Raw genomic sequence first — 576716 nt, 5'->3', positions numbered from 1 at the left:
CTGCACCTGCAGCCCCGTGGCCTTGGGGAACCCGACCTCTGGTGCAACAACATTCAGCAGGCAGCCCTCCTACTTGTCCAGCCTGTGGTTTTCCAGAACCAATCCCCTGGATCCAGCTTGCAGCATCTAAGTGACCCCCGGGGTCCCTTCATAGGAAAGCATTTGAAGTCCAACGCTGTGTTTGCACCCTGCACCCGGCCACCCCTGAGCCACTGAGGGTGTGTGTTAGGTGCTTACCTGTGCCACCCCCGTTGCTCCTCTAAACCCCCCAGGTCTGCCCTCCGAAGACACGGGTACTTACCTGCAAGCAGATCTGAAACCGAGTGCCCCCGGTCTCCATAGGAGTTCATGTTAAATTTGCCTCAACTTTAACCTCTGCTCCCAGCCGGCACCTTGTTGCTGGTGGTGGGTGTTTGGGATTAACTTCAACCCCAACCAGTGTACTTCCTAATGCCCAGAGACTGCAACTGTAAGTGTTGTACTTACCTGCAAAACATACTAACTTTTCTTCCCCCCAGAAACTGTTCTAAAAATTGCAGTGTTAACTTTTAAAACAGATTATTGCCATGTATTCAAAAACTGTTTAATCTACCAATTCCAATCAAAATGTTATTGTTACATATGTGAAATATTTATTTATTTATGTACTTACCTGCAACTTGAATCTTGTGGTTCTTGAACTAAATTAACAAAATATATTTTTGCTATATAACAACAATTGGTCTGGAGTTAAGCCATTGAGTGTGTGCTTCTTCTATTGTCTGTGATTGTACAACAAATGCTTTGCACTACCCTCTTATAAGCCTAAGTGCTCGACCACACTACCACAAAAGAGAGCATTAGTATTATCTACTTTAGTCTCCTTTAAGTCTCTGGGGAACCCCTGGACTCTGTGCACACTATATCTCATTTTTATGTAGTATATACAGAGCCAGTTTCCTACAGGGGCAAATTACTTAACAAAGATAAAATGACTCTACATGACATTGACTGCAGAGTTGTCTGTGGCGACCATTTATCACCAGAATTTACAGTCCATAGAAGGACAGACAGGGTTGCCCTCTTTGGCCACTTCTATTTATATTTGCGCTAGAACCACACTTCGTACAGCCATACGTCAGAACAAAGACATCTCTGGGATTATGACACCTGCTGAAGAGCATAACGCCCTTTATTATTATACTGGTTACCTTAACGAAACCAAGGAAATCCATCACACAACTCATGATCTGGAATTCTCCAAATTCTCTCCGTATAGGATCAACTGGAGGATATGTGAAGAGAGTGTCATAGTCAATTATCCATTAAAATGGAAAACATCAACTCTGAAATATTTAGGCATTTTCCTTAACACTGGCCTCAACCACATGGTAGAAAATAACATTCCCCCTCATACAAAATATCAATTCGGAGTTATCCACTGGTTAGCACTAACTCTTTCAATGTGGGGGAAGATCCAACAAATTAGGTCAAATTTGTCATGAACTGTATCCTTACGTTGTTGCTGCTCAATATCCCCGCCTCCAGCACTAATGAAATAATTGCCCACGTTGTGAAATCACGTGGAAATGATGAAACTACATGCAGTAGAGGAAGGTGGCGGCCTCTCACAGGTTGAGTCATACTGGCTCGCATTCCAAACAGCACTGTCGTGATATATAATACACAACGCTCTTGAGAGATGAGATCAATGCGGGCGGAGATTGGGAGAGGTATTCTGGGTAGGACACGAGGCATTAAACTTTCCACAGTAGAAGGCCGCCATCAAATATCGACCAACCCCATACTCTGTGCCATTGTAGTTGCTGAGCGCAAAATGCACTCATTTTTTAATGAAAATAGGCAGTTACATTGATAAGGACGCGGAATTTCCTATTGGATCAAAACTCTGTTGACTAGCGCGGAGCCGTATCATTGTACACTGAATGTAAGACGCCGCTGTGTCCTTTGTTACTCGATAGGCAGGTTGATCACCTGATCACACGTATGTCGCACTTAATAGCGCACCGAGTACTTTTCTCAAAGGCACCCACTTTGTCGTCTACTTTGCCTTCTATATCTTGTATTCAAATTGCCATTTGGATTCAATTAGTGTTTTTTTCATCATTGATCTACGACGTGGTTACAAACAACTGCTATGTACTCATAAACAGCGAAACAGTCGCTGTTAATGGGCGCCGTGGGTATGCTTAAATGACATACTGGTAACCAGTGTTGGACTGACATGTCGGGCATTCTTTCACTCTGACACTGTCAGATGAGATGACTTGAAAGAACCAGGTTCTGGGCAGTGATTGGACTTGTGCTTAATTTGTGCTTGTTGCTTCCGGTGCAAAACACCGGCACTTATTTTCCTGTCTCAAACATTTACTGCGCGCAAAAGACATGGGAAAGACGGAGGAAACGAAAAACGAAAAAGCATCGCAATGGGAGAAAGCAGAAAGCTGCAAGAGGGAGCTGAAGGGACAGGGAGTGGATTTAAATGGACTGAAGAGGCCCGAGATGGCTTCAGGATTACGCTGCCTCAGTATTCAGTGCTCACACATTTAATAGCATGAGCCTCGTGTTTCTGAGGAGAGCTTTGGGCCCGGCACGTTTTTATTTACAAATTAAGCACTGGATCGGACCCATAACATGAGCCCTTATGGCAGTGACAGAGTGCATGAGAGCGCCATTCCAACACTGCTGGTAATTACATTATTCTTAGTCTTTCTCTTGCTTTAATGAATTACTGTAGGAGAGGATGCTGCAACGCATGGACTCACCCCTATCAACAAACTTATTTTCTTAAAAAACTCGCTCCCACCTCCCCACATCCTGCTTTAGTTGACTCATGCCTTCTAGACCAGAGGTTGCCTGGTACCAACAGGGCGAGAGAGGGGTTAATTAAAGCGAGAGACGGACTAAGAGTAATGAAATTACCTGTAAGTAATTAAAGCATTACCTCCTCGTCGCCCTTGTGGTGTCCCTTGTCGGTGATGTAACCGACTATCCGACACCATGCTGGATGGTGGGGGGAAGTTGTTACCTTTAGAGGACTTGGTGGAATCCCCGGATGTCTCCGGATGGGTTCTACCTCGTCTTTGTCTCTGTAATGGTTTGCTGGTTTGCTCCGTGGCCTCCGGCCCGGAGCTATGAATAAAGAGAGGCGTGGTCGGGAGGCCGGGGAGAATCGCGCAGCAAGCAGACGGGGACCCGTGCTGTATGAGCGCTGCTCGACCAGGCCTGACCTGACTACGCCGACCAGTTCAAAGTCAAACTGTGTCGTGCGTGTATTCTTTGACGCCCCAAATCATTTGCTGTGTTGTGGCTCTCGCATAGGCCACAACACAACATTTTGGCGATGAGGGTGAGCGCCCCCACACCCCTGGGTGTGCCCCGCAGCGGCCGTGTGTATAACGCGGTGCTCGTGCGGCGGGCGCACAGCCCAGTAAAAAAAAAAAACAGACGGAGACAGATTACAGAGCGGCGGCCGTGCACACACGGTGCTCGTGCCGGTTCTGTTTGTTTTTCTTTCTGGAGTGGTCTGAGTGGAAGCTGGATCACGGCAGCAGAGAGGACCTCCTCTGAGCCCTGTAGAAGACCCCATGCAAAGAGTTGGGACAACAACATAATTCTAGTAGAGCAAGCAAAGTTGGTGAACAAAGTGAGGCACATCAGGACACAGTGAGTAAAGGAGTAGCCCCCATAAGCTGTGCCCTAGACCCCCTGCCACCAGACAGTGTTTTCCATTACCTGCACGACATTATCAGGCCTAGCTCAGCCCAACTGGCCACAATGTCCGCCATACCTCCAGTAGAACCATTCATTGTAGAAGGAGCCCCATCTGCCCAAGCTCCAAAGTGGAAAGAATGGGTGGAAAGAGTACTCCTATTCTTTGAGGCCACCAAGGTAGCAAATGACCAGAAGCGTGCTCATCCACATAGGAGGGAAAGACATATATGAGATATCAAAAAACCTAGTGGAAGACACACCCAAAACACATGTAACGCTGATAGCGGCACTCAACAGGCACTTAGAACCCATGGTCAACACTGATTATGAAAGATTCATATTCAGACAAGCGAGGCAACAAGTGGAGGAGTCGTTAGATGCTTTCCACCTCAGGCTGAGAGAGTTAGCGAGCACGTGCAGATTTAATGACGAAACGGAAGAGGTGAGAGGGCAGTTGATCCAAGGGTGTGCATCCTTAAAGCTCCGGGAGCGCATCCTAGAGGAATCCGGAAAGTCCTTGCCGGACATTTTGCAATTGGGGCGCACAAAGGAGCTGTCGAGAGCCAGAGCCTCGCACATGGAGGCAGCCTTACAACGACCCATAAAGGAAGAGATGGCCAATGCAGTCACGGCACCCATGAACAGACAAAGACTGAACAAAGCCCGAACGAGGCAGTGTGGGTATTGTGGGGGAGTACCACACAGATCATCTGAGTGCCCGGCAAAGGGAAAAGTATGCTCCAGCTGCGGAAAGATGAATCATTTCGCAAAGGTTTGCAGGTCGAAGGGAACTGGAAGTGCATCTGTCAATGTCGCACTGGAAGAGGCCCTTCCAGAAAAATCAGAGCGTGGGAGTGACATGGACGATGACAAAGCTGTGATTCACGTTGTCCACTCCCTATTTGCTGTCAAGCCTACCAACCCTCGTCAAGCACAACTTCCAAAGTGCCAGATCTTGATGGGCAAGCACGAGATTGTCGCAGTAGTAGACACAGGAGAGTCCATAAACCTCCTGGCTGCAGAGGAACACTGCCGGATGTTGCAGACTCCAGCACTGACCAAGGCAAACATCAAGGTGTATGCATACGGGCAACGCACCCCTTTGGCCTTGAGAGGCATGTTCCAAACTACTCTATACAACGTGAGGGATGAGCTCACCACTGACGTCGAGGGGTGCATCTTGAGAGGAAATCGGTTGGTCATTCCATCCTCCCTCACCCCGAGCGGTTGAGTTGGCCCACAATGGCCACCAAGGGATGGTTAAGACGAAGAGCCGCCTCCGGTCGAAAGTGTGGTTTCCTCTTATGGACGAACAAGTTGAGAGTCTGGTGAGGTCTTGCAGTTGGTGTCAGGCCACTGGTGAGTCGAGTAGGCCCACTCCTATTGAAACTGAGCCCTCCCCAGATGGACCCTGGGTCTCGGCTAGTTTGGATTTTGGAAGCTTGCCTGATGGTCGCCACACCATGGTCCTCATCGATGATTTTTCAAAGTACCCCGAAGTGGAGATCATCCCTGCCCTCACGGCTGATGTCGTGATTTCCGGTCTCGAGAAAGCCATGGCCACCCATGGTCTCATATCTAAGATAAAGACAGACAATGGGCCACCATTCCAAAGTAGGGAACTAGCTGAGTATCTGAATATCACGGGCACACGTCACCGCCGGATTACCCCGCGTTGGCCTCAAGCTAACGGTGAGGTAGAGAGATTCATGAGGACTTTGAACAAGGTGATCCGGATCGCCCTAGCTGGTGGTCAGGCCGTTGAGCATGCTATATTTTCGTTTCTACGGAATTATAGGCAAACACCCCATTCCACCACAAACAGAGCGCCGAGTCATCTCGCATTTGGGAGGGCATCTGTGGATGCCATTCCTCATCATTCCTCCTGGAGTCCTCCCGCCGTGGCTAGCGACCTAGTTCAAGAGAAAAGGCGTGTGTCTAATCAACAGGTAAGCCGTGCTCGCCGAGCGATCCCGTCTGATCTCAGGGTGGGTGATCAGGTGTTACTGAAGCAAATTCTGCCTGGGAGTAAGTTTCGCACACCTTTCAGCTCTGTCCCCTGGATAATTATTCAAAGAAGGGGATCCGCTGTCGTAGCCCAGCGTGGGAGTGAAACAGTGACCCGCAACATCTCCTTGTTTAAAAGGTTCTAACCCTTCCGGAGATACTGGCGAAGAGAATTTCTGTGACGCTGGCGATGTCGGTCCGTTGTCTCTGGGGCCTGGTTTGGACAGTCCAACTTCTAGTTCTGATGGGAGACGTGAAGATGGCACTGATCCTGCCCCGGCTGAGCGGTTGACTGGTGATTTGGGTCAGGATTCGTTGTCCCACCGCTCAGGGTCTGCCAGATATAATTTGCGTAGTAATCCCTGCCCTTCCATCCGTCTGCGTGATCACCTGTGTGACTAGTGACCAGTTGTTTACATGTTATTTGTTTGTTTTCGTATTTTGTGGAGGAATGTAGTGTCGCTGGTGGGTGATGTAACCAACCATCCAACACCATGCTGGATGGTGGGGGGGAAGTTGTTTCCTCTAGAGGACTTGGTGGAATCCCCGGATGTCTCCGGATGGGTTCTAACTCGTCTTTGTCTCTGTAATGGTTTGCTCCGTGGCCTCCGGCCCGGGGCTAGAAATAAAGAGAGGAGTGGTCGGAAGGCCGGGGAGAATCGCGCAGCAAGCAGACGGGGACCCGTGCTGTATGAGCGCTGCTTGACCAGGCCTGACCTACCTACGCCGACCAGTTCAAAGTCAAACTGTGTCGCGCGTGTATTCTTTGACGCCCCAAATCACTTGCTGTGTTGTGGCTCTCGCATAGGCCACAACACAACAGCCCTCTCTTACCTTAATTACTGAGATATACCAAAGCAGTAAAACACCAGGACAACTGTACATCACTGCTCAAAAACAACAAAAATATTTGATATTAGTTCCCTTCATATTCACTTTACAAGGGCATTCTCTAGCGCAATTTCTTGCACAATCCTGTAATTCTTAATAAAGGTAGAGGGAGTGGTCCATGTCGCTGCCCTACAAATGTCTGATAAAGATGCCCTTTGAGAATCAGATAGAGAAGCTGACAATCCTGTGGTTGACCTCCCCTCAATTCCTGATTGCAATCTATTTCTTTGCATATCGCACTGACACCTGACAAAGCATTGAAGCACTTTTTCAGTGAGTAGTACACTACTCCGGAACCCAAGATTAGTAGTTAGTAGGTTAGTTCAATTATGTATTTATGTCTTTATTTATTTGTTTATTAATTTATCTATTTATTTATTATTTTCTTGTGCATTAGTTGTGTTTGAATTGTGCTCATGATTTCGTGTGTGTTTAGTCGCATTTGGAGTACGGATGGAGTGATAGGAATAGATTTCGAAAGGGGAGGAGGGACAGAATGACAGAAATTGATTTGAAAAGGGAAAGTAGTACTTATTTTGTAAGGAGTGGTTGTGTGCGCTTGTTAATTGGGTGGCATAGATAAAAGGAAGGGGAAGTTTGAGAGGGATGTGTGGGAGTTCATAGTAGTCAGAAAAGTTTAGTATGAGAGAGAGGAAGGAGGAATGGGAATGACTTAACAGGTTTTTTTAATAGCAAAATGTTAATCATTTATAGACACAATGCTTGGTAAAGTTACGCTTGCTTGATTAAACCACACTATATAAATATTCATATGTACATTGAAGCAGAAACATTTACACGGTCTCCTGTCCACATTTATCTTGTGGTACATTTTTATGGTTGCAAATAACTTATATAAACATAAATATACACATGCCACTTATTGAAGTTATTAGTACCAGGCATAACCCTCTATATATGCACCTATATGCACATAGGAGCAGCAATTTTGTCATGGGCTGATATATACATGAACCTAAAAATCTTGTGAGGTAATAGTTCACAGTATAGTGAATAGTACTTGTATAACAACAGGTCTTTTCTATACTGTGCATAGTACAGTTTGTCATTCATGAGCTGTGAGTTTAGTCATCATGGGGGTGGGGGAAGAGCCAGCTCTTGACTAATTTTCTGAGTGGAGATAGTTGCCTGTGGCTTTTATGTTTGTGGGTAGGGAATTCCATAGTTTTTTCTTGAACGTAGGAATTATAAATGAGGGAGGCATTCTTGAATGTAGGTTTCTGTATTATATTTTATTTGTTGATTTCCCCCCTGATGAAGAGTGGTTCTTTGTCATGTACTGCTTTGTGTGTGATACGAAGCAACTTGAAGAAGGATCTTCTGACTTCTGGCAACCAGGGTAGCGCCCTCAAATCTGGGGAGATGTGTGCTAGTGGCTGTACATGTAGGGGGAGCCTTGGGGCTGCATTTTGAATTTTTTTGTAGTCTTCTCATAGTTTTGATAGGACGAGAAAGATGTTAGCTTGAAACTTGTGTGGGAATCTTTGGTGCGGAAAGATGCATGGCTGTGTTTTCATTGTGAATAAGCTTGATTTAGCTACCTCATCCATTTACAAATTCATTGACAGTTTGGTAGCCAGTATGGATGATTGTTTTTTTTACCTCCTAGATATCTTTGGAGGCAAACCTAGATCATCAAGCCAGGCACAGGGGGCTGGAGGTTTTCTAGTCACCACAGATGACTTCAGGCATTCCGTTTGAGGTGCCTCCATGTCATCTATTGGTAAATTGCCTGGAGGCGATTGAAAAGTTTTGATGTTTTAATGTCCTTTAGGCTTTTCCAGTTTCAGAAGTATCTATATGTCATGTGCATAGTTGCGGCCTGGTAATTATAGCTATGAATAGTTATAGCAGGTGATGTTAAATCCATTGATCAGATGTGGTAATGATTTCCTGCAGGTGTTGAAAAGCATGGGTGAGATAATTGAGCCTTGAACAACTCCTACTGTAATGTTGGATGAGTTAGAAGAGAATAAAGGGTATATATAATATTTGTGTTGTTGTGTAGGTAAGATGTGATCCAAATGAGAGCTTTGCCCTCTAATCTGGCTTCTGTAGCCTCTGTGCTTTTTGGCTTAGGGAATTCTGTGAATATTTTCTAGAATTCCATACTGGCACACTTTGCATTATGGAGTTAGTTTGAATAGTATAGATTTTGTGCACTTTTTGATTGTTGACATTTATTCTGTTGTGTCTGTGTAGGCATTTCGTGTCTTCAGGGTTGTTTGTTTTAAGCCAGTTACATTGAAGCTTGGCATTTTACTGTTTGATCATTTTTTATTCTGCATTTACCAAAGGGGCATATTTTCTTATGTTGCGCTTAGATGTCATCAGGGGAATTAAGAGATCAAAAGCTCTGTAATGGTCTCCATATCTGTGCTGCAGGTAAGCAGATTGTCTAGTTCCTCCAAATTCATTTTGTTCCATGCTCGATATGTGGTTGAGGCTGCAATGATTTTAGTTGTGGTTGCTTTTGGTATTTTGTGTTGGATGGCGACAAAGAAGTGGCCTGACCATGTGACAAGAGTAATTCTGTGGAGGTTTGGGTTGGCAAAATTAAGGCCCTCATTCTAACCGCGACGCTGCCCGCCATGCGGTAACCGCAATATGGCCGCTCCGCGGTCAAAAGACCGCTGGGGCCATTTCCACTTTCCCGCTGGGCCGGCGGGCGCTAGCCAAGTTAGCGCCCGCCGGCCCAGCGGGAAAGGGGCCTGCAACACTGAAACCGGCTCCGAATGGAGCCGGCGGTGTTGCAGGTGTGCGACGGGTGCAGTTGCACCCGTCACGCTTTTCACTGTCTGCTAGGCAGACAGTGAAAAGCAGGCTGGGGCCCTGTTAGGGGGCCCCTGCACTGTGGCATGGGCAGTGCAGGGGCCCCAGGACACCCGTTCCCACCAGCCTGTTCCTGCCGGTGAAGACCGCCAGAAACAGGCTGACGGGAAGGGGGTCAGAATCCCCATGGCGGCGCTGCTTGCAGCGCCGCCATGGCGGATTTGGGCAACCAGGGGAAATCTGGCGGGAAACCGCCGGAACCGCCGCGGTCAAAATGGCCCAGGAAGCACCGCCAGCCTGTTGGCAGTGCTTCCGTCATCCGCGACCCTGGCGGTTTTTACCGCCAGGGTCGGAATGACCCCCTATATCTAATGTGTGTCCAGTGATGTGTGTGGGTTTAGGAACAAGTCTCTGTTGTGTATGTCTAGACCAGTGATGATGGTCTGGGGTGTGGTATATTAGGTTTGTCAAAACATATCTTGAGGTCATCAAGGAAGTACAGGTTTGAGTTTATTGTAAGAAGGTTAGAGATGTCTAGCTATGTATATGGGAAAGTTGCATTACTGATGGAAGACAAACTCCTGCCTCTTTGTAGGCTGAGGCTATCAAAGAGCATACACACCTGCTGTGTGATTGAACAGAATTCAAACCATTCTTAGAGGGTCAAAGGTAAGAGAGTAGAACATGCCCTCAAATCTGAAACTCTACTCAATTAAATTAGGACAGCGCACCTGGCATCCATAGATTATAGGCTAACCTCCTCTGGAATCTGAGGATTCAGAAAGAATACAGGCAGAATAACCTCTTGGTCCGCATAAAAAGGTGAATTCAACTTAGGAGTGAAAGATGGCCCTGGGCAAAGAACAATTCTGTCATCAGATGGCATGAAAAAAGGATTGTTACAAGATAAAAAACCTAGCTCTCCTAATCTCCTAGCTGAAGAAACAACCACTAGAAAAAGGCCTTTACAGTTAGGAATTTGACATTGACCCATTCCAAGGGCTCAAAGGGAGTGTATCTCAGACTGTGAAGAACCAGGATTTGATCCCACCAGGGCTACTACGATCGTGTAGGAGGACTGATGTTCTTAAAGCCTCCAAACAGTGTCTGTACCAACCCTTGGTCTTCAGTCAGATTATCCCATGTGGCACTAAAAGCTTTAGAGGTCACCCATTGGCTCTTCAAGGTAAAAACCTTAAGGCCCAAACAGTCTTGAAGAAACTCTAGGATCTGCACCAAATCGACAGTATGTGGCACTAGCTTCTTAGTTATACACCATCTCTTGAAGGTATCCCATTGTCTAATGTAAGAATAAAGGGTAAAACATCTTCTGAAAGCTTGAATGGAAAAGGCTAAACTCTCTGAAAACCCTCTCCTAACGAATCATTTTACATCCATGCCATTAGCTTGCGTTTCTCTAATATATTGGTCTGGAGTAGAGGAAAAGATAGAGGAGAAGGAATTATTGGAAGGATTGATTCCTTGTTGGTCTTCATTGCTTCTATGAGAGGAAACCAGTATGACTGGAACCAATCTGGTTCAACAAGAATCACTCTCACTCCATCCTTCCTCAACCTGACCAGAAACTTAAGGATCATAAGAAAATGGAGGAACCATGTAAAGAAGGCCTCTCGGCCAGAAAATGAAAGAGCATCCAGTGGCCAGAAATTGCTCTCCTTTGTTCTCAAACAGAAGAGTGAGGGCAGAGTATTCTGATTCCATGCAAAGATGTTAAATACTGGATGACCAACTTCTAATGGATGTGAGCAAAAAGATGATGATTCAGATAAAATTTGTGTGAGGAAGTAATCTCCCTGTTTAGTTTGTCCACTACTAGATTCCCTGAATGTAAATTGCTCTTAAGTAGTTGATTCTATTCTCTAGCCCGTACAGTAATCTGATCCGATATTCTCGAGAGGGCTGTAGATTTTGTGCCTCCCGGTCTGTCGACATAAGAGTTTGCTGTTATGTTGTCTGTTCTGACAACTACCACTTTGCTGCACAGGAGATGAGAGAAAGACAGGAGAGCTTGACAAATTGCCTCAAGCTCTCTCCAATTGGAAGACATGATCTGATGACTCTGTGACCAGCATCCTTGAATCTGATGGGACACCATTCATGCTCCCCAACCTGCTGCACCATCTTCTGTTGTCAAAACTACTGGGGACTGGCAGGACAACAGAACTTGCTTTAGGATGTTTGTGGATAGCATGCACCACGACAACTCCCTCTTTAGCTCCTACGTCATATGAACTGCTCAAGACAAGTCCTAGCAAGGTGAAGACCAGTGTATGAGAATGTGTCTCATTAGTCAGTTCGGTGGAATCTGGCTCATGGTTCCAAAAAGATGGATGCTCCCTAGTCCCTCTGTACCTGCAATCAGGCTGCTACTGTCAGTTTGTCTAAAATCATTACATCTGTATATGGGTCTGGATATTTAGTACTTTATTCTCTGACAGGGTCACCAAAAGTTTGTCTGTCCTGAATCTGGCCCCAATGAAGATCTGATCTTGAAATGGTGCCAACTGTGATTTCTATAGGTTTACTAGGAGCCCATGTTCTCTTGTTATGGAAAGTATTCTTCTGAAGTGATAGTGGTTTTCTGTAATCTCCCAAGATGACGAAGACACCAGACAACCATCTAGCTAGGGTACAGTGCAAATCCCTTCCTAGTGAAGAATCACCATCTGAGGGGCCAACACTTTGGTGAACACACACTATGCTGACTTCAGCCCAAAGGGTAGAACACTAAATTGGAAATGATGTGATACAATTGCGAAACGTGAAAACCTTTGATGACCTGCAAGAATGGGAATATGGAGATATGCCTCCTGAAGGTTGATGGTGGAATGAAAATCCTTGTCTGAGACCAATGTAATGACCTACTATGTACAGAGTCACCACCTAAAAATGTAGTTTTCATCCAGGGATTTACCCTCTTGAGGTCCAGAACTGGTCTATTCCCACACGCTTTTCTCGCCAAGAAAAGGACAACATAGACACCTTCTCAGAACCAGAATAGCCATTTGTTTTTTAAGCAAAACTCTCAACCATAAAGCATATCTCTTTACTGGGTCACTGGAATAGGAGTAGGAATGACCCCTGAGTATGGCAGTGATTCTTCAAATTTGATGAAATAGCCATTCCCATTAGATCTGAATGAAAGGGAGAAGTATAATTTCCAAGACTTATGCTTAGTGGTCCTGGTCTGGTTCAAAGAATCCTGTTCTTTAGAGGTTTTTCCTGAGCTGGAACATCTTTTTGTGAGAAGAGTAGGGCCTGGACTCTCTCTTCAAGGAATCCTTTGAATCTCAGTTCCAGGACTTGAATGACCTGAAGGAACCACCTTTGCAAGGTAGAGTGTGTTTTCTGTCCTTAAGTGACTTTGTTATCATCCCGTCTAATTGATTGCTGAAAAGCTTTCCATTTTCAAAGGGGTCTTTAGAAAGAAAGAGTTCCCAGTAAAGTCAGTTTTCTAGTCTCTCATCCAAAGGTTTCAATGAGCAGTCCATACCCACCTGGATGCCCTTTTGAAGGGAGTCAAAGTCTTTCACTAATGTTTGAGAGACATAAGCTGCATATGTCGCTGCCTTCAAAGTGAGATTTGTTTGCAGAGAAGGTATTCTTGAGATCACTATCCACCTTGTGACATGCAGCATCCGATGGTGAATAGTCATCAGGATTCAAAGTGGTTCTTCCTATTAAAGAGGTTAAAATGGAATCCACATTTATATTTAGGGGAATAACATTCTTTCCATCTAAAAGGACACAGGTATACAAATAGATACAGATTACTGATCCAGCTCCTTCCAATGCCTAAAAACGCAAGAAAATTGCTTCATTGATTGTATCATTGGAAACTGTGACAGTTAGAACTATGTGATTCTCTTGTGGTTGCTCTTGTGAATAGCATGCATAGATAAGTTTTTACAATTGGACTATTGCAAAATAAATGTGTCGGGTTGGGCTCAGGGGTACAGAAGACGCGGACTCGGATTTCAGAACCCTTAACAGGGCTGATACGTGGTTTATTTATATTATAGGATAGATGGGAAAATAACAATGATGGTATGTCTTCTTTTCTTCGTGGATTTTCTCTTCTACGTGGTTGGTTGATTTATAAGGGTCCTTTAATAGTTTTCTTTTTTCTTCTTCTTAGGTGGCGACCTTCAGGAGGCTTCTTCTGGGTCTTGCGGTTTCTCGGAAGAACAAAAGGATAGGCCAGGTAAGTGGGACGATATTTTATTATCTCTCAATTAAGTGGTTAGTGCAGGGGAAGTGTGAGGGGGTAAGAATTACAGGAGGTGGTGTTTTAGTCGGGGTTTAGGAATTTAAGGGAGCAGGCTGTTATGGTGCTCTGTCAGGCTAGGGATCGGGTGGGAGGATGGTCTGTGATTTCCCCAGTCCTTGTTCCCTGAATAGCCTTTCTTAGCCTCCTCCTGCCCTCCTCCTTCTCCTCTTCCTCCCTCCAACTCCCCTTTTTCCCCTTTACTGTGGCTACCTCTGAAGAGCGCACGTACCTTGTATAGCCACGACCCTCCAGGGCCGTGGCAGGCTGTCTCTCTTTCTCTCTGCGGTTCCGGGTTTTCAGTGCCTGGACTGGACGTCGGCTCAGCGCGTCTTTCCGATCCGGTGGTGGCCGTCTCCTCACGTCCGGCGTCTTCGTTCGTCTTCTCCTTTCTGGATGCGGCTGTGCGGCTTCTCTCCTGCTCCTCCAGCTCTACTCCGCGGCGTTCGGTTGCGGCGTCTTACTTTTGTGAAGACGCGGCAACCCGGAAGTCCGGTGCCGATCGTCGTCTAAGCCCCCACGCGTCTCCTTGACGACGTGAACTGGTGCTGGAGGAAGCGCGCGGCAGCTGCCATTGTTGTGCGATGGTAGGCGAGGTGAGCGACACCCGCCTACATACCCCATTCCATGAACGGGACTGGTAGAGTACCGTGGAGTCCGGGCAGCGGGAGAGAAAGTCAGCGGGACATTGACGTGACTGTCGCGCCGCACCACGCGGCGCGAGCCGAGCATTCGGCTCGCGCCGCACAGCGCGTCCTCAGGACGCGGCGCACCCCGAGCATTCTGTGCACCTCGCGAGGCCCCAGATTTTGCTTGGGGCCTCACTCTGCTTTTCCTTGCGTCCCTTGTACCCCCTGACCCCTCCTTACCTGTTCTTCTTTTCTTCTTTGGGGCATTTTATTGTACTTTCTTTATGTCTTTTCCCCCTTCCCAGGTTACCTTTTTCTTCCCAGCATTCCTTGTTCCCTATTCTCTATGGTTCCTACTCTATTCTGTCCTATGTACTTTTCCCTCTCTAAGATGGTGTCCTTTTACTTCCTGTTGGTCATTTCCTGTTTCTTGGTATTTAAGGGCTCTGTTTTCTTCCTTTCCTTGCGCTGCAACACTATCTGCTCTGATTGTGTCTTCGCTCCTGATTCTTTGCCTTCGGTTCTGAATCTTGTCCAATTTCGTGTTTACCTGCATTTTTGTTTCTTTTTGATTCCTGTTTTTTGTTCTTGTTTCAGGAATCTACTGTTTGGAGGTTTTTTCCCCCTTTTTAGGTTTTTTTTCCCTCTGGCGCTATTTCTAAAGGGCACGGTCTGTTCTTGGCGTTTCCATTGCCTACAGCACAGTGGCTACTAGAAAGAGTTGCCCCTTTCTGGGCCAAAGCCAAACCTTCAAGACCCACGCCACTCGATCTGCGGATTCCAGGCGTAAGCAGCACGTGAGTCGTGACAGATTGCAGCGCCCAACCATACCGACGTCTTCTGACACCATGGACGATACAGTGGCGGCTGCTGCAGATCCTGATCAATCTCTTCTGAATACTATTCAGCAACAAGCTCAGGAATTGCAACAACTACGCAATGAGAATGCTGTGTTACGACAGGCTTTGGCCTTCCGCAGTGGCGATGTTCCGACTATCTCCGCTTCTACTCCTCGTTTCTCTGGTGAACCAACTAAACTGCGTGAATTCCTTGATGCATTAACGGTGTACTTCGCCTTCCGACCTACCCAATTCTCCCATGACAGGACAAAGGTGGGATATCTTATCAGTGCATTATCCGGTCCTGCCTTGGCCTGGGCAACCCCGATGGTGTCATCCAACGATCCGGTATTGTCGGACTATTCTGCTTTCGTGACTCGCTTCAAACAAATGTTTAGTCGTCCAGGATTGGAGGCCTCTGCGGAAGAAGCCTTATGTGACATCCAGCAAGGCTCCCAAGATGTCCTTCAATATATTACACGTTTTCGTCAACTAGCGGCAGAGACCACCTGGGTGGAGCGTACCCTGGTGACTTTGTTTCGCAGAGGACTTAAGGAAGAAATAAAAGATGAATTAGTACATTCCACCAGAGTTGAAGATCTCCGTGGCCTGATGGATCAAGCACTTTCCATCGAGTATCGTCTTCAAGACCGACGAATGGAGAAGAGAAGGAGTAGAGGGTCTTCCCAGCCAAGCACTTCACGGGTGTATCTGCCTCGTTCTGAGGAATCTCGCCCTCCTGTTAGAGACATAGAGGGGGAACCCATGCAAGTGGATACTACTCGAGGGCCGCTCTCCGCTAGTGAGCGGGAAGACAGACGTAAGAAAGGATTGTGCCTATACTGTGGCTCTGCTGGTCACATGCTTCGTACCTGCCCTGTACGTCCACCAAGACCATCGGGAAACGCCACTTCCCGTCCTCTGTAAGAAGGGAGGGGACGGGATCATCGGCTATACCTTCCATCAGTTCATTTAATGACAATACGACATACTTGTTCATGTTACCTGTCATATTACAACTACCTGATGGCCGTCAAGAAAGGACTATGGCATTACTAGATTGTGGTGCTAGTGGTATTTACATGGATAAGACTTGGGCCACTAATCAACAGATTCCAACACAACCCAAAGACATCCCTGAACAAGTGCACACAGTGGATGGATCCTTGATATCCTCTGGTCCAGTCGATACTACGACCTTGATGTTAAATTTACAGTTTGGTAATCATCAAGAACACATCTCCTTTGATCTCATTTCATCTCCCAACCATACCATCATTCTCGGAATTCCGTGGTTTACAAGACATAATCCGTATGTGAACTGGGTAACCCGGACTATTTCCTTGTCCTCACAGTTTTGCCATGAGAACTGTTTTGCTTCCGACAAATATTGGTCACCGAACAGATTAACACCTATTAAAAGCACTACGGAATATTCCATCAATACAGTCCAAGGAGTCCCTGAACACTATTTAGAGTTTCAAGATGTGTTCCAAAAACCATCCAGACCTGTATTACCTCCACATCGAGAGTACGATTGTGCTATTCCCTTGGAACCTGGAACTGTCGTTCCCTTTGGGAGGATGTATTCTCTCACGGAACCTGAAAAGGAAGTTCTAAAGGAGTATCTGGAGGAAAATGTACAGAGTGGTCTTATTGTTCCATCGTCTTCTCCGGCAAGGGCTCCTCTCTTTTTTGTACCCAAGAAGACTAAAGATCTTCGTCCTTGCCTGGATTTTCGAGGCCTGAATAAGATAACTATAAAGGATCGTTATCCTTTGCCCCTCATCAAGGATATTCTAGAGACAGTCAGAGGGGCTCAACGTTTTACCAAATTGGATCTTCGGGGAGCCTACCACCTCTTACGAATTAAGGAAGGAGACGAGTGGAAAACAGCATTCAGGACACCATTTGGTCATTTTGAGTACAAGGTCATGCCTTTTGGTCTTACGAATGCCCCCACAATATTTCAAAGATTTATGGACTCAATATTTTCTGATCTCTTGAACCAGACAGTTGTAATCTACTTAGACGATATCCTTATTTATTCCAGACATCCCGAACTCCATTCTTCCCATGTGAAACAAGTCCTTCAAAGACTCCGAGCACATCAACTATTCTGTAAACCCGAAAAATGTGAGTTCGATAAGACGGAAGTCAAATATCTGGGTTATCATTTAAGTCCCACCGGCATAGCTATGGACCAAGAAAAAGTACAAGCAATTCTCGATTGGACTTCTCCCTCTTCTATTAAAGAAACACAATGTTTCCTAGGATTAGCACATTTTTATCGGCAGTTCATTCTAGACTTTGCTAAACAGACCAGCCATATAACTCATACTTTAAAGAAGGAAAATTTAAAGAAGGGGTTTGTCTGGACTAAGGCGGCTGAAACAGCTTTTCAAGATTTAAAGAAGGCTTTCACTCAAGCCCCCATCTTAAGACATCCAGATACCAACAAACAGTTTATTGTAGTTACCGATGCTTCCGAAAGAGCTATTGGAGCTGTCTTACTCCAACAACAAGAAGATGATGGTCTTGAACATCCTGTTTTCTATTTATCCCATATACTCTCTACAGCAGAACAACATTATTCAGTACTAGAAAGAGAGTTATTAGCTCTGAAAACAGCCTGCCTAGAATGGAGACAGTTTCTGATGGGTTCCAAGGAGCCTTTTGAGGTGAGAACAGACCACCGTAATCTACAATGTCTACGTAATTTTGTATGCCAGAATAGTCGCCAGGCCCGTTGGGCCTTTTTCTTCAGTCAGTATGATTTTTAAATCACCTATATTCCTGGATCCCAAAACATTCTGGCTGATGCTCTGTCTCGCCGTTATCCAGATTGTACTCCTTCCCCATCTCAGTATCTACTGGAACCTAGTAAGATCATTGGAGTTGCTCAATCTTTTCTGGAGGAGGTACAACTGGAGTACTCCAGCCTGCCTAACAGCGAAGTAGAGAAACTAAGAACCTTTTTATGCAAGAAGGAAGGATACTATTATCATAAAAATCTGTTATTCCTCCCTACTAACAGAGTTCGAGACAAGGCATTACAGATGTGCCATGATTCGCCGGTTGCTGGTCATAGAGGCATCAAAGCCACACAAGAACTTCTCTCGCGATCTTTCTGGTGGCCTACCTGGAAGTCAGATGTTGAAAGATACGTTCAGGCTTGTCCCATATGTGCTCAAGTCAAGATTCCCCGTACCAGACCTGCAGGATTACTACAGCCTTTGCCTGTTCCACCAGCTCCATGGCATACTATTTCTACTGACTTCATGTGTTCACTTCCACCATCAGCTGGAAACCAGGTTATCAAGGTCACTGTTGATTCCTTTACTAAAATGGCTCACTTCACTGCCCTAAAAAAGTTACCTACATCCCAAGAATTGAGCCAGATATTTATCTACCATATTTTCCGTCTCCATGGACTTCCACATACCATTGTATCTGACAGAGGACCTCAGTATATTTCCCGGTTTTGGAAATATTTTTGCAAGACACTAAATATCAATATAGCACTCTCATCCGGTTTCCATCCTCAGACCAATGGACAAACCGAGCGTCTGAACCAAGGATTAGAGCAATACCTTCGCTGTTTTTGTAATTCTACCCAAAGCAACTGGAACACTTATCTCCCTATTGCTGAATTTTCCTACAACAATACTGTCCATAGTGCCTCCAAGGTCACTCCTTTTTTCTGTTCCTATGGCTATCATCCTACCTCTTTTCCTACTTCTCCTCAATCTACCTCTCCTCTGCCTGCGATTACATCTTTTTCCAAACGTCTCCTGCAAATCCATATGCTAATTAGATCTAATTTATTGAACACCAAGAGATATATGAAGAAGATCGCAGATAAGAAATGTGGACCCACTCCAGATTATCACCCTCAAGATAAAGTCTGGCTTTCCTCCAAATTCTTGCCCTCACGCCTTTCTCTTAATAAGTTCACACCTCGCTATTACGGGCCTTTCCGTATTCTTCAGTTGATCAATCCTGTCACTGTCCGTCTTCGCTTGCCTCATACTTGGAAGATTCATCCGGTCTTTCATGTGTCCCAGCTCAAACCTTATGTACCTGACTCTTTCTCTCGTCAGTTTCCTTGTCCTCCTCCTGTGTTGGTGAATGATGTACCTGAATATGAGGTTCAGGAAATTTGTGACTCTCGCTTTTTTCACAGACGTCTTCAGTATTTGATTCACTGGAAGGGATATCCTCTTAGTGAATGCTCTTGGGAAGATGCATCTTCTGTTCACGCACCTCTTCTGATTTCTCGTTTTCATCGTTTGTTTCCCTTCAAACCTGGACCTTCGGGGGGGGGACCTACTGTCGCGCCGCACCACGCAGCGCGAGCCGAGCATTCGGCTCGTGCCGCACAGCGCGTCCTCAGGACGCGGCACGCCCCGAGCATTCTGTGCACCTCGCGAGGCCCCAGATTTTGCTTGGGGCCTCGCTCTGCTTTTCCTTGCGTCCCTGGTACCCCCTGACCCCTCCTTACCTGTTCTTCTTTTCTTCTTTGGGGCATTTTATTGTACTTTCTTTATGTCTTTTCCCCCTTCCCAGGTTACCTTTTTCTTCCCAGCATTCCTTGTTCCCTATTCTCTATGGTTCCTACTCTATTCTGTCCTATGTACTTTCCCTCTCTAAGATGGTGTCCTTTTACTTCCTGTTGGTCATTTCCTGTTTCTTGGTATTTAAGGGCTCTGTTTTCTTCCTTTCCTTGCGCTGCAACACTATCTGCTCTGAGTGTGTCTTCGCTCCTGATTCTTTGCCTTCGGTTCTGAATCTTGTCCAATTTTGTGTTTACCTGCATTTTTGTTTCTTTTTGATTCCTGTTTTTTGTTCTTGTTTCAGGAATCTACTGTTTGGAGGTTTTTTCCCCTTTTTAGTTTTTTTTTCCCTCTGGCGCTATTTCTAAAGGGCACGGTCTGTTCTTGGCGTTTCCATTGCCTACAGCACCGTGGCTACTAGAAAGAGTCGCCCCTTTCTGGGCCAAAGCCGAACCTTCAAGACCCACGCCACTCGATCTGCGGATTCCAGGCGTAAGCAGCACGTGAGTCGTGACAGTGACCCGGGAATGTGACGGACCTGGAAGGTAAAGGGTTGTAGTTCAAGGAACCAGCGCAACACTCGGGAATTAGTATCCTTATGGGAGGCCAACCAGGTCAATGGCGCATGATCGGTATAAAGGACGAAAGGGCGACCTAGGAGATAATATTGGAGACACTCTATTGCCCATTTTATGGCAAGGCATTCCTTCTCGATCGTAGGATAGTTCGTCTCCCTAGGCAATAACTTATGACTGATATATACAATGGGGTGTTCATGTCCCTGATCGTCAGGCTGCGCCAAACGGCCCCTAAACCGACATTGGAAGCGTCGGCAAAAAGGTGAAAAGGTCTGGAAAAGTCAGGACATCTTAACACAGGTTCTGTAGAAAGGGCTTCTTTCAGACATTTAAAACTTTGGAGTTGTGAAGGAGAGAAAGAAGGAAGGGTGTTAGGATATTGTTTCTTTAACAGGTCAGTAAGGGGGGCAGTAATGGTAGAATACTGTGGTATGAACCGTCGGTAATACCCTACCAACCCCAGAAGTGAACGGAGTTCTTTCTTTGTTTTGGGGAGTGGTATCCGTCTAATGGTGTCTACCTTATCTTTTTGAGGACGCAACACTCCCCTACCGATGACATATCCAAGATAAGCAATTTGAGTCTGCCCCAGGACACATTTTGTAGGATTGGCGGTAAGACCTGCGGTTGCTAATGCTGAGAACACTTTCTCTAGATGGAGGAGGTGGTCTGGCCACGTGGTGCTAAAAATGACAATGTCATCGAGATAGGCGGCCGTAAAATCTTGGAAGGGTCTTAGGAGTCGGTCCATCAAGCGTTGGAATGTCGCCGGGGCACCGTGAAGGCCAAAGGGGAGGACGGTAAATTGATATAAACCCAAAGGGGTTACGAACGCTGTCTTCTCTTTGTCTTGGGGGGCTAAGGGAATCTGCCAATATCCCTTCGTCAGATCAATAGTGGACATAAAACGGGCCTGCCCGATTTTTTCTAAAACCTCATCTACCCGGGGAAGGGGATAGGTATCGAAGAGTGATACCTCATTGAGTTTTCTGAAATCGATACAAAATTGGACCGAACCGTCTGGTTTAGGCACTAAGACGACAGGAGAACACCATGGACTTGTGGATGTTTCAATGACCCCTAGAGATAACATCTTTGTTATCTCCTCCTCTAAAAGGATCTTTCTAGCTTCGGGGATTCGATAGGGACGTAGGCGAACAGTTTGGCCCTCAGGTGTTCAAATATGATGTTGGACCAAAGACGTTCGTCCAGGAAGTTCTGAAAAGAAGTTGGCATAACTCTGGATTAGCCCCAATAATTGCCGTTTCTCCATCTCAGAAAGGGACTCACTGATACCGTTTTTTTTTTGTTGGTCTGTTTGGGGCGTGGGGCATAGTTCTAACCCTAGTGGGTGTGTCGGGGTGATCAGGCATCCCCTCGCAGAGGCGTCGTTATCGTTTTCCGGATTCTCCCATTTCTTTAACAGATTGATGTGGTAAATTTGAGTCCGTCTCGGGTGATTATTTAGTTCAATCAAATACGTAACAGGGGTGACTGCTTTTACCACCCGATACGGCCCTTGCCATTTAGCTAGTAGCTTATGTTCAGAGGTGGGTCGTAGGATCAATACCTTATCGTTGGGCTGTAGTACCCGCAGTTTGGTGCCCTGATCATAATAGCCTTTTTGAGCTTCTTGTGCTTTTTCTAACTGGTGCCTTACATCTTCCCAAACCGTCTGGAGGTGGGTCTTTAGTTTGTGGATATACTCTAGGATGGGTCTCTCCTCGTTGTTCTCCTCTTCCCACAATTCTGCCGCCATATCTAATAAATTGCGGGGTTGTCTCCCAAATACAAGTTCAAACGGGCTATGCCCGGTGGAGGATTGTTCATGTGTCCTTATTGCATACAATACTAGGGTAAGTTTCTGGTCCCAGTCTTTTCCCGAGTCGCTCACCATTTTCCTCAAGAGGGTTTTGATGGTGCGGTTATATCTCTCCACTAAACCATCCGTTTGTGGATGATACACCGACGTCTTTATCTGTATAATGCCTAGGGATTTGCATATCTGTTTCATAAGTCCAGATATGAAGGGTGTCCCCTGATCGGTAAGAATTTCTTCGGGGAAACCAACCCGGGAAAAAAATGTGATCATGGCTTGTGCAACCGCCTTAGTGGTAGTACTGGTGAGGGGAATAGCCTCTGGATACCTGCTCGCATAGTCGACCAGGACGAGGATATGGGTGTGTCCTTTACTAGATGGTAAAAGTGGTCCGACTAAATCCATACCTACTTGTTTGAAGGGGGTATCGATAATAGGTAGTGGACGTAACGGGGCTCTTCTGATGGCTCCCGGTTCTACTAGTTGACATGTTGGGCAGTGGGTACAGTACCTTCGAATATGTGCATATACTCCTGGCCAGTAAAACCGTCTCAGTAAGTATTCCTCGGTTTTCTCACGGCCACAATGACCTCCCCCGGCTGGTTGTGGGCTAAGAATAGTACCTGAGTCCGGTAAGGTTTGGGAACTACTAGTTGTCTCTTCTCCACATTTACGGTTGTGGTTACTCTATACAACAAGTCCTTGTGCACTAAAAAGTAGGGACCTACCTCTCCGGTAGAGTCGTTTTTGGCACTCCTCCAGGCATTTCTTAGGGTGGGATCTTCGCGTTCGCTCATTCTGAACGATACTGGGGCGCTGTCTATATTGGCCACTAATTTCCCTACTTCCTTCTGTCCTTGTTTAGTAAAAAATCTCTGTTTCTCTGCTCTCTTTTCTTTTCGAGTTAACTTTTTCCGTTCGGGGGGGCTATAGATAGGGTCATCCCGAAAAGGAGCAGCAACCCACCAATCATCTATAGGATTGTGCTTCCGTGTTTGATCCAAGACCTCATTAAATCTTTGGTAATCAGTCCCAATGACGCAGTCTTCTATTAGGTTATCCATGAGCCCCATGGAGAGGAAGTCATGGTGAGTGTTCCATTCTACTTCTACCACTTCAAGGGGATATTGAGCCCGGTCCCCATGAATGCAACATATCGTCACCCAGTGATCGTTATTAGGATTGATAGATTTGACTATATCGCGACGTATCACTGACTGACTACATCCGGAGTCAATCAAGGCCATGACCGATTGTCCATTTATCCGAAGGGGGTGTTTGAAGGACGCGTCACTTTTCCCCAGGCACAGGACTCTCCCTCGAGTAACCCCTATTTCCATCGGTTCTACTCCCTCATGTTTTTTGGGACATCCACGGGCGATGTGGCCCCACAGCTGAAGCACTGAGGTTGTTGCATGGGATTTCTCTCGGTACTCCGGGAGGGTCCGGGTTCCTCAGTGGTTCGTCTGGGTGTAAATTGGGGAGGAGTTATAGGCATTTTACCCAGGGGTCTGGGGTTTTGATGCTTCACATCCACTGACCTGTGGTAGGCGCATGCCAGGTCAACAGCTGTATCAGTGTCTATTTTAGGGTGCTGCCTTATCCAGTTCCGGGTGCTCGGAGGCAGGGAATCTAGATACTTTTCTAGGATGATGGCCTTAATAACTTCATCACGGTCAGTCCCTATGGGTCCCAGCCACTTCAGTCCTAGGTCCTTCACCCGGTGATAGTAGGTACGTGGGTCTTCATTGGGTCCCCATTTAACTTTGCGAAATTTTGTCCTGTAATACTCAGTATCATGTCCCACTTCTGACACCACTGTGGGGTTGGGCTCAGGGGTACAGAGGACGCGGACTCGGATTTCAGAACCCTTAACAGGGCTGATACGTGGTTTATTTATATTATAGGATAGATGGGAAAATAACAATGATGGTATGTCTTCTTTTCTTCGTGGATTTTCTGTTCTACGTGGTTGGTTGATTTATAAGGGTCCTTTAATAGTTTTCTTTTTTCTTCTTCTTAGGTGGCGACCTTCAGGAGGCTTCTTCTGGGTCTCGCGGTTTCTCGGAAGAACAAAAGGATAGGCCAGGTAAGTGGGACGATATTTTATTATCTCTCAATTAAGTGGTTAGTGCAGGGGAAGTGTGAGGGGGTACGAATTACAGGAGGTGGTGTTTTAATCGGGGTTTAGGAAATTAAGGGAGCAGGCTGTTATGGTGCTCTGTCAGGCTAGGGATCGGGTGGGAGGATGGTCTGTGATTTCCCCAGTCCCTGTTCCCTGAATAGCCTTTCTTAGTCTCCTTCTGCCCTCCTCCTTCTCCTCGTCCTCCCTCCAACTCCCCTTTTTCCCCTTTACTGTGGCTGCCTCTGAAGAGCGCACGTACCTTGTATAGCCACGACCCTCCAGGGCCGTGGCAGGCTGTCTCTCTTTCTCGCGGCGGTTCCGGGTTTTCAGTGCCTGGACTGGACGTCGGCTCAGCGCGTCTTTCCGATCCGGTGGTGGCCGTCTCCTCACGTCCGGCGTCTTCGTTCGTCTTCTCCTTTCTGGATGCGGCTGTGCGGCTTCTCTCCTGCTCCTCCAGCTCTACTCCGCGGCGTTCGGTTGCGGCGTCTTCCTTTGGTGAAGACGCGGCAACCCGGAAGTCCGGTGCCGATCGTCGTCTCCGCCCCCACGCGTCTCCTTGACGACGTGAACTGGTGCTGGAGGAAGCGTGCGGCAGCTGCCATTGTTGTGCGATGGTAGGCGAGGTGAGCGACACCCGCCTACAAAATGCTGACACACTCACATTGGACAATGGTGTCTATGTGTGCGCATTGCAAGGGGACCTGTACGGGTAGGTTTGTGTTATTTGTTGTGTATGTGAGTCAGTATGTGCACGTGTGTCTGTGTGAACTGGCTGGTTGAGGTGGAGGGAGCTGAAGTGGTGTTGTGGTTGTGTCTGTATGTGTGTCACTTGCATGTGAGACCGATAGTATGTGGTGTTGCCATGTGATACATTCAGGTGAGTGTTGTTGTTGTGTGGTGGACGTTGTTGTGATTTGTGTAGTTGTGCTTGTGTGAGTGTGTTTCTGTAGCTGAGTGTGTAGTCGTGTTGGTTGTTGTGTTGTGTCTGGGTGCAGTGTCAATGGTGTGTGTGTTGTGTCATGGATGTATGGCACTGTGTTTTCGGCATGTACGGGTTGTGTTGGAATTGTAATGGATGATGGTGTGTACGTGGTGTGTTGTGTAGCGTGTAGTGCAGGGGGACAGATATGGCTAAGAGACAGTGTGTGTCATTTACCTTTATTCCATAGCCACTGCTATTATACGAAGTCCACCAGGTCCCACCGCTGTCTCCCTCTGTCAGCAATCCGTCATCAGTCCTCCACTTGCCAAGATCTAAATCAGGCCAAACGTCTATTCAAAAGTGTCCCTAACTGTCTCATAATTAGTTATCTAAATATTAAGCAAAAATTAAACTTAAGATCTTAAAGAATTTCCAGACACACTCAGTGCTGACCAAAATTGTGCATATTTGAGCTTGTAACGGCAGCCACAAAATTAATTCACTATTTTTCACATGTGACACCGACTTATAGGTTGAAACTGTCACCAAAGAATAGCTGAACCTGACATTATCCATTTTCAACAATAATATGATCATGGAACAATTTTCAGATGAGAATAATTCTCTTTTTTGACTCATTCTTTCACTCAGTACCCTGCGCCTTCAATGACCTCAAGGCGCGCCCAACCTCCCTGCTTCATATTGCCCACAGTTCTCCAATTCCCAATGTCCTAACTGATGTACCTCACCAATTCCCTCAGTTCTGCCATTCGGTAGCAATGTCCACTCTGAACTTAATATGTCCCTGGAGTAATTCCCTCATCCTTCTCATTACACTCTATCCCCACCTTCTACCCGCCCCAGCCACTCATCTTAAGCCACAACTCATCCTTTCAGGAATGGTGCTGAGACTTACTTTTAATGATCCTCAAGATTTCATCCTAATAACTCTTCATTTCACCCACATGGCCTCATGTTGCCCGATTCCAGTACCAAGTTCTTTATCCACTAGATCTAACAGGACTGAGTATATTTCTACTTCAGTTGTCTCTCATACTACTTCTCTCCCCTATTTTTCACATTTTTTCCCTTCTTAATTTTTTGTCAGGCACTCTCTAGACAATTTCTGGACCTGTCACACTCATTAAATTAAAGCATCACTTTGCCTGCTCCCAGACCTCTTCTATATGACTTCAGCCAAAAACCTGTCAACCTACAATCTTCCTGTACCCTTCTCTTTTACACAAAAACTCCGCTATACATCTCCAGTCTTTGAGTTTTCAGCTCCCCAAAGTAGCTTGAATAAAGCTTCACAGAAGAGCATTGATGAACAGACAATCAAAACTGGGCGGTCCTCTCACTCCTTCTCTCCTTCTTCAATTAAATCCCTATGGATCAAAGTAATCTGTTTTAGTCAAATACCCAATATTTAGCTTTGATCCAAGTCATCTTTCCATGGTGGCAATGCTGGTCAGGCTTCTGTCAATCAATACCTTATGGCTCAGATGTCTTCAAAAACTGATCGCCTTAGCAATAGATCAACCAGCATTCTCTTAATATTGAGAACCTCAACTCTTGCCATCTTTCCTATTGCAGTCGTACCTCTTGATCCCAAATAATTGGTAAATTGAGACCGAGTAATAACTGTTTCCCCTGTCTGTACATATCCTGGACCTCCTTTGCGGATGCTGAAACTAAGGAACTCCACAACAGCTACAACTACTCTCACCCTCTTACAAACTCTATTGAGTACTGGCTTCCACCACAAGGCCCATCGCTACATTTACTGGCCACACATTCGCTCAACCCAGTCTTAGCTAATAAATCACAACATTATCAAGATCTCTATTCAAATGTTAGTTGCCCCTTTCTCCAGAACAGTTGCACTGTATGCTACACAACTGTTGATCAGTCAAGAAGCACAGCCGGGAGGTTTCTGATACCATCATCTCTTATGACTTTGGCAACCTTGTGTTAACCAAATTCTTGCTCAATGATACTTCATGTAACCTTATGGACCTCCTTTGCAACCACATTACTCCATCATCAGGGGTGATCATAACGATAGACATGTTAAACGAATTGCAGTCATTCACAAGAGTTCTGTAAACTGTGAAATAATCCACACTGACCATTACCCTTTTTTCCGTACCTGCTCCTGCAAATAGTTTCTTGTAACTCTCCAAAAATCAGACTCAGTGGCACCTATCACGCCTCAACCCCCCTCCTCCTCCCCCTTTGGACAACCCCACCTTCTTGGAGGAATTTATGAGTACTTCATCAATCAGCTTCTGGTTTCCGACTAGAACATCTTCCTTGGAGCTTCGATTCTTCACTGAGGTGATCACAACGATGTATCAGTAAACAATAACGGAACAATTCTTGATCTCACCAGTTCTAAGGAGTCTTATGCATCTGTTAATACTTTACACTGGTCCGGCTACTTGCCGATCCCTTTCACACTGCATAGTATTCATAAAACATTTGGCCAACTGAAAAAAGAACTCTATCTGCTTTCAGGATTCCGGAAGTATTGACATTGACCTTTTGACTTATAAGGCAATGAATGCCCGAGGTGACAACCTTTCGACAATCAACTACAACCACTGCTTGGAAGTCTTGCTAGGTGACCTCTCAGTTCCAGAGAGAAAAAGAAGTGTAGTTTAATTGTGAAGCAATGCGGGGGCACTCAAGCAGGGAAATTTGTAATAGTATTTATGTTCCTAAAGTTAACACTGAATGCCAAACTGGCGCTTTTTGAATCAATGTATTTAAAAAACAACCGCCATTATTTTACTTTCGCTTATATAGGCCCTCATTCTGACCTTGGCGGGCGGCGGAGGCCGCCCGCCAAAGTCCCGCCGTCAGGTTACCGTTCCGTGGTCGAAAGACCGCGGCGGTAATTCTGACTTTCCCGCTGGGCTGGCGGGCGGTCTCCTTCAGACCGCCAGCCAGCCCAGCGGGAAAGAGGCTTCCACGATGAAGCCGGCTCGGAATCGAGCCGGCGGAGTGGAAGCTGTGCGACGGGTGCAGTTGCACCCGTCGCGTATTTCACTGTCTGCGCAGCAGACAGTGAAATACATGTAGGGGCCCTCTTACGGGGGCCCCTGCAATGCCCATGCCAGTGGCATGGGCACTGCAGGGGCCCCCAGGGGCCCCGCGACCCCCCCTACCGCCATCCGGATCTCGGCGGTCCGACCGCCGGGATCTGGATGGCGGTAGGGGGGGTCGGAATCCCCGCGGCGGTGCAGCAAGCTGCGCCGCCGCGGAGGATTCAATGGGGCCGCGGTACACTGGCGGGACCCCGCCAGTGGTGCCGGTCCGACCGCGGCTTTACCGCCGCGGTCGGAATCCCCATTGGAGCACCGCCGGCTTGTCGGCGGTGCTCCCGCGGTCCTCCGCCCTGGCGGTCAAAGACCGCCAGGGTCAGAATGAGGGCCATAGTGTCTTCCTTCAGTTTCTTTTTACGTGCAATGCATTGTGGTAATGGTAATTCATATAGTTACAATGTGAACTTCACAACAATGTTCATTTTGCGATGCAAAGTGACACTTGTTTTTTCACCATTATACAAGTCATCCCACATGATGATATATGGCTTCCATTTCATTATGTGGCACCTGTCCATTAATTTCAAATTCGATTTTGAAGCCCTCCAGTAGGCATATTATTCCCCATCACAGATGCCCGAGTTTGAAATGTGCAGGCCCCATATCTTGGTGCATCGTACCAAAAGTTCCAGCCCACTAGTGGACACATTGCAAATTGAAGCCAGTTATATATTACTTTAACTGATAGAATTGTAAAGAGAAACCAAAATTATAACCAAGTAACTTAACAATAAACAAGCAATAACTAACAAAAATCTCTCATGACTCTTTTTATTACATTTTGGCTCTTTTTTTCTCTCCCCTTCTCCCAGCTGTGAATTTATGTTATACATCAGAATAGAGTTCTCAAAAGCAGTTAAAGAATGATCTCCCAGTGGATGATTCTTAAGTGTACAAAACGTCCCTCATCCTTATTATGGCCATACGGGCGTTTTGTTCTGTATCTGATGATGTATTTGGATTCCATTTGTCACAATAACCATATCCAATCCTCACCCGTTATTAATTTCTTCTGTATATCTATCCCCCAATTTTTCAACTATGCCTCAACACCATCATGTATTGTTTTATAATGTCTTGCAATGGGGTAGTTCCTATCATTGTTCTTGATTGCCCTTAGGTGCTCCAGAATACATTTCTGTAATGCTCCCAATATACAATTTTTCACATGGACACCTCAACACATAAATTGCAAATGTATTTTTACATGTGTTAGACCTGACAGCCTTAGGTTGGTCTTCCTAAAACTTTTTGTCTTCTTCCCTTCATTTTCTGACGATGTTTTTGCTGGTTTTAGGACTCTGTGCACTTTACCACTGCTAACCAGTACTAAATCGATTGCACTCTCTCCCGTAAATCATGGTAACACTGGCCTAACCCCAAATGGCATATTAAATTTACTTCTGAGTGCCAAGTAAAGTGCACAATGTGACCAGGGTCTGTAAATTAAATTCTCCTAGTGTGCCTGCAGTAATCCTTGTGCCACTCATTCCTGTAGCCCCCTAACCATTGCTCAGGCCTACCATTGCAGAGCCTGTGTGTGCAGTTTTACAGCCGCCTCGGCTTGGCATTTTAAACTTTTTTGTCAAGCCTAAAACTCCCCTTTTACTACACACAATTCACCCCTAAGGTAGGCTCTAGGTAGCCTATAGGCCAGGGTGCTGTGTATGTAAAAGGTAGGGCATGTACTTTAAATTGTGCATGTCCTGGTAGTGATAAACTCCCAGATTTGTTTTTCACTACTGTGATGCCTACCCCTATCATAGGTAAACATTGGGAATTTCCTATTATACTTTTCAGCTGTAATTCCTGATTGAGAAGGAATAACTATGTCATGTTTCACATCACTGGAATGGTAATGATAAATCCTCTTTACTGATAAAGTTGGATTTATCATTACTATGTCAGAAATGTCACTTTCAGAAAGTGTACATTTACTCTATTACAGTTCTGCGTGCTTGCAGCCTGTCTCCAATCATCTACACTGTTTGCATCCTCTCTAGACAGCCACAAACACAGGAAAGTAAAGTCTTCTAAGCACTCATCTGCACTCTCATGACTCTTTCAGGGGAGGAAGAGAGGGGAGGGCTGACACACAACTGAATAGGCAGTGCATGTCCTCACACAAAGGACTGATTAACCCCTACTGATAGTCTGCAGCCATGGCTGTGAAGAAAGGGCCTCTGTGCACTTTAAAGACCTGTCTTTGAAGTCTCCCCCACTTTAAAGGCACAACTGGCTCTAAGTAATGGTTCTCTGACCCCACCAAATCAGGACACTTCTGGACCTGTGAAGACTCTGCCAGGAAGAAGGCATGCTGTGCTGCTTAAAGGACTGCTAGACGGCTGGATCCCTACCTTGCTGGACCCTTGTCTTTCTAAACTGCCTTGGTGCCTGATGTTCCCCTGCCTGGGTGAGAAGGACTTGGCCTCCTTCACTTGAACCCAGAGTGACTCCAATGGCTTGCCTCCTGTTTTCTAAGTCTCAGGGACACAAAACACTTAGAACCATCCTGTTCCAGCCCTTGGGCTCATTTACGTGTAAGTTTGTCTTGCCAAGTGGTGCCATTCCAGTCCTGGATCCTCGAAAGTGGACCTAGGGGTTTGATACAGTGGATTTGACACATCCTCTAGTGTAAGAGCAGAATCGATGCATTGCCACTGATGCTGGAACTACACCATCGCATTTCACTAAAAACCACTGCAGTGCACTCCGAACCACTGCTCCAGGACCGATGCATTGCTACCACTGCGTGGTGAAGACTGATGCATCACCTCTACAGTGTGGAGAAACCCAGAGCATCGCATTTGGAACTGCTGCACTTTGGAACTGATGTTTCGCTCACAGACCCGATGCATCGCCACTGTTGTGTACAGAAATTCAGTGCAACAGCTCACCTACGTGAGGATCACCAATGCATCTCGTGCTGCAACAAGAAATAAGGTATGTTTGATCAGCAGGCCTTGCGTGGGTCTTGTATCCAGCCTGTGCTCCATCGCTGGCAGCCTGAACTCTTGACTTTGTCCCTATCCAGTGCAACCAATTAATTTTTTGAGCGCTATTTGTTTCTAAGCGCCATACTTGCATTTAATCTTTAAAAAATAATTTCTCAACTTCTACTGTATAGATTTTTGTCATGTTAGTCTTGTTTTATGTATAAAATCCTGATCTATTTTTCTAACCTGGTCTGGAGTCTTTTTGTGGTGTTTTCACTGTCTTTCTGCTTACATAGCGCACAAATACTTTATACATTACCTCTTAAGTTAAGCCTGGCTGCTCAGTGCCAAGCTACCAGAGGGGGAGCACAGAATAATTTAGGGAGTATTGTGACTTACCCTGACTAGGATTGTGGTCTCTTCCTGAACAGGGCGCATAACTCTGCCAATTAGAGACCCAATTTCTAACAACATGTGATTCTTTTCTCTGATTTTGTATGTCTTGCTGTTAATCGCACATTCTTCTAATGAGACACAATGTTTGCAAGCTTTGCACTCTATGCATTTCTAAAAACTATTGCTTCTTTCTGATTCTACCCAGGTTCTCCCTATTCCCTCATCTCATTGTAGTAATAAGTGGCTGGTTGTCAAAATATTAGACAGTGAAGGCACCCTTTTAAAGGTCGGACTTAGAAGTTTGTGTTTTCAAATCTTTATCATAACTGAAGAGATGCCAATGTTTCCTTAAGATTCTTTGCATTGAATTGACCTCCTTCTTATAGGAGATAATGAGCCTTATTTTGTCACTCTTTTCCCTTTCTCCAGATGTTTTCTTCGTCACTTTGTTAAGCAGTTCTGTTTGTGTCACTCTCTTGGTACGCTCTTCAGCCTGTTCCAGCACCATCAATTGATAACCTTGGGCCAGCGATCCCCTTTTCATTGCATTAAGGTTTTAACCAATTCTTCTTCAGTGGAGCAATTTATTTTTGTCCTTTGCATTTCCCCTTATGAAATGCCCCATTTTAGTTTCCTGTCATGGTGGCTGGAGGCATGGAGGTGCTCTTTCTAAAGAGCATTGTTTCCAAATTCTAATCTTCCCCATATATCCTGCTATCTAAGAATTCTATGCTTTTTATGGTTGATGGTGTATGTTAATCGAATATTATACAGATTTTGATTTAAACTTGTAAAATATTCTTCAGACTCCTTCATTACTCCATCCCAAATTAAGAATAGATTGTCAATATTGCGGAATCAGATAATATTTTTTGTAGATATTTTTCATGTTGTTCTGCCCAAGCAATTCTCTCTCCCACCATCCCATCCTGAGGATGGCGTTGCTGGGAGCTGCTGAATTTCCCACTGTGGTTCCGTGTAGTTGCTGATATGTTTCGTTATCTAAGAGAAAATAGCTGTTCTTCAAAATGATCTTTAACATCTCCAACATGTACACATGAGCCGATTTCTCCACACCCTCCTTTTTCAGGAGGTATTTGCAAGCATTCCATCCCAATTCTTACACGTGAACAATGATACCACATCTATAATAATGAGCTAGTATCCTTTTTTCCAAGGGATATTTTGCAAATGGCATAGGAAATCTTTGGTATCCCATAAATTTGAATTCCGTTGTTAAACTTTTGGTGTCAAAAATACATCCACATATTGTGATATTCTTTAATTAAGGTATCCAGTGGTGGAAATAAGGGGTCTCGCCAGTGGTTCTCTCGCACATTTATGTACTTTAGACAAAAAGTAAATTGTGGGCATGATTGGAAATTCCACCATCAGAAAACGTACTTCTTCTTTACTTAAGGGTCCTGTATCCTTCCAATTTGCCAATTTATCCCAATACATCTCTGCTAGATATTTTATGGGATTATCAGAAACTTTCCTATAACAATTAACATAATTTCATTGCCAATATGCTTCTATCATGTACTTTTTTCTAGATTGAATTACTATGTTGCCTCCTTTGTCAGCTTGTTTTATTATGATTTCTTTGTCCTCCTTCAATGCCTGTAAGACCTGTCTTTCTTTTCTGTTTGGATTGCTGATTTTTGTATCCGCCCTTTGATGTTTATCAATATCTCTCATCACACATTCTTGTACTATACCTATTTTATTACCTGGGGGAAGTGTTGGGCAATATTAGCTTTTTCTTTCAGGTCACTAAGGCTTGCTCCAGTCTGCATAATTTCCAATTCATTCAACATTTCATGTTCCGTGAATTCTTCTCATAATCCTTCACTTTTTACTAAAAGATCTCTCAAATTCACCAATGTTTCAAACTCTGCAATGTTCAATTTGGAACTGGTCTTCCTACTGCATACCCTATTACTCTTTTGGAATTATGTTGTGCTTACTACCCCTGATGAAACGGTGAATCACATTTTGGTGAGTAGAGACCAAAGTCCTCAGTTCCATGGTTCTTCAAGAATCTTTACACAGCAAGATAATTTACCAGACGTTCAGGGAAAATTTGGAGAACATTTTCTCCTGTTGTAAGCCTGTTTCATCTCAGATGAGCTAGGAATAACTATAGGTTAGAAATTGGGTTTCTGGGTGGCAGAGGTATGCACCCTGTCCAAGCAGGAATCACAGTCTTAGTCAGGGAATGTCAATTACACACCATAAATTAAATTGTGCTCACCCTCTGGTAGTTTGCACAGAGCAGTCAGGCTTAACCTTAAGAGGCAATGTGTAAAGTATTCGTGCAAAACTTCAAAAAGGTAAACAGTGAAAACACTACACAGAAAGATACATCACCAGGTTAGAAAAATAGAGCTTTATTTAATGAGCAAAACAAGTGGAAGTTGAGATATGAACTTTAAAAGAATATACCTAGTTGTAGTACTTAGAAGCAAAAAGCGCCAACCAGGGCTATCTGGCTGCACTAGACTGGGTCAAATCTGAAAAGTCAGGCCGACTGTGATGAATCACGAGTCAGATATTGGAACCAGCCTTGACCGCTGAAAACAGTACCTTGGTAAGGAGTTGCGTCAAAGTCAAGGACAAGATACGGGGAGCAAAGGGGGCGATGCGCTGGTATCAATCCCGCAGATGTAGGCAATGCGTTGGCTCCAAGCCACGCAAAGTCAGAGATGCTTTGGAAATGGAGGTGATGAGTCATGCAGTTGCCAATGCGGCGCTCCTGATCCTCACAGCAGCAGCGATGTGCCAGCGTTGATGCAATGTTCTCGATCCTTGCAGCAGTTGTGATGCATCAGCATTACTGATGATGCGCCGGTTTTGATCGGTGCAACGGCCTCAATGCGCAGGTTCTAGCAGTTGCAGCACTTTATACACACTTACAAGGGCCCAGGACTGGATATGGCACTAATTGGCATGGCAAGATTTACAGCAAGCAAAGCCCAGGTGGTGTTGCAGGATGAAGAGAAGCCTTTGAAGTCCCTGAAACGTCAGAAGAACAGGAGGCAATCCAGCAAGCTCTTGGAGCCACTTTGGTTGTGGCTTGGAGAGATTCAGGTCCAGTATTTCTCACTACCAGGCAAGGAGGGCAGCAGGTCAGCACAGTAGAGCAGAAGTCCAGGAGAGTGGCAATGCTTTCAGCAGCACCACAATCCTTCTTTCTGGCAGAGTATCTACAGGTCCAGAAGTGTGCTGAGTTGGTAGGGTCAGAAGTCCAGTTCTTATACCCACTGGTGCCTTTGAAGTGGGGGAGACTTCAAAGAAAGGCCTTTCAAGTGCACAGAGTCCCTGCACTTCCTGTCCTGGCTTCAGACTCTCTAAAGGGGAGTATGCAACTTTTTGCATGGAGACAGGCACAGCCCATGCAGGGTTAAGTGTCAGCTCTTCCCTCCCATTCTGCCCATGATGGCCCATCAGGATGTTAATGACCCATCATTCACACCTAAGCTCCCTGTTTGAGTAGCTATCTGGAGAAAATGCACATGTCCAGCTGTTACCCCACCCCAGATGTATATCAGAGACAGCCAGAAGGCGCCAGTTGGTTAAAGTAAGAAATGCTAACCTTCTAAAAGTGGCATTTTAAAAATTACCACTTAGACCCGACTTCACTTCATAAGTTGTGATTTTAAATTGTGATTCTAGAGACACCAAACAGGGGGTCAAGTCTCTTCCCAACTGGAAATTACACTTCTAAAATGTAATAAGTTAACTCCCAAAGTTATCCTATGGGACAGACAGGCCGTGCAGTAGTGAAAAACAAATGTAAAAGTTTTTCACTACCAGGATATGTAAAGCTAAAAAGTACATGCCCTTTTTTTTAAATACACTGCACCCTGCCCCGGGGTTGTCTGGGGCATACCTTAGCAGTGACTTATGTGTATTAAAAAGGAAGGTTGGGGTCTGGCAAGAGGCTTAACTTGCCAAGTCAAGATGGCAGTCTAAAATTGCACATGCCAGCTCTGAAGTGGCAGGCTCGAGTCATGTTTGAAGAACTACTGAAGTGGGGGGCACAACTAGTGCTGCAGGCCCACTAGTAGCATTTAATTTGCAGGCCCTGGGCACAGGTAGTGTACTTTACAAAGGACTTACAAGTAAATTAAATATGCCAATTGTGGATAAGCCAATGTTACCATGTTTGAAGCAGAGAGCACGTGCATGTTAGCACTGGTTAGCAGTAGTAAAGTGGCCAGAGTCCTAAAGTCAGCAACAACGAGGTCAGCATAACAGGAGGTCTAAAGATAAACAAGTTAGGGAAAACCAAGCAAAGGATGTCAGGGCTAACACGTATCTCCTCCTCCCAGCTGAAAGTGGGGAAAGCTACTGAAACCCTTGGGAGTTCTCTTCACTAAGGCAGAAGAACCTCAAAGGACCATCAGCAGTGATGCGGTCTGTTTCAGGATGGTGTTCCAAAATAAAGCCCATTCCCTGTAGGGAGATGGACTACCTCAACAGTTTGGGGTTCTCACTCCTCATCTGTATTAACTATCTGAGGGGCCTGTCTGAACCCAGAAGTCAGCACCAAACAGGTATGGTCTCAGCTTCTTCAGTGCCCATACCACAGCAAAGGCTTCCCTTTCTATTGCGCTCCACCTCTAGTCCCTGGGAAGTAGCCTCCTACTGATGAAGGCAACAGGCTGATCCAGGCCCTCCTTATTTATGTATGAGAACATGGCTCCTATGCCATTCTCTGAGGTGTCTGTCTGAACAATGAATTCTTTGGAGAAGTCAGGGGCCTTGATAATGGGTGCTTTGCACATGGTTTTCTTCAGGGTGTCAAAAGCTATCTGGCACACCTCTGTCACCTGATATGGCTGCTTCCTGGAAGTCAGCTCTGTCAAGGGGGCAACAATGGTGCCATACCCCTTGACGAATCTTCTGTAATAGCTAGTGAGACCCAGGAAGGACCTCACCTCCATCTGGGTCTTGGGGAATTCCCAAGCCAGAATGGTTTCAATTTTGGCCTGGAGGGGCTGCACCTTGCTACCTCCCCCTTGGTGGTCCAAATAGACAACTGAAGCCTGCCCTATCTGGATCTTACTGGCCTAGATAGTCAGACCTGCCCCTCTGCAGAGCCTGAAGCACTTCCTTGTGGTGGCACAGTTGTCCTCTCAGCTAGAACTGACGGCTGCAATGTCACCTTGGTAGGCAGAACTGAAGCTCTCCAATCCAGCTAGAACCTGGTTGACCAACCTCAGGAAGGTGGCAAGGGCGTTCTTCAGCCCAAAGGGCATCACTCGCAACTGGAAGTGCCCTTTGGGGGTAGAGAACTCAGACCTCTCTTTGGCCTCCTCAGTTAAGCCAATCTGCCAGTACCCACACATTAAGTGAAAAATATAGGATACCCTGGGAGCTCCAAGCCTACCTAGGAGCTTATCAACTCCGGAGATGGGGTGTGAATCAGTCTTGGTGACCACATTGAACCCACGGTAGTCCACACAGAACCTAAGTTTGAGTGTGAAAACGGGAGGGGCAGTCTTGGGGACCAATATCACTTAACTGGACCAAGGGCTGTTGGAGGGCTCAATAACCCCTGCCCCGAGCGTCTTGGAGACATCCTCCTTAATGCTGGCCCTCACTTTATCAGACAACCTGTAACTTGTATTTTTCACAAGTGTGGTGTCCCCAAAGTCAATATAATGGGTACAACATGTAGTGAGTCCTGGGGTAAGTAAGAACAGAGAGGCAGACTGCCTCAGCAACTGGTGGCTGTCTCTCTGTTGGTCTAGGGTCATTGTAGGGGAGAGGCTGACACCCTCCACTGACCCATTCTGCTCTATGGAAGATAGGAGGTCGGGGGGAGGTTCACTCCCCTCTTCCACCCCATCATCAGTAACCAGAAGCATGGTAACCTCAGACCTCGCAAAGTGGGGCTTGAGGCGATTGACATGCAGGACCCTCAAAGGGTTCCTGAGAGTCTTGAGGTTCACCAGGTAGGTGACATCACTGTTGCGTTCCTTTACCTCATAAGGCCCAGACCAGCAGTCTTGCAGGGCCTTGGACTCCATGGGCTCCATTACCCACAATTTTAAGACATGCTGAAACTCAACCAGAGTGGCAATCTGGTCATACCAGCATTTCATGTCTTCCTGGCTGGCTTGCAGATTCTCCTGGGTGAGTTTCCGGAAGTGGGCTGTCTAGTGGCAGAGTGCCAGCATGTGGCTGATCACATCTTGAGGGGCCTTCTGTGGAGCTTGCTCCTAGCTCTCCTTCACCAGAGTAAGAGGTCCTCTGACAAGGTGACCCTAGAAAAGTTCAAAGAGGCTGAAGCCACCCCCTTTTGCAGTACCTCACTATATGCAAACAAAAGATATGGCGCAGGGCTGTCCCACTTAAGCCTCATGGGTTCTGACAGACCCAAAATCATGTCTGAACTGTTCAACAAGCCCATTGGTTTTTGGTGGTAAGAAGTGGGGAACTTGTAGGTTACCCCACACTCCTTACACATGGCCTTCATGTACCGTGACATGAAGTTGGTATCTCGGTCAGATACCACCTCTTTGGGAAAACCCACACAGGTAAAGATCCCCATCAGTGTACTGGCCACTGCATGCACACTCATAGTCCGTAAAAGGATAGCCTTCGGGTAACAGGTGGCATGACCCACCAAGTCCGGAATAAATCTGTTGTGCATGGCTGTCTTGGGGTCCAGCGGCTCAATGATGTTGATGCCCACCTTTTCAAAGGGGGTGCCAACAATGGGAAAAGGTTGCACTTCCGTCCATCTTGGCAGTTGTTTGGCAAGTAGGACAGGATCTACAGAATGCACCTGAGGTCTTCCTCATTTGAGGACAGTAAAAGTGGGTGGCAGGCCTGTCAAGGGTCTTGTCCTGCCCCACATGACCTACCAATGGACCATCATGAGCCAGTCCCAGTAGGAAGACCCTGTAGCACACTGTAGTGCAACACAGAGTTGCACTAGGCTCAGGAGCCTTAGGCTCATTATGCAGAAGACCATTCTCCCAGTAGATCAAGTGTTTGTCAGAGGTACCACCAGCTACCTGGGTCTCAGCCTGTTGCCGAAGACCCACAAAAATGGGGCATTCCCTCTATGTCTTGCAAAAAATCTCCCTGGAGGGACTCACCTTCCTGCTGCCAATTGGACAGCTCAGGTAGGTTCCCCAGTTCAGCCATATCCTCCTCATTTGACTCCAGGGTGTCCACCTCAAGGTCAGCCTCCTCTCCGACCATGGGATTTTCAGGGGCAGGTTTCCTGTGCCCCTTGGCCTTCCTCTTTTGGGTAGGACCCTGGGCCATTCTTCCAGGCTCCTGGTCCTTCTGATCACCCTCTCAAGATACCATGGACCTTGGGGTCAGGCACACCCACTCAGGAAACCCTAACATCTCCAAGTGGAACCCGAGATCCACCTCCTTTCAGGCAGTATGCTCCAGGTCATTTCCAAGCAGACAACCCACAAGCATGGACAGACTCTACCCTCAAGGAACCTGAGACGCCCCCTTCTTTCAAATGGAACCAGAGCAACTGGATAGTGGCTCTCCTGGTTGTCAGCAGCAACAACTTGGTGGAACACATTATGGACTACCTGCTCTGCATGCGCCAGATGACATCGGATAGTTGTTATAGCGGCTCCAGTGTCTTTCAGAGCCTTCACCCTCTGCTCAATAATAGTGACCCACTGCCTGTATTTCTTAGTATTCCTGGGCATGTGAGTTCTCTGCACTACTTCTTTATCACCTAGGGACATTAGGGTAACCTCTATGCTGCCCCCACACTATCTGGAACAATCTACTACTCAAGCACTACCCTGGCCATCCCAACCCCCTGTTGCTGCCCATGGGGGGGGGGATGTTCCCACTTGGGACACTCCCCATCCCTCTTGTAGTGGCCTTCCTGTTGATATTCAGAACACTTGGGGGATGCCTACACTGAAGAATTACTGTCAGGAAACCATCTCTTTTTCTTTTCAGTAAAGGATTCCTGACCCAAAGTACTATTATGGGGCCCTTTGGGGAACTCCTTGCTTTTATTTTTGCCCCCCCCCCCTTTCTTCTGGTGAGGACTATGCCCACCCTTGTGGTGACCCCCCCCCCCCCCCTCAGATTCCTTCTTGTAGACCCTGGTGCTGACCCCGCGGTCTGCCTCCTTAACAAGCTCCCTGGGGTCAGTTAACTCACTGTCAACAAGGTGTTGGAGCAGATGAGGAAAACAAAGACTGAACATGTGCTCCTGTGCAATCAAGTTAAACAGCTGTTGATAATCTTTAACTTCACTGCCCTTTCACCCAATCATCCAGTACCATGCAAAAGGAATCCACACAATCCACCCAGGTCTGTTGGGAGAGCTTCCGACTGTCCCTGAACTTCTTCCTGTACTTCTCCGTGGTTAAACCAAACTTTCTGTTCAGGTCTTTCTTTTATGGAGTGGGAGATAAATCATCTTGTCACCCGCATCAATGCCAGTAGGGTGTCCCTCCCCTCAGTAGGGATAGGCTTTCACAGACTAGTCCCACAATCTCTCTCAGAGACCTTGTGCATCTGTGGGGCAATCTCATACACCTCAAACCATCTATCTATGTTGTCCCCCACCACAAAGTCAGACACCAAACCCTTTGGAATGTGGACCCTCTTGTCAGAGGGCACTGAAGAAATGTTGCCAACACTGGACTCTATTTGTTTAGCTTTTATGTCGAGCTCTTTTAGGCTCCTCTCATGAGCCAAATACTCTAAAGTGATTCTCTCCTCCATGGCCAGTTTTTCCCTGGCGAAGGCTCCCTTTGTCACGACTCACGTGCTGTTTGCGCCTGGAATATGCAGATCTGGTGGCGTGGATCTTCAATGTTCGACTTTGGCCCAAAAAGGGGCGACTCTTTCTGGTAGCCACGGTGCTGTAGGCAATGGAGACGCCAAGAACAGACCGTGCCCTTCAGAAAATAGCGCCAGAGGGAAAAAAACCCTTAGGAAAAGGGGAAAAACCTCCAAACAGGAAGATTCCTGGAAAAAACAAGAACAAACAAACAGGAATCCAAAAGGAGCAAAGGTCAGGAAACACAGAATGCTGAAATCCAGAACCAAAAGGGGAGGAAATCAGGAGCGAAGACACTAACTGAGCAGAAAGTGTTGCAGCGCAAGGAAATGAAGAAAACACAGCCCTTATATACCAAAAGACAGGAAGTGACCCACAGGAAGTAAAAGGACACCATATTAGACAGGGAGAGGTACATAGAACAAAACAGAATAGAAACCATAGAGAATAGGGAACAATGAATGCTGGGAAGAGAAAGGTAACCTGGGAAGGGAAGAAGACATAAAAAAAGTACAACAAAAAGACCCCAGAAAGAAGAAAAGAAAGAGGACAAGAAGGAAGAAAGAAGAACAGGTAATGGGGGTCAGGAGACCCCAGCAAGGCGGTGGAAAACGATAGAGCGAGGCCCCATGCAATGCCTGGGGCCTCGAAAAGTGCATGAAAGGCTGGGGGCGCGCCGCGTTTTAGAAACGCGCTGTGCGGCCCCAGCCGAACGCCCGGCTTGTGCCGAACATTCGGCTCGCGCCGCACCACGCGGCGCAACAGTAGGTCCCCCTCCCGAAGGGCCAGGTTTGAGAGGAAATAAACGGTGAAAGCGTTGAATCAGGCGAGGAGCGTGAACAGAAGATGCATCTTCCCAAGAGCATTCACTGAGAGGATAACCCTTCCAATGAATCAGATACTGAAGGCGTTTGTGAAAAAGACAAGAGTCACAAATTTCCTGTACTTCATATTCAGGAACATCATCCACGAGTACAGGAGGTGGACAAGGAAACTGACGTGAGTAAGGGTCAGGCACATAAGGTTTAAGCTGAGAAACATGAAAGACCGGATGAATCTTCCATGTATGAGGTAAGTGAAGACGGACAGTGACAGGATTGACCAACTGAAGAATACGGAAAGGCCCATAGTAACGAGGTGTGAACTTATTTTGAGAAAGACGTGAGGGTAAGAATTTGGAGGAGAGCCAGACTTTATCTTGCGGATGATAGTCTGGATTGGTAGCACGTCTCTTGTCAGCAGCCTTCTTCATATATCTCTTGGTATGTAACAAATTAGATCGAATTAGTCTATGGATTTGGAGAAGGCGTTTGGAGAAATAGGTAATAGCGGGTAGAGGAGAGTTGGATTGTGGAGAAGTAGGAAAAGAGGTAGGATGAAAACCATATGAACAGAAAAAGGGAGTGACCTTGGAGGCACTATGGACTGAGTTATTGTAGGAAAATTCTGCTATAGAGAGGTAAGTGTTCCAGTTACTTTGGGTAGAATTGCAAAAGCATCGAAGATATTGCTCTAGTCCTTGGTTCAGACGCTCGGTCTGGCCGTTGGTCTGAGGATGGAATCCTGAAGACAGGGCTCTATTAATATTTAGTGTTTTACAAAAATGCCTCCAAAATCGGGAAATGTACTGAGGTCCTCTATCAGATATTATGGTATGTGGAAGTCCATGGAGACGGAAGATATGATCAATGAATATTTGACTTAGTTCTTGAGAAGTGGGTAGCCTTTTCAGGGCAGTGAAATGAGCCATCTTCGTGAAAGAATCCACCGTGACCATGATGACCCGGTTTCCTGCTGATGGTGGGAGTGAACACATAAAATCAGTAGAGATGGTATGCCATGGGGCCGGTGGAACAGGCAAAGGCTGTAGTAATCCTGCCGGTCTGGTATGGGGTATCTTGATTTGGGCACATATGGGACAGGCCTGAACGTATCTTTCCACATCCAGCTTCCAGGTAGGCCACCAGAAAAATCGTGAAAGAAGTTCTTGTGTGGCCTTGATGCCTCTATGACCAGCTATAGGTGAATCATGGCACATTTGTAATGCCTTTTCTTGCACCTTGTTAGTGGGGAGGAATATCAGGTTTTGATAATAAAAATATCCTTGTTTCTTATGTATTAATGGTCTTAGTTCTTCAATGTCGTGGTCCGATAGGTTGGCGTATTCCAGTTGTATTTCTTCCAGGAAAGACTGAGCCACTCCAATGATCTTACGGGGTTCCAGAAGATACTGAGATGAGGAAGGAGTACACTCTGGATATCGGCGAGACAGAGCATCAGCCAGAATGTTTTGAGATCCAGGAATATATGTGATAAAAAAATCGTACTGACTGAAGAAAAAGGCCCAGCGGGCCTGACGACTATTCTGGCATACAAAATTTCGTAAACATTGTAGGTTACGGTGGTCTGTCCTCACCTCAAATGGTTCCTTGGAACCCATCAGAAACTTTCTCCACTCAAGGCAGGCTGTTTTCAGAGCCAATAATTCCCTTTCCAGTACAGAATAGTGTTGTTCAGCTGTGGAAAGGATATGAGACAAGTAGAAAACAGGATGTTCAAGACCATCATCCTCTTGTCGTTGGAGTAAGACAGCTCCGATGGCTCTCTCAGAAGCATCCGTAACGACTATAAATTGTTTGGTGGTATCTGGATGTCTCAAGATGGGGGCTTGGGTGAAGACTCTCTTTAATTCTTGAAAGGCTGCTTCAGCCGCCTCAGTCCAGACAAACCCTTTCTTTAAATTTTCCTTTTTTAAGGTGTGAGTTATGTGGCTAGTCAGTCTGGCAAAGTCTAGAATTAATTGTCGATAGAAGTTTGCTAACCCTAGGAAACATTGTGTTTCTTTTATGGAAGAAGGAGAAGGCCACTCTAGGATAGCTTGTACCTTTTCTTGATCCATAGCTATGCCAGTGGGACTTAAATGATAGCCCAGATATTTGACTTCCGTCATGTCGAACTCACATTTTTCTGGTTTGCAAAATAGTTGATGAGCACGAAGTCTTTGAAGAACTTGTTTCACATGGGAAGAATGGAGTTCAGGATTTCTAGAATAAATAAGAATATCATCTAGGTAGATCACGACTGTCTGATTCAGAAGGTCTGAAAACACTGAGTCCATAAATCTCTGGAAGATTGCGGGGGCGTTAGTGAGGCCAAACGGCATAACCCTATATTCAAAATGGCCAAATGGAGTCCTGAAAGCTGTCTTCCATTCGTCGCCTTCTTTTATGCGTAAAAGGTGGTAAGCTCCTCGTAAATCTAATTTAGTAAAACGTTGAGCCCCTCTGATAGCTTCTAGTATGTCCCTGATGAGAGGCAAAGGATAACGATCTTTAATTGTTATTTTATTCAGACCTCGAAAATCCAGGCAAGGACGAAGATCCTTTGTCTTCTTGGGCACAAAAAAGAGAGGAGCCTCAGCCGGAGACGACGATGGAACAATAAGACCACTCTGTATATTTTCGTCCAGATACTCTTTTAGAACTTCTCTTTCGGGTTCCGTGAGAGAGTACATCCTCCCAAAAGGAACAATTGTGCCGGGTCCCAATGGAATAGCACAATCATATTCTCGATGTGGAGGTAGCACAGGTTTCGACGGTTTTTGGAAAACATCCTGAAACTCCAAATAGTGGTCTGGGACCCCTTGGACCGTATTAATGGACATTCCAGTGGCACCTTCAGTATCTAAGGATCTTTTCGGAGACCAATACTTGTCGGAAGTAAAACAGTTCTCATGACAAAATTGCGAAGACAAAGAAACTGTCCGGGTTACCCAATTTATATACGGGTTATGTCTGATGAACCACGGAATTCCAAGAATGATGGTATGGTTGGGGGACGTGATAAGATCGAAGGAAATGTGTTCTTGATGGTTTCCCACCTGTCGACTTAACATCAGGGTAGTGGTGTCTACAGGACCCGAGGATATCAAGGATCCATCCACGGTGTGTACCTGTTCGGGTACTTCTTTTGCTTGTGTAGGAACTTGGTGAGCAGCAGCCCACGTCTTGTCCATGTATATACCACTAGCACCACAATCTAGTAATGCCATAGTCTTTTCTTGACGACCGTCAGGAAGTTGTAACAGGACAGGAAAAATGAACAAGGCGGTTGTATTGTCATTAAAGGAGCTGATGAAAGGTATAGCTGTAGATCCCGTCCCCTCCCTTCTTACAGAGGACGGGAGGTGGCGTTTCCCGAAGGCCTGGGCGGACGTACAGGACAGGTACGAAGCATGTGACCAGCAGAACCACAGTACAGGCACAACCCTCTCTTGCGTCTGTCTTCTCGTTCACTAGCAGAGAGCGGACCTCGGGTAGTATCCACCTGCATGGGTTCCCCTTCGATGTCTCTAGCAGGAGTGCGAGGTTCCTCGGAACGCTGTAGGCAAGCTTGTGAGCTACTTGGCTGGGAAAACCCTCTACTCCTTTTCTTTTCCGATCTCCGTTCCTGAAGACGATATTCGATGGACAGTGCTTGATCCATCAGGCCACAAAGCTCTTCTGCTCTGGTAGAATGTACTAGTTCATCCTTTATTTCTTCTTTGAGTCCTCTACGAAATAAAGTTACCAGAGTACGTTCCACCCAAGTGGTCTCTGCCGCCAGCTGACGAAAACGGGTTATATATTGCAGGACGTCTTGCGAGCCTTGTTGGATGTCACATAGGGCTTCTTCAGCAGAGGCTTCCAATCCAGGACGGCTAAACATCTGTTTGAAGCGACTCACAAAGGTGGAATAGTCCGACAATACCGGGTCGTTGGAGGACACCATCGGGGTTGCCCAGGCCAAGGCTGGACCGGATAAGGCACTGATAAGATAACCCACCTTGGTCCTGTCGTGGGAGAATTGGGTAGGTCGGAAGGCGAAGTACACTGTTAATGCATCCAGGAACTCGCGAAGCTTGGTTGGTTCACCAGAGAAACAAGGGGTGGAAGCGGAGATAGTTGGAACATCACTGGTGCGGAGAGCCAAAGCCTGTCGTAACGCAGCATTTTCATTGCGTAGTTGTTGCAATTCCTGAGCTTGTTGCTGAATCGTGGTCAAAAGAGATTGTTCCGGATCTGCAGCAGCCGCCACTGAGTCATCCATGGTGTTTGAGGATGTCGGAATGGTTGGGCGCTGCAATCTGTCACGACTCACGTGCTGCTTGCGCCTGGAGTTTGCAGACCTGGTGGCGTGGATCTTCAATGTTCGACTTTGGCCCAAAAAGGGGCGACTCTTTCTGGTAGCCACGGTGCTGTAGGCAATGGAGACGCCAAGAACAGACCGTGCCCTTCAGAAAATAGCGCCAGAGGGAAAAAAACCCTTAGGAAAAGGGGAAAAACCTCCAAACAGGAAGATTCCTGGAAAAAACAAGAACAAACAAACAGGAATCCAAAAGGAGCAAAGGTCAGGAAACACAGAATGCTGAAATCCAGAACCAAAAGGGGAGGAAATCAGGAGCGAAGACACTAACTGAGCAGAAAGTGTTGCAGCGCAAGGAAATGAAGAAAACACAGCCCTTATATACCAAAAGACAGGAAGTGACCCACAGGAAGTAAAAGGACACCATATTAGACAGGGAGAGGTACATAGAACAAAACAGAATAGAAACCATAGAGAATAGGGAACAATGAATGCTGGGAAGAGAAAGGTAACCTGGGAAGGGAAGAAGACATAAAAAAAAGTACAACAAAAAGACCCCAGAAAGAAGAAAAGAAAGAGGACAAGAAGGAAGAAAGAAGAACAGGTAATGGGGGTCAGGAGACCCCAGCAAGGCGGTGGAAAACGATAGAGCGAGGCCCCATGCAATGCCTGGGGCCTCAAAAAGTGCATGAAAGGCTGGGGGCGCGCCGCGTTTTAGAAACGCGCTGTGCGGCCCCAGCCGAACGCCCGGCTTGTGCCGAACATTCGGCTCGCGCCGCACCACGCGGCGCGACACCCTTGGCCTCTTTCATTGCCATTTGTTTCTCCTCCAAAGCTTTTTTTTCTAAAACTTGAGTTTAGCCAGCTCCAATTGTAATTTTCTCTCTTCCCTCCTGTCCTCCAGCTCCTCTTGGGATAGGCCTCTGGGTGATACACTGCTCCTTGCCTGAGTGAGAACCACAATTCCTAGCAGAATGTTGGACCCGTGTCCCACAGGCAGTTCCAATTCTCCAGTGAGTCCTGGTCCAGCTCTTCATCATCATCCAGGTCCTCATCCTCCTCTGGGGTTACAGGTACTGCACCATGAGCTTCTGCATCTTCTGCAGCTCCACCTTCCTGGTCCTTGAAAATGGGTACAAAGTGCTGCAACTGCAAAAACCTGTGCATCAACATTGTTGCACTGATCAGAACTGGTGCATACCCATCGATGCCGATGCATCACCGCTGATGTGAGGATCGAGAATACTTCATCATTGTCGACTCCTGTGCATCAATGTGGCTTCGAGGAACCTGGCCCATTGTGGGAAGCAAAGTCCCCTTGCAGAAATCCTTGAGCCGGGCCACAGTATAACTCTCAAGTTTGAAGAGCTCAAAATCCATTTTTGCAGGTGCAGCTGTCGTACCTCCAGTTTGAGAAATGATTTTAGGAAAAAATAAAAATTTAAAAATGACAATCAGGGAGAATAGAAACATCAAAAATGCCAATTAGGGAGAATTGACTCAAATTGGTCTTAGGTATGGTTTGATAGTGTACACCAAATTATTGTATGGCACTGCATTAACACACGTGCTATTCTCACTGCTGATCATCAATGTTAGGAATTGGGTTTCTGGTTGGTAGGGCTATGCACCCTGTCCAAACAGGAACCACAATCATAGACAGGGTAAGTCAGATACACACCATAAGTTAACCTGTGCTTACTCTCTGGTAGCTTGGCACAGAGCAGTTAGACTGACCTTAAGAAGCAATTTGTAAGGTATTTGAGCAATATCTCAAACAGTAAAACAGTGAAGCATTACACAAAATGATACCACACGAGGTTAGAACAATAGAGCTTAATATAATGAATAAAACAAGAACAAAACAACAAAAATTCTTTAAGTAGTCTGAATGTTTAAAGAATAAACATAGTTTTAGTGCTCAGAAGCATAAAGCACAAACCAGGACTATCTGTTCTTGCTAGACCAGGTCAAATCTGAAAAGTCAGGCTCAGGCTGATCGCGATAGAGCACGGGTCGGGTACAGGGACCAACCTTGACGTGCTGAAAACAGTGTGTTGGTTCGGAGTTGCATTGACGTCAAGGAAAAGATGAGGTGAACAAAGGGGTGATGCACTGGCGTTGATCTCGCAGATGTAGGCAAAGCGCCGGCTCCGAGCTGCGCAAAAATTGGATATGCGTTGGGCATGGAAGCAATGTGTCATACAGAGGGCAATGCGGTGCTCAAGATCCTCGCAGCCACATCGATGCACAGACGTCAACAATGATGCAGTATTTTCGATCCTCACAGCACTGTTGATGCATCAGCTTTGATGGTTATGCACCGGTACCGATCAGTGCAATAATGTTGATTCACAGGTTTTGGTAGTTGCAGCACTTTGTACCCACTTCGAAGGACCCAGGACCGGATTTAGCACTGCTTAGCAGGGCAAGACTTGCAGCAAGCAAGGTCCAGGTGCTGCTGCAGGACCAAAAGAAGTCTTTTATATCCCTGAGAATTCAGAAGAACAGTAGGCAAGCCAGAAATCCCTTGGAGTCCCTTTGGATCTGGGTTCGAGAGAGTCAAGTACAGCCCAGTCAAGGAGGGCAGCAGATCAGCACAGCAGAGCAGGAGTCCAGCAGAGTGACAGTCCAACACAGCAGTTCTTCTGTCTTATATAGTATCCACAGCCCATGAAGTGTATTGAGTTTGTAGGGTCAGAAGTCCTATTCTTATACCCAGTAGTGCCTTTGAAGTAGGGGAGATTTCAAAGAGAGGACTTTAAGTTCCACAGAGTCTCTGCCCTTCCTGCCTTGGCTCCAGGATCACTACAGGGGGATATGCAACCCTTTGTGGGGAGACAGGCACAGCCCATTCAGGTGTAAGTGCCAGCTCCTACCTCCCTCCCTGCCCAGGATGGCTCATCAGGATGTTGATAGCCTATCAGTCACACTTAAGCTCCCTTTGTGAGTGGCTGCCTAGAGGGAATGCACAAGTTCAGTTGTCACCCCACCCTAGATGTGTATTGGAGACAGGCAGAAGGCACCAGATGGTTGAAGTATGAAAATGCTAACCATCTAAAAGCGGCATTTTCAGAATTACCACTTAAAACCTGACTTCACCATAAGTTGTGATTTTAAAATGTAAATCCAGAGACACCAAACTTGGAGTCCCATCTCTTCTCAATTGGAAATTACATTTACAAAATGTAATGAGGCATTTCCCAATGTTATCTTATTGGACAAACAGGCCCAGCAGTAGTGAACAACAAATTTAATAGTTTTTCACTACCAGGACATTTAAAGCTTAAAAGTACATGCCCTAATTGTTAGATACACTGCACCCTGCCCTGGGGCTACCTTATGGGTGACGTATATGTATTTAGAAAGGAAGGTTTGGATCTGTCAAGAGAATTACCTCGAAAGGTCGACCTGGCAGTTTAAAACTGCACATTCTGACTCTGCAGTGGCACCAGTTGCATTTAATTTACAAGCCCTGGGCAAAGGTAGGACTTACAGGTAAAATAAATATTCCTATTGTGGATAAGCCAATTGTACCATATTCTAAGCAGAGAGCACATTCACTTTAGTCCTGGTTAGCAGTGATAAAGTGCCCAGAATCCTAAAGCAAGCAAAACGAGGTCAGTAAAACAGGAGGTCTGAAGGCAAAAACGTTAGGGCAAACACACCAAGGATGCCAGGTCTAACACTATAAAAATTTATTTTCTCCAAAACATCCACAGATATCAATTCCTTGTAGTTAATACTAACAGCTGCCCAAAATCCCCCTGACTTCGTAAAAACATCAAATACACCTTTAACTATCCTTACATTTGAAGATCCCAAAAGCATATGTGATGATTTTGTACACTTCTATGACAGAAAGTAAAGCCTATTGAGACCTCCTTTCCTCCAATAATGAACAGTATGAATATTTGTACTATGATGTGAAAAGTGAAATGGGATTGGTCCAACGTCATGGGTCTCTCTGAGCATGAGCTCCATTCCTAATGTGAAACCTTTAACTGATATGGTGCCTGGAAAGATTGCAAAGACTTTGCCTAGTGGATCTTACATTACTAGATATAGTCAATTAACTCTTCCATCTTACGAGGCACTTTTACTGACTTCATCAAAATCAACCAGGTCTGACCTCTTACAAGGAAGCCTTCCACAGATGTTAATGATTTCAACACCTTTTGTCCCATCTCCTGCATACCCTTTCTAGGAAAGTTGTGAGAAAGTTGTGCCTTTAAAGCGTGTGTGTCACTTCAGGATCAATAATCTTCCCAAATATTGCCAAGCTTGCTTCTGATAGAGTACTGGCTGAAGCTGCCTTACTCCAAATTGTTGATGATGATCTATGAACCACTGACTCTGGAAATTAATGCCTACTAGAGCTCCATGCTCTTGACATAGTCCATTAGTCTCTATTGGTCAACATACTCAAAGAGAGAATAGTCATTGAAGGAGTTGTTCTTAATTCGCTTTCCTCCTACCTGTCCAAACGGCGATAAGCAATTAAAATCGGGAGCTATCGCTCAAACTTGGATAAGATACTACTAGATGTTCCTCAAGGCTCTTTCTTTTCACACACCCTGGCCAATTACTACATAAAACATCTCAAGGTCATCCTCAATGACTCTGGCACCTCTACCACCAATACGCAGATGATAGTCAGCTGTACCTAAAGGTTTCCTCTCCCTGTCCTTTCTAAAACTCTGGAGTTCGTTCAAAGCTGGATGTCCAACCACAATCTAAAATTTAACTGTCAAAAAACATAATTTTTGTTAATTTCACTCAAGAAATCTAACATACCGGTGCAGCCGCAAATCAACTCTTTCTACTTCCTTGAATGTCACCCCACCATTTGTGACAATGCCAAATCACAAAAAGTCGTCCTCATTAGAAAACTTACACTCCAGCCTCAAATCAGAACAATGGCCAGAAGTGTTGTTTTTGACTCAGATCACTCTGGGGTATCGCACAGTTTATTCAAGAGGAAGGTCTGAAATCCCTTGTGCAAGCCCTCGTCCTGTCCAGGCCTGATTATTGCAACCAGTCCTTTACAGGTAGCTTACCTTGCCTCTCTCAGAGCAATTTTAAGGGTTGCAGCTCATTTTGTGTCCAGAAGCAAGATATAAGTCCTTTGCTTTTAGCACTACAACAGCTTCCAACTAGGGGTTGGTCCGGGTTAGCATACATCACTCTTATAGCTCTACAGACAGTGACCCCACCTATCTGTCTGATAAGCTAAAACTCTCAGAGAATCAAAGCCACTTTTAGAGTTATAATTTGCTATTACTAGAACACCCCCTGCATTTAAGTGAGAAGAAACTAAGTTTCAGTCTTTCTCTAATTGAGTCTAGAATCTATTTACCCTCATTCAGCCTGAATGCTCATAATTATATTTATTTATTTTGCTTTGAGCTCTCCCAAGTGCTTCATTATTAATGTATGCGATTATTTGCATCTCTTTCCACCACCTTGTCACACAGTTATTGCTTCCTCATGTCATAGTGTCTCAAAAGATGAGAGTTTTTTTGCCTTATATTAATACATTGTGCAGTGCTATAATGCCCTTGAGCCATATTCATGATATATGAAACTGCATAAATAAAAAATGAAATGAAATGAAACATACTCCCAAAGGAGACCCAGGGGCAAATCTGATCAAAGTCCAAAATTGTGTCACTGGCTCCACCTCTGACTGGGTAGCTGGAGCCTGCTTTCATACTGATTTCAAAACCAAGGTGAATACCAACGTCAGATACTCAAAATCGAAGACTGGAGAGCCAACACCAGAGTTGGATCTGAGACTAAAGCTGCCAGTGCTTCCAGGTACAGCAGCAGTCTGGTAGAGAGCACAACAGGTCAGTCACAGCAGCAAGCAGTCCTCTGAGAGTCCTTCCACAGGTCCAGTAATAAACTGTAGAGTGGGTCGGAAGGTCATCCTTTTACACCCTTGTGCCCCTTTTCTGGAAAGTGGGAGAAGCTGCTGGAAACAAATTTGCTGACTCCCTTGCCCTGGCTCCAAGCTGGCTACAGGGACAATACAGGGTTGTTAGGCCCTTTGTGAAAGTAGAGCACAGATTATTCAGGTGTAAGTGGGGGTGTGCTCAGCTCTGACCCCATCCTGCCAGCAGATGGCCCATTTAAGCACACCTAATCCCTATATTGTGTCTGGGAGGAATTCACAGTCTGTCAGCTACACCCAGTCATGTGACCCAAGGCAGGCTGGAACCAAAAAGGGATACAGGCAGGAAAATGGAAACTTTCTAAATGTGGCATTTTCAAAATTGTAATAAAAATCGGATGTTACCATTAAAGAGGGTTTATCATTACAATTTCATAGATACCAAACATAAAATATCTACCTGCTCCTCATTAGGAAATACAGCTTATTAAATGAATTCTATCCTCTGGGCAGGGTAGGCCTCACAGTAGTGAAAAATGAATTTAGGAGTTTTTCACTATCAGGACATGCAAAACTTAAAAGCACATGTCTATCCTTGTAATACACAGAGCACCCGGTCCTATGGGCTACCGTAGAGGTAACTTAAATGTGATTAAAGGGGACTTTAAGGTTTGGCAACAGAGTTTAAATGGCAAGTTGACATGGCAGTTTAGAACTGCATGTGGCAGGCCACAGTTTTATGTGCTACTTCACAATAAGTGCTGCAGGCCCACTGTTGGCATTTCATTTACAGGCCCTGGGTATATGATATACCACTGTACAAGTGACTTCTAAGTAAATTAAATATGCCAATTAGATATAGGCCAATCAAACCATGTTTAGGGAAGTGAGCATAAGCACTTTAGCAAAGGTTAGCATGTGTAAAGTACACAGAGTCCTAAGGCCAACAAAACTTACAGCAAAAGGTAGAAGCAAAAGACGAAAACCCTGGGGGGTGACCCCGCAGAAAGGGCCAGATCCAACAACACAATATATAGCCCTGTGTGTTTGTGCTCATTCTCCACATGTATATGGGGTGACACTGGGTCATCACCACTGCAATAATTTATTTAATACTTTATTGTAATCCACTCCCATTCTGTAGTGGAGATTGCCTACTTTTACTACTAGGTAGTAAACATCCATGTGTGGAGATCCCCTATAAAAAAGATAGGTGAGGTGGAGATAGAAATTTCAACCCTGGGTTTGTGAACTACATTTTGTAGTGACTAACTAGTACTCCAGTAGTACTACTTTATATTCTACAAAATGCAGTTTGTGAACTATGGCTAAATATTCATCCATATTCCCCCAAAACCAAATGTTCACAAACTTGTCTCCAAGTACCAACCTATTCTGTCAAATACTTTTTAGGATTCAACATTATGATAATCCTTGCTTTTCCTTCTTTCCACAGCTGCATGGTATCATTCTAACTTGTTTTCATTAGTGTTGTACCCTCTATGTAGGTCTTTCGCTGTGTGTTTTATTTTCACTTCAAACTGTTCTCTGCTTTCCCATTCACATTTTATTTGTACTTAATTCAGATAATACTGCTTTATCTATCTCGTTCTTGTTGATTTCTCAATTTACTTAGTTTTTAATTTTATTATGTGTGCATTATACTCATAACATTCAGGAGCTTGCACATTCTTAATTTATTGATTTATTTCCCCCTTAAATAACCTACCAGACTGTTATGCCCTGCTAGTCAAGGTCTCTTGGTTTGTATGTGACCTTCTTGTACCGCATCCTTTCAAGTTCCTTGTTTTGCTGGACTCAAAACATTAAAATAATCTGCCAGTTTCCTTGAGATTTTCCCCAACCCCAACAGTTTTGAAATACTTCAGAAAAAATCAAATCTTCCTTTTCTCTTGCATAGTGTGTCTGTGTATTTATTTTATTTTCCATTCCTTGATTTTTATTTTATTTTTCAGTACTTTCCATAAATATTATGACATTAATGGAAAGAATTGATAAATCATTTGAAATAAATAAATGAGGACTGCGGGATCTCGTTTTCTGTTATATCTGCTTAGTAAAGTGAGATATCCTTCAGCAATCGGACTTGGTTTAGATTTCAGAGTAAGGTCCACTGTTTGCCTCTCACAGAGTACTGCATCTGTCTGCCAGGCTGACGGTATGCTGCCTGCCACATTTAGAGTTTGTCTTTAATCTCTTTAGTATGGGCGTCAACCACTGGCTGACGCACTCACTACCTCCCTGGTGTTGCTCACAACCAGTGGCCGACACCAGGGAAGGGGTTAAAAAAATCCTCACAGGAGGATTTTCTTTTTAATTACAAAAACCCCGTGAGACACAGAAGATCTTCTGTGTCTCCTCCCACCCCCAACTCATCCCTTTGTGACATCAGCACGCCGCCAGGTGCACTGACGTCACTATCTGTTTTCCCCACCGGAGCAAGAAGCGTCCTTGCAACAGCTTCCTGCTCCAGTGGGGAAAACAGGCCCAAAAGGGCCTTCCCGAAGCACACTCCCAACAGGTTATGTATTAGGGAATATGGCAAAGCCAGCAGCATACAGTGAATTCTTTTTGACATTTTAATTATTTCTGGCCTTATGTTTTCATTAATCTCTGGACACGTGTTTCTGGGTTCATCCCTTCATCAGCAGAGAAACGTAGTCTGTAGTGTTTCACCTCAGTAGGTGCAGCCAGTGCTGAAAGCATTCCAGACATCTCTTCCCTTGTTCAAAGACCAAGTGCATGGCTGCTCAGCTGGTTTTAATTGCAGGCACCTGATTACTCTGTTAAATACCAGTTCTGCCCCAGTGAGTTGAAAAGTGTATTCTGGTAAAGGTAGTCCCACACATTTTATAATATTTCCCAAGTGGGTCGGGAGTGCGCTTTCATAGAGAACAACCCTTGTGTATGTACATACATATATATATATATATATATATATATATATATATATATATATATATATATATATATTTTTTTTTTTTTGCCACCAGTTTTCTTGCAGTTGCAGCTTGCGTCTTCAAAGCAATGCACATACTTCAATTGACGCGTTTCAACTGTATCTTTTAGGCAGCAATAAAAAAGTCAAGTAACTCTTGTGATTATGTTTCTGCTAGAAAAGGATCTGACTTTTGTCTAGTGGCAGTTTTGATTCCATAAAGTACCGCAGAAAGTTTATATGCCTACTGCAAGGATCAAAACTGTATTATATGTGAATAGCTGAGTGGATTAGTAAAGCCAGCCATTACCCGCGCTATAAAACAAATGAAATATATGTGCGAGGGGGGATATGGAGCGATGAAATGCTCTTTTGCTGGGTGGTAGTGAGGGAATCGGAGGAGGAGGTAATGGGAGTGGGAGAACCAATAATGATTGTTGGACTGGGTGCTAGAGGCGCTAAAGACTGTGACGACTGGTATGTGACAAGGTGAAGTAATAGTGTGTCTTTTTTGGTTTTTTTGAGTGTCTTGAGAAAACATGCTGATTGAGAGAAGAAGCGAAGGTAAGGTGACCTCTACTGTTGCAGGTATCACACACACACCCACCAGCAATTTTGTCACTGTCTACATAAGCTAGTATTTTAGAGCAACAGTTTAGCCAGTAGCAGAGATGGCATCTTGTTGGATGACTGCTACTCAAGCCCTAACTCGGGTTCTAGAGGACAGCTCTGATGTAGGATCAGAGACTGAGACAGCAAATACTGAGACAGCATCTGAGGGATAGGACAATGGCGAAGTCTCTGGGAGTGATTTTTCAGTCGGAGGAGTCCTATTCGATAACTCCTCTTCCAGTGATTATGAGGGAGGTGATAAGGACAGTCCTGCTGTCCCTTTGCAAGCAAAGTCTGTACTGTGGGACAATAGTTGGTTAGCCCAACCCAAAGAGCAGGTGCTTGTGGCGGCAAGCACAGAGAGAGTTCTCTCTTGGGAGTTCCCCAATTTAGTTGAACCCCAAATTCTACTGTCCAAATTGTATTGTGGAGACATCAAAATGATCTACCACAAAGTAACCTGGTTTTGTAAGGCAGGCACCTGCGTCTGTGGTCCTGGGCTTGGCAGCCATATAGGGAAACCTACCAAACCCAGACATTTCTAGAAACTAGACATCTGGAGGAGTCCATAGAGGTGTGACTTTTGTTGATTCCCCAAAGTTTTCTTACCCAGAATACCCTGCAAAGCTGAAATGTTGAATAAAAACTCTATTTTTTCTTGCATTTCTGTCACACAAACTACAGGAATATAATGGGATCCACAAAATTCCTACCACCCAGTGTTTCCCCACCTGTTCTGATAAAAACACTACCCCACTTGAGTGCCTGTACTTAGTGCCTGCCTCAGGAATGGATCACCCCAGGGTGAACAGTTGCCCTCATGTAAGGATCAACATTGACCGTTGTGTGATCTATTCCTGAAACGGGCACTAGGCCTACCCACACAAGTGAGGTACCATTTTTATCGAGAGACTTGGGGGAATGCTGGGTGGCAGGGCATTTGTGGCTCCTCTCAGATTCCAGAACTTCTATCACGGAAATGTGAGGAAAAAGTGTTTTTTTTTCTCCAAATATTCCGGCTGAGCTAGAGACCAAAATCCATAGCTAGGCACTTTCCAAAAAACACGTCACTTTTCAAAGTTAAAATATGATGTGTCCATGTTGCGTTTTGGGGTGTTTCCTGTCGCAGGCACAAGGCCTACACACAAGTGAGGTATCATTTTTAGTAGGAGACTTGGGGAAATGCTGGGTGGAAGGAAATTTGTGGCTCCTCTCAGATTCCAGAACTTACCATCACCAAAATGTGAGGAAAAAGTGGGGTTATTTGCCAAATTTTTAGGTTTGCAAAGGATGTTGGGTAACAGAGCCTGATGAGAGCCCCACAAGCGACCCCATTCTGAATTCTCCTATATGTCTAGTTTTTAAAAATGTAGAGGTTTGCTAGGTTTCCCTAGGTGCCGGCTGAGTTACAGGCCAAAGACCACAACTAGGCACTTTGCAAAAAACAGGTTAGTTGTCTTTGGGAAAATGTGATCTGTCCACTTTGTGTTTTGGGGCATTTCCTGCCACTGGCACTAGGCCTACCCACACAAGTGAGGTACCATTTCTATTTGGAGACTTGGGAGAATGTTGGGTGGAAGGAAGTTTGTATCTCATCTCAGATTCCAGAACTTTGCAGCACCAAAATCAGAGGAAAAAGTGTTTTGTTTTGCCAAAGTTTGACATTTACAAAGGATTATGGGCAACAGAACCTGGTGAGAGCCCCACAAGTCATCTCATTCTAAATTCCCCTATGTGTCTAGTTTCCAAAAATATATAGGTTTGCTAGATTTCACTATGTACCGGTTGAGCTAGAGGCCAAAATCCACAGCTAGGCACTTTGCAAAAAACACGTCCGTTTTCATTGGAAAAATGTGATATGTTCACATTGTGTTTTGGGGCATTTCCTTTTGCGGGCACTAGGCTTACCCACACAAGTGAGGTACCATCTTTTTTGGGAGACTTGGGGGAATGCTGGGTGGAAGGAAGTATGTGGATCCTCTCAGATTCCAGAACTTTGCAGCACTGCAATTTGAGAGAAAATTGTTTTATTTGCCAAATATTGAGGTTTGCAAAGGATTATGGGTAACAGAACCTGGCGAGAGCCCCACAAGTCACCCCATCCTGGATTCCCCTAGGAGTCTAGTTTTGAAAAATGCATAGGTTTGGTAGGTTTCCCTAGGTGTGGTACCATTTTTATCGGGAGGCTTGGGGGAACACAAAATAGCAGAACAAGTGTTATTGCCGGTGTCTTTCTCTACATTTTTAACTCCCAAATGTAAGACAATGTTTAAAAAAGAAGTCTATTTGAGGAATGTTCTGTAATTCACATGCTAGTACGGGTACCCCGGAATTCAGAGATGTGCAAATAACCACTGCTTCTCAACACCTTATCTTTTGCCCATTTTGGAAATACAAAAGTTTCCTATTTTTCAGTCTTTATATTTCACCAAACCCGGTACACAATGAAAGCCCATTGCAAGGTGCAACTCATTTATTGGCTCTGGGTACCTAGGGTTCTTGATGAACCTACAAGCCTTATATATCCCCGCAACCAGAAGAGTCCAGCAGACGTAATGGTATGTTGCTTTAAAAAATCTGCCATAGCTGGAAAAAGTTATAGAAGCAAACGTGACCGGAAATGGCTCTTTTTTCACCTCAATTTCAATATATTTGTTATTTTAGCTGTTACTTTCTGTAGGAAAACCTTGAAGGATCTACACAAATGACCCCTTGCTGAATTCAGAATTTTGCCTACTTTTCAGAAATGCTTAGCTGTCCGGGATGCAGCATTGGTTTCACACCTATTTCTGTCACTAACTGGAAGGAGGCTGAAAGCACAAAAAATAGTAAAAATGGGGCCCAGCGGCTAAGGGGCTAATGTATGTTGACCGTTATGATGTAGTGGTTTCTGTCAGCCGGACCCGATACCTCTGCCATCCGTTACTCTTCAATGGATGCTAGTACAGCGGATGTCTGCCCACTCTATTTAGACTTGTATGCCATCACAATTGGTCTGATGAGTGTACTTTTGCCGGATGCTGCCATCAAATTGGCAGACACACCCGTCAAACTATCCTATGTGAACGGCAGTATGACTGACACCAACGTGCTTTAATACACATACCCGAGTTTCATCACCAGAAACAATTCGCCTCGTTCTAGTATTATAAATGGTAAGCCTGTGCCCAGAGAGCCCCTTTCTTTCTCCTCACACGCCACGTTTGTTGTAGCAGCAGAAGTTAGTTTATTTCCTTACTCTTTTTTGTAGTTATAAGTTTATCTTTTTTTCGGATGTCAAAATGGCAGGCAGTAGAGCCACAGGGTTTTTCAGAGAATTAATTGACCATTATGGTGGATGAAATTATGAATGTTGAGCCACAATTATTCGGTGCCCTAGTACAACAACTATCAAGGTACATGTGGGACAGACTAGTGGATAGGGTAAATGCAGTTAATTCCCCCGAGGGCTCACAGGTGGACATTCCTAAGTCTTGGAATGTCCTATGGCACGCCTTTGCTTGCAAGGCTCATAGAGAACCCTAGTGATTCTCCTAGCCCCCTCATTCTCAAGCCCAGGAGGGAGAAGGTGCTGTCTATACTCCACACTGAAGGTTTTACAGTAAGTCCTGACAGAGTACAGACTGGTGAGTTTGTGAAGAATTAGCCCCCAAAAATCAAAAGATGGAGATACCTTATCAGTGTGGACTGTTTGTTGATTTTGTATTTTCAACTTTTTACAACATTGTTATGGATACTGTTTATATGATTCTGACAATGTAACATTACTGTGTCTCATTAAGTGTGTGTAATGTAAAGCTCACCCTTTTCATATGTGTAGATATAAACATACACTTATATTAAATATAGAACAGTAAAATAAAACCTTTTTCAACTTTAACATAATATACTTGATTTGCTTTATATTTAAGGTATTTTTTATTACGCACACAGAATGAACGGCATCTACATTGTTTAATTAATTTGTACAACCACAAAAATTAGCTTACTTCAAAACCTTATAAGATCTGGTAAACAACAGTCAGCCATAATGTTTTACTTTTTTCCCCTAACTTACCCACACCTAGCCATACACATGCATGGCAACATCAAAATTCCCCTCTGCAGAGCTCTTATGCCCACCCAGAGATATGCCCATGGTTATTAGCAGACCAAGCTCTGAGATAATTGAAAACAAGCTCTATGTAGTGCTCATCTCCTACTGGGATGGGTTACAGCTTGACTAGGGGCTGTATATAAAGTGCCAGGTCCAGGTGTTAGTCACATGTACCTATAATAATGTAGGCTTCTTTCTGTTTTATTCAGTTCGGGTCCACAACCCACAGGCAATTCTGTCGAAGGTGGGAGGGGCTACACTACACAACAAACAAGTGACGTTTTAGGATATCCTGTTAGCAATTCACACATGTAGACAATGGTACATCCAGATGGCAGGTGTCAGTTGTAGTTTTTGAAAATGCGACTCGGGAGGACTTAGGCATGTATAAAAATTTAAACCAATTGACATAATTTATAGTGACTTTAAAATCTCTTGGAACTTCACACTGATGTGTTTGAATGCTCGTTTAAAGACTCATTGAAATGTATCTGTTGCTGTATTTTAACTTAAGTCAATTAAATATATTATGCATGATATGCCTATTTAGCAGTCAGCCATGCTACAGTCCAAATAGAATGTAATCCTTCTGGAATGTAAGGGCACGTGTTTTTATATATATTTTTTATTGGCATTTAAGGTCATTTCAGTAGTGATACATTCACCTGGCGCGTTTCCACATCACAGTACATACATGTTTATCCTTAAGTTACCTTTCAATGTATTCAGAGAATCAACATCAGTATAATATTCAGGTCCTTAGTTGTTTCACCCCTAGTAGATCTCAGCTTTGGTAGTATCCGTTCCTTGGTGAGCTTATCACGTCTACGTGTGTGTGGAGGCCTTATCTTCCTGTACCTGTTTTGTGTTTTCGGCAATGGCTTCATTTTCTTTTTAGTTATTCTGCTCATATTTGTTTTTCACCGGTTGCCATCAAAGCAGTATGAGTTAAACCAGTAGTCAGTGCCAATATATTAAACAAACAATTAAACAAAACTCTGAATAAATGTCCAACAGAAACTTATATCTAAATATTAACACATACGCAGTACAAGAGGGGGTTATCTGGGCGGTGATGTACTATTTTACTGTCATATAAGTATATTGATGTGTTGACAGTGTGGGTGACTGTAGATATGTTCATAGTCTAATGTCACCTCTTTATAGTGATAGGTGTGCCTATTTGCATGAAACCCTTTCAGAGGGGGGAGGAGGGTGCCATCGGCGTTGCTCTAGCAGGGTCTCTTCGTCCAGTGTCTGTCACAGTCAAGACCTGACATGACCGCCTCCCAACAATGCCCGGGCCTCTGTTGCTCGTCTCCTACTTTGTCTAGTGTTGTCCTCTGTTAAGTGGTCTCCATCTTCACTTTCTCTATCATCGTTGTCACTTAGCTCTGAGCTTGTGTTTCCCCCTGGGTGTTCCCAGCTTTCGAGAACTTCTGACCATAGACTCGCCATCGATCACCTCCTAAGCCCCTGGGCATCCTCCTGCCTAAGTATGACTTCCTCTGTCCTGGCCCTCAACATCAAGTCTCCAACCCATGCCTCCATTATCGGCCCCATACTGGCCCTTAAGGTCAACACTATCCTGCGTCTGGCTAACGTAAGTGCTATATCCAAGAATCTATGCCAATCGTGCATACTACAGGTCAAGGAAATTCTCCAAGTAGGCAGGCTCCTATGGAACAAGATAGGGTGCTCCCCAGAGCCCTATGAAGGTGGTAGGGCAGTACCTCTCTCCAGTATGTCTGCAGTGTCAGGCAGTCCAGCCTGTGTGGTGTGGGAAGTCACTTGAAGGATATTGAATTGTATTTCAGTCTTGTACTTCAGGATACTTTGTGGGAGTAGGCCAATATCTTGCCCCATTTCCTGTCCATGGTCTCTCATCCCAGGTTTGTGTTCCACAGTGTTCTAAGCACCAGTAAGGGTCCCTGCCCCATCTCAAGCATGGAGCGGTATAACCATGTCACCTGATGCCTTACCAAGCCCAGTGAGAGCAGGAGCTGGAGTACTGCATGTTCGGTGGGCTCTTCCCTTCCCCTGGCCCAAAGTTCAGTATATGTTCTCACCAATGCCTCATAGATTAATAACTGGCCTCGCGGTAGTGCAAACTGCTCCATCAAGTCCTGCAATGGCATCAGGGGTCCCTGTACAAAACAGTCTCCTACAGTTGTCGCCCCAGCCTCTGTCCATGCTTGGAGTTGGTTCGCGGTCAAGCAGCCAACTGGTGCATCATGGGGTAGTCCCACCACGGGCAGGTTTAGTGCAAAGTAGGGCTTCTTCATTGTCCTCACTGTGCAACAGCCCCAGCTATAAATTGCCACTTGGAGCAATAGGCTCTGTTGTGGAATTTTCAGGTCTGTTGGAACAGCATAGCTATTAGGAGTCCTTGGTGTGGTGTCCTTCCGAGGAGATCAAGAGCACTTATGTGGGAGTCATCCAAACACCTAGCCACCCATTGCAGTTGAGTTGCCAGGTAATACAGTTCAAAATTGGGGACACTCAGGCCACCCTATGAAGTAGGGCACCTCAGTGTTATAAACAACACTCTGTGTCGCTTGCAATCCCATATATGTTCTCAGAGGAGTACATCTAATAGCCAAAACCACACTGCAGTAATTTTGACTGGGAGGTTTGTGAAAAAATACAGTAAGCATGGGAGCATTAACATTTTGGAGAAGGACATGTGTGCCATGAGTGGCATCCTCAATGATCGCAAGAATGTCACGCTAGAGTGGAGGGAGCACAATGTACGCCAGAGGCTGCCCTCCTGTAAGTCTCCCAGTGGGTGGTAAATATGAACGCCCAATTATTTAAAGGTCACAGGGGACCAGGTAAGCCCTTTCGGGATATCTGGCAGTTAGTGAGTCCCCCAGGTTTACGGAAACAGGCATGTTTTAGATTGATTAACCTTTAAACCTGAGAGTCTCCCAAACTCGTCCAGGTGGCGCATTGTCTCCTTCGCTCCTGCCAAACCGGTGGCCACAGACAGGAGGAGGTCGTCTGCATTCAGGGATATAACATATCTATTCCCATCTAGTGTTATTCTGCTATCTTTTCCCTCTCCCTGGAAAGTTCTGCCAATGGCTCGATAACCAGGGCAAACAAGAGAGGGGCAGCTGGCACCCCTGCCATGTGCCTCTAGAGATCTTTGACCCATGCAGTCGGTCCCAAGTATAGTAGGGAAACTCACTTAATCCATTGCTTCTCCAGTCTCATCTTGCACATTACCTTCATCAAGAAGCCCCACATCAAAGTCAAAGGCTTTCTCAAGATCTACCAACACGAGCATCATGTCCGAGGTGCCCTGTATCTTAGGATGGTAGAGGATATGATAATTGCTGTCTGATCTCTGGGACAGTCAACAGTCCCCCTATGCTCCAACCTGTATCCTGTGTCAGCATGGGGACTGTGAGATGGTGTAAGAATTCGTCTTGTATGACCGCTGGGAAAGCCTGTGGTTCATCATACAGAGTTTTGTAATACGCTTGGTGTTCCATTGTTTATTTGTCCCGGGGAGTAAATATGAGTCCCTTTTGCTGTTGTCAAGTGCATGAACCTCTTAATTCAGGGCAGATGAGTCACGCTACGAGCCTTCCCACCTTACCCTCTGTGTCATGCGCCCTGGCTGTATATGTCCTGTAATCGTGACATCGCAATTGTTCCAGTATGACGTTATATCACTCTTGTGTGTCTAATAGAAGCTTATGCATGGTGGGGTCTGGACCCAGTGAGCTGTCTATTGTGTGTAGCATGCCATCAAGGTATTAAGCTCTGCATTGAGCTCCCTACTAATTCCTACTGTTTGCCCCATGCAGTGGCCCCTGACAACTACCTTACAGGCCTCCCATTCTACGAGTGCGGATGAAGCTGTACCTTAACTGATGTCAAAGTATTCTGTAAGAGTGGCATGTAGTGTATATTTATAACAGGGCTGTTCTAAAGCAGTCGGCTGCAGGTGCCATGTTGGGATTGACGGCCTATTATCCATGGGCTTGAGCCCAGGGAGCAGTGGGCTATGGCAGATAGCGTTCTTCTCAAATATTCTGTAAAAGTGGCATCTTGGCACATTCTGGTCGAGCATAAGAATCTGTCTGGCCTAGTGTGTGGTGAATGCAGGGGGAGTGGACGAATAATCTCTTTCGTCTTCATGTTGGGTACGGCATATGTCTAATAGTTCCCATTGCTGTATCCAGTCTTTAAAGCCTCGGTTCGTCTTGTGTGCTGTTGCACCTGGTAGCTGTTGTGTAGACCGATCCTGGAGTACATCTGTAACACAGTTAAAGTTGCCTCCCAAAATCAGGTCACCCCCTAGAACGGATCCCAGGGTAGCTGATAATGAATGAAAGGTCAATTGCTCCTGGTTGGGGACGTATATGCTTCTTAGTATCACCTCTTTCCTTGCTAGTCTCCCCCTCACCAAAACATAGCATTCCTCCCTGTTGACCCATGTATGGAGCGCCTCAAAGGGTGTTCCTGCTCTAACCCATATCAATGTGCCCCTTACATAGGCTGAATAAGTGGTCGCATATAGCTGACTGCGCCATCTATGGCATAGGCGGTCCAACTCTATTTCCGTAAGGTGGGTCTCCTGGAGCATGGCAACCTGTACTCCTCACCTTCCCCGATATCTTTGTATGTTACGTTTTTTGTTAGCAGATCCCACGCCCTGGACATTCCAGGTCATACACTTATACCTTGTGTGACTATCAGCCATGACATGCACTCAATCATGGTCATCCATTGCGCAGTGTCCTGCACAGGGTGCAACTGTGTCACCCACCCCTCCAAGAGACTGTCCCACAAAGTACCACTGCAACAAACTCCCCAGCAGTGAACTCCCATTTCTCAGGGCCACACCGCAATGGCCGGCCACTCAAACTTATGATTGGCAACACAACTTTTCACACTCGTAGTTCCACTGAACTACCGAAGGGAGTCAAGTGTGGGGGTATTAGCGGGTATAGAGCAATGTGTGGGTGCCCCCTCCGGCCCAACAGTGATTCATTTGTGTCCCCGTCTATGTTTATCGCAGCATAGCCTAGTGGGCTATATGCACCTGGATCACAGTATCAGCTTCAGGTAGGTATCACAACTGGTCTGCCAGGAGGTCTTGTAGGAGTATGGGTCATCTACTAAATTATAAACCCTCTGCAGTGTTTGGGAAATCATCAATCCCATGTATCCTGTCTGTGGCAGGTCTATTTGCCATCCTTGTTTAGGTTAAGTAAAGTAGATAGTACAGCCCGGGCTAAACAAGGTCGTCAGCCATCTGCGAGGTGACCGCCGGCATGTGAGCTTTGTCCAGTGCCGAATCATCCAAATCAGTATCTGCTCAATGCTCATCACTGGTGTGGTCTTGTTCCGATTTTGTGTCTGATCGTGCCGTTAGGCCCGTTGCTGCTTGCACAGCAGGTGCGCGTTCCTGTTCCACCTCCTTCTTGGTCAACCTTTGGGTGGCTATCTTGTTCCTAGTTCTTCTGGGGCACTTCCTGGAGCTGTGCGCAGCCTCTCCTCTATTTTGTCATGTTTTGCTGGGACCATATCCGCTCTGTAGTCTTCCAGCCAATCCCACGGTGCCTGTGGTTCATAGCACTGTAATTATGTGTCAGGAGAGGGCAACATTTTGCAGCAGGGTTGATTAAATTACGTGGCAAGAAAAAGGCAAATTATGTAGTGTAATGGGACTCATTTTGCATAAGAATTACTTTATTAGATTGTCATTTTTATACTTGTGAACACTGTCCGGGTATAGGTTGCACCTCGTCTGTAGCAGTTTAACACCAAAATATAGCAATAAACAACAAAACATTGACCAGTCAACCTCTGCAAAGGGCCTTACACTGGGCGGCATATGTTGATGATTTTTTGTAACTTTTGAACTGTTTGCGCTAGATTGTTCCCAGGTGTCCTAGTTTCACAATATGCACTTCTGCCTGTAGATGTACATGCTTCACTTCCCCTATACCCACCTTACACAACCAACCCCTGAGTGCCACTCTGTTGGCTTCACTGCAGCACTCAGTCACATCACAGACCAATTTTTTGGGTCCCTTGGAAAATGTTTGTGAATACCCATGGGTTATGGGATACCTTTGAGTGAAATATATTGACCAGGCATTATAATAAAAATCTCTATTCCCTTCCCAGAATAGGAACATTCTGGGGTTTAGGAAACTAACATATCTGAAATTAAACAAAAACAAAAATAACATATTAAACCATTTTAGATTACTTTATTACATTCTCATGTTTTTAATACATTGAGAAATTTTTAAATATACAATAGATGTGTATTCCTAGGCTAAAGCACTTGTCAAATAAAGAGCTAACTGTAGAGGAATTTTTTGCACATTTTTCATGGCATCTATACAAATAATCAGAACAAAATCAACTTGTTAGATTTTATTCTTTTATGTCTACGTTTGTGTCTTTTAGTTTCTAAAACCAAAAACAGATTCCTAAAAACATATTTTTAGTATTAAAGGAAATGGTTCACGCCTAAACTCTACAATGTGCAGGTGTAGGAATTAAGATGGTCATTAGGACTTCAGCGGTCTTTTTCCAAGACCGCTGAAGCTGCTGCCGCCAACAGACCGCCATATTTTGAGTTAGGAAGGATTTCCGCCCGTTTACAGGTGGAAATCTGACCCTGTCAGCCTGGCCGATGGAGGAAGAGAATCAGTTCCACTACCAGCACCTCCACACCAACAAGACTCTGCCCACAATATTGCGATACGTAATATGGCGTCGTGGAGTCCTGTTGGCGGTGCGGTGCTGGCATTGGAAAACGCCAGGACTCATCTCCTGCTGGACGACCACCTCACCAGAAAAGGTACGTCAATCGTCCGAAAGAAGGGTTGTGGGGGTGTTGGGTGCATGTGTGTGGTCTGGATGCATGTATGTGTGCGAACGGGGGTGTCTGGGTGCGTGAATGGATGCAGTTTCTTGGTGTGTGCATGAATGTGGAGGGGAGAGTGCGTGAATGGATGCGGTGGGGGTGCACATGATTGCGGAAGGGGGCGCATGTCTGCATGCGAGTAGGGGTGTGTGTATGGTTGTGTGCGGTTGGGTGGAGAGGGTGTGTGCATGTGCGTGGAAGTAGGGGAAGGGTGTTTACATGTGCATGGAAGTAGGGGAAGGGTGTGTGCATGTGCGTGGAAGTGGGGTGGGAGGGTGTTTGCATGTGCATGGAAGTGGGGTGGGGGGATGTGTGCATGTGTGTGGATGTGGAGTCGAGAGGAGAGTGCCGGTGACAGGAATGGAGATCCCTGTCACCAGCTGCATTACCGCCAGGGTTTTCGTAGTGGTGCGATCTCAACAGAAAGCCTGGCGGTCTGCCGGGTCATAATACCACCAGTGGTCTCACAACTGCCGCCCGGCCAGAGGTGCTCACCTCTGGTCCGGCGGTCCGACTGCCCTGGCGGTATTTTACCCAAACCGCCTATCTCATAACGTGGCAGTCTTCACCACCAGGTCTGTGGTGGTGTGGAGACTGCCGCCGCAAGGCTGGTGGTCCAAAGACCGCCAGCCTCGTAATGACCACCAAAATGTTTTTGACACACCTAAACGCTGACAGACACTAATGTCAAATGTTTCTGTCATATTGTCAAGCAGACACATACTAAATAATTTACAAGGAGAATGGCTGAAGTGTCCATCATTAAAGACAGGCTATTTATATCAGTGTATCTGGATTTCTGCTTCTGGCATTAATTGGTTGCTGGTGTTGATGCAAGTTTCCGTCATGTACACGTACACACGTCCTTGCAGCCATTTAATCACTTGCCTCCTAGACTTCAATGCGACTGCACCTCCTCAAACTCTTTCACTTGATTTATTCGGCTGGATCATAAAATGGCAGAGTCAAATGGTGAGAGAGCTCCCTGCGTCACTGAGGAAGAACTTCCCATTATGGCAGAGGGGGCCCTAAAGAACTGCTGCCAGTTTATGGTCCTAAGGATAGCTGTTATATTTTGGTTAAATTCAATTTAACTCAAGGCGTAATTAACCACAATGAAAACATTATCTTTGATTTCACTTCCACTTGAAATTGAGAAAGATTGTTTTGCAATTTAAAAATTTTAAAAATAGCCTTTTATTAGTTCAGAGCATTTTGTTTTGCAGGTGTTAGTTTCGAAATGTTGTAATTCAGTTATTTAGTACTGTAGTTTATACATTTAGGCCGTCCTACGACCCTGGCGGTTTACAGACCGTCAGGTCTGCGGTTGCGGTCTGACCGACGCCAAAGCGGTGGTGTAACCACTTTTACGGTGGTCATATCGCCCCATTCTGACCATGGAAGTTCGTCCACGGTTGGACCGCCAGCACTGCCGGTTTCCCTCTACTGAAGGGACTGGTGGTGCTGGTGGTCCTAATCTGCCAGGGCAGCGCTGCACGCATCGCTGTTCAGGGGATTGCAAGCAATTGTCATGGGCAGTGCAGGGGCCCCCATGGTCAGCCCCGTTGCGCTTTTCATTGGCTGCTATGCAGACAGTGAAAACTGCACTGGGTGCGGTTGCACCCTACGCACCACAACATTGCCATCAGATCCATTATAAGCTGGCCTCAATGTTGTGAGCTGTTCCCCACTGGGCCAGCCGGGAACTTGTAATGGGGCCCGTGGGAAGGTGGCCGCACTGGCATCAACATGACCGTGAGAGTTTGGTGGGCAGGCTTTTCCACCTGCCAAATTCAAAATGACCCTCTTAGTGTAATGACAATTTTGCACACTCCTGGTATATCATTATACTTTGTGTATGTATTTAAATATATTTCTGTAGCAGGAAAAGTGTTTATGATTTTGACATTTACAAATGTGACAAAAACATTTTTCTAAGTTTTTTTTTTTATCTGAACTTTTTTGTTAGAAGCCAATTTTTAAGTATTTGGATTTTGGATTTGCTCTAACAGATTATTTCCTAATAACTCGTAATCTATATTAATAGGTTGTAGCATGTTGCTGTATTTGTTTTAATTATTGGTTTATGGATCCAAAGTACATTAGTGTTTAAATTAACATGTATTATTTTTTTTAAAACAATGGCCACACCATGTTTTCTTCAAGGGGAATTTTAATTGGATATTTAAGTATATTTTTGGAAAGACACCTGATATTTTGCAGTAATACAAAAATATGTGAAAAATGTCAGTATCCGACTTTGGAATATGTAAATCAGTTTTTTTTATGTTATAATACATGGATGCTAGTTATTTGATTTTCCAACATTGTTTGTATTACAAAAAGGACATTTTAAATCACGATCATTATGTTATTATTCTGGTACAGTCAGACTATTTATTAAATATTATCAGACGGCAATAAACGTAATAACTTTCAAGTAACTAAACAGAAGAGTATAAGTCATTACTTCTTGTTTTAAAACTTTGTATATATGTTTGTTTTAAATTGTAAAAATTAAAATGCACACATGTAAATGCAGGTGACAAAAAATTACTGCATTTAAGAACTAATTAGAAAAGGGTATATTGTAACTTACTTACAGTTAAAATTTCAATAAAATGTTTATAAATATTTCCTAATTTGGACTTATTTTTTTCAAATTTATTTATGAAATACCCTGATTTGGGGATTAATGTGTCACGATAATTCAAGATTGAAAACCTATACAAAAATTATAATAATTTGATCCGGACATTTTTGAAGTAAAAAAGTTAATCTTTCAAATAGTTTTCAAATAATTGTTTGTTGTATGCCCCTTTTTATTTAATCATTAGGTCAGCCCTTATCAAAAGATAAAGATCTGGCAGGTTCAACAGCTGGGGTCTATAAGCACCGAAGCCTGTGCTGCAGGAAGAGGTGGGAGGACCTTTGTCACTGGAGCCATATAACAGCTCTCCAAAAGCTGGGAGGGTGTTCCAAAAATCACGGCAAGTGCGGTACCCCCTGACATCCCTTATTGTTTTATGTTCTGGTGATGGCCTACCCTGATGTGGCTAGGGACCTGAAAGATAGCAGCAACAAGGGTGTAAGTAATAACTTGTCAACATGAATTATGTATTATTTCCATAAATCAATCCTTCCCGTCTTTTTTCAGGAGTTATCTAAATATTACATTTCTACAGTACATCATGTTTTATATCTGATTTGTAATCCTGTTAAAATGTGTTAATTTATATAAAATAGCACAATGTTATGACTAAAACACATTTTAAAAGTAAAAATAACTTTCTTTAATGGCAATGTTGATTACATTTTTGCATTAATGTGGATGTGATAGTTTAGCACAAACCTGACAAATATGCATGAGAACATTTTTAAAATGTGTTGATTTCGCGTTTAAAATACCATGAGTATCAAGATCATGTTAATTTTGTGACGAAGTAGGCCCTCATGTTTTTACAACATGTAAAAATAAGAAAACATTATTATTTCAAGGTATTGCGTAATGTTGTAAAATAAAAAAAAGTGTGCAGCAAAAAAAATAATCTCTACAAAGGCTGACATTACAACATAAAGTTATAATTATACATTAATAAGTCTGGATTTATGGGACAAAGTTATGAATAATATAACCACAACAAACAATAATATGTTGTTTATAATTCAAGCATTGCTTTTGCCTTTTTTCCTCAATACCAAAAAAACATAAATTATCTTCTTTATGTAGAAATCCTTAATAAACATATATTTTGTCTATCTGCAACTTCAGGCGCATGAGCAGGAGACGGTAGACAACCATCTGGAAATTATTAGAACAGTCACTGGGAATCAGAATACAACATCATGGACACAGATGGGCCCGGTGGCACAGAGGATAAGGGGGCTGGCAAGGCTCTACAGCAGACTCAGAAGCCAACACGAACCAGCCCCTTGTGGTGGCAGAACAAGACACCACTAAACAATTTGCCATTTCAGTGTCTGCCAGCTAGCCACTTTTAATTTTTCTATCCCTAGTAGGTGTGCCATACCCAGTCTGTAGATGGGCTGGAGTATCCTTTGCCTCAGACACTTCTCTTTCTGAATCTTTGCAGCAGCCCAATTGTCAGAAGAGGCACTTGCCATTTTACGAAATGTCTATTCTTGGTCAGACTGCAATACTGAATTCCAACCAGGGTGTTGATCAACATCTAACTCACGTCGTCAACCCCATGAATAGCATTCACTCTGCCATGTCTGCCATAGAGAGGCGATTATGTCTAGCAATTGCCTCTTCTGACAACATTGCATCTGCCACACCTCAACCTACTACTGATCCCCACCTTCTCCACCTGCACCCATTATCACTCTTAAACCATTTCAACACTCTGACTTCATTCCCTACACATCCACACTTACAGACATATAAGTACCAACAGACATGACACCAATCACATCACACACACATTTGACACCTAAATCAAAAAGCAAAGAACATGCACACAATCATAACCATACACAATATTCTAACTTGCACACATCCACCAAAATGTTTACCACAACACAGGGACAAACAAGCACCTTCCCCCATCCCAAAGTCTTCCCCAGATCCTAAAACTTCCCTTACCCCTAAACCCACCACCCATCCTCTTCCCTCCCATTCTCCTAAATGTTTCCTTGATCCTAAACCCACCATTACTCCTAAACCTACCGCCCATCCAACTTACTCCCGTACCGGTAAAGCCTACCCTGATATTAAACCTACTCGTAGCCCTAAACCTACCACTGATCCTGCTTCCTCCCATAACCCTAAACCCTCCCATGTCCTTATCTTTACCCCCAAATCCAATGTCCTTCCTGCTTCTACCCATACCCCTAAACCCCACAACTCCCATGTATAACCTTGCTCCGAAACACATCACAGCCAAAGTTACATCACAAACCCTAAAACACTCAAAAAACATTCACACATACAACTAAACCAACAGAACGTCATACACTCAAACATACATTCAAAACAGCTTTGAACAAACAGCTACAAAAAGACAACACTGACACATACACAGAGACACAGACCCTGAAACCCAACCACCCACATCTACAGAAACACACACAATACTCCACACACAGATACTCCCACACAAAAGCAAATACAAATACACAAACACAACCATTACAAACACCAACACACAGTCAAACAACACACATCCTTAAATCCTCAACCCACCCACAACACAACACCTACCCCTTCCATTTTCTCTCCCACCAAGGATGATCCTTCCATTACCCCCCCATAGAAAATGTGGCCACAACCATATTCCGAAATAAGAAAGGTACCTGGAGAACATCACCTCCTGAAGGAAGACCATACCCCTGAGGATGAGATAGGTTGTAGTGAATAGAAGGCAAGCTAAATAGGTGAAGCCATTTGTGGTTTATTATTTTGTATTGTATTGTATTATACCTGGTTTCTTGAGTAATTTTTAAGTGTTTAGGTTATATGCATTTTTTAACTAAAATAAAGTCAGTTTTTATACTGTCACTGACAGACACAAATGTTAGGCTAGAAGACATGTTTAATTGGTACTATAGGGGATGGCAACATATTTAATGTGTTTGAATGATAGCATCCTTGTATTAACAACTGGTCACACTACTAGATATATGTTAACTATTCTGTATAAATTAAATGTTCAGCCAAAAGCTAAAAGCAACATGTATGCATTGTAAGAACCCCCATCAACATATATTCATTATTAAAACAGCCAGCTGAGGTGTGTATTGCACACAGAAGAGGGAGAAAGGGCTTTTTGTGTGGGGAGGTGTTGTCCATCCCTTGGTAGGATGGCCTGGTGGCTGTGTCTAGGATCTTGATAATCTTCAAAGGATGCCTATCCTGTCACAGGCAGATATAGTTCACATCTAGGCCTAACTTTCCAGTGGGAGGGTGAGCTATCAACAGCCAAGTCTACAAGAACTTACCTTCGATTTTGATGGTGATTAGAATCCTCCTCTTCGATCATAGAAATGTACACTCTGTCACACTCTAAAACAATGAAATAATGCCAGATTCATAGGGACACATTTTTACGTTTTGCAGTCTTTTGGTAGTTTGTTTCCACCATCTCAGGTGTGGAGGTGGCGCCGCCATAGTTACTTTGATGGAAATGGAAACTCTGAATACGAAGTGCAGAGTTATTGCTGATATTACTCTGTCCACAATATTTTCTGGATTACTCCATTGATAGAAGAAAGTTGGCAGACTTTTGAAGTTCGTCCGTCAAACCAGCAAACTCTAAATCAGGTGAACGGACCTCCATGACGGAGGACTGTTTTATAGATTGTGAGGATTTGGGTGTATTATATGATATGGACGTGGGGTCTTACCCTGCAGTGTACTCACAAATTCCCTCTTAGGTCCAGTCAGGCTCGTTTACTCAACCTCAAGCTCAACCCTGGGTAGCTGTGGCTGTGAGCAGTAAAGCTTAGCAAAGGAACTACATGGAAAGCATTTAAAAGCACCAAACAACTAAACAAGAAAGCAAGATACCAATGTATAAAAATAGAATATATGTTTATGAAACTTTAGAGAGCTTGATGAACAAATTCCACTGGAGGGTTCCGGGGATACAGATTTTAGAAGATATTATCAGTTTTAAATGCAACTGCAAACAAGCATTTGTCAACAAAAACTTTGGAAACTTTTGAAAAGTTCGAAACAGTTAGTTTGGCTCAGGAGGTCAAGGATAGTTCTATGTTGAATAGTCATGGCAGCCACTGAACTACTTTCCACCTGCAACTCTTAAAGTGCATCTCTTGTGGCATTAAGTGCTATAGCTAGCTCAGCAGACATGTCTACCAAGGCCAATTCCAAATCATATACACCATATCTAGGAATTAATCTATGCCAGTGGTTCCCAACCTTTTGATTTCTGTAGACCCCCCTTTAACATTAATGGAACCCAGGGACCCCCACTGAACCATCATTGGAATCCGGGGACCCCCGCCTGAGTCATTACTGGAAGCTGGTGACCTAATTTGTCAACATTTGTTAATATTTTTTTATTTTCTAAGCTCTCGCGGACCCCCTGAGAAGGCTTCGCGGACCCCCAGGGGTCCCCGGACCACAGGTTGGGAACCACTGATCTATGCATTAAGTAAAAAAATAGACCATGTCTAGCCTCCGGAAAAGGTGCATGTATACCTCTTTTTACCTATGATCAAAACTCCCCAAACATAATGGATCATGTGCTGCAATATGCGGCACAACTGAAACGTTTGGTGGAAGATAAGACATAGCACAGTGCCGGGGAAGCACCTTGTAAGCCTTAGTGCCACAAATGAATACATACTGCCCTGTAACTATGTGTCCAATGTGTGATATTTACTGAGAGGACGCCCTACCCACTGAGGGAAAGAGTTCTGAAATTGATCACACCATTTGTAATCAATCCATGCAGAATTCTAAGTGAAACATTTGCCCACGGTGCCATGTAACAGCAGTGGGCCGACCATGAAGGATATTCTAATATTTTAGAAATCACATTTGGTGCAATAGCATAATCATTTTCTCGCTCAAGTAATGGCTCATATAGAAGACAATAGGTGTTATCAACAGTGTCTTTCCCTGTATAGTGATGTTCCAGTAATGTAAAGTGTAGTTAACTTGTTTCGTTAGTTGTCCAGATCTTACTTATTAACTATCTGACCCTTATATTCCAATTATCTGTGATATCATCAAATTCTGATATGTTAGGACACTTGCTACTTGCTAGATATCCTAAGAATCGGAAAGCTGGGTTACATACTAAAACTTGATGCTGTATACAAACAGGAAATGCACTGTCGTCTGCATTGTTTTCTACCGTAAGTGACACTGGTTATTCAGCTTGAATATTTGGCAGTATGGTGGAACATGGGTACCATCCAATCCTTCCATCTCCACAATCCCAAGTTTCATTGATATAAGGCAACCTTTCCCTTGCGCTTATTCTATTTAGGCACAGGTATTTCTTGTAAGCCAACAACATCATTCGGGTGTCTGGATAATCTCCTACAAATCCAGCAATTTTCAAGACCTAAGACTTGAGCTATTTTTTCATGTACTGCAACAAGGGGATGGTACATCATCAGTATATGAGTTCTCACCCTCAATCTTACCCTTTAGCGCCTTTGTGCGTGACTGTGTAAGTATCAGCCATTCTCTGTTATCTATCTTGTCCTGAAGTGTATTAATGAAGTGTTGTATTTTCTCTCTTTCAGTGTTCACCTCCTCCTAAAACTTATTGGCCTCCCTCCTTAGGTGAGCAAACTGCTAGTGTTCCTCCTCATTGTTTTTCTCTTCTGCCTTCAGCCCTAAATTCTCTTTTAGACCAAAAGTCGAAGTTGGGGGAGGGGTTTCGAAAGCAAGCAGCATGTCCCCTCCAAATTATAGTTTTCTATTCAGGACTGGTGTTGTGTCCCCACCTTCTCTGGGGCTACCTGGCACGTCAGATACCCTATTTAAGTCACCTTCCAGAGATATATGGAAATAAGGGACACTTGGTAAGCCTGATTTTGGACCCAGTGTATGCTTGTGTATGTTATTTCTTTCACAGTGATGGGTAAATTGAAGTTGTTTGAGGAGAAGCTGAGAAAAGAGATGCAGGTAGAACAGCCCCTGCAGAATGGATGCCTTGTTCCAATGTCTGGGGACTGCTCTCATTGTTGTCTCTACCTGTGGTTGAGAAACTGAATTCACTGTTTAAATCCAATCTTTTGTCTTTTCCTTTCTTCCTCAGTTAACAACAGGATCTCTTCCTCAGTCAATGTACAGCGATTTGCTCACTGTCTGTTCCTTCCCCTAGTTTGACATAAAGGACTGGAGGCTTGGAGTCGATAAACTGTTTCTTCAATATTATTTATGTCAATATACACTTGGCAAAGAGTCCAAATACACAGAAGAACAGTAGTCCTTCTAGAAGTAGTGGCATTTGATATTGCTTTAGCTCTGTCTACTTCAGCTGTCATCATGCCACAGTGGTTACCTAGTGACAAAAAATGCCCTGTTTGCACATAGTTAATTCTAATAAACATTGACTATATGTTGTAGGCCAATCCTTTGCTAGCTCTAGCTCCTTTTTATTAGGTTTTTCGCATTCCCTGTTCACCACTGCTACTGCAGAACAGTCTCTGGACTCCGTGGAGACATTTTCCTGGCCTTTCTTTTTTAAATGAGAGCTTTCTTTTTAGCAATTGAAAGCCACTGCTCCAAGCAATCGCTTATATAGTGTTGAATTCCATGATGGGTCACCCCGTAATTCTATAGTCTCTGTCAAGTGTTCAATATCATCTATGTCAAGAGAACCAAATGTAGGCCACCTCCTGGTATTCCCCTTCCAAGTCCAGTCTAGGGCGCAGAAAGGTGTTATATATTCCAAACAATTCTTATCTTCTGGAACCTGAGCTGCAGGGCTATCTGTGGTAATTTAAAACCTTTCTCTCCCGTCAGCTCTTTAAACAACTTTTTAGTCTTTTTCAACATTCGAGGGCTTACCACCATTAGGTTTTCTTTAGATGTGCTGCTGCCCATTGTGCCCTTCCCTTACAATTTTACAACTGAAAGATAAACACAACAGTTGTATCCTGCAAAAAACCCATTATGCATTGGTGGATAGGGAGAGAGACATGGAGAAAAATCAAAAGTTGTTGACAACTTAGAGACACCACATAAACGTTTTTTCTTCTTTAATGCAGTAATGCACTACTTTACATATAATTCAAAGAAACATTGCACGGAAACATAGTGGCACATAATACTTAATCAACACACAGTTGAAATACAGCCATTGAATAATGACAGATTATTTGTTTGTGCACATTTCAAAATCATTTCCCTCTATTCCGGTGCCAACTGATAATCAAATGATTCCCAAGCTACACTTTAGGAGTTTTTTTTTCCCTCTGGGGTTCCCTCAAAACGAAATACATTTCTCCTCTGGCTCAGGCTCTCCTGCGTGGGTTTAAAATAGCCCCAAAGGCATCAGCCACTATCAATGTAACTTATTTAAAAAGCTTGCAGTTTTCTCCTCAGTCCCCTGTTTAATTGCCAGCTCGATTGTATTGAACCCTAAATTCCCAGTTTTAATGCCAGCTCTATTCTAAGCATTGAAAAGCCACAACGGCAAGGTATTTAGTTCACTTACTGGTGGTGAGATCTCTCGCATCCCACTTCTGACACCATTTGTTAAGGGAACAACGTTTCCGACCCTCCTCAGAGTGACACAAAGAAACCACAAACACCAGGCAAGGCTGGAACAGATGAAATGTTTGTTGAGGTACCAATGTTTATTGACAGGCCAAGGCAGAAGCCAGACGCACATCCAAGAATTCCGCCTTTGACACAAGCTTCTTCGCCGTAAGTAATTCTTGTTGAGTCTTTATATAAGTTAGAAAGTGCTGTCACAGCAAAACCCCAAAACGGGACATAATCCAAACATGGACAAGCATATAAAAAATAGAAATGCTGCATATACACAAACTACAAGACCACAGAGTAAAATTATACATAAAACAGTGTGGGCAAAAACAAGAGAACAGGTTGACTGTTGGTAGGTAAAAGGAATCTATGAGCGTGCTTATGGGTTGGCATGACGCGCTGAACTTAATGTGTAAGACAGAGCTAAACTTGAAGAGATTTGTTTGCACAGCTGGCATAGGTGTCAGAAAGGTCAGCGGGGAAGCCATGGTGTAAAGCTGAAATAGTAATGTGAAAGAAAGGGGACCACTCTGTGAAGGAGAAGAAGGTACCGAGCACATGAGCAAGCAGCTTGGTCATGGACTGGAATAGATAGCGTAGTGGGTTTCAGATAATGCAGGCGAGAATTGAAACTTAAGTATGATATGTATGTGGTACATACATATGGATATATATTTTTCTCAACTACCCTCAGTAGACTCAGTGGACTAAACTCACATTGAAAACTATAATCATAAAAATTGTTGGTTTCTTTTGCATATGCTGGCTCTGACCAATGGCGTGACGCACCTCTGCCAGGACAGAGAAGCCGCCACTGATCAGTCCTTGCCAAATGGGTGTATCCAATTTGACATGTCATTTGTATAGGGTTAGGACACTGCCACTAAGGTCTGGTTACCAGGCCTCAGTGCACACTCAGTCGAAAAACCAGCAGCATCAGTCCAAAAATGTGGCGGTGAACATGCAAAAAGAGGCATTTCCTTCCACACATTTCTGAAAGAACTATAGCATCTGCTAAACTATAAATCAGCTCCATAGTCTTGTGTATGATACTCACTGATTCGACTTGGTCTACCAATAAAGAAATTAGGGCCTCCTGGGCAAAACTCTTTTGCGATCACAAAGCTTGTGAGCAAAAAGAGGGTTTGTGACCAGTAGAAGGTATTTTGCTGTGCACAAAACACCTTTTACGAGTTAGAAAGGTGTATCTGATTCACATAAAGTATTTTGCAACCCATTACAAATTTCAAACAGGACAGGTTAGGAAAGAGGCACTCCCCTGCTACGTGGGAGTCGCAAAGGAATGTATCATTGCTTTGCAACCGCAATTTTGGTTGCAAACCATTAAAATGTTAATAATACACCAAAGGGGTGGTGACAGATTCATAAATGGAGGAGAAGTTGTCCTTGGGGGACAGTTTGTTTACTGGGAATCAAGTCGGGTTGGCTTAGAGGCATAAGCAGTCAGGTAGCGGACCACTGGGTTCTCCCCCTGAATATTCCCAAATAGGAAACAATTTTATTTAAAGTAGTGCCTGTCCCTTTAATGTACATAGTCTATTTAAAAAAACACAAGCTTTTGCAAATCTAACAGGTCTCTTTATTAGGTCTCTGTCAAACTAGACCAATCAGCTTTGGCAATGCTTTTTCCCCGATGCTACTGAACATCAGCAAAAAGAAAAAGAAAAAAAAACATTGATAAATGCAATATGTTGACTACTTGAGAAAGTAAATTTTTTCAAATATTGTTTTTGACATGTGCTTGTGCTTTAGCTAATGAATTGGTGAGTGTGAAAATGATCAAATATTTAGACTGAGGGACAGCAAGGGTAATTATGACTAGTGATTTGGAAATTTGGACACTTTAATGGTTACTGATTGAGCGAGAGAGTGCGTGTCTGGAAGACTGATTATATAATTGTCTCAGTGAATTGCTGAGTAAGTGTGCAGAAATATGGTTGGGTTAAATTTATGTGCATAAACAATTGAATTGGGTTCTTCTTGTTTTATGGTTTATTTAAAAGATTGATGGGCTGATAATGAGTTTGGTGGGTGGAAACATCCGGCCCCAATATGGCTTTCCCACTGGTCTGACCAGCAGAAACCAAGGTTTCTGCCAGTCAGCCCACTGGGAAAGGTGCAGCAGCATTGTCTCCGGCTCATAATAGAGCTGGCAGAAATGCTGCCAGACGCAGGGGGCACAGCAGACAGTGTGCATTTTGAGGGTGCTGGGCAGGGGGACCCTTGTACTGCCCATGCCATAGGCATTGCAGGGGTCCTGGATTGGCCCCCTGCACTTGTTCTCTGCCAGCCTTTTCATGGCGGTTTGCGCAAGCAGAGAACAAGGTTATAATCAGCTGGGCGGCGCCGAGTTCAGCGCCGCCCTGACTGATTACAGCCAGGAGCCCTGTCAGCCCACCAGAATCTTGGATCCTAGCTGGGACGGCGGTAGGTTGGCAGGTCTGCCCGCCAACCTCATAATCTGGTGGTCCGACCACCACCGCGGGGCTGGTGGTCTTCAGACCACCAGCCTCGTAATAAGGCCCTTATTGTTTAAGAGCAGAATTGAATGCCAGCAAAAAGATTTTTAAGAGATGCATATACTGACAAAGCTGCTTTTATCTTTTAAAACTGTTTTTATTATATTTTAATGAACAGTTTTACCAAAGTACTTTTCAATCATTATTCATGTTGCTATTCATTATTTCTTCAGTGTTGTACTGTCTCCTCCCCGAATCATACACATTAATGAGCTAGTATCCGGTATTGCAGTATTGCATGGCAAGGACATCTTAAGGATTTTGGGAGCCCTGGCCCAAACATATTTTTTGGCTTTTTTGAGTTCCTCCTAATGTATGCATCAAGATGCTAGGGTCCCGTCCTTTTTGATCAAGTGGATCCCCGTGAGAGGTGTCTAGTCATGCCCTGTAGTGAAAGTGCATCCTATCTCTTCACCAATCCCAGTTTTGCCACAAAATCACTGAAAGTGGTCAGAAATGCTGTCCATTGGTCAGCTATTGAATGCCTATACAACCCTTGCCACTCTTCTGCTTGCAGTGCCACGCCTTCTGCTGTCGCTCATCTTGCTACTTCCGTCCTCCATCTACATCTAGGGTGGTCCTTTGGGGGTCTTCTAGTGTTCTTTAGCCTGTCTGGCAAGAACAGTATTAGGCTTAAGTCCAGGAATCAAGAGTCCACTCTCCATGCCTAAGGACGTGCGTTAAGGCCCAGAAGGCAGGCCGTCAAAATGCTAGATCGGGCCTACCACAGTTCTCTCCAAGTCAGCAATGCTCACCAGCCAGTAGGTCGCAATTGTTGTGTAAGACCATTTCATGTGAATAAAATCCAGTCGTGCACATGTAGGGCACTTCCTGTCATCAGTACCAGCCATGACATTCAGTCTGTGCGTTGTAAGGTAAGTGGTAGGCTGGTAATTAAACCTTGTGTTCCTAGACACTCTGTAAGGATACACATGCAAGTCCATTCCCTGACACTCATCTCCCTCTCCATTTCACCCTCCCAGTATGTCCTCTATACCGTTAGTGTGTTCCCAGTCACTGATTGGAGGGATTCATAAAGCCATGATATAACCTTCAAGCCACCTCCAAATCTGAGAAATGTTTGGAGTGTCTCTTGCATTTGCAGTTCCACTGGTGACCTCGCACGGGGCCTCCAGGGAGGGTTGCTTTGCAGCACAGATCAAGACTCCAGCAGTGCCGTTTATGAAATTCACAGAATTTTCCATCTTCGGATCAGTGTCCCGCCCCCACTGTATGTCAGCTTACATCCATATCTGCAGTCGCCTGGCCGTGAAGTACCCCCCACTAGCGCTAGGGATACTCACAAATGGGAGTGGAGGCGAATGCATTGGTGTGTCAGGTGCTCTCCGCACCACCCTCTTCCAACAATGCAATGTTATCGACAATTATTTTACACTGAAGGACTGTTTAATCAGATGCATTGTCTCCTTCTTGAACGTGTCAATCAGGTAGTAATTTTCTGCTCAAACCTATCTTCCTGTTGATTCAATCAAGGCTACTGTAATTCTGTCTGTAATCCAGAACGGTTATGTTATTAATTTAGGCCCACCTTAATGCCCCTTGTTCATTTCTCTGTTAAGAGAAAAAATGTTCAATACTGAGGAGAAAGATATGTATCTATGAAAAAGGTGGAGTCCATACTGTGAAGGTGTGTCGCTCACCTAATGTCTGTAAGTCATACTTCTTTCCTTTTCCTCCTGGCACTAATATAGCACTTGCAGATGCTATGTATTTACCAGACAGGTCTTTGATTTCTACATGACTAGGTGCAAATTCCCTGAGAGTAGTAGCTCACACTGTACAACTTGTGCTGTTATTAATAGAATAAAAACTGGTAGAGATCCATGACAGTGGATAATATGGATCCCATGTCAATTCACTTAACATGCTCTTCATTGGACATATTGCCAAACACTGTCCACTACGCTGTCTTGCAATGTAAACCTGGAATAATTCTGGAAACATATACCCACTTAATCAATTCAGGCACCTTCCGCAGAAACATAGGTTTTCTTATTCTTTTAAAAACCTTATATGACAAATGTGTCTTGTGTGCAAACTTTTTTCACGTTTGTGTCTTTTAGTATATTTTTCAGAGCTTAAAATGAAAAAAATCATACCTCTAGTGGTAATATTTCAATCACTTGTGAAATTAGTATAATTGCAGGACATCTAGAGCAGATTGACCTTCCACCTCCTCCCCTTCTTGCCTCTTCATCTTTCTGTAATACTTACCTTCCTCACTTTAGTCTTGAGTTTCCTTCAACTAATCACCATTTTCAGGTGTCAGTCATATGTGCTCAGTTGAAAGAGAGATATAACACCCAGAATACCCTGACTGCAAATGACAGCCCGGGCTGGAAATGCAGAGTTCTTCTGACCTAGTTCATCTATCAACTCAAGTCATTGCAAATTTGAAAGGTTAATTTGAGTTGCTATTTCACTTCATGTCAGAACACTATGTTCATTTAGTAAATCAAAGCGTTCTGGGGCTTGTAGTCATTGTTTCAGTTGAATCCATGGACCTCAGCTGATGGCAGTGTTTGTTACTGCGAAAGACCTGGACACTTGATGGTGTCTTTAGAAGATAGAGCAGTGCTCTTCAAACTTTTTTACGCTATGCGCCCCCCCCCCCTGCTGAAAAATAAAAAATCATTGTGACCCCCTCAGAATTTTTCACAAATATTTTCTAAAGATGGCAATGTTTAAATATGTCTAGGTGTACTTAAACATTACAGTTAAGTACTGTTACCTTTTTTAAAATGCAATAACATGTTTCTGCTTAAACCAAAGCACTTGAGGCCCCCATAGGGGAGCCCGCCCCCCAGTTTGAAGACGGCTAACATGGAGTGATCTGTTAAAGGGTGGGTGTCCGCTGTGCGGGCCCACAATCGTTTTGGCTTTGAATAGTCTATAGTACAACATTTCAGAATCACACAGTCGTTTTTCTGCTGTACTGAATGTTATAACATGGAACACTCCACCTTTTCCCTCATTGGTGTCTGACACATTTCAAGTGGCCAAGACGTTTGTAACTTTACAAACACTTGTGCCTGTGCCTCCACATAAACTTCTATTAACGTTCTGCATAAAACAACAAGATCCAGAAATGCCTCTTCATGATACTAAGAGACAAGCATTTACAATCCAATGGGTCTCACATTTTCTTGAGTTAGCGCTAATGGCATGTAAATTCATAACTGGACTTTTCTTGCCACATAACTTGGTCAATCCTTCCTCATAATTTCGTCTTTTCCTGCCATATAATTCCAGTGGCCCAGGATTTAACTAAAGCACTTTCATTTACCTTCTTCCTCTATCTTACAACACATACAATTATCATATAAATTTTTATCAAAAATAAACTTTTGGCATTAGAGTGTAATGCTCAAAGCACTATAACAAAAATATAATTTGGGACATATTGGAAGGTGAAAGGAAAGAGGGAGTCTGGAGTAAAGATGGAGAGGATAAGTGGCATAGAAACGGTGCCAGCGTCCCTGGAGACAGAAAGGAAAATGGTTGACTGCAATTTCAGTAGGAAAATACAGCAGTAATTAGAATTGAGTGAGGTCCATATGTCTCTGGGCCCCGGTGCCACTGCACCTGTTGCTTCATTGATAACTAGACCTCAGGAGAGAAAGCGGATGGGGCAGAAAAAGAGAAGCGAAATGAATACAACAGAGAAAAGGAAGAAAGAGAAGGGGTAGCAAAGAAATAAAAGAAAGAAAGGAAAGAAAGAATGAGAACATGAAAACACAACTAAGAGAAGAAATAGAGCAAACGTGCGACCAAAAAAAAAAGGAAGGAAGCTAGCGAACGAAAGACAAAGAGAAAAAAATAATGAAAGAAGTGTGAAATGAAAGAGAAAAATGAACATTAAAGAAAAAGAGAGCTGGTGAGAGAAACAAGCAGCGAAAGAACCAGTGCATGTATGTACTGACACATTTACCACAGACAGAATGGGAAAATCACTTTGACACTTCGGGTCCCGACATGTAAATTATGGCTTCCACTCAAAGATGGGAAGAAGAGGGATTTATAGTAAAATGTGAATTGACAGATAAAGATAAGAAAAACACCAGAGAAAGGAAGGAAGAAAGATCTAAAAAAATAAAAATAAAAAGTGGGAGGGCGCATACCAAGTCAAAGGAAAGAGCAAATATAAAAGACAAAGAAAGAATAAGGGAAGAGAAAAAATTGTGAAAGAATGAACACCTGATGAAGAAAAAAGAGAGGAACAAAACAAGGAAAGAAATAACCAAGTTTTTGCGGTTTTGAAAGGAGGTAGCAAGAGGAAGAGGGAAATAAAAAAAAGGAGAGGAGTAGAAATAAAGAGATGAAAGAAAGAGCAAAACCTTTAACGTGTGGATTTTAAGGGCTGGAAAGAGAAACGTGGGGGAGAAAGAAAACATTAAGAGTAAACAGAGTAAAGGAAAGAACAGAGTGAGATAGGTGAAACAGTGGACGGAGTGAGACAGGTGAAACAGACCCTCCCAAATAAAGATGGCAGCTAAGAATGAATTTAATTGGCCTCCCCACGTCCTCAAACAGAAGTCAGAGTGTGGTACAGCAGGGGGCACTGCAGAACAGTAGGAGATCTATTAGCAGAGTTGTATGCGAACCCCAATACAGTAATATTGGGGCACTTCAGATCAGGATTGGGGGTATAGACAGAGCTGGAATACCAGAAAGGCAGCAGTTGAGGAATGAGAAACAGAGTGCCATGTAATTCCAGGTTTTGTAATAACTGGGCGCTGCAGGGTGGGTTTGAGGTGCACTGACAGGGTTGTATGTGAGATCTAGTACTGGAATAGTAACAGGCACAAGGTCAGAAGTGAGGTATGTTAATGGAGCTATGTGTGGAACCTAGTATTGGCGTGCCAGTGTTGCCGAGTGTTAGCCTGAAGATGCCCTGGTGAAGCTGCGAGTGGGGACCAGTATGGGAGTGGCATTGCCACTGAACCACAGGGCGTCTGTGTGAGTCTAAGTACTGAGAAGAAATGTGGACTGAATGTTAGAATTGATGGATTCTGGTGTAGCTGTGGTGGTTCCCATCAACAGTGGTGTTGGATGTTGGACTTGAGGTCCACTGACTGAGCTATGTTTTGCTCTTTTGGGTCCAGTATTGGCTTGGCAGTGGGGCTGAATATTAGAATTGAGCTGCTGGGATGGAACAACTATATGTGAGTGGGGTTCCAGTATAGGAAAGGAAGTGATCTCGCCGGGGTAGAACTGAGGTGCACTGATGAAGCTGCACCCAAGGTCCTAGTACTGGAACAGCAGAGTGTACTAACTGTAAGAACTGAGGTGCTCTGGCAGACAGCATGTGTGGGATTCTGGCACTGGCACAGCTGAGGGCTTGGAGTGTGTGAACTGAGCTGCACTGCACTGCTGGAGCTGTGCATGAGGTCCCAGTACTCGAACCGCAGTGTGTACTGGCTGTAAGAACTGAGGTGCTCTGGGAGACAGCCTTTTTTGGGTTGTGGCACGGGCACGACTGAGGGGCTTGGAGTGTGTGAATTGAGGTGCACTTATGGAGCTGCGCCCGAGGTCCCAGTACTGGAACAGTCGTGTGTACTTACTGTAATAACTGAGGTGCTCTGGCAGACAGCGTGTGGGGTTGTGGCATGGGCACAGCTGAGGGCTGGAACCGCTCAGGGCTTGGAGTATGTGAACTGTGGTGCACTGATGGAGCTGCGCCTGAGGTCCCAGTACTGGAGCAGCGGAGTGTACTGACTGCAAGAACTGGGGTGCTCTGGCAGACAGCATGTGTGGGGGTCCTGGCAGTGGCACGGCTGAGGGCTTGGAGTGTGTGAACTGCTGTGCACTGATGGAGCTGCGCCTGAGGTCCTAGCACTTGAGCAGCAGAGTGTACTGACTGTAAGAATTAAGGTGCTTTGGCACACAGCGTGTGCGGGGTTCTGGCACTGCCGAGGGGCTTGGAGTGTGTGAACTGAGGTGCACTGATGGAGTGCACCCAAGGTCCAAGTACTAGAGAAGCAGAGTGTACTGAACACAATAACTGAGGTGCGCTGGCAGAAGGCGTGTGTGGGGTTCTTGACACTGGCATGGCTGAGGGCTCGGAGTGTGTGAACTGAGGTGGAGTGATAGAGCTGCAAGTGGGATCCCAGTATGAAGCAGAAGTGGGCACTGTCTCTAAGGATTGAGGAGCCCTGGTAGAGCTGGGGGCCTAGGCTAAAAGCAAAACAAGTGATCCTTTGCCTTTGCTCTCAGCACGCAGGCAGGCAAACTTGCTAAAGAAAATTCAAGCCAAGAGAGGGCAGGAGCCAGGCAGCTGAGAGAGGGTGCAGAGAGTCCACAAAGACTAGATGTGACCAAGATATCAGCCTGGATTGAAAGCTTTGTTTACAGCTAAGCTCAGAGGAAGAATGCTCCACAAATGAAAAGGGAAGTTTTCCTGGACAGGAGCAGGAAACAAAGAAAAAGAAAACAGGGTCCCTACAGACTAGATAAACAGGACAAAGCGTAATTATACAGTAGTTGGTCCCTGCTCCCACACAGAAGATGGAGGGACAAAGAGGCATGACTGACCCCTAGCAAGCAAGGATTTTTAAATGGCACTGAAACTAACGAATGAAATAGCTGTTAGCCCACAGAAGACATATACTTAAAAGTATACAAGAGGTCGTACGCTTACGCTCAACCTAAAAAATTACAGGATAGATGACTAGGTGTTTTATCAACAAAAGAAATCAAATTTAACAGGCGCTGAGAAATACAATGGGTTGAAATTCAAGCATGCACTTTACCCGTAATAAAAGTACCGAATTGATGACAGCACATATTTCTTGTGAGGGCTACATCTGGGTTCATACTGGGACAGAAAGGATGTAGGTAAGAAAACAACAGAAGTGGTGGAAATGGAGCCAGAGCCGAATATTTGCAAGCTGATAATGCTCTTCATGTAAACAGCTCTCTTTTTTACCTGGCTCACAATGGTGTGGTAGCAACATAATTGCAGCCAGAAGAATGAATCTCTTTACTAATATGTGACACATTTAAGAGTTTGGTGGACAGGGTACTCTCTCACAAACCCAACAGAGTACCCTGTCTGCCAAACTCTCGCTCTCCCCTCCTCATGTAGAGACGGGCACACCTTGTTGGCTTAGACAATGGAAAACTTCCTGTGACAGCCTGACAGAGTGAGGACTGTCAGAGGAAGGGCCTACACTGCCCGATTTATTTAGGGTGGATCGTTTAATGTCTTTTTTTCCCCTGTCTCTTCACCTTTAGAAAAAACCTGGCAGTGCTGAAGGGAAGAACATTATTGACCTACACACCCTAGCAGAATTCTCCAAGGGTGGCTAACTATTTTTTTATTTCTCTGCAAAAAAAAAAAAACTCTCTCTTAGGGAGTTTGTTTCTGAACACCAAAAACCTTGAGAGAATTTGGTGAGCAACTGTCAAAACAGAAGGTAACCAAACATTAAATAAACTATTCTACATAGAAAATAACCGCTGTGGAAGCCGTTCTTTCAATGTACAGAGATGAACACTAAGTCAACAATTGCAATCTGTAGTCCATCTGGGTGACGTGAGTAATGTCCTCAGCCACTTTGATGAACAGTGGTTCCATCAAATCACAAATCACATCCATAATCTTTTGGAAGGTAAAATAAATATCCTTGTCAACTCGCCCATGGAGAACCAGATCTGCACACCCAGTACATATACTATGGTGAAAAATGTATAACTTACTCTATTACAACTAGTCCAGGTTTGTGGAAATGACAACATTCTGCTTGTGCTCACTTTGTTTCACAACTAGAGGTAAGCAAATAGCATTCTGTTTCTCAGAGCTGCTGAGCAGTGATTTGCATTGTTTGACAATTAGATGGCACTTTCTACAAGATATTACGGTTTGCAGATTTTGGTAGAGCGTGGGCTGTGCAGACAAGCTGGTCTGTATTTTCATGCTGATTGCTCACAGATTTGGAACGGACCTTTCTGCAGCCAACCATCATTCAACTACCTGCATGATTGCCTTGGTTTACTGCTTTCATAAGCATCCATATCACCTACGAGGAATGCTAAGCTGGTAGGCGGAAAACTCCACATACACACACTGTGATAAGGTAATTGGTGATTAGTAGATTAAAGAACCTCAAAGGAGAAATCTGAGTGTAAGAAACAGATAGTTTTTTTTATTCATAAGTATGGCCTATGGCAGGCAAACGAACTGAGGAGTTTAAGAGCAACCAACAAATGAACAGCGAATTGCTTGGAAACGCCACACCCCAGCCATGTTTGACAACATTAAAGTCACAGTAAAATATAAAATATGAAAGTATGGTGAATACTACAAACCCCCCCCTTTAGAGAATAACAAAAAAGACACAAAAACACAATTATTTTATGACAGATCATAATCTAGTAATCTTGCAGGTAATTTAATATCACGGCTGCTATGTGTTTTAAACCTTTGTTCTAGGTTATTGTTAGGTGAGATTGTCCAGTAGTCAACAATTTGTGATGTTTAATTAAACCCAGCGGAATTACCAGACAGAGCTAAGGTATGAATGGAAGAGTTCGTAACATCAAAAGGTCAGAAAAAATTTCTATCCAAGTTATTCCTAAAAGAAACAGATTTAATTGAAAGATCTGTATCCAATTACCGCATACCATTGAATCTGGAATCTCGTTACTCTGCTCAGCTACAATCACACCTGTATATGTATGAATGAAAATGTCAGCTTGCTGACTAGAACCAATACAAAACCAAATAATAAAACAGCCTTTACTGACGTTCAAAACTTTTGCTGGAGAGGAAATGGATATTCTCTTTTTTTCTATCTTGAATGCTTTTTGATTGCCTCTACCTTGAATAACCTTGCATCTAAGTAACTTTCTCACACATTTTGTTTTATTGTTAACATCTAAATTCCCACCCTATTGGTCTGTTGCTCTTAAAAGATTAGATCTAGGACTCCTACCTCTCAACAATTTAAAAGGTGATACACCTGTAGTAGAATGTTGACACATGGTAAATGTCAAAGCTGGTTTACCAAAGTTAGATGTTTTAGCCCTTCGTATGGCCTTTTGTATGCCTATCAATGTTACTGTAATTAGCCTCTACATCCTTTCGTGTTCTAGATGCAAACTCAACTGTGATTTCTTTACCTTCCAGAGAACTGTTCCTATTTGATTTAAACTGGCATAGACAGTTACAACACATTTCTCTTCAGGAACATACAGACTTAATGCGGGTGCCTTCACAAGTGTTTTCACTTCCACAAAGGCATTTCCAAACATTTTTGTAAAATTACAGTTTGCCCCTTTTTGAGTAATGGTTGTAGAGATTGTACTGTTAAAGTGTAACCCAGGGACAAAACTGGTATAATATTCACATAGCCGAAGAAATAAGTTTGCAAATCCTTATTAGTGGGTGGATATGCTTTCCGAATAGCTTCAAGATTAGATAATCTCAGTCTTCTGCCATCAGAGGAAATTACGTGAAACAAATCATCTACCTTAAGAACATGAGAATCTTTAGTTAATGGTATTTGATGATAGCCAGAGCCTAAATCTATTATGGGAAAATATTGTGCCTCATCTATGTTGGTAATTATCTCCTGTATGTGGGGCAAGGGATGACAATCAATCCAAACATTCTTATTCAATGTGCAAAGGTTTATACATAAACGTAGTTCACTGGACCTTTTCCTCATTAAAACAACCAGAGAGACCCACTCTGAAGAATTAGTAGGCTGTATGTTACACCTTCAGAGCACAGTTTATCATGTATAGCTTTCTGATCCTTTCTCCCACTAAATGGCAACGGTCTGAACTTGTGAACAACGAGAGTAGCATTCTGAGTCAGCTTGAAAATGTGCTCAAATTCCCTAACCATTCCAATCTCATTTTAAAAACTCCAGGAAATGTTGATAACACCCTTTGAACAATGGTTTCATTGGCTTCCAATGGTTTCATTAACTTACAATTGGCATCTCTCAAAGCACAATGGTATTTTCGTGACCTGATCCCAAACAAATGTCCAATTTAGCTACATCCATCCACCCCACAATATCCCGTCCTTTGGCAGCAACATACATTTTGTTTTACAGTTCGCCTTCTGAGACACTCTAATTGTGAAATAAAATAACCAAACACATTAATATTGTGATCCCCAAAGGGTTTTATATTTATGTCTGTCTCTCTTAAAGAAATCTCACAAGGCTAATATTTGTGACACAATCAAACACAAACTGGTCTCTAATGTAAGTTACTATTCTGTTCTCAAATTCGCAGATGAAACAAGTACATGTGACATGGCAAATTCTTCGACTGACTCATTACTATTGTGTTATACTTGAAAACAACTATGCCGTTCCAGTAAAATATTAGAATCGTTTGAATATTTTCACTGCATCCTTTCTTTTGCCTCTAAAGAAACACACCAATCTGTGGATTCTTCAGTAGGTGCATGTAGAACGGAAGATTATCAAAAACTCTGCTTTGCAAGACCTAGAGATCAAAAAGAAGAGACATCATATTTTGCTTCATCTACAGCTGTCAAAGTCTCAGAAGTATTTGTCATTGCCTCCACTTTATTTGTGGTTAACCTGGTTGTTGTATAAATGGGGATAGTTGTATAGCATTTTGATTTGATGTCATGCTACACAGTGAATAAAAAAAACAGTAATGTAGATATTTAAAACCACCTAAACTTATCAGTTTTCAATCAAGTTCTGTGCTGGCTTCAGTTTGTAGAGATAATTACAAGTACATTTTCTTGAAGGCAAATACAATCCACAAATAGTGCCTTGCACACGGTGACAGTGCGCTTTCTTTAGTGATAGGTTCAGATCTACATGTGCTCTTGTAAACTGAAGTTGGCTAAATCATGAATGTCATTTTTCGAAACAGATTTGCAAACACATATGGCTGCCGTTTCGGATGTCAAATGTATTACACACTGTTGTGGCAGAAGGACGAATCCTTAGATTGTTGTGCTGCAGTGAGCTGGACTGGCACGGAGACGCACCGGCAAGGTGCAGTGCCGTCGAGACTGGCGGCGTGAACTCTCTTTGAATTGATGTTTACGGTGAGCAGCAATGCACTCAAAACTGGAGACTTGCTCTATTTTCGCTGTTGCTTTTCCATGTTAGAAAGACGTTCACAGGTGACAGCATGATGCGCTGTCCAAATAACTTTATAGCCAATTTTCAGCGCAATCTTATCGGTGTACTAGAACAGAAGTAATTACATACAATAAGGGGGGGGGGGGGGGGGGGAGGGCGGTAGGGGCAACTGCTAAGCTGAGCTCCTGGCCTGAACCCTTGATTCATTAATACTTCAAGGCAGCCCGAAACCCTTGAAAGGCATCAGAGCTCAGGGAACATGTACACAGGGCAAGATGAGCAGAACAACCCCTGACCATCTTGATCTGGAAACAGTTCGTTGGAGAACGGGGCGCGTGACGTCCGAGGGTGAGAGACAAGAGGGCGTTTGTGGAGCAAGAGGTAAAACAGGCCGTCCTTGATGGAAAGTGTGCTGGCTCTGTAGTGGAAGAGACGGTGGGAGGCGAGGCAAGGAGATTTGTCAATGAAGCCGCAGCATCCCATCTAGTTTTTCACTCTGTCGGGTGATGACGGTGGCCTGCGGAATCTGAAGCTGTGCAGAGGGATAGCAGCTTTTGGGCCTAGGGTGGAGGCAAGGCCTGGGATAGAGCACTTCATGAAAAATGGTGCACCACAAAAGGGAAGAGCGAAAACCCTGGAGTGCATGCAGGATTGCGGCAGAGACCACGGCTTCCTTGGATGAGGCTGGCCAAAGGTAGGGGCCCTGCTGGGTTCGGAGTGTGCCTGATCTGAAGTGACCCTCCCCCGAGTATTATGATAGATGAGCAGCTGACCACCTTTAGATTGAGAAATGCTGCCCCCTGATTACCTGGCACTTTGGGGGGGGGGGGGGGGGGGGGGGAGGGGATCTGAGATTTGGTGACCTGCAACTGGGTTCCAACCTACAACGAGCACGATATGCAGGGCAAGTCCATCAAACTCCGGATGGCAGTGTTATTATCAGGGGCACTTGTAGCAGGGTCTGGGAGCGAATCAGTACTTGCTGAGTTCCCTAATTATGACATATGTAAAATGATAAATGAGGAGTTCTTTAAGGAATGTTTGATGTGGGGCATTCTGATAGTGGCAGTTGAGAGTTGCGGCTGGCTTTCGGAAGTCATGCAGAGGCAGGCTAAATCAAGCATTTACTTAAAAGAACTGTATCCGTGATCTGGGGGTGTTATTATCAGAAAACTGAGCATGTTTTGCAGAGTACAAGATGCAACGGGACTGGGTCCCAGGGTACTGAGTAGCACATCAGGGGGCCTGAGATTTATGACTAACAACCGGGACCCACCCCACAATGTGTGCACGGTATGAAGGCTGTCTTGTAGCCGGTGGGTGGTGATGTGATTATCAGCAGTGCTTGCAGGAGGGCCCCGGCGGAGAGTTAGTGGCTGCTGAGTGATGTGCGAAGCAGGTTGACCATGGAGGGAAGCAACAGAACCTGAGGTTTTCGGTCCCCCAAATGGCCAAAAAGCCCAGTGTGAATGTATAAGATTTGAGGCGAAACCTGACAAATAGGAGGAGATAAAAATGTTGCATTGACTTTGTGCTGGAAATGTGTATAGTTAACTGACCTGTTGCTGGGTGGAGATCCCAGTGACAAAGGAGGGCCTCTCAGCATTTGCTGATGTACTTGCTGAAGGGACTTTGAGGAACAGGGTTACACACATAGTTGGCAGGTCAAAAGGACCTCAGAAGTACTGAGAAGCAGACCCAGGACTGGGCCCAATGGTACATACGCTTTCAGAGTGGTCCTGGCAGAACTGGTGGTAGCATGAAGAAACCAAGCTTTGACAATTTGGCCAAGGTCTGGAAAGATCACAGCGTCCGGGGTGGACTTTAACCTGCAAAATAAGTTTGGCAAAATACTGGAGCTAATTTCAGACTCTAGGGAGGCCTTGGAGTCTAAGATTGACACTGACAGTTGATATTGGCATCCTGTGTGACAACCAAGTTAAACTAATTGAAAGGGTTCAATCAATCAATCAGGGATTAATGAAGCGGGCTACTCACCCATGAGGGTCTCAAGGTGCTGGGGGAGGTGGGGGGGTGGTATGCTGAGGATCAGTCCAAGAGCCAGGTCTTAAGGTCCTTCCTGAACTGTGACAGGGTGGAGATTGCCTGAGGTGGATGGGGAGGGTGTTCCAGCTCTTGTCGGCGATGTGGGAGAAGGATCTTCCCCTGGCTGTGGTTTTCCAGATGCGGGGGATGTTGGCAAGGGCCTGGTCGGCAGAGCAGAGACATCTGGCAGGAGTGTAGCAAGAGAGTCTTTGGTTGAGGTAGGCTGGTCCGGTGTCGTCTAGGGCCTTGTAGGCATGGGTCAGGAGCTTGAAGGTGGTTCTCTTGTCGGTAGGCAGCCAGTGTAGGTCTCTTAGAAGGGCAGAGGTGTGGCTGTGTCGTAGGGCGTTCTTGATGAGACGGGCGGAGGCGTTCTGGATGCGCTGTAGTCTTTTCTGGGTCTTAGCTGTGGTTCCAACGTAGAGTGCATTGCCGTAGTCGAGGCGGCTGCGGACAACGGCTTGGGTGAATGTCCTTCTGGCTTTGGCGGCGATCCACTTGTAGATTTTTCAAAGCATGCGCAGGGTGTGGAAGCAACCCGATGAGACTGGTCTCACCTGTCGGTCCATTGAGAGCGATGAGTCTAAGATGACGCCGAGTTTGCGGGTGTGGTCGGTGGGGGCATTTCTGAGGGTGGTGGGCCACCAGGGCTTGTTCCAGGCAGAGGGTGTGGAGCTGAGGATGAGGACTTCTGTTTCGTCCGAGTTCAGTTTGAGGCAACTATCTTTCATCCAGGCGGCAATTGCTTTCATTCCTTCGTGGAGATTGTTCTTGGCGGTAGTCGAGTTGTTGGTGTCGTCTGCATATGAGATGATGTTGAGTGCGTGGCTTCTGACGATGGCGGCCAGTGGGGTTCCTTGGGGGACGCCACAGCTGATCTTGGTGGCTTCCAAGAGAAAGGGGGAGAGTAGGACCTTCTGTGTTCTGCCAGTGTGGACCGAGGAGAGCTATTGCAGTGCTGAGTCTCGCATGCCGGCGTCGTGGAGACGGGTGCATAGCATGTCGTGTAAAACTGTGTCAAAGGCGGCAGAAAGGTCCAGGAGGATAAGGGCAATGGTCTCGCCTCGGTCGAGGAGGGTGTGGATGTCGACTGTGGAGGCAAGGAGGACGGTCTTGGTGCTGTGGTTGCTTCTGAATCCTGACTGAGAGGAGTCCAGGATGTTGTTGGTTTCCAGGAAGTCGGTGAGATGTTTGTTGACTGCCTTCTCAATTACTTTGGCCGGAAAGGGAAGCAGAAAGATGGGCCGGTAGTTCCTGAGGTCTGTCGGGTCAGTGGTGGGTTTCTTCAGTAGAGGTTTGATCTCAGCATGTTTCCAACTTTCTGGGAAAGTGGCAGTTTCATAGGAGCGGTTGATGGTATGCCGGAGTTTGGGTGTGATGATGTCGCTGGCTTTGTTGAAGATGTGGTGAGGGCAGGGGTCGGTGGCTGCTCCTGAGTGGATGGTTGCCATGATGTTGCGGTACTCTGTGTCGGTGATGTTGTTCCAGCGGAGGAGGGTGGGGGGGGCATAGTGATGCTTCGGTCGACCGAATGGTGGTCAGAGTCGTGGGGGGTCCTGGGTGGTGAAGCTGTCATAAATGTCTGTGACCTTGCAATGGAAGTAGTTGGCAAGGTTTTCGCAGAGTTCTTGTGACAGGGGATGTCAGTGGAGTTGGAGTTGGGGTTGGGGTTGGGGTTGGGGTTGGTGAACTCTTTGATGACGGTGAAAAGTTCCTTGCTGTGGTGGGCGTTTTTATTGAAGTGTTGTTGCAGGGTGAGTTTTTGATGGTCCTAATGAGCTGGTGGTGATGTTTGACGGCGTTTTTGAAGGTTTCGTGATTTACGGGGGTCTTGTCGGTGCACCATTTCCTCCATAAACGTCTGCAGACCTGCTTCAATTCTTTGAGCGCAGGGGTAAACCAGTTTGCTTTCTTGGCTGCGCTTCTGTAGTGGGGTGTCTTGAGGGCGGCGAGGGTGCTGGCGCAGTCGGTGATCCATTTGTGGAGGTTGTGTGTGGCAGTGTTGACATCATTGTCGGCTTGGGGGGGTGTTGCGTTGAGGCTGGCGGTGACCTAAGCTTCAGTGACCTTGTTCCAATTTCTGCAGGGAAATTGGGGAGCGTGGTGGCGACCAATGGGTTTGCTGAAGGTGAAGTGAATGCAGCAGTGGACGGTCCATTGGAGTTCAGTGGTGTGGCTGACGGACACGTGGTTGCTACTAGCGGAGAAAATGGGGTCCAGTGTGTGACCGGCCGAGTGAGTGGGTGCAGTGACGAGTTGCTTCAGTCCGAGGTTGGCGAGGTTTTCGATCAGGGTGGTGGAGTTGTTGTTAGGGTTTTCCAGGTGGAAGTTGAGGTCCCCCAGTATGATGTAGTCCTTGTATGTAAGAGGGTGGGTGGTGGCTAGCTCAGCGATGGTGTCGCAGAATGGTGGGCGGGGGCCTGGCAGCCTGAAAATGAGGGTGCCCTGCAGAGTGCTGTTAGGGTTGGTTCCAATCTGGAAGTGGAGGAGTTCCATGTTGGTTGTGGAGTCTTCTGCGCTGGTGGATAGACGTAGGGACTCTTTGTGGACGATGGCGATGCCTTCCCCGCGGAGGTTCGTGTGGTCTTAGCGGATGATCTTGTAGCCGCCTGGGATGGCAATGAAGATGTCTGGAGCCGAGGAGGGGTTAAGGCCATGTTTCTGTGAGGATTTGGTGTCGATAAGGTACCCGAGTTCAATGATGTGCCTGTGGTGGAGCGAGTGTTGATCAGGATACATCTGAGGCTGTGTTCTGCTTTGTGGGTCCTCGGGGTGGGCTTGCGTGACAAAGGCTGGTGAATTTGCAGTGGCGACAGGTGAAGGGTCCCTTGGTGTAACTTGGAGATGCCTGCTTACAGGGTTAAACACAAATCAGATGCTTTGAAAGAAATCCGCCTGGAATGTAAAGTTGAGCAGCAACAAATCTTAGACCTTAATGAGAGGGTTTGATCCTTGCAATATAGGGCAAAAGATGTGGAGGGCAGAAGTCAATCTGTTAACAGTGGTAGGCCTTCCGGAAGGCACCAAAGAATGGACAAGGTTTTGTACGTGGAACAAGGATTCTAGAAAATCTTTGCCATGTAAAGGGCACATAAGGTCCTGGCACATCCGTTCCTTCTGCGAGGGACCCAAAGACGGGTAGTAGCGTGCCTCCCTTACTATAAGGCGAGGGCAGTTAGCCAATACAAAGTTTAGAATTGTACAATTTTTCTGTCCCCAGTTACCTGCAGCTGTCCAATTCAAGCTGTCTTTCAACAAAGTTTAATAAAGCCCTAGGATTGACAGCAAATAAACCTACAAAGGCGATCTACAGGCAGTGAGGAAGCCCAAGAATCACCGAGGATGTACAAGGACACCAATAAGGGGAGAAAACAAGAATACTTGTTTGTGATGTAAGTCCCATATTTAGATATCTCTGTTGGGAAAATTAGAATACAAGCCAAGGAATACAGTCAGCACAAAATAAAATGGGAACCAAACAGCAGGATTTTGCCCAGTAGCAGATGGTGTTGCAGTAAGACTGGTAATATTAAACTGAGCAGTCCATCTACAAAAAAAAGACAACTCAAATGTCACCAACGGTGTTCAGGCACATCAAAGATTGCATATAACATTAGTCTTTAGGGGTTTAAAGCTTGAGTTGCAAAGTCTTACGTATAGGAAGGAAGACATACCCGCCTTAGTTGAATGTGTGCCAAACGCGGCCCTCACTTCCTTAATATACTTGTCTATATATGGGAACTAGTCGAAGATCAATATATTGCTACTAGGACTTTATATTCTGGGCATCTATCCCCCTTGGCATCAGAAGGCCTTAAAAATCTGGCAGTGTGAGATCGCTTATTAGGGTTGGCTGCCTGGGTTGTTTGGCATGGGCTAGGCTGGGGTCTGCTCTGTCAGTGCCATTACACTCACTGAAAAGCTGTGCGCTTTAGAAATTCCTGATTGATTGATCAATTGATTGACATTTACTTTTTTTCCACTTTCTGTGACCATTTCTGAAAAGCTTTTTTAGGTTATTTTTCTACAGGGGTTCTTGTTTTTCATTTTGTCTATTGAATGTATATTGTTTTTAATTTCTATATATTGTATATATGAATTTTTGACGGTGATTTAAATGTAAAGTTCCCATATGTCTTGTCCTCATGAATGTTTAAATTGATAAGTAATTATTTTGGTACTTATAGACGATTTGAAACACTGGATATGAGTGGCTCTGTCTCTTTATGATTATTGTTGCTTATTGAGTTTTTGCTATTTATGGGTTCCCTATTACCATATTAAGCTGTTCCTTGTCCTACAGTGTTTACTGCTTTTCTAGTATATAGAGTGTTCGGATCCTACTACAGAGAAACAGGATTCTTGTATTAAGGACAAAAGTTTATCCTTCCTAAGCATGGTTTCCAATTCTACTGGAGTTGGCACAAAAGTCTCCTGCATATCCTTTATTTTTCCAAAATGCTATGTAACATTGAGGGACAGTGTCATGAGCTGGTTATTCAATGATAATGACAGCTCCTTGTGTGCAAACATCCTGGCTCATATTCTTTGATGCCTTTTATTTTCACACAAAATTTGTCAAAGACTCCAGGCTTTAGAACAAGAACGAGTTATTGCGCAACAACGGTGCCTTCCCAGACACCTGGATAACTTTAGTATACCTGTATTAGACCTCAATTTACTTTATGATGTAGGGCCTCGTTTTTAACTGTTCAATTAATTAATACACATCACTGAATTCAGTGGGCCAATGCTTTCTCCGCCATTGTTCTCGGTTTCCACTCTCACTCTTTTCAGAGGGGTGCAATTGTTATTCAGATAGGATGGTCTGGACATCTCCCGTGTCCAAAACATACTTTTGGTAAGGTTCGTCACCTCTAAACTTGTACAGTTTGTCCAGATAGAAGGTATTCAAAAGTCAGCCAACTGGCACAGGGAATCTTCCTTTTGAACCTATCTTCACCTCTTTGCACTGTGGTGGAATTAAAAGGGCGTTCTGTGTCTTCCGTGTGTAGTTCTGTGCAAAAAATCATGTTTTTATTGATAGACCACAAATCACATGTAACTGTCCAAACCAGAAATTATGCCCATCACCTTGTTCATTTCTGAATTCACATATGCATGTAGTTATTGTGTTACATCTAGTGTTCAATAGCCATACTGATATTATTATTGAAATATGTAATATTCATGTGCCGTTGTCCTACAACTGAACTGAGGTTAATGCTCAGTGAACAATTAACTGTTAGCTTGTTTTAGGTCATTTAAAGCCATCTTTTACTCATGTCTCCTTTTACTGCAGCTTCTGTGATATAATCCCGTTCAATGGTAATTAGTTCAAATGGAAGGTTGTATGTACTGAAGACAATGAGTGGCTCAGGGCCAATAACAGCTTGTATAAGCCTTCTGCTTCAACATTCAAATGTTTGTCTTTCTGTTTCTCCCTTTCTAGAACTCGCTGGAGACATAGAAAGCAGTGTCGCTTGTTAGATGTTGTTTTAGCTTATAGTGGGCTTAGACTTTGACCATTGTTTACTTTGGATAGCATCAACATCACTCTCATTTGCTTGCTTCTCATTTGTTAACAGGTGCAGCCTTCATGTCTTCTTGTGGGGACCCCTAGCCTACAGTATGGCCAAAGTATGTTTCCATCTACAACTCACATTTTGTGAGGATGCAGCACACACAGAAGTACCAAAGCGTCATTTTGAAATGACTGTATATGTCCGGAAGGGACACCTTCCCACACATAAACAATCATGTCTAGCAGTTTGCTTTTTCTATGTGTGCTGCAAAATGCAGCACACACAGAAAAAGGAAAAAACAAGGAGGAATAAAAGTATTCCTCCTCGTTGTGCCTTGCTAACACCACCCCTGGGGTGGCGTTAGATTTTTGCGCTCGTAAATCTGAGGAAGCATCAAAATACAATGGGTGCTGCTGTGGCATGCCCACAACAACACCTATTACACGCCCCTTCCACGCAAGGCCTGCATGTGGAGGAGTCTTATTTACAAGGTGGCGTTAAGCCACAAAAAGGGGCTTAAAGCCACCTTGTAAATATGGTGCAGGGCATAGCGCCACCAGAGCGTCATGAAAAGTGAGGCACCAGAGGCTCTTAAATATGCCCCTTACTCTTGTAATCTGCAATTGGTACGGTATGTTTGCGTTTCAATAAATGTACCCTGTGTCATAGCCTGTACTGCATAGTCTCAATATAAATTTACCATGTGCCAAACTCAGCAAACAAAACGTGGAGTGCCAATTTATAAGCATCAGGTCTCTTCACTGGATTCTGAGAGCCAGCTCGGGGAAAGAGAAGCAGAAGAGAGGAGGAAAAAAAGGTGAGGTGCTAGAAAGGGGCGTTAAAGCAAAACACAGGGAGAGATGGAGGAAAGAAAGCAAAAGAGCAATAGGATGCGTGGAGAGACGACCACGAAGTATGAACAGGGACTTTACAGACAGAAGCAGCAAGAGGCGTGCCAGATCTAATGCTGCCCAAAGCCAGGGTTGAACTGCTCGCCCAGCCATGTTATTTCTCTAGATTCTGGTATTTGTAGCTTTGCATTACCGCTTTTCCTGATCTACAAGTACAAGAAGGGAATCTAATACACTGTACCATGTCAAATATAAGAGTTACCTATATTTGGTACAGCTAGGAAACGGAAGGAAGCTGGATGGGTAGAGGCTGCAGGAGAGAGCTAGGTGGGACAAAATGAAGGAGAGATGGCAATGAAGTCAGAAAGTGAGTGAGCCAAAGGGAGGAAAAATAAATAAACATACTAGGAGAGAAGGACAAAGACGTAAGGGGTTTCAAGTTGCCAGAAGTCCTGTGTGAAAAGTTCGTCCTGTTCCGGTTATACCTTAAACATGGACATATCTAACTTTGCGTTCTAAATTATAAACACTGCACTGAAAAATACCACAAAGTAAAGGAGACAATCACTGACAAAATTAATGGTCGCCTTTTGTTTAGCGAACCCCACACCATCCACTCACGTGCTAAAACAGATCATATGTTAACTCATGTGGAATGCGAGCACTATACATATATCAACACACTAGCACACCTACACTTTTAGAAGTCTATGTGAACACACCAAAAAACATCACCCTCCTAGCCCAGGCTAATACTATTACCATAACACTCAGCAGTTGGGCAGTCGATTGCTACTTATTATTTCCGTTATACTGCTTGGCACTACTACACTGACATAACACTGGTATGACTCTTGTCCATCACACAGTACTGTGCCAGTCAAGAGAATGAAAGAATGATGGGATTTCATATGGCGCAAAGCTACTCCAAGAGGGTCCTGGGGCTTTTTGCAACAGATGGTTAGCGGAGGCAAGAACCTGAGCCAGTGTCCCCACTACCCTAACTGCTGAAAAGGTATGTTTGTAATGGTTTCTTAAAAAAACTTTTTTCATTATTGCTCTCAGTTGTCTTGGCAGCTTGTTCCACAGATCTATGGCCAGTATTGTATTGTATTGTAATCGTATTTATATAGCACTTACTACCCCTGACGAGGCGTCGAAGCGTTTTTCGGTGAGTAGCACGCTACTCTGGAACCCAACAAGAATTAGTGATGGATTAGTATTGGGAAATAATGAGTACAGTTTTAGTATTATTATGAGTTAATTTGAACTGCAGATATGAGAGTTTGTTAGTTAGATTGACTGGAGTAATGGAGGGGTGGAGAAGGAAAGAAATCCAGAAGTGTTAATTGGGAGTATATCCTTAATTTACTCAACCCAAAGGCTTGGGATGAGTAAAGGGGGATGGAGGAGGGAAGAGTATGTGGAAGGGTTAGGGAGAGCATAGTAGCAGGGTGAGATAAATGCGGGAGAATTTAGTAGGGTTGTGTGGGAGGTCACGGTAGTAGAGGTTTGGTGAGTTAGATGTGGAAGCGGAGGGAAGAGCTTAGGCAGAGTTATTTAGGAGATGAAAGTAGTAGAAAGGATTTGGGATGAGTAAGAGTGAGAATGGAGGATAGTTTGATAGAGACATGACATATGATGATGGGTAGATAAGTGTGATAAGATGAGAGCAGGAATTCATAGATATCTAGTATAACAACCCACCCAGGAGCCATGCAATGACCCACGAACATGCCAAGCACAGAAACAACATATACATATACATATATATATACATATATATATATATATATATATATATATATATATATATATATATACACACATACACACACACATGAATACACACACATATGCACATACAATACATAATTAGAACCATGGGTAAAATATACTTAGTCAAACAGATTTAAAGAGTGTGTGTGTATTTTATTGCTATGACATAGTAGCGATACATATTTTCTAAAGAAACTATACACGGAGAAAGATGTACCACCTATAGTTGTTTTCTTGTATGGTGGTGATCTAAGGCGGGGTGCCAATCTTGAGCGGAGGTTTCTTTGTTGGATGTATTTGTTTATTTTGTTTCTGATAAAAAGCGGTCCTGTTCCATGTATAGCTTTGTGGGTGATACAAAGCAGCTTGAAAGTGCATTTTCTGGCAACGGGTAACCAGTGTAGTGCTCTCAAGGCAGGGGAGATGTGGGCTTGCGGCTTTACATGTAATAGTATCCTGGCTGCGGAATTCTGGATATGTTGTAGTTTTTTCATAACAGATAGAGATGATCCATGGTAGAGGCAATTGGCATAATCCAGTTTGGATAGTACAAGCAAGATAGTAGCTTGCACCTTGTGTGGAAATCCGAGGTGGGGGAAGATACGTTGTAAAGGCTTCAAGGTGACGAAGCTTGTTCGTGCTAATTTGTCCACTTGGGCATTCATAGTTAACTTGGAATCCATGGTGATTCCTAGGTTTTTACCTTCCTTGGATAATTGAGGAGGTGGTCTGAGATCGTCAGGCCAGACGCACAGAGGGTCATAACTTTTCCCGTCACCACATATGAGTATTTCTGTTTTGGAGGTATTTAGTTTGAGATGACTCCAGGTCATCCACTGATCAACGGCTCTGAGGCAACTGAAGATTTGTGAGTTTTCAATGTTTTTGGGGCACTCTAATTTAAGTAGTATTTGTGTGTCATCTGCATAGTTGTAGCATGTGAGAGGGAAATCATTGATCAGTTCTGGTAAAGATATCATGTAGATGTTGAAAAGCAAAGGTGAGATGATTGACCCTTGGGGGACCCCTGCTTTTGTGAGGTAGGGCTCGGACGAGAAGGGGGGCGAGTGGATGATATTCGATCTTTCTTGAAGATAGGGACTAATCCAGTCGAGAGCAATCCCTTGTATGCCGGCTTCGTGGAGTCTTTGAATTAAGGTGTCATGGTCAACCGTATCAAAGGCAGCTGAGAGGTCCAAGAGAAGTAGTGCAGCAACTCCATTTTGGTCGACTGTGTTTTTAAGATCATCCCAGATTGCTATGAGTGCCGATTCAGTGCTTCTTCCTGGGCGGAATCCAGTTTGGAAGTCTGTACCGTAAAGGAAGAGCCCCCACTACGTTGTGTTTTGTGAGGGGGCCTGTCAGCAGCCCGGCCTGACTAGAGCGCAAAGTTCTTCTCGCTCTGTAAACCTTGATCCTTTCATTCAACTAGGACGGGCCCCTACAGTAGAGTGCTCGATGAGTAAGGGATAATGCCTTGAATATTATACTCTTATGCACTGGTAGCCAATGCAGCTTCTCATGAAAGAGCGAAACAGATGAATGTTTAGGTTATTTGAACAGTATGCGCACCATGTTTTGCACTACTGTAGCTGTTAAATAAGAAAGTCTGGCATGCCCAGATAAAGGACATTGGCATAACCCAGCCTGGATAATATCAGTGCTCTCACCAGTGTCACCTGTGCTTCCCCATGGGATCAGATGCAAAAAAGTTCGAAGTATGCACAGAACCTAAACACAGAATTTCACTGCTGAGGAGACTTGGGCTTTAAAAGATAGCTGAGTTTCAAACAGACACCAAGGCTCCTTGCCACCTCCGTAGGGGGAGGCGGAGGCAAAACATTGTTAGGCCAGAACCCTGACCAACCAGGAGATGGATGTGGCCCAAACAAGACCTCGGTCTTATCTGGGTTGCACTGGAGTTTATTCCTTCTGAGCCAATCAAGAAGTGCTTTAGGCAGTGGGTGAAGGTTGCTTTGGTGGTGACAGAATCTCCTTCATAGGATAATATTAGCTGTGTATCGTCAGCGTAGGAAACAATTCTAATAGTGAATGATTCCACTGGATAAGCCAGGGGGTTAAGGTAAATGATGAAAGAGGGTTGGACTCAGGGCAAATCCATGAGGTACCCCCATCTCAGCTGTTTGTCTTTCAAAGAGAATCGTTTCATCTAGACAAACCTGCTCTCTATCCTCTAGGATTGGGCCACACCCAGGTGCTTCAGCCAGTTTAACAAGATACTGTGGTCCACAGAATCAAATGAAATGCTGCAGACAGATCTAACTGCATCAAGGCCACATTAAGGCCAGTGTCCAGGCTCAGCTTAATTGCTTCAGTGATTTCTAATAACGCTGTATCCGTACTATGACGGAGCGGAAGCCAGACTGGGAAGGGTGTAGTAAGCTATTACTATTAAGGAAAGTGTTAAGTTGCCTATTTACACACTTTTCTAAATATTTTGCTACTGCAGGCAGTAGTGAAACTGGGCGGAAATTAACCAAAACATCTGGGTCTCCGATGGCTTTTTTTCAGGAGAGGGACAACATTAGCTCTTTTCCAGACTGGGAATAATCTCTGTTTGAAGTGAAGTTGAAAACAACTCCTGGTTTGTTGGTGCAATATTGTCAGCTACTGCCGCGAACTGAAGTGAGGGGAATGGATTCTCAGGTGATCCAGATTTTAACATCAATAACTGCATCTTCAGGTCCCCAACCAGAAGAGGTATAAAAATTGTCAACTTAGTGTCTACTGACAGCCCCTCAAAGTCATTGTGCTTTGTGGCAACAGACGGGGAGTTGGAACTCCCCATATTGCCCTTGATTTCAAGAATGTTCTCCTCAAAGAAGTCACTAAGCCTAGTGGACATATCTTGGTCCACCACTGTAAGAGGGGGGGGGGGGGGCTTTGCTTTGGGGTCGACAAAGCTGCAGACAATCTTAAAAGTGTCCTTACAGTCATTGTTGGCTTCTGTAATTTGCTGAGTATACTAAGTGTTGCATGCCATATTAATGTTCTTGTGGTACACATTGAGGGCCTTTTGTATAGCAGATTGTATCCTCCTCTTTGTAGTGATGATGCCACAGTCTCTTGAGCTTTTTACAAGGCAATCGCTCCAGGGCCAGATTCTGAGTAAACAGTTCAGCAGAGCAGGCTTTGCGCCCCTTCCCAGTGGACCTCACAGGTACTGTTGTGTTGGCTGCTTTTAGGAGCCAACTCAACTACCCATCACCAACTGCACAGGCAAGGAAAATGCTCGATGCTGCTGGCCAACAGAGGACTCTAATTTAGTCCACCATTGCAGGTCGCAAAAACAAGCTATATACTATGACTGCTTCTTAAAATGGGATGATATTAACAAAGTCTATCCCATCAGATCTCTCCACCACGTCTCTCTCTTAACTCCCTTGAGTACCATTGAGTTGGGTAACAATAAACATCTGTTATTCAGCACCAAGAGGCCTACGGGTGAACGTGCGCTTTACAAATACACATTATGTTATGTTAATGACCAAGTTACTTACCTTTGGTAACGAATTATCTGGTAGAGACATATTCTAGTTGCAGATTCCTTACCTTAGAATTTTCACCAGGCGTCAGACTGGATCTGGAGACTTTTCTTCGAGCAGTACCCTTGCACGCCGTTAAATGGCGTCGGCCGACTACTCATCCATCATTGGCATCGGAGTCAAATATAAGCGCTGCCTCAGCGACGTCAGTTTCTTTTCACGACTTTCCATGCCAAAGCGTGGAGCCGTAAAGAACACTGAAGTGATGCACAAGAGTTAAGGCCCTGAAAGGGGAATCCATGTCCCTAGAAATCAGTTCGCAAGCGGGGAGGGGCTGGTGGGTGGGTCGGTAAGGAGTCTGCAACTAGAATATATCTCTACCAGATAATTCATTACCGAAGGTAAGTAACTTGTTCATCTGATAAAGACTTCTAGTTGCAGATTCCTCCTCGGAGGAGGGCTGTGAACCAAAATCATACTAAAAAGTCCTGCAGGACCGAACGACCAAAGTGCCAGTCTCTGCAGACCTGACTGTCTAGGCAGTAATGTTTAGTAAATGTGTGCAAGGATGTCCACGTTGCTGCCTGACAGATATCCAGGACAGAAACTTTGCGTGCGAACGCTGTGGTAGCAGCAGTTGCTCTGGTTGAATGAGCATCCAAACCCTCGGGAGGTTGCCTCTTTGCCAAAGCATAGCACATTTTGATGCAGAGAAGCACTCATTGTGAGTTGGTACACTTCTGCACCATCTTCCCTTTCTTTGCACCCACATACCCAATGAAGAGTTGATCGTCCATCCGGAAATCTTTAGTGTGATCAGGATAGAACACCAATGCTATTTTTGGATCCAGATGGTGGAGTCTCTCCTCCTCATGAGAAGGAGGCGGGGTGCGTAAAAAGTAGGCAAAGTGATGAATTGGCCCACATGAAAAAATGTGACAACCTTGGAAGGAAGGAGGTCTCGTGCATAGCACTACTTTGTCAGGATGTACAGACCAAAATGGACGTTTCAAAGAAAGAACTTGGAGCTCACTCACTCTGCGAGCAGAGGTGATAGCTACCAGAAAGACAGTCTTGAGGGTAAGGAGCCGAAAAGGACAATTGTGTAATGGCTCAAACAAAGCACACATCAAGTAAGAGAGGACGAGATTGAGGTCCCACTGAGGCATAATAAATGGATTAGGAGGATACAAATGGGTAAGACCTTTGAGGAATCTCCCCACAATAGGGGACTTGAAAAGAGAAGGTTGATCTGGCAATCTAAGAAAGGCTGAGATAGTCAATAAGCCTTTAAGAGTGCCCAAAGCAGAACCCTGACAGGCTAAGGAAAGAATGAACAAAAGAACCTCAGAAAGAGGGGCAGAGAGAGCATCAACTGACTTGTCCATGCACTATTCCACAAATTTATGCCAACGACAGGCATATACCATTTTGGTGGAGGGTTGTCTGGCTGCCAAGATAACATTGCAGACTTCAGGCAGAAGGTCAAAAGCCGTCAACTGCTGCCACTCAATCTCCACGCAAGAAGGCGGACAGTGTACATGTTCGGGTGAAGAACCATCCCCTGCTGCTGCGGCAGAAGATCCTCCCGAAGGAGCAGTCTGATCAGAGGATCAATGGCTATGCTCAGCAGCTCTGGAAACCATACTCTTCGTTCACAGTCCAGAGCCACAAGAATGTCTTGGGCCTGGGAATTCTTGATCTTCTCTAGAACTCTGGGAAAAAGTGGTATTGGCAGAAAGGTGTATAGGAGGCCAGAGCTCCACTCAAGACGAAAAGGGTCACAGAGCAAGAACTGCCATGGAAACTCCAACACTCAAACTGCAGACATTGCTCGTTCTCTGCGGAGGTGAACAGAGCTAACCAAGGCTGTCCTCATTGCTGACAGAGGCTTTGCGCCACCTCTGAATGGGGACGCCATTAATGATCGACTATGCATCGACAGCTGAGTTAGTCTGCCCTGGCTTCAGAGAGCCCGCCAGATGTTGAACCACCAGAGAAATGCCCAGATGTGCCAGCCACATCCAGAGACACAGAGCCTCTTGACAAAGGGTGCAGGACCCCACACCGCCCTGTTTGTTGTAGTACCTCATGGCAGTGGTGTTGTCCGTGAACACCTGCACCACGTACCCCTTTATAGAAGGAAGGAATGCTTTCAACCTAAGTCTGATCGCCTGGAGTTCCAGCAGGTTGATGTGGAGTCCGGGACTCCATGGGAGACGAAAGGCCTCTGATCTCCGCTTCTAACTTGTGGCCGCCTTAGGCCAGAAGTGACACGTCTCACTATTGTAAATTCTGGTTGAGGAAAAGAGAGGGACCTGCCTTTGAACCAATCCTGATTTGTAAGCCATCACGGCAGATATTTCGCAGTCCCCACCGAGATCTGGACCATGTCAGAGAGATTTACCTGATGCTGCACCCCTGGAACTTCAGGTCCCACTGCAGAGCCTGCATATGTTATTAGGCATGTGTCACTAGCAGGATGCAGGAGGCCAGGAGGCCAAGCAGCCTCAGAGTCATTTTCACCAAACCCAGGATAGAGGCTGAAACATCAGAATCATAGCCTGAATATCCCGACTCGCTGATCGGTAGGATAAGCCCAAAACTGTGCTGTGTCCAGAACAGCTCCGATGAAAGGAAGCATCTGAGAGGGGGTCAGGTGTGACTTTGGCATGTTTCTAGTGAACCCCAGCATACGCTGGAGATTCGCCATAGTCTGAAGGTGGGAGACGACTTTCTGGGGCGTGTCTGTCTTCATCAGCTAGTTGTTGAGGTAGGGGAAGACTGAAATCCCTGACTGCGCAGATGAGCTGCAACCACCGCCATCACTTTCATGAACACCTGAAGGGCACTGGTTATGCCGAAGGGGAGCATGGTAAACTGAAAGGGCTCATGACCTACCATGAATCGTACATAAGGCCGGTGGGCAGGCAAGATGGGGATATGAAAATAAGCGTCTTGCAAGTCCAATGCCACCATCCATTCTCCTGGGTCCAAGGCAGAAAGGACCTGAGCCAAGGTGAGCATTTTGAACTTCTCCTTCCTGAGGAAGAGATTGAGGATCCTGAGGTTAAGCCCTTGTCCTTTTTGGGCACCAGAAAATAGCAGGAATAACAACCACAGCTACTTCTGGCACAGGAACCCTCTCTATGGCCCCCTTAGTCAAGAGAGCTGCAACTTCCTCATGGAGAAGTCCCAAATGATTCTCCATCAGATAGTCAAAAGTTAGAGGCATGGCTGGAGGGGAAGTCTCGAAGGGGAGGGAGTAGCCCCTTCGGACGATCTGCAAAACCCACCTGTCTGTCGTGATGGATTCCCAGTGGGGCAGGTGATGGCATAGCCTGCCGCCAACTGGCCGTGGGGGGAGACTAGGAAGGTTTGGAGGCTGCAGCAGGGGTGGACTGGGCAGACCTCTGAATCCCTGTCCCACGAGCCCATGGGGTTCTGCGTCTCCGGCCATGCAAAGGCTGAACGGTATGCATGGCACAGTGGCTGGGGAAGGGACATGACAGGAAGCCCCTCCTGTGGCCATGAAAGGGGCAAAAAGTGGAGTGGTGGGGGCTAGGAGCAGTGGAAACTCCAAGGGACCGAACCATGCCTGGGAGTCCCTAAATCTCTCCAGTGTCGAGTCTGTTTTATCTCCGAAGAGATGAGAGCCATTAAGGGGCATATCCATGAGGGTCTGTTGGACATCCCCTGAAAAACCAGAAGTTCTCAACCAGGTGTGGCGTTGAAATGCCACTGTCCACACAACCGATCTACCTAGAGAGTCATTTGTGTCCAGTGCACATCATGTGGTGAACTTGGCCACGTCTCTTCCGTCTGCAACAGCTGGGGAGACGATTGCACAGGCCTCCTCAGGGATCTGCAGCAGAACTTGCGCCACCATTTCCCACAAGGAGTGGGTACAATGGCCCATGAGGCATGCGGTGTTCACCGACTGCAATGCCAGACTGGAGGAAGAAAACATCTTCTTTCTAAGATGGTCCAGTCTTTTTGATCCCCTGTCCGGGGGAGCAGAAGGGACTGCACCAGATGACGAAGCTGCCTGAATGACCGCGGGGTGTTCGGTCAGGAATTTAGGGTTGCTTAATGCGGGCCAATGGGGACGAGCTATTGCCCTATTCACAGGAGCCCTGTGCTGGATTTGGACCAGATACCCAGAAGGACATCGGTGAGGGCTTCACTGAATGGAAGGAGAGGCTCTGAAGCAGACGCTCTGGGCTGTAGCACCTCCGTCAGGAGATTAGTCCTGACCGCAACAGTAGGCAGATCAAGGCCCAGGACCTCAGCTACCTTACTGACCACCATGGAGTAAGAAGCTGAGGAGGTATCAAGACCACTGACCTCGCCCAGTTCCTGAGCCCAGTCCATGTTTGGGTCTTCTTGCTGGTATTCATTAAAGGTTCAGCGATCCCTCCAACCCTTCCTCACATTCATACCCATAGTAAAAAAGGGTCTGAATACAACCAAGGGTGGCTAGGCCCCATCAAAGTTGGAAGCGGCTGGCTGACACAGTTCCGGCTCCTCGAGGATCAGGATCGGGTCGACACCGAATGTGGGCCCAACCGACATTGGGAGCATCAACAACTTCGCCAGGGGCAGGTCTCAGTGGTGCAACCGACACGGATTCGAAGGGACTCTCGGTGGCCAGAGCCGGAGCTGCTGGTGCCGAATTCGAAAGGCCCCCCTCTTACCCCACAGGCCCCAAAGACACAGCAGGAGGCCAGACTGCTTAAAAATAAGGCGCATGGCCTCCTAGAATTCCTTTAGTTGGGCAGGGGTCGCTCCGGCTCCTGTAAAGTCAGGGTGGTGCGGAGCGGACCCAGTAGTAGGCTTTGCAGATGGAGGCCTAGAGTGTTGATGTTCTTCCCGCGCTGCATCATCTGAGTGATGGGGTGAAGTCGGGGAATGCCTGGCCTTCTTCGACGACTTCTTTTTCCTACCCGAATGTCCCAATGACATTGAGGGCGACGAGTGGTGGTGACTCCACGGCCGGTCTTGAGACCTTCCTCTCGAAAGAAACTGAGAGCGATGCAGAGTCGAGTCCCAGACTTCTATTAGCTTTAGGGACCGCTCCCTCAAAACCTTTGGGTGCATGGCCTTGCACTCGGAGCACGACTTTGGGTCATGGTTGCATTCCAGACACCACAGACTCGATGCGGATCTGTCACCGACAATGTTCAGTGACAATCCTCGCAAGGCTTAAACCAGGTGTTCAGGGACATCCTTAGACCCAACAACAGTCACCACAAAATTCGACAAAAGTGTTCAGGCCGGTGAAAAAGTGAGCAGGGTAGCCCTCTCTGGATCAGTGCGTGGTGCCCAAAGAAAAGAACTGACGTCACTGCACTGGGGCAACACCTATATTCAATCCAGACATCATAATGGCGACCAAGACGCCAACGACAGATGCAGAGTTTACAGACGCCACCTAACGGCACGCAAGATACTGCTCGAAGTAAAGTCTCCGGATCCAGTCTGACACCTAGGGAAAATTCTAAGGTAAGGAATCTGCAACTAGAAGTCGCTATCAGATGTAGGCTTGCTCAGGGCCATCAATTTTAAACAAAATATTTCAGAATTGTCATCCCAGTGCAGTGCCATAAGAAATGCCATAAAAAGACATGCAGAGCTGATCAAAGCTGCCAGGCTACTGAAAACCATAAACTGTCCATGTGTGTCTCGCAATTTATCCACCAAACTCCTACACACTGCATCCAATAACACAATAACCACACCTCAGTGGTCATCATACATGACATGAAAACACTTCCCACATAAGATCACAATAAAGGCAACACACACAACCACACGCCCTACCTAGTGTAGTGTACTACCCACTCAGACAAGTGCTTCAGCACTCCTCATAGGCATAGTAACTATGTAAATTTTCCTATCCATTAAAATGTTATGGAGGTAATCTGTAATGCACTTTATGCTGTTCTTATTCTGTCCCAAAGCACAAGGAGCAACAGGAAAGCAGATGGAAGAAGAGGGCTAAGGAAAAAGACCCACAAGAACATCAACTTTCCCTCAAAAAAGGAGCAGTAGTGAGAAGACCTAAGACTGGCAGGGAAACAGAGGGTGGGGGTAGGAGGTTGAAATCGAGGGGGGGGGGGGAGGAATCCGAGCCTGACAGGACCCATGGTTGATGTAACAAAATGCCAGGACATTTCAGTGAGCACCAGAAACCAAAGTACATGGGCCAACACAGAGACTTATGAGTATGCATGCACACACATGCATACACACACAAACACCCATACAAAAAAACATACAGACACAAAGTCCTAAACAACACAGATGTAAGTAAACACCACACTAGTAGTGGTGTGCAAAGGTACGTCAGGATGCATGTACAATTAAGGAAATAGGAATATTCAGAGCTGTTGATAGTAGACAGTTTTCGCATACTTGTTCAGGTAAGTAATGTTTAAAGGGTGCACCACACCCCACCCCACTCAGCACCTACAGGTGTCCTCTGGCAGTTTCCATCCTGAGTCCTTGTGAACAACTTGAAACACATGAAGCAGGGGATGGCATATTCTCACTGCAAATGCAGTAGAGGATATGTAGCGAGGGTCAGGTTGTGGAGCGCCGTAATATATGACATGTTCAAGTGGTAAGCATTAGAGAGGGAAGAAAGAATGATGCAGGCAGGTAGTGTTCCATTAGGCAGGCAAGAACTTTTTTGGGCATTACTTGTCAGGCGACCAAAAAATCCACTGCTTGTGGAGCTCAAATCAAGGATCCAATTGTAGTATTAAATTCTAAATACAGGAGTACTGCCAGAATAGACAGAGAATTTCTGTTCTGCGTGGTCTTTGCTTTGGGCTGGATCTCCCGGTCATACTAGGAGAGTCCTGCAGTCTGGTTGTGGGTACAATACCCTTGTCCAAGTGAAAAAAAAAAACTATTCCACCTAATGATACCATTCTCATTTCCAAAATGTACTTAATCATGTATAAAAGGAGTAAAAGAACATCCAAAAATTCCGCACAAACAATTCTACTTATCAAACGGCTTACATATCAGAACTGTAATTAACACAGGATTAACAATAAACATCGTTCAATGCGTTTACATTGGAAAGCCTTAATGAATCAAAATAAGCAGGACATTCCTACTTATTGTACTAAAGCAGTTACCTGAATTGGGTAGTAACGTCAAACTGGTTTCAGACGAGGTCTCTTTACCTTGAGATAGTTAATAATCATTACATTCAATGAATAAATGACAACTGCCAAAAAGTGGCAGATGTCTTGTCTACTCTAGTTAGAGTATCTAAATATGAAAACTAATTTTAAAAACAAATCACCAGTGATTTAGAATAAAAAGTACTCAGATGGGTAGACTTCAATAACTGGCACAGTAAGACTGAGGATATCCTTCCATCGAAAAGTTTGTCATTGAAAATGTATTAAGGCCCTTTTGAGGGAAGCAGTGGGAGATTAGAATCACTGAAGCGCCACTTCAACGCTAGACTCCTAAAGGAGCCATCTTTTGTTTTCTTGATACATTCTCTAGGGTCCCCCTAAAGCCACAGGCATGGGATTTCTAGTCCCCTGGCAATAAGGGCAGCTGGACTGCAACCTGTACACAACTCACTGAGCACAAATGCATATGACGTTTTTACTGGTAATGATCAGTCCCATAAGATGAACTCAGGGACACAGTGGCGCTCCAAACCCTCTTTTGTTAATGAATACTCTCGAATAGCACTAAAAACAGGATATGTATTTTAGAATGTCTATTTCAAAATCCTAAGTTAGTACATAAGACATGAATGGTAACCACACAGATGATAAACAGTAATGCAACAAGAAAAGGTTTCGGAAACAGCAACAAAAAGAATTCTAGCATTATTGTTGTGTTCTACAATCCTAACACCCATTCTGCTGCTACTTCCTCCTACGCTTACTATAGCCTATTTGGTGAATAATAAGCCTATTCTCGAGTTTCAGAGGTGATGTCCACAGCATTTCTGTTTTCAGACAATGGCAACAGTTGTATCATTATAGAATATTAAGCTTGCCATTTCCTGTTGCTGTTGTGCAGCACTCTTCTTGCTGGCACATTTGACTAAATCAGGTTCTGCAATCCGGTGTACCCCCATCTGCGGTAGCCCTAGCGCGAAGCTCCTCTCTAAGGTATATCCTGACACTGGGGTTTTTATAGGCTCTAGTCAGAGAGCTTGTTGAAAGCCTTTAGTTCAACAATAAACACAGAGTAACATAGTTAAAAGTTCTCAAGATTAAACAAAGTACATTTCTATAACAGGCATAGCTATTATGGTGTTTCTAATAACAATAATGATGGAAATTGCAGACACTATGGGCCAGATTTACAAAGACCATGTGTTGCCTTTGTGTAATGCAAGGGCAAGGGCTTAAGTGAGATTTAGTAAGCCATGCAAAGCCACCTTGCGTTGCTCTGCGTGGCTTAGTAAAACCGAGGGTACACAAGGTAGTGGAAACTGTTGCCTTGCGTTACTCTGCATTGAGAAGGCATTCCGTGGATGGGAGTTCCCAGGTATCTAGCCATGGATTTTGGTGCATTCCAAGATTTACAAAGACTTGTCAAAATTGTACATCTTCCCAACAGAGACGTAATGAGGAGCAATATATGTATTTCTCCTAGTTAATTCCCCTTTCTAAGGGTGCTGCATTCTGCAGCAACACGGTGTTAACAGGAAAATGACTCAAAGGATTGTTTTTGTGCAGGAAGGTGTACAGGCTGGTTCCTGGCTGTTTTGGCTCTATGACAAAAACATTTGTCTTCTAAATCCTCTTTTATTTTGAAAGCTGCCTCTTTTAAAGGAAGATCTAAAGACCTGCAGGGCTCCAATTGCCTTAGAGCTCTTATTTGCTTTTTTCATCCAGCACTTGGTCTACTCCTGGGCCAAAGTGCTGATTGCCTTTGAGGGTTTGTTCAATGATAGAGGACTGTACCATGGGCTTAAAGTTTGAGACACATAGCAATGCATGCCTTCATAGGAGCGTCTCGTAACTAGCTGCCAGCTTGCTGTATCAGCAGTACTGAAGGCTGATTTTCAAAACAAGTTTGCAGTGGCCCTCCCATCTCCCTCAATAATGATCTTTGCTCTTATATGATATTTTTCCAGGAACTGTGACAGCAGGTCTTCCATATACTCCCAGTACTGGAATTCAAATCTTTTAGATGTGGCAACAGCAATTACATGGTAAACCATCCCAACTGTCCAGCATGGTCAAGTGCATGCAGCAAGTGCAACGAGAGGACATTATGCTAAAATAAAGTGTATAAATACAGAAAAATAAATAAGTACATATGTCTGAGTGTGAAGAGTGAAGAAGAGGTTAAAGAAAAATTGTATTTCAAAACCATAATTATGAGAAAGGTAATGCTAGCAATTATCCTACTTGTAATATTTCAGTGGATGGAGAAACAGTTACTCATTTTGCTAATTTATGCTCAACATATACTCTCATAGACTACAACTTGTTTCAGGAAAATGTTAAAGATAAAGGGAATGTTTTACTACAGGCTGAACTTAAACCAGGTTGGTATAACAAAGAGGCCTTTCCTAAAGTAGGAATGTTAATTATGTGGATTTCAGTCAAAGGCCGTTCCACAGTATGGAAAGTGTATATTGCTAAATAGGGTTCCAATCTTTTAGGTTAGAGACATCAGAAAGAACTAGGGATGGAAATGGATCCCAATAATAGGCAGGTACTCTTGGTGGAGAGTTCCTTTAGAGGCAAGGAAGTGGGCTGGGCATTCCTTGAGTTGTCTGAGGATAGGATGGGACAACCTAGTTAATATTCAACACAAGATCAAATTAAAAAGTAATGCTGTACCAGTAGTGCATAAGGGAAGACCAATCCCAAACCTAATGCAAGGACCTCTCAAGGAAGAAATTGATAAGCTAGTGTCACAATAGGTCATTGAAATCCTTAAGTTTCCATAAGTTCCTTATGGGTAGCTCCAAATATAGTGACCAACAATATGGGAGTGGGATTTATTTGTGTATTGATTTAAGAGACATTAATGCCTACATAAGGGTGGACAGATCCCACTACCAAAAATAAATGACATGCTGATTACAATTGGAGAGGCAAAATATTTTAGTGTTATTGATTTATCATCAGCATATCACCAGGTCAAACGCCATCCTGATTCTAAATCGCTCACTTCTTTAATTATTCCTTTTGGTGCCTTCAGGTTTTGCAGGATTCTGTTTGGCCTGGCATCTGCAGGGATGATCTTTCAAAGAGTCTTGCAGCAGACTCTTAAAGGCCTCTGCAAGGTTTTATATTTCAAGAAGATATGTTGGTACACAGGTCATCAGAAGGAAAATACAATGAGACTTTAAGGAAAGTGTTTGGTGCACTTAAGGATGCAAGTCTCTCCTTTAGATAATAAACATGCCAAATTGGGGGGGGGGGATCAGTGGATTACTTAGGAAAACTAGCTCCAAAGATGGAGTCAAGCCTAAGATTGGTTTGATTGTTGCCATCAAATAGACTCCACCACCTACCTCGAAGGACGATTTTAAGTCCTTTCTTGGTCTAGCAGAATATGTGTCAAAATATTTAAGGACCTTTGCAGATCAAGTATCACCCCTTAAGAACTTGCTTAGGAAGTTTGTTCGACTTAATTGGGATCAAGATTGTCAAAACTCATTCAACCAAGTCAAACAAACCACAGTAACGCACCCTCTTTAGGTAATTTCAATGAAAGATACAAAACATTTTCACCAAGAGATTAGGAGCTATTCTAGCACAGGTAGTAATAGGAAAGGAAAGAAGTATAGTATTTGCTTCTAGAACTGAAAAATGAATCTAAGTGTAAATATTTAACTGTAGAGAAAGAGAATCTTTAGCTTGTTATTGGACCATACTACATTTTAAATTCTACTTGTAAGGGTTAACTTTCATAATACACATGGACCACAAGCCCTTCACCTTAATAGTTTCATCTAAAGCTGTGGATCGTACCACTCCTTGGATTGCTAAACGGGTGTTGGGTTTGGAGGGCTACAATTTCAGGCTAGAGTACATACCTTGAAACCATAATCTAGCTGCCAGTTGTCTCTCTAGATTGCATTGGGTGAGGAAAGAATTGGAGGTACACAATGCAAATAAATCAGGGGCGTGGCTAAGATGGCAACCGGAGCGGCATCTTAACTCAGAGCTCCACGCTCGGCCTGCTAAATATCCTGCTTCGAGACAGCTACTGGATCACTCCAGCCGCTTGCAATCGACCCAGCCCTCCCTGGCCATTTCGAGACCTGGAGGGTCACTACAGGGGGCAACGCGAAGTGAGGGCAGAGCTGTGCGCACGTCAGCTGTTTGGCCGGGCCTGGGGGATCCTTTTCGGCGGTGCGCTTCGGCCCGCGTTAACCCCTCCCAGTTCTCTCTGGCCAGCTCGGACACAGCGGCTCACCTCGGTGGGGGCTGCAGTGTGAGTACGGAGCGGGGGAACCATCGGCAGTCGAGCCAGGCCCGGGGACACCCTCATGGTTAGGCCTGTCAGATCTCCGGCTCCTCGAGGGAGGAAACCCAAGTACGCCCTGTCAGGGAGGTGAGGAGCTCCGGGGGCTCCCCGAGAATAGCAGGACATGTTGTGCTTGGACCAGTTTTTAGTCCTGTAGCCGGATTTGTGGCATGTACGGTCCAGGGGGCCCAGGGACATCACCAACAATGCTGGGTTCTTTGGCACACCGGTGCGGGGTAGACCCGAGTCACATGGCATTGATCTGCACTGAACATGCATAGACTGATAGTGGTAATGCCACCTCCGTCGTCGTATTGATGTGCGCAGGCTGAATAGCGTCAACTGACATAGCCCAGGAGTCCCGTGGAAGTCATCGCCCGCTATCTAAGACACACTTCTGAACCAGCCTGGTGCCAACAGCCCACCTCTCTGAGCCACGTAGTGGCGTGCACGACAGCAGGACGGCAGGTCCCCTTGCGCTGTTGCAGTAGCTGAGCACACTGCGCTCCCCTGAGGTTGGACTCTATCATACGCCCTGTGGATACTGATTCTAGTCTGTCATTCTGGAAGTTGTCTGCTGGGGGGTCCCCAATAACAGGAGACCAAATAGGCAAACTGAAAATGTCCAGGATGCCCGCTGCGGTAATGACTACCCCAAACACTCCACCTGCAGTGTCGGGCGGGACATCTTATGCCCTGCAACAGATGGACGCCACCCTTCATAATCATATTTCTCTATTTGAAAACGTTTTACAGGCCATCTTAGACACTAAAAGTTCTCTAGAAACAAAAATTGATGCCGTAACACAGGATGTTAACTTACTACGTGCGGACCACCGTAAACTGTCTGAAAGAGGAGAACGTAGCGGCAATTCGCCCAACAATCTAGGAACTGCAGGATCACGAGACAGTTAAGTACAGAGGTGACATCAGTACAACGAAGAGCGGAGGATGCGGAAGGGAGATCAAGGCGTAACAATATCCATTTGGTGGGGTTTCCGGAAGGAGTGGAAGGTCCAAACATGGAACTGTTCTTGGAACAGTGGCTCACTGAAAGGGTCTTGTAAGACAGGGTGCCAAAATTGTTTTCAGTAGAGCGGGCTCATAGCGTGCCGGGCAGACTACCTCCACCAGGGGCTCACCCAAGACCTTGGATTGCTCGCCTTCTTAATTATTGCAACAGAGACCTGGTGCTCCAACTCTTCCGTACACATGGGCCATGGAAATTCAAAGATGCAAACATTACTGGCTATCCAGACTTCACGGTGGAGGTTAAAAAAAAAGTACAGCTCCTTCTTTCTGGCGAAACAACGTCATTGTGAACATAACCTCAAGTATGCCCTATTGTATCGGGCAAAATTGTGAGTGCAGGATGGTGCAAAAACTCATATATTCATGCCACTTGAGGACACTTGGACCTGGCTCCATGCCAAGGGCTTGGCCCAGCCGCCACATAAGGCGGACACTAAGGAGCAATGGTCGACCGCCAGGAAGAAACACAAATGTCATACAGGACTGAGGGCTCAAGTCACACCAGCACAGATTGTTGAGGAACGATCCCAGGCACTGCTTGAGGCTACGCAGTTCACATCCAATCCATTCACAACACTTCAAGAGTCCCCGGACTCTGACCCTGAATGGGGAGATCACAGGGATTCTGAGAATTCTAACCATGGGCTGTCACTTACTCCTCACTCAGCTGATGACATTTGAGGCCAAAATCCCTCGTTATAAAGTCCAACGACCCCCAGAGATTACCTGTTCAGCCTCAGGGAAGAAAAGTTTATACCAAATGGAACCCCAGGGTGCCAGCACCGAAACACCTTTGGAAGGAACATCAGTCCTCTCACAGCATGGAGTGGCTGGAGGGTCCAGTCAATCATCTGGTGAGCCGAGCACTCTAGCCAACACACATGGCACTAACCCCTGCAAACTATTCCATATGGACCAGTTGACCCTCGTGCCTGTTCTCAGGTTATGTTGTTATAGCTTAGTGTTGTTCGTAAAGTGTTGCCTTGGTCCCCTGTTAGGTCAAATTTTGTCCTTATTTCAGTATGTTCTTTTAATGGAATTGTTATTGCCACCATTTAATGCTTGTGAGTTGAGAGCGGGGAGGAACAGAGGATGCATGAGTAGAAGCAACATCTCAAACAGGGTGCAAATAACCCTTATCAGAATAGAAACGGGGAGGGTAAGAGTGAACGTAGGGCAGTTTTGGAGTCCTTTATATGTATGGCTACACAAACGCAATCTTTTATAACACGCTATAATGTGATTACATGGAAAGTGCGGGGTATGGCAACACCACACGAGAGACATCATATTCATGCATACTTGAAGCACCATCAGGTACATATAGCTATGATACAGAAAAAACACACTTATCAGAGGCAACCCTTGGAAAGCTGCATTCCAGCTGGAAGGGGCAAGTATTCGGGACCGCAACATCATCCTTCACGTGAGGTGTGGTAATATGGGTCGCACCTGGTGTGCCCTTCGTGGCAGACCGCACACAAATAGATTCTAATGGTCGGTATATTGTAAGTGAAGGCCATCTAGATGGCACACCTTTGACACTCGCAGGAATATATGCACCCAGTACTAACCAGGGGAGCTTCTTGAACACATTGACACCCGGTTTGTTTCGGGATTCAGCTGGGGCCAGTTTGTGGGCTGGCGACTTTATTAGTGCACCTGATGTACTAGATCGTTCCCTTCCCCCGCTGTCGAGCGCGCAAAGTAGGCACACCTCCCTCAAGTTTGCAGCCTGGAGATCAGAAAGCGGATGATATGATTTATGGCAACAGGGGCACCCAGCGGAGCGTGAATACTCCTTTTATTCCCCGGTCCATGGCCAGCACACTAGAATAGACTTGATGTTGGCACCAGCTGCCATGATCCAAAAGGGTGCACAGTTATGCACACCTGGCTCGAACTATCTCTGATCACTGCCCCTTACGGGTGATCTTGTGGTGGGGCCATTCGATCACAAAAATACTGACTTGGCGCCTGCGAGTAGAAACATTATCTGACCCCCCTTTTCGTAGGGAGCTAACTGTATGCATATACACATATTTTGCACAGAGCAATAATACAACATCTCACTGCGCTATTGAATGGGATGCACACAAAGCAGTGGTTTGTGGCCATTGCATGGCTGCTTCTCTGGGCGTTCAGCGGGTACTGCTCAGTGAGGTGGCCACAGTGGAGGCTAAAATGAGAGGGGTGGCTGTAGCCAATGGGGAGACGCACCCTGAGATGCTTTGTGCAATACGAGCTAACTATAAGGAAGCCGATGCCAGGCTAGGCAAATATGACTACAGGCACTACATGACAAGACAGTACGGGGTGGGTGATAGATCGGGCCGCTTATTGGTGTGGCTGGCCCGGGACACCCCACAGCATTCTCCTATTGGGGCAATCAGACTAGACTCAGGCACAGTAGTTAACACACAGGGAGCTATAAATACTGCCTTTTACTCCTACTATCAATCACTGCACGCAGCCACCCCCACACACCCACCTGGGCGAATGACTGCCTTTCTGGATATGCCACCTCTTCAACACTAAAGGCCAGATCAAACCACTGCTCTGGATGGTCCCATTAGTATAGAGGAGATCCGTACTGCTTTAATCCAAATGGCCCGCAATAAGTCTCCGGGCACGGACGATTTACCCATCGAATACTATGCAGCACATGCGAACCACCTTTTGCAGCCCATGCTTACCATATTCAATGAAGCATATAAAACGGGGCAACTACCGGAGTCACTATGGGAGGCCCTCATAGTAGTCCTTCCAAAGGCTGGCCGCGATTCCCTAGACGTGTTCTCCTATCGCCCGCTCTCCCTACCAAACACAGACTGAAAAGTCTTGGGGAAAATACTGGCTAACAGACTCCTCCCCTTCATTCCTCACTTGATACATAGGACCAGTCTGGAATTATCCCTGGACGGAACACCTTCCTGAATATCAGGAGACTACTTTGTCTCCTCCACAGCACCACAGAGTCGAATCACTGCAGTGTGGACCTATCCCTGGATATCGAAAAAGCATTTGATATCCTAAATTGGGACTTTCTTACCACAACATTAGGCAAAATGGGCTTTGGACCAGGGTATATATGGATCACTACTTTATACTCTAACCCGACGGCTCGATTTAAGACAGGGCAAATCGTTTCAAACAGACTCTCCATACACCAGGGCACCAGACAGGGATGTCCGCTCTCCCCTTTGTTGTTCACAATAGCGATGGAGCCCCTGGCTGCCAGATTACGTCAGAATGCACTTCTGTTGGGCATATCGGAACTTCATATGCATCACATAATTTCTCTATACAAAGACTATGCCTTAATATATTTGCAAGACCACACCATATCCGTACCAGTGGTTATGTCCATATTGGACTCCTCTGCCAAAATCCCGGGGTTGAGATTCAATTGGACCAAGTCCTGTATATTCCCATTATTACTGGTTCCCTTGGATATGCAGCCAGCCCTCTTGTGCTATTATCTAGCATGGTGCCACACCACCTTTAAATACTTAGGAATACAAGTGTATCATTCTATTAAAGACCTGAGAGGGGGCAACATTGATCGAGCTAGCTGCTCCATACAGGGATCGCTCCCATTCTGGGGCTAATTCTCATTATCACCCATGGGCAGAGTGGCCACAGCTAAAATGCTCATTCTTCCTAGATTATATTAATTTGCAGCGCTGTCAATTATTCTCCCTCGATCGTTCTTTAAATCTCTGCAGAGCTTATTAACTGATTTGCTGTGGGGGGAAGGATAGACGCCGTGTGGCATTGACTACGACGCAATACTCACAGGACACTGGTGGCCTCGGTATGCTTAATTTTGAACTTTATTACACTGCCGCCCAATTGCAATGGCTGCTCTGCTGGATGGGGAAACATCGCACCGCGAAACAAATTGTAATACCAAATTCTCCGACACAGATTCAAATATACATATGGTTGTCTGATAGTGCGCGACCCCCTCTTCGAGGCAACATCCTGATGGCTGCGGCAATACATGCTGGCTGAGATACATTCACGGCAAACAGCCCAACATACCATACTCACAGCTGATACCAATCTCACACTTACCTAAGGCTCATTAGATGCTTGAACACCACAATATGGCTCCGTGGTGGGTGGCCGATCTTGTAAGGGTGGGAGATTTTTATTCAGCGGACACGCTACTAACGTTTGATGAATTGAGGGACAACACAAGCCTACACACGGGTGCTTTCCTGACCTACTGTACAATAAGACATCTGCTGCAGGACACCTGGGATATGGGAGACAAGGAACCATAGACGTCCCAGATACTCACACTAATGCTATCAATAACTGACACCAAAAAAGTGATATCTAGGCTGTATAGTAGCCTGTTAGTTGTGGCCTGCCCGAGCTTAGAGGCCGCTCGCGCTCGGTGGGACAAAGTACTCACTACCCTCTTGTCGCAGAAATCCTGGGCAGCAGCGCTTTCTACTGTTAAAAGGGTCTCACACAACCCTAGGTTCCGCTACACCCAATACAATTATTTACATCAGTCGTATATATACCAGTCTCGAATTAAGCACATGTTTCTCATGCTGGAACCTGCATGTCCTCGAGGTGCAGCACCAGAAGCAAATTTCTACCTCATGGTATGGGACTGCCCACTGTTGACGGCAGGCTGGCGACAAATTATTGAGTCTACGGCTGACATAACTAACCACACTCTAGTATTAAACCCAGAGTGCTGTTTATTAGGTTTACACCAGCGAGCTAAAGGTGACAAACAGCTCCACAGGTTTATTGATCTTACATTTATAACATTCAAACACCTTATAGCCACACACTGGAAGGCACCACATGCTCCAAGCCACGTTAATGGCTCCAGGGCTTATTGCAGCGGTCTCACATGGAAGCACGGATGTTACGCCAACTGCAGGCCAGGGGCTTAACAGGAGGTGGCTGCGAAGTGTGGGACACTTTCATTGCAAATATAGAAGCAAAAAATGACACACGACCCCCATGAACACTTAAACACATTTAAATCACCTTCTGGAAAAGTCATGTCATCTGGGCAGCCAGGCACTCGCGCCCCCGACTAGAGCTCCCCCATTATCCATTACTAATAGGGCGTACCCCTGAAAATGACTCAATATAGACATGATGTTGGCAGAATCACCCCCGAGGAATCACTGGTAAAACAGCACTCTCCCCTGCCTCACCCCCTCCCAGCGCATGGGGAACCCGCGGCTTATGGTATACAGTTGATGTATACCTTATTCTCTCCCTGGACATGTGGTCATGTATACTTGCGACAGCTCACTGTTTCCGTTGACCCCTCTTGATGCAATAGTATTGGCATGTGGCACAGTTTAAGTGTTGTGATCTCTGTATACTTTATCTCATCATTGTTTGTTATTGTATCTCAATGCTTGGTTGAACTAAACCTAATAAAGAGATTTTAAAAAAAAAACAATGCAGATAAATCCATATTATCTAGTATGGTACCTGGCACCAAAAAAGAAAGAATGGTAGTATTGTACAAAAAAATGACAAAATGTTGAAAATGGTGAGAGAGAGAGAGGATTGTAAAGGGCTGGCTGGTAAAATCTAGTGCGTTGTAAGATGAAATCAGAGGTTTCTGGAAGGTGAGAGATGAATTGAGTATAAACAATGCATTTATAATGAGAAGCAATAAACTCATACCTACCAAGGAACTTTGTAAAGAAATTGCTGGTTTGGCCCATGAGGGTCACCTGGGCAGGAGTATTACTGAGAGTAGAGCTATAGGAAATTACTGGTTCCCAGGTATGGACATTATAACAGAAAACAAAGTAAAAGACTGTCTTGAATGTCGAATGAGTTTAAGATCATGAGGAAAACTATTATCCCCAGTGGAAGTTTCCCTCAAACCAATGGACAAGCTAACATTAGCTATTGTAGGTCCCCTCAAACAATCGACATGGGTGGGAAGTATATGTTAATGCCAGTAGGTTATCACTTATTAGATTGTGACCAAAGTATTGACTCAGATCACCACACATGATCTACTAGACTTCTTGAGGGACACACTTATGAATGAGGACATTCCAAGCACACTGGTGACGGATAATGGAGTACATTTCACTTCTGATGAAATGAAAGAATTTCTCACTGTAATGTATTCAGCATTGTAAAACTGCTTTGTAATGTCATAGGGCCAATGATTTAGTTGACCAGGGAAATATAATGATTAAAGCAGAGGGCTCCAACCTTTTCTTTTATGAGAGTGACCTTTGATCAGTGAAAATCACTGTGAGCTACTGAAGACCTAGCAACTTGTGCACTGTTACTAGACACCCCCATACGCAGCTTCATTGACTTTACACCTAATGTCCGTAGAGCCACATTCTATAGTCTGATCACAATACTTTGACTAGAGGCACTATGACAGAGCTGCCATGTGTGTCAGTGAGAGTTTATCCCAAGGGGTTTGTCAGGATAGCCCTCTAGAGTTTAGGGCAGTTATGTAGAAAGACAACAATAGTGAAACAAGCGGGAATATTTTTAAACCCTTTAGTCTACAATAATACATTAATTATTATTGGACATTTGCCAAAAAAATTATAAAATATACTCGTCATTCAGACACTTTCTTCAGTATTGCTACATATCAACAATTTATTTCTAAATCCTTAGGTCAGATCAAATGACAAATTTGTGAATGCTTATTTTGAGTTAAATTGCAATATCCTTAAAACCACAGTACATTGTCCTTGTTTATATATATATATATATATATATATATATATATATATATATATATCTCTCAATAAACTGACAGCCCAATGCCCCCACCGGATCCGTTACAAAGTAGTCCACTTTCAATTCATTATAGCTGTCGCCTAATATTCACATACTGAACATCTAATGAGTTGAGATGGACAATCCATGAATCAATTGTACTTTTCAATCATCACTATGGACTCCTCCCAATATGTAGTGGACACGTTTAGCCAATCAATGTACGGCCTATTCAGGACTGTACAGGGGAGTGTGAACCCACTAGAGTCGCTATTAATAATCTTCCCTCTCATATGTGGGCATTCTTATTTTTGATTATTGGCTCTCCACAAGCCATGTGAGTTCACAAATTATATTTCATACTAATATCCGCGTGACAAATTGAGAATTCAACCTGATCAGAAACAGTGATCTGTAACAATGTAGGTGTGAAGTTGATGATCTTGTAAGACTATGGTGGTGCAAGTCGGATCACAGAACCAAGAAGGAGTGGCCCAGTCCGGTCTCAATCGGCTGTGTGTCAGGGAAAGCGTGGTCTTTGGGATGTATGAACATATGTGCATAGGAATAGGATGGCACAGGACATACCTTTCAATGTATGTGGCACAGTTACCTATAACACAAACACGCAACCATTTTTTTAAATGAGAGAAATGAAGTGTAGAAAAATGTTCTGCAAAAATGTTCAGAATATAGAACATTTTTGTGCCCTTTTAATTTCTCCCACTTAAAATAATGGCTATATTTTTCAGTTATAAAAATGGCACCATACCTACCAACCACTGGGAGATAGATGCCTGCTACGTGTAAAGACTCTATGAAATGGGAAAAAATGTAACTAAAGAGCTAACTTTATATAGAGTCCACAAAACTCATCTACATTTTCTCCCATTTACAAGTGTCACATTTACAAACAGCAAGCATAATGCTTTCAGTGGCCTGTAGACCCGATGCCATATTTATAACATAAAAATACAGCCATTTATTTGAATGGAAGGAATTTAAAGTGAAGAAGCATGCTTCATAAAATGTTAAAGCGCAATTGGCTTAACTGAAAGTGGAAGAAAAAGATCAAGGCGTAATGTTTCATAGTAATGTTTTTCTTCACTTTGAATGTCTCCCATTTAACAAATGACTGTATTTTTCAGTTATAAATAATGCACAGTGCATACTGGCCACTGGGAGCAAGAGGCATGCTGTTTGTAAATGTAACTCTTTGAAATGGGAGAAAAAGAAAATGAAGAGTTAACTTATAAAATTTAAAGTTAGCTTTAATGTTTGTTTCTCCCATTTAAAAGAATTCAGAAACATTTTGTTCTCATACTCCAATATAGAGTTGACAAGTACTTTTATTTAAGAGTTAAATGCCGAGGGATTCAGTTTTTCTTTGTGCCCAAGCCTAGGTCATAAATCTGGCTAAGCACTGCTCATTATCAGGCCCTGCTTTCTGCAGTATGATGCTAGGAATGGAAAATAAACACAGCCTTCTCTTAACTTTAGAAAGAAAACGTGACCCTGTGTTTATTTAAAAATGAACTCAAGGATGCAAGCTACTCTGAAGGTATCTGCAAACTACAGGGTAGCTCGTGACTGACTTGCTGGAGACTCCTGGATTAAAGAATGCATCCAAATGGCTGGTATTTCGGGTGATCTGGTGCACAAATCTCTTTAGAGATTTTTTTGGTCATACCATACTGTACTTACTTATCATAGGAATTTCTCTGTTATGATTTAAATGCAGACTACCTGAAACCAAAGTGACACCAAATTGTTTGCACGGTGGGGAACTTAGGTGGGTGCATAGAGAGGGGGTTGGTAAGCAATGAGCAAACATCAAAGGGATTACAATGAAAAATACAATGTAAAGCATGGTACAGAAACGATGAGGTGAAACGTAGGGGACTTAGTAATTGTTAAAATGCCTGATCTATCTAAGGGGAAGAACAGCAACTTCTCCAAACCTTTAAAAGTTGTACAACATAATAAGAATGTGGTGACTTTGAAGGTTGGTAGGACATTGAGCATCTACGGGCTAACTGTCCTACAGCTCAGTGTCTAGAAAAAGGTGTCCCTCATCAAACAGACTTACCAGGTGATGTCGAAGAGGAAACAACAGGGATCTAGGTAACAAGACAGTGCCGAAAGACGTGTTATGATTATCTGGTCATTCTAGCAGTTATTAGCCTCTCCCCATATTTCTTTCCTCTTTCTATTCCGCTCTTGCCCTCTCCTTGCCACCCCTATTCATGTTATTGGTATGTGCTTAATGATTTAACAGTTGAGAGTTCGAAAGCTGTTGTGTCAGAGTGGATCTTGGAGGGTCGTTATGCCTCTTTATCACCTTTCTTCTTATAAACTATTCCTCATTTACGTCGTGATGTCTTCAGAATTACAACAGAATTGTTGGCAGAGTTTGGCCTAAGGAATGCAAGGGTTTCCAACAAGGCTAGATCGTGGCATAACTAGCATTATGTTTAAATATTACTCTAGAGAATTACCATTCTGGCATGCTATTACTACAGCAAGAGAGTATTATTTGCCCTATTGTTTCAATGTGATGTTAAAAAACACAAAGAAAACCATCTCAAATGGCCCTGGCATGCAATCTTCAATATATTTTCCTTTCAATGAATATGAATCTTTGAGAGGACCCTAATGCATTGAGCAACTGAATCCGGAAGAAAGAAATTTAAGACCTCAATAAAAACAAGGAGATCACAAATCAGATATGCATGTAAAATAGGCCCTAGGTATGAGTCCATAGCTGATACTGTAAAGGTGTGATTCCCTCAAAATATTTGTCATTCATCTTATTAAATTAGAAGGTGGCTACTGAATTGAAGGCTAGGCTATTCATCAGTTCTAGAAGTGAGAGGTCTGGATGAAAAAGTGGTCTCAGGTTTAAAAATGCAGATTATGTAAATTAGTATCTCAAATTCAGATCTCTGACTCGCTATCCTGTGAAGAACTTCCTGATGATTGTGAAGCATGCTACTGCCAACTATTAGAACACTGCAAATCTGCTGAGTAAAAGAATTTATATTACATATACTGAATTGTGGGGCTATGCGACTTTGTTTATAAGCTAGGAAGGTTGTTTTTATAGACTTTGAGGAAATGAGGAAAGAGTGTGGATTCTTAATGTAAATTGTATGTTGTTTGTGTTTGCATTGCTTACATTGGCTGAAATCAAAGCTGAAGTAAACTTGAAACAGGTGGGTTCTGAGCTATGGAATTTATGCCCAAAATACGTGAAGGAACAAATTATTGAAAAAATAGACAGCACACTCGTTTGTTTTCTTGCACATTTTTACTTTAGCAGGGAGCAGAAATATAGTACAGCAAATGCATACATTTAACTATCTTTATTGTCAAGAAAATAAATCAATAAGGCACTTAAATAGTAGAAAAATAAAACAGTAGAGGTTTGGTTCATATTTGTTACCATATTTCTGAAGGCACTCGGTGACCCCTGTAGGTTCATGAAAGGAAGTAAACTGCAGTGAGAACAGAGTATGCCTTTATGACATAAAAAACATAACAGCAAAGGACACAACTGTGTTATTTATTTAAATGTCTAAAGTGCAAAGCAGTGTTTGCTCCAAAAAGGAAACTACACTCCAGCCTAAAAGCCTCTGTTACATGGTTTGACAGGACTAACCACCACACCAGAGAGTGCTAATGTTAGAAAGTTACCAAAAAATGCACTGGTAGGCAAGAAGTTCATTCTTTGGCACATATGGGTCTGGCCACACCTGAACATAAAGAGATCTCAACTATATCATATACACACACACAAACACACACAAACCCTGAAAAATACTTTTAAGAAGAGCACTAAAGAGGAGTTAGAGATGGAAAACGGACCCAGAACAGAAAAGTCAACACTGTCTCACATCCCATCTCAACTGTGGGCTTGAAGATAAAGGTCAGATAAGTGAACTCGTATAAGATATAACTGGCGCTTTTACCAAGGTGTATCCATGCCACAGGGAATCTGTATGTATTAGAGTAAACTTGCCAGAACAAACAAAACTCAAACAATGCGTGACTTCAAATAAGGATGTACATACCGGTACCTACGCAGGCAAATGGAGATGAATAAAATTAAGTGCTTTTAATTCTAGGTTTTGTGTACAAAATAATCATGTTAGAATATTTTAAGGCGATGCAAAAAAGTTTGCATGGTGCATTTACCTATGAATGGAGTTTAAACTGAATGATCTCGGTTTGTCCTACCCTTGTTGACACACTACCATCCACAGTTAATATGGAGGTTTGTGAAACAAGTTGGCATTTTCCATATCGCTCTATGATCAAATGTCTACATCAATTTTGCTAACAGCCTTCAGCTGAATGGCCAACTAACATGTATCGGCCTAACAAAAAAACACAACCCCCTAAGTGTGGTAGAATTTTATTTACCAATCAAGTTAGGTCATTTGGTCAGAAACCAATCCATTTAGGTGGCATGGCCTCTAGACTGCAGATCACATGGGAGCCATTGAAGAGCTTATCAAAACCTGGGGCTGGTCTTAGTGCACTTATACCAGCAGACAAAATCCAATTGCCCCTATTCAAAAAGAAAAGTCGGCTGGATAAACTCTTCTTAACAAATAAAGCAAGGCGCACAAGTGAGTCCAGAGAAACAGAAAGACAACATTAGGCAAACAAAAACAAAATTTAAATTAGAAAATTAAAGGAAGACAAAAGATGCAATCGCCCGAAATGTAAATATTAAAATAAAAAACAAAATTAAATCAGAAAATCAACAGCAACACTATTGTTCACATTTGCATACACTGAGAGCCTAATAAGATCTACTTTTTAACTGTGTATCATGAAAGAAGTGAAGACCAGGTCAATACGATATTGGGTATTAGCAAGGAGATAAGCTGGATATTTTTAGGTTGCAAAGCAGAACACCTTCACCCAAGCGGACAGCAGAATCCAGTACAGTTGAAGAAATAAGGTGCTGCTGTTTAACCTGCCCTTACGAAACGGCCACACATTTGTTGCTATAAGAAACTAAGATTAAGCACTGTAGCAAAAATATCTTTGCCTACAGCAGTCAGCTACCTCTCCCTGATAGTAAGTGGCAGGCTAAACTGTGTACTGGAGACAAGACATAATATTATGAGCCATAGAAGGAGCAATACCACTAAAGACATTGTATCCGTGTGAGAAAGACTGCTATATAGAGTACAGTATGGCAATATGACGGTCCCTACCTCACAGCCTTCAAGAACAAACATTATTTATAAAATGAGTAACTGAAACGTCACTGGTGTCTCTTCTGCAACACTGCAGAACAGGAATGGCTGTTTTCAGGATTTTTCAAGTAAACTGTGCTTATTTTTTAATGATATCTACTTAGTCCACAAGGTAATCATTTAGGGAGCACACCACTGACAGATATGGCTTCTGTTACAGCCCCTATGATCAAGGGGGCATCTCCTGAGTATTACGCCCACATGGTGTCTGGGGTACAGGTATACTTGTACACAAGTCATTTTCCATAAGGAACAAACAAGGAACTGAGAATCATCCTTTCTCTTGCATGGAAATGATGAAGGTGCTGTAATTTAGAGACAACCAGTACTTACAACTATGATTTACACGTATTCCCTTGCGTTATTAATGCCTTCCTGGTATCTACTGCTGTAAATGATTGCTCGTATTAATATTTTTACAATTATTGTATTATTCTTTCTATTTAGCATACGTGGTTTTATCAAGATCAAATGCTCTTTGGTGTCCTTCTTGAGAAGCCATCAGTGTCGAAGGTCAGGGGTTGATACTTTCGATGACATCATCAAAAGGCAAAAGGAGTGTGATGTCGCTTCTGCTTGCAGTGTTTTCACCATTAAAAATGCTATCATCAGTGTAATACTTCACATTTTCTCAACCCCAGTAATACGTCATGAGAGACGGCTCTTTATGCTAAAGATCAATAAGTATTTTAAATTCCATCTGCAAGTAAGAGGTTATAACAGCTGTGTTTAAGGGGACAATGTTGATGCATGATGTTTTGTTAGATATGTGGGAACAAATCCCACTAGTGGAAGTAGCCTGAATTCTGCTCACCCAGTCAGGCATGGCCTTTACCCGATTAATGCAAACACACCTGTGAATCATTATTACACCAACATCCCTCCCGTGCTTGAATACAAAGCCAATAAGACACTCTTGTTCTCGAGCCACCAACTTAAAAAAATAAATAACAATAAAAAAAATAAAAGCCCCTCCCACGCCGCTCCTACATTTTCTTTCCAGTCTCTCTGACTTACCAAGAGCCAGTGGTGGCTAATCCCTGTTGGCATATTTTTCTTTTTTTTCAGGCGGCCAATGGAGGTGTTTTTCTGGAGCTGCTGTGAATGAGTCTGGCCAGCTCCCAAACGGCTTAGCTGCAACTTCCAGGTCGAAAGGCTGCATGCATCATGTTTAAGACACAGCATTATGAAGGGAGAAGAGCTCTCAGTCTGTTTGCAGCGGGTGAGGAGCCTTGCAGATTTTGTTTTCCCCAACAATGTGGAGTGGTGGTCATTTCCTCTGCAGTCACTGGTCTAATTTTTAGAAACTGGGCATTTCATTGGTGATCTTACAGGGTCTATGACACAATTTAAGGAGTGAGTTGGAGATTTGCACAATTAGGCATTTCACCATAGGGAGCTGTGTATCAGCCAAGAGAAGTCGTATTTTGCCTTCTTCCTCCAATGACAATCCTATTCCAGCCAGACATCCTAGGGTGGTGAATTGGCACTCTCCTCCAAGGGACATATTGCCTCTGATGAGGTGGTAATTGAAGGAGTGGAAAGGGCTTTGGCTGAAAAACCTGAAACAGCAGCCAGAAAAACAATAGGGTCAAAGTCGGCTAATCCAGATTTCTCTAGGACTTTTCTCATTCAGACTCAGATGTGCCAACAACTTCAGGCGGCAAATATGTCAGAAGAGAGTAGATGATGGACATTCTATTTCTAACACCAGGAATAACTTGAGTTTCTCACCTTTAAAATCTGATGATGATGGGGAATTCCTATTCCCCCAGTATGTCAAGCCATCTACCCTAGACATGCCTTTCAAAGGATCTGGTTATAGGTGAATGAAAGGAACGGAATTGGGCCTCAGTGTCTATGTTTCTCCAAAATCTGCTATGTTTAAAAGCGAGGTGTCACTAACACAACATTAAAGATGAGATCTTGGCCGCCCTAATTGAGAGAACCTCAATACATCAAGAGGATTTTGCATCAACAGACTGTTCAGATAAGAAGGTGAATGAACCCTGTTTTAAGAAAGGCATTTTCGACTGAGAACCTAGCGCTGAAAGCAAGTACTTATTCAACATATGGGCCCAGTCCATGGTTAAGGACTTTGACAGACTGGCAGTAGCCATCCAAGAGGTTCAAGAATGCTCCAAATTACTGGAGTCTATAGAAGAGCAGGCCAGGCTACTGGCTGACCTCTCCTCTGAAGTGAATAGAGCAATGGCTGTAACTCCTGCTTCAGTAATATCGGTGAGGAGGAACCTCTGGATGAGGGAATGGAAGGCAGAGGCAGCTGAAAAGACAGTGTTAATGAACATTACCATTTAAGGTCATATTCTGTTTGAGGAACAGTTGGACACTATGATAACTAAGGCGTTCAAAGATCAAAAATGAAAAGGCAAGACAAGTCATCAAAGGTTTAGGGTTTTTGCTGCTGCACCCGCAGCACTGCCACATTGCCACCGGCTCCATTTGGAGCTGGTGTCAATGTTCAGGCCCTGTTTCCAGCTGGGCCGGCACGTGGAACCCTGTTTTCGCCCGCCGGCCCAGCTGGATGTTGTTTATGTGGCCGGCACGGGGGTTCTTCGCGCTGGCGGTCTTCTGTCGACCATCAGCGCTGATCGTAATGACCCCCTTACTCTTAAAATCTTCTTGGTGGCCATTACGTCCGCAAGAAGAATGGGGGAGTTGGGAACCTTGTCATAAAGGCATCCTTTCTGTATCATTTTTCAGGATAGGATTATACTGAGACTTGTTCATTTTCTCATCTGAAATCGAATTTACCTTTTCATAGATATTCGGAGGAAGAACAGAAACTTAATTCTTTAGACATGAGAAGGGCCCTTATCCATTCACAGAGGGTGAATCCTTTAAGAAGAGTGGAATCCTTTTTTTGTAACTTTGTCACAGCTTTGAAGGCTGAAACCCCAGAAACTTCCTCTTTGAGTAGATGGACCACATCTCTAATTTCATTATCCTAAAAGACAGTGGGTCAAATACCCTCTTTAGAGATACTGAGGAGATCCATCAGGAGTGTGTTGTCTTCTATGGCAGTGTTACTGGGCCCACAATTTCTGAGATTTGTGGGGCAGCTGTGTGGTTCTCCCCCTCAACCTTTATTAAACCCTATAGTGTTTCAGATGAAACACAGTTAAGTGCAATTCTGGGATCCAGGGCATTGCTCTCTATTAAGTAATAGGGTACATGCTACTTTCATTTATGTTCACAATAAAATCCCTCCTGGCTTTCAGCATTCAACTACCGTTGTCCGTGTTTATTTTTTGCTAGCTCACATTGGTTATGAATTGAAGAGAGGGAAGGATGTACGAGTTATGAGCTAATTGCTTAGCAGTAATTGCATCACTCAGAGTCCTACTCCCTCGTTTTAGTTCATACTGCCCTCCTGCCCTCTCAATACCGGTCAACACAGCTGACTTGTTTTGGGTCTAAACTTTGGAAACAAAAGAAGAAGTGGCTGAGGAAGGGGGCCTTTATTTGCAAGATTTTCTTGGTATTGGTGTCTCGAGAGGCAAGAGTGCCTCATTGGTTATGAGTTAAAACAAAAGGAGTAGGACTCAAAGCAATGCATTTACTGGTAAGTAATTAGGGCAGGATGCTTACTGCTAGTTCAAATCAAGGAAAAAAAAGCTGCAGGGTGTACATGAGTGGAAAGGCAAACAAGCGATGCACTGTATTAAAAAAAACAGTGGCCAGAACAATAACCAAAAAGAGAAGCTGGAATGATTTATGATTAACAAAAAGTATATAAATTCAAACAGGCATATCTCACAATAAAGTCATTAGTAATGTTTCACTTCTTTGGAAAACGTATTTCATCAAGAAGAATAGATGCTAAATGCAAAAGCACCCAATGGGAAATGCATACTTGGGTGAAAACATATGTGTATGAAAGAGAAAAACTGAAATGCAATTATGTTAACGATACATACGAATTGCTAAGTATGACGAACGATTTACAGAGGAGAAGAGGAATGATTAAGGTTTTGAAGAGGTCCCACTGGCCATTGACAGCATGGCCCAGCTCCAACTGGACAGCTATTGGGAAAGCGTGCAAAAACCTGAGATGTTACTCTTTCAGATACAAGAAAAGGAAAAAGAAATGTGGCTATCACTGAAAAGGCAACATACGGACCTGTTAACAAACCACACAGATCTGTTAACAAATAAACTTTAAGGCCACAAGTGACAGTAGCAGTCAAAGGCACACTGGCAGTCTTCGTCTTCTGCCCTAAACATTTTAGACTTTCATAACAGAAGATATTCTTTCTCTATGTAAGGACAGGCACAACATGGAGGATTCAAGGTGTTGATATGATGATAAAATCAAGGTCTGGTTTCACCAAACCTACTATTCAAGTAATGCACTGAAGCTAACCAATAGTGGGAAAATAAAGTAAGGTAAAAGAGTACTGATCATTTCAATTTGCAGATGATTCCCTCCGTTGCTTTTTTTTTTTTTAAACTTATGAATAGTTCTTAGCAGCATAATCTGTGCTTTACAGGCAATTTAAGTACATTCGGAGCAGAGTCCTTTTGAAACCCATTAAGTTGGAGGGTACAGTGTTTCAGCTTGCTAGCCTTTTGTAAGCAATGTCACCCTTAAGTAAAAAGATAGAGCATTACATTCAATCCATATTTGGTCATACTCTAGTATAAACATATACAACTCTTATTTACAAACTGAACTCATTTCAAAGTTATAGAAATCATCCTGTAAAGCTCGAAATTGATATGAGACTACATGATTGGAATGAACTGGATCCCAATTTCCCAAAAACTTTGGACATTGTAATGTTATCTTCAGAGGCACCCTTGGTCATTTGTCCCGGTGGGAAAATAAGCCCGCAAGGCACTCCAGAATGTATAAAAATAAAGATTTCTGCACCATTTTGTAGTTAGTCCTCAGATGTACTATCTTCCTGGTAAGCCAATGTCCACTGAGATTCTTGTATACAAAGGAAACTTGTCGATCTTCACCACTTTATACGACAGAGAATTTATACCATCCGAGTTCATCGTTTCTCTTGTGTGGGCAATCCTGTCAAATCTGTCAATCCAAAAAACATTAACCATGTATGCTGAGAATTTAAAAGATGACATGCAATCTTGAAAGGACAAATTCAGGTTAGCTTCAGAAAAATGGCTCAATTAGTCAACTGGAATGTAGTATCATCATAACTCATCATCATCATCATCACTCACAAGTAAAGTCATCCTTTGCCTAGTAAGAACTGTGACAGTAAATGTAACCTTCCCTTTACCGTGGATTTGAAAGTAGGGGCACAAGTAAACGTCATTTCATCCTGCCACTTTGAAGAACCCTTTGCAACATCTGGCAATTTCTAGACACAACTGGCATATCGAATTGCCCCGTAACTGTGCCACGTTAGCATGATGATAAAACAAATTAACCCCCAGGATGCCTCGTATGAGCTGGTCTCCTCGCACACGGTTCCCGTGTGCCTAGGACGAGACCAGCTCGTCCTGTACCAGGCCCGCGGGGGGGGCGCTGGGCAGGGATGGAAGGGGAATCGCTTCCCCTTCCACTCCTGACCGCCCCCACCCCCCTGTTGATGTCTAATGACATCAGCACGCAAATTGCACGCTGACCACATCAGAGGTCACCTCCGATCGCGCTGGAAGCACGCTTCCAGCGCAAAGCTGGAAGAGAAATGCAAAAGCATTTCTCTTCTGATCGGGAGGTGGGGAGGGAGAGGCATGAAAGTAAAGACCTTTCCTTTCATGTCTCTCTCAGCATTTCTGTTGCCTGATCGCAATGCGATCGGGCAGCAGAAATGCCCACTAGGCACCAGGGATTTAAATAAAATATATAGATTTCAATAAGGAAAGTAGCCCATTTGGCAAGTGTCGCTCCCTAGGGGGGCGATTATTTTTAAGGCCTTTTCTGCCCCCACGGGGGGGGGGTGAAGAAACCTCTAGACGTCAGGGATTATGTTTTTTTTTTTTTTTGCAGAAGGGTTGCTCCCCTGGGGGCAAATTGTTTTTAGGCCATTACGGCCTAATTTCATTGGGCCAATCTGTCCCCGTGGGGGGGGGGCAGAAACCACTAGACTACAGGGATTTTTTTTTTTTTAATTCATATTTATGTATAAGGGGAGCCATTTCTGCCCCCCCGATCGAAAACCCCTAGACACCTGGGATATAAAAAAAAAAAATGTTTAATGTGGGGAGCGACCCATTAGGCAGGGGTCGCTCCCCGGGGGCTAAATGTTTTTTAGGCCTATTCTGCCCTCACCCTGGGGGAAGATCAGCCTAATATAATTAGGCCGATCTGCCCCTGGGGAGGGGGGGCAGAAACCACTAGACACAAGGACATTTTTATTTTTTTAATACTTACGCATAAGGGGAGCGGCCCCTTGGGCAAGGGCTGCTCCCCCAAGGGGGGCAAAATATTGTTAGGGCATTTCTGCCTCCCCTGGAGGCAGATGTGCCTAATATAATTAGGCCGATCTCCCCACGGGGGCCAGAAATCTCTAGACACCAGGGAGATATATATATATATATATATTTATATTTACTTTATGTTTTTATGTATTGGGAGCGAACCCTTGGGCAAGGGTCACTCCCCTGGGCGGCAAATTGTATTTAGGCCATTTCTGCCCCCCTTGGGGGCAGATCGGCCTATTTTTGTTAGGCCAATCTGCCCCCCTTGGGGGCAGAAACCAGTAGACACCAGCATTTTTTTTTTTTAATACTTGCGCATAAGGGGACCTGTGCATGTCCTGTTTCAACTGACGATTATGAATCTGGCAACTCCACTGTGTTCCAAGCGTACCTTGCCTGATCGCCTGCTTGTGCTACTGAGCACTTAGTTGGGAGAGAGATCGGGCACCTCTGTCTGCTCCATTTGGAACCTGTGTGACAAATCTGTCACTATTGTGAGATATTTTAGGGAAAGGGAGAGTGGTGGCTAACAATCGCAGTTCGTTAGCCACCACTGCAGATCACTTCTCTCTGAGATCTAGACCATGTCGGAGAGATTCCCTTGAACTTCATGTGCCACTGCAGGTCTCGCATATGCCATCTAGTTTGCGTCATTAGTAGGATGCAGGCTGCAGGAGGCCATGAGGCCCTACAGCCACAAAGTCATTCTCACTGATGTCCAGGATAGATGCTGATACATCAGTATCATAGCCTGGATATCCTGGATTCTATGCTCGGGAAGATAAGCCCAAAACAGCACTGTGTCCAGAACAGCTCCGATAAAAGGGAGCGTCTGAGAAGGAGTCAGGTGTGACTTTGGCATGTTTATAGTGAACCCCAATGAATGAAAGAGGTCCGCCATAGTCTGGAGATCAGGGATGACAGCCTGGGGAAGCTTCCCTTTAACGACCAGTCGTCGAGAGAGGGGAAGACTGAAACCCGTAATCTAAGTAGATGAGCTACAACCACTGTCATCATCATGGTGACTACCCGAGGGGCACTGGTAAGGCCAAAGGGGAGCACGGTGAACTGAAAATGTTCTTGGCCTACCTTGAACCGCAGGTACCATCTCCGGGCAAGCAAGATGGGATAATGGAAATACACATCCTGCAAGTCCAGGGCTACCGTCTAGCCTCCTTGTTCTACGGCATCCTGAATTTCTCCCTTTTGAGGTAGAGTTTGAGTGTTTGGAGATATAGGATGGGCTGAACAAACTTGTTCTTTTTGAGTGTCAGAAAGTAGCTGGAATAGCAACCACTGCCCACTTCTGATACTGGAACTCTCGCTATAGCTCCCTTGGCAAAGACAGCCAAGACTTAATCCATCAACCGATTGTGTGTTGGAGGAATAGGAGAAGTGGAGGATTAGAAGAGGAGGGAGTAGCCCCTTCAAATGATCAACAAGCCCATTTGTCCAATGTAATGGACTGCCAGTGGTGGAGATGATGTTGGATTCTCCCACCAACCGGACACCCATGGTTTTGCAGAAGAAGATAAGGAGGGTGTGGAAGCTGCAGCTGCAGGGGGGGTTGGTGGTTGTGGCAGACCTCTGGCTGCTTGACCAAAGGAGACGGTATGAACCATGCCCTCGTCCAAGCATAGCATGGGAAGCTTGCGCAGGACAGTAACTGGGATAGGGCTGGTGCAGTGGTGCTGCCCTTCCGTAGCCCCCGAAAACCCGGATGTTCTCAGCCAGGAGTGACAGAGAAGCACCACCATTGATTAAACCTTTCTGCCCAGAAAGTCTGTCGTATCTAAACCACAACTGATGGTGAACTAAGCTTCATCTTTCCTGTCCTTCAGTGCTTAGAAGAGAGTGGCCCAGGCCTCCTTCTGGCCATGTGACAGCACCTGCAAACCATGTCCCACAATAAGTGGGAGTAGCAGACCAAAAGGCATGAAGTGTTCACTGACCGAAGCACTAGGCTGGTGGAAGAAAACATTGTCTTTCCTAAGATGTCCAGCCTTTTGGATTCCCTGTCTGGGGGAGCGGAAGCTTGGACCACCAAGGTTTCTGGGGCAAACTGGGTCCCCTGGGGACGATGGTGGTGGCCAACTGTCCTGTTCACAGGAGCCCCTGTGCTGGGCTTGGACCAAGTTCCCAGTAGGACCTTAGTGCTTCATTAAAGGGGAGCAGGGATTCAGATGAAGGTCTGGGCTGAAGCACTTCAGTCAAGATGTTAGTCTTGACCTCCGCTAAGGGTAGTTTGAGGTCGAGGAGCTCCGCTACCCTCTTCACTTCCATTGCAAAAGAAGCCCCCTCATACATAACCACGATAGGGGAAAAGAGGGGAAGAGAGCAAGCCAGTATCTGGAAAAGTTTCCAGTCCACTGACTTTGCCCGGTTGCTCACACCACACCAATGTCTCCAACTGGTATCCTAAAGGGTCCAGTGACCCCTCCAATTCTTCTCCTAGAACTTGGTCTTCCGAATATGGCTCAGACTGCAACCTACGACGCAGGAGTCCTGTCGGCGCCGGAATCGCCACTGTTCTGGGTCATCTGGGATCAGAATGGGGCTGGTGTCGCTGGGAGCATCGGTGCTGGGACAGGTCGGGTTGGCACGTCTGGCGCTAGTTTGGATCGGTGATTGGATTTACAAGGTCCCATCGGAGCTGAGGCTAGGGCTGCCAGTGGGGAACCTGATGGGGGCCCCTGTGAAACATAGGGGCCTGAAGGCAAGTCAGAGGGTCTGGCCTGTTCAAATACATGACGCATGGCCTCAATAAAATGCTGGAAACGGGGGAAGTCAACACGGGCAATGGCTTCTCAGAGCTGTGCCGGGAATACAGATGTTCCTTACTCGCCGCGTCGGCTGACAGACAAAGACTGCTTCGACTTCTTACGCTTCTTATGCCCCTTCGCAGAGTGTCGTGAGGACTTCAAGTGAGATGAGGAAGACTTGGGGCTCCTGGAACGGTCCAACGACCTTCCTCTCGATCAGGACCGCGCCTTCTGAGGAGTTGTGCAATGAGGTGTTGCCTGCCAGGGAGCTAGCAGATTCAGAGCCTGCTCCCTTAAAGCTTGCTGTGCCATGGCGCAGCAGTTCTTGGTCATGCTCAAGACAGCACAGAAAGACCAGATGGGATCTGTATGAGGCAAGGCGAGGTGACAGGCACCACACGGGTTAAAACCTGCCTTTTCTAGAAGACATCCTCAACACACAGCAAAAATACATTGACAAAACATTGAAACAATTATGTGAAAGACCAACAGAGGGGTTGTTCTTCCCTGATCTGGGCTTACTGTTGCAGAGAGAAAAGAAGTGACGCCTGCACACGAGATGGCACCTGTATAGGTGACTGTGACATCACTACGGCGAGTACAGCGCTGATGCTGCTGCTTGGAACGAAACAAAGCCCAGCGGCACACGGTGGCACTGCTCAAGAAAAAATCTTCAAGGACAAATGTGAGGCCAAGGGAAATTCTAAGGTAAGGAATCTGCATTTAGATGTCTCCAGCAGATAATATATGCAGTGTTTGGTGCAGTTAGAAACTAAGTATGGTCATCGTGATCTCTCAGATTGTTGGCTACAGTCAGACTCTCAAAAGCTTGACTACTACTACAAGAAAAAATTAGATTTCATTTCACACACCCTACTCAGTGACAACTTCTACGATTCTGTGTTGTCAGGCATCCAGGTTTAGGTTTCTAAAAAATAAATCAGTGGTTTGTCAAGATAGTTAAGTTGTTCTGCTACAGCAAACCCATCCAAACGTTACCACTGTCAGAAGGGAGAGGACTTGTGGGACTGGCATTTGAGGGTTGAGAGGGTGGCATAGGGCACACAACAAATTGATCGGCTCCCACCTACCATATCACAGTTTGAGTAAAGAATGTGTCAAATGCACATGGTAGAGCTGGTAACTTCTTGTTAGCAACCAGGATGCTGGTTAAGTTAATGGAACTATATATTAAGTCCTGATTGTGCCTATCAAGATTTTCCAGTGACAATCTTGAGGGGGAACCTAGGTTTAGGGTTAAGAGGCAACAAATCTTTGACTATGTGTATGTCTCATAAGCGTCAATTCCACCTGTGACAAAATTAAGACAAGCACGACTAGCCCATGGATCAATGAAAGATCTTTGAACAGACTAATGATAATCATTAACCCCACATTAGCTACTGCTGTTCCTCTCAAGTCAGAGGCTTAACACAAATAAAGCAGGGTTAAGGTCACAGGGCCCAGGCTGTCTGTAATACTTGACAGGGCAATATGCTGAGGGTTGGTCAAGGTAGTTAGTTCCTAAGAAAGTTACTACTTTGGGGGGGATCATCTTCACTCCTTGGGTCTTTGCTATTCCCCGGTCAGTTGGTCTGTGCTTCTTCTCACACTTTCATGGTCGTGCTTGGACTTGGTTTGAAGAGATGGGGGCTTGATCTTTCTGAAAAGTAGGAAAAGATTCAGTAAAGGATCTGAAGTATTTCTAGTCTCTCCTGGAGGGAGTTGTGATGAAAGATTTCAAATAGTGCTTACCAGTCTAGTAGAAGAGTAGTGGCCCAAGATGTTATCTTTGAAGATGTTGTAAACCTTGATGAATGCAGTCCATTCAATCAGATCAGTTTTCTATGGACAGGCAATTCGAGATTGATTTACAGCTGGTCAGGTCTACTGGTTCTAGCTTATTATTGATAAGAGGTCATACATAGGATATTTTGAGGAGTCAGGCTGAAGATATATAGTTCTTGATGATGGTCATCGCTGGAGTTATGGCGCCAGAGAGGATATTCTTAAAGATTTTAAGGTAAAATAGGTCTGATGGTGAGCTTAAAACTCCAGTAAACTTGAAAGATCAATTTTTAAAGAAAGAGTTTTGCTATAAGTAGGCAACTGTCGGTCTTTTGGGTTTTGCTTGAAGGAAGCAATCTAGGAGGACTGTTCGTTGGTTTAGTACTCTTAACAGTGAGATGTTATTATATCTTTGCCTCTGCCACAAAGTGGCCTGCTATAGACTTACAGTAATCTTGAGATTAATAATTTTGTGTTTTGGTGTACCCCGAGTTGAGGAATTTGGTGAGAATTCAAAACAGTTGGCATAAAAGAACCAGTCAGACTAGAGTAGCCCTTTGCCTTATTAACAGAGGATTTGCTGATCCTATAGATTTTTTTCAGTTACGTTTCTAAATTTCTTCCATTAGTGTTTTATTGAAGTGATTCTGGATGTCATCATTATTCCCGCATTCATATTTTGCCGTACATTGTGTGGAGAGGGATGGCATGAGAGGTGCGAGTTTGTCGAAGGTTTTGGAGAGCCAATTGTACAGCTAATTGACCTCTGTTATTCAGATGAGTGCCAAGAACATTGAGAGTCAAGCTAGGAGAAGTGAGCTTATTCCATTTTCTGTAGGTGGCAGAAGTTACTTTTGTGGTAGCAAATTGTCTTAAGGAAAGCTTGACTGTGAAAGCGGTGAGACAGCGGTCTAGAATATAGGATAGTTCCCTGTGACATTGGTGAGGTCAGGTGGGGTGAAAACTGGGTTTGAGTAAGTGGTGTGGTTGGCTGTTTGTGTAGTCCTGGAGACCAGCTAAGAGAAGTTGGGAGCTTCCAAGATTGTTGTGATGGTTCTTGACTGACGGAAGCAAAGGTGGACAAACCAACGGTTTAAGGTTACCAGAATTCAGAGATCGGATTGGTTTATGGAGAGGTCTGAGTTGGTTTCAAGAAAGCAACCTGTGAAAGCTCCTTTGTTTGGCGGGGGTCTGTGGATCAATAGAAATAGCACAACACAAAATAAAATGATGGGCGGAGTGTTAAAACTTTTCAAAAACTCACCCCCAGTCACAAAGCTGGGTTTAATCTATTCTTATTTTGCTCCCCAAATCACCCCAGTTTGGACCCAGCCATATGCAAATCAGTCTTGACCCTGTTCCGCATGGGAACAGTCTAGCCCGAATTGCCAGGCCAGGTCCTCCCAGGACCGGAAACAAGCATCCTAGGACCGATTTCAGGCTATCACCCTTCATCAGCCAGGCTAGCTTGAATCCAGTGGCGCAGCGAGAAAGGGACCCACGTGGGTGAGTGTTTGAAAAGTTTCAGCACTTCGTCCATCACCCTTTTGTGTTGCCAAAGTTGCCATAAGTGTGAAGGGTATGCCCAGATGTGGGCATTTATTCGTAAAAAACGTTCCACCAAATGAAGGAGGAGCAACCCTGCAAATCAAATGACCTTAAAAAGCAGCACAGCATAAAATCCATTTTGGTCCTGCCATAAAGGCAGAAATATAGAACTGAAGTAAAGTGCAAAAGCAAGAGTGAGCACTGTGGTATGCAAAAAACAGCTTTTTGGAAACTAATGATTGTAGACCTCACTGTCTAGCAGACTCGCATAACTAGTTAAACACTGTTGCTTAATGTTTGCATAGCTTGCAAACACGCGCGCGAAATTAGTGAATTCATTTTTGAAAAAAACGTAGATACCTTATTTAAAACTGAAACGTGGATGAAGGATTGGTCTATTGATGTCTTAATTCAAGTCTCACTCCTGCCAACTGCAATGGTTTCCTTTCTGATCGAATTAGTGAAGTGTGGAGATGCCGTTTTTGTCAAATCAACTATTTCAGCTCTTTCTGCACCTCATCTTAACTCAGAAGTTCTGGTTCCAAGAAAAGATTCAAAAGAACAACCCACACCCCTTTTTGCGCATATATATATATATACATATATATATATATATATATATATATATATATATATATATATATATATATAGTCCTCCAGGTAACGTTGCTTCTTTCTAAGAAATATTGCAGAAGCCGTTACTTCTCTAGTACCTCTCATTTTATCACAATCATTATGGGTGATTTCAATCTCCATCTCATCCTCATGTTCAAATATTTCTTAGTTTGCCTGTGCCTGTTCTCAATTTTGCTGCTCAGCAACTTATAAGGGTGGCCATATTTGAGACCTAGTTAGTTTAGACCATGTTACCCCAGTTGAAGGCCTCGTTTCCACCACCTCCATTTCGGTTTCCAGCTGGCAGGGTAATTTTTTGTCTAGTTTACCCAGCCCACTACTCAAAGAACAATTTACCTACTATTGGTAATGCTCTTTATGGTGGACACTATCTAGCCGTAGAAGCCTCACCTTGTGAATACCTCCTTTGCCAGATTGGAGGTGCTGTCTTTTTCTCAGCAATTTCCTCTCCTGCCAATAGATGGGGCAGTGTGTCTCTGCGTTGGGACTGTCCTACCCCAGAAGTGATGTCAGGGCTACAATATAACTGCTACCTCTGCACATTGACGTCTGAATTATTTCTGATATCTGTCCGTGCCGTTGGATGCAGAATAATAAAATAATCATTTGTGCCACCGTACAGATCTCTAGAAGGGGATCTATTTGGAATGGATCTCTAGAAGGAGATCTATTTGGAATGGACCAAAAAAGTTCATTTCACAGCATGGGGAGGAGGGGTGCATCAGTGAGGAATCTGAGGTTACAAAGAGTATCCACCAGAAACAGTGTTACTAAATTCTTCTGAGTATCCATCAGAACAGTGTAACTTGTTCTTCTGAAGGATACTTCTCACCGCAAATTACTGACCTTGTAAGCAGATATCAGACCAGTACCTTCTCGTTGCCGGGTCCCTGGAATGGCAAACTGTGAAATCTTGCAGCCCTGAATGGGCAAAGTGCCCTTCCTGCTGGACTTGGCTATCCAGGCAGTAGTTCTTCATAAATGTATGAATCGCAGATGTCCAGCATAGGCACTACACACCAATGTCGAGATAGCAGCTAGCGGAATGAGAAAGCAGGCCTTCTGGAGACCGCTTTTTAGCCAATCCGTAGAGGATCTTTAAACAAAGGACAATCCATCTGGAGATGGTCCACTTCTGCAGAACCTATCCCTTTTTGGTTCCAGAAGACCTCACATGAAGCAAATTGTCCATTTGATGGTCTTTGGAGAGATCAATGTAAACACAGACCTTATTTCAGACCCAGACAATGTAATCTCTCTTCCTCCTTGGATGGATGAAGGGAGTGGTGAAGAACTCTGACAGGAAATTAGGCCTTCTACTGCAGAAGGGCTTTACAACTTTTAGGAGGAAGGCTGCTTTAGCCCTTAACACTAAAGACAGGAAGACAGTGGAGCAGCTCACTCATGTGACAAGCTGATGTGATCGTAATGAGAAACACTGGCTTCAATGTAAGCAACCTCAGAGGGCAACTATGCTTGGGGTGCACATCAGAAAAATGAGAACTGGGTGGAGGTCCTACTAGGGCATCACAAAGAGTTTGGCAGGAATATAGAGGCCAGTCCTTTAAAAAAATGCATCACAACAGGTGATTTAAATAGAGATGGCTGATCAGGCAGTCGTAAGGGTAAAAAACACAGATAAGACTGACAAATACCCTTTAGCTGTTGTCAAGGCAAGGCCCTGCTGGTATTGTGATAAGGTGAAAAGTAAGACATCAGACAACTTAGTTTGCAAGGGTTGGATATTTCAGTAAGAATACCAAACAATAAACTTCTTCTAGCATTCCACATAGATGGGTTTAGCCGAGGGATGCCCAGTTTGCAAAATGACATCTACTATTTTTGGAAGGGAGGGGGAAGATCAAAGGATGTCAATTGTCACTACTTAGTCTAAAGGAAAAGGAGATGGAAGCTGTGAAGTCTTGGATGCCGAACTTTGCCCTGCTGTTGTGACACGAGGCCTTTTTGAAGAAGCAGCCAAATCAGAGTACAGCCGCTCAGGACCAGAAGTTCTAGGTACTATACTCTCCTGACTGTGTCCAGAGCCACTAGGATGACTGATGTTCCTGATTTTCTTCAGAACTTTGAGCAAGAGAGTTAGAGACAGGAGGGTGAACCGGAGTTTCAAGCTCCAATAGAGATAAAAAGCATAACTGTGCGAGGCTGCATTGGGAATTCCAATGAACACACAAGCCTGGACACTGCACCTTCCTTCTCAGCAGTGGCAAAAAGGTCAATCAAGGGTTCTAAACCTATCGCTAGGAGACACTCTGTCACCTCTGAGTGCACCCACCATTCCTGCTCTGTTATGCAACACCGGCTTAGCTTGTGTGCCCTGGTGTTTAAAGATACTGCCAGGTGTACGAGCAGGGAGGTGCCCCAACAACTCAGTTTCAAACGCACAGAGCCTCCTGGCAAAGGACCCATAGCCCCACCCTACCCTGCTTGTTGCAGTGCCACACTGAGGTGGCGGTGTCCATGAGAACCTGCATCCTTTCTCCCTTGATGGACAGGAGAAAAGCTTTCAATGCCAAGTGAATCGTCTGCAGCTCCAACAAGCTGATGTGGAGAGTGGGTTTCCACCAGAGACCAGAATCCTCTGTTTTCCTCACCCAGATGAACTATCCAAACAGCAATGCATCTGTGACAATTGCCCGCTGTGGACAGGGTAGGGAAGGGAATTTACTGGTCCAACTGTGATCACCAGCCACCACTGCAGATGGGTTAGACTCTCCTTTGACATCCAAATGAAATCTGAAAAGTTTCCTTGGTGCTGAGAAGACTGCAAATTCAGATCCAACTTCAGAGCTTGCATGTGTCAGATGGTGTGGTCCACTAGCAAGATGCAGGAGGCTTAGACACCAAGAAAACTCTGAGCCTCTCTAACCCACACACAGGTCAAACCTTGAAACATTGGTATCATATCCTAAATGTCCCTGAATCACTGGGGTGGAGGGAAGTTTGAAACAGCACTGTGCTCAGGATTGCTCTGATAAAAGGGAACCTCTGAGAAGGGGGTCAGGTGTGACTTTGGCACACTGACTAAAAATTCCTGAGATGTCAACAAGTTGACTGTCAATCGGAGTTGGCCGACAATGGTAAGCACTCCTTCAATCAATCAATCAATCATTTATAGAGCACATCGCTGTCACCCCTAGGGGTGTCTGGGTGCTGCAGTGCGATGTCTCTGTGGGATAGCCAGATCGAGTCTCTTCCTGAAGTTAGCCAGTGGGGGAGGGGTAGTTTGTTCTGGGCCTCGGTGGTGATGTAGACAAAGACCAGCAACGGCTGCACTGAATTCTGGGTGTGTGTGCGTGGGTCAGAGAGGAAGAGCGCAGGTGCCAGGTGGAAATGTACACGGTAGTTGATGTAGATCGGTCCTTGATCATCTAGGGCTGTGTAGGTGTGAGTGAGAAGCTTGAAATTACATATTTTCTGGATGGGAAGTCAGTAGAGGTTTCTGAGGTAAGAGTGATGTGAGTGCGCCTGGGAAGGTCCAGGATAAGTCTGGCAGGGGTATTCTGTATTGTCTGGAGTCTCTTTAGGAGCTGGGAGGACATGCCAGCGTAGAGAGCTTTACTGTAGTAGAGGTACCTGGTGATGAGGGTCTGGGTGACAGTTTTCCTGGTGTTGGCTGTACCCATCTGAAGATTCTGCAGAGCATGTGGAGGATGTGGAAGCAGGAGGCGACTGCATTGATCAGCCGCTTCATGGTCAGCTCTCTGTTGAGGATGATGCCAAGGTTGCAAGCGTGGTCTGTAAGCGTGGGAGTGGGTCCAAGTTTGGCTGGACATCAGCTATGGTCACATATGAAGGTATTTTTCCTGAAGATCGGGATTTCTGTCTTGCCGGAGTTGAGCTTCAGGCAGTTAGTTTTCATCCAGTCGGCTACGGTGGTCACAGAGTTGCGGAAGTTGGTTCTGGTGGTGGAGGGGTCTTCAGTACGTGAGAGGATAAGCTGAGTATGGTCTGCACAGAGATGATGTTGAGTCCATGGGATCTAACAATGTTGGCTGGGGGTTCCTGTAGGTACTGAACAAAGTGGGGCTGAGGGATGAACCTTGCGGTATGCCGCAAATGATGCTCTTACATGCGGAGGTGAGAGAGGATAGTTGGGTGCTCTGAGTCAGGAAGGAGACCATCCATTTGAGGGCATCATTTTGTATTCCAATGCTGTGCAGTCTGTTGATGAGGATGTGGTGAGAGACAGTGTCAAACCCAGCTGATGGGTCAAGGAGGATCAGGGCAGCGGTATCCCCGCTGTCGGGAGCGGTTTGATGTCATCAGTGGCGGCAATGAGAGTGGTCTTGGTGCTGTATTTGGAATGAAAACCTGATTAGGAGGTGTCCAGTAGATTGTTTTCTTCCAGGTAGCTGGTGAGCTGGCCTTCTCAAGTACTTTGGCCGGGTAGGGGAGTAGAGAAATGGGTCGGTAATTCTTGAGTTTGTTGAGGTCAGCGGAGGTTTTTTTTTCAGGAGAGGTTTGATTGCTGCATGTTTTCGTTTGTCTGGAAAAACTGCTGAGGGGATGGAGTTGTTGAGGATACTGGTGAGATATGTGCCGATGAGGTTGAACAGGTGTTGGGGGCACGGGTCAGTGGGTGCCCTGAAGTGAATGGATGATATGAACGCTAAGGTGGATTGAGGAGTGAACAGTGCCCACGTGGAGATAGTGCTGTTGGTGTGTGCTCGAGAAAGCTAAGGGTTGGAGATCGTGGGTTGGGGACAAAGTTGTTGTACATGGTGGCGAACTTGCTGTGGAAGTAGTCTGAGAGGATGTAGAAGAGTTCTTGGGAGCAGTGGATGGTGCTCTCTGTGGCTCCTGGTTTGCGGGTTAAAAACAAACAGAAAAGAGTGAAAACAGAGCAGAAAAGAGGGGAAAGAGGGGTGGAAAATGAGCAGAAAAAGTGGAAAAAAGGTGCAGAAAACGAGCAGAAAAGAGGTAAAAATGTGCAGAAAAACAGCAAAAAAGGGAAAAAAGGTGCAGAAAAGAGGAGAAGGGAGCAGAAAATGAAAAGAAAAGAGTGAAAAGGGAGCAAAAAATGAGCAGAGCAGAGGAAAAAGGAGCAGACAAACTAAAAGAAACCTGGCTGAAGAGGGTTGCAGTGGGCAAGCTGGACAGGAGACTGTCAAAGGAGCTGGCACGAGGACCTACTCAATGGGGTCGCGTTGTGGCCTCCATTAAGTAGGTCCTGGAGAGAGGGTGGGGCGCTGGGTGGCGAGAGAAAGAAAAACAGCAGGAGTAGTGAAATTGGGAAGAGAGGAAAAGCAGCAGAAAACATAAGCAGGGCAAAAACGAGCAGAAGAGAGTGAAAATGGAGCAGAAAAACCAGCAGAAAAGATGGAAAAGGATGTAGACAATGTGCAGAAAAAATGAGAAAAGGGTGCAGAAAACGAGCAGAAAAGTGAGGGGAAGGTGCATAAAATGAGCAAGAAAGAGGGGAAAAAGGTGCAGAAAACAAACAGAAAAGAGCAAAAACTTAGCAAAAAATGAGCAGAACAGAAGAAAAATAGGATCAGACAAGCAGAAATCAGGCAGCAGAGGGTAGTAGTGGGCAAGCTGGACAACAGACTATCATGGGGGAGCTGGCACAAGGACCTGCTCTATCAATAACCTGTCAGAGAGGTGTGGGAAGAACGGTATTCACAACCTACAAAGATAGGCAGTGACCATCACCATCACTTTTGTGTAAGCACAAGACAGGCAACTCTAAGACCGAAGGGGAACACTGCAAATTGAAAATGCTCGTGGCGTACGTGAAATCGAAGGTAATGTTTGTGGAACTGCAAGATGGGAATATGGAAACAGGTATCCTGAAAATCTACGTTGCCTAGGTCCAGACCTGATGGAATTTGAGCCAGGGTAAGCATCCTAAACCTGTCCTTCTTGAGGAAGAAGTTCAGGGGACAAAAGTCTAGAATTGTCATCCATACTACTTTGTGACCAGAACGTAACAGGAGCCACATCCAGTCCGACCTCTGATGCTAATACCTTCTTTATGGCTCCTTTCTCCAAGAAAGTTTTAACTTTCCTTTGCAGAATGGATAAGTGGTCCTCCATAAGCTGTTGTGGTGCAGGTGGTATATTTGAAGGGGTAGGAAGGAAGAGTAGGGTGTTGAAATATTTGGAGCACCCATCTGCCTGGCTCTGCCACCCGTAGAGGTAATAACTTGTCCTTCAACTGGGTGACAATGCGCAGATGACAGAAAACTAAAGGGGGTTTGCAACAACTGCAATTGAGGGGAGGGGGATGCTGGGGGACGATGGACAGTGCATTTTGGTGGAAGCGGACTAGGTAACTCATTGCCCATGGAGGCCAGGATGCAGACTGCCATATCCCTGACCTCTGCCTTAAAAAGCCTGGAAAGTATGTTGTAATTGTGGTGGGATGTGTTGTGGTCTCTGGTGTAAACCTCTTCCTCAGTAATGCTGAGGAAACTACCAGGCGGGCTGTGCTAGGCCAAGAAAGCAGATTGTCACTTTGCTTTTTTTTAAAGCTCTACAGCAATGAGTCCTCCTTGTAGCCAAAGCAACGGGTGCCCTCAAAAGGCTTGTTCATATGTGATTGTTGGACATAACTCGAAAAAGCCTGTAGAACGTATTCAGGTATGGCACTGAGGCATCATACTGGTACCAACTGCCCTACCCAGACAGTCAGGCGTGTTCAAGCCTGACCTAATTACATATCTCGCTGTGTCTTGACCATCCTCAGTTATCTGTTGGAGATCGGCACAAAGGTCATATAGAATTGCAGACAGGATATCAGCACCCATATCCCCCCAATGCATGCAAGTAATGCCCCGGGAGACAACTTAAGTTTGCTGACCTCCGGTCCAGGCTAGCAGATGAGAGCATTTGCTTTCCGAATGATTACATATGGTTTAATTACCCGACTACCAGTATGGTTGGGAACACATTTGGCTTCAACCTACTTGTAAAGGCCTGAACCACAAGACTCTAATGTGCTGAAGGAAAGAAGGATTACCTGGAGCTAGTCTGCATCTCATAGCTATTTGGCGGTTGACAGGACGGCAAGATCCCAGCTTTACCCAGGTGCTCAAAACCATATCTGTCAGTGCCTTATTAAAAGGGAGTACTGGTTTTGAGGAGGTCTGTCCTGGCTACGAAACCAAGCTGTACCCATTGATGAGCCCACAACTAGGATGAAACAGGTCCTGGGTTGCTTGTGTTCCACTTCAGGGAGGATCTGGCTTGGCAGTTCTGGCTAGACTGTTTTCATACGGTGCAGGGTCAAGACTGGTTTGCATATGGCTAAGTCACAATTGACGTGGCATGGTGAGCAAAAGAACAATGGATTGGGGTGCTACCCAGAGTTTTGCCAGTGGTTAGATTTATTGCAAGCAGCCTCCCATCACCTTCTGTGTATTTCATACCTCAGCATTAAGCCAGCTCGATTCAGTGCCATCAGTCCAAATAAAATCAGCTGCCTGTAGTCTCCACACAAACCATAGGGATCTTTGGACCCTGGTTGCACTTACATAAGGAGTAAGTGTGAAGCATACCCTTTCTTTAAGCCACCTTGTGCGTTTTCCTTGGCTTACACACTTACTTTAAATAGTTTATTACAGAAGAGAAGGTTTGAAGTGGTTCACCTTGTTTCCTATTTTGGAGTGTTTGTTCTTCCATATTCCTCCTTTGTTAAAATATAATAATAAGCACTACCTGTTTTTATACATTGAGGCTCTCGCTGCACTAGTCCACATATTCATCATAATTATTCTACCTTATTCAAGCTAAGTGGGATTATATTTGATTTTTCTTCTGTTTTGGAGAGGGTGTGCTTTTCCTTGTCCTGATGAAGACCCAGTTGAAAGTAAATCCATTTTTGTAATGTTGAAACTTCGATGGCTCTCTTCTATCTGGACTACTTATGATTAATTATTGGAATGGACTCTGGTTAACGATTTTTTTCCAATACTGAAATGACAATGCAAGCTGACATCCTTATGTTTTTGGGTTGAATGTTTTGCATATATCCATCATTGAGATACCATCTGTATTGTCTCAGTGGTACCAGGGTTTGCCACCATTGGCTGCCAATAAAGGCATGTATCACTTAAGAGGCTGAGTAATGAGCACCCATCAATTTATGGAGTAAAACACTTGTTTTTTTGGGTCAAGCCTGCAAACAACTTTAGCAGTCTGTTGTCAAAAAATATATTGTTAGCAATAGGCTTAGGGTGGGCTATATGCCAGCCACTAGAACCACTGGCTTTTTTTGGCTGTGTCTCTTTCTGCAACTGGTCTGAGACATTGCCAATCACATCTTAGATCAGCCAACTGACTACTTGCTATTTTTCTGTGTCCTTCCACCTCTTGTGGAGTGCTTCCTTTCTAGTGCAAGATAGTTTATATACATACATACAGTACCTATATAGCAGGCCAAAACTTATTTTTGTGATGTATGATAAAACGAATCAGAGACATAATTTATATGTATTTATGTATATGTAAAGGATTGGCTTTGAATAATCTATACTGATGTATAATTTGCAATGACGAGTGACATTACTAATATTGGCTCAAAGTATGTACTCAGATTTTTAGATGTAGGGTGTATGGTATGTATGTTGGCAGGAGTGCTTGGTACGAATTTTTAGGAGGGGATGAATACATTAGTAGTGGGAGCGATACATTGATTTTATGCTATTGGAAACTTTCTAAAACAATGAAAAACGTCTGTACGAAAATATTTTGCATTAACGAAATGTAGCCTAACAAAGGGCATTTTCTGATCATTTTTTTACTCCAATCGAAATCAATGTGTGTGTGTGTGTGTACATGAACAAAATGCACAATTCAAGATCAATTTATTGAACAGTAGTGTGTATGGAAGTGGGTTGATAATCATGTTTTCCAGACTGTCTACTCTGTTTTCAGACTTCCCGTATGCCAAGAGAAAAATGGGTGTTACAGCAGTTTATACATTAATAACATCTTGAAGAATCTGTACCTCTGTGGGTTGGGGTCGTTCTTTCGGTCTCTCTCATGACGAATCATTCGGCATTTTCCAGTGATGGCATCTGGGCGAGATATGCCCATCCCTCTAGAAACTATCCTGCAAAATAAACCTGCATTTCAGAAGTGAAAATGCATATCTTCAAACGCTATAAATATGTATTCTACACGATAAATATAGTAATTAATAATGTAGTTTTAAAGTCATCTCTAGCATAGATGTCTTCAGAGTAAAGAAAACATTTATTTGTCTATGGATGGGAGTAACGTTTAAGTATGTGTAAGAGCCAGAAAACACTTTCATGTTCTCATAGTACTTCAAGTTCAAACTAATATAGTCATTAGTTCAACTGGAATTATGTATTATAATAAAATTACAAATACTTGATAGCAAATCAATATTTCAACAGTATGCAGCATGCAAGAAAATATTCATATCATCTTTCATGGTGCAGAATTCACAACTGGACTAAACATCACTTCTAGCTACTAGAGTAAGCTACTTACCTTCAGTAGCATTTTTGGTGTATATTAAATCTAATAGCAGATTCCTCACCTTGTGAATCTCCCCAGGTGCCAAAATGGATTCAACAAGAGGCCCCACTGACCTTCGTTAGGACTTGGCCTTGAAACTGGATATAATGACAGAGCCACACAAAGGCGCTGCTCCTATGCGCTGTCAGTTTGACCATTACAGCATTCTCAGACTAAGAAAATATAGAGCGTATCTAACAAAACTGATCTTTCACTGGCAGTGTGCGAAAGACACCATGGTACCTTCTTGATATCAAAAATCCACTCTGTGAAATGGGCGGACAGTGAGGACTCTGTCTGACTGCAGAGTAGTCACCAGAATGAGCATTACTAAAGAGAAAGTAACCTATTCTTCTTATGAATGCTTCTCATTGCAGGTTCCTCATCTTGTAAATCGGCACAAAGCAATACTCCCTCAAAGGAGGTGTGTCTGAATGCTCCCTCAAAGGAGGTGTGTCTGGGAAGTAGACTGTGCACCAAAACGGCCGGCAGAGCACAGCAGGCAAAATGATCCTTTCTTCAGACTTGTGAATCCATGCAGTAGTGCTTGGTATGGAGAGATGCACACAAGGCTCTGCACAATTGGAATATCACAAACTAAAGCATTAGTTGTGGACTTTGCTCTGGTGGAATGAGGCTGAATGCCCTCTCGAGAGTCCTTTTTGGCTATCGCATAATAGTTTAGTGAGGAGGACCATCAATCAGGACATGGTCCATTGCTAGACAGCTTTCGCCTCCTCACATCAGCGAACTCGGAAGCTGATCATCTACCTGGTACTCAGTCCTATCCAAAAAGAAACTAGAGGCATGCCATTGAGCCAAACCATGCAGTCTCCCTTCCACTTTAAATGGATGTGGTGGCAAAAAGAGCATAGAAAGTAAGATGGACTTCACCATGTGGAAAGGTGACACACTTTAGTGAGAAATCATCCACATGTCCTGAGAACCAGATTGACAGGAAAAAAGAGTGTTTGCGGAGGATGAACTGACAAGCTATGCAGTTCACTGACGGAATGGGAAAAGTGATAGCAATGACACACATTTGTCAGAGTTAACAGTTTCAGACTACAATTGTAAAGAGGGCTAAAATAAGCACACATCAAAAACGTTAGAACAAATAGAGGTTTAACTGCAGCACAACAAAGGGGGCAAGAAGAAACAAATGTGAAAGCCTTTTTAGAAAATACAACACAAAGTAGCATTTGAATAATGAGGGCAGATCAAACAACAAAGAAAGCCCAAAGAGCCTGAAAAGTAACCACAAACAGTGCCCACAGCAAACCCTTGATGGGCCAAAGAAAACACCAACTGTATTAGACAATGTAGACTGTAGCAGCTCAGAGTCTTTTTCACTCTATGCACTGCTGTTTGCATAGAGTGTTTCTTTTTCATTAAAAACGCTTGTGCCCATTATACCAGCAATGCTATAATGTCTCAATGCCAGATGTATGGACCTCTATTAAAAGCTAGCTGAAACTCAGCGGCCCCCAATTTCAGTTTTTTTTGGGTGCTATAGATTTGCATAGACTTTAAAAGTTTTCCATCCACGATAGTGTGCCATAATGCAGCCTTCAGGCAGCTGTAGACAAGTGAGAGCTTATATCTCATTGATGTGTGTGAATTAATGGAAAGGGAAAACTGAGAAATCACACTGAAAGGAACCAAATCATGGAAATCGAATTTTAAGGAAATACAATTGTAGGTAAATACAAAAAAAAATGAAAATTAAAGGAAACATTTTAAGGAAAGACGATTTTAAGGACAAATCCAAAATTACAAAACGGTGGGGTTTTGGGTTCAAGGATGGGTACAGGTTAGGGCAGCAAAGTGTTTTTTTTAGTTTTAGGGGTCCGGAATAATTGGAGTTTTGGCATAAAAAGGCATTTTTAGGGTTGAGAGATGAATGTAGGGGTGGTGAGGGATTTTTTAGGGTTCACAGATGATTGGTGTTTAGATGTGTGAGATGTTTTTAGGATTCAGGGATTAAGAGAGTGTAAGGGTGTTAAGGGTTTTAGGGTTCCTGGATGGGAGGTTTATGGCTTGTGAGGGATTGTAAGTCCATTTATTAAGGATTCACAGATGGGAGGATTTAAGATGTAGAAAGATGATTTTAGGCTATAGGGATGAGTAGTTTAGGGAGATGAGGAGTTCTTATGGGTCATGAATGGCTGGCATTTAATGGCGGTGAGGGCTTTTTAATGTTGAGAAATTGGTGGAATTTTGGTGTGCTTGGTGTTTTAAGGGGTATGGGATGGGTGGGGTTTAGGCATAGAAAATGTTTTTTTAGGGTTCTGGAATGGATGGAGTTAGGGTAATGAGTGATTTTATGGTTCAGGGATGGTGGATTTTTAGAGTAGAAAGGGAATTTAGGCTTCAGGAATGTATATAGTTTAGGTGTGGTGAGAGGTTTAGTGGCAGGGATTGATGTGTTAGGGGTTGTGAGGGGTCAGTGATGGATGGTGATTACAGGTAGTGATGGGTCAATGAATTAAAAGCATCTGAAGTAATTGTTTGATCCAGTAGAACATATAAACATTAAATAATGTCCCCTGAAGTAATGCACTGAAATAAATGCTTCTGACAAAACTGTTTCTGAAAGTAAGACTTGCAACCATTGCATTTATCCTTAAAAAAAACATATGCATTCAAAAACCAATTTCAACCAAAAAGAAATTCTATGAATTGTTTTCTACAAAAAGGTATATGCCATTCATTCTATAAACTTTTATCTACCAATTTAGAACATGGTTTCTCAGTAATAGTATTACACGAACTCCTTTGTCTATGAAATCACATACAACCTATGGTATTTCCCATATGAGTAGTTAAAAGGTAGCTCTGCTGTCAGAAACCACAGTCAGAAGTAAAGGTATTAGCTTTCCTACCAGATGCTACTCTTCTAAGATACATCTATCCATAAGTACATATATATCTTGTCTGACGCCTAAGCATCTGATATCATTATAGGACATTGCCTCTGTTTCACTTTGAGAGTATAACCTGTAAGACATTTGCACCTTTAAGTATACCTTTGTCGTACGAAGCAGCAGCATGTGATATGTATTTAACATAATATACTTACATGTGGTACTTTAGGTGGTAAAATGTATGTAACTTAAAATATAGGTAACATGCTTGATGTCTGAGCCTGTAAGATTTCTTCAGTAAAAGGCCTAAGACTATAATATTTGGGGAACCTGACAGACAGTTTTGCTTTCAGATACTTTTATTTGAGCATTTGACGTAATCCAACAGTAGCCCTCCTGTTAGAAGATTGCGGGCCTTATTTACAGTTTGGCACATGGGATGCTCCATCACAAATGCAACAAATATCTCATCTGTCATATTACAAATGCCACTGGCTATCACAAGCTGGCATTACGGCATTCGCTATATCAGCCACATTTCTGGTGAAATATCCCATATACCAAAACTTTAAATAAGCTTGAGTCTGCTATATATATATATAATAATAATTTGAATGCTGTTGCTGTCACATACATACGTGACAGAAATGCTGATGGCTTGTCTGTGAGATCTATGTAGTGTGTGGAACATATCTGCTGTTTTGGGTCTCTGCTTATATGATCTGTTTAACTTGAGGAATAGATCAGAAGCACCTGTTTGAAAGATTTCTCCAACCCAAAGGAGTTAATACCGAAGTCTGCAACCTTTACATGTTTACTTTTAGAATAGCTTTACTGTGTGAAGCCTGAGCTTGTGTTATGATCAGCATAACCTGAGACACATATTTGCTGTCAAACGCTTACAAGTGCATGATTTAATGTATAAGAACAAAGCTCAGTTTTCTAAAGTCATAGCCTGTTACTTGTGTGCTGATCTCAACTAACACCACATCAAAACGTTGTATTCTAGTCAGATGTTTAATATGTACAATTAGCATAAAATGATTCTGAAAAGGATGCATTACATCCCAGGTCTTTAAGAGTGGAATTTAAAAAAAATGGTTAGTACTCTTCTTTATATTGAATTCACTTGTGTTCAAGTCTGTCTTGCATGTTTGAAGATCTGTGATTGTAGCTCTTGCAAGTCATTAGCCTCTTTTAATCTAGTCCTTCTTCCTGAGCCAGGAATCCATATGGACATTGGAATTTTGAAGGTGTCTAATTTGAACCACTAAATAATTCTAAATACCGGCCCCTGAAATGAAAATGTCACTTACCCAGTGTACATCTGTTCGTGGCATCAGTCGCTGAAGATTCACATGTTGTGCATAGCCCGCCATCTGGTGTTGGGTCGGAGTGTTACAAGTTGTTTTTCTTCGAAGAAGTCTTTCGAGTCACGGGACCGATTGTTTTCCCCGCAGAGGGTGAGCTAGGAGTTGTGTTGTAGTAATAGTGCCCATGCAATGGAGTGACTAAGTATGTACCAATTTAAGGTTTAAATAATATATTTACAAATGTACAAAGCTTAAGCTAACTTCCGAACTGCTACAGGCTCCCGGGGAGGCGGGTGGGCACATGTGAATCTTCAGCGACTGATGCCACGAACAGATGTACACTGGGTAAGTGACATTTTCAGTTTGATGGCATCTGTCGCTGTAGATACACATGTTGTGCATAGACTAGTAAGCAGTTATCTCCCCAAAAGCGGTGGCTCAGCCTGTAGGAGTGGAAGTAGTTTGAAATAAGGTTCTTAACACGGCTTGACCTACTGTGGCTTGTTGTGCGGATAGCACGTCTACACAGTAGTGCTTGGTGAACGTGTGAGGCGTAGACCATGTGGCTGCCTTACATATTTCGTGCATTGGAATATTTCCTAGAAAGGCCATGGTGGCACCTTTCTTTCTGGTTGAGTGTGCCCTTTGTGTAATGGGCAGCTGTCGTTTTGCTTTAAGGTAGCAGATTTGGATGCACTTAACTATCCATCTGGCTATACCTTGTTTTGATATTGGGTTTCCTGCATGAGGTTTTTGGAATGCAATAAATAGCTGTTTAGTTTTTCTGATGTTCTTTGTTCTGTCAATGTAGTACATTAATGCTCTTTTGACATCTAATGTATGTAGTGCCCTCTCAGCTACGGAATCTGGCTGTGGGAAGAATACTGGTAGTTCTACCGTTTGATTTAGGTGGAATGGTGAAATAACCTTCGGTAAAAATTTAGGATTAGTCCTTAGGACTACCTTATTTTTGTGTAGTTGGATAAAAGGTTCTTGTATTGTAAACGCCTGAATTTCACTTACTCTTCTTAGAGATGTGATGGCGATGAGAAATGCAACTTTCCAGGTTAGGAATTGTAGTTCGCAAGAATGCATAGGTTCAAAGGGTGGACCCATGAGTCTTGTTAAGACGATGTTGAGGTTCCATGAAGGAACGGGTGGTGTCCTTGGTGGTATAATTCTTTTGAGGCCTTCCATAAACGCTTGAATGACAGGTATCCTAAATAGTGAAGTTGATTGGTTAATCTGCAGGTATGCAGATATTGCTGCGAGGTGTATTTTAATGGAAGAGAAGGCCAGGTTCGATTTTTGTAAGTGTAGTAAGTAGCCCACTACATCCTTTGGAGATGCGTGTAATGGTTGAATTTGATTCTGATGGCAGTAGCAAACAAACCTTTTCCATTTGCTTGCATAGCAGTGTCTAGTGGATGGTCTTCTAGCTTGCTTTATGACTTCCATACATTCTTGTGTGAGGTTTAAGTGTCCGAATTCTAGGATTTCAGGAGCCAGATTGCTAGATTCAGCGATGCTGGGTTTGGATGCCTGATCTGTTGTTTGTGTTGTGTTAACAGATCTGGCCTGTTGGGCAACTTGACGTGTGGTACTACTGATAGGTCTAGCAGTGTTGTGTACCAAGGTTGCCTTGCCCATGTTGGTGCTATCAGTATGAGTTTGAGTTTGTTTTGACTCAATTTGTTTACTAGATATGGAAGGAGAGGGAGAGGGGAAAAAGCGTACGCAAATATCCCTGACCAGTTCATCCATAGGGCATTGCCTTGAGACTGCCTGTGTGGGTATCTGGATGCGAAGTTTTGGCATTTTGCGTTCTCCTTTGTTGCAAATAAGTCTATTTGAGGTGTTCCCCAAAGTTTGAAGTAAGTGTTTAGAATTTGGGGGTGAATTTCCCATTCGTGGACCTGTTGGTGATCTCGAGAGAGATTGTCTGCAAGTTGATTCTGGATCCCTGGAATAAACTGTGCTATTAGGCGAACGTGGTTGTGAATTGCCCAGCGCCATATCTTTTGTGCTAGAAGGCTCAGCTGCGGTGAGTGTGTCCCCCCCTGTTTGTTTAGATAATACATTGTTGTCATGTTGTCTGTTTTGACAAGAATGTACTTGTGAGTTATGATTGGTTGGAATACTTTTAGTGCTTGAAAAACTGCTAGCAGTTCCAGGTGATTTATGTGCAGTTATGTATTATGTACGTCCCATTGTCCTTGTATGCTGTGTTGATCGAGGTGTGCTCCCCACCCCGTCATGGAAGCATCTGTCGTTATTACGTATTGTGGCACTGGGTCTTGGAAAGGCCGCCCTTTGTTTAAATTTATACTGTTCCACCATAGAAGCGAGAGGAATGTTTGGCGGTCTATCAACACCAGATCTAGAAGGTGACCCTGTGCTTGTGACCATTGTGATGCTAGGCACTGTTGTAAGGGCCTCATGTGCAGTCTTGCGTTCGGGACAATGGCTATGCATGAGGACATCATGCCTAGGAGTTGTAATATCATTTTTGCTTGTATTCTCTGTGTTGGATACATGCGTTGTATGATCTTGTTGAAATTTTGAATTCTCTGTGGACTTGGAGTGGCTAATCCTTTTGTTGTGTCTATTATGGCTCCTAGGTATTGTTGTACTTTGCACGGCAGAATGTGTGATTTTGCATAGTTGATGGTGAAACCGAGTTTGTAGAGGGTTTGTATGACCTGATTTGTGTGGTGTGAGCACTTTGTCAGTGAGTTGGTCTTGATTAGCCAGTCGTCTAGATACGGGAATACGTGTATCTGCTGCCTTCTGATGTGTGCAGCCACTACTGCTAGACATTTTGTAAAGACTCTTGGCGCGGTTGTTAAACCAAACGGCAATACTTTGAATTGGTAATGTATTCCTTTGAATACAAACCTGAGGTATTTCCTGTGCGACTGATGTATTGGTATGTGGAAATACGCGTCTTTGAGATCTAAGGTTGTCATGTAGTCCTGTTGTTTTAGCAATGGTAACACCTCTTGTAGCGTGACCATGTGAAAGTGTTCTGATTTGATGTAGGTGTTTAGTGTTCTGAGGTCTAGGATTGGTCTCAGTGTTTTGTCCTTTTTTGGTATTAGGAAGTACAGTGAATAAACTCCTGTGTTTATTTGTGTTTCTGGTACTAGTTCTATTGCGTTCTTTTGCAATAATGCTTGAACTTCTGTTTCCAGAAGGTCTGAATGTTGTTTTGATAAATTCTGTGCTTTTGGTGGTATGTTTGGAGGGATTTGTAGAAATTCTATGCAATAACCATGTTGGATAATTGCTAAGACCCAAGTGTCTGTAGTTATTTCCTCCCATGCTTGGTAATACTGACATATTCTTCCCCCCACTGGTGTTGTGTGGAGGGGATGAGTGACATGTGAGTCACTGCTTGGTTGTAGGGGTTTTGGGGCTTTGAAATTTTCCCCTATTCCTAGGAAATTGTCCTCGGTATTGGCCCTGAAAGCCTCCCCTCTGGTACTGTCCCTGGTAGCTGGACGGTGTTGTCTGTGAGGTGCTGGCTTGTGTGGCCTGACCCCAAAACCCCCCTCTAAAGGTTGTCTTGCGGAAGGTGCTGCTCTGCTCTGCGGGGAGTAGAGTGCGCCCATGGCTTTAGCAGTGTCAGTGTCTTTTTTCAGTTTCTCAATTGCCGTGTCCACCTCTGGTCCGCACAGTTGTTTTTCATTGAATGGCATATTGAGCACTGCCTGCTGTATCTCTGGTTTAAACCCAGACGTTCGTAGCCATGCGTGCCGTCTTATAGTTACAGATGTGTTAATTGTTCTCGCAGCTGTGTCCGCTGCATCCATAGAGGAGCATATCTGATTATTAGATATGTTCTGTCCTTCTTCAACCACCTGCTTCGCCCTCTTTTGTAGTTCCTTGGGTAGATGCTCAATGAGGTGTTGCATCTCGTCCCAATGGGCTCTGTCATAGCGCGCAAGTAGTGCTTAGGAGTTAGCGATGCGCCACTGGTTTGCAGCCTGTGCTGCGACTCTCTTTCCGGCTGCATCGAACTTGCGGCTCTCTTTATCTGGGGGTGGTGCATCCCCAGATGTGTGGGAGTTGGCTCTCTTGCGAGCTGCTCCTACTACGACGGAATCTGGTGGCAGCTGTGTGGTGATGAAAACAGGGTCTGTGGGAGGTGCTTTATATTTCTTTTCCACCCTTGGTGTTATTGCCCTACTCTTGACCGGCTCCTTGAAGATTTCCTTTGCGTGCCGAAGCATTCCTGGGAGCATAGGCAAGCTTTGGTAGGAGCTGTGGGTGGAGGAGAGGGTGTTGAATAAGAAGTCATCCTCGACTGGTTCTGAGTGGAGGTTTACGTTGTGGAACTCTGCCGCTCTAGCCACCACTTGTGAATAAGCCGTGCTGTCTTCTGGTGGTGAGGGCTTTGTGGGATACGCCTCTGGACTGTTGTCCGACACTGGGGCGTCGTATAAGTCCCAAGCGTCTTGGTCCTGGTCACCTTGGCTCGCGGTGGTGTGAGCCGGGGAATGTGATGGAGTTTGTGCTGGTGAAACGTTAGTTACAGGTGGAGGAGAGGGTGGCGGAGTTACCTTTTTCACCATTTTTGTTTGTGGTGCTTGGTCTGTTTGAAACTCCAGTCTCCTTTTTCTCCTAATTGGGGGAAGGGTGCTTATTTTCCCTGTTCCTTCCTGTATGAAAATACGTTTCTGCGTATGGTCCACTTCGGTGGATTGCAACTCTTCCTCAAATCTATGCTTTCGCATCTGAGAGGATAGTGATTGCTCCTCTGAATAGGAACCGGTAACTGGGTCGGTTGCGGCTCGTTTTTGCACTGAAACCCTGTCTGTACTCTTTTTCGGCTCCGAGGTGACTTTTTTTCTTTTTTGGAGTCGAAACCTCTCGGCGTCGATCTTCCTCGGTGCCACTGTCTCGGCGTCGAGCCGTTTCGGCACCGCTATCTCGGCATCGATCTTTTTCAGCAGCACTGTCTCGGTCCCGAGCAGGCTGCGTGCCGGTGTCTCGACCGGAGTCGGACGATCTCGGCACTGTTTCGGCCTTTTTCGGTGCCGACGGTCGGTCACCGAATTTATGGGTCGAGCCATGGCCTGGTGGCAGTGGCGTCCCCTGGGCCTTGTCACTTTTCTTGTGTGTTGCCTTCGACGTCTTACTCACAGTTCTTTGATCGTCGAATTCCTCGGAGTCCGATTCGTGGATCGAGAAGGCTTCTTCCTCCTCTTGTTCCTTGAACTCTCGGTGTGCTGTCGGCGTGGACGCCATCTGAAGTCTTCTGGCTCGACGGTCACGGAGTGTCTTTCGGGACCGGAACGCACGACAGGCCTCGCAAGTCTCTTCACTGTGCTCAGGCGACAGGCACAGGTTACAGACCAAGTGTTGGTCTGAATACGGGTATTTGTTGTGGCATTTGGGACAGAAACTAAACGGGGTCCGTTCCATCTGCGTTGTCTGACACGCGGTCGGGCCGACCAGGCCCCGACGGGGGATCGAAAGCTACCCCGAAGGGCACCGGAGCTCTTCAAACTTCGATGCGGTGTCGATTCTATCTAAGCCGATCCCGAACGCAACAATACCGACGTAATCTTCCGATAGCTAACTTTCCGTTCCGAAACTCGGAGCGACAGGAACACGTCCGAACCCGATGGCGGAAAGAAAACAATCGAAGATGGAGTCGACGCCCATGCGCAATGGAGACAAAAGGAGGAGTCACTCGGTCCCGTGACTCGAAAGACTTCTTCGAAGAAAAACAACTTGTAACACTCCGACCCAACACCAGATGGCGGGCTATGCACAACATGTGTATCTACAGCGACAGATGCCATCGAACATATGTTTTTGTGCGGGCCTCAATAGGTCTTCAGTTGGAACTGCCTGTGAACCAGTCTTAGAGGTCGTGAATCAGCTGAAAAGGTTTATAGTAAATTCAAGATTTTCCCTGAAAGTGGGCCCCCAAAATATGTATGGCCCAGTGTCCACAAAAACCTTAAGGTGTCCTGTATACACCCTCCTCCCCACTTCTTGCTCCATTTGTCTGCCTATTAAGTTAATATGCTCCTGCCACTAACCACCAAGAGACCCCTATCTCCCCTGACATTTTCTGTATAGCCCATGTACGTCATGTGGGGCTTATGGAGCTTCTAATCTACTTCCTACTGCATGTATTAATTATTTGATATCTTTTAATGTCTATAAGTTCCCTTCTATCTCGAGGTATCTAGAAAAGCTCTGCCTCCTTTTACCACCACATCCACATTTCTCCTCTATACTTAAGCCACCATTAGTCTATCTTTGTTCACCTCCACGTCTATTCAAGCAGTAACTTATTGGTCCTTTGCTCAGCTTCCAGAACTCCTTGCTCTACCACCTTCCATGCCTAGCAGCCTTTTGCCTGCTCATCTATAAATCCATACGCTCTCCCCCAACTTCCTGTGCAACAGTCTGTCTTCTCTACATAGTCCTTCCATCAGCCACTAGTGTCAATTCCTTCCATTCTGATTAGTCATCTTACCAACACCGGCATGTCTCCTCTGCATATCACTGCAAAGCATTCCTTGAGACTCCTCTTCTATCTTTTATATTTCACTATGCTCCTCCTCCGGTTTACTGTTAGTTAATTCACAGAACACTTACCATCATCCCCTAAAGTCTAAAGCATGGGGCGTGGCCAAGATGGCGGCGTAGGAGGACGTGCTTTTTCGGAGCTCCGTCGCCCAGGCCCGTAATGGCGGCACCAGGCCCCCTTCCATTGAGTGCCCCCCGGCGATTCTGGATCCGGGGGGCTCTGTGGCCAGGTGGGGTGCTCTGGGGCTGGGCGAAGAGAGCTCTGTGGCCGGGCCGCGGTGGCGCTGAGGCCACATGTGGCTGGCGTTACGGGCCGCGCCTCCAGCCCTGAGGGCCCCAGACGACGCGGGCGGCTCTGCCTGAGCCTGCCGGAGGAGGCGGTGGCTGCGCTTGGTGGCAGAGCGGGTGGCGAGGATGGAGCCGCGCAGGTAACGGCTCGGGGGCGGTCGGGTGAGCGCTTGGCATCGATGAGCACTCTGAGCCCCCGGCCCAAAGAGAGCCTGGAGGTTAATGACGGCGGCCCTGCGAGACCTGGGGAGGCCATTTCTAAGGGTCGGGCCTCCCTGGGGCCTATTGGAGTTGTGGGTCTGAGGACCCTGGAGCTCCTCCAGAACAGGGGCAAGGAGGAACTTGGCGGGACTGATCGGCCCGCAGTGGTACTGGTGCTGGCGGGAGGTGGCACCGTGTGGCTGGGGCCCACCGAATATGGGGACCTACGAGCCCGGACTTGGCTGATGGGTCCCAGGGGACTGGGACGTGGTGGTTGGTCTCACTGGTTCTGTCTATGGCGGTGAGAGGTGGCCCCGGGGTCAGGAGGACTCGTGGAGTGTGGACACCTGTGGTGGACAAAGCGGAGGTTATAGTGCTTTGAGAGCAACGATGACATCCACCAAACCTAAAAGGGAGCAGTCCGTAAGGGAGATGCTGACTAGATCGCACCCGTCGCAGAGCAAGCAGGCTGAGGCCGCGGCCCCGGCTCGTGAGGCCGAGGGCCAGGGAGAGGCAGAGGCTGATGGAGTCTCCGGTGACGAAAGGCTTTCTTACCTCCTTGTTCAATTCGCTGAGGGTGGATCTGCAGGAAATTCGTAGAGATATCTCCCAGGAGCTGCGAACTGATATTACCTCCCTGGGGGAACGGATGCCCAGCATGGAGGACAATGAGATCACCAGAAGTGAGGAGGTCGAGCAGCTTCAACAGGAACTTCTCTGATTGCGTGAACAGCAGGAGAACTGCAGATTTCGACCGAGGACTTGGAGAACTAGTCTCGGCACCATAATAAATTTGCATTAGAGGGGTGCCACATGGGGCCGAGGGAGAGTATATTAGAGAGTTTGTCACTGCCTTGTTTCGCTCCCTCTTGGACTCTGTGGACACGCACAAGATTACGTTAGATCGGGTCTACAGGCTGGGCCGGGCGGGGATGCGGGAGCGCACCCTCCGGATATTTTAGCGTGCGCACACAACTTCATGGCTAAAGAAGCTATTCTCCAGCATGCCCGGAATCTCCCTCGGATCCATTTCCGGGGGCACAGTCTGCAGCTCAATGAGGACCTCTCCGTGCGGACACTGCAGAGGCGCATGGAGCTCAAGCCCATCACAGATCACCTTTCACCACGCCCTACACATGGGGCCACCCTTTTAGACTTGTCTTCCGATGGGGAGATCAGATGAGACAGGTGAAGTCCCCGTGAGAGGCCCGCTGGGTTCTGGAGGAGTCGGAACAGCGGGCGGGATCCCCTGGAGGGGGCCCTGTTGCGTGCCAGTCGGGTTGGCGGAGGAAAGAAAGGAAGCGGAGGCTGTCCCGCCCCTCGTCGAAGGAGCGGGCTCAGGAGAGACGAGCCGTCCTGACTAGTGTCACTGCCGTCACCTGCCCATAGATACTGCTTCTGGCTGGTAGTCAACAGGTGAGTCCGTGGACCGTCCTGCAGAACTGATGTGCACAGGATTTATACTGGGCCTAGGGGGGCGGGGCTTCTGGATACTAAAAGTGGGCCACGTGAATGTTTCGGACCTTAGTCTGGAGCTATACCTCACAATGGATCTTCTGTTAAGGACTTGAACTTTTATTAATATGCACCTGTTGTGCTTTTTTGTCTATTTCTACTTTACTTCCCCTGCTAGAATCTCACTCTCCCCTGAAGCTCGCAATGGTACCCTGTGGTTGCCCTACCCGGGATGGTTCCCAAACCTGGCCCCACCGAGGAAGTCAGCTGTCATGGCTGTTTGCTTTTCTCTTCGCGCCTGAACTTTGAGTGTATAAGCCTCAATGTCAGTGGTCTGAATAATCCTTCGAAGAGGCTAGCAGTCCTGTCCTTCTTAGAACGCTCGGGTGCCATGTTTGTCTGTTACAAGAAACACATTTGCTGGCTACTGATGTGTATCGCATGCGCTCTAGATGGTTCCCCCTGCAGTACTGGTCTTCTGCTCCCACTAAGTATGGTGGGGTGGCGATTTTGTTTTCAAGGTCCTTCCCTGGGGAAGTCATTGCTAAGATTCATGAGGTTAAGGGCAGGCTCCTGGCTCTGAGAGTCTGTATTGATTCTTTCCATTTCACAATTGCAACCATATACACGCCAAACACTCAACAAGAAAGTTTTACGAAACAGGCATTGTCCCCGACACTCACGACTCCGGAGAGGGTGCTGCTCAGGGGGAGGTGCACACTTACACGCAGATTGCGGAGGCCTTCTCCGAGTTTTACAGGGTGTTGTATGCGGAGGACACGACCATTGCTCTCGACCCCTCCTCCTATCTGTCTGACTGAAAAGTTACGCCACTCAGGGAGAAGGATGTAGCTCTCCTTGAAAGCCTATTCAGCTGGAGGAGGTAATTTCGGCCATCTCGCGTTTAAGGGTGGGGAGATCGCCTGGCCCGGATGGCTTCACTCCGCTTTTCTATGTCCGGAGCTGGCCCCTGTGCTTGCCCAGCTGTTTAACTCTTTTACAGAGACCAAGTCCCTTGCCCTCAGTATGCCTGAAACCCTTATTACGGTTATTCATAAACTCGGGAAGGCCCCGGAGGAGTGTGGATCATATCACCCTATTTCGCTCATAAACATAGATGCCAAGCTGTTCACAGGAATATTAGCGCAGCGCCACAACCCCTATATGCCTGGGCTAATTGACCCAGACCAGGCTGGTTTTATACCCCAGCGGCAATGCGGGGATAATACGAAACGGATTCTACACCTGATAGATAAAACGCATAGGTCCCATAGGGAAGCTCTCCTTCTCACTATTGATGCGGAGAAAGCGTTTGATACGGTGCACTGGCCCTATCTTTTCCGAGTGCTGAAGCGCTTTGGGGTTGGGCTGACACTCCTGACTTGGATCAAATGTGTCTATCAGGCGCCTAGTGCGGCGGTCCGCATTAATGGAACGGTTTCTCTGCCATTTATGATAAGAAGAGGGACGAGGCAGGGGTGCCTGCTCTCCCCACATCTGTTTGCTCTCTACATGGAGTCCCTGGTTCTAAGGCTTCGAGCTGATGCGCGAGTTACAGGCATCAAATTTGGGGGGACTATCATCTGATCAGTCTCTACACTGACGGCGTGATCCTTGCGTTGGCAGAGCCTGTGACCTCACTTCCAGCGCTTGCAGATGCTTTGCATGCATTTGGCACAGTCTCGGGGTTCAAAGTTAGCCACGAGGAGGAATTGCGTTCTAGGTTCCCTTTCTTATGGGCATCATCGCACATCCCATACCTGGGCACAGTCTTGGCGAAGACGACCGCAAAGACGTCTCGTTTGAACTATGCTGCCCTTTCCAGAGAGGTACTAAAAGATTTAGAGCTATGGGGGGAGCACAAATTATCCTGGTTCGGCAGGATCGCAGCAATTAAGATGACCATTTTGCCGAGTATTCTCTATTTGTTTCAGAAGCTTCCTCTGACTCCGCCGCCTAATATCATAGCTACACTTCAAAAGGCGATTCTGAAGTTTATTTGGGGCTGGAAACCCGTGCGGATCCCACGCAACATCTTATATCGTCCAAAGCTGGAGAGAGGACTAGGGGTTCCATGTCTGTTAAAGTATTACCAGGCGGCTCAGCTGCACTTTTTACTGGAGTGGAGTCGTCAGTTGACGGAGAAACAATAGTGCTTTATGGACCAGGCAGTTGCCGGGTCCCATATCTGGAAGGAACCCTGGCTGCAACGCGGGCATAGAGCAACAGGACTTTGCTCATCCCGCATCACTGGTGCGACTCTTGGGGTGTGGGATGCGATGGCAAGTAGATGCAGCTTGATGACTTTCCCTTCTCCCATGACGCCGATATGTGCAAACCCTGAGTTTGCCTCTGGCCTACACTCAGAGGGCTTTCAGTGCTTGCAGGTGAAAGGGTGTAAAAGAGTAGGGTGTCTATTCGACGTTGATGGTACTGTCCCCTTTGACCAGCTGAGGGAGACCTATGACCTAACAGAAGCAGATAAAATGCCGTATTACCAGGTCCGTCACTGGGTACTGCAGCCAACAGTTAAACCCCTAGTGGCTAGAACACTTACATCATTTGAGAAATGGCTGGTAGGGAAGAATGATGATAAGAGATTGATACCTGAAATCTATGCGCACCTCCTTAAGGCCACTCCGCTCTTCAAGACGAAGGTGCAGAAACAATGGGAGAGGGAGATTGGGAGAGAGTTGACGGAGGAGGAGTGGGAGGACATATTTTAGGGTGCACCACACAGCTCATAACACACCAGGGGCTGAAACGGCCTACAAGATAGACACTTCCTGGTACTACACCCCTGTGAGGGTGCAGGGTGGGACTCCGCCAAATCTGAGCTCTGCTGGAGAGGGCGTGGTTATACAGGCATCCTCATTCATTTATTGTGGCACTGCCTGAAACAGCAAAGATATTGGAACAGCATTTTGGACGGCATAGACAGGTATTCTGCACAGAGATTCCGAGGCTCCCGACATATACTATATTGGGGTTGCCCAATCCTCTCACCTTCCCTCTCTGGTCTTTGAGAAGTCGACAGATCGCTCTTGCCCTCAATGCGGCACATCAGGTGCTTCTTGGTCTCTGGGGCACGGATATGGTTCCGAGCTATACCTCGTAGCTTCATAAGCTCTGGTATATCTTAGCGATCGAGAAATTAACCTTGTCAGCCAATCAGAGGGCAGACAAAACTGCTGTCCTGTGGAGGCCGTTTATTCAGATTCTATCAGCGGAATTTAACGAACGTACGTGTCCTGCATACTTATGAGTGCTGCGGTTGCTTAGCGATACCTGATTGGAGTGGAGGCAGTCAAGGAAAGGGGTGGGCGATGAGATACAGCCCTGGCGGATGGTGGGTCTGGAACCCGGGGGGGGGGCGAAGGGGAGGAATCTGGCTGGGTGTTGATGGGAGGAGTGGGGTTGCTCTATTTTGTTTTTCTCTGTTCTATATTCTCTTTTTCTTTCCCGCTGGTTTCCTATTATATGATACCTGTTCTTGTTACTACTGTTTGAAGTAAGAGAGGCAATGTTGCACGTAGTTCATGATATATCAATTCTCTCGCCTGGCACCCGTTTCTGGGGCCACAAATAGATGATATTATTTGCTGCCGGCCGTGAAGGTTGTAGGCATAGAGCTGTGCAATGTGTTCTTACCTCTTGAATCAATAAACAGAGTTGATCTATAAAGTCTAAAGCATTACTTCAGTGTACATTCTTTCCAACCACTCATGCTGGCCTGCAGTTCTTCATCTCGCCCTCAATCCATCAGCCTCATGTCAAGTGTCTCATGACCATGTTTTTCTGTGATCCTCTTGTGTCAGTCTATGTCCATCCCTTTCCAACACTGTTGTGCTGTGATCCACTGACCTGCCTATATGAGCAGTCTCCGCACCTGACAGTGCATGCTTGCTTTGCTGATGCTCTATTACTTTCCTATCTATATAGGAAAGCCTGCGCTAACCTTCCTATTCTTGTTCAACTTTAACAGTGCCCCTACATTTGTACTACACACCCATGTCTGTATCTCCCAGAGTCTTTCAAACATCTTCCTCTTTTTCAAAAGTTTCCTATGAACCCAGTAATTGGAAACTATATCCATAGCATAGTATTGCATATAATTCAAAAAGCACAAACTAATTAGAGTAGGAACCTGATTTGTGTTGGACTCCTTTAACACACTCAGGCCATCACAAAGTCAGACATCAGCTTATAAAATGCCATGCAGTAGCATGTGGCTTAAGTAACACAGATACATTTTAGTTCCACACAAATATTTGAGTTGTCCCCACTAAAACAAGAAACTACCTTTAAGATTTTGTCCAATGTGCAGAAGGTCAGCTCACTTAAGGCCTTCAGTAAAAATGTACATATGTATTAATACTATGAAAAAAAAACTTTACTAAGCATAGCGCTTATGTGCGGGGAAAAAATGCAAAAATGGAAACCGTATGATTTTCCAACATGTTCCTGGACACCAGTTGATTACAGATCTTCTGAGCTTTGACTGACAGTGTCCTCAAGCTAACTTTGTACCTCCTTGTTTGTTCATTTAATTCATTACCTTGGTATTACCTGCTTGTACCAGGAACAAGTTGCTTGTGAATGATGAGAAGAATAACTTTTGTGTTTGTTACACTACCCTTGATGCGAAGAAGCTGATGCAATAGGTAGATTCTATCATAGACTATGTGTTCTGCATTTGGATAAGACACCAGCATATATTAATTGATTAGAGATTTATTCTTCATCACACGCTGGGATGGGATGGGTTGATGGTTCATTAGAAGGGTTTTGGCTAACATAGAAGAGGCTACTGTGGCAGTGTCTGCTTCTGGTGCTTCCAACCCAGATTCAGCTTCTAGGATGCAACACTGTAGTTTGCATGGTGTTGTAGCAGGCTGTGAGTAGTATTTACTAAGATTCCAATGCACAACATGGAGAGGTGGTTTCAGGCAGTTCCCTAGTCAGCTCCAAAAGAGACAGAGGTGGAGCCTGGCCCAACCCCCACTCCAATGAGACTGGCTGGTTGTCGATAAGCTGGATGAAACTTCTGGTTGGGGAGAGCAATATACCTGCACTAGTAAGCTAGTGGCTGGAGGCAGGTAGGGATAAGAACTAGAGGATGCAGCTACCTTCTAACATCTGCCAGCAGATTGTCTTACCACACCAATCTCTATTATTTTATGCTAGCAAATATTAGCAGTTGCGTGAGTCTGAAACACAATGTAGGAGCGGCTCCATAACCTTGCGTAAGGATCCTCTTTTTCCTACACCTCCCAGCACATCACACATATATTTTTTTTATCAGGTCTGTGCTTGCAGGGCAGTTACTTGTACAATCTATTTGCATTGCTATTTTTGTCTTAGACCTTGATAGAACAATCCTATCTGCACTGCTGTATTTGCCATGGTTCCTGAGGGACAGGAAGACTAGGCAAAACCATGATATACAGTCAGATCTGAAGATGGGTTATGACCGGATCTGGTGGGTTGCTCTAATGTCTTCCTTTTCCTTTGGAACCACTCCTAATAATATTAAAAGGTAGTTTCTTGGGTGTGTCTCACCACCCACTTCGAGGTCTCTACATTACTGCATCAGGCAACCTTGTGCCAGCTCCAGCAAAGAAGGTACTTTAGCAAGACAATAGCCCACTGCCTAAAACACTAAACTAACCGAGTGATGTCTACTGACCAGATAAGGAGAATCCATGGCCTACCGTATATGCAAGACAAATAAACTAAAATCCCAAATAAAACAAGTATTGGCAAAGCCAGTATGTCTTGGTTGCCTATGCAAGAGCTACTGGCTTTGCAAATATCTTTTAGTCATGTTGTAGAGCAACAGGGCTTCTCTTCAGCATGGCTAAATGAGTGGCGTGGCATCGTGGAGATTGGTGTGGAGGACAGTGGCATAGAATTGAGTGGAGTGGCGTTGAGTATGGTAGGGTGGAGAGGCGCAGCGGGGAGTGACAGAGTGATGCACAGTGTAAGAAGTGGAGTGGCACTAAGTGCCAAGGAGTGGTGTGGGGTAGAGTGTCATTGACTGAAGTAACGTGGGGCGCACTGGCACAGAGTGAAGTGATGTGGCATAGAGTGAAGTGGCATAGGGTAGAGTGGCACAGAGTGAAGTGGAGTAGAGTGGCATAGCATGCAGTGATGCAGAGTTGGTTGGAATGAGAGTTGTGTGGGGCAGTGGAGTGCCGCAGAGCAGACAGGCATGGAGTGCAGGCGAATGGCTTAGAGTACAGTTGAGTGAAGTAGAGTGAAGCAGCGCTGAGTGGAGTAGAAAGGAGTGGCGTAAAATGGCGTAGAGTGGGGTGGGGTAGAATGGAGTGGGGAAGAGTGGAGTGGCATTGAGTGGTGTAGAGTGAATTGGAGTGGCATAGAGTTAAGCGGCATAGAGAGGAGTGGAGTGGCATAGAAGAGGGTGGCAGAGAGGCGAGTGGAATGGAATAAAGGAGAGCAGAAAAGCGTAGAGGAGATTGGTGTGAATTCATGTAGTGTGATGTAGAGCAGACTGGCATAAAGTAGAGAGGCGTAACATGGCATAAAGTAGACTGAAGAGGAGGAGAGTGGTGTGGAGAAGAGTGGTGTGGCGCAGAGTGGAGTGGCACAGAGTGGATAGAGTTGAGTGGCACATATAGGAGTAGAGTGACGCTGAGTGGCAGAGTGGAGAAGAGTGACAAAGTGGCACAGAATGAAGTAGAGTGAAGAGGCATAAAGTGTTGTGGAGTAGTTCAGGTACCGGTGTAAGTAACAAACAAGAAACCAAACTTGTGTAAAGGGGATGAACGGCCGAAAGGTAACTAAAATAGGCATGTGACAGCATGCATCAAGAGGGTGTAAATGTGTTGTAATTGTGGCATTTATACATTATAACTGCGTAATCCAACCCATGTAAAATGTAATTTCATTTAGTTGTAGGAGTAAGCCAACAGAAGAAGGCGTAGATTTAAAAAAAAAAAAGTCAAAAAAAGTGCTTGACAATAGAAGGCACTAGAAAAAGCGGCATAAGAACTGGAAACCGAGAAAGTGCCCTAAAATATGTATGATTCAAAATATAAAAAAGATGTATATAAAAAGTGCAGCAGTGAAAGTACCTTAATCACAGTGTGAGCAGCAGACCAACCCTAAATAAAAGGCATTAATCTGAGCTCGGTCGATGCTCCACACAAAGAAGTTGAGCAAACAGGACATTTTCCAAAATTGGTAAAAATCAGCCCCCATCCCCGCACCTTAACCCCAGTGAAAATTTGAAGGAAAGAGGATTCAACACTTGCCACACCCTTGAGCTCTAGATATATTATACTAGAAGATGCTCTAAAAAACATAGGTTATTGGAAAGTGGGTAAACTACAGAGAAAGGGAGGAAGAGCATGGAGGTGATAACCTGATACATGCATGATCTCGGGGCATTCACAGTGGAATAATAATGGGCGGTGGATGTGGGCTGGGGAATAAAGGGCAATGTAGAAAGCCTATTGTTGAATTTACTAACACGTGCATGCCTAAATGGGGAAGTTGAATGGCATATGATTAGTACATGTGCTACTTGTGTTTATTCACTAACACTCAATAAAGAGATTATTTAAACAAATTATTGTGTTAACCTGTCAAGTCAAGACTTGTGGACTCTGGGATCAATACAACCACCACTGGAATTTCGAAGACTTCCACTGATCAGCTCTCCAACTTCCTAATATTGCCGGATGCCTGTGTGACAGTTCCATATTCATTCCAAGGTAGGCATGTATGTATTTTTTCTGGTATTTGTTGTGAGTTTGTATTTTGCTGTATCAAGTGTATACTAATCCCATCCAAACAGGTCGATGAACACTCCTCCTTCACCTACTTGATGACATAATATTTCCTCAGCCCTATTCTTTGTCTTCAGAGTCATTTAATCCCCTGCCACCTCTTTTGGACCTATCTTGGCCAAACAGGACTGATCATCACCATAGACATGTATGCTGGAGGACAGATACTCAAACTGTGGAAAGTTTCTCTTTAAGCCATGAACCGCGATTAGCAACTTGCTCAGGCTATCAGCAATTGTAGCCACTGCGATCCTTCAAATCCTTTCTCCAGCACAAAGCTGGGTTCCAATATTACTTTGTCGCTTTCATCTTCTATTATTTAATATTTGCCATAGTTTTGTGCTCTAATTAGCCCTCTCAACCCATTGTCATTTGTTTGTAATCCCTCTCCATGTATTTTCCCCTTTTATGTCACAATAAAATTTGAATGTAACCTAAAGCCCATTTCTTCTATTCTCGCCAAGTTATTTTTTTTTCCTTTAGATTATAACACTGGTCTGTGATGCAAGATACAATAAAATCGTACCATTAACTTCTTTAGGAAAGACCATGACAGAAGTGACTGCATAGCTGATTACATCAGTTCTAGCTTGCATGACATTCCAGACAATACTACATTGGTCATGTGCAAAGTCATTTATTCAGGGTCCATAAAACCATGGCGTGGTATGAGGAATGCACCATGTGCACCAACACTTTTCTTGAGCAGAGCATTGTTTCTTTCTCGAATGATACAGTCTACAAACTGGTATGTTTAATTTGGGAAAGTTTACCTGGAGACTCAGAAGATGGAGGAGAAATGATGTTACTTGAAAATCGTGTGAGGCGTTTATAAGAAAACCGACCAGGAAAAGATAAATGAAGACCTTTTCCTGAGATTCGTGCTAAGACTAGCGTAGTACTGAACTTTGTACTGGTAAAGGACATTTGCCCCTATGAAGCAAAGGAACTTGTAAGATTTCGTAGTGTTCAGATTGTAAAAATAAGGGTCCTGTAGAGGCAGAGAGAGAGTACACATTCGAACCACCAGATGAAGTTGTGGGAGGGGCATTCTGCGAAGGGCTAAAATCCTAAACATCTCTACTCAAATCCGTGTGTTTACCCAACCTTACAAGAACAGTTATCTCACATTTTGCTCTGCACCTTTTTTTGCTTCAAATAGTACAACAACGGAAGATCTATGATCCTTTTTGGGATTAAGGAACAGTCTCCATCAATTGTTCTGCAGAAAGTGGTGGACTTTGCATTGAAGCGGTTGAATGTGGTTGTGGCAACACTTGGTAAAATAATAGGTAGCTCAAAGCATGGTTTTTTATTTTGCTCAATATTCATCTCCGTTTGGTATTGGCATGCAGCTTATCTGGATGATTTTTGACTCCCTATCCTTGCCATTTGCATCTGTGGGATAATAAGCTTGAGAAGTCTGCAGTGGCACGTCATGCCTGTTTGGGAAACAGGAGCAATTCCTTGAAGAACATGTTAAAATCATATTGCTCTTTCTTTGGAGACCTTAAGCAAAATCTTGTGTGGATGTCCGAAGTCTGATGTGTAAAACTCCAGTAAGTTTGAGCTGGCACTGGGAGACCTCACACTTGAACACTAATAAATTCGTTTTTTGCTTTCTCTTCCCGTGAATTTGTAAATGCTGGAGGTGAAGAAGACCTTATAGCTAACTAGATGACTGTAGAATCAGTTTAGGTGGATTCTGGACTTTTCTATAGGCACGGCAGGCCCACTTAAGGCTGGGTGAACACAAAACCCTCCACAGCTCACTCAACTTCAGGATGAAAGGTAGAAGTGATTCCACTGGGGAGCAGAGCTAATGCTTCCTAAACACGACTGACAACTGACATCTTGGCTTGTGCTCGAGCCTTATTCCTCATCTGGCTCAAACATATTGAAAGATTCTGACAACTACTGATGATTTCCTTAACAGTGGAGTTAAGTGAGATGCGAATGGGAAGGCAATAGAAAACGTGTGTGTTCTTTGATGTTCTAGAGGAGTCAACAAGCCAATAAGTGCAAGACTGTCTGTGATAAGGAAACATCAGGAAGCAAGAGGTTCTGGAACATTGTAGAGGTCTTTGCCGAAATGGAATCACTGTACAAACCTGTGCCATGAATGATGCAACATATCTGAACATCAAGACAGAGTATAAGGCTTTCTATCTTTTAAGGTAGTGGCATCTTTGGTGGGTAAGGTGAAAATTGGTTGTGGTACCTAGGGACAAAATGAAAATGGTATGTGAAGGCGATTTGTCTAAGACCTTTTTCCTCTTCTGAGCAAGCTATATCTGCACAGAATAATTTGTGTTGAATATATTTTGGAACAGGCATCAACATCGGAGAATGGCTTCTTTGTTAGTGAAGCCATTCATCTTTAACACACAAACTGATGGTGATCCATGTCATGGTTCCAGAAACCTCAACATTAATAGAAATGACAGGAAACATGATCCCCTTTTTGATGTTTTTTTATAATTTCCTTCATGTAGAGTCGTTTGGTGGAGTAGTGAGGGTGAAGAAGGCCCCTCCACTTCCTAACATGACCATCAAAAATACACAATACCAACTATCACCTTTCCTCCCAGCTGTCTGCTGTCTTATTACTCCAGTTCATTGTAGCATATTCTGGCACAAAGGGCGCTCTTCTGCTACATGCAAGCCAAGAGGCACACCACACATAAACCACGCATTTTTTCCGTCACAAAAATGGTTATTTGACAAAGGTAAAAGCAGGGTTTACTCAGTAAAATTGAGAAGCAAAAAGCAAATCTAATTTATGTTAAAATTCAGTGGGAAAAGCACATGACACTGTAAAAAGATGAGTGAATAGAAACATGTTTAACAAACGAGTCGAATTTCTCAGAAACCAGAGCTTTAAAATCCTGCTCATGGGAGCTCGAAAATTAACCAGAGGACTATTTGGAGAAAAGGTATCATGATCGTCCTTGAGGTGGAGGGGGTGTTTCTTTTTTTTAGGGTGGATCAAGAGACGGCGCAGTCAGGCAAGTGAGGCTTGGGCAGGGTTGGGGGGGGTCGTTTTTAGGGGTGGATTAAGGGCTTGAGCTATTTATTTTTTAGGGGCGGGTGAGGTAGTTTTGTTTTCAGGGGCGAGGGTTGGGGGGGTAGAGGTAGTTTTGTTTCTAGGTGGGTCGGTTGTTTTCAGGGCCGAAGGTTTTAGGGATCAGGGTGGATGAGTGGTGTCAGGGAAGTTCAGTTTTTGGGGTTGGGGGGGTAGTTTTATTTTTAGGGAAGGTGGGGGGGTCGTGGTAGCTTCGTTTTTACGGCACATGGGGGATCGGTTGTTTTAGGGCGGGTGGGGGGGTCAAGGAAGGTTTTAGGGCTCAAGGTGGGTGGGAGGTGTTGGGGTAGTTCAGTTTTTAGGGGCAGAGGTGCAGGGTAGTTTTGTTTTAGGGGTGGGTGCGTGGGATCCGGGGCTCCATTAATTGAGACTCATCAGCAATTAGCAGCATTCAAGAGACATGATGAGGGAAAGAATCCCTCACAAATTCCTAAGGCTTTCAAACACAGTTACCCGCAGAATACGGCTCAACGTGCTGAAGAACAGCATGGACAACGAAGGAAGAGTCCTCAACAAGTCCCCGTAATTTTTACACCAGCACGTACCATAGTTAGATAACACTGAGGACCCTTTCCTTATGGTGCTCCTCAGGGTGCAGTGTTCTGCCCCATACATTTTAACCAATTACTCCGATGTGCAACAGCCTCGGTGCTGCAGTGCACAAATATATTTTCTACACATAATCCTTTCTTAATTTATTAGTAATGTGAGATAAAGGAATTGATAACTAAATATGCTGGTAGCAATAGAAACTAAGCGACCTGCTACTATGTCCTCTCATAAAATACAGATAGCTTACTGGCATATTAACTAACGGTACCACGCACTGGCTTCAAATGTTCGAGAGTGAAAATCATTTTTTTAAATCTATATTAAACAAATAGTGAAAATAACATAATTCCAACTACATCTGTGTAATATAACACCCCCTCAAATTACAGCTCTCTAGCAGCGCAAACTCTAGATGAGTATATATTAGACAATAGGAAACTGTGTTTGTTCTCCAAAGAAGCAAGCTAAAAAGGATATTTGTGGGAAGAAATGATGACTGACTGGTAAGACAAGGAAAACAAGGGTACAGGGGGCCCCACATTGAGGAACATAGTACTAGGAAACAACAAACATGATAAAAGTGGGATTTTTGTTTTTAACAAAATATTTTGCAAAATGAAATGCATTTGCAGTTCCATAAGACATTATTTGAATGAGATCAGAGCAATATCCACCTCTCATGAATCGTGCCTATAGATGTATTTGAAAAGTCCATTCAAGCTCAAGAGTCATGTCTAGCATTTATATGTGAAGGCTGGGGAGTTCAATATTCCATGTGGTGAGCAATCAATCTTTTAGACATGCTGCCTGATATCACCGACTTTGGTGGTGTCAACCAAGCCAATAATTATTAACCTTGCCACCAGGACAGCAGCCCAAACTTGGACAACATCAAATTGTGTAATAACCCTTCTGATCTCTTTTCACAACACACTTTCCTCACACACTGTCCTTTTCTATAATTTTGTGGTACCATTTCAAACTACTAAAGCCATTCGTGCTCTTCCAGCTTACAAATATCTGCCTTTTGGCTAAAATGAGTGCCAAGTCAAAAACTCTACTTGTCACTTTACTGGCATGCCTCTGGTGCCTCGTTGATAAATTGGAACACAACTCCACAGTACATGTTTAATGCCAGACAACTGCATACGCACCGAGGATACACATCTGGGGCATTCTGAATTTGCCTCAAGGAACATACAATGAATCCTCTTAGAAGTTATATACACCCTGTGTAGATAATAGTATTGGATAAGTTTGAACCTCAGGTTCTGGAATATTTTGGGGGTCAAGTGCAGTGCTCTCAACCAGTCTTCCTCGGTAAGCAGGGATGGCACAGCCTCTTCCCATTTAGTGTGCACTGTTTCCAGAGCACTTTTAGTTTGTGATATTAGGCACTGACATAATAATGTTATCACTCTGTCCATCGCAGGTTGAATATAATTACCCAGACAAATATGCTGTGTAGGTTCAGACGCTTCAGTTCTTCACCATTTACAAAAAGTTTCTACCATCGCCTCATAAATCATACAGTGATCACCAGAGATTTTAAATCCATCCCTTAACTCTGGAAAGTCAGTAATAATACCCATTTATAAAGGTTTCCAACCAAGGTGTAACCCCTCTCCTTCCAATCTTTAGCCCAGCCCAGATTCCATTATTCCTAGCCCCTTGATATACCTTTGTAAAAGATTGTTGTCCAGAGATTTTCACTTTTGATTTGTGTTTTTGTATCATTAGAGAAGTAATTTAGCTTGGGTAGAAATTGCTAATTCAGGCAGATTTTTTCTGGACGACATTTTTAAAAATGGCGGATGTGTTGCAATGATGATTAAATATTTCAGAAACCATATAGACCTATATACCTCATTTTGATGTCAAAACATAGGTTTTGGGGAGCAAGTAGTCTCATAGAGACAGAAAAAAACTCCTCAGAGTACCCATTCAGCCATTTTCCAAAATAGCAGCTCTATAATGATGTGATTTAGCCATCATATTGGTAACTTATTTTAATATTGTTTTTGCCTCAGGTTTTCTGTGGATTCAAATTCGTGAACATGAGCAAAGCAGGTGGTAGCAGAGGATCTTTACCTCCTTACAGAGTGCTGCTAACTACACAATCTGAGAACTCCTTCAACAAAGAAAAAGGTGTCATATGCCAAACTAATCCGAAAGAAAAGCTAACATCAACATCGACAGAAGAGAGTTTGAGATGCTGCAGAAATACGTCAAGACAAAGTTCACAAAAGATTGAAGATGATGGGTGAAGAGGATCAAATATATAATTGAAACAACAAGTAGTACAAGTCATATAGAGTGGAAAAAAGCCTGGAACAAATATGTCAGAAAGTAGCAGAAACCAGTAAATCACAACAAGAATCTGAGTCTTCTGAGAAAGCAACAACACCTAAAGCCAAAGCCCATCCACTCAGTAGATCGATGGCTACCCCTCGTCCACCTCCAACACCTGATCAGAAAGCAGAGGATCTTCAATGTGTTATCTGTGGTTTAGCCAGAACAAGGGCTAAAGGGACTGATGAAAGAACAAAGGACAGAGTATGTGAGTCTCAAAGGGCAAACATGTTTTTATCTGCAGCTAGTTTCTTCCAAGATGAAGTTTTCAGCTGAGTAGCTGATCTAAACATCAACATGAATGTATTTGCAGCAGATTTGTATGCCCACCTGAACTGCATGCATGCATACATCTGAAAACACGAATGTACAATGAGCTCCCAGCAGCAATGTAACCATCAGCCTTCAGTTACGTTTGAACTCTTTGAAAAAGCAAATTAAGTTTTAAAGCCACTCTTGAGTGCTGGCTAAGGGTTCACACTCTGTGAGAACAGAGAACTAATGGTCAACATTGATGAAACTGTATTGATCCATAATAATGAAACGACGATTTATCTGGTGAGAATGTACAAAAACCAAATTCCTTTTTGTCAGTCTAACAAAAAAGAATGAGCCACTTAAGGTGCTCTCAGCTGCTTTGACTCCTGAAGGTCTTGCTGCCAAAATAAGATCACAGGATGCAGTAAATTCAGCAGAAACTATTTTAAGAGATATCTTGAATGATTTAGATTTTGAACTCAATGACAAATTTTGTGATGGTCAGAGTTCCGCAAATCATGGGAGTCAATAAGAAAGCCCAATGTTGTCTTTATTTTTTTTTTTAACATCATAGCTTAATATCAGCAAAGCAGAACTGTTACAAACTAAAGTTGTTCAGTTTGGAACAGAAGCCGACAACACTGATGATGGCTTCGAAGATATAATCGAAGAAGTGGAAGACAATCCCATGAACCGGCTTATGCTGTACAAATGTACTGTCTTTTCCAAATCATGTTTGATGAATTACATGGAAAAAAAAACCTCAGCTACACGTTGTGACTGCCCACGCAATCTATAACAAGTGCAAATACAGAAAGCTAATCATTTCAATGAATAGGATTGGTGTATCAACAAGTTACAATGACAAAGTACAGAGCAGGAACTTGTTAGCAGCTCAGGTTGTAAAATCTTGTGACTCCAACAGCACACCAGCTCAAAGTCACTTTACCAAGAAAGGATTTACAATTACTGCTCTTGATAGTTTTGATTTCGCAGAAGAATTCTTCTTTGTCTGGAACATCCAGTACACACAATACTGCCCTTGTGCTTTATCGAAACTACCAATAGGGAAGCTTTTGGAAAACAAGCTGTCAGCTGCAGGCATAAACAAAGCTGCAAACTTATAACACAACTGCCTTGCCAACGTGTGCAAAATCACTAAAAGCCATCCACACGTCCCAGTCTATCAAAACATTTAAAAGTGGCTGAGGATATGGATTATCTTCTACCTGATGCTGCAGTCCGCAGAGCTGATTTAACTGAATTTATCATACCGCTTATTTGGGGGGGGGGGGAGGGCGAAGGATGAAGACAAACCAGTTCCTCTGTGAGCTGGAATTCATGCTCTGATCTCCCAGAATACTGTCTCACTGAAGAAGGTTGGGTTTTTACCAGGGATACCATCACCAGTCACGAAGTACACAACAGTATACACAGCCCTAAACAATTTTCAAAATGTGCATGCTGAGCTTGAAGACCAGCCTGTTCTAGATGATGCACTTACTGAGGTTGAAATCTTTGGAAGCAAAACTGACCAGTCAGTTTTCAGCAGAACTCATTAAGTTTGTCTGTTACAAGGTATGCTCATCATATCTGAGGCTATAGAGACATTGCATTGGAATGCTTTCTAGAACAAGAATGACAAATTAGGTTTTGCATATCTTATCTCAGAAGTAAACAAGGCACAGGATGCATTCATTAAAAAGACATAACGCAAAACCACGCAATGTTCAATACACTCAGTCCAAAATCAGAAAACCAGAAAACCAAGGTCGTATAGTCTGTCAAAGAATGTGAAGAAAAATCAGAACTTTGAAAGTATTGGGGAAACGTTTTACACATGATATCTCTAACGAAAAACTTGGGACATGATGATCAGGAAGGTGTTTGGGACCTGCACGTGAAGTCTGTGGAGTCACTGATTACGATATTTCGCAAATTCGACTGCATAGACTATGTGAGATATGGCTCCTGGTATTTAGAAAGAGTGAGGAAGCTGCAGGTGGAAAAATCGACCACTACAGAAGATTCATCCAAAGACATTTAGCAGTGAAAGACAGAGAGGGACGGTTCAATGCTGTGGCTCCAGATATGAAACTGGAACAGATGATCCAGAGATCACTGAAAAGCTCCAAGGGAGCTGTTGGTTAGAAATGTAAAAGTGAATATGTTGCTCAATGGCAGCTAGTTTACCACAAAGTCCTTTCTATCTGCAATGTTTTCAAAGAGATGACAAATTCAAAATTAATGGCCCATCGTGAAACTGTTCCTCACCGCGAATGCATGGGAAAGAGATGGGAACGTTTTAATAAATATGTTGACAGCCTTCTTCATTTCATGCAGCAGCAAGGAAACCCCTTTGAAATGACCGAGCCTGCGCAACTACACAACTTTGTGACCAAACAATATGTGGATAATGATATAAAGAAACCTGCTAGATGTCCTGGAACATAGATCTAAACTATAAGCAGAACTGAAGCAGAAGAGATTTGTATTGAAAGAGAAAAAGCTATATGACATAATCACTGAAGCGACCCTTCCACACTTTAATTGCCATAGTAAGAGTTTTGTCCAACCAGCCACTACAAAACAGGTTGTAAAAAAAACATCTTTCCCAAGCACATAGAGAGATAGATGTAGCAACAAAAAAAAGGGGTCAATTTATCAAGGACATTCTGTTGCATGATCTTCATCCAATAAATGCATTATTTGATGGAGATGCTGCAACCAAACAAGTGAAGCACAAACTCATACAAGAACTGCAAAAAAAGAAAACATTTCACTTGAAGAATTTCAATTTGAAACACTCTCCTCATTGAAAACTGCTTTTGTTGTGGACTGTATGTCACAATTGCGAGTGGTCAAGATTTCATTGATGCAAAACTTCCGAGAGGTCATTCAGACAGATAACAGTCAGTGTGCACCTTGCAAGAACTGCATATTGTCTTTGACAGCTATCCTGAACTATTTGTCAATGAATGTGAGAGAATCAGACGAATGTCTACAAGTGGAACAATTGACCTTGCCTGCATCAAATATTCGACATCTATACCTGTGCAACTGGACAAATTCAGATCATCAACATCGAACAAGATGAACTTGGAGATGTTAACTCGCCAAAACATTGCTGATGCTTCAGTGAAGACTGAATTTCCAAATGTCAATGAGGAGTTGGTGCCTGCAGAGATAGATTCAAAAGGTACGGGCCATATTGTTCAAGAACTTAACAGCAAATTGGAGGAAGCGGACCTTCGTGTTGTGCCACATGTCAAAAGGGCTGTTCGAAATGGTTCCAATCAAGTCATTGTACTGTCAAATGACACAGATGTTATTATTGTGTTACTTAGATGTGTTGCAATGTTCATAAGTCAAGGATTGCCAGAATTATTGATACGTTCAGGAAAAGGCAAGCAAAGACACTTAATACTGCTTCATATTCTGTACAAGAAACTTGACCCAAAGAGGCCCTGTGCTCTTATCAAGGCACATATTCTTACAGGTGATGACACTATGAGCACAAATGGAACAAAGCTTGGCTCTTTAACTGCTGAACCTGTGAAGTTTCTAAAAGGATTTGCTAAGACAGAAGAATGTGACTTTAAAGGCATGGTAAAATACCTTGTGTGTATGCGGAAAATGAGCTTTGCCTCACATATTTGACAATCTTCGGTACAGTGAGTTCAAGAGATCAGTTCAGCTAAGTGACCTCCCACTGACGTCATATTCTGTGCATGGGCACATTAAAAGAGATTTCTACTTGATCAGAAGATGTGTAAATGTTTTGGATCATGCATATGTAAAGAAAGATCCATGTACATTTGGTTGGAAAGATATTGACCTAAACCTACAAAATTTATAAAGGCTCTACCCACAGAACTTACATGTACATGTACTTGCAAAAACTGTGCTACAAAAAGATGTTCCTGTTGATATGCTCTTCTCAAATGTTCAACATTCTGCCAATGTACCACGAGCAACTGCCAAAACAAATAAAGTGAACTATGAAAATGTGTCTAATACAGGAATGATAAGCATTTTTTTCATATACATATCATAAACATAGTTTGGTGTATACATAAAAGGATTTTAAAAAACATTATTATTTGTTTCCTTTCAATATATGTCTCATCTTCTTCTATCGTAGCCAACATTGTGGAAAATGGTGGAAGGGTTGCCCTGAGGAGTTATCTTCTGTCTATGTAAGAATCCTTGACCCCCAAAACATATGTTTGACATTCAGACTGGCAGTTGGCAGAGCCGGGGGACTTAGAACCACAACTCCCAGGCCCATTGGCAGCTGGAGGCCACCCTTGCTTCTTCCTTTGCACCTGGCGGTGCATTTAATCGGACGTTTTCCCCACTGGACATTCAGATCTGCAGTTGGCGGGGCCGGGGGCCTTAGAACCACAACTCCCAGGCCCATTTGCGGCAGAAGGTGGCCCTCGCTTCTTTCTTCGCACCTGGTGGCACAATTAACTGGACTTCTTCCCCGCTGCGCGGGACATTCACACCAGCAGTTGGCAAGGCCAGGGGCCTTGGAACCGTAACTTCCAGGCCCATTTGCGGCAGGAGGCCACTCTCGCTTCTTCCTTTGGGCCTGGTGGCACATTTAATCGGACTTGTTCCCCGCTGCGTGGGACATTCAGATTGGCAGTTGGCAGGTCCAGGGGCCTTAGAACCACAGCTCCCGGGCCCATTTGCGGCAGGAAGCCACCCTAGCTTCTTACTTTGGGCCTGGTGGCACATTTAATCGGACTTGTTCCCCGCTGCGTGGGACATTCTGATCGGCAGTCAGCAGGGCCGGGGGCCTTAGAACCACAACTCCCAGGCCCATTTGCGCCAGATGGCCACCCTCGCTTCTTCCTTCGTGCCTGGTGGCGCATGTAATTGCACTTCTTCCCCGCTGCGCAGGACGTGCGTGCCCAGGCCAAGAGCAGGCCTGTCTGCACCATCAGCGGCCAGACGAGGCCGGGCTGGGCCCAGTCTCTTGCCTTGGCCATTTGGCAGGGTATGAGCTGATATTGTTTAAGCTATGATCAGTTTGTGTTAAGTCCCACCTGTTTGACAGAAGATTTGATGGGGAAGCGCAAAGGCACCCATGGGGTGGCGGGCGTGCGATCTGGGGATTCCAGGCCGAAACTGATAACTAGTTACCTAACCTCTTTGATGGGTGCAATTGATTCTGAGATAAGGAGGGTAGAAGCCAGCTTGGGACCAACCTTAGAGACGTTTGGCCAAAGCGAGAAAGAAGAGGCAGACCCTCCTGCAAATACCTTTATGTCCAAATTAAGGAACCCGTGTGTTGTTCTGGATCAGGAGTTATCGATTGTGCCTATTTCCCTTATTGTTGCTGAAAGTCCCCCTTTAAAAAGCAGTAGGCAACTAGGCACCCTGCCTAAAGTCCACAATTTCACCTAGCAGCGATTTAACAGAGATAGTGGAAAGGGAAGGCCTCAACCAAAGATATTTAAGTAGGCCACTTGCGAACGTGTTGTTAATAAGAAACCACCTACTGTACCTGGTGATCAACTTTGCCAGTTTTCTACAAATTTTAACGACATAAGGCATTTGTGCTCTTTGGTATTTATTTTTTTATTTTTTAAGTGGAATCGTTAGAAGGGAAAGTCAATGCCCTATTAGTGGCAGGGAAAACACCAGTTTTGTTACCTCCACTGGGGAACAAATCCCAGCCTGAAACCATTGAGCCCACATAGTTTCCAGCCTCAACTGTCCCCCTAGATCAAAATGGAAGATTAAAGCATGTGCAGGGACCTACCACGAGAACCCTGAGTCCTGTGATTAAAGGACACACAAAAAATATAGTCTATCAGCAGAGGGTGGATAAGCCCTTGGTCTGTAAAGGCCCAATACAGGCCGTCCCCTGTGTCCCCAAATGCCCAAGTTTCATACCTGAGGATTCCTCAGGGTCATGTATTGGGTTGGGAAGCATTTGAGCTGGAGATCACATCTCTCCAGAAAAATTCTAACTGTGAGAAGGATACCATGGATTGGTTTAACCAGTAAAGCTTCACCAGGGGATTGTATTATTATTAATTTTAGGAATTCAGAACTAGTCAGCGCTCTGCACTACCTTTTTTTTAACACCAACACTAGATTTAGGATCTGTCAGAGTGCAATGACTGACATAATTTAATAGCGTTTGCCCTCAGGTTCAGCCGCCCTGTTTTAACAATCTAGATAAGCAGAAACCTTGTTGCCCCCCTAAGCCCAAGTCTCCCGATAGCCCCCTGCCTCTATCCAACAGCTTTGTGCCTTTGAAACTTTTGGAGCAGTTCGACTGACCACCAGTCAATGGAAGTGCCCCAGGAGGAGATACATAGAGAGATATGCCACATTTACTCAACTTGCAGTCCCCTGGAACATCAAAAGCATCTGTTGTTGCAATTCCGGGGATCATCTCACGGAATGTGGCAGGATTAAAGGCCAAACTGGACAATCCAGACTGGCTAAAGCTTGTGGGCCAATATTCATATATTTGTTGTCAAGAGACTTGGCACATGACATATTAATGGCTTTACCACCTATTGTGTTCCTGCAACTAAGTCTCCCTTGAGAAGGGCCAAGGGGGGCTTGGTCACATTTGTATCTGTTCTTACAAAGAAGGTAGAAGTACGTGTCATCGATATAACACCACATTATTTGGTTCTTCTCAAATTAACTGAGCCGCATGACGTGTTGTTGATTCACTACTATAATAACATTTTTGATTTGTCAGACACTAGCAAGATTGACAGCCTTGAGACTAGGGTACAAGGCATTGAATGGAAGCAAGAAGGACCTTATGCTAATTTGGGCTAGAGATTTTAATGCCCACCTGTGTGAACCCGAATTTGTACATTGTTGTGAGTTCTCTGATGAATCCCATCGTTCTATACAGCATTTCAAACATTCTCTTTATGGGAATGCACGTAATCGAATGATGGCTGCCAATTCTTTGTTTCTTCGAATTCTGGAGGCTAAGGGGGTCCCCTACGTTTATGGGGGAAGTGCTCACTCTACAACTGATTTTATAGTTTATTCTAAAGACCTTATCCCCTTTGTTGGGAAGTTTAGGGTGATGTTAACTTGCATGAGTGACCACAAACCCCTAATTTTAGAAACTAGAATGGGTCTGGATAAGGGTTCTGGCGCTGAGACACAGCAGCCAGTGTTGAGACTTAACAGCCAGGAAGGTCTGACCATTAAGTGGGAATTTTTTTATAAATACAGCTTTTATAGAGATTTGATGACGAGTAAGAAGGAAGATATCATGATCGCATTGGGGGAATACACCCCTGCGTACAAAATTATCGAGGCATTTTCTGCCTTGAAAAGTTATATGGCAGGCAAGCTTCAGCGTCCAAGTATTAAGAAAGACAGAGGCCCTCTGTAGTTTAACAATGCATGTACGTCTGCCCTTAAAGACCTAAAGAAGACAATTAGCTCTGTCCCACGCAATCAACACACTATTAAAGTAGCAAGAAGGATATATAAAGCCACTCTTGCTGCTAGGAAGAATTAATTGAGGGAGAATGCCTGGGTTGAGTTATTTAAGCAAGCAGTAGTAAAGACATGAAGGCTTTCTGGCAAATGGTCAACTCCGCCCCACTGAATGACAAGGATAAAACCGTAATAGACACTGTCATCCCAGCTCAAGTTTGGGTAGAAAACTTTTCCAAAATCTCTAAAATTGAGAATTACGCCCCCCAGGGAGAAATGAATGGCCCCATGGTGGGAAGAAATGTCTCTCTAGGCACAGCCTTCTGCAATTCAATAGAAGTATCTGATGTAATACAGGCTATCCAAGATTGTACTTCTGATAAAGCACCTGGCCAGGACAGAATTCCAGCTGATCGATATAAAACACCGCCAGAATTCTGGGGACCATTGCTTACTAATGTTTTGATATCTGCCACGACGGGTCCCCTAGTAGATACCTGGAGAGGGGCGATTATCGTGCCTATTTTTAAGAAGGGGGGCAGGGCTGAACCGACAATGTTATCGCCCATTCTCCCTCTTAGATAGTTCAGTTAGGATCTTGGGCCGAGTGGTATTAAGTAAATTGGAAAAATGGGCCATGGAGACCAATTGTTTATCAAAGGTACAGTATGAGTTTTGACCAGGGCTGGGTACAGTTGAACAGACTCTTAACCTGACTTTGATAGAACAAAAATTCACCAAGGCAAAAACAGGCTGTGTACACTTAGCCTTTATGGATTTGTCCTGTACCTCTGACACAGTTGATAGATCCATACTGTGGACTGTTATGTCAAACATGGGGGTGGAGAAAGACAATCTTCCTACTTAGTAGGCTTCATGCCTGTACTTCTGCACGGGTCCGCTGTAGCCATGAGGGCGATCTAACTGAAGAGTTTTCTTCCTTGAAGGGGGTCAGACAGGGATGTGTGTTGGCACCCTTTCTTTTCCTTCTTTACATAAATGGCCTGGAAGTTTTTTTATGCAATATGAGGAAGGACTTGCCACTTATTAACTCCTAGTCAATTCCAGTTCTATTTTATGCAGACAATGCTGTCTTTATTTCAGGGACAGCAAACGGCCTCCAATCTTTATTAAATGCTTTTAATATTTTTATGGGAAACCATGGTCTTAAAATTAACAGAATAAAATAATTTGTAATGAAGAGTGGCCCAAAGGTATCAAAAAGCAAAAACTTTGTTCTGGAAGGTGCAGAAATACATAAGGTTCCTAATTTTACTTACCTGGGGGTTCCAATTGATGTCGATTTGAATTGGAAATGTTTAATTAGTGTTCGTGTCTTGCAATTTCAGACAGCCATAGATGCTCTCTTTAGATTTTAGAAGAAGCTGGGGCATAAACCAGTGAAGGAAATGCTGACTGTCTTTAAAATGTTTTTCTATTGCATCGTTCGGAGCCAGGGTGTGGGGCTACACTGATTGTACAAGTCTTCAGGTAGTTAAAAATAAATTCTTAAGAAGGCTGTTAGCAGTCCCACAATCTACCCCAGCAGTGTTTTGTCATGACGAAGTAGGCCTGAAAGGCATAGCCGACCATTTAAGACTGCAACCTGTATTGCTCTGGCTAAGCGTCTGGCTAAATCCCAAAGCCCATCTGTGTAGATCAGTGATTATGGACTGTTTGTCACTGACTCAGTCGATGGATATACCTTGGCTCAGATATGTCAATTCCACACTTTAGCATTTCCCACTCAATGCACCTGGTTTCAGAAACTTCCTCCAAGTTATTGAGATGGTATATCGCCCCAAAGCACTTTGCACTTTGTCCTTTTCTGTAACTTATACATTGTGCCCAGGAGAAGGTTTCTACGTCCTGTTCTCTTGCCTACGGGCATTAGGACTATCCACTTTGCCTATTCCTATTTACATAATCTGGGAAGTGAAGGGATAATACAGGCTGTGTTAAATTTTATACTTGCTGCTTTTCATATTCAAAATGGTTATTAATTTCTGTAGTATGCTTTTTATACTGTTATTATCGTCTTTATGAGAATTATGTATGCAATTGATTATGTCTTTTATGGTTCTTTTAAACTCAATAAAGTATTTGAATGAAAAGGAAGTATATAGGCCTCATGGTTCCTGTAATATTACATCATCACTGAAACACATCTGCTATTATTGAAAATGTCATCCATGAAAATATTGCCCCAGATCAGCAGTGTCTACCCAAGCTAAATTACTTATCTAATGATTAAAAACACAAACCAAAAATGAAAATCTCTGGACAACAATTTTCCTTTATGGAGGAATGTCAGGGGGGCAGAATTGTAAGATGCAGAATCATGCTAAATGATGTTAACTGTATTTTTCGTTTGTAAGGTAATCTGTTTTGTACTCCTTGTAGTACCCTTGCCCACGCATGGCGTGCCATACTAACCAATATATCTTCAGAACATGCCTGTGTTTTCAAAGCAGGACTTAGTTACAAACTAGTGAGCACTGCCCACTGGGCTGGCCACGGGCCCCCACTACTGGCAGTGCCAGAGCTCTGCCCTCCACCAGGCCTCCCAGTGCAGCTGTGCAGCCAGATTCATCTAGAGGTAGTCTCAATTTAGTTGTGATTTTCTACACATTTCACCACCCCAAATCTGTCCTATGAGCATACAATCTAACTGAAGAGCTCACCCTAGGTAGTCATATAAGCAAAGCACAGAAGTATAACATTCTGGGAAACAGAACCATTTTACGCTTTATAATTGAAAGGGATAGAGTTAGCCAGAATTTAATGGACTGCTTAAGAGACGTCAACCTGGCCTTTATGTTACCCTCTATGAGATGTTCCTCAGCACAATTTATTAGAACCTCTAAGTGTAGGAGGCTTGCTCAGTATATGGTGTACACCTATAGGTGAGGCAGCCTGTACTGAGTCCAGGCAACCCTTATGACAATGTAGGTGGCTCTAGATAACCAGAGCTCTCATATGGGTAGCTGTGGAGAGCAGCTAAGGCTTATCCAGGAGGGTGTAAAGCGGCTGAAAAAACCAAACAGGTCAGTCAATGACATACACACAGGAAAGAACCACACCACTGTGTAATATTTATTGTAACACACACTCTAGGACTAGCTTTGGTATATCTGCTAACTGGATATAAGGAAATACAAAAATGTACTTAGCAACAGGTAAATAAATGCATAAAGTAACATGGGCTCCTATGGGAGGGGGGCAAACCATATAGTAAAAAAAATGGTATGCAAAAATAATTACCAACCCACACTATCACCCAAGGACCCTTAGGACTGGGGAAGTACTAAAACCCCAAAGGTAAGTAGATAGGATTCCCCAGACGGACCCTTAGGACTGGGGAAGTACTAAAACCCCAAAGGTAAGTAGATAGGATTCCCCAGACGCCTGTGTGCAGAGCAGTAATCTCAGGTCAGTGTCCATAGGCTAACCTTTGTCCACAGTTGGAGGACCCCGAGGAAGCCCGTTGGGACACGAGCGGCTGAATAGTGTCCCCACCCATAGATAGCCACAACAGTGAAATACCTACACCAGGGAGCCCAGGTACATCAGGGTGAAGTTGTGTCGGACCCTCCTGCTGAAGTCAACAGGAACCTCGGTTGTCCAGCTACTGTTTTGACTCGTGGACCAGGTCAGTGGAACCCATGCATGGAATAAGACCTAAGAAGAGAGGGGACAGAGTCCAGACCACCTAGAAGTGCCCAGGCAGTTCCAGAGGGCAATGCCGACCCCTCTCGGAGATGCTTTATGTAGGACGGTAGACGAAGAAGTGCTGCTGTGGAGTCTAGACGATGCAGGAGGATCTCTTGGTTCATCCACGAGCTGTCCAACACCGGTTGTCAAATTGCAGGGGAGGGAGGGGTCAGTGGTCAGCGGGACCACCAACAGGACTTTGCCATTGCAGGGAAGCATTGCACGGAGTTTGCAGGACTTGGACCAGCAAGGTCCAGGTTACCCAACCTTGGCAGGTAGGTCAGGGACAGCCCTCAGAAAGCAGGAGAGCCAGGAGGAATTGTTGGGGCCCCCACAGCAGGACTCTCTGGCGGCTGACACAGGGAGTCACAGGTAGAACTCATCAGCACAGCAAAGAGGGATATCCACGTCGCACAAGTTGCCAAGGGGACGTCGGTCTTGGAGCTGGACAGTGCTGGAGGCCATAGCTTCTCAGAGCTAGTAGGTCTTCGGGCTCAAGAGCCAACAAGTCTTGGCAACGATAAGCAGACGCTGTGAACAGGGGTTCCAGCCAAGCAGCTCCAGTGAGGGACCACAGACTTCCCAGTGCAAGGAAGATAGGTCAAAACTCTGGACAACCACAGAACCACCACCTTTGTTGTAGAGTCTTGATGAGTCCATGCTACAGCAGTATCCACAAACCAGTCATCGTCCCTGAGATGGCTGCAGATGCAGGAGAGTGACTCCTGCATTCTAAGGGAGATTCCTTCTTGCTTTCCTAAGTGCAGGCAGAGTCCCAGTGACTCTGAAGGATGCACGGCCACGGGGTTGCAGAAGTCTTTGCAGAGCTTGGAAACAAAGTTACAGTAGGAGCCCTCCCTACTGGTTACAGTCTTGCCTCTGGTTCTAGCAAAGAACTGCAGCAGTTCCGGTGTCCATGTTGCAGAACTGTCTTGCAGAGGAGACTTGCAGATGGTTCTTGAAGTCTTGCAGATTAATCTAGGGTCTCACCCTTAAGAGAGCCCTTAAGTAACCCAGGCAGGGGGTTGAACACTTACTGCAGTGACCCACCTATTTGGGGGGGGGGGGGTATTCAGAGACCTCACTCAGCTGTGCCAAGATGGCACTATCATGTGGCCACCTGCCAGAGCTGGGTGCGGCTCCCTAGGGAAGGAGCTGGACGGGGCGCGGGGGCTCACTCTTGTGTCCTTTGTGTGGTTTCATGCCAGAGCAGGAACAGGGTATTCCTGCACTAGTGCAAACTGGTTTATGCAAGGAGGGCACCAAATTTGCCATTCAAAGCAGTTAGGTGGCGCTCAGAGGCACCCCGAGCCCAGAGACACCCATTTCTAAAGAAGAGGTGGTCATACCTCTGACCTACAGGAAATCCTTTGTTCTGCCTTTCCCTTCCAGAGTTAGGCTCAGCAGCAGGACTGGAGAATAGTGTCTGGGGTTGGCGGCAGAATGGGCTGGCATGCAGACCCTGCAAGGCTGTACAGGCAGACATTGGTGATCCCTTAAGGAACCCCCACAGTGCATGTATCATGCAACTAGCACTGGAATCAGTGTGGTTGCATGATTCCAACATGTTTGATATCGAACATGCCTATGTTCGGGGAAGCCATTATGTAGTTGGACCACTCATGTTGACCAGTGTCCACTACATACCTTAAGATGGCTTCCCTGCACTTAGAAAACCCAAGAAATGGAGTCTGGGATTTGTAAGGGCGCCTCTGCTCATGTAGGGATACCCTCACACTTTGAACCATGCACCCTGCCCTTGGCCTAACAGACCTACACTAGGGGTGAATTATAGGGTCAGAGTGCAGTGATCATGATATAAGGCAAACCTTATATCTGGAGTGAAAGGTGCATGCACCATTTCACAAAAGGCTGCAATGGCAGGCCGTAGTCACAGTTTGCATGGGCCCCAATAGGTGGCACAATACATGCTGCAGCCCATGGGGGACCCCTGATGTACCAATGCCCTGGGTACCTAAGAACCAGATAATAGAGACTTACATGGGTGCACCAGTATGCCAATTGTGGGATGTAAAAGTTATCTATAAATAAATTTAGGGGAGAGAACACTGACACTGGGCTCCTGATAAGCAGGATCCCACTGTAATACCACCTAAAAACACTGACACCAGGAAAAAAGTGTGGGTAACTATGCCAGAAAGGTGCTACTCTTCTACATAGAGTACTTAAAGATGATCGGTTCCCACTGAATTCGGTCTACGAGGGGTTCATGCACTAGCTACCTGTTTCATTTATTCCAATTCACTATTAGCCCAACTCTCCGAAAGTCTTCTGTGCAGGCATTGCTCCCTGTACCCACCTAATAGCAAAACCTAGGGATTCCACTGCAATAGCAAACATGACAGGAGAAAGAGGGCATCACCACTATCTCGTGCCCCTCTCAATGGTACCAGAATTAGACATTAGAACCCCAGTTCTATTCCTGGCAAACTAAGTAGTGTAGAGCAATTTGGTCAGTTTTAAAAATCTGTGTTCCCGACCCATTTCTATCATTATCAAATATAAATACTCCCATTTAAGAGAGGCAAAGGCCCTTTCAATATCTTTAGCAAGTACCAATGCTTTAGGGTAATCTTCGAGTACCTGATGGGAGGAACTGTAACACTCTCCTCAGATTGGGCATTGTGCCAGGCTTGGGAAACAATCCGGTCTGATCAGGATGCATCAGCCTGCAAATCTTAGGCTAGAGTGTTTACCAGGATCTTGCTTACCACCTTGTAGTCTGTTAAGCACTGACAACATCTACAGGATGAAACATATGCAGGGGCCCTTGTCTCGCTTAGGGAGTCTCTACCTATCTGATACGTCTTGCTAAATAGTGCTGTTAATTTTGGGTACTATCCTATCTGCAAATGCTGCATAGAACTCAATGGGCAACCAATCATATCCAGGAAAGCCATAAGATCCAGGCACCCTGCCCCTGGACAGTTCTTTTACGGCTGCTCTGATTTCTTCTGCGAGTATTTCTGAGCCCGACCCGTCTGCATCATCCCAGAAATGTGTAGCAGAATTAGCACTGAAGATATAATCTTGCATCTCCAAAATGCAACCTTCGTCCCTCAGGGAATATAGAGTATTATAATGTGTGTTAAATGTTTCATTGAGTTCCTCCTGAGGGCACACCAGGACATCTGTACTATCCCTAATGCCAAGTGTGGGTATGATTGTTTTCAGGGTCAACAAGTCATGTTAAAAGCCTTTCGACTTTGTCACGTTTGGCATACATCTTGGAAAGATATTGTTTATAATCACAGTCATTTCCGAACTTCTAAAGGACCATCAGGTGTGCTCTAGCTTCCCGTAGCTGCTTTCCATATTCAGGGTTTTGCATCAATTGTCTCTTTCTCACTCTTCAGAGAGAGAGAGTTTAGCTGTGCACCCCAAGTGCAATTATCTTTATTCAGTTGTGCCCTGGTGCTTGACATGGCTGTTATCCAGTGCCATTCACTCTAAAATCTTCCCATTCGACCATGGGTGTTGAGGTAGTACTCTCATTTACAGATCACTAATTGTATATTTCATGCCCAACTTATGATAAAACCACCAGGTCCTTAAATGCACCTGCATTAAGTTTCCACTTTGGGAATAACCATTCGGGTCTATACCACGCAAGTGCGAGGACAAGGGGTTGTTTCTTGGCTAAATACTCTGCACCAGTCCCCTCTGTATGTATCCGAGGGCAGCAGAGAAACAATCCAAGCACACGTCCAAAGCATGCGCACAGATTATTATGAAGGCTCTCTCAGGAGGGGATTGTGTGCCGTTCAAGTGTCCACCAGTCCCCACTTTGCCATCCAGGTATTAATCGCCACAGCTACCTTGTGCCTTATCGAGCTTGGTAAAGGAGGATAAGACATGTCCAGAGCAACATTCGCAATGTAATTAAAATCTCCCCATTGACTTTGGGGTAATGGAATTGTGCGACCTGTTGGGTGATCCAACCCACCCAAAAAAGACTTGATGGGCCACAATGAACACAAGTGTTTCACCTATATGATGTCTTTCCTCCTAATGCTATTCCCGGCCACAAAATACCACCACTCTTTGTCAATATTTACCATCTTGGGTTGTAACTGGATGCCAGGTCTAATTCATATTAGGACCCCCTTGTGCAAAGGCAGAGTATGATGTGTGGTAAACCAATCCACGTAATTTTTTCCTGAAGAGCCTGACCTTCAGATTTAGTTAGATGTTTCTCCTGTGTAACTGCAATGTACACTCTTTGTCTCAATTTATAACTGTACACTGTACCTCCACTCATGGGAGTGGAGACCCACTACATTACATGTCAGTAATTTTAAGCGGCCTTGTGTGGTAAATGTACTAGCCATCAGGAGTAGCAGTGAAAGGCAGACCCTGCTCCTTTTGCTCTTACTCCGTGTCATTCCCAGCTGGATCCTACCCCAACAATGGTAACGTGAAACAACTAAATCAAACACTGCAAACGTGAAAACTCCCAACAATCTACTCTCAGGAGTCTCTCCTCCTCCTTAGAGGGGTGAGGTGGAGCACAGAACACTGGCACGTTGGAGGTTTAAACAATGTGGAAAGGAATGATACATTTCGCCAGAAGGAAGCTCACGTCTGCGTAACCAGTTTGTCTGGGAAAAAGGAGGTGTACATTGAATGTACACAGAGAGCCTCAATCTTACTTAGAGTAACAGCTGCACTCTGCCCAAACTGTGGCATGAAATGGGGATGTGGTAGCCGAAATTGTGTGAGAAAGGGACTGACTAGAACAGGGAGACAGGAAAACAAGAAACCATACTGATTTGTCTCCATTCAAACCTAGTTCAGGAACAAAACAGTCAAAATAAGAAACACAAGACTCACAAACACAGCTTTGTCGAAACCTTTGACAGGTAACCACGAGGATAGTTTAGAATGGCACAAGATCAATTGTCTACACAACAACACTGCCGTAGCTGAAAATGGAGAAGCGGAAGACCGGACACAAAAAGTTCAGCAGAAGGAAAATGCGTATTATACAAATTACATCACCCACACACGTAGGCCACGGAAAGGCTTTATGTTCTGCTCCTCATGGTTAACACACAACTGCAGAATAATATTTGCCCACGTGAACACAATGTGGCAAAGAATTGGCAAATGCTGTTGTACACAAAAACACGCACCACAACATAAAACAAGTTCCCCAAAACATAGAGGAGTGGCAGATTTCCGGTTTTCCTCTCCAAGACCATGTTACTTAAGTGATGACCTCCATCCACTGGCTAATTATTAAAGCCCAGCCAGCCTACAGCGCATCCTATTTGACTTCAAAGCCATTTGCCGTCACTCTTCAACCTATTTGTAAAATAATTGTTATATGATCTGAGACATGCATAAAGTACACATTACATAGTAGTGTCATACTTTACATTTAAAAAATCAAGATTCAGTAAGCACATTTTTAATTTATTTTGGATCTAGGAGCACCTACCACCTTACCATGCAGATTTTAGGAACGGTATCAATTTACTATCTTTTCTGAAAACAAGTCAGCATAAACATGATATCCTCAAAATCAATGTTGTCCTAATCACTATGAAATTTCTTGGGTTGGATTTAGACCAGAAATAGGTCCAGGCGCCAACAATGAGAAGTGGCCCACATTTGCAAAACACTTTTTTCCAACACATGGCTTGCTAATAAGGGTAGGCGTGGGGGATCAGTGCATTCCCACTCAATCAGTTGCCCTTCTCTCTAATACTTCTCCATGTCACAAAATATGATCATACTTCAATATCTCAAAGGGTTATGCTCCCACTGTCAATCAAGACCTGCAAACAATGAGTGCAGTGCAATGTTGGATATCAGCAGAACCGAGTCAAGCTGTCATGCTCATGAGGGTGAAAAAGATAGTAAAAGATTAGGTGGGAAACTTTTGAAATTTTTATGTTCAATCATTTTTATTGAGTTTTAATTTAAAGAATTTACAAACATGGATACCTTCTCACACTCTCAACCCCTTGGCCTCAACCCATCTCTTGTCAGCTGCCAACTGCCAGCCAGTAAGCCCCAGCAATTATCTAAATAAATTTCTTCAGAGTGTATCACTATCTTGACATGGTTCACGTCCTTCCTCTCCTCCCAGAGCCAGCTAGTACACATAGATTGCACAAGATCAAGGACACTCCCCATTTCCTGCTGAGTACCCCAAAGCTCACCCTCTCTAATCGTATTTGAGCTTTACATGGAACCCCTTTAATGCATTCTTGCAGACAGCAGCATAAAGATCCACCAACAGGCAGATGCACCCATTGACATAAAGATAATCAAATCCTGCTTGGTATAATCCAATCTTGCATATTAACTATCCTGAAGCTAAACTCCACAAAGACTGAATTACTCCCATTTGCCATAAGCACAAAACAAGCTCAGATTCATTCCTGGTACTCCAACTTTAATGTCCAGGGCGGTAACCCCACCTCTCCCCTCCCAAACTGAGAGACCATGCAAAACGTCTAGGGTTCATCTGCAACACACACCTCTCATTCAAGCAATATATCAACAGGAAGACCAAGACAGCTTGGTTCCAATTCTTTTGCTTGAGGAAATTGAGCGACAAGATACTTACCTTCAGTAACGCTCTTTCTGGCAGGGACTATCTAACCGCAGATTCATCACCACCTTTACAATATTCCCCAGGCATCAGACCAGATTCAGAAATGTTAAGAAGTATCTCTGCAAGCTGGTAGGCTGTGCCGTGTGGCTTCACATCAACACTGTTCCAGAAATTATGTGCAGAGCCTATACAGGCTCCACTCCTATGCACTTTCAGTTGCTTTTGGGGCTCTCTGCACCCCAGATGAAAAGCCCCAAAGGCAAACTAGCTTTGACCAGTGTGCAGATTCCTATACTAGGGATTTTATTAATGAATAAAGTCCAACTTACAGAAATGAGAGGATGCGAGTGTCATTGAGGGCTCTGCGGTTCCAGTTTCTACCAGAAAGTGCATTATAAGAGGCAAGTACCTTGTTGTTCTGATAGTGCTCCCTCTCTGCAGATTCCTCATCTTTTGAATAGATACCAGAGCAGTTCCTAGTTGGAGAAGGGTCTGTGAATTGGCTGGAATCAAAAAATCCTGCTGGACCGAACAGGCACAATTACCCTCTTGGCAAACCTGGTTGTCCAGACATTAGTGCTTCATGAACATATGGAGTGACATCCTTATAGCTGCTTGGCAGATGTCAGAGACGGGAACGCTGTGTGCCAATGCAGTAGAAACAACTTTTACCCTAGTGGAATAAGCTCTCAGCCCTTCTGGAGGCTTGTTTTCAGCCAATGCGTAGCAACTCTTGATGAAGCGTACAATCCAACGAGAGATGGTCCTTTTCTGCCGGGCCTTGCCTGTTTTGGGGTTTTTTGCTCTATCAACCTCACAAAGAGCTGATCGTTCACCCGGTGTTCTCTGGCTCAACAGATGTAAAAACTAAGTGCTCCTTTGAAGTCCATTCACTGGAGTCTCTCCTCCTCCTTAGAGGGTGAGATGGATCACATAACACTGGCGCAGTGAAGTTTTAACCAATGTGGAAAGGAATTTTAAATTTTGCAAGAAGGAAGCTCAGGTCTGCGTAATTGGTTTGTCTGGGAAGAAGGAGGTGTACGTTGAATGTACACAGAGAGCCTCAATCTTACTCCCTGCGCTGGAGTTACGGCGATAAGGAACACAGTCTTGAAACTAAAAAGCTGTAAAAGGCAGCTGTGAAGTGGCTCAAAGGGAGTACACATTGAATACGTGAGGACCAAATTAAGGTCCTACTGTAGCATGTCAAAGAGAAAGCGAGGAAACAAAAGTGTTGCAAGCATTTGAAAAAAAGCATCTTATGTTGTAATTTAGATTGTGAGGGCTGGTCTGGCAAATACAAAAATGCAGAAAGTGCTGAAAGGTACCCTTCAGCTGTGCCAAGAGCAATGCCTTGCCAGGTGTGAGACAAAACAAACAGAATGTCAGATATCTTGGCATGGAGGAGGTCAATCTAGTGTGTGCTGCACCAAACAGCCAACGTGTCCCAACGACAGGCATATACTGCTTTTGATGAGGGACACTTGGATGCCAAGATGACATCAACAACCTCCATACGAAGGCTGAAGGCGTTCAGCTGTCACCACTCAAATTCTAAGCATGAAGGTGGAAATTGCAAAGCCTGGGTGCAGAATCCAACAGCAGGTTCCACCAGAGGGGCAAGCCTGATCAGAGGACAGATGCTGAAGACCAGTACAGCTGAATACCATACTCTCTCTGCCAAATCGCAGGCCACTAGGGCGACTTGGGCCCAGTTGTCCTGATCTTTTTCAGAATTCAGGGCATAAAAGATATTGGCGAGAAGGCATGCAGCAGTCCCAAGTTCCACTTTAGGTGGAACACATCTTCTAGTGGGAGACGCCTTGAAAACATCTACGTGCAGAACTGCCAACATTGCGTGTTCTCACTGGTGATGTATAGATTGAGCTAAGTTTTTTCCCATTTGGGTGAAGAGATCTTGTACCATCTTCTGGTGTAACTGCCACTTGTCATCTGCTAGACTTCCATGCTGAGTTTGTCTGTCCTGGCATTCAAAGATGCTGGCAGGAGGTTCACCATCAGGAAAATGCCTTGATGATCCAGCCATTTCCAGAGGCATAGTTTCTCCTTGCACAAGGCCCAGAGCTCCACTCCATCCTGCTTGCTGCAATGCCACATGGTGCTGGGATTGACGTAAGCACCTGTACCATTCTCCCCTTGATGGACAAAAGGAAGGCCTTCAACACCAAGTGGAAGGTCCTCAATTCCAAGAAGCTGATATGGAGCCAGCTCTCTAGTAGACAAGAGGCTTCTGATATTCACCTCACCCAGGTGACAGCCCCAACCCAAAAGTGATGCATCAGTCACCACTGTCAGCTCTGGTTGGGGTAGGGAGAGGTGTCTGCCACTGACTCAATCGCAGTCCAGCAATCAACACTGCAGATCTTTTAAAGTTCTGTCTAAAATCTGGACAATGTCAGAAAGATCACCTTAATGCTGGGCCTCCTGAGGCTTTAGATCCCACTGCTGAGCATGCATATGCCATCTAGTGTGGCCAACAGGATGCAGCTAGCCATCAATTCCAGCATCCTCACAGTCAACATCAATGTAATGTAGGGCAGAGTCTGAAAGATTAAGTTCATAGCCTGAATGTCCTGGATTAATTTTTTCAGGGGAAAGGCCCAAAACCTAATCATGTCCAGAATGGCTCAGATGAAGTGGTGTGAATGCTTGTGGAGGAGTCAAGTATGACTTCAGCATGTTGATAGTGTACCCCTAAGATGACAGGAGTTTCGCTGTAGTTTGGAGGTGAGTGACAACTGTGTAACTGCGGGCCCACCTTTAACAGCCAGTCATCGAGCTAGGGGAAGACCTGATCCACTGACCACTGAAGATGTGCTGCCACCACCTCCATCACTTTTGTGAACACTCAAGGATAATTGTTGAGACCAAGGGGAGTACAGTGAACTGGGAATGCTCCTGTCCCACCACGATCTGTAGGTAGCGCTAGTGGGCCTACAGGGTGAAAACTTGGAAATGGGTATCCTGCAGAACATAACTACCTAGGTTTCACAGCAGACAAGACCTGGGCCACAGTAAGCATTTTTAAATGTGTCCTTCCAGGGAAAGGCTTTGGGATGGTGGTAGTCTAAAATAGGACAAAGGCCTCTGTCTTTCTTTGGTGCCAGGAAGTAGCAGGAATAGCAACCATTATCAATTTCTGAAGCAGACACCCTCTCAATGGCCCCGTTGACCAAAAGGGGTTTCACTTTCTACCATAATTCGGACATATGGTCGTCTGTCAGTGGTCCTGGGGATGGTGGAAGGGTCAATGGTGCGGCCAAGAAGGGTAGGGCATACTCTTTCTGTACAATTTACAGGACCGGCCTTTCTAACGTTGTGGTCTGGGAACCCAGTAAGAACCACTGCATCCTGCCAACCCTAAGAGGGTTGATGTGCTCCACTAAGGACAAGTTAAAGGGGCTTGGTAGGTGAGGTCACAGGGAGGCAGTGGGCTGACTGGCACAGTGTCCCTGACCACAGGGCTGGTGGATGCCACGGCCTCGGCTACGAAAGGGCTGAGCACCCTATTGAGGTTAAAGTGACTGCTTGGACAGGATTCCTATGCCAAACTCTCAAAGGGAATGAAAAGGCTGATGTTTTTGGTGTGGCAGAGCACACAGGCATAAAGAGGTCAGTGTGGCCCTGTTTGCTTTGAAGAGCTCAATGGCGGAATCATCCATAAATAAAAAAAGACAGGTCCCATCAAAAAGCATGCCCATAACGGATGATTGGACATCACCCAAAAAGCCTGGCTTGGCGGCAGATGGCAACACCAGAGCCAATTGCTCATTCAAATAGTGTCTATGGTATCCAGCCTTCAGCCAATCGTAAATGTGGTAGCATCATGGCGATCCTGAATGGCCTGTGTCAGTATCAGGTGAAGGTCTTCCAGTATACTTGGAAGGATCTCAGCAGCCGACTCCCAGAAGACGTGGGAGTATCAGCCCAGCAGGCAACTAGCATTAACTGACCAAAGGGCCAAACTTGTAGAGAAATATGTTCTCTTCCCAAAGGTCTCTACTCACTTGGACTCCCTATTCAGGGGAGTATTCAGAAAAGTGTTAGGATTTGTCTGACTGATAGAAGCTTGCACCACTAAACTTTTAGAAATAGGGAGCCGAGACAAAAAAGCGGTGTCAAGGTTTGCCTGGGTGGAGGATGGGGGAGGGGTGTCAGAACCCGGTTTGGGAGAATCAGGAAGGTTTGACCCAAGCCCCCAACAAGGTGTTGGTCAATACTTTACTGAAAGGCTGCAGGGGTTTAGTAATGGTCTGCTCCGGCTTGAGGATTTATTTTAGGACATGAGATTCGACCTCTAAATTTAGTGGCAGTAGGACAAGAACTGTGATTGGCCTCTGCGTGACTGTAGTAAAGGAAGCACTTTCCGCAGTGTCAAGTCGTGGAGGTGAGATGAAACCAGGAGGTGTGTGAAGGCTGCTGGCATCCTGGAGGTCAATAAACCAGCTATATAATATATATATATATATATATTAAAAATAGTTCACAAGTGCTCTAGGTGCAGTGCCATGTTGCTCACATTGCTAATAAACCACAATTCATGGAGTCATTGCTAAGCATGTGGCCAGCAGACTAGAGGCATGATGCCTGCAGGGAGTCAGGATGTGCTGAACCAAACATCTGCAGTCACTTACTGTATGCACACAATCAGCTGCAGAAGGGGGGATACACAGGCTACCGTCTCCGTTCACCCAGCCAGGGATGGCGAATAACGAGTGAGCATGTAGAGAGAAGGGATAAAAGTACCCCCTCATACATTATAAAGATATTGCAATTCAGCAAAGAGTTCCATAACGATATAGGGGAGTAAGGCCGAATGCTGAGTTCCATTGTAAAGTTATGGCACTCAGAGGTAACTTACAATTTACAATATCTTTATGCCCACCCGGGAGTAGTTTATCCATTAAAATATGCGGTAATACCATCCCCTTTCTAAAAACCACTTAAAACCTTGGAGCATAGCTCTGTCATATGAAAGAGAGAGCATGTTTACAAACATGAAGAAGAAGAATAAAACCTCTAGTGCAAAATTAGACACATTTAAAACCTGTTAGATAGTTGTGGCAGATATTAGAAACAGTTCAATATAAGTCAGTTTTTAAAAACAAAATCTGCAGTAGCTTGAAATGTGTACAAACATGCAGAAAGATTATAACTTTTCTCTATCTAGGGAGTGCAAAAGATAAAGATATTATCTCTGCTTGTCAGAATAAGCTATTAACCTGTTAGGTGCGGGCACACCCTCCCTGGTGCGGGTCACGACCAGTGGCCGACACCAGGAAGGGTATCAATAAATCCTCGGGTGCATCGCACCCGAGGATTTTTTTTTTTTTTTAAACCCCCCCGGGAGACACGGAAGCTTCCGTGTCTCCCCCTGCCCCCCCACCCGCCCCTTTGTGACGTCAGCGCGCCTCGCGGCGCGCTGACGTTGCAAAGGTGTTTTCCCCATCAAAGCAGGAAGCAGCCTTGCGGCCGCTTCCTGCTTTGATGGGGAAAACGGCCTTTCTCACGTTCGGGAAGGCCTCGTAAGAAAGGGGAGTGTCTCCCCTTTCTTACGAGGCCTTCCTGAAAGTGTTTCCTGGCCCCCGATCGCAGCACAGGAGGTTGAAAGCACCAAAAATAGTAAAAATGGGGTATGTCCCAGTAAAATGCCAAATTTGTGTTGGAAAATGTGGTTTTCTGATTCAAGTCTGCCCGTTCCTGAAAGGTGGGGAGATAGTGATTTCAGCACCAGAAACCCTTTGTTGATGGCATTTTCAGGGAAAAAACCACAAGCCTTCTTCGGCGGCCCTTTTTTCCCATTTTTTTGGAAAAAACTAAATTTTCACTGTATTTTGGCTATTTTCTTGGTCTCCTCCAGGGTAAACCACAAACTCTGGGTACCATTAGAATCCCTAGGATGTTGGAAAAAAAGGACGCAAATTTGGCGTGGTTAGCTTATGTGGACAAAAAGTTATGAAGCCCTAAGCGCGAACTACCCCAAATAGCCAAAAAAGGGCTCAGCACTGGGGGGGAAAAGGCCCAGCAGCTAAGGGGTTAAAATACAGCAGAAAAAAGAAAAGTAATATTCTGTTGTTTGTTGCTTTAAACAGCTGCTTCAGTTATGCTCAATGATTGTGTTTCTCTCTGATGCTGGCTCTGGCAGCAGGCATTGTGATGTCAGTACTTCACTGTAATAACCTATATACATGGATTACACAATGGCATGAATTATATACATTTTAAGAAATACATTTGTACCTCGAGAATAATATAGCATTAATACTTGCAGGTGTTTGTTGGGGGTCACTCTGCCGGCTGCATATGCTGTGCCACAGTGTACACATCCATGATTGTTCCTCCAATTGGCACGTATTATAAAGTTATTTTAGGTGATCAGAGTTTAAACGAAACTTGCAGTTCACTGTATCAGTCAACATTTATGCAGGATATGTAAAATCGCTTTAATGCGCAGTGCTTGGTGAGGTCACACAAGGTGCATATTTAATTGCACCACTGAGTCCTAATTTCTGCAACATGGAGCACTTTAAATCACTGCCTGTAAACAGTATCTGAAATCACTGAGACCTGATGTGGGACATCACCACTTTGTAGCCTCATACACACTAATACTAAATATTGACCAATATTGAACACTGAAGACAGTATTGCAGCTCTAAGTAAAATGGTTTAAAGGTGGTTGTGTAAATCTGGTCTACAGCTCTGCACAAGAGCAATTCGGCTCGGATTACGACAAATTTAAAACTCTTTTTCGTATCATATTGTCGCATTCTACCTGAATGTACTAGGTCTCGCCTGAAACAGTGCTTGTACTGTCACCTGCAAGACATTTTGTTAGCTTAACTGGGACTTAGATCCCACTTGATCCTTACTATTGTTTGGCTTCATCATCACTCTTATTTTTGTGCTTTTGTTTGATTAACGTGGGCTGGTTTGAGTTCCTCTAAGTGTTTGTCCCTCTCATGGCGTATGGTTGAAGTATTGCTATTGGTTCCACTGAGTGCCCTTCCGCTACTTGCTCTTTGACAGCTGCCCTATTTTTTTTTCTTTTGGTTGAAGCACTCCATAGTTCTGCATCTGTGAGGAAGCATTCCATAATACTGCATTTGTTCAAGATGGTTTATTTTCTGTCCCGCACCCTCTACTGCTTCAAACATGCTTCACAGCGGCACTGCAAATTTATTTTCAGACTGCATGCATATGCATATTTTTCTGAATGTTGTTTTGTTGTATGACAGACATGTCTTCCCCTTTGCTCCTCTCCCTCCCACCTTCCTATCCCCATCCTTGCTGCCTTTGCCCTATTCCCTCCTAATCTCCGACCCTATGGCTTTTGACTTCTTTTTCCGTATCACCATCTTTATAACTGCTTTAAACACCATACACTATAGTTGATAAAGTTGATTTTGTAAGTGACTGTCACTTCTTTTTTCTGACTTCTGTTGTTTCAGTTGTATTGCTGACATGATATTTCTTCGATTTGCCTTCTCTTCCTCCCTCCATCTGTGCTGCCTTTACCTGCTCCCTCCCACCCACCCATGCAATACGAAAGGCCATATCATGTAATACAATGACAGGCTATATCATACCATACCACACTATACAGTGACAGGCCATGCCATATCATGCCATGCAATGACAAGTCATACCATAAAACACCATGCTACACCATGACAGGCCATGCCATACTTTACAATAAAATGACCCACCATACTATACCATATCATCCTATACAATGACAGGCCATACAATCAATCAACCTATAGAGCATGACTTGTAACCCGTAAGAGTATTCAGGCTCTGGCAGGGTTCAGGGTTCAGGGTCTCAGTCCAAGATCATCCTCCTCCTCTCCTGCGTTTTATGCAGGGGCATGGGCCAGATGAGGGTGGAGGAATAGGGGTGTCTAGAGGGCTTGTAGAATCTCAGGCAGTGGATGATCTAGGTGGGTCTGGAGCCGTGCAGGGCCTTGAATGCAAGGGGAGGAGCTTGAAATGGCATCTCTTCTGAACCAGGAGCCAGTGAAGCTTTTTTGAGGTGGGGTGATGTGGGTGTGACAAGGGAGATTCAGGCTGAGTCTTGCTGTGGCATTCTGGATGGTCTGTAGTCTCTAAAATAGGTGGGTCTCGATTCCCACGTAGAGGGTCTTTCTTTAGTCCAGTTGATTGATGAGGAGGGATTGGGTGATTGTGTGTCTCGCGTTTTTGGGAAGCCCATGGAAAAACGTATGTATTATGCGCAGGATGAAGAACCAGGAGGCTGACACTGTGTTGACCTGGGACCTTATGGTGAGTTTGCTATCCAGGGGGATATCGAGGTTCCTAGGGTGCTCAGCTGAGGTTGGAGTGAGCCCTAGTTTTGTGGTCCACTAGGAGGCATCTCTGGAGAGTTCTCACCGCTGAAGACCAAGACTTCAGTCTTGTCTGCATTTAACTTGAGACAGTTATCCCTCATTCAATTGGCGATATTGGTCATGCATTGGTGGAAGTTGGTTGTATTGGCAGAGGAGTTTTCGGGGAGGGAGAGGATGAGCTGCGCGTCATTGGCATACAGTATAATGTTGAGTCCGTGGGATCTGACTAGGTTAACAAGGGGGGACATGCAGATGTTCAAGATGCTGTGGCTACGTGATGAGCCTTGAGGGACTCCGCAGATAATTGGTTTGGGTCCGGAGGTGTAGGGTCTCTCAGTGAGGAAGGAGGCAATCCATCTGGGGGCGGCTCCTTGGAAGTCGGGCGATGAGCACGTGGTGGGAGACAGTGTTGGAGGCTGCTGAGAGATCGAGGAGCATAAGGCCAGCTGTCTCTCCTTTGAAAGGAGGGCCCAGTTGCCACCAGTGGCTGTGCTCAGGGCTATCTCAGTGATGTCTCAGAGTTGAGACGCATTGCCTTAGCCAATGCTTTTTGTTATATGGATCATGCTGGTGAAGGTGTAAGTAGGTGTGATCCTGAGGGGACTTTCCCTCATTTATGTGCCCCATGCCAAAGGGAAATGCCTTTTCCCCTCGTCATATTACTAATCCTGGCGGAGGAACAAGAATATGTTGGTAGCCACAGCACTTGCACACTATGTATTAGGTGGTGCACAGTCTGTTCATCCCAGAAGGTGAGAAGTCCTAGTGAATTCACCGCCAGGTAGGTGCAATTACATCCTATACCCACCTTTATTAAGAAGGTACACAAGGTAGGATTAAAAAGGAAGTGGGATGAAGAATGACAGAATAAGTCTCTATGAACCACAAATTGCCAATGTAGCAAATTAAGGATGATAGAGACAATTTCTTATTCTTCATGCCACTTTTGAATCCTACTTTGTGCACCTTCTTAATAAGGGTCATTTCTGCAGGTCTACACAGAGGTACATTTTAGCAATATTCTGGATCTCACGCTTATTCAGCATAATTTATTTTGAACTCCCTTGGCTCTAGTTTGAGGCCGCCCCTATAGTACTATCTTATCAGGGCAGGAAAAATAAACCAATGAAGAAGCAATTCACAAAAGGTGGGCAAGGCTTTTCCATCCAGAAGTAACAAGATGGTTCCCATGATGCCCACCTCTGGAGATACAGATTCATTAATTGGGTTTTCATTGTAGCTATCATATTTTTTTGGTGGGTGATTCAAACAGAGTTTGGAGAGTGTACGCTAGTGAACTACCTAGATCATTCTCATTGTGGTATACACACTACTAAGACACATACCTATCTCTCAGTTATGAGTAGAGAATTGTAGAAGCAGACTTGTCTATTTTTGTTAGGTGTCTATTCATAAGTGTCATATGCAGTTTTACCAAAATATTAACTATCATTACAAAGTGCACATGAATGCAACTTCTTCCCTAATAAGTTGGGGTCTAGAGAGTAAAATGTCATCCAAAAATAGGTAGGCACTGCTGGTGAATTCCTTCTCAATTATTTCTTTGTGGTTAACAAGAGACAAAGAGCTGAGGCTCTTTCGAATCTCTAAGTGAATAAGGTAAGTTCTTAATTCGGCTCAAACCAAAGTTCTATCTTACAGGTAACATTGTTTCACTGGATTTAACATAGATAATGATCTGTTGCCCCCATGATGAAGAGATTCACCCTTCTTGAAAACTGCAAATGAAATGGCTCCCTTCCAAATAACCAGTAAATACTTACATTAAAGAGGATAATAAATAGTTGGACCGAGACTTGGGCCCACCATCACAGGGACTTTTTCGATATTTTTATGGATACCCCCTTTGGGCCCTCGGCACTGGATGGCCACATTTTATGTTCAACTGTCATTGTAATTGACAGCAGATGAACAATTATCAGGCCTATGTATGCATGCTGCATTTGCAAAGCTTAAATCTAGCCAAAAGGCAGAGGAGCAATGTACATGGTCAGAGACAAAGATGGAGTCAACAAAGTGATTGGAGGAGCAGCTGAGGAGGGAAAGAGAACCATTAATGCATTATGATGCAGTGTTCTTTAAAGAAGGTGTTGTTTCAGCACTTCCCTAAATTAGAGGAGTCCCAGGGCAATGCATATGCATACAGATTAATAAGGTCAATAAATGAGTGAGTAAGTAAAGGCCAGAACCATTGAACTTTGCTTTCAAGTCTGAACGAGTATGGTACATGCTTAAGAAAAATAAAGTAATACAATTCACAGATTATAAATCATAGGCCATGCTTATTTATATTGAAATGGCAACTTGCTAAACTGAGTATTGAACATGCAATCAATTTCATTGCCTACATGGTCTTAAAATGCTCATTTCATTTAAGGCACAGCAAGTACAATTGAAGTAGTAAAATGAGTTGGTATATTGGTAACTATGCTTAATTTGTTCCAGTGTTTGCAGCTAGTGGGCATTCATTTTTGAGGACTAGGACATATTTTCAATTATCATACTTCAACCCACAGCAAGAGCGAGAAAAAAGAAATAATAATGAAGAAAGAGATGGGAAAACAGTAGTAAAGGATGAACACGGGGATGAAAAAAACCTGCAAGAATCAGATGTGACAACAAACATAAAATGGTAGAAGAAAGCAGCATGAGGTGGAATCAAAACTAGACAGCCTTTGAGTGTGGCTCCTGAGAAAAGCTTTGAGTCTCTGCACCTCTATTTTCGTTTTTAACAGATTGAGCACTGGTTACTGCATGAGAACAGCAAGATCAAGCTTAGACGACTGCGTTATAAAAAATGCTGTAGTTTATGTCAAAAGTTTTAAAGTTCACCTGTTATATATGTCGTCATCTTCTCCTCCCCATCCCCAATAATTATTAGGTAAGCCGTTAATCCTTTGGTACTGAGCCTTGCTTAAAGCAGACACACCTCCGAAAAACTGGGTGTACGGCAACCTAAATGGGTAAAAACAATAATTACACAAGTTGCTAAACATATTTGTGTTTAAGTACACCTAAAAAAATAATGAAATTCCACCCAACAAGTAATCACAACACGCTGCACGGCACTACAAACACTGCTTCGAACTACTATTTTTTGTTAGACTATTGCAAAACTATAAATATTAAATTTCGGTATTTCTGCTTCAATGAACCAAGTAAGTGCGTGTCAATCAAGTGTCTAATTAGGTCCGACTTTGAAATATGTTATGGTGAACACAAAGAGAGGGGAAATGACAAAAATATGAAACTGAGAATCATGTCTAATGTGCCACCATACGATGTGCCACCAATGAGTGAAAACAGTGAAAGACACACACCTGCAAAATAGCTAACAGTGGCAAATCACCCGTACACATATAAGGTGCAACAAGCATTGGCAATGCAAATAGGTCTGACTTATACATAAAAGTGTCATTTCGGTCATTAATGGGTTTAATTTGAGTCGGTAGCTGCCACCGACACTCATTTTTGGGGATTGCACTTCCTTTCTCCTGATCAAACATTTCCTGAGATCAAGAGAGGAGAAAATCTCATACAGTGGAAAGACGAAGAAAGAGAAAGATCGAAAATCAGTTACTAAGAGGGAAAGCAGGAACCTGCAAGAGTGAGATAAAGGGGCAGGGACAGTCTGTTGATTAAAGTGGTGGCATGAGGTGGATTTAAGTCTATCAGCCCTGATATTTGGCAGGCCGGTGCCGGCAGCGGGCTTCAGAGGAGGGCTTCGGGCACTGGAACTCATTCTTTCCATTTCAAATTAAGCACTGGGTTTAGACACTCACTAAGTCATCATGTATGCATTCTGTTGCTACTCATCTTTGCCCTCATGCAGACATTCATCCAGCCACAGGCTTATTCTATTTCGGTATTCGCACACTTACACAACTACAATAAAATAAACACAAACTCAACAAAATATGCAAGATAATTTTTTTTTTTTTAAAGGAAAAAGAAAACATGCTACCTAAAACATAGCAGGCACTTGCTTGCAATAACATAACACAGCAGTGGGTGGCCATATTACAATTACATTTTATGCAGTGTATTGATGTCTTAAAGTTCCAAGATGGCCACCACATTTAGAATCAATGCAGAAGCAGTAGGCAAGCAGGATATGATGCACTGCAGATGAAATGAGCCCCAAGCAAGTGGCCTATCATCACTGCCTTATGAGCTGCAGTCTTCTTTAGAAAATAAGAAGACAGTGAGAAAAGAAAGGGAAATGGATGTCTAACCCCTTCGCTGCCAGGCCTTTTCCCCCTCCTGTGCCGAACCTTTCTTGGCTATTTGGGACAGTTCGCGCTTAGGCCCTCATAACTTTTTGTTCACATAAGCTACCCACGCCAAATTTGCGTCCTTTTTTTCCAACATCCTATGGATTCTAGAGGTACCCAGACTTTGTGGGTTCCCCTGAAGGAGACCAAGAAATTAGCCAAAATACAGTGAAAATTTTGTTTTTTTCAATAAAATGGGGAAGAAGGGCTGCAGAAGGCAGCTTGTGGTTTTTTTCACTGAAAATGGCATCAACAAAGGGTTTGCGGTGGCAAGATCACCATCTTCCCAGCTTTCAGGAACAGGCAGACTTGAATTGGAAAACCCAATTTTTCAATATTTTGACATTTTACTGGGACATACCCCATTTTTAGTATTTTTTGTGCTTTCAGCCTCCTTCCAGTTAGTGACCAAAATGGGTGAGAAACCAATGCTGGATCCCAGAGAGCTAAACATTTCTGAAAAGTAGACACAATTCTGAATTCAGCAAGGGGTCATTTGTGTACATCCTACAAGTGTTTCCTACAGAAAATAACAGCTGAAATAAAAAATATATTGAAATTGAGGTGAAAAAAACAGCCATTTTTCTCCACATTTTACTCTGTAACTTTTTCCTGCGATGTCAGATTTTTTAAAGCAATATACCGTTACGTCAGCTGGACTCTTCTGGTTGCGGGGATATATAGGGCTTGTAGGTTCATCAAAAACTCTAGGTACCCAGAGCCAATAAATGAGCTGCACCTTGCAATGGGTTTTTATTCTATCCCTGGTATACAGCAATTAATTTGCTGAAATATAAAAAGTGAAAAATAGGTATCAAGAAAACCTTTGTATTTCCAAAATGGCCACAAGATAAGGTGTTGAGAAGCAGTGGTTATTTGCACATCTCTGAATTCCAGGGTGCCCATACTAGTATGTGAATTACAGGGCATTTCTCAAATAGACGTCTTTTTTACACACTGCCCTACATTTGGAAGGAAAAAATGTAGAGAAAGACAAGGGGCAATAACACTTGTTTTGCTATTCTGTGTTCCCCCAAGTCTCCCGATAAAAATGGTACCTCACTTGTGTGGGTAGGCCTAGCGCCCATGAAAGGAAATGGCTCAAAACACAACGTGGACACATCACATTTTTTCACAGAAAACAGAGGCCTTTTTTGCAAAGTGCCTACCTGTGGATTTTGGCCTCTAGCTCAGCCGGCACCTGGGGAAACCTAGCAAACCAGCGCTTTTTTAAAACTAGACACCTAGGGGAATCCAAGATGGGGTGGCTTGTGGGGCTCTAACCAGGTTCTGTTACCCAAAATCCTTTGCAAACCTCAAAATTTGACCAAAACAACACTTTTTCCTCTCATTTCGGTGACAGAAAGTTCTGGAATCTGAGAGGCGCCACAAATTTCCTTCCACCCAGCGTTCCCCCAAGTCTCCCAATAAAAATGGTACCTCACTTGTGTGGGTAGGCCTAGCGCCCATGAAAGGAAATGCCCCAAAACACAACGTGGACACATTTCATTTTTTGACAGAAAACAGAGGTGTTTTTTGCAAAGTGCCTACCTGTAGACTTTGGCCTCCAGCTCAGCCGGCAACTAGGGAAGCCTACCAAACCTGTGCATTTTTTAAAAGTAGAGACCTAGGGGAATCCAAGATGGGGTGACTTGTGGGGCTCTGATCAGGTTCTGTTACCCAGAAACCTTTGTAAACCTCAAAATTTGGCTAAAAAAACACGTTTTCCTCACATTTCAGTGACAGAAAGTTCTGGAATCTGAGAGGAGCCACAAATTTCCTTCCACCCAGCGTTCCCCCAAGTCTCCCGATAAAAATGGTACCTCACTTGTGTGGGTAGGCCTAGCGCCCACTAAAGGAAATGGCCCAAAACACAATGTGGACACATCACATTTTTCCACAGAAAACAGAGGTGTTTTTTGCAAAGTGCCTACCTGTGGATTTTGGCCTCTAGCTCAGCCTGAGCTTCCAGCGCGATGGGAGGAGGCCTTGTGACAATCAGCCCGCAATCACGTGCTGATGTCACGGGGGTTCAGGGGTGGAAGGGGAAGGGCTTCCCCTTCCATCCCTGCCTTGGGGGTGTGGGGGGGAACCCCACAGAGGGAGCGCTAGTGCTCCCTCTGGGCTCTGTGCCCAGGACGTAATGGTTATGTCCTGGGCACACGAGCACTGTGCCTCAGGACGTAACCATTACATCCTGGGCACAGAAGGGGCTAAAGGGAAACACTAGAAAACTACAGGACTGGCCCAGCAGCTCAGGAACTGATTCACTACGGTTCTCAGCCAGATGTGCACATGATCAGACAAATGTCATCACTCACAGGGCAAGAGAACCAAGGGCTTAAGTGGGATACCCTATTGCCACATGTTGTACCCTGTCATGGATGGAAGCAGAATGTAAATGACAGGCTAATGGCAGACCCATGGGCCCTCAAAGTAAAAGTGTGAGTGAGTGTGGAAGTGTGTGTGTGTGTGTGTGTGTGTGTGTATATATATATGTTTTCTTTTTTTCAATTTCAATATCCTGGCAGACAACTAAGCCTTTCAATCCTTTCGAAGAGATTGTGGCAAGAATTTACCATAGTACAAATCTTCAACTACCTGGGGATTATCAAAGAGGGTAATCAAAAGCAAAATCCTTACCTAGAAAGCGAATCTGTGAGATTTAATCTACAGAAAAACATGTCTACAGCTTTACTGCGGTTCAAGAACAAATCACAATTGAAGACTATTGGCTTTAACATTTGTGCTTTATAATAAATAAATACAGCCTATTGTCTATTATTGTAAATGTTCGTAATAAACAGATCAGACCTATAGCATCTGAAACAATGCTCATCAATTAACAAATGAGACTGTAGTATTTATCACTGGCTTTTTGCCCAAACCAATTCAGACAGTGTACTGGACAAACACTGTCCCATAAGACAGCCATCCGGTATACCATAATAAAATAACAAAGGAGCACAAAATTACAGTTCTCAAAACAATATAAAATCAATCCTAAAAAGGCCTGATTATCATAGTGCAAATCTTCTATCTAAATAGTTTGTGCAAAGGGGTCACCAACACCAAACATTTGCATATTACAATAGTCTGTTAGATTCCATGTAATAACACCTGCGTACAGACTTTAGCAGTGTGCTATCAGTCCATCATTAAAAGCCTACTGCTTTTAACAAAAGCTTTTCACAATAAGTCATTCCCATGGGAATCCTATCGGATGGTAACTCTTTTGCTGGGGGAGACGAGGGAATCCCTCCCTTTCCCCACACTCCAGGGCCTTGGAGGGCAGGGTATACCTACCCTGTCCCCTTACATATATATATATATATTTACATATATATATATTTATATATATATTTTTTTTTTACATTAACTGCATTACAGTCCATGCTTGACAGATAGTCCCAAAGCTTTCCAGGAATGGGCAGAGGTGGATGATCTTTATTTCTAGAAATTTTTGTAAAGATTTGTCAAATTGTGACAAATTTATTAGCAAACCAAAAAGAGGTGTGTCCATGGAAAAGCTGACCTAACAAATATCCAGTGGCGACTGCCACCAATCTATATATGTAAGAGCAGGTTCAGAGTGTCAGTGGTTTTGTTGGCTCCGTACAGCACTGAGCTCCACCTAAACTTGGGAAGTGAGTTCTCTGTTCCTTTGTTTGCATAATGTATGCAGCACTCTACGCCTGAAAGGGTATTGTCTTATACTGGGTGCTGCCTTGTGCCTGATCAATGCTTTACCTTTCTGAAGAGCACCAGGTAGAGTGAAACACATTTGCCAGTGGTTGCTTTTGTTCATTTCAGGTTGACATATCTAACGCGGTAAAACTGTTTCTGGAGAGGTAAAAGGCTTTTGGTCATTTTTTTTAGCTCAGCGTGGATGGCACTATGCTAGAGAAATAGATATTTGAGGAGAGCAGGTTCAGAATGTCAGTGGTTGTAGAGTGCTCCATGCAAGAGCTGCTCTACACCTAAACTTAGGAACTATCCAGACTTCTCTGATTGCAAAACCGTTACCTGCTGAGGTAAATTGCCGGATTCCATGCAACAAAATAGCCCACTGCAAGCTGCAACACAGAGTATAAATAACCACCCCTTAAATGCATATTCTTTCTAACACGGTTTTCACTGTAAATATGACAGGCCTACAGGCATTTTAGTAACTTTTCATCAAAAACAGATGTGACCTGTAGGGAGGGCCACGGAATTATGCACTACAGGAAGACTAAATTATGTGACAGAGTTGAACAAATTTTGCGGCAAGAAAATGCTGTTGGACGGCTTAATGCAGCACATTTCATAATAGTATCACTTCAATATTTTGTCATTTTTATACCTGGTAATTGTATCTGGGAATAGAGCTTACCTTATTAGTAACAATGTAACACCCAAACACAGTAATAAGCAACGTAAAGATGACCAAACTTTGCTAAGTGTTGTGATGTGCAGGAACCCAAGTCGCCATTTATATTTTTTTGCAACTTTTGATCCGTTTGAGTTAGAAGCATCCTTTTTTGTTAAAGTCTGCGGATTATGCAGACAATGGTGGATTATGTGGCAAGTGTGGAAAAGTACCTCATTATACAAAGGCCGCTGCAGAATCTTGTAATTCCAGTTGTCCTGTCTGTAGCCTTGAACAATGACTTGCCGCCATGACCAATTTAGTCCTGGTTTGAGCATAAGTTTCCCACAAGACAAAAAGTGCAATAGAATAAATTATTTTTCAAAAGAAGCATGCACAATCAAATTCTGTTCCAAAGAAAGCCAGTGTTTCGGCGGATCCTAAACTCCTCTCTCAGTGCTACCTCTGAAAGCTTTTTTGTGCTGATTACCAAGCCGTGCGCTGTCAAGCCAGGCCCAAAGCCGGTCTGCAAGAGGTCAAACAGACGAAAATCTAAGAAGCAGATACAGTCTATAATAGGCGGTCGGCAGGAAGAAATGCACATTATGTCATTATGCTTCCCTTGCACGAGAAAAGAACGTGCGAGTATCCTGTGCCAGTTTAAAGTGAGAAGTGATTACGACTGTTATTGACAACGGAAATGAATTATCTGAATGTTATTGTCTTTATGGAAGAATGTTTGTATGGTTTACCCATTTTATAAACAAACTTTTTAAAAAGAACCATTACGAAAGCTTATTGCTAAGTAGCAAACCAAGTTATTTACAGATCTGTCCCTGGCGTAACAAATTTCTGACTTACTGTGAACGGCCTGAATCCCATCTCTGGCGCACCCCGATAAATCCTCAAACCACATCCCTGTTCTCATGGTCTCTTGCTTGAGACTGTACCCAGCGCCCAGTCACTTGGTTATCAGTTTGTTGCCGAGAAAAGGGGGCGTTGGACTAGTCAAGCTTTCAGAAAGCAGACTCCCTTTTTAATCCCTTTCTATCCTCAAATTGCAGAGCATAATAAACTTAAAACATCGGAATCTTAAGGTATCGCCTACTGTTTGAAAGTTTAGTAACTCGACAGTGAGCAGAATGTATGCTGGTTCTACATTAACAGGTTAAATGGTATGTAAAATTAAAACAGGTTTGGCAATCTTTTCACAAACGTCCTCGATTTGCTAATATGGCCCCAAAACACCTTCCCGTGGAGCGCCCCTCTTTCCTTCTTCGACTTCAACGAGGTAGACATATACTGTCCACAATGTGAAATCTGGCACCATGGACTAGATGTACGAAGCCTTTTTACAGTCACAAATTACCTTTTCGCACTATAGAGCCATTTGCGATTGTAAAAATACTTCTTCTAATGCATCAAAACCAACTTGTGATTCGGTAGTACATCACCGAATAGACATTTGGATTTGCCAGCTAATGTCAATTTTGTGTTTGGAAGGGGCATGTTTAGAACGACTGTTCCAAATGCCAAATCGTAGTGGTACCTGCTAATGTTTTGAAACCGAAATTACCATTTAAAAAACACAAACTACTCTTAACATTTTTTTAAAAAAAAGAAACATTCCATTTTTATTTTCAAACGCACCCCGTTTTCTTTTGAGGTAAACAAGCTGCATTAAAAATTATGTTTTGTTTTAAAGAAACATTTCTATGGATCCTCGAAAGTTAAACGGGAATGACAGAGCTGCATATATTTTCTTAAGAGGGGATGGAGCAAAACAAACTGAACTAAGCCCTAAAAATATTTCCGAACAGTACACCCAAAGACTGTAAATAAAAGCAGATCTTAAAGTTATTCATTGTAAATGTAGTTTTATCATCCAGAACAAAAATGAGATACAATAGGATACGGTTTTGCAGAAATGGTATGTGGGATATGTAAAACCGAAATAAAAGCTAGGAATTATCAGCATCTTTAAAATGAACCTTAAGTTATACGAACGTTGGTCTAGGACGTAAGTTAACTTTAGTCTTAGCCACAATCCCACCAATATGTTCATGTACAGGGTTGACCATCAAGATTTAGTACTAACAAGATATTCAGTGGAAAATTCCTGTAAAATTATGTCCTGCTCAGAAAAATGTTACACCACTTCAGTCCTAGTTCTTTGTGTAATCTGATTTTACGCCAAATATAAACAATAACCAGCAACTATCTTCAAGTAGCAGTTTGGCGTCCAACAGGAACAGGATATCATCGACACATAATTCTTGAAAGGTTAACTGGGCAAGAGGATACATTAAACAAAAAGAAAGAAAGGGCAGTCATCCAGACCCTACTTTGAATGACAAAATTATGTGAAACTTGGCCACGAAAATGACAGCTGAAATTGGTTCTTGAGGCATCAATTGTAGAGTCCCCCACCCCAAACCTCTCTAATAACGTCTGACTGTAGCACATTCTGTTAACACGTTCATACTACAAGTACTTAGAAAAGGAGAGGGAGATATTCACTCCAAACAGATGTGCCATTTCTCCCTTTCAGACCCCTTCCATCTACCTAGATGAATAAGATGGAAAAGTTAACTCAACTGGAGCCCTCCTAAACATGTTTTCAGACAGTGAGACAGCTGCTGACGTCGCCACATCTAGTCTGCCTATACAGCTAATTCCTCCCTAAGTGAATGGAATTTAATGTTTTCTAGAACAAACAGTTGGTCTACAGCAGTGGTTCCCAACCTGTGGTCCGGGGACCCCTGCGGGTCCGCGAAGCCGCCTCAGGGGGTCCGGGACTGCTGAGAAAATTAAATAATATGAACAGATTAGTTTCCCAGCTTTCAGTAATGACTCAGTGGGGGGGTCCCCGGATTCCAATAATGATTCAGTGGGGGTCCCCGGGTTCCAGTAATGATAAAGTGGGGGTCCACAGAAGTCAAAAGGTTGGGAACCATTGGTCTACAGAGTTCATCTTGAGATCCATTTGTCCCATTGTCCCAACCACAATCTGCATGGCTTCACTATTCCGTATGTCAAAACCTGTGTGGAGGAAAGGATCAACTTTCAGGTATTTATGTATGGATCACCTTGGAGGATTGGATTAATAGTAAGTAAAGTGAAGAAATTGATCAATTTGGTGCATCTACACCCTGTATTACATGGTTGACATAGTGAGTTATACTTAAGGTCTATCAGCAGTGCTACAGTGTGTGACTGGAGAGGATAAATCAGCAAGTTCAAGAATTGATATGCCTGATAATAGGTTTCAACATGAAGGGGGTCATTCCGACCCCGGCGGTCAAGGACCGCCGGGGCCGGGGTCCGCGGGAGCACCGCCAACAGGCTGGCGGTGCTCCGCTGGGCATTCTGACCGCGGCGGTGTACCGCCGACTTTCCGCTGCCCATGGGAATCCTCCATGGCGGCGCAGCTTGCTGCGCCGCCATGGGGATTCCGACCCCCTCACCGCCATCCTGTTCCTGGCGGTTTCGACCGCCAGGAACAGGATGGTGGTGAGGGGTGTCGTGGGGCCCCTGGTGGCCCCTGCAGTGCCCATGCCAATGGCATGGGCACTGCAGGGGCCCCCGTAAGAGGGCCCCACTTTGAATTTCAGTGTCTGCTCAGCAGACACTGAAATTCGCGACGGGTGCTACTGCACCCGTCGCACACCTTCCACTCCGCCGGCTCCATTCGGAGCCGGCTTCATCGTGGAAGGGTGTTTCCCGCTGGGCTGGCGGGCGGCCTTTTGGCGGTCGCCCGCCAGCCCAGTGGGAAACCCAGAATGACCGCCGCGGTCTTTTGACCGCGGTACGGTCTTCTGGCGGTCCCAGCCAGGCCGGCGGCTACTGCCGCCGGCCGGGGTCAGAATGACCCCCGAAGTGTTTGGAGGCCACTAGATAATTTATCTCCACATATAAAAGAAAGGTTTTTTCACAGGGGTGTCATTATGTCTTTCAAGGACATTAAAAAAGGTATACACGGTCCCTGAGAAACATCTTTCACAATAGGCAGTTCAGGAAATAGTCACTGCAACTGATGGTTACTGAAGGGGCGTCAAGAGACCGCACAATATTTGAAGGGTTCCCACAGAAGCTACAACCAAGCAAACGCCTAGCTGCCATCCTTTACACAATTCCGAACCCACTAAATAATGTTACTGACAAATTCATTTGACAGATACAGTTGGAAACAAGAATTTGCAATGTAATAAGTCTCTTATTTGCTTGCGTTAGAGCTATTGGCATTGCAAATTCATACCTGGATTTTTCTTGCCACATACATTGGTCAACCTTGCCTCAGAATGTCATCTTTTCCTGCCATATAATTCCAGTGGCCCTGCATATAACTAAAGCATTTCAATTTACTTCCTTGCTCTATCTGCAGCAAAAACTATAAATTTTGACATTTAGCATCCTAATTTAAATCCGCCATGCTAATTCCAAAAGAATACCACTTTCACCACTCCACCATTCGAGTTGCTGGCTGGCTAACACAACTTCCCAAAAAAAGACACAAGACAGCCACAGAGGAGAAATAAACTAGAAGGGTAACCCAAATAATTCAAGAGTGTTCAAACACTCATAGTATAATAATGATGTTAAGTTGGCCTGAATCATAATCATAACTGTAATAAGGAGAGACTATTAAAATGTATATAATTATCATATAAACCACTATCAGAAATAAGCTTTTGGCATTAGACTATAATGTTCAAAACAGCCCCTAGAGAGCACATAACAAAAATATCATTTGTAAGAAACGAGGTCACATAGTCATTTTCTTAGCCCCTAGAGGGAATAATCCCATGAAAAAAACAGAAGAAAGTAATGCTGTGTAACCATGTACTTAGCCCCATAGAGGGCGTTTTTAGGGCTAGCAGTCCAACTGCAACGATATTACAAAAAAAGGCCTTTAAAACAAAACTTTTCCCATCTGTAAAATAAAAGTTCTACCCATGAGAAAGCTTAAAAGACTCTGAATGGTGGGAGGGGTTAATATTTTGGGGTCCCCACTAACCTAGTGTGGCGACCCAGAGATGTTGCAGACAAAGTGCGTTTTGAAGGTGGTCCCACTGTGCTGGGACCACCACAGGTTGAGTTATGAGCAAAAATGTTTCATTAAAGTAATGCCCTGCAAAGCATTATGGGTGAATAATTGTGCCACGAATATTAAAGTATATTGAATGCAATGCTCAGAACTGCCCCTAGTGGGCACCAGAATAAAATAGCATTTGGAAGAAACACAGTCATGTAACCATACTGCCACCCCTTAGAGAGCATTATCACATGAAAAAAGTATGGGGGAAAGTATTGCAGTTTAACCATATATGTAGCCCTTTGAGGGCATAGTGCATTAAATGTTTTCTAGGCTAGCAGGCCTATTGCAATGATATCACAAACAAGGCCCATAAACATAACTCCTCCCAGCTGTAAAACAAAAGTTCAAGCCATGAAAGAGCTTAAAAAGATATTGAATGGTAGTAAGGGTTAATATTTTGAAGTCCCCACTAAAATAGAGATAGTGTAAACAGAAATAACACATTGCGGTCAATGTTTTGAAGGTGGTCCCATTGGCCTAGGACCACCACAGGCTGAGTTATGAGCAAAAATGTTTTATAAAAGTAATGCTTTGAAAAGCATTATGGGGCAAGTTTCTGTGCCACAAATATTTTAGTATGCTGATCTGACTGTAATGCTTAGAACAGCACCTAGAGGACGGTACAGTGAAAATAGCATGTGTAAGAAACATGGTCATGTAACTGTATAGTAAGCCCCTAGAGGGCATAACCACAAAAAGAAAATGACAGAAAGTAATGCAGTGCAATCATATTTAGCCCATAAAGGGCGTAGTGCATTATACATTTTTAGGGGTAGCAGGCCTACAGCAATGATATTACAAACAGGGACCTTAAAACACAAGTTACTCCCAGCTGTAAAACAAAAGTTCCAGCCATGAGAACGCTTAAAAAGATAATGAATGGTGGGAGGAGTTATTATTTTAGGTACCCCACTAACCTAGTGTGGGGACCCAGAGATGACCTAGACAGAAAGAGTGCGTCGTGCTGAATGTTTTCGTGTGGTCCCATTGTACAGGCTGAGTTATGAGCAAAAATGTTTTGTGAAAGTAATGCCCTGCAAAGCATTATCGGGCGAGTTTCCAGAGTGCAGTGAACATTGTAGTATCGGCTCTCCCGCTGTGTTGGGAGACCCGCTTTTGCTTTGAGGATTTCTGTTTTACGTAAAGCAGTTACCAATTTAAAGTGTTTCAAGCGGAGAGTCACAAAAAATGACTCTGATTAGGTAACTGTGAACAATGTGACCAGTGCTCCAATACCGCCGATCGAGTTCACGCTGTTGTGCCCGTTTGCGATGTGAGTGCCATGGCCGCCATGCAGCACCAAGGGGAAAGACAAAAGAAAAAATTGTTTGCCCACGTTGAAGTACATAGGTAATCATGAAATAATCCATGTAACAGGTGCAGTCTGCAAGGCGTGACAAAAACAGCCTCAAGGCGGGTCAAACATAAACCATTTACCAATGACATCAAGTCATTTTTGAAAGGCAAGCCAAGCAACGAATGAAAGTGATGGGTGTCAGATGGGCGTGGTTAAAAGCCCACAATACTTACAACAGGGCAACACACTTGGGAGCTCGACCTAAAAACCAATAGGGTTCACTTTAGATTTCAAACAATGGAAGGAAATCTTTCTCAAAGGAAATAACTATGCTGGACATGTTCAGAGGACAAAAGGCAGTCTATAAACTCCTATATCAACTATACAACATGGGTACTCAATAGATCATAGTAAGTTTGGGGATCAGTGGGGGGCATATAAGAGTGCAAGTGCAATGCATATACCATGGAACTATTGAAAATTGGAGACACAGCGGACAGACATTTTAGAAGAGATTAGACAGGCTACAGGAAGTAAGAAGGAGGGAAGGCGTGAGATAGTAATTCTAGACCAACCAACACCAATGTCATTCCCTCTAGCCTTAGTTCAGGGTAAATTCTATCTTTCATCTGCTGCTGGGGGTTAAAAAAGTGATTGTTATCATTACTGGATAAGAGTCAGACAATGATAATTTATACTTTGGAGACTACTGGCCCATCAGAAATTGGTACCCAGTGCTCTGGGACTATAGCTGAGATTTAATAAGGTGCTCAATTACCTAAACCGAGACTTCAGAGGCCTCAAGTGTCCTAGAAGGTTGAGACTGCTGCTCCCTAGATATGTCTGCACACTTGCACTGTGGCTATGGGGCCTAGGACTATATCCACCATAGAGGTTATGTCTGTTGGAAGCTGCTCTGCAGACACTGAGCAACTAGCTAAGAGGGTAAATGGGGTGGATCATTGGGAATGGTAGGGGATTGGGGTAGGCTTTTGGCACTTGTAGTGGGGATATTACTGTTGGTAGGTATGTCGTTCTTACTGCTATATTCTTGGAGAATTCCAAGGAAAAGAACAGTGAAACCTACAAGAAAGGCCATTACAATTTATTTGCAGCATTATTTTATGAGGAATAGCAAGAAGTATCAAACCAAATAGGTAGCTAAACCGTTACCATCGAAACCTCTATACCCTCCCCCAGAGAGAGATGGAGTAAGACTGTACTCTATCATGTGCTTAAGGCTTTTAATGATGAAACCACACAGATATTTAGAGTGCAATTGTTTCCACTGGAGGGGGTAGGCCCTGACTGCAGCTAGCGCACTTCACATTGACATGGCTAGTACTCTGCTCTTGTCCTAGTTGATCTTGTACCCTGTAAATATGAGATGTTAGTAATAAGAAAGTAAGGTGGGTACTGATGCTTCTATGTCAGTGAGCGTCAGGGTGATGTTGCATGCATACACTGGTATTTTTGATGTTCCAGTGATGGAGGGGACACCTTTGAGCCTGTCATTATAGCATATGGCTACCATAAGTGGTTCTCATGCTAGCTAAAAAAGCAGCAGAGACAGCTGTGATTTGAAAAGTATTGGAGAGGAAACTACCACTGTTCACCTGGGAGAAAAGTGTCCAAGTTTAGACTCTGGATAGGAAATCTTCTTTTACCTACATCTGACCCAACTCCTAAATAGATGCCACCACTCAAACTTGTTGAAGGTTTTTTCTGCATCTACGAAGTTTACTTCCTAATCCACAATAGGGGATAAAATGTTCTAAGGTGGTTGTGTAACAAGCATCCTGGGACAGTTTCCACTTATGTTTGGTATACGAGGCAGGAGATCACTCTCTTACGCCTATTCACCATGATCTTTGCTAAAGTCTTAATCTCAATGTTAATCAACAAAATGCATCTGTAACATGTGCAATGGAGAAGGTCTGTGCCAAGTTTGGGTAGAAAGGTAATCCGTGTCATATTTGAGAAGAATGACAATGTATCTGTGAGTTTTGCTTTTTTAAAGGCCATGTAGAATGTTTCAGTCAGTTGTTCCTTACTTAGTATGTAGAGTTCATTAGGATAACCTCTACGGGGATTTATTATAGAGAATGTCTAGAGTGACTGCCTCTTTCTTTTTTGGATATTCCCTTACTAACCACATCCAATGTCCACTAGACATGGCATAGTCAACAAGGATAAGAGGTCTCTTTTTGGGGGAGCAGGTAGAGGTGAAAGGGGTTGGGGGGCAAGTGGAGAACGCAATCTTAGATGAGTACAGTTTCTCATCCTGTGTTACAAAATGCTAAGACCTCAAAAATGTTTTAGGAATGAGTTTTTAAATGGCCATCCTCTTGTAAATGGCAGAAATCACTAACTGAATCTATTATTGCCTTCAGTGGGCCACCAATAGTCTCCCAGCCTTTTTCCCTTGTTCATTGTGGCGCAGTGGAAGATCTTCCAAAGCGTTTTCAGCACCTCTGAGAAGGTTGTCAGGAGAGAATTTTCTCCATTGCAGGTTTCTTTTCTTTTGTATAATAGAGCTTTCAGCATGTTTGAGTGAGAGATGTAATGACTGATTTTGCTCTGCTGTTTTTCCCTTCCTCCACTGTCTCTTAGTAGTAGTCCCTGAAGTGAGGCATTTGCTGCTTCCCCAAGTATTTGTGCTGATAATATAGATCTCTTATTTTTCATTAAGTGTTCATAACCAGGGGTTTGGGGATATAGATATCCATCACAAGTGTCCATTTGATAGAAAATAGTTGAGCTTTTAGAAGGTGCATGGACACAGGAAAGTAAGGTGAAACCTTTTTCTGTGGGGTGCAATAATCTCCAAATACCTTTTTGCTCCTGAACTCCCAAGATAACCTTTGCCCTGCTTTATGAACTATATGCCTCAGTACGGCCTGTGCGCTCTAGAACAGGGTCAGGTTTTAGACTTCAGCTCTACCAATCCTTGGAGACTGGGTCCTGAACTCCTTCAATATCCTGAAAAGTTGAGGCAGGAACCGGGTCTTGGAGGAGTCAGTAGCAAAGGCAGGGCCAATTATCAGGGACCTTTATGTGTAGATATTCTGACAAAAACAAACCTACACTTTGAATCTATCCATTTTGCTGTCATCTTACACAGTAGTGGTTTCTTAAAAGGCCATCCTGCACTTATTTGAACCATTACATGGTAATGCTTGGAAGTTGATAAGCGTTTTGTGTAACTACTGTGCCCCTTCTTAGCTTGTTCAATTCCATTTGGGTGAGATTAGTCTGATGATTGAGATGCGGTGTATTGTGGATAACAGGATAAGTCAAAGGCCTAATGATGGCTCAGGTGGCCAAAGACTGGTTCAAAGATTACTGTAACCGAGAATGGGTCATTAGCTAAGCGTGAGGAACAAGTTACTTTCCTTCGGTAACTTTCTTTCTGATGGGTATCCTATCTAACCACCTATTCCCCATCTTTAGGCTATCCCCAGGAGCCAGCCCAGAACCAGAGAATTAACAACAGTGCACTGGTGTGCCATCATGTGGCATCATGCAGCTGTGTACGAACACTGTACTGCCACAGATGTGACAGAGTGGAACTGCATACAAGCACCAATCCTGTGTGCTGATGTCAGTTTACTGCCCCTGTTCCATTACAGCTTCAGATGTGAAGAATAGAAAAATTGTTGGTGGCAAACGTAGAGAGGCAGAAAGGGCAGACAACCCTTTAAAGCTCCCACTGCAAGGCCCCACTCGGCTAAAGTCGAACAAACAAAAGAATGTCCAGCAGCTTTGTCTGTAAGAGGTGAGTATCCTGGACACCACACAGAATATAAACTTGTTCCAGCAGTCCGAATGGATGGATTTTGTAGATGGCGCCTGGCCGCGGGGATGACATCCATCACCTAAGAAACTCAAACGCAGTCAAGCGTCACCGCTCAATCTCCACGCATGGAGGTGTACGTTGAGGAGGATAGGATAAAAGACCTTGCTCTGTAGCTGGCATAGGTGGTCCCTTCTCTATGTACCAGCCTGAAATGTGGAAAGATGCTCATGCTCAAGTGTTCTGGGAGCTACACTCTCCTGGACCAATTCAGGGAGATTTGGATTACACAGACCCACTCGTTCTTGATCTCCCTTAGAACTTGGGGCATCTCCTACCAAGTGTTCTTCTGGAAACTCCAACATACAAAACCAACGAAACTGCACATTCTCAACAGTGGTAAATAGATCTAGAAAGGACTCTTCCACACAGTCAAATACGCCCTGCCAAACTCTGGGATGCAGATGCCACAAGTGATCTGCGAGATGCAGATTCCACAAGTGATCTGCCAGGTGATGTCTGCAGAATTTGTCCTTTCTGGCATTCAGCGACCCAGCAAGATGGTTGGAGACTAGAAAGATAATCTGCTGCTCAAGCCACTTCACAACACCTTTTAGCATGGGTTCCGGGGTCACACTCTGCTCTGTTTCTTGCAGGTCCACATGGCAGAGATTTAGTTGTTGAGAACCTGCACTTGCTTCCAAGTGATGAATGGTAACAAAGCCTTCAGGTCCAAGCAAATGGCTTGCAGCTCCAATAGGTTCCTGTGGAGCTAGCTCTCTGCTGGAGACAAGAGGCCTCTGAACTCCACCTCACCCAGATGTCCCTCCCAACCAGTAGTGATGCCTCCGTAATCTCTGCCAGCTCTGGGTATCGAAGAGAGAGGTCTAACGCATGATAAAGTGTCATTGGTCAGCCACAAGATCACTGGCCATCACCTTCCAGACCTAGAAGGGGTCAGAAAGGCAGCCTTCATGTTGGGTCCACTGGGATTTCAGATTCCATTGCAGGGCCTGCATGTGCCATCTGATGTAAACAAGGAGGATGCACAAGGCTTACAGGCCAAGAAGCCTAAGAGCCAGCTTCACCGGGATCCAGGATCGAACTGGAAACATTAGGATGAATGTCCTGAAGTTGTTTGGGTGAAGGAAAAACTTTGATCCTCATTGTATGCAGGATCGTCCAAGTGAATGGAAGCCACTATGAGGGAATTTGTTGGTACTTCAGCTTGTTTATGGTGAACCCAAAAGATGTTAGGTCTGGAGGTTGTTTAGATTGATTGTGGCAAGTCTGCTTTCAGCAACCAGTCATTCAAGTATGGAAAAATGGAAACCCCAGCCTCCAAAGATGGGCAGCAACCACCGCCATCACTTTTGTGAACATCCAAGGGCAGGGCTGAGGCGGAAGGTGAGCAGGGCAAATTGCCAGTGTTCTTGGCCCACCCTGAACTGCAGGTAAAACCTGTTGGACTACAGGACGGGTGTATGAAAAAAAGTGTCCCGCAATTCCAAGACATCAAGTCTCCTGGGTCCAGGGAAGATAGCATGTGAGCCAATGTGAGCATTTTAATTTGTCTTTCCAGAGGAAGACATTCAACAGTCCAAGGCTCAGCAAAAGTCTGAGGGCACCAGTCTTTTTTCAAGACAAGAAAGGACAATGAATAACAGCCCTCACTCCTCTCAGTCTGCCACCCATTCAATGCCACTCTTTGCATGTCAGAGGTGTACATTCTACAGAAGAATAGACAGATACTCCTCCACAATTTGTTCTGGTGTAGGAGGAATGTGGTGTGGGGAGGAAATGAAAGGCAGGACGTAGCCTCTTTGGAGGATCTGCTAGACCCAGTTGTAGGATGTGAGAGATCGCAAAGGATATATGGAATCCTGCTTCCTACAGTCAGATGTGAACCATTGAGGATAAGCTAATGTGGCTTGGTGGCCGTTGAAGCAAGGGAATAGGAGCTGGAGGACTGGTGTCCCTGTTGGCTTTTGTGCTAGTCAGTCTACATCCGTCAGTCCAAAAAGTCGAGACACATCAAAGGGCATGTTCAACAGTGATTCCTGTACATTGCTGGAAAATCTGGGAGCCCTCATCCAGTTGTGTCTATGGAGAAAAGACACTGGTGCACCCTACTCTACCAATTCAATCAGTGGTGTCGAAGCTTTTACAGATGATTTATTTTAATGCATCTTGCCAATCATGGGTCATCTGAGCCATTGAGGTCCTAAGGATTTCCAGGACTGCTGGCAAGATCTTCCAGGTGTGTCCCATGAGGTATGTGTATACCGGTCTAACAGAAAGACTCAGTTTATGGCCCTCAATGAGACGGTTGCAGAAGAAAACTTCTGTCTGCAAAAAGCATCAATCCTTTCGGATGTTGTATCTGGGGGGATTGGTTGGAAATGAGGAGTAACCTAACTCGTCGAAGCCTGTAAATGAGACTCTCTGGTGTAGAAATCTTGGTGAGGAAAAGGGACCACCAGGAGCCTGTGCTGTCTGGCTACTTGTTAAATAATGGGTGGAGAAGAATATGGTTTCAACCATGTAGTCTTCAGGGCACCTCAGTGACATCACGGACTGGGAGCACAGATTTCAATGCGCTGACCCAGGATGGAAAATCCCTGGTAGAACATGTGGCTTAGGCTCACAGGTGGGCTGCTGCAGTTTTAGTACCTCAGCTGCACTCTGAAACATTGCAAACGGTTGCATGACATAAGCATGCATGCATTAACCACACGTGCCTTTACTATGCATCCATTGCAACGCAATGCCTTTACCACACAAAGCTTTGTGACCCATTTACCTTTAAGACCATATACCTTTACCAAGACCAAAGTACCTGCGTAGTGTGGGGCTGGCTGCCTTTGGGGGGTGGGGGGGTGGTCGGCCACTGGCCAGGTCTTGCTGTTAACCCTCAACTGCACACGGCCACAGGCCTCTATTTATACTTATGTCATGGTCGAGGCACCAGGTCAGAGTCAGGCTGCATAATATCCATTTGCGTTTTAGTGATTTTGTAGCACATCATCAGTCAAGCTTGGGCTGAAGTCAGCTCAGGGTCCAATATGGATCTCAGCACAGGTTTGTCTATCGACAATGGTGAAGTCAGTCTCAGCATGGATCTTGTGCCTCATGTGGAAGATGGCACAGAATGGTACATCGTCTGTAAGGGATCTCAAAGGAATAGACAGCCTCAGGGGTAGCTGCTGGCAGTAACCTGACTGGAGGCTCTTGAGGTTTCAAGGGGCCTGAAAATGCACTACAGGAAGCAAGAAATGTGGCCTTCTTGAATGCCTCGATTTGCTGCAAGAGTCAATGAGGGCCAAGGTAACATGGGCAACGATGGGTCCAGTTGAAGTATTGATTTGGACTTGAATCCACAGTGGTGTGATGGGGTTGAGTCCAGCTTTAACTTTTTGTGGTTGCATTTGCACTCATGCCTAGACTTACATAAAGATTTTGAGAAGGAAATGGAAAAACTGCGGGAATGACCCCAGAACCAGACCTACTGCTTAGGAGCAAAAGCAGTACCTTTGTTAAGCTCACAGTTTCTTGTGCCCGGTCTTATGGTTGGTCTCAAGTATCTTTCGGGTGCAATAGAGCTAATTAGTCACACATCTTAAAGCTGTGACCAGAGCCCAAGCATCAAAGGTACACCTTGTGTGACTGCATGACTGACTGACATGACTGGTTTGAATCCTATCTTTTTCAGCAGACTGTGAAAAGTATTTTACAGTCACCAGAGCACCAACAAAGTTGGAATCAGAGCTTCGGTTTTCTGCATAAAGGCGCAGAAAGAAAGGAAATGATGTCAGCGCATAACAGCAGCTCTTAACTACAGGTCCACTCTGTCACGCCAGAGAAGGTGTGTAGTCAATGCAGAGCTACACAATGCCACCTGTTGCACACTGGGCCACTACTACTCAAATTCTCCCGATCCAGACTGGTGCATGAGGAGATTCAAAGGTGAGGAATATGCAGCTGGAAGCATCTATCAGTGGTTTATGTTACGACTGTGGGTCGAAGAGAGCAAGCAAGCCTCTTAGAACTTAGTACGACAGTGTAGTCACAGAGCTTCTGATTGGCACAACAAAAATCAGAACACCCCTAGGGTAATCAGTGAAAGTTGATAAGAAGATTCTCAAAATTATATAACCAGCATGATGAAACTAAGTAAGGGTAACTCCACAGGTAATTTCACATGGCCTATACATCATGATGGCTTGCTGGACCATACAAAGTGTATGGCATGCACTTTTGCAAATATAGTTACAGCAGAAGACAATCACAAGATATTAAGCGGTTAGAACAAACAATTCACTGCCACCCGCAACAGGCTCCTTTAAACACCTTTAAATAAGATCACGTAAAATCTAAAAATGCCTGATTTATCCCAAAGTTGATTAAGATCAGGTAAACTTTGTAATTTAGAATTTTTATAGAGGCAGTACAATTCATCAGGTGAGCTCAGATGGAAAATGATAAATTATAAGTACAGGTGTCCCATTAAATTAGCAAATGCAATGGGTCTCTGGTTTACTCAAGTTAAAGCTATTAGCTTTGTAAACTCCTAACAGGACTTTTCTTGCCACATAAACTGAAAAGTAAAACAGTTTCACATAAGCGAGCCGACAGTCGCCATGAGCACAAAGCAAACACACAGTGAAACGTATTGGCAAAAGTGCAATTATCCATGTAACCCGCAAAAGTGTAAATATCCACGTAACAGGGTCGATGTCATGCAAAGTGCTCGACTACTGCCCAGCAAGATCGTGCTGCCTAAGAAATACAGTGAAAAATTAGTGCAGAAACTATATGGAAAACATGGAGCCTCGTTTGTTTCAGTAGTTAGCCGGTGCGCTCGAGGAAGGCTAAACACGGGAAAAGGCATGACGTATGCATGCCTTTCACTGTTTAAATCAAGCAAATTTTAAAAGGCAAGCCCACGAACCAACCAAACTGATGGGTTTGACATGGGTGTGGTTTCCAGCCCAGAGAGAGATTACACGAGAGCGCTTTGCGCTCAACCCTAAAATAACGAGACCCCCCCCCCCTTGTGTAACAAACTCCAGGACCATAAACACTGCAGCCATGTGTACCAGCTGGTGGATTTTTGAGGAAAGTATCCTAAACATTACTTCCAAAGATGATTAACAGAAAGAGCCACAAGTACGTCATTGCATGTCTGAGGACCCCCACCCACTCCCACTTCCACTTCACCCCGCTTTCCAGTCCTCTCTCATACCCTATCTTGTGTCTCTAAAATAAGGGAAGACGAGGGTCCGTGACTGGTATCCAGCAGCAGGCCCACAGCCTTCCCCTGCTGATTTTGTTCTGGCAAAACAAAACTTTTATTACTTGATACCACTTAATAAATGTGTCAATGCCACCTAGACCCGTGAAGAGAAAACTGAAATCAGCATGAGCAATCTCCATTTTAATATGTCCCTAGCCCTATCAACAAGTATCACAGAATTATTACCATCCTGTTCCTCAGTTACCAAATATGGCTAAACTACATGAGAAGGCTGTTCATCTTCTCAATGATATAATTACACACCAGCCAGCCACTCGCAGAATCCCAGGCAAGCGGGTTTCCTTTCAGGCTGCAGCACCATGACAGCAGTAGTCGCAAACTTGGAGAACAAGGCTTTGCAACAGGCACCATCTGACACCCTAGATGACCAGACTCTGGTTTAAAACTGGATTAACTCTGTATCCAGGGGTGTAGGAGACACATAATGTCTGTGGGGATAGGGACAGCCTCAGGGCCCTTCCACTGACCCTATACAAATTGCCGGTTGACTGAGAACCTCAGGCTCCCATAAAAATATACAATTGCACAGTTCTGAAGTGAAACAGTGACAAAGGGAGGCATGTAGTCAGAGTTTGCAAGTACGCTTTATTGTTATTTACACTCACAAAGTAATTAGACCAAATGTGAAAAAACATGTTGATGAACCTTGGATTCGGGGGTGTTTGTGTTTGAAAATGTCACTTACCCTATGTACATCTGTTTGTGGCATGTAGTGCTGCAGATTCACATGCTATGCATGATTCCACCATCTAGTGCTGGGCTCTGAGTGTTACAAGTTGATTTTCTTCGAAGAAGTCTTTTCGGAGTCACAGGATCGAGTGACTCCTCCTCCTGGTCATGCTGCGCATGGGCATCGACTCCATTGTTAGATTGTTTTCCCGCAAAAGGGTGAAGGGAGGAGTGACAGAGTGTAAGAATATAAGTATTGTATATAAGTAGTAAGTAAAAATAGACGTCCATGCAAATGTAAATGTATCTACATATGTACAAATGATAAAACTTACAACGACTACAGGCTTCCGGGGAGGATGGAGGGTGCATGTGAATCGGCAGCACTACATGCTACGAACAGGTGTACACTTGGTAAGTGACATTTTTGTGTTCGATAGCATGTGTAGCTGCAGATACCCATGCTATGCATAGACTACAAAGCAGTTAATCCTCCTAAAAAAATAGCAGTGGCTAGCCTGTAGGAGTTTAAGTTGTTTGAAATAATGTTCTTAAGACAGCTTGGCCAACATTGGCCTGTTGCTTTGAAAATACATCTACACAATAATGTTTTGTAAATGTATGAGGAGTAGACCATGTGACAGCTTTATATATATCAGCCATTTGTAGGTTTCCTAAGAATGCAATAGACGCACCTTTCTTTCTAGTATAATGTGCTCTAGGTGTGATCAAAAGTTGTCTTTTTGCCTCAATGTAACATGTTTGTACGCATCTAACAATCCATTTTGCTAATCCTTGTTCAGAGACAGGATTGCCTTTATGTGGTTGCTGAAAGGCAACAAAAAGTTGCTTTGTTTTTATAAAATCTTTAGTTCTATCTAGATAGTACATTAGAGCTCTTTTGAGATCAAGAGTATAAAGGGATCTTTCTGCAACTGAGTCTGGCTGTGAAATAATACTGGCAATTCCACTGTTTGGTTTATTTGAAAAGGTGATACTACTTTTGGTAGGAATTTGGAATTGTCCTAAGTACAACTTTATGTTTGTGCACTTGGAAAAAAGGTTCTTCAAGAGTGAATGCTTGTATTTCACTAACTCTTCGCAATGAAGTAATAGCTACTAGGAAGGCAACCTTTCATGTCAAAAATGTAATCTGACAAGAATGCATGGGTTCAAAAGGTGGGCCCATGAGTCTGGTAAGTACGATATTTAGATTCCAAGTAGGAACAGGTGGTGTTCTAGGTGGAATAATATGTTTTAATCCTTCCATGAGGGCTTTTATAACTGGGACTCTGTAGAGAGAGGCGTGTTGAATAGTCTGCAAGTATGCTGATATTGCAGTAAGATGAATTTTAATGGATGAGAAGAACGAGTTACTTACCTTCGGTAACGACTTTTCTGGTGGATACATTAGCTACCTGTGGATTCCTCACCTAATGAATACTCCCATGGCGCCAGCATTCGACGGAAATCTTCTTACTAGTCTCTGCACGTCGACGAGGACGTCACTCTAGCCCACGCGACGCCGTCTGACGTCATACAGGCAATAAGAGGTCCTCGACGACGTGCGGACGTCAGTACCAATCATTTTTTACGTGCATGAGAACAACCAGGCAATGCAATGAAAGAGCACGGCAACATCCCATTACATTGTAAAAATACACAACATTGCATGAATAACTGTAAATCTTTTATATATATATATAACTCTCTCTTTTTAAAATATATATCTACACATCAAGTATATACACAAAGATATATACATATATACATATAATATATACAACATCTATTGCACCCTCAAAGACCAAGAGGAGCGTACTCAAGGATTACTTGGCAAGACCAGAAAGGCAACGGGGAGGCGGGTGGGACCGTGAGGAATCCTCAGGTAGCTAATGTATCCACCAGAAAAGTCGTTACCGAAGGTAAGTAACTCGTTCTTCTGATGGATACAACTACCTGTGGATTCCTCACCTAATGAATAGAGTCCCAAAGCAGTACCACGCCAAGCGGTGGGTGCCTAAATGGTCAAACCAAGAAATCCTGCAGCACTGACCGTGCAAAATGGCCGTCCCTTCTAACCTCAGAATCCAAACAGTAATGTTTTGCAAAAGTGTGAAGGGACGACCAAGTTGCGGCCTTGCAGATGTCGACCACAGGAACACCTCTGGCCAAGGCCGAAGTGGCCGACTTAGCTCTGGTGGAATGAGCTCTAATGCCCTCAGGAGGATCCTTCTTTGCCAAAGAGTAACAGATTTTAATGCAAAGAACAACCCACCTGGATAGTGTTCTCTTGTGGACTGCCTTTCCTCTCCTCTTGCCCACGTATCCAATAAACAGCTGATCCTCCAGCCTGAAATCCTTTGTTCTATCAATAAAGAAGCTCAACGTCCTCTTTGGGTCCAGACGGTGCAGTCTTTCTTCCTCTTTGGAAGGATGAGGCGGAGGATAGAACGTGGACAAAGTAATTGCCTGAGCCAAATGGAAGGGTGAAACAACCTTCGGGAGGAAAGCAGCCTTGGTCCTCAACACCACCTTATCCCCATAAAAAGTTGTATAAGGGGGCTTTACTGATAAGGCCTGCAACTCACTCACTCTCCTTGCTGATGTTATAGCTATCAGGAAGACTGTTTTTAAAACCAAATACCTTAAGGGGCAAGAATGCATAGGTTCAAAAGGGGACCCCATAAGGAAAGTCAGGACCAAGGACAAATCCCATTGCGGCATAACGAATGGCTTTGGAGGATATTTATTTAGAAGACCTTTCAAGAATCTGATAACAATAGGGGATTTAAATAAAGATGGTTGGTCTGGAAGACATATGAAGGCTGACAAGGCCGATAAATAACCCTTAATGGTAGCCACTGCACAACCTTTCTGCGCTAGAGACAGAGCAAAAGACAAAACGTCCGATAGATGAGCATGCAAAGGATCAATCTGCCTCTCTCCACACCACGCAACAAATTTAGACCATCTATTAGCGTAGATAGATTTAGTGGAGTGTCGCCTGGCCGCTAATATAACATCCACTACCTCAGGTGGGAGAGAGAAGGAACTCAGGTTGCCCCGTTCAATCTCCAGGCATGTAGGTGCAGACTCTGGAGGTTGGGGTGTAGAACCTGCCCCTGCGACTGCGAGAGGAGGTCTGCCCTGAAAGGGAGACGGAGCGGAGGGCACATTGAGAGTTGGAGAAGGTCGGAGTACCATACCCTCCTTGGCCAATCCGGAGCTATTAGGATGACTAGAGCCCGGTGCTGGCGAATCTTCCTCAATACTCGAGGAATCAAGGGTATGGGAGGAAACGCGTAAAGCAACTGGCCGCACCAGGTTATTTGAAACGCGTCCCCCAACGCTCCCTGCATCGGATACTGGAGGCTGCAGAATAACGGACAATGCGCGTTCTCTCGAGTGGCAAACAGATCTACCCGAGGAAACCCCCACCTCTGGAAGATTAAACGGACTTGATCTGGATGGAGACGCCACTCGTGGTCTGCCGAGAATTGGCGACTGAGACTGTCCGCACGCACGTTCAAGACTCCGGCCAGATGGTTTGCTATCAAGCAAATCTGATGGTCCTTTGCCCAGGACCATAGTCGAAGAGCTTCTCTGCAGAGAAGGTACGACCCCACTCCTCCCTGCTTGTTTATGTACCACATCGTGGTAGTATTGTCCGTTAGGACCTGTACCGACTGACCACGAAGGGAAGGGAGGAAGGCCTTGAGAGCCAGACGTACAGCCCGTAACTCTAACAGATTGATGTGAAACATCTGTTCCTCTGGAGACCAAAGACCTTTGATCTCCAGATCCCCCAGATGAGCTCCCCACCCTAGAGTGGAAGCACCCGTTATGACTGTGGCCACTGGTGGCGACTGCTGGAACAGCTTTCCTTGTGAAAGATTGTTGCTTGCAATCCACCACTTCAAATCCACAGCAGCATCTCTGGAGATCTTGACAGTACTCTCTAGATCCCCTTTGTGTTGAGACCACTGCCTTCGGAGGCACCACTGAAGAGCCCTCATGTGCCAGCGAGCATGCGTGACCAACAGAATGCAGGAGGCAAACAGACCGAGCAGACGAAGGACCTTGAGGACTGGAACTACCGCTCCATTTCGAAACATTGGAACCAAATCCTGAATATCTTGAATCCGCTGAGGCGGAGGAAAGGCCCGACCCAATGTTGTATCCAGTACTGCCCCTATGAACAGGAGGCGCTGAGAGGGCTCTAGGTGAGATTTGGTCTCGTTCACCGAAAAACCCAGGTCGAACAACAACTGGGTTGTTGACTGCAGATGATGCGACACAAGCTCCGGGGACCTGGCTTTGATCAACCAGTCGTCCAAGTAAGGGAATACTGCTATCCCCTTCCTTCTGAGTTCTGCCGCAACCACCGACATCACCTTCGTGAAGACTCGAGGTGCTGAAGTAAGACCAAACGGAAGGACCGCAAACTGATAGTGCTGCGATCCCACCACAAACCGGAGATACTTCCTGTGTGACTTGAGTATCGGGATATGAAAGTAAGCATCCTGCAAGTCGACAGACACCATCCAGTCTTCCTTGTTCAACGCCAAGAGCACCTGTGCTAGGGTCAGCATCTTGAACTTTTCCTGCTTGAGGAACCAATTCAAGATCCTCAGGTCCAGGATTGGTCTCAAACGACCATCCTTCTTGGGAATCAGGAAATACCTTGAGTAACATCCTCGACCCCTTTCCTGCTCTGGGACCAACTCCACCGCGCCCTTTGAAAGGAGGGCTTGTACCTCCTGTTCTAGCAACAGGAGGTGTTCTTCTGAACAATAAGAAGGACGGGGCGGGATGAGGGGCGGGAACTCCCGAAAGGGAAGGGTGTAGCCTTTTCCCACAATACTGAGAACCCAAGTGTCCGTTGTAACAGTCTTCCATTTGGTGAGAAAATGCTGTAATCTTCCCCCTACAAGAGAGGAGTGAGTGGGAAATGGTGGAAGCCTAAGGCTGCTTCCCCTGCTGCACCCCGCCAGAGGATGAGGAAGAGGCAGAGTGCTGCTGAGAGGCTCCTCTGGTGCGGACCCTACCTCTCCCCCTAAAAGATCTATAGGGATGGGAAGAGACAGGTTGCTGATATCTTCCCCGAAAGGAAGAGGAGGAAGAGCCACGCCCAAATCCATGAAACCTCCTGAAAAATCTGGAAGAGGCCGTGGAAGAAGGAGCTTGGAGCCCTAACGACTTAGCCGTGGCCCTGCTTTCCTTAAAACGTTCCAAGGCCGAATCAGCCTTGGCTCCAAACAGTTTGTCCCCATCAAACGGGAGATCCAACAATGTGTACTGTACATCCGCAGAAAAGCCCGAGTTACGGAGCCAGGCCTGTCTCCTTGCCACCACAGTTGTGCCCATTGCTCTGGCTACCGAGTCGGTGGTATCCAGTCCCGTCTGGATAATTTGGGTCGCAGCAGCCTGGGCATTTGAAACAAGATCCAAAAGACCCTGGGGAAGCTCTGTAAATGATGAGGAAATGTCATCCATCAGAGCATGAATATACCTCCCCAGGATACAGGTTGCATTGGTGGCCTTTAACGCCAGACTGCAGGACGAAAAAATCTTCTTGGACTGCGCCTCTAGTTTCTTTGAATCTCTGTCCCCAGGCACCGTCGGGAAAGAACCAGGCGCTGACTTGGATGAACAGGAGGCCTGCACCACCAAGCTCTCCGGCGTAGGGTGCCTAGATAGAAAACCAGGGTCAGTCGGAGCCGCCCGATACCTCCTGGCCACGGCTCTGTGAACTGCTGGGGAAGATGCCGGGCTCTTCCACACCTCTAACACAGGATCCAGCAGAGCGTCATTAAATGGCAAAAGAGGCTCCGCCGCAGCTGAGGCCGGATGTAGCACCTCTGTTAAAAGGTTTTGTTTAGCCTCCACCACCGGCAAAGGCAGGTCCAAAAAACTAGCTGCCTTCCGTACCACTGCATGAAAGGAAGCAGCCTCCTCAGTGTATTCTCCCGGGGACGAAAGATCCCATTCAGGGGAAGTGTCCAGCCCACTGGCCGACTCCAGACCACGCAGCCCATCACCCGAGTCCTCTAGCTCTCCTTCCTCCAGGGCTCGTTGGTACTCCTGCTCCTCTAATACACGGAGAGCACGTCTCCTCGAATGAAGCCGTTGTTCAATACGCGGAGTCGACAATGCCTCCGCCGAAGTCGAAGATCGGCGCCGATCTTCAGAAGCCACCGACGCCGCGTCCGGCGCCACAGGTAACTTCGGCGCTGACGAAAGAGCAGCTGAAGCAGATGGACCCACCGGAGTCACAGGCCGAAATCCCGACGTCGACGGGATGGAAATCCCCGGGGCCAATCCTTCTGAAGCCACCGGAGCGGCCACCGGCACCGACACTGGCGCCGAGCCCACGTTCCCAAAAGGGAGAAAGGGCATAAAGGGTGCCGGCCGAAGAGGCGCAGGATCACCCAATGAAAAGGCCAAAGGCCCAGCCGGAGCACCCCCTGGAGCCATCTGTTGGAAGATGGCATACATCGCATTCAAGAATGCGGAACTATCGGCTCCAGGGGTGGGAAAAGCCGGATACTGGGGTGCCTGTCTCGGAGGCGACCCCGACGCCGGCCTCGACGTCTGCAACGCCGGAGAAAACACCTGAGGCTCCAATACCTCAATCACCGACGCCTGTCCAGGTGAAGTTGGAGACGCCGGAGAGGGCAACGCGTCGAAGGATGCGGCGTAACCGTGGGACTGATCTCCCATGTCCTTCGGCGCCGATCCGAAGACCTGGAACGAGTCTCCTTCGAATGACGCCGAGATTCTCTACGGCGCCGGGAGTCTCGATGACGCCGATGTCTTGGAGAAGAAGACTTCTTGTGATGCTTCTCCTTCGATTTCGCCATAAACAGCTTCGCCTCACGTTCCTTGAGGGCCTTTGGATTCATGTGCTGGCATGAATCACAAGTCGAGACGTCATGGTCGGAGCTGAAACACCAAAGGCAATCGGAATGAGGATCCGTCACCGACATCTTGCCTCCACACTCACGACAAGGCTTGAATCCAGACTTTCTCTGCGACATTATTACCACAGCGAAAGACTACGCAGCAAAAATACACTGTAACCACAAAAGTAACAGTTGCTCCCTCGAAGATAACCGTTTCGAATGCACGGAAAAAAGGGAACCGACGTCCGCACGTCGTCGAGGACCTCTTATTGCCTGTATGACGTCAGACGGCGTCGCGTGGGCTAGAGTGACGTCCTCGTCGACGTGCAGAGACTAGTAAGAAGATTTCCGTCGAATGCTGGCACCATGGGAGTATTCATTAGGTGAGGAATCCACAGGTAGTTGTATCCATCAGAAAGATGGATTTGATTTCTACAAATGAAGTAGATAGCATACAATATCTTGTATTGATGCTGTAAGTGGATCAGTATTTTTAGATTGACAGTAATAAACAAATCTTTTCCATTTGTAAGCATAACATTGTCTAGTGGTAGGTCTGTGTGCCTGCTTGAGTACTTCCTTACATTCTAATGGAAGTTTTAGGTAACCAAACTCTATGACTTCAGGAGCCAAATCGCTAAGTTGAGAGCACTGAGGTTTGGATGCCTGATTTGACCTTTGTTTTGTGTTAACAAATCCGGTATGTTTGGAAGTTTGGAGTGAGGTACTACCGACAGGTCTAGGAGTGTGGTGTACCAATGTCGTCGTGCCCACGTTGGGGCTAGGAGTATCATGGCCAGAGATGTCTGACGTATTTTGTTGACCAGAAAGGAAAGGAGTGGGAGAGGGGGAAACGTGTAAGCAAATATCCCTGACCAATTGATCCATAGAGCATTGCCCTTGGATAGGGGATGTGGGTGTCTGGATGCGAAGTTTTGGCATTTTGCGTTTTCGCTTGTTGCAAATAAGTCTATTTCTGGTGTTCCCCACTTTTGAAAGGACTTTTGAAGTACCTGAAAGTGAATCTCCCATTCGTGTGTCTGTTGGTAATCCTGCTTAGGAGATCCACCAGCTGATTGTGTATTCCTGGAATGTATTCTGCTAATAGATTAATGTGATTGTGAATTGCTCATTTCCATATTGTCTGGGTTAAAAGGGACAGTTTAGATGAATGTGTCCCACCTTGTTTTTTCAGGTAATACATGGTTGTCAAATTGTCTGTTTTTATCAGAACAATCTTGTGTTTGAGAAGGGGTTGAAATGCTTTTAGGGCAAGGAACACAGCTAATAATTCTAAATGGTTTGTGTGAAAATGCCTCTGTTTCAAATCCCATTCACCTTGAATGGTAAGGTTGCTGAGATGAGCACCCCAACCTATCATTGATGCATCTGTTGTTATTGTGGTCTGAGGCACAGGGTCTTGAAATGACCGCCCCTTCATTAAATTGCTGAGATTCCACCATTGAAGGGGCCTGTGCATTTGGCAGTCCAACAACACTAGATCTTGCAATTGACTCTGTGCCTGAGACCACTGTTGTGAGAGGCATTGTTGTAAAGGCCTCATATTGAGTCTTGCATGCAGTACTACTGCTATGCAAGATGCCATCATTCCTAGAATTCTCATGATAAATCTTGCAGTGTATTGTTGATTTGGCTGTATTTGTAGTATGAGATTTTGGAAAGCCTGTATCCTTTGTGTATTTGGATATGCTAGGGCTTTTTGCATATTTAAAATAGCACCTAGGTAAGGTTGTACTTGTTCTGTCTGGTTGAAGGTGAGATTTCTGGTAACAGAATGAACCCTAGTGTATGTAGGGTCTCTATTACGTATTGAGTGTGTTACTGGCATTGTATAAAATTGCTTGATTTTATTAGCCAATTGTCTAGATTTGGAAAGACATGAATGTGTTGCCTTCTTAAATAGGCTGCCACTACTGCTAGACATTTTGTGAACACTCTTGGAGCTGCTGTTATGCCGAATGGCAGAACTTTGAACTGATAATGTTTTCCGGCTATGACGAACCTGAGGTATTTTCTGTGAGCTGGATGGATGGGTATATGGAAATATGCATCTTTGAGGTCTAAAGAAGTCATGCAATCTTGTTTTTGTAGTAATGGAAAGATGTCCTGCAGAGTTACAAGGTGAAAGTGTTCTGATAGATGTATAGATTTAGAGATCTGAGGTCTAGGATGGGCCTGAGAGTGCCATCCTTTTTGGAGATAAGGAAGTACAGTGAGTATACTCCTGTTCCTTGTTGAGAATGTGGGACCAAGTCTATTGCTTGTTTTAGTAGTGGCAATTGTACTTCTTGTTGTAATAGAACCTTGTGTTCTGGGGACAGCCTGTGGTAACGTGGGAGAATGTTTGGAGGGGTAGAAATCAAATCTAGGCAATAGCCATTGCGGATAATTGACAACACCCAATGGTCTGTGGTGATGTTTTGCCAATGAGAGTGGAATTGCTGTAGTCTTCCCCCCACAGGAGATGTGTGGGGTTGAGGGATGGTAAGTAAGTCAGTGTTTGGATGGTGTAGTGGCTTGTTATGAGGTTTGGAACTTGCCTCTGTTTCTAAAATATTGGCCTCTGTAAGACCCTCTAAATCCCCCTCTCTGATATTGTTGCTGCTGTTGTCCCTGCTTTGCCTGGGAGGTAGAGGCTTCAGAGGATTGTGGTTTGAATCCTCCCCTACATTGTTGGCTGCGAAAGGAGCTTCTGTACGGTGTTGTTTATAAGGCTCTTATTGCTTTGGCAGTGTCTGGGTCTTTTCTCAGTTTTTCTATGGTCGTATCAACCTCAGGGCTAAACATATGTTTTTTGTCAAAAGGCATGTTAAGTACTGCCTGCTGGATTTCTGGTTTGAAACCAGAAGAACGTAGCCATACATGCCTTCTTATAGTAATTGCAGTATTGACACTTCTGGCTGCTGTATCTGCAGCATCAAAGGTAGACCTTATCTGATTATTGTTTATAGCCTGACCCTCTTCTACAATCTGCTGTGCCCTTTTCTGATGTTCTTCTGGGAGGTGCTGTAGGAGTTCTTGCATCTCGTCCCAGTGGGCTCTATCGTATCTGGCAAGAAGTGCTTGCGAATTTGCAATTCGCCATTGTTTGGCCGCTTGTGTGGCCACTCTCTTACCAGCAGCATCAAAAGTCCTACTCTCCTTATCAGGGGGAGGAGCATTCCTTGAGGATTGGCTATTAGCCCTCTTTCGAGCCCCACTCACTACTACTGAATCTGGAGGAACTTGGTGTTTGATGTAATCGGTTCTGTAGGAGCAGGTTTGTATTTTTTGTCAATATGCTGAGTAATTACTCTAGCTTTGACTGGCTCACTAAAAATGTGGTCTACATGTTTGACCATTCCAGGTAACATAGGAAGGCACTGATAGCTAGAGTGGGTGGAGGATAGAGTGTGAAACAGGAAATCCTCCTCTAGGGATTCAGTGTGCATAGGCACCCCATTGTAAGCAGCTGCCCTGGAAACAACCTGCATGTATGTAGTTGTGTCCTCTGGTGGAGAAGGCTTGGAGGGATATAAATAAGGGTCATTATCAGGAACAGGATCTGGGTTGTATAGATCCCAAGGATCCATTGTATCCCCATGTGAGTACTGTGAGAGCGTTGGTGAAGGCAACGGTGGTGGGCTAGTGGGTGAAGGTGAAAAGGAAAGCTGTGGTGAATGAGGGGGAGAAGCAGGGGCAGGTACTGGCTTCTCCTTCTGCTTATAATCTTTTTGCTGGTGGTTGAGCAGTGTCTGATTGTTCCTGAAAAGCCAGCTTCCTTTTGGTTTTCAGAGGAGGTGCAGTAACAATTCTGCCAGTCTCTTTGTGGATGTGGATCCTGGATTGTCTTTCATCCATAACCTCAAGAATAGGCTGAATCTCAGTGTCCTCATCAGAAGGTCTGTAAGATTCCTGCACTGATTTCGAACTTTGTTTGAGATGGCTTGAAAGTCCTTGCTCTTCTGTATAAGAAGATCTTTTGGGTTCCAAAGATTGAAGCTTTTCAGTCCCGAAAATGGAGTTGGTTGTTTTGGCTTCGAAGCAGGGCGCTGAGGCTTCGACTCCGAGGAGTGAGGATGCTTAGTCGAGTCCGAGGCAGAACTCTTTACAGATTTACATGACTCCGATGTCGACAGAGGAGTGGCCTTTTTCGGCGCCAAACCCGAAGGCCGGTCGACGATAATCTTTTTTTGGGTCAAACCATGGCCCTCTGGCAGTGGTGTACCCAAGGCCTTCTATGTTTTTTTTTTATATATGTGGACAGGGGCAGACGTACTCATGCGCTGGTCAGCAGTGATAGGCCTATCTTCTTCTGATTCTTGTTTGGAGTCGGTGTCTCGTATGGAGACCGCTGTCTGCGCCTGTTCTTCCATGACGTTGAGATGTTCTGTACTTTTTGATGCCATCTCTGACCTTCTGGCTCTCCGATCACGTAGGGTCTTCTTGGATCAAAACAATTGACAGGCCTCACAATCTTCTTCAGAATGATCAGGAGAAAGGCACAGATTACAAACCAGGTGTTGGTCTGTGTAGGGAAACTTTGCATGGCACCGAGGGCAGAATCAAAATTGAGTTCGATCCATCAGGCTTCCACGCGGTAAGCCCGAACAGGCCTGAGTCGGGTGCACACGCCCAGAAGGGCAGAATCTAGATTCCGACTGTACTATCGGTTTGATGCTATATGAAAACGCGATCAAAACAATACTGACGATTAAGGAAGTTTTCTAAAGTTTCCGATTCGAAATCTCAGAGCGAGAGGAAACACATCCGAACCCTACAGCAGAAAGGAAACAATCTAACAATGGGGTTGATGTCCATGCGCAGTATGACCGAGAGGAGGAGTCACTCGATCTCCTGACTCCAAAAAGACTTCTTCGAAGAAAAACAACTTGTATCACTCCGAGCCCAACACTAGATGGTGGAATCATGTATAGCATGTGTATCTACAGATACACATGCCATCAAACATATATATATATATATATATATATATATATATATATATATGTTAATAAGTCAAATCACAAATTAACCACTCACAGGGGATCACTAAATGATCTGCTTAACAAATACTGATAAAGCAGGGCAAATTTTGCGATCCTCTGTGACTTGCTGCAAGTGAAGGGATAGGACCTGCAAAGGACAGCAGACCTCCATCTCTGAATTTACTTTTCCAAATAGGAAATATGTGCTGATGGTTGTGATGGAGGTTGCACGACGTGGTAAGATCAATGCATTATACATATTTCTTTACTAATGATGTAAACCTGAAAGGTAAAGTCTATATAACAGGTACTCAGACAACTGGAACTTTTTGAGTGGGCTGCCTCTTGTATCACGGGAGAATTAGAGGCTGTCCTCCGTCAGTTTCATTTCACTAACAATGACATCCACACTCAAGCCTTTTTAGGGGCTACATCAAATGGAGGAAACTACAATGTATTTAAATTACCCTTTGAAAGTTTTCTTAGCTTTTGCATTTACATTTCAAGACTCACACACATTCGAGATCCCCAAAAGGAAACCTTTACCAACTGTACTCAGACCCCTTCAAAAGAGCTTTACAAGGCTACCAGCTGTTGGCAAATATCTCCCTTAGGAGTGACCCAGCTTATAAGGAAACCATACCCAATTTGACTGGGTATCGTGGCTTGATTGCCAAAACCTATTATTTTATAGGTATTCAGTTAAAAGTTCCTTATAAGGACCAGATTATGTTCATTGCATTACTTTCAGTTTTCTTTATGTAGAAGAAACATCAAACAATTATATCAGAAGAAAGTATGTTGAAATACCGCATCCCAAACTTTCTTAGAACATGCCCAAAAATATATAAAGCCTTTTAAATTGGATATGGATGCAGGACACAGATAAAGTTCATCTAGCCTGCCTGCTAACGCACTGGCTGTACTTTGCTTATCAAGTGAGAATTTTGTTGAGAGGCGTACCTGATGTTTTCGACCTGGTGCCAAGCACGGGGGAGTGACCATTGCTTTGTAGAGTGTCCAAGTGTACCTGTCTCTTATTGTTTGTGGTGACTGAGCCAATGCACAATAAATCCCAAGTCATGTTTTGGACCACAGTGTGTTTTGCTGAAGGGAGGTTTTGCTTTTTTTTTTCCCCCCTCCGTTCACTAGGAAGGGATGAGTTTGGCTTAGCTCTCCCAGATGTGTGAAGTTGCCAGTTTCAAAATAATAGACAGCTTCTGGAAATCCAAGTGAAGATCAGAGTAACCTTTTAGCCAAATGAAGAAACTTTATAGCAAAGCCTTTGACACTTTGCAGCCAAGGAGTCAAATGCTGGCCTCTCCAACTAAGATTTGGGGATGTTTATCTTTCATGTCCCCTTAAACAGGAGTCTGAATTAGAGAGTCACCTTTGATGTTCAAGGAAGAAGGTGTCTTTGAACACATTTCAACATCGGCCACTTTAAACATATGTAACATTTCAGTGAAAATCTTGTAATAAAACTAGCTAATAAGCCTCTTGCCTGGAAGATTCAAGCTAAATATTGTGGTTTCAACTGGAATAAAAAATGAAGACGTGGAGGACTAGCCTAAGACCATCCTGCAGATTCATTTGAAAGTGACATTTGGTGAGTTTCATATGAATGATGAAGAAATCTTTAGGGCATTGTTTATTACTAACAAGAAAAGGAGTGACCTGGTTTGGCGGTGCTGGTATTGACAATCATGTTTTCAAAGCGTATGTATGGCTGGTGTGTTTGGATTTATGCTAAGAAGTTCAGAGGAAAACAAGCTCTTTCTGTGACAACGTAGAGAAGATTGGGATGGAGGGTGGGGAAGGTTTATTGGCGCCCTGGCCTCTTTCAGGACACTATTTGCCCAAAGTTTACAGAACTTAGAGAGGTATTTTGATAGCTTGCAGAAGCTTGACTGAAGATGCTCTTTATGTAAAAGCATGGAAGACATTCAGACGTAGAGGGGTTAGTGATTCACTATGTCCTTGTGAAAAACGATTTTTTATTTTATAAGGATAAGTGCTTTATAGATACAACTGAATGTCTTCTTGTCTGTGGCCCTTCACGGCTTCAAGTATTTAACCACTTCTTTGTGGAACTGTGTAAAATGTATATAGACTGGTGAATTGTGTCTTGTGTGCAGAATATTGTAGATCAGGTTCACTATGAGCAGGGTCACTGGAATTATGTGATGGGGAGGCCCGAATTATGCAGAAGGATAGATAAAATTTTGTGACAAGAAAACGCAAATTATGCGACCAAATGCAACATATTTTGTTAAGGTATTTCTTCATAATTTTGCAAATTCTTCACCTGTTAACACTGTCTGGGAAAACGTTTCGCATCATTAATACCAGTTGAACCACTGATACCAGGTGAACATCCAAATACAGTAATAAGCAACTGAAAAATTACTGGTCAGCCTTTGCATGAGGCCTTCCATTGCGCGGCAACACAGGTTGCTGTGTTTTTAGTAACTTTTGATCCGTTTGAGCTAGAAACAAAATGTTTCTTTTGTTAAACTCTGCAGATTATGCAGCAGATGATGGATCATGTGACAAATACTGCAAATCTATACTTATGCGGAAAACACTGCAGAAGAGCATGATTCCAGTTTCACTGACTATGAGTAAATATCACATGTATGTAACATTGCAGCAATTGGGGAGTGTGAAGACTGAGATTCGACAGCAGGCAGAAAGTATTGTATTTGCCTCTTAACCAGCTTTGCAGTAACAAGCATTTTTGGAGGGGAAGCTGGGAAAGAAAACATTGAGAAAAATCAATAATATTTTTTAAGTATTGCAATTATCTCACATTTGACAAATTCTGGCTAAGTAGGGTTCAGATGGGTGAGACAACGCACCTGTACTACAGTTTTGCTTAAGAACAGGAAAAGCCTGCCTAAACCTTGACAGAAAGGGGCAGGCGTTGTTGATGCCACCATTCAAACCGGAATGGTGGGCCAGAGGTGAGGAAGACATAATGAAAGGTAATTTTCTTCTTCAGTGCCTCAACAGCTGTGGCAGTTTTTTGCCTCCGCGTTTCCGTGTGTGTATTCTGAAGGTTGAAAAGTGGGCCAGATGGGCCAGATTGAGATCTCTAGAAAACAAAGGTGTTTATGTACTTGCCATGAAACTCAGAGATCACAACAGTTTAAGTCTTCATCACACAGAGAAGTGTCACTGCACCGGGTCATCCGTCCAAGCCTCCCTCACTAACAGAGCATAGAAAGTGGGGGCGCCTCTGTGCCAGGCTGCATTTTGCACAAAACGAGCGCGGCATTAATACAAGAATCTTTTAAAAACAGATCAAGTGCATCGGGCTCAGCATTACTACCAGCTTCTATTAAATACAGAATAAGCACAGCATGCGCAGTATTGATGTAAGCATCCACATATGTCCTTAGATTTGTGTGCCAAACTGATTACTGCCCTAAATAAAACGCTCTTATCTAACCCTTCAATAATTAGAAACAACAACATTAACTGTAAATGTCACAGCCTTCCAGTGGCTGAATTGCACACCGTGAAAGAGTATAATCTGCTATCAATCTCGGCTTCCCAGGTTCACCTAGCGGTTCGATCCTAAGCAAATCCTTAATTTCAACAAGACTCCCTTGTATCTAATTTTGCAGTTGAAGCCTGGTTTGGGCGGACTCTGCTCTCTCTCTTTCGAATCTTTCTAATCGCCTTCAGGATGCATCTTCAAGGCGGCAGGTAGCGGTAAGGTTGAGGAGGAGCAGAATACAGACAGCAATCCACACAGGCACGTCTCTTGTCCTCTCGTCCTTTGTCCTAACAGATGTAGACTGCAGGCAGCTGTAGACAGGATAGTTTGTGGTGGGTGAGATAATTACGGGAGGATTACAGCACAAAGAAAGGGCAGACAGCGGGGACATTACCTTCATTCTTTGACCATTAGACTGGTCACAGATATCTGGAGGGAGGTCAGCAGGTGAAATGTACGGCCGTTATAAGTAGCGCTTTTCCCGTGCTAATGGCCCTGTGTATTCATGGAGATGAGAGGGAAAATTATTTTGGCCACATGTCACGACCACCCATGCCGCCCCCCCCCCCCACCCCTCCTATTCCTTCCACTCCAAATTATTTTTTTGGGGGGGGATAAATCCCCTACATACCCACACTTCCTACGCCCAAGTGTCAGGCACACTATGCTGAAACGGTTTGCAAGCTTCCGGAAAGGTAAAACTAAGTGTCTCTATTTCCTTCTGCCTTTTTATCTGCTAAGTATGTAAAACATAAGCTACAGCTGGCCCAAAATTAAAGCTGCATGCTGATCCTAGGTCGCCAAAAGCACAATCATATTACTCCAGCTTTGTCAGTACTGCCTGTCTAAGAACGAATTGCGTTTAAATCATGATGCATGTTACAAACAACTCTTCAAGAGCAGAGGCACGCTCCCTACTTGATGTTTCCATAAGTATACTTCTTCTCGTTCACTTAGGTCAGTGGACAAATTATTGTAAAACATTCCTAAAATCAAATCCATAAGAGTCGGTGGAAGAACATTTTCGGTTACTGCTTCCCCACAATAGAACTCTCTTCCATCTGAAACACGATGGAAATGGAGAGATTAAAATCTAGGTAGGCCATAAACGTGGTTGTTTCCTGAAACCTAACACCCAGTGTAACATTTGATTTTCCACAGTTTTCATTCTTTGGTTGGCTAGGCAATATTTTCTTTTACTTGGTTCTTGCTTTATGATGACTTTCTTCACAGTCAGGTTCGCATAGTATGCTGAACAAAACACAAATAAACAAACAATTATCATCCTGATCACCGCTATATAAGCCCTACCAATGTTCATGGCCAGAGAGAAATAAGGGATCCTGTCAATAATATATGAGATGTGTAAGGACCATAAGAAAAAGAAAATGGGGAGAGGGTGAGGGTCCCAGGCTCTGGAGAGTGGCTTTGTGTAGAGTTCAGGGTGTGTGTCTGCCCTAGTGAGTGTCCCTACCAGCCTCCCAAGGCACTCTTTATCCGACTGAGTGCGATGTTGCTTATCTTTTCGTTCCCATTGGTTCCTGTTTCTGCGATTTGATGTGAGGAGCAAGTTTCAGGCCTCACGAATTGCAAAGGGGACACTTCCAGCCCTATGGATTCTAGGCTGTCCAGGTTGTGCAGTTCTGTGAAATCTGAGGATTTGCCATTTACAGTAATCCACATTGCTGAGGGTTCCAGAAGACTGTATGTATTAAATATCTATTTTTCGGAGCCTGGTGTTTAGGGCCAAATATGCTCTGCATTTCATATTGCTTTCCGAAGAGAAATTAACTAATAAGATAATGTTGTGATCCTCAAACTTTATGGAGCTTGATATGGTGCAGTAAGCATGCTACGATCAGTCTTGAAAATGAATCCCTAATGTGCTACTGAACAAATCCTGCACGGTCTGTGAAAATTAATAAGTGGGTAGAAAGTTACACCCAGGGGTTCTGAAAAGAACGCAATTAGAAATCCTGCCACATCATCATTTAGTCATGAATGACAAAAAAGTATGCAAAATCATGTCTGGCGCAACCCTCGAGGTCTGATTTTTCTGCCTAGGTGCAAAATCCGCTGTTCCCACTCTGAAACAGTGTAAAAAAAAAAAAGATAATCTATGTTCTCCAAAGTTTTCTCCAACTAGGCCAGTCTGTTAAGAAGGGAGGCAAAATCTGTTCTGATTGACTTAATTTATCGTCAAAGTGGTTACGTCATTGTCCATTATGCAAAATTTAGATCCTACAGTCCTGATTTCCCGGATTATGTTATCCATGTTGAAACTGGAACGACTCATGGGTGCTGCTACAATTGTTTTGGTTTTTTTGGACTCCTACCTGCCTCTGGAGTTGTCCTGAAGTTTATTCTGAAGACATAACTATACACGAATAGCGTGAGAAGCAGCGCAGAAGATACTGCAAGTCCAAAAAGATGCCATTCTCTCAGGAAGAAGACATATAAGGTGAGTCAATGCAGCAGTCCCCAGTCTAAGACCAGGATTTCATTCATGGTTTAAGTAAAAGAGCCAAGAGTTGCATCAAAGGATGCAAGCCCACTTCCTAGATTAGAGCATATGATGCTGATTAAATATGGGGGAATCTGCTCTATAGTGTGATATCTGAGAAATATTTACAGCCCCGTCCAGAACTGCTTTGTGCCATGAGATGTGGTTGAATCACAAAAGTGCTACTGAGAGCAGGAGGGTCATAAAAGAATATTCTCCACATTTATTTCTGCCTGCACTGGGATGGCTTTTCTTCTTCTTTTTGTTCCATTCGCTCAGCTCAGGATCTTCGCCTCTACAAACATAGGTATGCAGCGAGAAAGGAGCAACGCAAGACAGTGTCTGTCTGCTGTCCACCTACAGGAACACAAAAGGATGATGGATGAAGTGCTGAAACTTTTCAAACAATCACCCCCAGTCACAGATCTGAGTTAAATCTATTGATCTTTTGCTCACCATGCCACCACAGCTTGGACCCAGCCATATGCAAATCAGTCTCGACCCAGCTCCTCATGGGAAAAGTCTAGCCTAAACTGCCAGGCAAGATCATCCATGGACCTGAAACGAGCATCCTGGAACCGGTTTCACTGTATCACCCCTCATTAGCCAGGCTAGCTTTATTCCAGTGGCACAGTGAGCAAGGGACCCACGTCTTGGCATACTCTTCCCACTTAGGGTGACAAAGGCAAAAAGAACATGTGATGGACGGAATGCTGGACAATGCAAACATTCACCCCTAGTCTCAAAGATCTGGGTTTAATCAATTTTTTTTGCCCACCTCAATAGGTGAGGGATCAGGGCAAAGATGGGGATGAGAAGCATCAGGCAAGAGAGCAATTTGGTGCAGGCAGGGATGAGGTACATGGGAGCAAAAGGAAAGGGGGTAAGTATACGATGGAAAGTGCAACATGGAGGGGAGCGTGGAGAAGCACACAGACAAAAGAGAGCAACCAGGAGTGCATGCGGGGAGAAGTACATGAGGAAGACAGCAGGAAAAAAAAACATACAGGCGAGACATAAAAATGTGCCTTGATGTCAAACATAATAAATAGAAAAATATTAATGGCTTTTACTAGTAGCTGAAAGTGGAATTTTTAGCATGAACAAAAAAGAGGATAATCAAGAGAACAGAACAGCTTCGGAAGCACATGGAAAGGGTCAATATTGTGAGACTTTTTATTTTTTTGCATCAATTTCACGCAAGGGGAGCGACCCCTTAGGCAAGGGTTGTTCTCCTGGGGCAGAAACCACTTAGGCAACAGGGATTAGTCTGTGTGTGTTTTGCTTGGGGGTAGCCCTTTGGGCAAGGGTCGCTCCCCACGGGGGCACATTACTGTTGGCCATATCAGCCCCCCTGGGGGGGGGGGCAGATCGGCCTATTTTTGGAAGGCCCATCTGCCCCCAAAGGTGGCAGAAAGCCCACCAGGGAAGATTTTTTTTTCTTCAAAATAAGAGGGTGGCTATGCCCCCACCCCAACAGTCTTTCAGCTCTCCCCCTGCACACTAAAACATCTTATTCCAGGGCAAGCAAGAGGACGTTTGATTATTTTGGGTTTTGGTTTTACATTTGGCCATGAGAGCTTGGCTAACTCTCAAAATCATCCCAATTGGAATGGTAAGGGCTGCACTTTTTGGACTCTGCCATGTAGAAAAATCCACAAGACCTAGACACATCTGAAAACTAAACATCTGGGTGAGTCCAGGGTGGTGTGCTTCACAGGCACGATGCTCAATTTTCTTACCCACAATACTCTGCAGACCTCCAACTTTGTTGAGAATCACACATTTTTTCCACATTTTTGTGATGGAACCTTCCGGAATCAGCAGGAATTAACAAACTTCCTAACACCCAGCATTGTCTCATCTATACAGATAACAATTTTGCCCCACTTGTTAGCCTAAAATTTTTTTTTTTTTTTAAACTGCCCTTTTGGACCCGCTTTGGTTCCCCCTCAGTTTCAACATGTTTTGGGCTCTTCCCTGTCACAGGCACTTGGCCCACCTACACAAGTGTGGTATCATTTTTACAGAGAGATGGAGGGTAACGTTGGGTGGTAGGAAATTTGTCCCGGTGCGGTGATCCCACAGAGAAATGTGGGAAAAATTAGATTTTTTAGCTAAATTTAAGGTTTGCTGAGGATTCTGAGTAAGAAAACATTGGGGGATCTACGCAAGTCACACCTCTCTGTATTCCCTCGGGTGTCTAGTTTTCAGAAATGTTTCGGTTTCGTAGGTTTCCCTATATGGCTGCTGAGCCCAGGACCAAAAAGGCAGGTTCCCCCCCCATGCAAAAACAGGTAGTTTAGTGTTTGACAATTTTGATGGGTCAACATAGTGTTTTGGGGCACTAGGCCTACCCACACAAGTGAGGTACCATTTTTATCGGGAGACCTGGAGGAACGTTGGGTGGAAGGAAATTTGTGGCTCCTCTCAGATTCCAGAACTTTCTGTCACCGAAATGTGAGGAAAAAGTGTTTTTTTGGCCACATTTTGAGATTTGCAAAGAATTGTGTGTAACAGAACCTGGTGAGATCCACACAAGTCACCCCATTTAGGTGTCTAGTTTTCACAACTGCGCAGGTTTGATAAATTTCCCTAGGTTTCGGCTGAGGTAGAAGCCAAAATCCACAGCTTGGCACTTTGCAAAAAACAGCTCAGTTTTCATTGGGAAAATGAGATGTGTCCATGTTGTGTTTTGGGCATTTCCTGTCGTGGGCACTATGCCTACCCACACAAGTGAGGTACTATTTTTATTGGGAGACTTGGGGGAATGCTAGGTGGAAGGACATTTGGGCTACTCTCAGATTCCAGAACTTTTTGTCACCGAAAAGTGAGGAAAAAGTGTTTTTTGGCCAAATTTTGAGGTTTGCAAAGGAATCTGGGTAACAGAACCTGGTGAGAGCCCCACAAGTCACCCCATCTTGGATTCCCCTAGGTGTCTAGTTTTAAAAAATGTGCAGGTTTGGTAGGTTTCCCTAGGTGCCGGCTGAGCTAGAGGCCAAAATCCACATCTAGGCACTTTGCAAAAAAAAGTCATATTTCAATGTAAAAATGTGACGTGCCATGTTGCGTTTCCTGTCGCGAGCATTAGGCCTACCCTCGCAAGTGAGGTACCATTTTTATCGGGAGACTTTGGGGAACACAGAATAGCAAAACAAGTGTTATTGCCCCTTGTCTTTTTCTACATTTTCTCCTTCCAAATATAAGACAGTGTGTAAAAAAGACCTCTATTTGAGAAATGCCCTGTAATTCACATGCTAGAATGGGCACCCCGGAATTCAGAGATATGCAAATAACCACAGCCTCTCAACACCTTATCTTATGCCCATTTGGAACTACAAAGGTTTTCTTGATACCTATTTTTCACTCTTTATATTTCAGCAAACAAATTGCTGTATACCCGGTATAGAACGAAAACCCATTGCCAGGTGCAGCTCATTTCCTGGTTCTGGGTACATTGGGTTCTTGATGAACCTACAAGCCCTATATATCCTCACAACCAGAAGAGTCCAGCAGACGTAATGATATATTGTTTTTAAAAATCTGACATCATAGGAAAAAGTTACAGAGTAAAACGTGGAGAAAAATGGCTGTTTTTTTACCTCAATTTCAATCTTTTTTTATTTCAGCGTTATTTTCTGTAGGAAACCCTTGTAGGATCTACACAAATTACCCCTTGCTGAATTCAGAATGTTGTCTACTTTTTAGAAATGTTGAGCATTCTGGGATCCAGCATTGGTTTCACAACCATTTCTGTCTCTAACTGGAAGGATGCTGAAAGCACAAAACATAGTAAAAATGGGGTATGTCCCAGTAAAATGACAAAATTGTGTTAAAAAATTGGGTTCTCTGATTCAAGTCTGCCTGTTCCTGAAAGCTGGGAAGATGGTGAGTTTAACACCGCAAACCCTTTGTTGATGCTATTTTCAGGGAAAATGCCAAAAGCCTTCTTCAGCAGCCCTTTTTTTAGATTTTATTTTTTTAAACAAAATTATCACTGTATTTTGGCTAATTTCTTGGTCTCCTTCAAGGGAACCCACAAAGTCTGGGTACCTCTAGAATCCCTAGGATGTTGGAAAAAAAGGACGCAAATTTGGCGTGGGTAGCTTATGTGGACAAAAAGTTATAAGGGTCTAAACGCGCACTGCCCCAAACAGCCCAAAAAAGGCTTGCCACCTAAGGGGGAAAAGGCCTGGCGGTGAAGGGGTTAAAAAACAAAAAGTAACCATGGCTTTTCTTTTTTCTGCTCTGTTTTTCTAGATGAATGGTGACAAGCAGAAAGGAGATATTTATGACAACATGTTTATTTTTACACGCTTTAGGCAATTATAGGAAAGATAGGTTCTGTGCATGCCTCTACACATTCTGAGCTGCAGTGTTTTTTTCATTTGATTTGTATAAAACAGCTTACACTTCTGCTACAAATATCTAACTGTTTTTTTGGTGTATTTACTTTTGCTGTAGAGATACTAATTTTATTCAAATCAAAAAAGTTGTGTTTCCCATGTTAATTCCCAAGAGACCTTTGAACAGGACTACAGTCCCAACCGCTGGATGGAATTACACCAAATTTGGCAGAACCCTAGTTGTTGGTACACAGATTGTGCTTTGGGGTGTATGGTGTAAATCAGTTCACAAGTTTTTGAGATATTAAAGGGAAAATAAATGTGTATATATTTTGTGACGTTTTGGCGATGTATTCGCAAATGCACACGCCAACAGGAATGCTGTAATTGGGTGGCCATAACCGGACTAGAAAGTTGCAGCTACCATTTTAGGTAATGGGACATGGTCCCTGGGGCTGAAATTTGACATGAAGTGTCATAAGGGGTAAGGGTGGAGTTACCTGGACCCCAGGGATGTGATGTATGGGTGAAGTTATGCTTTCATAAGGATTTTTTTTTTAATCTACGACGTACAATGTTTGTGAATACATTACAACGCTCAGTGCCGCCCCTGAGTGACGTCTTCACGAATTCAGGCGACAACAAAAAACTATTGAACAAAGTCCCTGGGGCTGAGAATTGAAATGAAAAAAGTGTGATAAGGGGTAGAGCGGAGACACGGTAACCCAAAGGGTGCAATTAGGGGGTCCTGGAGGGAGACATTATGACTTTGTAATTATTTTTTGTGTACGATGCAGAATATTCGGGAGTACGTTGCAACACACAGTGAGGGCCTCCCTGTGTAATGTTGCAATGACGTTGCGAATACCGGCGACAAAAAAACTATTGGACAAAGTTCCTGGGGATCAGAATTGAAATAAACAAAGTGTGATAAGGGGTCAGGGTGGAGTTACACTGACCCCCAGGGGTTTGATGTGTGGATCTTGAAGGGTCGCAATTAAATGAAAAGCAATCCAAATAACATCTTTACAATTGAATTAGTCACAGAATTAATAGTTTCTATACCACAACAATGTCATACTAATGTGAAAGGATAGGTAGGAAACCTGTGTAAAAGTATTTTGAACTTTTTGAAAACATACTGAAATCGCGATTAATCATGAGGTATGCTACAAACGACACTGCGATTAACCGAAAAGAAGCCAAGTAACATCTTCACAATTGAATTACTCACAGAGTTAATAGTTTCTATTTCATAATAATAAACACTGATGTGAATGGTTAGGTAGGAAACCTTTTTTTTTTTTTTTTAAAGTATTTGGAATTTTCAGAAAACACGCTAAAATCACAATTAATTGCGGGGAACGCTAAGAACGACAGCATCACGATTAATGAAAAATACACCAAATAACAGTTACAATTGAATTTTTGAAAAAATGTAAAGTTTCTACAACAAAACAATAAGATACTAATGGGTATGATTATGTAGAAAACATGTTTAAATATATTATGAACTTTCTCAAAACACACCAAAAATAGTGATTAATTGCGACAATCGCTATGCCATATTTTCTTTTTAGAAAAAAAAGGTAAATTAAAAGAGGCACACACAATACCAAATACAAACCTACAAACTACCAACTAACATTTGTTAAAGTACTATAAAGTAGAATTTTCCAGGAGACTGTACAATTTCTAACTATTTCTCACAAATTGAGGTGTGGCTGGTTTATTAGCATTGCACCAGCTGTAATTTATAAACACATCCAGTATATCACCAATGTGAATATTCATCTTACTACCTAGAGAAATAAACATTATGATACACTTGCTCACTTCTGTATACCCATTGGCTAACTCTGATAGTCAGTTACTTATCCTTCCACTTCTCACACTCACTCACTCATCCACGCAACCACTCACATACTCATGTACACACTCATACACCCAGTCACTTACCAACTCAGAGAATCAGTCATCCAGTCACAAAATCAAATACACTCATACACCTATTAATACACCCACTAAAACAATTATACAACCACTAACAGACCCACTCGCGTACTCATGTACTTACTCTGAATTTTAGATGAACAATTACACACCCACTGACATACCCGTACTACTACTACCCATAGAACCACTCATGTACCTATACATCCAGTCACACAGGCACTTTAACATTTTCAGGTTGTACTTATAAAACAATATTCTAAAATAATCTTATAAAATCACTAAACAAAACGGGTATTATGTATGTAACATTTGAAAAATAGATTTTTTTTTAAAACCTTAGAAATTCACTGAAAAAAACAAAGGTTACAGTAACGCTATAGTTAGAAAATTAAATGTAAAAACCTTAGAAATTCACTGAAAAAAACAACGGTTACAGAGTCGTTCTAGTTAGGTTCACATTTCACACGTACAAAACCATACAAACAATTCAGCAGTTATAGATAACTGAGCTAACTATAACTTGCACCCCTGTAATGCACTGCTTATGACCTCTCATAATACATCAATCATGACATGGTCAGTGACATCATTGATGACATCTCAAATTACATCACTGATGATATCATCCACAAAAATACTGACACACCCACTAACACCGCCATACAATCATACATCAACACACACATATTCACATACTCATTCACAGACCCATAACAATACTCACATACAACCACTCACTCACACAGCCACTAACACAACTCCCTCACCCATGCTTCACTGAGTCAGCTATTCACACACTTACACAGCTACTCACACACCCCACAGACTTACCCATAATCACTCACACACCAACTCATACACCCAACACTCAGATAAACCATTAACAGTCCAATCTAGCCACTAACATACCCATTCACTTACCCATGCAACCAGTCACATATTTAAACACTTAGCTTTGCTGTCAGAGACATTGCCACTTACTCATGATACAGACACTTAAACACAAAGTCACTCACTCATACAACAACTAACACACCCATTGCTCACTAATACAACCACTCACACACCCATACAGTCACTAATACACCTAGGCCTACATGTGTGAAAGTTTGGTTTTCCGAATCGCAAATTGCGAGTCAGAGCGACGCGCAATTTGCGAGTCGCAAAACCTTATGTTGCACAGTGTCAATGACACTATTTGTGATTCGCAAGGGGGGCGCAAATGCCCACCTCATAAATATTCATGAGGTAGGTCGCAATTTGCGACCCCCCTTGGGAATGGCCGCCCTCACAGGGACGGTGGCCTGCTGGAGACAGCAGACCACCATGTCTGTGACTGCTTTTAAATAAAGCAGTTTTTTCTTTTTTGAAATGCAGCCCGTTTCCCTTAAAGGAAAATGAGTTGCATTTCAAAAACAAAAAATGAAATGTTTTTACTGCAATTCACAAAGGAGAAGGGGTCCCTTCCCGTTTGCGAATGGGTTAGCACCAGTATGACACTGGTGCTAACTGCGATTGTTTTGCGACCGCATTCGCGGTCACAAAACAATCATACATGGGACTGCGACTCGCAATTAGGAAGGGAACACCCCTTCCTAATTGCGACTCGCAATCCCTTTTTGCGATTTGGTAAATAATTTACGAATCGCAAAAATGGGTTTGTACATGCCAAAGTGCATTTTGCACGTCGCAAATGGCCCGATTCGCTGTTTGCGATGTGCAAAATGCTACGTACATGTAGCCCCAAGTCTCTTCCTCATACACCTACTCACACATCCACATACTCTTGAATATAGTGACTGACACATGCTCCCACTTTATCTGTACATTACCTCATACATCCACTCATTCATTAATACACTCACTGACTCACCCACTCAATGGCCAACACCGTCACTAACACGCCCACTCACTCATACAACCACTCACACACCCACTCACTCACCCGCGCAGGCCTTCATACACCCACTCACTCACCCTTGCACCCACTCACGCTCCCACTCAATCACTGATACAGGTACTCACTGAGCCACTCACTCGACCATAAAGTAAGTGACACATCAACACACTTAAGCATTAAGCCACTGACTCTCTTACTCACTCAGTCACTTGCCGACTCTCCTACTGGTGTAGTCACACACAAACTCTGTCAGTCTCCCATACAACCAGTCACACACCCACTCACTTGCACAGCCACTCACACCAGCAGTCACTCAATCAATGCAGCCACTCAAAAACTCACTCATTCACCAATACAGATACTTACACATCCACTCAATCTCCCATACAGTGACTTACTCAACCACTTACTCATAGACCCACTCACACAATCAGGCACACATCCATAGAACTACTAACACTCAGTGGATGATGTCATCAGTGATGTCATTTGAGATGTCATCAGTGATGTGACTGACCATGTCATGAGTGACGTAATATGTGAGGTCATAAGCCGAGCATTGCAGGGGCGCAAGTTATAGCTCGCTCAGTTAACTATAACTGCTGAATTTCTATGGTTTGTACGTGTGAATAGAGAACCTAAGTATTAAGTCTCTGTAATCATTGTTTTTTTAGTGAATTTCCAAGGTTTTTAAAAATTATATTTCCTAATTATAACGTATATGTAACCTTTGTTTTTTTGTTTCAGTGAATATATATATATATATATATATATATATATATATATATATATATATATATATATATATATATATATATGATGAAGGTCTAATGTCTCTTAATAATTGTACATCAGACAGCCATACTCTAATGTTGCACTTTGACTGGCTCTTAGCCAGGCAATACCTACCAAAAGATATTCATACTTAGATGTTTACAGGCCTCCTTACAGGAAAAGGCCACAAATCACCACACCTAGTCCTCATATTAGCTGAGACTGAAGAAACAGAGTGTTAACCTAGCTCACAGCATTTGCCAGCTCTGGGCCACAGGCTGCTGGACAAGATAGCTTTAAAATCATTCACTTTTCTATGCAGGGGACTGACCATGCACATGAAACTGTTTACTGTTCTGCTTTTCCAAGTTTTAGAACCACAGAATAATCACAAACAATTGTTATCTCAACATCCCTTTGACCTTATGAACTGAGAGTTCCCAGCTTGTGAACTAGGAATAAAACGGGTTAATTCATGGCTGTTAGTAGCATATTGTTCATATAAGGTTGTGCTCTTGGGGAAATAGGGCTATCCTGCAGTAGGAAAATTGCTAATAGCAGACAGCAGTAGGACTTGCACTAAAGCTTTGATCCAGAGCAATATTCAAGGTTGACTTTGGCTTGGCCAGTTTATACTATGTGTGTATTTGTTAACATTGGAGAAGAGAGCTCCCAAAGCATTATTGCTCTATTTTTTAATTATATTCCATTTTTACTCTTGGCAATGCCATTACTTGTGCAAAGATCTAATGTATTTCAGGGCTCTGTATCAGGTCCTGTTACTCCACCTTGGTCAATAACTACCAGGGTGTGCCCGCCACCTCAGATAATATTGTTTAAATGTTCACATTGACTATGGTGTAGGTAGAATTGGCAAACTGGGGCAACTGTCCAAAAAATATGAACTTGAAAATGGTTTAAGCTATGACTGTATATGTTATGTGTCTTTGTAGAGTGTGCATTTCACACAGGTATGTGGCCTGCACTTTTGAAAAAGTAGAGGATACTTAGCTGGTACCCACCAGAAGAGTCATTTCTTCAGTTTCTCTGGAACTCTAGGATTGAGGTAGTAGCTATAATGTGAAGAGGGAGTTCATTCCACACTTTAGGAGCCAGGTATGAGAAGGTGCGGCCGACAGCTCTGACTCTTCGGATGCAAGGTATGGAAGTGAACAGATGGCTGGTTGAGTAAAGGTGTCTGATGAACGTGTGAAAGCTTATGCAGGTGTTCAGGTAGGGAAAGCAAAGTTGTGCAGCGCTCTGTGTGAATATAAGTAGTTTGAAAAAAAGTACACTTGTGGATGGAGAGCCAGTCGAGGTCTTTGAGGTGAGTGGATGTAGTGTTGAGTGTGAGTCTGGCTGCTGCGTTTTGGATAATCTGAAGCCTCTTTGTGAGATGGGCAGAGATCCCAGCATTAGGCGTATTCCTGTTGTCCAGCTGACAGGTGATTGGAGCTTGGGTGATGATTCAACATGTATTGAAAGGAAGCCACCTGAAGAGTGCCCTGATGATCTTAAGGGTGTGAACTGAGTTAATCTGGCTAGACACAGATATATGGTTGCCAATCATGATTCCTCAGTTACTGGCTTGGCTGGACAGTCTGGGTGTTGGTTCCAGTTTGGATGGCCACCAGGTGGCGCACTGAAGTGTGGAATCTCTTGAGAAGAGTACCACCTCTGCCTTGTCTCAGCTGAGCCTCAGGCAGTTTGATTTTTGACTTCTTACAAAGATTAGATTAAATCTGCTTGGGTGCTGGTGATATACTTGGAGAGGGAGAGGATGAGCTGTGGGTCGTTGTCAAAGGGGACGATATATAAGCCATGTGTTTGCTGATGTTTGTGAGTAGGGTCATATAGATGTTGAGCAGCATTGGGCTGAGAGAAAATCTCTGAGGGATGGTACAGATCAGGTTGGAGGTGCAAGGAACTAGGCTGACCATCTGCTTGCGGTCTGTGAGGGAACAGCTGAACCACTTAAGAGCTTATTATCTGCTTATTTCTGACTCATGGAGACCTTAGATGAGGTTCAGATGGGAGGCTGCGTCAAATGCTGTTGAAAGGCCGAGGAGGAAGAGGGTAGCAATGCGCCTTGGTCTTGAGGAAGAGGATACTGACTGTGGCTGCAATGAGGGCATTCCTGGTGCTCTGGTTATGTCTGAATCTTGACTGGGATGGGCCCAGAAGGTTGTTGTTTTTGAGATGTTCGGCCAGACTTTTGTTGCTTGTTAACAAGTTTCTCCAAGGCATTCGTTGGATAGGATAGCAGGGAGATGGGTCTGTAGTTTGGAGAAGGCGAAATGCAGACAAGGGTCTGAGAGGGCACCCGAGTGGATGGAGTGTGTGTTGATGGCAGTTTCTATAGAGGTGATGGTGGTCCAGTAGGTCAGAGCAGTTACTGGTGTGTTCAATTGAGGCTGCACACATAGTTTGGTTGGTTGGTTGAAGTTGCAGCTGATTTGTAGTCTGTAGCTATCGTTTTGGGTGAGTTTTCAATGGCACTCCTGCTCCTTACAATTGCGCTTAGTCGTAGGTCTTCAGTGTATCAGCTTTACTACTGGCCTCACTTATTTGACCTGTATATCCCTGCCCTTCAATAACAGCATCATACAGTACAAGTTCACCTTTGAAGTTAGGTTGACAGTACATGAAATGCCCAATGTATACTGACAATAAAGCACTGTCCTTCTAAGGCAAACGGCACTGCCCAACAATTGTGTCATGTGACGTTCTTAAAATTAGTTGTGTTATTGAATATCAATAGCTGGGCGTATAGTTACCAAACACGATAAATAAAAATCAATTTCTCAAAACAGGCGCGAAAATTCAAGTAACTATGAAGATGCCTGAATAAATTGCAAAATTCAGCAGGACACTAGGCCCCTACTTTCTCTATTATGAGCCTCTAAGTCCCTCGTGCAACAGTAACTTAGTATGAAACATCTGTTTGGATTTTTTTAAACTTATAGCAAGCTGAATCAGCCGCCTCCAATAGGAAACGATAAGATTTCATTTTGCAGTGCACATATTTTTGTTGTAGATGGTAATCTTTGCATTAAAGCTTTGTGCAGCCACTGTACAGTAAAGCACGAATGATTAGTTATTATGATAAAATGTGGTAGACCAGCTTGATAACAGATGTACGCTTACCTGAATCCAAATTTGTCCATTGATACGGAGAGGTGTCTTGGCTGGTCGTAACACTTGTAAATATTGCGATCATCCATTGGAATCAAGTCTACGTCACTAAATACAAAGCAGTCATAGTCATACTCCTTTAAGGCCTCGACATAACCTACATTCAGAAGTTTAGCACGGTTGAAGGTTGCATCGCCATCCTGTTTTGCAGAAATTAAATCAGTTTTTAGGAGCTACAACTCATTCAACTTGAAAAACAGTACTGTTTAAAATGGTGAGAAAACAGCAGAAAAATAGGTATTAACAACATAACGGTACGCTAAAGAACTGCACCAACAATAAAGGCACGAGGTGCATATGAAAAAATGCTTCTGCCACAGCATAATACCAACAGACTTATTCTTTTAAATTAATTTGGTTACACGGTAGAATATCTACGCTTGCAAGGTCACGTCAAATTTAATATTGGTTTGATTCCTTCAACGCGCATAATATTAGCAGCTTTACAGTACTAAAAGCAATTTAGATCAATTTTGCAGGATCACCGCATAAAGCTATTGCCTGAATTGTGCTGGGAGTTTGACATTTGGAGGAGGAAGCATAACGTTAGCGTGGTAATGAATCTCATAACCTTTCAATTCTCAGTGTCATCTTGGAAACGAATTTTGATCTCAGGTGACCGGAAACTATTAGTATGACACGGACGAGCAAATGATTGCAAGCTTAATGTTGACATAGTTTAGCTTTAACAATAGCCACATGGTTTTGCTTTGGAAGAAGACATGGATTCTTTGGTATGGGTGTTTGGATTATAACAACAGTGTGAATTTCAAACACACGAGGCGCAACAATACTGGTTCGACCTCTTACCTCTATCACGTATACACGTCAAGCCATAACAGATGTGGTGAGGATTCATCCTAATACTTACTGATAACTGTAGGACTTAGAGGCTCACCTAGAGAAAGAATAGAACTCTACGCAAATCTAAATGGATACTATACATTTTCTAAAATGTATAATAAAAGAAAAGAGTCAGTTATAAGGTGCTACATAAATGCAGTAGCAGGCATGCACACTAACAGCTGCTTACTATTTACCCAAATATTACAATGTAATTGTTATTCTTCCCTGTGCCCACTGAAAGGTTACTGTAGGTACCTGTCAAAAAGAGCAGAACAAGATCGAACCTAATATGGGCAGACTCACTGAATTTACTATCTGCGATTGTTGTCCACCACCAAATTAGATGATTGTAATACCTTCCACTCTTCAACATGGTTTCAACCTCCATTTGCCAATTAACTTACAAAAACATTTCATATGAATAAATGATTTTTGCAGTAACCACGCTGTCAAAGTTGTCACAGCAATTTTATCCTGTTTTTCTGTTAGCCAACATAGAACCTCACAGAATGCTAATTACATATTGCACATGTCAGGAGGTTGTGCACTGGATGAAGCCCCATTCTGCAAACTCATATGAACCATTGCTTACATTCTGGTCACAAATTATAGCCCACAGATGAAAGTTAGCAGTTTTATGGTAGTTTTGGCTCCAACGTCACTCAAACCCCAAACAAGAGTGCTCTCCAGTCATTCTCACTTTCATACGTCAGTTCTGACATTCCCTTTCAACCATAGTCACCACAAAATGACTATGCAAAGTCTATGGTTTCGACTTTGCAAGAGCTATTGGTTTTGCCAATGTGTGTTAGCTATGTTATACATCAGCATGGCTGCTATTCAGCAACCCTAAAAGTTAGTGGTGTGGCAGAGTGGAATGGTGAAGAGTGGATTAGTGTTGTAAAGTGGAGTGGCACAGATTAGAAAAGAGTAGAGTGGTGTAGAGTGTGAGGGCGTAGAGTGCTGTGGTGGAGACTAGATAGGCGTAGAGTGGTGTAGAGTTGATTGAAGCAGCGGGCACTGGCACGGCACAGAGTCAAGTCGAATAGAGTACAATGGCGTAGAGTGATGCAGAGCAGAGTGTCATTGAGTAGTGCAGAGTAGAGTACAATGCCATACAGTGCACTGGCAGAGTGCAGTAACCTAGAGTTGCATATTGTAGAGTAGCACAGAGTAGACTGGTATAGAGTTCAGTGTGAAAAGTGCAGTGTTGCAGAGTAGAGTGTCCGAGTGCAGTAGAGTATAGTAGAGTACAGTGAAGCAGAGTAGAGTGCAGTGGCATACAATGAGGTGACAGTGCAGTTGTGGAGAGTGCACTGGAGTAGAGTTCAGTGGTTTAGAGTGGCATATAATACAGTGGTGTGGAGTGGTACAGAGTAGAGTGAAGTAGAGTGACTTAGAGTAGTTTGTTTCAGAGTAGAGTGAAGTGGGGTAGAGTCGAGTGGTGCAGGGTAGTGTGCAATTGCTTAGAGTGGCATAGAGTGCAATAGTGTAGAGTGAAGTGGTATAGGGTGCAGTGGAGTAGAGTAGTTTAGAGTGGTGTATAGTGGATTGGTGTACAGTGCCGGAGCATAGAGTTGAGTGTTACAGAGTAAAGTTCACTGGCGTAAAGTGTATTGGCCTAGAGTGCAGTATTGTGGTATGTCAGAGTACAGAGGTGTAGAGTGGAGTTGTGCAGAGTAGACTGGTATGGCCTAGACTGGAGTGTTGTAGAGTACAGTGGCGAAAATTGCAGTGGTGTAGAGTATAGTGGAGTGGTACAGGTGGGGGTAGAGAGGCATAGCATGAAGTGACGTAGATTGCAGTGGTGCAGAGTGCAGTGGTGTGGAGCGATGCAGAGTGGAGTGAAGTACTCATGGTGTGGTCACATTGCCATTACAGATAACACATTTTTTAATGGAAATGACTATTACATTTGCACCGACATACAGTTTTACTAATAAAACGATACAGTGCACTGACGAAAATGTGTGCAAATTGCATCACCTAGTTTAATGTTTTGATCATATTAAAGTTTCTGTTTCCAACACGCTTCAGAAATAACAAAAAATGTGCTTCATTTGTGCGTTTATAATTCTGATATATTTTGAAATACTTGCATAGTAATGTTGTCATACCCCCACTGCCCAGCAAGTCTGTCACATAAATCCTCTCACTTTGAAGTCTGAGAAATAAAATAAACAAGTGCACTTGAAAGACAGCGCCTGGCATTTGACCTAGGTCTTCGAATGCACAGAAATGTGACAAGATAAGAACAAGATTAATAGGGTTGTTTACACAAAGTGGCCACTCTGAAGGATTCTGTTAATAAGCTATTGGCAAGAAAAGGACCAAACTCAAGTTGGTTAGCCTAAAACAAATAAAGCCAGCAAATGGAAAGCAAGAACATTTGAGTTACAAACCACAAAGTCAATGGCAAGCAATAGGCAGAAGGCATTCCTAGGTCAACTTTGTGACTGTCCCCCAACATGTCTTCAGAAAACCAGACCGCTCTGGTGTCCTAAAAATGACGAGAATTTAGCTAATAAATGAAGACAGAGTAAAAGAACATGATTTCGGTCCTAAGTCTTTCAACTAAAATAGGAATACATTGGGTGCCTCAAACTACTGGTGGCAGAAAATAAAATCTGAACAATTAGAAAGTTCCATAATCTAACATTAATAAATAACCTCAATTCAGGATCTAGATTTGATCTGAAGCAAAACTGCTGTTCACCCAGTTTCTCGAAAGAGCAATTACACTGCAGTGGTTTATTTTTACGTCGCAACCTACCACACAGCGCAGCTGTGTGGTATGCAAAAGACATCTTGAGGAGTTTCAGAAAGTTTACCTGAGAATTAATTTTGCCTGTTGCTTGCTACTGGCTTTGGGGTTTGTAACTCACATTTTCTTGCTCCCATCTGCTGGCTTTATGTGCTTTAGGCTATTCAGGTTCAGTTCGTCCTGCCAGATAAGAAAGCTGTGTTCACTATATTCTACCACACACTCGTTTTCTGTCAACAGGCCTTTAAATCTTGTTCATATCCCGTCACATTTCCGAGGCAAACATCAGGACCCGTCTTATCCTTTTGAGTGCACCCTTTTCTGTAAACAGGCCTGCACATCTTTTGCTTATCTCCTTACATTTACTGTGCATTCAGACTTCAAAGTGAAAGTGTTTAAAAGGAAAGATGTATGCATGTTTTTTTCTTTTGCAGTGTCGTCAGGCGCTCTAGTTCAAGCTATATAATACCGCCATAACATTAACTTTTTAAATATTTAGGCACCGGGATATTACATTCATGTTTTTCTTTTCTTTTTTTTTTTGGTTAGGCACTTGGCGGTTAAGCAATTTGCCCAGACTCTCAGGTTCTTCTGCGCCACCGGGACTCGAACCAGGCTCCCTAGTCCCTGTCACTGTTTGTATATTCTGTGAGCCCTTTCAGGGTGCAGATTTATAACTCATGTGGCAAGGTACATGAAACAAATGCCACAGGTTTGCCCACACAATCATCTGGGTCATAAATTCCAAAATATTGTGCGATTGAGAAGCTGCAGTCATGTGTTTTGTGTCATGCGGGAGACGCGCTGGTTGATTTCATTTGCTACGGTCACGAATAAATGACAAGTTTGCGAGCCATTGTTGGGAACCTGTGGGTCTATGTTTACTTTTCAATAGTGCATTGTCAGATCCTCCCTTGAAATAAAGTATTGTGTTTTAATTTGTCAAAATCTGTAATCAGTGAGTAAATTGTAGATGAAGGGTCTCTGGAAATCCACAGATCTCGTAACATATCGGTGTCCCTGAGAAGACAGTGGAGCTGTGCCTGCAGCCTGCAGTATTCGCCTGACTGATTCCCAGCCTTGTCTGCATTTCAGAGTCACAGGTCTCTCGTAAAACATTCACACTACCAGTCCAACAAGTAGGGTTTTGTGATCACTTGCTTTATATCTGTTATAAGACATTTCTATTGGTTTTGCACAGACAGTTTACAAACGCCCTCATGTTATATGCAGATAATAAATAATTTTGCTTGAGTGACTTTTTTCACTTTTGAAAGAATTCCACAAATTAGTGCCGAGAAAGCGGGTGTGTTTGACACTGGCCACTGCCCACACTCCACCTCTAAGCATTTCCTGTCTTCATTGCGCCGCGCCCTCAAGAAAGACATTTCTGTTCATGGGGTATCCCTTAAGAGTGACCCCACTAGCAGCAGAGGCCTGCTGAGCATCACTTGCACGCGCACCCTTCTCAGTATACTGTTGTGTCCCCAATATTGAGTATCTCGAACATTCGTTTAATTAGCTTAACTTTAAAATGCATAATTAATCTGTCAAGGGCAACAATTTTTTCGACTAATTTGAAGCATGGAGGCTTCAGAGAATCCCTCCCAGAACACTTATCCCAACTCTGTCAAAATATCAAACTTTCAGTCACCAAGTCATCCAATATGCTGCAGCCGGACAAGCTGTGAAAAGTGTTCAAAAAGGTAACCAATTAGCATACCTTTACTCTTCTTACAACTAAAGCTTAAAGACACCGGTGTAAAATTCACGGCGCAGAATACAGCAGCATCGATAACCTTCAAAAAAGTCTTGCAAGGTCAGTAGCTGCCGTATTTTGGGTTAATAACTACCTAATCCATACGTGTATATAGTAAAACCAGAGGCAACATCAACAGATTTAGATAAATGGAAGAGACTAGGAAGGAAATCGAACCTCTTTAGCTAGATCCAACAGAAGCAGGAATGAAAGAGAAACGAGTGAGGAGCTGATAGAGATTTTGCAGGATGGGTGCTCTGCCTTTTCTGTGATGATATACGTACCCATAAATGAAAATGAAATGTCATTTATAGATCAAGGTCGAATGGCTACAACTATGGACTAAACACATACAGAGTACACTGTTCCTAAAGAACAAGAAAGGTCTCGGGAACCTGGATGTTCAGGAGCAAAGCCCTCATGCATCACACTGGATGGCAGGCATCATCATCGGGAAATGCTCCACGTCAGGCCGGCACTGCAATGCCTGACGTGCTCCCAAGAAGGGAGCTGTCAGCCGTAATTGTTAATGTGAAGGCTAGTGGAAGGAGCTGACTAGAACAAAAAACAGGAGAGCAAAAAAAGGAATGGGTTAAAATTGGTTAATCACTTCCAGCCTCCATCATAATTTTAATCAGAAAAGAGAAGTGACGACCAAGGTTAAAAATGCAAGAGGAAAGCAGAAATTGAGTATAATGCTCAACGGCTTTCGAAATAGATATAGAGGATCCCAAAAAGTGTGGTATCTCTACCAATAGGTCGACATGTTTTGCGTCTGTTGGTACAGATGGATCCGTTGACGCTTCTTCAGGACCAGAATAACGCTTCTCCAATTAGCATTAGAAAATAAATCACTTACATTTTAATCATTTGTTAGGTGACATCTAAAATGGTCGCCCGACCCCTATTAGGGGAGAAGGCTCCATAGGAAGCGCGAGCCCAAGGACTGCACTGATATTATCTGACCGCGGTCCTCAGCAGGGGACCTACCCTCCGGAGCGCATTCCCGTTGAATGATACAATGTATGAACATCTTTGAGGATAACAACATTAGGAAAGGAGCTCATGTAATGACCATCATGCTAAAAACTCAAGTTCCATTAATTTTGATTGAGAGTGAACTTCTTTTTCCTTTTGTGTCTCTCTTTCATGCTCATGGCGGCCGTGGTGCTTTGAATCGGCTCGCTTATGTCAACTATATTACTTTTTATTTTCAGTTTGTGTGTCAAGAAAAGTTCAGTTAGAGATATTAGTATTGGAAGTTCCTAACTCGAGAAAACGTGAGACCCACTGCATTGCAAATACTTGGGTTAATTTATTAGCTTGTTTTCCAAGTAATTAGACTAAACTATATCCGTCTAATTTAATTTTGCCACTATTGCTGATATACTGATTGTGCCTTTAAAAAATAATAATAATAATTTTTAAGCATTTGGCCCAGTTGAGTAGCACTGTTTTTGGCATCTGCTCACATCAGCGGGGTTTGCAATAAATACAAACTAGTAACAAGCCTTTAATTGCAAGATATCTGTAGTCGCCGACAAATTGCATCATTCCAGCAGCCATAAATACATACTTGAGCCCTGGCATTTGTTTACTTTTAACAATTAAGCACTACATATAGGTAGTGTGACTTGGCAGCAAGATATGTTTGAATGGTGAATATAATCTGATGCGGTCAGAAGAGGCCAAGCAGTAGTGTGAGATAGGCGAGGGATGGCGAGCTACGTAAACACATTCCATTTTATTATGCAAATGTTTAAAAAAAATGCGGATGATGTCTTATTCGAGTGAACGAATGCAAACGACAGAAGCCTCAATGTGTTCTTTTTGCCACATTACCAAATTTGCCATTAATGCTCTCGGCTCCTTTGTACTCTCGTTCTTTTCTGCGATGCAAAGCAATTGATAAATTCGGAGAGGAAGAGTACCACTCTAAGTGACGCTCCTTTAAGCAGTGGAAGGACCAGAACAAGAAAGAACAAAGGCAGAAAGGATGGAACGGTGAGAAACGTGAAAGAGAAGATAGAAAGACATCAGAAAGAGACAAGTAATTTCCTTTAAAGTGTTCCACATCAGCAACAACAGATAGATGGTTGTTCCCATGGAATACCAAAAGTCTTGCATATTATTATATTCATTATAAACCATAACCTAGCCCCTCCCCCTACAATTCTACTACAATTCTGGACTATACCCTCTTAACGTAATCCAAAATGGTGAATTCTTTATTAGACTGCTGCATCTAAACAGTATAACCAGGCAAATCCTCCTTCGAGCTGTATTTTGTGGATTGGGTTGTCTGCTAAGTTGCTGCGTATAAATTCAAGAAGAGAAAAAAGGAGTAGATTTGAACACTTCACCTGTGTGTAACTCACGTGTCAGGTTGAGAGAGGTATGCCTGCTTTAGTAAAGAACAATGGAAAGTACTCCAGAATTGCAAAGTGACCAGTTTATCAGTACTACTTTGAGGACAGGAAACAAGACTCTCCATGATGGCGTAGGCCTTTAAATATATTGTTTTAAAATACTTCTTGTGTTAATTAAGTAAATAGATTACCCTGTTGATACCCCAGAATCCAGAAGGAACCTGACTCCACCTTCAGCAAGAAAGAAGGGAGAGTTTTAAGCATCACCTTATCACAATGGAAAACAGTGAACTGCTCATCCACTTACAGCACCTCTATTTCACCAATTCTTCTCACCAAGGTGATTGTAATCAAGAAGGCAATCTTCCTGGCCAAGACTCTCATCTGAAATGTGTGCATATACTCAAGTGGTGAACTAAGTAGTTGGGACAGAACCACACTAAGTTCCCAAGGAGCAGCCGATAGTATTTCTGGAAAAAGGAGTACACAGTCTTCAACCAATCAAAAATACCATGAATGACCGGCCTCTTCAATAGAAATCCTGACACTGTGACTCCCTATAAGCAGTAATGAACAGAATCTGAACTGGTAGATGGAAGTCAAGGATATTCATGCAGTACTCAAGCAAATGAATGTTTTGACTGACTTCAGGTGCCAGGTGGTCAAACAGGGAACTCGGGCTGTGTTGGTATATCCTGCTTTTGCACATAACCTGGATGACAAATTCTGGCTGCAAGGAAGTCAAATGTAAGAGTCAGTGAATATTCGTAGATGATCCACATTTTCCTTGCGTAGCTGGATGATACTGTGGACACCAATCTCTTGATGTACTCACAGTCTTAGGAATCAATGGAATCAATGAAAAGGAATATAGCTGTGCCATAGGCCACACTATCAACATTGAGTTCCCAAAATATCCCGGCTTGGATACACACAGATAACATTTTTACTGTATTCTTTTGCAGCTAAAGTGATAAGACACTCTCCACAGGGGTCAAAAGGAGAACAAACAGCTGGATGATGTTCCCACTCATGCTAGTTTATGAAATGTATGGTCAAGGTGTCGGCTTGACGAGCAAATTGTTCTTCGCTGTTGTTACAGCCTAATCATGTGGCCCACAACAGGATCCTGTAGGAGAAGCTACTGCCATGTCCCCATAATACGTCTTTGATGCCATCAGAGAATTCACAGGACAGCCTCCAAAAGAAGAAAGAGTAGAATTTAGAGCCTTGTAATTGCTCTCCTCTCTTAGTGGACTACAGGAGTCAATAACATAGAACTGACTTGGTCCACCATGCTTCAATTCGGAGGATAGATCTCTTCTGCATGAAGGGGCCTCTAGAGTGTCACAAAGCAAACATTCATGCAGTCCAGAATGGTGTTCTTGAACAGCTTCAACTGCTTCTGCCATATGGGCCTGGGCTTGATATTTAAATAATTTCTACAACTGGGGAGGCAATGGTTACGAGGAAGACAGTACAGGCATCTAGAGTGCCTGCCTGCACTCAACATCTTGCCATCGTCCGGGCTGTATTATTTCCATTGAACCCATTTTATCCAGGGAAGGGAAAAGGACAAAAACAACTTAGATTAACATTAAACATTCAAAGAATGTCTTATGTGGGAAAACACCTCTTGAATGCAGAGGAAGTGGAGAATAACACCAAGGGTGTTCTTAGATCCCACTCTGTCCAGTCAGAAAAAAAACTAACATAAAATAGCTACCTTAGGGTGACCTTTTTACCTCAAAGTAAGCCATGCTCATTATAGTAGTAGGCGTACAAAGACATGCACTGACTTTGGTTCCTTTTTTCTTACTTCATACATTTCTAATAGAAAGTAGAATGTTAGAAAAAAAGAAGGAAGAACATAAGGGTTTAACATAGGGTTTCTGAAACCCTATCTAACAGCAAGGAGTAATTTTAGAATTAATAATTTGGAAAGGAACTACTGCTGGAGATGCTCACTGTAGCGTTTCCTCCACTCCTGGTAGTCCAAAGTCCCCCGTGCTTTAAGACCCATTGGTTATCTTGAGCTCACTGCACTAGTAAGCAGCAGGTAAAACATGGATTATAGTTTGGGAAAACTTTTAACTCATGCTTTGCCTTAATGTGCCTACCCACCCCCTTTCCACTGCAGTATTTTTGTGCCATATAAACCTGAAGCCACAGTCAGACAATTGTGTGGGAGGGGCTGAGGAGGGTGTCATTACAAGGTAGTGGGCAGATGAAGCTAAGAACTAACACAAAAAGGGTTATTACAGTCAGTAGCCAATAATCACTCTGTTAACTCAGATCCATCCCGTCCTCTAGTCTAGACTCATGGGAAGATAGAAAAGCAATATCTGCACTAGCAGCCAGGCACCCTCCTTACTACTATTGCAATATAGGCTTGCCAAGCATTCTGGCTAGTCAAGAAGCTTTATTAATAGCGACTGATCGAACAGCATCCACACATGAATCAACAGAGGTATCAATCAGAGAAAGCTTTGAATATAGTCAAAACATCTTGCTTACATAGACTCTCCAATAATATGTGGCACTGAAAAGCAATGGATGTGACTTGAATCTCACTACACACATATGGAGGTACTGCACAGATGAAACCTACGATCCTGCAGCAGTAAGAGATGCATAAGCCAACCAATGCCTTGTAGGTCTGATTCCAATGAGGGAGGCTAATCTAGACACCAAACAACCTGTGGAGTACCCTATGCTTTTAATCTTATCCAAATACAATGTAAAGGTAAAAAAATATCTGGAATATAAATAGTCCTCTGTTGGTATTAGAGGACAGACTCAGAATGGAAAAGGAAGCATGAACTAATGAATGACAAGACCAAGAGGCAAACTGCTATAAAGACTTGGGGGACAAACTTTCAAAGACACGTTTAGGTCTCGCTAGGATAATTCAACTCAACAAACTCTGCAAGTGATGCTTCACAACATTTGTTTGCAGGGAAATTCACTAAGAATTGGAGCTGAAGTTGTAGGACCCAATCAGTTCCAGGTTGGTCACAGAAACCTCTTCTTGTATGCCCGATCTAAAGAGAAGGTAGACAACAAAAGTTACACTAACCAACACACTGAAGAGTGGGTTGACAAGCCTTACAGGCTAAAATAGATAAAACATAAACCAGTTTCTTCTGAATGGAGCTCCAGTGGAGTTTCTCCTGGCAGTTCATAGAAAACAGTCAATTATCCAGAAACCTCATACAGCAGTCTTGTTTTGCGATGTCGGAGTGATCAAGGGCAAAGGTATGAAATTGATATGAATGTTGCAAGGGGAAGCCTACTCTGACCTAAAAGAAGGACAATTTTCAGCCAGAAAATGTAAACTGGTTAGACAACAGAGAAGCCATCAAGATTAGTGATTTGCAAATTGGCTGTCTCAACTTAAACAAGCATTGGCAATGCCAATAGATCGGGCTTATGAATGAAAGTGCCTTTCGTGTCAAAGGGTTTAGGCACTCACGATGTCATTGTGCATGCATTCTGTCACTCATCTTTGTACTCTTACACCTAATCATTCATCCACTGACTCATTCTTACATCCGCCCTCTGCCACAAACACAATAAAACACAAACTGACAACATATGTAAGATAAATAAAAAAATATATAAATGAAAAAAAAAAACATGCTCTTGTCTAAACATAGTGGGCATATGCATGCAATAACGAAACTAAGCACACCGGCAGGCATCCGTCTTGTAGGTGTACTCTACGTAGTCTGTTGTCGTTTTAAAGTTACAGCATAGCATCATGTTAAGAACCAACAGGCTGGTCACCTAGGTGAGTAAAGAGCAAGTTACTTACCTTCGGTAATGCTTCTTCTGGAGGATACACTAGCTACCTGTGGATTCCTCATCTTATGAATTCTCCCAATGCGCCAGCATTCTACGGAAATTTTTTCTTCCCAGCTCTCTACGGCGACGAGGACGTCGCAATTGCCCGACTCCCACGGGACTCCGTCTGACATCATCGTGGCAATAAGAGGTCCTCGTCGGCGTACTGACGTCAGTTTTCACCATTTTTTACATGCCTTTGAGGCGAACAGGTGATCACTGACATCACATACTCAACGTAAATACATCAATCTAATATAATACATAATATTTATTCAAATATAAACAGTAAAAACAAATATATATATATATATATATATATTGTATACATATTCACCCAAAGAAAACTTGGTATGACCAGACAGGCAACGGGGAGGCGGGTGGGAACGTGAGGAATCCACAGGTAGCTAGTGTATCCACCAGAAAAAGCACTACCGAAGGTAAGTAACTTGTTATTCTGATGGATACAACTACCTGTGGATTCCTCACCTTATGAATAGAGTGGGTGCCTGAGTGGTCACACCAAGAAATCCTGCAGCACCGACAGTGCAAAATGGCCATCCCTCCTAGCTTCCACATCCCAGCAATAATGCTTAGCGAAAGTGTGGAGGGAAGCCCAAGTTGCAGCCTTACAAATGTCAGCCACTGGAACATTCCTAGCCAAGGCTGAAGTGGCAGACTTAGCCCTGGTGCAATGGGCCCTGATTCCAACAGGAGGATCCTTCTTTGCCAAAGAATAACATATTTTAATACAAAGAATGACCCACCTGGACAGCATTCTCTTATGGACAGCCTTGCCTTTCCTCTTCCCCACATAGCCTATGAAGAGTTGATCGTCCACTCGAAATTCTCTGGTCCTTTCAATATAAAACCTTAAAGCCCTCCTTGGGTCAAGCGATGCAGGCTCTCCTCCTCTTTCGATGGATGAGGAGGAGGGTAAAAGGACAAGTGTGTGATGGATTTCCCCATATGAAAGGGATTAACAACCTTTGGTAGGAAAGCCGCCCTGGTTCTCAGCACCACCTTGTCTGCATGAAAAAATGTGAAAGGGGGTTTAACACTAAGAGCCTGAAGCTCACTCACATGCCTAGCAGACGTGATGGCTGTGAGGAACACGGTCTTTAAAACCAAAAGACTTAACGGGCAAGAATGGAAAGGTTCAAACGGCGAACCCATCAGAAAAGTGAGAACCAAATTCAAATCCCACTTAGGCATAACAAAAGGAGAGGAAGGAAACCTATTAGTTAGTCATTTTAAGCACCTTACAACTATAGGGGACTTAAACAAGGAAGGTTGGTCAGGAAGGCACAGAGAGGCCGACAGTGCCGGTAAATAGCCCTTGACAGTCGCAACTGAACAACCCCTCTGCACCAAGGACAATGCAAACAATAACACATCTGACAAATGGGCTCGTAAGGGATCAATTTGCTCCTCTCCACACCAATCAAAATTTTTTGCCCATCTGCCAGCATAGATAGACTTGGTGGAGCGTCGCCTGGCTGACAAAATAACGTCCACCACTTCTGGTGGGAGAGAAAAGGAACTCCAATTACCCTGTTCAATCTCCAGTCATGAAGGTGCAGCCTCTGGAGGTGGGGGTGTTGAACCTGCCCCTGCGACTACGAGAGGAGTTCTGCCCTGTGAGGGAGACGGAGCGGAGGGCACAGTGAAAGATGGAGAAGATCTGTGTACCACACCCTTCTCGGCCAATCTGGAGCTATTAAGATGACTTGGGCCTGATCTTGGCGAATCTTCCTCAGAACCTGAGGAATCAATGGTATGTGGGGAAACGCGTAAAGCAACTGGCTGTTTCAGGACATCTGAAACGCGCCCCCCTCCCCCAACGCTCCTTGCACCGGATACTGGAGGCTGCAGAACGACAGGCAGTGCGCGTTCTCCTGAGTGCCAAACAAGTCTACTTGAGGAAACCCCCACATCTGGAAGATGTAACGGATCAGGTCTGGATGGAGTCGCCACTCGGGATAGGCCAAGAAACGCCGACTGAGACTGTCCACGCGCACGTTCAGAACTCCGGCCAGATGGTTTGCTACTATGCAAATCCGATGGTCCTGACCCCAGGACCAGAACCTCAGAGCCTCTCTGCAGAGAAAGTACAACCCTACTCCTCCCTGCTTGTTTAAATACCACATCGCAGTAGCGTTGTCGGTCAGGACTTGGACCAAATGACCGCAAAGGGAAGGGAGGAAGGCCTTGAGAGCCAGACGTATCACCCACAATTCCAACAGATAGATATGAGACATCTGTTCCACTGGAGACCGATGACCCTTGACCTCCAGGTCCCCCAGATGAGCTCCCTACCCCAGAGTGGAGGCATCCTTTAAAACCGTGGCCATTGGAGGCGGAAGTGAAAACGGCCTTCCTTGGGAAAGGTTGCCATCCACAGCCCACCACTGCAGGTCTGCTGCAGTGTTTCTGAAGATCGTTATTGACTCTGCGAGATCCCCTTTGTGCTGAAACCACTGCTTGCGGAGGCACCACTGAAGAGCCCTCATATGCCAGCGTGCATGAGTGACCAACAGAATACAAGAAGCGAACAGACTGAGCAGACGTAGGACCTTGAGGACTGGAACAACCGCTTTATTTCGAAACATTGGAATCAACGCCTGAATGTCCTGAATCCGCTGAGGCGGAGGAAAGGCCCGATCCAACGTTGTGTCCAGTACTGCCCCTATGAACAGGAGGCACTGAGAGGGCTCCAGGTGAGATTTGGGCACATTTATCGAAAAGTCCAGATCGAACAACAACTGGGTTGTCATCCGCAGATGGTGCAGCACGAGCTCTGGAGACTTGGCTTTGATCAGCCAATCGTCCAGGTAAGGGAATACCACTATTCCCTTCCTCCTGAGACTTGCTGCAACCACCGCCATCACCTTCGTGAAGATTCGCGGTGCGGAAGTAAGACCAAACGGAAGGACCGCAAACTGGTAGTGTTGCGACCTCACCACAACCCAGAGATACTTCCTGTGCGACTTCAGAATGGGGATATGAAAGTAAGTATCCTGCAAGTCGACAGACACCATCCAATCCTCTTTGTTCAACGCCTGAAGCACCTGCGCTAGGGTCAGCATTTTGAATTTCTCCTGTTTGAGGAACCAATTCAAAACCCTCAGGTCCAGGACAGGCCTCAAACGACCATCCTTCTTGGGGATCAGTAAATATCTTGAATAACAACCCTGGCCCCTTTTTTGCCCTGGAACCACCTTTTGATAAAAGAACTAGAACTTCCTGCTGTAACAACAGGAGATGATCTTCTGTGCAAAAGGACGGGCGGGGAGGGTTAGGAGGGGGAAACTCTCTAACAGGAAGGGCATAACCTTTTCCCCCAATATTGAGGAATTGTGATTAACTCCCACCCGCAGAGAAAATGAAATAACCTTCCCCCTACAGGAGAAGCATGAGACATAATGGGTGGAGAACTAAGGCAGCTTTCCTTGCTGCACCCCTCCGGAGGAAGAGGCAGGGAGCTGCTGGGTGACCCCTCTTGTCCTAACTCTAACCCACCCTCTATAGGATCTATAGGGCAGACTTGAAGGCTGCTGGCCTGATGGTTGGGGCCTCCCACGAAAGGAAGCTCCTCGTTCGAACCCCCTAAACCTCCTAAAGGATTTGAATGGGGTGGCAGTGGAAGCCTGCAGCCCAAGGACTTGGCAGTAGCCCTACTCTCTTTAAAGCGCTCTAATGCAGAGTCAGCTTCAGCACCAAACAATTTGTTCCCATCAAAGGGCAGGTCCAAGAGGGTCGTCTGGACATCCGTTGAGAACCCAGAAAACCTCAACCACACATGTCTTCTGGTGACAATGGAAGTGCCCATTGCTCTGCCCACAGAGTCTGTAGTGTCCACACTCGACTGAATAACTTGCGAAGCAGCAGCCTGAGTACCCAACAGGAGTCCCTGCATCTCCAAAGGCAGATGGGCAGCACAGCCTTGGCCGCGTCCATCAAACCATGTATGTATCTGCCCAAAACACAAGTCGCATTGGCAGATTTGAGGGCCATGCTACATGAAGAAAAGGTCTTTTTGGCAGACTGCTTCATCCTCTTGGATTCCCTGTCTGAAGGCGTGCCAGGGAAGGAACCAGGAGCCGAATGAGACGAGCATGAAGGCTGTACCACCAAACTCTCCGGAGTTGGATGATTCGACAGGAAACTTGGGTGCCCCGGAGCCACTCTATACCTCCTTGCAACCGATCTGCTAACAGCAGACGAAGTCATGGGATTCTTCCAAACTTCTAGAATAGGCTCCGCAGCAGCTGAAGCAGGATGGAGGAACTCAGTTAAGATATTAGTCTTAACCTCTGCAGATGGTAGTGGGCGGTCCAGAAAATCTGCCGCCTTCCTTACCACAGATTGAAAACAGGCTGCCTCCTCTGTAAACTCCCCAGGAGAGGCTAGATCCCATTCAGGGGAAGTATCTAGTCCACTTGCCGAGTCCAAACCCTGATAGTCCCCCAGGGGCTCAGCAATTTCTCCTTCCTCCAGGAGTTGCCTCTGATACTCTTGTTCCTTTAAAAGTCTGAGAGCCTTTCTTCTTGATCTTAACCTGGCCTCTATTCTCGGTGTCGACATGGAATCCACCGACGTCAAAGATCTCGGCTGAGGTGAATCAGGAGACATACCCCGCCCTGAGGCTCCATTCAATGCCGGAACCAAATCCATCAGCGCCGAAGACACACAGGCCAGCTTCACAGGCATTGAATGAGTATGGGGTGACGTCATAGGCACCATTGGTCTCGCAGGTGATGTCATTGGCGTCGAAGGTCTTCTGGGCGACACCAACGGTATCGGCGCTGGACGCCCTCCGCAGGGCAAAAGATCATAAACGCCGCTGGTCTATATGGAACCGGAACACCTACCGAAAAGGCCAAAGGACCTGTGGGACCAGCCTGTGCACCACCAGGGGCCATAGAATTGAAGATGTTGAACATGGCATTTAAAAATGCCACCGGGTCTGCACCCGAGGCTGGAGTTCCTCCTGTGGTGCCAGATCTGAAACGTCCGATTGTGCTCCAGGTGAAAAGCGAGGACTCTCATGAGGCTCAACCATCTCGAAGACTGAAGGAGTCTGAGAAGGTTGAGGACTCCAAGGTGATGGAGTCACCGTTGGACTAACCTTCCATGTCGCACGACGCCGACTTGATGGAGACCTCGATCGGGACCAACCTCTATCTATCCAAAAGACGCCGGGAATCATGCTGACGCCGTTTCTTGTGCGATCTCGAGGATTTTTCAGAAGAAGACCTGCGATGACTCCTATGTTTCTCCTTCTTCGTTGCCTTGGCCAAAAAGAGTTTGGCCTCCCGTTCCTTGAGCGCCTTTGGGTTCATCCTCTGGCATGAACCACATTCCTCCTCATCATGCTCAGAACTCAAGCACCACAGACAGTCATTGTGCGGGTCCGTCACAGACATGCGCCCCCTGCACTCCAGACAAGGCTTGGTACATTGTAACCTACAATCAAACACCTTCGGTAACAATAACTCCCAAGAGCTAGGAAAAAACAGTTATGCTTCGAAGGCATGGAAAAAAGGGAACTGACGTCAGTACGCCGACAAGGACCTCTTATTGACGCGATAACGTCAGACGGAGTCGCGTGGGAGTCGGGCAATTGTGACGTCCTCGTCAACGTAGAGGGATGGGAAGAAGAAATTTCCGTAGAATGCTGGTGCATTGGGATAATTCATAAGGTGAGGAATCCACAAGTATTTGTATCCATCAGAAACAATGATACACTTTGGACCACAACATTCCATAAGGGTCAATAGAACTTAGAGGAAGTGGCCTCGCGGGGTGTGTGCAGGCTTCAGGTGAACTGAACAACAAGGAAGGGACCTAAGGAGTCTTAAGAAAAAATAAACTACAAAATGGAAACCCAAAGAAACAAAAGGAGATCAATAAAAATAGAAAAGTGAAAACTACACAACTGACCAACTAACCCTGACACTAATGTGAGCTTATTTTTTGGTGGATGTGCACATATGATTAGAAAATGCCATCAGTCACGAGGTAATAGAGTCAATAACTGATGCGGACTTAATCATTACCTCATCCAATATGCTGTTGTAGGTGAAAACTGACTGTAAATTACATCCAGAAACACCAATGGCAGAAAAGGGCTGACCCGCAGGACCTTTATACCTTTATGTATATATTTATATACAGCTATATGTATTATTTAATGATTTTGTTTAATCACAAGATCCTGGCAGACACCCATGCCCATAAGGTCTTCTGAAGGCATTCAAGCAGGAAATATTACAGTGCAAATCTTCAACCCCTATGGTTTGTCACAGAAGGTAACTAACACCAAAATTCTTCCCTACAAAAGTAATATGTGAATGAAAGCTTTAACACGATGCAAGCACAATACACCCTATTGGTTTGACCATATGTGTTACACAGTAAATAAATCAGACCGATGGCATCTGAAATACCTTTTGCTTGTGAACCAGTTAAGCCAATAGCTGTTATCATGGGCTTCTCATTATAATCAACCTAGAACTACCTTATTGAGCATCAAACTTTCCTACTTACCGTTCTTTCCACCAACATAAGCCCCATTTACCCAGGGGCGTAAAAGGGCCCACTGGTGTGATGGGCGGAAGGGGTGGGCCTTTCTGGGGGGTGTGCCCTCAGCCTCTACTTATGTAAGTGTTGGGTGTCCATTCAAAATATCTTGCAGACGGGACCCCTCACATTTTGTTATGCCACTGCGTTTACCCCAGGACCTACTTGAAGCAGGCTGTAGCAAATCACACTAGCAGGCACCTGGGCACCTTGCCTGTGGCATCCAATTACTGCTTGTTCCACCCTGATCCATTTACAGCCGTTTGACTAAGTGACACTGCCGCTACCTGGGTTTTCCTGCCCAGGTTTTCCTTTCACAATTCTGTCTACCAACAGAAGCCCTGCCCATCCCAAGACCTACTTAATGCAGGCTGAAGTAGATGCACGCAGTGGGTGCGCCAAAAGCAAGCCTGTCTCTGTCTGTGCCCATCCGTGCCTGGATGGCCCTCAGTGCCACAACCCCTGGCCCTCTCGTCCCACACAGATACACTATTGCCGAGCTCTACACCCTTGAACTCGGACGCCAGAGCAAACACTGCCACCGTGCTGCTCCACAATAGGACCCAACCTTCTCAACAGCATGAACAACACTGGACTCACCAAACTCATCCACGACCTTACGCAAATAGCAGACCACATGTTAAATCCCATCTTCACCTCCAGCGCCACCATCAGGTACAGCTACACACAGAACTCACCTGGACTGACCACTCCATTGTCCACTTCAACATCACCAGCTTGTGGATATCTGCCCCCAGTCTGCCCAAAGCCTCCTACGCAGCTGGAGCAACGTCTCAAAGGACACATGGATCAACAACCTCAACGTCACCTATTCCATCTCCTTCAACAACCTAGATCAGACTGTCAGAAACTTCAACAACTAGATCACCAACTGCGGCAGCTGCGTTGCTCCCAATAGCAACAACACCCACAGAAGGTCCACCAAGCAGGTTAGCTGGTACACTGAAGACCTCAGAACTGCTAAACGACACTGTAAACAACTGGACAGTAGATGGTGCACCAGCAAGGACACAACTGACAAGACCGCCTTCAAAGACAGTCCTCATCCTCTACCACAGACAGTTGAGAGAATTGAAGAAAAAGGCCTTAGCCTCACAAATCAAATAAAGCTCCAATAACAACAAAGAACTCTTCAACATTGTCAAAGAAATCTCCAATCCCTCAGCTGCAACAAACATTAACCCTTCACAGGAACTCCGCAAAACCCTTGCAAACTTCTTCCATGACACGATCGCTAACATCTACAGAAACTTCAAACCCCAACCCAAAGTCGCGGTCTTCTTCAACCAACACAACAACCCTGCTACCACCACAGACATCCGTCTAACCGAATGAAGCTAACTTGCCCAAAAGGACATCGCCTCCATCCATTATGAACTCTGTCCACTCAGGAGCACCAAACGACCTATGCCCTCACCACACCTTCAACCTAAGCAAAGCCATATTCTGCCACGTACTCACCACCTTGTTCAACACCTCAATTGCCACGGCCACCTTCCCCGAGGACTGGAGACACGCAGAAGTCAATGCCCTACAAGAGAAACCGTCGGCAGGGCCAAGCTAATTCAACAACTACTGACCGATCTCCTTCCTCCCGTTCTCAGCCAAAGTATAAAAAATAATGAGCCATCAACCAATAACTCTCCTCACATCTGGAAATGGAATCTCCTACTCGACTCCTCCAAATCTGGATCCTGCAGCAACCACGGCACAGATACAGCTCTCATCTCAGCCACTGACGACATCCAAGACCATCTCGATTGAGGAGAGACTGTGGCTGTGACCCTCCTACACCTCTCAGCAGCCTTTGATATAGTCTCCCATCACACACTCATCACACGGCTGCACAAAACAGGCATCCAAGGAGCCACACTCAGATGCAAATCTTCTACAAACATGGTTTGTCAAATGTGGTAACCAACACCAGAACGGTTACCTACTACAGTAATCTGTGAGAATCCTTTTAACTTTTTAACAACAAATGCTACAGGATTTGGTACATTGTAACGAAAACCCACCGTTAAAGCTACTCCCTTAAACATCTGATTTTCACAATAAGTAAGTCAGGTTTACAGGCCTTGACGTTTCAAAATAAACTAAATTATCAAACCTCTGGAATCTTGCATAACCTTTACAAATGAACTGATAAGGTCTATGTCCTTCATCAATGACCTGACACCACAATCAACAAAGGGCTATTCAAGTGCACATCAGGATTTTAGTTATAAAATTACCCGTGTAGAAAAATACCATTTACAAAACAATACACAGTCCCTGTGCAAGGCTCCTGCTGATATAAGGAACAGTCAACTCAAGTAATTGGCTACAGTGTTGGAGGTTCCAATCAGATGAACAGCCAAAAGCTACATGCAACGAGCTTAAGTCCCAGGGGTGTGAAATTTAATAAAATATCTACTTGTCCATGGGACAGGTTACTTCTTAAATCTACTTGTCCTGCAAAAAAATCTATGTTTCCCTTTGGTGACATGTAGTGCAGCGGCAAATTATGACCGCAATCTCTTTATGCAGGAGCTCTGATCATTGCCTGATTATGCAAGGGCTACTACTATAATAGGGCTTGAATACTTGCAATTTCAATCCCTACTATAACAATTTTCTTATTTTGCTACCTTTCCGCAGATCTACATAGTGGGGCTGGAGGAAACAGTAAGCAATAGTTCCAGGGCTGGAATGCCTTTAAGTCTGAAAACCTACTAACTTCTTGCATGTTTTAAGAATTTTCACCAGCTCTTCTCTATTCTTTTCCCATAATGAGAAAGGTTGGAAATTTACTCCTGACAATGGCAGAAGTAGAAGTTCTTTCAGGGTTGGGGAAAAAAGTGGTTGGAGGTAAAGTGAACTTGAAAGTTCAAAAGATTTTCACATGAGCAAATCTACACATGGATATTTGCTGGTGCTAAAATATACTTCACAAATATTTTCTAGGAGTCCTATTTCCTGGTCTACTTCTATAAGTTCTTGTGAATTCATGAAAGCCACTAATTCAAAGAAATATACCAAGGGTGCACTTTTGTGACTTTCTTTATGAATAGGGTCCCTAATTAGGTCTGGCGTTAACAAAGACATTTAGTTTTTATTAAACTTCTATTTCTCTATCTATCATCTGGCTTTACTGTGAGGGATCGTATTCGCCCTTCCTACACAAGGAAGTTTTATTCAGTGCCAGGAACTACTGTGGCAATCAGTGGTGTAACGAACCTTGGGGGTAGGGCCTGCAAAAAACATGAAGGGACCCCCCCACCCTCTGAACGCACTCAGGGCAGGTGCTGTGATGACGGGGCCCCTTCGAGGGAGACTGCGGGCCTTTGTTACGCAGCTGGTGGCAATGTGTGCTTTTTGAGACCCAAAAACTTTTTTTCTATTTTACCTGAAATCTGTGGACTTTAATTGTTTAGAGGTTAACAAAAACAAACTGCCAAAACCTGACTAGAGAGCAGAAAGCCTACTAGATCGCACATATTAGCTGGCTTTAGGCAGTAACCTTTACATCACGTCAACAAGTCGAGCTTAATTTACAGAGTAGCCAGCAAAAGACAGGTACCAAAATTAGAGGTGTTCTAAAATAACAGAAAGGGAGATGGGCAAACGCAGACAAAACCATCTGAAAACAATTCAATCACCGAAATGCTCCAAGAGGACATGCACAGGGTAGCATGGTCATGAATACCACAAAACAAGTATCTGACTCCAAGGCTCTTTGGCTCTAAGAACATAATTCCATACTTGGTTCTTCCCAGAAAAGCCCAGCAGAGGATATGGTGGCCGGACCATAAATAGACCAATTTCCTCTTTGCTACGTTTTGTACACACTTCCAACATTGAGGTACCCAATTTCAGACCCAAATTCTGACACACTGAATATAAATTAAATTGCCCATGGGAACACCATCAGCAAACCCAACAGTCCTTCCTTGCCCACTTCCTAATCACCAAACTGTAGTGCCAATGCTCATCAGGATTAAACTCACCTCATCCCTCTTTGTCACTCTGCATATCAGTAGATGACTACAGCTGCTGGCCAAACCCAGTGGCTGCAAAAGCAGATTCTCCCCCTCCCACATTTTAACATATCACAAGGATGCAGGTCTTGTAGGCCAGGTATCTTATTTTTAAACTGGGGATTGCATTTGCTTTTATCTATGATTTGGGAACAGAACCACATTTCAAGGTATGGTTTAACGGAGTATCTGTCAAAGATTGATATCCCAACAGAAAAAGTGGACCGGGACAAATTCCAGCCCAGAGCCTTCCAATCCTTTGACTGTCCAAAACTTTATGTACTTCTAACAAGATTAAGGAACAAATAGGATCAACGGATATATCCAGACTAGATGTTCCAAAATATTATCTACTGTGACTCTGCACATTAACGCCTCAGTGAGCGCTCACTGAAACAGTAGCAAGTGCATTGCTGAAATCACAAGTACCTCAGTTACTTTTTTATTTTATTTTTTTAAATATTTTTATTGTTTTCAAAAAGCACAAGGTCAGAACTCGGCAACAATTGCGCCAGTACACAGAATAAATCATATGATGCAGTTTCGTAGCTGCAGTAGGAGAAATAACATCGTATATCTACTGGTCATTGGCTTCGCAAATCAAATTCTATTGTTACAGATATAATTATAAAGTGATAGAACTGTGTTGTAACTGAAGTGTGAACATACATCCGTTGAGTCGGCTCTGCCATGTTCCATTGCCCCCAGTCATCTATCCTCATGCGTGCTACAGTCAGACAGCATCACGCATTATAAGGCCCTTGTGAAGGGATGGTGGGGTAAAGAAAACCCAATTGGGTGATGGGAAAAGGAAAGAACTAAAAACTATGAAATGTGCTTGGTGTGTGTGGAGTAGGACAGAAGCAACCCCAGCCAGCCCTCCTTTGGGGTTCTGATCCCAGAGTGCGTGCAGCGGAGCCGGGGGGGCAGTGGGGGAGGAGAGGCGGGTAATTCAGGATCTTCACCCCCTATACCGCGGTCAGAGGGCATCTACTGTGAGCCTACAGGGTGACTGGCTACCACAGTCCCTTAACGATCCTAAAGGACAGATGACAGATGGGAAGCCAACTAGGGAAGTGTATAATATTCAAACGGAGGAGGGCAAAGAGAAAGAGATCATCCGTACTCTGTTGATCATGTGAATCTATTGTGTATCGGCGGTTTGTGTAATGGGTGTGCTCGTTGTTGGGCTGGCATTTTCATTCTCCCTTGGGGTAAGTTTGTCTTCCACATTTGCTAAGTAGGTGTCCCATAGTGTTACACCTCCAACCCCACCTTGGGTACGTCTGTCCTGCTCCAATGCACTAGCTTCTGCTGAAGCCCAGCGGAACACCGCCTGTAGCCAGTCTTTGACATCGAGAGGCGGAGGCGCCTTCCATGACATTGCAATAAATCGTTTAAACAACACAAAAGCGAGGTCCACAAATTTTAGATAATGTTTGGTCTGTTTGTTTCTCTTAGTTATCCCCAGTAGACAAAGGAGTGGGTCCAAAGGGAGGTGCACATCTATAATATCTGATACATGTTGCGTGATACGAGTTCATGTGCTGCGTATCTCCGGACACTCCCATGTCATATGTAGGAAAGTGGCGCCATCATAGCCACACCTCGGGCATAGCGGAGAAGTTCCCAGAAGTATGCCATGAAGGCGATGGGGTGTCAAATAAGTTTAATGGACATAGTTAAATTGCGTATATTTCAGTGTGGCATTACGGGAAATATACCTTACACGTTCAAGCGTCATTTCCCATTGTTGTTCAGTTAAGTCAATTCTCAAAAAGTTTTCCACCGGGCTTTGTTACGGGGATGTTGCATGTCCTGAGCCCCCCTCAATAGTGTGTATAAATTCGAAACTGCCCTTCTCTCCTTTCCTCCTGTTAACATATGGGCCCACATTCTGACCTTGGCGGGCGGCGGAGGCCGCCCGCCAAAGTCCCGCCGGCAGAATACCGCTGCGCGGTCAAAAGACCGCCGCGGTTATTCTGAGTTTCCCGCTGGGCTGGCGGGCGACCGCCAGAAGGCCGCCCGCCAGCCCAGCGGGAAACACCCTTCCATGAGGATGCCGGCTCCGAATGGAGCCGGCGGAGTGGAAGGGGTGCGACGGGTGCAGTTGCACCCGTCGCGATTTTCAGTGTCTGCATGGCAGACACTGAAAATCTTTGTGGGGCCCTGTTACGGGGGCCCCTGCAGTGCCCATGCCATTGGCATGGGCACTGCAGGGGCCCCCAGGGGCCCCACGACACCCCATACCGCCATCCTCTTCCTGGCGGCCAAAACCGCCAGGAACAGGATGGCGGTATGGGGCTCGGAATCCCCAGGGCAGCGGGAAACAGGCGGTGCACCGCCGGTTTTCCGTTTCTGACCGCGGCTGTACCGCCGCGGTCAGAATGCCCATGGGAGCACCGCCAGCCTGTTGGCGGTGCTCCCGCGGTCGTTGGCCCTGGCGGTTTTTACCTCCAGGGTCAGAATGACCCCCATAGTGGAGTCCGTGGTGTGTTACGGGTTCCAGAGAGCCCATCCGCCATACTCTCCCTATGACTGCTTGCAGAGCTGCGTGTGCGAGAAACTGCCTCGGATCCAAATTAAATGTTTTGCTTAAGTCAGTGAATGAACGCAGTCGCCCCTCCTCATAGAGGTCACCTATGTCCAGTAGCCCAGCCTCCTTCCATGCATGAAAATCATATCTGAGTGAGGTCTCGTAACCGAGGTATGTCCCATATTGGGAGTTTAGAGGAGTAGGGGAGTGGCTGCCATCTGGGATGAATATATCGAATCCAGGCTGTCTTTGCTGTACGCAGAAGCAGCCCTAAACCTGCATTGCCCCTATCACCCGCAAGAAGCCATCTGAGCGCTCCTCCTTCCCCTACAGTATACCGTACCATAGTTCCCGCTATTATCTGATCTCCAATCAACCAGGACATCATCCACTGCAGCTGTGCTGCTGCATAATACAGTTCTATGACTGGGACTGCCATGCCACCCTCAAGCAAAGGGCACTGGAATACATCTAGGGACACCCTCTTGCATCCAGAGCCCCATATAAGTGCTATCAGTAGACTACGTGCAGCTCTAAAGAAGGCTCTTCCGGGCGGGATCGGTAACGCCATGAACAAATAAAGCAAACTGGGGAGTATCAACATTTTGGCGATAGCCGCAGTACCCGTAGGGGAGAGGGGCAGTCGCATCCAGAAGGTTAAAGACCGCTGAATGGAAGTAAATGCTCTGCTATAATTGCCTTCCACTAGGTTGATCTCCGAATGATACACATTGATCCCTAGATAGCGAAAGGTCCCTGTGGCCCATATAAGTCGCCCACTACCTGCCGGCTGGCTTGGTATGACACTTGCCCGACGCAGGGGGAACACACATGATTTGCCCCAGTTCACCTTAAGGCCTGTTACCTCACTGAATTGGTCCAACAGAGCAAGCAACTCTGAGAGGGCACCATCGGTCTCCCCTAAATAAATTAAGACCTCATCTGCATAGAAAGACGCAATATGCCACCGTCCAGCTCCCCAGAGTCCCCAGTCGAGGTCTTTTATCCGCAAGCGCGCCGCCAGTGGCTCCATGGCTAGAGCAAAGAGCGCCGGGGAAAGCAAACAGCCCTGCCGTGTCCCCCTCTGGATGGGAAAGGAGCAAGACACCTGGTGGCCAGTGCGGACACTTGCCCGACGGGCAGTATAGTGTAGCTGTATCCACTGAAGAAATCGGGGACCTAGCCCAAAGCTTTCTAGCGTCCACAGCAAATAGGCCCATCCTATCGTATCAAATGCTTTTTCAAAATCCAGGGACACAGCCACCGGATGGCTGTCGCCCTTGGAAGCCGAATCAGTGATGTGTCATAGACATCTGGTATTATAGTAAGTGGCTCTGCATGGTACAAATCCATTCTGGTCAGGGTGTATCAAGGTGGAAAGCAATGGGAGCAATCTGTTTGCCTGGGTTTTACTCAGGATCTTATAGTCAAGGTTAAGCATGGATAGGGGTCGATAGGAGCTCACTTCTAGCGGATTTGGGAAGTACCACAATAAGTGTCTCGCACAGTGATAGTGGGAGTTCCCCTTGTTGATATGACACCCTGTACATGTCTAGTAGCCGAGGGGCAAGAGTGGAGCCATAAGTAGCATAAAATTCAACTGAGAACCCATCTAGACCGGGGGTCTTCCCTCTGGCCATTTGTTGAATCGTCAGTTGCACTTCGTCCAGTTGTAGCAGTAGCTCCAAGTCCTGCCTTTGTTGCTGCATCAGGGTGGGTAAGGGAAGGTCTTGCAGTATTGAGTAACTGTGAAAAGCAGCTGGGGCCGGTTGTGCCGCATATAGCGTTTTGTAGTACTGTGTGAAGGTTGCATTAATTGCCTCTTGGGTATTGACCACCTCCCCCCTTTCATTCAGAATCACTCCCACTACCATCCGGGGCACCTTTGAACGCAGCAACCAGGACAACGTGCGTCTCGGATTGTCTCCATCTCTATGTTGCTGAGTCAAATACGTCTTATAATCTACTTTTCCAAGTCTACGTAACTCTTCTCGGTACTGACAGCGTTGGGCCGTCAACAACGGGCGTGTAAGGGGTCAGATATAGCCTCCTTTTCCAGCCGACGTATTTCCTGTTCAAGATTCAATGTACTACGTGTGAGGGTAGATTTCACTCCCCAGGAGGTGGCCATACAGTGGCCCCGTATAACCACATTCATCGCATCCCACTCTACTCTGGGGTCACCTACCAATTTTGTTGAAAGTACTCTGTGATAGTAGTGCCTATCTTAGTTCTGTATGCCACATCCTGCAGGGCCTCCACCCGCAGCCTCCACAATGGTGTTGTCGGTCTGGGTTAACCCCACTCAAAAGTAACCCTATGGGGGTTATGGTCAGATAAAGTCCTTCCCAAGTATTCAGAACTGCGGATAGAGGGCCACAGGAGTGAGTCACAGAAGATGTAGTCCAGTCTCGTAAGTATTTGGTGGCCTGGTGCATAATAACAGTATTCCCTGTCCTCAGGATGGTGTAACCGCCAGATATCATGTAAACGCATGGAATGGGACCACTGCTGGAAATGTTTAGTAACCTGTAGGCTAGGGGTGTTTGGTAAAGGAGGGGTCAAACGATCTAGAGTGGTATTTTGTATACAGTTAAAGTCTCCCTCCCTAAAGACTAGGAGCACTGGGATCATGTAACAAAGGCAGGGACAACTCATTCAGAAAGGCCTCTTGTGTGGTGTTGGGACCATAGATCGATGTCAGCATGATGGGACGACCATTTAAGTGGCCCTCCAACAGAACATATCTCCCTTTGCGATCTATGTGTGCCCTGGCTTTAACAAAGGGTACTTCCGGTGCTATCCAAATTAATGTACCCCTGGCATATGCTGAGTATCCCGTACCATAAATTTGGCCCCTCCAGTGAAAGCTGAGCTTAAGTAATTCCCACTGCGTTAAGTGTGTTTCCTGTAGACAGGCGAAATGTGTCCGACACCGCCTAAGGTAGGAATACACCCTATACCTTTTGATGGGATTGCCCATGCCCCGGATGTTCCAGGTTAACTTAGCATATTCTGCAGCCATAAAGTCAATAAGTAATTTTCCACACCTCCCCCCCACCCACCCCCCCAAGCCCCTCGAACCTCCCGTCCAGTCCGCATCTCTCCTGATCACCTAGCACTTAAAAAGGATAGGAACAAGAGAAACAACTCCCAGAGCCCAGGCTTGATCCACAACAAGTATCATGCCAGAATACCCTAAACATTAAAACAGTGCTAAAAAACTGCAATATACATGTGTCCCTTCGGTCAAGGAACTGGGCCTACCGCTCCCTCTCCTGGGGGTGGGGTGGTGGTGGGGAGAATGCCCACATTGTAGGCCCTGGGGAAACATAACATGGCCAAACCCAGGACCCGATGAGGCTGTGCAACCTAGGCAATGTAAACCAAGTTCTGCAGGTATTTTCAACCTGCATCAACTTCATTAGTTCACAGGATGTCAGTTTTATCAAAGGTCGTCTGCCATGCATGGAGTCAATGTCGGGCCTTCTTCTTCAAGCGATCCCCGGGAGGGCGGCGGGGTTCCTGTGTTCGTATCAGAAGAAACTGGAGGATTGTCAGCCAGAGCAAAAAAAGGGTTATCAGACAGCTGCGATGCCTCTTTTATTGCCTTCTCTCGCTCCTTAGCCATCTGGGCTCGAGATGGCCTCCTTTTGTTGGGCTTTCGTTTGCGTCTTGTACCACGCAAAGCCAGCCATGTGGCCTCTTCTCGGGATGGGTACATTAGTCCCTTGGCGTGTAACCAGGCCCACACGTCTTCCGGAGAGTTAAACATTCGTGTCGCCTCTCTGTTAATCACCCGGAGTTTTGCAGGGAATAACAATGCATGTTTACAATTCAGTTCTTGTAAACGTTGTTTCACTTTAACAAAGGAATTATGCTGTTTCTGCACTTCAGCGGTGAAGTCCGGGTAGGCTGAGATCTCCGCATTGTCGTGACGCCATGGGCCATGAGAGCGGAAGAGTTGCAGAATTGAATCCTGGTCCCTAAAATTAAGGAGACAGGAGATTATATGTCGTGCAGTGCACCCGGGCGTGGGGGCCTGCCAGGCACTCTGTGGGCCCTTTCAACAGACAATAACTTTGAGGGGTTGCCGCTCAAAACAGTATCGATCAACCATTGTTCCACAAAGAGTTTCGCATTAGGCCCCTCGACCCGTTCAGGAAATCCCACCAGTTTAATGTTATTGCGGCGAGATCTCCCTTCAGCATCCTCTGCCTGTCTGTGCAGAGCAGTCATCTCCAGCCTCACCTGCATCATCTGGGCCTGTAGGTCTTGTACAGTAGGGCGAAGGGTGGCAAGCAAGGACTCAGTTCCCTCCACTCATTCCACCAAGTTGTGATGATCCACTCTGAGTAAGTTGACCTCTATGGCTATTGCGTCGATCCGAGCTTCCAGGGATGTAGAATGGCTTGGGGTACTCTGTCAAACTGAGCAGATTGAGATTTAGGCATAGTGTCTAATTGCGCTAGGGTTTCCAGTGTGCCTCCATTTCTTAGGGGTTGGTCTGGTTCGTGTCCAGCGTTTTTGGAGCCCTTTATTTTACCCATCATTGCAGCACTCCATGAATCAATACCTCACCACCAAAGTAACAGGTGATGGCCAGATATCAGCTGAAAGGCTTTAGAGGGCTGTGACTAGGGTATTGCACCACAAGCCCAGGCATCAGTTTGCTGTCTCTTCTGTAGGTTGAGGCCCATTGTAGAAAGACCTCCTTATGTTAGGGGCCACATTTGTGAGAGTACAATTCAAGTTTCAGGTAGGTAGGGGGCCTGCCAGGAGGCCCCTCTGCCCCAGTGCGTGCCAGGGATTCACTGTCAGTGTGTGGTGCCAGATAACAAGTGTCACAGGAGGGCCCTCCAGTACAGTTCACCTGGTGCTAGTACGGTGTCCCAGGATCGCTGCAATAAAGTGCTTCAAAGTTACAATTTCTCCGTTGCCGCTCTCCCCGGCCATCGCACACGAGCGTCGGCAGGTGGCACCCCGCCGCCCGAGGGTCTGCAACTCGGGACCGAAGCCACTGATCTCAGCTCGCAGCAGCCTGGCTCTGCGCGGATCCCGCTGGCCCCGCCAGCATCACCAAGCCCCCAGGTGAGTGCCCACATCACAACCACAGGCCCGGCAGCAATCTGGCACTCACTGCCCAAAGCGTTTGCTCGCAAACGACCACTCCCCTCGTTTATCCGGAGTGTCACGGAGAGGGCCCAGCCCTCGAGGCTCTCCAGGCTGCAACAGCTGCTTTGTCTCCGAGGCACCAGGTGCAGTCGTCGGTTCCCAAGGTGCCAAGGTCTCCTCTGGGACTGCGCTCAACGCACCACACATTTTGTTCCACGTCCGGTGCTGCGGTAGGATATAAACCCCGGGGCCTCTGCGGAGCTCCAATTCAAGCATCCGCACTGGCCGCCATCTTGACTCCGCCCCACAAGTACCTCAATTATGACTCATCATCCTGTCCCTGGCACTCTTTCTATTCCCAGCCACAGCCTGAATACGCCAAGGAACAACAGGGATAGATCTTCTTCACAATCATTGCAGTGTTGCGAGCTGGGGACACACATTAAAATAGTTGTGTGTGACAGTGTGTGCGCATGAGGTTATGTTCTGGGAGTGAGGGAGTGTTTTGGTGAATGGGGGAATATATTTACATCGTATATGATAATGTCATGATACATTGCAATTTTTTATGTTCTTATGGTAAGAAACAATGTATGGCCAACTTATGAAACAATGACCTATGTATTGCATAAGTTACAGATATATAAAAAAAAAAAAAATGAAACAAACAAACTGGTAACAAGCAAATAAAAACTTTTCTGTATTTATAATTGCTTTGATTACTAGTCATTGGTCAGACCATATTTTATGTGAATTGCAAAAGAAGAAATTGAAGTCATGTAGGAATGTTATGTTTTGACAATGTTTTCAGTTTACCCTGATCCAAGACCTAAAATTAAAAGGTAGGGGCCACCCAGTGTTCATGTGATGCAGTGGGAAAGAGTGCATTGGTGTATGGTAGAGTGCGAAGACTGCCTTGGCATATAGTAGAGTGGCACAGGGTAAAGAGGCACAGCGTGAAGTGGCATAGAGTGCAGTGCAGTAGAGTAGAGTGGTAGAGAGTGCAGTGGAGTAGTACAGAGTGCAGTGGTGTGGCGTGGTGTAAAGTGGAGTGGTGCAGAGTAGAGAAGAATAGGGTGATGTAGAGTATGCATGGTATGTTAGCACATTGTGGTTACAGACAACACATCTTCAATTGAAATGACCATTACATTTGCACAGACATACAGTTTTACTAATAAAACTATACAGTGCAGAAATAAAAATGTGTGGAACTTGCATCATCTAGTGTAATGATTAGCTGTGGTCACATGTATTTGTTTCCAACACTTTCGGAAATAACAAAAAATGTGCTTCATTTGTGCTACTAATTCTGATATATTCTGAAATACTTACACATTTCATTTAAATGTTGTGTGCTAGAAAACAAAACCTCTTTCCTACCTCCAGTATCCAGCAAGATTGTCCCACAAGTCCTCTCACTTTGAAGTTCAGAAAAAGTAAACAAAAACCCTCAGAAGACACAGCCTAACGTGACAAGAGAAGAAGATTTAAAGGCCTGCTTACAGAAAAGTAGAGTTTGTGGAAGGATACAGTAAGCACGGTTTAGGCAACCGGAGGGACAAACTGAACCTGTAAAGCCTAAAGCAAATAAAGCCAGCAAATAGAAAGCCATAAGATGTGAGTTACAAACCACAAAGCCAATGTGAATCAACAAGCAGAAGGGATTTTTAGGTCAACTTTCTGAATGTCCCCATGGTGTCTTCAGCAAACCAGACAGTTGCACTGTCTTGTAGGCTGCAACCTAAAAAGGAGGAATAGATCCGGAGAACTGGTTTGTCCAAGAAAAAGGATGTGCACGGTGGATGAATTGTAAAGGCTTGTAAGTCACTAACCTGCCAGGCAGATGTTATTGCCACAAGGAAGACCATCCCATAAGAAAGGTGAGAACTACATTAAGATCCCATTGAGGAACTATGAATGCCATAGGAAGAAACAAGTCACAACAGGTAACTCGAATAGGGAAGGTTGGTCCAGCAACCACAGTAAGGCTGAAATGACTGAAAGGTGCCCTATTCTTTAACTGTGCCTAAAAAGCAAGGCCTTGCCTGGCAAGGGTTAAGGCACACTAATAGACTTCGACAAAAAGTCAAAAAAAGTCAGTCAAAAATTTACCTAAAGGAGCTCGTCTGGATCCCCATTGATGATCCAGAAAAAGAAGACACTGAAGTAGGTGTGCTGGGGTGGTGCCCATAAAGACACCCCACACATCACTTCTGGTGTAAAAGACATCACGTGGAACTGAACGACGCCACCTACGGGCATGCAAGGGGATTAAGCAAAAATTTCCAGATCCAGTCTCATGCCTGGAGAATATTCTGAGGAAAGGAATCCGCGACTAGCAGTCTATATCAGATGGAGACGTATAATGGAGACTTTCTAAATTTATAATCGTAGAAACACTGGTCACCAGTTCATACACTTTTCTGGAAACCTCGTAAGGGTTTCTCTGAATACTTTTCATCAAGACCACCCAGGTAAGGATCCTGTTTTATAATAGCTTTTTAACACGTTTCCATCTGCGTCTTTATAGAAGATTGGTCTATCATTTGTATGTACACTTCTTTCACACTTTTTGTAGATGGGGATTGACAGTTCTCTCCCAAAATGGTGGTTTGCACAGCTGCATAAGTATTAATTTAGTAGGATGGAAGCCTAGATTTCAGAGTGCAACTTTAAAACATTAACTTGGTCCCAGTCACGACCAGGTCCTTTGTTGTTTTTTTGTGCATGAATAACATGTTTCAACCCCAACCACTGTAAATAAAAATAATGTATTTGCAAAAATGGGGATTGACTTTGTATATGGATTGCCCTTCCATCCTTCTGGTATTCCCCCTGATACCACAGAGTAAAATTTTGGACCCATTTATCTGGAGCAACCAGCCTCAACTACTTCTTGCTATTATTATTCATGGTTACATCTAATAGTTGCTCCCAGTGTGCACATTACATACATCGTTTTTATTGTTAGCTCTTACTGGATATAAATAGGCTTCTTGATCTCATGTCAAAAATGAATTAACAATATTCAGCATTGCAATATTCTTCATCATTGCATAACTGTCTTTATGGTAAGGCCTCTTTGGAAAAATCAAATGTTAGTCTTAGGGCAACCAAGTTTTGGAGGTAAATTAATGATCACATGGGGCTAAACTTTCCACATCAGATCATCTTGCACCTTCAAGCCCTTGAAATGAACAGGGCTAAATTGTCTCTTACTTTAGCTAAAATGTCTAGGAAAATGTTTGGTGAATATTATTCACTGGTTTGAATCCCAATTCATCATTCCATGCATTTTACACCAAGATTGCAGAAACTCTCAATTACTCGGTGACTAAAAGGTTATGAGGATAATGAAGAGATAAAAGCAAAATTAGTCCAAAACAGCTCCTCAGCTCCAGGAATGGTGTCCTGGCATGTGATAAAACCTACTTATGTGGACCACTGCATTTCAGCTTGAAGGGTTTCTCAAAGCACATTCCTGTATTAATTGTGTGACAAACCTCAAAGTTACCCGCAGTGCTGCCATCACTAATGAGCCCACACCTTGAAGACTCCTTCAATAATTGACGAGGACTATTGGGTAGTAAGAACAAGGATGGCAGCCAGGAGAATTAATGCTCCACTCGTCTGTAAAGATGTGCTTTGGAGGGAAGCGGGGGAACATGGCGGCCGGTTGAAGCGTCGACCGCGAACTCCCATCGGACGAGAGACGCGACCTGCGACCCCTGACCTGGAAATGACGCGCTGAGAGCCGGAGCAGTGCCGCAGTTGGATCGACGCGCGAGAGGATCACCGCGGCCGTAGAGGGGCCCCCTTGTTGTGACGAGGAAGAGGTTTGGAGGAGAGACGCCGGGGGAGAGACTAGGGGAGAGACTGGGATTGTGCAGGGCTTCTAGACCGGCGCCCGGGTGAGTCGCTCCTCTTGCCGGGAAGAGCTGTTGATGGCGGTTTGTTTTTTCTTTCTTCTTTCTCGGTGTTGAGGCTGACAGAGCTCCCTACGTGAGAAACACACACTGATAAATCCAGTTTGGTAGGAATACCATAAAACGTTAATTAACCGGAACATCGGATCTTTAAAAACAATCGCAGGTTGAATCTGCATAGGGTTTTTTTTTTTGTGAGCCTTGTTTTTTTTTTTTTTTGAGACTTCTTCTGTCACCCACAGAGGTTGATGTTAAACTCTCTTATCATTAACTTTGAGCATTGTCTCTTTGCTTTAAGAGTTATTTCAACGTTGCTTCTACTCCTTGAATTAGATCGAGTTGGGCATCACTGGGCATCATTTGCCTATCGGGCTTGGAGTAGTTATTTGAAGGACTCGGAAGGATCCTAGAAAATCCAGTTTTGGAATACGTTACTATTGGAGTGTACTTGTTTATATTGATCTTCCCGCCCCAGGTCGGGAGATTTAATTAAAATCACGGCGAACAAGGAGGGGGGCGAAATTGCTTCGGCGAGAGGTGGTCAGGGGGTCCCCTGGAATCAAGCTTTAAATTCCAGTATTTGGGCTGAAGCAGTGAGGGGTGTGCGACGAGGGAGATCTTATACCTCTCGCTGTTCTCTTCATGGGATTTTACCGGAGACTCCGGGGCTTTCCACAAGGAGTAATCTGAACAGGAATAGGGTGGGAGGAGAACGTGATACCAGCAGAGCCTCTCGGTGCATGTCTCCAATCAAACGCCACCCCAGGGTTGTACGGACAGAGGTTAAAAACCCGGTTGGTGCAAGGACTTGTAAGCCCGGCCCCCTGGGTGTGAGTGATAAGCCCCAGGCTTATTCATCAGAGACTGTAGCAGTTACAAATCTTGGATATAAGACCCACGGCGAAGTCTCTTTAAAGGGGACTGATCAAATTTTGTCATCTGTGGGCCCTCCTATCCCTCTCTTGGGGGAAGGTCAACCTGAACCTCTGGGGAGGAGTGAATCATTGATCACAAGATATTTTCGGACCACTACCTTTCCATCGCAGGATATGGCAAATAGTCAACTAACCTCAGATGATTTAGAAATGTCAAATTTAGCTATGCGTTTGGCTATGCGTTCGCCCCTAAATCCATTAGACAAGGATCTAGATGGACAGGGAGAGGATTCCTCTAAATTATCGGCTTTGTTAGAAGTGGAGAGTAACCCTCTCAGAGGTACAATGTCTTATGGTATGGACGTACAGGCCCTGCTAATCTCTCTTACTAAAGAGATTAGGGAAAAATTTGAGACATCAGAAAATAACCAAACAAGGATTCGGGAAGTATGTGAGGCTTTGGAAAATAAAATCACTTTGTTAACAGATCGGATGGGTAAACTCGAGACTGTGGTGGCGGCCCATGAGGAGCGGGTGGCAGCTCAATCTGAGGATATTTCACAATTAAAACGTGGGGAAAAGTTGTTACAGGACAAACTAGAGATTTTGGAAAATAACATGCGGAGAAATAATATCAGGCTTTTGGGTGTTCCTGAGGGATTGGAAGGTGAAGATATTAAGGGCTATGTGATTGCTTTGATAAAAGAGGTTATCCCAAATACAGCAGTGTTTAACCTGGAAGAGGATATTCAAAGAGTCCATCGTGACCCGTTCAAGAAAAATCCCGGGAGGAAGAATCCCAGGAGGATTCTGATAAATTTCAATACGTACTCTATCAAGGAAAAAATTCTGTCTGAAGCCCTTAAAGTTGGTGTTTTTTCCAAGGGGGATTGGGCCTTCAGGATAAGATCGGACTTGTCTAAAGCAACATTAGATAGACAGTGGGAATTGGGAAATTTTATGCGCGAGCTTCGTTCTCTTGGGGCTACCGTACAGCTAAGGTTTCCGGCAGCACTCCGGATCATGTGGAAGAACAAAATGTATAACATGAGAGATCCGGGGGAGGTTAGCGCATTTATAGACCAGATTAAGGCGTCACAATAAGATCTAGTGGAAGTATCTCGTCCGATGGGGAGTTCGAATTTAGGATAACAGGATGGTTATCCTAGTAGAATCAGGGAGGGTTCCCCAGGGTAGGGGGGTTGGGTTTGGGTGGGAGTTGGGGTTGGTGTTGGTGGAGGGGGTGGAAGGCACTGGGTGTGGGGGTTTGGGTTGGGTTAGGTGGGTTGAAAGGATAAAAATAAGAAAGTCCTCATATGTTGTTTACCTAGGAGGGGGGTGCGCTGTGCTTATGACGTTTTCCTTTTCTCCTGACAGATATGTCTAAGTATGGGAATTTAAGATTGAAATTTCTTTCTTGGAATGTGAATGGTTTAAGGGTGGTAAGCAGGAGGAGGAAGATTTTTGAATATTTAAGATTGGCGGAAGAGGAGATTATCATATTGCAAGAAACTCATCTCCAACAAACAGAGTGGGAGACCTGGGTTAAACGGTTGAATTGGGTTTCTCTTAGCGTATGCTCCTCCCAAACTAGTGTGATAAAAGGCGTGGCAGTTCTGATCAAAAAATCCATAAAGCTTAGGATAGGATCGGTGCAAGTTGACCCTAGAGGGAGATGGGTAGTGGTAGAACTGTGCGTATGTGGCTATTGGGTCACGGTGGCAGGCTATTATGGACCTAACCTAGATGATCCCACACCATTTCAAGAGTTATTCAATATTTTACTTCTAGCTAGATATCCAGTGGTACTAGGTGGAGATTTCAACATATTGTTAGACCCCGTACACGATAAGTCAACCCCTCGAGGTACGGATAACTCTCCTAAAATGAGGGCACAGGTGAAACAAGCCATGCAAGATTTAGGATTGGTAGACATATGGCACTGCAGAGGAGGCGAAGGAGACAGATATACATTTTACAATAAAAAATATGGGCATAGATCTAGAATAGATTTTTTTTTAATACACAAAAGTTTATGCCCAGAGGTCAGAACGGTAGCCCACAATCCAGCTCACCTCTCAGATCATTCAGCTGTAAAATTACACTTGGATATCAGGGTCGTAAATAAGGGTATTAGATGTATAATTAATCGCGCTATACTATTAGACGACTCTATAGTAGAAGCATTAAAAAAAGACACAAGAGATTTCTTTCTTTTGAACCAAGGTACGGCAAGTTTATGGTGCGTTTGGGACGCCTTTAAGGCTTATATTAGAGGGAGGCTTATGAGCCTGGCAATATACAAACATCGTGAAGAAAAAGAGAAATTGGGAGAGATGGAATTATCTCTAAAAACCTTGCAAGCTGCAATCCATAAAGCACGAGCAGAAGAGAAGGTCAATTTATTAGAGGACTTGATATGTCAAGAGGTTAATGTTCGGACTAAGCTAGAGGCTTTTTTGGAAAATCGCAGTAAGTTAAAATGGGAAGCTAGCCGATATGCTCACCATGAATATGGAGAAGGTTGCAGTAAGCTACTAGCATGGAAGGTTAAGTCAGACCTCTCTAAAAGATATATTTCAGCAGTCAAATCGGACAATACGAATCAGACTTGTGTGGAGCAAGAAGAGATTGAGGGGGCATTTGTATCTTTTTTCCAAGACGTATACTCAGAAAGCCTGGTTAATTCAGACGAGTCGATTAGTGATTTTCTAGAAAAATTACACCTTCCAGCTCTAGAAGATTCTGAAAAGACCCTATTAAATTGTAAAATAAATGAGGCCGAGCTTATTGAAGGCATAAAAGCGTTAAAAAAAGGAAAGGCCGCTGGTCCAGACAACCTACCTAATGAATTGTACAAGCTCTTGGGGGAAGTTATTAGTCCATTTTTCTTAGAATTATTTAATTCTATGCTGGTTGAGGGGGCTCAGACGCCTAAATCCTGGAGAGAGGCTATAATTTGTCTAGTTTTAAAGCCAGGTAAGGATCCAATGTCTTGTGCATCTTACAGACCCATCTCCCTGTTGAATGCCGACTACAAACTTTATACAGGGATTTTAGCCAGGAGATTAGGGAATGCCATAGGCAATCTGATTCATACGGATCAAAAGGGTTTTATGAAAGGGAGGTATCTCCAGGATGTAACACATGAGTTATTTGCTGCAATAGACCTGGCGGAACAAGAAAAGACCCCTCTGGCGATCCTGACTTTTGATGCAGCAAAGGCCTTCGATCGGGTCAATTGGTCTTTTTTGAGGTTAGTCCTGGAAAAAGGAGGCTTGGGATTTCCTTTTGTTAGGACAGTCAGGGAATTGTATAGATGCCCCTCAGCGAGAATTCTGGTCAACGGCCAGTTATCACAAGAATTTAGGATTTGGCGGGGTACGCGACAGGGATGTCCATTGTCTCCCTTGCTTTTTAACTTATATATTGAGCCTCTGGCAATTTCTCTTAGGTTAAGTAAGGAAATTATTCCATTTCAAAGTGGGGACTGGGAAAAAAAAGTAGCACTATATGCGGATGATCTTATGCTATACACCAAGGATGTTAGTTCTACCCTACTTGCGTTCAATACTTTGATGGAGCAATTTGGTAAACTTTCTGGTTACAGCGTAAACACAGAAAAGACAGAAATAATGTGTTGGAATTTGACTTATGCTTCTCCCTTAGTCAAACAAGAGATCAGATATTTGGGTATTCGATTAACAAATGATCTAAATGAGGTACCTAAACTAAATTTTAACATAACATACAGAGAAACCAAAAAATTGCTGAAGAAGTGGGCCGCTCTCCCTCTTTCCATAATTGGAAGATCCAACATTTTGAAGATGTGCATTCTCCCAAAATTCACCTTTTTATTCAACACTATTCCATTAGAGTTTAAGAACTGCTGGTTTAAAAAACTACAGGGGGATTTATCCTCGTTTGTATGGGCCTCTAAAGGAGTAAGGATCTCGTGGAAAAAGATGAGTAGAAAAAAAGAGTGAGGGGGCATTGCGTCTCCAGATTTCTTCAAGTATTATCTGGCATTTCAATTAAAAAACATTAGAAACCTATTGAATAAGAAGTCAGAATATGATCCGGCGTGGAAAGCCTTAACGGCACACCTCGAGGAAAAAGCAGATCATTTTCTATATAAATTCGGCCATCCTAAGTACTTCAAGAAGGTACGCTTGAAGACACTCAGACATGCATGCAACATTTGGATGTACTTTCGGAAGGTGCTAGAGATACCCTATTTTTGCAGCTCTGCCCCCATTTGGGATTCACCTGGTACTCCTGAATGCCTTACTGATAAATTATCAATTCCTTTGAGAGTGAGTGGGATTGTAAGATGGGGCCAGATAATGGAAGGACCAGAACTGTTAAGCTGGTTGACACTTTATGAAGGGACTGGAGGGACAGTCTCCAAATTCAAGTATCTTCAGATAGCTAGTTGGGTTAAATCTCAACAAACAGGAGAAATAGGAAGGAATATATGGGAAGGGAAATTAAACCAGAAAATCATTAATAAAGAAGTTGCTCTGTGGTACCAGGCTCTGTTGGAAGCAACAAGGGATGGGACATCCCTTCCCTTGTTGAAGTGGGGGGGGATCTTTCCAACGCTAGATGTGAAATCTTTATGGTATAAGTCCTGCTCAGAATTGTGGTTCACGACCAGCCCGGCAGAGTTGAAGAAAAACCATTTGTTCACACTTCATAGGGTTTACTGGACGCCGGCCAGATTAACAGCTATCGGGAAAACTCAGAAAAACTGTCCGAGGTGTGGTGACAATAAGGCAAACGATATACACATGTTTTGGCAATGTTCAAAGTTGTGGGAATATTGGGAGGAGATAGGAAACACTCTAAAGATAATATTTAATGTGAACGTAAAATTGGATCTCTCTATGGTGGTGTTTGGGGTCAGTGAACAGGGTATGAATTATCAAAAATTGTCAGCACATCAGGAACACCTGTTGTTTGTATTAATACTTTTGGCTAGACGAGAAATTTGTCGTAAATGGGTTGACCCCTTTCCCCCCCGTTCTAAGGATTGGCGAATATCTGTAAATCGAATGTGCATAATGGAACAACGAGGTCCCCTTTCTAGAAGGGATAACTTCTGGATGAATTGGGAAAATGTCTACCAATAGTATATTATTTCTCCTTTTTCTTTCTTTTTTTTTTTTTTTTTTTTTTGCTGTCTGGTCTCCTCCTCGTGCAACTTAAGTCCAATGATTAGTACTCCCCTTACCCAATACTGGGCGATGCTTAGGTTTCATAGAAAATAGTATATCCTGGTTGATGGCATACGATTGGGAGAATAATAAAACGTAGACCAAACGGGACGACCCAAGGGTTACGTTTCCCCCGTCCGGTACCATTTTTCTTCTACCAAAGCATGGGTGATAATTATGAGGACAAAAAAAAACAAAAACAAAAAAAAACAACAAAAAAAAAAAGGATGGCAGCCAGGGAGACTGAACACAAGCGACCACTCACCTGAAACTGCTGCCGCCTTTTCTCTTTCCCACCTTTATTTCTTCTCCTCTTTCCAGAGAACACCCATTAAGCAGTGGATGGTATTGCTCCAAAAATCACTTAAAGTATTTTTCTGTCTTGCGTGCTAGTAAGAATAATCACTCCTTACGTACTAGCCTCAGGTATCTTCATGGAATCAAGGTAGGAAATCCTGAAAGGGCCAACTGAACTGATTGATTTGGTATTACATAATTTTTGTAGAATGCTTGAAAGTGTTTTTATACAGTAAACTAAAGCCATAAAGCCATGGTAAAGATATATTGTTAAGGGGATTAAGTGCTTAAACCTTCTGCTTTAAATCGCGGCTGATTTATTACTGTCCAAATGTATTACAAGTCCTTTTAATTGTGTTTCTTGTTGTTTGTGATTAATAGACATTTTCCATTTTTCAGTTAACATCTTTGGTGAAGGGTACTTTCTCGTTTAGGTTTGTTGACCGATGAGTCTTCCACTTTTAAGAGTTGTGCATGCTAGCACGGTTTTCTTCCCGTTCTGACAGTTTGAATGGGACATCTGGTGGGCATTGGGTTTTTATCACTATCCACCAGTTGTACCCATTCTTTCAAAATGAGCACAGTGAATCACTGTCTACTGTCTTCCTCTGAGGCAGGTTCTTGGCATATAAGCCTAACGTGAAGTTACTGTTCTGATCTTTTTCACCAGTTGAGTGATCACAGTAACCTTCTCCGATCTGATACTATCACCTTTTTAGGATGGTGTCCTCCCACTTGCAGCTCCATTGCACAAGATCTACTTTGCATCATGCAGTTACTGCCTCTTTCTTTACTTGTGTGTCAACCTCTGCTTCCTAGTGTCATTCTGTCTCAGGTTTCAGTTTACTTTCATGAGTATATCTAAATATTTTTTCCAAGTTTACAACTTTTGCATTTCCTTCTATCCTCCTTTTAAGAGAAGCAACTAATGTTAACCACTAGATATCTCGTTTACTCCTCTCTTTATATGTCTTGTCAACAGTAAATTACTTTGCTGGACTATAAATCATATCAAGTGCTCTCTCTGATCCGCCAAGAGAAGCTCAATGTTGTAGCAGGTCAAAACAAAAGAACTTGTACATGTGTCACCGATCTTTGGTTTATTTATTTCTTGAAAGCATTTGCCCTGAGCTTTGGTTTATTTATTTCTTGAAAGCATTTGCCCTAATGACTTTTCAACAAGCTTGGCCCCAAATGTCTACACTGAAAAACACTTCACGACATGGCACACTCTCCTTAAAAAACCCAATACTCTACACGGTTTGCCTACTCCTCCTTCACTATGGATTTCTCCATTTGATACTTGGATGTCCATACCTGCTGCAATGATGTCAAACCCCTTACCATACAAACTCCCATCTGCCACATTGACTTCCTCAGAGTTTCCAACTACACTTCCCTAAACACAAGGTGAAGGCTTTGGATGATCTTTTGGGACAGTTCTGTTATTCAGACCTTCCCAGGAAATCAGCTGTCAATGTGAGCTGGGGGTTTCTCTCTGGGTGAAATGTTAGATACCCTGTTGGTTATACCAGCTGTCCCTGCACAGTTGTTGGGGTTCCTGTTGCACTCACAATACTGTGGAAGGTTCGGGCATCCAGAGAAACAGCTATGAGTCTAATGGCGTCTATTATCACCACAAGCTTTTTGAGGACAGTTCACTGAAATCCAGTTTTTTTTCAAATTTACCAGCTCCAGAATATGTGTGCCTCTTGTAACTGCTGTACAGATGTTAAAGTCTGAACATTTTCCAGCCACTGCAAAGAAAAGTGGTAAACTTGTATCAGATGTACTAGAGTATCAGACCACTTCAGCAATTTAGAGTTACTCTAGAATAAATGGGTATTTTTTGTATGTAAAGAAAATGTTGTTCTATTCTGATGCAACACAGCCCGATTTTGAGATTAGTTGTAGCATACTTCTCAATAAAAAGCATCAACTTACTCTACATTGCCTCCATCATCCTGGTTAAACATGTGTTGATGGACCTCCAAAAGAGTCTATTTTTCTTTCATTTGTGGCTAAACATTTATCTCATGCTACATTTCTCTTGAAGGGTACAAAGTAACCACATGCTATCACAGTTGACACAGAATTGAATTACTGGTATCCATATGATGATAGGGTCTGGTTCGCCATGTACTCACTCCTGATGTCCATTGAAGGAAGCATTACCATATGGCTACAGATCAGTGTTGGATAGGGCAAGAGGCCCATTATATTGTGACTTTGTGTAGACTTTACTTTGTTTAACAGTATCACTGGATATGAGGAGCATCCCCTAGTGTTTTGGGTTTTACATGTATTGATGGTACAGCTTGCTAAAGAGAGAGCAGCTCATCCGATTAAGTCATCACATTAGTTTCAAAACTCTGGACTTTCTGTTGGACCACCATAAATCAGATCTTCTATCCACCATTCCTGTGACTAATGGAAAGGAGCTGGTATGTGGATCCAAAACCTAGGTCCTGGGTACACATAGCCACCTTTCACTCATGCTTCTGCTTTAAGCACTGTATTCACATATAAGGTATGTTATTGGTACATACAACTGTAACTAATACAGATGAGTGGTTATATTGAGAACTAGGCATGCACCGATATGTAAGTAATATACAGCACTGCATTTATGAAAAACTAATTATAGAAGGACTCTCAGGAGTGTTCCATATCTGGAATTACGTGAGAATAGTGTTCGGAAAAAGATAAGCCAACAAAATGAGATGCATAAAAAAGTGCCTCCATACTCCAATGAAGTAACAGTATGTGGCCACTTGCTCTCATGCACTGCAGAACAGCACTATTTCTGATAATGCAGATGTTTAGATTTTGTCTTCGTTCAAAATAACACAAATGAGAGCTCGAGAACCTATGGTGCTAAACAAAATGCTCTATAACTATCCACTTTCTTTTTTTGTTTGCATGAAAGTGCTGTCAGGTTGCACAGAGAATTTAAGTTAGCCAAGTGGGTGTGGTGTCTTGTCGCACTGCGGTCTGAGTTAAGGGACTCTGCTATCCCTTTGGGGATAACCAGGTGACAGGACGACTGCACATGGTGGCTGTAACTGTATTTGATGCCCCTTGAAAAAAACTCTGTGGTAATGTGTGAATGGCACATTATGTGTGCATGGCATACATAATGTGTGTATGTATGCCATGCACAGAGAGGGTGAAGCCAATGGTTCAAAAAATAATACTCTTTCTGTGTTCGGACACCCTGAAGCAAACGAGTGGTTCACCAGAGTACTTACATCTCTTTGCCACTGGTTGTTTGAGTCGTACCCGACTAACTCAGTGGTCCCAGGACAAATCATGACAAGCCTTCTGTGATGTCTTTGTACAACAAGCATTTGCAACGCAATGGATCTCGTGTTTGCTCGAGTCAGAGCTATTAGCGTTGTTGATTCCTAATTGGACTTTTCTTGCCACATAAATTGAAAAGAAAAAGTAAAACAGTTCACAAAAGCGAGCCGATTCAAAGCACCACGGCTGCTGTGAGCGAGAAGGAGAGAGACAAAAGGAAAAATGATTTAGCTCGCAGTCAAACGTATTGGTAATTGTGCAATTATCCATGTAACAGGATCGGTTGCCAAGGCAGTAACAAAACTTCCCCAAGGAGGGAGAAACGGAAAACATTTACCAATGTAACAAAGGATTTTTGAAAGGCAAGCCCACGAACGAGTGAACGTGATGGGCGTGCGGTGGGTGTGGTTTAAAGTCCACAATTCTTAAAACAGGCCAGAGCGCTTGCGCGCTCGACCTAAATAAGGAGATGCTTACACTTTACAATAGGTGGGATGTTATGCCAAGTGTTTGCACCTTTTCATTACTTTAGGACATCTGCTTCCAAATATTCACGTATCAACTATTTCCCACTCTAACACGAGCTAACACTTAAATTATCGAGCTCAACTTTTTCCCTCTGGGTACACACATTTTACTCATATTTCTAAAAGTTGAAGTTATACTGAAGTTATATTCAAGTGACTATTCTAAAGAGCGATTAGTGGCATCTTACCTGATTGATGACATAAACCCCGTAATCAAGTTGTTGTCGCTGCAGTATAGGGTGCAAATAATGCAGCCAGTATTTCAAGTGCTCCTCACGATTTCTGAAGGGAATTATGAGTGCTACTTTCTGAAGAGCTCTGCAGTTCTTTGGAGTAAAGTGCCCACCTTCCAGGACATCAGGGTTCGCCTTCCTATCTTCTTCCAGATTCACTGGTTTGGAAAACTCAATTAGCAGGGGGCCGACTGAAAATAAACAAAAATCACACTTCAATAATGAGGTTCATAGGTCAAAATATGCACTTCTTCACTCGCACTAAAATTAGCACATTTCAATAGCAAGCTGTACAGAAACTGAGATGAATTCAACACTAAACACAACAAGCATTGGCACAGCTAAGAGGTCTCACCTATGTAAGAGCTATTTGCTTTGCCAATGTGTTTTAGTTATGTTGTACACCAGCGTGGCTGCTGTACAGCATATCTAAAAGTTAGTGGTGTAGAAGAGAGTGGGATGGAGTGTCGTAGAACAGAACGGCGTGGTAGAGAGCGTTGTGTATTGGACATAATGTGGAGTCGCGAAGAGTGGCAAACACTGGAGTGGCCTTGAGTGGACTGGTGTAGAGTGCATTGGCATAGAGTGTTGCAGAGTATAGTGGCATAGTGTGCAGTGGTGTTGATTTCAGCAGCATAGAATGCAGCATCATAGAATACAGCAGGGCAGAATAAAGTGGTGCATAGTAGATTGGTGTGGCGCAGAGCAGAGTGACACAGAGTGCAGTGGTGTACAGTAGAGTGGCACACAGAGTAGAGTGGCGTAGAGTGTGATGGTGTAGAATGAAATGGTAGAGTGGTGTAAAGTTGAGTGATGCAGAGGGAAGTGCCACAGAATAGAGTCCAGTAGAGTAGAGTGCAGTGGCGTAGAGTGAAGAGTAAAGTTGAGTATCGCACGCTAGAGTGGTGCAGAGTGAGGTACCAAAGAGTGGTGCAGAGTAGACTATAGCGCCGTATAGTGCAGTGACACAGAGTTCAGTGGCGTAGAGTGGAGCACTGCAGAGTAGTGTGGGGTACAGTCAGTGGCAGAGTGTGCAGTGTTGCAGAGTAGAACATCAGAGTGCAGTGGAGAAGAGGGGAGTGGAGTGGAGTGGCATAGAGAGCAGTGGTATAGAGTACAGTGATGCAGAGTAAAGTGCAGTGCCAGGAGTGCAGTTGTGGAGAGTGCACTGGCGTAGAGTGCAGTGGCACAGAGTGCAGTGGAGTAGAGAAGATTGTTTCAGAGTAGAGTGTAGTGGCACAGAGTGGTGTGGTGCACGGCAGAGTGCAGTTGAGTGGAGTGGCAGAGTGTAATGGCATAGAGTAAAGTGGTGTAGAGTACAGTGGTGCAGAATAGATTAGAGTAGTGTACAATGGATTGGCGGACAGTGCAAGGGCACAGAGTTGAGTGTTACAGAGCAAAGAGCATTGGCGTTGAGTGTAATGGCATAGAGTGCAGAGTGTTGTAAAGTAGTGTTGTAAAGTACAGCAGCGTAGAGTGGAGTTGTCCAGAGTAGACTGGTGTGGCCTAGACTGGAGTGGTGTAGAGTGCAGTGGTGAAAAGTGCACTGGTTAAGAGTAGAGTGGCAAACAGTGCATTGGTATAGAGGAGAGTGGTACAGGGTACAGCAGAGAGACTTAACGTAAAGTGAGGTAGAGTGCAGTTGCATAGAGTTGAGTGATGCAGAGTGCAGTGGTGTGGAGTGGTGCAAAGTGGAGTGGTGCAGAGTAGAGTACAGTGGTGTGAAGTGGTGCAGAGTACAGTGGAGTGGCGTAGAGTGGAGTTTCATGGTGTGGTAGCACACTGCCATTACAGACAACACATTATCTATTGAAATGACCATTACATTTGCGCAGACATACATTTAAACTAATAAATCTATACAGTGATTAGATGAAAATGTGTGGAAAATGAATCACCTGGGGTAATGATTTTGTTTGATCGTATTAAATTATTTGTTTCCAACACACTTCAGAAATAACAAAAATGCACTTCATTTGTGTTCCTAATTCTGATATATTCTGAAATACTTACACAGTTCATTTAAATGGTATTGTGTGCTAGAAAAAAACGATTTCCTACCTCCAGTACCCAGCAAGATTATCACATAAGTCCTCTCACTTTGAAGTTCAGAGAAATAAAAGTAAACAAGAGCCCTCCAAAGACAATGCCTCACATTTTACCTCAGCCTTTGAACTCACAGCAAATAGCAAATGTGAAAAGATAAGAACATGATTTACAGGCCTGCTTACAGAAAGGGAGCACTCTGAAGTATACTGTAAATTAGGTTTTGGCAAGGGAAGGAACGAACTCAAGCTGGAAAGCCTAAAACAAATACAGGCAGCAAACGGAAAGCAAGAAAATGTGAGTTATAAGCCACAAAGCCAATGGCAAACTATGCGCACGATGCACTCCTAGGTCAAGTTTCTTAATGTCCCCAAGGTGTTTTTAGCTAGACTGTGACCTAATCACAAAGACACCAAAAGGGTCACATACCTAGTGGAGTCAAAGTTGCCGAGGAGAAATAAAGGGTTAACTGCTAAAGAGGGGCTGGCATTTAGAGATAGGAGGAGTAAGTCCTTTTCCTCAACTATGTGCTAAAAAACTGCACAGGCACCTCTCAGAGACAACTTGCAGTCCACGGAAGACAACGACAACGGCAACTGTGTGTACTCAAAAGGCATTAGCCTACAGACAAGTTAAAATATGCAAGCACAGACCCCACAGAGAGCTGCAGCCCCCATACCACCAAGAAATAATGATTTAGGTAATATTAAAACGCATGGCTGGCACCCAAATGTGCCAATTTAATACATATTAAACTTGATCTAACATTGAAGTTATCTGCTTTTGTGTATAAATTGTGTATATTTTGAATTATTAAACTTCACCTTTTAAGTCGCATTATGGGCTGATCTTTGGCATCGTTTACTCCGATAATCTGGCGAAATGCACACCGATTCGGAAACAATAAGATTTAGAAACTGTTAAATCCCGATGGTATGCCTTACTTGTTTACACGTTTGGGTGAATTCAGATGTTTAGGGCTTAGGGGGAATTCATGGTGTTTTCGCAAGCATGTTTTTGGGTAGCTTTAAGGAGATGGATGGAAACGCTCTGGGAGCATTCAATTGTTTTTCCAGTTATAGACAAGGGACACCCATATGAAAATCAAACTAGGCTCTCCTCCAACTGTCTAACACAAACTGCTTTCCAAATCCATTCCAAACAACAAGCAAAGCTTGAATAAATCTCACTGGTAATTACCCTGGACGCGTTCCATCGTCTTTGTAATTATAGGTAGGGGCAAACCATATGCAAAACAATCTTGGCACTGCTCTGACAGTCCAGCACAAGAAGCTTTACTAAGTCTGTTCTGAACAGGAACACAAGCGACTCCAGACACGTTTTATCCTTACTGGGTTTTATCAGTGAGATACAGCTTCGGTCTGTGGCACTGCAAGCGAAAGGTCTACCTCTAGGCACACCAACATACCCAGAGGTGGGTCCTTTTTGCCAATTGAGATTACTCCCTTAATCCTTTTTTTTTTTCATTCTTACCTAATGATTTTCTACCATTAACAAAGCTTCCTTACTTTCCTCACCGGCTTATAGTTTACGCTCACCCTCGTCTTCTGCTGCAGTACATCATTAAAATCACCAGTTCGTATTTCTGCTGCTGAAGTGCATTTTTGCACGCGAATATAATTTAGAAATCAGCTTCAATTTGATTAAAGTATTTTTTTAGTTTGAATTATTGGTTTTGTATTTCGTTTAAACACTTACAGTATATTGTGTGATAGTCTGATTGTTACAGAAATAAAGCATGTGTGCGAAATGCATTAACAGGAAGAAACAATGTACAACATTGGACAGTGATGCGACGTACGTACTGATCACTGTATGCTTTGGAATAAAGTAAGATTTGAAAAAGAGGCCATCAAGTAGACTTTCAAAATGCACATTTGCAAATTTGAGTTGACTAGTATCAGAGTCAGCATCTCCATCGGTGTAATTACATAGCCGCTAGGTAAGAATGAAGCAATAGACTCAAACATTTAAAAACAGTGTTAGCAATAAAGATTAAAAGAAAAACCGTTGGAGGGCTGGAACTGGTGGAAACAACGGGTAGGAAGGAACTGTTAACGCGTCCCTTTATAATAAATTATTACACATTGGGACTCGTTTTAGGCCAATGAATCTTTTGACCCAGTTGAGACACCTTAGGAGGAGATAACTAATCAACATGTCAATCAATACGTCAATAATATCATCAATATTTATTACAACAATGCATTTCACTTTAGTCAAAGACATTAATCAACTCAAGACACCACCATGACCTTGCCGTCACGAATAACCACACCAGTTTAGTATGAACTTAGTGATATTTTTTCCCTATTGGTTACAATACTACTAGCAGATTTATTAATCTCAAAACCAAGAAACACAATAGCATTGTCACAATATGGCAACTCTGATAAGATTTCATCAAAGCAAGAATCACAAACATTAGAACATAGCAGTGTGTGAACATAGGCTATCCTTAGCAAAGTATCGTCAACAAAGCATTGATTCAGTCGTCCGTCTATTTGAGTCAGTTTTAGTGAACCCCTCTCAACTAACCTCTAATTAGCATTGGCATGTTGGGCTTCATGCAAAACAATTTATTAATACCAATTTGGAAAACATCTAGCTATGGTCTCTGTCAAAAGTAAGCAGTTGGTACCTAGAAAGGAAAAGCAACCAGACAATCACAATTTCATTGTCATACAGTTACCCTCCAAGGTTTGGGTCAGTACTCAGGTTCGGTCTTCGTCTTCAGGACATCAGTTGATTCGCCATCAGTCGGGAACTCAGCTCTCGGAGAAAAGGGGCACTTCCCTCATAAGGAGGTAAAGTGTAAATGGGCAATCTAAGGAAGAGGATGGTTTAAGTAAAACCAATAAGTCATCAAACAGAGTGACAAAGTTTCTGGATCAAATCAATAGCATTTCCCTCACCAATCTAAACGGCTCCCCGTGTCATAGGTTTTTATCCCTTTTTCATTGTACATTCACCTAAAACTTGATTGGACAAAAGTTGTACCCCACTATCTTTAACCAATTAGAAAACACATTATGTCATTAAATCTTTCACCCCGCATCAGTTCTCAGGCAGTTTATTGGTCCATATGATTGACGTCTTCAGAGGTAGACTGTCCGGTATGATTTCATCCTTCTGTAATTCTTTGCACATCTTCGGTGAGTAGCTCCATTGTCTGTACCGGTTTGGGCGACCTTGTACATTATACTAATCTACACTGTTGCATTTAGCTAGTACATTTCTACAAGCAATATGAATTTCATGAGAACGGATCTACTATAGTTACATTCAGATTCTAGTTCGAAGAAAAAAACAAGAGTTCATGTCCTTTAGCGAGTCAGCACACTGCACGTTAGAAAAACACATTTAATATGAGAGCCAGGCAGCTAGGCCTCGACTCATGCTAACTAAGGCCTACAGGATTTATTAGCAAACTTTAATAACATAATAATTAATAATTAGTATAAAACCATTCTTTAATACAACATTTCATCGACATTAGTCATTTTCATTAGTCCCCGTATATAGTGACCGCCACTCCCTGTGGGCACAATTCAAGTGCACGTTTTCAGAAAAACATATTAATACAGTTTCTATGCGGCATTATTATACATTAGTTCTTAAACATTTCATGTTAATATAGATTATATAAGATACGCTCTCTCATAAGGAAAGGGGGAGGGGAGATGTGGTATGTTGATTCAGGGAAAAAAGGGGGAGAAAGAGGGAGAAGGAAAAGGTTATAGGCAATAAGATCCAGAGACAGTTCCATTTAAGGCAGCGGAGAGGGGAGCAACGATGCTACTCCACCAACATGATTGGGGACTTTGACAGTTTAGCATTAGTGGCAGAATTGGTGTATACTAAATTGTGGAGTCAAGAAGATGTCTAGCGAGCCCTCATGGTGTGCTCAGCATATAAGCTAATGGGGGGATTTTGTTATGTGAGCAGCGTTATCAGATGATGATGTGGTCTGGCGGTCTGATGGTGCGCATATGGGTGTGTGAAGGTCAGCTTGGATTGAGTCCCAATTAGTCACAAGTGGATATTTGCGCATGCCTAAGTTATCTTCGTGGTGCAGAGCCATTCCCTCTGCTTGTGCCCATCCACCTAGGGATTTTATCCACGTGTCATGGGTTGGCAGGTCGGGTGAGCGCCATCTGTGGGTGATGAGGCGTTTTGCCAAGATTAGGCCCAAGTCAATGAAATTGGTTGTATCTTTGTGCTTCTTGTCCCTGAGGAAAAGTCCCAGGAGACCGACCTCCCAGGTCTGTTAAATAGGTCGGCCCACGCAATGGGAAAACCAGCTCAGTAGTTTGGTCCACTAATGACAGTCATGGACATGCCCACAACACATGTAGCAGGTCTGCACTTCTCAGGCAGCAGCGTAGACAGTTAGCATGGTTCCGATTATAGTTTCTGTTAATCTTGTCAGGCGTGAGGTAGGCGTGACATAGAATTGTCTTAAATGAAATTGTGAATTAAGCGGGATATGCCTGGGAGCTTCTAGTACTGCTGACCGTTCTTTATCTGTAAAGGTCTCCCTCTGTCCACCTCCTAGCGGTCTTGGAGAGCTCCGAGTGGTCTGGAGGTCATTTGTTGCAGTGAGTCCACCAACCAGTACACCAGGTGTCTTCCGTTGCCAAACACGTGTAGGTACTGTAGCGTAAGGTGAACTGGGGGCTTATGCATAGTCTCCCCATGCTCGCTGTAGTGCACTTTTAAAAGAGCAGTAAATTAAAAAGGTTTTTGAGCGTAGATCGGTGTCGTCTATTAGGGTGTTGTGTTGAAAGAGTATGCAGATAGCATATATGTCACCTAGTGTGTGGATTTCTACCTTGTGCCAGGGTTTCATCTTCGTGACCAATGTAACGTGCGCCCCATGGTGTTCCTGGGAGGGAGATGGCCAGTGCATAACGGACCAGTGTTCTGGTGAGGTATAAGTATCTAGCACCAGGCTTAACCCCATCGCTGCCAAGCCATTTCCCCCCTCAGGTGCTAGGCCTTTTTTTGGCTATTTGGGGCAGTTTGCGCTTAGGCCGTCATAACTTTTTGTCCATATAAGCTACCAACGCCAAATTTGCAATCTTTTTTCCAACATCCTAGGGTTTCTAGAGGTACCCAGAGTCTGTGGGTTCCACTGGAGGAGACCAAGAAATTAGCCAAAATAAAGTAACAATTTCGTTTTTAAAACAAACAAAAAAACAAATGGGAAAAAAGGGCTGCAGAAGTGGCTTGTGGTTTTGTCCCTGAAAATGGCATTAACAAAGGATTTGCGGTGCTACAATCACCATCTTAGCAGCTTTCAGGAACAGGCAGACTTGAATCAGAAAACCACATTTTTCAACACAATTTTGGCATTTTACTGGGATGTACCCCATTTTTACTATTTTTTGTGCTTTTAGCCTCCTGCAAGTTAGTGACAGAAATGGGTGTGAAATCAATTCGGGATCCGGGACAGCTAAACATTTCTAAAATGTAGACGAAATTCTGAATTCAGCAAAGGGTCATTGATGTAGATACCTTAAGGTTTTTCTACAGAAAATAAAAAATATTAAAATTGAGGTGAAGAAAACAGCCATTTTTCTCCACATTTTACTCTAACTTTTTCATGCGATGTCAGATTTTCGAAATCAATATACCGTTATATCTTCTGGACTCTTCTGGTTGCAGGGATATATAGGGCTTGTAGGTTCATCAAGACCTCTAGGTAGCCAGAGCCAGTAAAGGAGCTGCACCTTGCAATGGGTTTTCATTGTATACCGGGTATACAGCAATTCATTTGGTGAAATATAAAGAGTGAAAAATAGGTATTAAGGAAACCTTTATATTTCCAAAATGGGCATAAAATAAGGTGTTGAGAAGCAGTGGTTATTTAAACATCTCTGAATTCAGGAGTGCCCATACTAGCATGTGAATTACAGGGCATTTCTCAATTAGATGTCTTTTTTTTTTTTTTTTTTTTTTACACACTGTCTTATATTTGGAAGGAAAAAAATGCAGAGAAAAACAAGGGGCAATAACACTTGTTCTGCTATTCTGTGTTTCCCCAAGTCTCCCGATAAAATTGGTACCTCACTTGTGTGGTAGGCCTAATGCCCGCGACAGGAAACGGCCTGTAGCTCAGCCGGCACCTAGGGAAACCTACCAAACCTGTACATTTTTGAAAACTAGAAACCTAGGGGAATCCAAGATGGGGTGACTTGTGGGGCTCTCATCAGGTTCGGTTACCCAGAATCCTTTGCAAACCTCACAATTTGGCAAAAAAAACACCTTTTCCTCACATTTTGGTGATAGAAAGTTCTGGTATCTGAGAGGAGCCACACATTTCCTTCCACCCGGCTTCCCCGCCCAAGTCTCCCAATAAAAATGGTACGTCATTTGTGTCGGTAGGCCTAGTGCCCGCAACAAGAAATGCCCCAAAACACAACGTGGACACATCACATTTTCCCAAAGAAAATTGACCTGTTTTTTGCAAAGTGCCTAGTTGTGGATTTTGGCCTCTAGCTCATCCGGCACCTAGGAAAATCTAGCAAACCTGGACATTTCTGAAAACTAGACACCTAAGGTAACCCAGAATTGGGTAACTTGTGGTGCTAGCACCAGGTTCTGTTACCCAGAACCCTTAGCAAGCCTCAAAATTTGGCAAAAAAAAACACTTTTTCCTCACATTTCGGTGCTGCAAAGCACAAACTTCCAACTACCTAGCATTTCCTCAGGTCTCCCGATAAAAATTGTACCTCTCTTGTGTGGGCAGGCCTAGTGCCCGCGACAGGAAATCCCTCCCAAAACTCTATGTGGACACATCAAAATAATAAAATACAAAACTACCTGTTTTTGCAAGGGTGGCACCTGTGTTTTTGGTCCTGGGCTCAGCAGCCATCTATGGACACCTACCAAATCCAAACATTTCTGAAAACTAGACACCCGAGGGAGTCCGGGTGTGTGTGACTCGCGTGTTTTCTTACCCAGAATCCTCAGCAAACCTTAAATTTAGCTAAAAAAATTAAATCACATTTTCCCGACATTTTTGTGTGGGATCAACGCACCGGCACAAATTTCCTACCACCCAACGTTCCCCTCAGTCTCCTGGTAAATATGATACCTCACTTGAGTAGGTGGGCCAAGTACCTGTGCCAGGGAAGAGCCAAAACATGTAGAAAATGAGGGGGAACCAAAGTGGGTCCAGAAGGGCAGTTTGAAAAAAAACGTTTTTAGGCTGACCAGTGAGGCAGAATTTTTATCGGTATAGATGTGATAATGCTGGGTGGTAGGAATTTTGTGGATTCCTGCAGATTCCCGAAGGTTCCATCACAAAAATGTGGGGAAAATTTGTGAGTTCCAGCAAAGTTGAAGGTTTGCAGTGTACTGTGGGTAAGAAAATGGTGCAGGTGCATGTGAAGCACACCTCCCTGGACTCACCCAGATATTTAGTTTTCAGATGTGTCTAGGTCTCATCGATTTTTCTAGATCGCAGCATCCCAAAGTCCAACAAGTGCAGCCCTCACCATTCCAAGTGGGACGATTTTGAGATTTAGACAAGCTCTCATGGCCCAAATGTATAACCAAAACCCAAAATGATCACATGTCCTCTTGCTTGCCGTGGGATAAGATATTTTAGTGTGCGGGGGGAAAGAGCTAGAAGACCCCTTCAGTTAAGTTGGGGTGGGTAGCTACAACCTCACTATTTTTTTAATTCCCTTGCATCTAATAGGCTTTCTGTCCGTCCCTTCCCCTCCCCCCCCCCCCCGGGAGTGGATTTGGGGGGGAATTGCCCCATCTACCCACCGGTGGGCAGAACAACGTTGTCCCCATTTATTTGGGCTCGAGGGATTAAAAAAAAAAGGGTCATGGGTTGTAGACACCGTGCGGGAATGGGAGGCAGAGGGCTCAAGTCACAATTGAGACAGAGTTATTGGAGGTTATGCTCTGAATGTGTCCAACGGAGATAGCCAGTCTGTGTGATCACTGGGATCAGATAAGGTGTACAAACTAGTCTATCAAGGCGGACATGAAGTCCATGTGGAGTAGAAGGAATACACAATGGCCTATTTTTGTGGTATCGCCATATGTCCGACAGTTGTAAATGATGTGGCCAACTTACCAGGAGAAAGCATTAGAAGTTGCTGCAGTACGGGACACGGGGCGGGAAGGATCGGTTCAACTGTGTATCCAATACAGTATAAAAGTCTCCACCCAAAAGCCAAGGAAGGCTGCTCCAGCAAGAAAGCACTGTTTTGTGTGCAAATAGTGAGCTTGGTTAGTGTTAGGAGATTAAATGCTACCAGTGAGTTTTTGCCTACCATCCAACCTTCCCCAAGTAAACACAAAACATACATCAACATCTACCACCTTATTCTCCACTGCGTGTGGAAACTCAGGGCGTCCCATATTAGTAAGCCCAGGGCGTACAAAGAGTAGTTTGTGGAGTAAACCTTACTGCATCAGCGTTTTATAAGTTTGTCGGCTTTTGAGATGTCAGAAGCGACTTTTGGAGTAAGGCAATACGAGTGTCTTGCCATCTAAGATAAGAATAAATAGCGTATATGCGTGTTGGGGTGTGCATGCCGCGGTCATGGGGAGTGTAAACAGTATCAGTGAACGCACTGAATAGCGTGCACTGTATAAGAAGTGAAAGCTGTGGCCAAGGAGGAGCATAATGAGTTACGGTGACTAGTGCCTCGGTTTGCCTAGAGGAGAATAACATTTGTAAAAATGAACAAGCAACATTGCAATTAAACAATAACATGCTGAATATCAAAAGAGCAGTACACAAGAGCAAGTGACCACCCAAAATGTGTAAGAAAGAAACTTGTGTTACAGTGGGAGGAGGCTGTTGATTAAAATATTTCACATGTATAATTCATAGTAAGCATAGTAAATAAGATGTTTTATGAAAACTGTTTCAGCTATTTAATCTTGCACAAATCGAAGAACATACTTTTACTTGAAGAGGAATACGCAGATGGATGGACAAGCAGACATCTACAGCAGTCTCTTTGTAGGTATGGGCAGATTGAAAGAGAAGCAAACATGGATACTTAAAGACTGACTCATGCATACTGAATCAGGGAAAAGCTTCAGTAAACTGAGAAAAATAGACACGGGCTGGCTGTCTAAGACAAAGAGTCACGGACACTGTGACTGAGAGGAACGAAGAAGAGCATTGAGAACATAAATTGGCAGAGAGGGGACATTTCTAAGACAATGAAGCATGGACAATCCGATAAACACACTGTAGCTAGAATAGAAACTGACTGACCATATTGACCATACTGACTTGGGTTTAGTTAAAAAAAAAAAAAAAAAAAAACAGGCTACAACCACAGTGGGGCGCAGCATCCTTGGAAAATGTAAACACATTTCTGGAACTACACTAGAAACAATGGTTGAATCAAATATATACTCTCTCCATAGCTAAGTTTGATAAGCAAGGAATGACGAAACCAGCATAGAGGCTACGAGACACGCATTATGGAAGAGATGCACACAGAAAAACTTAACAGTCTTACACTGAGAAATATCATTCACCTGGACCGGCCAGGGCACCAAAGTAGGAAACACACAAGGCCTGTGAGCACACAGAAATCAAGGTAAAAACAACCTATGTGACCAGCTGCAATAAAGAAACACTCACTGGAAAAGGGAGACTTCTAAAAACAAGCCACTGGGACAGGAACAGTCTACGAATGGGGAGCAATAGGAGGATAAGGAGACACAGTCACTGAGGAAAGGAAGTACTGAAACCTAGTACTTAGCATCCACACCAATGATACGCATGTAGAGGATCACTTCTGCAGATGCTGTACTCCTTTTGCTTGCTTCCTGGATTAGGGGAAGCGCCTTAGTACCAAAATCTATGTGTCACCATAGCTCTCTCTGTTCACCTTCATTTCTGCACCATCACTGAAACAAGCATTGGTAAGCCAATATGTCTCGCCTGTGCAAGAGCTATTGACTTTACTTACGTCGTTTAGCCATGTTGTAAACCTGCACTGATGGTGTTCAACATGGCTAAAAGTTAGTGGCATGGAGAAGAGCGGAGTGTTGTGGAGTAGCATATGAACAGTGCAGTGGAGGGGCATAGAGCACTGAGGGGCGCAGAGCATTTGAGGGGCATTGAGCAGTGGAGGGTCATAGAGTGGAGCTGCGGAGGAACGGGCATACAGTGGATCTGTGGAGTAGAGTTGCGCAGTGGAGTAGAGTGGTGCAGTGGCGCTGAGTAGAGTGAAGTTACAGAGCAGAGTTGAGTGGAGTAGAAAGGAGTGGAGTAAAGTGTCAGAGCGTAGAGGGTAGGGGTGTAGAGGGATGTAGAGTGAAGTGAAAGGTTATAGAATGGCGTGTCGTAGAGTGCCAGAATGTCATGGTGTCGAGTAGAATGGCGTGTTGTACAGTGGGTTGTCATAGAATATCTTAGAGTAGAGTGGAGTGGAGTGGCCTAAAACAGTGTACTGTAGAGTGGTGTGTCGTAGGGTAGTTGGTCTTAGGGAGATGTGGCGATGGGTTGAATGACATTGAGTGTCAGAGTGAAGTATGCATGGTGTGGTAGCACACTACCATTACAGACCACACATCTTCAATTGAAACGACCATTACATTTGCACAGACATACAAATTTACTGATAAAACTATGCAGCACAAAATTGATAATTTGTGGAAATGGCACCACCTAATTATTGATTTGTTTTGATCGTCTATTTCCACAATACCACATTTCAAAATTACAAAACAAATGTGCTTCATTTGTGCGTTCTTAATTCTGATATATTCTGAAATATTTGTATGGATTATTTACAGACATTTACATTTTGTTGTGTGCTAAACAATAGTGTTTCCTTTCACTTTAAGATTTTCACATAAATCCTCTCACTTTGAAGCCAGAGAAAGAAAAGTAAACACCAAGTTCCGTCAGAAGACTGAGCCTGACATTTGAACTCTGTTTTTTAATGCACACCAAAAGTGATAAGATAAGAACAAAATTAAAAAAAATGTTTACAGAAAGAGAGCACTCTTGAAAATCAAGGAGTCCTGGTTATGTGAGAGAATAACTCAAGCCAGACCGCCTAAAACAAAGCCAGAACGTAGAAAGTAAGAAACTGAGTTACAAAACACAAACTCAATTTTAAGAAACTGGTGGAATGAATTCCCAAGGAAGCTTTCAGAATGTCCCTAAGAAGTGTTAAGCAAACCAGGAAGTTGTGTTATCTGATAGGCTCCGACCTAAAAACATGGATGCCAGCAGTGCTTAATATTATACGGATGACCCCTTGACAAGGTTGGGTTACGAAACTTTATTGGGTAAGACGGATGGAATGTGGGTCAGAGTAATTACCAGTGGCTGGAAGTAATTCAAGCATTCCACTCATCACTTAGGTTTTCCTCATGAGGCAACAAGAGGACATTGATGTAGACATCCCTCAATTCACTCAGATACAAATGCTTGAATATGAACACAGCGACCTGGGATTGGTGGAAAACCTCCGAAGACTGTCATAAGGATATCACAACGCCTCTAGACATGAGACTGTACACATAGTCCCCACCCTCAATCTCAAGGGATACACCACATACGAAAAGGTAAATAAATAATTAATTTAACTGCAGAAAGTGAGTCTATGTAAGCAAAAATCTTGTCAGATTACTGGTAGATTTGTAAATTGGCAGACAAGTGACATGTCTTTGTAGACGAAACAGCCACCCTACACTCTGGACATAAAGTAGAAGACAAGCATGCGTGGTCTTTTTGTAGGATAGTGGACCAACACGCGCTTACACCTTCCAAAATCCGTTGGGAGACAGTTTGTTTGCCAGCTGCTGATGTCCTGGGAGTCAGAGGTAGCGGGCGTAGTGGGCAGCAATGGAATAGCTAGATCTTATCTTCACCTAACACGATTGTACAAGCAATCTGCACAGTGTAACTCTGCATGATTACGAATAGAGTTTATTTTACTACAACAGTGTAGTAAAGAGAGTTTTGGGGCGACAGCACCACATAGGAGTATGGCACGTGGGTAAATAATGGGCTTTCTTAAAGAATGGAATTCCATATAAATGTAGGCAGAAGTATATCTTATCGAAGAGGTCTGGTCTGCTTCAAGATTGCATTGCATTCATTAATCTTCGTCTGTACCTTAGAAAGGAGCATCTAGTAAGGTGCACGTGTAACCTGAAACATTCACAATAGTGCAGGATGACTGTGAGCTGAAAGGTCACCACTATCAAATGCAGTGTTTGGAGGTCACGAGCTCGAACCCAAACAAGAGAAAGTCAACCTCCCATCTTTGCTAAGGTTAGTACAATGAGTGCCATACGTTGGTTAACACCAACATGGCTATTTACAATGCCTATAAATGGGCAGCATACTATAGAAAAACACATTATTGTTATTGCGATGAAGCCTTTTCAGGGTTACTTGGTTTAACCCTGATATATAAGGCATTGCAATGGTAATAGGTCTAACTTCTAACTGCAAGTGAGCCTTAGGTCTCTGGTGAGATTACACACTCACTAACTCATCATACATGCAGTTTGTCACGATCCTTGACATCAAGTATCCATTCACCCACCAACTGACCTATTCTTGCATTCACTCAATCATCCATAAAACACACAGAAACTCAACAAGCATATGCAAGATAGGCTGAAAGAACAAAATCAGAAAAAAAAATCAAAATGATGGCGCTCATATGTTAGCAATAACAAAAATAGGTAAAAAGGTATTGTGCAAAGTGTATCATTGTTTGAAATTTCTAAAATGACCACCGTTTTTAAACACAATATGTAGGACACAGAGGAACAACTAACACAGTGTAATAATAATCTAACCTTAAAGGCCAATTGCCATTAACATGCTTTTTTTTGTTTTACTCAATACATATGTTAAGCCTACTGCCTTGTTGTAAGTAACAAACCAACAGAACAGAAATTTGGCATCAGACTTAATTGTCCTCAATGAACCAATCGGGCCTATATATAGCCTTGATCATTAAAATGTAATGCTAACCAAATCAGGCCTACTTTGTTGAGCATACGTTTTCCTTCAAGGCAACTGTAAGGAAATGCCTCCTTGGCATGGTTGCCCCCTGACTTTTTGCCTTTGCTGATGCTATGGTTACAATTGAAAGTGTGCTGAGGCCTGCTAACCAGGCCCCAGCACCAGTGTTCTTTCCCTAACCTGTACTTTTGTATCCACAATTGGCAGACCCTGGCATCCAGATAAGTCCCTTGTAACTGGTACTTCTAGTACCAAGGGCCCTGATGCCAAGGAAGGTCTCTAAGGGCTGCAGCATGTCTTATGCCACCCTGGAGACCTCTCACTCAGCACAGACACACTGCTTGCCAGCTTGTGTGTGCTAGTGAGGACAAAACGAGTAAGTCGACATGGCACTCCCCTCAGGGTGCCATGCCAGCCTCTCACTGCCTATGCAGTATAGGTAAGACACCCCTCTAGCAGGCCTTACAGCCCTAAGGCAGGGTGCACTATACCATAGGTGAGGGTACCAGTGCATGAGCATGGTACCCCTACAGTGTCTAAACAAAACCTTAGACATTGTAAGTGCAGGGTAGCCATAAGAGTATATGGTCTGGGAGTCTGTCAAACACGAACTCCACAGCACCATAATGGCTACACTGAAAACTGGGAAGTTTGGTATCAAACTTCTCAGCACAATAAATGCACACTGATGCCAGTGTACATTTTATTGTAAAATACACCCCAGAGGGCACCTTAGAGGTGCCCCCTGAAACTTAACCGACTATCTGTGTAGGCTGACTAGTTTTAGCAGCCTGCCACAAACCGAGACATGTTGCTGGCCCCATGGGGAGAGTGCCTTTGTCACTCTGAGGCCAGTAACAAAGCCTGCACTGGGTGGAGATGCTAACACCTCCCCCAGGCAGGAATTGTCACACCTGGCGGTGAGCCTCAAAGGCTCCCCTCCTTTGTGCCAACCCAGCAGGACACTCCAGCTAGTGGAGTTGCCCGCCCCCTCCGGCCAGGCTCCACTTTTGGCGGCAAGGCCGGAGAAAATAATGAGAAAAACAAGGAGGAGTCACTGGCCAGTCAGGACAGCCCCTAAGGTGTCCTGAGCTGAAGTGACTCTAACTTTTAGAAATCCTCCATCTTGCAGATGGAGGATTCCCCCAATAGGGTTAGGATTGTGACCCCCTCCCCTTGGGAGGAGGCACAAAGAGGGTGTACCCACCCTCAGGGCTAGTAGCCATTGGCTACTAACCCCCCAGACCTAAACACGCCCTTAAATTTAGTATTTAAGGGCTACCCTGAACCCTAGAAAATTAGATTCCTGCAACTACAAGAAGAAGGACTGCCCAGCTGAAAACCCCTGCAGCGGAAGACCAGAAGACGACAACTGCCTTGGCTCCAGAAACTCACCGGCCTGTCTCCTGCCTTCCAAAGATCCTGCTCCAGCGACGCCTTCCAAAGGGACCAGCGACCTCGACATCCTCTGAGGACTGCCCCTACTTCGAAAAGACAAGAAACTCCCGAGGACAGCGGACCTGCTCCAAGAAAGGCTGCAACTTTGTTTCCAGCAGCCTTGAAAGAACCCTGCAAGCTCCCCGCAAGAAGCGTGAGACTTGCAACACTGCACCCGGCGACCCCGACTCGGCTGGTGGAGATCCAACACCTCAGGAGGGACCCCAGGACTACTCTGATACTGTGAGTACCAAAACCTGTCCCCCCTGAGTCCCCACAGCGCCGCCTGCAGAGGGAATCCCGAGGCTTCCCCTGACCGCGACTTTTTGAATCCAAAGTCCCGACGCCTGGGAGAGACCCTGCACCCGCAGCCCCCAGGACCTGAAGGACCGGACTTTCACTGGAGAAGTGACCCCCAGGAGTCCCTCTCCCTTGCCCAAGTGGAGGTTTCCCCGAGGAACCCCCCCCTTGCCTGCCTGCAGCGCTGAAGAGATCCCGAGATCTCTCATAGACTAACATTGCGAACCCGACGCTTGTTTCTACACTGCACCCGGCCGCCCCCGCGCCGCTGAGGGTGAAATTTCTGTGTGGACTTGTGTCCCCCCCGGTGCCCTACAAAACCCCCCTGGTCTGCCCTCCGAAGACGCGGGTACTTACCTGCAAGCAGACCGGAACCGGGGCACCCCCTTCTCTCCATTCTAGCCTATGTGTTTTGGGCACCACTTTGAACTCTGCACCTGACCGGCCCTGAGCTGCTGGTGTGGTGACTTTGGGGTTGCTCTGAACCCCCAACGGTGGGCTACCTTGGACCAAGAACTAAGCCCTGTAAGTGTCTTACTTACCTGGTTAACCTAACAAATACTTACCTCCCCTAGGAACTGTGAAAATTGCACTGTGTCCACTTTTAAAACAGCTATTTGTGAATAACTTGAAAAGTATACATGCAATTTTGATGATTTGAAGTTCCTAAAGTACTTACCTGCAATACCTTTCGAATGAGATATTACATGTAGAATTTGAACCTGTGGTTCTTAAAATAAACTAAGAAAAGATATTTTTCTATACAAAAACCTATTGGCTGGATTTGTCTCTGAGTGTGTGTACCTCATTTATTGCCTATGTGTATGTACAACAAATGCTTAACACTACTCCTTGGATAAGCCTACTGCTCGACCACACTACCACAAAATAGAGCATTAGTATTATCTCTTTTTGCCACTATCTTACCTCTAAGGGGAACCCTTGGACTCTGTGCATGCTATTCCTTACTTTGAAATAGCACATACAGAGCCAACTTCCTACATTGGTGGATCAGCGGTGGGGTACAAGACTTTGCATTTGCTGGACTACTCAGCCAATACCTGATCACACGACAAATTCCAAAATTGTCATTAGAAATTCATTTTTGCAATTTGAAATTTTTCTAAATTCTTAAAAGTCCTGCTAGGGCCTTGTGTGTTAAGTCCCTGTTTAGCATTGTCTTTTAGAGTTTAAAAGTTTGTTAAAAGTTTGAAATTAGATTCTAGAAACAGTTTTAGATTCTTTAAAAAGTCTTCCAACTTTTAGCAAAATAATGTCTGATACAGAGATGAATGTGGTGGAACTCGACACCACACCTTACCTCCATCTTAAGATGAGGGAGCTAAGGTCTCTCTGTACTATCAAAAAAATAACCATTGGCTCCAGACCTACCAAAATTCAGCTCCAGGAGCTGTTGGCAGAGTTTGAAAAAGCCAACCCCTCTGATGATGACCTCACAGAGGAAGAAATTAGTGACTTGGAGGCCAATGTCCCTCCTCCAGTCCTAAATAGGGAGAACAGGACCCCTCAAGTCCTGTCTCCAACTGTGTTAGTCAGAAATAGTGAGTCCCTCACAGGAGGGTCCCACATTTCTGAAATCACTGAGGATGCTCTCAGTGAAGATGACCTCCTGTTAGCCAGGATGGCCAAAAGATTGGCTTTAGAGAGACAGCTCCTAGCCATAGAAAGGGAAAGACAAGAGATGGGCCTAGGACCCATCAATGGTGGCAGCAATATAAATAGGGTCAGAGATTCTCCTGACATGTTAAAAATCCCCAAAGGGATTGTGACAAAATTTGAAGATGGTGATGACATCACCAAGTGGTTCACAGCTTTTGAGAGGGCTTGTGTAACCAGAAAAGTGAACAGATCTCACTGGGGTGCTCTCCTTTGGGAAATGTTCACTGGAAAGTGTAGGGATAGACTCCTCACACTCTCTGGAAAAGATGCAGAATCTTATGACCTCATGAAGGGTACCCTGATTGAGGGCTTTGGATTCTCCACTGAGGAGTACAGGATTAGGTTCAGGGGGGCTCAAAAATCCTCGAGCCAGACCTGGGTTGACTTTGTTGACTACTCAGTGAAAACACTAGATGGTTGGATTCAAGGCAGTGGTGTAAGTAATTATGATGGGCTGTACAATTTATTTGTGAAAGAACACCTGTTAAGTAATTGTTTCAATGATAAACTGCATCAGCATCTGGTAGACCTAGGACCAATTTCTCCCCAAGAATTGGGAAAGAAGGCGGACCATTGGGTCAAGACAAGGGTGTCCAAGACTTCAACAGGGGGTGACCAAAAGAAAGGGGTCACAAAGACTCCCCAGGGGAAGGGTGATGAGACAGCCAAAACTAAAAATAGTAAAGAGTCTTCTACAGGCCCCCAAAAACCTGCACAGGAGGGTGGGCCCAGAGCCTCTTCACAAAACAATGGGTACAAGGGTAAAAACTTTGATCCCAAAAAGGCCTGGTGTCATAGCTGTAAACAGCATGGACACCAAACTGGAGACAAGGCCTGTCCCAAGAAAGGTTCCACTCCAAACTCCCATCCAGGTAACACTGGTATGGCTAGTCTCCAAGTGGGATCAACAGTGTGCCCAGAGCAAATCAGGGTCCACACTGAAGCTACTCTAGTTTCTGAGGGTGGGGTGGATTTAGCCACACTAGCTGTCTGGCCGCCTAACATGCAAAAATACAGACAGCAACTCTTAATTAATGGGACTAGAATAGAGGGCCTGAGGGATACAGGTGCCAGTGTCACCATGGTGACAGAGAAACTGGTTTCCCCTGGCCAATACCTGACTGGAAAAACTTACACAGTCACCAACGCTGACAATCAGAGAAAAGTACATCCCATGGCAATGGTTACTTTAGAATGGGGAGGGGTCAATGGCCTGAAACAGGTGGTGGTCTCCTCAAATATCCCAGTGGACTGTCTGCTTGGAAATGACCTGGAGTCCTCAGCATGGGCTGAGGTAGAACTAAAAACCCATGCAGCAATGCTGGGTATCCCTGAACTGGTGTGTGTGAAAACAAGAGCACAGTGCAAGGCACAGGGTGAACAAGTAGAGCTGGAGTCTGGAAGAATGGCCCAGCCTACCAAGAGGAAAGGAAAGTCAGTTGGGAAACCAACTGCAACACAGCAAAAGAAAGGGAACCTCTCTTCTCAGGAAGAAGTTCTGCCCTCTGAGGGAACTGAGCCTTTGGAGCTTGAACCTTACCAGGTTGAGCTCTTAGGCCCAGGGGGACCCTCAAGGGAGGAGCTGTGTAAGGGACAAGAAACCTGTCCCTCTCTTGAAGGCCTTAGGCAGCAAGCTGCTGAAGAGTCCAAAGGCAAGAAAAATGGAACACATAGGGTCTATTGGGAAGATGGGCTCCTGTACACTGAGGCCAGAGACCCCAAACCTGGTGCCACTAGGAGAGTGGTAGTGCCTCAGCTGTTCAGGAAGTTCATCCTAACATTGGCCCATGACATTCCCCTTGCTGGACATTTGGGACAAACCAAGACGTGGGAGAGGTTAGTCAACCACTTCTACTGGCCCAATATGTCCAACATGGTTAAGGAGTTTTGCCTCTCCTGCCCCACCTGTCAAGCCAGTGGTAAGACAGGTGGGCACCCAAAGGCCCCCCTCATTCCACTTCCAGTGGTGGGGGTCCCCTTTGAAAGAGTGGGTGTGGACATAGTTGGTCCACTGGAACCTCCCACAGCCTCAGGAAATATGTATATCCTGGTAGTAGTGGATCATGCTACCAGGTATCCTGAAGCTATTCCCCTTAGGTCGACTACTGCCCCTGCAGTAGCCAAGGCCCTCATTGGTATCTTTACCAGAGTGGGTTTCCCTAAGGAGGTGGTGTCTGACAGAGGTACCAACTTCATGTCAGCATACCTAAAACACATGTGGAATGAGTGTGGAGTGACTTACAAATTCACTACACCATACCATCCACAAACTAATGGCTTGGTTGAGAGATTCAACAAGACATTAAAAGGCATGATCATGGGGCTCCCAGAAAAACTCAAAAGGAGATGGGATGTCCTCTTGCCATGTCTGCTTTTCGCTTACAGAGAGGTGCCACAGAAGGGAGTAGGATTCTCACCCTTTGAACTTCTGTTTGGTCATCCTGTAAGGGGACCACTTGCCCTTGTTAAAGAAGGCTGGGAGAGACCTCTCCATGAGCCTAAACAGGACATAGTGGACTATGTACTTGGCCTTCGCTCTAGAATGGCAGAGTACATGGAAAAGGCAACCAAAAACCTTGAGGCCAGCCAACAGCTCCAGAAGTTTTGGTATGACCAAAAGGCTGCACTGGTTGAGTTCCAACCAGGGCAGAAAGTCTGGGTTCTGGAGCCTGTGGCTCCCAGGGCACTCCAGGACAAATGGAGTGGCCCTTACCCAGTACTAGAAAGGAAGAGTCAGGTCACCTACCTGGTGGACCTGGGCACAAGCAGGAGCCCCAAGAGGGTGATCCATGTAAACCGCCTTAAGCTCTTCCACGACAGGGCTGATGTCAATCTGTTGATGGTAACAGATGAGGATCAGGAGGCAGAGAGTGAACCTCTCCCTGATCTTCTGTCATCAGACCCAAAAGATGGCACAGTAGATGGAGTGATCTACTCAGACACCCTCTCTGGCCAACAGCAAGCTGATTGTAGGAGAGTCCTACAACAGTTTCCTGAACTCTTCTCCTTAACCCCTGGTCAGACACACCTGTGTACCCATGATGTGGACACAGGAGACAGCATGCCTGTCAAGAACAAAATCTTTAGACAATCTGACCATGTTAAGGAAAGCATCAAGGTGGAAGTCCACAAGATGCTGGAATTGGGAGTAATTGAGCGCTCTGACAGCCCCTGGGCTAGCCCAGTGGTCTTAGTCCCCAAACCTCACACCAAAGATGGAAAGAAAGAGATGAGGTTTTGTGTGGACTACAGAGGGCTCAATTCTGTCACCAAGACAGATGCTCATCCAATTCCAAGAGCTGATGAGCTCATAGATAAATTAGGTGCTGCCAAATTCTTAAGTACCTTTGACTTGACAGCAGGGTACTGGCAAATAAAAATGGCACCTGGAGCAAAAGAGAAAACAGCATTCTCCACACCTGATGGGCATTATCAGTTTACTGTTATGCCCTTTGGTTTAAAGAATGCCCCTGCCACCTTCCAAAGGTTGGTGAATCAAGTCCTTGCTGGCTTGGAGTCCTTTAGCACAGCTTATCTTGATGATATTGCTGTCTTTAGCTCCACCTGGCAGGATCACCTGGTCCACCTGAGGAAGGTTTTGAAGGCTCTGCAATCTGCAGGTCTCTCTATCAAGGCATCCAAATGCCAGATAGGGCAGGGAACTGTGGTTTACTTGGGCCACCTTGTAGGTGGAGGCCAAGTTCAGCCACTCCAACCCAAGATCCAGACTATTCTGGACTGGGTAGCTCCAAAAACCCAGACTCAAGTCAGGGCATTCCTTGGCTTGACTGGGTATTACAGGAGGTTTGTGAAGGGATATGGATCCATTGTGACAGCCCTCACTGAACTCACCTCCAAGAAAATGCCCAAGAAAGTGAACTGGACTGTGGAATGCCAACAGGCCTTTGACACCCTGAAACAGGCAATGTGCTCAGCACCAGTTCTAAAAGCTCCAGATTATTCTAAGCAGTTCATTGTGCAGACTGATGCCTCTGAACATGGGATAGGGGCAGTTTTGTCCCAAACAAATGATGATGGCCTTGACCAGCCTGTTGCTTTCATTAGCAGGAGGTTACTCCCCAGGGAGCAGCGTTGGAGTGCCATTGAGAGGGAGGCCTTTGCTGTGGTTTGGTCCCTGAAGAAGCTGAGACCATACCTCTTTGGGACTCACTTCCTAGTTCAAACTGACCACAGACCTCTCAAATGGCTGATGCAAATGAAAGGTGAAAATCCTAAACTGTTGAGGTGGTCCATCTCCCTACAGGGAATGGACTTTATAGTGGAACACAGACCTGGGACTGCCCATGCCAATGCAGATGGCCTTTCCAGGTTCTTCCACTTAGAAAATGAAGACTCTCTTGGGAAAGGTTAGTCTCATCCTCTTTCGTTTGGGGGGGGGTTGTGTAAGGAAATGCCTCCTTGGCATGGTTGCCCCCTGACTTTTTGCCTTTGCTGATGCTATGGTTACAATTGAAAGTGTGCTGAGGCCTGCTAACCAGGCCCCAGCACCAGTGTTCTTTCCCTAACCTGTACTTTTGTATCCACAATTGGCAGACCCTGGCATCCAGATAAGTCCCTTGTAACTGGTACTTCTAGTACCAAGGGCCCTGATGCCAAGGAAGGTCTCTAAGGGCTGCAGCATGTCTTATGCCACCCTGGAGACCTCTCACTCAGCACAGACACACTGCTTGCCAGCTTGTGTGTGCTAGTGAGGACAAAACGAGTAAGTCGACATGGCACTCCCCTCAGGGTGCCATGCCAGCCTCTCACTGCCTATGCAGTATAGGTAAGACACCCCTCTAGCAGGCCTTACAGCCCTAAGGCAGGGTGCACTATACCATAGGTGAGGGTACCAGTGCATGAGCATGGTACCCCTACAGTGTCTAAACAAAACCTTAGACATTGTAAGTGCAGGGTAGCCATAAGAGTATATGGTCTGGGAGTCTGTCAAACACGAACTCCACAGCACCATAATGGCTACACTGAAAACTGGGAAGTTTGGTATCAAACTTCTCAGCACAATAAATGCACACTGATGCCAGTGTACATTTTATTGTAAAATACACCCCAGAGGGCACCTTAGAGGTGCCCCCTGAAACTTAACCGACTATCTGTGTAGGCTGACTAGTTTTAGCAGCCTGCCACAAACCGAGACATGTTGCTGGCCCCATGGGGAGAGTGCCTTTGTCACTCTGAGGCCAGTAACAAAGCCTGCACTGGGTGGAGATGCTAACACCTCCCCCAGGCAGGAATTGTCACACCTGGCGGTGAGCCTCAAAGGCTCCCCTCCTTTGTGCCAACCCAGCAGGACACTCCAGCTAGTGGAGTTGCCCGCCCCCTCCGGCCAGGCCCCACTTTTGGCGGCAAGGCCGGAGAAAATAATGAGAAAAACAAGGAGGAGTCACTGGCCAGTCAGGACAGCCCCTAAGGTGTCCTGAGCTGAAGTGACTCTAACTTTTAGAAATCCTCCATCTTGCAGATGGAGGATTCCCCCAATAGGGTTAGGATTGTGACCCCCTCCCCTTGGGAGGAGGCACAAAGAGGGTGTACCCACCCTCAGGGCTAGTAGCCATTGGCTACTAACCCCCCAGACCTAAACACGCCCTTAAATTTAGTATTTAAGGGCTACCCTGAACCCTAGAAAATTAGATTCCTGCAACTACAAGAAGAAGGACTGCCCAGCTGAAAACCCCTGCAGCGGAAGACCAGAAGACGACAACTGCCTTGGCTCCAGAAACTCACCGGCCTGTCTCCTGCCTTCCAAAGATCCTGCTCCAGCGACGCCTTCCAAAGGGACCAGCGACCTCGACATCCTCTGAGGACTGCCCCTACTTCGAAAAGACAAGAAACTCCCGAGGACAGCGGACCTGCTCCAAGAAAGGCTGCAACTTTGTTTCCAGCAGCCTTGAAAGAACCCTGCAAGCTCCCCGCAAGAAGCGTGAGACTTGCAACACTGCACCCGGCGACCCCGACTCGGCTGGTGGAGATCCAACACCTCAGGAGGGACCCCAGGACTACTCTGATACTGTGAGTACCAAAACCTGTCCCCCCTGAGTCCCCACAGCGCCGCCTGCAGAGGGAATCCCGAGGCTTCCCCTGACCGCGACTTTTTGAATCCAAAGTCCCGACGCCTGGGAGAGACCCTGCACCCGCAGCCCCCAGGACCTGAAGGACCGGACTTTCACTGGAGAAGTGACCCCCAGGAGTCCCTCTCCCTTGCCCAAGTGGAGGTTTCCCCGAGGAACCCCCCCCTTGCCTGCCTGCAGCGCTGAAGAGATCCCGAGATCTCTCATAGACTAACATTGCGAACCCGACGCTTGTTTCTACAATGCACCCGTCCGCCCCCGCGCCGCTGAGGGTGAAATTTCTGTGTGGACTTGTGTCCCCCCCGGTGCCCTACAAAACCCCCCTGGTCTGCCCTCCGAAGACGCGGGTACTTACCTGCAAGCAGACCGGAACCGGGGCACCCCCTTCTCTCCATTCTAGCCTATGTGTTTTGGGCACCACTTTGAACTCTGCACCTGACCGGCCCTGAGCTGCTGGTGTGGTGACTTTGGGGTTGCTCTGAACCCCCAACGGTGGGCTACCTTGGACCAAGAACTAAGCCCTGTAAGTGTCTTACTTACCTGGTTAACCTAACAAATACTTACCTCCCCTAGGAACTGTAAAAATTGCACTGTGTCCACTTTTAAAACAGCTATTTGTGAATAACTTGAAAAGTATACATGCAATTTTGATGATTTGAAGTTCCTAAAGTACTTACCTGCAATACCTTTCGAATGAGATATTACATGTAGAATTTGAACCTGTGGTTCTTAAAATAAACTAAGAAAATATATTTTTCTATACAAAAACCTATTGGCTGGATTTGTCTCTGAGTGTGTGTACCTCATTTATTGCCTATGTGTATGTACAACAAATGCTTAACACTACTCCTTGGATAAGCCTACTGCTCGACCACACTACCACAAAATAGAGCATTAGTATTATCTCTTTTTGCCACTATCTTACCTCTAAGGGGAACCCTTGGACTCTGTGCATGCTATTCCTTACTTTGAAATAGCACATACAGAGCCAACTTCCTACAGCAACCCACAAGCATACATTCAATTACTAATATGTAAAACATTACAACTAGCAAAACAATACACAAACTCTCCGAAAAGGGCGTAACAAAGATTTGTATAGTGCTAATCTGCAACCCCCAAGATTTGTCAGAGATGGTAACCAAAACCTTTGACTACCACAGTAATAACTGAGATCTGAAGCAACAAAACATATAAAGGCTTCAACACAGTGGAATACCTCAAGCTTAAAAGACTACTGTCTTTGGCATATTGTTTTCACAATAATTAAGACCTACTGTCTTTATCAAAACGTTTCTTAATAAACAGATCACATCTTTGCATCTGACATAACTTTTCCCAATGTACCAATCAGGCTTATAGTCTTGATCACTGTCTTGTCACCATAACCAATATAAGCCTAATGTTTACGGTATAGGGTTTCCAACAAGGCAAAAAGTGCAATAAAAAGCAATCTTTTACTGGAAGCACATGCCTTCTGACCAATTAAAGGTTATAAAGAGGCCAATACGTGGGAGGAGCCGCTCTCGCTCTTTCAGTACTCTTTGTAAAAGCTCTTTTTCAGGGGCTCTGTGCTGAAAAGGAACAGTGCTTTCTCTTCCATATTTGACGATACAGCCAAAAAAACCAAAGACAACATCTTGGATAGTCAATGTCATTGCAAGCGCTGCTTGGTGCCATATCAATGCATGTAGTGTATGGACTCCAATTTCACATTTAAGGATATAAGTGTACTTTCTTTTGGTTTACAATCTATTTTGTAGATTTTACAAACAATTTATAGTAATTAAAATGCAGTAAACATAACATCAGGCGGTCAAGGACAGAATCCATTTTACATAGCTAGGAATTGCAGACAGTAAAACAACAATAAATATGTTTGATGGGTGTATGTAAATATAAATTAAAATGAGTCAAGCTTTAAACACCTGGACCTACCCTGCTTACAACAATTTTGCATACCAAATTTTTTAAAAATCAAGTCTCTAGGGAGACAAGGCTGCACTTAAAAGTCACGCATCTCAATAAGCTGACGTAACCTGTAATAAGCAGGAGTCTAAACTAAAACCTGTGACCTTAATTTGTTTTTTTGTGAAGTGCATTTGTTCGCCCTTAGCATGACCCTTTGGCACTAAATTGGACTTACTAACGTAGAAAGAATGACATATGTGCTTAGAGAAAGAATGGAATAGCTATCGGAGTGTAATAGGCAGTAAAGGTGGGTCACCTTGTAAACTTTTCCATGACTTGAGGCATTACATATGGGGTTGTCCGTTTTTTTTCGGGTGGAGCGGTGCCAAGAAAGAAACTGACTGGCCTCCTAAGCGCACGTATCTATTACATGACATAATACGGATAGGGTGTGTGACGAATTAACCCACATCTGATGGCACTAGGTTTACGTTTATTAGCTATTAAAGTTTTTGTCCATAAAGTGGCAAGTATACCATTGAGAAATGAGGGTATTCAAGGACGGTGGGCTTGAAATGCCGAACCTGGAATTTTACAATTATGCATCCCACATGCAGTACGCAGCTCAATGGCTGGTTGAGGATGGTAACTGGGGAAAAGCTTTGTTGGCGGAAATGGTGGAGGATGGTAAAATCCCAGAGTTGTTAATGGTGGGCTCAAACATGTGGTCTGGCTCTCCTAGTATCGTCCATCAGACCGCTGCTATACGACAGAGAGTGGTCACTTTGGTGATTAAGAAGGCTCCTTTTCATAGGGAACTGACGTTCAGGGTGCTGGCCCCATTCCGCTAGCTGGAGGGGGCCATGTCATTCCAGCCTTGGCTTGACGAAGGCTGTGAGCTGAGCGGGGATCTATACCCTAATGAACTCTTTTGAGGATGCACAGTCTCCATTTGTACTGGGTACTGGGGAATTCTTACATTATGCTTGGGGGCGGAGATAATCTAAGCAGATCTAGGTATCCTTCCCAGCTGCTCCTTGCTGGATTCGGCTGCACTGGGTGCGCTGCTGAAGTTGAGATTGGGGTGTCATCTTATCTCCTTGATGTAAAAGGCATTGCCAGCGGACAGGGTACAGAGGCAGATGCAGGTTCAGCAAGCCTGGGAGACGGATGACGGCACCCCCTTGATGAATGTAGATTGGGCCAGGGTCTCTGCATTACTGTAATCTGTGTCTGGCAATGCCAGCTTTAAGTTGATTCACTTTAGTTTTTTATATCGTACATATGTGACCCCAGCAAGCATGCATAGGTATAATTTGGAGCAGTCATGTGCTTCTCCACTGTGGCGGTTTTATGGATGCTGATTTTATGCACTTGGCGTGGGTCTGTGTGATAGTGGGAGCCTTCTGGTCAGTAGTGGTGGGTAGGGTACTAGGACCACAGCTCTGGCTTGTGAGCTAGCTCCTCAGCATTGTTTGTTCAGGAATATTGCCCGCTCAAAGAAGCGTAAGATGGCTTATCACTTCCTATCATTGGCTCTAGCATTGGTTCGAAGAAGGGTTGCCATTACCTGGTTGGGAGTTAGGGCCTGCACGGAGGACCAGCGTGTTTGAGACATCTTGGAGTGGTCACTAGCTGAGGAATTGCACCTCCAACGTGTGCGAACAGATGATAAATTACAGGCAGATATGGAGGTCTAGGGGGCCCTTTGCAACAATTTTCTGGGGGATGCTGGGAGCATGTCTGAAAATTAATCAACTGACAGCTTTGATTCCCGGAGGGAGTTCAAACACTGAGTAAAGTACAGTGGTGATATCTTGTAATACTGGTGAGCCTAAGACTGCATTGCTACTGATATTTCCAGGCAAACCATTGTTGACAGTGCTACATCGTTACCTGTTCTCGATAAAATGATAAAGTTAAAAAATAATAAAAAACTAAATAAATTTAAAAAAAGGTATTCCAATGAGAGGACTTTTTTCTCTTTGTCACACAGCATACAGCCATTTTGTCGAAAAGTTCTCAAACATATGCAAACTGGTAGGGTAGAAATTCAGAAATCAGATATAACAGCTAAACTGTGCTGCTGTCTAGGAAAGTGTCACTCGTTAAATTAAGTCGGAAAACCAATATAAGTAACAGTTAGATGTGCTCATTTATTTCTTTTTAAACAGTACCTAACATTCTTGTGTGATTTTAATAGCTCCTTTGGAAAATTGCTATAAAATAGCAGAGCTGCCTTTTTAGGTCACAGCCTGCCAGACAGCACAGCTGTCTGTTTTGCTAAAGATATTTTGGGGACTTTTAGAAAGTTGACCTTGGAACGCATTCTACCCGTTCATTATCATTGGTTTTGTGGTTTGTTTCTCACATTTTATGGCTTTCTATTTGCTGGCTCTATTTGTTTTAGGCCCTCCAGGTTCAGTTTGTCCTTTCCACTGCCAAAACCGTGATTACTGCATCCTTCCGAAAACTCCCTTTCTATAAAAAGGCCTTTAAATCTTCTTGTTACATTTGCTGTGCATCCAAAGGCAGAGGTCAACTGTCAGGCGCTGTCTTCCAAGGGCGCTTGTTTACTTTTCTTTCTCTGAATTACATTTTTTAAGTTCTACTTTCCAGGTGTTGTTTATGGTAGGTAACTGTATATTATCTAGCTATGCTGGACATTCTTCTGGAGAGGTTTGCACGTCTGTGATATACAAGGTTGAGTAAAGCTTATGGAAGCGCTCTAGGATGCTTTTGGGATCTGTTTTAGTCTGTTTTTTTATCTTTGCAGTGATGGTTTACTAAAGGGTTTACTAGCTTTGTTAAATTTGCAGAGTTTTTACCTTGGGATTAGTAATCCATTTGCAGGCTCTCCCTTATGATGTTTTTATATTCATGAATTAAGGGATTTAACTTGTGTATAGTGTCAATGCTTTTGCTATGTGCAAGAGTGTGTTTGAGGGATATGATTTTTCTTTTAAGTGCCCAACCTTTTATTCATGTTATTGGACACAATGCTGATTATAACCCCTCTAATAGTGACTTTCATGGCATCCTGGAGGAGTTCTGGGGATAGATCTGATGTTGTAATTTCTTGAAAGAATTCTTTAATGGTTGTTAGGGTTTGATCTTTTGCGCATGACTGTTTTTAAGATTTGATGTTTTGCCTGTATACTTACCCCATTTTTTTTCTTACTTACCGAAGAACAAGCAAATCCTTGGATCCATCGACTCTGCGTACTCTGGGTCTCTGAACTGCCAATTCTCATTTCTTGTAACAAGATAATGTCTCCTGACAATAACCCATTTTCCTTACTTTGATGGTCTTGGTATTCAGAAAAAGGATCTTATTAGTATTGCTGACCATTGGGTGGATGTGGTATGAATGGGTGTCAATCCTGAGTATTCTCCAATCAGTGCTGTGTATAAAGGCCTAAAAGAGGGCTACTTTCTGTGGTTGTAGTATATCAGAATATCATATTGCTATAGGACTCTAGTTTCTGCAAAGTTGAACAGGTTTATTCAGTAATAGTGGAGCAGAGGGGATAGAACAAAAGAAAGAATGACAGAATAGAAAATGAGAAAGAGGAAGTGAGAAGAAGCCACATCTAGGGGCATGAGTAGTCCTTTGCCCAGAATCCTCCCTCCTTCCCAAAAATATGAAACAGAAGGCAGTAGTGTCCTCTAGTTGCCAACGCCAAAATGGTTTAGTCAATGTAGGAGAGCAAGATTATAAATCAACATGGATTATAATGATGCTGGTCTACACCTAGCCTGTTAGGTAAACAACTATAGGACTGTAATACATTTGAACATTTATCAACAATTTCTTCCATGATAAAGGTAACAAAGCTTTTCTGTAAAGCCCTGTATTAACTAATGTATCATTATACTGTTGAAATATAGTTGCTTAGAACACAGTAAACGGAGATTTGTTAAGGAATTATCCAATTCTGCCAGTATACAAGATATTGCTGCGGGTTAATCCAGGGGGGTACTAGTTGTTCTACTGCGTGGTTTAAATGTACATCTTTTATGAAGTAGTAGATGGTTCCGTAAGAGACAATGAAGCTAAACAGAATCTCAGCTATGTAAGTGCCTTGTGTTTAATTACAACTTTATATTTGCATCTAACAGTAGGGGTGTACACAGAGGTGACTGTTAAGTGGTTGTATGGTAAGGTATCATCTTATGTGGTAAGGGAAACACAGGCAATTTGTATGTATACACCCTCTAATTAGAGAGGGTGTAAATGTGTGTATTTGGGTGTTAAGGGCATTTCAATCAAGAAAGAATGTAATATCTGTTAAAAACTATCAACTTTTGAGGTTGTCCAAGGTTACTGACTAAAGATAAGTAACGGAGTACCAACCAAAGTGCAAAGGAAGTGAAGTTTGAGCATCTTTAAAGGGTGAATTAGCAAACTAGGAGAGTAACGTGGTATTAAGTGAGTCCCAAATCTTTATCTAAGCAAATCCCAAGAGTTTGTGGGACCTTTGCTTTAAAGAAGATTGTATGAGGTGACTTACTTGGAGCAGAATAAGATTTCAAGACCAGTCACTAGTGTGTCCATTTCGTCACCTTTTCTTTGTCACTTGTCCAACTCTGCAGTTTAAAAGGTTTAGTTACTGCACTTTTAAAGGCTTTGTCAGATATATTGGTATTCCAAAGGTCACCCAGCTCGAGCATCTCAATGCTGTTTTCAAGATATTTTTTGTGCTCGCCGTTCCCCCGTTGCAGATTAATATTGGTCCAGACCTAATTGGCCAGTGTGTCCTCTGTGGCTGACCGCAATTTGTGGCAGCAGTTAATATTGGCTGCAGGTATGGTGAGTGACTGTTTCATTAATGAGAACTCCAGACTGACTTGTGCAGGTGATGCCAAACTGGGTAGCCAGAAGATTTTCTTATAGGTTCTTATCATGATTTTATCAAGGAGGCTGGCCTCAGCACCTATCATTATTTCTGTTCCATAGGCGAGAGCTGGTAGCAGCTTAGCTTTATTACTATTACCAGTGAATTCAAGGTATGTCCTCGAATGTATCTTGCCAGTGTTGTGAAGGCATGATTGAGTCCTTGGGCCTTTCCCTTAATTGTCTTTCTTTGAGGTGCATACTTAGCTATTGCATCTATTTTGACTCCTAGTTAGACGTATGTTGATGCTTCATCAATTATGTTTTCGCTAAGGGGCCATTTGCGCTTATTTGAGATGCGACTATTAAAGAAATCACTTTTGAGTTTTTTGCTGTCTATTTCCAACTCGTTATCCTCTGCATATGATCCGAGGCAATTTAATAGCCTCTGTAGGCCTATTCTGGAATTGCTAAGAAGATACAAGTTGTCAGCATACACAATGTTTGACAGTTGCTCACCACCCGGTGCGTGAGAAATCTGCCCAGTAAGTTCTTTCGAAAGGTCTGCAAAATATAAGTTAATTAGGAGAGGTGCTAGAACACAGCCTTGGTTTAGGCCGGTTAATGTTTTCACTTACCTTGATAGGTGGGCATCATCTCTGATCTTTATCTTAACCCTGGTATCTGAGTACAGTAGCCTGATAGCACGCAGGATATTAGGTGGAATTTCCCAATGTTGAAGTTTGGTCCATAGCCTATTGTGCGGGGCACAGTCAAACGCTGCCTTGAAGTCAATAATGCACATTTAGAGGGGGGTACGTGTGTCCTTTGCTCTGCTGAGTATTAAACCCACTGCCGTAAGATTTGTTAAAGTGCCTTGACTCCTTGCAAACCCGGTTTGGTTGAATAGAAGTCTAATGGTATCCCGTGACCACGCCTCCAAATTATGAAGTGGCAGTGTGGAAAAAAAAGTTTGAGATCCACGTCAAGGAGCGCAATTAAACAATAACTGCTTGGTGACGATGCCACACCTCCTTTAAAGATGGGGTGAATTACACAATGCCCCACCCGCCAGCTGTGCAACTAAATGCAGTCCCCCCACTGGTCTCCGGTCACTGGTGCTTACAATCACAGGAACTCCTTAGGTTACCTTTAGGTTTTCAGGCCGTCAAAAGCAGAAAGTCTACGAATGGGAAACGTTTAGTGAAATAACAGCACTGAAGCAAACGATGCAAGCAATACAATCATAATAGTCAAGTAGTAAGAAGGCTGTGAAATTATGTTGGGAAATAATCACGGAAATTCAAGCAGATTAAAAGATATGATACAAAGAAAATACTTCTGGGGATATTTACCCACATCCAAAATCCTACAAAATTGAATAAGGGAGGTTTTCCAAATAATTAAGTTACCCTAATTTAACTAAGCCACAGCCACCACTAAGGCGGTGTGCTTCCATCAATTCATTTAAGTAATGGCTTTGCAACCATACTTCTCACAGAACCAAAAGACTTCAGTTTCCTAGACGTTGCTTAGTGGGTCTTGGGGAAAATGCGTCTGGATCACTAAGCGGCGCTGCTTGGTTGGAACAGTATCTGATCAGCTTCTAAACTCCGACTTTCACTCTTGATTAATAAACACATTCCTGGCAAATGCTTTTGCTTTGGTTTGGTTTGGTTTGCACTTGGGCCAAGACTTTATCCTCTATCAGCATCATACGAATGCCCCGAGACAGTTAGTTTAATCGTGGTCCCACGTCCAAAAACCAACAAAATAGAACCAAATTCCTTTATTTTTTCTAGCTTAAGTGTTCAGATGACCAGTCTGCTTTACACAATAACTTCAATAATTGCTTTGGCCCCAGACACTCAATAAAGAGTGTTGCGAGGCAGGGGCTGGAGCAGGTGGTTGACTGATCTCAAGATACAAGTGCAAGCTTTTGAATAGTAACAACTTTAATATGCTTTATTAGAGCAGGAATTACTGCAGCTGCTGACTCCAGGCTTGCCCTCTAATGGATCCTCATTGAAGGATTTGAAGAGCACTCATTCCAATTACAGGGCCTTGAAGAGCCATCTATTATCATTTTTCATTATTGTCCCCCTGAGTCAGAAGTGGATAATTTGCTTAACTGTGGCTTTTCTTGGATGTGGTAGTCGTTGGTCAGGCTCTCTTTGGAATCAAACCCAGATTATCTGTTATTCGTGGTTACCATAGTAAGCACAGAAGAAACCAATTAAAGTTGTTAGGGAAAACATTTGAAGGTATCATAATAACTTTACATAAGATAAAAGTGGATAAGCCAACCACAAATCCTAGAACAAAATATATCGGTTAGGTAAAACCATACAAGAAGTTTACCCAATAGCAAAATTTATATGCGGAAGGGTGCTCCACAGATTGCAATATTGCTACTTACGAGATGCACGCACTGTATGGAAAAACCACACTCAATGAAGACTTATGAAAAATCGAGCGTACACTTCCATATAAAGTCCACAGGTAAAGTACCAAAAATGTACAAATATACAGAATAAGGAAACAAATGTAATGAATATTTAAAGTGTAAAAACACAATCAATTCAAGTCCACAATTTAACAAAAACTGATTAAAAAACAGGTAAAGACTTGAGAAAAGGGCATACAGAAAATCATTGTTGAATTGGTCTGCGGCTGATGTTCTTAAAGACGTATAGTTGAGCAGATCTTGTGCAATGCTAGCAAAAAGTGTTTCAACAAAAACGACTTTTTCAGTGCTGTAAAGTGTGCATAAGTGATGATAAAAAGTATCAAAATGGCATTACAGTATAAAGTGGTGATACATAGATGGTGCTCAATAGAGAATACACAGCAAAGAGAAAAAATAGATAATCAATTTTCATATAATGTTAAACCATGAGGACCACAGTGTAGAGAAAAACTACTTTAGAAAAGGTAAATAGGTAAGGGACAGGATCAGGTCAAAGAGACAATTCAAATGTACCGTCTCTGTCACAGGGAACGTACAACACGGCTAAGGTTAAATAGAGTCACCAAAGCGGCCAGGTGAGCCAAGATTGGTCTTGGTCTGATAGCTGCATGCATTCTGGGAGGGAAGCTCTTGTCAGTATGTATTAGCTCTAGAAAAACCATTTATCCATGTAACAGATGATGGTATCAACTGAACCATAATTGAGTTAATGAGTCATTCACAGGTTCACTGTACCATTCGTGTATACATACACATGCGTGGCTTAATCCTTGAGACAGGCATATGCTACTGGCAGGCTCAACCAGAAACAATAATTGAAAGGTAGTTTGACATATGAGCTATTGGGAGGAAGCAGCAAGACAAACCAAGAACAAGTATTGATAAACTGGACTGGCTAGATCAAAAGACCATTTTTCGTTCGAAGCCAACCAGAAGTGCAGCTGAGTGGTGTACTGAAGACAGCTTTGGGACATTCAGAAAGCTTCCCTAACATAATCCTTGTTAGGAACTGGGGCAGAATTACTTCAGAAGTTCTTGAACAGACGCTTAACTGAGCTCATAGACCTGTAGGTACCTTGCCTGTCCTCTGGACTGAGGAATTTTAAAGCTGGATAGGGGCTGCCCTGGACATAGTGCCCGCATTGAGAAGAAGGTGCTGCACCAGATCCAAACCTTCCACGCCACAGTTTACAGATGATCTTAAAAAGCTGCAGCAGACTTGACATAGACAAGAACGGGAAAGGCAATTGGATAGTGACACTACAGAAAAAATGAGACACAGAGTTCTTATACATCAATATAAATGAGCTATTGACTGTGCTAAATCCCCCTTTTATAGTGATAAATTTAGAATGGCAGGTAACTTTTCTAAGGAACTCTTTGGAGCTGTCAAAGAATTGTCTCAGCATTCCCCTTCTGGCCTAACTGACCCTTCACAACATTTATGCAATAGAGTGGCCATCCTCTTCAGAGACAAAATTCGTAAGATCTACTCTGAATTTCCTCCATCTGTTGAACTCCGTTCTCGATTGAATCACTAGCCATCTCAGAGCCCTCAAAGCTATCTGTCTGCCAGCCTATTTCTGAGCAGAAAACCAAGGAGCTCCTCATGAGCCTTAAATCATGATCTCCTGTTCCCCTGTGGACCCCTGTCCACCTAAAATTTTGCAGCTGGCACTAGACTGCATTGCTAAAACTCTATAAAGTGTACTCAATCACCTGATTCAGGGTTTTTCCCTCAAGCACGTAAGGATGCTACTGTAATTCTTCTTCAAATAAAGCCCAGTGTTGACCCTGATGATATGAAGAACGTTTGCCCTATCGTACTTTTGCCCACACCTCCAACAATCTTGGAGAAATACTTCAATCAGAAATTAGTGAAGCTTATTGACACGTGTGACATTCTTGACCGTTCACAGAACAGCTTCAGAAGTGGCCATAGTACAGAAACAGCACTTGCCACCACGGATAGTATCAGGTGCCAGGTGGATCAGGGTGAGGCTGCTGTCCTGGTGCTGTTGGACCTTTCAGCAGCTTTTGCTTTAAGCATGCACCATGTACAGTGCATTCATCAGGCAGGTGTCAGTGAGAAAGCCCTGAATCTCTGCTACTCCTTCCTCACCAACAGTGTGCAGGTCGTCAGTTGGGATGGCTTTAAAGCAAAAGCTTTTAGTCTTACTTGTGGGGTCTCTCAGGGGTCCACGTTGAGCCCCACTCTTTTCAATCTGTATGCCACCCCTCTTGCTGAATTGATACATTCTTCTGGCTTTGAAGCCTTCTCAAATGCTGACGACACACAGATTATCATATCCTTCTCTGAAAACTTGTCCTCAGTAGCTAACAAGTTTAATATTTGCATGACCAAGATTAACATCTGGATGAAAGAAAGTTTTCTTAAAATGAATATGGAAAAGACTGAAGTTCTGGTGTTTGGTGCACAAGACTCCATTTGGTCTTGCAGTTGGTGGCCAGAGGAATGTGGCCCTTACACACTCCTATTAAAGCAGACCAAAATTTTGAGGAGATCTACCACACCTACTTGATTTTTGAGTTGCAGGTCAATTGCACCACGAGTTTCTGTTTCCACATGATTAGGACTCTTAGGAAAATCTTTCCTTTTATTCCAATTGAACTGCATCACTCAATGGTCATTGCTTTAGCCTCCTCCAGACTTGATTATTGCAATGCGCATTATTGCATATTAATGTCTCCTTATTGTACAAGTTGCAAGTGGTGCAAAATGCGGGTGTGCGCCTTATTCTTCACACTCCCAAACGAGTGACTGTCCGAGATGGCATTGGAGTTCTGCACTGGCTCCCTGTTTGGAAGCGCATCGTCTTTTAAGCTATTTTCCTAGTCTACCTAGCCCGCCATCACAAACGGTTTAAGCATCTCTCCGGCTCTTCAGCTGGTACATTCCAGACAGGTCACTCAGATCTCCAGCTAGGAAAGTCACCATTCCCAGGTTTCAGAAAGTCAGATGTGGCAGCTGGTCCATTTCCAGGGCTGCTGACAAGTTATGGAATTTTCTGCCCGCCCACATTGCTAGACCTGACTTCTTTGCCTTGTTAAAAAAAATATTTGAAAACCTAGATTTTTTCATCTTAGACTCTTAGGCTTGATGGTGCTTAATGAGCTCTGTTTTCTGGCACGGCACTTACATACCCTTGGGTTTAATATGCTCCATAAATTAATTTTTCATTTAATTTCATTTATTTAATGCATCTCCCTCCCCCACTGCTTAACATTGGCTTTGTGGTTTCTAAGTCACATTTGCTTGCCTGCTATGTTTTAATAACAAATTGTCTTGTTTTTGACAACAAACTCATCCACATCATTGCTTGCTAACTATTTGCTGGCTTTATTGGTTTTCTGCCCAGCTTGAGTTAGTCCATCCGGTGGCTCATACCCTGGTGTTACTTTTCTTTCTCTGACTTCAAAGTGAGAAGATTTATGTGCAATCCTTCTGGTTACACATGTGAGACAAAAGGCTTTAGGATGTTTTTTTATTTTTAGCACACAACAAAATGTAATTGTCTGTAAATTAACTGTGCAAATATTTCAGAATAAGGAAAGCACAAATGAAGCAGTTTTGTTCTAATTCTCAATTGTGGAGGAAATATTTTAATAGGATTAAACCAAATTAATACACTTGGTGATGCCATTTCCACACATTATGGTTTGCGTGCAGTATAGCTTTATTAATAAAACTTTATGTCTGTGCAAATGTAATGGCCACTTCAGTTGAAAATGTGTTTTCTGTAACAGCAGTGCACTATCACACCATGCATACTCCACTCTACGCAAGTGCACTCTACAACACAATGAAACTCTACTCCCCTCTCCATTACACCACCCTACTCTATGCCACGTCACTCTATGACACTCCACTCCATGCCACTACAGTCTACAGTACTCAGTTCTAAGCCACTTTACTCCTCTCCAAGGTATTCAACTCTGACACTTTACTCCACACAACACTCTACAGCACAAGACTTAACTCCAGTCTACACTACCCACTCCAAAACACTCTATGACAACCTATGCCACTTTACTTCAATCTACATCATTCTTTGCCACTCTAATCCAATCTGCAGCACTCTATGCAACTCTACCACAATCTGCAACACTCTATGCCACTATACTACATGCCAGTCCTCAGCAGTTCACAACTCTTTGCTCTGCTCTATGCTACTCCACTCTACACCCTCCACATGTACGTCACTAAATCCACAACAATCCAGTCCATTCCATGCTCCTCCACTTCACTCCAATCCATGACAATCCACTCAACATCACTCCAATCCACAACAATCCACTCCATTCCATGCTCCTCCACTTCACTCCAATCCATGACAATCCACTCAACATCACTCCAATCCACAACAATCCACTTTAAAACACTTTAAGCTTTTCCAATCAGCTTCAATCCATGACAATCCACTCTACTTAACTCCAATTCTTGACAATCCACTTGCCATAATTCCAAACCATGACAATCCACTCTATGCCACTCCATGTACCTCTATTCTGCGTTACTCGAATCCACTCCATGCCCCTCCACTCTACGTCAGCTCCAATCCATGACAAACCGCATCACTCCAATCCACATCACTCTACGTCACCCCAATTCACGATAATCTATGTCACTCTAATCCACAACAATCTATGTCACTTTAGTCCATGGCACAACACTACACAACACTCCCCAAAAATGTTTAGTCATGGGGGAACAGCAGCCACGCTGGTGCACAACATTGCTAAAGCAAAGCGGTAAAGCCAATAGCTCTTGCAATAGGCAAGACCAATTGGCTTTGCCAGAGCTTCTTCTAAGACGGTAACCGACACTGCCAAAAATGAATGACTTAACCATCGTAAACAATGAGGAATGCTGGATATATAGTAAGAAAAAGGAAGCATGTACTCAGCACTACGGTGAGAAGGCCCCTGTAACATTTTCTCTACTTCTCTAAAGTGTATAACAGCACAAACAAAACAGAAGTACTATGACCCCATTAAAGATGACAGTAATGAGGTCATGCCTCTGATTAAATAACTAATAGGACACTCCACTCCAAAAATGTCTATGCCACTCCACTCTACGATACTCAACTCCACCACACTTTACTCCACTCCATGCCACAACACTCTATGTCCCTCAGCTCTACGGCACAAAACTCAACTCCACACTACACCCCTCCCCAACAACTTATGGTTGTACTCCAATCTACGCCGCTCCATTCCACTCTATGCCACGCTACTCCAATCTACACCAGTCCACAGCACTCCACAACTCTTTGCTCCACTTTGTGCTACGCAACTCTACGTCACTCTAATCCATGACAATCCACGCCCCTCCACTTCTCTTCATGACATTCCACTCCAATCCACTCTACGTCACTTTAATCCACTCTACATCACTCTAATCTACGACAAGCCACTTCAATTCACAGCAAGTCACTCTACATCACTGCAATCCTCTTTAGGTCACTCCATGTCACTCTAATCCACGATAATCCACTCTACGTAACTCCAATTCAAGACCTTCCACTCTACATCACACCAATTATTTCCAATCCACTCTCCTCTACTGCACGTCACTCCAATCCACCCCGAGCCTCTCTACTTTACATCACTCCAATCTTCTCTAATACATGACAATCCACAACAACCTATGACAATGTACAATAATCCACTCTAAACCACTCCAATCCACATCACTACATCACACCAATCCAAGACAATCTACTCCACTCTAATTCACTCCATGCCACAACAGTTCACTCCACAATACTCTTCTCTTCCCACAAACCTTTAGCAATGGTGAACAGCTGTCACGTTTGAGTACAACATGGCTAAAACAAAGTGGCAAAGCCAATACCTCTTGTATAGTCAAGACCTACTGGCTTTGCCAATGTTTGTTCTAAGAAGGTAACGGGCAATTCTTAGCTCTCTGATGACAGACTACACGTCCTAGAGTGCCTCAGGATTCTCACAAGACTTGTAATGGTGGCATCCATCTTGGATTCATAGACCATAAATTTCCTGTGTTTTGCTGCCAGCAGCTTGAAACTCATCACACTGCAATTTTGAGTTTTGAAAGGCTTACCAGAAACACAGAACTATTCTGAGATAGCACTAGACTTCACAGATTTAAACTTTGATATGCATGCTATTACTGTAGTCATCTTTTTCAAGGATTATAAACTCTAATTAGCACTTATTCCTTTACAAAAAGAGTAAGGGAGAATGTCAAGTAGAGGAGATTTTTTTATATTATTTGCGAGTCAGTCATAGCCTAAAGCTGATGAACTTGCTATATTGAGAATCATTCAGCTCACAATTTACAAATCATTGAGGGTAGCTATACATATAGAAATGCATATTGCAGTTCAGATTGGCTTGCAAATCAGTTAAAGGTTTCCTATGTATTCAAGCTCTATAAAGTCACGGTATTTTAAACAATCACAGAGAGTCGGTTATAAAGAGTTTGTCACAATGTACAGTGTGCATCAGTTTAGGAACAGCGAATGATGAAATATTTAAAACGTTATTACTTGCTCAACCTAGTAGCCATCTCTTCCAGGCCCTCACTAAAAGCCAAAAAGTTGGCTTGTCTGATGCATGCCTCCTTATTGACAAAAGGAAATCTAGCAAGAGTAAATCTTGTATAATTGTATTACGGGCTTCCTACAGTTACATGTATGTTACACCCCCGCAGGACGTAGCTCTTCCACAGCATGGTGAGCCTTGTGAGTTTGTTAACATTCATAAACTCCTGTGCAACCCTCTCTCTATGTTTAAATAGCCATTTGGTCATACAATGTGTAGGAGCGAACTCCTCTCCAAGATAAAAAGGGGAATTTAACATCTCAACATTTGGAGCTGGGGGGGGGGGGTAGAGGAATAGTAGTTCTCATGGAGAACAACAACAAAATAAATAATATCTAGTTGTGCGGAAACGTTAACTTCCCACAAGAAATACAATTCTGCACTGTGTGAATACCAACCTCTTGAAAAGTTATATGACTTTCCTAGAAGGTCACTTGAAAAGCTGATTTACAACATTTTACTGGAATGCCTGTGAATTGCAGTACTGTGAAAAAGTATGTTAATGTGGAAGACTGCAGTACTGAAGGGGTTAACATGTGCCTCCGACAGTCTCTGTATTTCTGTGATTCTTCCGTTCTCCCTGACATATTGTGTCAATGGCCATTTATATAGGTAGACGTGCTAAACAGTTGCCTTCTCCCCCTTCTTTTGTCAAACGAAAACAACTTATTTTTAGGACAGGCATGTCACAGGCCTTTACTAGAGGCGCTTGCAAGTAACACAATTCTGTAAAGTGACGTACAGCTAGTGGCTGGCGGAGTGATCGACTGGCTGAGCTTTTTATTTATTTATCTATCGATTATTTGGAGAACGAACATGCTGAGCAAGCAGGCTTAGATTATTAAACAAGGGGTGTTTTGACATTTTATATGCTTCTGCAAGGCGTTTTATAAACTATAAGTGACGCACTTAATAGCAAGGGAGTGACATTGTCTTAAGTCCCAGGCCTACCCACAGCAACTTCACGCCTCTGCAGGCAATAAAACCACTGGTTTATCCATTCTCAATTCCAGATCTTTTAAGGGAAGGGTAGAGGACAAATTAGCAGAGATCAGGAGTCGGTTGTTAGTTTACCAAGTCTGAGCTGGGGACCTTGCATAATCCTTGGCTCCATGTATGTCCTAAACAAGGGCCAGGAACACTTAATTCGCAAGGCAGGAGCTGAAACCATGACCTCCAGAGGAAAACTGGTCTAATTAGGAAATTATCTTAATACAGTGTTCCATAATAACATAGACCTCTCTGCATTTCGCAATGAGGAACAGAGGCGATCTTCTGCAAAAGCACTCAATGGTTACAGAAAATGGGGTTGTGAGATCTGTGGAGAGTTGGCCATTCTGAGTTTAAAGACTACACTTTATATTCTCATGCTCACAAAACGTATGTCCATCTGGATTACATTTTGGGAACCAGGGATTTACAAAGTATGGTTATCGCCATTGAAATAGAGTTCGGTTCCCTATCTGATCTTGAAGCTGTGGTTGTAGATCTCGCTCTCCCTCTTAAGAACCAAACATATTAGCCTTAGCACCCAAGAGAGACTTCTTCACAGATCTGAAGTAGTCAGGCAAATTGAGCAGCCCATCCAGAATTACCTCACAATAAATGACACATCAGATACTCCCATTTCGCTCCTGTGGGATGCTTTAAAAGCAGTGGTCAAGGGAGAATTCCTAGGGATCTCTGCTGCAGACAATAAAATACACCAAGGAAAGATGGAGCAGCTACACCAGCAAGTAAAAGAACTTAAGCGCATCCACTACCATACAGGTGCCCCCAGAGTGTTGCGGCTATTAAAGACAGTGAGGAAGCATTTAGACCTTGACAAAGCGAAATACTTCATCTGCCGTCTTAAGCATTCCTTTTATGTGGGTAGGAATAAATGTGGACGGTTAATGGCCAATAGGCACCGTGCCCAGCATCAAGCCACAAGAGTCGAGACACTAGTGCGAGAGGATGGCTCAGAGATCATGAGTGACGACCTCATCGCTTCCCAATTCAAGGATTTCTACAAAGAGCTTTACTCAGCCCAGTATTTAGCAACAGATAATATTGACAGCTACCTGAGGAGTGCACACACGCCTTAGCTGATGGCAGCACAAGCAGACGAGCTAGACCATCCCATCCACATAGAGAAAGTGATAGAGCTATAGCTCGCCAAAAAACCCTCAAGTCAGTGGGACCGGATGGCTTCCAGGCAATCTTCTATATGACCTCCTGTCACACACTGTCACCCCATACTGACCCAGCTATTCAATTTTATTGACAGTCCTCTCAAAATGCCCCCATCTAGGAGGGAAGCGTCCATAGTCTTTATTCCCAAGCCTGGGAAGGATAAATGTGAGTGTGGGTCCTTCCAGCTCATTTCCCTCCTCAATGGTGATGCTAAACTACTTACTAGCATCTTGCCTGAAATCGCTCATGCCGGGCCTGATCAGACCCGACCAGGTGGGATTTTCCCAAGCAGGCAATGCAACGATAATACCAAGAGAATGCTCCACATCATTGATAAAGCCAAGTGATCCAAATGGGAAATCTTAGTGCTGACCATTGACGCCAAAAAGCTGTTTGATCTCGTCAACTGGCCCTAACTGACAGCGAGACTTGCTCACTTTGGTTTTGGATTACGATTCCGCAACTGGATACTGAGCAATTATAGCCACCTGCGAGCGACTGTCAGGGTGAATGGTCATACATCAACCTCTTTCCCCATATGTAGGGGGGATACGGCGGGAGTGTCCGCTGTCACCTATGTTGTTTGCAATCTACATGGAGCCTTTTGCCTAAAGAGTGCGCGATCACTGGTGTCTGATTGGAGAGGTGTGGGGGGGGGCCCAAACCATCTGTCTTTGTGCAAACAATGCTATATTGGCCCTAGACAAACCTCTCACAGTCCTCCCGGCATTCTTGGAAGAGGCATGGCGATTTGAAGAGGCAGCTAGTTTTCAGATAAACATCCAAAAATCCTAGGTCTCCAACTTCTCTGTTCCCCAACACGTAAAAGCACAGCTCTGCAGTAGTTTTCCAGTCCAGTGGACCTCTACTGCCATTTCCTACCTAGGGATTCAACAAGCCCCAACAGTGATAGCTACTGCAACTTTAAACTATTGAACTTTACTACAGCACATCACGCATGACCTTGCTCAATGGCCATTATACCCTCCCTAATGGCTCAGCCGGATAAAATGACTGCTCTTCCACGAATTCTCTTTCTATTTCAATCCCTCCAGGGCGAACCTCCGCCCGGAACGCTCAAAGCATTGGAACAGGCAATGCTCCGCTTCGTATGGACTGACAAAAGCCCCCAAATGAATTGCAAGCATAACTATTGGCCACATTTGGAGGGTGGACTGGGCATCCCAAACCTACTTTCAAGCCACCCAGCTCTGCTACTCCGTTGAATGGTATAGAGCCAAGTCTGAGAATCCCCGGCTTTTTATGGACCGGGCCAGTTGCAGGCACACATTTATAGAGGGTTCCATTGCACAAGAGATCACAACGGGCTTTGAGCCTATACTCCTTGGCCGATCACAAGGTCAGGGCTGAGAGCCTGGAATAGGGTAGCAACCTGCAAGGGCCTGACCACCTTTGCTTCTCTCCTGACACCTATAATTGCAATGCAGACTTTACTCCGGGACTCAACCACACTGCAATCCACTGGTGGCAATCAAGTGGATGGCGATCCACTGGTCACCTGTTTGGGGTGGATGGCGTCCTCTCATTCGGTCACCTGCAGGAGGACTTTGGGCTACCAGAAACAGAGCAGCTCCGCAAATTACAAGTTCGCCACTGGATTACTCACCCTACTATGAGGGCCAGAGGCCCTTAGAAACCATTGAAAAGGGGCTTCTTGTGAAGACCACAGACAAGGGAATGATTATGGAACTCTGCAACATTTTACTTCAGGCCTCCCCACCATCTAAAACTCCAGGGCAGAAACACTATGAGCTAGAGGTAGGCAGGCACCTAACACTTAAGGAATGGGGTTGAGATAAATCCTCGAGCATCGAAACAGCCACTAAAATCATCACGTACTGGTATCGTACACCTCATCCTCCTACAGAGATGCTAACCTACTAGAAGGTCGGACTGCTGGAGACAATGTGGTTCACCTGGCAGGCTACTCCATATTCTGTGGGAATGCCCCAAAATTTCACATTTCTAGGAACAGGTACTACAGACATAGACACACACTTAGACACACAACTGCACAGATTTCCTGCCTACACAATCCAGGGATTACCCAACGCACTCACATACCCGCTGGAATCCCCTAAAGGTCAGCACATCAGTTTAGCACTAGGAGCAGTTAATCAGACAATCTTGGCACTTTGGGGTACTACCATAATCCCCACACATCTAGCCTGGCTTCATTGAATGTGGTACATCCTAGGTATGGAGAAGTTAGCCCTGGTGCTGACTACTCAGGTGGACACATACAGTGATTTGTGGAAACCATATATAACACTGTTATCGCAAGAACTCGAGAACGGACATGCCCAAAATATCTGAGAATGCTACAACTTTCAGAGATTGCCCCTGTACATCACTAGATACCAATTCTGCTGATGATCATGCATATGATGTTTAAACCTTATAATAATGCAAATGCTTGTGAGTACCCAGGGGGAGAGTTGGGGGAGGAAGCGGGGGAATGTTATAATTCAGTATTCATGTTCATTATTTTTTGCTCTTGTCACATCTTGCTATGCTTGCAGGGGCAGCTCCTCCATATGGGCTGGGCTGGAGAGAGTCTGCACAGGCTCCCAGTCTGCCTGGGAGCGACCTGGCCAATCCTGACACTGCTCTGAGCAGCGTCAGGATTGGCCGCAGGTTAGGCTGGGAGCCTGTGCTGGAGCGAGAGCGAAGAGCAGACGAACGGAGTATCGCGTTACGGGAGCGGAGGTGTTATGTGTCGCCTCGCCCTGTATGCTTGTTATCTCTGGATGCATCCATTCATAATAATAAAACAGAACCATAAAATATAATGGAAAATCCCAACAAGTAGGCTATCAGGAGTAATAACGTCCTCACTCAGGAAAGAAAATAACACATGAATGCCAGGCCTACAAAGAGTCCAGATTGCATTGATTAGCATCCAAGGGTTGCCAGGGACCAGCACAACACTAATATATTTTGGGAAAGCATTTGCTTCCTTAAGATGGCAATTATTATGGTTATTCAATCACAAAATGAATGCCAGCCTTGTTTCTGTGGCTATTTATTAGGTACTTTGGGCATAGATGAAGATAAATGAAGTAAAGTTGCCTTCATTTCCACTTGAGCAGTGTGCTAGGAAAGTGTGCCCACTTTCTCCAGCATTTTTGCATTTGAGATAGACCCTCTGGTCAAGTCCTATAGATAGATGGGCTGGTGCATGGATTCATATGGGGTAACAATAGATAAGCCAGGAATGATATGCTGCTTCACCACAGTCATACTAAATGGACAGAAGAGCAGCTTATGGAGCTATTAAACCTCTACAGCAAGAAATTCAGCCTGGAGGCAAACTGGAAGAAATCATCTGTCTTTCTAATGCAGGAAGGCAGTGCAGTAGGGGGGTAGGCTCTGGGTTGAGTTTACAGAACAGCGTTTTCAAACATTTTAGGAATACATATATCCTCAGATGTACTATCTTGAGGGGAACTTAGTTTGCACCTGCTGATTACAGGTTTGTGCAAAGATTTCAAAGCACAGGACACTGTACACATCAGCACGCTATGCAGAGTTGACAATTTCAAAATGATTGTTCTCCTCTGGTTGCTATGGGTGGTCCAACTTTATCCTAGAGAAGTCCCACGCAATTCTTTGACACCATGAAAGGTAAATACAGTTAATTCGTTTGGAAGGGGAAAAGCCCCAAAATCTTTTGCAAAAATGCATTTAGACATACGATAGTAGACTGAAAGTGGCAGACATTTGACTGTATTATTGGCCCTCACAACTGCTCATTGTAAACAAGGGGATATTTGTGACAAGGATGATCCCTCAATCTTTTGTGCACTTTACATGTGGGAAGTGATAGCAATGTGGGATTACCTATAAGGAACCCTTCAGAACCTAGCAAGACAGTAGTGCTTCTGTTGGTGTAGAGTATTGAAATTCATTAAAAAATGTATTAACATGTGAAACCCCTCCCAGGCACGGACCCAAACTTAAAAAGGCAACAACTCTGGAAAGTTTCTGTCAATGGGGCCTCCTAGCTATTTCAAAAGTGGATATCATATAAGGATCTGGTCACAGGAGGTCCTTCAAGATCGAAGGGGAATGGGCACATCATACACATTTTTACAGGTATCTGCAATTGTGACATGTAACTGATCAGTATAAACACAAGCTGAACTTCTTCCCAGAATTCAGCCCTTTTTAAATTAAGACAAGCATAGATAACTGTAGAACCATTAGGAAGCCATAAAACATCACAGATGTATCACATCTGGGAACAGAACACTGGTCCACTCAGACATGAGGAATAGTAGAAGTCAGAATGGCACCTTGTGAACTGCCCATATCAGCACAACTATGCCATATCTAAACTAAATACCTACATTGCTGTTACCATTACCTTAAAAGCCTTAAAACAAATGGGGCTCATGGATTTCTCTTGATGTCCACAATGCTCAAAAGATAAAGCTGTCTGCTCCCACATAGTCTTCAAATATCAAGAGGTTTATGAATACTGGCAGAGAATAGACTTGATGCTTTTCCGAGCATTAAGCTAACCTGTAGATATCTTTACAAAATTGTGTCTCTGTGGAATAACAATAGAACAGTAGAATGAAGGGCTCACAGTATGTACATACAATGACTGGAATCGGTGCCTGAAAACACAAATTGTGAGAAACTGGAAGAGTAAACAGACCCCAACAATATCAGAATGGAAAAGAGGCATGGATGTCTACGGAATCACCAAGAAGGCTGTCTATCAGGTGAGAGTGTGCCTAAAACACACAAGACAAATGGGGGGACCATTGCTGAAGTACTCTGGCCTAAATACTGCATTAATGTTTTCGTAACAACTGGACAACCTAAACTAAGGATGACTTATGAAGTTCTCTACTTAAGAGTTTAAATATGTGATTGTGCTAAATTGCTATTATTGTTAAATACTAATAAAGAAGCGCTATTAAAAAAAAAAAAAAGAATGCTCAAGCATAGTGATATCACAAAGTGCCATGAATCTGTTAACCAGTACGCTGTATATTTGTGAGAATCAACATTTCCCTTTGCTGGTTTTCCACAGCTCCTTTACACAACACTTAACACGCCATGTAACTACTGCATGTTGGCTCCCAAGTTTCATGCTGTAAATCCATCAACAAGAATAAGTCATTTGACCCATGTCTGAAGAACAACAATCCTGGTAGCCGCAATGCTGAGGTTAATGAACCCTTACGTCCAGTTACACTTCAGATCTCTCATGTGGATGCCGTTGGATGAGGGCTAGGGGAGGATAACTAACCCTGAGCACTCATGGATGGGAAGGCTTTATAAACTAAGGTAACCCAACAGATCACTACCCTTAAATGTTGATCACACACTTTAGAGATTGTGCTGTCTGCCTGTTTTCCCCTCTTTCTTTTCCTTCATTTTTTTTTCCACTTGTCTCTTATTTTCTACACATTAGCTTTATAATATTTTCGTAGCTTATATCACTGTTAACGTTACTTAATGCATACGTGACAGGCTTTGTCTATTGGAATTTGTCTAAACACATTGTTTCTAACTGTCTCTCAGTTGAGATAAACAAAGGAAAAATACTACAACTTATTCTAATTCACAATGGAATGCCAAGGTGGGCTGAAACATATCCTTGCTCAATGTTGATACCACGTGCTGTCTTATTATTGACCATAATCACTGTTTCAAAGTGCAGACACTGTATTCGGTTAACCTGTGCATTGTACTACTTGTTTGCAGCAAAAAAACACATTCTAAAAACAATTTAAAAAAAAAGGAATGAGGAATTTGAAGCAGATATTGCAGCAGATAACAGATTTTTAATCCAAGTACAAAGATCAGATGTACTCAACTTGCTCTATTCTTGCAAGCCACTCCTGGTGCCTTTCCTAGTACTTACATTACTATTGCTTCCTTTGGCAGGAACCATACAGCTAGGGTGCTGGAAGATCAAGCGCCGATAGTCTAGAGGGCAAGAGGGAAGCGAGAGGTCAGAGCTACAACCCACACTGCACTTCATCTTGCTCCCTTTGCTCCACTCCTCCGCACTTCAGTTCCCACAAGGTCCTGATCGGTCCCCCCAGTAACGAAGATGCACGGCACTCAAATACCAGCACCACCACTCGCTGATCCCGGCTTCCTCGGGACGACTGGGGGGTATACTAGAAGCACAGAATGCCATCAGCCAGAAGAGGGAGGAGTACAAGTGCACTCTACCACTTATACGGCATCCTTGAAAAAAGAGGAAGGAGCAAATCATGGAGGAAAGAATCGAACATTCTGCATTACGTCCACCTACATGTTGGCCCTTGAACTGATCTCTATCATCTGCTGTGCTTTCAAAAGTTTAAGGGCCTCATTACGGGTTTGGAAGTCTATGCACCGCCATGGCGGCGGTCCAACCACTATGAGTTTGGTGTTCGGACGACCTTATTACGATTCTGACGGGCTATGGAGCAAAGCCCACAACGGTCCGCCGGCAGGCAGTACATATTCAGCGGTCACAAGGCAGCACAAACAGGCCAGCGGAGCCTGTGCTTCTGCCGGACACATTATGAGGTTGCACACCACCAATGTGATGTGGCAGTCTCAGCAGGCAGAAACAGATAGTATAAAGGGAGCAACTCACCTGCAGGAAGCCTTACGCATCTAGTGCCGCCATGAAGCCCATCACACGCCCTGCCGCTGCTCATCGATGGAGCCCAAAATCCACAACACTGCGGATGCACCAGACCGTAAGTACGCACACCTACCTATGTCACTACACTCAACCACTGATTCTGGCGGCGTCAGCCACATGATATGGTCACACTACAGGCACCAAATACACTTGCCATTGTGTCCACAGTCGTAGTCATTCAAAGAGAGAGATATATTGACAGCCATTAAAAGTACCCTTTGGGTAGGTCACACACACTTTACTGCCACACTACACTAAAACACACGTCTGACTGTCTCAGGCACAGTGAAGTGTACACAACATTGTGTCACACAGCACCAACAACACAGCAACATCACATCTACAAATGCAACTGATACCCTCACATGCCATGGACTGCTTTCACATTTAACATGCATATGTATGGATGTGTCATGGACCACAAACACTACGCCCATTAAACAGCCCAGCAACACAATTGAAGGACAATGGGATGCACAATAGTATGAGACAAATATCCAAATCTAGCTTAAAATGTAAACAACACCTGCACAATAGAAATGGCAGCATCAGAAGCACTCAGGGATGGATGCTACAATGGGTCACATATCACTTTGCACATGCCCCTAAAATAACATTTACACTGGAACTGGCCCTTCATGTATCGCAGGGACAACCTTTCTACAAAATGTGGAAGGGAAAGTCAAGAAAGCAAATACAGCAGCAAGGGCATGGGCCAGACATCTAGACAAAGAAGCTGCAAGGTACACACAACAAAATTAACATATGCACAGGCAACTGCAAAGGAAATTAGCACAATTGGAAGTGTGGATTCAGCCTGTCTGTATTCAAGGAGGTTCCGAATAGAACAGCAGCTCCCTCCTCCCTTCCCACAGGGGCTGGGGCTTCAGTTAACTTGGCTCTTATATAAGTTTTTATTGGTTGTTGCATATAGTGTTGTGAAGGGTTGTTGGAGCTGGTCCTTCTATTGGCTTAAGGATTAGGGTTGGTGTTGTGATTGGTACTAGGGTTGAGATTCCTGTTGGTTCCTGTTTTTAGGGTTGGGGTTGTGATTGGTACTAGGGTTCAGATTCCCATTGGTTCCTGTTTTTAGGGTTGGGGTTGTGATTGGTACTAGGGTTGAGATTCTTATTGGTTTCTGGTTTCTGGTTTTAGGGCTAGGGTTATGATTGGTTGTCAGTATTAGGGGTATGATTAGTGAATAGGGCTGAGTCTCCCATTGGTTGTGGGATTTAGGGTTACAAATCTGATTGGTTAGGACTAGGTTTTTATTGGCCAGTAGGGCTATTTAAGCCTAGGGCTCAGGGCATCTCAGCCCGGGAGTCGAGGCAAAGGGCAGGGAGGACAGGGGCATTTGCCTGTTCGGGACTGGTCGGGCCTAGGGCCAGAAATGCTACCCAATATTCCATTTACCAGAAAGGCACTTACTCCCTACATACCATCAACATGCAAACACATTATCAGCAAAGACATCCAACTCTTGCATCACAAACTGACATCATACAGATTTCAATGCCACATCAACCAACACAAAACCCCATACACCACACCTATACACATATTCACAACTACAACAGTAAAACACCTTCATTCTCACAACAAACACTACTCTGTCCATTCCCACTAACACAACCTGCCATCACCCACACAATAACAAAACCACATTATACATTATTTTCACCCATCCAGAAACACACTCCCTGTTCATACAAACCAACAGCACTACCCTCTATTTGCTCCTGCCAGCCCCTCTCTAATCATGACAATACCTAAACCCGGCCTTCCAACACACATCTACAAACACCCTTTCCCTCTCTTCACCATTTACACACAACCATACAATCCTCACACTCCACTCCACCACACATATTACCTCTTCCAGTCATCACAACTAACACAAACACCCCTGACACACATCCATCCTCTTTTACACACCCCATACACTCATCTCCAAAACATCAACATCCCCTGTAATACTCTAATACCACTCACCACCGCTAACTCACATACATACCCGTCACACCCACTCCCATCCTCATGACTACACAAAGAATACAAATCCTGACCAATCTTTACCCCTACATTCTCACTCTTCATCTACCACAAGCACCTCAACACAGCAACATTCATTCACCCGCATCTCATCCATTGCATAATTTAGAGCCTTACATTATGATCCACATACTTCTCTACCACACCTAACCTATAATCCTTCCACACTAAACAGACGCAAACAAAATAAACATTGTGCCACTCTTAACAACTTTGCATCCCCTTGTCTTACATCAAAAGGCTACCCTACACAAAAAAGTACACTCTGCATGTCTCTCTCAGCCACCAGGTCCACCACCGACACACACAGACCCAACAAAATGCTTCCTAATCCTGCTGGAAGGGGAACACTATATAGAAAAACAGGATTATTGTGACCCTCACACAGTTATCACAACTAACAACACATCTGCTACAAGCTCAAAATATACTGCTCAGCCTTCTCCTAAACAAATCACCACCACCAACACACTTTTTCTAAACTGCCTGCTCATAAATGCTCGATCACTCAAAAAACAAGCACCACATCTACGACCTGCTCACGGACACTCAATCTGACTTACTATTCATAACAGAATCATGGTTGGGAGAAGACATGGCCCCAGTGTTGCATGAAACTGTTCCTCCGGGCTATCAAACCATCACACAAAACGTATAGGCAAGAGAGGAGGTGGACAAGTTATTATATTCAAACAAGCAATAAATCTTAGTAAAAATACAATTTTCCATACAAGGTTGTGAGGCCCTCCTCACCAGATGCAACCCTACTCCAACTTCCTCCTGTAACTTTCTCCTCCTTTACAGACCTCCAATTAACAACTCAACATTCCCAGATGCTTTTCTAGATACAGTCTCAAACCTTATTACAGTATACTCAAACCTATGCATTCTTGGGGATCTAAATATATGGTTTGACAAACCCAATATGCCCCTTCCAAAAGCTATCACCACTGGCCTAGTCGCATTGAACCTACATCAGATTGTACACAATCCACACACATCACTGGACACATTCTAGATGTCATTTTTGCAAAGCCTGAACTACGTATATTTCAGAGCATCACTCCCTTCACATGGTCAGACCACCATCTGATAACTTTCCAACATAAAACACCACAAATCAACACACCTCACAGCATCTTACACACATGCACCTATCGACCATGGAGCAAACTCAATTTTGAAAACTTAGAAACACAACTAACAGCCAACACTCGTCTAGATACAATTAATTATGTTCCAAAACTTTATCAGTGGCTAGAGGAAGCTTTTGATATCCTAATACCACTCAGAAAAACTAAACAGGACATAAGAAAACCAACACCTTGGAGAAACACAGAACTTAAAAAGATAAAGCAACAAATCAGAAAGTTGCAGCGGATTTGGTTCAAAACAAACACTGAAGACAAACAGCAGCTACACAAACTTAACAGAATATACAAATCATCAATAAAAAAGCTAAACAAGGTACTACTCAAGACAGAATTCTAAATGCTAAATCTGCAACCAAAGAATTTTATAAAATTCTCGATTAATTTTGAAAACTTAAATGCATGGAAGGAAGTTATCCTACTACTCAAGATTTCACTAACAAACTGGCAACACATTACACAACCCATTCAGACACATTGGACTCCTATTTAAAACAGAAGAAAACCATCAGCTCCAACCCCTTTCCTAAAATCCCCTTTAAGAATAAAGTAACCCATCCTCTACAGTCCTTCAAACAAATATCACAAGGTGAATTTATGTATCTGGTCAAAGCAAGCAGGCCTTCCTGTTGCCCTTCTGACCCTTGTATACCATACATCTTCAAGAACATTCTTTTATCTACTTCTGCTACCACACCTGTCAGAAGAATCATCAATAATTCTTTAACTACAGGAACTTTTCCTGAAGACCTGAAAAAGGCATTCATACGTCTGCTATTAAAGAAGAAAAACCTAGACCCACAGGACCCAAACAACTACAGACCAATCACAAATGGATCTTTCCTGGGCAAACTGATAGAAAGAGCAGCATTTGCCTAGATGCCACAATTCATTGAAGACAATTCCATACTTTCAGACTATCAAACTGCATTCCACCTGGAAGAGGCACTGAATCGGCACTCATAGCAATCTAGGATGATCTTAAAAACACAGTTGACCACAATGGAGTTGCTGCACTACTTCTCTTGGACCTCTCCGATGCCTTTGATACAGTTGACCATGACACCCTAATTCAAAGACTCCACGAATCTGGCATAAAAGGGACTGCTCTTGACTGGATTACATCCTATCTTCAAAACAGAACTAATATTATATATTCTCCCCCTTTCTCGTCCAAACCCTACTTCACAAAAGCATGGGTCCCCCAAGGATCAATCATCTCACCTATGCTTTTCAACATCTACATGATATCATTACCAGAAGTGATCAATGATTTCTAACTCACATGCTACAACTATGCAGTGAACACACAAATACTACTTACACTGGAATGCCCCAAAGACATTGAAAACTCACAAATCTTCAGTTGCCTCAGACCCGTTGACCAGTGGATGACTTGGAGCCATTTCACACTAAAAGCTTCCAAACGGAAATACTCACATGAGGTGACAGGAAAAATTATGACCAGATGTGCGCCTGGCCTGACGATCTCGGACCACCTTCTCAACTATCCAAGGAAGTTAAAAACCTTGGAATTACCATGGACTCCAGGTTAACAATGAATGCCCAAGTGGACAAATCAGCACGAACAAGCTTCATCACCTTGAAGACTCTGCGACGCATCTTCCCCCACCTCGGATTTCCACACAAGGTTCAGGCTGCTATCTCTCTTGTACTATCCAAACTGGATTATGTCAATGGCCTCTACCATGGATCATCTCTATCTATTATGAAAACACTACAACATATTCAGAACTCTGCTGCCAGGCTATCATTACATGTAAAGCCACAAGCCCACATCTCCCCTGCCTTGAGAACATTACACTTGTTACCCATTGCCAGAAGATCCACCTTCCAGCTGCTTTGTATCACCCACAAAGCAATACATGGAACAGGACCGCTTGTTATCAGAAACAAAATAACCAAATACATTCAACAAAGAAACCTCTGTTCAAGGTTGGCACCCCGCCTTAGAACACCACCATACAAGAAAAAGACTATAGATGGTACATCCTTCTCCGTTCAAGCAGCCAAATTATGGAATTCATTACCCACAAATGTAAGATCCACGGATAATTATCTTGTCTTCAGAAGACTACTCAAGAGTTAGCTCTTTCCTTCATAACCACCATATTAAAAAAGCAATGGACTGCGCATGTGTTGATAAATATTTTTAAGCTGATTGTGTGTATATTCTAGATATGTATAGTTCTTTATGAAATATGTATCGCTACTATGTCATAACAATAAATTATACACATATTCTTTAAACCTGTTTAACAAATGTATATTTACTGATGGTTAAATATATATATGTGTGTGTGTGTATGCATGTGTGTGTGTGTATGTGTGTGTGTGAATATACATATATATGCATATTTATTCTGTGCTTAACATGTTCATAGGTCATTGCATAGCTCATAAATAAGTTGTTCTATTACATACTGATGAATCCCTGCTCTCGTTTTTATACCACACTGATCAAATGCTTTATTATCATAAGCATTTCGCTATTCTAAAATTGAGGAAAGATAAATGTTAGAAAAGTACACTTATTAATTAACTTCAAATATTACAAATCTTGAAAGTCTGTGTTTATACTACTTTTCTTCTCATATTATTATACCCATTATTATATTCCTTGAACATATATTCCCTTACTATGTATTTACATATCTATTACTCTAGTCCTACTGTACTAGAGAAAAAATAAATAAAAATAAATAAAATAAAATCTATAAATAAAATGCAAATTGTAAATAAGTTAAAGTAAAAAATAATAATGAATAAATACATTAAACAAAACTTAACATAACAATAATGATACAAAGTATATATATAAATAAAATTATAAATAAATAAAAATAATATAAATTTACTCTCTTGTAAGCTTTACTTTGTCTCCCCATCACCCTATGTCTCTATCAATCTATCCTCCATCCCTACTCTGACTCATCACAAACCCATTCTACTACTTTCATCTCCAAAATAATCCTGCCTAAGCTCTTCCCTCCTCTTCCACATCTAGCTCACCCCAAACATCAGTTTACTACCATGATCCCCCAAACAACCCTACTAAATTCTCACTCATTTATCTCAGCTTTGACTCATCCAAAACTCCTGCTGCTATGATCTCCCTAGCCCTTTCCACAGACTCTTCCCCTCCTCCATCGCTCCTTTACTCATTCCAAGCCTCATCCTATTACTAAAAACTCTCAATTACCACTTCTGGATTCTTCCCTCCTCTATCCCTCCATTACTCTAGTCAACTAACAAACTCACATATCCTCTGCTCAAGTTATAATAATATTAAAACTGTACTCATATTTTCCTTTACTAATCCACCACTAACTCCTCTTGGGTTCCGGAGTAGCGTGCTACTCGCCAAAAAGTGCTTTGACGCCTTGTCGGGGTAGTAAGCGCTGTATAAATACTATTACAATTGAACACACTCCATGTCACAAAGCTCACAAAGTCAGATATAGCAAACAACAGCAAAAGGATCAGCAATCTGGCTGAAACACACACAACTGCAGGCAGACAACACAAATTAATCAGGAACAGCATAAAGGTAGAAAAGGACAAATGTGTACCCCAAAAAACAACTGTTTAGGTTTATTCTCAAACAAATGTAAATCATCCATGGTCATTTGCCAGTCCATTTTGAAGTCTTCCATAGCACAGTACTGTTGCAACATTTGACTCTTATGACTGCCAGGGACACCCCACAGGAAGGGGCAGCGAGTTGGCAGGCAGGGGGCCCATCCTTGGAGGGGGGGGGGGGCAGGTTTTTGGGAGGATAGGGTTTGGGAGGGATGGCATGTTTCTTAGGAGGGGTGGGCGTCTTCGTGGTGTGGTATGGGAGCTTGCGAGGGGGGGTGAAAATTAACAACTTGGCTGTGGAATGGATGGGTTGGGAGGTGGATCGGGGCCTCTTGGGTTTGGGTAGGCTGGAGAGAACAGGGGAACGGGCAAGGTCAAACAAAAAAAAAAAAAAACTTTCCTTAGGAACAAGGGGACCGTCTGCAGAAGGTGGTGGGGATTTGGAGGTTGAGGGAGTTGTTGTCTGGTGTGTCAGTGTAGATGCTTCAGGTATGTGCATGTGTGAGGTATGCTTAGGTTTGGGTGGTGTTTGGTGCATGTGTGAGTGTAGGCGTTTGCGTGTCTTGGGGGTGAGAGCTGGAGGTGCTGGGTGAGGTGGGATTGGTGGATGTTTGTGTCTGTTGGGGATGTCTGAGTATGCTTGAAGTGGTGGATGTGTGTGTCTTTTTGGCTTGTGTCTACAGGTATGGTGGATGTGGTGGATGTCTGTGTGTCTGCTGGGTATGGTGGGTGTGTCACTGCATATTGTCATAGTGCCTGCGGGTATGCTTGATGTTGAATGTAGGCAGGTGAGGGTGGTGGAGTGTCTGGGGAAGTGGAGGCTGATGTGTGTGTGTGTGGGTGTCTGTTTAGTGCTTGAATGCTGGTGTGTTTTGTGGTTTTTGTGTTTATGTGTGCTGCTTTTGTGTGTTGAGCTGGGTGCATGCAGATCTGTGTGCTTGGGATAGGTAGGGGAGTGGGGGATTTGGATTGGGAAGAGGGAGGTGGCAAGGGGACAGAAGGTGGAGGGTGAATGGCTTCCATCAGTGAGAAGACCAGAGCCTGAAAAGATCTCTGTAGGCTAGATATGGCACTATGAATGCCTTCCAGGAAAGAAGTGGTCTGCTGAAGTTGGCAGGCTAATCCCTGGAAGGTATTCGCAACGGCAGTCTGACCCACAGAAATACTCCTCAGGAGGTAAATAGCCTCTTCACTCAGGGCAGCAGGGGTACCAGGGGCTAGGGAGGAGGTGCCTGAGATAAAGAAGGCGCCCACTTTCTTGGGTGAGTGGACATGGCCAGCTGGTGTGGAGCAACAGAGAGAGTAGCGATAGAACTCGGGGCAGTGGACAAAGAAGGTACTAGAATATGTCCCAGTGGGCCGCCACTACTAGGGAGTGGCCACTGGAGGCAGAATCCAATGCTGATGATGATGTAGACCTCCGTCTCTTCCGTGGAACTCTCCTCACCCTCCGGGCCACCAGGTCCCTCTGTGTCTGTGGTGTCTTGACTGGAGGGCCAGTGGCCAGATGGTTCCCCAGTCGGCTGTGCCCTTTCTCCTTCGTTTCCCTGGAATGATGCTGCAAATACAAAGAGAAATAGGGTCATCACACGTCCATGATCCCATATGTGAACAACAGCTCTGGTTAGGAAACATTACCATGATGTCAAATAAAGCCCAGCAACAAGCTCAAAGTGGCCCCTACATGTACCATACCACATGCATGCATGCCATCTGAACTGTCAACAGTAGCTCCACAGGAAAATCGGTATCTCAGACAACTACAATTGCATCGCTGAAGTTGTCCAATCAGAGTAACCACTGAACAAGTAGGAGACCACATCACCTTCAATGCTTTGCTTCATGAGCATACCTCAGTTACCTGTTGTCATACAAGAGAAGTCCAATGCCAAGTCCATTACCACAGATCCCACACAATGTCATGCACAAATCTAATTACCACATACACAATAACACAACAGTAAGAATTTATGCTCCTAAACTCTGCCAATGTTGCTGACAGTAGTACAGAAGCTTGGAGAAGATGAAATGGAAATATTCATGTCACACTGTAAACATATCAACAATGCACACTTCACCAAGTGAACTTTGTCTCAATAGAGTCATGGAGATAGTACTAATGTTGCTCAGATATGCCACACAATTGGCATGGAAATGTACACTGTAGACATCCCGTACCAATTGTCAGGGAGATATGTCCCTAAAATCCACAACACAATGAATCAGCAAGTACAAGGGAAATCGCCATTAATGTCCGGCACCCTTTATAATGACATACACTGATTGCATCAGTAGACACCATTCGTCTGTTGAAAGTTGGAGAGAGACAGAGATTTGCAAGTACTTATAGAGGCCCTCGACATGTTAACCAATGGGAAGATACATCACTGTCTCTATTTTGGTCATGCAAACCCATATATCTGTGGATGAATGGTTGTACCCAAATATACGTGATTTCAACATAACAGCAAGTCACTCCATGATACATGGCAACAGTCAGGTTACAAACCTTTCCCATTACACATGCATTTGCCCACATGATGACACATCAATGGCATGGAAATGCACATTGTGGCTACAATATCTAGTCCTACACATCTTGCCCCTCATTGCTACTGCAGTTCTACAAGCCAAATGACTGTAAAGGGCATGTGTCAGCCAATAATAAATGGTGACACACTCCTGTATGTGGCACCACCTGAAATGTAGCTCCATTGAAAACATCCTAATCCCCATACACATAGTTTTGGCATGCACATATATGTAAGGGAATACAGAAATGATCCCATCAACACACGTATACCATGCATGAAATAGCAGTGTACACATTTTGCCAGAAGAGAAAGTGACACATGCTGATAAGTAGGCACAAGAAATGTTGGCAATAGTCAAGGCACATAAATCATGTCAATGGACATTTACCACTTTCCAAGGGAAAGTATGGATCTGTAGCTGCACTAAAAAAAAATGTACGCTCTGTCACTTGTATGATGGGCATCTTCATGTTACAGACAGTAGTGAGGCACCAGCACCTGTCACACGCTGAAGACAAGTAGTCTCTGGGCAGCAGATGCCAATATACTCCTTTGACCAGATACATGGCTGAGGAGAGTGATCCATCACTTCCTTTCTTTTGGTCTGTAACACTGAGGAGTAGTGGTCTGTTGCATCAAATTTACACCCACTACAACAATAAACATTACTTGATTGATGAATGTACACAGTCATATGTTGTCGCTGGAGAGCAAAATGTTTATGGACTGCACAAAGTTGTGTCCTAGGTCCCTGGGACAATAGACAAGGCACATCAGTATGCACCACATGACATTATCTACAAAAACAATCTCTCATTTACTGTGTTACACATGGCGCATCCTTAATCGTCAGGGGATGATGTCCGAACCTAACACGTTAACTTGTCATTGTGGCAGGCAGGAATATGCCCTATATGCACCCCCTTGTGGCTGCTGTGCTATCCTGAAACACCCATCAAGGTCTGGATAGGCCACCACCGGCATGCAGGCCATTAGGGGTGGCTGTGGTCCGACATGCGCCCTGTCCATTTTGGGAGGACAGCCCCAGCAGGACCTCTTCAATCTTCCGTGCCCAGCGTCTCAATCTTCCCACCTCTTCTGACAGTGGATGCTCCGCCGGCTGTGGAGCCCCAGGGTCCGCACCTTCTAGGCGATGGCTCTCTGTAACTCCTCTTTCTTCTGATGGGCGTTAACATGCATGGATGCAAAAGAAAAATCAAGAGATTACAATCACAAGTTTTTACACAAACGGTTGAGTCACATATTTGTCAGAAACACCAAGCTAGAACTTTCCAATTTGTCAACACTCCAAGTGTGAAACACACAGGCCAATAAGTATAGAGATATGACTTCAGACATATATTCCGATCTGAAGACTAACCCACTACCCTGCTTAAGGCCCACAAGGACTGAACAAGCTTACTGATATCATGTAGCCCATGCTCCAGCAACATGTACTGTGATGTGAGCCACAATTAAACACTACGCACCTATGGGGCTTCTGAAGAGTAATCTTCTTAGGCCTGAACGGACAAACACATTTTCACTCCGCGAGATTGACTCAATGCATACAGTCCCACAGGCAACTAACATAGTAGAATTCACCATTACACTTGAGTTACAATCAAGGGGCTGGCATGGCAGGTACCGAAAATGTCTTCCTTGTCCATGTGTGGACATGTGGTCTATCAAATGCAGACTCATCCCACTTCAGGGGGTGTGTTCTGTGGTATGTACCTGGGCCACAGAACACTCCTTTGGACATATGTGTCCATTCTACAGAGATGACATCCAACATACAAAGGCATGCGTTGTACAATTTCTGCTATATGACCAAGCTTCGGAGTCAAATATTATGGCCTCCCAGGAATCAACACACTGCCTGCACTGTGGGACTGTCATTTGTGCAGTAAGCCAGTAAAAGTGTGATGGTGACAGAGCTGTCACGAGACAAAGATACACACTGACAATGATGCAAAATGCACATATGGACTAGTTTAATGATTTACTTCAGTACCCATTCATAATCTAGTCAATGGACTGAGGCAATCAGGACACGTTTTCCCACTAGAGCATCATATTGTACACATGCCAGGATCTGCTGGTGCACAGGGAGTGGGCAGAGAGCTGCACATGCACAGCCACAGTCTCTCTCCCACAGCCTAGTCTATGTCCCATACTGGGAGATACATTTGACAGGTCCTGGTCTCTGCAGGCTGAGCATACAGAACCTACATGGCACTCCATTTCCATCTCTTTCATGCACGACAGTACATCATTTGGCCATCAACAATTTGGCATGTGGTGTGTGTGGCAACCTGAAGGGCAGAGTGAGTGAGGATCTGGATTCCAGACAACACTTTGGCAAGGCCAGATGTGGGTTGAAAGATCTGAGGCACAATACACATTGCTTAGAAGATCCTCAAATGACTCATAAAAGACGCATACACAGCTCATGCTGTCATGCACATACATGTTGTCCAACATTTACAACCATCATAAGAAAATAAATGTCAGTGGATGGCAGTAAAGTCTCCTTACCTAGTTATGCGCATCCAACACAAGGAGGATATAGGACCCCAAAATACCTCACACAACACAATTTGACTGAACTTAACATACAGTACTGGCCAACAATACATGTACCATGTACATCCCATTGATTTTTTTTTAAAACAAATTTTATTGATTTTATACATAATTCAAAACAGTTTACATTGTATTTTCTTCTTCTCCATTTTTTTGTATATCACATTAGTTTCATTTATTCGTTCACTTAAACTGGTATAGATTCAATTTTAATAAACATTATTTATTTGGTATTATCGAAATCCAACTCCCTTCCTCCCTCCCTCTTCCCACCCTAACCCCTCAGTCCGAATGCTTATTCAATGCTGGTACTTCTGCAATAGGAAATTTGGAGACTTTCAATTACTTTAATCGTGTCTCTGGGGGTAGTTTGCATGCGTAGGGGTCTGCTGAATTTGTCTGTATGATAGCTATGTTTTGTTTTTGATGGCTGACTGTTCTGGTGTGTTTGTATAGGCAATTTGGGTGTTATTGTGGAGTGTTGGGGGGATGTTGTATGGTTAGTTCAGTTTTTAGTGAATCCATTATTAGTTCCCAGTTAGCGGATACTTCAGGAGGTCTGATCCCGGTTCTGGCCTCTTTTTGTAGCAGAGTGCCTTCCGCAGCAGCCCACCTGAGTAGTTCATTTTTCCAGCTTGTCAGTTTAGGGCCCCCCGGGTTTTTCCAGTTGCTGGCTATTTCTCTTTTCGCCAGGGTTAGAGCTAGGTCTAGGAATCTGTCCGAGGCTTTATGTTTAGTAGAATGTGTAAATATGTGCAAGAGGCAGTTGTCAATTGCGCATGACACAGTTCTACCTAGTATCTGGGATAATTTTTGGCAGATCTCAGACCAATAAGGTGTCAGTATCCGGCATTCCCAAAACATGTGGTTGAATTCTGCATCTATTGTCCTATATCTTGGACAGCACTCTGTGGTTTTGTTGAAGTATTTGTTAATACAGGCGGGTGTAAGGTAGGCTTGATGCAAGACATAGAAATTAATCAGTTTAAATCTGGCATTCCGCGATGCTTTAGGTAAGTTCTGTAGTGCACGTTCCCATTCTGTTTCAGAGATATCCCTGTTAACAATTTTTCCCATTGTTGTTTCAGGTATGGAAGGGGGGCTGTATTATCTGCTCTAATCAGTGTATATAAATTAGAGATAACCCTAGTCTTGGGAGTTGGGGATGCCAGATACGTGCACACATCCTGCGCTGATGGTTCAGAATTTTTTTTGTTCGCCAGTGGTTGCCTATGCTAGCCCTTATAGTCCCGTAAGTTAAAAAGTGTTTCGCCGGTAAGTCATATTGTGCTCTAAGGGTCTCAAACGATTTCAACTTATTGTTCTCGAATAATGTGCCTAATGTGTTAACCCCGGCCTCCAGCCAGTCTCTAAGTTCAAGTTCAGCCCTTTTCTGTGTTATTGCTTGCAGTGCGCTAAGAGGAAGTTCTGCTGAGTAGGGAGTTTTAGTTTTAGTTTTGTGCAAGTATGATTTCCAGCATTTAGCTATTATTTTCACTTCTGAGCTGTCCTGCTTTTCTTCTTTTGTGGGGTTCAGCAGTATTTCAAACAGTCTCGTTTTCTGTGGCACTGAGGACTCTGCATTAGGTTGTAGCACCAGATTGTTAGAAATCCAAAGTGCCAGCCACTGTAGTTGAGCCGCAATGTAATATGACTCAAAGTCAGGAGTTGCTAGACCCCCATTTGACAGCTGTCTCTGGAGCTTTATTAAAGCCACCCTTTTCCTGCTGCTACCCCATATTTACGAGCTTGCTACTGAGTTCATATCCCTGAAGAAGGACTTAGGAATCCATATCGGAAGGGCCGCAAAATGGTATAACAGTCTAGGTAGTACTATCATCTTAAGAATCGCGATGCGACCCATCACCGAGAGAGGGAGTGTTTTCCAGAATGTAATGCAGGATTTTATGGAGCGGAATACTCCGCCCAGATTTCCCTCAAAAATGTCTCTAGTTTCATGGTATATTTTTACTCCTAGGTATGGAAGCCCTTCAGGTATCCATCTAACCGTTCCCAAGGTCAGTGGGGGTTGATGATGTTTCACTAGAGGGAATAGACCTGTTTTGTCCCAGTTTACTTTTAGGCCTGAATGTTTTTCGAAGTTGGACAGCATTAGTTGAGCTACTGGGAGATCCTTCTGCATGTCGCCCAGAAATATCAGGAGGTCGTCTGCATATAAGGCTATGAAATGTCTCACATTTCCGATCAGTATTCCAGGTCCTCCCTGTCCCGCCCGGGCCGCCGTAGCCAGAGGTTCCATGGCTAGAGCAAACAATAGGGGGGAGAGGGGACAACCCTGTCTCGTCCCGCGTTCCACTGCGTACCTGGATGATATAATACGTCCCGTACGGACTCTGCTGCCGGGTTAGTGTAAAGCAGTTTCACCCATGCGATCTAATCAGGGCCAATTCCCATTTGGGCCATAACTTTATAAAGGAAGTCTCACTCTAGGCTGTCAAAGGCTTTTTCAATGTCTACTGCCAATATGCCCGGAGATTCAGTCGAGGAGGTTATTCCGTTCATGACTGAGAGGAGCCTGCGTATATTTCCTGCTGTGTTACGGCCTGGAATGAAGCCTGCTTGGTCTGGGTGAATGAAAGAAGGCATCAGAGGAAGGAGTCTGGTTGCTAAGGCTTTGCTGAGTATCTTGTAATCGAGGTTCAACATGGAGAGGGGCCTGTATGCCCCATCCCAGTTGGATCTTTGCCGGGCTTGAGCAGCGGGACTATAATGGCTTCCCTAGTAGTTTCAGGTAATAGGCCCTGATCCTTGGCGCATTTAAACATTTTTTCCAAGCTAGGTGCGAGTATCTCAGCAAAAGTTTTGTAAAATTCGACAGGCAGGCCATCAGTTCCAGGTGTTTTTCCCCTTGCCAAGTCTTTCACAGCTCCTTTGATCTCATCTGGTGTGATGTTTCCTTCTAGTGTATCGGTGGCTATTGGTTCCCAGGGTTTTAAGTTTAATGTTAATAGGTATTGCTCAGTGAGGTCTCTACGTAGGTTAGATCTTTTTTGGTATAGTGATTCATAAAAGGCCAGAAACTGGGCATTAATCTGTTTCGGGTCGTATATTTGGGTCCCATCTCCTGTGGTTAGGCTCATTATAGGGGGGGATTTTTCTGACTGCGATATTACCCAGGCGAGCAGTTTACTCGCCTTATCTCTTTCACCATGCACTCTTGCAAGATACTGCTTATGGTCGAAGCATCGGAGACGTTCGACCCAGTGTGTTACTTTTGATCTGTCTTCCTGTAGTTGGGATTGTAAATGAGGGTTTCCAGGTCTATTTTTCTCTGTTTCTCTTAATACATCTTCGGCTTTCTCAGTCTCTCCTAGTAAGGTCCTACGTATCCCTACTGTTTCAGCAATGCATCTCCCTCTTATTACTACTTTAAAGGCATCCCATTCTATCAGTCCGCTAGTCGTGGAGTTGCTATTTTCTTCTAAATAATGTTCTATGGCTTGTCGGATATCATCTCGGAAAGGGGGGTCTTCTAGTAATTTGGGTTTAAGTCTCCATGTGGGTATGCATGGGGTGAAGGAACCCCATCCTAATGACAGCAACTGGGGGTTATGGTCGGATATTGTGCGAGACAAGTATTCTGTGTTTAATACAAGTAAGTGTATGTCTGGCGAGCACAAGAAGGAGTCTAGTCTAACATGGAGCTCGTGGAGGGCAGAGAAAAAGGAGTAGTCCTTGGCGCTAGGATGTAGCTTACGCCAGGTGTCGATGAGGCCCCAATTTGCCTGTCATGTGGTGAACTGTTGAGCTATCTTCACTAATGGAGAGTGTGGTAGGGGAGGATGTGATCTATCTGCACTCACGTCACTTACAAAGTTAAAATCACCACCCACTATTACCGGTGCTTGCAGGAATGTTGCTAGTGTACTGGATAGTCGAGTGAAGAAGTCACCCTGTCCAGTGTTAGGGGCGTATACATTGAATAGTGTTATGTCCTTCCCCTCCAGTCTGCCCTTGATCGCTACGAATCTCCCTTCTGGGTCCACCTGGCTATCTGTCATCTGAAATGGGACCCCTGCTCGAATCCAAATCAGAGTGCCCCTCGAGTATGCTGAATAAGTAGTATAAAATGCCTGACCTCTCCATCTTTTTTGTAAGGCTTTGCCCTCCTTCGATGTTAAGTGAGTTTCCTGTAACATAGCTATTTGGATACCCCTTCTCTGCAAATAAGAAGATATCTTATATCTCTTGACTAAAGAGTTCATACCCCTGATGTTCCAGGTAAGGACCTTATACGATTTTGGTGTAGCCATAGTAGAGTTTTGTGGTTCTACTGGGGGGTGATTCCTGGCAACCTAGTAGTGTGATAGGTTCCCTGGTAATTTCTTGTTCCCTGCTCCATTTTGAACTTTCTGTGGTAATTCTCGCACCGACTTTAAACCCTAGTAAATTCCCCAACATAAAAACTCCCCAACTCTCCATCCCTAGGACAAAAGTCGAACCTCTCTCGCCCAAACTTGTGTGAAATAAAGAAAAAGTCAACTGTCCAACCACGTGGGGGGTGCCTCAGTTAGCAAACTGAAGCTCAGCAAGGAGATCTCTCCTCAGCCTCCGGGTGGAAGAAGGACTGAAATTCTGCAGCTCCAGGGTTTCGATTATCGGGCGTCAGCGAGTTAGTTTCTTCTTGCATACTTTTAATTCGGTTTTAGAATCTGTGAGTGTACGCCTAGTTGTCCCAGAGGTTTACATACATCATATTTCCCAGGAGTTCTGTTTGTGCTTCAAGGCTGTACTTCATATTATGGTGTCTGACGTCCCTGGGGTTACATCCGGGCCCTTTTGGTTAGGCGTGGGTGACAAATCTGATTCATGTTCCGAGTCTGATTAATTTACGTCACTATGCGTTTGCTTAGGTGAGCTCTGTTCATAACAGCCGAGGGACGCAGCTGCCTCCACTGCTTTTTGACGGTCGTTTAAAATCTCCAGAGGGGATGGACTAGTGCGCCTTGTAGTGTTTCTGCTGTTAGTTTTTCCTTTAAGGTTTAGTTGGTGTTTTTCAAGGTTAATTAGTTTCTCGTTGGGATGTTGCTTGTCCATCCAGTTCCAAACCTCCTCCGCCGAGTTAAAAAACTGTGTGCCTGTTGTGGTTATTATTTGGAGTTTGGCTGGGAATATTATCCCGTATTGGACCCCTAAATTTCTGAGTCTCTGTTTAGCCTCCCTGAAAGAACCCCTCTGCCTTAACACTTCTCGCGAAAAGTCGGGGAAGATCCGAATCACTTGGTTGTCCAATAAGCAGTCTCCCTTTTTCCTACTTTGGGTGAGTAAATGGTCTCTGTCTTTATAGTGCAATAGTTTGGCCACCACCGGTCTAGCAGGAGCGCCCGGCGGAGGATGACGTGCTGGGACTCTATGTGCTCTTTCCACTGCGAAAAATTGGGACAGTCCCTCGTTCGCTATATTTTCCTTCAGCCATTTTTCAAGGAAGTCAACCATGTTGTTTCCTTCGATTTTCTCCGGTAGTCCCATGATTCTGATGTTATTTCTTCTCGATCTGTTTTCTGCATCTTCCGCCCTCAGTTCCAAGTCTTTTATTCGTTTCTCCAATTGTCCTGTTGCTTTGGAAGCGTTTTGGAGCTCTGGTCCCAGTTCATTCAGCAGTTTTTCTGTCGAGGTCACTCTTTCTGCTAGGCGCCGGTGATCGTCTCTGAGTACTGTAAGGTCCGATGCGAGGGAGTCTATTTTCATCTCAAGAGCGTTTCTGGAGGCCGCAATGGCCTGTATTACATCTTGTAGAGTAGGTTCTTTTGTGGCTCCCCTCTCTGACGAGTAAGATCTCCACATACAGGGGGTGCATTGTCTGCTATATCCCTAGTATTATCGGTTTCTCGCCTTCTATTTGGTTTGCCCATCTCTGGTGTAGTGCGGTGTTTTTGCCGGTGATCACTTGATAGTGTAAAGGTAGTATGGAGCCGATGATAGTGTTTACCTGTTTTTCCAAAATTTGCTGGATGGGCCCACCTGGGTCCGGCACCTGGGGGGTGGAGGCCTGTCTTTTATTGAGCCAAATGTCTTAGATTATTAAAATGGATTGGCGAATAATCTGTGTTACTTGTCTGAATTTAGGGGTAATGCGTGTGGCCGGGCTGTATTTTTAAGTTACCCCGTCGTCCCTTTCTTTATTCGACCACTAGTCGATTTATCTGTTAGAAATGTCTGATTTGGATATTGTTAGGTCGGTGTCATCTTAGTGGCCGTTTCTCACTGTTCTCGCTTGGGGAGGTATCTCTCTGCTCCGGTTCCCCGTATCACTGGTCCGGCCGATTTCCCACCCCTGCTTAAGCGGTCTCACTAGGTTTCAGCCTCGTTACATCAGGCCCCTTCTCACCTTTGGTTGCTTTCTCGCTATTCGGGTCTCCAGAATACAGCGCCCTGGGCCATCTCCCCCTGGTGAGCCTATCACGGTTTACTGTGTCGGATTGCTGCGCTCTCGATCCCCCCTTGGCGCCGGGCCTCCTCACCTCCTCACCTCCTCTTATAACGACACCGCTGTGCCGGGCCGTCTCCTCCAGCGTTGCCCATCGGTCGATTTCTTCCTTCTTTCTACACGTTCTGGCTCAGTATGGTTCGGTGTAGGTCTCCGTGTTTCTCTCAGTCAGCCGAGGTGCTGCCCTAGGGTGTTTTCCCGGCTGCCCAGGTTCCGGAGTGCATGGCGGCCGCCATCTTGTCCCCTCGAGTTTTTTTCCGATTTGCACCTAGCCCATTCGTATCAGAGCCCAATCGGCAGTTTCTGGGGGTCAGAAGCCGATCATCGGTAGTCCGGGGGGTCACCACGCACTCCGCTCCTTCTGTGCGGAATCTGGAGCCGAGTTGATTCTTATTGCCCCGGAGGCGAGGAGAGAAAGCCGGGAGCCTCAAAAAGAAGCTGCTACTGCCATGGCGCCAAGCCATGCCCCCCCTGTACATCCCATTGATGCCATACAGATTGCAACAACAGGCACACAAGAAGTCTAACTCGCACACAGGGGCACACTGTAGCCTGGAAGGAGGGAAATGATGGTTAATTACAGAGAAAATTGTTCATGAGGTGCTTACCTGTTCCTCTGGTGAGTCACAGAGCTGTCAATACAGGGATAGGACCTCACTGTCAAGCCTCTCCAACTCTTCTGGAGAGAAGGCAGGGGCCCTATCACTTGCTGGAGGTGGCATGATTGCTCCCAGAGGAGGCACACAGCAGCTCAGGTCGTGGAGGTTTTGTTGGCAGCAGTGTCAGGAGTCAAGTGAGTGAATCCTCACAACGTGGCAGTCTAGGCTGCCACGTACGCAGTCGTCACCGGCGGCAAACACAGCCATTGGCCCGCAACCGCCACTGGCAACAACGTTAGTCTATGGCTGTGTCCACTGCAGTTGCAACCGCCATGACTACATCCGCCGGTGGTCATGGGCGGTTCCTAATGTCCAGTGGAGTCGGTCAGTCATCTGCCATTTTGGGGGCCTGAAATGCTGTATCGGGCTTTCTAAACTGCGTCACACCTACAATACATGTTGCGTTGCAACACAAACATTCTTATCATGTCTTGTCATGTAGGACCTTCTACTCAACCACCATTGTATTATGTTTCAGGGCACAGATGGCATTTTACAGCGGTGCATGGTCCAGCACCAACAACGGTCATTCGGGCGGGCGGATTATATAGTCACATTTTGAAGGGCCATTGTGTTGCACATCTATGTGTTTTGTCAAAATCCTTGTTTTGGACACATGTTGATACCATGGGGGTTCACATGTGACCCTTGTGTAGTTGGTGGCTGTGATGTGCACTGGGTGTCATGTCTATCAAGTCAGAAATGCTTTGTCACATGATATCATTGGCATGCATCATGTATGTTGCTGTGGACATATTGACTAATGTCATAACTCATGTCTTGTCCTATATAAGTACACTGGAAGAGGTGGGATGCGACAACCTCCTGTCTACTGTGCCCTGCCAGACCTTCAGACCATGGAAGAACGCAATATCATCATATATAAAAAGTAGTTGTTTGCCTGACGAGGCAAACAATAGTGGATTTATGCCGTCAGTTGGAGCCAGATCTGATGCAAGCTATCAGTTATCCAACCAGCATACCCCCCATTGTACGAGTCATGTCAGTATTGCACTTCCTAGCCACAGGGTCCTTCCAACATACAATGGCCCTATCTGGTGTGTCCGTTTAGTCTGGTGTTGAAGGATTTCCTCTCAGAAGTGTTGAAACACATCGACAGCTATATCAGGTTTCCCCTAAATGACGATTTAGTCAATGTGAAGGCTGACTTCTATAGCTTTGGCCGCATCCCACATGTGGTGGGGGCCACTGATGGCACACACGTTGGCTTGGTGCCACCGCAGACCTCTGAACAAGTCTTTCACAACAGAAAGAAATACCACTCCATCAACATGCAAGATGTCTGTTTGGGGGTCTCTACATCTCACACGTCTTTGCCAGTTATCTGTGTTCTGCCCAGGATTCCTTTATAATGTGGAAAAGCAGCATACCCCAGCTGAGGTCACAACTACGACCAAAGAGGGTCTGGCTGGTTGGTAAGTCATATCTGCCCTGATTGTGTGTGAGCAATGGCAGGTGCTACAATCAGGAAGTCAGTGACTCGTTGCAGTTATGTCCCATTTCTTAACAGGAGTCTGAGCATATCCAAACCATCCTTGGTTGTTGACTCCACTGAGGAACCCAACTACGCCAGGGGAAGTTTGCTTCAATGAGTTCCATGGAAGAACATGGAGGCCAGTGGAGCGGGCTTTTGGGCTCCTGAAGTTCTTGATCAGACTGGTGAAGCCCTCCTCTAATCACCCAGATCACAACATCGCCCTGTGGAGGAATATTCTGTACATCACAGAGGAGTGGGAGCCTGCAGTGCCACTGGGTGAGAATCCGGAAATGCCAAATGAGGATGACAATGGTGAAGAGGAAGGAGCTGACTTGCGGGAATATCTCATCAACAGTTATATTTCATTAATGTATGCCATGTGATGCAATGACTGTGACTGTACAATGAACTGCAGTTGTGAGAATGAGTGGAATTAAATGTTTTGGAAAAGGCTAAGAAGCTGATACCCTGCAATATTCAGCCAAAGGTTGCTTGATACGATAGCTTTGGACACATCCCCACATTGATGATGTTACTTTGTGTCAGTTTCCTTGCAATGTACTTTGTTTTCTATTTGCTTGCTATGTGACTTGTGACATATGTATGGATTCAAGCCTGTATTCCTTGTTTTGTTCTATGTACAGGTACCTTCACCATGTCATCATCTTGTGGGCATTTTAGATATGTGACACTGGCAAATGGCTGGTGCTGTTCTAACATTTTAAGTGGACATGAATTGTTCTAAATACTAGTAGTTGCAGAGTTTGGATGTGTGAAACCTTTACCAAGAGAGATTGCACAGTGTTTGGGTGGGGGTACGGAAGTGCATATTTCACTTTTTTTGTGTGTTGTGATGTGACTGATGCATCATTTGTGTCATCATGTGATCATAAGATATGTAGTCCTAGCTTTTGGCCAAGTCATTTTACCTCGACATTGGTTAAACATTATTTTTTTTCTGACCTGTATATAGTTGTGGATGTGTTTCATCACTGCAGGGCCAGTGCCACAATGCTGACATATGTTTTTTGTCATACCACCAGGTGCACGGTAACTGGATTATGATGGGCCTGTGATCAGGGACGGTTGTACTGCTGTCTGTATGTATCTTAGGTTATGTGATGTTGGATTACTTTGGTGTAGTATGTGATAAGGCTCAAGCTGATGCCATCAACCACTTTAATATTTGCCTAGTCTACTTGACAATGTCTGACATGGCCTTTCTTACTGTGGTCTGGAGGTCTGTATCTTGAAATATGTAATTTGACTCAGTACGAGTCACACATTCTTGTTTCTAAAAGTCCCGACATTTTGACAGCATATGTGCTGTACACTGGAATTACATTTTTGGTTTGTCCAGACACTTGTACTATTGTGTTGGTATGTAATGGGAGTAATGCTGAGCTGGACACTGGCACCTGTAACATATCCCTGCTTGCACAAGTAGCTTGTATCTTCATCATAGGGTTCATATGGTCTTACATCTTAACATAGCAAGAAGTAGTAAATTAAGAAAGCAGACAATGAGTTTGTGATGGGTGAATTTATTACAATGGAGTAGATGCCACACCACTGGGAGTCATTGGGAGTCCAAAGTCAAGAGTTCTCCTCTCATTGGAAACTAAATGTGGATGAGGATCAGTGAATGTGTGGCACACAAAGTAGGTCCTTTAGGAAGAGGTCACTTGCTGGCAGTGATGGGTGTCTTGCCATCCGCACCTTCTGGGTTCTTTGCTGGATGCCCCTGCTTGTGTGGTGGGGAGGAGTGAGGGAGGTCAGCTGCTACAGAGGCAGGGATGTTTGGGTATGGGTCTGGTCCTGGTTCTTCCTCTGGCAGGACCTCCCTTCCAGTCGCTGGCACCGATGTAGATGTGCCTTGTGTTGATGAGCCAAAGGAAGGGGTAGAATAGTGGTGAAGAGCCCTGCTCAGGGTAGTGTGAATGTCCCTCAGCACCCCCTTTAGGGAGGCCATCTTGGTATTGTGGGCCTCCATCTGTTCACACATGTACCTATGCATATTCCTCTGAAGCTGTTTGATTTCCAGGAGTTCGATCAAGATCTAGCCCATCATGCCTTGGGACTGCTGACAGACCCCCGAGAAGTGGCTGATGGTTTTCCTGGCCAGGAGCAGCTTCAGTGGCCTATCCTCACTGGCCCACAGCATCCCTCCCACAGGCCTGTGCACTTGCTACAGGGTGCCCTCTCCAACTTGTTCCTGGGCCCTCTTTGTTGGAAATGTTGCTCCGCAACTCAACATCCAAGACTGGTGGCATGAGATGGTAGACACTGTGCTAGGTACAGAGGTTGGGGGCCGAATGGTTGCCTGTGATGTTGAGGCAACCGGGCTGGGAGGTGTTGATGTGTGCACAGTGGGACTCTCTGTGTTTATTTGACAAGGTTGCCCAGATGGGCCAGAACCATTCTCCACGTCCAGGCCCCCAGGAGTGTCTTCTTCACTGAGTGCTTCATCCAGGGGGGTACTGGCAGTCTCTTCTGTGGCCTCTGTGCGCTCAGTGGCAGTTCGACCTGTTGATGTTAAACGTACAATGTCACTGGTTGTATAGTGACATCTACAGTCAACAGTAAACAGTTTAGTGTTACAGTAAGCACAGACCTTTAACAAAGTTCAGTTAATCCTACTGTGGCAAGTACTCATGGCATTGGTAGTCTTGATGTGACATTTGGCAACCATGCCAATTCCATTAAGGTCAAGCAGCTGCTGAAATGTGAAGATCATTAACACTTGGAAGGAGGGCCTGACAATGCCGTCTTGCAACCAGTGCAGGCAAAACACTGGCTAGGCAAGATATGGCTTTGTCCATTTGGAGGCCTAGTTGAGTGTGATGCTGGCAGACCCAGGAGTTTGTTGTATATGCGACTGGAGTCATCATGTGGTCAGTGCAGTGTGAATGTGTCTGCTGTCAATACCATTCCGGTTATGCATCTTGCGGCCTTAGGGATCATTGTTCTGCACACTGGATAAGGTGTCATTCCTATCCTCCAATATTTCATCTTGGGTTAGCAAGTCAAGTTGGATCTATGTTGACAGACAAGTCTACGATTTGTGCATAATCTGTGCTTGATCATTCCCAGATGACTATACTTCATTTAAGAGTTGACAAACTGATGTATTGTAGCATGTGACCACTGTGCTGGTGGTTGGAGTCAGAGAAACAGTGCCTCCTGGGAGTTGCAGTCATGTCACTCTTTATACTACGCACACTTGACAAATATTATCCTCCCAGGTGAGTAAACTTCATTTGAGAGTTGAAAAACAGGGGTATTTGGACAGGTGACAACTGTGCTGGTGTTTGGAGTTAGAGAAACAAGGCCTCCTGGGAGTTGGAGTTATGTCACTCCCTCTACTTCCCAACACTTGATAAATGGTATCCTTCATTTCAGTTTTCATTAACAGATGTATTTGGGCAATTGACCCTGTGCAAGTGGTTGGAGGTAGAGAAACAGGGCCTATTGGGCTCAGCATTCAGGTCATTCTCTCTACTTCCCACGACTATACAGATGGTATCCTCCCGGGTGAGTAAACTTCATTTGAGAGTTGATAAACAGGGGTATGTGGAGAGGTGACCACTGTGCTAGTGTTTGGAGTTACATACACAAGGCCTCCTGGGCTTAGCAGTCATGGCAGTCATGCCAGTCCCTGTACTACGCACAGTATACAAATGTTAATTCCTCCCCCCCTCCCCCGATGAGTACACTTCATTTGTGGTTTACCAAACAATGTTTGTTGGAGAAGAGAACACAGAGCTGGTAAGTGGAGTAACAGTAACAGAGCCTCCTGGCCTTAGCAGTCATGTCAGTCCCTGTACTACACACACTAGACAAATGTTATCTCCTCAGGTGAGTCCACTTCATTTGAGAGTAACCAAACATGTGTATTTGGGCAAGTGACCACTGTGCTATACAAATGTTATCTCCACAGATGAGTACACTTCAATTGGGAATTGCCAAACCGGGGTGATTAGACAAGTGAACACTGGTCTGGTATTTGGAGTTAGAGAAACAGTGCCTCCTGGGAGTTGGAGTCAGTTCACTCTCTGTACTACACACACTATACAAAAGTTGGGTATTACTTATCTGTATGCAGACTGTATTTAGGTTTGGGCATACATTTATCTGTCGTGACATACCATGAGTCCTGGGATCATTTTTGGATATTGAAATACTTAAAGGCCCCACTTGTACCAATGGCATGTGATGGAACTTAATAGCTGTGCTGTTGGGTCCAACAATACAGATTGACAGTGTTTACACTCTGATACCCTGGGTATTGGATGTTGGTGGGGTACATGAACAATGCAGTGGGCAAAGGTGAGTTGTGAGCATGCATGACATGGCAGTTTTGTGACATTTTTTGTGTTGTGACTTCTCAGACTCCACTCCCCCAGGTATTCCTGTCAAGCCCTCAGGATGCTAAAACCTTCTCCTCCAAGGGAAAGAGATGTAATGGGGCACTGGGAGGGCCAATGCCAGTTTTCTCAGCCTGCATCTGGTGCCTGGAGACCAAGGAATGGACATTGTCCCTGAGGTTGTTCACCTCTTCCTTATGTCCTCCTTTGTGCGCAGGGTGGTGCCAGCAGCATTGACTCTGTTGATTATCCTGTCCCACATTTCGAGTTTCCTACTGAGAGAAGTGTGCTGGACTTATGCTCCAAACAATTGTGGCTCTACTCTTAGGATTTCATCCACCATGACTCTTAACTCAACTTCTGAAAAGCGGGGCTTTTTTTAAACGTGACATGGTGGGGGAAAAAACGTTGGGTGACAGTGACTCACTAAACAGGGGAAGTGTTAAAAGGGTGTGAATGTACAAAAGTGTGTGTAGGGTGTTCTATGGGAACGCGAAAAAAGGTGTGCCTAATCTATGGAGAATTTGTGGAAAAAGTTGCTCTGGATTCTGTGCTTTGTGTTGAAAATGCCTGGGTGGTCTGTGAAGGAGTGTATTTTATAATGTCCTTTGCAGGTGTCTCCACTGTAGCAATGTGTGTCAGCTGTGTAGTTTTTTAATTCATCCAATGTGCAGTTGTCTATTGCTTTGCTGAACGTGATGCGAACCGCATGGTTCGTACTGCCATGGGGGACTGAACAATGGCTGTGGGCTTGTAATATGCTCAGTAGTTGGTCGCGGTGCTGTCGGCTCTGGAGGTCAGACTGTCTAGTTCCAGGCCGCCACGCCGCTGGCAGTTGGCAGTCCTGCCTGTATGACTCGTAATACGGCAGTATGAGAGACTGCCAACATGGTGGTCTTTTTGGGACCGCCAACATGGTGGTCTGGTGGTCCAACTGCCAAACTCGTAATAAGGCCCTACATTTTCATATTACCAGAGCAGGAGCTGCATGGGCTTTGCTATAGTTTTTACCTGACCCCATCACTTGCAGAATTCTGGATACATTCTCTTCCCATATGCAAATTTGAAGTATGTCTTTTTTCCTATTTGAAATGGCATGGTTAGGGAGACTTTGTTATATGGAAAACTGCTTCGAAAGCGTCTTGTCATGTATTAATGTTACAAAACTAAAATTCAGAGTCACTGTGTAAATTGGCTGGGCATTTAGAAACTCCACCGGTATTATGATCTCAGATAACGGATGCATGGACTGAGTGAAATTTCCACAGCAATCCTTATGTATTCTGCCCTGGAAATCATAGGCTCAAATTCTATTTATAAAAATAGCAACTCAGGCCATCAAATTAGCAATCTGTCCTTCATTAGTACTTCTTGCCGCAGAAGATGAGTTCAGCCATTTACTGGTGAAATATATTGGTTAACAGAAGTCCACTTAAAACTGCTTTCTATACAGAAAATACAAATTTGCAATTTTGTCCCAGTATTGAAAAGGCTAATAGGGCGGTCTTTAATGTGCTCAACAACATTTGTGCATTCAACGCAAGCAACAGCATGCTGCTTTGACTCGTGCAGTGGCCCGTAGGAGCAAATACACGAACCAGGAATTACGCTAAGTATGTGAGGGTGCAGGGAGACTGTGGCTTTAGAACACAGAAACTGAGACAATATGTGTCTAAGTGAGGGCATCAGAACGCACAAAGAGACCAAAGAAAAACATATGCAACGTGTACAGACAATCAACGTAATTGTAATGTGCATGCTTTCTAAAGACTCTGCAATCTTAATTTTGAACAGCTGCAGTAAAAGGAGATCTTTGTAGTATAATTTATTTTTGGAACAAAAATTTTGAAAAATGTATGAATATTTAATTCATTTTCACTTTATTCGAATGTCAGAGATGTACATAAAATACTGATCATCACTGTAAAAAGCATACCATAGAATTCAAAATTATTACAATTTGCGAAAAGTTTTTTTTCCTTTAAAAAAATCATCAATTTCCGGCTACGTACTGCAGGTTTAACGGCACACCCTAAATTAAAAAACAAATCCTCATTAAACAATTGCAGATAGCAGAGAACAACTGTACAGTGTGGGAATGTATACATTTTCACTTTTTAAAAAAAATTGGTACTCAGAATCACTTAGTAAAATTTCTATAAAATGTATTACACAAAATGCAAAACATTCTGAGTCGACACATTAGCAAATGGGCAATTACAGGTATCAAAATCTAAGCAGCTGGTGTTTTAGAGACCTATTCCATTGTCCTGATACAAACGAGGTAAGGCTTCAGCCCTTGACAGGTTTTAAGGGGGACAGAAGACCCAACATTATTTTTGTGTAGCTCTGCCTATCCCCTTGTGTGACCTCACCTTTCAAAGAACTATTGCTTGACCACATGTTTATCTGCTGTGTGAACAGCTGATTTTGTATCAAACAGAGAAGGAGACCCTATCCTGTTGAAGCATTGCTGTATATAAGCAAGCTGGTATTTTGAGCCCATGTTCGCATGAAAAAAGATCATTAATTATGGATCGATTTAATGTTGGTTTAGGATTGAGCCAAACAGATATCCACAAAGCGCTAGGTCACCATTTTACAAAGCCATCTATACATGAAAGATCTAGTTCCTCATGCATATAAAGTGAAACGTAGAGAGTGGCACTGCAAGGAGCTGACTGCAAAATCAGTTCTCCACTTGAAGTGCAAGGAAATTAGCCTGACCCCACACACCTGCACTGTAAGCTGCAGTGGAAACACAAGGAATCCAAAAAATTTCTAGTTAGGGTGATATAAGTTTGTCCACACTTGGTCATGGCGTGTTATGCACAGTACCTATAGACTGACTCAATTTGAGTTGGCGATTGTTGTGGTTGTGTCCAGCTCGCCAAGTAGTCAAAAAGTACCCCATACTAATGGAACCTGTAAACTAGTCTAACTGCAAACAGCTAGTGTGTTATTTTTCATGCATTTGGGTCTACTGCTAAAATGTGTGATTTGGCAATATTCGTAGGCAAGTCCTGGTCAGCCATGAGCTGGATAAATCTATTCTTTGGCATGACAGCGTGGTGCTTTGAGGCAAGACTTGACGACTTGGTTTTAGATTATTTCTATAAAGAACAAAAAAAGCAGCACAATTACACACCTCTGTCAGGCCCTCCTTAAAGGGAAACGTTAGTCAGATAGCTCCGACAAGCGCCAACTCTAATCCTGGCTTTAAGGTTCTAATGAACAGCGGACAATTTTTTTTACTAAGGCTGGGTCTAGGCCCAGGTCAAGTAGGGACAACCTAAGTTTGGCGCAGACAACATTGTCATACTCAGATGACAAATCCATAAAAGCCAGGTACAATGAGCAGCTCCTTGCTATAGTATATTTCCTAATAATTACATTTAGATTTAAGCACTGCTCCACTGCAGTCAGTTTCTCCCTGTTTACATACTAACAGCAATTTATGATGTTATTCACCCTTGCCCACTTCTATTATAATACATCATGAATTATTCCACAAAGTATCTTCACTGTGGTGTCTACAAGGGAAAGTAGTCTATAGCACTTTGGGTCAGAGTGATCCCCCTTTTAAAAAACACCTGTTACGATTACACCCAGTCATCTATGTCGCATTGTCTGTGGAAACCCAATCAGGTCCAGGGGCCTTGCCGGAAGTGCTCTCTCTTATGACATCTGATACTTCCGATAATTAAAATATTGGTTTATTATTTGTGCCAGGACCATTACAAAGAGCAAATGGTAAGCCACAATCGGAGGTAGCCCAATACATTTTCTTGCCATGTACCACCCACTCATAGTTTGTAATAATGTGACAGCTTAAATTCCCACTAGAAGTGTTCAATTAAACGCCATTAACTGTGCTTCAGAACACCCTTTGATCTCTCCTGTGGGATGCAAACAACAGACGTTCCCAGTTCACATTGTTCAGAACCAATTTTTCTTCTTTTTATCTCCTTCTAATGAATATGTTCATTTATTCCACAGATTTCCCATCCAGATTTCTGCATAAGTTTGAAAACATTCCCAAAGAGTTTTGTAAACACTTGGCCTGCCTTCTGTTACGTTTATACCTAGTGCACTATTTTGTATTGATTCAGGGATGCAGACAATCTGACTGTACGAGGATAAAAGGGTGCTTATTTAAGAGTTATTTATATATTTTTTTAAATCCAGAGAAGTAAAGAACAGCAGATCAAGAACTTTGGAAACAAGAAATCAATAGGTGTAACAGAGTAACAGGTAATACGGTATCAAACAATCCTCACAATATATGTACATAGTTTTAAAGAGGTGTAGGTGGCATTATAAAATTCCCCACTGGCATCGTCCGCGCCGAAAGTGACGTGTGCAATACCTACATAGGGGTCACTTCAGCGTGCTGACATTTACTTTTGCGACTTTCCACACCAGGAGAGCAGAACAACGATGAGAACTGACCACTGGTGTGGAAAAGACTAAGGCCCTCAAATGTGCGTCTCTTCCACCTTAACTGGTTCACAGAGCAAAGAGAATGGGAGGATTGGTAAAGAATCTGTGGCTGGATAGAATCTCTACTAGATAAGGCATTACCGAAGATAAGTAACTTGTTATTCTGATAGAGACTTCTGGCCACAGATTTTTTTACCTTTGAATAGATACCCAAGCAATACTACCCCGAAGGTGGGTCTTCAAACTGACTGTACCAAAATGTCCTGTAGGACCAAACGGGTCACCACGGGCCCGACTGTCCAGGCAGTAATGTTTTGTGAACGTGTGCCGTGATGCGCGCGTTCCTGCCTGGCAGATGTCCAGGAAAGGGAAGCTGTGCGGTAATGCAGCGGTTGCAGCTTTGGCTCTGGTGTAATGAGCCCGAAAGCACTCAGCGGGCAGTTTCTTGGCTAATGTGTACCAGATCTTAACGCACAGAACAGCCCATCATTAGATGGTTCTCTTCGGTACAGTCAGGGATGTAGAATTCCTATAACCGAAGCCCAGAACACATGGTTTGGGGTCCAGAACACAACATGTTTTCATGTCTATTTAGTCCTTAGGACAAATAGGCCCAACCCCCTGCAGCACACACCCTTTGGCTGCCAGTTTACAGTACCATATTATGAAGCAGAGAAGGGAATTGTCTGCAGTTGAGGTAATATTTGTGTCCATAGGTTAATGCTGTTTGAACTTGTATTTAAGGTTCATTAATGCAAAGCCTTTATTCCTGGGCTGAGTGTTTAAATATTGTCAGCTCGGACTGCAATACTGGCAGTAGTTCCAGTAAATAAAATGTGTACACAAATTTGTTTTAACAGTTTAGCAATATGAGGCTACATAGACTGTTCCCAGAATGATCTCTGGTTAGATGCAAATAGTTACAGAAGCTTGAAAGCAAGATTGATGCTTTCAAAATAATATGGTTCACAAAAATGCAACTAGGAAAAAATATTTTGCTAAATTACTTAGAAACTAGTTTTAACAAGACTATGGGACACATAAAAATAAACAAGCCCTGGTATAGCCAATAGGTTTGACACTGGAGGTCAGTTTTTTGGTTTTGTGAATGTGGGCCTTGATTTGACATGGCTTTTGTAAAACGTTATTGTTGTGGGAGCTGTCAAGCCCTCACCATTGTAACAAACATTGGCAAAAAAGGTTTTTGTCTCAAAAAAGCACACATTGACACAGTAGTTCCTGTCACAGAAAAAAACTACTTTGTTTGCTGATATGCTCCTTGAGAAAGAGCAGATTACTATCACCTACAGTGAAGCCAGCTGATAGATTTATAGAAAGAGAGAGAGAGAGACAGATGGAATTTTAATAAAAACAAAAGGTCTTGGTTAACTCCGGACTTAATTAGGGGCGCAATTGTTAAAGTCACTAAAGTGCACCCATGTCAGATGTCTTTGTATTAGTGCAGATTTACGTATTTCACGAATTCATGATAATATACAGAAGTATACCAGGAAATCATAAGCCTAGAAAATGTTTGTGAACTGTACTTTAGCATGAGCAAATATGTATGTGTAGATTTGCTCTTGCGAAAATATGTTTAGGGTTTACAAGTTCACTTTCCCTCCAACCACTTTTTCCCAATCCTGGAAGTAGTTTTACTTCTGCCCTTGTCAGGAGTAATATTCCAACCTTTCTCAGTATGGGAAAAGATTGGAGAAGAGCCTGTGAAAACTCTTAAAACATTAAAATTAGTAGGTTTGCACTGAAACAAAAAGAGCATTCCAAACCTGGGACATTTGCTTACCATTACCTCAAGCCCCAGTAGGTAGATCTGAGAAAATGGTGGCAAAATATAGAAATTGCTAGTGTTATAGTCAGGGAGGCTATCAGAGCTCTTATATAATGAGGCTGCTGCCTTAATTTGTCGCAGCTCTACATGGTGCCAAAGGGACAAGTAGATTTATGAAGCAACCTGTCCCATGGACAAGTAGATATTTTATTAAATTCAACACCCCTGCAGCTTTCCCTTTTTTTGTTCTGACATAGCCCACGAAGAGTCGATTGTCCACCCAGAACTCTGGTGCAGTCAAGGTAGAATGACAATGCTCTTTTTGGGTCCAGGCAGTGGAGTCTCTTCTCTTCTCTTCTTTGGAGGGATGAGTTAGAACAAAGAAATAGGCAGGGAAATGTTCTAGTCTACATGGAATGGAGTCACAACCTTTGGAAGGAAGGAGGCACGCGTCTAGAGAACCAGGTATCTGGGTAAAAGGAGTTGTAAGGAGGATGCGCAGAGAGCCCTTGCTGTTCACTGACCCTCCTGGACGATGTTATGGCCACTAAATAGGCAGTTTTCATGGTCAATAGCCTAAGAAAGCAATTGTGCAGAAGCTTAAATGGTGCACACATGAGAAAGGTGAGGCCTAGGTTGAGGTCCCACTGAGGCGTGATGCACGTATGTGGAAACATGGCATTTAAGGAACCTAGCCAAAATAGGTGACTTAAAGAGAGATGGTTCATCCGGCAACCGCATGAATGCTGAGATGGCAGAAAGGAAACCCTTAACTGTGCCAAAAGCAGACCTCAGCTGGGAAAAAAATAATGCAAACAAGAAAACTTGTAAGAGAGGTGCAGATAGAGGATCAACGTTGTGGGAAGCACACCATGCCACAAATTTCTCCCGACGGCAGGCGTGTATCACCTTAGTGGAGGGACACCTGGTTGTCAAACAAATCCCCCAGACTTTCAGAGGCATGTCGAAAGCTGTCAACTGATGCAGCTCCATATCCACGCATGCAGGTGGAGGGTGTGCAGGTTTGGGTACAGCACCCTGCCCTTTTGCTGCAACGGAAAATCCTCCCGAAGAGGAGAGCATACAGGAGGCCGGAGCTGCACACAAGACAAAAAGGGCCTCTGAGCAAGTCACCTTGAAAACTCAAGCGAGCGCCCAGAACTGCTGACATTGGACGTTCTCAGCGGTGGCGAACAGATCTAACCAAGGCCCTCCCCACTGGTGAATGAGACCTTGCACAACCTCCTGGTGGAAACGCTATTCGTGATCTGCTAGGCATCTTCAGCTGAGTTTGTCGGCTATGGCATTGACAGCCCACCAGATGCTTCACCACCAGGGAAATGCCCTGATGTTCCAGCCATGTCCAGAGGGGCAGAGCCTCTTGCAGAGGGTTCATGACCCCACCGCCCTGTTTGTTGCAGGACCACATGGCAGTAGTGTTGTGGTGAATACCTGCACCACCCTTCTCTTGATCAAATGAAGGAAAGCTTTTAATGCCAAGCAAATCGTCTGACGTTTCAACAGGTTGGACTCCGCTGGAGACCAGAATCCTTTCATCTATACCTCTCCTAGATGGCCACCCCAGCCAAGAATTGATAAATCTTAGTTGATGTAGGGAGAGGAGTCTGTCACTGACCCAATCGTGGTTCATTAGCCAACACTGCAGGTCTTTTGCAGTTCCCGTTGAGATTTGGACCATGTCGGAGAGATTTTAAGGATGCTGAGCCCACTGGGCATTCAGGTCCCACTTCGGAGCCCGCATATGCCAGTGGGCAGGTGTCACCAGCAGGATGCAGGAAGCCATGAGGCCCAACAGCCTCAGAGTCAGTCTTCACGGAATCCAGAATAGAGGCTCAAACATCTGTATCGTAGCCTGAATATCCTGGACTCGCCGCTCTAAAGGATAGGCCCAAAACTGCAGTGTCCAGGACAGCTCCAATGAAAGAAAGCATCTGACAGGGAGTCAGGTATGACTTTGGCATGTTGAGGAAGTTCACCATAGACTGAATATAGGTGACGACTGCCTGGGGTGAGCCCACCTTTAACAACCAGTTGACATAGTAGGGGGAAGACTGAAATCGCCGACATCCACAGATGAGATGCGACCACCGCCATTCACCGTGGTGACTGCCCAAGGGGCACTGGAAAGGCCGAAAGGTAGTACAGCAAACTGAAAGTGTTTGTGGCGGACCATGAACCGCAGATACTGTCTGTGGGTCGACAAGACGGGAATGTGGAAATAAGTGTCCTGCAAGTCCAATGCTACCATCCAGTGTCCTGTATCTACAGCAGACAAAACGTGAGCAGGCATGAGCATTTTGAATTTCTCCTTCTTCAGGAAGAGGGTGAGAAGGCGCACATCTATGATTGGGTGAAGTCCTCCTTCCTTTTTTTTTTGGCACCAGGAAGTATAGAGAATACCAACAACGACCTTCTTCTGATGCAACCAACCTCTTTATGGCTCCCCTGGGCCAAGAGAGCCTGCACTTCTTGACGGAAAATGAGTGATGGTCCTTCATCAGTCCTAAGTGGGTGGCATGGGTGGAGGGGGTGTTACAAAAGGAAGAGAATAGGTCTTTTGGACTATCTGTAGTACCCAAAGGCCTATAGTTATTGACCACCAGTGAGGGTGGTGATGGTGTATCCTGCCTCCCACTGTGTGACAACTGACGGTCTGAGGGCAGACTTAAGAGGATTGAAAGCAGCGGCTGCCGGGACGGGTAGTAGACTGACCTGACTGCTGGCCGCCTGTCCCATGTGGTCTCTGGGACCCACACTCTCAGTCACAAAAAGGCTCAGAAGCCTGCTGGCTGTGGCGGCTGGGAGGGCAAAGGTGCAGTTGGAGACTCCTTCCGTTGCCACAAAATACGGACTGGGGCTGAAGAGGGGCCATGGACAAGCCCAAGGACCTGGCCATAAGCCCTGCTGTCCTTGAAGCACTCAAAATGCTTAATCCACCCTGTCTCCAAAGAGGCGAGAGCTATCAAAGGGGGTGTCTATGAGGACAGCCAGGACATTCCCTGAAAAAACAGATGTTCTCAGTCAGGCGTGATGCGTAAGGCCACCGACGATGAAATTGCTCCACCCTGCAAGTCAGTTGTGTTAAGTCAACATGTGACTGAGAACTGTTCTTCATCTCTCCCATTGGCAACAGCTTGGGTCAGAATGGCCCGGGCCTCATTCGTGGACCACAGGCAGCACTTGCACAGCTGAATCCCATAGTGTATGGGAATAACGTCCCAATAGGCATGCTGTGTTCGACAACTGCAGTGCCAGGCTGGTGGAAGAGAACATTATCTTACCAAAGGTGTCCAGCCCAACCTCTTCGAACCCTATCTGGTGAAGTGGTAGGGAACGTGCAAGAATGAATGCAGGGTGAGGAGGCGTGGACCACCAAGCTGTCTGCGGTGGGGTGCTGGGTAAGGAAACTGGGATCGCCACCAGCGGGGTGATGGCAGCGAGCAATCATCATATTCACAGGAACCCAAGTAAAGGGCTTGGACCAAGCCTCAAGTCGGACATCTGTAAGGGCTTCAGTGAATGGGAGAAGGGGTTCTGAAGGGAAAACTCCCGGCTGAAGCACCTCTGTCAAGACAATAGTCTTGACTGCCACTGAGGGCAGGTGAAGGTCCACTGCCACTGAGGGCAGGTGAAGGTCCAGGACCTCAGCTGCTTTGTGCACCACAAAGCACAAGAGGCTCCCTCCTCCTTAGCCACAGTAGGAGAGGAATCCAGGCCAGTGTCAGGTGAAGTGGCCAACCCACTGGTCTTACCCAGTACTTCATACCAGTTGTCCTCCTCAACTAAATCTCTCCATAAGGATCCATAGACCCCTCCAAAACATCTCCCTCACCAGGTCTATCCATCAAATAAGGTACTGGCTCCATTCCGGGAAGAATGTCCTCGGTCGGCCCCAGACAGAGCGTCGGATGACAACCACCTGACTCTGTGACAAAATCAGGAACGCCTTGAGGCAGCGCCAGCACTGGAGCGGGCACCGAAGAAAGTCTGTCTTACCATCAGCTCTGCTCTGGATCAAGCGAGGAATCCTTGGGACCCGACTGGCTCAAAGGGGTAACCTGTCGGCGTGGTTCAAGTAGGGGCCCCTCCTGAGTCCACGGGGCCAAAGTTGAACCAGAAGGGCTTGGCCGCCCAAAAATAAAGGTGCATGGCCTCATAAAGTTCCTTCAGCTGGACAGAGGTTGCTCTGAGAAAATCTGTGAAGTGTGGAACAGACCCAGGTTCAGGCACCGCAGCTCGCATGGCCTGGAATTCTGACGCTTCCTCGTCTCGCCGGATGACTTGAATGGACACAGGGAAGTCGTAGAGTGTTTAACCTTCTTTGACTTTTTGTCCGACTTACTTGATTTTCACAATGACTGAGTGCGATGAGCAATGTTGGAAGGGGCTCTGAGAACAGTCCCAAACCTCAAATGCAAACAGGACCTCTAGTGTCACAGAGTCGACAGATGAGGGGGACTTTGAGGGATCACTCCTTTGGAGCCTTCAGGTGCATGGCCCAGCAGTCCTCACACGCCTTAGAGTTGTGCCCCGGCTCCCAGCACCACAAACACACCAAGTGGCGGTCTGCCACTGTCATTTGCCTATGACAGGCCCCACATGGTTTGAAACCAGCCGGTTTCCTGGGTGACATCCTCACGCCAGGAGATGAAGTCTCACAAAAAAGGTCAACAAGAAGTCGAAAAAAAGGCCCGTCAAAAGTGACTGAGGTGTACCTCAATCCAGATCAGCACTATCTGGCATGGAAAGGAAAGAACTGACATCAGCGCACCAAGGTGGCTCCGATGTAGGTAACATGCATGTCACATCCGAATGAAGCCACCTACCGGTGTGCAGAGGTACTGCTCATAAATCTTCCAGATCCTGTCTGACACCTGGAGATATGCAGGAAAAGAATATGCGGCTAGAAGTCTCTATCAGGTACAGACATAGAGGTTGTACAATATGGAAGCCATCAGTTACACAGATCAACTGAAGGTGGATGACAGTGAATACAAAGGTCACAGTGAATAATGGCTTACTTACAGTAAAAATCAAACACAACGGGAAAATACCAAGCAGCCAAGAAGAGGGCTGTGTGAACGAAAAAGCTATAATTTAGAACATTTGGAAAGCTTTTAAAACATATGGCCCCAGTACTCTTACATTGCAGGGCCGAAATGAGAAAGAGATTGGGGCCTTTCTGATGAGAACAGTATCATACAGTGAAAGAGCTAGTTTAGAGAGGGTATAATAAAGCCTGTAGCATAGAAGGGAGTTCATCATAGAGATTTGGTGCAAACATCCATCTAGCTCACCCAAACAGTTTAGACATAAAATCAGCTTTCATAATAACGGGTAAATATCTGCTTCATTCAAGGGTCGATAGTTCAATATCCCTGAAAGCATGCAAAGCAAACATGGCATAACATTTACTAATACGTTTGGCACATAAAGAGTTCAATTGAACGTGAATCACTAAAGGGATAGGTCGGGAAACTGAATGAGAAGGCAGGACCTAACCTGAAGAGCCTTGAAAAAAGGATTCTGAATAAAGGAAGAATAGACGCTCAGCAGACCCTCAGAGGATAATCTTTAAGAAAGATCCAGCACTCAATTTTGGAAACAATAACAATTTTTCATGAATATCTGCTGTCCCTCAGCTGGTACCTGGGCAAGATCGCTTGGCTGAATACATATCTAAGGAGACTTTGGGACATATGCTTAGGGGGTCTACCATAAACTGAGCTCAAGATCGCTTGGCTGAATACATATACAGGGAGTGCAGAATTATTAGGCAAATGAGTATTTTGACCACATCATCCTCTTTATGCATGTTGTCTTACTCCAAGCTGTATAGGCTCGAAAGCCTACTACCAATTAAGCATATTAGGTGATGTGCATCTCTGTAATGAGAAGGGGTGTGGTCTAATGACATCAACACCCTATATCAGGTGTGCACAATTATTAGGCAACTTAACAAAAAACAAATATATACCCATTTCAATTATTTATTATTACCAGTGAAACCAATATAACATCTCAACATTCACAAATATACATTTCTGACATTCAAAAACAAAACAAAAACAAATCAGTGACCAATATAGCCACCTTTCTTTGCAAGGACACTCAAAAGCCTGCCATCCATGGATTCTGTCAGTGTTTTGATCTGTTCACCATCAACATTGCGTGCAGCAGCAACCACAGCCTCCCAGACACTGTTCAGAGAGGTGTACTGTTTTCCCTCCTTGTAAATCTCACATTTGAAGATGGACCACAGGTTCTCAATGGGGTTCAGATCAGGTGAACAAGGAGGCCATGTCATTAGATTTCCTTCTTTTATACCCTTTCTTGCCAGCCACGCTGTGGAGTACTTGGACGCGTGTGATGGAGCATTGTCCTGCATGAAAATCATGTTTTTCTTGAAGGATGCAGACTTCTTCCTGTACCACTGCTTGAAGACGGTGTCTTCCAGGAACTGGCAGTAGGACTGGGAGTTGAGCTTGACTCCATCCTCAACCCGAAAAGGCCCCACAAGCTCATCTTTGATGATACCAGCCCAAACCAGTACTCCACCTCCACCTTGCTGGCGTCTGAGTCGGACTGGAGCTCTCTGCCCTTTACCAATCCAGCCACGGGCCCATCCATCTGGCCCATCAAGACTCACTCTCATTTCATCAGTCCATAAAACCTTAGAAAAATCAGTCTTGAGATATTTCTTGGCCCAGTCTTGACGTTTCAGCTTGTGTGTCTTGTTCAGTGGTGGTCGTCTTTCAGCCTTTCTTACCTTGGCCATGTCTCTGAGTATTGCACACCTTGTGCTTTTGGGCACTCCAGTGATGTTGCAGCTCTGAAATATGGCCAAACTGGTGGCAAGTGGCATCGTGGCAGCTGCACGCTTGACTTTTCTCAGTTCATGGGCAGTTATTTTGCGCCTTGGTTTTTCCACACGCTTCTTGCGACCCTGTTGACTATTTTGAATGAAACGCTTGATTGTTCGATGATCACGCTTCAGAAGCTTTGCAATTTTAAGAGTGCTGCATCCCTCTGCAAGATATCTCACTATTTTTGATTTTTCTGAGCCTATCAAGTCCTTCTTTTGACCCATTTTGCCAAAGGAAAGGAAGTTGCCTAATAATTATGCACACCTGATATAGGGTGTTGATGTCATTAGACCACACCCCTTCTCATTACAGAGATGCACATCACCTAATATGCTTAATTGGTAGTAGGCTTTCGAGCCTATACAGCTTGGAGTAAGACAACATGCATAAAGAGGATGATGTGGTCAAAATACTAATTTGCCTAATAATTCTGCACTCCCTGTACAAGGAGAGTTTGGGACATATGCTTAGGGGGTCTACCATAAACTGAGCTCAAAGGCATATTCCTACTTCGTCACTGACAGCATATACATCATTCAGGGGTTATTATATATGCCACCCTGTTCTAATGTACAGTATGACTGAACTAATGTTTGTGTAAATTAAGGCTACCATGGTACAGATGAAAGGTCAGAATGGCTTTTGGTGCAAAACTTTTTTTTTTTAACTTGAAACATTCATTTGAGGAATGCAACTGATTGGGCCTGCAAACTTTTTATCGAAATATATCTGCAGTGTTCTACCTCTATATCAGTATTCAACCTCTATATCAGTATTCTACCTCTAAAAATGAGTTCAGAGGAATCAATATTTTAGAGGTCTAATGCCTGGGGTGGCAAAAGGAGCAATGCAGCCGAGGTTGAGTAAAAGGGCCTCCCACCTAAGGATGACAGGAATTATAAGATTCATGGGGATAAGTTTGGACTGCTTTTCAATGCATCCACATGCAGGTAAACCTGTAGGAAGCTAAGATCTGTTACATTATTATCAGATGTATAGCACAGATTCTGCTTCTGCCATGGCCGCAATGGCAGTCTGGGGACTTTACATGTTCTGTAGTCACCATCACAAACTTGGGGTGGGAAAAGGGGTGTTTCTTGCAGTGAGGGGAATTGGGTACTGTGAAACATGAAACAGTGACTAGGTAAGCCATACAGTCCGTATGTTAGAGTTCTGTCCAATGTGTTTACTGGATGTGTGGGTCATGGTAGTAAATGCTGTCCTTAGCATTCCGATATCCACAGTGATAGTTTATCTGTGCTGTGCTGGATGTAAGCGTACAATTATGGCAAGTTGCATAACGGCTCAGAAGCCTCTAAACGTATGTGCTGTCTCAGCTGCACCAAAGGAAGAGATTCACATGTCCTTGATGATTGTTACTCTCTGTTGAGGAAGGAAGGCTTTTGCAAGCTCTGCTTCCAAGACAACCTGTATGCAATAAATATTTTTGGATGTTCAGTGGTTTTGGAAAGTTAAAAGAGACAGCTTTCCCAGTAAAGGCAACTACCGACTCATCGCAGAAGCAAAAACACCTACAACTAGATCCTGCAGTTTGGTGACTATTCACAAATCCTGACTCAGATCAATGAGAAGCATCATAAATGCCTCCTATGATCATGTCTGAACATCCTTTGTGGTCTCAGTGCTCACAGACCACAAAGTCCAATAAGTTCATAGAGTATAATCAATCATTGGGAATCCCCTAGGTCTTTCTGGTCTCAGCAAATGCTGGATCAGCATACTTGGGCTCCCCTAAGTAACACCTCTTCTGGGACAGGAAAAAAGGGCCAAGGAAAGAGGGGGCCGGCAAAGGCTTAGGATAAAGACCAGTCATAGCCTTTTAACATTTTGAAATACTTAGTAGACCGGAAGAAGTTTGTGGTCTGGACGTTTAAACCAGAGAAAACTTTCTTATCTTTTACAGCTGGAGCACCTTATATATGGAGGTATGATAACTATTCTTCCTATTACATAGAAGGTTGAGGGCTGTGTCTGAAGAACTGAGTCATGCTTGGTGTCTCATTAAGTAACTGATACATATGGCTGTATCAATTAGATCTCGAGACATAAACATGTTTTGCTCCACTTCTCTCATTGTTGAGCCAAACCATATTGTTTTTCCTCTATGGAAATAGTTTCACAGGTGTTTTGTATAACAATCAAAATCATGGCACTGAAACAACACTTAGTTGGCTTTAGCATCAGTATTTGCCTTTTTCAAAGGAGACAACCAGACTGAGAAGCCTGTTTGCAGTAGTTGGCAAAGGACATTGCCTCCTTGCCTTTACTGAAAGAGAGCGACTTTCCCATTAGAGAAGCCACAACAACCAACACTAACTGAGATTATGTTTATCAAACAAGAAGACTGAGTCATGGCAAACAGCAGTGTTTTTTGCTGCTCAGGGTTTTAAATCTGGTAGGTTCCGTAAAGGTGTCTTCTCTATCTTCTGGGTCAATTTGAGGAAATGTTCCTCAATGTCAAACTTAGGATGCCTTTCTTAGCCAGGAGAAGAATAGTGGTTTTGGTTCATAATGCCTGGAGTTTCTTCACAAGGACTGCAAAGTACATTTTCATAAGATGCAAATACTCAGCATCTGCATCTCACCCTCAATATAGAAGTGGATATTTAGATTTTGGTATGGGCCAGTAATCTTCAATTTATGTCCAGGAAAATTTATCAGCAAGGGATCTACTGGGTCTCCCCCATACAGGCGTGGTGAACCTGTTGGTTTAGACAATACTGTGTACTGAAAAATGCATGGACCAGAAACTGGACTGCTCACTGCTTTCATCTTAACACTCGTAGCCATCAGAAAGGTAGTACAAACTAGACTGCAGTAGAGTATCCTGACAAAGTGAACATATGCTTAATTGTGGTCGATCAGGCCCAGAAGGATTCTGTGGCCCAAAGGTAAGGCTTTTAGTACCTGAATTGGACTGTTCAGACTGGAAACCACAGAAGAAGATCAACTTCCTCCAAGTGCAACAAGCTAGAGCCGCTATGCTCAAGAGGGGAGTACATTACTAACCCAAAGACCAAAAGTTGGCTGGGTCATCTACTCACACACTGCCCAATAGTGCACCGAGGTCTCTACAGTGTGGATGAAGATTTAGCGTGTCATTCACCCATCCATAATGAGCAGGTAAGCCTTTTACCAGGCCTGCACTGACTGATCGGGTTGTGGGAAAAATCAGTGAAATATACCAAAGATACTTGTGTGTCCTGAGGCACTGTCTGTGTGGGAGGGTTTCTTACAAGTACTGACTGGATTTTTAAAAACTTGGTACCAGTACATGTCCTCTGAGCTTGAGGCACCACCTTTTGATTCGTCCAAGACGAAATCAAAAGAAATGTGTCCTGGAAGGTTGAGGGCAGTGGGTCCTTTTGCTGTGCATATAAAACAGATTTTTCTTGAGGGGGCATGTAGAGATGATACCACACTGGAGGCAAGCGTGAACGCAATGTTGTTTTTCAAACAAGACAAACATTGCTTTTGCATGTCAACTGCTGCAAAATGCATGTGGCACAAAACACACTACATAAATCTGGAGCTTAGAAGCACAGGCTGAGAAGAATGTATGTATGTAATAATAGAATATAGGAAAAGGGAAAATACATAGGTGGGTACGAGAGGTCCTGTACAACCGAAATTCTGAACCCAGATGAAGCAGTTTCCAGTCCACATACATCAGTGGAAAAAAGGAAACTGGTGTAGTTGCCCACTGACATCCTGGAAGGGCAAGGTTCCTGCAGAGCATGTGTATGCAAGATATTATCAACCATAACAGCCTTGAGAGGCAGATCAACATAAGCAGTATCTGAATCCACCACAAGGTGGAAAGATAACCGCAGAGTGATAATAGGAGAGTAACAGTATATCGAAGTAATGAGGTCATTATCTCGTTGAACACCAAGAATAGATACATATACAACAGCAGTATATAGACATTTTTTCCATTGAAAGGCACGGGAAATGCAGCATCTGGCAAACTCTAGACAAGCATTTATAATGCAATAGGTCTTGCATTTACTTAAGTTGGAGCTATTGGCATTGTAAATGCATAATTGGACTTTTTTGCCACAATAATTGGTCAACTCTGCTGCAAATTTTGGACCTTTCTGCCACATAATTCCAGTGGCCCTGCATACAACTAAAGGGCTGGCAGGCCTACTGGAATATTTTTTTTAAACAAGGACCTTAAAACACAAACAGCTCCCAGGTGCAAAACATACTGACTCGGCAGTTGGTACTTCTTGGTGATCCTTTGTTTTGTCCACGCTCCCTACTACCTGCTTCTGATGCCAAAGAGACCTCATTTCTCACACTGGACACAGTGACACTCGCCTACAGCTTGTGCAGGCATGACAGGCGACGATGCTTTCAACACACCTCAGGACCTGAAAAGAAAATGCTTTCTGATGTGCCTGGATGTGCTAGGGCAAATAAAAAAATTATTACATAAATATTTATCATGCATTATCCGAGAAGGGAAATCGATAACCTACAGATCACGCAAATAGAAGCCAAAAGTAAAAATGAAATTACTCCTATTAGGTAACAGTGTAAACAATGTGAGCAGCGCTCCAATACACAAATCAGGTTTGCGCTCGGAGCGTTGTGAGCGTCACGGCAGTCAGGGAGTGCAGACAAAAGAAAAAAATGCTTTCCAATGTGCTTGGAAGTGCTAACGCTAATAAAAAACAAATACATAAATATTTACTGATCGAGTTCACACTCGGAGGGCTGTGAGCGCCATGGCTGCCACGGAGTGCAGACAAAAGTAAAAAGTAGTTCGCCCATGCTGAAATATATTGCTAATTGTGCAATAATCCATGTAACAGGGTCAGTCTACAAAACTACTGTAACAAAACCGCCCTAAGCAGGGACAAATGTAAAGCAGTTACCAATGACATCATGTTATATTTGAAAGGCAAGCCCACAAACTAATGACAGTGATGGGTGTGAGGTGGGCTTGGTTAAAAGCCCACAATACTTACAACAGGTCAAAGCGCTTGCACACGTGACCTAAAAAATGGTGAAGCTACAATCTTGTCAAAAGGAACTAAACAGCCAAATGATGGTTGAAGTCCAAACTGCAGTGTACAAAGTCTACTTAATAATACAACCAATGCTGCAGCTTACAGAAGTCATTGCAAGCACCCAGAACAGAAAGTATCTACCTGGGCTCCGCGGACCCACAGGGGTTCCACAAATGTGAGAAAATGGAAAATTAAATATCAGTAGAGTAATAAAGAATGTATGAATAGAAAAGCGAAAGGTGAAAGTGAATATTTTAAAAGGTTGTGCAAATGTGAACACATTTATAATTGGAGGCTAAAAAATAAGTTGGAATCCGTAAACTGATATGCCAGAGAACGGCAAGTACAACAAAAAGAATTACAATAGTTCTTGGAACGTACACATAACACTAAGTCAAGTAACTTTAGATACGGATTCTGGAAGAGCAGAATCTAGAACCACCCAAAATACTTTCTAGGAAGGTCGTGAGTGCTACATTTCCTGGTTGCAATGGCCATACTTGGAGAGAGCTAAGTTTAACAGACTTCACTCTTGAGAGGAAAACATGGTGCTTCAGATTTGCTTTACTAACACACTTGGTCATACAGATGTGACAGTGTAGTAAAAATATTCAGCTTATAAGAATATCACCTAGATGGGTCGATTGAATAAGACCCAGGTGTTTTGGAACAGTAAATAAAAAAGTCTGTGAAATCAATGAAACGAGCAACATCACAGAGTTTTATCAGAGTCATCTCAATATAAAACTCTTGTTGGCCTGTTCTGTAAATTGGATGACTTGAGATTAACCTTCAAAGAGCAAAAACAAAATAAGCATTGGCAGTTGCTAGGAGTTCAGACTTGTAAGTTAAAGTGCTCCGTCACTGAATTATAAGTGAGAGGGTGAGTGGCGGACTAAGTGCATGCATTGATGACTGCACTGTTGGATGAAAAGGTGAGTGAATGGATACATGGCTGCAAGAAAGGAGAATTCATATACCAGTATAGGGATGGATGAATTAGTAAATGGATGAGGAGGTGCATCCGTTTTTTGTCACGCTATCAGCATTTGTATAGCATACATTCTGTTATATTGCTTCAATCCGACCACAGGTATATGTTGCCTCATACTAAAAGTAATTAACTCAAATGGCTAAATCTACGCATTCCATCACAAAGGTTTTGGGGGTATGGTGCTGACATTTTGGTTCCTTCAGCATCCCTTCAACCTTCTTATGGGTAAACGTCTGTGGGAAACTTGTGTACAGAGATTCCACAATCAGGGACATCAACAACAGAGTTACTACTTGTTCCACAGGTTGCCTCATAGTTTTAGATGGGATGGGGAGTCAGAGGATGAAGCATGCCACACCTTGTAAGTGAAAACTGTTCCATCTTCGAGATATACTAGTAAAAGAACATACACAGATGAGATTGTCTTAGTGAGACACTTCAGAAATGGATTGCTGAAGTACTTAGATCACCATACATGTTTTTCTTTGAGTTGCTACTTTCAACAAACACTGGCTGAAGGAGGCTCATCCATAGCAACCAATGGCTAAATGGAGCTGATCCAAAGCCATGTTTTGTGTGTATTGTTTATTAATTACATACGATATGGCACACAGCTAAAGCAGTCCAGGCCTTAAAATAGTACTCCCATACACGTACAAATCTGCATGGCACGAGCATATCTCCAAGATGTTGGCTGAACAGCAAAGAACAAAATACCAAATCCATTAAAGTTTTGAGCGCTTTGTTGGCATTCTCAAAGTCTGAATAAAAAACATGTTAATGTTCAACTGTTGTTAAAGGACAATGTTGTGAGACAGAAGGTCGACATAGCTGCTAACATTCTAGGAAAACAGATTTGGAATACAGAGGCCCAGAATACAGAGCAGAGTTAAACGTTTTCACCAAAAGAAAGTTTCACACAATTGCAATCTCAATCTCAAACAATTATGCAGTTAAAATAAGCATGCAGCTATATTAACAGAGAGACTTTCACATGAATTACCCCGCTTGCGGTCGTCAGTAGGTAGTTACAGTTAGGACCATGTTTCCATAGAAAAAGCGTTTTTTGACTTGCCTATATCTTTGGCCCCGTTTGACGAATCTTCACAACATTTTGTTTTTAAAAAAGTGTGCCGGTGATTCTTGTTGCACACAGAAATTTTCAGGGTGAGCTGTCAAGCAGGGGCGAGAAAAAAAAAGGGGGGGGGGGTCAAAAAAATTTTTTTTCCTGTGTTATTGCCCATAGGAGCTTTGAACACAACTACAGCCTGAACCACAGGACGGAATTACACCAAATTTGGCAGAAAGCTAGCTGTCGGTATGCAGATTACACTTTTGCATATTTGATGTAAATCCGTTCAGTATTTGTGGAGATATTAAGGGGAAAATAAATTTGGATATCTAGGTACGCAGATGCTTCGCGATGATTTTGTGCCGACCATTACAAATTCATGAATTCTCACGTCACCTGGAATGTTTTGATTGGCTGGCCGCAACCCGATGAGAAAGTTGCAGTCGCCATTTTAAGGTCCCTAGAGATGCTGCCCGGGTCTGAGAAATAAAATGAAAAATGGCATAAGGGGTCAGGGTAGAGGTACCTTGACCCCAGAGTTCTGATAGAGGGGGTCTGTGACGGTGAAATTATGTCCATAAAAATATATTTTTTTATATCATGCAATATTCACAAATTCATTGTGCCCATAATGTCAAGAAGAATTTGCGAATAAGCAAAAAACATTTTTAAAGAACATTCACTGACTCATTCATACACTAATTCATTCTGTCATAGATGCACTCAAGAGATTCATGCGCCCAATCAGACACTCGTGCACCTACTTAGACCCACACACCCACTTTCAGACCCAGTCAAGCACACGCTCTGTGGCCAACCCCTGCCGTGCACGGCCAAAGGACATTTGCGGTGTGGGATTGGGTGGCAATAGGGATTGGCTGCAGGCCCTGCGACCAACCCTAGCCGTGCACAGCCGGTGGTTGAAATGACGTATAGTAAGTAAAATTACTTTACATAAAAAAAAAAAAAACATGGAAATTCACTGAAAACAAAGACTACAGTGACTATAAAGTTAGGAAATAGAATGAAAAAAACTGAAATTCACTGAAAAAAAGGGTACAGAGAGGTTCTCGTTAGGTTCTGAATTTACTTGTACAAAACCATAGAAATTCAGCAGTTATTGTTAGTTAGGGGACTATAGGTAACTATAACTCATGCCTTCGCCATGCATAGCTAATTACTTAACATATTATATCATTGATGACCCCTTCTATAGCATCATTGACATTATCAGTGCAACATTTGTAATAAAATTATTGATAATAAAACTATGCATGTCGAGCACACAAGTTATAGTTACCTTAGGGCGCAAGGTTTTGTAGGAGTACACACACACACAAACACACGCTGAAGAAAATTATTGTTGAACGAAGCATCAAATCAGTCAGCTAACTATTGCCCGCAAAACAGCCATTTTGACATATTTCAGTTCTTGAACCACCAAATATACAAGCCTAAAATGTTAACGTTCTGAATACTAAAATACTCTCCAAGTGCGCGCCTCACTTCAGGAGTTGCAGGTTTCACATACATGGGGCCAGAACCCTGGAACACCTTTCTCACTAATCCTCAGGCAAGGATAAAAAGAAGAAATGCTCAAGAATTCATCACATCCCCCTTGGCATGCACCTGCAATCTTTCAGGCTACGCCGCTATGTTATTAACCTAAATAAAAGACTGCAGCTCCTGTTCGAGAGGTATTCCGCAGGAACTCTTGAGCTCTGGGCAGCAATTATATATTGCAGAAAAAGTAATAGGATTGTCCTCCAGGAACGTTTTAGTCAGTACACAATAAGCAAAATGTACTTTTAGTGAACTTCTCTGAAAGTTTGCAAGGAATATTTATTCTACTACACTTGCAAAACTGCAAAAAGCATGGACCACCTTTCATAAGAAAAGGTTGAGCTGATTACATAGACATTAGAACAAAGAATTACCTTTTCCTTCCGACACCAGGAATTGCAAACTTAAAATATGAGGGAGGTACTTTTTAGTTTTAATCCAGTGGAGAAACACTGAAATGGTGCTGTGTTAGAAAAGTTCATCCTTTGTATAACCCGACAAACCATTTCACAGATCGTTGCCTTACTTATTGCCCTGCACAAAGAATGCTTCTAGTGCTGTGCATCATGGGGAGTGTAAATTGGTGTAAGCATAGCACACTGGTTTCATTTTATGCAAACTGATGCGCTGCTACCCTTGAACGAGTCAATCTATTGTCCGCAACCGGATCTGAACCAATATTCCCAGCGAGTCGCTCCCTTTACTAAATCATTGACAGAAGCAGACTTAAGGAAAACAATCAACAGTCAGCTGCTGCACAGCCGGTTGTTCAAAGACCTCAGGGTGACCAGACGTCCCGGATTTCCCCGAACAGTCCCTGCGTCCCAACATTTTTAATAGAAACTGAAAAATATCCCAGTTTTGGGGGAAGAGATAAATAAGGGTGCATCTTACATTTCAAATACAGTGCAGTCTGGCATTCATTTTTTAAAGTCCCCTTCCGTGCTATAGTTTCTTATTGAAGCAGTGCAGCAGGATGTAAAGAGGGGGTAAGTCGCAGAGAAGACCCTTAGATGACGCCCAAGCTCGTGAGCTTTTCACTTAACTTTATCACAACTGAGAGAGGAGAGGGGGTATTTAATTAACTATAGTACCATATTGATAGTCTTTCCTATGTTGGACAGCGCTGTCAATTAAGTATTTCTGTGCCCCTCAATCAATGCAAATTATGGTCCTACTTCTGTTTGTGGACTGTCCCGTTTATTTGTTTACAAAATTAGGTCACCCTACACGTAGTGCATTTGCGGCCTTCACGCCATTGATCAGGCCATTTTTCTTACCAGACTCAAGGAAGTGATTATTGGAGGCGATATGCTTAAACAGACTATGGGCCTGATTACAATTTTGGTGGAGGGGCTTAATCCGTCCCAAATGTGACAGATATCCCGCCCTCCGTATTACGAGTCCATTATATCCTATGGAACTCGTAATACAGCGGGCGGGATATCTGTCACATTTGGGACCGATTAACCCCCTCCGCCAAAGTTGTAATCAGGCCCTATGTCTTTCTTCATTGAGAGGGAGCTAATAACTCTCCCTCACTATTCACCTACGGATCTTGTGCATACACACAGACAAAAAAAAAACGCTCTGTTCTCTCTGTTTTAAAAATCCTCAAAAATGTTGCTCATTTTACAAAATAGAGTGTTTTCTACTCCTACCAACCCGCATTGCATTCCCTTTCACTGCCCGTTAAGCTCCTCTTATTCGCCCTGCTTGCCCTATAATGTATTTTAACAATTTATGACAACTTAATTGATGGGAAAACTGAAGCTCAATACCTTGCCCTCCCCACCCCACCCCACCCCAGCCCAGACTCCCAATTTTACTGACCAAACTACGCCCCTGGTTTCTGATTCTGCGCAAACCACTGCATGTAATGGGTGTTCACTGCTATGTCCGGCGATGACAGGAGAATAAACTTCAGGCTTACTCACACAAAGGCATCCTGCAGCCCAGTATCATCACTTAAGGGTTCTTTTACTAATGTCCTGATAACTATAGATAGGGTGGGCGGGTAAAGGAAAGGGAGGGCGGGGGGCATGGGAGTAGGAACTGTGGGGGCGCAGGGATTTACCCCCCTTAGATTTTGGAGGTGAAGGGACATGGGGAACAAGAGTGGAAGGGACATGGGGAACAAGAGTGGAGGGGACACGGGGACAACAGTGGAGGGGACACGGGGGACAATAGTGGAGGGGATACGGGGACAAACAACCTTGACATTTAGAACAAGACCGTGATGCCGTCCCTGTTTAAACTTTGTTTGTCACTGCATTAAAAGCATGAGAACTGAAAACAAATGAAGTTTAAAATGGGCTGCTGATTTTATTTCTGAATTAAAACTCTCAATCCCTGTTGCTGGGGCTGCTGCAGCTTCCCTGACACCAAAGATTCTTATCTGATCTGTGAGCTGGACTCCAGTACTTCAGAGGTCATTGAAAGGCCTTTCAATTGTAGAGGAACCCTTGTTTTTTTTTTTATTGATTCTTGTGCCCCCTGCAGTATCACCCTCTCTTCAGCCCATTTGTAAGGTGTCATTTAAAGACTTGGTTGGGACAGATAAACAGGGATGAATGAGTCCATTATCATATGTCTCCCCGTTGACAAATACATAGCAACAATACCTTGTCATACTCCAAACTACTACAAAGGAGAGGTTTTGCAAGTTTCTTTTAAAATATAAACAGAATATAAAACACAGTTACACTGTATTATTATATTGGTATTTCTATAGAGTTTTCCTATTTTTTGTAAGCCCCATGGCGCTGCAACACATATTTGAGAGAATATAAATGTCAGTCTTTATTTATTTATTTTTTTAAATTTTCTGTCGGCCTTGAAACCATTAATAACGTAAGACACTATTTAATCAGAATCGATAATAAAATAAGTTATATTCTGTCATCCGGTTCAATTAATGATTCTATTTAATGGCCCAGCCTTCCATGTCCTTCCACTCTTCTCCTTCCAGGTAACTGTTGCATTTAGCAAACTATATTATGAGTGCTATAGGCCCTGTTGCACTGTAAAGTGCATGTCGTATTTTCCTTCTATGGAAGATGCTTTGCGAGGGATTAGATAAACTTATGAGCCTTTTAACTGCATGAAACACTGGTTTTGCACCTCTGAAGGTTGATATGCTTTAACTCATACCAAAATAGTCCAAACATAGGCTACAAAGCACTCACATACTTCCATCCATATATTAGAATCAGTCGAGAGCAACTTATTCTTTTTACCTCAAATTCATGCAAAAGAGCAGAGAAACCACATGGTAGGCCCACAACCTTGATAACATATGTGCAACCTTTGGGCATCAAGCATGTACTAATGAGGTGAAACCTTTGCCCATATAGTATTAAGTTTGAAAAAAGGCAATATAATGAAGTAATACAAAAACAAAAAGTGTCACATTATTCAGCACAATGTGCTTTTTATTGCTGCATAATTTAGTCAATGTGTTCATATAACCTGGTTCTCCCTGATCTGTGTGCAATCCAATGTTTTGAAAGTAAACCTCAGTTGTTGAATATGGAGGTTGGCAAGCCAACAAATTAACAGGGAGAGCCAAGCCAAGGGTCTGGCTTGCATCTTACAGCCCAAGCATAAGCCAATGCCCGAAAATATTTGCTAAGTAAATCATAAAACAAACATCACATAAAGTATGATAATGTCTCTTCAAAATTTATTATTTCTTAAAGATGAAGTCTTGACAATAACAGGGAACATTTTAGAACTCCACCGGGAGGTACCTGTTAAAAGTAATCTGAACTCACATATTTGAATGTGCTCTCATTGGCGATGATAAAGGAAAATAGTTTTGATGAAATAAAATATTTGCATAAGATCACACAATTTAACTGGGGAAGCTGTGATTAATTCAACTTTTCTGGTTTAACTTTGTACAAATCAGCCACTTATGAGGTATTTATTTGTTCACCCTTCTGTTAAAGCTTTATTTTGTCCTCTTAGTGCATTTTTCTGCAATTTCTTAAAACCTAGTGCAAACTCAACCCAAAGCTATCGGAGTGCTTTACATGAGAACCAGTTACATAATAGAAGATCACATGCATTGTTTACTGGTATGGGGAGTTCAAATGATTCGCCCAGAATCACAGGATGTTGAGCCAATGTGAGACTTGAACCAAGTTCCCCAGTCCCACAAAAAGTAGATAGGACTTTGTGCCAAACATTTACACCTCCTCGAGGCAGGTATAAAGAATGAGTAAAGTTTTATTTTCCCTAAACGTTTGAAACTTTATATATGTACAGCACTTTACAGAATGCATACAGTGGTCAAAATAGTAAACTAGGGTAAAGCATAATATTTGTACAGAAGGGTACCCTTACCCTACAAAATCCTATGCTTGACATCAAACACACACTCTTTACACTGACGTGCATAGCTGTGTGCACTGGCGCAAGGCAGACAAATGTGGGGCAGCGGAGGGAGAGATAAAATTGGCATCCTAACTTAGTGGATATGGTGCCTTTCTACTCTCTCCTATTGATGCAGGAAAGCAACTTTGATTACTGTGCTATGTCACATCAAAAGTAAAAAAAAATCCCCAAAATGTTTAATTGCTTACAGTGTTTTCAAAAATATTTTTTTTAGCACAACGCATTCGGATTTTACCTAGCGCAAACCTTTCATGTACTGGTAATAATCTTAGAGTGCTTTTTATAAAAGAATAACTCTCTGACACCATGAAGCTTCACGAGTCTATGAATTAAAGCCTGCTGTACTGGCTCCAAAGGAGACCTTAGATTTGGTTATTAACCAAGCATCACCCACGCTTCTCTCATTTGGCATATTTTACTATACTGAATTTCTGTGAGCATCTCACAAGCCAGTGCCACATTTCTCATTGTTTCAAGCATGTCATGACATATGGTACATAGCATCTCATACAGCAAGCATTGTGTTTGTATGACCCGTCTCTCACGCACACTGCATTTAGTTTTTGTAAACATATTACACACACACACACACAGCATCTGTTTTTGAAGGCATCTCACATACTAGGCTTTAAGCATCTCTTTGGTTCGCATCTCATACATAAGGTACATTTCATGTCATTTTTAATCTGCATTTTCAGCTTTATCGTTTGAGACCACTCTACACTCTGCATCCATCTGCACTAATTCTTTGACAGCAAACGTTTAAAGTTTTTTTGTTGTAGTTTTTTTGTTGTGTTTTATCTTTTGTGATGCACTGAGTGCCTACAGCCCCTTGATCTCCACCTTGCGACCACAGGAGAGCAAGCAATACGCTTCAGCTGTCTGTGGTTGTATCCTCACTCACCCTATATGTTGAAAATATGATTGACCAAGAACACACCATTTTTTAGTGGGGAGGTCGGGAATAACAGCACTGCAGATATGGTGAGGTAGGTCCGGAGGAAAATTCCCAGAGATTGCCCTTGTTGACACATTCTGCTGTTGGGAGTCTTATGCAGATTTTAATGCAGTGCTTATTACATAATACTTTTATTAAAAAGGAAGAAGCTGGGATTAAAATCTTATAGATCTTTGGCTAAAACATACACACACAACCACATTTAATGGAGTGGTGCTGTCTGCTAATGCTAGTGAATAGCCAACTGGAGGTCTGCTCAAGGATATTGTAAAAGCATTGTTTCATTCTCTTCTAGATGCCTGGGGTAGAAACTGGTTATTAAATGATGGATAACACAATCCTGGTTAGGGTGCACCACAGAAGTCACTAAATTAACCTGTGCTTAACCCTCTGGTAGCTTGGCTCAAGAGCAGTCAGGCTTAACTCAGAGGCACTGCGCTAATTATTTATGCAGCACTCAAACTGTAGTTAAGTGAAAACACAACACAAGGCAAACCCCATACCAATGTAAAAACAAAGTAAAATGCAATAAAAAAAGTGAGACAAAAATGACAAAATCTTATCAGTAGAACTGGAGATATACAATTATAAATGTTTAAGTAAAAATAGCACCAAGAAGCAGAAAGCTCAAACTGTGGCTATCTGGTTGTTAGACCGGGACAAAGTCATACATTTAGACTGAGCAAGATGGAGTGTGGGACAGATGCAGATACATGGTTAGCCCGCTGAAAAGGTTACCCCCTCAAAGTCATGCGCACAAATTTCAAAGAATAAGAATTTCACACGCGGAGCTCAACTAATGCCAGCCAATGGTCCAGGACCTGGGATGGGCACCTCCCGGGGATCAGGAATCATTGCAGCAGAGACCAGCAGGACACCAGCAGGTCCAGGAAGGGCCAGTTGCCGCAGGTCAGTTTGGCAGGTGCTGTGAGGCTCCTGGAGCTTGTTGTGTCCCTGTAACCCATCAAAGGAAGTCAGCCATCTGACCATTAGAGCGACTCTGGTAGTCCTGGGTTCAAAGAGATGGTCCTCTCTCATGCAAGCACCAAGGCAGACCTCAAGAAGCAGGACAGTCTCAAGAACAAGGCAGGCCTCAACCGACAGGGCAGTCCTCTGGAGAAACAAGGCAGGTCTCAAGCAACAGGGCAGTCCTCTGAGAAACAAGGCAAGCCTCCATTAGCAGGGCAGTCATCTGAGAAACAAGGCAGGTCTCAAGCAGGAAGGCAGGACCCTGGAGTACAAGACAGTCCTTTTGTAGTTTTCCACAGTACCAGGAGTGTACTAAAAAGAGTTGACCTAAGGGTCCAGTATCTATAGCTGCTGCAAGAAGTTGAAGTGGGAGAACATTCTAGGCTTCTTTCATATCTGGTTCTGGAATTTCCTTCCTTCCTCTGCCAGACTCCAAGGGATCTCAGGGGACAATAGACTGGTGTCAAGTTATTTGTGAGTGTGCTGAGACAACCCCTTCGAAATGTAATTGGGCCAGGTAACAGCTCCGTCCCTCCCATTCTGCCAAACACCTAACCCTCATTATCTTACTGTCTGGGAGGAATACACGAAGGCCAACTGCCAACTACATCCAGTCATGTGACCCAGGACCCAGGCTGCAGGCACCAAATGGTTAGGACAAGAAAATGCCAACATTCTTAAAATGGTATTTCAGAATTGAGGCTTAAAGTCAAACTTTAACATTAAAATATGGGTTTAAATTACAATTATTTAGACACCCAACTTGACCTTCCTACCTGTTCCCAACTGAAGTTATCAGTTATTAATAGTAATAAGGTAACCCAATGTTATCCTATTGGAGAGGCAAGCCTTGCAGTAGTGAAAAATGAATTTAAGAGTTTTTCGTTAGTAGGACGTGTAAAACTTAAACCCACATGGCCAACGTTTTAAATATGTTCCACCCCACCCTGTGGGCTGTTTAAGGCCTACACTTAGGGGTGACATATGAATTAAAAATGAAGGTTTAGGCCTGGCAAAAGGTTTATTTTGCCAGGCTGAAATGTCAGCTTAAAACTACACACCATGGAAAGGACTACTTATGTGGGTGGCACAATAAGTGCTGCAGTCCCACTAGTGGCATTTAATTTACAAGCCCTGAGGACATGTAGTACCACTTTACAAGGACTTATAAGTAAATAAAATGTGCCAATTGGGTGTAATCCAGTTTTACCATGTGTAAAGAAGAGAGCACATGCACTTTACAACTGGTTTTCAGTGGTAAAGTGCACAGAGTTCTAATGGGCAACAAAAACATGTTCGGAAAACAAGAGGGGTGAAGGCAAAACGTTTTGAAGTGACCCTGCATTGAGAGCTAAGTACAACAGATACTTTTTGTGTCTCACTGCCTAAGATGCTCCTAAATTCCAATTCACTAAGCCTTTATACAGCTCACTCTTAAAGAGTAGCAACTCTAGGCAGTCAAAGTTTAGCTGAGGTAATAAAGGGATGGTGACTTCCTTGCAGCATGATACGTTAATCATACACTTTAAAATTCAACGAGTGATTACAGCTCTGCCTTTTAAAAGACAGAGGGCTAATTGTAGAGAATAATGGCATGGATTGAAACCCCAACATTCTGGCACAGAGACACAAACAAGACACCACTGCTCGCTACGGAGAAATTGACCATTTGCAACCCTCACCTCAGTTAACTGTACTATCAAGTATGTTTAAGTTCTAATTGCTTTCCGTAATGTAATCAACAATAAAGCATACTTGCACTCTGATGACACACCCTCCGTTCTTGCTATTGCATTTCAGAACTACATGACTGTATACATTTATCGAAGCCTGCTGCTGTTAGACAATGGGTACTTTCTATAGGGTCAATCAAAAATCCACAAGGCTGGGGAGGAGCCAAGATGGCGCCGTAAGCCGACGCGTCTCGAAGAGCTCCGAGACTGCCTCTGACCATTAAGATCCTGATTGCCCGCCTCAACCCTCCAAAACTTGATGCCAGGGACCGGGAGTTTCCTCCCGCCTTTGGGCTCCCCCGAGAAACTGTGTTTCTGAAACTGACGGACTGGGGGGTTACAGCAGCGCCCTCTGCACGGCGCGGAAAATGAGCGGCCTGGCGTGATCGAGGGCCTGAGAGAGGGCTGCTGCGCTGGGGCCCGGAGCGATCAAGACTGCCCGGGCTCGTGGGGATGCTCCCCGGATGAAGCTGGGGCAGGTGTACGGCAGGCCTCCGGAGCGGGATTGACAGAGGCGCCGAGAGAGGGAGGACCCCTCGCGCCCATCGGAGCGGCCGACTGGAACTGGAGCCTGCGCTGGGTCCCCGCGGATGAGCGGAAGGCCCAGTGAGTGGAGGGTTAAACCGGATGAGGGCCGGCGGTCCCCGGGGTGTCTGTTGGGCCTGGGATCCCCTTATTCCCCCCCCCGGAGCAGCAGAGGGTCTGGTGATTATGAAAACCTTGTGCCGGAGCCAGTGAGGCCCCACGCCCACCGGGGCGGCCTGTTGGAGCCGGGGCCTGCTTTGGGGTCCCGCGGACGAGCGGGTGGCCCGGTGAGTGGAGGGCTGGACCTGTGGGGGGGGTCGGTGGCTCCCGGCGGCGCCTGGCTGGCCCGGGCCGATGATCTTAAGAGCCACGCGCTGGGGCCTGTGACGCCGGACTGAGCTCTGCGTGTCCCCCCCTGCAGATGGACGACTCACGGAGGGTGATAGGGGACGCGGGGGATGAAGAAGAGGCCCACACATAGCACGGATCAAAGGTGAGAAGAAGCAGAAAGAACATAAGGGCCGTGAGAGACTTGGCATAGACTAACCAGACACAGCTACTTTGCTAGAATTTAATGAGGGAAAGGAAAACACCCTATACAAACCTTGGAACCCGGCGCCAACCCCATAGGATCGAAAGCAGAGGCTAGTCGTGCAGCGGCGGTGCTGGACTGGGGGCCAGGCGCACCCCCCCTGGGACTGAGCCCTGTGGTGGCCTGCCCACGGTGGTGAAAGAAAAGTAATCCTGCTGTGGATTTGGGGTTTTCTTGAAACTTAGTGATACGGACAGGGCCCTGGGGACCCAAGATGGCACGAGACAAAGACCCCAAGCCGCCCCAACAGGGCAAAATGGACAGATACACAAAAGTAGTGACCCCCCCCCGTTGCCCGCAGGGGGCCCTGCGCCTGCTCCGGACAACAGCGAGCTCCTCTCGGCCATACAGGCTTTGCGGGGTGCCCTTGAGGAACGGGTGGGAGAGGTGCACTCGGAGGTGTCCCTCCTCCGACAGGACCTTTGCAAGGTGGTGGAGAGGGTCACGTCGGCAGAGACTCGCATCTCAGAAATGGAAGATACGGTAAGGGATCTACGAAAAGAGGTAGCAGAAATCAAAGTCATCAACAAAGACGTAATGTGGCGGTTGGAAGATTCTGAAAATAGAGCAAGGCCCAACAACCTCCGCTTTGTGGGATTTGCAGAAGGAGCGGAAGGGACCGACATGAACAACTTTCTAAGTCAATGGCTCAAACGTGTTATCCCGCTGGAAAAGTTCTCAACATGTTTCAGAATAGAACGTGCACATAGGGCTTGGGGGGGGGGGGAGGCCCCCGCCGAGCGCGCCCTCTAGACCAGTAATTGCCTGCTTTCTTAACTATCAGGATAGAGACATGATCCTATCGGAAGTTCGCAAGATGGGAGAAGTCCGGCACGAGAACACAAAGATCCTTGTTTTCCCGGACTACACAAGAGAGGTGCAGAAACAGCAACGAGCCTTTGATGCAGTCAAAGCACGGCTCCGGGGCCTTCAGCTTGGATATATGCTACTCTTCCCGGCCAAACTTAAAATTCTGTTTCAGGGCAAATCCTTCTTTTTTCAGTCTCCAGAGGAGGCCTGGGACTGGATTGAGGAGAGACCCCGACTTGTCAGTGGGAGGCCTAGAGAACCCGAAAAGATGTCCAAGACAACAGCGGGTGCGAGACCCAAAGTATGGTCCCTAGAAGTACGCAGAGGCAGGCGGAGACAGAGAGCTGGAAGAAGCACGCACTGGCGGATCCCCGGACACACAGATGCGAGGGCGGAAACCACGGACTAGGAGGATAGCCGCAGTTTAAGAGCCCGGACACGGAGTGGTCAAGAAGGGTCAAGCCCACGGACGCCTGAGAACGGGGCGAGTATGCGCGGGGGGGTCCCCGCACCCATTCCTAGAAGCTATTGACAGAATGGAGGTGGAACAAGAGGCCCGGATTCCGTAGAGTCCGGACGGGTAGACACAAGACTGCGACAGAAAGAGGTGGTGAGCCGTCTCAATCTTACCCCAAACTTGTAAAAGGTTCTTTGCACCCCTTATTGCAGGGTGGTTTGATTACTGTACTCAGTTTACACGGTTGAAAGGGTGGGAAGGGGAAAAGGGGATACAGACCTCCAGTCTCCTGTGGACTAAAACTATGCAGCCACATGCTCACAGGGGCCATCAGGAGGTGGGGAGGGGGGTGGGAGGGATGTTAAGTCACAGTCAGTTATGCATTAAAAGGTTATTTCGAAGTTACATGGCAAACCCACAGACACAGAAGCAAAGGGATGAGCATCATGCGAATGCCCCCAAATTACACCATAGCACCCGAGAGAGCGCTAGTGGAGATGACAATGTCGACATTGTTACTTCTATAAAACGAGATGACCCCTGGAAGTGCAGACAGAGTATCATCTCTCAGAAATGAAAAAGGTTTTAGTGTACTCTCCTGGAATGTTAACGGTCTTGGAGATAGAGTGAAAAGAGGTCTAGTCTCCCAGTATATAAAAAGGCAAAAGCCAGATATAGTGCTCCTACAGGAGACCCACCTCAAAAGGTACAAGATGTGTTTTTTTTAGTAGAGTCCCCTAAATAGTTCTCGCGCATGCAGGATACACATCCGGCTCAAGAGGAGTGGCAATTCTGATCCGTAAGACACCCCCCCTCCAGATTACCCGAAAATGGGAAGATACAGACGGTTGCTTTGTGGGAGTTGAAGGGTCTTGGAGACGGAGGGAAATCCTATTGATGAGTGCATATGCCCCCCCGAGACTACAGTGCCCGCTACTAGACAAGATTGCGAGGCTCCTATTAGCATCCTCAGCATCCCTTCACATATTAGGTGGGGACTTCAATGATGTGATGGACATAGGACTGGACAGATCAGGAGTAAGACTGGCAACAGGACAGGCCACCCAACTACAGGGGTTTGTGACTTCCCTGGGATTGACAGATATATTGAGAAGGGTACATCCCACAGAAAGAAAATACTCATACTTCTCGGGGGCACATAGAGCCTTTTCCCGCCTGGACTACGTCTTTGCCCCGGCTGGTGAGGTGGGAAAGGTATCCGGGGCAGACTACCTAGCAAGGGGACTTTCAGATCACTCCCCCCTACTGGTGACAATGGGTTGGAAATCTGGGGGTCGCAGAGGCTGGAGGCTGAACTCTTGGGACCTGCAAGACCAAGAAGTGAATAGAGGACTGCGCATAGACACCGAATTGTACTACAAAGAAAATGTAGGGTCAGTGGACTCTGCAGTGATATTATTGGAAGCCTATAAGACAGTGCTTAGAGACAGCGCCCAAAACCTAGTGGCTCAAAAAAGGCGAAGAGATAATAGAAAGCTGAGTGAAATGGAAAGAATGCTCCTTGAGTTAGAGGCAAGGGTGATATCGAAGCCTACACCTGCACTTCTCAGACAACTAGAGCTAGCGAAGGTAGAGTATAAAGAGACAGCAGATAAAGAGGCACACTCCCGCCTACAGGCGACCCAATACAGACTATACGAAACTGGAGATAAAGCAGCGAAACTTCTTGCCTGGCTCTGGAAAAAAGAAAGAGAAGCTAGATGGGTTCCAGAGACTGAAACCCAAGACGGGACCAGGGTGACAGTGGATGAGGACATAGCGGAGGCATTTGCTAGTTATTATGGAGACTTCTATAAAGGTAGACCGTTGGCAAATGCGGATCACATTGCGGAATATTTAAACGAGATAGATGTCCCTACACTAGATGACGAGAGACGAAAAGGACTTGAGAGCAAAATCACGATAGAGGAAATCTTGACTGCCATGACACGGCTTAGACCAGGCAAGGCACCAGGACCAAATGGCTTCCCGGCAGAGGTCTTTAAAAACCTCCGAGAAATACTGGCTCCCCATTTACTAAATATGTATCTAGGTGCGCAGAGACAAGAAATTCTTCCTCCAGACTTACAAAGGGCGGAGATCGCGGTTATACATAAAGAGGGAAGGCCTAAATGCAGCTGTGCCTCATACAGGCCGATATCACCACTGAACGTTGAGGTAAAGGTCCTTGCCACAGTGCTGGCCACCCGAATGTTAGGGGTCATCTCCTCATTGGTTCATCTGGATCAGACCGGCTTTATGCCAGGGAGATCCACAAGACACAACTTGAGAAGAGCATGTATGGCTAGCTACAATCATGAAACGCTCGGAGCCGCATTTATTCCTGGCCCTGGACGCAGAGAAGGCCTTTGATGCTGTCCACTGGCCCTTCTTGGAGGCCACGCTAAAGAGATTTGGTTTCGGCTCAAAGTTTGTAGAGTGGGTGAGACTGTTCTACACGAAACCGGTGGCGAGGGTGACAGTAAATGGAGTCCTCTCTTCAGAATTTCCCATAGAGAGGGGTACGAGACAGGGTTGCCCGTTGTCCCCCCTACTATTTGCCCTTACTTTCGAGTCTATGGCGTGCAAGATCAGGAACTCAACAGGCCTATATGGCTTTAGACTAAAAGTGGATGAAAGTGAAGAAGAACGTATCTCCCTATATACAGATGACGTCCTCCTCTACATCACCCGCCCCGAGTGGACCCTCCCGCGATTGTCCCTATTAATTGAGGAATACGGGAGTCATTCCGGTTATTGCATTAATTCACAAAAATCGATCCTATACACACCACAGGAGGGTGCCCGCATGCCCCCTTTGCTGATGAGGCTAGAATGCACAAAAGAAGGATTCACATACCTGGGTATTTATGTTACACACGAGGCTGACAGAAGCCATAGCAGTAATCTAGGGAAGGTGGTAAGGGACTACAGTTCTGATTTTAACAGATAGACAACTTTGCCTCTGACGTTGATGGGCAGGGTCGCCATGGTCAAAATGATCTCTCTACCTTTCTATACGTTCTGCGGAACACGTACTACCAAATTCCCCTAGGCCAATTTAGAGACATAGAAGAGGACATACAACGTTTTCTGTGGGAAGGGAAACACCCACAAATAGCCCTTAAAACCCTCCAGCGCAATCAGTACGCTGAGGATTTGTCCCTACCGGATATAGAGGCATACTATTGGGCGGCCCACCTTATTAATGTGAATGACTGGGTGTTTGCCACAGACGAACATCCCACATTCCGTCTGGAACGGCTACAATGGGAGGGCAAGACATGTAGACAATACCTTTACGAGAGGGTGGGAAACCGACACCTCACCCCAGCCACGAAAGTGACTTTAATGGCCTGGAAAAGAGCCAACAAAACGGTGGGATGGTATAGGCGACCCACCAGTATGACCCCTCTCTGGGAGAGTGGATGGTTGAAAGAAATTAAGAAACTCAAGGGCTACGAGAGCTGGGACAGGATTGGAATTTCTGAGCTTGGGGATTTGATACGAAATGGGGAAATTATGCCCTTCAAATCTCTACAGGTAGAATACAACCTAAGTAAAACTCAATACTTTCACTATCTACGTGTGAGACACGCTTGGGTAGCGGAGGGTTTCCGGGGAGTGGAGATTCCGGATTGCTCTCCCCTGGAGGGCCGGCTGTTGTCGACCAAGATAATAGCGAAAGGGACCTCGGCAGTATACAAGACTATAAACAATAATATGCCAAACACGCTGACCGACCTGCGTACCAGGTGGGAGATGGAAATAGGCCCCTTGGAGGACATAGACTAGGAGACTGCTTTGATGTTCCCCAGAGAGGTCGCAATTAGGATACGACTCAGACTGATACAATTCAAGATTCTACACAGAATATACTATGACCCACAGAGGCTACACCGGATGGGGAGGGCCAGGCGTCCAGACTGCGGCAGAGATTGTGGTGGGGTTGGATCCCTTTTGCATGTACTATGGGAATGTCCCAAGATTACGGTGTACTGGAATAAGGCGATAGGAATACTTACCGGAGTCCTGACTGCGCAGATCCCCCTAGACCCCAAATACATAATTATAGGCATATCCAATGATATAGACTTGCCCAGAAGGAAGCTCCTGTTCTGCGGGCTAGGGCTGATGGTCGCCAAAAGAGACATAGTAAGACTATGGGGAGCTGAAAGCTGCCCTACGATAAGCGAATGGAGAAGGGGCATGGATGGGTTCATGATGGGGGAAAAGACAAAGTATATCAACAGAGGATGCCCGCGAAAATTTCAAAAGATATGGGGAGACTGGATCACATATTACTCCCTAGAGATATAGATCAGGTTGGGGGAAATCGCCTTAAGAGAGATAGGATTAAGGGCCGTTTATGGAGAGACTACAAATACGGATCTGGGGATGAAAGAAATGAATAAGACTGGTGGGGCTGATCAAAGTGAGGGTGTGTGCCATAAAGGGAGTTGGGGGAAAGGGAGGGGGGTTGGGGGAGTTTTCTTTATTGAAGAATATATATCTGTATTTTTTCAGAGACATTATAATGTGATTCATATGTGTAACTCCCTTGAAATATTGTGTCTCGATATAAATGCAAATAAAAAAATGTATAAAAAAAAAGTCCCCAAGGCTGTCCCTGTCTCCCCCAGAAATGTAGTGTCTCTCACACCCCTAGGAGGAGGAGGTTGGGAGGGGGGGGGGGAGAGATCATCTCACTTCCTGAAACTTAATCCAGCTAAAACAGAGCTCCTTATCATCAGTGAAGACTTCGCTAAAGGAGAACCATCTGTCTGGTCCAATGCAATGGACTCTTCTACAGTTCCATCTAATACCACAGGCAACTTAGGCATTTATTTTGCTGCCGACCTGTCAGTAGCACAAGAAGCAAAAGCTACACATGATTTTGGCAAATCAAACGATCAAACGGGTAAATATTACCCTTTATAACTAAAGACCATAATCCTCAGTGACACTTCTAATTCAATCTCACCTTGACTACAGCAACTAAGTATGTCTGGCTCTTCCAGAAAAACGGACGTAACAAATTATGGCTGGTGCAAAATTCAACTGCAGATTTCTGACTGGAATCAAGATAAGAAATCTTAGTTTTTCTATGCTTGGCTCTCTTCAGTGGTTTTCGATGCATCAATGTATTGTAATTAGAACGATAGTTTTTGTTCATTGTGCAACTCAGAATTTATGACAGCTAACTTTTACCTTATGCACCACAGCACACACTGCTTTCAAAATGTCAATGGTGACTTCACATTTCTAAGATAAGGACTATTTTGTTTGTTGACAGCACCTTTTCTGAAGCTGCAACAAATGTTTTGATTAATTTCCCCAGTGAGCAGTCAATTTCCTCCATTCAGTTTTTTTTTGCAGAAAACTAAAGACTCTGCTTTATAATTATTAAGTAGCTATTAGTTGCTTGTTTTGTTTGATCAATTACTGCGAAGAAGCGTTGGTGTAAATAGTGCTCTATAAACCTTAAATATCACAAAACTAACATAACGTATATATCTACACTGTTTTGACCACTCCAATGCAGCCCTCTCTAGGTCTACTAACAACTGGCCCCTACCTTTATCTAACAGGGTCTTCTTAACCCCCAGCTGTTTTTGATGATTCTTTTCTTTTGTTAATGTTGACCATACTTTCATCACGTGCTATCCAGCGTTTCTCTTCCCAATATGGCTGTAGGATTAGTGAAAGACAGTAAGAAATTAGGCCATGTCACCCAGAAAAGAAGTAACCCACAATGGCAACCTTTAAAAAAAGGATCCATCTTATAAAGTATTCTGATTAACTTTCAGAGCTTCCAAAAACCGGACCAGCCTTTCTGTCGAACTTTTTGACCCTCTACTAGCCCGTCCGATCCTAATGTTCAAGTGCTGCTTTCTTAATGTGCACCCACGTTTAAACAGTGGCAGAACTTTCCGTGCAAAGGCCTAAACCTCTGGAACAACGTCCCCTTAGATATACCCAGTAGTTCCAGTTTTAGAGCTTTTAACTCTGTACTGAAAATAATCCATCTTTTTTTTCAAACCTAGATTTCTCTGTCTGAGTTAGGTATGCCCGTTTACTAACTATCCTGTCTGTTTTAGACTCCTCTCCCCTTCTGTTCTGTTGCTTTCTTCCACTTATTGCTGTTCTTAGCGCCAAGATGGTTAGGTGAATAATAAGCTCACCCATTCCTCGTCCCATTTTTTACTTATTACAGTTATGGTGAGGGAAACTCACCAAGGTCACCCCTACCGAGCATCTTTATCTCCTGTTTTAGTTCTCAGCCCACCAGAAGACGTAGCTGTCTGGTTTGTGGAACACATCTTTGGGAGTTTCAGAAGTTGACCTGGGAATGCATTCTGCCCGTTGTTTGCCACTGGCTTTGTAGTGTGTAACTCGCGCTTTCTGGCTTTTAATTTGCTGGCTTGGGGTCTCCAGGTTCCCTTCCTTCCGCCCATGACAAAACTTATTTATAAGTATCCTTCCGAGACAGACCTATCTGTTAACAGTACTGTAAATCTTGTCATTATTTTGTAACATCTACTGTGCAGTTAAAGACATGGTCAAATGTCCCAACTGTTAGGCTGTGCCTTGGAGGGAGCCTGGTGTTTATTCTGCTTTCGGCTGTTTTTCAAAAACGTGTTTAGGGGCGGAATGCAGATTGTTCTTCCCATGGAGTAGAGGTGTGTTTGTCCTGTTTTAAACATGTTTTTAATTAAGAAGGACTTGCTAAACACTACACACTTCCTGTTTGTTTTGCATCTCTTAACCGATTTTAGGGGCCAGATGTAGCAAACTTTTGCAAGTCGCAAATGGCCTGATTCGCTATTTGCGACCCCGCAAAATCAGAAATGGGATGCAAAAATCCCATTTCCGACTCGCAAAATGCGATGCGAGCCGGTACCGAATCGCAAATTTTGCGACCCCATTTAGCGACCAGCTAATAGGAAGTCGCAATTTGCGAGTCGCAAACCATATGCAATAGCAACTCGCAAATTTCGACTAGTCGCAAAAAGCCCATTTTGCACTTCCAATTTACCACTAACTCAGAGCAGGTGGTAACCATTACCAAAGTATAGAAGGAGACCCAGAAGGCATCTGGGTTACTCAAGATGGCGGAGATATACCTGATAGCAGTGAGGAGGAGAGCCTACGCCACAGAGGAGGAGGAGCCAGAGACAGGAGAAGATTTACAGAACAAGGCAGACTCTTTTCCAGCAAACTGAGGAGGAAATTTATGACAAATATAGACTTAGCAGCGCAGCTATACTAGATTTAATAGAATTACTCAAACCACAGCTAGAACGCCAGACTGTGCGCGGCTGCACCATCCCTACGCATGTGCAAGTGCTATGCTCACTGCACCTCTTGGCCTCGGGTAGCTATCAGGGGGTCATTGCTGTGGCAGGTGGGGTATCCCAAAGTGCACTATCAAGGTTCTTCAGGGCATTCCTAGATGCCATACTCACACACATGTCCCGATACAAATACCTACCCAGGAATGAGGCAGAAATCAACAGTACCAAGTTGGACTTTTACCGGATTGCCAACTTCCCCCATGTAATAGGGTGTGTAGACGGGACACATATTCAAATATGCCCCCCTGCAAACCTGGAATATCTGTTCCGCAATAGAAAGTGTACCCACTCACTCAACATACAGGTGGTATGTGACGCCCATTATGTCATCACTGACATGGTTGCTAAATTTCCAGGCAGTACTTATGACTCCTACATTTTTAGGCACAGTGGGATACACCAACGCCTGGAACGTGGGGAGTTTGGAGACGGATAACTCCTAGGTAGAGCTGAATACACCTTGAAGACATGCACACAGGTCAATGTGCAAACCACCCATGCCTTGCTAACAGTGTACGTTTTGTGCCCAACAGGTGACAGTGCATATGGACTACGTCCATGGATACTGACTCCATACTTAACACCCAGCAATGATTGCGAGAGGCGATACAACAGTGCACATAAGAGGACCAGGAACTTGATAGAAAGAACCTTCGGACTGCTGAAAGCAAGATTCAGATGCCTCCACTGAAGCAGAGGTGCCCTCCAGTATACCCCAACAACGGCATTCAAAATAGTTGTTGCATGCGCTATCCTGCACAACATTGCCACCCGACGTGGGCTACCTCTCACCCCTGAAGACCCTGATTCGGAGGATGAAGAGCAAGAGCAACCACATCGCCATCATAGGGATAGGAGCATCGCAAATCAAGGCAGACTGAGACGGGAACACATTGCAAACCAATACTTCGGAAGGTACGTGCCGACTTCTACCATACTCACCAATAGAACAAAGAGTCCATGTGTTAAGTGGAAAGAACAAATGATTTAATAAGTGCAAATAACCGAACTATGTACATGAAAAAACAGTTCAGGGCCTTCAATAGTCCACCTGGCATGGGACACATTGACATCATGTGCCCCAACCCCAGGGACAGTGTGGAGCTCACACCCTACGGCGGGCTCGGCCAGCCTGGCTGGTACTAGGTGGGTCAGCAGTGCTCTGCCTTGTGCTTCCACTATGTAGCACCCTGGTGTCACTGGCAGAAACACTGCTGACAGTGGAGCCCTCCTCCCCGTGCCACATGTACTGCTATTTGATGGAGTTTGTTTTGACCAATGACTTTGTGTTTCACCACTGCGCATATTAGTTGCTCAATGTTCACCAGTAGCACATGGTATGTTTTGTTCAGTTGAGCCGCCTATGGGCTTTGACATGGCATTAGCCATTACTTTCTGTATTCAGTTTAGCCGCCTATGGGCTTTGACATTGCATTAGCCATTACATTCTGTATTCTGCCTATTGGCTTTGACATGCTGTATCCAGTCTAGCCGCCTATTGGCTTTGACATTGCATTCCTATTGGCTTTGACATGATGTATTCAGTTTAGCTGCCTATTGACTTTGACATGCTATTAGATATTCTGCCTATTGGCTTTGACATGATATCATATATTACATTTTATATTCAGCTCCGCTGCCTATTGGCTTTGACATGATATTACATTTTGTATTCAGCTCCGCTGCCTATTGGCTTTGACATGATATTAGACATTGCATTTTATATTCAGCTCAGCTGCCTATGGGCTTTGACATGATATTATACATTGCATTTTGTATTCAGCTTAGATGCTTATTGGCTTTGACATGACACTAGACATTGCATTTGATATTTAGGTTAGCTGCCTATTGCCTTTAACACAACATTGCATTTGATATTTAGGTTAGCTGCCTATTGCCTTTAACGTGGAGTTAGACATTGCAGTAGAGAATCCAAGCTGTATTTTTCCAAGCTGTGTTTTTGCACCAGAGAACCAAGATGTTTTTCTCACAGTAGACTAGACATGATAAGAGAGAGTACATGGGTGTCGTTTTTTCTTCGCTTGAGCTTGGGAACAGGAGTAGTCTTGGAGACCTGGCCAGTCTCCAAAAGGCTTGCTCAGTTTCCCAGGTCTGAGAGGAGGGGGCACACCTTTGTAACGAATGTAACAGGCTGCGGAGGGTCAGATTCGAATCTGCCGGACCTCGTGCTGGAGCTTGGCGCAGGCTGCCAGCAATCCCGTGTGGGTAGATGAATCTCTCTTTCTCGCGGCTGACAGGGGTCATCAGCTTGCAGACCTTAGAAAGATGAAGCTGTAGATAGTTCCCACACGGTGAAGTATTTGTTTTGCTTTGCATTCAATATCTTATAAATATAACCTGCTGTGTATATTGCAAACTGATATATTTTGTTTGATTAACGCGGACTTGAAAGCTACTAATTCGTCATACATAAAATATTGTGGTTGGGGAAGAATTAACAACAATAAAAGTCTTCTTTGACCTCACAAGTGCATTTCTGTTGTGTTATGTTAGTGCTTAGAAACTAGATAAGAGGAAAGCACTACAATTGGTACCAGGAGTGGGGTCGGTCATTAAGAGGTGATTAAGAGGGTATTGACGAGTTGGTAGATTTCTAAGTGCACACTTTAAAAGTGTAATTGTTTTTTGTTGTTTGGAGAATTACAGAAATTGTTTTCTGTTTGGAGAATCACAGTAGCACGGCAGACCATGTCTGAGAATACATGTGTTGATGAACTGCCTGATGGTGCTAAGAAAAACTGTGAATTGTTTTCTGTTTGGGGAATTACAGAAGAAAATGCATGTGTAGCTAAAAGGCCTGATAATGCTTTGAGAAATAATTCCTGTTGTATATATGTAGAAAACGTGTCTTTTGGAAGTAATGATGACAGAAAGGTCTGGATACCTTTATCTGCTTACAGAGAAATGCAGGAAGTTGGAACATGAAAATAGGAATTTACGTGAGCAAATTAGCCCGACTGAAAGTTATAAAAAGGCTGTTTTTGAAGAATCTTTCTTGTCCCATTCCAGTAATGAGGGGGTTAAGACAGCTCCGAGCTGCACTGAGTTTTTGTGTGAGCCAGGGTTTTTGGCAGACAAAATGCATTCCTTAACTGATAACAAGGACGAGAGAGCTCAGAATGTGATTTACGAGTAAGATTTTAGAGAAAGAGATACCGAGTTTCATTAGCTTGTTTGATTTTTGGAAAAAGAATAGCCTTCATTTGAGTGAAATCCTAACACTTTTGTATATGGTCACTGTGAAAAATTATATGCAGCTGCGCACTTGTGATTTGGCAAATGAAATAATGCAGACTTTAGGTTTCTGCGCAGTGCAAGAAGGAAATACTTATGTACATTTAAATCATGAACAAGGAAAGAAAATAGTGCCCCTAGCTAGAATCATACAATGGATCTGGTACTTGCAAGACAGGGCTAGAGTACCACAGGTAAAAGAATTACCGGTGAAATTGTGTGCACCATTTGAATTCGTGTCCACTGAAGATAAAAAGCATGTTTGTTTTACTAATGATTCATTGACTGAAATGTTGTTTTCTGGCACCGTAGAAGGAACAGCGTTGTATAATGTGTGTCAGATTTTAAAGCAAGAGCTACGTGAGATGTGTCATTTTTATGCTGATTTTTGGTTCATTGCTAATGTTTTAGCACCTAACTGGTTCAATTACCTTGCAGATGTTAATGAGAAAAATTCAGAGAGAGAAGTGTTCACCCAGAATTCTGCCTTAGTGGGGATGGCTAAGTGGGTGCCCCAGAAATGTGAACAGCTGAGAGAAAAAGCCACTTACAGGTGGGCAGAGATGAGAGAGATGCACATTCCCCTAGATTTGATAAAAACTGTGCAGCACGCACAAAAGCAATCTGTCATGCAAGCAGTCACAGAGCAGTTGGGGAGAGGAAAGTTACCAGAACAGAAATGGCAAATTGATCAGGTTTTAGGGAGAGTGATTGCTGCAGATTACCAAGGAAAAATCGAAATTATGCTGATACCTAGAAAATAATCTGATTCATTCATACAAATTGGAGACAGAATGGCCCAAATTGACAAAAATGCAGTAAATGGAGGTTTGGTAAAGAATGAGTCTGCCCCAGCCCTTCTGACAGTGCAAGAAAAGGGAAGCTGTGGCGCAGCAGATAAAAACCTCAGTACTGATGTGTGGGCTGAAGCCCCAAGTGATCCTCCAGAACCTGCAGCGAATGTAACAAAGGGCCCCAAAAACGTCCTGCTGATTATAAAATAGGGAAAGAAAGAGGAAGGGTGCAGTTTAAATGAAAAATGTTATTTGCAAGAAAAGTCATACTTGTTTCTTTTGCAGATCCTACCACGTTTCGCCACTGTCCCCGAGTGTGCTGTGTGGTCCCCCTTCCGGTGTGTGCGTGTGGGGTCGGGGAAGGGACCGAATCCCCAACCTGAACCTGGCTGAGTAAAGTGCCAGCACCATGGATCCATTTTGCGCAAACTGCGCCTTCAGTTCAAGTTCAACTTGTTTGATTGCATTCTTCCACCGGAACTAAGCTGTGTTTTTTTTTTTTTTTTTCCCTCTCATATGGAACTCTGACTTTTGCTTACCTTCCAGAAAACCTTTCAAGTGGACCGTGCATCTTTTACATGAGTAGAACTCATGCCACATCAAATTGCTAACACTGTTGAATTAGAGACTCATTCAGAGTATAAAAATTGCCCAGTCTTTTCTATGTAGATGTATCTGATGTGAAAAGTTATGAGATCAATGTGTTAATTCACTTCTATTGCTTTACAGGGATTGCTTTGATCATTCAAATATAATGGGTTTTTTTTGTGCTGATGTTTTTGTTTTTGTTTGAAACAGGAGATATGTGAAACAAAAATTCATTGGTCAAAGGGCGGAATGTACTGCTATTTGATGGAGTTTGTTTTGACCAATGACTTTGTGTTTCACCACTGCGCATATTAGTTGCTCAATGTTCACCAGTAGCACATGGTATGTTTTGTTCAGTTGAGCCGCCTATGGGCTTTGACATGGCATTAGCCATTACTTTCTGTATTCAGTTTAGCCGCCTATGGGCTTTGACATTGCATTAGTCATTACATTCTGTATTCTGCCTATTGGCTTTGACATGGCATTAGCCATTACTTTCTGTATTCAGTTGAGCCGCCTATGGGCTTTGACATTGCATTAGCCATTACATTCTGTATTCTGCCTATTGGCTTTGACATGCTGTATCCATTCTAGCCGCCTATTGGCTTTGACATTGCATTCCTATTGGCTTTGACATGATGTATTCAGTTTAGCTGCCTATTGACTTTGACATGCTATTAGATATTCTGCCTATTGGCTTTGACATGATATCATATATTACATTTTATATTCAGCTCCGCTGCCTATTGGCTTTGACATGATATTACATTTTGTATTCAGCTCCGCTGCCTATTGGCTTTGACATGATATTAGACATTGCATTTTATATTCAGCTCAGCTGCCTATGGGCTTTGACATGATATTATACATTGCATTTTGTATTCAGCTTAGATGCTTATTGGCTTTGACATGACACTAGACATTGCATTTGATATTTAGGTTAGCTGCCTATTGCCTTTAACATGACATTGCATTTGATATTTAGGTTAGCTGCCTATTGCCTTTAACGTGGAGTTAGACATTGCAGTAGAGAATCCAAGCTGTACTTTTCCAAGCTGTGTTTTTGCACCAGAGAACCAAGATGTTTTTCTCACAGTAGACTAGACATGATAAGAGAGAGTACATGGGTGTTGTTTTTTCTTCGCTTGAGCTTGGGAACAGGAGTAGTCTTGGAGACCTGGCCAGTCTCCAAAAGGCTTGCTCAGTTTCCCAGGTCTGAGAGGAGGGGGCACACCTTTGTAACGAATGTAACAGGCTGCGGAGGGTCAGATTCGAATCTGCCGGACCTCGTGCTGGAGCTTAGCGCAGGCTGCCAGCAATCCCGTGTGGGTAGATGAATCTCTCTTTCTCGCGGCTGACAGGGGTCATCAGCTTGCAGACCTTAGAAAGATGAAGTTGTAGATAGTTCGCACACGGTGAAGTATTTGTTTTGCTTTGCATTCAATATCTTATAAATATAACCTGCTGTGTATATTGCAAACTGATATATTTTGTTTGATTAACGCGGACTTGAAAGCTACTAATTCGTCATACATAAAATATTGTGGTTGGGGAAGAATTAACAACAATAAAAGTCTTCTTTGACCTCACAAGTGCATTTCTGTTGTGTTATGTTAGTGCTTAGAAACTAGATAAGAGGAAAGCACTACACCACATCACCCGCAAAGTGGTCCATGTCCACCTGGAGGCTGACTGTTCGCCTAGACAGCCCAGTTGTGTTTACCGCCAGACTAACTATAGAGGAGGCCATCCTGTCCAGGCGTTGCAGCAGCTGGCGGTCCCTGCGCCATGCACTGTCACTCTGTGTTAGCAGTCCTGCCACCAGTTCGTGCATAGACAGTGCAAGGTCACCCGTGTTGTTCCCAATGACCTGCAATTCTGAACGCACCTGCTGCATACTGATGGCATGGTTCCTTTCAAAGCGCTGTAATACCCCACTAATCCTCCTCAATTGTTGGTTTTGCAGGCACTGACCCCGTAGCAGTTGGGCCTCTGTTGGTGTAGTGGAGGCAAACCCTGACTCTGCCTGCTGCTCTGCTGTTGTCATCCTACGTCGCCTGCGCAGCGGTGGAGGCCCTGTGATGTCTGACATGGCACTCTGGCTTGTACCTGGTGCAGGCTCCAAAACCACAGTTTCAACAGGTGTTTCCAGAGAGGGCATGGTGTTGGTGGTGCAGGTGGGAGTGGTGGCAGGTCCTGTTGTCTCCTCTCTGTGCTGGCTGACCATTGGCCCCTGGCTGCTTGGGCTGGTGGGGGTGTCTTGTGGGAGCCCTGTGGGACATAGGGAACACACTGTCAGTGTCTACTATCTGTTAAAAACTTCCTAATAAACATTTGCCTATGAACTGCCTACTTCACTACATTGCCCATAACGCATCATTCTGGTGTTTGCTACTCTGAAATGGAGCTATCTTGGTTGTGCATGCCCCTGTGTACAAGGTGGATGGGGGTATGGCATTGATGGGGGTACATGCATATCACATGGTACTCGCCGGTTGATGGTCCTGGCTCAGAGGTGTCCAGTTCTCCCATTCCACAGACAGCCTCAGGCTCAAGGGTCTCCTCAACCCTTTCCTCCAGGGGTGTGGGTGGTGGTATGGTAGATGGTCCCCCTCCTATGCCTCTCATCTCCCAGAGCCGCTCTGCCACCCTCTCTTTGGTCCGGGAGCGCAGGTCATACCACCTTTTCTTCAGCTCTTCCACACTCCGGTGGCTGACCCCCAGGGAGTTGACCTTGTCCTGGATATCCTGCCATATTCTTTTTTTTTCTGTGTCTGGCACAGTGAGGGCTGCCCTGCCAAACAGCTCGTCATAGTGCTGACAGCACTCATCTGTTAGCACCTCCAACTCCTTCTCAGCAAACTTTAGCTTACTTTTCCTGGGAGTGTCAGCCATGGTTGCTGGAGCTCTGTTAGCTGTGCTGCAGTTAAAAAGGGTGTGGTCCTCCCTCCTCTCAGGTGTATTTGTAAACTTCCTGGCTGTGATGTCATCATCATGTGCCAGGAAGTGTTTTCCTGACTGTTCTGAAGTGATTTCCAGAGTGTTCTGCAGCACCTGCTTTCAATTTTCAGCACTGTCGCAATTTGCGACACCCACTCGCAAATTGCAGGTTGTTCTTCGTTGAATTCTGAATGCTTAGTGTATGTTTGAATACACTGTGGGTTACTATAAGAAGGCGCCTGGAACCATATTTAACTTGTATCTCTGAACGTGGATGCGAATTCCAACGTTAAATTATTTTCTAATAACAAAGTATATATAAAATGATGCTATCGATGAAAAGACGGAGTTTTCTTTGGGACGCTGCATAGTGTTAACGAAGCCGTGTTACTTTGGTTTTTTTTCGCAATCGACACTTTCAATCGGGACAACATGCAATTTAAAGATGGCGGACAGCGTCAACGCCACAGTGAAATAGTATTTCGTAGGAGTCATGAAACAGGAAACGAGTGCCGAGGGAGAAGTCCTACGTCTCTTTTCCCTTGGCTCACAGACTTCATTAGTGGGAACATCGGAGACATTTGCTTTCACGGCATCGGTACGAGAAGGCGTTTTTTCAAGATGGGATTGCCGGTAGCAAGGTAGGATTCGACAGTATAGCGGTCAAAATTATGCGAAGTTTAACTGTATGGATAAGTCCATGATATATTAAACACATTGGCCATTTTGGCTTTGTATAGATACTTGGAACTAGCGGGCTCTTTCCCGATAGGTTATCTGTTTCACTTATGCCAATGCATTAACTTGGTGCTACAAAGATTATAAAACCTTCTTCATTTCTAAATTTGTTACAGATCAAATAGTGTCTGGATTACTGAGCGACCTCTTTAAAATGTATGTCAGTCTTGCAACGTTAGTCAATTGCACGCCATCGGGAATTTTTCCACTGGGAATGAAATAGCACAGGTTGGTTAAATCTATACGTGGATTTTATGAGTTAGACATTGCGGGTGCTTTGATAAGTTATGGGCGATTGCCTCTGCTATTTTACAGATGCGTAGTGCCCCGGCACCCCACTGGATTATTAGAACCTGAACAGCTCATATTAAATACAAAGGGACGAGGTACAGAACTTTGCAATACCTTCGCCTCATTGGGGCAATAACCATAATACGATTACAGATGGTATTAACAAATACTTTTGACTATTTGGACACTCAAGATATATGCATTCTCACTCCTTTTTGGTGACATAACTATTACTTACCTGCATGTTATCAACTTAGGTGTGTTTTTATTTGTATAATAACCGAAACCATATGTATTCCCCTCAAGGGTTAACATTAGGGATACCATTGGGTTAGAAATAATAGACTGGTTTCCATATTCACTTTCACTTAGATTACACAGATTTTAGTCGATGTTTGTGAGATCTTGGTGTAGTGGCTCTATGTTCACAAGGTTCACAGTTTTTTAAATTTTGACACGTTTGTGGTGAGTTTTAAGAAGCTTTGTCTGGTAGCATGCTTTCAGACAATGGTTGGAATATGAATGGGACATTAAGTTGCATTAAGGATTTCTACAATTTATTTTGTCAGCCTTGAGAAAGTCCCTTCGGGGATGAAACACGTGTCGGCTGAATTTGGTTCGGATTCTGCAACGAATTGTTTTGCATTGGATACTAAGGCTGAATTTGGTTCGGATTCTGCAACGAATTGTTTTGCATTGGATACTAAGAACCTGTATTGCTTCAGGTCAACATACTGGACAGCACACACCCATGCCACGGACTATTTGGACTTGGGTGTTCTGACTTGGAGTCTTTGGAGATCAATAATATGTACTCTTCAGATGAGTTGTGTTAAATTTGGGATATTTATGTCTTCAATTCTCTGTTATAATTTTGATCATTAGGTTTATCTGTATGTACATATGTGTATCTTTTTTGTATTAAATGTGAATTTCAAATAGTGTAATCTTGGAGCCAGTACACAGAACCGTTATTCACTTGAATTGTATAAGGGTTGTCTATGGAAGTTTAAATAGAACCTAAAAGATCTAGGGTTCCAACAATTTTTTTGAAGCAAATCATTACTAGTGTGCTCCATTCTTCTCTTTTTCTTATTATAGTTTGTTGGTGCAAGTTCCTTGCCCCGCAATACATGTTTGACAACGGACATGTTTAGGATGTACTGAGCACCATTGTCTACACTCTATATCAAAGGAAAGTGCGGCCTCTCTGAGGGTTTTCTGTTGTCAATTATTCTTGTTTAATGAAATAGGGAACAGGGTCAAGACTGATTTGCATATGGCTGGGTCCAAACTGGAATGGCATGGCAGGCAAAAAAAAAAAACTGATGGATTAAACCCAGATCTGTGACTGGGGTTGAATGTATGATTTGCTCTGCATTCCGTTCATCATCTGTTGTTTTTGCTTTTGTCGGCCCAAGTGGAAAGGGTATGCCCAGACGTGGGTCCCGTGCTTGCTGTGCCACCAGATTTAAGCCAGCCTGGCTGATGAAGGGTGATACCCTGAAACCGGTCCCAGGATGCTTTTTTCTGGTCCAGGGAGGACCTGGCCTGGCAGTTCGGGCTGTACTGTTCCCATGGGGAACAGGGTCAAGACCGCTGGGTCCAAACTGGAATGGCATGGCAGGCAAAAAAAAAGATGGATTAAACCCAGACCTGTAACTGGGCGTGAATGTTTGATTTGGTCTGCATTCAGTCCATCTTCTGTTGTTTTTGGTTCCCTCACAAATTAAGGCTGCAACATCCGATGTTAGGTGTGGGTGGATGGCTCAGCGGCGAAGGCATGTATTCACTGGACTCCCGCTTGTCCCTTTACACTTGGTGCTGCTCCAGGGGGTGCCAGCTTATTGTGCCATTCAAAAAAATGCTGGTCATTCCAGCCACTGCATTTCTCGCAGGCTTCTACTCCTGCTGCTTTACGGGTCCCGCCCATCGTTAAGGTTTTGCCGCAGGCCCCTCATCGGTCCAGCAGTGCCTTCCCGGCCCACGTGATAACCTCTCCCAGATTGGCAAATCCCCTTTCATCTCCCGGCTATCTACCCTGCACCTTCTTACCCTCCTTCTAGTGACCACTCAAGATGCAATGTTAGTGCAAAAGGCCGCCGTTTTTAATCAGGCAAACACAAGCTGACAAAAGTATAAAAGTCTACTTCCTAATTTAGTACAAAGCCTTTAGTTCATTTGTGGGTCCAAATCCGTCAGTTTGTTTTTGCCAGCACTCCTAACCAGTGCCTAGCACGAACAGTCCCTTCTTGCAGTGATCTAGGACTTCTTGCGGCTTCTAGGCTACACCTCGCTGCCGACTGTTGTTGGCGGCCCCCTTTGTGCCTACCTGGGCTGCAAGGGCTGTGTCCGCCCAATGTTGACCACTTGCTAACTAACAGCATGCTCCACCAGTGCCTCTGCCATAAGACATCCCAAGGGCACTCTCCTGAGCGTTTCCTCCTCTGGCTATGGCGCTCACCTTGCTGACCACCGTGATCGTTCTGCCATGCTGCCTGCGGTTCCATGACATCAGGCAGCTCCCCCACTTGCCTCTGTTCAACCATCATTTGAAACCTATTTGCTTGAGCGGCCTCCCCTATGTTAAGCAAGAACAGCTTCATGCCCACCCCGTTCGGGAAACCCCATCTGGCTCATAGTACCCCTGTGTTCAGCAGCGAAGATGTGTGTTCATTTTCTTCCCCATTGTCCCTTTAAGCTCAGTGCCGCTGCGGGGGGTGCCCGTTGATTGGGCCATTCAAAAAATGCTGGCTATTCTGGCCACTGCATTTCTCGCAGGCTTCTACTCTCCCCGTTTCACGGGTCCCGCTCCTTGTTAGGGGTTTGCAGCAGGCCCCTCATCGGTCAGGCTGTGTCTTCCTGGCCTGCATGATTTTTTGTTTGTGTCTATGAACGCTTGTGTTTATGTCCATTTAAGCATGCACTTGCTAGCCGATGTTCATATGCGCAGGTCTGTACGAGTGTGTGCTTGTGGTCTTCAGTGCTTTCCTTGTGTGTTCATGTGAGCCAGGGTTTTTGTTTGCATCTGATTGTGTTTCAGTATGTGAGCACATCATGTACACACCTATTGAGTGTGTCTGTGGCAGCAGCTTATGTGTGAGTCTGTGTTGTGTTTGAATGTGGTCTTCAGTTTCACACGTAAATTAGAATGGACCTTAAAATTAATATGGACCCATTGTAGAGGCCAAGAGAGGATGCTAGCTGCCAAAATATACGTTTCTGACCACATGATCCTAACAGAAGCAGTAGTGATGGCTGTGCCCCTCCTTGAGAGAAAAAAAAAAGATAGTAGTGGCTACATAAGTAAACATATTTTCTCTTCAAATGAACACACATTCACATTAACAAGTAAACAGACAGTGCTAGCACTGCTTCTTTTTGGCAGGATAAGAAGCAAGGACGGGAGAAGATGGTGAAGGTACGGGTAAGCAGCCACAACAGGGAAGGGTAGGGGATGGGGGCAGCAAATTGAGCTACAATCTACGCGCAAGCACCACAGAACAGTGATCAAGGGAACCATCAATTTTCGGCCATTCACCAAATAATCAGATGGAGACTAACTGAAGTCATACGAAGCATATTCACGCTTACCAATTACAAGCAAGATAAAAGTGCAAGCTCTTTGGCAGGAGCAGCAGGCAGAGGGAGTGGGAGAGGGTAGAAATAGTCCCTCAACCACATCGGGAGCAGCAGATGGGCACGGATTAACATGAATCAATCTGTGCTTGGTCCCCACTCCACAGAAATGATCAGAGATTACATTTCGCCTGCAGTGATCGATTAAGTAGGCAGGAAAGAAGAGTGACATGAAGCCAACAAACAATAAGCAACAGGCGGGCTCTATGCAATAGTGTATGCAATAGTGTCTCTCAAAGGAGACACATGCGCTAGCGCATGCTCTCACAGGCTCAACCCTAAAAAGCACTGTTTGGCCCACGATCTAGCTTTATACCAAATTTAATGTAAATCCAATCAGACTTTTGGGCTGTAACTGTGTCCGACGTCCCTATAGAAAAATTTAAGAAGTTTTGGGAAACTCTCCCCTTTATCTTGGCCCCGCTTGACAGATCACCCCAAAACTTTCAAGGAAGGAGCTTAGGTGGAAGAACATGATTTTTAGAAAGTGTAGTGAAGATTTGTCAAACGGTCTAACTATAACTACCAACTGGAATGACCAAATGTTAAAGTAACATTATAGTTGGTTGAAAGTTTCAGTGACAATGTAACGTTTTAAACTCAATCACTGAAATTCACCAGTTGTAGTTATGTGTATTAACTATAACTCATGTCCTAAAGTGCTAGAAATTGTGCCTCCACCATATACAGTCTTGCCATCAATTATGTCATTTCAGGTATTGCAATCATGCTATGAATTATGTCATATATGAAATGTGGGGTAATAAGCAGTGCATGGCTTCAGTTCTAGTTACTTTGGAGCATGAGAATACTGGGGGTGTGGTTATAAAGATTGTTTTTCTATAATGACGACAAATACTCTCCCTCTCTCAAATCTTACTTTCCTTTTAGGGCTTGCTGACAGTTCACTAATCACCTAAAGAGGATATTAACACTCGCTTGCTTCAATGCGCTCCCGTCCACCGACCAGGCCCTCGCCAACGTCCCTCGCATCCAGAAAACCACAGCCGGAGGAAGATCCTTCATCCACATCGCCGCCAATACCTGGAACACTCTCCACATCTACCTCAGGCAGTCCCCCACCCTGTCACAGTTCAGGAAGGACCTCAAGACCTGGCTCTTTGACTGATCCTCAGCGTCCCCCCTACCTTCCCCAGCGCCTTGAGACCCTCATGGATGAGTAGCCACGCTTTACAAATCCCTGATTGATTGAATGCAATAACACATGCAAGCAGCAGCTCTGCACCCCTATCCGTAAATGAATTTGCACATGAAATCAAGGTCTATTGGCTTTGCCAATCCTTTGATTTTCTTTTCTTCTTTTCTAAATTTACCGCTCCAGGTTGCTTCTGCCATATTAGCACTGTAAATAAAAAAATAACAATAAGCGCTGCAATGCATACTCATGCTTGGTGATACATGCACACACATACATTAGCATGCTAAGTCGCCACAGTGTTAAGACTTGTACGGACTCAAACATGTCTACATGACATTGCGTTATTTTTAGGTCAAGAGTGCAAGCGTTTTGACCTGTTGTAAGTGTTGTGGGCTTTTAACCACGCTCATGTCACGCTCATCACTTTCACTCGTTTGTGGGCTTGCCTTTCAAAAGTCACTTGATTTAATTGGTAAATGCTGTACGTTTGTCCTGCCTTGAGACTGTTTTTGTCACGCTTTGCAGACCGCACCTGTTACATGGATTAGTGCAGGATTGCCAATATACTTCTGCGTGGGCAAACTATTTTTTTTTGTGTCTCCCCTTTGTGCTGCATGGCGGCCATGGCGCGAACAGGCACAACAGCATGAACTCGATCGGCAGTATTGGAGCACTGGTCACACTGTGCACAGTTACCTAATCAGAGTCCTTTCTTGTGGCTCTCCCCTTAAAACACTTAAAATGGTAAATACCTTACCTAAAACAGAAATCCTCAAAGCAAAAGCAGCTCTCCCGGCAGAGCAGGAGAGACGAAACTAAAATATTCACTGCATTCTGGAAACTCGTCCCATAATGCTTTGCAGGGCATTACTTTTACAAAACATTTTTGCCCATAACTCACAGTGTGGTTGTCCTAGGACAATGGAATCACCATCAAAACGCTCAGCGCGAAACACTCTTTCTGTCTAGGTCATCTCTGGGTTAGTGGGGACCCCAAAATAATAACCCCTCCCATCATTCAGTGTCTTTTTAAGCATTCTCATGGCTAGATCTTTTGTTTTACAGCTGGGAATAGCTTGTGCTTTAAGGGCCTCATTTGTAATATCATTGCTATAAGCCTGCTACCCATGAAAATATGTAATGCACTATGCCCTCTAGGGGTTAAATATGTGGTTACTCTGCATTATTTTCTGCCGTTTTCTTTTTGTGTGGTTAAACCCTCTAGGGGCTAACTATATTGTTAAATGGCCATATTTCTCATAAATGCTATTTTCATTGTGGTGTCCTCTAGGGTCTGTTCTAAGCATTACAGTCATATCAAAATACTATAATATTTGCAGCATAAAAACGCGCCCCATAATGCTTTGCAGGGCATTACTTTTACAAAACATTTGTGCTCGTAACTCAGCCTGTGGTGGTTCTTAGACAATGGGACCACCTTCAAAACACTTTTTGTCTACATCATCTCTGGACAACCACACTAGGTTAGTGGGGACCCCAAAATAATAACCCCTCCCACCATCCAGTGTCTTTTAGGCTTTCTCACAGATAGAACTTTAGTTTTATAGCTGGGAGAAGTTTTGTTTTAAAGGCCTTGTTTGTAATATCATTGCAGGCCTGCTAGCCCTAAAAATGCTCTCTAGGGACTATGTATATGGCCACACTGCATTACTTTCTCCTGTTTTATTTCAAGGACTTGTGCCCTCTAACGGCTAACAATATGGTTACAGGACCATGTTTCTTACAAATTATATATTTGTTATGGGACCTTCTACGGGCTGTTTTGAGCATTACAGTCTAATGCTAAACATTTATTTTTGCCAAAGGTTTAAATGATGATTGTATATGCTTGAATAATCTCTCCTTATTACATTTATGACCACATTTCAGGCCAACTTGACATCCTTATTACCCTATGACTGTTTGAACACTCTTGATATGTTTGGGTGACCCATCCAGTTTATTTCTCCTCTGTGGCTGTCGTGTGCCTTTTTGGGGGAATTGTGTTAGCCAGTCAGCAACTCTGATGGCAGGGTGGTGAAAGTGGTATTCTATTGGAATTAGCATGGAAGATTTAAATTAGGATGCTAAATAGTAACATATTCATTTTTTTTGCTGCAGATAGAAGAAAAAGAAGGTAAATGGACGTTCTTTAGTTATATGCAGGGCCACTTGAATTAAATGACAGGAAAAGATGAAATTAGGAGGCAGAGTTCACCAATTTAAGTCCAGTTATGAACTTACAATGCCAATAGCTCTAACTCAACCAAATGCGACACCTATTGATAGCAAATGCTTAATATTTCTTTTTTTTGCTGATGCTACACAACATTGGTGAAAAGCATTTCTGTTTGCCAGTGCTGAATAGCGATGATGAAAAACAGTTCATAAAAGTTGAGACCTATTGGCTTAGCCAATGTCTTTTGAGTTTGTCTTTGGAAATGCCATATCACATCATTCTTACATACTAAAGCATTAAGTGTTATGAAGGCACTGATAAAGAAGTCGAATTGTTAGTTTTGAGAATGGTTGACCTTTTTGGTGTCATGATTCATGGAGAAGAGATTTTCTTGTTGACTGTATTCATTGGACAGCAATTGCAATTTTCATTGGTTTGGCGCCGTAGAAAAATGTTCAGTTTCCAAAGATGTTATTGAGTCAGGCAGTGAACTGACTGAGGGCTATAAGGTTCAGAGAGTCTTATATTCTGAACTCCCCATTATGATTTGTTGGATGGGACACTGTTATTGGAGTCAGGTCTAAATAATGGCCAAGAAATACTTCAGGGTAAATGAATAAGTGAACATCTGACTTACTTATTTGTTCAGAATGCAGGACATCCATGATCGGGGAACACAAACAACCAGGCTGCGGAGCTGCTGCTATTTGCCAGAGTTTTGGTGCACGTTTCATCATCAAGTCCAGTTGAATAAATTAGAGAAGAGTGAATTCCTGCCTGCATTCACTGTGGAATGGAAGTACCTTCAGAGACCCATTTGTCATCTAAACTGAAGCTGGGCTCCTTGAAAACATAAAGACACTGCCTGTCACTTAATACAATGTGAAGCAAGATTACACTACATGAGCTTCAAAGGTGCAGGGGGTGCACTGAGCTGGCAGAAAGATGGGCTGCTTCTTGGAGGACTTTGACACTGGACTCACAATTTGATGGTTACATGCAGAGTTTTGAAGAGATTTTCACATTTCGGAATAAGGGCCTTGCCTCAATGGGTCTCAGAGCAGGATCCTTCTGTGGACATCTTGAAAGGAACAAGGGCAAAGTGGGGAAGAGAAATTTCTCACCTCATTACCCAGGAGGAGTGCAAAAGGTGAGGGATGAAAGAGGCAAAAGACAGCATTAGGAACATTTTTCACAGTGAATCCCTCTTAATGGCAACACATTCAGAATATTGAAAGGCCACACAGAGGAAGCTATTAATGATACAGAGTCTACGGCGAGCACTGAACAAAGTGTGCTTGACACATCTAAGGTGGACAAGATCAAGAGTAAAGCGAGCACTGAACAAAGTGTGCTTGACAACTCTAAGATGGGAAAGATCAAGGATAAAGTGATGGGATTAAGAAATGATCACAAGACTTTGAGAGAGTTTCAGAAGTGGCTGTGAACTCCATCGCCTAAATGTAAGAGAAACTGGTGTGCCTAGGCAACAAAAAGCGAGATGTATGGATCCACTACCTCAAAGAGAGAGGATCTGAGTTGCTACATTTCTAACTGATGGCAGTATTGCCTGAGACTGCGCCGAGCAAGGCAATGTTTGAAAAGCAATTTGGCTCCCCATCAAGACCAGTTGGTAAGACCACGAATGAGGTGGCACTCCGCAGGGAGACAAGATCCGGCACAGAAAAAAGATACACCCTTCTGTGATGCAAAGTTTGAGCAGCTGGTTTTCTAAATATAGAAACTGGAAAACTACCTCTGTAATAAAAAAAAATGCTCAACATGCAAAGTATAGGATCAGCAGAATAAAAAACATGAACCACCAATCTCTAATCCTTTCAAACAACTATCTGGCACAATGTTTATTGAGTTAATCACATCACAACACCCAAAAGGGTCTCCATTTCCAAGCAAAACATTTCAACAACATTCTTCCTCAATATAAATGCAGGATTCAATGTGCACATGGCAGGCCAAGGAGTAATTCACATTCTTACAAATGGAGAGAGGGCATTGGAGGAAAGTTGGACATGCTTTAGTTTAAATGTATGTGTTCCCTTTTGAACTAAGGATAAAGCTGACACTTAGGGGGATATTTATTCTCTGTTTGCACCGAATTCGCGTAATTTTTTTTTTTACTCTAATTCGGTGCAAAACGAACTCCATATTTATACTTTGGCGCTAGACCCGTCTGGCACCAAATTTATGGAGTTAAAGTAATTTTTTTGGACATGGAAACCTACCTTGCCTTAATGAGAAGCAAGGTACGCGGTCCCGTGCACAAATATGACTCTCTGGCCTTAACGCCATATTTATACTCCCATGCAAAAATGGTGCACGAAATGGAGGAAGGGTCAAAAGATGGTGCAAAGGTTGCTTTGCCCCATTTTTTAACGCCTGGGTCAGGGCAGGCGTTAGGGGACCTGTGGGCCCATTTACATGGTGGAACACGCCCATAGGTGCCCTCCCCTGGTCCCAGGGACACCCACACCAGAGGGACAGCGGAGGATGGGGGACCCCATCCCAGGTAAGTACAGGTAAGTATTTTATTTTATTTTTTAAAGTGCCATAGGGGGCCCTGAAATGGGCCCCCATACATGGCACGGGGTGCAATGGCCATGCCCAGGGACTCTTGTCCCCTGTGCTGGCCATTGGGGTGGTGGGCATGACAGAAGTGATGTGGCATGGTAGGTTTAGTGCCATAAAATGACTCTAGGCAGGTTAGAGTCTTTTTTTTTTTTTTTACTTCTGCCTAACGTAATTTTTTTTGGAGCAAAACCCCCTTCTTCCAGACCGCCAGCCCCACCCAACTAACATCATTTTATTTATTTATTTTTTACACTAGCCTACCCTTTGCACCGGCTTGCACCATTCAATAAATATGGTGCCCGGCTGGTGCACAGAAATGGTGCAAGCCGGTTCTAAACTTTTTGGTGCAAAACTGCGCTAGAGCAGTTTTGCCCCAAAAAGTATAAATCAAGGCCTTAATGGCTCCTACTCCAAAAGAGTGATATCTTTTTAAGGTATTCAATTAAGAAATATTATATAAATGGAAAAGAGGAAACTGAAAAAGCACTGCAAATGTTAAAACACAAAAGTTTTGGATGTTTAGCTAACAGAACTTTGAATGTTTGCTTTTACCATTAGCTACTTACGCATGTAAATAAAAGTATTTAAAATGCTGCTCGCCAAAAAATCCAGAACTAGCTGAATACTTGCATAGGATGTGGGCTACTGGGACAGGTCACTTATTGTACACCATACTGCTCCCCTCCGTTGAGGGAAACTACTGTGTGCCTCCATATGGCATGAGGACCCGGACTAAGAATTTTCCTTCAAATGAAATCCTTATCCACAAAACTTAGTGGTCATCATTCATTACCTTCTGCTATTAAGGGTTACTTATGCATGTTGGATTGTTTGTACTTATGCCTGGTTGTTTGTTGATTTTTTTCTGGAAATTAAATTTCTGTAGAGTGTTGGTCAGTGAGGATGAACTGAACAAGTGCCAGCCATAGATTTCATTACAAGACCGGAGGCTATTATTATGCATACAATTTCTATTGCCGCTCCCTTCAGCCAATCTTAAATGAAATTCAATAATCATGAAGGCACATGTTCCAAAACAGAATAGTCTCAAATGTCTATACAGGGAGTGCAGAATTATTAGGCAAGTTGTATTTTTGAGGATTAACTTTATTATTGAACAACAACCATGTTCTCAATGAACCCAAAAAACTCATTAATATCAAAGCTGAATATTTTTGGAAGTAGTTTTTAGTTTGTTTTTAGTTTTAGCTATGTTAGGGGGATATCTGTGTGTGCAGGTGACTATTACTGTGCATAATTATTAGGCAACTTAACAAAAAACAAATATATACCCATTTCAATTATTTATTATTACCAGTGAAACCAATATAACATCTCAACATTCACAAATATACATTTCTGACATTCAAAAACAAAACAAAAACAAATCAGTGACCAATATAGCCACCTTTCTTTGCAAGGACACTCAAAAGCCTGCCATCCATGGATTCTGTCAGTGTTTTGATCTGTTCACCATCAACATTGCGTGCAGCAGCAACCACAGCCTCCCAGACACTGTTCAGAGAGGTGTACTGTTTTCCCTCCTTGTAAATCTCACATTTGATGATGGACCACAGGTTCTCAATGGGGTTCAGATCAGGTGAACAAGGAGGCCATGTCATTAGATTTCCTTCTTTTATACCCTTTCTTGCCAGCCATGCTGTGGAGTACTTGGACGCGTGTGATGGAGCATTGTCCTGCATGAAAATCATGTTTTTCTTGAAGGATGCAGACTTCTTCCTGTACCACTGCTTGAAGAAGGTGTCTTCCAGGAACTGGCAGTAGGACTGGGAGTTGAGCTTGACTCCATCCTCATCCCGAAAAGGCCCCACAAGCTCATCTTTGATGATACCAGCCCAAACCAGTACTCCACCTCCACCTTGCTGGCGTCTGAGTCGGACTGGAGCTCTCTGCCCTTTACCAATCCAGCCACGGGCCCATCCATCTGGCCCATCAAGACTCACTCTCATTTCATCAGTCCATAAACCTTAGAAAAATCAGTCTTGAGATATTTCTTGGCCCAGTCTTGACGTTTCAGCTTGTGTGTCTTGTTCAGTGGTGGTCGTCTTTCAGCCTTTCTTACCTTGGCCATGTCTCTGAGTATTGCACACCTTGTGCTTTTGGGCACTCCAGTGATGTTGCAGCTCTGAAATATGGCCAAACTGGTGGCAAGTGGCATTGTGGCAGCTGCACGCTTGACTTTTCTCAGTTCATGGGCAGTTATTTTGCGCCTTGGTTTTTCCACACGCTTCTTGCGACCCTGTTGACTATTTTGAATGAAACGCTTGATTGTTCGATGATCACGCTTCAGAAGCTTTGCAATTTTAAGAGTGCTGCATCCCTCTGCAAGATATCTCACTATTTTTGACTTTTCTGAGCCTGTCAAGTCCTTCTTTTGACCCATTTTGCCAAAGGAAAGGAAGTTGCCTAATAATTATGCACACCTGATATAGGGTGTTGATGTCATTAGACCACACCCCTTCTCATTACAGAGATGCACATCACCTAATATGCTTAATTGGTAGTAGGCTTTCGAGCCTATACAGCTTGGAGTAAGACAACATGCATAAAGAGGATGATGTGGTCAAAATACTCATTTGCCTAATAATTCTGCACTCCCTGTATAAGCCCCATGCCGCCTCTCTGTTTCTTATTTGATTGGCTACTTCTTACAAAGATTAGTTATTTCTTTACGTGTGAATTTCAAACTGCCTTGCCTATTAAGGTCACAGTTAAATAGTGGTGCTGTATTCCAATGTATAGTTTTTTTTCCGCTAATAGGAAACTTTCAAAAAGAGGGATTAATCTTCTGTTTGTGTTACATAATGTTAAACTAAATTAATATGATTAGTGTTTCAGTGTACGAAGTAGCATATTTATAATTTATCTTCGTTTTTTCTTTGACTCATTTTCTGAGCAAGGAATCTTGTGGGACTCCTTTTTGTCTCAAGCTCCATATTCCTGGAGTGGCAAACACACAGGGACATCAGGTCAATATGCTGCCACGTGCTCAAGGGCCTCAGGTCAGTTGTCATCTACTGGTGCTCAGGCTTGAGCTTGGCAGGTGCATAGTCTCATCTGCTCCAAGATACCAGGTCTAAGGCAGTATGTGGAGATTGAGGACACGGTCTCGCAGCATACTGGAGATCTTGTTACCATTTTGAGAGGGGGATAGACTTCATGCTTATCATAGCAAACGCTTTATTGCCTAGAGCTCAAGTTGTCAAGGCAACACGTTTAGCTGCAATGCTATCTATGCTGCTTTTTTGGATGAGCACAATAATATTGAAGATTGGGCTACTAACAGAAGGTTGTTTGAGGGATTAAACAAAGTTTTCTAAGGTTTCTTTGGTTTATTAAATGAGAGCTATGTTTTATTGAAGGAATTTAGTTCTTTTAGGTAATAGCTGAGTAACAGTAGACAGACTTTATCGTCCACATTTGCGAACCAGAACATTATTAAAAGATATATCGACGAAGGAATAAAATCTTCTGTTAAATAAGCAGTAAAGGCAACACTGAAGTAAAGGAAAGAAGGCGGACTTTCAGATGAAAGAATTTAGACTTTGTGTAAAGGGGGTAAAATAATCAGAAAGTCAGGAATACTGAGCACAAAGAAAAGAGATCAACATCAAAATAAAAGACTGGTTCAAACAGCAAACACAACAGCATTAAGAAGGATGTCCTAGTTGACATATTTGAGTACTTTGTCCCTGGTAGCACACAGCAAAGTCTTGAGTCCTGTGGCTTTGAGGAAATGTTTCGAAATTTGAAAGATGATATTAGTATGGAATTTGATCGATATGTACTAGAGCTCTAGGAAACCCCTGAGAGCACACAGGGCCCTTCTGACAAGGGTGTATTAAAAGACTGTCTTGCGGAGGATATAGTCGAACTCAATTTGTTGAGACGCCTTCATGGTTCAGAATGGTGGCCTATGGGCCATTTGGCCAAGTCCATAAAGGAATGGTGAGGAAACATATGGAGAAGGAAGCTCATAATTACACATGGGCAGAGGGTTTTTGGCAAGCGATTGGGGAGAAAGTATGCACAAACCCAAATTTGGACCCAGACTGATTTCCTTCCTTTTCAAGTTTGGAAGAGATTAGAGAAAGATCTACAATTGTTAAAGCAATGCCAGGATACATTGGTAGATGTATTGAAACTTTTGGCCCATATCACAGATATGGCAGAAAAGGCCAATTTAAAACGTTTAGAGGGAGATGATGATGATCATACAAAAGCGGAAATGTGGTGCCTTCTTATGTGTCTTAGAAGGAACCCAGAGTTGCTCAGACTCATTCATCGGACCAAGATGAATTACAAAGAAGACAAAATGCAGGACTGATGCAGTTTGCATCTTGTAATGTTTTGACTCCAATCAAATGTAACAGTTCATAAAATAAGTGATCATAGTGCAGACAACACAATGCTCCAATGGCGATTATATATACAAATATATTGATAAAAGACACTGTATGATTCCAATGTTTGTTTGTATGCATGCAATGATAAAATTCATAACAGGGTTTGCAAATGTCAGTGTGGAATCTCTTGAAGTTAAATTACATGTAACAACCAAGAGGGAAGGTTTGTCAACCTTTCGACCCCGTGTGAATGTTAGGTTTTCTCCAGGAAATATTCGACTACCAGGCCTGTATCAGTCAAATGTTTCAGTGCTGGGGGTACTCTTTAAGGATCAGTACCAATCCTCTTTATACCAAACTTGGTAGATTGAAAAGATCGAACCACTACCAATATCAAGGCTAAATTTCCCAAATTGTAATTTCAATTTATTCTTTAACAAGAATGTAGTGGAACTAATCTCCCATTGTTCGGCACCACTGCGGTGTGGAGAGACAGAGGGGATGAAGCATTTTCTCCTCTGGGCAATGCTAATGCTAGCCTAGTAGCTGAAAGGTGGAAACACATTTTAATGAGAATCAACCGTAAGTTAAGGGCAAATATAATTGGACAAATATGTTTCAACCTTCACTGTTCTCAATTATACACAGGTGACAATGAGTTGTGGGTCTAGCAATAGTGTTTTTGGAAGAGCTGAAAGGAGAGGCCAAACTGTCAGCAATGGGATGCAGATGCCACAATCACCCACCTACCCCCAGAGGTGGGAGCAGAAGATCTCGTGGTGGTACTTGAAAAGACCAATGTCCAGGAGGAGCAAAAGGGGAGTATGGAAATTTCTTGTGTTTTTTTCTCCTCAAGAAAAGGTGGCAAGCAGACTAAAGGTTCTGTATCCAAGATGGCAGGAATAGCTAAAGTTCCTTGGGTGTTTCAAACCATAAGAGGTTTAAAAAAAGAGTCTGCAGACATTCCAGTTCAGGGGTTTGAACCAAGGTAATTGGTTTTGGACAAAGAACACATGAAGTTGATTGATGCAAAAGTGGATCAGATGCTGCGATAAAGCACAACTGCTGAGGTGCAAGATGTAAGCAATGGATTTGTAAGTCCCCTTTTTTCTTTTCGTTCTTTTAGTTAAAAAAGGCAGACAAGAGTTGCCGTCCAGTAATAAATCAGCAAAAGCGAAGGAGTTTTTTATGAAGGACACTTACTTCACTATTCTAACGGCAGTGGAGTGTAAGACCTTTCTCCATTTCAGATGGAGAGGCATTTTGTATTAATTCCTTTGCCTTCCTTTCTGTCTCCAGCCCCATGCTGTTTCAACAAGGATTTGCACCAACTGTGGTTTTTCTGCCAGACCAGAGTGATTGTTTCATTTAGGTATGACAAGAAACCTTTTGGAGAGCTTAGGTTTCATCATCTATGTGGAGATGTCTTTTGTATGTTTTTTTTTTTTTTTTTTTTTTAATTCTGAGCAGATTGTTAGAATTTCCGGGTTTTAGGGTTGATAATTCTCAGTTGAAACTGTTGTTACCGGAGAAGAAGATGAAAAGCAAGAAGGGGATTTGCTTAGTTTTAGCAATGAAGAGAGTAATTCTAAAAGAGTCAGCACAAGTGACTGGGCTTCTATCTTCATCTATTCAGGTGATTTGTCCAGGCCCCCTGCATCACAGGGCTATCTATGCACAAGTTAAAAACACAAAGTTTAAGAGAGGAGGTCTGTGGTGTTTAGACATGCTTTGTCTGTCTGTCATTAGAGGCCAGAGCGGAGTTAATGTGGTTGCTAGAAGATTCAGAAGCTGGGAATAATGAGCAATTTTTGCCTCAGCTCTCGATGTTACATCACAGACAGATACAAGCAGCAGAGTTGATGGGCTTGATTGGACAGTCAGGAAATGAGGAAGGTGCCAGCTAAGCGAGGTTGACATATAAATTGTTTGGAGATGACGGTAGGGTTAAATACCTCAAGGGATCCTTGATGCACATAGACAATGAGTCTGCAGTGACTTTAAAATGTCTTTTAGGAGGGAGCAGGTTGAACAAACTGGTTTAGAACAGGGTATGTTGTGCTCTGAGTGCAAAAACCTCCCACCTCCCCCCACCACCAGCAGCAGAAATGGTTGGAAAACCTATGGTGTATTCTGGATATGGAAATCCTCCTCAAACCTGCACAAGACAAAGAAAGAGCCTTTACTGAGCAATGGGGTGGTTTATTAGATTTTTTTTCAGTGACACATATAAGGAACTTATATGCCTCAAAAGAATCTGAGCACAAAAGATCCTAAATAACTCCAAACTGAAGGACTATTACCTTACAATTTAGAAGCAACCATGAATCATTGAGTCCATAAGGGGTGTAGTTCCTAAAATGGGATGTGACATAATTAAAGGAATACAGAGAACTAAGATGAGGGTGGCAGATGGGGGAGTGGGTAGGTTTCTAAGAGGGTAGGGGACAAATGGGGGAGGGTGGGAAAGAGAAAGCATCAACTTATGTTATTACACAAGCCTCTGTACTGATTCGGTTGATGACTTTAAATGCCAATAAAAACATATTTGAACTCAGATGACACAATGTGCTTCAACTGAGAATACTTAACTGGAACCAGAATCAGACAGTGGACTGGAATTTACAATATCTCAGGGACTTCAGTGACTGGGTGCCAAGTTCATTGTTAGTCTACGAGGACTGTACTGGATTGGGGCCCAATGTAGGTGGACTTGTTCATGAGCAGGTTAACATTTCAAGTGAGAAAATATTTAATTCGGAGGCCAGATCTAGAGGCCACTGCGGTAGATGCTGTCCAAATTAAATTGAATAATTTGAGATATTATGCTATTCCACCACTTGCTAAGATACTGAGGGTTTTATTGAAGATACGGAGAGAGAAATGCCAGCTAGTTCTTAGGACTCCATTTTGAATTTCACAGGCATGGTTTCCAGGAGCAACTGGATTGGCGTTAGACGAGACATTTATGATTCCAGTGAGAAAGGGACTGTTGGAAGGTTCAGGTGAAGAGAAACAGCCTTTGGTTTTTGCAAGAGTGGCTCTTGAAGTTGAGCACCAAATTGTTAGCTGATTTAGGATCCGATGTACAAAAAGTAGGAACTGCAATTTTCTAATTGCAACTCTTACAGAATGACAATTAGGAAATTGCAATTCCTAATGTAAGAAAACTCACAACTCTTAAATAGTAATTCCTAGTGGGTGCAACTCGACCTACCTCATAAATATTAAGGTGGGTCGCAGTTTGAAACCCATTAAGAATGATGGCTTTTCAATAATGCAAATGTTTTCCTTTTTAAATGCAAACGTTTTCCTCAAAGGAAATTAAATGCATTTAAAAGAAAAGGAAACGTTTAGGTTTTGTTTTTTAAGAGCAGGCAGTGGTCCACTGGACCACTGCCTGCTCTTAAAAATATTTATTTTAACATTCTCAAAGGGGAAGGGGCCCAGAATTGCAAGAAGTTACATGGATTACCACCTCCTTCAAGGCATTGGTAAAATATGAATGTTTTGCAACCGGGATTGAGTTGCAAAACATTAATACATCTCATTCAGATTCGGTATTTGGAAGGGGCGCCTTAAACACCAAATCAGCATGTATTTGAAATTCCAAACTGCAATTCAGTAATGTGTTACTGAATCGCAATTTGGGATTCATAAACACCAAAAGAACAAGTTACTTACCTTCGGTAACGCTCTTTCTGGTGGATACATTAGCTACCTGTGGATTCCTCACCTTATGAATTCATCCAATGTGCCAAAATTCGATGGAAAATCTTCTTCCCAGCTCTCCACGTCGACGAGGACGTCACAATTGCACAGCTCCATGCAACCCTGTCTGACGTCACTGTGCCAATAAGAAGTCCTCACCGGCGTGCTGACGTCAGTTTCACCCATTTTTTACGTGCCTTAGAGATGAACAGGTGAAAACCGACCTCACAATAGCTCAAACGAATACACACATAAAACCATAATGATGTAATACACTTATAACCATCATTTATATATACATAAAATTATCAAAACATATATACATTTGTAAAACAAAAGCCTTGTTATGAGCAGACAGGCAATGGGGAGGCGGGTGGGACTGTGAGGAATCCAGAGGTAGCTAATGTATCCACTAGAAAAAGTGTTACCGAAGGTAAGTAATTTGTTCTTCTGATGGATACAACTACCTGTGGATTCCTCACCTTATGAATAGAGGCCCAAAGCAGTACCGCACTCGGAGGTGGGTGCCTGACTGATCACACCAAGAAATCCTGCAATACAGAACGTGCAAAACGGCTGTCCCTCCTAACCTCCGAATCCAAGCAATAATGCTTTGAAAAGGTGTGGAGGGACGCTCAAGTTGCTGCCTTGCAAATATCCACTACCGGAACCCTTCTAGCCAGGGCCGAAGTGGCAGACTTAGCCCTGGTCGAATGGGCTCTAATACCCTCAGGAGGAACCTTCTTTGCCAACGAGTAACAGACCTTGATACAAAGAATGACCCACCTGGATATAGTTCTTTTATGGACCGCTCTGCCCTTCCTCTTTCCTACATATCCCACGAATAGCTGATCTTCCAACCGAAAGTCCTTTGTCCTCTCAATATAAAAACTAAGAGCCCTTCTGGGGTCCAAATGATAGAGTTTCTCTTCCTCCTTTGAGGGATGAGGAGGAGGGTAGAAAGATGGAAGGGTAATGGTCTGCCCCATATGGAAAGGAGTGACAACTTTAGGTAGGACAGCCGTCCTGGTTTTCAGCACCCCTTTGTCAGGAAAGAATAAAGTAAAGGGAGGTTTAACACTAAGGGCCTGAAGCTCACCGACACGCCTAGCCAATGTAATAGCTGTCACGAAAACCGTTCTAAGAACTAAAAATCTTCACGGACAAGAATGCATGGGTTCAAATGGTGAACCCATTAAAAAAGTTAAAACCAGATTCAAATCCCACTGAGGCATAAGAAAGGGAGTGGGAGGAAATGTATTCATTAAACCCTTTAAGAACCTAATAACAATAGGCGAATTAAACAAGGAGGGTTGATCTGGAAGGCCAAGAAAGGCTGACAGAGCCGCCAAATAGCCTTTAACAGTAGCACCTGCACAACCCTTCTGTGCTAAAGCTAATGCAAACAACAGAACATCAGACAGATGGGCCCACAAGGGATCAATTTGTTTCTCTCCACACCAAGCCACGAATTTTGCCCACCTGCCGGCATAAACAGTCTTAGTGGAGTGCCGCCTGGCCGATAAAATAACATCCACTACCTCTGGTGGGAGAGAGAAAGCACTCAGATTGCCCCGTTCAATCTCCAGGCATGTAGGTGCAGGCTCTGGAGGTGGGGGTGTAGAATCTGCCCCTGCGACTGCGAGAGGAGATCTGCCCTGAAAGGCAGACGGAGCGGTGGGCACAGTGAGAGTTGGAGAAGGTTCGTGTACCACACCCTTCTCAGCCAATCCAGAGCTATTAAAATGACCTGAGCCCGATCTTGGCGAATCTTCCTCAGTACCTGAGGAATCAAGGGTATAAGGGGGAACGCGTAAAGCAACTGGTCGCACCAAGACATCTGAAACACGTCCCCCAAAGCTCCTTGCACCGGATACTGGAGGCTGCAGAACGACGGGCAGTGCGCGTTCTCCCGAGTGGCAAATAGATCTATCCGCGGAGAACCCCACATCTGAAAGATGTACCAGATCTGGATAGAGATGCCACTTGTGATCGGCCGAAAAATGTCGACTGAGAGTGTCCACACGTATGTTGAGCACTCTGGCCAGATGACTTGCTACCAAGCCAATCCGATGGTCCTGAACCCAAGACCAGAGCCGCAGAGCCTCTCTGCAGAGAAGGTACGACCCTACTCCTCCCTGCTTGTTGATATACCACATCGTAGTAGTGTTGTCTATCAAGACTTGAACTGACTGACCATGAAGGGACGGGAGGAAGGCCTTGAGAGCCAGACGTATCGCCCGCAATTCTAACAGACTGATATGAACAATCTGTTCCACTGGAGACCAAAGACCTTTGATCTCTAGGCCCCCCAGATGAGCTCCCCACCCTAGAGTGGAAGCATCCGTTATGACTGTGGCCACCGGAGAAGGCAGTGAAAACTGCCTTCCTAGAGAGAGGTTGCTGTCCACAGCCCACCATCGTAGATCCGCTGCAGCATCTCTGGAGATCAATATCGACTCCTTGAGATCCCCTCTGTGTTGAAACCACTGCCTGCGGAGGCACCATTGGAGAGCCCTCATGTGCCAACGTGCATGAGTGACCAACATAATGCAAGAAGCAAACAGACCAAGCAGGCGTAGGACCTTGAGGACTGAAACAACCGCTCCATTTTGAAACATTGGAATCAACGCCTGAATGTCCTGAATCCGTTGAGGCGGAGGATAAGCCTGATTCAATGTTGTATCCAGTACTGCCCCTATGAACAGGAGGCGCTGCGAGGGCTCCAGGTGAGACTTGGGCACGTTTATCAAAAAACTCAGACTGAACAACAACTGAGTTATCAGTTACAAGTGATGCAGCACAAGCTCCAGAGACTTGGCTTTGATCAACCAATCGTTCAGGTCAGGGAATACTGCTATTCCCTTCCTTCTGAGATTTGCTACAACCACCGCCATCACCTTCGTGAAGACTCGAGGTGCTGAAGTAAGACCAAACGGAAGGACCGCAAACCGGTAGTGTTGCGACCCCATCACAAACTGGAGATACCTCCTGTGCGACTTGAGAATAGGGATATAAAAGTAAGCATCCTGCAAGTCGACAGACACCATCCAATCCTCTTTGTTCAACGCCAGAAGTACCTGCGCTAGAGTCAGCATCTTGAATTTCTCCTGTTTGAGGAACCAATTCAAAATCATCAGGTCCAGGATTGGTCTCAATCGCCACCTTTCTTGGGAATCAGGAAATATCTCGAATAACAACCCTGACCCCTTTCCTGCTCTGGAACAAATTCCACTGCACCTTTTGATAATAGGATTTGAACCTCCTGCTGCAACAACTGGAGATGGTCTTCGTAACAAAACGAGGGACGGGGTTAGAGAAAAAGGGTGCTGCCCAGGCCCAGGAAGGACCAGGATGTCGCCACTAGAGAGAGGAGACAGAGGGGGCCCTCAGCAACGTAGAGAGCCCGCGCGCAAGCAGGAAGCACCCGCAGAAGTCCTAGAACACTGGTTCAAGAAGTCTGAACACGGCGGTTGTCTCAACACTGAAAAAGGAGGTCCCATGACACCGGAGGTCAACTCAGGGAGCTGAGCATCGCAGGACAGAGTGCTGGAGACCTAGGCTCGGCTGTGCATGCAGGATTTCTTGGAAATGTGCACAGAATCCCTTGTAGCTGCAGTTCATGTGGTGCACAGGATTACTGTCTGGAGAAGGGAGGCGAGGACTTACCTCCTCCAAATTTGGACAGTTGGACCACTGGACAGTGTGGGTCACTTGGGTCCATCACCTGTGTTCCAGGGGCCACGCTCATCAGGATGAGAGAGGTCCCAGAGTACCGGTGAAGCTGAGGTTTGGTGCCTGCTGAAGCAGGGGGAAGATTCTGTCGACCCACAGGAGATTTCTTCATGGATTTCAGTGCAGGGTGATGGTAGGCAGCCCCCAGAGCATGCACCACCAGGAAACGGTCGAGAAAGCCGGCAGGATTAGGCGCTACAATGTCGCTGGTAGTCTTCTGGCTACTTTGTAGCAGTTTTGCAGGCGTCCTGGAGCAGTCAGCGGTTGATCCTTGGCAGAAGTTGAAGAGAGAAGTGCAGAGGAGTCCTGCTGGATTCTTGCAAGTCGTTATCTGAGAAAAAGCCCACTGGAGAGACTCTAAATAGCCCTCAGAGGAAGATTGGCCACCTAGTCAGGTAAGCACCTATCAGGAGGGGTCTCTGAAGTCACCTGCTGGCACTGGCCACTCAGAGGCCTCCAGAGTGCCCTCACACCTCTGGAAACAAGATGGCAGAGGTCTGGGACACACTGGAGGAGCTCTGGGCACCACCCCTGGGGTGGTGATGGACAAGGGAGTGGTCACTCCACTTTCCTTTGTCCAGTTTCGCTCCAGATCAGGGACTGGGGGTTCCCTAAACAGGTGTAGACTGGCTTATGCAAGGAGGGCACCATCTGTGCCCGTCAAAGCATTTCCAGAGGCTGGGAGAGGCTACCCCTCCCCAGCCTTTAACACCTATTTCCAAAGAGAGAGGGTGTAACACCCTGCTCTCAGAGGAAATGCTTTGTTCTGCCTTCCTGGGACTGGGCTGCCCAGACCCCAGGAGGGCAGAACCCTGTCTGTGGGGTGCCAGCGGCGGTAGCTGCAGAGAAAACCCCATAGAGCTGGTTTGGCAGTACCGGGGGTCCATAGTGGAGCCCCGGGGATGAATGGAATTGGCTCCCCAATACCAGATTTGGCATGGGGGGACAATTCGATGATCTTGGACATGTTACATGGCCATATTCTGAGTTACCATTGTGAAGCTACATATAGGTATTGACCTATATGTAGTGCACGAGTGTAATGGTGTCCCGGCACTCACAAAGTCCGGGGAAATGGCCCTGAACTATATGGGGGCACCTTTGCTAGTGCAAGGGTGCCCTCACACTTAGTAACTTTGCACCTAACCTTCAGCAAGTGAAGGTAAGACATATAGGTGACTTATAAGTTACTTAAATGCAGTGAAAATGGCTGTGAAATAACTTGTGCGTTATTTCACTCCGGCTGCAGTGGCAGTCCTGTGTAAAGGTTTGTCTGAGCTCCCTCTGGGTGGCAAAAGAAATGCTGCAGCCCATAGGGATCTCTTGGAACCCCAATACCCTGGGTACCTAGGTACCATATTCTAGGGAATTATAAGGGTGTTCCAATATGCCAACTGAAATTGGTAAAAGTGGTCACTAGCCTATAGTGACAAATTTAAAGGCAGAGAGAGCATAAGCACTGAGGTTCTGGTTAGCAGAGCCTCAGTGACACAGCTAGGCACTACACAGGTATACACATTCAGGCCACAAACTTTGAGCACTGGGGTCATGGCTAGCAGAATCCCAGTGAGACAGGCAAAAACAAACTGACATACATGTAAATATGGGGGTGTCATGCCAGACAAGATGGTACTTTCCTACAAAGAGCATATCCTTTCCTCACAATATTTAGAACCCAGGAGTCTGATGCGATTAACTCGCGGAGAAAAAGATGTAATCTTCCCCCTACAGGAGAAGTATGGCTGAAAATGGGCAGAAAACTAGGGATGCTTCCCTTGTTGTTGTCCTCCAGAGGAAGAGGATGAAGCAGGGTGCTGCTGGGTGGCCCCTCTTGTCTGAACCCTCCCCTTCCCTCTAAAGGACCCATATGGGAGGCTGGTAGGCTGTTTGACTGTGGACTGGGGTCTCCCACGGTAAACGGGTCCACGCCCAAACCCCCTGAACCTCCGAAAGGACCTGAAAGGGGTAGTACTGGAAGCCTGCAGACCCAAAGACTTTGCTGTGGCCCTACTGTCCTTAAAGCGCTCTAAGGCAGAGTCAGCTTTAGCACCAAAAAGCTTTTCCCCATCAAAAGGCAAGTCCAAGAGAGTAGTCTGGACATCCGAAGAAAAGCCAGAGGACGTCAACCACGCATGCCTCCTGGTAGCGATAGAGGTACCTATCGCCCTGGCCACCGAATATGTAGAATCCAGACCAGACTGGATAATCTGTTTAGCCGCCGCCTGAGCATCTGACAGGAGCTCACCAAATTGTCCTTGCATCTCCTGCGGCAGGTCTGGAACCATAGCCTTTGCTGTGTCCATCAGGGCTTGCACATATCTAATTAATACACAGGTAGCATTTGCTGCTTTGAGGGCCATACTACAGGAAGAAAAAGACTTCTTCGCTGACTGCTCCATTCTCTTGGACTCCCTGTCGGAAGGAATCACAGGGAAGAAGCCTGGTGCAGACCGTGTGGAACATGAGGCTTGAACAACTAAATTCTCTGGGGTAGGATGTTTCGACAAAAATCCTGCATCTCCAGGAGCCACCCTATACCTTCTTGCCACAGACCTGTTGACAGCTGGGGACGACACAGGGTTCCTCCATACCTCTAAAATAAGCTCTGTAAGAGCATCATTAAATGGGAGTAATGGCTCTGCTGAAGCTGAAGAAGGATGCAGGACCTCAGTAAGAATATTAGTTTTCACCTATGCAGCAGGCAACGGAAGATCCCAAAACTTTGCTGCCTTCCTGACCACAGTATGGAAAGAGGCCGCTTCCTCCGTAAACTCCCTTGAAGAAGAAAGGTCCCACTCCGGGAAAGTGTCTAGCCCACTGGCTGAGTCAAGCCCTTGATATTCCCCTAAGGGCTCCACAATCTCTCCTTCCTCCAACAGCTGCCTTTGGTACTCCTGCTCCTCTAAGAGCTTTAAAGCTTTTCTGCGTGACCTCGGCCTGGCCTCTAACCTTGGCATCGACATAGAATTAGCCGACGTCGATGACACCGGCTTCATGACTAAAAGACGCGGCCCAGGAGAAGAAGGCTGGCTATGGTCCAATCCGGAGCCATCCAGCACCGGAGGGGATCCCTTCGGCGCCATGGTCACCTGAGGCTCCGTCATCTGCGTCAACTGATAAGGTGATGTCATCGGCGCTGCAGGTCTATAAGGCGATGTCATCGGCGCCAAACCGCCACCCTCAGCCAGATAAAAGGGCATAAACTGCACCGCCTTGTAAGGAGTCAGGGAGCCCAACGTGAATGCCAAAGGACCCAGGGGACCAGCTGGTGCACCAGCAGGGGCCATAGCATTAAACATACTGAGGAGCCGGGAAGGCAGGATACCGCTGGTCTCCATGCAGCACTTGGGCGGGCTAAGCATCTGAATCCTGTGCCGCAGGTGAAAAGCGAAGACTCTCTGGAGGCACGACCACCTCGAAGACCGACTGCGCCGGAGAAGCCTGAGGGCTTTGAGGCTGTGGAGTCACAGTAGGACTAACCTCCCACTTCGCCGTCTAGATGGAGACCTGGACCTTGAATGGCTTCGAGCCGAATGACGCCGAGAATCGTGACGACGTTGCTTCTTATGTTTTTTTGACCAAGTGTGAGAAGATGATGGCTTTTATGCCCTTTCTTTGCCTTAGCCAAAAAGAGTTTGGCTTCTCTCTCCTTCAGCACCTTTGGATTCATGCTCTGGCAGGATACACACTCCTCAATGTCATGCTCAGAACTTAAACACCAGAGGCAATCATCATGAGGATCAGTAACCAACATGCGACCCCCACACTCCAGACAAGGCTTAAACCCCGACTTCCTAGGAGGAGACATTGTAACCAGAAACAAGATGGAACACCTTCAACAGTAGCAAGAGCTAGGAAAAAAACGTTAGCGTCTAAGGCACGGAAAAAAGGGAACGGACGTCAACATGCCGGCGAGGACGTCTTATTGGCACAGTGATGTCAGGCGGAGTCGCCTGGAGCCGTGCAATTGTGACATCCTCATCGACGTGGAGAGCTGGATTTTCCTTCAAATGCTGGTGCATTGGGAGAGTTCATAAGGTGAGGAATCCACAGGTAGTTATATCCATCAGAATGCTATTTTTGCATTCGCAAATGGGCTAATTCTATGAATTGGCCCGTTTGCGACAGCAAAATAGTTTTGTACATCTGGGCCTTTGTTTCACAAGGGTATCAGTTACCGGATTGTGAATTGCTATAGGTTGGCAATTTCAGCAGGTCATTGATAGTTGTGACGTAAGGAAGTGGGGTTTTAGTTTGCAGAGCAAGGGTCTCCAAACTTTTTAATATTGAGAGCTACCTCTGATCAAATACACCCATGCCTAGTTATCATATAAGGGGCGCGCATAAAGGCAAAAACCGTCAACACTGCCCCTTGAACACCCAGTCCTGTTAATGGGAACACAATTATTAAATCAAATAAAGGCTGTATCCTGTAGAGTCCCCAATGACCTTTTTATTTTTTTTATTTTTTTTACTTAGACCTGTGAGAGTTGAGGGTCAATTTTTGTCATGAAAAAGAATGGGTGACTATGCTCATTATGTGAGATAGGGCTTAAAGACTTCACTATCTAGCGTATTTCCCTAAAGTCCATTGGTTGCTGCCAAGACATCCAGATATTGGCCCTGCCTTAAAGATTCAAGATTAAGAATAATATTTGCTTGTGGTTGGAATGATAGAAAAATATTGGCAGGGCCGGCTCTGGACATTTCACTGCTCTAGGACAAAATGCCCACGAGGCACGTACAGAGACATACAAACTAAATAGTAAAGTTATTTTTAAATAAACATTTCATCCTTAACTATGGCCAGTAGCAACTATATACATGCAGGCTTCACAGGGCACTACCAGTAAACATATTTCTGCAGCCATAATCATGTCCATGGGTATATATTTGAGGGAAAAATTAAACAAATTAATAAACAAAGAAATTGCTTCAGGAATTAAAGCACTTTTGAAAAAAGGAGAGAAAAAGGTTGGAGATACAGAGACAAATTATAAAGAGAAAAGTAGGCGAAAAAAATGAGAGAAAGAAGAAAAGGAGAACATGAGAAAGGAAAAAGGAAAAAAGGAAAAATTAGAAAGGGAACAAATGAGGGAATGGAAGAGGTAGGGAGAAAGGAAGGGAAAGAAAAAAGAAAGGTAAGGAAGGAGAGAAGGGAAGAAGGGAAGGAAGGGAAAGAAAAATGAAGAAAAGGCACAGAAAGGAAGAAAGGAAAGGAGATAGAAAAAGGTAAGAAGGAAGAAAGGACAGAAAGGGCAAAGATGAACAAAAGATGAAAAGAAAGAAGAAACGGAAGTAAAAGGAAAGTGAAGGAAAGGAAAATAGGGATCAAGCAGAGGAATGGTAAAGAAAAGAAGGACTGAAGATAAGGAACACATTTTAAATGGAGAAAATAAAAAGGCGAGATAAGGAGAAAAAGAAAGGAAAACCTGAAGGCAGGAGAGCAGGAAAAAAAAGTGAGAAAGCAAGAAAGGAACACAGAAGAGAAAAATGAAGGAGAGAATCAAAGAAACAAATTGGAAATGAGAAAGGAAAAAAGGAGAGGAAGAAATGAGAGACTGAAATAAACGAAAGAAATAAAGGAAAGAAAGACAGCCAGAAAGAGAGAAAAAAGAGAAAGACAGCATGACAGAAAAAAAGAGAAAGAGATGAAAGCAAAACGAGAAAGAAAGAGTGGGGAGTGAAGAGAGAAAAAGAGAAAGAAAGGAGAGGAAAAAAAATAAGTGTAGTGAAGGCAAGCTTTTTCAGGGTAAACGTTTTCAAACAGCGTGCTCTAATCCGAGATATTTATTCAGGGTCAGGGTCTTTCCCACACATCACCATTGTTTACTTAAGGAGAGGGTGGGGTGCCTGCTGCTCCTGCCACCCTTCCCTGTACCACAGGACACGTGCACAGAGATTAACAAGCATTTGCAATGCACTAGGGTCTCACATTTCTCCGAGTTACAGCTATTAGCAGTTGTAAACTCCCAACCGGATTTTTCTTGCCACATTGAATGGAAAAAAAAAAAAACGCAAATTAACTATGTAACAGGGTCGATGTTATGCAAAGCGCTCGACTTCTGCCAAGCGAGATCACACTGTGAACAAAAGATAAAAAGTAGTCCACAAACCTGACGGGAAATAGCAAGCCTCGCATGTTTTCAGTACTTGGTCGCTGCGCTCAAGGAGGTTTAACCACCAGAAAAGGCATGACGTATTCGTGCCTTCCACTAATGAAAGCAAGTAGATTTTAACAGGCAAGCCCACGAACCAATGAAAGACACTGACATGACGTGGACGGGGCTCCGAGCCCTTTTCTAACTCCTAAAGTGTCTCGCAAGCAAAACGCATGCTCAAGCGCATGCGACGCAGGCTCGACCCTAAAAACACAGCCTCTGCAGGCTCGAAGAGAGGCAGTGAGCTGCTCCAAGACTGGCTACGAGTTACTGGTAGCTCGCAAACAACCTGTAAGAGAGACTCCTTTTGTAGAGTAATGAAAGGTAATAAGTTTAGAACGCCACCAAAAGCACACTATGATAGTTTATGGTACCTAGATTTGGTTTTCAATCTATTTGTTCCTCAGCCATGTAATGTTTTCTTAAGTATCAAGTTAAAGCAAATGGTTCAGACTTTGGCGGGCTTACTTTGTTTAAATCTTTCAGCAGGGTATCCAACGGCAGGGCTTTGGAATTTTGCCATAGATATTTTTAGTCCTAATGGAGTATATTTGAAGTGTGAAGAGAACTAATACTAGGTCTGATAATGTGCTTCATCCCAGAACTGAAAGAAGTTACATATTGTGGACTGTATGAGGGGCAGGATGCAACATGTCAATTGTTGATTTCATTTCTACCTTACAAGTCTGTTTCTATAGCTTCCATGTCAAGATAAGTGAAATCTGTGATGAAAGAGTTTAGTGTAGGTTTTTCTAGATTTGGAGTATAGTCTTCAAGAGGTGCTACATATCAACTGTGGGTTTTTGCTCTGGATTAAATCTCAGATTTTAAGAGCAGCAGATTGGTCTAATACAAGTAAATCAGCATGATTTTATTTGTGACCGGTAGAGCATGTGACTAATGTGGCAAATCAGAGATTTCAACATGCATAAAGATAGCCTCCGGTATTCTAATGAAATGGTGATTCTCAAACTGTTATTCAAGAGAGAATCTAGATTTTAGCATTATCACATTATCCCACGCACACCTCCCTTCTGCATATGGATACAAAAATGGAGAAGAAAGACCGGGATGAAAAAAAGCGAAGTGTGTTCATATATATTTGATATCATGTTCTTTCTTAAGGAAAAAAAGTAGAGATTTTGAGTATGTTTGGGTTGGATTTTATGATATTGTTTTTGCTTTTAGAGAATCTGCAGTATGATTTCATGAAGGTAACATGCTGAGATTTAGAAAGGATACCATAAATACAGTAGAGTCACTACAGCCTAAAAAAGAGGAGAGCCTGCAGAGGCCTTTTATGGAGATACAAAGAGCACTTCAGTTTGGAACATGTGTTTTTCTGATGTATTGAAGTTTAAGATCGGCTACAGGGAACAGTAATACAAGATGTATGAATAATACTAGCCTCAATGCCTTTAATGAAATCTAGATTCTCTCTACACAAGAACTGGATAATCATCATTCTCTGTTATATGTCATGTGTACTTGTATAGGGCACAACTCACCTGGGAGAGTATCCTGGTGATGTAGCAGAAACAGTATAAAACGAGCTAGGGTGAGGGCTAGGTGAATCCAGGTGTTCAATTTCTTGCAGAATTCCCCTATGGAGAATGTTCAGATTTGCAGGGGCAGGCCGCTCAAGGCTTTAGGAGCAAGGTAGGAGGCAGCACGACCACCGGATCTGGTTCTGCATATGTGGGAGTGTGTGCAAGTAGGAGTCTGGTTGAGCAGAGGCGTTTGGCAGGTTTGTGGAAGTTTACACGGCTGTTGAGAAATGAGGGGGCAATGTTGTTTAAGGCTTTGAATATGTGCATGAGAAGTTTGAAGAGTGCTTGTTTGTGGATTGGGTGACAGTGGAGGTCTTTGAGGTGAGGTGTGACAGGAGTGTGTGGTGGCAGGTTGAGGCTGAGCCCTGTTGTCAAGTTTTGTAAGATCTGGATTCTTCTGGTCAGTTGAGTGTTGATTCCAGCATTGTGGGTGTTCCCATAGTCCAGTTCGCTGCTGATGAGGGCTTGGGTGACAGTTCTGCAAGTGTTGGTGAGGAGCTTGTGGAAGCAGGGGATGGAAACTACGTTCACTTGGCTGGTCATGCGGAGTATATTGTCAATAACTATTCAGACGTTCTTAGCATGGGCTGCCAGGAGAGATGTGGGTCCATGTTTGGCAGGCCACCAGGTGAAGTCCCAGAGCGAGGTGTCTTTGCCCAAGATTTACTTTGGCCTTGTCTGTTCCGAGCTTGGGGCACTTGGTTTTCATCCATCTAGCAACTTCAGTCATGCAGGTGGAGAAATTGGTCTGGGTGCTGTTTTCTTGTACGAGAGGGAGCGCATGAGCTAGGTGTCATCAGCATAGGATATTATGTTCATTCGTGAGTACTGATGATGCTGGCAATGCGAGGCCATGTAAATGTTGAACTCAGGATCCTTGTGGAACTCTTCAGGTAAGGTTGACTACATCTGAGCTGAAGGGGCAGGCTGACCGACAGGGTGGGGAGAGTCAGGAAGGAGCAAATCCAGCAAGGTTCAAGACCTCGGATGTCAGCTTGGTGCAGTAATTAGATAAAGATAGGGAGGGAACTGGCATTGAAGGCAGAAGAATGATCCAGAAGTAGTATGAGGATTGCAAAGTCACCTCTGCCCATGATCCTCTGGATGTTTGTAGCGGTGAGGAGGGCAGTCCCTGTATAGTGGTTGGGACTGAATCTGGACTAAATGGTGTCAAGGAAGTGGTTGTTAGTTAGATTAATGGCTGGGCATTTGTCTATCATCTTTTCCATGACGTCTGTAGGGCAGGGTAGCAGGTAAATAGGCCTGTTAATGTTTTTTGTTTTTTTTAAGTTATATGTGAAACTATTGAGAGGCAACGTTCTATACTGCAAATCGCCCGAAGCTTCCCAGAAAGTTCTGCCAAAACATTTTCTAACTCATGGAGAATGCCAAACAACCGCACAGAGAGGGAAAATCACTTTGAAGCATGCTTTCTCATGTCTTCGAATTGGGTTTTCTGATCGGATCACTGACTCAGCAAATACAGTAATTGAAATATCGCCTTCAGAACACCACTGGGTCAATGGGATTAGTGTGCTTTCTACTTCTAACTCGAAGAACAAGTACTAAACCTTAACTCTCCAAGCACGCTGCTTCGAAAGCTCCTTCATGGTGCTGCCATCTGTGTAGCAAAATAACTTCGCACTTTCTGTTAGAGAACACGAAATATTCAAAAGGTGCAACATCTGAATATGAATGAAAACCATTAAAGATAATAAAAATTGACTAGTTTCGCAAATTACTCTGTTAGTGTGTTTTGTGTGCAATTAATTTACCGGAATCAGTGCAGGCTATTAACGGAAAGAAAATAAATGCCCTAGTACTACTCCAAGTATAGAAAGGTCTAGCGTACACAAACATACAGTAAGCTTAAAAGACTGCATCTCGACAGGAATTGGGAACAGATTTGTGAAGGTAATACAATATCACTAATTTACTTGGGAACATTAAACCGGAACCAGAAACCACTCAAAGCGTTACCCGACTTGAATGTCGCTTTCAGAAGAACCTTTCAATTCTACAGAAAGTGTTGTGCTAATAACCTAGAGGCGTACCTGTGCGTGAGGATGTATTATTGTAGCGCTCAACAACATTCAATTCAAAAGTGTAAGTAGAAATCCTGGGCAAGAAACATGTAGGCTACGCCCAAAGAAGCTGGCCTGAGCCCACCTCACACCACTTCCTCCTACATGCACTGCGGTTGTTGAAAAGTTAATAAGGATTTAATTATTGCTAGCGCTCCCAGACCTTTACTGCAGTAGCACCGCCTTGGGCCTTCTCAAGGCATTTGTAACTGCTACTTATGTAGTAAGCATCCTCTCCTCAACTCTAATGTATACACGACTTTTTCACGAAAAAAGTCTAACCTAGAAACCGAACCTTACTTACTTTTTCTATCCTCCTATAATTATGTGGAATAAACGGCAGCATGAGGGGGGGAAAAACAAACCTAAATTGCAGGAGGCCGGTACAGGTTTATCAACCTGACGTGCTCTACAATCTTAACAGAAAACCAGCAACGGACAAATTCTATCTACTTAACATACATTTTCCAATTGTAGTATGGTTTGCTGTGTGTCAGGTGTCTTCCATATATGGCACACGAGGTCGAACATTGTCGCTTCCGGATTTTCACTAAAAGGGAACTTCTAATATAGATCGAAGGATCTCTTTCCCGAAGGGAGTAACCAACTTACAGGCTCACCATATGTGAATCAAGGAGCCCTCCTCTGTCTTGCACCACCACCCACCCAACCACAGATAAACATTCTTTAAGTATTGTGGGCTGAGATTATATATATATATATATATATATATATATATATATATATATATATATATATATATATATAATTAGTAGCTCTGCTTCGTTCCTGTCCATAAACTGTTCCCATGCCCCCCAGATCGGTGATTCTCCCCAACTACATTTCGCATGTTTTCTGTACAGCCTATAGGAAGATGTGCTATTGAGTCACAAGATGAAACTCTGAGGGTGCCAGGAATCTAATAGCTGCTTCTTTATTTAGAAGCAAAGCTATCTTCTGCTGCAACACTGGCATTTACTATGCCAGTGTTGCAGCAGAAGATAGCTTTGCTTCTACCGTTCCGTGAGTCTGATTTTCTGTTAACAATGCAGGAAGGGAAGGTTTTGATATTAGCTGCCTGCATGCCCCCAATTTTCCACTTTACAAAAGCCTCACTTTCCACGGTTGGGGAGAACTGATAGTTCGCTATTATCAGAGCCAGGAGCGATGGAAAGGAAGTGAGAACAAGCTTCACTGAGATTGTGTCCAAAACTTTCAGCATGCGCTCTATTACGTGTCTCACGTTAATGTTCTTGAATGTAGATTCCCTATTCAGCCAGGCTAGTCCCCAGAGAGTTCAATCCACCACTGCTGCATCCATGTGAATCCACTTCATATCCGATTTTTACCACCCATTCATTGGTTATCCTCAGGTGCAGCAAATTAGAGTACTTACACAAATGTGGAGCTACCATTACCCTTCTATTTTTCTGTGCCACCAAGAACTGAAAGGAGATCATAAATCAGTTCTCTGCCCTGACACATTTTAGTGAATATTTCTGGAGATCAGCTAATCCCCCTCTCAAAATTGGGACCAGTTGCACTTCAAAAATATACAATAAGCAAGGGTGTCCATTAATCTAAATACCATTTATATAACCGAACCATCGAATGAAGCCATCCATTTGGTCAGGTCCATGCCCGGTTTCAAGATGAGTGTAATATCTAATACTCACATAAACTCTGTAACACCCACACTGGGATGTAAGAACTAAACATTTCCATCAATCATGAGACCATTTGAACTCTAAACTCACATCTGGGCCAAGTGCCTTGCTTGGTTTTAGACTTTTTATCGCGAAGTAGGCTTCCTCTTTTGGCACTGGTCTATCCAGTTCTACTGCTGGGGCAAGCAGTAGCTTGAACAGCTCAACATCAGAGGTAATTAACCTCAGTTTTAGCCCTCTAGTGTACTTTGATAACAGTTCTGAAATAGACAATGTGGATGGCTTTCCCCATTAACCACTTGGCCTGCCAATGAACACATGTCAGGGACATAGTCTTTTGTCAGCCTAACACTCCGGTGTAGTGCCCAAAGCTGGTCTACTTCCTTATCCTTTCATAAAACTGATATTTAAGAGTGTGTGCTCTGCTCTGGTTGTGAAAGAACGTTCAGGAAAATTAAGCCCTAGTCTTATGGCTTATTGGTATAGAAGAAACTGTCACTGGCCTCAGCAGTCTCGTGCCTGTGGAGCTCAGTCTTCAACAGATTTGTCTGAAGTCTATAAGCACCTCTTTAAGGAGCTTTTTGCCATCCACTCAACTCCGATATACAAATAATTTGAAGCAAAGGTCTCAAAAATAACTGCCTTGATCATCTCTCCTACCAATAGATGGATGGTGAATACATAATTCTAGCATCAACTGGGTGAGAAAGAGAAAAGAAGGAGTAATCCCAGTTTCCTGGGTTAAGATACCTTAATGTGATTCTCAAACATCACTGTCAGTATTTTACTCCCTTACTTAGTTCCCAATGCAGTCCCTACGGACTAGTCCAGAACTGGGTCCGAAATCAAAACGAAATCCCCCACCACTACTACCAGGTCGCAGTACATGTAAGGCGGCCCATCAGGAATGTAACCCGTGCTGTATTAGGGGCAAAAACATTTTACTGTGTCATCTATCGACCCTGTATCATAATCTGGACTAGGCTGTACTTACCCTGCAGGTTCTCACTTGCCCATCCCCAATCCATACAGAACAGTTTAAACACAGTTTGCAACAGCACAGTCTCCTACGTTCAAAGGCCCTATGTCGTGGGGAAAATTATTGTGACAGTCACAAGTCCCACAGTAAGAACGGTGAATCTGACAGACGCTTTTTTTAATTTGACAGACTGGCATGTAGAAGGTGCATGCCCAACTTTAACCTTGAGTTCTCACTTGGTGACAAGTAGATTCCAAAAGACACATTTGTGTCTTTTTTCTCTCTCTCCTTACTTCCCTTTTCTCCCTCATGTTTTTTTATCTCTTTCTCTGCCTATGTCTATAACTGTGTGTACCTACCCCTCTTTATCACATCACAGCTCTATCTTACCCACCTCACCAATCTCAACCCCCACTTTATGCTACCTCTCATGTCCTCATCTTTGTCTCCCATTCTGTGCCTACTTCTACAATTCTACTTCTCTACCCTGTCTCTATAACTGAAACCCCTCTGCACCTCACTGCTGTTTTTATCTTATTTTCACTTACCTCACTGCTTCTCTGCTTGTACGTCACCTCTCACCCAAACTCATCTGTCTATGACTCATCTATCTGTCTGTCAATCCTCTCTCTACACCACTACCTTCTACCTCATCTCTCTCCATAAATCTTTTACAACCTCATCTCTCTCCAGCCTATCCCTCTCTCTCTTACGCTAAACTCTCAAGTTACATCTCTAATAGTTTGCTATCTTTGAAGGGGTATTTCATTACTGCGGAAGAAACAACGCTGAATCCATTCCCTGGTCCTTTAGGTGATCCTTTCTTATAGAGGAAAATAAGACATTTTTGTCACTCTAGGGCAGTGGTTACAACCTTTTGACTTCTGTGGACCCCCACTTTATCATTACTGGAACCCGGGGACCCCCACTGAATCATTATTAGAATCCAGGGACCCCCTCCACTGACTGCTGGGACCTAATCTGTTAATATTGTTTAATTTTCTAAGCAGTCACGGACCCCCCGAGGAGGCTTCGCGGACCCCTGGGGGTCCCCGGACCATAGGTTGGGAACCACTACTCACGGGAGTTTTCATGGTGCCGCTGATCGCTGTCCAAATCTGTGTGCCCTCTCTTATGTCAGAGATAGAGTTCTCCTTCAATGCTGATCAGAACAGATCTTGCAGGCAAGTTTCTATATAATCTCTCTCTGGATCCTCTTTAAGGCTGTGCACTTGGACACACTACTGCCTCGAGCGATTTTCAATTTCCTAGCACTTGTCAAAAAGCTGCTTGGGTTGTATTTCTAGTACCGTTAAGGACATGGTGACAGTTTGATCAGTGTCTGCTGCTGACTGGTGTAGTGCTTCCGCTGTGTCATGGCAAATTGTTATGTTCTGTAGGTCGGCTGTTCAGTCGAGGATTTCCTTAATTAGATCAGCCTTCAACTGAGCTAGATTCTTCATTAGTTACTTGCCGATCTCAGATTTGAGACTGGCCATAGATGCTTTAAGATCACCCTTAAAGGGTCTGGGAGTCAGAGGGTGTCAGGTTTTGGTAACCATGTTCCTTCCATAGATGTCTGTTAACTTCAGCCTCTGCTTTTTTTTGTAACCTCTGCTAATTAGACGCATTCCGGCGCCTCATTCACCATACTCCATACACCATACTCCATACACCATACTCCAGAGGTGTCAGCGGGTCTCAGTCTCACCGGGACTCCCAGCGCATCAGCTGACTTGAATCCTGCTTGTAATTCCTCCTTCTTTCATCCCGGCCAATGGCCTTCATTGGAGTCCCAGAGGTGAACCAATATTTTTTTCTTGTATTCTGGGCCTTGATTTTGTAAATCAAGTAAAACTACAAGCTCTGCATTAAAAAGTAAAAAACCCGAACTGGAGCAGCTAGTCTCACAAGGACCTGAGAAACTTGGCAGGGCTACACATTCAAAGCGCTAAAATGTTGCTGGTGCGTCCTTACCGAATTCCCCATTACAACAAGCCTTTGCAAAGCCAATAGGTCTTGCCTATGCAAGAGCTATTGGCTTTGCCAATGTGTTTTAGCAATGTTGTAGACCTGCGTGGTTGTGGTTCAGCATGGCTAACAATTAGTGGCATAGAGGAGAGTAGAATGGAGTATCGTAGAGTGGAATGGCAAAGAGTGGAGTAAAGTGTTGTAGACTGGAGTGGCATAGTATGGAGTTCCGTAAAATGGCATACACTGTTGTGGCGTAGAGTGGACTGGTGTATAGTGATTTGGTGTAGAGTGTTGCGGAGTATAGTGGCATAGAATGCAGAGGCATTGAGTGCAGTGTAGAAGAATGCAGCGTCGAAGAATGCAGTGGCGCACAGTAGCGACAAAAAAATGTGCTTCATTTGTACTATTTCTGATATATTCTAAAACATCAGCACAATTTATTTTTTTGTTGTTTCATGCTAGGAAAAAAAAAAGTTCTACACCCTTTCCTCTCACATGGGTACTCAGCAGGATTGTCACATAAACTCTCTCACTTTGAAGTCAGAGAAAGAAAAGTAAACACCAAGCTCCCTCGGAAGACACACCATGACATTTGACCTGTCTTTGGATGCGCGGCAAATGTGACAATATAAGAACAGATTTAAAGGCCTGCTTAGTGAAAGCGAATTTGTGGAATTTACTATTAAAACTATACAGCGCACAAACAAGGTGTGAAAAGGGCATCACCTAGTGTATTTATTTTGATTGTACTAAAGTATTTGTTTCCAACACACTTCAGAATTAACAGAAAATTTGCTTAATTTATGCTTTGCTAATTCATATATATTTTGAGATGCTTTCACAGTTCATTTAAATGTTGTTGTGTGCTAGAAAAAAAAACATTTCTCTACCCCCACTAGCCAGCAAGTCCAACATTGTCACATAAATCCTCTTTATTTGAAGTCGGAGAAAGAAAAGCAAACACCAAGCTCCATTGGAAGACAAAGCCTGATATTTTACCTCTGTCTTTGAAGGCACAGCAAATGTGACAAGATAAGAACAACATTTACAGGCATGTTTACAGAAAGGAGCACTCGCGGAAGAATACAAGTAGAAGTTGTGTGAAAATGTTTTGCTCCTTGGAAGAGACGTACTGAACCTGTACAGCCTAAAACAAATAAAACCAGCAAATAGAAAGACAGAAAATGGGAGTTACAAACCACAAAGCCAAAGGTAAGCAAAAGACGAATGGATTACCAGGGAAGCTTATAAATGTCCCCAAGATGTTGTTAGCAAACCAGACAACTGAGCTGTCTGGTAGGATTCAACCTAAAATGGAGAGAAAAGGAGACGAGATAAATGAAATAGGCCATTAAACTTACTTGATTAGGCAGTCAGGGAGGAATCTATTTTATTGTCAACATTTACATTTACAGGTGTCTGCTTATTGCCCATACAAATGGGCCAGTAGAGTATTTCCCAGATAAACAAGCATAAAAAAGGAAGTAGAATCTCTGTTTTGCTACCATTCACTTTAAGCTGATACTGTGTCATCCAAGCTTCAGCATTTTGAAAACAGTGAAGGTTCTTCCCACTTGTCAGCATACATATTGAAGGGAGCTAAAACACTGAATGAGAAAAGCTATTGGTATCACATAAATGTTAAAGAGAAGAGGAGAAAGTACTGAGCCACTGTGTATGAAAGGTCAGTGGGCTAGCCTCTAAAAGAAAGGATGGCATACATACTTGCACTGCTTTATTAGGTAAGAAGTCCTGAAACCAGGATTGAGTTGTAGCACCAACACCAGGAATTTCCAGATGCTTCCACAAAATCTTATGGTCTTCAGTATCAAAAGCCACGGAGAAACCTAACATAATGAAAGCATCTGGAGTATCTTATTCAGCGCTGCAACAACCACTATTTCACTACATGATCCAGTTCTGAAGATTACATGGAAGATTTGTAAAAGCTTTTGTGCATCAAAATACTTGGGAAGTTGTTTGAATGTCATAGGTTCAAGTAATTAGGATATATAAGGCACTTGCGAAATTGGAGGATAAGTATCCAAATTATCAGGATCTAGCGATGACTTTCATGAGAGGAATGACTCAAGCTTTTTTTTTATCTCAGAGTGGTGCCCGAGGCTAAGGAGGCATTTAAGAGAGACTGCAAAAGGCCAATTTTAGAGCAGAGGAGGAACTTGTTAGATCGAGCATAGCACTGCTCAAGCGCTGCTTTTTGTTCGGTTGTAGTCTGTGGGCTTTAAAAACGCCCATCACCTTGAGGCTTTTTTGTTACACCTTGAGAATTGACCCTTTTACATGGATTATTCCACGACTGCCTATACTTCTTTCGAGAGGGTGAACTACTTTTTTTCTTTTGTCTCTCCCCTTTGTGCTCCATGGCGCTTTAAGCGCGAGCCGTGCAAACTCGATCGGCAGTGTTGGAGTGCTCGTCACATTCTTCACACTGCTACCTAATCAGAGTCATTTCAATTTTGCTTTTGTCTCTCCCCTTCGTGCTCCATGGCTTTAAAATAACCCTTGTAATTGGTAAAAGCTCTACCTAAATAAAAACACAGAAATCATCCAGGCAGCTCTCCCGGCACAGCGGGAGAGCCGATACTACAATATTCACTGCACTCTGGGAAACTCGCCCCATGTTTTGCAGGGCATTCTTTTTCAAAACATTTTTGTCCATACCTCAGCCTGTGGTTGTCCTAAAACAATGGTGCCACCACCAAAACGTTCAGCACGACACACTCTTTCAGTCTAGGTCATCTCTGGCTCCCAACACTAAGTTAGTGGGGACTCCAAAATAATAATCCCTCCCACCATTCAGTGTCTTTATAACCTCTCTCATAGCTGAACTTCTTTTTTACACCTGAGAATAGTTTGTATTTTAAGGGCCTTATTTGTAATATCATTTTAGTAGGCCTGCAAGCCCTTAAAATATGTAATACACTACCCCCTCTAGGGGCTAAATATATGGTTGCACTGCATTACTTTATGCCATTCTGTTTTCATGCAGTTATGCCCTCTAGGGGCTATATGGTTCCATGACCATGTTTCTTAAAATGCTATTTTTATTGTGGAATCCTCTAGGTGCCGTTCTGACCATTACATGCAACATACTGCAATATTCGAGACACTCAGAAACTTGCCCCAAAATGCTTTCCAAGGCATTCTTTTTACAAAACATTTTTACTCATAACTCCACCTGTGGAGGTCCTAGTACAACGGGACCACCATCAAATCGTTCAGCATGACACACTCTTTCTGTCTAGGCCATCTCTGGTCCCCCACACTAGATTAGTGGGACACCAAAATAATAATAAAATAATAACGCATCCCACCATTCAGTGTATTTTTAACCTCTCTTATGGCTGGAGCTTTTGTTTTCATCTCGGAGTAGTTTGTGTTTTTAAGGGCCTTGCTAATTATGTGGAAGAAGGGGACAAAATATGTGGCAGGGATGAGCAATTTGTGTGGCAAAAAGTCCGGTTATGCATTTACAACGCCAAGAGCTTCAACTCAAGTAAATGCGAGACCTATTAAACTGCAAATGCTTGTGTAACTTGGCAGGAATGGTGTCAGCAGCTGAGTGCAATGGTTTACTGTTTTTCGCCACTGTGAGGAATCCTTTTCCTCAAGAGCAAACTGGCAAAAGGATTAGGAGAGCTTAAGTAATAAAGAGCTAATATCACTAGCACGCTGCTTCACGTGCATTCTGTAGTAAATTTATAGTTTCAATTTTGATCTCAGCTGTTCATGAACTGGTTGCCTCTATCTGCTGAGATGGAAGAAAGATTTGGGGACAGAAAGTCAGTTACTTCTCTGATGACTGCAAAGACTGATGTTGCTATTTCTAGGGCAGAATAAATGTGCGGGCAGATTTTGCATTTTTAAATTACACTTTTATGATCGACGGATATATATTTTTCAGTAACGTGAAGGTGGCATACAGTTACGCTATTAAGTGAAGGAGGCATACACTCGAGCCACCCCTAACAATACACATTAAGGGGCGGCCACATTGTTTCTACCTACTCCCAATTCACAGAACTTCCGCAGTGAAATATGGAGCTTGAAACACTGATCAGCCCGTCACTGCTGTGTTTTCTCCAGTGCGTCAACTTGAAGCGCACCTTTTGTGCAATTAAGTGCACAGCCCTAATCTGCCGCAAGCACCAGGGAGGGTGATCATAAGAGCTGCGTCCGATCTAAAATCGGCCGCCGGAACTGCACTTAGGTAACATTCAACACTTTTGTACAGTGTACTTTTGTGTCATAGTATGCTCTTTTCCTCGCTGAAAAATATTACATTTATGTGTCCGCCCGCTCAGATGTCACTCAAATTGTGTACCTTTATCATTTTACAGACACACCTTTCACTTCTCAGGGTGCACAGTGAAATTAGTTGCAAAGCCTTTGCTTGCCACCTCGAGCCCCAGGGAACGAGTCTTTGGTAACCATGATGACACAGGAGACACAACTACGTACCAAGCGTAAAGGAAAACAAGAAAGCAGTCAAATGCTTTAACACTCCGAGTAGCTGCATGAAATTCATTAAGGATGCATAACACCTGCTCGCAAATTTCAAGCCTTCAATCAACAGAAATGCGCTTTACTAAAATAAAAAATAAAAAGTTAAGGTTCCGTTGGGCTTAGGCTGTTGCTTGTCATAGTGAAAAAAACTTCACTATTCTTTTTACAATCATTTAGATACAACGTTAATGTTACTGGCAAAAAACTCAATCTCACAGAAATTAGTCACTTAAAGTAGCTTCATAATTTTGCTACCACTTAATGTTCATGGCTGCACACATCACTTGCCATTTTAATTACATTCCCTGCTCTCTGTGTGGCCCACACAGGACAGAGTCACAATCTCAATTTGTGTAAATCACCCATTACAAAGCCATGCCCTATGCCATGCTCAGCATGTACAGCATTGCAGGGGTTAGTGTACCCTATGTATGTCTGCAGTAAAAGTATACTGCTACAAAAACAACAACTGGACCAGTGGTTCTTAACCATTAGACGTCCGTGGGCCCCCACTTATTTATTACTGGTATCCACAGCGCCTTACCCCCACTGAATAATTATTGGAATCCAAGACGCCCACTAAGACATTGCTAAGCAGGAGACCCCAGGCGTCAGCAATTTTGATGATTTGAACCTCAAAACAATACACAAAAATACAGAAACAAGTGTTTATCAACCAAATACAGAAATGATTAAATATTTAATTCACAAATATAAAAAAACAACATTTTCATAATAAAGATCAGAGTTTCGCTCAATTCAATTGAGGCCACCGATCATCCTTACTAGATTTTGTTTGTTGTTCTTCCTCCTCTACCACAAATCAATCTGAATCAAATGCATAACAAGAAAAATCCCGGAAATCTCGATATGAATTACAAAAATAAAGTAAATTCAATAAACAAAATTACACCAAAAATTCAATAAGGGGAAACAGCAATATGAATGTATAACGTTTTAAGTATAAATAGTGCCAAGAGGCACAAAAGGCCAATGATAGCTAATGGTTGCAATAGAGCAAGACCTAGGTGCAATTTAACACTGACCACATTGGAGAGCGGGCCAGATCCACTTATCAGGTTCATCCAGGTCAAAGATCTTATCTTCTGATTTTAGTCCTTTATGTCCCAATTCATGGAAGGATTACTCTCCGAAACCTACCCATGACCGCAGGCAGAGGCGAACAGGAGGGTCCAATGTGGGTACAGTTGCCACTGGTCGGCTGGGCTATTGCAAGAAAAGGCCTCTTGAAGCTTGCTTTGTCCTTGTAGCTTTAACAGGAGGTTTGCACTATGACCCTATGGAGTCCACTTCTTTGTCCCGGCTACAAGAGGGAGAAGCAAGGCCAGTCTTCTAGGTTATTCTCAAGTCTTAGACAGGAGTTCGGTCCTTTTCTGATCTTCCACAGATCCAGGAAGGATCAGAATTGGGTGCCTAGAGGTCCCCCCCTTTATGCCTAACACAAGCTAGAGGGATGGAAATGGACCCCGGGAACACCTTAATCAATGGGGTAATGGTTTCCGGGCAAACCTTTCTCACTTTGGGCCTTTTCATGGTAGCCAAAGTTTTCTCCCACACTAAGCTTGGGCTCTGAGGGCTGGGGGGTGTGGTGTGGTAAGGGTGGTGAGTACTATGGTAATCCTGATGTTCTCTCATATGTTACACTAAAATCCAGTTTAGGCAGTCCCTATAAACCTGAGCTTTCAGCAACCAGACAGTGGACACACACACACACACACAAAGTGTTTTGACATTAGTTTCCCTTCATTTGAAGTGTGCCACATATGTTATATGTAAACCTAGACAAACAGGCTGTGACACTGTAATGTCAAACAGGGTCTCACTGCAATTGGGGACTCAAAGGCTGGAGGCAAGTGGATCCCTGCCCAAGTGTCAGCTAACATTTGCCTGTAACAAGGAAGGCTCTCAAATGTGTCCCAAGTGTCATGTAAAACAAACTCAGCAGATCTGTCAAGCAGGATTTGACATTCAAGCAGCAAATGACACTTTAATGTCAGAGAAGGTCCCTTGCATATTCTATACGGTTCAGATGAGTCATGTCTGCTCCTTCAGCCCATCCCACTGTTTGCTCTCGGAAGCAGGTCAAACTTCACCACAAAAGAACCATCAGATCCCAGGTGACACTTGGAATGCACTGACAGGCCTTAGAAGCTTTAGTCAAGCAAAAGTGAACTTTTCTTTGATAGACAAAATTTGACTTTATCATTACACTGGATTTAGTTCAACAATTGAAAAGACTTTGGGGGTCATTCTGACCTTGGCGGTCCATGACCGCCATGGCGGAGTGCGGCGGAAGCACCGCCAACAGGCTGGCGGTGCTTCCTGGGCGATTCAGACCGCGGCGGTAAAGCCGTGGTCGGAAAAGGGGAGCCGGCGGTTTCCCGCCGGTTTCCCGCTGGCCCAGGGAACCCGCCATGGCGGCGCTGCTTGCAGCACCGCCATGGGGATTCCGACCCCCTTCCCGCCAGCCTGTTTCTGGCGGTGTCCCCCGCCAGAACCAGGATGGCAGGAACGGGTGCCGTGGGGCCCCTGGGGGCCCCTGCACTGCCCATGCCACTGGCATGGGCAGTGCAGGGGCCCCCTAACAGGGCCCCACAAAGATTTTCACTGTCTGCTGTGCAGACAGTGAAAATCGCGACGGGTGCCGCTGCACCCGTCGCACCCCTTCAACTCCGCCGGCTCCATTCCGAGCCGGCTTCATTGTTGAAGGGGCTGTCCCGCTGGGCCGGCCGGCGGTCTTCTGGCGGTCGCCCGCCGGCCCAGCGGGAAAGCCGGAATGGCCGCCGCGGTCTTTTGACCGCGGAGCGGTCTTTCGGCGGGAACCGCTTGGCGGGCGGCGACCGCCGACCGCCGCGGTCAAAATGACCGCCTTTGTGAACTATTTCCCACACTGTTCCCTAGGCAGAGGTAACATTTATTAAACTTATCATAATCGCAATGCTTTCCTCTGAAACAGTTAACTCTGTTACAGTGAAAATTGCATTTTTGGCCTTTTCACTGTAACATGTTTAATATTAAATATTTACATACCCTACATCTAAATACCATGCACCCTGCCTTAATGAGAAGAAAGTCTTACTTAGGGGTGATTTACTAAATGTTTAAAAGAAGAGTTTTTCCTTTGAAAGGGGTCAATCTGACAGGTCACATTTGCAGTTTAAACTTGCAAAGTTAGGCTACTAGTGGCAGGCCTGAAGTCATGTTTGCACTGCCACTGCATTGGTGGCACAATGAGTGTTGTTGCCCACTCGTGACATTTAACTTATAGGTACCCAGGGGGTATCATAAATCAGGGAGCTATGGGTAAGTTAAGTATGCCAAGCAGAAGTATGCCACTTTCATCATGCTAAAAGGAAGAGCGCAAGCACTTTGCCGTAGGTTACAGGGTTAAGGTGCTTAGAGTTCTACACTCTGAAAAATGGGGTTCAGAAAAAAAGGCAAAAATCTGGTTTAATACCACACAGAAGATGGTCATCAGGCCTCGAAAAATCTACTCACTCACTTGCCATGGCAAGTGGGATTTCATTAGGGGGAGCTTTTTTTAGGGTCTATTTGCCTGTTCTGGAAAGCTGACAGCAGGTGTTCTGTTCACTCACAAAGTGAATGAACACTAAAGATGCCTTTTAATCTTGTTTTTATCTTGTCATATTTGTAAGGCATTAATAGACAGATGTGAAAAGTCAGTTTCCCTTCCTACATTTACTTTTCTTCTTCCAGCTGTGAAGTTAGAGGATTTAGGAAAGTGAACTGTGTGACAATTGTGTTGTGCAAAGCATGTGAAATGAAAGACTGTAAGATATCAGGCTCTTTTCCTTTTACAACACTGAAATAGCTAATAAGTGAACTGTACATACGTTTCAAAATATATTTCAGCAGTTATGAAAACATATTTTTGTAGTTCTGTGTGGTGAAAAAAAGAGTTTTATCCGATTAAAACAAAATAGAACACTTTAATTGGTGATGTGGAAATGTGAACTATTTTTGCTGAAATCCAATTTCCAAACATTGTTATGCACTATATAATGTTATCAGTAAAACTGCAAGTTAGTGGAAAAATTTGTGGCCATTTCAATGGAAAATGTGCTGTCCGTAAAGGACAATGCACTTAGTAATATATTTATTAAAAGTGAGTTTTTAAGAATGAACTAGGAAATATTCCTGCCCCTACCCTGATCACAATGCTAGTAGAGAACTAAAAAGCAAGCCAGGGATTATGTGTACCTTATATGTGGGCTCACGTCTTGTTATACATGGAGCAAACTTTTAGTCTACTAAACAAAAAGAGTTTTTTTGTACAACAAAAATGGTGAACTCAACTATTTAAAGGTGCTCTCGTATGTGAAAAAGAATAAAAAGTCGGCTTCATAAAACAAAATATTTGCTTAGGATCACACAATTAGAGACCAGTTTGTGGGTCAAGTACATTACAGTAAGGGCAAGTATATTATTCAAGTTACTAGACCTGCAGGTCCAGCAACGTTTAAAGATTTTTGGAGGCCTGGTAATTTCCGACACTGACATTAACCCCTAGTCACACACTCCAAATCTAGCCTCCCTCACTTCAGTTTCGCTAAAATAAGCTCCTAGATGCTGGTTCGATCTTTTTAGTTAAAATTCCAGTTGTCTATCCCATGTTATAGAATATACAATCTGACCTTCTTCAGGAGCCAAGACTTGTCCTCTAAATTTCTCTCTGTTGTTTTTTAAAACTGTGCACCTGGCTGCAGATGTGACATGTCCCCCATGAATGAGGGAACAGCTTGCTCTTGTGGCAAACGAAAATTAACCAGTAAAATAAAGATACTCGCTCCCTGATCACACCAGTTATATTAGCTTCGCACAATCCTATGAAACGTGACACATGGCAAAAGTAGCTCATGCTGGAAAACCCCTATTACAAGGAAACTGGCTCCTGAAAGTCTCTGGGTTGCAGGGATTCAGGGGATGGGATGGCACAGGAATTTCCAGGATGGGCAGTAAACCACATTCAATCCTTTGAAGAACCAAAAGCTGATTTTAAGCTTCACAAACAACATATCTTTCCCTTTCTCCAAATAGAATATGCTCTCGACCTGCATAAAAAAAATAGCTGACAAAGCTTTCGGAACACAACCCACTGCAAGCCGAATTGGCATCTCACGACTACATTGCTCTCTTTTTAGTTGATACAACATTCCATATTAGCTATAAAGATGATCAGCGAAAGGGTGAGTGGGGGAGAAGCAAGATGTTGTCATGTACCCAGGCCATATCAGTTTATGTCAGTCCACATACTTACTATACTCTCAAAAGACTGTGTGAGATGGGAACTGGGACACCCTTCATTTGAGAACGATACCAAGATGGTATTGGAACCTTCACAGATTTCTCATGGACCTGTCCCAAAATCCAACTATGCTGGAAACAAAAACTATGTTCTTTTGTCGGAGGTTGTGGGGACACCCATCAATACAATACCTAAAATTGCCTTGACAGGAACACAAGATGACAGCAGGAGCATTAGAGCCAGCTGCATATTTACATGAATGGATTCCATAACAGAACACACATTTGCAATGCAATGGGTCTCACCTTTGCCCGAGTTGTAAATTCCTAACTGGACGTTTCTTGCCACATAAATTGAAAATTAAAAGTAAAACAGTTGACATAAGTGAGCCGATTCAAAGCGCCATGGCCGCCATGAGCGTGAAGAAGAGACACAAAAGGAAAAAGAAGTTTGCTTGCAGTGCAATGTATTACCAAACGTGCAATTATCCATGTAACAGGGTCAGTGTCCAAGGCGGTAACAAAACGGCCTCAAAAAGGGACAAGCGTAAAGCATTTACCAATGCTAGCAAAGGATTTTTGAAAGGCAAGCCCCCGAACGAGTGAAAGTGATGGGCGTGCAGTAGGCGTGGTTAAAAGCCCACAAGACTTACAACAGGCCAAATCGCTTGAGCGCTTGACCTAAAAAGGGACTGTTGGAATCTGGGTTATTGGTAGTGGTAGGTATGAACCTACCACTTGCAATAAAATAAGGCCACTAACCAAATATAGGTTCAGTAAAGGTCTCAGTAAATTAGCCCCTTGCCCAACCCTTGGTAACTGTAACCGAGCAGGCAGGCCTAACTTAGGAGACAAGAGTGTAAAGCATCCAAAAACACCAATACAGTAAATACGTGAGACACAACACACAATAACAGGTTATTTTTATGAGTAAATAGACACCAAAACGACAAAAATCCAATGTAGGGAACCAGAGATATGAATTTTAAAAGAATAAACACGTTTTAGGGCTTCGAAACACAAAGTGTCAACTTTACAAAAATTCTCCAACCTTCAGGAGGTGTTTCCTGAAGTCCTCCTTGCAGGTACAAAAGGTCCAAAACACAAATCCAAGGGTCTGGAATCTCCTGGTTGGTCCTTGGAACCGGAGATATGATTTTTTAAAAAGAATAAACACTTCCTAGTGCTTAGAAACACAAAGTGCCAACTTTACCAAAACTCTCCAAACTTCTCCAATCTTCAGGACGTGTTTTCTGAAGTCCTCCCTGCAGGTACAGAGGGTCCAAAACACAACTCCAAGGGTCTGGAATCTCCTGGATGGTCCTTGGAAAGTTGGACCACAATTTCCACAATGCACCTGGCCAAATCCTTAAAAGTCTACTGCATGCACTCCAGGCTGGGGACTTTTGCCGAGGATGATGCAGGTGAAGCTCTGTTAACCTGTAGCTGCTGGGAACCCGCTCCTGAGTCCTTCCTGAAGCAAGGCACCGTCCCCAGGGAAGGTAGTACCAGATTGTGCAGGAGGCACTGCTCGCTCAGAAGTGCAGGCCAAGGGTGCAGATCCAGATTCCAGCAGGGCAGTCCTCCTTTCTCGTATAGTTTCAGGTAGCAGATCTGAGAGGCTATGCACCTCTCACATATTTATTCCCAGCTCCTGGGCATCAAGTAGGGGGGCACCCAACCAACAGAATGCAGAGTGACACCCAGATGCATGACCACTTCCTCCAAAGTGTGGCATATTTATGTGCCAGAAAGCACCATTCTTCCAAAATCCATGATGTCTGAAATTTCAGCAGAGAAGTAAGAGCTGACTAAACCACCCTCCAGTGTGGCTCATTTCCATAGCTCTCCTCCTCCTAGCATCTGCTAATTCCGTCCTTAAGCCTGGCATCTCGCTGAGGGGTCCAGAAGGTGGGGGGTTAGGTGATCTAGCATTCCCTCCTGTCTTGCTCTCCTTTGAGGCTGTATGTTTTATTACCCCTCCCCCTGCTCTGGCATTCCTGTGTAGCCCCTGAGCTGCCCTTCACCAGATAGGCTCTCCTCTGGACAGCCACTTATCACTTAATCAAGCAGCTCTACTAATCCTGTTAGCTCTGACCAATCAGAGGGGACCTTCAGAAGGCTGGATTTTGGCTTCCAGAAAGCCAAGCTTTATAACTTATTTTCTGTACAAAAAAAAAAAAAGTTGTGATAAATTCACCAATGTCAACTTGCTGGATTTATCAAAACAAATCTTTTAAGTCCTTGAATGACGTTTCTGCGCTTTTCCTATTATTACCACAAAATACAATATAGCAATGATAGCCTAAGAAGGCCAATATCTATAATGGGGGAAAAATGAAATGATTAGTTTTTCCCTAACCAGAGTTTATAAAGCATCTTTTATAAGGCCCCAGCTTATAGTTACACGACACCACAAACCCCTCCCACCACACCGACAGCGACACCAAGGGGAGACCATGGGGGTACCTAATATGTGAAAATAAGGTAGATCATCACATTTAAAGTGCCCACAGCACCAAAGTCGAATTAGGACACAATTTCCAGTTAAATGTAGTCTGCAGAGTCAGGCTGCATTTAAAAATGACAGAAAACCTCCAGCAGTGCTTACATGCAAAGGGCAGCAATTCTGCTAGGTCTCTCCTTCCATGCCCTATTATGTACTAGGGTCTTATAGGTAGTTGGCACCCCCTTGCCACATTTTTGTTTTACTAGAGACTTATAGGGGCTGTCATGCAAATGGCAGGAATTTAACTTTTAAAGACAGGCTGCAAGGCAGTACTGGATTGTAAAGGACAGAAGGCACGCAACAGTGCAGACATGCAAGTGCAGAAATTCTGCTGTGCCTCTAATCTCCATGCTTTATTAGATACAAGGGGCTTATAGGGAGATTGTACACCCTTGCCCTATTTTATACTAGGGTCTGTCAGGACAACTGGAAGGGTACCCTAATACCCAGTGTACTCGACTACATGTGTGTGTTTTAACATAGCACTGCCTGGGACTGGCTAACAGAGCCCAAGGCACAGTCAGAGTCCGTTAGCATCAGCACCAGTCAGCAACAAAAAAAATGGGGATGAGCAGGACAAAAAAATTACTTTGCAACATGGTCCCCTCTCACACAAAAGGTGATGGGTCACTACCCTGCACCCAGGTAGTCCTAATCAGCTAAGTAGACAAATCTGGAAGGTCCATCTGCACTGGCATGTGCAACCCCAGGTCTGTTCCAATGTGAAGTCCATCCCCTGTAGGGAGATGGACCACCTCAAAAGCTTGAGATTCTCCCCTCTCATCTGCATGAGCCACCTGAGAGGTCTGTGGTCATTCTGAACACGAAAATGAGTACCCAACAGATATGAATGAATATTTATTTTATTAGTTAATTAAAACCATAAAATATTCCTTCAACATAGAATTAAGCAAAACATTATTAGTGCAATAAAACAAGAGATAATTAATACATTGTGCAGGTTAGCCCCACTTAACTCCGATTACTAGTATAGGACTTAATTGCAGGGTTAGTTAGAAATGTGATTACATTAACTAACTGCCCTTCCTCTTTCCAACCGGTTTATTCATAGTAGGCAGATTTCGTATTCCGTTGTGGAGTGGTTTTAGCACCCCTGGCGTGGTTCCGGTCAACTAATTTTGTTTGGCGGGGCAAATTATGGAAATAGAAATTTCCAGTAATTGAACGAGCCCGATATTCAGTATGGTATTTCTTGGGTTAAGTGCTTCAATTAGAGCTTGTCTACATCATAACCTTCTAGGTTATTCAGCAGTTTTTGCACCCAAATTCTGGTATTGCTAAGCAATATCAGGTCATCTGCATATAGCATGTTAGATCATTGTTGGCCATCAAGAGAGGGGGAATGGGCTGACTGATTGTTTGACTTGGTAGAGGTCTGCTATGCACAGATTAAAAATAATTGGTGCCAGCACACAGCCTTGTTTTAAACAAACTGTTGTTTTGACTGCACTAGATAGGTATGAGCCTCCCCCAAGTTTAACCTTCACCCAGGAATTAGAATAAATCAATTTAATGGCATTTAAAATAGTTGCTGGCAGCCCCCATTGCTTTAGTTTAGCCCATAGTTTGCAGCAGAGGACACAGTCAAAGGCAGCTTTAAAAATCAACAAAACACATTTATGTGGGAGTCCCAGTTGCTTTTGCTCTGTTGATAATCAGTCCCAGTGCCATAACATTTGTTAATGTCCCCTAGTTCTTGGTGAAACCACTTTGATTTAGGGGAAGTATGTTATTGTCTGCAATCCATGCCTCACGTTACAGCAAGCATACCGAAAAATACTTGAGATCGACATCTAAGAGGGCAATTAGTCTGTGATTGCTTGGCAAGGCAGCCTTCCCTCCCTTATATGTAGGGTGAATTATTGAACCCTTCCAAGTTCCCGGTAGAATTCTTGTTGTAAGAACATGATTGAACATTGCAGCCAGGAAGTCAGCCCATCTTTCTGTTGCTTGTTTAAACAGAGATTGCAGTAAACCGTTGGGGCCAGGCGCGCAGTAAGTTTGTGACCTCCCGATGATTTTTATTAACTCTGACACAGTGATAGTCAGGGTATTCAAGGCATCGGGTTCCCAAGTGTTGGGGACCCCCTGAGTTAACACTGCTTCTCTGGTGGACAGCTCCCTTAAATGTGACTTAAGGTGGCTTACCCAAGCTTCCTCTGTTATGTTGGCATTGTTGGCTGCCTTTGGACCCTTGTCAATGGAATTAATACGTTTCCAGAATCTTATTGAGTCTGATGATTTTGACGCATGATATAGCTTGGCCTAAAGTGTTTCCTGCTGATGTTTTTAAAGGACCATATTTCCTTTTTAAGGAGCTTCCTGTGTTCTTGCAGGGCGCTCAATAGTATTTCATTTTTCGTGGATATGCACAGTTGCCTCAGCAGCCTACCTACTGCTGCGGTATGTGTGTGCAATTTCAAAAGTTCAATTGTGCTCCCTTTTTTGCATTTCTTGAGGGGCCGTGGCTTGAGAGGTCAATGAAGAGGTTCTCCAAGACCGTTGTCAAATTTGCAGGGTCCATTGCCATGGATTCTAGCCTCGACAGAGCCTCTTCTGCTTGACTTTTAATGGAGTTGGGTGACCATTTCAATTGTTTAAGGTTTTCAGTGCTGATCACCCCTTTCAGGGAAACTGCTTCCTCTGGCTTATGCGGTGAGGACCGGATCCTAATTGCCTGCGGTTTATGATTGCTTTCTACACGGTCCACGATCCTGAAGTCGTTCACCAGAGTGTACAGTGCAGGATTTACCAGTGTGTAGTCTAAATATGAAACCATTTTTCTGGAGGATCTTGTCCATGCTGGCAGGATGTCAGCTGGATTCCGACCATTTAGCGCAAAGAGGCCTACAGATTCAACATATGTATGAACTTCTCCCCTAACTTATCTTTCTTACGGTTCACCAGGAGAGTTTGTCTAAGCACCGTTGCTACTGTTTGAATGTGATCCTCACTGGGATTATGGAATATAGAGGATAAAATCACCCGAAATTAGCCAAGGTGCCAGGTGTATTGTACTTTTTATAAAACAACAGATGCTTTAGCAGGTTATTAACTTCAACTGATTTCTTTTTTGGATTAATATACATGTTGACTAAAATCAGTGGTTCCTGTATATTCTTTCTCCAACCGTCTAGCCTGACTAGTTAGAACAGCAGATCTTCCTCATTAAACTCTGAAGTCTTGGCGAGAATACTTGTGCCGACATAAATTACTAGGCCTCCCTTTGCCCTACCAGATCTGCTAGTTTTCGTGGCCGGTTTAAGAAATGTTGTGTATCCAATAAGGGGTATCGAGTCCTTAGCCCAGGATTCCTGTATCAATATGATGTCAAATGAGCTAAAGAATTGGATTAATGCTGGATCCTCCAATTTTGCTTTATGCCACCTATATTCCATGAGCAGATGTTTAATACCCCTTGTGGAAGTTGTTCCTTTACTATTCAGCTTTTGCCAGCCGCTCCTGTGGATAATGCCAGTGGTAACCATCTCCAATCAGACTGATATTTCTGGCTTGATACTAGACGCTTTCTCCCTTCTTCCTTCCATATTTGAACTCTCAAAGGGGACTGAGTTGCTACCCTTTCACTAGTCTTTTCTTCAGTGGCTTCGCTCAGTTTAGTGACAGCGCGTGCTCCACGCACCTTTGGACTTGTTGGAATGTTGATTTTGTAATAACGGGTACAGATACCTCTCACATTGATAAATGACCACCTCAATACCCCAGGCTCTCAAGAAGTCCTTCCTCTCCATGATTTGTTTAGGGAGATCAGTCACTGAAAAGATAACGAGCATTGGGTCAGTAAGCTGATTGCTGCTATAAAATTAATCCAAGCTAGAGGCAATGTCATCCGTGGACACGTCAGAGGTCTGGAAGTGCCTTTATAAGTTTTGAAAGGGTGGAGCAGTTGAGAACATTTGTGGGGGATCTTGAGGTGGATTCCAGGATCCAAAGCAGCTGATGGTTCAACTCATGGCTGCTTGTTCGTATTTGAATTGGCCAGTTTCGCTCTGTGGAGCAGGTTTTGCTCTGTGTAGCAGTGTTTATTTCTCTTGCTATTTGCATTGGTCAAAGTTAGTGGGCTTGACTCTCCTCGTGTATTGTTTTTTGGCCTTACGCTCTGCTGACACCTTGAGGGATTTGCTCTTTCGTCCATGTGGTCGCTGACTATTATGGACGGATGACGTCCTGGCGGAGTCCTTTTTATCGGGGTGATGACATCTGGGTTGAGGGCGTTCTTCACTGCTACATTTAAGTTGACATTTGAATTGACATGGGAAGTACTATCCCCATTTTGCCTTCCACTTAAGGCCATGTCCTCCTTATTTAATTCTATGGGGGTAATCTCAGTGGCCTTTGTGGTGGTTAGATGGTGAGACCATGCCGACTTTCTGCCTTTTCTTGCATGTTTTCATTCTCTTTTTGGTATTTCCAGATTGTGGGGTTCTCAAAATTCCCAGAATTGTTGGCAGCTAGTGAAAGTGCTGGGGCTTCCAAGACCAAAACAGATATGGTCTCTGCTTTTTCAGAGACCAGACCACAGCAAAGGCCTCCCTCTCAAAGGCACTCCATTTTTGTTCTCTGGGGAGAAGTCACCTGCTAACGGACGCAACTGGATGATCAAGGCCCTCATCATTTACCTGTGCCAACACTGCCCCAATTCCTCGCTCTGAAGCATCAGTCTGCACCACAAACTCCTCTGTGTAATCAGGGGCCAGCAATACTGGCGCTGAACACACAGCAGTCTTCAGAGTGTCAAAGCCTTCTGACACTCTGGAGTCAGAATCACTTTCTTTGGCCTCTTCTTAGAGGTACGTTCTGTCAGAGGTGCCACAATGGTCCCATAGTTCTGAAAATATCTTCTGTAGTACCCAGTCAGACAAAGGAAGGCCCTGATCTGTTTCTGGGTGGTAGGAGCTGTCCAGTCCAAAATGATTTGGATCTTGGCCTGGAGAGGTTGTACATGGCCTTCACCTACATGGTGACCCAGGTACACCACAGAACTCTGCTCTACCTAGCACTTGCTGGCCTTAATAGTCAGACCTGCTTGCTGCATGGCCTGAAGCACTTCCCTATGGTTGTTTAAGTGATCCTCCCAAGTGGAATTATACACAGCTATATCATCCAGATATGCTGCACTGAACTGCTCCAACCAAGACAGGACCCTGTTCACCAACCACTGGAAGGTGGCAGGGGCATTCTTTAAGCCAAAAAAGCATTACTTTGAACTGGTAACGGCCCTCAGGTGTGAAGGATGCTCACCTCTCCTTTGCTCCTTCAGTGAGGGCAATCTGCCAGTATCCTGAGGTCAAATCAAATGTACTCAGATACCTAGCAGCCCCTAACCTATCAATGAGCTCATCAGCTCTAGATATAGGGTGAGCATCAGTCTTTGTGACTGCATTCAGGCTTCTGTAGTCCACACAGAACCTTAATTCCTTCTTTCCCCCCACAGAATTATGTTTGGGCACCAGTACCACTGGTCTGGCCATTGGACTGTTAGAGGGCTCAACTACCCCCAAATCCAGCATCTTAGCTACTTCAGCCTTAATGCTGTCTCTGACATGGCAACCTGTACAGCTTATTTTTTACAGGTGGGCTGTCACCAGTGTCAATGTGGTGCACCCCCCAATCAGCGACACCCGGGGTCAAAGAGAACAGACCAGCAAACTGCCCCAGCACCTGCTTGCAGTCTCTGTGGTGTGGGTCTGTCAATTTGGGAGAGAGTACCACTCCCTTCACTGACACATCTTGCATCTGACTGGAGAGAAGGTGTGGTACTGGCTCTGTTACCTCCGCTACTCTCTGTGACCAATAACATGGTCTTGTCTGCCCTGGCATGGCTTCAGGGTTTCAATATATTGACATGCAGGACCCTAGGAGGGTTCCTGACGGTGTTAAGGTCAACCAGATAGGTAACCTCACCCTTCTTTTCAATAATTGGCTAGGGCCCAGTCCACTTGTCATGGGGGGCCCTAGGAGCTACAGGCTCCACCACCCATACCAACTGCCTGGGAGGATACTCAGGCATTTCAGCCTTCTGATCATACCAGTGCTTAATGAGCTCCTGGCTAGCCTCCAGTTTTCTGCTTGCCTTATACATGTACTCAGTCATGCGTAAGCGCAGGCCTTGCACATAGTCAAGCACATTGTCCTTTGATTCCTTGAGAGGCTTCTCCAAAGACTCTCTCAGCAGGCACAATGGTCTGCTCACAGGATGCCCAAACAACTCAAATGGCCTGAAACCGACCCCCTTTTGTGGGACCTCCCTGTAGGCAAACAGTAGGCATGGAAGGAGAACATTGCATCTCCTCCTGAGCTTGAGGGACAACCCATTGATCATGCCTTTCAGGATCTTATTAAACCTCTCCACCAGACCATTGGTCTGGTGTTATATGGGGTGGTGACCTTGTAGGTAACACCACAGTCACCCCACATCGGCTTCAGTTAGCTGGACAGGAAGTTTGTGCCCCTATCTGAAACAACCTCTTTTGGGAAACCTACTCTGGTGAACACACCAAGCAGGGCCCTTGCCACCACAGGGGCAGCTATTGTTCTGAGAGGTATTGCTTCAGGATATCTTGTGGCATGATCCACTACCACCAAGATATACTTATTCCCTGAGGTAGTAGGTGGTTCTAGGGGGCCACAATGTCCACCCCCACCCTCTCAAACAGGGTCCCAACCACTGGCAGTAGTATCAAGGGAGCCTTGGGCGTGCTCCTCCCCTCCCTCCCCGTCTTGCCACTGGCCTGACAGGTGACACAGGAGCTACAAAACTCCTTTACCTTCTGAGTCATATGAGGCCAATAGAAACGGTTCACCAACTGGTTCCAAGTCTTGCTCTGCCCCAAATGTCCTGCCAAGGGGATATCATGACTCAAAGTCAGGATGAATTCTCTGTATTTCTGGGGCACCACCAACCTTCGGGTGGCCCCCTCCCCAAAGTTTCAACAGGGACACTGAAGGGAATTCAGGATCCAAAGACCCCTTAATGCAACAATAAACAAGAGGTATGGACCACTTTTCATTTCTAATAAAACATATATCACAACATGGCCCTACTCAACCTACCACAATTGAGAATACTAGTAACAGTACCGCACTGACAAGTGGCAGGACTCCATCAAATGGTAAATTTACATAGCAGGAGTTTCTAGCAGTCTGTTACAGCATTGTAAAGTAACACATGAGGACAAGTATGCTACATCTTTAATGCATGCCTTATATGTTTTGAAAACCCAATAAAGTTTGTTCAAAAAAATAAAATTAAGAAAAGGTGACCTTTACAGAAAGAAACATAAGGTCCACTTACTTAAGTGGCTTAAAGAGATACAAATAGCAGGCCTTGAAGAACAGCAAAAATAAAAGGGATTTTCCAATGCACCGTTTTCAAAACTGAGTTAGCACTTGGTGCAAGCCTTTTGGTAGAGATCCTCCTTAACAGTAAAATGGATATATAGCTAAATGCTTGGGCCAAACTTTAAGCTGCAGCAGCACCATTTCCATTTTAACAGTGACAGTGCCAGGGAGTCTGCTCTCTGACGTGTCCCGATTGATTCAGGTCGCCATTCCTGTGGTATGATAAACAACTTCGTATCTAGAAAAGCAAGCTTCAACTATACAACCATTAGACATTCTAAACTTATAATTATGACTTACATTTATAATTTATGCACCACCATCACATTATTATAAGTAGCACACCTTTATACACATTGTTTGACTCGCTAACCACACAACTATAAATCACTACTCTATCATGCAGTGTTGTAACAAATGATGAAATTTGAGATAGCATGAATGTTGTTAGAAATGTTATGATTTCATATGCTATAAGTGATGTACTATAAAAGGGTAGAAGCAGTGCATGGAGAAGGAGTGAGTTAATTATAGTTGTGCGGTTAGCAGGCTGAAAACAGTGTGTACGGAGGTACGTCTACTTATAAAAATGTGAACGCGATGCATAAATTCTAAATTTAGTCATAACTACAACTTTAGAATGTCTGCTGTTTCTATAGTTTAAATTGGGTTTGTATGGAAAAAGTAAAGCTTTTTTTAACTATAACTTTCCTTTTTTTCATTGAATTTAAATGGTTTTTATTTTTTATAAAAATGTGTTTCAAATCGTACTGTTGAGTGTCACTCAGTTGAGTGTTGTTAAGTGGCATCTTATAGTATAGAGGATAACAGTGTCAGTGTAGTGCTGTACAGTGGAATAGAGGAGTAGATTTGAGTGGCGTAGTGCAAAATAGAGTAAAGTGTTATAGAGTGGAGTGGTGTGTTGTCTAGTGGAGGGGTATATTACAGTACAGTAGAGTGCCATACAGTGGTGTGTCATCAACTGCAGGGTCGTGGAGTTGAGTGTTGTGGAATGGAGGGTCGTCGGCTAGAGTGCTGTGCAGTGACATACAGTGGACTAGAGTGTTGTACAATGTTGTGGTATGAGTGGAATTCAGTGGAGTACAGTGTCATAGTTCACTTTTGTCGAGTGGAGTGTTGTACAATAAAGTGGCAGAGAGTCTTGTACCCTGTAGTGTAGTCTAGTGGAGTGTTGTAGAGTAGCATGTCATACAGTGGGCTGTGGGACAGTGTCATACAGTGGAGTGTACGGGTAGAGTGGAGTACGGAATTTTTCAGTGGTGCGTACAGGAACAGAGTCTTATAAAGTGGCTTAAAAATGAGTAGATTTCTTTTTTTTTTTTTTTAGAGTGGAATTATATACAGTGGAGAGGGTCATAGAGTGGAGTGTTGTAGAACGGAGTGCTGAACCGTGGCGCAGAGTGGGTAAAGTATTGTACAGTGCACTAGAGTGGAGTGAGTTGAGTGGAGTCACGTAGGACAGAGTGGAGTAAAGCGTAATAGAGTGGAGTGTTATGGTGTAGAGTAGCATGGAGCGGAGCACAGTGGCTTGGCATATCATGCAGTTGAGTAAAGTCTCAGAGTGGAGTGCTGTGTCGTACAGAGTGGAGTGACATGTGGTAGAGTGTTGGAAAGTGTTGCAGAGTACAATGGAGTACCACAGAGTGGATTAGAGTGTTCAACAGGTGAGTGATGTGGAGTAGAGCAGATTGGGGTACAATATGGTAGAGTGGCGGGACATACAGTCTCGTACAGTCGAGAGGCAAAGGGTAGCGTAGAGTGAAGTGGTGTAGAGGGAAGTACTTGAGTAGACTAGAGTACATTGGAGTAGTGTGCCACAGAAGAGTGTATTAAAGTGAGGTGGAGTGGTATAGAGGGAGATGGGTAGAGTGGACTATGGTGTAGTACAGTGGCAGAGTAAAGAAGAGAAGGGCACACTTGGATAGATTGGAGTAAACCGCTGTATAGTGGAGTGCTATACAGTGAAGTATTGTATGGTAGAGTGGAGGGGCATGGAGTAGAAAGTCGTAGAGTTGAGTAAAGTGGAGTACAGTAGAGTGGAGTAGCATACAGAGGAATAGCACACAGTGGAATGGCATACGGTATAGTGTTGTAGAATGTGGTAGAGTGTGTTGGTATATAGTATTGTAGAGTTGAATGGCATAGAGTAGAGGGGCATTGAGTGGAGTAGAGTGGTGTAGAGTGGAATAGTGTGTTGTAGAGTGTTTGAAAATGTCAGAGTGGAGTACAATGGAGGGGCACATAGTGGGGTAGAGTGTTGTACAGTGGAGTGGCAAACAGTATAGTGGTATAGAGTGCAGTGGTATAGAATGTTGTAACGTAGAGTGGAGTAGTGATGTACAGTGGAGTAGTGTGGACTAGTATGTCAGAGTAGAGTGGAGTAAAGTGGGGTGACGTGTCGGGGAGGGAGTTGTGTAGTGTGTCTCAGAATGGAATAGAGTGTCGTACAGTGGCATACAGTACGACACAGTAAGTGAGTGGACTCTTACAGAGCAGAGTGTTGTACAGCGGAGAGGCGGAGAGTGGTGTAGCGTAAAGTGGGGTGAAATGCTGTACAGTGGAACTGAGTGGAGTGGTGTTGCATAGAGTGGAGTAAAGTATCAGAGTGGAGTGGCATCTCGTACGGTACAGTGCCGTGGAGCGGAGTGGTGTAGCATACACTGACGTAAAGTGTGATAGAGTGGAGTGGCATGTTGTACAGTGGATTGCTATGGCGTGTCGAAGTCTGTGGAAAACAGCTGTAGAGTTGAGTTGTATAGAGTGGAGTACAGTACAGCGTGACAGAGTGTGGTACAACGGAGTGTCAAAGTGCTGTAATACTGAGTAGCATACAGTGCTGTTGAGTGGGGTGGTGTAGATCGGAATAGTGTGTTAGAGAGTAAAATGGAGTGTAGTAGAGGGAGTTGCATAGAGTGGAGGAGAGTGTGGTAGAATGGCAGAGCATGGACTACAGTGTTGTATAGTGACAGACTGGCGAAGAATGATGTACAGTGGAGTAGCACAGAGTGGAGTAAAGTTCAGTAAAGTTGAGGGAGGTAGAGTGTTGCAAAGTGGAGTAGACCTGACTGACAGACTGGAGTAGCATAGATTGCAGTGTTGCTCAGTGCTGTGTCAGAGTGTGGTACCGCAAACTGTGGTGTCGTAGTTATTAGTCTTACTGGGGCTTCCATTTTAAATTCACCTACTTTCTCTGATTACCAGCCATACCACAAATCCTGCAAAGTAGAAAAACACATTTCTCTTCCTGACAAGGTCATGGAGTAGACCTCGCTCCTTATTCTGAGGGAAGGGAGACAAATTAAACAAACAGCATCCCTCTTATTGATAATTTCGAGCACCCATGAGCCGGAAGTAGATCTCTTCCAGATATTGTATTTTACTTTATTGTAATAGTATTTATATTGCACTTACTACCCCTGACGAGGCGTCAAATCGATTTTCGGCGAGTAGCATGCTATTCCATAACCCAAGAGGAATTAGTGGTGGATTAGTATAAGGAAATATGAGTTCAGTTTTACTATTTTGATGAGTTAATTTGAGCAGAGGATATGTGAGTTTATTAGTCGGATTGACTAGAGTAATGGAGGGATAGAGGGAAGAATCCAGAAGTGTTAATTGGGTGTTTTTAGTAACAGGATGAGGCTTGGGATAAGTAAAGGAGAGATGGAGGAGGGAAGAGTCTGGGGAAATTGTTAGGGAGATCATAGTAGCAGGAGGGGTTTTGGATGAGTCAAGGTGAGATAAATGAGGGAGAATTTATTAGGGTTGTTTGGGAGATCATGGTAGCAAAGTGAGGTTTGGGTGAGCTAGATGTGGAAGAGGAGGGAAGAGCTTGCAGCATTATTTTTTAGATGAAAGTAATAGATTGGGTTTGGGATGAGCCAGAGTAGGGATGGAGGATAGATTGATAGAGACATGACACAGTGATGGGTAGACACAGCAAAGCTTACAAGAGAGTAAATTTATATTATGTTTATTATATATATATATATATATATATATATATATATATATATATATATATATATATATGCACACACACTTTTTTAATCATTTTATTTTTCTTTAATTTATGTATTCATTTTTCTTTAATTTTCTTTATTTTTTTACTTTAGTTTACCTATTTATAATTTGAGTTTTATAGATTTTATTTTATTTATTTTTACACACACACATATTTATACATACTCACATACATATACATGTGTTTGGTAAACAGGTTTAAAGAGTATGTGTGTAATTTATGGTTATGACATAGTAGCGATACATATTTCCTAAAGAACTACACATATCTAGAATATGCACATATTCAGATAAACAATATTTATCAACACAGGCATACGCAGTCCATTGATGTTTGAGTATGGTAGTTATGAAGGAAAGAGTAGTCTTCTGAAGACAAGATAGTTATCCGTGGAGCTTATACTAGATGAGAAGGGGGGAGAATAGATAATATTAGTTATGTTTTGAAGGTAGGATGTAATCTAGTCGAGAGCAGTCCCTTCTATGCCGGCTTCGTGGGGTCTCTGAATTAGGGTGCCATGGTCAACCGTATCAAAGGCAGCCGAGAGGTCCAAGAGAAGTAGTGCAGCAACTCCATTGCGGTCGACTGTGTTTTTAAGATCATCCCAGATTGCTATGAGTGCCGATTCAGTGCCTCTTCCTGGGCGGAATCCAGTTTGGTAGTCTCAAAGTATGGAATCGTCTTCAATGAATTGTGACATTTGGGTGAATGCTGCTCTTTATCAGTATGCCCAGGAAAGGTCCATTTGTGATTGGTCTGTAGTTGTTGAGGTCCTGTGGGTCTAGGTTTGTTTTCTTTAATAACGGACGTATGTATGCCTTTTTCAGGTCTTCAGGAAAAGTTCCTAAAGAGTTGTTGATGATTCTTCTTACAGGTGTGGCAGAAGAAGTAGATAAAAGAATCTTCTTGAAGATGTGTGGTGGACTAGGGTCAGAAGGGCAACCGGAAGGCCTGCTTGATTTGACCAAATACATAAATTCACCTTGTGATGTTTGTTTGAAGGACTGTAGAGGCTGGGTTGGTTTATTCTTGGAAGGGATTTTAGGAAAGGGATTGGCGCTGATGGTTTTCTTCTGCTTTAAATAGGAGTCCAATGTGTCTGCCTTGGATGTGTAATGAGTTGCCAATTTGTTTTTGAAATCTTGAGTAGTGGGATGACTTCCTTCCGTGCATTTAGGTTTTTGAAGTTCATTGAGAATTTTATAAAATTCTTTGGTTGCAGAATTAGCATTTTGTATTCTGTCTGAGTAGTAGCTTTTTTTTTGCTTTTTTGATTGATGATTTGTATACTCTGTTAAGTTTGTGTAGCTTCAGTTTGTCTTGAATGTTGTTTGTTTTGAGCCAGGTCTGCTACAACCGTCTGATGTGTTGCTATATCTTTTTAAGTTCTGTGTTTCTCCAAGGTGTTGGTTTTCTTTTGTCCTGTTTAGTTTCTCCGACATTTCAATTTTTTTCCTACTCTATCTTCTTACTTTGTGTTTTCTATGAGAGCTAGTGTTTAAAGGGCCGAATTTACGTTTTTATTTTGTCTTGATCACCGTCGTTTTATTGTTGTATGATTTCATTTTATGTTACTGGACTTAAGAACTGTCGAAATTTCCTTTTCCATGCATGAAAAGCCATTAAAATGGTGCGATATTGTCAATGTAAATTTCGCTCAGACTTCCTCAAAGAAACAGCCTTTTTAACTGGTTGAACTAGATATTCAAGGGGGAGATGTTAAGTGGCTTGTAGGAGCAACGTTGCATGCATATTGTGAAAACGTAAGGTGAGAGGTCGTAGGTTCTATATAAAGAAACCCTGACTGTCTAGGGTTCCATTCTCCGACTTCACCAGCAAGCTCTCTTTAATGAGAAGAGCTGATTCATTTTCTTCTTGTTATGGACAATTAGTAAAGAATGATTGATATGAAAGGCATTCAATCCTGGCCAGCTAAATGCCAACTGATAAATGCTGTAATTTCTAAAGTGTTATACTAAAAGATGACTACTTGACATAAAGGAGGCACCCTAAAAAACAAAATATAAAAGGAGCCGTTTCACAGATAAATCATTAACGATATGAGAAGGTTTGACCTCTCCATACTGAGTTTTCCAAGTCCCTCAACATTACTAAGATTTTAATCCTGTCAGAGGAAACCCTCAAATAAATCACTCGGACTAGGTATCCTTTTTAGACAGTCTCAACCAGTTCTGATCCCTATGTATAAATGTCCCAGATACACCACAGATAGGGTTAAAAAAATATTATCACATTTTCTGGAATACACATTGCACCGGACACGACCGCAAATTACTACTTTTAGGAAATTCTGCAGTCATATGGTTAAAATCAATGGGAAATGACCAGATGTGTTTTTTCCCCGTTTATTTTCCCCACGTGGAAAACATATTTTCTCGTGAAGCCTTCTTTCTCACTATAGTCCCACAAATTATGTGAGGTTCTTGTGCCCTTTCATGCTCTTCTACACTGTGAAACCATAAATCATGTAGTAAGTTAGTCAAAGTGCACAAAAATTCACTATTTTAACAGGAGATGTGGAAAAGAAAAGACCTTTCATTGAAAGACAGAATCCTTGACAAGTCAATATGAAAAAAGGATGTTAACCCTTTGCGCAGGGGTAGTTGGAAATTTGAGAAAAATCATAGAGCCATTTGTGATTGGTTTAATTTGAAACGCAGAGAGCTCTCGGACACCCCAATGTCTTGCCTCTGTTAGCACTGCACAGCTGGCAGCAACAAGAGAAACAGCAGACAGAGAGTCAGGAACTGAAGTCCTAATGGGAACAGAGACAGCCAAAGGACATTGTTAGGTGTGACAGCAAATACCTTCTGATTGCCACAATATTTTCTGCAAAAGATTGGCCACACCTCCAATTTCACCTAATTATAAAAACCTGGAACAGGCCCAAGGAGGATTCTGGGTTTGGCTTCCATCACACAAATGTTTTGTGAAACTTTGCGGATACTCCTTAGGATGAAGAATGTTAGGCAATGTCCTTCGGCAAGGACAGTTAACTTATTTATTAAGGAGTTTTGTAAAGTGCTAATGTGACTATCACATTTAGAGACTACACCCACTTTAATCACTGGTTGCATTACTTCAGAACGTTTGAGATGGTACATGCAGAGAACAAAAAATGGCAGGGATGTTGGCGATAGATAGTTGAATAGATAGTTGAGAGCTTGACCACTCGTGACTTTTGAGTACAAGCAGTGTTTAAATGAAGGCAAGTGTGTGTGATTTTTTTTTTTAGAATTTTACTTAACAGCTTGTGTTTGGATTTTGATCCCAGATTATGTTAGAGATCGATCCAGGTAGCTGCCTCCATGATTCATCTTCAAGGATCCTTGCTTGATCAGATGAGTGAACCCTGAATGGAGGTTTCTGGTTGGGGTGTAATTTACGTTGTCAGTTGTATGAAAACAATTACAGACGAAGACATGTTCCAAGACATTTGCAACAAGCATTGGCAAAGTCAATAGGTCTCGCCTAATAGAGAGGAATTGGCTTTTCTAATATCTTCTAGCCATGTTATACAACAGCGTGGCTGTGTAGCATGACTAAAAGTACATTTTAAAGACTTGTGTGGTTCTGAAATGTAATGTATGTTTTTAGAGCAGTCTTAACATTTGTTGCCAATAGCACAAAGACGACAGGGATGGTTGTAGACAGAAATATATGCTGTGGATGTTAGAGATAATAACAGTGTAAAAAATAACCGTTTTGCCTTTAATTTCAGCATAGCTAAAAGAGGCGATCTGAAGCAATGGTTAGGGGAGAGGTTGTGGTGTGATGGCCAGAACTGCCTACTTTGTAACTGGGGAGCCTGGTTCAAGTCTCAGCGTGGGTTCAGCATCCTGTGATTCTGGGCAAATAACTCACTCTTCCCCTGCCTACAAAAATGAATGTGTCATTGTGTAATGTAACTAGTGAGCATGTAAAGTGTTCCAATAGCTTTGGATCGTGTTATGGAAACTCTGAAGCAAAAAAAGCATAACAGTCAGAAAAAAAAGCAGTGACAACAGAAGTAGAGGGGGGGGAACGGGTCAAGCAGATGGGATGGGGAGATGGACAAGCAACAACAGGAGATGGCCGGAGGCAGCAACAATGAAGGGGAAACAAAAAAAGTACCTCAATTGAAGCAGGATCAGCGGAAGGAAACTTAATTAATCTGTACTTGGTCCATGCTCTAGTAAAGACAGAAAAGCACAAAAAGGAAGTGAGGCACCCATGCATTTTCCCATGAGAAGCAAGGAAATGGGAGTGACAATCAAGCCAGCCAATAGTAAGTAATGGGTGGGTTGCAAGCCCCTTTTGTGTACACAGTATCTGCCACAAGCGAGATCACATGCGACCAATAACAAGCAAGGATATGAGAGTGACAATAAAACAAGCCAATAGTAAGTAATGGGTGGGCTGCAAACCCCTTTTGCGTACACAATATCTGTCACAAGTGGGAGCGCATGCGCTGTTGCAGGGGAGACCTAAAAATGGTTCCTTTCTTGAAATCTTCTTGGCACACATACTCTAGCATGCAGCAAAACTGTCAGAGTCTCTGCGAGACCATCAAGGTCCACTCACACGTTCCTACTCTGGGACTACTTTTGCAACACTTCACCCACTCATCCAGGGTCCAGCCTGCAACCGCTTCTGGACAATGCACTTGAACAAAAACAAGAAGAAAAAAAAAGAAAACAGCCTCCCAAAGGAGGACGTCTTACCAGTCAAGCTTCTAGGCAAGCAACAGCTTCCTTCAACAATTGTTAAATATTTTGCTTGATTTTAAGTTGTGGTGACTTCATAATTATGGATTTGCCGCACTAGCCACATTATCCATCATCTGCTGCATAATTCGTGGATTATATTTGTTTTAAAATGTTTCTAGCTCAAAAGGATCAAAGTACTAAAAACATGGCAAAATGTTCCTGTGCAGTGTAAAGCCCTTCACAAAGTATTACTATAAAAAAATACAGCATTATGCTGCATATTTTACCTGTCTTGCCACATAATTTTGTCAATACCGCCGCATAATTTGGTCATTCTCTGCCGCATAATTCCAGTGGCCCTGTATATAAGTAATATACATTGATTTCCTGTAGTGGTATTTCTTAAAGAAATCGATGGTTCCAGAGGCCTATGGTGTGGACACAGAATAAACTTGAACAGGTCTGGTATGTGCTGGATAAAAGAGGTAACGTTTTATTACAAGAATCATTTTCTTGTAAACTGATTTTCTGCTTAGTGCAGTTTTGGATGTTTCACACAAACTACTGCACTCTGCGAATCAGAATTAACAGTTAACAATATGGTGTTTGTTTGAATCCATACTAGATATATACAATTATAAGTGTGTAACTGAATAACAGAAATATTTTCATCGAATGATTCAGTATGATATCCTGTAGACAGGAGAGCTGTGCTTGAGCTAGTAATCCAATTAAAGAGTTTCAGAGAGCCCTGAAGAGCAGCCTGGAAATCCTTTTTGACGTAGCAATAGCGGGAAGGAACTTTTGTTTCCCACTATTTCTATGTCGTTGTAGGTAATAACTAGATTTAGACTCTTGTATTCATGTTAGAAGTTCCCAATGAAAGCCACACATTACAAAGAATTATAAATAAGTAACAGTGATTACCGGGGATATTTTTCAACGAGGTGCTTGTTATGAGTGATATCAGATAGCCAACAACAGCAAAGTTCGAGTTGGCTATAATATCACTAAGAACTCTGAGGTCACACTGATCCTCATTATTCATTTATTTACTTTTTACCCATCTACAATTTTAATTTTGTGTTATGCATAACCCCAACAGCATCAGATCCAGCTGTCAACTGCTACGCCAAGGAAGTAGATTACTGGAGGAACCATACACAACATAGCTTCTCTTCCCATCTCATATCTAAAAGAAAAAAAATATCTGGTCTTATGCCACCCACCGCCATCACCTTTTATGCCTTCCCTTTCCTTCCCTGCACGAAGATGTTCTTGCTGCTCTCTCTCTCTCTCTGAGCAAAAGGCCAGAACCACACTAACAGAATCTCAAACAGCCCTCTCAAAGCAGCCTGAAATAATTTCTGATGCAGCAACAGAGAGGAAGAACTTTTGTTTCCCAATGTTACTGCATCATAGCAGTGAATAACCAGATTTGTAATCTGTTATTCCCTCTTGTGGTGCTCAGTGAGAGCCATACAAAAGCTTGAAATTTATAGAAGAGTAACTGCGAATTAACGGATGTTTTCCACCTAGAAATCCCAAGTGACATCAACTAGACAACAGAGATAATTTCGAGTTGTCGATGTTGCCACTTATAACCCAAAGGCGAAAAACATCTCTGTAATTCACATTTTACCCATCTTTATGGGTTTATGTTGTATATCTGCCATCTCCAACTATTAAAATAAAAAAAGTGGCCATATGCTATCTCCCCATGCCTCCTCTTCAGACAAAATATACCCAAAAATCACCTGTCCTCCTGCCATCAACACCATCACCCTATGCAAAAACCCTCCTGACATCCAAACTGTTTTTTTAAAACTGGCATCCTGCCACCCAGTTCCACCACTCTGTGCAATCCAACCCTCTACAAGACCAAAGCCACACTCTCCACTCACACTGAGAGCAGAGAGCAAGGACCATGCACGCAGTGGCTCTGTGAAAGTCGTTTGTCAGTGCAACTTAATTTACCCTCTCATAGTGGGTCTGCAGAAACCTGCACTGAAGGTACACAAGGCAGTTGGCACTGACAGTGCTTCCAATGGCCTCCTATCTCCCTCAGGTCTGTAGAGATCTGGGAGCGGCAGAAGAAGCGAGATCTCCAACCGCCATTCCACTGTAGCACTCAATTCCATTGAGACCCTGCCTATGTGGCGGAACAAAGAAGAAGCTAGCGCTTTCCCAGGTGATGTCACTACATAGGTTAACCACCGTTGTGACAACACAACAGTGAAAAAACAGATTCGGATCCATGTATTTATGCTAAAGGCTTCCAATAGAAACGATATACAACACAGAGTTAAGAATGGGTAACAGTAAATAATGAGGATGTTTTTCACATAGAAGCTATGAGTGACATCGAATAGGCAAGAACAAGCTGAAGTGGTTTATGATGTCGCTCATAACCCGGAGGTGAAAAGCATCCATGTTAAACACTTTTCACCTAGCTATAAATGTAAGTTATGTATGGTAGCCAAATCATCTTCCCCCTGCTTTTATCTGTTATGGCGTGGCAGCGACGTATTTGGGGGTCGGGGGGGGGGGGGGGGGTAAATGAAGGCCTCTTGTCAACCACGCCTGCCAATCTCAGGCTTCTCTCCTCCCACCTTCCTGTTGCTGCGCTCTCTAGCTGACACTGTGCTGATAGGTTCGCTGGAAGCCCAGTCAGAGCAGCCTGCAATTCCTTCATGACACAGCAAAAGTGAAAAACAACTTTTGTTTCTCTCTGTTGCTAGCACATTGCAGTTTTAGAATCCAGCATTCAGAATACTGGCTCCCGATGAAGGCGCACACAACACTGATACATTGTTTGATTGGGAATAGGACCTGAAAAATATGTATAGCTTTATTACTCTAGAAACCGCAATATTTTTTACAGCATTTCAAATCTCTTTTGTCTCAATGCCCGTTAAAAACCAAAATAGGCTCCAGGTTATATTACATAATTTGGAATTTCTTGCCACATAATTAGTCAGCCTTTTCTTAATTAGTTCCTGCACTGCTACATGATTCAAGGAGTACTGGCAACAAACTAGCTGGTGATTATTTTATATGTGGTCAGCAGAGTCGCTTTAAATGTAAAATGGCTGCCGATGTTGGAAATATGATGTGTTACAGTATCTGAAAAAGTTGCAGTACACAACCGCACAAGCCTTGAAAGAGTACAATATTAATTAATACTGCAAAATTAATTCAAAATCTGAAAGTAATGAAAATACATATCACCAAAGGAACAGAACTCTGTTCATTTTTATTATTGTCAAAAGATTCTACGACTTAATTGGTGGCATCTTGATTTAGATGTTTGACCAGTAACCAGTGGTGTACCTACTGATGTAAACTTTCGATGCAGTAACTCATGCGGTAGTCTTACTGGTTAGAAAGATATTTTCCAACTATAAATGTTTCCTTTTCATATATTATTAAGTATTTTTAAAAAACAGTCTTATCTTAGATAAACAGTAGATGCCAAAATATGTTCATTTATAAGCGTGTCTCTTCTACTTGTTCGTTCAGTTCCAATATCTGAAAAACTGAAATGTATGTAAATCTAAAAATAAAAAAATAATCGTTCAACAGAGGCTGCACAAGGTCCACAGTGACTTGGAAATGCTGTTAAACATTTTTATCAGTTGACTCAAAACAAAGCTGCACACTTCAAAAGAACTGGCAGGCGGTCCCAGTAGGATTCCTAATGTATTTTAAATGATTCCATTTGATTTCCTTGCGTCTCCATGGGCTGAGTTGTGAAAATGTTAGGTGGAGTGGCATAGCGTAGTGTAGCACTGGCGTGGCGTGGCGTGGCATGACATAGCTCACGGGTGTATAAAATAGATTTTCAAAAGGGGAACCACTTCTGTGAGGTTGGATTTCAATGACTGGGGAGATTATCACTCCGCATTTTGTGTTTTATCTCTGCTACACACAGGTCACCACTGTTCAAATGGACAAAAAAATAAAACAAAAAGTGCACGTACTTTTTAAAGAGCCATGTCTTTTTTTTAATTCTCTTATTTATGTTACTCCGGGATCTCCAACCTTTTCTATATCAGTGAATATCACGCTGAGCTAGTCATGAATATTATTACTGTTACAATATAACCATATCCATTAAGATTCCAATTCTGACCGCCCAATATCGGATTACCGATAATGACCACCACTTCAAGCCCTGCACTCAAGCCACTCTACTTCTGTCATTCTTTCATGGCCGTGTATTCATATACAATTGGGAGAGCATGTCATGCAACATGACCACTCCTATGCAACTTTTCTAGACTGCCGCTGCTACAGTGTGTTTTTTTAAATCTTTTAGTGTGGAGAGCTGCCATTGGTTTGGCTGACTGCTACTCTACAGTATCTGAAAATTAGCGTCACTACCTCCTTCAATGTGCCCAGACCATCTCTATGACTTAATATTCAAAACATTTTGTAAGCAATCGCCAACCATCAGCTCTTGACCACTGGGGCAAAAGCTAGAAGCAGTTCCGGGAGTAACCGAAGGCATTTTAGAAGACAAGCCCTGTATCTTGGAGAAAGTCAGATCTTCTATCCTATAGCACAGGTAGCAGGGATGTGCTATATCTATCGCTTAACGCCCCGTTCACATTGTGACCCATTGCTTGGGGTCAAGGCAAAACATTTTCATGTTTATTTTTGCAGCACAAACCCTTTGGCTTCCAGTTTACAGAGAAGGGAAGTGTCTGCAGTTGAAGTAATATTTGTTTCCATATGTTAATGCTGTTTGAACTTGTATTAATGGTTCATTAATGAAAAGCCTTCATTATCAGGGTGAGCGCTGTAACTAAATGTTTTAAGGTCACACTGAACTACTGACTTTGGTTCTAGTTAAAAAAAAAAGTGTACACACAGTTGAAAAGTTTAACAATATGACGTTAAGTATAATGCTTCCAGAATGCTCTCTAATTAGGTGCAAATGTTTGCAGAAGCTTGTAAGTAAGAGTGAGGATTTTTTGCTTTCAAAATAAAATGTTTAGAAAAAAAAAATGCAGGTAGGAAATTAGTTTTTCGCTACTATGAAATTTTAGGTGCTATTTTTTAGAAGCATCATTTAGTAAAATGTGTTGATGCATGCTAGTATTTAATTTTTTTTTATTGCTAATGGAAAATCATTGTAACCATTTTCAACAAGATTATGAGAAGCATGAAAATAAACAAGCACTGGCAAAGCCAACCGATCCGACATTTTTTGTGAGTCTTTTGGTTTCGTAAATGCGTGTCTTGGCATGGCTTTTGTAATCATTTATTGTTGTGGCAGCTGTCAGGGCCTCACCATTATAACAAACACTGGCAAAAAGAAAAAAATGTTTTTGGTCTCAAAAAGCACACATTGCCACCATTGGTGTAACAAAGGCCCCTCAGCCCTCCCCTCCAGGGGGCGCCCTCAGCACAGCACCTGCCCTGAGTGAGATGTGGGGGAGGAGGGGCCTCAATGTTCTTTGCAGGGAGGCCCCCACCAGTTTCATTACACCACTGATTGCCACAGTTATTCCTGGCACTGAACAAAACTACTTTGTGTGCCAATATGCTCCATGTGGAAGACCAGAATGCGATCTCTCACTGTAAAGTCAGCCGATAGAGAGGAATAGAAGTTTAATAAAAAAGAAAATGTCTTTGTTAACGCCAGACCTAATTAGGGACCCGATTCTTAAAGAAAGTCACAAAAGTGCACCAACGGAACATCTTTGAATTAGTGGCTTTCATGGATTCACAAGAACTTACAGAAGTAGACCAGGAAATCGTACTCCTAGAAATTATTTGTGAACAGTTTTTTAGCACGAGAAAATATGCATGTGTAGATTTGCTCATGTGAAAATCTATTGAGCGTTTACAAGTTCACTTTCCCTCAAACCACTTTTTTCCCAATCCTGGCAGAACTTCTACTTCTGCCATTGTCAGGAGTACATTTCCAACCTTTCTCATTATGGAAAAAAGATTAGAGAAGAGCTGGTGAAAATCCTTAAAACATGCAAGTTAGTAGGTTTGCAGACTCTAAGGCATTCCAGCCCTAGAACTATTGCTTACTGCTTCCTCCAGCCCCAATATGTAGATCTGCGGAAAGGTGGCAAAATAAGGAAATTGCTAAAATAGGGATTGAAATTGCAAGTATTCAAGCCCTACTATAGTAGTTGCCCTGGCATAATCAGAGCTACTATTATCATCGTCACACTACATGGCACCAAAGGGACAAGTAGATTTTATTTAACAGGACAAGTGGATTTAAGAAGCAACCAGTCCCATGGACAAGTAGATATTTTATTAAATTCCACACCTCTGGGTACACAAATTGAATTTAAACACCAAAAATGGAAACTGCTTCTAGGGCTACATCGGGGTCAGTGAAAGTGAGATTGGGGGGTATGAAGCTGCGGTGCAAATCTGATATCACCTTACCATGGCAGTGCATAAGCTAAAAAGACTGCTGTGTCAAGAATAGAGGATAATTGTGAGGAAACTTTTAGGGAGTCCCTATGGTAGGAAAGATTACATTCTAAAAAAGTACGTAAAAGTATTGGTATCATTAATATAATGGACCATATGCCACAACATAATAAAATGCAGGACTCAGCAATGTGGAAGGTTTCTCTGAGGCCGCTACAAACTACCAGCAATATGTTATTCTGTGTTAAGCACTACCTTCCTATAGACGTGTGTGGGAAGGCGAGGCTAGTCAAAATAAACATGTCAAGGGTTCAGGGACACGTGCCTGTGACTAGAAAGCTGCTTACCTGAGGGGATAGTGCCACGCCTAATTCAAGTGCTCAGTACAAAACTTGAACACAAAAAGCTTTCTTCTGGTTGTGGGACAACCTCACTCCATCTCCCATGAAAAGCACATTTTGAAATGTCCCTCAGGAGCATAAAAAGCAGGCAGCTAATTCGCCCCTTCCCAGGATTACCACTTGATCAATTTATTTTTCCTGCATGGTCCGTATTTTTAAGTCGAGGCTAGCAAAAATAATAACAATAATAAGTGAAATCTGTTATTTTTGTCCCTTACGAGACATACACCCAAAAGGCAAACACAGAAATTAGTTAAGAAGTATTTGAGAGCTTTGTAAATCGTTTTAGAATGGCTACACGAGCAAGCAGAGGGATAGCGGACATGTAACAAAAGAAAACTGACAATTTTACACCATTTATTTTTCACACCCAGATATTGGTTGTTCCAGAATAGCAAAACAAACAACTCCCCATTATTTTTTCATTTGAGTTAGATGGCAACTCTCTTCCTCCTTTCCAGTTTATTTACTCTACTCAAACAAGGAACTCAGTGGTAAATCTTTTTCAGACGTTTAGGGAAATTAGGTTTGGTCAGGCAGATCTAGTCATTTCGTGTGTGACAACTATTAACGTGCAATGTTAGGTTTTCCGACACTCCATCCAATTGATCCCCTTGCACATTAACAACCGTCCACCAGCCAGCTTGGGAGAGAGAGGTACTTACAGTACGTGGCATCTAGTAATATGTTTTCCATAAACAGCAAAAGGTTATTTTGGGATCGTTCGAACGTTGAAGTGACACAATAAAACTGTAAAAGATGAACTGAACACTTCCATCAAGGAATTCTCGGAGCCGGGGAGTGCAACATTCCTGACATCCCAGTACAAACTCTTAAACAAGAAGCTTAAAAACAATCTAATAGCAAGGAGCATGAGTTTGCCTCTGAACAAGACTCAGCAAGAAAAAGCCATAGGACTGATCTCTAGAGTCCTGCCTGGGAGGTCATTAACAGCCAGACATGGATACCATCTAGTTGCTGGTTGGTTCTGCTGTCAGTATTTAAAACTTGAGCCTTCTTACTCTTTCCAGAGATCACTGACTGAATGAGCTGACAGGTTTTATGCGTTTAACAAAGAAAGACTGGTACTAGTTGCTTGTATTTTGTTGTGGAAATTGTCAAATACACATAGTAATCTGCAACCACAAAGCAGTATATTGTGTCAGACTGGCGGTGTGGAATTTTATAATTTATCTACTTGCCCAAGGGACAAAATAAGCAAAAATGTACTTGCTGTGTATCAAACACCTGCTATCCCATTTGATGGCATGCAGCGAGGCGACTGTTATGGCAGCTTCTGATTATGCCAGGGTTTGGATTCTAGCAATGTTATAATAATGCCACATTTCTGATCATCCAGACACTGAACTCACCAGAGCTTGTTTGTATCGCTTATTTAAATACTCACAGGCTCCGTTTAAGAATGGACCCTGTTTAGGGTAGCTTTTTGATCACAATATGACTCGGAATATGGCAGCACATTTGTTAGGCTGCAGTTCTGATTTCAGCAGATTTCAGGATATACCATTGTCCTAACTGTACTTTTCATGTCTTTCTTACTCTAGTTTCTTAGGAAGAACTTTGTAAATTGCTTTGGCAAAATTATTTTGAAGTGCTTACTCACAAAATATTACTGTAAATAAACTCAGGTTATATTTGCAGTTCTGTTTTTATGCTGTCAAGGGAGATTCAATGAGACTGCATACAGACTGGCCGTTTCAATGTAACCACATTGCCAAAGAATTACACAATCATTTCATCTCACTATGCCCCATATCCCGTTATCATATTTGTGAGCATATACTTTGTGATGTATCCATGACTGGATATTTACATTTAACTGCTAGATGACTTCTGCAATGCGTCAGTAAAAATATTGTGGCCCTGACTCTCAAAGCATTTTACATATGCAAGCTTAGTTTGCAAGGAGGAAAAGCAGGTCTTAGTTACTTGTGATAATTATAACAGGTGCATTTTAGTGGTTTCATTAGTATAAAACGTTAACTGACATTTCCAACTAACTAAACTATAACTGCCTTTAACCGTTTTGTCAGTAAATATATATCTTCACAAAGACAGCCACAAATGGGTCACAATATTTTCCAAATGGAATATTATGTATCGGGAATCGCCTAGGGAACTGTTTTGTCTTCAGCAGGCATTAGACCCATCCGTATTAAAACACATTTCAGACTGGTGAAAAGAACAGTTCATTCTTAGTCACAAAATATTTTTTTTCAAAGCAACGGTTATTTCAAGAAAATCCTCATGACTCAAAAGAGCTGCAAACTTTTTGCATCTTGTTCAAAGTGAAGATCTCTTAATTCTTAACCCGACTGGCCTAATTATGATATATTAACAGGTTTGTGCCCTGCTGAACACGCCCATTTATACAAAACAGCAATCCTATGCTGCTACGCAAAACAACGCAAACAACATCATAAACGGGGTCTGCTTAAGGTTCATTGTTTGGTTTCATTTAACAAAGCCTCTGTAGTTTTTAAAACACTATAAATGTTGCATAACATGGCATGAGCAGTTTACACAGGGCCACTTGATTTTTACAGTTCTTCGGCCACAGCATTTTCTGCGTAATTACAGATTTCCTGCACCCGCCACTTAATTCATCTGCATAATATGTAAATTTAAAAAAAATCTGCCTAGCACAAATTGACCAAAAGTAACGAAAAATGCAACCACAAGCAGTAGCACAGCGGCGGGCCTTTTGTAGTGCAGACAGAGGTTGTACGGCGCTTGGGTGTTATATACGGTGCTTGGGTGTTATACTGATATTAATGAGATCAACCTCTGTCTATACTGTATTACCATGTGTAACAAGCATTGGCAAAGCCACTGGGTCTCACTTATGAAACAAGAGCATATAGTTTTGTCAATGTTTAGCCATGTTCTACAGGAGCTGGAACGCCACGCAGCCCGGCTAAAAAAAAAAAAAAAACAATTGGCAAGCCAAAGCCAGCAGTCCTTGTGAGTTATTGACTTTGCCAATGTTTTCAGCTATATGGTGCTGTGCTGCACTGCAGCTGCGGTTCACCCAGCCAAGATATCTAGTATCTTCAAAAACAAAAAACAAAAAAATAATTTAAAAAAAAAAAAAAAACTCGATCAATTTAGAAGCTCGGAGCAGGAGAGACAATATCAGAATTATTGAAATACCGAAACAATCGCAGAAGGACGGCATTTTTCAAAACATCATTAATTTGATTCCTACACTGATAAGGGATCATTTTTTTCACCCCAGCTCGAATACCAACATGCCCACAGAGTAAGCTCTCTAGATTCTACTTGTACTCAACACCACCACATCTTGGCTTGCTGCTTGCATCATCAACAGGAGAGACAAATCATCACAGAAGCAAGGAAACAAGTCCCATACCTACATGGTAAAAATTATCATTACCACAGATTTCTCTGCTCCCACCAACCTTAAGAGGAAACAGTTCCTAGCTCTACAACTGTGATTAAAGAAGGGATAAATCAAACAAGGACTGCTGGAATCAGCTACAATGCTTGCAACTTATCAAGGAAAAACCTAGACCCACAAGATCTGGAAGCTTTTTTGAATTACTTGGATGGCACTGAATCTAAGATGGAATATAAAGATACTTGCACACCCACCGTGAATGAACCAAGGAGTGAGGAAGCTTCTGACCAGGAAGAATGTGGTAGATGGAAGACTAACGCGTTAGTGGGCTCATGGCGACAAACAAAGCTTGAAAACTTTAGACACCGAGAGACAAATCTAGATCACCTCTGAAATCTTAATTGAGGAGCACTCATAGAACCTGTTTATCGTATTACAAGGACTTGTGATGTATTATATTATTTTTTTTTCTTTCCTTTCTCTACCGTATCCTGCATTTTTACAGATAGTTCTATAATACTATATGCAGGTATAAATAGTAAACTGACACATTATTTTCCTTTCGATGTTTGCTGTGATATGACTTACAAAGATATTGTAGTTTTTTGTTATTTCAATGTTACGATTCTGTCTATAATAATTGATATTCAATATACACATGGGATATTGTTCTTTATGCTTTTTTAAGACTGGTGGCCTTGCCTACTCCTACTCCCATGTTGTCTTATATGCACCCCTCAGCCAAAAGTTCAGGAGTAATTAGTAGAGTATACAATATTGTCTAAACACTGCGTGTTGGACACAGGAATAGTACATTGCACTTACATTCATTTTCCCCATACTTACAAGAATAATACTACTACAGTATTTCTTAAGAAAACTACTTTGTACCCAAAGACAACCATCTAATATCGATATTAAAACCCATATTATGATTAAAATTATATCATATAATCTTAACCACTATGCCTGTTACACGTTCCCTTCTTCCATTTAAAAACTGTATAAATTTCATCCTACCCTGTGAATTCCTTTGTCAATATTATGCAAACATTACAAACCATGAGTGCTTAAAGTCTTATCTTTTAATGTTAATGGATTAACACACTTTGTTAAAAGGAAAAAAATACTCATGTTGGTTACACGTTCCCTTCTTCAATTTAAAGGCTGTATAAATTTCATCCTACCTTCTGAATTTAATACCTTTGTCAATATTATGCAAACATCACACAAAAGACTGCTTAAAGTTTTATCCTTGAATGTTAATGGATTAACACATTTTATTAAAAATACTTACATATGTCGGTCACAACAAACCTGATATTGTGTTGTTGCAAGAAACCCACCTTACCTCATAGGAAACTAAGAAATGAAAACGAGATTGAGTGGGTCATGTCATACACACATATCACAACAACAAAGAAACCAAAGGAATCAACCACACAAAGAAAATTTGGAATAGCCATTCTTTAGTAAATATACTAAGGATGCCTTGCATTCTGTCAATAATAAAACTCATGCTCATGCGCTAAGATCATGGACCCTAGAAACAATGAATACAGATGCCATGTATGCCACTGGTTTCCACGAGTCTCTGTGAACTCAAATCCGATTCAGGAAAGCTCTAAGCACCCCATCTTTCTTATCAACTGCCACTCCTTAGGAGCTCATAAAACAGATATTAACATTCTTTTGGCACAAACTAAACCAATGGCGGTGTTTCTAACTGAAACATGGCTGGATGAAAGTTCTACTCCAGACATTGTCTTGGCACTACCAGTAGGCTACAAAATTAGTAGGATGGACAGGCAGACTAGGGGTGGCGGCATTGCAGTTGTCTACAGAAGCACATGCTCGGTTACAACGACTCCATTACGGACTGACGGCTGCAAAAGCATGTCCTTCTCTATCAGTGCGAACCCTCACTATACTATGTCTGGTGTTCTGGTTTATTAGCCTCCGGGACTAATCGGTGATTTTCTGTCTTCTCTAGCAGAGAATATATCACGATTAGCCTATACTAAACCCATCTTTACACTGCTAGGGGACTTTAATATACATGCAGAGGACACCGATAATGCATCAACAAATTGGTTGCTGGCAGATATGTTAGCATGTGATTTAACACAGTTAATTCATGAACCCACTCGTAACAAAAGGTCACACAATTGACCTCGTATTTTCAAATGACCCAGGACTTAATTATGTGACGTCTCCCCTTTTGGTATGGTCTGATCATTTCTTGATAGAAATAGAAATGACCATCCCTAAGCACAGGGTTACTAACCCTAGGGCTCCAATACGTAAAAGAAGGTGGCATAAATTAAAATCCTCCGATTTTATTAATTCCTTGCAAAATAATAGACCAGAAAATAATAATAAAAATAATATAACAGATCTGACATATCCTTTTAATAAATGGATCAACGACAGCCTGGATGATCTTATACCCTTTTCAGACTCAAAGTACAGGCCGCAGAGGAGGACCTCCCAGTGGTTCACTTTGAGCCTACTGGAAAAAAAAAAAGAGAATGTAGAAGGCGAGAAAGGAAATGGAGGCATATGCAAGATGATTTATTGAAAGAGTAATACAGAAACTCGATTTTTTCCTATCATGCAGAAATTAAAGACGCACAGGCTAAATACTATTCCTTAAGAGTAGAAGCAGCAGCTAACGCTCCAAAAGAGATATTTAAGGCTCTTAAAGAACTTATTCACCCTCCTGATGATCCTGAACCTATGGATACTCCGCAGGTGCATGTTGATAACCTGGCGACTTTCTTTCATCAAAAGATTCAAGACATTTATGTATCCTTTCCTAATATCCCTGTTGATCCTATTGATATTAGGCAGGAGTTAAGGGAGGGGATGACTTTGCCGAACTTTACTCCTATACACACAGAAACAGTAATAAGATTGCTGTCATCTATTAAATCAGGCTCCCCCCTGGACCCAGCAACTCCTCAGAGTCTTCTTATGGGAGCGCCAGTATTGTGTCCTGTAATTGCAAGCCTTGTTAATACCTCACTCTCCACTGGCACAGTACCGGATTTATGGAAACAGGCTATTGTTAAGCCTCTTTTAAAAAAAATCTAATTTAGACTCGAAAGTCATGAATAACTACCGATCTCATTGCTACCTATATTGGCCAAAATAGCAGAAAAGCATGTGCAGGTCCAGCTCTCTGTCCTTTTGGAAGAGAGAAAGATATTTCACCCCACTCAGATGGGCTTTAGACCACTACATGGAACAGAGACCACGCTGATTGCTATCACGGAGGAAGCAAAAAAGAGGCTTGATAAAGGGATTGAAACAGCCATTATCCTCCTGGATCTCTGCGCGGCATTCAACACGGTAGATCCGAATATTCTAAAAAAGAGGATGCAAGAGATTGGCATCTCCGGAACTGCTCTAAAATGGATCTTCTCATTTATTCATAGAAGATCCTTTCAAGTATTAGACAGATCTTGCATATCCAAAAGCATTATGAGTAGCTGTGGAGTTCCACAGGGCTCTTCTCCAAGTCCACTATTGTTTAATATATACATGCTGCCACTGGCAGAGATCGTCCAGTGATTTGGCGTAAAATTGATATCATATGCAGATGATACCCAACTTATTGTTTCCTTCTCCAACTTGCAACCGGATCTAGGGACTGCACTGGGGCCTTGTCTACAAGCAGTTGCTGCTTGGATGTCGGAAAGCAAATTGAAGCTTAATGACGGAAAAACAGAAGTGATGTTCTTTGGACATCAAAAAAGTCCTGTGGTTAATCCAGCCGTAATAGAAGGAGTGGGCACACTCCCACCCCCTAAAAACGTTATTAAAAGTCTGGGAGTATGGCTGGACCCCCAACTGTCAATGTCGCAACATGCTAATAGAGTAGCTAGCATTTCTTTTGCTCTTCTCAGGGCTCTGAGGAAGGTCCTGGCGATTTTGCCTTTCTCCGCCAGAAGATTGACTATCAGGCCTTGATAGGATCTTGCATTGACTATGGCAATGCTTTGTTCATAGCATCACTGAGATATGTCATAGAAAGGCTACAAAGGGTGCAAAATGCAGCTGCACAATTGCTTTTAAAAGTTCCAAAGCGACAATCTATCCGTGAAGGAATCTCCTCTCTACATTGGCTCCCAGTAGCCAAAAGGATCCAATTTAAGGCATTATGTCACATACATAGAGCACTACACAATCAAGGCCCCGATATGCTGAGAACACTAGCTTCTTTTTCATGCACCTAGCAGGCTACTTAGATCCTCCTCAGCTATGTTAGTGAAAGTTCCTAAGGTGGAAAAGGCCAGATGGGGAGGAAGGTCGTTGACCTATCAAGGAGCTAAGCTTTGGAACAGTTTGCCACTTAATATCAGATCAAGTTCTCAAGAAATCTCTTTTCGGAAAGCCTTAAAGACCTGGCTATTCAGAGCTTGAATTAGGGATTGTGGTGTACTATTGCGATTCTGCATTGCACTCAGAGCGATACGAGGCCTTCGCGCAGTTTTAAGCGCTACAATAAGCTATTATAACATTTTTAATAAGCACCTACCCTACAATATATTCCAAACATAGGAAGATATCTTTGCTAAACTTCGTGTAAGTAATATATTTTTAATTGTAGGTTCCATACATAAATCTATGGACTTATAAACTGTGTTTATATCACAACTTAGTAGACCACGGACTTCTTTTGGCGCCTCCTAAGTCATAATCAGAGGAGAATGGGGACATTACAATTGCTCTGTTTATCGATAGATCAGGAAGACCTGATACATATCGTACTAGAGTCAGACACACCTTTATGGATTTCAGAAAAGATCATGCATTACAAGAACCCTGGAGACAGCTGAATTCCAATGAGAGAGACTATACTTTTACCTCATGATCATATTCAGTATGCACGAGTATCAACTACTTTTTAGTCTCCCCTGCTTTTTTACAATTAGTAACAAACACAAATATCATCCCCTGTAGTACATCTGATCATGGTCTATAGATACCTAAATAGGTCTATGACTCACTACGCTCGAAACCTCACTTAAGGTTGAATCTGATTTCTTACAAGACACCACAGGCAAATCACCAACTATGTGTATATGTTTAGCAATTTCTAAAGGACAATGAACGTTTGGTTACTAGCGCCCACATATTATGGGAAGCCGGTAAAGCAATGTTGCGGGGCTTGATTATGAGGGATGCAGCATTTCCGAAAAAACACAAGAAAATATTTCTAAAACCTGCTTGGAAAAGGAAGTCACAATCCTTACTTTCATTTATTTTCAAACACAAATCACCAGACACATTGAGGAAATTACTTACTGCAAAATTTGCTCTTAATGGCTTTCATACATTCTATGCTCAAAAATGTCTATTTCGCATTCGTCAGCACCATTATGAAGCAGGAGAAAAGGCAGGGAGACTATTGGCCCAACTAACTTTGCCAGCAGGAATCTTCCATGACGATGCACGCTGTTAGAAATAATGGTGACCTATTTCTCTGCCCAGAGATATTCTTTCCCAATTTCAGAAATACTATGAAACACTTCACATGTCAATAAATCATTCAGATCGAACAGAATAAGATACCGTCTCTAGACTCAATATCCCTAAGCTTACATCAGAGCAGAGAGACAAATTGGAGGGTAATATCACCGCTGAAGAGATAGCTAAGGCGACCGATTGTATGGCCACAGATATATCACCAGGGGAAGACAAGTTTCCCACTGAATTTTACAAAATTACCAAAACACCATTCCAATTTTAAAATCAATTTTTAAAAAAGCATTACATTTGGGGCATTTATCACCCATTTTCTTTAGGGCATGTATCACAGTCATCCCAAAACCTGGTAAAGACCTCTTAGAATGTTCTAATTATAGGCCAATCTCGTTAATTAATTGGAATGTTAAAATTCTGGCCAAAGGTATGACCGTTCGTCTTAACACATATTTAGCTATTTAATACATCCATCCCAAGTCCGGTTTGTACCCAAATGTTTGCCTACAAACCACCTCAGCAATCTTTCACACATACTGTGGCAACTGGGACAAGATACAGAAGAAAAAGCCCTCCTTTTCCTAGATGCGGCAAAAGACTTCAATCAAGTAAAATGGGGTTATTTGTTTCGCACTATGGAGAGGATGGGACTCTAAAGATTTTATCACATAAACCAAAGGAATATATCACTTTCCTATGGCAGCCGTTACATGTGGGGGATTCACATCTCGCTATTTTAAAATCCATCATTGTCCTTTATCACCCTTGATGTTTCTTTTAGTTCTTGAACCACTGGCTATAGCCATAAGGAATAACACCGATATTAAGGGTATTCAATCATCCACAGGTGGAATAAAAGCCTTCTGTTATGCAGATGATATCCACCTGGCCCTCTCACAACCAACACTATCTGTAAATTAATTAATATTACAATTGATCATATTCTCAAAATTATCCGGCTACAAAAAACAAATGGACTAAATTCAAGGCACTACCATTAACCCCTACTACATCTTCTGCTTCCCTTGAGGATCTACTCTTTGAGTGGCTTCATTCGAAGTTGAAATAAGTAGGTATACTTATTAATCAAGGACTAAAAGACAAGATCATGGATAACTTGAACCCAGTTGTTTAACAAATCAAATAAGATTTCCAGCACAGATTGTTTTTGAATCTATCACTTTAGGGAAGAATACAGATCATAACAATGAATAAGAGTCACAAATGTAATTATATTTTGGGAATGGTACTACTAACTATTTCATGTTCATTTTTTTAATAACAATGACCTACACCATTTTCCAATTTGTTTGGGGCAGAGAGAGACCCCGATTGAAGTGCTCAAAATTACATTCATCTTCAGCAGGGGGAGGGTTGGCAGTTCTATGTTTCCCTCATTTAGAAAACTATTGGATTGCACAACTAATTGCACATTCTATATACATGCTACTCAGCCACAGGAACACCCCCCTGGGTCAGATCTGAACAGACATTACTGATACAGAGTTAGTGATCTACCATACCAAATGTCCACAATTTACAAATTCTACTAACCCTATCATCTGCTCATCACAATTAGCTTGGAAAAAAGCACATAAGGCTATGACTGCACATAATCCCTTACATTTGATCACTCGACTTTGGAACAATGCAGACAAGGAAAGTGAGTTTAACTAGCCCTTTCGGGCCAGACATAAAAAAAACCAAGTCAATGACATGTTCACGCAACAACATTCTTTAAAGTCATTCTTACGAATACAAAAAGAATGCAGACTCCCTCCTTTACAACTCACTATGTATAATCAGCTTACAATAATGACAAACACTCAAGACATAACCTCCAAAAGCACAATATATACGCACCCATGAGAGAATTCTAAGGGAATCATCTCTGGTCTACATCACATCATAATTAAATATTATTTCTTTACTGACACCTCTTCCTCATTACAACAGTGGTGGTATTCATGACTAAATAAACAGTTGTCAGGCGAGGGTTGGGTCACTTTACTGTAAAATTTCAAGAAGCTCAGAGATTCTTGTCTTAATTTAGTTATTAGAAAATATTGAACCGCTGGCACTGGTCACCTTTTCAGTTATATCTAGCCATATTTATCACCACCTCCCTCTACTGGAGATGCCAGGAACCTGATTGTGACATTGTTCATATATTGTGGGAATGTCAAAAAAATGTGTACTTTTTCGTTTCAGATTGAGAAATATTTGAATGACTTATCACCCATTAGCTTTTCCTTATCGGCACAGTTATCACTTCTACATGGTATCTCAGACGCACCCCCATGTCTGTACATGGACAGCCCTTGGTCTTGCTAAAGTCAATATACTATGTTTTTGGAAGACAAATATACTCCGGAATTGTCCATCCTGGCTTGAAGATATATGTACGAAATGGCAAAATTTGAGAAAAATGATTCATAAGCTAAATGATAACTTCTAACAATTTCATTGTATTTGGGGCCCTTTCTGGGAATACAACAGTTATAACACTGTTACCTCATATATATTTAGGAATATAGCTATCCTGGAAGTTTTATTCAATTAAGTGCCATTTGATATAGTCAGAAAATATTTTGAGATGATTGTCCTTATATACGTGTGCTTGTCATATTTGAATGTTCTTTGTTCTGCCCTTTTTTTTTTTTTTAGTTATCTTCAAATGTATAATTTATATTTTATGTACAATGATAGCTATATGCTGAACATATCATGTTTGATATCTGAAATGCCAATAAAAATAATTGGAAAAAAGGTGGGTGGGTGGACAGCAACAACATAGCATCAACTGGGGTGGAATGGGGAGGGAGAGCAACAAACCAGACAGCAGGCAAGGACAAGCAATAACCTGGACAGCGGAAGGGGGCAAGCAACAAACCAGACAGTGGGAGAGCGTGCAAGTAACATGGTGTGGGGGGCCCAAAGCAACACGTAGAACGAGTACAAGACAGAGATTTCTGGAAAAAACGCACATTCTAGTTGAGTACTTAAAGAAAAAGATTAACGAAGCAGTGGTAGGGCACAATTACTTGGCCCATGCCCCAAGGGAGGGACAAACATAGAAAGCAGAAGTTACTACCACACGCCACCTTTTGGAAAGCAAGCAAATTAGAGTAACAAGGAAGCCAACCAAATACATGTAATGGGCGGCCTATAAACCCTATGTAGGTAAACAAATTGTCTTGCAAGAGACAGCGCATGGCGAGAACTAAAAATGATAAAACAAAGTGATACTGGTTCAAGCGTGCTGCTTTACAACCCATAATTTGCCTTTTCTTCCTGCATAATTTAATAAACACTGCAACATAATTTGGTCCTCCTCTGCCGCATAATCGCAATGGACCAGTTTTACTTAAACCAAATAAAAGAAACAATGAAATTACCAAGTGGTTGCAAAAGCGGGCACCTTACGTCATACTCAATGGATGTGAATTTCACACTTTGGAGCACCATCTCACGCTTAGCATATATGGATTGCCCTGCTGATTTTAGAAGTCTCGTGTGCTGGGGTCACCGTATTTTAACTATAACATTAACTTCTGCTCTTATTTTCAGCCTTTTGAACAATGGACTCTTTGATTTCTGTAAAACCTATGTGGATCTGTGATCGCCGATTATGCATGTGTAGTCTTCAAAGAAACTGACTATACCACTTAAACTTAGAATGTCAGCTGTATATTTAATTAGTTTACTTTCTGTTATATTTCCCTTTGACGGCTTCCTAGGCTTCTCCTGCCTTTGCTTTGGTAAGATTGGGGTTCTTATTCTATTGTTCGTACTTTCTTTTGACTCTCAAAACTGAAAATAATAGTAAGGCAGATTGTTGCGATGAACACCTCACATATAACTGACGTGTATTATTATAGTTATAACCGTTATTAACTCTCCAAATTCAACGCATTCAAGCTTTTAGAGTTCCAATGTAATGCAACGTGATTTAAAAAAATTCAAAGGACGGTATTTCCACCGAAACATTAACTGAAGGCCCAAATGTACTTGTTATCTGTCTGCTTCATAAACACAACTTCCACTACCCACAATTTCTGCTCGGAAAAAGGCACCGACGTTTTTTAAAAGTAGCAACAGCATCAGATTAATTGTTACGTACGCTTCAACCTGCCATATCTGCCAAGAGGGCACTCTGACATTATATTATTTGTATTGGAAGGTCCTGTGTTTTGACAGTGTGAATAGTTTTCTATGTCGATGATTTTTTGTGCAACCACCTAAACAAATCCTGTGTCCATTTTGTAAATTAAAAGCACTATAACTTTAGGGCCCCACTTAAAGTTATGGGATTGGGGAAAACAACATAAACGAAGATTTTAAAAAGTCAGAAAAGGGGGAAAGAGAGAGAGAGTTCTTTCAGTCGCTTACCCAACTGGGGTGGCATTCCTGGGCAGTCGGTCTGGGGAGCAGTGGCTAGTGCGGGCACCCCTTGATCCTCCGGGGTTGGCTGTGCATTCAGGGTGGCACGATCGGTGTTCTCCGGCAGCCACGGTACCTCGCTACCCTTTCCCAGAACCTCGCTGCCACCATCCACCCTGCTGGCATCGCCTCGCGGGGCAGGGGGCAGCGTGGCATTGCGTTGGGCCCCACCCGGGAACTGCTGCATGTCAGCGAAGAACCAAAAGATGCCCCGCTCGCTGCCGACCAGGTAGTACACCAGGGTGACGCTGAGGTGCAGGGCACAGAAGAGCACCAAGAGGCGGCATGCCTTCTGCAGAGAGGTGCCCGGCAGCAGTAGGGCGGGCTGGGGGTCCTTCATGCCGGCGGCACCAAAAGGGACTCCGCACCAAAGGGAAGCAGGCGGAGCTCATAAGCACGGCCAACTCTGCCCTCCGCCTCGGGAAGCCCTTAAAGAGCGACCAGCGCAACTCTGGGAACTTTGCTTTGGGATGGGGGAAGGGGAGGGAGGAGCTGGTAGGATGTCGGGCTTGTCCAGCGCTGTATGTTTCTTTATTGGCCTGAGAGATGACTGAGTTTCACGGCGTTAAACGGTACAAAAAAGGCCACCGCCTCGCTGGCGAGTACTTTCCACCGCCGGGCCGTGGGCACGCCACAGCGCGAGACCACCAGGAGGGCTCGCGCGCACTGCCCCCTTCTCTTTCACCTACACCAACCGTCGTGCCAGTGACATCACACACAGACAGGGGTGAGGTGGGGGGTCTCAGGAGGGCAGTGGAGGTTGTCATTGGAGCCATCGAGGCCCAGCCCCTTCTTCACGTGGCCCCACCCCTTCCCTCGGGGTTCGCTCTTTTAGCTCTGACGTGAGATCGTTATGTTTTGTTTCGCAGAAAAGCAAGGACCTGGGGGAAGTTGGATGTGGAAACCATAACGCGCTATTCAGGGCTGCAAAATGCGTGTGTCGGTTTAGCTGTCACTTGACCGAAACACTCGTTTCCGTCCCCCCTCTCCTCGCCGCCCTAGAGCTGCGCTTACTTAACAAGTCACGGGAGCTCGCATGTGAAGGTCGTAGCATAGTTTGAGCCTTTTCCGGAAAACGAACAGCCAAGGTAAAGATAGAACTCAACTGTGCGTTTACCCAGACGTAAGTCAGCCGACTTCATGATTGATCCGCTAGGTGAAGTTCCCTGGAACAGCTACACGTACTTTTCTATCCCGCAAAAGGAAAGGCAACATCGCGCTGGCTTTGTAATGTTGTGCAGGGCCAGCGCTAGGCAAGGGCCCCACACCCTGCCCACCTACACGGAGGCTCGAGTCAGCGTGACACAGCCAGGCTTGCGCGCTCATCCTTTCATTCCTCTCTCCAGTTAAGAGATAGATGTGTCTCCTTACTCGGAAATGGAAGGGGGCCCTACACTGAGCCTCGAAGCTATAGTGTAGTGCTGCGGGCTCGGGTAGCCGAGACAAACCGGTAAGTTTTGTCAAGCTATCAGGTCTACTGTCTCAGTGCGAACCGCACTGCGGTATACCCATAGTAACCTTTTCAGTGAACAGTCAACCCTCCCAAAGAAGGTTGAGGATGTAGATGCCATATGTACGTGCCAATGAGGTAACAGAATTGTCAATCCGCTACCTGATATGCAAAGCCCAGAAGATGTTCCGCCACCACAGAGTCCTGGTGATTGAGGCAATACTCCCAAAAGCTCTTGGCGAGGACTAAGAGAAGTTTGGATCTCGTGTCCCCAGATGATTGCTGTAGCAAACTACTGTAACATTGTCCGTTATCAGGAGGATGCACGTCTGGGCCTGGTCCTTGGTCCAAAATTTCACCGCAAAGGAGCTGCCATGAGTTTGAGGCAGTTGATATAAAGAGCCTGTCTGATAGCAGACCAACCGCTGCTGGTAGCAAATTGCCCACAACAGGAACCCCATCCCGTGCCACTGACATTTGACTCGATAACTAGATCCAGTTGGGACCCGAAAATAGCGCCGCCGTTACACGCCTCCATGTGGGAAAGCCATCGCTCAAGCTCGCTGTGAGCTTCGTCTGAGAGTGGAACTTGTTGACAGTAGGTGAAGCTTTTCCAAAGGTGGGAGGCCTTCAGACATTGAAGGGCTTGGAACCAAAGAGGGCCCCGAAATATCGCCTGAATCGGAGAGGAGAGAAGGCCCACCAGCTTGGTGATCTGCCTGAGAGAAGTGGAAGGTCTTTCTAAAGTTTTCCAAGTTTAAAAATTCGTGCTGCATCTTGGAAATCTTCCCGGACGGAAGAGTCAACATGCATTCTAGGGATTCAAACCCCAGGAAGTTCAAGGACTGTGAAGGGTTCAGGGACGACTTTGCCTGGTTGATGATGAACCCCAGAGAGTGAAGAAGGGAAATGGTTACCTTAAGGTAGCGAGTCAGCGTAAGCAGACACTGATCCATGATGAGGATGTCCAGATAAACAATCATTCATATACCCCTCCCCCACAGGTGCTCCACCACCGGTTTTAGGGACCTTGGTGAAAACAAAGGGGCAGAGGAGAGACCGAATGGAAGACTGGTTAACTCGTAAATCTGTCTGTGCCATAGAAGCTGGACAAATCGATGATGGAGGGGAAAAATCGGGATCATCAGATAGGTGTCTTTGAAGTCCAGACGCACAAGCCAATTGTTTGGCCTGAGAAGATCCCAGAGGAGGTAAATCCCATTCATTTTGAAATGCCGGAAGACCAACCACTTGTTGAATTTCCTGAAATTTATCACAGGGCATTGGCCCCTGTCTCATTTCTCCACCAGGAAGAGGTTGCTGAGGATACTGGAAGGACGATGGACTAAAAGCATTATAGCCCCTTTGGAAAGGAGGTTCCTGATCTATTTATGGATAAAATCGGCTAGCACCACTAAGAAAACCATGGGTGTGGGGGGGCGGGGGCTGGAGAGGTGACCCATAAAACTCTATGTGGAAACCTTCCATCATTTGCAGTACCCAGGCATCGGCAATCAGATTAGTTCAATTGTGAAAAAAAGAGTCAGACGACCTCCCAAAACAAACATGAGGAAGAAGAGGTACACTCACTGTGGGGGTTGAAGGAGTTACTGCCTGCTCTTTGTCCACCTCCGGAGCACTTGTGGCGTGGTTGGCCTCTCGTGGGGTAGAAGTTGCCAAATTTGGAGCTGTCCTGCCATTGCTCCCTTTGGGAGGTTTACTTCTGGCAGAGGCTTGAGGTTGTGGACGGCTGGTCGAGCACCCACTTCCGTGGCCGGCCTTGGTGTAAACCTGAAGGTAGAAAATGTGCTTGATTGAGGATTGTTGAAGGTGGAAATGATCTTCCCTAGTTCCTTTACGAAAGGATCTTGGAATAGCCCCCCTTGTGCCGCAGGGCATGCCTCCGAAGTGACTAGGTCCCCTAACTTAGGGTCGATCTTGATCGGTAAGGACAGGCACCGTTCTGTAGAGATGGGGCAGTTGGCGTTGCCCAGAAATACGATAGCTCGCTGGGCCCATCCTGAGAGCACGTGCTGGGAAATGAGCTCACCAGACACCTTGGTGTCTACGGCCATGTCTACGATCTGGGTCAGGGGCCCAAGATATCGAGGAGCCTATCCTGACATGACTGCCAGGAGCAGTCAGTACCCTTTTTGGCGTCCCTCATGTTTTTATCCAAAAAGGTGGCCATCCTGGGGTTGTTATCCACCATCAGTGCTACTTTGCCGGCCTTAGATGGCTGGGGCATTCCGCCCTGAGGCAATTGTGTACCTCCTTGTCAAGCGGTTTGCATAGTCTGCCTGCGACATAAGCCAACACTTTGTTGTCGGGGACCCAGTCGGAAAGGTGGGGATGCATGAGATCCTCTGGGTTTAACATGTCCGAACCCACAGCTTAGGGTTCAGGTTTGCCTGAGCCAGGAGCAGTATCCGGCTGAGCCTAGTGTAACCAAGGCTTGTTGTGGGGCTCATCCCCATCAGACCCTGTGGCGGTATCGTCCTTATCCGGGGTGGGGTTTGGGGGAGGGGGAGGGTCATGATAGTGGATATCCAGCTCAGGGGCCGGCTGCTTATGAGAGGGTTGAACAGGGGGCTTGGAAGGAACCGGATCCAAGAATGCCTTTTTAAGGCAGTCAAAGGCATCCAGATCTACCCTCACAGGAAGAGGGCGTTTGCATGGCCTATCGGGGTGGTGCTAGACACAGCCTCCTGGAAGTTGGGGGGGCCAAAGCCTCTGGTAGGTCTTTCCTCTGAGGAAGGGATGGGGGGGGGCATCCACATGCCATTTTTATAAGCCTCTTCTCCAGGGGAGCAATAGCCTCTGCAGCTGCTTGCAAAGTAGAGACCTCTACCGCATCACAGAAGTCCTCAGAAATGGGGAAGTAGGAACCGGCTTCCTCTTCCGAGTAGGAGGTTTGAAACTCTTCCATGATCAAAATACTGGGGCTTGAGCAAGCAAGGAGGACTTCTGGGAGGGCCCAGATAATGTTATTATTGTGTATCACATGTAGAGGAGAGGGCAGTTTATCTGGGGAAAACCCAGATTAACAGTGGCCAGCCAAGCTGGAGGCCTACCAGGACACCACGCCCGTATATACAGTGGGTCACAAAACCAGCCTGGGTCGTGTCCAACCTCAAGATGTACCTTTAATATTTATAACGACCCAGGCATGCGTCAAGGAGATGGCCCCCTTTAGGTACGGAATGAGTACTGACCTCCACGGGGGCGTGAGACTCCATGTGGGAAGGGCTGCAGAGACTACCACCTCCGATGCGTCCGGAGGGCTCGTATTTGGCAACACTGCGCGCCGCCCGAACAACAGGAAACACAACTGCAGAGAAGCCTCTTGCGGCTGGAAGAAGGCCACTCACTACGCAGTCGCATAGAACCGGGGAAAACGCTCACCCGACCAGGACTAGGAGGGAAAAGACCCACAATTAAAATAAAGAAGCAGCGGCACCTCCGTATACAAAAACAAGCAATGCACATAAGAAAACAATAGCAATGAGAGTGAAAGTGGACCAGAGTCTTGGTACTCAACTGACAGCTGCTGGAGCAGCGAAGAAAGAGGGAGACAGAGAGCCGTCACAGGCAGTTAAACGGGATGCAGCATGTTCCTTTTCCCAGTGTTTATAGGAAATGTTTCTTTTAACTTTTAAGATGGCAGCTGGTTCAATAAAATGAACAAAGACAAGCATAATCCTTGCCTCCAGTCCTAACATCGAATCTTCGAATTGGGGCCATGCTGGGGGCCACTGGGTACAGACTGACGTGTCAGAGTGACTGTACGCTCATGCGCCTGTCAGAAGCCAACTTCTTACACAGTGATAATATTGGCAAAACATCTTTCGCCCACTGCCCAACCTGTGAGCTCAACCATCTGCAGGCCAGTACCACTCAAAGCTTCAAGTTGCTTGGCACCACATATCTTGGCACTGCACACATGGCAGAGTAGGACAAAAAATGCTTGCCTGGGCCATATATTAAGCATCATGACACACACCTGATATGTTTAATATTGTTTTCAGTCACGTACTGCGATATCGGATCCACGTGGCCCAGAGAGGATAGGTCAGTTTGCTTATCAGTGATTACAAACCAATGTTTCCAAACCTGTTACTTAGTAGCCTAATAATCTCACCCTGCCTGGCCTGACTCATCATGCATTTTGGCTGAGCATGCAGCCAGCAGTACAGAGCAACCTGAAGTGCGCTGGCTGTGTTTATTAATACAGTTCCTCAGTGCTCACCTCAGCCCCTGGAACTCTAATATGCATGAATAATCCATTTTAGTGCAGTGATGTGCACATCAGCACTAAAATGCTTTAGTCTAACCCTTGATGCTTGGTATTTGGCAGGGCTGAGAAAGTCTTCGGGCGGGGCGGAGCCGAAAAGCATAGACCAGTTTACTTGTGTGAAAAATGTCACTTTAACTGCTTAGTTTTGCACCAAAGGCAGCCACTTGGCATGATGTCATACTCTGGGCAGCGACTGTCAAAATTCAGAAAATAAGTTCAACATTCAAGACAGGAAGTCAATTTTATGGATGTGTATGGGAAGGTCAGGCATTTATACAAAAGTAAGTGGTGTAGTATTGATAGAAAATAGCATTAAAACGATAAAAGAAAACTGACATGTAGCTGTAAATAAATACATTAGGTCTGATTCCCAAAGGGAAACTTCAGTTTTTCTGTCGGTTTACTATTCTTTTGGTATTCACAAGTTGCAAGTTTTATTTTACTAACAAGTAATTTTTAACACTGTGGATACTCTTAACTTAAAACAACAGGCCTATTTTTTATGTGCATAGTCTCTGCCATCGTAAAATTATTATTAGTAAAATTAAATTTGCAGATTTTGAATAACAAAAAATAGTAAACTTACAGAAAAGTGAAAGCTTTCTTTTGTGTATGAGGCCCATTCTTGCCTCTGCGATGCACAGTTTTCTCATCAATAATTTCACCACAAATGTTGCAGTGACATTATTGATGATGTTGTGAGTGATGTAATATGTGGGGTAATTAGCAGTGCAATGCGAGGGCGCCAGTTATAGTTAACGTAGAGCATGAGTTATAGTTCCTTGAGATAACTATAAGTGGTGAATTTCTGTGTTTTTTAGAGTTTAAAGCATTATGTTGTTACTGAACATTTCAGCTATAACATTACGTTAACCTTTGTTTTTTTTCAGTGAATGTCTAGTTTTCTTTTTAGGATAAAGTAATATTGATTTCACATACACAAATCCATTGCCCCTTTCCTCCCCAACCACCCCATCCCCAGCCACACACAGCCAACCCCACACTGCACAGCCGAAGGGGAGTTGGCCACATAGTGTATGTGTATATATATATATATATATGAAATACAATTCCTTAAAGAATCATTAAGGCTCCAGCACTCCACGATGGTTTGAAAGTTTATTATAACAAATCAGGAACGCGTTTCGGCGTGACCGCCTTCTTCAACCTGCGGGCCGCCATTTTGGCCCCCTTTATGTATCCTTTGTGGTAACATTCATTTAAAGCAATACACGCCCTTTGAAAATATAATAACCACTGTGATATAATCCATGTGTAAAAAATATATATATATAAAGTGGAACTAGTGCCCAAATATAATAATAAATGTAACATAATAAACAAGTGTATATTAAAAAATCACTGATAAATATTTACTAATCTTAGTAAATCTTAATAAATTGAATGAGATATTTCTCACAGAAAAACTGTTGTGTGTATACATTTTGAAGATATTGTATTGAAGAGATCCACCAGGTCCAATCAAATTGATATGAATATTATGTAGGGCATTGTCTAATTGGACAATCGCTAATGGGAAAAATCCCATGTGGCCGTTCACCATCTCATAGAATAATTAACACAATATAATAAGCTTATTCATGTCACTGATTATGAATTATCCATAATTAAATTGACCGTATTAACCTAAATGTACAGGGAGTGCAGAATTATTAGGCAAGTTGTATTTTTGAGGATTAATTTTATTATTGAACAACAACCATGTTCTCAATGAACCCAAAAAACTCATTAATATCAAAGCTGAATATTTTTGGAAGTAGTTTTTAGTTTGTTTTTAGTTTTAGCTATGTTAGGGGGATATCTGTGTGTGCAGGTGACTATTACTGTGCATAATTATTAGGCAACTTAACAAAAAAAAATATATACCCATTTCAATTATTTATTATTACCAGTGAAACCAATATAACATCTCAACATTCACAAATATACATTTCTGACATTCAAAAACAAAACAAAAACAAATCAGTGACCAATATAGCCACCTTTCTTTGCAAGGACACTCAAAAGCCTGCCATCCATGGATTCTGTCAGTGTTTTGATCTGTTCACCATCAACATTGCGTGCAGCAGCAACCACAGCCTCCCAGACACTGTTCAGAGAGGTGTACTGTTTTCCCTCCTTGTAAATCTCACATTTGATGATGGACCACAGGTTCTCAATGGGGTTCAGATCAGGTGAACAAGGAGGCCATGTCATTAGATTTCCTTCTTTTATACCCTTTCTTGCCAGCCACGCTGTGGAGTACTTGGACGCGTGTGATGGAGCATTGTCCTGCATGAAAATCATGTTTTTCTTGAAGGATGCAGACTTCTTCCTGTACCACTGCTTGAAGAAGGTGTCTTCCAGGAACTGGCAGTAGGACTGGGAGTTGAGCTTGACTCCATCCTCAACCCGAAAAGGCCCCACAAGCTCATCTTTGATGATACCAGCCCAAACCAGTACTCCACCTCCACCTTGCTGGCGTCTGAGTCGGACTGGAGCTCTCTGCCCTTTACCAATCCAGCCACGGGCCCATCCATCTGGCCCATCAGGACTCACTCTCATTTCATCAGTCCATAAAACCTTAGAAAAATCAGTCTTGAGATATTTCTTGGCCCAGTCTTGACGTTTCAGCTTGTGTGTCTTGTTCAGTGGTGGTCGTCTTTCAGCCTTTCTTACCTTGGCCATGTCTCTGAGTATTGCACACCTTGTGCTTTTGGGCACTCCAGTGACGTTGCAGCTCTGAAATATGGCCAAACTGGTGGCAAGTGGCATCGTGGCAGCTGCACGCTTGACTTTTCTCAGTTCATGGGCAGTTATTTTGCGCCTTGGTTTTTCCACACGCTTCTTGCGACCCTGTTGACTATTTTGAATGAAACACTTGATTGTTCGATGATCACGCTTCAGAAGCTTTGCAATTTTAAGAGTGCTGCATCCCTCTGCAAGATATCTCACTATTTTTGACTTTTCTGAGCCTGTCAAGTCCTTCTTTTGACCCATTTTGCCAAAGGAAAGGAAGTTGCCTAATAATTATGCACACCTGATACAGGGTGTTGATGTCATTAGACCACACCCCTTCTCATTACAGAGATGCACATCACCTAATATGCTTAATTGGTAGTAGGCTTTCGAGCCTATACAGCTTGGAGTAAGACAACATGCATAAAGAGGATGATGTGGTCAAAATACTCATTTGCCTAATAATTCTGCACTCCCTGTATATATATACATTGCATTATCATATACATATATACAATATACAGGCGCTCACCCAAGGAATTAGAGGTAAGATCAGACAGGCAACGGAGAGGCGGGTGGGACGGTGAGGAATCCACAGGTAGCTAGTGTATCCACCAGAAAAGGCATTACCAAAGGTAAGTAATTTGTTCTTCTGATGGATACAACTACCTGTGGATTCCTCACCTAAAGAATAGAGTCCCAAAGCAGTACCATCTCCGGAGGTGGGTGCCTGAATGGTCAAATCAAGAAATCCTGCAGCACTGAGCGGGCAAAATGGCCATCCCTCCTTACCTCAGAGTCCAAATAATAATGTTTGACAAAAGTATGGAGGGATGCCCAAGTTGCCGCTTTGCAGATGTCAACCACAGGAACACCTTTAGCCAAGGCCGACGAGGCAGCCTTAGCCCTGATAGAATGGGCTCGGAGCCCTACAGGAGGTTCTTTCTTTGCTAAAGAATAACAAAGCTTGATGCAAAGAATGACCCACCTGGACAGCGTTCTCTTGTGGAAAGCTCTGCCTCTCCTCTTCCCCACGTATCCAACAAAGAGCTGATCATCTTGCCTGAACTCCCTCGTCCTGTCAACAAAGAAGCTCAATGCTCTTCGTGGATCCAACCGGTGAATCCTCTCTTCCTCCTTGGATGGATGAGGCAGAGGATAAAATGAAGAGAGAGTTATAGACTGTCCCAAATGAAAGGGTGTAACAACCTTCTGGAGGAAAGCCGCCTTGGTACTTAACACCACTTTGTCCCTGAAAAAGGAGATATATGGGGACTCTACGCTAAGAGTCTGAAGCTCACTCACTCTTCTAGCAGATGTTATGGCCACTAGAAAAACAGTTTTTAAAACTAAAAATCTTAATGGACACGAGCTGGGTACATTGTACAGCTTGAGCTGGCTGGCTGTAATGTTTTCCTTTAACCTGGTTTGTGGCAGCTTGTTGTTTTATAACAAAATGTATTGTTGTTCTCAGAACTGTCCTGAAGTGATAATGTGACTTTTCTATGTAGGGTAGACATCTTACTCTTGGGCAGGCAGTACTTGGTAAAGTATCATGTACAGCCTTGTACAGCCTTGAGCTGAGCACAGGATGAAATGTCATGCAAAGCAACTAAATAACAAACTCTGCGTGAAAGGACAACTGATAAAACTAATAAAACATTAAAGTTAAAGGGTACAGGCTGCAGACCTTATGTTAAATCCAGGAAAAAAGTATAAAATAGCACCTAAAAGCACACAGATTCAACTGTGGCTATCTGATCATGCTGGGCAGGGTCAAATTCAGAGGTTCGGGCCGACTGTGATGGTTCGCAGGTCAGATATAGGGGGTGATTCTAACCCTGGCGGTCGGTGATAAAGCGGCGGCCAACCCGCCAACAGGCCGGCGGTCAAAAAAATGGAATTCTGACCCTGGCGGGAACCGCCAACACAGCCCGCCACATTAACACTCCGACCGCCGCGGCGGTGCAGACAAACAGCGTGGCGGTCACCGCCAACAGGCAGGCGGCAGACAATGTACCGCCCACAGTATCACAACTCACCAATCCGCCACCTTTTCCGGGGCGGGAGCCCCGCCGATAAAAACACGGCGGAAACAGACTACGAACGGGAAATCGCGCACCAAAACACACTCCACGAGGAAGGAGGACAGCATGGAACCCGAATTAAACATCCTACCTGCTCTCGTCTACCTTCTCATCTACCACGAGTACGAACTCCGGCGCAGACAACAACGGTGAGTACTGCACCTACGATACACGGGAGGGGGGAGGAGGAAGGGTTACGGCACACACATATGCGACCCCCACCCCCCCAAACTATGTACACACTAATGCAGAGCAACAATGCACAGTGACACCACCCAAACCCCCCTTAAGAATGCAAAGACAGAAATGAATTGGGACGAAAAATTTATATAAAAAATAGACTCTGATATGGAGCGGTCAACTATGCAAAATATCCATAACAAAATGATACTATATACACTGCCATGGAGAACCGAGGCAATTAGTCCTGTACATGAAAGTTAAATGGAACAGTCCGTGGGCTACAGTGTAGCGACACAAGGGCAAAGCCCACACAGGAGACCTGAGTCCTTTGGAGAGAACACTGCAGGGGCATCTGATGAAAAAATTACAGGCACCTCAGGGGGAAGGGAAGGGGGAGGCACCACAGCCACATGAGTCCACGACGCCAGATCCACGAAGGGGCCACAATGCCCATTGATGTATCCTGGGGAGTGCAAAGCCACAGTCTCTCAAGTCTCTACAGTGGGTGGGTTGCCCACTTCACCATCCTGGGGAGTGCAAAGCCACAGTCTCTCAAGTCTCTACAGTGGGTGGGTTGCCCACTTCACCATCCTGGGGAGTGCAAAGCCACAGTCTCTCAAGTCTCTACAGTGGGTGGGTTGCCCACTTCACCATCCTGGGGAGTGCAAAGCCACAGTCCATCTGGTGGATGACAGTGTCCACTGCTCAAGGAGGAGGCATGGTGGGCACAGTGAACCATAAACAGTGCTTGACAGGAAGGGCCCAGCGGAGCGGTGCATGTGACGGTGGGACCCAGCGGAGCGGTGCTTGAGACGGCGGGGCCCAGCGGAGCGGTGCTTGACAGGAAGGGCCCAGCGGAGCGGTGCTTGAGACGGCAGGGCCCAGCGGAGCGGTGCTTGAGACGGCGGGGCCCAGCGGAGCGGTGCTTGAGACGGCGGGGCCCAGCGGAGCAGTGCTTGAGAGGAAGGGCTCAGCGGAGCGGTGCTTGAGACGGCGGGGCCCAGCGGAGCGGTGCTTGACAGGAAGGGCCCAGCGGAGCGGTGCTTGAGACGGCGGGGCCCAGCGGAGCGGTGCTTGAGAGGAAGGACCCAGCGGAGCGGTGCTTGAGACGCGGGCCCAGCGGAGCGGTGCTTGACAGGAAGGGCCCAGCGGAGCGGTGCTTGAGACGGCGGGGCCCAGCGGAGCGGTGCTTGAGAGGAAGGGCCCAGCGGAGCGGTGCTTGAGACGGCGGGGCCCAGCGGAGAGGTGCTCTTCTGCACGGCGGGCCCTGTTCAGCGGTGCCTATCTTCACGGCGGGGCCCTGTTCAGCGGTGCTCTTCTGCACGGCGGGCCCTGTTCAGCGGTGCCTATCTTCACGGCGGGGCCCTGTTCAGCGGTGCTCTTCTCCACGGCGGGCCCTGTTCAGCGGTGCCCTTCTGCACGGCGGGCCCTGTTCAGCGGTGCTCTTCTGCACGGCGGGCCCTGTTCAGCGGTGCCTATCTTCACTGCGGGGCCCTGTTCAGCTGTGCTCTTCTGCACGGCGGGCCCTCTTCAGCGGTGCTCTTCTCCACGGCGGGCCCTGTTCAGCGGTGCTCTTCTGCACGGCGGGCCCTGTTCAGCGGTGCCTATCTTCACGGCGGGGCCCTGTTCAGCGGTGCTCTTCTGCACGGCGGGCCCTGTTCAGCGGTGCTCTTCTGCACGGCGGGCCCTGTTCAGCGGTGCCTATCTTCACGGCGGGGCCCTGTTCAGCGGTGCTCTTCTGCACGGCGGGCCCTCTTCAGCGGTGCCTATCTTCACGGCGGGGCCCTGTTCAGCGGTGCTCTTCTCCACAGCGGGCCCTGTTCAGCGGTGCTCTTCTGCACAGCGGGCCCTGTTCAGCGGTGCTCTTCTGCACGGCGGGCCCTGTTCAGCGGTGCCTATCTTCATGGCGGGGCCCTGTTCAGCGGTGCTCTTCTGCACGGCGGGCCCTCTTCAGCGGTGCTCTTCTCCACGGCGGGCCCTGTTCAGCGGTGCTCTTCTGCACGGCGGGCCCTGTTCAGCGGTGCCTATCTTCACGGCGGGGCCCTGTTCAGCGGTGCTCTTCTGCACGGCGGGCCCTCTTCAGCGGTGCTCTTCTCCACGGCGGGCCCTGTTCAGCGGTGCTCTTCTCCACGGCGGGCCCTGTTCAGCGGTGCTCTTCTCCACGGCGGGCCCTGTTCAGCGGTGCACATCCAGTAGGTCAAGGGAGCCAGACCTGGCCTGGACTCCCTGCTCAGTCGCCCTCCAACCGTGATGCTTCTGGACCCTTCGGGGACGGAGTCCTGGGCCCTTTGGTGTCCTCCTTTCCAGCTGGGATGTGGCATGTGGGGCCCACCTGCTCCGCGCTCCTGCTGCCTGACTTCTCCGCCCTGCTGCCCTTACGCTCCTTAGATGGGGCTCTCGGGCCCTTGCCTCCCCTAGATGATGTGGCTGGTGAAGTGGGCGAACTTTGCTCCTTGGGGGCAGCCGTGTCAGTCCTCGCACGGCGGCCCTTGTGTTTCCTGGTCCTCTTGCCGGGGGGGGGGGCTGGATGTGTCCTTGCTGCTGATTGAGGTGTCACTGCTGGCAAAGGGTGGACTCCAGAACCCATGCACAACAGTGACACCCGAAGCTGGGCTGGTGGTGGCTGTGGTGCTCTTGGGACTCTTTGCAGATGGAGGGGGTAGGTCATCGGAGGGAAAGAGGTCAAGATTAGCCAGGAAAAGTTTTTTAGGGCCAAGGTAAAGGGTAGGAGAAGTGGTGATGGGAGTGGAGGAAGAGGATGTGGTTGTAGGAGAGTCAGGTGTGCTGTCATTGGGTGAAGGTGCTGGTGCTGTAGGCTGTCGTGAGGTGGATGGCTGTTGGGTGGGTGGCTGCCTGCGTTTGTGTGTCTTGGAAGAGGGGGTGACAGACACAGTGGGAGAGGACACAGGGGACGTGTAAATGGCAGTGGGGGTGGTGACTGCACGCGTGCGGACTGTACAGGAGGGTGTAGTGGTGATGGAAGCACTGGCTGATGTTGGTGTGCATGCAGGTGTGAGTGTAGACGTCACAGGGAGGGAGGAGGGAAACGAGGAGGAGGGGGACACAGGGGTGGCAGTGACTGTTGGAATGTCTGCATCTGGGTGTTGCTTGGGTGAGTGTTTGTGGGATCTGTGGTGCTTGTGTCTGGATGAGCTGCCCTTGGGTGTTGAGGTGTGTGCAGGCTGGTCAGATGGTGTGGATGGGATAGGCTGAGGAACAGGAGACAGAGACAGGCTGGAGGCAGTCAGAAGAGGGAGGCTGGAAACAGGGACAATGGCTGCCGTCAGTGCTGAGGCCAGAGCAGTGAACAATCGTTGATGGGCAGCCTGACCCGAATGAATGCCCTCCAGGTAGGCATTGCTCCGATGCACCTCCCTTTCTACCCCCTGGATGGCATTCAAAAGAGTAGTCTGCCCAACAATGAGCGTCCTCACAAGGTCAATGAGCTCCGCACTGAGGGCAGCAGGGGTGACAGGGGCAGGGGCTGAGGTGCCTGGGGCGAAGGAGACGCCCGCCTTCCTGGGCGAGCGGGCACGGAGCGTAGGCTGAGGGGCTGCAGGGAGGGCGGGGCTGGTGCGCTGGGTGGCGGCTGTACCTGTAGAGGCGGGGGTCCCGGATGTTTCCGCCACCGCTAGGGAGCACCCATCCGAGGACGTGTCTGTGTCGCTGCTCTCACCACCGGTCCCCGTTGTGGTGCTCCCCTCGCCCTCCGGATCACTGGTGCCCTCGGTGTCTGTTCCTGGGCCCACCGGGGCCTTGTGACTTGCAGCTCCCTCGTGCTCCGATGCCAAATCTCCTCCGTCTGATGATGCTAATGCACACATGCACAAGAAGATGAAGAAGAAGGGTGGGGGGAGAAAAAAGAAGACCAGGTTGAGTGCATGCAATGTCAACACCGTTGGCGGAGAGGACAGACACAGGAGCCTCATGCACTAAGCCGCGCATTCGGGGTACACTACTCAGTACTTCTGACTAAGACAACAGGTCAAGAGACGACAAACGCGCAGATGTGTGAGGCTGGACCATCAATAGCTGTACTTGTCACCCTACAGAGGTGGGGGCCGGGAGCACAGGGCCATGCCTAAGGGAGAGGACTACACTACAGAAAGCGCCCTGGCCTAATGTCACCCACAACCCTCCTCCCCCACCCAGACGCCTCCACTGCGCAGAAAGATAGCAGAATGTGCTGATACTCACCCCCTTGTGTCTGCTGTGATGCTCTCAAGCGCTCATCCAAATCAGGGTAGGCCACCGCCAGGATCCGGGACATCAGGGGGGTCAGGGTACGAATGGCACCCCTCCTAGGTTGGGAGGCCATCCCCAGCAGTGACTCGACGGTCTTCCTGGTTCCGCGGCGGATGTCCTCCCACCTCTTGCGGCAGTGGGTGCCCCGTCTGACGTGGACCCCCAGGGCCCGGACCTCCTTGGCGATGGCACGCCAAATCTCGACTTTCTGATGGGCGCTGACCTATGTGACATGTACAGGGTGGGAAGGAAACATTCATCAACTTACTGCATGTTAGATGTGATAGGCCCCCCCCTCCCCAACCTTGCCATATGGCACATGCTCTCATCTGTCGTGCGTTGCACTCCTCATTCGCCCCCCACCCCACCAACTTACATCCACCACACTCCACACAGGCATCGCCCATTCCATGTGCACCCGGTGTACTTACCGGTTGGTCTGGAGGACCGTAGAGTAACGCATACTGGGGGAGGACCCCATCCACGAGCTTCTCCAACTCTTCAGACGTGAAGGCAGGGGCCCTTTCCCCAGTCGCAGCAGCCATTGTCACTTCCAGACCGAGGTCACAGCAGCACTTGCAGTATAGGTCCTCTCCTGTGGATGATCAGGTCTCGAGTGATTAGGCAGATAGAAAATGGCGGTCACGCCCGCGGCGGTGCGTACCGCGGCGGTGCGTACCGCTACCGTCGGCGCACCTCGTCATTGGCTCCTGAAACCCATAGGCTTCAATGTTAACCAATGCGGCTCCGTGTAGCGGTCTTCGACCGCCTACCGCCACGGTGTGCTCCGCCAGCGCATTGACCTCACATCCCATTGTCCCACTTCACAGGTCAGGCAGCCGCCATTTCAAGGGCCCACATGGCATAATTTCTACTGCGACACACAGGCATAGGCCTTGCATTGCCACACATACACGCCTTTCAAAACATAGATAACCGTGTGCTATGCAAGCTGTGGTGAACGTACCAGTGATTGGCTTGACTCTGTGCTCCATGTTGTCATTCCTAGGCACCGTCCGCTGGGACTTGCGAGGAGAAGGATGAATCCTCGCGTGTACCGCCCGCTGGTGGACCTGTCAACAATGGAAGAACGCCACATCATACTACGATACCGACTTGACCGTGCCACTATCCATGAACTGTGTGCCCAGCTGGAGCCAGCCCTGATGTCCCCCATCCGCCAACCCACAGGAATTCCCCCTCTGGTGCAGGTTCTGTCAGTCCTCCATTTTCTTGCAAGTGGCTCATTCCAGACAACAGTGGCCATGTCATCTGGAATATCTCAGCCTATGTTTTCCAAAGTTTTGTCTAGAGTGTTGTCTGCCCTGACGAAACACATGCGGAGTTACATTATATTCCCTGAGGAGGTTGATTTGGCCACTGTGAAGGGTGATTTTTATGCCCTTGAACATATTCCCAACATCATTGGTGCCATTGATGGGACCCATGTAGCCTTAGTCCCCCCAAAAGACGATGAGCAGGTGTACAGAAACAGGAAAAGTTACCATTCTATGAACGTCCAGGTGGTCTGTTTGGCTGACCAGTACATCTCCCATGTGAATGCCATGTTCCCTGGGTCAGTGCATGACGCGTATGTGATGCGTAATAGCAGCATCCCTTATGTGATGGAACAGCTACAGAGACAACGTGTGTGGCTAATAGGTGACTCTGGTTACCCCAACCTGCCTTGGCTATTGACCCCAGTGAGGAATCCCCGGACCAGGGCTGAGGAACGGTACAATGAGGCCCATGGGCGAACTAGGAGGATCATAGAAAGGACCTTTGGCCTCCTGAAGGCCAGATTTAGGTGCCTGCATATGACAGGGGGATCCCTGATGTACTCACCAAAGAAGGTGTGCCAGATCATCGTGGCCTGCTGTATGCTTCACAATCTGGCATTGCGACGTCAGGTGCCTTTCCTGCAGGAGGATGGTCCAGATGGTGGTGTTGAAGCAGCTGTGGAGCCTGCGGAGAGTGAAGAGGAGGAAGACTCAGAGGACGACACAGACAACAGGGACAGAGTTATCCAACAGTATTTTCAGTAGCACACAGGTAAGAATCATCCACGCCATTTTACTTTTCCTGAAAGCCTCCTGCTTCTCAACTTTGTCTATGACCCCCCAGTTCTTTTAAACTGATGTTTGATTTTCCCTTCCCTTTTCAGTGCTGTATGACCCACTGCGTGACTTCTGCTTGGTTAGCCCATGGACTAATGCTTATTGATCTCGGTATGTGTTCAGCACAAAGTTAACAGAACATAATTGATCGGTAATGTGTTATACATTTGTAAATAATACAGCCTGACTCATGTTTGATTTCAGTGCATTGAGTGATTTATTTTTTGTGCTAGATAATGGTACATGATATAAACACAGTGATGGGTGGGGGTGGAGTAATGGCCATGGCAGAGTCCAGTTCTCAGTCTCACAGGTGCATTGTCCATATGCCTGTGGAAGGATGGAGCAGGGGCAGTTCAAGGTTGGACAGGGTGGCAATGTGGGACAGTGGGATGACTTCAGGGGGTGTCTCATGCTGGCGGGGGTCTTGACATCCTACTCTGTCGATTTTTTTGATCTCAGGCTCCTCTTGCGGGGTGGTTGTTCTTCAGCAGGAGGTGGGGTTCTGGTGGCCTGTCGTTGTGGTGGGGCCTCCTGTCCACTAGCGCCGGCGGAGGTGGTAGGCTGTTCCTGGCTAGTGACAGGGGCCCTGTGTGGTGCCACATGGTCCCGCAACGTGTCTTCTATCCGGTTGAGGGCCTGGACTATGCTCCCCATAGCGGTAGAGATGTTGTTGAGTTGATTGGTGAACCCCATGTAGCGTTCCTCCTGCTGTGCCTGGATCTCCTGAAACCTGGCCAGTACCGTCGCCATCGTCTCTTGGGAGTGGTGGTAGGCTGCCAGCCATGATGGTGGTGAGGGCCTCTTGGAGAGTGGGTTCCCTGGGCCTCTCCTCCCCCCCCTGTCGCACAGCAGCCCTCCGAGTTGCCCTGTTTCCCCCGGCCTCTGTCCCCTGGACGGTGTGCCCACTACCACTGCCCCCAGGTCCCTGTTGTTGTTGGGGTGGTGGGTTAGCCTGGGTGCCCTGTAGTGGCAGACACACCGCTGATTGACCTGTCCTAGAGACAGAGGCATGGGCCCGCTGGGTGGGAGCTGTGCTGTTGTTCCCAGAGGGGGTTGGGTCTGCTGTGGCCTGTGTGTGGGGAACCGACTGTCCAGAGGTCCCCGATGGTCCGGGCTGGTCATCAGGTTCCAGGTCGACAGAGCTGCTGTCATCACTGGGGGCTTCTTCCGGGGGGGGGATGGACATTTCTGGACCCTCCGGGCCGGTGTGTTGGCGTTCGGGTCCTGCATGGGGTAAGAGAGTATGGTTATTGTTTCTGTGTGTGCTATTGCGTGCCATTGATTGGTGCCCTTGTCCCCCAGTGCTGCCATTCCCTTGGGGGAGGTGTTGTGGGGGTGTTTTGGGGGGGGGTATGTGCAGTGGTCATGCTTGGGTGATGGGTGTCCATAGTTTGTGGTGGCATGCAGGGGTTGGTGTTGGGTGGGTTGTGCTGGAGAGACATTCTCAGGGAGGATGTGTGATGGGGGGTTGGGGGTGAGGGTGGTGGTGGAGGTTAGCATGCTGGGGGGGTGAAGTAGTTGAGATTGTACTTACCAGAGTCCATTCCTCCGTGTACTCCAGCGAGGCCATCAGGATGCAGGATGTTTAGTACCTCTTGCTCCCATGCTGTGAATTCGGGTGGAGTGGGTGGGGGTCCCCCGCCAGTCTTCTGCACTGCGATGTTGTGTCGCGAGACCATCGAGCGCACCTTTCCCCTTAAGTCGTTCCAGCGTTTGCGGATGTCGTCTCGATTTCTGGGATGCTGTCCCACCGCGTTGACCCTGTCCACGATCCGCTGCCATAGCTCCGCCTTCCTGGCTATAGTGGTGTGCTGCACCTGTGAGCCGAAGAGCTGGGGTTCAACTCTTATGATTTCCTCCACCATGACCCGGAGTTCTTGGTCCGAAAAGCGTGGGTGCCTTTGGGGTGCCATGGGGTGGTGTGGATGAGGTGTGGGGTGGTGTATATGGTGATGAGTGTGTTGGTGTGTGTTGCTTTGTGCTTCTATGTGGTGTGTGTGATGGTGTAGTGTGCCTCTGTGTGATGTAGCTCTCTATTCTGTGATGTGTCTCTCTCTCATTCGTCTCTGATCTTCGGTCGTAGGGGTTTGTGGGTGATGTGGGTGTGTGTTTTATAGTTGTATGGATGTGTGGGAGTGTTGTTGGTATGTGTGTCAGGTGTGTGTATTTCAAATTGCCCAATGTGGCAGTGTTTTGGAGCTGTGTGTGTACTTTGACCGCGGCGGTGTGTACCGCCAATGGAATACCGCGGTTGAAAGACCGCCGTGTGGATTGGTGGGTCAGAATGGCATGGGCGTGTTTGTGTTGGCGTGGCGGTGGAGGTTTGGTCATCTCCAGTTTTCCACGGCCCGCTGATGAGGCGGCCTTCCTTGGATGTCGGGTTTTTGGCGGATTCACAGTTGGTGGTCAGAATGACCGTGGCGGTTTACCGCGGCCGCGGCGGTAGTATGGCGGAGTTCTGACCGGCGGTATAGGCCTTTTACCGCCAAGGTCAGAATGACCCCCATAGTCCCAGATCAATCCAGCTGAAGTCTTACCTTCTCAAATTTTGTACCAAGAGTCCCATCCACATGTGAAAGGGCCTCAAGGAGACCATTGCGGGGGGCTGTTGGTGCAGTGCAAAAAGCAGGCTGGGCATCGCAGATGGGTGAGCTGGTGCTTCCTGTTGGTGGTCCCTCGCGGGCAGTCGATGCTACTGAGTGAAGAGAATGGCTGGAGGTGGCTCGTTCTGGTTTTCATCAAGTGGCGGGGGCTCGGTACGAATGGGCCTGTTCGGGGTCATGAAGAGCCCAAAGCTTGATTTAAGACCCCATGAGCCACACCAAGGGCCCAGGACCTGAAAGACACCACTTAGGTGTCAGGAACCGCTGCAACTTGATCCAAGAGCTTTTTGGGGAGCCTTTTATGTCCCTGAGACTCAGATCAGGAAGTCAGCAGGCTATGCCCTGGAGTCACTGTGGGGCCCTGGGTTCAAGATGAAGTTGCAGGTTCAGTTCTTCTTAAGGAGTCAACAGGGTAGCATGCAGCACATCAGTACAGCAGGGCAGCAGTTCCTTTAGAGCAGCAATACATCAGAGCTGCAATCCTTGTAGTAGCACAGCAGTCCTTCTTTCCTGGAAGAGTATCCACAAGTCCGGAAATGTACTGAAGAGTTGGTGTCTGAGGTCCTTCTTTTGTACACAGCTGTGCCTTTGAATTGTGTAGAGGTTTCTAGAGAAATACCTGTGAAAAGCACAAAAGCCCTGCCTGCCTGCCTGGCCCTTGCCCCGACTAACTACAGGGGGTGCATCCCTTTGTTTGGAGACAGGATACAGCCTATTCAAGTGTAAGTGGGGCTGGGCGCAGCTCCTCCCATCCGTCATATTAGTGATGGCCTATCCAGTCACACCTCAGCTCCCCATTGTGTATGGCTGTCTAGAAGGAATACACAAAGCCCAACTTTCAGCTACACCCAGTCGTGTGAACCAGAAACAGGCTGCAGGCATCAAATGGCTAAGGCAAAAAAATGTCAACTTCGTAAAAGTGGCATTTTCAGAGTTGCAATTTAAAATCTAACTTCACTATAAGTAAGGATTTTATTTTGTGATTCCAGAGACACCAAACATGAAGTGGTGGTTATCTCTTCCCATTTGGCAATTGCATTCATAAAATGTAATAGGGCAGCTTCAATGTTAATCTATGACAGAGATATACCATGCCGTATTGAAAAACAAATGTAATAGTTTTTCACTGCCAGGACATTCAAACTTAAAAGTATATACCCCACTTTTTAAATACACCGCACCCTACCCTCTGGGATTTCAGGGGCCTACCCTAGGGGTGACCTATATGTATTAAAAAGGAAGGCTTGGGCCTGGCAAAAGGTTTATTTTTTCCAGGTTGATATGGCAGTTTACACTGCACACACAGGCTTTGCAATGCCAGACCTGAGACTTGTTTAAGGGGCTACTTAAGTGGGTGGCACAACCAGTGCTACAGGGTCACTAGTAGCATTCAATTTACAGTTCCTGGCACACGTAGTGCCACTTTACTAGGGACTTACAAGAAAATTAAATATGCCAGTTTAGGTATATGCCAATGTTACCATGTTTTGGGGAAAGAGCACAAGTACTTTAACACTGGTTAGCAGTGGTAAAGTGCACAGAGTCCTAAGGACAACAAAAGCGAATTCGGCAAAGAGAGAAGTGAAGACCAAAAGTTTGGGTGCAGAAAGGTCCAAGTCCAACAAAACCCTACTCCAGCCAAAAGCCAGGGTAGACTAATCAACACATTGATGGGCTTCCCTGCATAGGCAGTAGAACATGGACGAAGGCCCTGTCATGCAGGGGCACTTGTCAACTCTGCGCTTCTCTGAACTCAGTTAGATCCCTCTGTCTCTATTCTCCTGAGCCACTGAACTGACCCATGGCCAACTCTTTTCCTCACCTGCGGTCCCCATCTGTTAAGCACCTAACCGTACTTTGCTCACAGATGCCTATGGGCCTGAGTTACCCAACACACCTGGCCAGTGTACTGCTCTGGGGAAACTAGCCTTTCCAATTTCATGTTCAGGCTAGCCTCAGTGTCACTCAGAGCAGTGACTGGGGCATCATTCACTTTCACCTGGTTGAAGTGACAACTCCTACCCTCAGCGATCACTAGATCACCCTCTGAACATATCTATCCTCTAAGGGAGATCATGGCATGGTCTATGAACTGCTCCCGGGGGCTACTTACCTTTAAGGCCATTTTGGCCACCCCTGTAGGGGTCCCACCAATGAGTGGTTTCTTAGGACAGAGTCCCTCTACTTTCTCATTGCGGGGAACAATTAAAGCAGTGGGTTGGAACTGGGGTGCCCTGGGCTATCACCCACCAAAAATCCCTCCCTGTTTCTCAGAATGGGAACGCTTTCTTCACCCCTTATTCTGGGACCTCTCTGTGTCTCCCTTGACCTACTCCTCTCTCCATCTCCATCTCTCCTGCTGGGGGGGAACCTGAACCACCATTCTTGGGGTCACTCCCAGGTACCTTCTTCTGGACCCTGGTGCTGAGCCAGGGTTCCTCCTCCTTAGCAAGCTTCCTGGGGTCAGTGAGCTTACTATCAATCAATATCATACTGCGCTTTGCAATCATTCACTTCACTGCCCTTCACCCAACTCTTCAGTGCCTTGCAAAAAGACTCTGCAAACTCCACTCAGGACTGCTGGAGCAGCTTCTGGCTGTCCCTGAACTTCTGTCTGTACTTCTCTGGGATAAGACCATATTTCCTGACAAGGGCTTCTATCATGGAGGGATACCTTATCCTGTCACCCTTCTCGACGGCCAGTAGGTTGTCCCTCCCCTCGCTAGGGATATGACACCAGAGACCAGCCCCCTGTAACCCCACAGAGATCTTGTGCATCTGTAAGGCAATCTCATAAGCCTCAAACTACTTGTCAGTATCCTCTCCCGCAGTTCTCTTTGGAGAGGAACAAGGAGAGCTTAGCGGGAGGTGTCTGCATGGCACAAATAGCAGGATGTGCATTGCGGACGGGTGGGCTAGTTCTTCGTGTTGGAGGTCCTGAAACGGGTGGTTGGTGCTGCTGTGCGAAGAGAGTGGCTGGCAGCAGCTTGCTTATGTTTTCGGTGCGAGTGGCGTGGTCTCTGAGAACTGGCCCGTGTGCGGTCGCGAAGAGCCCAAATGCTTGATTTAAGAGTCCGTGAGCCACACCATGGATCCAGAACATGAAAGGCGCAACTTGAGGGTTAGGAGCTTGCTGTAGCTGGGCCTAGGAGCTGTTTCAAGAGCCTTTTATGTCTCTAACTTAAATTAGGGGGCCAGCAGACTAGCCCTTGTGGTCACTTTGTGGTCCTTGGCTCAAGATGAAGTTGCAGGTCAAGTTCTTCTTCCCCAGCCAAGAAGGCAGCACATCAGTACAGCAGGGCAGCAGTTCCTTCAGAGCTGCAGTCCAACAGAGTGGCAGTCTTTGTAGAAGAACAGCAGTCCTTCTTCCTAGTAGAGTATCAATAGGTCCAGAAGTGTTTTGAAAAGTTGGTGTCTGAGGTACTTCTTGTGTACACAGTTGTGCCTTTGAAGTGGGAAGAAGATTCTAGAGACATGCCTTTTAAGGACACAGTTGCCCTGTCTTCCTGATCCAGGCCTCAGACTAACAGGGGCTATGCAGCCATGTGTGTGGAAAGAGGACACAGCCTATTCACACCCATCCTGCCAGTGATGGCTCATCCAGTCACATCTGCACTCCCCATATTGTGTGGCTGTCTAGCAGGAATACAGTAAGCCCAACCGTCAGTTGCACCCAGCTGTGTGACCTAGAAACTGGCTGCAGGCACCAAATGGCTAAGACAAGAAAATGCCAACTTTGTAAAAGTGGCATTTTCAGAATTTCAATTTAAAATCGTACATCACTATAAGTTAGGATTTTACGTTATGATTTCAGAGACACCAAACACAACTGGGTATCTCTTCCCATGTGGAAATGAAATTATACTTATAAAATGTTATAAGGCAACTCAATTTAACCTATGGGAGAGATAGGCCTTGCAGCAGTGAAAAACAAATATAAGATGTTTTCACTGCTTGGACATGCAAAACTCAAACATAAATGCCCCACTTTTTAAATACACTGCATCCTGCTCTCTGGGCTGTTCAGGGATTATCCTAAGGGTGACATATGTATTAAAAATTGAAGGGTTGGGCGGGGCAAAATATTTATTTTGCCTGTTCGAAGTGGCAGTTTAAACTGCACACACAGGCTCTGCAATGGCAGGCTTGAGGCATGTTTAAAGGGCTACTTAAGTGGCCCTGGGCACATGTAATGTCACTTTACGAGGGGCGTACAAGTAAACTAAATACGCCAATTGGGTACAAAGCAATGTTACCATGTTTTAGGGAAAAAGCATGAGTCAAGCTCTTTAGCACTGGTTATCAATCAATCAATCAGGTGGTTGTTGAGCGCAACTACTCACCCACAAGGATCTCAAGGCGCTGAGGGTGGGGGGGGACGTGTAACGTCCATCAGTGAGGTGGTTCTTTGAAAAGCCATGTCTTCAGCTCCTTCATGAAGTTGATGAGGGGGGTAGTTCGTCTGGGGTGGAGCCTAAGTGCGTTCCAAGCTGTGACTGCGGGATGGGAGAAGGAGTGACCTCCTGTTCTTGTTTTCCTGATGCAGGGTACTTCTTCAAGAGAGAGCTGGGCTGAACATAGGGTCCTGTGGGGTACGTGGAAGCTGAGTCACCTGTTCAGGTAGGCTGGTCCAGTGTTGTGGAGAGCTTTGTGTGCATGGGTGAGGATCTTGAAGGTGATTCTTTTCTCAATGGGAAGCCAGTATAGTGTGCACAGGTGTTGAGAGATGTGGCCGTGCCGGGGCAGGACGAGTACCAGTCTGGTGGTGGCTTTCTGTATGTTCTGTAGTTTACGGATGAGTTTAGTGTTGATCCCGGCGTAGAGCGCTTTGCCATAGTCCAGGCTGCTGGTAATGAGGGTGTGAGTGACGATCTTTCTGTGTTTGAGGGGGATCCACTTGAAGGTCTTGCGTAGGAGGCGGAGGATGTGGAAGCAGGTGGATGTGACTGAGTTGATTTGGCGGTCCATGTTGAGTTTGGAGCCCAGGATGATCCCTAGGTTGCGGGTGTGGTTTGTGAGGTGGGGGGGCTTCCGAGGGTAGATGGCCACCATGAGTCGTTCCACGCGTCGGGTTGAGGGCCTAAGATGAATACTTCTGTCTTGTTTGTATTGAGTTGAAGGCAGCTGTTTTTCATCCAGTTGGTGACTGCACTCATGCCTTTTCTGAAGTTGTGTCTGGGTGTGTTGGGTAAGTTGGACAGGGAGATGATGTGTTGGGTGTCGTCGGCTTAGGAGAGGATGTTGATTCCAGAGCTTCTGACGATGTCGGCCAGCAGGCCATATAGACGTTAAATAGTATGGGGCTGAGGGAGGATCCCTGGGGAACTTCTCAGGTGGTAGGAGTGGGGTCTGAGAGGACAGGCGAGTCTCACTCGTTGAGTTCTGCCTGAGAGGAAGGATTGGATCCACTCTAGGGCTTTGTTCCTGATGCCGGCTTCATGAAATCTGTGTATTAGGGTGTGGTGTGTGACTGTGTCGAAGGCTGCTGAGAGGTCTAGTAAGATAAGTGCCGCTGTCTCTCCCTTATCCAGCAGGGCACGGATGTCATCTGTTGCAGCCAGGAGGGCTGTTTCTGTGCTGTTTTTTTCTGAAACCGGTTAGCAGTGATAAACTGCATAGACCCCTAAAGCCAATAAAAACAAATTCAGCAGAAATGGAGGAGTGAAGGCAAAATGTTTGGGGGTGACAAGTCCAACATTATTATTATGTTTTTGTATGCCCTACCTCTTTCGTAAGCACTTCTCTGCTTCTGGACCGGATTGTTCTGCTTCTTCTCTAGCTGGTTCTCTGCTCCATGTTCTGCTCCTGGGCCTTATGTTCACAAAGCCCTGCTCAAGAGGTGAGTAAGCAATTTGCTTTTTCAGCTTACATATTGTATGGAGATTTCATCATAGTAAGTGCCTTCACAACTTGTTTTTATTGGAAGAGGCCGGACATACTTACTGTCTTCTGAAGACGCGTATAATTCTAAAATTCCTTTGTACCTCTGAAGTAACTCCTGTACCCAGCCTACCCTGCTGCCCTGGTTTTCTATTCTCTCTCAGCATCCTCCTTTCCCTTGGGGAGTTCATGATGTCTTTGTATATAATTTCACACAAATCGCTGTATGAAACTATGGAAAGGGTTGGAATTTGTCAGGCTCAGTTGCCTTTGATGATTAGTACCAGAAGGTACAACCTTCTGAATGGAAACTCTGTCAGAAAGCATGGTTTGGAGGCATCGCTTCCCAGCTATGACTCAGGGAGCATGGGGGACTATTAATCAAAACTCACTTTCGCTGAGTCGATTGCAAGTAAAATCGGCTGGCAGTCTTTGCCAAGTGTGGGTGCTGCCTGAAGAGAGGTTTTTACATGTGAAGGGAATGCGGTATGCTGCTGCGCCCTGGTGAAAAACTGCGTTTCCCGCCATGCCATGAACTCCGTCATAATGTGAGAAAGCAAGGGCCATCCTAGATTCCTGGTTATAACTTTCATTGTGGCTCATGGTGTCTTTACTAGGCAGTGGTGATCCTGTATAGTTGCAGGCAGGATCTTGCTACCTGTATGTATGTATGTATGTATGTATGTATGTATGTATGTATGTATGTATGTACGTACGTACGCATGTACTTCTAGATTTTGAACCTAGCCAAAGGCAGCGCAGCACTGTACATAGTCAAGGACAAGCATAAATTCCCAAGTATTAAGAGAGGAAACTGGGTTGTGGACTGCCAGTGCAGTGTGATGCTGTATTCATTACAGAGGTAAGGGGGTTATTACAACTTTGGAGGAGGTGTTAATCTGTCCCAAAAGTGACGGTAAAGTGACGGACATACCACCAGCCGTATTACAAGTTCCATAGGATATAATGGACTCGTAATACGGCTGGTGGTATATCCGTCACTTTACCGTCACTTTTGGGACGGATTAACACCTCCTCCAAAGTTGTAATAACCCCCTAAATCTTTAACAGTTTCCTAAATGTAAGCATTATTGGGGTAGCCCTAATGGACACCAAGATGTTGTTCCAGATCATGGGTGCTTAGACGGATGAGGCCTGCTGTCTTGTTTTTTCTTTCTTTTTTACACATTTTAGTCTGCAGTCTGATAGTGTTCTCGCTGTGGGTGTGCTTAGAACCACCAGAAATGGCAAGCTTGTCTTCAAGATAAGCGGTGATGCTGTTCTTGATGACTTTGTAAATGATGCAGCTGGCTTTGAAGATGGTGAGGGCAGACAAGGGGAGCCAATGGAGTTCCATCAGGATGGAGAAGATGTGATAATATTTATTGAGGCCCTCTATGACAGTGGCGCCCAACCTTTTGACTCCTGAGGACCCCACTGAATCAATACTGGAAGCCGGGAACCCCAAGCAATTTATATGATTTAAATTTCAAACATGAAAAGAGTAATTTTCAATAAAGGTTCACAAACAAGTACACACCAAACAAATACTACAATTACTGAAGATATAATTATTTGATATTGAAAGAATATGCAAAAATTGAAAACGTTGAATGGGAAGGTTGGCGCTGTATCTCAGCGACTAACTTTTCAATTTTTGGTTTTATTTAGGAAAGCTCAGTCCTCAGGTCAGATTCTACATTTCCCAAGCGATTTCTGATTTAATTTTTCAGAAACATAAGATCTGAGAAAGTTTTTCGCATAAATATGTGGTGGGGAAAGAAAGTAAAACCATAAGTGCCTCTCATCTCTCCATAGCCTCTCTGTCACATGTTATTCATTTGTTTTCTAGCACCTCTCATACTAGTGTAGGGTGTCAGAGCACATTACAGGGGACTAGAAAGTGTATGATTCACATGTTATACACACTGGTAGGCAGTTTGATATAAAAAAAAACATGTCACTGATGGCCCATTACAGAGCGGTTTACTGCCGCTCATTCTATTAATCATAAAACAAAACCCTGTGATCAGGATAATGCCATAGTGCTGCTTTTGGCCAGAGCCTGGAGCCCCTCACCCCCGGATCATTTGACCCCCCCTCCCTCCAGGGGAATCCGCCCCCCCAGTTTGAAGACCCCTGATCTACAGTGAGAACATAAACATGACCAAATGGCATCTTGGCATCGAGCCAAAGTTGATGGGACTGTTGTACTCTCTTAATGGTCAGACTTTGCAGTGGAGGTACTGGGTGATAAATGTAATTCTGGTTCTCTGGTATCTACGCTGAAAGGCCCAGCTAATGAGTGATATGGGTATTACAGTTTGATGAGAACTTCCATCCAATTTAATCAGATGTTGAGCAGCTGTACTTGCTACAGCACAGGAAATGACCAATCTAGGATCATAGCAGATCTCCAACAATTGCAATGTAGAGGTCCTATTTGTTCCTTCTACATACTCTTCCGGTTGCTAACACCTGCAAGCAAGGGAGTCAAGAAAATTCTTGGGCTCATGGAGTACATCACCTTTATGCTTAGGTTTTTTTCAATAGACAAAAAAGCAAACATTGAGGCCAGTGCCTTCTCTCACTATCTTTGTATTGTAATGGTGGTTATTGCAACTGCATTCTGACCAAGATTGTGACCTGATGCAGGTTGATTCTATCCATGCCTGAATGGGATAAAGAAGACTTAGACCAGTGTTTCCCAACCTATGGTCTGGGGACCCTTTGGGGGTCCGTGAAGCCTTCTCACGGGGTCCTCAACTGCTTGGAAAATTAAATAATATTAACTGATTAGGTTTCCAGCTTTCAGAAATGGCTCACTGGTGGGTCCCTGGATTTCAATAATGGTTCAGTGGGGGTCCCCGACGTCCGGTAATGATAAAGTGGGGGTCCACAAAAGTCAAAAGGTTGGGAACCAGTGACTTAGACCTCCCCAGATATCTGTTATTACTAGCCTGTCAGGTACCTATAGCAGGGTACATGCAGATCAAGGGGATGAAGGGCAGTTTAGAACCTTTTTACGACTTGAGAAATATGGGCTAAGATGCAGAGAGTTTTTAAAAATCTTTTAATTGCATAAAACTCAAGCTCAGTATACAGAAAATGCAGTGGTGGCGATAATTGCACATCATATTTATGCCAAAGAGCAAAGACAATCTTAGGCACAGGGAAAGCACCAACGGGCACAGAGAGCATGAACATGATACAAGAACTTTGTTGGATAAGAAGTGGAGTTACAGGAAGTTGCACAACTTTCCCTTTCCTCCCTCACCCCCCCCTTTTCCAATCACTCATCCCTATATGTGTGCTAATTTCCCCAAACGTGTTCCCATTTCTTGGGGCATCTTGTTGAACCCAGGCTGCGCAGTTCAAGCGCCAAGACTAACAGCATAGGGGAGAGAGGGCAACCCTGTTGTGTGCCCCTCTGCAGGACAAAGACCCTGGATAATGTGGCATTGACAAGGACTCTTGCTAGTGGGCCCTGATGCAGGAGTTCCACCCAGACTCAGAACCTGGGACCAAACCCCAGCAACTTGAGTGTGGCAAAAATGTTCTTCCATGCAACACTGTCAAATGCCATTTTGGCATCCAGGGAAAGAAGAGTTGCCTGTACAGAACACGGTGTGTTGGTCATGTGGAGTACCACATGGAGGCGTCGTAGGTCTTAATGCGTACTCCTGTGTGGCATAAAGCCAGACTGGTCTTGGTGAATTATCGTGGCAAAGATCAATTTCAACCTAGACCCTAGGGCCTTTGCCAGTACTTTGGCCTCTAGGTTTAGCAAAGAGATGGGTCTGTAAAATCTGCAGTCGGTTGGTGGTTTGTCCTTTTTTGGAATCACAACAATAGTCGCTGCCCTCCACCCTTGCAGCTTGGAACATGACTAGCATGTGTTCCACCACTTTGTTTGCCATACATTTATACAGCACCACTGGCAGACCAATTGCCCCCCCAGCCTCGCCTGACTGCAGGCCCCGCACTGCCACTCCTATCTCATCAACAGTCAGATCGCCCTCTAGGGGTTCCCTGTCTTTGGCAGAAAGCACTGTAGGATTACCTCTTTCAGGAGTTATGCACAGTCCTCCTTGGACATAGTGGTTTTGGAAGCATATACCCCTTCATAATACGTGGCAAAAGCTTCCACGATAGCGCAGTTGGTTGTCAGAGTCACCCGTCGTTATCTGCAATTTCCCCGACCTTGGTCTCTTTTATCAAGCCACGTGAGCAGTGTATTGGTCTTGTCCCCATCATCATATAATCAGGGTTGAGTTGCTAGCACATGAGCATGATGTTCCACCAGTGCCCTTAGATCGAGTTGCTGGACATGCAACTGATGGTGCAGGCAAGAGTCCATCGCCCCTTCCTCTAGGATTCGCACCTCCAAGGAGACATTGTCTTGCTCAAGCACCTCAAATTGCAGCTTGTACTTCTGCTTTTTCCCCTCTATCAGACCCTGGGCATGACCGCGGGTGATAGTTTTGAAATTCTCCCAAAGAGTAGAAGCCGACATGATTGTGCCCTTGTTTTACTGAAAGAATTCGTCTACCCTCTCCCTCAGTTTTTTCTTGAAGGACATGTCTTTTAAACATCAAGGGTCAATTCCAAGGGGGCAGTCTGTACTCTTTTACAGGACCTCAGAGTGTCATGCCCACTGATGAGTGGTCTGAGATCCCATGGGTTGGGTCCTTGAAGTTTCCACCGAGAGGTACGTATACTGTCGTGCCTCGGAGTTGTGAACTCGCCAGTGGTCTACCAGGCCCATTGCATCTATGAAGGCCCCCAGCAGGTCCAACCCTCCCTAAGCTACCACCCATGACTCCTTATCCCTTCCAGGGTCAGCAACAGTGTTCATGTCCCCTCCTAAAAAGTAGGGTGCTAATGTCTGTGCTTGTAACTTCGGCCGTGCACATATGGAACAAATGTTTAGTGTGTGTCTCTCCCAGGGTCCTGTCAACGCCACAAACCTACCAAGTGGGTCGCATCAGGTATGGGGGACAATAGGTTTTGATTGTTTGAGGAGAATACCTATTCCCCTAGAATCTGTGGTGTAGCCCCTGTGTTCCACAAGAGAGTACGCAAATCTATCCAGAGCCTTGTATTGGTTGCCTATCAAGTGGGTTTCCTGCAATAGGACCAGGTGCGGGGCCTGCCTACACAGATATTGGAGGTCGATGGTGCTTTTGATCGTACTGCCCAGGCCATTGATGTTCCACGGCAAGACCTTTAAAGTTCCCAGAGCATATGTCCCCATCTGGGAAGAGATCATGCCAAGGGCAGCCGGTGCTTCTGCCCATTGTCCTGTTGTCCCCCTCCATTGCTGTGTTCCTTGTGTCTCTGCCTACCGCTAAGTGGGCTCATTGCACCCGAACAACAACTTGAAAACTTATAAACCTGTAACATGCATTCCCCACACACAAGTACCAACCCCCTTGCTACCCTGCAATGTAGTCTCAGAAGTGCCCACCTCCCCAACTTGCAGAGTTCCTGTCACCCAAACATTTATACTTAGTTTAGTGGGCTGGCTAGTGCTGCCTCAACCAAACTTGAAATATAACAATTCGCACTCAGTCATTTCATATTTCTGCAATTCAAAACCCTTAGCATCATGCCCCCCTCTCAATGGTGGACTATAACAGACAGGGCCAAACTAGCACATGTCACCACCATCAGAGTCAAGGCTTCACGTCCCTACCCAGCCCATCATTGGCTGTGCAGGTTCAGCCCACCTGTGCAAATAGGACTTCTCTCAACCCAGGGGTCGTCCAGGCCAGATAGGTCATTTCTCTGCACGACAGTCCGGTCCCTGTTGTGGGTCTGGGTGATCCACACGCTCGTTGTCTGGCTCTGTGACACCCCGGTTGATTTTTCCCCTACTTGTTTTATCTGCCTGGGGTGCGCCATCCATCCAGCCACTCCCAGGCTTCCTCAGGAGGAGCAAACTGCCAGGATTTGCCTTCTGCAATCACCCTTAGGTGCACTCGGTAAAGCATCATGTACTTGAGTTCCTAGTCCCAAAGCTCTTTTTTAACTTCATCAAAACTGCACCATTGCCTCTGTGCAAATGTACGTGAATTCAGGCAAAAACAGATTGTGGTGTTCTCATATGTGAGATCACCGTGAGATCGGGTCGCCTGCAGGATTGCATCTTGATGAGGATATTAAAGACCCTTGCAATTATTGTCCTCAGGGGCCGCCCCAGCTTCAGTGGAGGTATTGGAGCTGTATGTTCCCTTTCAATTTTGACAAAGTTGGACAGACACTTAGGGCGAGGTGTGTTGATAATTAGGTCTTCTAAGAAGAGGTCAGTGCTGGGGCCTTTGGCCCCTTCAGGGACTCCGACCACCCTGATATTGTTTCTCCTTGCCCTCCCCAGCTTGGTGGAAATGGCAGCATTGTGTTCAGTGAGAAATTGAACCTGGGTCTCAATTCTCTTGGCCATCGCGTGGAAAGGTTTATATGTGCCTCGGCTGACATGACTTTTTCTGTAATCTTTGTAAAGTTAGTTCAGAGGAGCATAACATCCACAGTCACTGCAGCCATTATTGCCCCCAGTGAGGGCTGTCCTGCTGAGGAGGGCTCTGATCCCTGGTCATGTGCTACATCGCCCCCCCCCCCATTTTGGCTCTGGCAGCGGATTTAGATGCTGTGAGCTTCTGCATGGACGTTCACCCCAGGGTCAATTGATTTTGCTCAAAGAGATCTGTGAAGGTACCCCTTTGTCCCAGAGGCCATGATGTGGTTGAAAATGTTTCGGTCCTCAGGAAGCTGATGGCTGAGCTGGTGAACAAGGTGAAGAACTTCCCTTAGTCTAGCCAAGAACTGATGAATAAGTGGGTTGAACAGAAGACGGCTCTGACTGAGTACCAAGAGGGTCAGCAGGTATTATTGCTCAAACCATTTGGGCCTTGAGCTTTGGAGGGCAAACAAATGGGTCCCTATCAGGTAGTCAGGAAATATCCTGAGGTCAAGATAAGTGCCACTTGAGCAGCCATGAGGGCATACATTGTGAAGTAATGGATAAGCCCTACCTCAGGAGTGACTACACTGTTAACATCCTGTTAATGGCAGAAGAGATTGAGGAGGACTGTGAACCCTTCCAGATCTGTTGCACAGTGATGCGAAAGATAGTTCAGTTCATGGAGTAAAGCTTGACACTGACCTGACTCCTAAACAGAGGGAGGAGAGTAGAGATATTTTGAGATGGTTGTAACTCACCCCAGGCTTAACTCCAGCCTGAGTCCATTACATAAACTGAGGATAGTTTTCTCATGAAAAGCAAAATACATGAATATGTAGAGTTTGAATTTCTGCTAGGATCTGTCTAACTATAAATGTCAGAATCCTACACACTCTTCTTTTATTCAGAAAGCATCTGAAAGCCCACCTTTTCCGCCTCTGCCTTGGCTGATTTTCTTTGTTCCTTCTAATCCTGTCTAGGGGTGGACACAATGGAATGCTCAAACTAACTTACCTATTAGATCGATCACATCCCTTCTTACTCTTCTCATTTTGTTTTGCTTCATTTCTATAAGCATTTTCCTACCTACTTTCACCTAATCCTTTAAGTTTTTATACCATTGTTTCTAGTTCTCGTTGCTGAGGCTTATTGCCAAAATCCAATTCCTCTGGGATATCACAATCCCAGAAACCCACAATTCAGCAGCACCAACTTCAAATTTAGAAAGGCTAGCGGATCAATAAGGCCCAATAAAGGGAATGGTTTTCAGGGAGGATATTGCTGAGAGGTAGATCTGGAATTAGATGCAACACTTGGTTGGGATGATGTTTCCTGAAATTTGTGGTTAAGACAATGACTAAAATCACAATGTTACTATAAGTACATAAGTAAAGGTTTCTTACAACAAACAGACTAGTTACTCACTTGTAATCCTGCAGTGACCCTGTGAAAAATATTAACGCTACCAGTTTTGTGTGAACTCTCGAGCACCAGCAACAACCTTGATGACCATTTTCTGAATTGCCTTTTATTTGGAAAAATCAAACCATATTTGCTCACACAATAACCAATAAAGGGCAAATATCAGTTAACGTCTTTGGAATCACAGACCAAATTTTAGCACAAAATTCTAAATCACTGAGGTATAACCTTAACAGTTTTCTGATCCACTTCTCCAAAAGTTCCTGATTATGTAGACATAATCTGCCTAGGAAATTGATCATCTTCTTGGGGCACTCCTGAATTGGGAACAACTCTGACTCATCCTGTTTCAAAGTAAAGAGGCAACTTCCCCTTTCTTAATAGTATCTCGAGCCCCTTAAGCTTGGGACAGATACAGCTCTGTTTCTCTTTATTCTGGGAAGGATCATGAATCTATCCTCACTTGGAAATTATTCAAGAGTCACAGTTCTTCTTGGTTCTCTCAGATGTGGCACTTGTGGCCCATCTTTGAAGACAGGATGTCGCCTGGTGATCCCTGCTACTCCAGGCACATCCTTCTTCAGCATTTTCCAGAATAAAAGACGTTGTATACAGAACATATCTTTTTATATGACCTATTCTATTTAAAATGTTCGCTGAGATTTCAGAAGGCTGCAATCTTGTGACATCTCGCTGAACCGAGATCAGGCTGACAAGAGCTTACAGCACAACCCTTTGAGCTCCATTGCCATCAAGAACAGGTCTTAAAAGGCACAAGTGAGAAATGTGCCTTCCCACACAGTTTTTTTCTGGCACATTTGACTTTCACCTTTCAGCCATCAGATGCAAAATGGCCTCAATTCTATTGGTCCTCATGACACTTATTGGTCTATGTGAATGCCTAAATATCCATGTGTGCCAGTGCATTATAGAAGAAAGCTAAATAGGTTAGTACAGAGCAGCAGTTTCTGATGGATACAACTACCTGTGGATTCCTCACCTAATGAATACTCCCATGGCGCCAGCATTCAACGGAAATCTTCTTCCTAGTCTCTGCACGTCGACGAGGACGTCACTCTAGCCCACGCGACGCCGTCTGACGTCATACAGGCAATAAGAGGTCCTCGCCGACGTGCCGACGTCAGTTCCCTTTTTTCCGTGCATTCGAAACGGTTATCTTCGAGGGAGCTACTGTTGCTTTCGAAGTTACAGTGTGTTTTTCTGCTGCATGATTTTATCTGAGAGTTACTATGTCTCAGAGGAAGTCTGGTTTCAAGCCCTGTCGGGAGTGTGGGGGCAAGATGTACGTTACGGACCCACACTCGGACTGTTTATGGTGCTTAAGCTCCGACCACGACGACGCAACATGTGATTCATGCCAACACATGAATCCCAAGGCCCTAAAAGAGCGAGAGGCTAAACTCTTCATGGCGAAGTCAAAGAGGAAGGAGAAGAAGCATCATAGGAAGTCCTCCTCGCCGAAGACTCATCGGCGTCATCGAGATTCCCGGCGCCGTAGGGATTCACGGCACCGTTCCAGCCAGAGGTCTCGATCGAGGTCGCCTTCGGCTCGGCGTCGTAAGACTTGGGAGGTCAGTCCCACAATCACTCCACATCAATCGACGCCGTTGCCTTCTCCGGCTTCGCCGACTTCGCCTGGGCAGACATCTTCAGTGATTGAAGTGACGCAGCTTCAGGTGTTCTCTCCGGCGTCGCAGACGTCGAGACTGGCGTCGGGGTCGCCTTCGATCCAGGCACCCCAGTATCCGGCTTTTCCTGCCCCTGGAGCCGATAATACTGCGTTTTTGAATGCGATGTATACCATCTTTCAGCAGATGGCTCCAGGAGGTGCTCCAACTGGTCCTTCGGGCCGTTGGCTTTCACCTTGGGTGCTCCGGCGCCGCTACGGCCAGCACCCTTCATGCCCTTTCTCCCCTTAGGGAATGTGGGCTCGGCGCCGGTGTCGACTCCGGTGTCTGCTCCGGTGGCCCCAGAGGTTTCGGCCCCGGAGGTTTCCATCCCGTCGACTTCGGGGTTTCGACCAGTGACTCCGACAGGACCATCGGAGGCTCTGAGACGCGCTTCTCTGCATCCGGCTCCTACCTCGGCGTCGAAGCTGCCTGTGGCGCCGGACATGGCGTCGGATGGATCCGGTGATCAGCGTCATTCCTCGAATTCGGCTGATGCCATGTCGACGCCGCGTATTGAAGAGAGGCTACATTCTAGGAGGCGTGCTCTCCGTCTCTTAGAGGAGCAGGAATACCAACGGGTCTTGGAGGAAGGAGAGATAGAGGATTCTGGCGAGGGTCTTCATGGACTGGATACAGCTAGTGGGCTGGATACTTCCCCTGAGTGGGACTTGTCATCTCCAGGGGAGTATACTGAGGAGGCAGCCACTTTTCATGCTGTGGTAAGAAAGGCAGCTAACTTTCTTGAATTGCCTTTGCCGGTAGCGGAGGCAAAGCAGAATTTGTTGACTGAGATCCTGCATCCGGCCTCTACTGCAGCGGAGCCTCTTTTACCATTCAATGAGGCTTTGCTTGATCCGGTGTTGGAAGTGTGGAAGAAGCCGGTATCTTCCTCGGCTGTTCATAGGGCTGTGGCCAGGAGGTATCGGGCTGCACCATCTGACCCTGGCTTTCTGTCCAGACACCCTACGCCGGAGAGCTTGGTGGTCCAGGCCTCCTGTTCTTCTAGATCTGCGCCTGGATCTTTTCTGACGGTGCCGGGGGATAGAGACTCCAAGAAGTTGGACTCACAGTCCAAGAAAATATTCTCATCCTGCAGCATGGTGTTGAAGTCCACCAACGCGTCATGTATCTTGGGGAGGTACATCTATGCTCTTATGGACGAAATAACATCTTCACATACGGAGCTTCCCCAAGGGCTTTTGAATATCGTCTCCGATGCCCAGGCTGCTGCAACCCAGGTTATCCAATCTGGGTTGGATACGACTGACTCAGTGGCTAGGGCGATGGGCACGGCTGTGGTTGCGAGGAGACAGGCTTGGCTTCGCAACTCAGGGTTCTCTGCGGACGTGCAGTCGACCCTGTTGGACCTCCCGTTTGATGGGGACAAACTGTTTGGGGCCAAGGCGGATTCGGCCCTGGAGAGGTTCAAAGAAAGCAGGGCCACAGCCAAATCATTAGGACTGCAAGCCCTTTCTTCTACCTCCTCCAGATTTTTCAGGAGGTTTTGTGGATTTGGACGTGGCTCTTCCTCCTCTTCCTTTCGGGGGAAATTCCAGCAACCCGCCTCTTCTCACCCCTATAGATCATTTAGAGGGAGAGGTAGGGCCCGCACCAGAGGAGCCTCTCAGCAGCACTCTGCCTCTTCCTCGTCCTCTGGAGGGGTGCAGCAGGAAAAGCAGCCTTAGGCTTCCACCATTTCCCACTCACTCCTCTCCTGTAGGGGGAAGATTACGGCATTTTCTCCACAAGTGGGAGACTATTACAACGGACACTTGGGTTATCAGTATTGTGGAGAAAGGCTACACCCTTCCCTTTCGGGAGTTTCCGCCCCCCCTCCCGCCCCGCCCATCTTATTGTTCAGAAGAACACCTCCTGTTGCTAGAACAGGAGGTTCAAGTCCTCCTTTCAAAGGGCACGTTGGAGTTGGTTCCAGAGCAGGAAAGGGGTAGAGGTTGTTACTCAAGGTACTTCCTGATTCCCAAGAAAGATGGTCGGTTGAGACCGATCCTGGATCTGAGGATCTTGAATTGGTTCCTCAATCAGGAAAAGTTCAAGATGCTGACCCTAGCACAGGTGCTTTTGGCGTTGAACAAAGAAGATTGGATGGTGTCTGTCGACTTGCAGGATGCTTATTTTCATATCCCGATACTCAAGTCGCACAGGAAGTTTGTGGTAGGGTCGCAGCACTATCAGTTTGCGGTCCTCCCGTTTGGTCTTACTTCAGCACCTCGAGTCTTCACGAAGGTGATGTCAGTGGTTGCGGCAGAGCTCAGAAGGAAGGGGATAGCAGTATTCCCTTACTTGGACGACTGGTTGATCAAAGCCAAGTCCCCGGAGCTTGTGTCGTATCGTCTGCAGTCAACAACCCAGTTGTTGTTCGACCTGGGCTTTTCGGTGAACGTGCCCAAATCTCACCTGGAGCCCTCTCAGCGCCTCCTGTTCACAGGGGCAGTACTGGATACAACATTGAATCGAGCCTTTCCTCCGCCTCAGCGGGTTCAAGATATTCAGGAATTGGTTCCAATGTTTCGAAATGGAGCGGTAGTCCCAGTCCTCAAGGTCCTTCGTCTGCTCGGTCTGTTTGCCTCCTGCATACTGTTGGTCACGCATGCTCGCTGGCACATGAGGGCTCTTCAGTGGTGCCTCCGAAGGCAGTGGTCTCAACACAAGGGAGATCTAGAAGGTGCGGTCAAGATCTCCAGAGATGCTGCTGTGGACTTGAAGTGGTGGATTGCGAGCAACAATCTTTCGCAAGGAAAGCCGTTCGCGCAGTCGCCACCAGTGGCCACGGTCATAACGGATGCTTCCACTCTAGGGTGGGGAGCTCATCTGGGGGATCTGGAGATCAAAGGACTTTGGTCTCCAGAGGAACAGATGTTTCATATCAATCTGTTAGAGTTACGGGCTGTACGTCTGGCTCTCAAGGACTTCCTCCCTTCCCTTCGTGGTCAGTCGGTACAGGTCCTGACGGACAATACTACCACGATGTGGTACATAAACAAACAGGGAGGAGTAGGGTTGTACCTTCTCTGCAGAGAAGCTCTTCGACTATGGTCCTGGGCAAAGGACCATCAGATTTGCTTGGTAGCAAATCATTTGGCCGGGGTCTTGAATGTACGTGCGGACAGTCTCAGTCGCCAATTCTCGGCCGACCACGACTGGCATCTCCATCCAGATCAAGTCCGTTTAATCTTCCAGATGTGGGGGTTTCCTCGGATAGATCTGTTTGCCACTCGGGAGAACGCGCATTGTCTGTTATTCTGCAGCCTCCAGTATCCGGTGCAGGGAGCATTGGGGGACGCGTTTCAGATAACCTGGTGCGACCGGTTGCTTTACGCGTTTCCCCCCATACCCTTGATTCCTCGAGTGTTGAGGAAGATTCGCCAAGACCGGGCCCAAGTCATCTTAATAGCTCCGGATTGGCCAAGGAGGGTGTGGTACTCCGACCTTCTCCAACTCTCGCTGTGCCCTCCGCTCCGTCTCCCTCTCAGGGCAGACCTCCTCTCGCAGTCGCAGGGGCAGGTTTTACACCCCAACCTCCAGAGTCTACACCTACATGCCTGGAGATTGAACGGGGCAACCTAAGTTCCTTCTCTCTCCCGCCTGATGTAATGGATGTTATATTAGCGGCAGGCGACACTCCACTAAATCTATCTACGCTAATAGGTGGTCTAAATTTGTTATGTGGTGTGGAGAGAGACAGATTGATCCCTTACATGCTCATCTGTCAGATGTTTTGTCGTTTGCTCTGTCTCTAGCGCAGAAAGGTTGTGCAGTGGCTACCATTAAAGGTTATTTGTCTGCCCTGTCAGCCTTCATTTGTCTTCCAGATCAACCATCGTTATTTAAATCCCCTATTGTTCTCAGATTCTTGAAAGGTCTTCTAAATAAATATCCTCCAAAACCATTCGTTATGCCTCAATGGGATTTGTCCTTGGTCCTCACTTTCCTTATGGGGTCCCCTTTTGAGCCTATGCATTCTTGCCCCTTAAGGTATTTGGTTATTAAAACAGTCTTCCTGGTGGCTATAACATCTGCAAGGAGAGTGAGTGAGTTGCAAGCCTTATCGGTAAAACCCCCTTATACAACTTTTTATGGGGATAAGGTGGTGTTAAGGACCAAGGCTGCTTTCCTCCCGAAGGTTGTTTCACCCTTCCATTTGGCTCAGACAATTACTTTGTCCACGTTCTATCCTCCGCCTCATCCTTCAAAGGAGGAAGAGAGACTGCATCGATTGGACCCAAAGAGGGCGTTAAGCTTCTACATTGATAGAACGAAGGACTTCAGGCTGGAGGATCAGCTGTTCATCGGATACGTGGGCAAGAGGAGAGGAAAGGCAGTCCACAAGAGAACACTCTCCAGGTGGGTTGTTCTTTGCATTAAAATCTGTTACTCTTTGGCAAAGAAGGATCCTCCTGATGGCATTAGAGCTCATTCCACCAGAGCTAAGTCGGCCACTTCGGCCTTGGCCAGAGGTGTTCCTGTGGTCGACATCTGCAAGGCCGCAACTTGGTCGTCCCTTCACACTTTTGCGAAGCATTACTGTTTGGACTCTGAGGTCAGAAGGGACGGCCATTTTGCACGGTCAGTGCTGCAGGATTTCTTGGTTTGACCATTTCGGCACCCACCACCGGGAGTGGTACTGCTTTGGGACTCTATTCATTAGGTGAGGAATCCACAGGTGGTTGTATCCATCAGAAGAACGAGTTACTTACCTTCGGTAACGACTTTTCTGGTGGATACATTAGCTACCTGTGGATTCCTCACGGTCCCACCCGCCTCCCCGTTGCCTTTCTGGTCTTACCAAGTAATCCTTGAGTGCGCTCCTCTTGGTCTTCAAGGTTGCAATAGATGTTGTATATATGGATACTTGTATATAATTATATGTATATATATATGTATAAATCTTTGTATGTATTCATGATTTGCATATATTTGTTGGTTTAAAAAAAAAAAAAAAAAAGAGAGTTATATTAAATCTACAGCCATTTTATTGCAATGTTGTGTATTTTACAGTGTTATGGGATGTTGCCTTGCTCTTTCATTGCATTGGGTTGTTGTTCTCATGCACGTAAAAAATGTTGGAACTGACGTCGGCACTTCTGCGAGGACCTCTTATTGCCTGTATGATGTCAGACGGCGTCGCGTGGGCTAGAGTGACGTCCTCGTCGACGTGCAGAGACTAGGAAGAAGATTTCTGTCGAATGCTGGCGCCATGGGAGTATTCATTAGGTGAGGAATCCACAGGTAGCTAATGTATCCACCAGAAAAGTCGTTACCGAAGGTAAGTAACTCGTTCGTTTGTCTGAAACTCTACCTATAAATGTCTGAACCCAACCTACTTTTCTTTAATCCAGGAAACATCCGAAAACCGAATTGTTCTACCTCCTCCTTGGCTGATTACATTTGTTCCTGCAAACTACATCCAGGAGTGGACTCAATTCAACCACCGACTAACTCCCCTAGTTTTAGTATTGGCCCCACCCTCTGCTTACACTTCTCATCTTGCTGCTTTTCATTTCTTCCTTTACTGTCCTGTCTCCTCTCTATTGATCCTAGATTATTTGTAACAATACCTTCTACTTCTGGTTACTATGACTTGTTGTTCTTTGTAGGTTTGGTTAAATTTAAAGTGCCTAAATGCCCACAGGTGCCAGCGTGCTATGTAAAAAAACGAAATAAATAAATAGAATACAACACAGGGTTCAGGAGTGTACCATGGAAGAGGTGGCCACATTTTTTAATCTAAGAATTACAGAGTGTTCCCTTTGCATAGTCCAGTGGTACTAGTTTCTAAGCAATGATCAACAGACCTGAAATTCTATGTGGGCTATGAGCTCTCAGTATGACCACAATGATGCATGTCCATCTGATCCCCTAAGCTAATGAGCTGGTGGACAGATTGGTTGCAGCCAAGTATATCAGTACTTTTGACCTGACCATTGGCTACTAGCAGATTGCTGTGGTACCTGGTGCCAAGGAGAAGACTGTGGTGGTCATTACAACCCTGGCGGACGGTGTTAAAGCGGCGGTAAGACCTCCAACAGGCCGGCGGTAAAAAGATTGCAATTACGACCGTGGTGGAAACCGCCAACAAAGACAGCCAATTTAACACTCAGACCGTCACGGCGGTACAAACAAAAAACGTGGCGGTCACCGCCAACAGACAGGCGGGAGACAATGTACCGCCCACACCATTATGACAGGCCAATCCGCCACCTTTTCCGGGGCGGATTCACCGCGGATAAAAACACGGCGGAAACAGGAATTTCGAAGGGAAAACGCTCACCTCTACACACCCCACGAGGAACGAGGACACCATGGAACCGGAACTTCAAATTCTACCTGCAATAGTCTTCCTGATCCTCTACCAGGAGGCGAACGCCGGCGGCGAAGACCACGGTGAGTACTGCACCTACGACAGGGGAGGGGGGAGGGAAAAAAGAGTGACACACACACGCAACACCCCCACCCCCACCCTCACCCACTACAACACACACACTAATACATATTGATACATTACAGTTACACCCCCAACCCCCCCGGAAGAATGCAAAGACAAAAGGAAATGATTGTAACGATTGTAATCCATTAAAATCCAGTACTCTAAAATATATACACTATAAACAAATATATACACCAATAATACAAGTCCAGGTATTGCACCATTTATAGTCCGTGGACCACTGGGCCCAAAATGCATGGGCGAGGCCCACACTCGATGCCCGATCAAAAAGGGAGAGAACACTGCAGGGGCATCAGATAGAAATACAACAGGCACCTCAGGGGGAAGGGAAGGAGGGCCACCTCAGCCGGATGAGTGCACAATGCCAGATCCACGAGGGGCCTCAATGCCCACTGTTCAATCCTGGGAAGTGCAAAGCCACAGTCTCTCAAGTCTCTACAGTGGGTGGGTTGCCCACTGTTCAATCCTGGGGAGTGCAAAGCCACAGTCTCTCAAGTCTCTACAGTGGGTGGCTTGCCCACTGTTCAATCCTGGGGAGTGCAAAGCCACAGTCTCTCAAATCTCTACAGTGGGTGGCTTACCCACTGTTCAGTCCTGGGGAGCGCATAGCCACAGTCTCTCAAGTCTCTACAGTGGGTGGCTTGCCCACTGTAACATCCTGGGGAGTGCAAAGCCACAGTCTCTCAAGTGGATAATAGTCTCCACTGGTTCTGGAGGGGGACTGGTGCCCAGAGTGCTTCATCCTGTGAAGGACAGAGGGAGTGGATGGATCTCTCCACTGGTTCGAGAGGGGGACTGGTGCCCAGAGTGCTTCATCCTGTGAAGGTCAGAGGTATTGGATGGATCTCTCCACTGGTTCTGGAGGGGGACTGGTGCCCAGAGTGCATCACTCACCCCGTGATGGACGCAGTTGCGTCAGTGCCCTGCCGCTCATGGGCTAGCAGTGCTTGAGTTGGCGGAGCACTGTTCAGCGGTGCTTGAGTTGGCGGTGCCCTGTTCAGCGGTGCTTGAGTTGGCGGTGCCTTGTTCAGCGGTGCTTGTGCTGGCGGTTCTACATGGCCCAGCGATGCTTGTGCTGGCGGTCCTCCATGGATCAGCAGGGCTTGTGCTGGCGGTCCTTCATGCCCCAGCGGTGCTTGTTCTGGCGGTCCTTCATGGCCCAGCGGGGCTTGTGCTGGCGGTCCTTCATGGCCCAGCGGGGCTTGTGCTGGAGGTCCTTCATGGATCAGCGGTGCTTGTACTGGCAGTCTTCATGGCCCAGCGGGCCTTGTGCTGGCGGTCCTTCATGGATCAGCTGGGCTTGGGCTGGCGGGGCCCTCCTAGGCAGATGGGCTGGGGCTGGCGGGGCCCTCCTTGGCAGCTGGGATGGGGTTGCCCTCCTGGGCAGCTGGGCTTGGGCTGGCGGGGCCCTCCTGGGCAGCTGGGCTGGGGCTGGCGGGCCCTCCTGGGCAGCTGGGCTGGGGCTGTCGGGGCCCTCCTAGGCAACTGGCGGGACCTCCTGGACAGCGGGGATGATGGCGGTCTTCTCCGCCGTGCAGCTCTTCCCAGACTTGCTGGTTTTCTTGTGGCACTTCCCCACCTTGGGAGGTGTCACAGCTGACTCCACACTCCCACCAGGACCCCTGGGAGCGGCTTTGGTGGCTGGAGTCTTCCCCCTCTCCCGCCGGGCACTGGCCAATTTCTGATGCTTCACAGGTGGGGGACTGGCTGTGCTGTGGCTCCGTGCCACACTGGCTGTCCTGGTGGCCGGTGCACTCCACATACCCGTGACTACAGGCACCACTGGTCCCGGAGATGTTGTGGCTGAGGTGCTAGTTCGGGACCTATGAGAGGGACGGGGTGGGGGAGGTGTTGGAAAAAGGTCATGGCTCGACACAAAATATTTTTGGGACACACTGGGACGGGTAGCTGGAGGAGGTTTGGGAGTGGAGGAAGAGGTGGTGGTTGTAGGAGGTGTACGTTTGGTGACTTTGGGTGCAGGTGCATGCGCTGGAGGCTGTCGTGATGTGGATGGCTGTTGGGTGGGTATGTAGCTGCGTTTGTGTATCTTGGGAGGGGGCGTCACAGACACACTGGGAGAGGACACAGGGGACGTGTGAATGGTAGTGGGGGTGGTGAGTGCACCTGAGCGGGGTGTGCTGGTGGGTGTGCTGGTGAGGGACGTAGTGGCTGTAGAGGTAGTGCATGCAGGTGTGAGTGTAGACGAGACTGGGAGGGAGGAGGGAGATGACGAGGAGGGGGACACAGTGGAGGCAGTGGATGTTGGTGTGTCTGCATGTGTGTGTTGCTTGCGTGAGTGCCTGTGGGATGTGTGGTGCTTATGTTTGCCTGAGCTTCCCTTGGGTGTTGACGTGTGTGCATGCTGGTCTGTAGGTGTGCTTGGGATAGGCAGAGGTAGAGGGGATTGTGTCTGGGTGGAGGAAGTTGGAGGGGGGAGGCTACAGACGGGGACAATGGCTGCCATCAGTGCTGAGGCTAGAATTTGAAAAGCTCGGTGAAGGGCCGCCTGACCAGAATGAATGCCCTCCAGGAATGCATTAGTTTGTTGCAACTGCCTTTCTACACCCTGGATGGCATTCAAAATGGTAGGCTGCCCAACAGTGAGGGACCTGAGGAGGTCAATGGCCTCCTCACTGAGGGCAGCAGGGGTGACTGGGGCAGGGCCTGAGGTGCCTGGGGCGAAGGTGATGCCCACCCTCCTGGGTGAGCGGGCACGGGGCGAAGGCAGAGCGGCTGCTGGGAGGACGGTGTTGGTAGGGGGGGTGGTGGCTGTACTTGTAGGTGTGGGGGGCACAGATGTTGCCGCCACCACAAGGGAGCTTCCATCAGAGGACGTGTCCGTGTCGCTGGTGTCAGCTCCTGTCCCCGCCGTGAAGCTCCCCTCGCCCTCCGTCCCACTGGTGAATTCTGAGTCCGAAGTCTCGCCCTCCAGGGCCATGTGGGATGCAGCTCCCTCGTGCTCCGGTGCCACTGCTCCTCCGCCTGATGATGCTAATGCACACAAGAACAGGGAGACCACAAAAAGGGAGACGACAACAGAAGAAAGACATGTTGTGTGCATGGATTACTGCTACCGTTGGCGGACAAGACAGACACAGAAGCCCCCTGCACTACGCCGCGCTCTTGGGCTTTACTTTTCAATTCCTGGGAAATGACCTACAAGGCTATGGACGACATCTGCACACATAGATGACACAGGGGCATGAATAGCTGTACTTGGCACTCTACAGAGGTGGGCTTGGGTGCCACATGGCCTGCCTTACGGACGGGCCTTGCCTACGGAACTCGCCCTGGCCTAGAGAAACCCACAGCCCTCCTCCCCCACCCAGACAACTCCACTGCACCCAAAGTCAGCAGAATGAGAGTGTACTCACCCCCTTGTGTCTGCTGTGATGCCCTCAAGCGCCCATCCAACTCAGGGTAGGCCACCGCCAGGATCCGGAACATCAGGGGGGTCATGGTGCGACGGGCACCCTCCCACGTTGGGAGGCCATCCCCAGCTGAGCCTCCGCCATCTTCTTGCTCCAGCAGCGAATGTCCTCCCATCTTTTCCAGCAGTGGGGGCTCCGTCTGTGGTAGACCCCCAGGGTCCGGATGTCCTTGGCGATGCCACACCAAATATCTTTCTTCTGGTGGGCTCTGACCTACATGAAATGTACAGGGGAAGAAGAGAAGTCATTACCAACTGCACCGTCAAAGTGATTGGCCCCCATCCCTACCATTGGCATGTGGCACATGCATTCATTGTTTTTCATGCACGCAGCACTCTGCCCCCTTCCTTCATACATCCAGCCCTCTCCACACAGGCATAGCCCATACTACATGCTCCCTGTGTACTTACCTGTTTGTCTGGAGGACCGTAGAGTAGTGTGTACTGGGGGAGGATCCCATCCACGAGCTTCTCCAACTCCTCTGATGTGAAGGCAGGGGCCCTTTCCCCAGACACTCGAGCCATTGTCTCTTCCAGACCGAGGTCACAGCAGCACTTGCAGTGTAGGTCCTCTCCTGTCGAAGATCAGGTATCGAGTGATTGAACAGATAGAAAATGGCGGTCACGTCCGCGGCAGTCACGTCATTGGCTCCTGGGACCCATAGGGTCCAATGTTAACCAATGCAGCATTGCGCTGCGGTCTTCGACCGCCTACCGCGATGGTGTACAACGCCAGCGCAGTTACCTCACATCCCATTGTCTCACTTTACAGGTCAGGCAGCCGCCATTTCAGGGGCCCACATGGCTTCATTTCCAACTGCGTCACACATACCTAGGCCTAGTCTCAACACACATACAGGCCACCTTTTGTGTATGATTGGTGTTCTGTGTAAACTGTGGGTACGTACCTCTGAGTTGTTTGACTCTGTGCTTGCTGTTGTCCTTCATAGGCACCGTCCGCTGGGACATGTGAGGAGATGGCGGCATCCTCCGGTGTACCGACCGTTGGTGGACCTGTCGACAATGGAGGAGGGACATTTGATAATCACCTACAGGCTTGACCGTGCTACAATCCAGTAACTGTGTACCCAGTTGGAGCCAGACCTGATGTCAGCAATCCGCCATCCCACAGGAATCCCCCCTCAAGTGCAGATGCTGTCAGTGCTCCATTTCCTTGCAAGTGGCTCTTTTCAAACAACTGTGGCCATGGCATCAGGGATGTCCCAGCCTATGTTTTCCAACGTATTGTCCAGAGTGTTGTCTGCCCTTCTGAAACACATGCGGAGCTACATTGTTTTCCCTCAGGTGGAGGAGTTTGCCTACAGTGAAAGCTGATTTCTAAGCCCAGGGACATATCCCCAACATCATAGGTGCCATTGATGGGACCCATGTGGCTTTGGTCCCCCCCACAGGAGTGAACAGGTGTACAGAAACCGGAAGAGTTATCAATCTATGAATGTACAGATGGTATGTTTGGCAGACCAGTACATCGCCCATGTGAATGCCATGTTCCCTGGCTCAGTGCATGACGCCTACATCCTGTGGAATAGCAGCATCCCTTATGTGATGGGTCAACTCCAGAGGCACTGTGTGTGGCTATTAGGTGAGCACCTGGAAGCAAGTCAGTGGGAATGGTTGTCTGGGTCTGGGGTTATCCCTCCAGGTTAGTGTGTGTCTAACAGTTGCCCCTCACCATTTGCAGGTGACTCTGGTTACCCCAACCTGTTATGGCTACTGACCCTAGTGAGGAATCCCAGGACCAGGGCAGAGGAACACTACCATGAGGCCCATGTGCGAATTAGGAGGGTGATCGAGCGGACCTTCGGCCTCCTGAAGGCCAGGTTCAGGTGCCTCCATATGACAGGTGGATCCCTATTCTACTCACCAAAGAAGGTGTGCCAGATCATCGTGGCCTGCTGTATGCTTCACAACTTGGCTTTGTGACGCCAGCTGCCTTTTCTGCAGGAGGATGGTCCAGATGGCGGTGTTGTGGCAGCTGTGGAGCCTGTGGACAGTGATGAGGAGGAAGCAGAGGAAGAAGACATGCACAACAGGGACTCAGTGATCCAGCAATATTTCCAGTGAAACACAGGTAAGAATATAATCCTGCCTACTACATGTAGTTTTACACTACTACCTCTCTCCTGCCTGTCGTTTTCACCCAGTGTATGGTCACTGAGTTGTCACTTTTCCCTACAGTTTCACAGATGTGGGTCCCACTGTGTGACATCTGCTTAGATTCCTCATGGACTAGAGCTGTGTGACATAGGTATGTTGACATTACTATTTAAAAAACATTTTGTCACTGTAATTGCTAATATATTATTTCGAAATCACAGACAGACTCCAGATCATTTTATGCTTTAGGTGTGTTTATTTAAATGCAAAATATTGGAGGGGGTAGTGAAATGGTGAGGGGTGATGGCGGAGGAGTATCCATGGCAGAGTCCAGTCTATTAGTCTCACAGGTGCATTGCCCATATGGGCATAGGAAGTGGAGCTGGGGCAGTTAATTATGGACAGGGTGACAAAGTGGGACAGTAGGATGACAATCAGGGTGGTCTCATTTCTTGATGGGGGTCTTGGCATCGTTCTCTGTCTTGTTCCTGGATCTCAGGGACCGTTTGCGGGGTGGTTCTCCCTCTGCAGGGGGTGGGGTGCTGGTGTGGTGGTCCTGTGGCGGGGCGTCCTGTCCACTAGCGCCGGCAGAGGTGGTGGGCAGTTCATCGTCCATGCTAGTGTCAGTGTCCCTCCTGGTGTTGAGTACTTCCTTCAGCACCCCTATGATGGTGCCCAGGGTGGAGCTGATGGTTCTGAGTTCCTCCCTGAAGCCCATATACTGTTCCTCCTGCATGCGCTGGGTCTCCTGAAACTTGGCCAGTACCGTTGCCATCGTCTCCTGGGAGTGGTGGTATGCTCCCAGGATGGAGGAGAGGGCCTCGTGGAGAGTGGGTTCCCTTTGCCTGTCCGCCCCCCTGTCTCACGGCAGCCCTCCCAGTTCCCCTGTGTCCCAGTGCCTCCGTCCCCTGGACCGTGTGCCCACTGCCCCCAGGTCCCTGTTGTTGGGGTGGTGGGTTATCCTGGGTTCCCTGTAGTGGTGGACACACAGCTGATTGACGTGTCCTGGGAACGGAGGTATGGGCCCGCTGGGTGGGTGCTGTGCTGGTGTTTCCAGAGGGGGGAAGGTCTGGGATGGCCTGTGCCTGTGTGAGGGGAACCGGCTGTCCAGAGGTCCCTGATGGTCCGGGCTGGTCATCTAGATCCGGTTGGACAGAGGTGCTGTCTTCACTGTGGGCCTCTTCTGTTGGTGGTGTGGACATGTGTGGACCCTCCTGTCCGGTGACGTTGGGTAGGGGTCCTGCAGGGGTATAAAAGGAGGGTTGTTAAATCTGTGTGTGTAATGGTGTGCAATGGGTGGGTGAGCGTGTACCCCAGTGCTAGCATTCCTGTGTGGGAGCTTGTGTGATGGTGGTTTAGGGGGGTGTATGGGTATGTGCAGTGGGCATGCATTAGTGATAGGTGTCCATGCTTTGTTGTTGCATACAGGGCTTGGTGTTAGAATGTGTGGTTTGTGATGTTGGGACATTTGTGAGGAGTTAGAGTGATGGGGTGAGGATGAGGGTAGGGGTATGTGCTGGCATACAGGTAGGGTGGGGGATGTAATAGTTAAGATTTGACTTACCAGAGTCCATTCCTCCAGGTACTCCTGCGAGGCCCTCAGGATGCAGAATCGCAAATACCTGCTCCTCCCATGTTTTAGTTGTGGGGGAGTAGGTGGGAGTCCGCCGCCAGTCCGCTGAACCGCCAGGTGGTGTCTTGAGACCACGGAACGCACCTTCCCCCGTAGGTCGTTCCACCTCTTCCTGATGTCCTCCCGATTTCTTGGGTGTTGTCCTAATGCGTTGACCCTGTCCACTATTCTCCGCCATAGCTCCATCTTCCTTGCAATTGAGGTGTGCTGCACCTGTGATCCAAATAGCTGTGGCTCTACCCGGACGATTTCCTCCACCATGACCCTGAGCTCCTCCTCCGAGAACCTGGGGTGTCTTTGCCGTGTCATGGGGTGGTGTAGGTGATGTGTGGGGTGGAGTGTGTGGTGATATGTAGTGGTGTGTTGTGTGAGGTGCATGGAAGTTGTGTGGGTGATGGTATTGTGTGCCTGTGGATGCTGTTGTTCTTGATGGTGGTGTCTCTCTCTGGCCTTCTTTCTGAATTTTTTGCCGTAAGGGTCTGTGGGTGATGTGAATGTGTGTTTTATATTGTAATGGGTGTGTGGGAGTGGTGTGTGTATGTGTCTCAGGTGTGTGTATTTTGAATTGTCCAATGTTGGGATGTTTTGTAAGAGTGTGTGTATTTTGAGCGTGGTGGTGTGTACCGCCAATGGAATACCGCGGATTAAAGACCGCCGGGTGGATTCGTGTGTCGTGATAGTGTGGGCGTATTTCTGTTGGCGTGACGGTGGAGGATTTGTTTTCGCCAGTTTATCACTGACCTTTGGTGTGGCGGACTTGTGTGGGTGTCTGAATTTTGGCGGATTCCGAGATGTGGGTCATTATAGCTGTGGCGGAATTCCGCGGCCGCAGCGGTGTGTTGGTGGTCTTCTGCACGGAGGTAAGCGGCTTTTACCGCCAATGTTGTAATGACCGCCTGTGTCTTGTGGATTATGCCCTCTGGGTTACAAGATGTTCCTAACACTTGTGATTGCCTGGTCTACTATGTGTTGCCTAGCATACAAAAAAAGAGAGTTATCTGCTTGGTTCGTATTCCAGTCTTCAGCACTTGAGCAGTTGAAGGGAAAACACTTGAAGCACATTGAGCAGGTGTAGTGAGGATGCAAGGGGCCAAACTGATCATCAACGCTGCTAAGTGCCACATGGGTCAGTCCTCTGTGGTCTATTGTGTACAATAGGTGCGGAATAGAAATATTCACCCTCTAGAGACTTAATTATAGGCTCTCCTGGATTTAGAAGTTCTCACAACATAGACTGAGGTGAGGACTTTTTTGAGCCTCAACAGTTACCAGAGGAACTTTGTTGCTAGTTATGGAACTATGGTTGCCCTTTTGACAGATCTAAGCAGCCCAGATTGGTCACATGGACTAGAGTGTCGGAAGTCCTTTGTTAACCTGAGGGCTGAACAGTCCAGTGCACCAGTCTTAAAGGCCGATTTTTATAGTCAACCTATCCTAGTGCAGACTGGTTCTATCGGTAAGGTTGTTGTGGCAGGCCTTGCTAAGTTCGAAGAGAGGGGCAGAGAGCATCTAGTTCCGTCATCAACTGCAAACTGTTGGGTAGACAGCAAAACTGGGCTGCCATTGAAAAAGAGCACTTTGACACAATGTGAGCCCTTTGGAGCCTCAGGTCTTATTTTTTGCCTCTAGAAATGTGGTCCAGATTGATTACAATCCACTCAAGTGGTTTATAACTATAAAGAACCCTAAATTGCTCTTCTGGTATGTCTCCTTATACAGACTGAACTTTAAAGTGAACCACCATGCAGATTTACAGCAGAGGAATGCAAAAGGATTTTTTTGTCATCTTTTCTAATCTGATGCCGAGGCTTCTCCAGTGGTGGGTATTTGGGTCTGAGGGTAGGAGTTCTGTTGAGACAGAGAAAGGTCCCCAGCTTTGCACTGGATTTTGTGCATCCATGCTTTCAATTTTCCATTGCAGAGTGAAGCTTTTCGGCCCCACCCTGTGCTCTGCAGGTACTTTTGTGGCACTGGGATAGGCTCTTTGGTCAGTGGGGAGTGCCATTTGCATCCTCATTTTGTTGAGAGCCACTTTCAGAGGTGGCAGTGATATGTGTTTAGTAGCAGGATGGGCCTTTTTTACTTGTTGCCTGCTAGGGAGAGTGGACTACCGGACTATTTAATGTTTTTAAATAGGACTACCAATGTCCTCCAGCCAGGTCCTTTGCCCATCCATGTGGGACATGTATATCTTCTGTGTGTACAGTTTAGTGTGTAGATTTATGTATGGTGTGTGTTGGACACGAGGTGTCAAAGCCACCCTCAGATCCATTTTCAATCCAAATGGCAGATGTGAATTTCAGGATTGCCCCAAGACATTCTTTGTAGTGAGTCAGACTGAGTAGTGTTAAGGAAAGGAGACAGAAGGCCTCTTTGAAGCTAAAGAATTCCTACCGCCCTTTCCTGGCCCACTGTTCTCTAGAACAGATGTCCCTCACTGTTTAACCAGAGTTAAAAGGGGCAGCTATTTTTTTGTTAGCACCCTCATTTTGGGTATCTCCTGAAATTAGACTTCCATCTCCACCCTGCCGATTTGGTCACATATTTTGACAAAGTTGGTGGCTGGACAAGTCTGAATGGAGTAAGCAAATGGCAGAACAGCCAAAACATAATCTCACAGCTGACTGTTGGAATACACAACTGCTGTCTGGCATTTTAGTACAAAGATGATGCTGAAACATCCAGCAGGTGTGCTAAAATGTCTCCAGTGGAACTCCTGGTTTCATACAAGTGATGATTGAAGAATTCTTCTATGCACCAGGGTGGGTTATTCACTGCCAAGTTTCCTTGCCAGGTTCTGGACCAGAGCTTGGGGAAGTTCGGCCGTCTGCCAAGTGAATCCCTGCAATTGTCCATCGATGGTCATGGACTAATGAGCATTAACACTTAAGGCTTCTTTACCTGGAGTAGTTTAGGCCAATCCACAGATTACCTTAGTATGAAATTACCAGTGGTAGGTCATAATTGCTGCCCTCTAATGATTAGGTAAAGTGATTGCATTTTGTGTCAGTAATAGAGTTTTTCTTTTTCAAACTAAAGTACTGCCTGGACAGAGATGTATTGATTGGTGTTATATTTATTAAGTGCTTAGTATCTTACCCTACACCACTTCCTCAAGTAAGCTTTCAACTGCTCTAATTCACCACCCTGAGGGTTAAGTACTAAAGGGCTGTACTTGATGTTCAAGTTTGGGTTCAGTATTTGGGTTAAGCCCCCGGTCAAATGTGATAAACTTCTGAGATTGACAGAACCCCAGATCAGTAACTCCTGATTGACCTGGGGCTCCCTAAAAGATTCCAACATGCTATAAACAATAATATGTATAAAACTGTATGTCAGTAAAGAGACACTACTCCGGAATGTGTTTGTTTTTCCTCCTTTGTTGGGATTGGACAGCAACTTTAAAGGTGCACATGACACGACACAAAGGTATTAGTGACATCGGGGTAGTAGCTTAATCTCCATGATGGATGGATCTTGGTACCAAAGGTGGACAAACAGCAGTCTGACCCTCTGTTGGAAATGGTGCATGGTTACACATGTACTAACAGTATACACAAGGACCACAAGGTAGCATTTCTTGAGGCCTATAGATCCAGACTTTTGCAGAGCAAGGCACAGGATTCCAATTGTGCCTTGGAACTGTTCTTCCAGAACTTAGGCCACTAATGGTGGTGCACACATTCACACCAGATGAAGACCAATGGATACTTGCAAACGACAAGGTGGAGGTCTCACAAAAGAGAAGATGCTTAACAGGCAGAATCACCACTATGGAGGTCTGCACTTGAAAGTTGATTTTAGTTGCTCTCTGGTTCTTGTGAGGGGAAAGTAGGCACACAGTGCCCATGACTACAGACTCCATAGGCTCACTGGGTACTTTCATGGGGGTAACGTCAGCAGCAGAAAGGTAAGCCAGACGATCAATTGGCAGTCAGTTGGCAGTCATGCTTAGTCTAGCTGTCTGTTAATGATTAACCTTGAGTGTTTCTCCACTTTTTTCCATTAAATGTTTTGTAATCCAATATGGTCTTTGAGAACACATTTGACTGAATCTAGCCATGTGCCAGGAAGGCTTTTGGCCTAAGCCCTCAACACCTCAATCTACAGGTAGCATTAGGCTAACAAAAGATTGTCATCTAAGTGTGTTTGGTAGATACCTCCAAGTGTGAAAATATGAAGCATTTCTTTTAATACTTAGAAATAGTTCTGTGTGTAATGAGCTATTAGAAACAGAATAATGAAAGTAGTATAGTATGCACTGTAAAAGGGGCAAAAGCACCTCAAAGCATCAATGGAGCTATATGAATTTACATTCTGGATGACTTCAAGGGGGAACCTGAAAACTCTTTAAATCAAGTCAACCCCAAATTGCAAATAGATCCTATGTCTAATGACCTTCGGTTTTTCTTCTTCAGAAACAATACTCTAAACTAAGGGCTTAAGCTGCTGCAAGCACCATAAAAGTTAACCGGATTTGCTTTTTGCTAAGCCATATCTCCAAAGAACTAAACAAAATGTAGAGGTTTATGTTACAAAGTCAGAAGACCTGCCTAAGCAGAAATGGACAAGTTTATTATGAAAGGCCACTGTATATGTGATCCAGCAGTGGAGTTCTTGCATGCTTATTATTTATGCTGTTTTGATGATTAGTATGAAAACTTTCCTAACTTTTACAGTCCAGTGGAGTTTCTGATGACCCATCCCTCTGCTCCCCTTCCCAGCTAAGGTCATCGAAAAGGATGTCAACAGACAACTCACCAGACACATCAAACTGAACAATATCATAAATCTCTCACAGTCAGGCTTCCGGAGCAACCACAGCACCGAGACCACCCTCCTCGCCGCCACAGACGACATCCGCAACCTCTTAGACAGGGATGAGACCGCCGCTCTCATCCTCCTCGACCTGTGCGCCGCCTTCCACCCCATCTCCCACCGCCCGCTACAGACTCGTCTCCACAAAGCTGGCATCCGAGACAAAGCACTAGAATGGATCACCTCCTTTCTCTCCAACAGGATCCAAAGAGTCTGACTCCCCCCTTCTACTCAGAGGCCACCAAGATAATCTGCAGCATCCTCTCTGAGCCCCACTGTCTTCAACCTCTACATGGTCCACCTAGCCACCACCGCCAGACACTGCGCACTCAACATCTTCTCATTCGCCGACAACACTCAGCTAATCGTCCCCCACCAACGACCCACACACAGCCAAAACCAACTTCCACAACAGAATGAGGGCAGTCACCGCCTGGATGAAGGAGAGCTGCCTCAAGCTTAATACCAAAAAAACAGAAGTCCTCGTCATCGGCAACAACCACTTAGCTTGGGACATTTCCTGGTGGCCCTGTGCCCTCGGAAGCACTCCGGCCTCCACCGATAACGCCCACAACCTCAGCTTCATCCTGGACTTAGCACTCTTGATGAACCATCAAGTCAGTGCAGTCTCCTCCGCCTGCTTCAACACCATGCGCATGCTCCGGAAGATCTTCAAATGGATCCCAACCGAATCTAAAAGAACAGTCACCCAGGCCCTCGTCAGCAGCCGTCTAGACTACGGCAACACACTCTATGCCAGAACCACCACCAAGGTACAGAAAAGACTGCAACACATCCAGAACGCCTCTGCCCGTCTCATCATGAACACCCAAACAGAGCCACACCTCCGCTGTACTGAGAGACCTGCACTGGCTCCCAATAGACAAAAGAACCACATTCAAGCTTCTCACGCACGCCTACAAAGCCCTCCACAAAGCTGGACCAGAATCCCTCAGCCAAAGACTCCACTTCTACATGCCCACCAGACAGCTCCGGTCCACTGACCTCGCCCTCGCCGCCGTCCCTCGTGTCCGGAAGGCCCAGCTGGAGGAAGATCCTTCTCCCACCCCACTGCCAAGACCTGGAACTCCCTTCCCATCCATCTCAGAAGATCTCCCACTCTTGCAATTCAGAAAGGACCTCAAAACTTGGCTCTTCACCTGATCCCCTCTGTTCTTTGACAAACTTTCACTTACTGCCCCCCCCCCCCCTGCTCTCCTCCTAGCACCTTGAGACCCTAGTGGGTGACTAGCTGCACTTTACAAGTATTATGATTGATTGATTGATTGAACATTTGTGGTCACAAACCCTCATTGATGTTAAAAATACTAAGTAACCATTTTTTGTAGGAATATTCGGATCTTCCATTTAAGTTACAGTGTCATGTTAAAGCTTTGCAATTACGCACACAATGTTTCCATTGTCTGGACTGGTAGCATTGAGGCCTTGTCTTTTACGTTGCAGGTCTAACCTTACCTTCCAGAAAAAAGTAACTTCCTGAAACCTAGAGCTTCGTGGACTGTGTTTAACCAGGTTCTCGGTTCACTACTCTGTTCGATCCTACATCTGCTTTCACTGCTGCCTAGGACACGAATTAGATTACCGTTCTCAGTGTTCTATTACCAATTCACTGTCTGGTTAGTGTGCTATATTGGTGTATAGTATTTTTTGTGTTCTGTGCTTTCCAGTGAGTTGATTACTGTTTATAATGTAAATATATCATATATATTTGAGGTATTATTACAAGTTTTGTGAGCCTACACCCATTGATGGATGGTTCTGCTTTTTGTGACTGTGATAACTGCATTGGATTGTTCTAAGACTCACGCCCCCGATCTTGAGGCAGGACCTCTAATTGAGACCCACTTTAAGTTTCAAACTGAGTACCGCGACCTCTGAGTTCCAGAAGCCCTGAATTTTCTCTCACTCAGAGAGTTCAGAGTCCCTCTCTTATAGAGCTGCGAACTCCAGCAGAGGAGCCTAGTGCTTCCGATAATTCAGGCAGTAACCTTTGCTCAGTAACTGCCAGAGATCAGCCATTCAAGAATTAAGAAAGTTTAAGAGACATTAAAATACTACACCCAAGTATCTGACCCCTCACACAACTGGAAAAGCCTGTCCCGAGTCAGTTCTGCCAAGTCTGGGCGGCCCTTGGGGGAAAAGAAGCCCCTTCCTTCGCCTCATTCTCTCTGGCGATTATGTGCCCCGAGTTTGACTGGAGGTGGCACCGAATGAAATGAAGGCGTTTCCAAGGATCCCACCCTGGTGACCGCTAAGAGTGATTAGTTCTCGGCCTGGTGAGTGGTTGAGTAGATCCCACCAACAGACCGTTTAATACATCTTGGAAAAATTGGTGGTTAGCATGAGCTGAGATTCGGTCGGACACCTGAGGATGATGAATACAAAACCCGGGTCACATAATCCTTTACAATTAACATTGTTTAAAAAAAGAACCCTACACATTGAAATTCTGACATCATATCCATTTGGCTTCATCAAAGAGGGGTATGCTGAGAGGTAACTACATAAAATACCACCGTCAGTCCAGCAATAGGTCAGTTCTCGGACCGAAGCTGCACAGGATGGTACCACTATTTCTAAGCTCTGGGCCCCTTAGTGTTTATAAGTGCTGCTGAGACATGAAGGCAACATCTCAGTGTGGAATGCGGTGCCCTAGTCTCTAGCAGAGAGATTCTCCGGGAGTGCAAAGCTTGCAGCCCATAATCATCAGAAAAGATGGAGAGAACAGCAAGGGTTATTATGTGAGGGCACGAGGGCTGTAAAGGAACCGTGATTTCTGGTTAAGTTGTAGGTGGTGAGGACCACGTGTATGTGTCAGACTGGTTCCCAAAGGCCAATTTTCTGGCGGTCTTAGATCTTTTACTCTGTCATGTCATTCAAATCAGGTGCCCCTGGTGGAGCTCAGCTGCCACTGCGTCACTTTTTTCTTTAAAAAAAAATAAGGTGAAATATTCACTTTAAAATAGGTAGTTACTACATAAAATGGAATTTCATATTTAATTAAAATTCTTTAAAAGTAGACACCAACGCCGAGAGGCTTTTGTTTACATTACATTACATTATTTTTCGTACTTAATGGAGGAAAACCAGTTGAAACAATGTATTTCCTCCCATGGCCCAGCACATATGAATAAAATAACACACACCATTATTAATAATGCTATGCCTAAGGCACATACTTATCACTTAAAAAGGAAAGGACTCTCCCCACCCGTACCTTTCACCCTTCACCCACAACGTATAATAAAATTAAATGTTTCTACTCCAGCTCGTCAAATATGTCCTTTCTAATTCAAACTTATAATATGAAGAGTTACTTTTTGAACTTTTATTTTAGAACAAGAGATAGAAAAGTTAAATTTGAGCAAGAGGAGTACTCAGATACTTTCAGGAACAACGTCCTGGCCGGCCAGTATTTGGCAGCTCATGCATGCCACCCTCTGGGACTAGTATAAAACATTGACTTAAAATTATTTCTTTGTATATAACGCCTATTTATGTTCTGCACCCTAAATATGTCACCAGAATGTTTTTTCCGCCTCCCTAAACCCACTAGCATGATCTGGAGCGCAGCTTTAGGGATGAGAAGTATTGCATTAATCTGAAACGCTGCTAATAACACTGGGCTATCCAATTCCATTGTTTTGAGTCATTCTGTGCCACTGTATGTTGGGTGAAACCACATGCAAATCAATCTTGGTTCCGCCTGAAAAGGGCCTTTCCAGTCCATCGGTTACCACCCCCCCCCTAAAAGGGGACACAGGCAACCTCAGGCACGAGGGCCTAATAAAGAGGAGGGGGTGCTGCTTGGGTCGATGTGGCATAGCAACTCCAGGACCATTGGGGGTGTATCTCTTACCCTCTCTTTCTATTCTTTATCGACAGATCCTCAGCCAATCACGTTTGTCCACAATGGAAAATATGTCATTAGTTTACTTGAAAACAAAGCAAGGTGGAGGAGCTAACACGCCCCTCTCAAACTTAAACAAGCAGTGGTTCATAACTCACCTCAATGACAGTGCTTAGTTTGAGCTGATGGTTGCTGGTGGGGCTCACCAGCACTCATTTTTGATGACTGTCGCTTATTTATGCGGCTATGGATGGATAAAACGAGAGGTAAAAACACACAAACTGCAAGAAGGTTGAAAAAAACATAGGAAAACAGTCACAGAGGGAGACCGTAGGGGTGGCAAAAGTGAGATAACGTTTTGGGGCGTGTCGATCGTTGCTTGTGTGGCTCACCGGCACTCATTTTTGAGGACTGGCATTTATACGGATATGGATGGATAAAAGAAGAGGTGAAAACACACAAAGAGAAAGAAGAATGAAGAAAAAGATGGGGAAACAGTCACCAAGGGAACAAGTAGGGATGGCAAAAGTGAGATAACGTGGCGTGGAGTGTCTGGTAGCGGAATAAATAGGCCTAAGGTGAATTAAGGACCATGCAGCGTTGGTATTGGGCATGCAGAAATTTGATAACATCAACTAGGGTCGTCTGAGCAAAGCTTTCGGCACCAAAACTCATTCTTTTATAAACTAAATACTGGTTATTGATATGATTTGACCCCCGCGATAGGCAATTAGGGTGGATACTCAGTGCTCTAATTCATGCCATTCAATGGTGTACCTGTCATCAGATGTGTAGAGGTCCCTCCAAAAGCCACAACCTCTTTCATCAATAGCGTGTGAAGCATGCATCTTAGTGATGAAACTGAGCACCTGTGGAACCATTTTGTTATGGTTGGATGCTGGCGCTGGGCAGTGCTTTCATTGTAGTAGAATATGTGCTGGCCCAACATTTTGTTCAGAAGCCTGTGGTTAGCGCTAATGAACGTCCGGTTGCCAAATACCAATGCTGAGTTCATCTTGATTCCACCTCATTCTTCTTTCACCCTGGACCAGACACTCACTGTCCTTTATCTCACTCTTACGTGTTCTTGTTCTTCCCTGGTGTCTCCCTTTGTCACTGTTTTTTTTGTCTTTATCTTTCTCCTTTTTTCCTCCTGTTAGAAATTGAATTTCTGGTTGTCAGGTGTGTGCACTCTGTACCATCAGGAACCACAATCCTAGTCAGGGTAAGTCAGGCACGGACCATAAATTAACCTGTGCACACCCTCTGGTAGCTTAGCACAGAGCAGGCAGGTTTAACTTAGGAGGCAATGTGTAAAGTATTTGTGCAACACTTAAAAGAGAAACACAGTAAAAACACCACAAAAAGACTCCACAGGTTATATTTTTATGAGTAAAACAAGACCAAAACAACAAAAATTCAATAAGTAGAAGTCGAGATATGATGTTTAAAAGAATATCTGCAAATGTAGTGCTTATAAATTTAACACGCCAACCAGAGCTATCTGGTTGCACTAGACCAGGGTCAATACAAAAGTTCAGGTCGACTGCAATGGAGCATGGGCCTGCCAGAGGGGCCAACCTTGTCCCACTGGAAAAGAAGTACTTTGTGTGGAGGGTTGTGTCGATGTCGAAGATCCAAAGCAAGGAGCAGAGGGGATGATGCAAAGGCGATGTGTCGGTTCTGATCTGCACAGTTGGAGATGCGTCGTAGTTGAACCATGCTGTCATGGACGCCATGTCCTCAAGCAGGGTTGGGGCGTCGAACCCTTTGCGATGAAGGGGATGCATCATCATTGAGCTGTGCAGCTGGCGATGCTATGTCCTAAAGCTGCAGCAACGACAATGCATTAGCGTCAAAGGAAGATGCGTCTGGCATGACCCAGTCAATGACGGTGATGTGTTGATTCTGCTGGATCAGCACAAAAGGAACAACTACGAAGGGTCCAAGACTGGATTTGCACAACTTGGCAGGATAGGACGCACAGAGGCCAGGTGCTGGTAGAGAGTTGCTGGAAGTCTTTGATGTCCCTGAGCTTCAGAATTAGAGACAAGCAGACAAGCCCTTGGAGTCGCTCTGGGCTCAAGTGGTGTGGGTCCAGTCTTTCTCACCCAGGCAGAGAGGCTGCAGGCAGGTCAGTACAGCAGAAAAGCAGTTCTTCCAGGGCAGCAGTCCAGCAGAGTAGCAGTTCTAGAAGCAGTACACAACCCTTCTTCCTGGCATAGTATCAACAGGTCCAGAGGTTTACTGAGTTGGTAGGGTCAGAGGTCCAGTATTTATACCCACCTGTACCTTGGAAGTGTGGGTGACTTCAAAGGAGGGTCTTTGAAGTGCACAAAGGTTCTTTCTTCCTGCACTAGCGCCATACTTTGTGTGGGAGCAGAACACTGCCTATTCAGGTGTAAGTGTCAGCTCCAACCTCCCATCCTGCCCAGGATGACCCATCAACATGCAAATGGCCACTCAGTCACACTTACCCTACTTTTGTGTGATGCTTTCTAGATGGAATGCAGGAAACCAGCTGACACCCCATTCCAGACGTGCATTGGAGACAGGCTACAGGCACACAGAGCTAAGAGAAGGAAAATGCTAACTTTCTAAAAGTGACATTTTCAAAATTGTTCTAAGAAATCCAACTTTACCTTTAAAGAGGATTCCTTATTACAGTTCCAAAGGCTCTAAACATGACCTAGCTTCTCCTTCTCAATTACGAATTACAGTTTATTAAATGTAATAAGGAATCCTTAATGTTAACCTATGAGAGGGGTAGGCCTCATAGTAGGGATAAATGAATTTGGGAGTTTTTCACTACCAGGATGTCAACACCAGGACAGTGCGCGCTCTATGGGCAACATAATGCAAAGAGACAAACCTTATGCAATGTAATAATTCATGCATTGTGTGCTGATATTGCATATTAACTTTTTGCATTGCAGGTATTTATCTTGAAATGTCTTTAATACTGTTTGCAATGTATTGTTCATTTTCAAGCCTTTCCTGCAGCCTTGCTGGTTGTGGCTGGGTTTGGCAGGTGGGCGGGCTTGGTTCTATTTAAGGAACCCAGCCCAGCTCCACATGCTCACTATTCAGAGGTCCCGGTGCAGAGCAGCAGCATTTTCCAGGGCTCCTGTTCCATAGGCCTACTTGGACACTTCCTGGCCCTGTCCTCATTATCTTGCTGATCTTCAAGCAGGGCGGTAAGGCAGAGTTCGGGATAGACCTCGACTCCGTTTTCTAGAAACATTTGAGTTTTTGGCTTTGTGATTTACCACGTGCGATTTAGGGCCATATGTACCAAAGCATTTTCCCATTGACACAGAATGGGTAAAACCCTTTGCTACATCTGGCCCTTATTCTTTACACAACTCTTGCAGTTCGGATTGGCATGGTGCGCGATCATTTTGAGGCATTTAAATCTTGATGGTTGAATCGGCAACAGTGAGAGCGATTCATTCTTGGCAATTAACCCTTGCAGTTTGGATTGGCAAAGTGCGCAATCATTTCATGGCATTTGAATATTGATGGTTGAATCGGCAACAGTGTGCACGATTCGTTCTTGGCAATTAATCCTTGCAGTTCAGATCAGCAGAGTGTGTGATCATTTCAAGGCATTTGAATCTTGATGGTTGAATCGGCAACAGTGTGTGCGATTCATTCTTGGCAATTAACCCTTGCAGTTCGGATCGGCAGAGTGCGCAATCATTTCAAGGCATTTAAATCTTGATGGTTGAATCGACAACCGTATGCATGATTCATTCTTGGCAATTAACCCTTACAGTTCAGATCGGCAGAGTGCGCAATAATTTCATGGCATTTGAATATTGATGGTTGAATCGGCAACAGTGTGCATGATTCATTCTTGGCAATTAACTCTTACAGTTCAGATCGGCAGAGTGCGCGATCATTTCAAGGCATTTGAATCTTGATTGTTGAATCGACAACAGTGTGTGCGATTCATTCTTGGCAATTAACCCTTGCAGTTCAGATCGGCAGAGCGCGCGATCATTCCAGGTACTTGAGTCTTGATGCGCAGTCTGGCAATAAGGTGTGCAATAATTTATGGGCAATTTAATCTTGAAACATAGATCAAACAGAGTGTGATCTTTCTAGACAAAACAAGTTTAGTCAATTTGCCTATTTCACAGTATAATTCCTGAGTCCTACAGCAGTTAATTCTTTGGGAACGAATGTACTCATTGACTCTTGTTGTGATGTAATTGCTATTCTAAGGATTAACTTGAGAGAGTTCAATGTTCAGAGTATATTATTATAAAAAGGTCACGTTATTGAAACATTCTTGATCTCTCATGTTATTAGAGCATAAGCAGTTAAAACAACGTTCATGAAGATTAATGTGAATGACCTTGCTATTGTGTTCTTAACTCTTGCTTCCACAGGTCTCCTTCCCCGCTGTTCCCAACCTAAACCCCATCCCCCACTTGGACATTCTTTAACTCTGTGCTATAACGGCTAGTAGAGTTTGGAGATGCCAAGAGGTAGACATATTGGGAACAGGCGCAAACCTCGAGGATACGGTCTCGCTGACACAGGACATGTAAAACGTAAAGGTACATGTCCTACCTTTTAGTTACATAGCACCCTACCCTATGAGCTATCTAGGGCCTACCTTTAGGTGACGTATGTGTAATAAAAGGGGAGTTAAAGGCAAGAGGTTTTAAATGCCAAGTCAATATGGCAGTGTAAACTGCCCACATAGGCCCTGAAATAGCAGGCCTGAGACATGTCTAAGGGCTACTTGAGTGGGTGGTACAAGCAGTGCTGCAATCCCACGAGTAGCATTTAATTTACAGGCCCAGAGCACAGATAATGCACTTTACTAGGGACTTATGAGTCCATTAAATATAACAAGTGTGGATACCTCAATCAAACCATGTTTTAGGGGAGAAGCACATGGACCTTTAGCACTGACCAGCAGTAGTAAAGTGCTCAGAGTCATAAGGCAAATAAAAAGAATCAGCAAAAATATGTGGCAAGCAGTCGAAAAAGTTTGGGAAAAGACTACCCTAATGCTGACAGGTCTAACACCCCCTTTTTGGGTTTCGCCTGTATGACACACCAACTGTGCTTGAGAAGTCTTTTGTCTATAAAAAAATATCTTAAAAGGGGCTTAGAACCCACCCCTCACTTACCTATACTTACCATTGGCTGGCTCCCACATGGCACCTATGTCACTTAAACTACCATTGGCTGGCTCCCACGTGGCTCCTTCCTCACTTTACTTACCATTGGCTGGCTCCCAGAAAGGCTTCCACGTCACTCTGCTGGTAAGCGTGACCTCCTTACCTCTGTTGTCCTGCCAAGGAGCCTGGACCTAGTACTGCTTCTGGTGCTCAGTGTCCGCGCACATGCAAAGGTACTTTTTAATTTACTTTGAAGTGAGGCACTCACCAGAATGCATGGTTTTGCAGGCTGTCTTTCAACCACATTTGTTAATGGTTGCTCTGCCCCACCCGACCACCTCCTTCTGGTCACTGCTTGCCAACTCTCACCTCCCATTGGGTGCCTCATCAGTGTGTACAGCCAACATTCCTTTTCAATAACATGTGCAGCTTTGTATCCAGAGCCTGGCCTTGTTCGGAGAGGGAAAGCCGATACATTGTATGCACAGAGCTCACCTTTACCAAATCCTTTGCTTCATGGGTGCAGTTTAAACTGGATGCCTGACAGGGGAAGAAAGCTAGGTCTGTCTTTACAGCTAGATGTCTGTCTATGTGTTTATGCCTATTCATGTCTGTGTGTGCGTGTGTGTGTGCCTATTTGCTCTTGTGCACGTGTTGGTGTGCCTATTCATTTGAATGTGCTTTCCCTAGTGTATGCATTGTGTTTATTTGTGCGTGCAGACTCATCTATGCATATTAGTGCGTTTAAAAGGATGTGTGTGTGTATGTTTCTTTTCTGTGTGTATTTTATCTACCAGCATGCGAAGAGAGTCCCTCTCCTTCATACCCACCCTCCTCCCTCTCGCTGTGTAGCTAAACCCCTCTGTGGAGTCACACCTCCCCCATGTCACCACCCGGTGTCCTTTTTCAAATCCACCTCCCCTGCCCTAGGCTTCTTCCACTTCCCTTGATTTTACTCAAGAGTCCTTCACCCCAACCCCACTTCTCCCCGTCCAATGTTTTTTCCACCCTCCGCCTCATGTTCGCTTCACTGTACTGGAAGTGGGGGGAGTGTAAATGGAGCTTTTGCTGGCCCCTGCTACTGCTGTTCTCTCTTAGCAAACACTGCACATAGAAGTCACACGCTGGATTCCTCTGTGTTTCCTGCTGCTAGTCAGTGGCTCAGCTCCTTCCAGTTCCTGGCCCCCCTTATTTCAATTTATGACCTACATCGCACAGAGCTGAGCGCCGACATTCCTGCACAGAATTCAGGTTTTTATCCTGTCTGGTGGAGCGGGCAGGTCTGGGGAAGGTGTGGCTGTAGCCAACAGAGTGCACAAAGCCTGGAGTAAACATGTCCTTACTCTGAAACATATTCACTGACGGCTGGTTTAGTAGTAGAAGCACACGTCTGCCCAATAGTTCCAGCCGTGTGCCGGAGACTGACCCTGAGGCCAGCAGCAGAGGCTTAACAAAACCGGAGGAGGGCTCCCATGCAAAGAACATGGAGTAGGTCTCCTTCGGACTCACTCAGGCCAGGTGCTGTGCTGAGGGGCCACCCCACACCTCGTTTGCTGTGGGAGCCTTAATTACACCACTGGCCAACAGCCCCCCTTCCACTTTGCCATGCCAAGCATCAAAATCAGCTAGGGATTTACACCACTGCCTCCATAAGCACTTGCTGCTTGGATGGCATGATATCTTTATGTACAACTGTTTCTTATATTGCTTGCAAAAAGGTGGGGCATCTGTGGGGTCTCACACTCATAGCTGCCAATTTTCCTAGGTCTTTGAGGTTCATATCTTGGAACACACCGTGACCCTATTACCTTAAGTGCAGTTTCTTTTCACCCTAAGAATTGTGTTGTCTGGTGAACACACTACTAAACCATATTGATTTGTGAAGCATTGGTGCCCCATTTTATGCTGTTTGCTGTCACCTATCCGTTAATATACAACAAACCCCTACCGCTAGCCTTTCAGCAGCCAGGGCTTGTTTCTGCAATTTCCCTCTTTCTTGAATGTGTAATTTGTTGTGTGTACTTTGCCTCTCAGTAGGTTAACAACAACGTGCCTGCTGCATTCATCTCTTTGTAAACTGCAACTAGTCGTAGCTTAGAAGTGGAAACAAATCAAAGCTACGATAACCATTATGCACTTTACTTTTGGGTAGAAAGTGAGAGTGAAAGAAGGTATCACGTTATTTAAGACAACTTGGCTACCCTTTTACGCTATATATATATAGCAGTACCAGTTGTATGTGCGGCCAAAAGTATATGCCTATAACCCACTGAAATGACACTGAGCACCAGTGCTTAATTTGAGCCAGTGTTTGCCTTTGGGGCCCACCGGCACTCATTTTTGGGAACCAGGACCGATTTTTCCATATCTGTCCTTGACCCACAGCAATAGAGAGAAAAACAAACACACATTGGCAAAGCCAATATGTTTTGCCTATGCCAGATCTATTGACTTTGACATTTGTTTTACGTGTTGCACTGCAGCGCAAACGGCTGTGCAACATGGCTTAAAGTAAACAAAAAAAGCGAACAGACACGAGTGTTGACAGCGAGACACCAGAGTCAATTATGTTACCACAAAAGGAAATGGTCAATAGGAATTCTCAAACTTGAGTTGAATTAAAGTGAGTTCTTCCACTCTTAAGTGCTTTGAGTCTTGAGCATAATGAGGTATCTACTGTTTAGTCACTTCAATTGCATTATTCTCCAACTTCGCTGACTTGTGCCCACAGAGCATGTTGTTTCAGCATACGTATTGTCTTTACATTGGTAAAACAGCACATGAGCACAAAATCAATATTGTTTTGTGAATATTACGTTAAAGGGTAGTTCACAGAGATTCCACAGGTCATCATGCACCAGTTACCAGCCTTTGTGTGGGTGCATGCAGTCAGGTCATTCTTTGTGTTTTCTGGGGAAGACTTTGTTTGCCACGTCTTGCAGTCAGATAATCTTTCAATGGAGTGTGTACTGGCATGGGTGTGTTGGAGTGACTTTTGCCTGCTATGGCCTCCGTTGTAAGTGATCTCTGTATGTAGAGGAAAGGCTGAATTTCTGGTGTTGTGTTGTCCCTTTTTTGTATGCAAGAGAAGCTCATATTGCATCTATCAACGCTATACCTGATCAATGACTGAGACAAACTAGCACCAGACTGGTGTGGTGCACAGCACCTATTCTTTCTGCTTTGTATGTGAGGTAACCATGCTCCTTTGTCCCATGTAACTGAGTACTGCAGCCACTGAGCGTACCATTCTACATCTGATTTCTTAGTTACAGCATATCGGTTTCTGCATATCAGACTATGTACATCAAGTGGAATAAAGAAAAGAAAATGTGTCTGCTTATAAATAATAGCAAGAAACATCAATAGACACCTTTGGACAACAATAGCCATCTCTAAGGACAACTGCTGTCAACTGTTTAGTAACATGCTAGTCTGAGATCCAAGGACTCGCCATTCTGGGTTCAGTGCCAAACTACGACGAACTACTGCAAAACAATGATGAGTGGGCTTTAACATTCTAATCACTAAGGCCCTCATTACAACCCTTGCGGTTGGTGATATAGTGGCAGTAATACCGCCAACAGGCCGGCGGTAATAACTATGATATTATGAACACAGTGGAAACCGCTCAGACACACAGCCACTTTAACACACCGACCGCCAGGGCGAAATCAACAGAGACCACGGCGGTAACCGCCTACAGACAGGCGGAAGACAATGTTCTGCCCACTGTATAATGAATGACACACCAATCTGCCACCTTTTGTGGGGTGGTACCAATGACATCAAAAGCCTGGCGGAAACACTGCACAGAAGGGAAACAACTCACCTCTGGAGACTCAAGGAAGAGCCACACCACCATAGAGCCCGAGTTGCATGTGTTCCCCATGCTCTTCTTCGTTCTGCTCCACTACGAACACCAACGCCGGCGAAGATGACCACGGTGAGTACTGCCGCCCAGCACACAGGGGAGTGGGGGAGGAAAAAGAGAGTGACACACACATGCAACACCCCCACCCCCAACACCATACACAAAAGCAGATGCAGTAACATTACATATTCACTGTGTACCCCTCAGGAATAATGCAAGGACAACTACAATAGAGTAAAAAGAGTGTAATAAGATAAATATAGTAGTAATACGTGCATCCAAATAAAAAAGTATACACATATTCACAAATCTAGAGACACTGCCCAGTCCTCAATGTTCGTGGGCCACCGGGCCAGATCACAAAGTCCAAGGCCCCACCTCACTCCTGCAGCAACACAGAGAGAACACTGCAGGGACATCAGGTTGAAAGTAGCCAGGCACCTAGGAGGACGGGGAATGGGTGGGCACCTCAGCCGGAAGATGGTACAGTACCACTGGTCCTGGAGGGGGCAACATACCCATCACTCTGTCCTGGGGAGTGCAAGGCCCCAGTCTCTCAAGTGGGTGATTTGCCCACTGACTTGTCTTGGGGAGTGCAAGGCCACAGTCTCTCAAGTGGGTGACTTGCCCACATGCTCTGGAGGGGACAACATGCCCATTACTCTGTCCTGGGGAGTGCAAGGCCACAGTCTCTCAAGTGGGTGA

The 576716-nt window shown here is 44.6% G+C and overlaps 1 protein-coding gene across 1 annotated transcript; it reads right to left on the bottom strand.

The window, feature by feature from the left end:
• Window positions 1–126119: 126119 nt before the first annotated feature.
• Window positions 126120–510271, bottom strand: B4GALT1 (beta-1,4-galactosyltransferase 1). The gene is made up of 6 exons (XM_069237451.1): window positions 509430–510271; window positions 302708–302943; window positions 258462–258649; window positions 206465–206587; window positions 150221–150325; window positions 126120–133154 (listed from the first exon to the last, which is right to left on the bottom strand). The coding sequence occupies exons 1-6, from the start codon at window positions 509818–509820 to the stop codon at window positions 133019–133021; spliced, it is 1179 nt and encodes a 392-aa protein (XP_069093552.1). The 5' UTR covers window positions 509821–510271; the 3' UTR covers window positions 126120–133018.
• Between the last annotated feature and the right edge of the window lie 66445 nt (window positions 510272–576716).

Source organism: Pleurodeles waltl, chromosome 1_2, assembly GCF_031143425.1.
Source record: "Pleurodeles waltl isolate 20211129_DDA chromosome 1_2, aPleWal1.hap1.20221129, whole genome shotgun sequence".
Taxonomy (NCBI): domain Eukaryota; kingdom Metazoa; phylum Chordata; class Amphibia; order Caudata; family Salamandridae; genus Pleurodeles; species Pleurodeles waltl.
The sequence above is the reverse complement of the archived record's forward strand: the minus strand, read 5'-3'. Positions and strand labels throughout refer to the sequence as shown.

Excerpts from the sequence above, each read along its gene's own strand:
- B4GALT1 (XM_069237451.1), bottom strand. The coding sequence starts at position 509,820 with ATGAAGGACCCCCAGCCCGCCCTACTGCTGCCGGGCACCTCTCTGCAG. Across the intron at positions 258,650-302,707 it reads GGGTTTATGTCATCAATCAG|GATGGCGATGCAACCTTCAA; the intron begins GTAAGATGCCAC and ends TCTGCAAAACAG. Across the intron at positions 133,155-150,220 it reads AACGACCCCAACCCACAGAG|ATTTGACAGGATTGCCCACA; the intron begins GTACAGATTCTT and ends TTGGATTGACAG.